The 561,943-nt window shown below is 42.2% G+C and overlaps 2 protein-coding genes, 7 long non-coding RNA genes and 23 other non-coding genes across 32 annotated transcripts; 5 read left to right on the top strand and 27 right to left on the bottom strand.

The window, feature by feature from the left end:
• Nucleotides 1-5,179: 5,179 nt before the first annotated feature.
• IGFBP1 (insulin like growth factor binding protein 1) lies at nucleotides 5,180-27,842 on the bottom strand. Its single transcript, XM_020811237.3, has 4 exons — nucleotides 23,192-27,842; nucleotides 15,923-16,101; nucleotides 8,931-9,059; nucleotides 5,180-6,400 (listed from the first exon to the last, which is right to left on the bottom strand). Exons 1-4 carry the CDS (start codon nucleotides 23,634-23,636, stop codon nucleotides 6,269-6,271), a joined length of 885 nt encoding a protein of 294 aa, XP_020666896.3. The 5' UTR covers nucleotides 23,637-27,842; the 3' UTR covers nucleotides 5,180-6,268.
• Nucleotides 27,843-42,216: 14,374 nt separating this feature from the next.
• Nucleotides 42,217-58,365, bottom strand: LOC140708360 (uncharacterized). The gene is made up of 4 exons (XR_012088482.2): nucleotides 58,276-58,365; nucleotides 56,698-56,772; nucleotides 52,538-53,045; nucleotides 42,217-45,578 (listed from the first exon to the last, which is right to left on the bottom strand). It is a non-coding gene; the product is annotated as an uncharacterized LOC140708360 (long non-coding RNA).
• A 75,976-nt stretch (nucleotides 58,366-134,341) lies between these two features.
• On the bottom strand, nucleotides 134,342-429,384 carry ADCY1 (adenylate cyclase 1). The gene is made up of 20 exons (XM_073003860.2): nucleotides 428,546-429,384; nucleotides 331,433-331,582; nucleotides 288,864-288,982; nucleotides 263,662-263,773; nucleotides 251,359-251,486; nucleotides 220,745-220,903; nucleotides 219,809-219,950; nucleotides 190,552-190,707; nucleotides 182,052-182,246; nucleotides 178,127-178,224; nucleotides 173,030-173,114; nucleotides 170,352-170,441; nucleotides 168,205-168,461; nucleotides 167,157-167,283; nucleotides 152,472-152,588; nucleotides 151,644-151,790; nucleotides 145,021-145,119; nucleotides 141,984-142,098; nucleotides 139,834-139,958; nucleotides 134,342-138,038 (listed from the first exon to the last, which is right to left on the bottom strand). The coding sequence occupies exons 1-20, from the start codon at nucleotides 429,299-429,301 to the stop codon at nucleotides 137,700-137,702; spliced, it is 3,516 nt and encodes a 1,171-aa protein (XP_072859961.2). The 5' UTR covers nucleotides 429,302-429,384; the 3' UTR covers nucleotides 134,342-137,699.
• On the top strand, nucleotides 187,246-195,318 carry LOC140708356 (uncharacterized). Its single transcript, XR_012088477.2, has 3 exons — nucleotides 187,246-187,360; nucleotides 188,588-188,649; nucleotides 195,204-195,318. It is a non-coding gene; the product is annotated as an uncharacterized LOC140708356 (long non-coding RNA).
• LOC144583564 (uncharacterized) lies at nucleotides 363,206-366,772 on the top strand. Its single transcript, XR_013537417.1, has 4 exons — nucleotides 363,206-363,332; nucleotides 365,401-365,527; nucleotides 365,921-366,039; nucleotides 366,344-366,772. It is a non-coding gene; the product is annotated as an uncharacterized LOC144583564 (long non-coding RNA).
• Nucleotides 385,401-385,679, bottom strand: LOC144583565 (uncharacterized). Its single transcript, XR_013537418.1, has 2 exons — nucleotides 385,581-385,679; nucleotides 385,401-385,547 (listed from the first exon to the last, which is right to left on the bottom strand). It is a non-coding gene; the product is annotated as an uncharacterized LOC144583565 (long non-coding RNA).
• Nucleotides 395,174-399,210, top strand: LOC144583566 (uncharacterized). Its single transcript, XR_013537419.1, has 2 exons — nucleotides 395,174-397,663; nucleotides 397,727-399,210. It is a non-coding gene; the product is annotated as an uncharacterized LOC144583566 (long non-coding RNA).
• Nucleotides 429,385-447,362: 17,978 nt separating the features above from the next.
• On the top strand, nucleotides 447,363-447,526 carry LOC140701477 (U1 spliceosomal RNA). The gene has a single exon (XR_012080408.2). It is a non-coding gene; the product is annotated as a U1 spliceosomal RNA (small nuclear RNA).
• An 11,193-nt stretch (nucleotides 447,527-458,719) lies between these two features.
• LOC140708359 (uncharacterized) lies at nucleotides 458,720-463,155 on the top strand. The gene is made up of 2 exons (XR_013537416.1): nucleotides 458,720-458,806; nucleotides 461,942-463,155. It is a non-coding gene; the product is annotated as an uncharacterized LOC140708359 (long non-coding RNA).
• A 7,420-nt stretch (nucleotides 463,156-470,575) lies between these two features.
• LOC140708357 (uncharacterized) lies at nucleotides 470,576-518,470 on the bottom strand. The gene is made up of 3 exons (XR_012088478.2): nucleotides 518,384-518,470; nucleotides 488,274-488,427; nucleotides 470,576-472,336 (listed from the first exon to the last, which is right to left on the bottom strand). It is a non-coding gene; the product is annotated as an uncharacterized LOC140708357 (long non-coding RNA).
• A 9,540-nt stretch (nucleotides 518,471-528,010) lies between these two features.
• On the bottom strand, nucleotides 528,011-528,129 carry LOC140701465 (5S ribosomal RNA). The gene has a single exon (XR_012080396.2). It is a non-coding gene; the product is annotated as a 5S ribosomal RNA (ribosomal RNA).
• A 1,196-nt stretch (nucleotides 528,130-529,325) lies between these two features.
• Nucleotides 529,326-529,444, bottom strand: LOC140701464 (5S ribosomal RNA). Its single transcript, XR_012080395.1, has one exon. It is a non-coding gene; the product is annotated as a 5S ribosomal RNA (ribosomal RNA).
• Nucleotides 529,445-536,856: 7,412 nt separating this feature from the next.
• LOC144583886 (5S ribosomal RNA) lies at nucleotides 536,857-536,975 on the bottom strand. Its single transcript, XR_013537831.1, has one exon. It is a non-coding gene; the product is annotated as a 5S ribosomal RNA (ribosomal RNA).
• A 1,195-nt stretch (nucleotides 536,976-538,170) lies between these two features.
• LOC144583885 (5S ribosomal RNA) lies at nucleotides 538,171-538,289 on the bottom strand. The gene has a single exon (XR_013537830.1). It is a non-coding gene; the product is annotated as a 5S ribosomal RNA (ribosomal RNA).
• A 1,195-nt stretch (nucleotides 538,290-539,484) lies between these two features.
• LOC144583884 (5S ribosomal RNA) lies at nucleotides 539,485-539,603 on the bottom strand. The gene has a single exon (XR_013537829.1). It is a non-coding gene; the product is annotated as a 5S ribosomal RNA (ribosomal RNA).
• A 1,195-nt stretch (nucleotides 539,604-540,798) lies between these two features.
• On the bottom strand, nucleotides 540,799-540,917 carry LOC144583883 (5S ribosomal RNA). The gene has a single exon (XR_013537828.1). It is a non-coding gene; the product is annotated as a 5S ribosomal RNA (ribosomal RNA).
• A 1,195-nt stretch (nucleotides 540,918-542,112) lies between these two features.
• Nucleotides 542,113-542,231, bottom strand: LOC144583882 (5S ribosomal RNA). Its single transcript, XR_013537827.1, has one exon. It is a non-coding gene; the product is annotated as a 5S ribosomal RNA (ribosomal RNA).
• Nucleotides 542,232-543,426: 1,195 nt separating this feature from the next.
• LOC144583881 (5S ribosomal RNA) lies at nucleotides 543,427-543,545 on the bottom strand. The gene has a single exon (XR_013537826.1). It is a non-coding gene; the product is annotated as a 5S ribosomal RNA (ribosomal RNA).
• Nucleotides 543,546-544,740: 1,195 nt separating this feature from the next.
• LOC144583880 (5S ribosomal RNA) lies at nucleotides 544,741-544,859 on the bottom strand. Its single transcript, XR_013537825.1, has one exon. It is a non-coding gene; the product is annotated as a 5S ribosomal RNA (ribosomal RNA).
• A 1,195-nt stretch (nucleotides 544,860-546,054) lies between these two features.
• On the bottom strand, nucleotides 546,055-546,173 carry LOC144583879 (5S ribosomal RNA). Its single transcript, XR_013537824.1, has one exon. It is a non-coding gene; the product is annotated as a 5S ribosomal RNA (ribosomal RNA).
• Nucleotides 546,174-547,368: 1,195 nt separating this feature from the next.
• On the bottom strand, nucleotides 547,369-547,487 carry LOC144583877 (5S ribosomal RNA). Its single transcript, XR_013537822.1, has one exon. It is a non-coding gene; the product is annotated as a 5S ribosomal RNA (ribosomal RNA).
• A 1,195-nt stretch (nucleotides 547,488-548,682) lies between these two features.
• Nucleotides 548,683-548,801, bottom strand: LOC144583876 (5S ribosomal RNA). Its single transcript, XR_013537821.1, has one exon. It is a non-coding gene; the product is annotated as a 5S ribosomal RNA (ribosomal RNA).
• Nucleotides 548,802-549,996: 1,195 nt separating this feature from the next.
• On the bottom strand, nucleotides 549,997-550,115 carry LOC144583875 (5S ribosomal RNA). Its single transcript, XR_013537820.1, has one exon. It is a non-coding gene; the product is annotated as a 5S ribosomal RNA (ribosomal RNA).
• A 1,195-nt stretch (nucleotides 550,116-551,310) lies between these two features.
• Nucleotides 551,311-551,429, bottom strand: LOC144583891 (5S ribosomal RNA). The gene has a single exon (XR_013537836.1). It is a non-coding gene; the product is annotated as a 5S ribosomal RNA (ribosomal RNA).
• Nucleotides 551,430-552,624: 1,195 nt separating this feature from the next.
• Nucleotides 552,625-552,743, bottom strand: LOC144583874 (5S ribosomal RNA). Its single transcript, XR_013537819.1, has one exon. It is a non-coding gene; the product is annotated as a 5S ribosomal RNA (ribosomal RNA).
• Nucleotides 552,744-553,937: 1,194 nt separating this feature from the next.
• Nucleotides 553,938-554,056, bottom strand: LOC144583873 (5S ribosomal RNA). Its single transcript, XR_013537818.1, has one exon. It is a non-coding gene; the product is annotated as a 5S ribosomal RNA (ribosomal RNA).
• A 1,194-nt stretch (nucleotides 554,057-555,250) lies between these two features.
• LOC144583962 (5S ribosomal RNA) lies at nucleotides 555,251-555,369 on the bottom strand. Its single transcript, XR_013537900.1, has one exon. It is a non-coding gene; the product is annotated as a 5S ribosomal RNA (ribosomal RNA).
• A 1,194-nt stretch (nucleotides 555,370-556,563) lies between these two features.
• LOC144583961 (5S ribosomal RNA) lies at nucleotides 556,564-556,682 on the bottom strand. Its single transcript, XR_013537899.1, has one exon. It is a non-coding gene; the product is annotated as a 5S ribosomal RNA (ribosomal RNA).
• A 1,194-nt stretch (nucleotides 556,683-557,876) lies between these two features.
• Nucleotides 557,877-557,995, bottom strand: LOC144583960 (5S ribosomal RNA). The gene has a single exon (XR_013537898.1). It is a non-coding gene; the product is annotated as a 5S ribosomal RNA (ribosomal RNA).
• A 1,194-nt stretch (nucleotides 557,996-559,189) lies between these two features.
• LOC144583959 (5S ribosomal RNA) lies at nucleotides 559,190-559,308 on the bottom strand. The gene has a single exon (XR_013537897.1). It is a non-coding gene; the product is annotated as a 5S ribosomal RNA (ribosomal RNA).
• A 1,194-nt stretch (nucleotides 559,309-560,502) lies between these two features.
• Nucleotides 560,503-560,621, bottom strand: LOC144583958 (5S ribosomal RNA). Its single transcript, XR_013537896.1, has one exon. It is a non-coding gene; the product is annotated as a 5S ribosomal RNA (ribosomal RNA).
• A 1,195-nt stretch (nucleotides 560,622-561,816) lies between these two features.
• Nucleotides 561,817-561,935, bottom strand: LOC144583956 (5S ribosomal RNA). Its single transcript, XR_013537894.1, has one exon. It is a non-coding gene; the product is annotated as a 5S ribosomal RNA (ribosomal RNA).
• Nucleotides 561,936-561,943: the final 8 nt, after the last annotated feature.

Raw genomic sequence — 561,943 nt, 5'->3', positions numbered from 1 at the left:
GGGTCTGAGTCCACAGTCTTCTTAGACAGTCCATTTCATTCTATTCCAAACAGCTATCAGGATTTTTTCCCCTAATGATTAATCCAAAATTTACTTGCAATCTGAATGTGAATTTGGCAGCAGCAAATAAATTTGCCCCATCTTATACCCTGACAATTCAAATATTTGAAGAAGGTTATTATACAGTATCATCTCTAAGTCTTTCAGTCTCTGTTTCTGCAAGCTAAGCAAGTCAATTTCCTCAACTTTAATTCAAAGGGTTTAATTTCCACACAACCATATGTGCTGTACTCCTCTTGCTACATTCCAGCTTATTGATATCTTTTCTAAACTGTTATTCCTCTAGGTGGGCTGCCAGGAAGCCAGAATAAAATGGAACTATTACTTCCCTTGGTTTGGATACAAGACTTTCATTGATGTAACCTAGTATTGCATTTGCTTATTTTTGTCCTTACGTCATATGATTGAGTCATCTTTTGCTTATTGAGTACTAAAACCTGAAGATCCTTCACACTACCATGAATCCAAATGTCACCCATCCTGTATTTCTGCACCTAAATTTTCCTGCCTAGATATAGAACTTTATATTTTCCCCTGTTTATTCTGATCCAGTTCTCCAATTTGTTAAAGAAGGCTCTCAAGTCACAAGCAGAGATTAGCATGAACCAAAAATACAAACAAACAAACAAACAAAACAAAACAAAACAGGAAGTTAGTGAAAACTCACTGCTTCATTTGTTTGGTTCAGTTTGTCAAAACAAATGAGCCAAAGCAGACTGAACCAAAAAACTTTTAAAGTGATTTAATGAACTTCCTGCTTTGTTTGCCCCCTCCCCCACCCCTTCCCACTGCCATCATCAACTCCCTAGCTTGTGCTGCTGCTTCCGTCTCCTCTTCCTATTCCTCATCCTCTGTCTCTGCCTTTGCCATTTTCAGAGAGCTGAGCCTGCTGTCCCTGTGCATGTGCCTGCCTATCAGGCATGTGCATGTATAGAGACAGTGGCCTGGCTTCTGTGAGACCATTCTGCTATCTCTGTACATGTGCTGGGGTCCCAGTTGACCAGGGAAATCAGCTGAGACCAACGTTCCTTGTAAGCTGTGAGGCCATGTGGCACTGGATCACCCATTTGCAGCCAGAATGACAATGAAGGAGGAAGAGGAGGTAGGACCAGATAGGGAAACAACGGGGGCAGTGAGAAGGTGGTAGGGATAGGCTGTGGGGCTGCAAATGGGTGATCCAGTACCATGCAGCCCCAATCTGGCACTGTGCAGCACTAGATTGCCCATTTGCAGTCAGAATGATGATGGAGGATGAGATGGCAGGACCAGACAGAGAGGTGACAGGGGCAGTGGGAAGGGGGGCAGGTGGGGAGAAGGGGTGGGGAGTTAATTTCTCCTCATCCCAGGAAAAAAACTTTAAAAAAATGTACTATTTTGTGTTGTTTTTTAAAAAACTTCAGAAAGTTAATGTTTTATGGGTAACCACAAACCACCATGACCAGCCTTTTTTTTTTTCGTTCATGCCCCTCTCTAGTCACAAGAACAGTGGTTCATTTCTGTGCCCTGTTCTAAATCACTGGTTCTTAACCTTGGGTTACTCAGGAGTTTTGGACTGCAGCTCCCAGAAGCCTTCACCACCAGCTGTCCTGACTGGGGTTTCTGGGAGTTGCAGTTCAAAAGCATCCGAGTAACAAAGGTTAAGAACCACTGTTCTAAATGATAGGCCAGCTGTATACATCCACCAATTTTTTCTCCAGCCCCCCTCCCCACACTGCCCTTTTGATATGCTGATGTTGCACAAACACAGTATACATGTAAACACTTCTGCAGATTCTGTGACCCAACTTTAATATTGCAACTAACATGAACATTAAATCTTCTCTTACTCTATTGGAAGAGATCTGTTTCTTTACTCTAGGTAATTACAGCCATTTTTAGAGCCAGCACCTTGTGACCTGGCAGCTGTAATTGCAGGAGATGCCACTGACAAAATAAACAAATGGATGTTCTTTAAGTGAACTCTCACAGGTTAGAACCCTTTAATTATTGGCCAAAAATCCTCTTCCATGGCCATTTCCTACCCTTCTGTAAAGGGTGCAGTTCATGGAGTTATCTTATTTTCTCACAAAATAAGCCTTTCTAGATTAGGCCAAGACCTCATCTAGGAGCTCTTGGCTCATCCACAACTCTCTGTGCATAAGCACAATTCACTTCCTCTGAATTCCCAACAGCTAGCTAGGAATGTGGGATATTTTGGCACAAAAGGAACTGCAGCCACATGCCAACTGTTCTTGGTTCTGTCCCCCACCCCAGCAGCTGTAGTACAGATCATGTATTCATCTTCAGGAATCCTCTAGCGTGAGGTAATTCTACACAAGGGAAGTTGCTGATGAATTTTTATGTAGTTTACGTATACGTAAACTTTCATTTTAAACAGCCAGGAAATTCGGTTCATCAATGACAACCCCCCCCCCCCAAACCCTTCTGTTTTATGAGTGTGGGATATTGTGTTTCAAGATGCCAGAAAGATCCAGTATGGCTGTGCAACATTGTGTCGATGTTGCCAACATCCTTTACAAAATATTTACAAAGGAATGGTAGCCTGAATGTTGATAACACCAATGGCAGCAATCATGATGGTCTACAGAATGCCCTCTTATGTTCACTACCATTCTGAGAGACACTAAGCAGGGGAAAATCCCAGAAGGTGGCTCTTTTCATCAGTTTAAACGTTTCTCAGCCAAACACAAAGCAATTGTCGGGGCTGTTTTCAATAAAAATCTCAGCAAGTCAGCTTTTCAAGCAACTACCATCCAGCATATAGGCGAAGGGGCTTTAAAATCAGTGAGTTATCCAGAATTATGAATGGGAGCTGAAGTTTGTGTTTAGAGTACAAGCATTAGACTTGCTTGTAGAAGAGGCATAAATAGATTTGTTACTCTGTTCGGATACTTGGGAAACTCCTTTAATTGTGCACTAAGAATTATTGGTTGAAAGTCCTCTTGCACAGCTATGCAAATAGAGCAGATTTTGGAAGCAAATTGCTCCAAGGTAAGAAATCACCATACAGGGACGTGGTGGCACTGCGGGTTAAACCACTGAAGCCTCTGTGCTGTAAGGTCAGAAGACCTGCAGTCGTCAGACCAAATCCATGCGACGGAGTGAGCCCCTGTCGCTTGTCCCAGCTCCCGCCAACCTAGCCATTCGAAAGCACGCAAAATGCAAAAATACGAGTAGATAAATAGGTACCACCTAGGTGGGAAAGTAAACGGCATTCCGTATCTAGTCACACTGACCATGTGATTATGGAGGATTGTCTGTGGACAAAACGCTAGCTCTATGGGTTGGAAACGGAGATGAGCACCACCGCCTAGAGTTGGACATGATTAGACAAATTGTCAAGGGGAACCTTTACCTTTACCTAAGAAATCACCATAGACATTACTAATTGTCCATTGAATCACACAACTAAGTATGCAACAAATAATGTCTACCATGATTTCCTGACTTGAGATAATTTACCCCCAAAACATACACTATTTGTGTTATGGCAAAGTAACTAGATAAGAGGATTTTGGTCATTAACTAAGATACTATTAATTTCAAAGAGCGTGTCCCAGGACCGCGCGGCTAACGGTGCGCAAAATTCTCAAATTCTATCTCTGGCCTTAATATGGTAAATAGGAAAGCTAATTAGATTTGCATAAGCCTGGGAGGCAGGAAAGCCCTGAGGGTCAGATCATACTTCCACACTATTAAAGAGCAGTCCGGGTAGGTGGGGCTCGTCAGCCATGGAAGGCAGCCCATGTAGGAGAAGGAAAACTCCAATTTCAAACCTCCACAGCCTTGTGGCTATATCCACTCATGGAAAAGGCTTCAGGAGTTAACCTAGAAGCAAAATCCGGAGCTGGAGTCCCGAAGGCAGCTCGTGTCGTTCTGCCAACTCCTGCGACATTGCTGGAACCAGTTGTATTGGCTCTTGCCTTTCCATTGGACCATTTCAGCAATGTGGAGAGGGGGGATTTGCTGCTTGGGTAACAGCCTATCCTCCATATTACTTTACCCAGGCTTCATGCTCTGGAGAGGACACTCCTCGATTCAGAGCATGTCACCATAGTCTCTCGAGACTGAAGGATGCCTATGATTAATTTCAATGTGTTTGCTCTGGGAGTAGTATAATTTTCCTTGTGACTACAGCCATTCATACAGCCCCAAATCACAAGAAAACTTCCACAAGGTTATGAAAAATAGAAGAGGGTAGCCAGTGACATGAATTATCTTACTCATTTAGATTTCCCCAAAAAGTTAAGAGATGTCAGTTGAACCAAAAGACAGCAGCACACTGTAAAGAAAACAAACTACTGCTGTTTCCCATAACTGAGTACAATATTACAATTACCTCATTAGCTACTTCATCACATCTATAATTATCTCCAGAAGGCTCTGTGAACCCATCATGCATACAGATTTGGGAAATATTTTCTTTCTTTAAACTTTTGTTTTGCAAAAACTTACTTTAAAAAGAGAGCTCAAACGATAGAGTTCTCCAACCTGGTGCCCTCCATATGTTTAGGGCTACAGTGAGGAGAAGAATATCAGATTGGAGAAAGGTTACCGTAAGTCACTATATGAAGAATAATATTCAGGTGCCATCAAGTCAATTCTGATTTATGACAGCCCTTTTCTGGGTTTTCCAAGTAGAGAATACTCAAAGGCACTATCTTCTTCTGAGGGTGCCCTGGGACTGTACAGCTTGCCTGAGGCTACACAGGCTGGCTCTGCTTGTAGGAAATGTTGTGGTGAATTGAACTCCTTTTGCAGCCAGATATCTAGCTATCTAGCCAGCTTACATAAAGAATAGTTTCACAGTTTAAGCTTCAAGGATTACAGTCAAATGCTTTAGACCAGTAAAGAAATGTAAAGCTACATGCAAAAATAAACTTTAATGGATATGTGTATGGTGGTCTACATTCAAGTAGAACCATTTGCAAACCTATCTGTGTAAGTAGGACATAGGAAGCCTAATCCCATATATCTTGAAATGCAGATGAAAATGCATGTGGGTATTTGGTATCTCTGAATGTTGCTCACTCTTAATGCGACATTTGTGCTGGACCTGGATGAGATAGTCACACCTTACTGAAAGCTAATAAAATCATCATCATGATCACTAAATGCAAAAGATCCAAAGAAAAAGGTTTAATAATTCATATTAAATAAGAGAACATGGTCAGCTTATGAACACTTATACCCATTACATATTTTATATTATAATCTTAAAAAATACAAAGCCAGTGCATTTGTGAAAAAACTGAAACAGGTTTGTCTCTGACATGGTGCCTTTCATTCAAATGCCTGTTAATGTGGGAAATAATTCGGGGTGATGATGCAATTCCATGCTTCAGGAGCATGTGAATAATCTGAAGTGGAAGGAATGACTAGGCAATTTCCTTTAGATTGAGCATTCCCGGCAGATGTGTATATGAAAATCACTTTGACTTTATCAGATTTAGAACTGCTTGACAATGAAATGAAAAATAAAGTGGTAATGTAAAACCAATACATTATACAAATAAAAAAAAGTTTCTGAATAAATACTTGGAGTATGTATGCCATGTCCATTTCTACATATGTTTCAAAAAGGCATAAATATCTGATACAAAATCCATGATTAACTGGGACATGATGCTGTTTGAAATGTGAAATGTAGAAATGTGAATATTTCAAAGAACTAAGATTACATTATTTACATACAAAGTGTTGAGGAATTTAGATATATAACTTAATAGACAAATAAAATTGTAAAAAAGGTAAAATAAATAATCACTTTTAAAGCAGACAGACTACAAAAGTGACTTGTTTAGTTATAATTACTTATACATCAGAAACTGCGAAGGCCAACTGCCAGCTATGTGAGAATCTTCAGTTTTCGGATTCTCTTAATCACCAGTGCTAGAGTGCAATCCGAGAAGTTGAAAAATCCGTGCTTTGGATTAACAGTCCATCCAATATGACTTGGAAGTTCTGAGAAATGTAGACCAAATGACTTTCTTCATGTCCACAGAATCCAGTGTATGTTTGCATGGAATAAACCATGCTGAGATAACTGAGATTTTACTTCAGAGAAAGGCATGCTTAGGATGAGTCTGATTAAACAGTAACATGCTTAAAAAGCTGCTTACCAAAGGTCTTCTTGGTTCTAGAATAAGGCACTTGACTTACAAATGGTTCAGTATCTACTTAAACAAAATGTATTGCATGTTTGGTCTTATTCTTGTGCGCCAAGATATTGTTCACACTCAGGGTCACCTAACACTTCAAGAGATCCAGGAATCCTCTTCCCATTTCTTTGATAGACACACCAGCATGTTGCAGGATTTCCATCAAGTGAAGCTTCACACTAAGGGATGCACATTTAGAAAACAATTACAATATTTAAAATTTTAAGCAGTGAGTAGGTTAGATAAAAGAGAACATGTTACTCTCTATGTCACACTTTATTCTCCTAGAACCATTTGTTTTCTTTGACCTCAGCTGAACTTCAGCTGTACTGGTGTAAAGCAGACCCTGAAAAGAAGATTGGTATTCTTTTTGCTGTCTTGCCTAAACAAGTGTGTATGTAGTCATGCACACATGTGCATCCTTGTAGTTCTCTGCCTTTGCTAGAAAGGAAAAGGGAATTTGGGATAAATGAGTTAAAAGGGAGATTTTGAGTTGTACCGTGATACAAAACAAACACTCTTCCCACAAAAGAGCATGAAACAAAAGCAGAAATCATCTCATGAATTAAAAGCATGCTTTTAATCTAGAAAGATTAACAGAGCCCTTGAGTAGAAGGAGCTGCTGCTTGGAAGCATGCTTTTAGCCTTGACACAGCAAAACTGAGATAATGACCTCTGGAGTTGACAAGAGATATTTAGAAACATCCAGGTTTATCCTAAAGTCTCTGTATCACATGATTGAAGTCTTGGGAAGAAAACAGAAAAGATAATATTACCAGTATTCTGTCTCCTGAGAACGACATCCTTGAACACAGAGAGGAGGAGACTTGGTATATTGGTAGGATAATGGTATTAACCAGAAGGGGACATACCATATTTTTCCATGTATAAGACACCCCCCACTTTTCTAATCCAAAATTAAGGAATCTAAGTGGGGCTTAGCAAGTGGAGGGGAAAGTACAAACCACTGCAGGATCACTTTGAATCCTGCTTTCCTTTCCACTTGTTTTTGTTCTCTCCTTAGCTTGCTTCCATGTATAAGATGACCCTCAATTTTTAGTCTAAAGATTTTAGACAAAAGTATAGTCTTATACACGGAAAATATGGTAAAACTCTTCGTCTCTCTCCCTTGACTGCAAATTCTTCTTTAATGTGGCAGAGAGTGCAAAGAAAAATTACCCATTTTTTCTCTGGAAGGAGGAATGAAATGGGCGAAGAAGACAGGGAGCTGCATCCCATTGGTTCCAGCTTGGATTGGTCCCTGGATCTTAAAGGGAACCTCAGTGGCTACAAAGAGAACTGTTAATTTGGCTACTGAACTTTTTCTTGCTGGGAATTCGACACCCCAAGTGTTAACACAGTGTTCTGATAAGACTAACTCCTCTGAGGCATCAAAGATGAAGCAGCCTTTAGTGGTGACCTAGGCAAAGGGGATGTGACCAAGGAAGATGTGACCAAGGAAGAATCTCCGAACCAGATTTCAACATCAAGTGGAGGTGATTTGGCATTGGAAAACTGGCTACTCTATTTAATGGATGATATCCAGTATAAAAAATCATTCTTAAATGAAACTAACACACTTCTAACTACTTTGGTAGACATTTGCAAAAAGTTATGGTTAAAATCTGATAAAGAGGACACTAACATGTATATCAGAGGACTGGGGGCTTGCTATTATTATTCCAATTTATAAAAAAGGAAAAAGAGTAGACCCTTCAAATTACAGGCGAATCAGTTTGCTAAGTGCGTTCAGTAAGCCATACGCTCATAATCTTCTTGAAAAATTATTAAGATGGATGGAAGAGGGGGATGAGCAGGCAGGATTCAGATCAGGAAGTTCTATTAGTGATCATGGTATAGTTTTATAACATCTTTTGGATAAATATTCATCTACAACCAAAGGAGCGCTTTACACAGCCTTTGTCAATTCTAAGTCTGCATTTAATATGATCCCATGATCCTATCCTGCCAAAGCACCCCTGGAAGAGATTATGAGCACTGTATAGACTATTTGCTGACAAACCAGTGCCCATTGGTAATCATTAAAATAGCCACCTTTTGATCAGTGGCATTAGCTTGCCAGCAAGAGATGGTACCTTGTGAGTGTGTGTATTTTATAATGATTATCCATATTTTATAATGAAATTTCTATTTTTAAGAGTTAATCATATGCAATGTGATTAACTCTTGTGTATTTAATGTGTATTTAATTTGTATCTAAAGTTTCCCATTGTTGCATAGCTTTGTTACTGGTCTTTGCCTGATCTGTTGATCATAATAAAGGAATTGATTTGTTCTGTTCTGTTGTTTTTAGTTTTGAAAGGCTTTGAAAGGTGTCATTTTGGTTTGAAATGGTGAGGACATTATTTATTAGAGAATTGTGCTTAACTGCAGGAAGTCATATCTGGGACTGCTCTAGCCTCTCTGTCTTCGAAGAAAAAATAAAGTACTTTGAAATAGCATCACTATGGTATCTCAGTGTCCCATGTTTATTCCATCTGTAGGAAGAAGACTTTAGTTGCAATCCTAAATACAATTGAATGAGATCAAGACTTACTGAACACAGTGGGACCTCTAACATACACAGTTCAGCTGCATTGCCTCTGTTATTCTCCAATACTAAAATTTCTATTCATTTTATAGTGAACTGGACTAAACTTCCATTTTATGGGCATAAGAATAAATGCACCAACCCCACAACACAATTACCTGCTTGCTATGGTAAAATCCATTTCTGTTACAATTGGGCAGATAAAATCTATATATCTCGCCTCCAGTTCTTTGCTGAGCTTTTGCCAACTTCTCCAGTGCCCGGTAGAGGTCTTTCTGACATGGGCCCTGAAAGAACAAGATTTGAACTGTGAGAAATAATGAAACATCAAAGCAACTCTGAAATAAGAGAAACAATATACAAATGAATTCTTTTTAAAAAAAATCTTGAGCAAATGCTCTGTCAATATGGTGATGATATTACAGTATTTACTTCCAACAGTTAGGATTCATAGGTACAATCCTTACTGAGACCTTTTTTGGCCAAGTGTTCACATTAGTCACTTAGTTTAATGCAACATGAAAAGAGATTAATGTATTTTTGAGACAGAGATGGGAGAATTCATGGCTGGATCCTCAACAATCAACTATCATTGCCAATAGTAATATATGTGCCATGTTATGTTATTATATGGTTAGACATGGGGGGATCTGGGGATTTTAACTGGACTGTGACACAGTAAATGACCTAGCAAATTCTACAGATTTTTATTAACAAGTTCTGATCAAAAAGTTCACAAACTGTTCTTTGGTGCCCTCAAGTGGTTCTATTACATAATCACATGTCCAAATCAGCATTCTGTTACTTATGGCTATTTATTGGCAAACAAATTTTAATTAGATCTAGTTTGATAACTCGGTGTGTTTGAAAATTCAGTTCTGCACTGTGTCTCCCAGAAGAAGAGATAGCCCATGAAGTCTTGGGCGAGTTACATTATCCCAGACCTTCTCTAAGAGAAGGGAATGATAAACCACTTCTGAGTACTTTGTACCTAGAAAACCCTGGAAAGGGTCATCGAATGTCAAATTGACTTGATGGCACACAATAATTTATTATTTAAGGTGGAATGAACATACATATGTTGTATTACATTATTCGAACATCTTTGATTACATTATCGTAACCATTTTTTCAATGACTTTGTAAACTAGTACTAGATATCCCAGCTGGCCAAGTTTTACCTAGATTTTTGGCCTGCTAACGGATGACAGTTTAGGCCAGTTGCCCCAGATTTTGTGTTAATTTAAAATTAAAAATTTGACTTCTTTTCTCATATGTCTGGTTCTCTAAGGGTGAGAAAAAAAACCTAGGTAAATTTAGGAAAAAACTGACTAGCTGGTAATATGACATATCTAGTATTGACATACTTTTCATTAAGATGATGTAACTAAAGTTGTTTGAGTAATGTAAGACACCATATGTACATATGTGCATTTGTTTAGACAAGACAGCAAAATATGCAGTGACTGTTTCAGCCAATTGTTTTGTGAGAAATTAGTATTTCCATCTGGTTAGCCAATGAGTGAAAACATTCATGTTTAACAGGATTCAAAGATATATCAACTAACGATCAGTCAGCCAGAAACCTAATTCTGTACAGCTTAGTCTAGCTAATTAAAGTTGGTTGATGACATGCCAATGAACACACTGGTTGTACTATCAGGCATATGACCAGACACATGACCAAACACACCAAGGCACCTCATCAAACACCTGCAGCAAATGAAACAAACTTTACACTAAAACCAGATGGCTGGATAGCTCAGTGGCTTTAGGTATCTGGCTGCAGAACCGAAGGATGGGAGTTTGCGAGTACAGCCAACCTGTGTGGCCTTGGGCAAGCTGCACAGTCCCAGAGTGGCCCCAGAAGAAGGGAATGGTAAACCACTTCTGAATATTCTCTACCTGGAAATCCTCTCAAAATTGACTCAGCAGCAGCTGATTATTATTCTACTAACACTAATAGGAATTGGACATTTTATCATGAATAATGATGTAATTGTGGAAAAATGTGCTTGTATCTCATTTTGAAATGCTGACAGTAGGCAATGATGCCAACAAAGAGTTCATAAAAAGCAACGAAATCATGTGAATGAATATTGGTTATGGGATTATGGGAGCTCATAAAGGAGAACTTTTCCAAACATTGATATTATGTATCTTTACTCGCCTTCTGAAATTTCAAGTTCCACTTTGTCGTCTGTAGTCTTCTGGGAACTTAGCTAGGTGCTATTCCAGTTGAAAAAGAGGAGGAAAAGGGGGAGTATCAGTTATTGGAAGCTTCTGCTGATGCTATTGGTTATTATTAAGGTTACTAGATTTATAGTTGCTCTGAATATTCTGTTTCTAGAAAGAGGTTTCAAACAATTACAGTGGTGCCTGTAAAATGTGGTTGTATCTTATTTTGAAATGCTGACAGTAGGCAATGATGCCAACAAAGAGTTCATAAAAAGCAACGAAATCATGTGAATGAATATTGGTTATGGGATTATGGGAGCTCATAAAGGAGAACTTTTCCAAACATTGATATTATGTATCTTTGCTCGCCTTCTGAAATTTCAAGTTCCACTTTGTCGTCTGTAGTCTTCTGGGAACTTAGCTAGGTGCTATTCCAGTTGAAAAAGAGGAGGAAAAGGGGGAGTATCAGTTATTGGAAGCTTCTGCTGATGCTATTGGTTATTATTAAGGTTACCAGATTTATAGTTGCTCTGAATATTCTGTTTCTAGAAAGAGGTTTCAAACAATTACAGTGGTGCCTCGCTTAACGATTTTAATTGGTTCAAAAAAAAACATCACTATGGGAAAACATCGCTAAGCGAAACACATTTTCCCATAGAGACGCATTAAAACCGGATAATCCATTCCAATAGGAACGGATTGCCATCCTTAAGCGAAAATCGCCATAGGAAACATCGCTAAGCGGTACAATGTTTCCCCCATTGGAATGCACTGAAGCCTATTCAATGCATTTCAATGGTTTTGCGATGTCCGTTTTTGCTATTTTTAAAGTGTCTTAAAATGATCAAAAACTGTTTTAAATGCTTGGAATCCTTAGTGCACCTTCTAAAACGTGTGCAAACTTAATCTGGCTTTGTTCTGACTCTTCGTGAATTTTTGGTGAATTCCCCCCCCCATTGAAATGCATTGAACCCAAGTTTGACAGCTGTCAAACGGGCACTTCAATGCATTTCAATGGGGGAGAAAAAAATTCACCAAAAATTAACAAAGACTCAGAAACTGTTTTAAATGCTTGGATTCATTAGAGCACCTTGTAAAACGTAATTCGGCTTTGTTCTGAGTCTTCGTCAATTTTTGGTGAATTTTTTTCTCCCCCATTGGAATGCATTGAAGTGCCTGTTTGACAGCTGTCAAACTTAGGTCCAATGCATTTCAATGGGCCATTCAATGACTTTTTGAATTTATGGCAGCAAAATATCTCACATTAGAGGGTTTTTGAAGAATCAAATTTTGTGGCTTTTTAAAGTGGAAGTTTACATATGTATACACTAAGCACAAATTCCAGCAGAAAATTTCCTCATGTAGAATTATCCAGTGATAAAGGATCCTAGAAGATGAGCACATGATCTGTACTATGGTTCCTGAGAGGACACAAACAAGAACAGCTGGGATGTGATTGTATTCTCTCTGCTCCAAAATATTTTGAAGGGTTCTTTTGGCCTTTGTGAAATACTGAAGCAAAAGTGTGAATGCAACACATACATTGGAAAAACATAAACATCCTTTAACTTTTCAGGTACCCTAATGTTGCCATGCCTGCTCCACAAAATCCAGACTAGAAAGCTATCTTCCAGTCTCCAATCACTTTCCTTGACTTCGGCAAGCTGAGGAAGAAAAACTATATGGGATCAAAAGCTGTGCAAACATGTGTCCATGTTTTCCAAATGATGCCTCCTCACCTTTTGAAAAAAAATTTAAAAAGGGAAACTGGGAGTTAGCAAAGGTTGTCACTGGAAACCGTGGTCAAAATCATCCATATTTCTTAAAAGCATTGAAGAAAGAAGGGGACAAAACTTGATTTATTTGAAATGCCATGTTGGAGGAGAGCCTTACAGATATGAAAGATGGCCAAAAAAGTGAATGCTTGATCAAGTAAAGTTTGAATTGTAGCTAGAGCAAAAATAAATAAACTGAGACTATCCTACCATGCACATGAAATAAAAATACATAACTGACCAGAAAAGACAATATTGCTGGAAAAAGGGGAGGTGGGCAGTAGGAAGAGAGGAAGACGTTACATTAATAAAATTGTCCCAATAAAGGAAGCCACAGCTGTAGTTTGCAAGACTTGAGCAGAGTTCATTGGAAAAGACAATATTGCTAGAAGGAGGGACAGTAGGAAGAGAAAAGCACCTAATATGAGATGTTATTGGTCTGAAGATCTGAGCAGAGCTGCTAATGAAAGGCATTTAGGAGATCATTAAGTTAAGACACTGGTTCTTAACCTTGGGTTATTCAGGACTTTTGGACTGCAACTCCCAGAAGCCTTCACCACCAGCTGTCCTGACTGGGGTTTCTGGGAGTTGCAGTTCAAAAGCATCCGAGTAACAAAGGTTAAGAACCACTGAGTTAAGAGATCATTAAATCATCACACATCAGAAGTGACCTGATGGAACATAACATATTTGGAGTTTTATTTTATTTCCTTATTTATTTGCTTATTTATTTGCTTATCTATCTATCTATCTATCTATCTATCTATCTATCTATCTATCTATCTATCTATCTATCTATCTATCTATCTATCTATCTATCTATCTATCTATCTATCTATCTATCTATCTATCTATCTATCTATCTATCTATCTGCCGCCCACACTACCCAAATGTCTCTAGGAGGCTTACAACAATTTAAATACAGTAGAAAGATAAGAAGATAATATAATTAAAATACAATTAAAAATGCAGTTCTCTATAAATTGCCATCAGGACGCACAGTTGATATTATTTCAATTAAAAACCTTCTAGAACAGAAAGGTTTTGACCTGGAGCTGAAATGTCATCAATGTCGGTGCCAGACAAATCTGACTCGTGATAGTGTTCCATAGTCTGGGGGCTATGTCTACAAGCCATCCCTCTTACCTCCTTGAGGGATGGCTCTTTCAGGAGCCCCCCCCCCCCGGCTAGATCTTAATTGCCAGATAGGTTCATATGAAAGGAGGCGGCCCTTCAGGTATCCAAACCCCAAGCCATTTAGGGCTTAATACATCAAAACAAGCACTTTGAATTGGACCCAAGCAGCAACTGGTAGCCAATGCAATTTAAACAGAATCTGCCTGATGTGTTCCCTAGTAGCCCCGCCACTCACCAACCATGCAGGTTGATTCTGATGCAATTGCAGTCACCATACCATCTTCAAGGGCAGCCCCACATACAGCGCATTGCAGTAACCTATACAAGATGTTACCAGAGCATGCACAACTGTCATGAGACTCTGCTCGTTCAGGTAGAGTCATAGCTCGTATAATTTCCATAGCTGAAGGAAGGCATCCACCTGGGTTTCCAGAGTTAGATCGGGGTCCAGGAGCACTCTGAGGCTGTAGACCCTGTCCCTTAGGGGAAGTGCAACCCCATTCAGGGCAGGGAGATGGCCCTCTAGCCTGTCCAGTGGAGCACCCACCAACAGCACTTCCGTCTTGTTTGGATTGAGTTTCAAGTTATTAACTCTCATCCAGTCCATTATCAGGTCCAGACACGAGTTCAGCACATGAGTTCTTAATTACCAAACAATTATATAGTGACAAGATGGGTGAAATGACTGAAACTATGACAGGATATAAGCACCAAATCTCAGTTAACATTGACTAAAACCATCCCAAACCACAAATCAAAAAACAGTAAGTTCACAGCTTTAAACCACTGAACTTTTGAATATTTGTTCTTTATTCTTTTAAAAATAATTTTTACAATATTTTTACATCCAGACACAGAATGCCTTCCTAACCACCAATATCTGTTCAGGCAGAAATGAGTTACGATATGCTCTTCCTGAAAGTAAACTAATTGGCTCCCGATTAACAGGTTCAAAAGTTCTGATTGGGCCATATGAGGAACATATTTCTTCTTTGAAGACTTGTGTCAAAAGCCTGGTTTCAGAAATCGAGAGGGAATGTTTACTGAAATCACTCAGGGCTGGGTGAAATGCACCTGCTTTCTGCTTTTGTAATGCAGAAATATTTTGAACATGCCTTACAAAACAATATGTTAATTCCATGGAGATACATGGCAAAATGTCCTTTTCTAGAGGAATGTCACATGCCTGGTTTTGTTCTTTCTTTCTTTCTTCAAAGAAATCCTTTCTTTTGACTGTTTCTGTGAACTTTCATTGCCCTCCAAACATTTCCCTTCCTAGTGCATAAAGCTGCAACACTTTGGAACTCTCTTGCTGGTAAGCCAGTTTCATGCATACTCAGTTTATAAGAAAATCACCATTTCACCCCTTTTAAAGTATATATTTTGAGGAGCAATATTTTAACTCTTGCATCCTGGATTCCTTCCAAATTAAAACAAGTGGTTGTAGCCACCCATTTTCTTTCAAGATAAGCAAGATTGTTCTTTGCAATTTATTTGATATGTTTTAAATCTGGGATCATTCAAGGTCACTTGTCTCTGCACGGTGGGGCAAAAGTTTTCTTTTTAAAAAATCATAACTTGATAACTCTCTGCCCAAATTTGGCACAGAACAAAAGCAGACTGCTGCATCTGTGCCTGATTTGATGCTGATCAAAAGCCCAGTTTCAAAGTTATAAGTTTTTCTGTTTTGGCTGCCCTGAGTTTTAGAATTGCTTTGTAGAATGTTGACTTGCTGTGTTGCACAACAATGTGGCCCCATATATTTTATTTGAGGTTGCTTTGTTTCACACCTTTTCTCCAAGAAGCTGAGGAGCAGCATTAAGCTTCAAAACCATATTGTGAAGTAGGCAAAGTAACAAAATAGTGATGTGTCAAATTCCACACAGTGAGGTTCTGTATAGTGAGCATTAGGCCCTAGCATTTCTAAACGTCAGACTCAACATTCTAGCTATTTTGATGTGCTAAATTCAATTTGGCTTCACCAACATTATGAAACTGGGTCCTGCACAGTTTAAGAGGTAGACACTGGTCTATTTGATATGGATATTTGTGAACTCACCTGTGCTTTCCATTTCTTAGGTTCAGCAAGTATCTTTGCTTTCATGCTTTCATAAACACTAACTGCATTCTGAGAGACAGATTTTTCTTGGTCGACAGGAAACATAAGTTGATAGTTGTGCAAATGGTCAGCTGCCACATCAGTGTCTTCAGCGGGAATGTCTTCTCGTTCAACAAACTCTAGAAAGGAACAGTCAGCAAAGTAACATCTGAATCGCATTTCAGTATGCAATGATCCTGAAAGAAAAACTCTCCAGAAATAAAGATGAGATGAAGATAAGCACAGTTACCACACAAACTCTGATGCCTATGTATGAATGCCACAATTATGAGAAACAAATAAAAACTGGAAATCTTAATTCAGGGGAGTAAATATGACTTCATACAGATAGCTAAAACTTAGTGGGATGGCTGCTACGACTGGAAAAAAGAAATTGAAGGATATAATTTGTTGAAAAAGAATAAAAAGAATAGAAATGGAGGTGCAGTCACCAATGTACATATTCCTGCAAAAGAAAAGAAACCCAGAAGAATGAACTTGGTTGTCCAGTCAAAAGCATCTGGATTAATATAATTGTGGGAGGAGGAAAATAAAAGGAATGTGATAATCTACGATGAAGGAGAAGATGCAGATGAACCCTTTGGAAAACAAATTGCAAGAATTTTAAAGAGACATGATGTAGCAATAATGGGAGATTTGAACAATCCTGATCTCTTCAGATGAAAATTCTGCCAGATATGGCCCTTGCAAGAAATTATTGCCTTGTGTGGTTGATAATTTATCCTACAAAAAATGGAGGAAGGCACTAGAGGACCGGCTATCCTTTCCTTGATTCTAACTAACAGAGATGACTTGGTGGAAGAAGGGGCAACAAGAGGAATTCTGGGGAAGTGACCATGTTTTACTTGAGTTCTTGATTTCAAAAGAAACAAAAGCAGAGTGTAGCTGCACATATAGGCTAGATTTTAGGAAAGCTAATTTTAATAACCCTGAGTGCTCACTGGAAGGACAGATCCTGAAGCTGAGGCTCCAATTCTTTGGCCATCTGATGAGAAGAGAAGGCTCCCTGGAAAAGACCATTGTGTTGGGAAAGTATGAAGGCAAGAGGAGAAGGAGACGACAGAGGACGAGATGGCTGGACAGTGTCATTGAAGCTACCAACATGAATTTGACCCAACTCCGGGAGGCAGTGGAAGACTGAAGGGCCTGGCATGCTCTGGTCCATGGGGCCATGAAGAGTCAGACACGACTTAACAACTAAACAATAACAACTTGAATAAACTCAGAACAATGATAGATAAGGTCCTATGGCAGGAGATCCTCAAAGGGTGGGTGTTTCTTAAAAAAAGAAATTCCAACAAGAAAATTATTCCAACCAGAATAAAAAGATGGAAGACACCAAAAAAAAATCAATGTGGCTTCACAAAAACTCAGAGAGCACATGAAAATAAAAAAGACACATAGAGGAAGTGGAAGGAAGGCTAAGCTACAAAAGAAGACTACAGACAAGAAGCAAATAATGGCAGGGAGGGCATTAGGAAGGCAAAAGCACAGAATGAGCTGAGGTTAGCAGGAGCAACAGGATAGCATTCTTCTGGTATGTGCATAGCAAATGATACAGAAAAGAAACAGTTGCTCAGCTACTAAACAGGGATGGGGATACAATAATAGACGACAAAGACAGAAGTGCTTAATTCCTACTTTACCTCGGTATTTTTCCAAAAGACAGTCTATGATCCTCTAGGAAACTCTGAATTACAGATGGAGGGGACGGAATGGCAGCTTGACAAATAGTCATTACTTTGAACAAAGCAGCAAAGTCAGGGAGCTGGACATGGGACAGATTGTATTTGTCTTCAGTGTGGAAGGAATTGTCACTCTCGAATTGGCCTTCTCAGCCACACTAGATGCTGTTCCAAGACCTCCATACAGAGCATGTTACCATAGTCTCTCAAGACTGAATGATACCTAATCACATCACTTTGAACAAGTTCAAATCTTCAGGGATAGATGAACTGCATCCAAAAGTCTCGAAAGTACTGGCTGAAGAGATTTCAGAACCACTCTACTATTTTCTTGAAATCATGGGGGATGGGCGAAGAGCCAATAATGTTCTTCCTATTTTCAAAAAGGGTAAGAAGGAGGAACCTGGGAACTACAGACCAGTCCTCCTGACATAATTCCAAGGAAAAAAATGGAGCAAATAATAAAGTGGTCATTCTGCAAGCACTTTGAAAACAATGAAATAATAACAAGAAGCTAAAATAGATTTGTCTAGAACATAGGTTCCCAAACTTTTTTGTCCTGTAGACCACTTGCCGACTTATTTGTTTTCCTTAGACCCCCTACCTACCTAATATCGCATTTTCCTAAACCTATTAACTTCAAACGTGTTTTAAGGATTTTTTTGAAAGAGTGCACAAGTGTAGAAAAGTTAGAAATATTAATATTGCTGCATCAACATCTTATAAACTAATCAATAAAAATGTTGTAAAAGTTTCAGTCTCTGAATAAATGTACCTTAAAGTTTCTTATTTCAATATGGTGAGCACAGGCACCTCCATTAAAAACGTTGAAGTGTCAACGAAAATATGTATACAGCTCTATGCAATCGTAACGACTACAAAATATGTATAAAATGTTGTACTTTTCTTAGGCACTATTAAAGAAAATGATTTTGATTCACTTGACTTTTACCTATTTTCTATCTATATTTTTGAACGTATTTTTAAGCCACTTTTCTTCTCAAAACTCAGAAAGCAACTGAACATCGCTAACACTCCTATTTATCAATTATGAATCAAACAAGTATATGCAAAGCTTTGATAGAAGTCTAAACATGTACTTACACGCACGATGTGTGTGCCTGTATAGCTCAGTAATGAGAAATGACAAAATGCCATCGATCCCATTTACAACACACCGACATTTACCATAAAATTTTACCAATAATTTTACGAACTTACACATGAATGTAGCACACCACAATACAGATAGTACATAGTGCCTAATCAAATATTATGAAATATTATGTATACAGAATCTGTGTTTGGTGTAATTACGGATCACCTAAATATTTATTATGATCTGCCTAAAGGGATCTGCTCACGTAGACCACAATGTACATTGCGTTCACCCCTGATTTTTTCTCTCTCTGATGTGGACCCCCTGCAAGTCGAAATTGACCCCTGGGGGTCCATATAGACCACATTGGGAACCTATGGTCTAGAACAAATCTTGCCAGAAAAGATTCCCACCATCTATCTCCAATGTGGTTCTCTGAGAGTCATGCTCATAGAGTGCTTAAATATGTCTCTTTCTCAACCTGGAAGGAGGTAACAAGTGAGGTTCCACAAGGATCAGTCCTGTGCCTGGTGCTGTTCAACACTTTTGTTAATGTCTTGGATGAGGAGGGGTGCAGAGAATGCGTATGAAATTAGCAGATGAAAAAAATGAGTGTAATAGCTAATACTTTGGAAGACAGAAACAAATTTCAAAAAGATATTGAGCATTGGGCTGAAAACCACAGAATGCAATTTAACAAAGATAAGGGCAGTGTTCTGCATCTAGAAAAAAGAAAGAAGAGGATATTTGTCTCAATAATACAGTGAATGAGAATAATCTTGAAATTGTTGTAGATCACATGCTGAATATGACCCAACAGTGTGGTATGGTTGTACAAACCAAAAATGCTACTTTAGGATACATACAGAGCACGTTACCATAGTCTTTCGAGACTGAAGGATGCCTAAGAAGAAGAGACGTATAGTCTCCAAATCCTGTGAGGTACTAATTCTCCTCTATTCAGCACTGGTGAGGCCTCATCTAGAGTAATGTGTACAACTCTGGACACCACACTTTAAGGAGGATTCTGACAAGCTGATACAAGTTCATAAGAGGACAACAAGCATTATCAAGAGACTGGAAACCAAGCACTATGAGGAAAGACTGGAAGAACAGGGCATGTTTAGCCTTGAAAAAAGAAGACTTGAGGGGAGATATGATAGCACTTTTCAAATACTTTTTTTTAAAAATCGTTCCAGAGTGCAGGAGATGCAACAATGGGCTCAAGTTACAGGAAATCAGATTTTGGTTGAATGTCAGAAAAAAAATCCATAACTTAACAGTGCAACAGTGCAACAATGGAGCCAATTATCTCAGGAATGCTCCAACGCTGAAGGCATTTAAGAGAAAATTAGGCAACCATCTGTGTGATATACTTTGATTTAGAATCTCTCATTGAGCAGTAGGTTGGACCCAATGGCCTTATAGACTCTTTCCAATTCCAGGATTTTATGATTCTATTCAAATTCTTTATTATCCATGAACCCACAGTGATCTCTTCATTAACCAATGTTTCAAAAAACTTTGTTGGCAAATACTGGTATTACCGCAGATGACTATGGTATTATTAAACAGTGGCCTGCCCAAGTTGGGGGTTTGGGTTCCTTTGGTGGATAATAAACAGTATAGGGAGGAGGAGGATACTAAATTGGTGGGGAAATAGAAGAATAGTAAAAAAAAATGACTTCACTTCCTTTAAGTCATATAAATAAACAATTTAGTTCTCCATACCTTTAACAGCAGTCTACCATACAGAAATGGATTTGAAAGCAATTTGTGGGCTGGAGATATGCAGGTGGGCAAGGAGGCTAGCAGTCTTGTTTTGCTTTGTTTTGTCTTGTGTAAAGGCATATGAGCAGGTGCAGAAAGGTATTACCTGGTATTGTCTTTCATTTTAGATTGCATAGATGGACATGCATCCTATTATTTGAATAACAGTCAGATGATGATTCTCCAGTCTAATTTCAGTTAAAAAGCCACATGAAAGAACAACAAAGGTCTTGAAGTTGCTTATTCACAGTTAGTCCCTGTATGGCAAACCTAGCACACAGCTCACAACAGTCCCAGTCTTTCACAGTATAGTAAGCTGTGTTCTCTTTCTGTTTAAATTACCTAATTATCTCAAGACATTCATCTATTGTATGCATAACTGAACTTTATACACCTTTATGTCTATTTTAGTCATCTTTTCTTGATATGTGTTTAGGGTGTGTGCATGTTTGGCCTGGAATAAGGTGAAAAACCAGAGAGAGAGAGAGCAAGAACACAAAGATGGAGATCAACAAGACCAGAGGAACAATGGGACTTTACATTTCTGGCTATAAGCCCTCATTGTGAGAAATTCAACTCTTGAACTGTGAACTTTTTGAGTTATGCTTTTAGCAAGTTGACAAAAAAATCTGTTCCTAATTGAGGGAGCAGAGCAAACTCAGGGATTAAGAAGACCCTGGTACAGGTATCCTCATGAGCAAGCAGATTCCACATCTGTCCACTAGTGATGGAAGACCCACTAAGTGTAATTAAAAGCATTCCATACTTCACAATAGATGATAAGGACCATCTATCTATAGAAAAACAAAGAAGCATCTAATGCGCATGCTCAGCTGGCAAACTTCCCAAAATGAATATAGAAGGAATGGTCCGCGCAGGTATAATTTGTCTGCTGAGACCAAAGGCTTTTGGAACCAACAACTTTCTTTGGAACTTGGATGATGCAAATAAAGAATTATTCTCTCTTTTGGGAGTATGTATGTGGTGTGAATGTGTTGAATGCATGAAACCCTTTTTATTACGATGATATATTATTTGTACCATATTTTAAATGGTTTATTTTATATGCTGTTAGCCGCCCAGAGTAGTCGGTTGACTAAATGGGTGGGGTACAAATTCAATCAATCAATCAATCAATCAATCAATCAATCAATCAATCAATCAATCAATCAATCAATCAATCAATCAATCAATCAATATTAGAATTGTAATCAATAGGTAATAAAGTACAGTGGTGCCTCGCTTAACGAGTGCACCGTTTAACAACGAATCCACATAGTGATCTGTTTTTTCAGATCGCTAATGTGATCTGAAATGGCAAAACATCGCATTGCGATGATCGGTAAGCGTGTCGCTTACCGATCTTCGCATTGCGATGTTTTTTAAACAGCTGATCGGCGGTTCCAAAATGGCCACCAGACGCCCAAAATGGCCACCACAACCATTTTTGCGCCCTGCCCTTGCTTACCGAGGGCGCGAAAATGGTGACGCTATGGAGGAACTTCGCTGAACGGTGAGTTTGGGGCCCCATAGGTTTTTTTATCTGTTTAGCAATGTTTTTGCATAGCGACATTAATTTGGAATGGATTAACGTCGCTATGCAGGGCACCACTGTATATTCATTTTGCATTTACAGGTATTAATATATCTTGTGAAGTCCTTTGCTGTTTATCTATATAGTAATGGTCTTCTTGGGATACAAAAGATCTATTAGTCACCTTTTTGTGACATTTGGTCACCCTGGGGCAGGATGAGAACAACACACCTTGCAGTTATTCTTCTCATACTTCTGTTCCCTCATTCACAAAATGTGGTGAATCTATATGTGTAGAGTCAGTGGTTGCCTTGTCCCATTTCTTATTCTATCACCTTCTATACATGGGGGGTGGGCAACAGTTTGAAACAGTGTTTCTCCCATCCATAGAGGTTCTTCATGCAAGTTAGAACCCTGCCAAAGGAAAAATCTCCACAGTTTAGGAGAAGCACCTAAGTGGAGAGACCACACATTCTATTTCAGACCGATTGCCCACCATGTGTAACAGACATAGAAGAGCACAAAGCAAGCAGATGGGACTATTGTGGCTCCTTCCCTCACACTTGATTTAATATACTTCACGAAAAAAGCTGAATAAAGGCTCTAGAATTTTCCACAGTTCTATGAGTTACCCCACACTTCAGACTAACTTCTCTCTTCCTTTGCCCACTTTTATTCTGATCCTTTTTTTCATGACGGACATACCTCTTTTTCTTAAGGAGCTGTGTTATTCTCGTCTTACAACAGTTCCCTGAAGTCTCAGGGAGGCTAATCCACCAACATTGCATCAGTCCATTAGATGGATGCCTGGTACTCATCCAGGAACTTTTTGCATGAAACACTTTTTAAAGAAACATTGCACCCAACATAAATAACTCAGTTTTATGATGAGCCAGATAATCTCTTAAACATGTAGGTACATTTTTTTCCAGAAAACTACCATAAGCTGTTTGTTACAGAAAAGGACTCAGACTAAGAAGGACTCAGAATGAAACGTCTTGTACCTCTTACTCTCTTCCTTTGTTAGTGGGACATCATAGCTACAGCTGAGTTTTCTACATGTCCTCCTGAGTATTTTAAAATACAGAGTCTCAGAAAAAAAGGAAAAGCACGTTATTTACCTGTAAGCTCTGTCACATCACTGGTGGGTATGCAGGTGCCTTGCCCATTGGTGAGAGCACGAAGAGGATTGGCTTCCTCAGGATGAACACGGCAACTGAGACCTCGACTACAGCGTGCTGTGTACACTCCGCACGGCTCCCCTAGCTGAAGGGCACAAATATGGCAGCAGCCACAGCGTGGCTGTCGGGTAGTTTCAGAGCAGCTGGCAGGCACTGGTGGGCACAATGCAAGCTTTTCTGCAGTGCATGGGGCACAGTGTATTGCATAGAGAGCCACACCAAAGATTAGGCAAGGGCTGAGAAGGAAGAGCAGCAGCCCAAAGGTGAAGCTTTTAGAATGCATGACAAATGAAGACAGCAGACAGCGAGCTGAGTTTGGCAAGGAACACCAATTACTTTGCCCACTACAGCTAATCCTGTCACTATATTCCGGAGTGTGGGACATTTATACAGTTCTTTGTCAGTGTGTTAATCTTTAACCCCGAGTTAACTATTATCTGAGCAGGAGGGAGAGAAAAGCATTGTTTCATTGGTCATTCCTTTCCCTCCCCTTATTTAATTCTCCCCCCCTTCTTTAAAAAAATGATGAAATAATTCATCACTCTTCCACTCATTCCTAAACTTTCCTGAAGAGTTTTAAAAATGTCTACAGAGAAGAAAGGAACTTCTTGAAAGTTTCCAACTCTACACAGTCAATAAAAAAAAAATTGAGACAGGGAAAGGGAAGAAGAACCCCACTGAAACCTCAGTAGCTGACTTCATATTTGCATGGCAACAGATGCAACAACCTCTTGTTTAATTTTTGTCATGTGGCTGATGCTCATTAGGACAATGACATACCAAGAGAGGCCCCTATAGGGTAATCAAAACTTTGTAGATCCAGTAACTCCTGAACACAGCACGTAGGAGCTAATGTCAACAGTACACTTGCAAGGATTGTTTGGGACAGTTTCCTGTGGATGTGTTTGTGCTAAAACAGAGCTCAAGCACAAGCCCCTGACGTCACTGGAAGAAGAATAACATGCATTAGGTAAAGCTTAGAAAAAAATATTTGTTAACAACTACTCACTGAATTCTCAGTACATTTCCTGCTTCATCATGAAATATCTTAGCTTTGGGAATGAACAATGATTTGAATCTAGGGCTCTTTATTCAAGCTCAACCTCTACTGCACAAAGCTGCCTCTTTACACCTTCTGTCCTCCTAATGTTTTATTGAATATTTTGCATGAAATATCCTAAACCTTGATGTGCATTAGTAACATCGTCATCATATTAACATCTAGTCAAATGTACATCCTACTGAATTCAGTGATGCTTACTTTTAGAGTTAAGTGCTTATAACATTGCATTCTTAATTTTGTTGCAGATCATATTTTATTTTACTTCCTAGCATTCAAACTGAAGTCAATTCTTTAAATGTAAAGTATATATTTTTTAAATGTACCAAATTGAGAAATCAAAACTTCAGGGAAGAAAAATAAGAGCAGAAATACTTCATTCTGAACATAGCATGTAGGGCTGTGTGTTTTAGATACAGATGCACATAGAAAAAGATTGCAGGATATTACATGTTTGAGCAAAGCAGTTAAAATGCAAGCTATGGTGAACATATTGACTATTGATGAAAACCATAGGTCAACAACAACACAAAACATACATGGCACTGACATCACATATTTACACATAAATATGAAGTGACATGGCTTCCCTCCTTCTTTAAGACTTTTGATGTTTGGCATGTATCTTCTTTGCTTCCAAAGCACCTTTTGCTACTTGATAGGTAGTGGTTGCATTCCTGCCCACAAGCAGCATTCAAAGGTAAGCCAGGTGGTGTGGTGTGGTGTGTGAGGGATCTAATATCCAAAGAGCTAAGAATACCAGCAAGGAATTTGCTTTTGGGATGCTCATATAAATAGCAATTTAATAAATAGAAAAGATTTTTAGCCTCTCCTTGATCCACAAATACAAAATCTTTGATGAATTTGAATATTATCATACTGTATCTCTCCTCCAAAAATGGCTGATGGCATTCACTGAAAGCACAGAATCTATGAATACTTTTTAAAAAGGGGATGCAAACCAAATGATGTTTTGTATAGTACCGTGTTTCCCCGAAAATAAGACAGGGTCTTATATCAATTCTTCCTCAAAAAAAAAATTAGGGCTTATTTTCAGGGGATGTTTTATTTTTTTTCATGTACAACAATCTACATTTATTCAAATGCAGTCATGTCATCTTCTGGTTGCTGCACAATGGTGAATGGCAGGGTTTCACTTAACTGTGGCTTATTTTTGGGGTAGGGCTTATATTATGAGCATCCTGAAAAATCATACTAGGGCTTATTTTCAGGTTAGGTCTTATTTTCAAGGAAACAGGGGAGATACTAACAAAAATTGGACATTTGTGAGACGGTAGACAGATCTAGCCACAGAGCAAAGATATTCATTTTTGTGGCTCAGTTTCTCTGGTGTACATGTGCCGTGGGAAGGATATTCATACATATATGCATAGAACCTTCTTCATGACCTTCATGTAACTATCCATTTGTTCACCTCTAGACAATATTTGCTTCCTTGGAGGTACTTCTGAATCTGATACTGTTTGGTCTGTTATTCTTTGGTGGCAAAGAATGAGACATTTTACTTCTGAAGGTGTAACTGTCCCCCCCCCCAAAAAAAAAAACTAGTGCCACACTTTGTACATTTAATATGAATTGTTCTTGTATTTAGAAGTTCTCTTTTCAACAATGCTTTTAACACGCAGTTCAAAATGCTTCAGTGAGAACCCTCAAAACCATCAATAACAGGAAAGTTATTTTTCCCTAGAACATAATAGGCAACAATGGAAGCTTAGCCTCAGTAGGACCCAACGAAAACAACAGATCAATTATATCGAATTACATGTAATGATTGTAGAACATAGCCTCTTGTGGAGTGTATGAGTCATATTTTGTGCACTCCGTACTGAATGTGAATGAAATACTACTTCATGGGGAAAAAACAAGGGTTGTAAATCTACGCATGCAGCCCTGCTCCATGATGACTCAGAGAAGCTGAAGTTAAGAACACCAGCTGTTATGAACAGAACATTTAAGATTGTGACCATTTTGACCTAGTGACCCTGATTTTCACTGTTTGTATTTGTTTAAAGGAATGTCAAGGCTGTGGGGTGGGAATGGGGAAACTGTAGAACTACCTCAAAAACAAAAAAGTAAACATTTGTTTTAGCATATTTCCCTGCAATGATGACCTGCATCCTGTAAGCTTTCCTCCAAATTAAAGCAGTCTGATACGTTGAGTTCTCAATGTTGACCTCTTAAAAATTACACTATAAATTTCCAATTTAAAATAAAAAGCTTGCAGCCCATTCAGTAATGCCAGACTTTCCCAGAACACTCAGTTTTTAGGTTCACTGCGATGCAGCTTTTTAAGATGGTTTCCTGTTTGGCTTTAGATTTGCATTGATGTTGCTCTCAACTCTGAGCTTGCTAAATCAAAGGGGAGAGGGGAGTGAAGGAAGGGGAATATATTTCCCCTGAAAGATGTATAAAATTGCTACTATGTTTTGCAAACAATGTTCCCTCTAATCTTCTGGAGCATCAGGCAGGGGCCCCACCCCATGTGTGAGGGGTTCCAGCTGCAACTGGAAGAAAACGGGTGGCTAAACTAGCTTGAGCACCTGCGCAGTTTAGAGGGAACGGTGTTTAAAAGTCTTTAGATATGAGCTACATAACTACTGAATTTTAGTTAAGCCTTTTTCATTCTGTGCTCTGGCAACATGCCAAGCAGGAGGTGTTTGGAGTCAAATTTGGCAATAAATCACACTAATATATGGACTTAAAGAATGGTGACCTGAAGCTGGATGTGTATAAAGCTTTAAAAGAATTACTGAGGTCTGTTTTTTTTCAGCTTGTATTGGCATAAAAATATACAGCAAACAGCAGTCTTCAAATAGATGGGGGATATATACCTCATACGAAACAGATTAAAAAAGCCTCAATGCAAGCAAAATACATTGGTGCCCCACTTAACAATTACCCCGTTAAACAACGAAATTGCTTCATAAAACGATGATTGAAAGGGTTTTTTTCATTTCACAATGATAGGTTCCCTGCTTCGATAACTGATTTTTCGCTTTACGACAATCAGAAAACAGCTGATTGCCGGGTTTCAAAATGGCTCCCCGCTGTGCTTAGGATGGATTCCTCACATTACAGGCACCAGAAAATTACAGGCACCATGGAGGATCTTCGCTGGACATTGAGGTATTTTGCCCATTGGCACACATTGAGTGGTTTTCAATGCATTTCAATGGGCTTTTTACTTTCGCTTGACGATGATTTTGTTCTACAGCGATTTCGCTGGAATGGATTAACTTCATCAAGCAAGGCACCACTGTATAGCACAGTGGTCGGGGAACAGGGATAAATTACCCCAATTGGGATAAAAATGAAAATCCTGGGGGTAATGAGGACGGTCACGGAAGCACGACTGTCCTCATTACCCCATGCATTTTCTTTCCAACAGGCTGTGTGTAGGCGGGGATTCCATCACGGGGAGAGCAAGCCCCGGTGAAGAACTGCACAGGGCACCCGCCTGCCCTCCTCGCCTCCAAAGTGGGGGGGGAGGATGGCTAACAGGGCCAGCTGGACTCTGCCCGGTGGAGCCCTGGCCGGGGCTCCCCTTCCTGCCCATGCCTACCTGCCCAGTGCGCTGGCAAGGAGGTCCCCTTCCCATCTCGCCTCACCTGAGCTCACAGCGCCCGCCTCCCCCTGCCAAGGACGCGCTTTCCCAGCGGAGTGGCGGGGCCAGACTGGCTGCTCCGGCGGCCGCTGCCGCAGGTCCCAGGCAAACACAGAGGTGGGGAGGGGGGCTTGGCCAGCGTCCGGATGCCAGTTTCCCTGCTTGGGCAGCGCGGCTTGCGAGCAGGTCGCCCGCGCGTGTGAAGTGGCCGGGATAGTCACTCACTCGCTGCGCGGAGTCACCCAAAAAGGGAGAGCCCAGTAAGAGATGGAGGAGGAGCCACCGCCACTGCCGCCATGGCAGCAGAGGAAGAACCTTTGTCCTCCTCAGCTACCTTTCTCTCGCCCTTGGCTCGGAGAAGCCGGAGCACGGGGGCCTTCACCAGCTGTGCTTTTCTTCCTCTCCCCCTCCCGGTGCAGGGCTGCCGGAGGGCCCACATTGCCGCTGCCACTCCGGCCCGTGAGGCATCTGGGTACATCAAGAAGTTCGCATATTATCTATTTTTTAAAAGCATATGCAAAGGAGTAATGCATGCTTTTTTATAGAGTAGTATCCACTGCAGGACATAATGGGTTTATACACCACAGCAAAGGGTTAGCCCGCCGCCGGGTCCGCGGACTTCGTGCGAGCGGGCGGGGTTTGCCACCCACCCCGGAAGAAGACGAGGCACCGCGGGACCCGGAAGTAGTTGGGAGGGGAGAGCGGCTTTATAAGCGCTGCTCCCTCCTGCGTCAGCCTCTCTTGGCATTGCGGCGCAGTGGAGGGAGCTTCGCTGTGACGAGCCAGAGAGCTGCGTCACAGCGAGCAGAAGAGGACCCGACCTGGGCGGCAGCAAGTACGGTGGGGATAGGGCTGGAACGGAGGGACGGCCTGCCCATCCTCCAGCAGCGCGGCTGTGGCTGCGGCGGGATCTCGGAGCTCCCTCTTTTTGCGGCAGGGCGGTGGGTTTGGGGGAGCGCTCACCCACCCTCCCCGCTCACCCTCCTGGAGGGCCGTGCAGCCCCGGGCTGCGGCGCGCTTGGGCTGCCGGCGTTCGGCGCCTCCATGGAGCTTCCCCGGTCGGTGGGAACGACCAGGCGGGGGGGGGAAATTTAAAAAAAAAAGAAAAGAAAAGAAAAAGAAACGAGGGGCGGGGACGGATGGGGGGTGCGGGGGGCGCGAAGCGGGGAGAAAAATTTCGAGGGGGTGCCCGGAGTAGCGCCGCCGCCGCTGCCCCCTTCCCCGCCCTTCCCCCTCCCAGGAGTGGGGGTAAGCTGCTGGGGCCGAGCTGGCTGGGCGTTTTGGAGTCGGGTGGCCACGTGCGGGCGCCATTTTATGACCGGGCGCCATTTTAGGTGCTGGTTGGCGTGTGTATCGGCTGGGCCTCCACGTGGCCACCCGGGCTTGGCTTGGTTTTTTCCCCCTTTGTTATAAATAAATAAAAAAAATTATAATAATGAAATAAAATAAAATAAAGAAGAGACAAAGAAAAAGAAATGCTGCGTAGTGTGGAGGCAGCAAGCATGTAGGGGGAAAGTTGGTCTGGAGGGCGAGGACTACTAATAACACGAAAATGTTTATATATCTACAATAATAACAACTTGAAATAAAAGTAAAATACATAAATAAATGAATAAATAATAATAATAATAAAAAAATAAAAATCAAAAAGGTAGTACTCAAAAAAAAAAGAAAGAAAGAAGAGGTGTAGGTATGGGGATGTAGATGTATGTATATGTTTGTGTGTATGTGTGTGTATACGTATATGGTTGTATGTGTGTATATATATACAAGCAAAAAAAACAACAACACACACACACACAACAACAGCAAACAAACAGGAATATATATATATATATAAATGAATTACGAATAGGTAAATGAATTAATAAAGGATCGAATAAAAAAAAAGTGCTGATGAAAATAATAATAATAATAATAATAATAATAATAATAATAATAATAATAATAATAATAATAATAATAATAATAATAATAATAATAACAACAATAATAATAATAATAATAATAACAACAACAACAACAACAACAACAACAACAAAAACATAGGAAAGGAAATGCGAGCTGAGGCGCTACGTCAACACACCTGGAGGGGTGAGGTTGGCGAGGTCACCGTTGCCGGGGTTATGGCCAGTGACGCGTATTGGTACCTGCAGTAGGGTGGCAGCTAATTATGGCTGGCAGTTTGCGGGTATGCTTGCATAATAATAACGACGGTGGAATTCCTTTTTTCTAGGATAGCAGACAGACAGCGTGGCAAGGAGGCACTTGGCACAAGGTTGTATCTTTCCATTCGGGGGTTTTTTCTGATGGAAGGAGGGCGGCTGTGTAGAGTAGTAGTGTTGAGAGATATCTGGGGGATAGATAGTGCCCGAAGGGTGATATTGGTGGGGTTTGGAGAATGGCGTCACATAAGGGTCGTGGTGCCTCCAAGGGCAAGCAGCCAGCTAAGAGACGGAATGTACCACAGTTGTCGCCGCCTCAATCATCTTCGGACGAAGACTCGTGGCCGATATGGCAAGCGCTACAGGAAAAAATGTCAGCCATGGAGGCGCAGAGGTTAGCCGCGCAGCAAGCGCAGTTTAAGGAGGACCAGCCGCGCAGATCAGCTAGGGAATCAAAGGGTATCAAGAAATCTAGGCTGAAATCAATAGCCCAGGATCTGATGGCTCGATTTACCGCTTTTGAGTCCATGCAGGTGCAAGACGCTGTTCGCACAGTGGAGGCCCCCAAGTCGCCGGTACGTTCCAGATCGGGCGGTAGCAATAAAGGAGTGGCAACCGCTTCAAGGAGCGTCGGAGCCTCGGCGGCGGGACATGAAGTCCGGGAAGAATTGGAAGAAGGGGAGATCGCGGCGGACGCACCACTGGAGCCTTGTGTGGCATCTACTTCAGATGGTGAGTGTATTATTGCACCACAGTTACAGTTGCCTGGGCCTGCCTGGCCGTGGGCAGGCGGGCCTGTCGGCACACCAACCGGGCACACATCACAGACGTCACAAGATAGAGGGTATCCTAGCGTAACTTGGCCCTACATTGGATCGCAGTGGGGTACATGGGGCATGCCGTGGGGAGGCGCACCTTCGCCGCCTCTGCCGGGCAGTTCAGAGGCTATAGGTGGCTGGCACCCATCGGTACCTAATACTGGCTACAATACGGTGCCAGCGGGGGCTTTGCCATATGCAGATTATGCGACACCCGTGGGAGATCACCTGACGGCGGCCACGAAGGAAAAAATTTGACATGGCGAATACGTGGATTTCTTTGATTTACTTAATAGGGACTGTGAGAAAAAAGAATGGGATAAGGAAGACGAAAGGGAGAAGGAAAAGCGTAGGAGGAAAAAGCCAGATAGAAATTGGACAAACTGGCTGCCGGGCTTTGTGATTTACGCTGGGGTTTTGATAAAGATGCAGCCCTGGAAGGCGCCAGCTTTGTTGCAGTATTTGGACACGATGATCAGGGCGTCCACTGATTTTGAGGGGCTGGCATGGCTTCGTTACGACGAGGCATTCCGAATGAGGAGCGCCATTCAACCCAATCTGCGGTGGGATGAGCCCCATCCCCGCTTATGGCTACAGCACATGACGCCAGCTAAATCAAACATGGGTGATAGATTCGACAGTGGACATTTGAACAGGAGGTCACGGCAGACCCAGTTTGCCCGCCCATGGGCGGGTCAGGCGGTTCAACCCCGCTTATTGTGCTTCCAATACAACGCCAGGGGAGCTTGTGCTAGGAAACCGTGTAGGTTCAGGCATGAATGCCTTACGTGCGGAGGTCGACACCCGAACACCAGTTGTTTTAGGGCAAGGCAGGACAGAGGAGCAGGAGGTCCCAAGAAGCAGGGAGGAGGTGGTGCTCCTGGAAAAGGGGCCCAGCCCAATTAGGGTGGAAGTTTTGGAATCATGGTTGCAGGCATATCCGAGACGCGGTGATGCCGCATATCTACTTGAAGGATTTCAAAAGGGCTTTAGGATACCGGCTGTGGGCGAGCGTAAAAGTTATTTTGCGCATAACCTACGATCAGTTAAGGGGATGGAGAGTATTGTTTTGAGGAAGATATGCAAGGAGGTGAAAGAAGGGCGGGTATTGGGTCCTTTCCGTGACCCGCCCATGGAGAACCTGAGGGTTTCTCCTCTGGGCGTTGTGCCGAAGAAAGCCCAGGGTGAATTTCGGCTCATTCACCACTTGTCTTTTCCGGAAGGGGAGTCAGTGAACGATGCTATCCCAGCAGAGTTGTGCACAGTTCGGTATACGTCATTTGATGAGGCAGTTGACATGGTTAAAAAATGTGGTGTAGGGGCGGAGCTGGCGAAGTGTGACGTGAAGTCAGCCTTTAGGATTTTGCCAGTGCACCCAAAGGATTTTAGTTTATTAGGGTTTCAATTTGAGGAGTTATATTACATTGATAGGGCGTTGCCCATGGTTGTTCAGTATCCTGTGCGGCTTTTGAAAAGTTCAGTACGTTTCTGGAGTGGAAGGTTAGACAATTAGCGCACTGTACATCGACGGCACATTATCTCGATGATTTTCTCTTTTGTGGGGAAAGGAATTCGGGAAGGTGCCAGTTTATATTGAATACATTTAAGGAGTTGGCATGCGAGCTGGCGCTGCCGTTGGCGGAAGAGAAAACTGAAGGGCCGACTACGATATTGACTTTTCTAGGCATAGAAATAGATACTGAGCGGCAGACTTCAAGGTTACCGGTTGAGAAATTGGAAGTGTTGAAAGCCAAAATAGGAGCTCTGTTGGGGAAGTCAAAGGCGACGCTTAGGGAGCTGCAGGAGATAGTTGGGCACCTTAATTTTGCATGTAGAGTGGTGGCTCCAGGTAGGGCCTTTATTAGGCGTATTAGTGCAGCCATGGCAGGTCTTAAGCGCCCGTTACATCGGGCTAGGGTGACGCAGGGTATGAAGGAGGACCTCAAGGTATGGATGCAGTTCCTGGCGGGATTTAATGGAATTTCCTTTTGGAGATCGGAGCGGAGTGTCCAGGTAGAATTTCAGGTGCATTCGGATGCCGCCGGAGCCCACGGTTTTGGCATTTACCATCGAGGAAAGTGGTGTGCAGGGTCCTGGCCTGAGGCTTGGCAAGAGGACGGCATTACAAGAGACCTGACGTTTTTGGAATTTTTTCCCATTGTGGGAGCACTTTGGTTATGGGCTGAAGATTGGGCAGATTCTGTAGTGCGCTTCTGGTGTGACAATGAGGCTGTAGTGTGCATTATTAATAGCCTCACATCACAGTCAGAGCGTGTTATGAGGTTAGTGAGGGCATTTACTTTAAGGGCACTTCGGTATAACATATTAGTTCATGCAAGGCACATTCCGGGTTTGGATAATAGCATTGCCGATGCTTTATCACGTCGGCAGATGGAACGTTTCAGGCAATTGGCGCCGGAGGCCAGGGAGTTTCCAGAGGTGCTGCCACCGGAGGTCTGGCACATTGGCGTCATGACGCATCCGAAGCAATAGGTTTGGCTTTGGCGGAAAGGACGCGGAAGGGATACTCGGCTGTGAGTAAAGATTTTGGAGAATTTAGACGGATGGTAAAGTTAGAGCAGGTCTGGCCATTGCCAGTGGAGCACTTGCAGCAGTTCATGGTTCATTTGCATAGGAAGGGGTTAACGCCAGGGACCATACAAGGAAAATTGTCCGCATTGGCATTTTATTCCAAGGTTCATGGGTACAAGGATTACTCAAGGGACTATAGGATTAGAAAAATGTTGGAAGGGTGGACAAGGCAGAGAGGGAAGGTGCAGGATTCCAGGTCGCCCATTTCTCCAGCACTGCTGCAACGGTTGTGCGGGCAATGGGCGGTTTTATGCAGAAGTGAACATGAGAGGGCATTGTTTCATGTTGCATCGCTGATTGCATTTTTTGGGGCGCTTAGGGTCAGTGAGTTGGTGGCGGCAGGTAAGGAGGACAGGTCACGTAAGGCCCTCCAACAAAGGGATGTTCTGTTAGGGGAAAATAGGTTAGAATTGTTTATCAGGCGCTCGAAAGCTGACCAAGCTGGAAAGGGAAAGCGTTTAGTTTTGGGGCTATGTAGCATAGAGGAAATATGTCCCGTGCGTGCAGCAAGGGTGTACATGGAACGCCGGGGGCAGGAGGACGGGTACTTCCTTCTGCATGATAATAAATCACCTTTGACGAAGTACCAGTTTTGGAGAATGACGGATTTGGCTTTGCAGAAGGTGGGAGTACACGGCCTACGTTTTGGCACACATTCCTTTCGGATTGGGGCGGCATCCACCGCGGCGGCTCTGGGCTACAGCCCTGATGAAATTAAGCACATTGGTCGATGGTCGTCAGCTAGTTATAAAAACTACATTAGGAACTTGTCTAACGAGTAGGTAGGGTGTTTGTGTTTTACAGGTTTGACTATTCATGGACAGCGGAAGGAAGTTTGGATCATCGGTCATAGTTACGTTTATTGGGCAGAACGTTACGCTGCCACCTCCTCGTGGGGGAGGGATTTGGGTTTGGGCGCTTTAGCGCATGTTACGTGGAAAGGAACCCGTGGAATGCAGTGGATACAGTTCAGCAGGACAACGGCTTTCGGTCCTTCGCCGCCGGATGTTTTGGTTGTACATCTGGGAGGCAACGATCTACCCAGATTTGCTGGTAAGGCACTGATACTAGACATCCTACGGGACCTCAAATGGCTGAAGCGCAAGTATCCCACACTGCGGATTTTGTGGTCTAATATCACTCCTCGGTTGGCCTGGCGAGGCTCAGGGAGGACTGATGCGATAAATAAGGCCCGGCGGGGCGTGAATAAGGAGGTTCGTAGAGGCGTCTGCGGCGGCGGCCTTGGATCGGTGATATATCATCATCGGATCCATGTGTCACGGTTGGAATTATTCCGCAGTGACGGTGTTCACCTGTCGGACGCAGGTATGGAAATATTTCTGGAGGATGTAAAAGGGGGCCTGCTTCGCGAGCTCCTGGGGCTCGGTGGCGGGCATGCGACATAGCTGAGCTAGCGCGCATGCTGTGGCGGGTAGTGCGGAAATAACCGGTATTTCGGTGTGTCCCAAGGGGTAAATCAAGTAAGCTAACAGCGCATCTGACCTTCCGGCATTGCGGCTCGTGCGATCACAGTGCCTGTGGGGGGAGGATGCGCTGGGCCACTCACAGACCAACAGACATCAGTTAAAGATGTCTTGAGGTCTGGGGGTGTTTATTAGCGGCTAGACAGGATCCGACGGTTGGTTGACCGAAGGAGCTTGGCGGCCGGGGACTCGCCCTTTGTTGTTCAATGGGGTATAAATACCTCAATTTTACGGTTTTCTGCACTACAGCAGGCCCCCATATATATATCTTATTTGGCCGAAAGGCAAGTTATTTGAATTTATTAAGTTAAATAAAAGTGTGGCCCGCATTAACCCAAACTAATGTCTCGTGTCTTTATTCCAGGGTTGGGGTGGCAAGGGTTAGCCCGCCGCCGGGTCCGCGGACTTCGTGCGAGCGGGCGGGGTTTGCCACCCACCCCGGAAGAAGACGAGGCACCGCGGGACCCGGAAGTAGTTGGGAGGGGAGAGCGGCTTTATAAGCGCTGCTCCCTCCTGCGTCAGCCTCTCTTGGCATTGCGGCACCCACCCGCCCGCCCTATATTCTAGTGTGATTTTTGGTCGCCTATTTTGGGGCCGGATAGGAATTTTTGACCTTCATCCTGATTGGCCTTGGATGGGGGGATTTTTCGCCTATCCCACACTAGACCAGGGTTGTTGGCATTTGGGGGATATTTGTTCTGGTCACACTGGCGGGTAGTGCGGAAATAACCGGTATTTCGGTGTGTCCCAAGGGGTAAATCAAGTAAGCTAACAGCGCATCTGACCTTCCGGCATTGCGGATCGTGCGATCACAGTGCCTGTGGGGGGAGGATGCGCTGGGCCACTCACAGACCAACAGACATCAGTTAAAGATGTCTTGAGGTCTGGGGGTGTTTATTAGCGGCTAGACAGGATCCGACGGTTGGTTGACCGAAGGAGCTTGGCGGCCGGGGACTCGCCCTTTGTTGTTCAATGGGGTATAAATACCTCAATTTTACGGTTTTCCGCACTACAGCAGGCCCCCATATATATATCTTATTTGGCCGAAAGGCAAGTTATTTGAATTTATTAAGTTAAATAAAAGTGTGGCCCGCATTAACCCAAACTAATGTCTCGTGTCTTTATTCCGGGGTTGGGGTGGCAATGGAAACAGAGCCAGCAAATTACAAGCTAATTCTATACATTTTAACTCACAGGCAAATCACACAGATGAGGATTTATTCTAAAACAAATTGTAATGCAATTGTAACAGCCCCAGATTCATACCTGCTTTTTCTCCTAAAAATAACACTAGAATAGAATAACCATTGCCCAATACTTTAAGACAGATGGAGAACAGTTGGTCTTTCGGATGTTCTTCGATCACAACTCCTATTAACCCACACCTTTGGCTATGCTGGCTGGGGCTTATGGGAACTGTAGTAAACAACATCTGGAAGGCCACACATTTCATACCCCTCCTTTGAAGGTTCAGAAAGTTTGGAAATGTACTTCTGTTATTGTGCATCCTGGTCCTACCCTGTTTTCCCAAAAATAAGACCTAACCTGAAAATAAACCCTAATATGATTTTTTCAGGATGCTTGTAATATAAGCCCTACCCCCAAAATAAGCCCCAGTTAAGTGAAACCCTGCCCTCCACCCTTGTGTAGCAGCCAGAAGATGACATGACTGTATTTGAATAAACGTAGATTGTTGTACATTAAAAAAAATCCCCTGAAAATAAGCCCTGATGAGTTTTTTGGAGCAAAAATTAATATAAGACCTTGTTTTATTTTCGGGGAAACACAGTAGATGTGGACCAATGGTTCTTGATGCCCTGATCAAGATTAAGAATGAAATGGACTCCACCCTGACCTTCTGCCAGTCCTGCAAAGAAGGTAAATGTACTTGTCATTTGGTGTGGTGTTCTGTGAAGCCACAGACTCAGCAGTTTCAACAGGGCAGGAGTTTCGCCAGCACGAGGACCATTCTAAAGCTGTTTGGTTTTGCGTTTCATTTCACTCCAAGGCCTTCCTTTGATAGTCCACTTGGTTTTCAATAGCACAATTTCTGTTGATTTGCTACAGACACACACAGACGCTCATCTCTGAGGTAAGGCCAGAGTAGAAAGCCAACATATTATAGTTTTGGGGCATGTCATTATTTTCACTGGAGCGGCTAAAAATAATGTACAATTTCCTTCCTTTCAAATCAAGGGGGTAATATCGGCATATATAAAAATTTTTTGAGGGGGGGAAAGGTAAATAAGTTCCCTGACCCCGGTATAGCAGTACATTGTTAGTTTCACGGTAATACCTAGCCATTGTTCATAATCTGTAATTTATTACAGAAAGGAAAAATTAATTGTATCCAATAAGATCAGACAGGTGGGCTTGTTGAAAATTGAGTTTTATGCCACTGAATAAATAAACTAATACATTTGGCCGTCTGTCTGGTGTAGGTTTATTCAAACTTAGCAGATGATTGTACAAGACTGTCTCCTCTGCCTGTTCAATAAAACGAACAAGAATTGATTCTAGATTAGAAGATCAAATGTCATTGTATATGTCATAGTCTGTCTTATGGGAAAAGACGGAACTAAAATTGGAATTGAGCACCACTGTCTTTCCTTTATCTTCTGTTATCATTTTTCCATCTCCATTGCGGAGCTGTACCACTATGTCTTTTGTTTGTCTTTTCCCATTCACATACCTGAAGAATGCTTTTTATTGCTTTCAGTGTCTCTAGCTAAGCTCAGCTCATTCTCAGATTTTGCCCTCCTAATGCCATCCCTGCATTTCCTTGCTACTTGTCTGTACCCATCCTTGGTGGCCTGGCCTTCTTTCCACTTCCTGTAAATGTCTTTTTTGTTTGTTTTAGGTCCTCCGTGAGCTTTTTGTGAAGCCTTGCTGCCTCCCCCTTTTTTCTTGTTGGAATTATTTGTAGTTGTGCCTTTAGAATTTCTTTTTTTAGATGCTCCCACCCTTTTTGGACTCCTTTTCTTGTTAGGATCGCCTGCCATGGGTCCTTACTTATCCTTATTCTGCTATTATTAAAATTGGCATTTTAAAAAATCCAGCAGACATGTGTGGCTACACTCTGCTTTCATTTCCTTTGAAATCAAGAATTCTAGAAGGACATGGTCACTCTCACCTAGAGTTCCCCTTACTGCCACTTCCTCCACCATCTCTTTTGGTCAGAATCAAGTCAAGGATAACAAATCCTCTAGTTTCTTTCTCCAGTGAGTGAATATCTTATGTGAATGGGAAGTATGAAAGAGAGGCCTCTTGGTACCTTTTGTCTTATATCCTATGCCTTATATCTCATCAATAAATGTTACATGAATAATGCTTAACCCAAAATGATTGGTGTATGGTCTTCTTGTCAGTAGCCTGGCTGGGCTCTCTCTCTCTCCTCTCATGGTCCCTCTCCCCAGGATATAAAGAACAGTAACCCATTTGGGTAATACATCCAACCAAGTTCCCCCCAGCACACCACAACAGATGGGGAGGGAGTGCCAGAGCAATTTCTTTGAACTTTCATACTCAAAGTGGAGCTTTGATTAACATCTTTTTCCATTTGAAATTTGCTTATCTACATCAGGATAGTTGCTTCAAATCTCTTTGGCCACTTTGTGTAAACCATGTGCAAGGCATGTGATATGGATCATTTTTGGATGAAGAAGTTTAAGTCCCTTGGCTGCCTTAGCCATGTATGGAGCAGTACCTGTAACAAAGAGGATGTTTCCCCCTTTTACACCATCCAGCCAGAGTAGTTTCATAGAATCATCAAAGAGCACAGCAATAGCAATATTGTTTACTTTTTGAAGAGTTTCACATGATAGAAGAAGCTTGTCAGCAGGCTTGTCACATTTCAGAGTGCCAATAATAACATTAGTTACATATCTTCCATTTACATCACTTGTTTCCTCTATTGAAATCCATATTTTATTGTTGCCAACAGCAGGTCTTATTTTTCCTAACACATCTTCATAGCAGGCAGAGATGTAATTTTTCTTTAGAGTTGATTCATTTAGAATTGGGTGACTGGTATATTTCTCCAAGAAATGTCTGAGGCTACCATTACCTAATTTCCTTAAGGGAATATTTGAAGTAACCATCATTGTACAGATATCCTTTCAAAATTCTGACTGGGTATTTGATGAGCCTGCAGTTGAAGAAGCTCTCTCGAAAAGGAGACATTGCCTGTTCTGAGTGAAGGTAAATTTTGCTAAACTACTCTTATGTTTCATGGTATCACAATGTTATTGAACATTAAAATGCTTTTCGGGTGACACCTTAACTTTACACAATTTATAAAACATCACAGTCAGAACTGAAAATCCATTCCCCATACTGTCGAACAAAATGCTGTAATTTTACACTTGCCAAACATCTACTTTTAGTCGTGTTGAAATCAGATTGTGGCTCTTGTGTGACCTCACCGTCTCAAATACACACAGAGTGAGGAAGAAAATGAAAAGAAAAAAAGCAGGCAAATTTTAATCCTTTTTTTCAGACATGGTCAGGTCCTTTCTTTCTTTCTTTCTTTCTTTCTTTCTTTCTTTCTTTCTTTCTTTCTTTCTTTCTTTCTTTCTTTCTTTTTTTCTCTCTTTTTTTCTCTTACTCTCTCTCTCTCTCTTTCATGCACACAGACCAACCTGAGTTGGGGAGCAAACAAGAAAAAGAAGAAAATAACAGGCAAATTGTCATCTCCCCTTCACCAAGGCCTGGTCAAGACAGAAGCCTTTGTTTGCTTAAGTTATTTTTCAAACAGTTGTTCTTTTTGATGTAATTCCAAAGACTTTTGTACATCAGGGAGATGCCCCTGCAGTGCAAGGCCAGCAGCATAGGCTCACATGTGGCATAGATTGCTCTCAAGGAAACAGCTTCCTCCACTGCTGTTGTCTCTTCTACTGTGTGCCTTTCTCTCAGCTGCTATAGGTAATTAGGTGGGTAAGGATGCTGCATTAGAAAAAAAAAAAAGGAGTCAGAGAGCAAAGTCTCACCATCCCAAGCTGTAGATAAGAAGCAATGGATGAACTGACACGGGTTGTGAAGGACAATTCCAGAAGGTCCAACATTAATCAGCGAAACAAACAAAAACCTGATTTATCTGGAAGACAATTCCAGAAGGTCCAACATTAAAATAATGAATTTTCAATTGCAACATGGACAAGACCTCAAAAAAAGAGATTATTGCTAACATGTGCTGGATTATGGAGAAAGACAGAGAGTTCAAAAAAAAATCTACTTCTGCTTCATTGACTATGCAAAAGCCTTTGACTGTGTGGACCACAGCAAACTATGGCAAGTCCTTAAAGAAATGGGAGTGCCTGGCCACCTTATCTATCTTCTGAGAAACCTATATGTAGGACAGGAAGCCACAGTTAGAACTGGATATGGAACAACTGATTGGTTCAAAATTGGGAAAGAAGTATGACAAGGCTGTATATTGTCCCCCTGCTTATTCAACTTATATGCAGAATACATCATGTGAAAGGCTGGACTGGAAGAATCCCAAACCAGAATTAAGATTGCCGGAAGAAATATCAACAACCTCCAATATGCAGTTGATGTCACTCTGATGGCAGAAAGTGAGGAGGAATTAAAGAACCTTGTAATGAGGCTGAAAGAGGAGAGTGCAAAAAACGGTCTGAAGCTCAACATCAAAAAAACTAAGATCATGGCCACTAGTCCCATCACCTCCTGGCAAATAGAAGGGGAAGATATGGAGGCAATGACAGATTTTACTTTCTTGGGCTCCCTGATCACTGCAGATGGTGACAGCAGCCACAAAATTAAAAGACGCTTGCTTCTTGGGAGGAAAGCGATGACAAACCTCGACAGCATCTTAAAAAGCAGAGACATCACCTTGCCAACTAAAGTACGCATTGTCAAAGCTATGGTTTTTCCTGTAGTGATGTATGGAAGCGAGAACTGGACCATAAAGAAAGCTGACTGCTGAAAAATTGATGCTTTTGAATTGTGGTGCTGGAGGAGACTCTTGAGAGTCCCCTGGACTGCAAGGAAAACAAACCTATCCATTCTAAAGGAAATCAACCCTGAGTGCTCACTGGAAGGACAGATCCTGAAGCTGAGGCTTCAATACTTTGGCCATCTCATGAGAAGAGAAGACTCCCTGGAAAAGACCTTAATGTTAGGAAAGTGTGAAGGCAAGAGGAGAAGGGGATGACAGAGGGTAAGATGGTTGGACAGTGTCACCGAAGCTACCAACATGAATTTGACCCAACTCTGGGAGGCAGTGGAAGACAGGAGGGCCTGGCATGTTCTGGTCCATGGGGTCATGAAGAGTCGGACATGACTAAACAACTAAACAACAACATAATGAAGTATGGGACATTGTGTTAAATGATAAATTGACTACTGAACTTAAGATGAAAAGAGGGGAAATAAGTTAAAATATTTTTATGCTATTTGGGGTAGATTTATTGCATTTGTATTAGTGAAAGGAAAAGCGAAAGCCTCTAAGCAACAATTAATACAATTTTGGAAAGGAGGTCTATAATACAAGTATTGCTCCAAAGGGTCCTGTGGGTATGGGGGTGCACTGTGTTTTAGATTGTTTTTTTAAAAAGGATGCCTCATGATCACATGTTTCCCCTTGTGTCATTTGCTGGCCCATCAGAAGGGCTATCAACAACCAAAGTATGACCAAAACATGACTAAAATGTTTCTTATAAAATTAAGCAGAAATAAAAAGGTAAAAATATGACTTTTCAGGCAAAATAAAAACCACTTATTCCTCACCAGATTACTCCAAAACATGTTTTAATTTACTCATAAATTCAAATAAAGGTTGCTGAAAAAATATGACATGTCATAGAAATCCTCACCCTAGTCATGACAATGGAGGGGTGCGTGGCTTGGTACTGAGGTCTGCTCCACCCTAAGCCTGTTTATGATAATGTTGTAAATAAACACTGAAGTAAAGAATTAAAATGTCACAGAAATCCTTGCCCTAGTGATGAATTTAAGTAGGACCACAACTATATTAACTCATCAACTGTTAATATCCCACATCTTGCATAGGGGCCTACTGTAGTTTGGATATCTGGGTAGGCACCAGAAGTACCTGCTTACGTCTGCTCTGATCCTCATTGGGTAAGCCCCAGGTCCACCCTGTCATGTCAATAGCCCGTTCGTGGCCAGCTAATACTAAGATGACCTTGCTGGCCACCAGCCACCCAAGCTTCATGACCCTAGATGACTGCTGGTGTCAGGTGGCCACCTTCCCCCCCATCCCAGCAACTGAATCTTGGGATCTGTGGTGCCAAGATGTTGGCTGCAGTAACACCCCACGATGCGAACCTTGGGAACCCACTCTTACTCAGTTCCCCATCCACACTACCTGACACAGCATGGATCTAGCCTTTGGTAAGCCCTCTGTCCCCATCAGGTTGACAATTTCTACACCAAAGGCCCCACTGTGGTTCCTGTTAAATTACGTCATTACCTGCATCCAACAGATGTGCCCCCTCATTTCAAGAAATTTCTAGACTCTCTGGATGCTGGACTACTGAACCCAAACCAGTCAACATGGCTCTAGAAAATTCCTTTTTAACACTCCATCAAACTGATCAATACACCCAGGGTCACATCTTAGATATCACCTAAGGTTTGAGAGCCAGCCAAAAATAGCTGGTTGCTGGCTATCTCATTTTCACAGCCTCCAGATCATTCAGGATTTACAGGTTCTGACCTGTCCTTCCTCTGGCACAAGTCCTTGCCTCCCAAGTGAATAAATATAATGTCAGATGGCCAATCTACATTGCCATGAAAAACCAGGGCCAGCAACCTTCCCAATGCATGTCCAATTTACCAAACAATTACAGTGAGGCCTATTATCCAAGACACATGTGACAACTCCATGCAACCCGGACAACTTGCCTTGCTGCCCAGTACACAATGCTGTGGCCGTAATTTTATATCCACAGCCCTTTCTTCAGCAGGGGCAAGCCTGGAAAAAAAATACAACAAAACCAAGCCAAAAGGTGCTCAGGTCCCAGCAGCAATAGTCAGACATATGTCTTGAACCTGTTGGATGACCATTGACCAACTTTCTGAATGTCCTTCTCGCAAACCCCAAGGCCACAACAGTGGAAGCAGCTCCAATCCAAAATGAATGTGTTCCAAATTGCCACCCCTATAAACTGCTCACTGGAGCCCCTTTTCTGTCACTCTCCAGAATTGGCACCAGGTGAGTGGGCTGCCATCAGCATGGACAAACAGAAGGCCCCCCTTCAGCTGTATATAGTGTTGCATAGCTCACACTGGTCCTAGGATGGCCATGGCCCACATCCCCAGTGTCACATCCATGTTTCAACCACATTGGTCCATTTTGTACTTACCCAAGTGCAGCCTGACATTGGTGTCAGAGGAGATCAGTTCTCAACTTTAGAACACCATTGGCCATATCCAAATGGGACACAAGCACCAGCTCACTGATGCAAAAGGCTCCATAATAAGCCACCATTGCAGAGGTATGGAACAATGTGGCATCAGCCCATCCCTCCCATGCAAAACTCTACCAGCTGCTCCAACATAGTCAGGATAAATGGGGCCTGGCACTGGGAATCATGCCCCACTCCCTGGCCCAACCCTCCACATCTTTCTGTACCAAGAAATCACCACTCCTGTTTGCCCCGCCATGTGACTTGGTATAAAATGTCAAAGGTGGCATCCTACCTTAAATGGACCATCGGCCAATCCATTACAATGTAGGCCACAAAGTGCTGTAACAAGTAATATTCCAGAGCCGGCCAAAGCCCTGAAACATGGGATCTGTTTGGCAGGATAGGGCTTCAACAATATTACAGTGGTACCTCGCTAGACGACAACCCTGCTAAATGACGAATCCGCATAACAATGACTTTTTGTGATCGCTATAGCGATTCGTATAGCAGTCATTCCAATGGGCGATTTTCACTGGACGACAATTTGGTCTGTGTTTCACGAACCATTTGTTCGAAAGACGACGATTTCTACAGCTGATTGGCGGCTCCGCAAAATGGCTGCCCTGTGTTTTTCAGACCCATGCTTCACAGGACAGCCATTTTTACAGTTGATCGGTGCTTCGTAAAATGGCTGCCCTATGGGTGATCTTCGCAAAATGACAAGGTATTTTCCCCACTGGAACGCATTAAACGGGTTTTAATGCATTCCAATGGGGAAATGGTTTTTGCATGATGATGATTTCTCTAAACAGCTATTTCAATGGGACAGATTATCATCGTCATGCAGGGCACCACTGTATTGTCTACTCCAGGGATATGATGGGCCGAAAAGACTATACAGCAATAAAGGCAACATAATGTAAGTGCCCTAACTAAGTCCATGACTCACAGGTAAAGTAGATAAAAACTGCAATCTTAACTGGACTGGGGCCCTTTTGGAGAATTAGTCCCATTCTAGAGATTTCTTCCCTCTTCCTGATACCCTTATTAGGCCGGTCCGAGATGCACCAGTTTACAAATGGAACAACCATGCTTGAACTTGCAGGGCTTCTTTTGTGCAGAGGCCCTGTACACTAAATTCCCAACACAACATTTTGAGTAGAACTAGATGCCCCTCCAGAACACAAGATATGTTGCTCACACCATCATACTGTTTATTGAGTGAAGGCGTGGCATGCATCATAAGTTGGAGCCAAAGTTGTGGGTTCTGTTCATCTCATCTCATTGAGGGGTTAATTGCCACGTGCATGTGAAAGGCCACAGCTCCAAAGCTGTGCAGAAAGCCATGAGGCCAAAACGCTGTCCATATAGTTGAGTGGGGTCAATCCCACACCTGCTGCTGCCATATTCATAGCCTTGAATAACTTGCCCCCTCCAAAAGTTAACAATGTCCTGGTGAATCTTTGGTAACTTCCTGCATGACTCTTTGACTCACTTCCTCTCTTTTGCCAAACAATTGAGATATCCTCTTAACCAGACCCTACAAATCGTAAGGTTGTCCTATGAATAACAGAGCAGCAGACAGCTTTAGAAGTTCACATGTAATGTATATATGTGAACATTATGAAACTAAGAGGGAAAGGAAAATGAAACACAGCAATTGTATTGAGAAAGAAGCCAGATATAAATTATCCCAAACAAATGTCGTTAATAAGTAATTAATCCTGTCCTCGGTTTTTGGTACCTCTTGCTATTTCCATATGTTAATAGCAAAAATATTTTTCATTGCATCATGTGTGATTACTCTATAAATACATATATTGTTTCCAACATAGATTATTTTAGAAGCAACCAAACTGAAGTCTTCTTAATGCTGTTGAAATTACATTCATTAATTTGACACTAAAGTTGTAGATTTTGCACAACAAGTGTATTGTAGATAGATCCGTACAAGGTAATCATTTATCAGCAGTATAAATTACAATGCCATAAAGAATTAGGATGTCTGAATCTTACATATCAGAATTTACTTCTCAACTTTCTACCTTGTCCCTGCAACAAACTATAGAAAATATAGGTGATGCATGCTCATTTACAGCTTCAAATGTCTTCAATTATCAGTTCATAGGTAGTAGCTTCTTCAATGTTTTGAAGCTGGCGTAATTCCCACTCTCTTTTTCTTTTTTCCTGAAATTAAGAGACAACGTTTTCACACCACTCATTACTAAAAACAATGCAATGGTGCTGTTGTTAACACTCATCCAAATGGGCTTACTGTGCTTGTGATTTACTCCACTAAATTAAGGCACAATGAAAGTAGGCTATTTGAATTAATGGACCATATGGAGGAGTTGACTTTCCAAATCCCCCCGATTCAATGAGCGTACTCTATTGTGACTTCCTAGACTAAGTAATGGATTTCAGCCAAAGATTTCCCCCCCAAGAAACAGAAGCACTGATTCTTTATTTCCATATTAATATAAAGATTAAATGTTAAAATAATGTCATGCTGTACTGGCAAGGAACTTTTCCATATGGAGCGTCTTCGTCCTCTTGCTCAGAATAGTGTGAGACATGGTTCATGTCCTGACTAACTGGGAAGAGAGGAGTGCCATATATAACAGGCACTCCTTCCCTGATCGGCCACTTTTGAGGCTTGCATCAGGCTGAGAGAGAAGGCTGCTGCATCAGAGCTCTTCAGTTTTGTTTCTCTGTGACGCACCAGCAGTTTCATCGGGCTTTCGAAGACTTGAGGAGTTGCACTGGCACCGCCCCACTGGTTCTGCATTAGTCTGATCATTGCATCAGCCGCTCCCGTTGGTTTGGACCGGGCAAATATTTTAATTTATAAATATCAGAAGAAGAAGAAGAAGAAGAAGAAGAAGAAGAAGAAGAAGAAGAAGAAGAAGAAGAAGAAGAAGAAGAAGAAGAAGTCGTCAACAGAAGAATACCTAATTTAGGTCTTTGGGTATTGAATGGGGGGGGGAATCCTGGGGTCCCACCTCCATTGGGGAAGGCAGCAGGCTGACGCCCCCTCCCTCAGGGGAATACATAAGCATCAGGAGGGAGACCAGAGACATTCAACATGGACACACTGACTTTTATATATTAAGAAATACCAAACAAAGCAACCCTTGAAGGAAAAATGCCAACCCCACCATCCTCTAAGATGAAAAAACCTGGCACAAAAATATGCCTGCATACGAGCCCCAGTGAGGAGTTGCTGGCGAGGAAAAGGAAACAACTTAAATTGGAGACATTCCTTTTTCCCAAGGACAGTGTGAGTACTGATAATGAGCCTAGTAAGAACTCAGCGTTAACGGATATTAACCCTGTTTCACTCCCTCCCTTCCTCTGTGAAAGTTCTCATTGCTCTCTTCCTTGTAATTGCCAAACTAAGGATATTAATGTTGATGATTTGATCACAATGAAGAGACCCATCGGAGAGATATGCTCAAATGAGGATTGTGTAAAAGTCCCTACACAAAACCTAGCTGTTTTGCTGGTGAACTCCTTGGCGAGGTATGTTTTATTTCAGCAGAGAGTTTAATTTTGCTATCAGAATGTCTCAGCCTTATAGAGGCACAACTGCAGACTATTTTCCAACTGGCTGCTAATACAGAAAGACCCTCTTGGAACCCCAATGAAAGAGATCCTTATCTCTCCTCTAATTACTTATCTTCCAAAGTGGGGAGTAAAGACTCTTTAAACTGTGATGAGAAAGTCACCAGAATTTATCAAGCCTATCAGGTGGCCTTATGGATCTCTGCACCTGATTTCCATCTCTGGAGCACCAAGACAAAGATCCTTGCATCACTTTTGAAGCTATTGAACTTTACTATTGTAGCCAAAAAGCTGAAGTTATTTCACTTTCTACCTCCTACTAAGGGTTTCAGCAGAATTTTTCTCACCTTCACCTCTAGGGATATACCTCAGAGGATAATTCAATCTGCACCATACTTAATGAATTATCATGTGTACTCCTCCAGAGTTTTCAAAGATGTGGACCCTAAACCTTTGTTTAGGAGCATGAGACCACCTACTACTAAACCCAAGGAGAATGTGGGCCTCTCCCCTCTAAACGAATGGGGAAAGGCTATGAGCAGCAAACTACATCCTAATGACCTGAACAGTAGCCAACTTTGCCTCCAGGGATGTCTTTTGGACCTGAGGAATCAAATGAAGGAGCTAATGAACTCTAACATATTTGCCTCCCATGGTCAAGCATCAAGCACCTCTGAGGATATCTCAGATCCAGACTTTCCCTCTAAGAATGATTCTATCGTTAGTACCCAACCCTTTGATCCTACAATTAAGAAATCTCTCAGCACTACAGGTGATGCAGCGGCTACTCATCAGTTTCCAACAGATCCACCTTTCTCTCCAGTACCATGTGAGGACCTTATTACCTTCAATGATCTTGCCACTACTATGTCAAACAACCAGGACACTAGGGGACTGAACTGCTTAGAGATGGAGTGCCTTCCAGCTAACTCTACAACAGCCAAGACTCTTCACCCAGTGCTTTCTCCCATCTGCATCATTGACAAAGGCTCACGGGGATGAGCATTTACCCTTGTAGACGCCCAGACCCAAATAGTACCTCCGCTGCTCTATGACTGCACTGTTCCAAAACAAAACTCTTCTCCTCCTCCTCCATCTACCCAGACTGTTCCTATTAGTAGCAGTCAGGCCTGCTTGTACGTTCTACCTAACACCAACTCAGAATCGATGCCTCCAGCTCAGCCTAGGCCAACTAATGGATGCGTCTTCCAAGGTTCTGCAGAGAATTTGGATCCTATTGACTACCCTGAGTGACTGACAGTCTCCTCTTCCACCTCAACCTCTTTGTTTAATGTGAAGCTCTTATCATGGAACATTGCTGGCTGGGGGAGCAAGTCATTGGACCCCGATTTTGTCAATTTTCTGACACAATTTGATATCATTTGTTTACAAGACAACTGGGTCCCGAATGCCCTCCATATCCCCTGTTTTACCACATACCATGTCCCTGCGTTCAAATCTCAGAAAATGGGTCGCCACTGTGCTGGCCTCTGCTGTTTTATACAATCCTTTTTGCAATTTACTATTAATTCTTTTCCGTCTGAATCCTGTTATATCCAACCATTTATTCTTAGAGGTGGTGAGTTGTCTATACTTTTGGTAAATGTTTATATCCCTCCTAGAGGGTTGGCAGCTCTAGTCAGCTGGACGGATCTGACGATGCTGTTAGACTCTGCGCTGGTCTCTTATCCATCAATTTCTATTGTAATAGCTGGAGATTTCAATTCTAGATTAGGCCCTAATAATAACAAATTGACCAAATTCCTTAAATGGGAGCTCGAAGAAATGGCTCCTGCCTGGCTTTGCTTGGATAGAAGATCCAAGGACATTTCCTTTAATGAGAATGCCCGCTCCCTAGCAAATCTGTTCTCTGTCTATAATCTCCATATTATTAATGGCTCCTCCCGGAATCCCCAAGGCCAACAATTTTATCTTTTTTTCCTCCCTTGTTGCCAGTGTGGTGGATTATATTTTGGTATCACTCGAGCTTTTAACGAGATGCAGTGATTTTTCCAATGGTGCCCGCATAGACAGTGATCACCTCCCACTATCAATAAAAATTTTAATTTCCCCCACCCAGGTGCCCAATGGCAGTTCACCTAGCCATCCTAAGCTCTGGCCTAAATGGTCTCCCAAGATTAGTTTCGCCTTCGACCAATGGTCTTTTAGTCCTGACATGATTCTTTTAAGACAAACAATTCAATCTACTATGTCACCATCTCTGGCTGATTTATCTTATCTGCAGATTACCCATACTTTTGCAGAACTACTTAGCTTTGTAACTGTATTTAAAAACAAGGTTGTCCATCACACCTGGTTTGATGCCGAGTGTTGGGTCACCAAACATCTTGTTCGTCATTTATTCCTTTCATTTCAATCCCATAACACTCCCGAGACCAAGGCCCTTTACTGTTGGGCAAGAAGTATATGGCGCCAGCTCATTGATGTCAAGAGGCACAACTTTGACCTGCGGAATTGGTACCAGCTTCTAGAGGCTATTACAACAAAGAATAGTAGACTTTTCTGGTCATTGGTTGCACAATCGTCCATGAAAGAGCCCTATAAAAGTCCTTTATTTATCTCTCCTCTTGACTGGACAACCTATTACTCTGATATTCTCTTCCCAGGATCCAGCCCCAACATTAAGGAATTTCCCCTCTGATCTCCCCCCCGGCCACCAGTTTCCAGGGATGAGGTAATAAAGCTTATCCACTCCCTGAAATGTGGGAAGTCCCCTGGTCCAGACGGGATTTCCAATGACCTCCTAGTTAATAATGCCCAGTGGTGGGCGGACCCCCTGGCTAATTTGTTCACTTTAATTGACGACCATGGGATTATTCCAGAAGACTGGCTCACCTCCATTTTAACTCCTATTTTTAAAAAAGGTGACCCCTCTAATCTGGGTAATTATAGACCAATAAGCTTTCTCTCGGCAATTTGAAAGCTGTATAGTCCTCCTCTGTGAGCCTTCCAGAATATGAGCAAATTGGCTTTCATTCGGGCTGCTCAACATTATATCATGTACTAACTCTTTCATTTCTAGCAGAGAAGTATACACACCAATTTAAGGGGAACCTGTATGTGGCTTTTATGGATTTGAAAGCTGCCTTTGACTCTGTCAACAGACTTATTTTGTGGGAAAAGTTAGCCGCATGGGGAATTCCCCCACGTCTACTTTTCTTAATTCAAAAATTACATTCTGTCAATTCTTGCCAAGTTCACTATGATTGCTATGGCTCTGTCTCCAAGAAGATCCCAGTCACTAGAGGAGTGAGGCAGGGCTGTATTTTAGCCCCATTTTTATTTAACCTTTTCTTAGCAGATCTACGTCCTCAGTTGTCACCAGCTGAAAAGTCTGCCCCATTTTTAAATAAGGCACCAGTACCCCTTTTGTTATATGCGGATGATGCCATCCTTTTTTCTATATCTAGTTCAGGCTTAAGACAACTTCTCTGTTTCAATCATATTGTTCTCGCAACGATCTTGTTATCAATGTGGAGAAAACTAAAATTATGGTTTTCTCAAAATCTTGGAAGCCTCTTCAGTGGAAAATTAATAATCAGTCCATTGAACAAGTCAGAACCTTTAAATACCTAGGTATATCACTCCATTTTCAACTCAAGTGGTCTACACATAGAGATTCTGCGATAGCTTCTGTCTCACACCTTCTCGGAGCAATAACTAAATTCCATTATAATGCTGGGAATCAGTTCGTTCCAGCTGCCATCCATATTTTCCAGGCTAAACTGATTAATCACCTGCTCTATGGTGTCCCAATCTGGATCAATGCCATGAACAATAAAGTTGATCTATTGGCTGCTTCCTTCTACAGACGGATTCTAGGGATCCCCAATTTAATTAAACTATCTATTATAGCCCTAGAGCTAGGCTTGCATCTCCCCTCAACGACGGTGTGGGCACTCACTTTTAAATTCTGGCTGTGTCTTTTCTTTAAAATAGACCCAGATTCTCTCCTTGTTCACCTTCTTAAAGACCCTTACCAATCCGCATGGTTTACACATTATGAAACCAAACTCGTGTCCATTGGCATGTCTTTAAACTCTCTTCTTAATAGTAATTTTAATCAAGCACTTTCCCTTATTAAGGAGAGACTATGGGAGTATGAGTATCTCCTGTTAGTTTTCAATGTGAATCAGACATATTCCCCAATCCATTTCGGTATCTTTCCCTCCTTTGGTTCTGGACATTCTTATTTCCAGTCCTTGGTGAACCCCTTTATCAGGAGGGCCTTCATGTTAGCCTGGCTGAACATTTTCCCTTCTGAGGTTCTTAAAGGATGATATGCTCTGGTACCATTTGAGCAAAGAATCTGCAACTTCTGTGGTTTAGAGCCTGACTTAGTCACACACATTCTCTGTTCCTGTCCTGAGTTCAAAGATATTTGTGCTTGTATCTTAGGCCCAACCATTTCATACTTTTCCGGCCCAGGATTTAGAACTGTGGGAGGTGTGACAAAATTTTATACAAAAGGTGATTTTTCTGCCTGACCTAGTCCTAAAACCATTCTGAAGTAAGTAAGTAATTCAGGATTGTATATGGTGCCAAAACTGGGTTGTGATGTTTCTCAAATTTTGATATTGGAATAAGAGTTTTGGGGGGACAGTTGACAGTTCTTCCATTCCCTGCAACTCAACAACAAGGAGAAATGGGACACCTTTCAGTTGTAGCCTACATTCATAATATTTTTCCTTCAAAACTGCAAAAGATTCAGTTGTCTTTCTGAATCAATCATTCCAGCTCCCATTCCCATTATCTAACTCAATTTTCCCCCAACAAAATAAATCAAAATTAAGAATAAACATACAATTTTCAGATGGTGCAAACAGACATGACTGATGGCCATCTCAGGGCCAATTTGAGCAGCCTCATTCTCCACCCATCATGAAACTTCAAGTTGCTTCAAACTAAAACATGTTATTTAAACAAACTCAACTTAAAGGGCTAATGAGCCTAGCATAAACCATCTGGGAGCCTGAGAGTTCTGTTTACTCCTGGTCCATCCTTCGTAAATCTCTAGGGGTGGCCTTACTGTGGGAGATGGAGACCCTTTTCTTTGACCAGCTCCAAAACTACCCTCAGGTGAGCCAGGCAAGGGGTGCCACAACAGGGCTAATGGATATAGACAATCACTTGCCCCTACAGGCAGGTGGCATGATCCCCTTCCCTGGCTAGCCCATACAGCCTGTTGGTTGATCCTCCCAGCCTGTATGCCTCATAGAAGAGGATTTCTCCTGCTGCCAAGTTATTGTCTCTCCAATCCATTGAGAACTACATGTCAGGAAGGCCAATGACTGACTTGCTGAGGTGGGCAGTCCACCAGCCTGGCTAGAAGAGCCCTTGCCAGCCCCACACAGTATTATTAAGAGATGATTACACATTTTATTTAATTTTAAAAGACCTCTTGTTTTTAAAATGTGCAATAATTTTACTGTTCTACACAGCTATCTATTATGTTAGCAGTTGTTACTGTTATCAGTCACTTCTTAAATACCTACAATTTTCTTAGCACTGTAGAGACAGTTAAAGAAATATCAAAATACCATCTTTTAGAAAATAATTACCACAAGCGTTCTGACTATATTCCTATTTCTCTTCCTTCTTCCTATTGGTTCTTTAAAGGTTGTTGTTTCTTGCCAATTGGGCATCTGCTCTGGGGTGACCTCATTGCTTTGGATGTTCAATTGCACAAGATCATCAGTTTTTTTCTTTGATGTCATGGGTGGAATGACTGTTTGGTGCGAGGCTACAGATGGCTCCTCTGAACTTACTATAGTTGAGAGCCTTCTTCTAGGAAATATGAATGGGGAGCTGTTGCTGGTTTCTTCATTAAGATAACTTTCTATTGATAGTCTTTGCTGAAGCAAGTCCCAAGAGCTCTGCATAGGCTGAAATGATTTATTTGGTACAGGAGATAGATGTGCAGATGGATTTAGCAAGGATACCATATTTTTAGAGAGTGTTGACACTTCCAGTGGAGTGCTGTGATTCATTAATAGCTTTTGTGGTAGCTTCTTCATGATTTTTAAAGAATTGTCTCTTTCCTCAAACATCTTTGTAATGAAATTTCACCTATGGGGGGAAAAAAACACCATTTTAGTTTGTGGAATCTATCAGGAATATTGTTTTGAAGAGCAATTTAAGTTTTAAGTTATGCTAAACACTGATTCATATTAAGCCATCCTCCATGGGACAATGTTGCTTTCCTTGATTAGCCAGTAGATTTTCTAATGTATTCTGAAGATCCTGTAATTCCTTGAAAACTTACAAGATCTGTTCTTAGAATGATGATTTCAATCTTTCCCTGCAACATGCAGCCATGGGGTGAATGATCAAGAACTCACTCTAGGATATGCAGTAGTGACATAACGGGAAGGGTCTGAATGATGAAGTGTGTGAATAATTCCATATAATGAACATGCTGTGGACATTCACTGCTAGGCACCTATAACTGCCCCGGCAAACTGGCCAATGAAGAAAGTGTTCTCTGAAGCTACAGAAGTATGCCAATAGAAAAATATATGTTTTTCTCAGTTATTTCTGAGGAAATATGTTCCAATCATGTTTCCTCAGAAATAACTCCAAATGAGTTCAGTGGAATTTTGTTTCTAAAATGGGGGTTGCCATGTTACAGTTTGCCAAAGCTGAGCAACCTAATTTGTATATTATGCATAGATTTGGAAAATTAAAATATTATAATATGCATATTTGAGTGCAAAAGCAGGTGACACCTTTATTGGACCCCCCCCCCCCCCAAAACATCAAGCAAACAGCAGAAAACTAGTTTTCAATGATAATGCATCTTCTTCAGGCTGTATACCAAAATCTTGTGTGTATTTCAGGAAATTATATATTAGAGTCCCAAAGTTTCATGGACATTGTTCAGGCCAGGTTAGTTTCTTAGAGGAGTTCAGATGCAGTCTGCAAAAGGCTTGTCAGGGGAGGGTGTGGTTTCAAACTCAGGCAGCAGTTTGACAGTTATCACCTGTCATGGTATAGATTATTAAGGTTAAACTGTGAATTATGAATGGGATATGTAGTTATGGAAAGTTGTAGAAAGAATTCATATTGGTTCTGTGTTAGCATGATTTTGTGCCATGAGAATGTTTTCTGCATGAGGTGAATGAAAAGTTCCATGTAAGCAGCCTTGTCCTGAGACGAAAAGCGAGCCAAGACGCAACACTCTTGTTTGGATCAAGACCCGAGATGAGGGAAAACAACACCTGTACTTCTCATGGGAACCCCAGAGCAGAACTGGTGAGGAGAGACTGTCCTTTACGCCTATTGGTTAACATCTTGGAAGAATGGGGAAGAAGGGTGATACCAATAAGGAAGAAAATGGAGAATGAAGACAGAAACTTGACTTGACTTGATTTTATATCTGAGAACTAGAATGGAGTTTTGAGTTCCAGATGCTAGTTTTTAGTGTTTTGCTAAGATGTAGTTTAGAAAAAGAATAGAGGAAGGGGGGCTAAGCCTTTCCTGCCCTCCAAGCAGCTTTATCTCATTTTTGCTAGATGGAATTTGTTAAGATTCCATCTAACCTTATGGAAATGTAACTTATGCTTTGCTTTTGTAACAAATTGAATATCTCTAAATACTTTATTTTTCTAATAAAACAGTTATTCTTAAAAACCTAAGTTTGGTCTCTTTAAACAGCAAATCTTCTGAGCCATAGAGTGAAGGACCACAGAGTGCTACTAGAGTCCTTCTTGCCTGAGCTTTGTTCATCCTGCCAAACTCCACAGCTCATGATTTTATCTTTGTTTTTTCTCTCTTAATTACTTATTAGAATAGACTTGTGGAAAAGGATTTGTGTCACTGCCTGGCTGGGTTACCCAGACTCTGCCCAGCTAATTAGGAGTGCACATAGGCCTGGACCCTCTCTGTTCGACCATCAAGAATCCTTTAGGGGAATCTTGGTGCTGATATCACGTAACTCTTCAAACAAAGAGCTGCTAAGCACTCTGCATGCCCCTCCCTCCCCCTCACCTTCTTTTAAAACTCAGAGTTTATATTTGGTTTGGGAATGTAAGATTGCATAGCAACATGGCAAGCCTCCATCAGAGTGTTAGGATTAAAAATTATTTCAAGCACCAGGAATAGCTAATGTTAGTCTAATCAAAGCCAAATCAATTGTGTTATCTGGTGGATATTTTCCTCAGCATGTAGTACTGCTTGGCTGGTGTCAAGAGTCCATGTTGAGAAGTCCATGTTATTCTCAACTCAAGAAGTTAACCTGGCCTGAACAACTCAGCCTACTGGACAAGTGTGTCTCTTCAAAATGGGAGACGTCATGCTCCACCACCTGCCTCCGGGCTGAACGCACATATGTCAAGGTTTCCCGTATTTTGAGGTCCATTCCTAAGGCTTTCAGATCCCACTTGCAGATTTCCTTGTATTGCAGCTGTGGTCTCCCTCTGGGGCACTTTCCCTGCACTAATTCTCCATACAGGAGATCTTTTGGAATCCGACCATCAGCCATTCTCATGACATGCCCAAGCCAATGTAAACGTTGCTGTTTCAGTAATGTATACATGCTAAATATTCCAGCTCATTCTAGGACTACTCTATTTGGAACTTTGTCCTGCCAGGTGATACCAAAAATGTTGGAGACAACACATATGTTTAGCTTCCTCTCCTGCCGTGCACAAAGGGTCCAGGACTCACTGCAGTACATGAGTGTGCTCAGGATACAGGCTCTATAGACCTGGATCTTGGTCTATGCCGTCAGCTTCTTATTAAGCCATACTCTATTTATGAATCTAGAGAACATAGTAGCTGCTTTGCTAATGCGTTTATCCAGCTTGACATCTAGGGAGGAAGTGTCAGAGATCATTGAGCCAAGTCATGAACAATCTCCAATTCTTGCGTGGAGATAGTAATAGAGGGAGGTGAGTCCAAGCCCTGGCCCATGACTTCGTTTGCTAAAATGATTCGTGAGTTGTTGGAGGTCTTCAGCAGAATGGGCAACAGCTGCATCATCGGCAAAGAGGAAGTCCCTCGTGTATTTCATAATTCATGTCAGTGCTTTGAGATAGGGTTGAGGTATAAGGTGGCTGTTACAATAAAATTGGTGGCAGCGGTGGTAACAGCCACCTTATACCTCACAAAGGGGCCATTACGTCACACTCAATCACTCTTCGTTTTCACTGCCACCAACCATTCCTTCAAATGAAGCTTCAGGCCAAAGTATGATTTCAAAATAAAAACTTAGGTTTATTGTGTACAAACAAAAGGAATGGTAAATCACTAGAATATAAATAATACTTTAATCACTATAATAATATAACAATCACACACACTCTCTCACAGACCCTCACTATGTAGCACAGTTCTTATCTCACAATATCTCCTAGCCCTATCTCCCTATCTCAACCCTATCTCAAAGCCCTATCTGGCCCTATCTGAATCTCTCACACCATTCACTCCCCTTATATATAACAGCTCCACCCCTTATGTCCCACCCACCGTCACACCATTGGTAGATGACACACAGCTTCAGCAGTGACGGGCAGGTGATGTCATAGCTGTATGTAACAATAGCGCTACTTTATCTTGGCCTAATTTCCTTGTATGAGACTATTTGTAACCTTATAAGTCTTCCACTGAAAACAAGATCACTGTGAGGAAGACTTCAGCTTCTGTTCAGAATTGGGCACCACTTTTAACATCAATCTGTAACATGAAATCTGCATAATGTTTAAATTATATATGTACTCACCACTCTTCTTGGATTTTAAATGATGTCTTTTACTTCTCCAGTTAATTTGCAGATATAGTATTGTTGGCATATGAGCTGCAGGACACAAGTGAGGAATCTTTTTGGATGAAATTCTATATGTATACTCAGAATAAACCTATTATCCAAGATGGCTGACTGACGCTGGATAGAGTACAACCCACTCCTTGCCCGGGATGCTGGAAATCATTTAGATGGCCCTTATCCTGGCCTAACATTGGACCAGTACAGTGGCTCTGAGTCTAGACAGAGAGAGTTTTGGATCAGGCATAACTCAGCTATTCTCTTGCCTCCCCCCCCCCCCCCAGGTCTTCTGCTGGCTGATCTCAACCAGCACAGCAGTCTTATCAGAAGATTCAGCTGTTCTGGCAAATTTTTGCTCAGCCAGCAAAAGCAGTTGTGCCACAAGAGGATTCTGCCTATTCCAAGCCCAACAGTGTCAGCACGTCTATGGTATTTATTATCTATTCATTGAGGCTTATTTCTAAGTAAATAGTTCCATCTTCCAGATTTACAAATGCCTGCTGTCTAATTGGGATATTGTGGAAATCAGATCGTTTGCATATCTACACATTTGTCTAATATGATTAATGTGGATTATTTTTATTTTGTGTGTTACATAATTATTGCCGTTTCTTTCTACATCTGAGACCTGGAATCATTTTTTCACTGACCACTGAGCTGAGGAAACCAGTAGAGTGTAATGGTTAGAATGGATATGGATCAAAAGACCCATGTTAAAATCCCTGCTTAGTCACAGAGCTTACTTGATTTTTTTTTTATTATTTTTTTTTTGGTCATTCAGCACTTCCCATGCAAAGCTACCTTACAGGTCTTTTTCAGAATAAAATGGAGGAAGCGGAACCACATAAAGCAGCCAGGTACACTGCTGGTACATATAAATAAACCATAATATTTTGTCACACATGGATGTTTTTGTTACCAGTTTATACTGAGGACACACATGTATGCACACAAATACATACATTTAAAAATCCATGGGAATATCACAGAAATCCCCCATGAATCACAGTCTCTTGATCTGCGGGGGGGGGGGGGGAATGCAGGGATAAAGGATGGCAAGCTGCAGAAATCTCTCTCACACAGCCTTTCCCTTCAGAGATGCAGACTATTTCATTATAACTAACAAACATACTCATTTAATTTTATTAGCTATATTTTACATTTACATACACACACCTATACAGCACAGCTCCTGCTTCCTAAATCCCCACACCTGGCCCTCCATTCGCTCTAGCTTTGTTCCACGACTATGTTCCATTGGGAATGAGATTCAGAGCAGAGCTTGAATACATTTTAATACATAAGCAACACCAACCAGATTCTCTCAGCCAGCACTGACCGTGTTGTTTGGGAGATTTAATTTATAGGATGTATATTTGAATGAGCAGTTCAAAGAGCCACCCCAAAACAAATACATGCAATGTTAGTCTTTTCTCATAATCTGAAACCTCTAAACAGAAATTAAAGATTAACAGCAACCATAACAAGCAGAATCTTTGGCCAATTTATAGTTATACTCCCACTCCTCCCCCTTACCTTTTCTCAGGACAATGCCTTGCTAAGGTTCTAGAAGCCTGGGAGAATTTAAAGGGGAATTTAATATTTTTCAAAGGAGTCATAGACTCATAGGCCTCCAAATTGTAGAGTGAGAATGGAATGCAAGGACTGTGGAGTTCAAGTCCTTGCCAAAGCACCCCCTTCCCACTGCCACTTTCCTGCCCAGCCACCCTTTCCTGCTTTGTGGTGGCTTCTGCGGAAACAGAAGCTAGACTTCTGGAACTACGGTTTCAGTTCCAGCAACCTGGAGGAAGAGCAGCAGGAAAGGCTTCCCTTTTGGCCAGACTGACTGAGGTAATTCCCCCTGCTGTCATTGCACAGACAGTTGGGGGGGGGGGGTTGCTTCAGTCAGGCTTCACTCCTCTTCCTGTGCCCACCTGGGTATAGGAACAGGGCATAGGAAAAGACAGTGGGGTGAGAGAAAGATAGCAGAACTGCAGAACATCTACTGTGTCTCTGTTTTGTCGCAAAATAAAAACATTACTGAACCTTCTGCAAGTAGAATAAGTATGGAGACTACTGCCCAAGGTAAGAAAAGAAATGGTATGAAAATATTTACCTACTTAAATGAACCCAAGTCTACAGAGTCAGATGAGCTACATCCAGTTACACTATAGAAAATTGCAGATGTAAACTCAGAGACTCTGAACATGCTTGGATAACAGGTGAGATCCCTGAAAACTGGAGACAGGCAAATGCCCATTCTCAATAATGACATAAAAGAGAATCCAAATGACTACTAACTGATACTGAAAAGCTGGAACATGTTCAGAGGAGGATGACAAGGCTTCTAAAAGATCTGGAAACTAGCTTAATGGATAATGAGGGGAATTGTAGCAGAACATTCAAAGCCAAACAGAATTTCTCACATGCGGAACATGATCTGGAAGTTGAGTCATGGCAACTGGACTTCTGTCTTATTCGGTTGAAACATTTCGCTACTCATCCAAATAGCTTCTTCGGTCTGAGGACAGTTGGTAGGAGACCCTGATATATGCTCCACATTGGTTTCACTTTCCCCCTGGTCTAAATAGGCCCTCTAGATGGACAAAGGACTGCGGGTGAGTGAAAATCCCATTTCTGCTATCCTTCTCCACCCATGGTCACGGGTCTTCAGCAGTCGTCAACAGTGGTCTTTCTGGTGTGTGTGTGGTCCTGATCTTTCTGGGGATGGATGAAAGGGAAACTTCCAGATCAGCCCACCTGGATGACTGAGAATCTTCACAGATACGTGGAACGATGAGTTCTGCCTAGGAGAAGTTGTGTATGTGTGATGGGAAGAATGTCTTGATATCTGCTATAAATGTCCCAAAATCTTAATTTCATGAAAGCAGATCTATTTTAGCATCCATAATAATAACAACAATTGTATGCCATCAAGTCAATTCTGACTAATGGCAACCATTTTCAGGGTTTTCTAGGTTGAATACGCAGAAGTAGTTTGCCAGTGCATTCCTCTGGGGATATCCTGGGGATATACAGCTTTCCCAAGGCCACATTGGCAGGATCTTCTGGGATGCATAGTGGGAAATTGAACTCTCAATCTCTGGTTCCACAGCCAGTTACCTAACTCACTGAGCTATCCTTATAAAGATGAAACTTTGCAATATGAATAGATTCCCTGCTCGAGTAATGACATTAATAGCTTCTTTGAATAAACGTTAGCTAATTAGTACTTTGCTCAACATTTTTTTTCTGAAGGTGAAAGCCAAGAAGTTATTGTGCTAGCAGAACAAATCAACATTCTGCAAGGCAATCCTAAAAGTGGAAGCCACCCAAACAAAAAAATGACAATTTTGTAACTGCAGCAGCAGCAAATTTAGCATAGTAGCAGACGGTCTGCTCTTGCTCTGTGCCAGTTTGGGCAAAGGGGATTTGAGTTATGATTTTTTTTTACTCTTAAATATGAAAATGTAAGATGAAATGGTGAAAGACTGAATGATAAAATGGGCACAAAGTGTTGGTCATAATATCAACTTAGAACAGTGGGCACAAATTTGGCAGAATAATATTAAACTTACAAAATCAGTAAATTTTAAATAAAATATATATAAGATGTTGTATATAGATGGCTTATGACTAAATATATAGAGATGTTTTATGACTCCAACTAAATTGTCTAAAATGTATGAAAATACTCCCAACAAATGTTGGAAGTGTAAAATGCAGGAGGGTCCTTTTTACCATATCTACTGGACATGTAGAGAAGTAAAAAAATTATTGGAGATCAATACATGAAATGCTATAAAAAATCTTATCTTGTGATACCATTTAAATCGGAATTGTTCCCATTGAATATTATGACTGAAATTTTAGATAAAGAAATGAGATATTTGATAATACATGTAATTACAGCAGTGAGGATATTGTATGAAAAATATTGGAAGAAAGAAGGTGATGATTAATGGGTCCTTCTCTAACTGGGAGGAGGTAAGAGGTGGGATACCCAAACCTCAGTCCTGGGCCCAGTGCTCTTCAATACAGTGTGCCTTGCATTACGAGTGCTCCGTTTGACGATGAAATCGCATCACAACGAAGATTTTGTGATCGCAGAACGATGTTCCCTATGGGGGAATTTCGCTTTGCGATGATCGGTCCCCTGTTTCGCTAACCTATTATCGCAAAGCGATGATTTTCGGCCAGCTGATCGGCGGTTTCAAAATGGCCGCCAGGTGAAAAACATGGCCGCCCGCTGTTTTCTGGCACGGATTCCTTGCTGCACGGGCAGCGAAAATGGCCGCTGTAACGGCCTCCCTCTACCTCACAAAGGGGGGGTTGCTACGTCACTCTAAATCACTCTTCTTTTCCACTGCCACCAACCATTCCCTCAAATAAGTAGCTTCAGGCCAAAATATGATTCAAAATAAAAACTCAGGTTTATTGGGTACAAATAAAAGGAATGGTAAATCACTTATAATTAAATAATAATTCATTCACTATAATAAAGGCTCTAGCATACACAGACTCTCACAATATAACACAGATCTCCTAACTCCTCTCTAAACCCTATCCAAGCCCTATCAGTCCCTAGCTAAAATCTCTCTCACACATTCACTCCCATTTATACAACAGCTCCACCCCTTATGTCCCACCCTCCGTCACACCATTGGTAGATGACTCACAGCTTTAGCTGTGACGGACAGGTGAGGTCATAGCTGTATGTAACAGCCGCGCTATGGAGAATCTTCGCTGGATGGTGAGTTTTAAGCCCCTAGGTTTTAATTGGGTTTTAATGCGTTTCTATGGGCTTTTAAAAACATTTTCGTTTTACAGCAATTTTTTCGGAACAAATTAAAGTTGTCATGCGAGGCACCACTGTATTTTTATTAATGACTTGGATAAGGGAGTGCAGGGGATGCTTGTCAAATTTGCAGCTGATACTAAATTGAGCAGAATAGCTAATACCTAGAAGAAAGAAACAAAATTCAAAATGACCTCGATAGGATGGAGCACTGGGATGAAAACAACAGAATGAAATTCAACAGGGATAAGTGCACCTCAGAAAAAGAAACGAATTGCACAGTTAAAAGATGGAGGATACCTGGCTCAGCAAAACTACAAGTGAGAAGGATCTTGGAATTGTTGTAGATCACAGGAACTCGCTCTGCTTTAGCATGGTCTGGATGTAAAGGCTACACCGGATTTGGATAAATCTCACACTATGGTAGGCCCCCTTATGAAAGAAGAATTTGGGTTTAAATAGTTAATAAAGTTGTGGCCCAGTTTTACCCCATACAACTGTGTCTGCCTCTTTATTCTGGGCCAGGCAAGCAAGAGACGCCTGCCTCTACACTTCTCAGGAATATTGGATCATATGCATAGGCTAGGAAGAATTTTTGAAAATGGATTATGAATCTGATATACCAGATGGCAGAGTTGCTGTCTGAAGTTAAATCTACACATGCTAATCCTTGAAAAACTGGCAGCCCTCCAAAAAAGTGCAGGTAGAGAGAAAGAGCGAATTAAAGGGCAGCCTCCCACTTGGAGCAGAGGATATGTCATTAAATTGGCTTCAAATTATATGCAAGATATGCCTGGCAGCTGAGCTGCAATCATGTGAAGCCAGAGGGAAGAGAACTTGGCTGGGGAAAGAGGTGGGAAGGGGAATCCCATGAGGTTCCCTGCTAAGAGAGTACTCCTCCCCACTCAGTCCAAGGGGCCACTCACCAGCTCCTGCAATCACAGATTCATGAGAAGACTCCTAGCTGGAGTGGGTGGCGGGGGAGAGGCAAAAGCAAGCAAGGCAAAAACTCAGAGCACCCAGATCTTGTTGAGGAAGGATGATCCCTGGGGCAAATCATACCTGGGGGTCCATGGGTTCAGCAGTTTGTCCTCAAGCTGTACTCTTTGCTTTTACTTTTTTACTTTACTTTTATTGAACTTATACCCCGCCCCTCTAGACAAAGTCTACTCGGGGCGGCTTACATGAGTAATAAAATACAATAATATAACATACATAATAATAAAAACCTACTAATACGTATATACATTATCAAGATGGGGTAGTTAAGAAACAAAAATCAGTTAATTGACTGGAAGGAAGGCCTGCATAAAGAGCCAAGTTTTTAAATGGCTTTTAAAAACGCCCAGCGAGGGAGCCAGACAGATCTCCGTTGAGAGGGTATTCCATAACCGAGGGGCTGCTGCCAAGAAGGCCTGGTTTCTTGTTCTTTCCTTCCGGGCCTCTCTCGGTGTAAGGCCCCTCAGCCGTCCCTGCTGGCTTTGTCGAGTGATTCGGGTAGACCTGGGTGGGTCTACTCTTTGGATCTGACCATCAAGAAAGTTTGGAACTAGTTAAGTGCCAGCCCTCTGATCCCCACATCGGACAGCTTATCCAGGAGGCTGCTGAGTGATCAAAGAGTACCAACAGGGTCATCCCTCCCCCATCAGTTTCTCTTAAAAGGTCATCATGCAGTGCAAACAGTGTTGTCTTGGTACTCCATGATGTGGTCCGAACCCAGACTGAAATGGATCTAGGCAGTTATCCTCCTCTAGGAATGTCTGGAACTACTCTGCAATCACCCACCTGATCAACTTGCCCATTAAGAGGGATATTCATGATAGGCCTGTAATTGTTTAAGTGGTCCATTGCTAAATTTAAATAAATAAATAAATAAAATTTATTGTTTTAGAATGGAGCATATAATAGTCCCTTTTACATGGGGGGGGGCATAAAGTCCTCCCTCTATTACACCTTAAGAATATTTATGGCCCAATCCACAGGAGCCTCATTGACAGCTTTCAATAGCCATAATGGGCATGGATTGAGCAGAGAGATGGCAGGTCTGTAGTGAACCAGCACTCTGGCCACATCCTCCAGTGTAACAGGTTGAAACTGATCCAAGAGAGCCAGGGAAGACAATGCACTGGATATCTCAAGCCGATCCACCAAACTGTCAGTGAAGTCCAGATCGTGTTGGATGGCCTCAATTTAAATTTTTAAAAACACTTGTCAACTGATTGCCAGTGAAATAACCAGGATGAGGTCATTGCAGACAGAGCGTCAGTGAGGCATAGACCACCTGGAAGGTTTACTGCTTCACTGATAATCTTAAAGACCTTTTTCACTGCTTTTAAGGCATTGGCACATGCCCTGTATCTTTGCCACAGCTAAACTGTATCTTTACCAGAGCTAAACTGTTCTCTGACAGATCTTTCCTCCATCCACTCTCTAGCCATCTCCTCACTAACTTCTTAGCCTGAAGCTCCTCTGTGAACCACGTGAAGGGTTAGTCTCTGGAATGGTGAGGGTGTTTGGGAACAATCGAGTCAATCACCTGGTGACTTGAGCTTTGGCAGGCTCACCAATCCCCCCTCCCGCCCCCAAGGATAAAGAAGCCTCTATAGACTGACCATTTTCACTTCATTCCAAACTGCCCATGGCAGGGGGAGATAACTGGCCAGGTTAAATTTCATCAGGAAAAGATCTGACCATGACAACAGAGAGACGCTCATGCCCATCACCCTCAGATCACAACCTACCCATGCGGAGAAGAATATCACATCCAGAGTGTGTTTTGTTTTATGGGTGAGGCTAATGACATGCTGAGATAGACCCATAGATGTCATAGAATCCATGAACTCTAAGGCCCTTCGAGAGAGCTCTGCCTTACCATGGACATCAAAGTCCCCCAGGGATAAGATATTCAGAAAAGAGCATTTCCAATAAATCAGTAAAGGATTAATAAAACACTCTCTCAGAGTTGCATAAAATGACAAATTCTCTTGGAATAAGAATGTCCTGACATTCTTCCTTTTATATTCCTTGAAGGGACAATATTCAATTTCATATATAAAAAGGCACAGCAATAAAATGGAATAGCTAGATGGAAAAAATGTGATGGAACTGGCTTGGGAATAGAGGTACTAAAGAAGGAGCTCTCATTTGAGTACTAGGCAGATCTGTTTGGAAACCTGCTTCCTTATATGTAATCTTGATTCTCTTTTACCCACGTTCCTAGTCAATTTTTGAGATAAACACAAGACTTCTAGCTTGCTATCTGTTAATTTCAGTCAGGTGTATCTAAAAGAATCCTCCTGTAGTAGGGCAGGAAAAGAACCCTCAGAAAATATAATAAATATACCTGAATGAATTAGCAGCCTCAACTTTCATCTTTAAATCAAAAGCTTATTTCCATATTCCTGCCTTGATAAAAGGCTGGGAAAAATCCACCCATAAAACAACACTCAACATACACTATGAGATATTTATTCTCTTCCTTAAGAAGGAAAAGATGTGGTGGTCTAGTTTCTCTGAAACCCCAATTCTGCAATACCATAAAAATCACTGGAATTACTTTTGCATTAAATACTAATAAAGTCCCTGGAACATAATGACCTTCTTTCATATTATAGAATTTAACTACTGCTTGTGTCAGCACTTTTGCTTCACACAAAATTCTATATCGCTGATGTCACTAAGATAAATTTTAAGAAAATATTATTCTTAAGTAGGGACAGTGCTTTATCCCTACCATCTGTTAGGCAGTCAGATTTATGTAATTGATTTTTCTTAGAGAAAACTAAAATATTTAAGTTCTGATAGTTTATCTGTAGGTTGTATTTAGAAAATGCCTTTAAGAATTGTTTAAGACCAGTTCTGCACAGGACAAAAATGCTGCACCAGTTGTGAAAAGAAGAATTGCTATACAGTGGACCTTCTGCTTACGGAATTAATCCGTATTGGAACGGTGGCTGCAGGTCGAAAAGTCTGTAGGTCGAGTCTCCATTGACCTACAATGCATTGAAAACCGATTAATGCCGTAACCGGCCATTTTTATTCCATTTTTGTTCCATTTTGGGTTTTTTCTGGTCTGTAAGTCGATTCTCCAGCTGTAAGTCGAATCTAAATTTTGCGGCCAGAGAAGTCTGTAACTCAAAAAGTTTGTAAGTCGAGCCGTCTGTAAGTCGAGGGTCCACTGTACTCCGTTGGTCCAATTATAGTGGACAACAAGATTCATCAAAGGAGAGGGCAAGAGTGTTTAGAAAGAAATTAAACAAACAAAAAAATTAAACACCCTTGTCATATGCTTTGCTTAACTTGAATGGACTTGTCATTTCACCCTTTAAACCACAGCACAATTAGCCTGTACAACAAACATATAGCCTTTGAATCAACCCTAACAAATATCTATCAGTTGTAGATTTTTCTAATTTCTGGCATAGTTTATCATGAGTAATTGAATCAAAGACCCCTTTCAAGTATATAAGGGTCACAAAAAGGGATCCACCTGGAATAGCTATATAGTTTACTGCTAAATGTATCAACAAAAGGCAATGGTTGACTGTAGAACAATTCCTTCTAAAGTCAGTTTGTTCTTCATCTATGATAGCCTCTAGTCATTCTTTCTGTTGGTCTAGTAGGCCATGAGTATACTATAGTTTACCTAAAGTATATCGTTTACCTAAAGCAGATACCTTAAAATTTTCCCCCCTTTTTTGGGTCAATAGGTGGGTTACATTTATGTTACATAGTGTCAGCTTGCTATGTGTTTGAAGGAAGAGGATGCAAGCAATACATTTAGTATAGTGAAAACATCTGATGTTACATTTGCATTACACACACTGTTGGAAAATTAACAAAGTAAGAAAAATATAACATACAAGAAAATAGCTAGGAGAAAAGGAAAATTGGCCACAGCTTCTTTAACTTCAAAGAATACAGTTTTCTGATTGGATAGTTTAGTGATTTTGGTGTCTATTTGCAGAGTCAGAGGTTAGTAGTTTGATTCCCCACTGTGCATCCAAGGAGAAGAGACAGTCCGTGTGGCCTTAGGTAAGCATCACAGTCCCAGGGTGCCCTCAGAAGAAGGTAATGGTAAACCTCTGTACCTAGAAAATCCTGAGATATGGTCGTCATACATCAGATTTGACTTGATGACACATCATGATGATGATTTAGAACACGGCCAAAGAGCCTGAAAAAACCCACAACAACCATGATTTATTTAAACTTGTTAGATGTCTAGAAAGGCCAACAGTGAGTGAGTTTGCACATGACCTTTTCATCTTAATCCTGCAAACCGTTGTTTAGAAAACCGGGAACATACCCCAGAAACACATATTCCCTTCCTTCCCTTGCATGCTCATATCCAATTAGTCTTTCTGTAATTACTGCAATGAGGGTTGGCCCTAAGGTTGGGTGAGCTAGGAAGATACAATTATGATATATGGATCACTATATGGTTTAGACCAGAAAAAAGAAAGACCTCATCCGCTTGTGTTTCCACTTTGAAACATCCTTCACCTTTAAGAGCTGTATCACACCCTTCTGGAACATTGCTTGGACATGTATTCTTTTGGGCATAATTCAGTGAGATTGAAGAGGTGTGTGAGAACCTCTGGAAGACCAGCAAAGGCTCATCGGTGACCACTCTCTTGGAGGCAAATGCTGTGCACTGGCTCACCTCCATGCAGTGGTTGCACCACACCTTGAAGGTTGGCATTGCCTCCACCCAACGCAGATAACTGGGAAGCAGATAGCAGCTGTGTGGTCACATTGTGCTAAAATGGAGACCAATAGCTGATTGGAGGTTGTTTGCTGTTTGGACAGGAGAAGCATGTCAAATGTCACATAGCTCCTCCTCCTGACCTCAACAGATCTTTTGTAGCCTAATCTATCCCACACCCAAAACGTCCAGTCTAGACAGTCCCTAAGTTGATCTGAAGTAGGCCTTCCACTGCTTCTGAGCTCAACAGTGTGTGTATATGATTGCAGTTGCTGTTTTAATGTCTTGCCTGCAGTGAGCTAGAATGGCAAAAAAGCAAGTGTCTGGAACTTCCTTTTCAATGTAGTATAGTTAAACTAAGCCTGAGCTTCAGTACAGAAAAGACTCCTAATATAGGCTTATTGTTTGTCCAGATCCAGTAGCTTCCTCTTCCAATTAGAGATGGACACAAGCCTTGATTGGGAGGTTTGTGCCAGTTTGTCACCACTCATCCCTCCTGGCCGGCTCACTCACTCACCAGCTGGCACACATTACTCTTTCCATCCTCTTTTCAGAATCCAAAAGAAGTGCCTGCTTCACTCCTCCACCTCCTCCAGCAGCCACCCACTCAAAGGCAGCACTGCAGGAATCTTTGCTCCACCTCCTCCTCTAAGTGGGCAGAGGAGGAAGAGGAGGGAAGCAGGTGTATGCTGCCCTTAGTAGGTTTGGATGGGAAGAACCTTTTTTGGCTGGAGTGACTATCAATTTATCCAGCATTAAACAATCACTCTTTCCCTCCCTCTGAATTCAAAGAGAGCACTTCCTCTCTGCTAAGAGTTTTTTCCCCTTCTCCTTTGTTTGTTGGAGTCAATCAGTCTATTGAAAGCAGGGGTCTGTTGAAGCCTCTTGCTTGAAGCAGTCATGTAACAGTTTGTTTTTTTATGTGTTCAGCTCTAAATAAATGAAACTTTTATTCTTTCTCCAACTAATGTCTCCGTATTATTGAGACTGTATGAGGCAGCTGATGAGAAGAAGGGGTTAACTGGAACAGGTTCAGAGGAGGGCAACGAAGATGATCAGGGGGCTGGAAACCAAGCCCTATGAGGAAAAGCTGAAAGAAGTGGGCATGCTTAGCCTTAAGAAAAGAAGACTGAGGGTTGATATAATAGGACTTTTATATCATCCCAGTGGTATCATATCACCCTTCAGTCTTCTTTTCTCAAGGCTGAACATGTCCAGTTCTTTCAGCCTTTCTGCATAAGGATTGGTTTCCAGCCCCTTGTGTGGCCAGGAAGGAGTTAAATGCTTTCTTTCACACTGTAGGTCATGGCAGGGTTAAAAGTGACAGACACCTGCCATCTTGGCTGACTGGAGACATATTCTGTTTGGCCAGAATGCTATGATATGCAAATAGTTCCTTTGGAATTCTCAGAAGCTATGAAAAAAGAAGTTATTTCTGAAGATTTATGGCTTATAATTTTACTAATTAAAAACTCTGAATTAGAGCCATGAATGGACCTATTCCTGTAGATTGGGAAAAAGAGGTCAAAATGGAGATTTTTCTCCCAAGCTATGTTAATTTTCTCTTATCTACATTTTTCATCACTTTTCAATTAGCTGTAGCTAAGAGTCAGTTGCTTTTGTACTGGAGTAAAACAGTACAGTATTACTTTTTTAAAAAATAACGTGAAAACATTTTGCCCAAACATCCCCATATTTGGCACACACAAGAGCAGTCTTTCTATTACATCCATGCCAAATTTGGTGCTGATCTGAGGCCCAGTGTCATAGGTCTAATTTTTTGTTTGGAGAATGCTTATTTTTTGATTTGGCCTGTAGAATCATTTTGCTTCTAAAGTGCAAAATATACACTACTGTGTAGCCATAATGTAGAAATGTATACCTTTTATGCACTTCAGGACTGTATCCCAATCATGAAGGATATGTAAATGCCTGTTTTCTTTAGGAGAGAGAGGGTGCAGAACCCTAACTGAGCTTTCAATCAATGTTAATTGTTATAGTTTTATATGCTATATAAAAATAATAAAAAATCAAGACAAACCAAAATTTTGTTTGCAAATACATCTAAAACTATATTGTCTCAGCCAAAACAAGACCAGGAGCAGATTATGGTACTGTTAACCTCCAACATTAGAGTAAAGCTGAAAAAGAACATGAAGATAATTGTAGTATCAACATATAATCCAAACAACATTCTTGATTAATTCAAAGTCCACATAAAGAACAGATTTGTACTACTAAACTTAACTGATAATGAACCAGAAGAACTGGAATATGGACAGCCAGAATGGTTTCCTATAGACAAAGATGTCCAATAAGGGTGCATTTCTTCTTATCTGTTCAATCTGTATGCAGAACACATCTTATGGAAAGCTGGACTGGATTCAGATTAAAGAAGAGTGAAAATTGGGGAAAGAAACATCATAATTTAAGATATTCCGATGACGCCATCTTACTGGCAGAAAAAAAGCAATGACTTGAAACAACTGTTAGGGAAAGTAAAAGAAGAAAGTGCCAAATCAGGATTGAAACTGAATATTTAGAAGACAAAAATCATGACTACCAAAGAACTATGCAACTTCAACATTGACAATGAAGAAACTGAAAAAGAGATTTTGGTTCAAACATCAATCCAATGGAGACTCCAGCCAAGAAATCAGAAAATGGCAGGAAAAGAAAAATTGAGCCAAGGCATATGTTAAAGAAAAAAAAAGAGGAAGGAAACAAATATAGGGTAGGCCACTGCCAGTAGTTGCTGGTTCAGGGGCCTGAAGTTGGGTTTTGTTTCCCCACAGCACCTCATGGATAGGGTTTGGAATTTAGGATCTATAGGGTCCCTTACAGTCTTAAATAATCAGGAGAGTATAAATAGAATACTACAGCCCCTGGGGAATGTGTTCTTACAGAACCTCGTGGATCTGGTGTAGAGTGTGGCCCAGCGATAATTACTGTTTCCCCCTTCACACCCGGCTCAGGGTGGGCTAATTTGGGGGCGGTTAAGAGAGTAGGCTGTTGAGTACATATCGTCCCATTGGGTGTTGCAGTGGTTTAAGTCTTTGGCTGGGGAGTCAGTGATTGGGAGTTCATTCTCCACCGGGCCTTGTAAAATTGGAAAGGAGCTTAAGCGGGAAGGCTTAGCTATGGCGCCTAAGAAGGGCAAGGGTAAGCAGCCAGCAAAGCACGAGGCACTTGCGGCACCTTTGCCTGAGCTTTCATCCTCCAATGAAGAAAGCTGGCCAGCGTGGGGGGTACTCTATGCTAAAATTACTGCCCTTGAAGAGCACCAGGCTTGGTGAGCCCTGGCGGCGTGCGAGGAACCTCAACCCAGGCATTCAGGATTCAAAAGCACATAAGCTGAAGGCATTGGCTAATGATTTATACAGTGGTGCCTCGCTAGACAGTTACCCCGCATGACCGTTTTTTCACTAGACATTGACTTTTTGCGATCGCTATAGTGATTCACAAAACAATTATTCCTATGGGGGGATGTCGCTGGACAATGTTTGATCCCTGCTTTGCAAACTGATTTTCGCTAGACAACGATTTTGACAGCTCCCTCCGCGCTCGCAAAACAGGTTTTTTTGGGACCTAAGCTTTGCAAGACAGTGATTTAAACAGCTGATCGGCAGTTCGCAAAGTGGCTTTCCTATGGCTGATCTTCGCTAGACAACAATGATTCTTCCCCATTGGAACACATTAAACAGGTTTCAATGCATTCCAATAGGGAAATGCTTTTTGCTAGAAAGTGATTTTTCTAAACAGCAATTTCAGTGGAACGGATTATCATCGTCTAGCAAGGCACCACTGTAATCTCGTTTTATGGCCCTAGAAGGCAATGTACCAAGCACATCCAAAGCAGCAGAAGATAGCAGCATGAGGCAAGCGGACGATGTAAAGGTGACGGTGGTAGAAGATCTGGGCATGCTGAGTGATGGAGGTTTCTGACGTAGGATACGACTCAGTGCCTCTGTGGGCTCTCCCTTTTGGAGATTACTCTCTTCCATTCGGTGATTACCTGACACCAACCACCAAGGAGCGTATATGAAAAGAAGTGTATGTAGATATTTTTGAACTACTGAATTGGCCAGTAGATGTTGAGGTGGTAGAGAAAGAGGATGAAGTAGAAAAAAGAAAGGTGGCGACACAGGAAGCCGGAGAGGACCTGGGCCAATTGGCTGCCAGGCTTTATCATTTACTTTGGGATCATTATCAAGGCCCAGCATTGGAGAACGCTGTCGTTGGTCCAGTACCTCAACCTATGTAGACTTCCAGGGACATAAATAACTTCTCTACGATGAATATTTTGGTGATTTACCCAAACATGAGATGGGATGAGGGACATCTGGGGCTGGGGCTTCAGATTATGATGCTAGCTGGGCTGGCAGAGGGAGACCGATTTGACAGTGGCCATCTCATTTGAAAGTCAAGATTATAAGTGAGAGACAAAGTCTCAGGATGTGGAAAGTAGATACAAGCTCTTTATTCTGCATTTCTTGAGTCGTTAAAAATCTCTGGCTCAATGTGTTTTGATGAAGTATTCTCCAGAAGCTGAGCATAATATAAAACCACACATTACATATTGAATCATGCACATTTTCTTTATATATATTTAATACTATAAGGCAGTGGTCCCCAACCTTGGGCCTCCAGATGTTTTTGGACTACAACTCCCAGAAGCCTACACCACCACTTCTGCTGGCCAGGATTTCTGGGAGTTGAAGTCCAAGAACACCTGGAGGCCCAAGGCTGGGGATCACTGCTGTAAGGGACGGTATATATATATAAGTATGTAGTATTCAATTTATATTCTCCTGGTTATTTAATACTGTAAGGGACCCTAATGTAAGGGACCCTATATATATATATATATAGGGTCCCTTACAGCAGTGGTCCCCAACCTTGGGCCTCCAGATGTTCTTGGAGTTCCACCCCCAGAAATCCTGGCCAGCAGAGGTGGTGGTGAAGGTGGTGACACCCAAGTAAACACTGGGAATTAGTGATGGTATAGTAACTTTGAATTCACTTTTAACTAATATATCTCTTAAATTCTTAGTCCTTTTAAAGGATATCTGTATTCCCTCTTCAAATCTTTCTAGATCTAGAATGTTCCAGTGCCTTTTTATGCATTTGGTCAGTTGATTTGTTACATGGTCATATGTCAGTATACAGTTTACATGGTTCGTAGGCGTCCTTACTTTTTAATTGAGACTTTGTCTCTCATTTATAATCTGGACGTTCGTGGATGTACCAGTTCCTTTTGATTTGCATCTCATTTGAAAGGCAGGTTCAGCTAATACTCCCCGTATTGTAGCAGGGCAAGTGGTTCAACACCATCTGTTTTGCTTGGAATTTAATTCTGAGGGCTCATGTTCCAGGAAGGCATGTCAATATAGGCATGAATGTTCCATATGCAGAAGGTATCATGCTAGTTCCAGATGTTTTAAAGGAACCCTGCAGAAAGGAAGAAGCAAGAAGGTGGCAGGAAGCCAGATGGCACCCCTGACACTGCTATAGAGTCCCAGGCTCATTAAAGTTCAGGTATTGGGACAATGGTTAGTAAGATATCCGCAGATAGAAAATGCCGCCTATTTGTTTGATGGTTTTCAGTTAGGTCTTAGGATCCCAGAAGGAGGTGAGCAAATCATTGCTTTTGTGAACAATTTGAAATTGGTAATAGGAATGGAGGGTGGCAAGGGTACTCCAAAAGGTTTAGACTACAACTCCCACAATCCCCTGCCTTTGCCACCTGCCGTTGCCACCTTCCCGCCCATTACAACGGAAGCGTGGAAAGAAATGGGTTGGTTTGGGGTGGCGTGCCATCTCTCATTGAGCTATTCAGCAGTTCAGTTGTTTATTGTTCTCTTGAGTACTTGGAAAGTTGTTTTTACCTTGCCCTTCTGAAGAGACCCATTAATTATTGCAATTATTCTATTGTTACAGGCCTGGCTGCTTTGATTAGCCAGGCCGGGCAAGGGTCGAGAGAAGAGGTGGTGGCGCGACAGCGATCAAGCGCCTTGCCAACCAAATCTGGTGTTACAGGCTGGAAGGAGTCAAGAATTACCAGGCAAGGCAGAGCGCTGGACATCTCTGCTTGATCCATTGTATTTAAACAAAGGAGAAAGGTCATGGCGGATGGCCTCCACTTTAGATTTAAAAAATGCTGCAAATTGGTCAGGTGAGATGCTAGCGGGAGGCCCTTCACCCAGACCAATTCCAGATATATCACGAACTATTCTGGATAGAGTCTGTCTGCAAGGACCTGGAGTCTCTTCAGCATAACTCGGGCAAGCAATGCTGAGAAGAGAGATGCCAAGGTAGTTATTGCAGTCCCCCCATCTCCTTTGTTCTTATACAGTGTGACGATGTTTGCTTCGTTTTTGAATTCTTGTTGTGCTCTGTAAAACATTTTGTGTTTCTCTTTGTACTGTACTTTTTTTAACATGCACTCCAGTTCAATATTATATTTTGATTTCTCAGTTTTATGGTTTCAATTTTTTGTGCTCTTTGTGTAAACTTTTTGTGTAGAGATATATATACAGTGGTGCCTTGCTTGATGATGATAATCCGTTCCAGCAAAATCGCTGTATAGCGAAATCGTCGTCAAGCAAAAGTGACAAAAAAACATTAGAATGCATTAAAAACCGGTTAATGTGTTCTAATGGGGGAAATACCTCATCGTCCAGCGAAGATCCTCCATAGGGCGGCCATTTTCCGGTGCCTGTAAAGCGATCAATCAGTCCTAAACACAGTGGGGAGCTATTTTGCACAGCAGGGAGCCAATTTACGACCTGCCGATCAGCTGTTTCAAAACCATCGTTAAGCGAAAAATCAGTTCCCGAAGTAGGGAACCGATCGTCGTAAAGCGGATTTTCCCCATTTAAACATCATTTTGTGATCACAATAGCGATTGCAAAAAACCCATCGTAAAGCGGATTCATTGTGGAGCGGGGTAGTCGTCAAACGGGGCACCACTCTATATAATTTGTTGCTCTGATTTTTGTTGCTTTTCTTCTGTAAAATTTTTCTTTGTGTCTTTTTAACTCTTTTTATAGTGTGCATTGATATGTATTTTCCTCGAATCTTAATTTAATTTCAGAGTTTTTGTCTTGAAATTTTTAGTTCCTGCATTGCGGTTTGTTTTTAAGCCATTTTTATATTTCTTTTTGCATCTTAAATTCTCTTGTAACTAAATCGTTAAATGTTATTGTTTTATTTTCTCTGGCATTTCATTTTCTTGCAGTTGAATTTTATTTTCAGGGGTCATTGGATTTAAGTATCTTAAATAAATAAATAAATAAATAAATAAATAAATAAATAAATAAATAAATAAATAAATAAATAAATAAATAAATAAATAAATAAATAAATAAATAAATAAAAGATATCGCCGTGGGGAGGGGGGCAATGATAACTTCCTCAATGGCTCAAGGGGCCGTTTCTTTCAAAAAGGTTAAGAACCACTGAAGTAATTGATGCAACCTGTGTTGTAGTTCTGTAGAGTATAAAACACATGCACATCTCAGCTATCCTTATCTGTTGTAAGTCAGATCTACCTTGCTTTAAGTTGCTGCTATATTTAAAGTTTTTCTGTATAAAATGTAATATAAACTCTGCTATATTAGAACTCCAAAGAATAGATTTTTTTTCTTTAATAAAAGCCCTAACAAGGACTAGAAAATACACCAACAGATTTAAAGGTTAGGAAGATGATTGTGGAGTAAGGACTGGGGAAGAACACCTAACAATAAGTCTCCTATGACGCCTGACATTTTGGTGAGATTTAGCAGATTGTGCAGCACTATGTGTAGGGACAATTATGAGGCTGCATTGTTTCAGCCCATCACATTGATAGCGTTTTTTGGAGCTTTGAGGATTAGCGAGGTAGTGGTGGCATGTATGTTACCTTAGGCCCTGCTCCATGCCAGAAATTTGCCCAGTACGGGTGATGGAGTCATTCCTGAGGTACAGAGGTGCCTGGCTGTCTCTTTATTGCAGAGCTCGGCAGGCCCATGAGGTGTTTGAGGATCCAAGTGGTGGGTCACAGTTTTATATTTTGGGCAGCTAAGTACGCTTCCAGGATAACATGGGGCCACAATCTAGGATTGGGAGAATGTATCTGGCTTGAATGGAGAGGACAGAGGGACATGATGTGATCAGATTTTAAAGAAGCTGCCTTTCCTGGAGCTTCTGGTGTGTCTCCAGATATATTGCTTGTGTATTGGCGAAGGCTTTCGCAGCCGGTATCTAATGGTTGTTGTGGGTTTTTTGGGCTCTTTGGCTGTGTTCTGAAGGTTGTTCTTCCTAATGTTTCGCCAGTCTCTGTGGCCGTCATCTTCAGAGGACGGGACTCTCAAGCCAACTACACCAGAGCACAGAGTGCTGTCCTCTGAAGATGCCAACCACAGAGACTGGCAAAACTTTAGGAAGAACAACTTTCAGAACATGGCCAAAGAGCCCGAAAAACTCACAACAACCATATTGCTTGTGTATTTGGGTGGCAATGATCTGGTGAAGCATTGTGGTAAAGCCATTGTCCTTGATGTGTTAAGACACTTCCAAGACTGAAAGGGCTGGTTGCCTGCGTCTAGGTTGGTGTGGTCCACCATTGTGTCTGGAGAGCGGATTAAATCGGTCCAGGAGAAAAGTTAACAAGGATGTTTGCAGGACAATGAGCAGGGGCCTGGGTTCCGTTATAGGTCATCTGGATATCCATTTGGACAGGCTGGAATTGTATAGAGGTGATGGGGTGCACTTATCAGAACAGGGCATTCAAATATTCCTGAGAGGCATCCAGAGGGGGCCTGAGTGCTGAGATTCTAGGTTTGGAGGGAGAAATGGAACATAGCTGAGCCAGCTCCATTCCAGTGGCAGGTAGTGCGGTAAGAACAAGGATCGGCGAGTGCCCAGGAAGTTAAAGGGAAATTATAGCCCATCTGACCTCACAGGGCTGTGGATTGTGAGGTTACAGCACTGTGGGGGAAGCAACTCGGGCTGAGTGTCGCCAACCAGAGGGGCTTGCAGGCCAGGGGATAGTCAGATCAGGCGCCTGCCAGTGTCGTGCTGTTCAAGGGACTGTACAACAACGGGGCATGGAACTCACCTGAATGTGGTTGGGGAGGTTGGCCCTTGAGACTTTCAGCCTCAAACCCAATCCCACACTACCACAGTATCCTCTAATTGGGAACACTAAGAGTTCAAATACCTGTTGAATAAAGTATGGCCCTAGTCAATCCTTGCATCTCACCTTTTTATTCGAGGTGTGTGGGGGGGAATGGTGGCCTCGCTGGTGCATATGTGTCACTGAAGTGGAGCTTCTTTGCCCCACCCCCATGGGATCAGGCGAGAGAGGAATCTCTCATCCCAGCATGGGGTAGAGGCCAGGGAGCACAGTATAAAGCTGCGCTCGCCGACGCTCAGCTTATTTTTGAGACTTTCTCCTGCTCATCCTCCTTTGCACCAGTGTGTCAGACTACTCACCCGTTATGGGGGCCAGATAGGAATTTTTCCTTGCTACCTGGATTGGCTTTGGGTGTCTGTTGTTTTTTTTAAACTTACCCCACACTGGTATAAAGCAAAAATCGAACTGCTTATATACCGCTCCATAGTGCTTCAAGCACTCTCCGGGCGGTTTACAAGTTAATTATGCAGGCTACAAATTGCCCCCCCCCCCCCAGCGAGCTGGGTACTCATTTTACCGACCTCGGAAGGATAGAAGGCTGAGTCAAGCTTAAGCCAGCTACCTGGGATTGAACCCCGGGTCGTGAGCAGTTTTGGTTGCAGTACAGCAGTTTAATCACTGGATTGTGAGATTACAGTGCCATGGGGGAAGACGTGCTGGGGCCTTCCCTGGGTCAAGGGTCACCAATGAGAGAGGGCTTGCAGGCCTGGAGGTGGTTGGATCAGATCCCTGTCCAAGGGACTGTATGATAATGGGGCGTGGGACTTGTCCGAATGTGGTTGGGGAGGGGGTCCAGTGAGACCTTCAGCCTCAAACCTGATCCTGCACTACCGCAGGATCCTCTGATTGGGAACACTAAGAGTTCAGATGCCTGTTCAATAAAGTATGGCCCTAGTTTCTCCAACGCATGTGTCTCGCCTCTTTATTCTGGGGACGGCGATGGGAAAAGACTGGGACTAGGAAACGTGGCAATAAAGAAACTAGAAAGGATAATCAAATATAAAGATTTGCCATTGGAGACCAAGACCAAGATCATCCACTTTTGTATTTCTGATCACCATGTATGGGGTGTGAAAGCTGGATAGTTAAGAAAGCTGATAGGAAAAAAAAATTATTTATTTGAAATATGGTGCTGGAGGAGAGCTTTGAGGATACCCTGGATTGCCAGAAAAATGAACAAGTAGGTCCTAGATCAAATCAAGGCTGAAGGCAAAGAGGCAAAAATTGTGAAATTAAGGTGCCCTGTCTTGGGCACATCATGTGAAACAGGATTCCCTGGAAAAGGCAATAATGCTGGGAAAGGTGGAAGGCAACAGGAAAAGAGGAACACCAAATATCAGATGGATAGACTGATTCCATGGCCATGGAAGAAGAATCAGCATCAACTCTGCTGAAAAGTCAGATACCTCATGTTTTGCTGCTCCTGCAACCATCATATGGTAGACATTCCATCATGCAGCAGAAAAGTGAGAGGCAGGAATCAATTCAGCTGAGAAACCAATAATTTTGGCTACTCTTTTTTATTAAAAGTTTCTATTTTATCTAGAATTTATAAAATGAACATCATCTGTCTGCATTACAGCTGAGCACCAGAATAGGTGACTGCTCAGTCACCAAAACAAAGGACATACCAAAAAGGAGGACATTCTTCACAAAATATAGGACATGTTTGTATTAAACATGCATATCCTAATTTAAATTAATATATGCATTTATCATCACAATTAGAAATTGGCTGAAATCCAGTAGTATGTCACAGGTACAGGAGGTCAGTTGAATCAATAGACCTTGTGGAGTTCTACTTACTAATTTCCCAGTGATTCAATAGGCCTACTCCAATTGTGACTTTTTATTGATTCCAACAGTAGAATAATTTAAGTGGAAATACACTACTGCTCCCCATGTTGCCCAAGTTAATGTAACAAGGTAACATTGAGATAAACATGGAATATAAATAAAATGAATTCAAATCAAACTAAATGAAAAACCTTTATTGGCATTAAAACCAGTAACGGTACAATCAAGATTATGCTTTCCACTGCAATAAGATAAATACGGTCAACTTACGTCAAGGCTCCTTGAAACAGTCAGCCTAATTTATTACAATAGCAAGATATTCAGCTACACGCTCAGTCAAATCAGGTTGTTTATCTGCTAACATCATTCTGATTAAGCTCTCAGGGGAGCCAGAGAAATTTGAAACATCAGAGCTAAGTAGTAATTGACAGAGCTTGCTAAATTTAGGGCAGTGAAGAAAAATATGTAAAATTGAATCTGGTTCTGCTAAGCAGTGTTTACATCGGTGGTTCTTAAAGGGGATATTATATCTGCTGGAAAGAACAGCTGAGGGAAATATATTAAATCTGGTCAGCATATATGCCCGGTGCCATAGTGGGTTAATGAGATTGGTGAAATAATTGGCACCAGTTACAGACAAAGGGGGCAAACCATAAAAATGGAAGTTATTTTAGAGTTAATAAAAGAGTACCATGTGGAAAGAAAGGGATCACTTAATATATCAGTCAAAAGGGATTGGGAAGATTTCTAAAAGTGTAAATGAAGCCAAAATTTAATCGTCGATTACCAGGCAAGGGTAGTTGGAAAATGAAGCTCAAGTTCACTTAACAATGTTGCAAGTCTAATCGTATTCGGAATGCCTAAAATCTTGTGCAGAAAGAGAGCAGCTATGCGGTCTATCTCGTAGTTGGCTGCTGTAATCCAAACAAGGACCCCAAAGAGGATCTGGTTAGTGATTTTCACCTGGAAAACTTGAAGAGCAACAGGGATATATTGATGCCCACTATGGAAATGGAAGCAGATTAATACAGAAAGTTGATTCATAGCCAAAGAAACTGTCACCTTACAATGGTAAGACCAGTTTAATTTGTAATGAAACAATAAGCCTAAATATCAAAAAGATTTCGCTTGTTTTATTGCTTTCCCATTTATTTTCCAGCTGGTAGGTTTCCAAGATATGGAGAATATCAAGATCTTTGATTTATTAGTGTTGATGGTTAGATCATTCTTGGAGTAGAACTCAGCAAAAGCTGAGAGTAATTGTATAAGGCCTGACTTAGTGGTAGATAAGAGAAAAGTATCATCGGCATATAATAGCAATGGAACAGAAGATGAGTTATCCTAGGAGCATGATGTTCAATTATGGCAATATGGTCTGGTAGACTGATCTGACATGAATAAATTAAAAAGATCAGGAGCAAGGACACAGCCTTGTTTAGCTCCTTTAGATATCCTTGAGATATCTTTGGTCAGGAGACATTTGTTATTGACCTGAACTTGGCAACTATTGTCAAACTGAAGTTTACATACCAAGAAGAGCAGTTGAGGGTCTATTCCTTTGCTGGCCAGTTTATTCCAGAGCAGAGATTGATTGATGGAGTCAAACACTCCTTGAAGGTGAAGGTCAATAAAGGCAACAGAAAACTTGCCATGGAAATGAAGATAATATTTCTCAGCTAGAAACACAAGAGTGAGTTGAGGATACCACTCAGAAGCCCACCTGTTCCTTACCAGGCAGGCTAAGTTCAGCCATCCATTCCAAGAGACGTTTCACCAGATGCTTAGCATATATTTTACCAAGTATTGAAAGTAAGCTGATAGGATGGTAATTAGCTGGTATACTTGGACTGCCCTTTTCAAACACTGGAATGATGATAGATGTTAACCAAGAATCAGAAAAAATACCAAAATGGTCAATTAGAGTGAAAATATGGGCCAGAGTTTTCACCCATCAGTGCGGATTGTTTTTAATTAAATCCACTGGGATCCCATCTGGTCCCTGATTGGTTCCCTGATTTTGGGGAGGCAACAAGTTCTAAGATCTCCTGTTCAGAGAATGGGGGCCAAGGAGGGACATCAGGAGAAAATTGACCAGCAAATTGAGTTACTGGTGAATCATGATCTGTAAGTAAATTTGAATAATAATCGGTCCACTCGACAGGAGAAATAGAGGATTATATGGCATTGGTTGAGGAAGGGGTTGTAAAAGATATCGGTGTCCAGAATTCCTTTGTATTCCTGGTATGGGAAGCATGAATCAATCTGGCCCATTTTCTTAGGGCACAAGTGTGTCTTTTCCGATCCAGGAGAGTTTGGCAGTTCTTTTTTGTGGCTATCTCAGAGGAGCCCTGAGCATGTAAGCAGCGGAACATTAGATGAAGATTTTTTTTTTTGGCAGCCCAGCATTCTTTGTCAAACCAATTATAGAAAGTATTATGGTTATCCACTAAACACTTAGGGTTTTGAAGACTGCTTAAGGACTTTATCATTGTTTGGTATGACTGGATAGCAACAAATGGAGAACTAGTTTGAGAGATTGCCAGTAAGAGACACCTGACTTCAGCAGATTTGGTCCATTGGTCATATAGATCCCTAATTTTATTTGAACAGACTATTTTATGATGATAAAAGGCAGGGGGAGTAATATAATTAGTTAAGAGGAGAAGCTCCCATAATAAGGATAGAAGAACAGGTTGATGGTCAGTTTCAAAAGAAGAGCTAACCATAAAGTTCACAAGTTTGGAAAGCAAGTCAGGTAAGGTAAAAATGTAATCTACCACGCTCATACCCCTGGATGACAGAAAGGTTGTTTCACTGGAATAAATGCTAATTCTAGATCCTTTGAGAATTCTCAAATTATAACAGAGGTTGACCATATGATGCGCTGCTTGATTGAATGTTGGGTCTTTAGATGTCCTAGAATCCAAAAAGGGAGGTGGTATTAAAGCATCAGAGCCCAACATCATATAAGCAGATAGAGCATCGTTGCTGGAGCCCAATCTGGCATTAAAATCACCTGCTAAAACAAGCGAGGAAGATGAGTAATCAGCAATTAGAGAGTCAATGTAATTTTTCAGGTCCAACCATGTGGTGAATAATAAAGAACTGGTTAGGGCAGGAGGGATATAGAGATTAACCAAGATCAGTTGTCCCGTAGGGCCCTTAGCCATAAAGGCCTGAGCTAGTGGCAGCTTGATCTGAAGCTGCAGAAATGTGGCACTAAGTGCTGGCTTAACTAGAAAACATAAGCCTGCCTTAAACCAGCCTTTTGTATTAGTTCTGAAGGCAGGTAAGTTGTAAGAACTAAAGCCTGAAAGAACAATTTCTTTAGTTGACCAGGTTTCTTGGAGAAATATTATATCAAAAGCTCTTAGATAGTTAACAAAATCTAATTCACATTTTTAGCTCCACCAACCAGCAATATTGGTTGCTCCACACAATGTTGGAGGAGGTTTTGATAGTAGTGGGGTCAGAGGCTTTGCAAGAACTTCGAATGCAGATGGAGTTGACATCAGTATGTCAGGAGGTTGGACGTTATAGCCCTCATCACCACAGCTGGTTTCAGTTTTTTCCAAATTTGCCTTTGAGTTAGTAGGCTCGAATTCCATGGGAAAGTTAAATTGTTTATCAGTATCAGTTAATAGAAGGACATCATTAAGGTTAGGACTGTTGACCGTACCGTTGGAAGGCTCAGGAACCTGGATAATATTTTTTTTTCCAAATTAGGGAAGGTTGACTTTGCCAAATCTGATGATGCATTGAATTGAATCTCAGGAGGGATTACAATCTTTATGGAGGGTTCAATTGTGAGGAAAGGATTTTGAGATGGCAAAATCACCAGGCATTCAGGTCTTATATGTTGAAAAAAGGAGGCTTCGAGACACTGAGACAATTAGTATAAATATATTTTATCTAGTTCTCTTAGGGGAAGGGTAAACGGGGGTCTCTAAGAAAACAAACAAAGTGCTAAAACTGTATTACATAACATACCAAATCAGTAAACAAAGATAGCGACGGCAGCTCAGATAATGCTGACAAACAGGCAAACACACACAGTTTCTGCCTTGAGAGGAGACAAGGCTTTATAGGCCTAATGAGTTACAAGAAACAGATGAAATCTTTTAGATATTAACCCATAGTGGGGAAAATGTTACAGATTCCCAAATTTCAACACCCCTTCTCAAGATGTAACATGAATGCATTTTGGTTACATAATCAATTACATCAACCATGATCAATTCTGTTGGTATTTACATTGAGCATATTTAACATTTCCCGAAAATATATAAATTTCTCTGGTAGAGATTGAAATTCTTCTTCCATGGCTTCTATCCATTTCTCTCTCTCTGAAACAGGTAATTTAGTGATCTCATTCTAATTTGTTGGTTCCTTTATTATATGCAGGTTTTCACAGAATCCATATCTTTCTGGAGGTTTGCTTTTATTAATCCTATCTGATTGTCTTACAGAAGTTGTTGTTTCTGTTTCCCTTGGTCTAGTTTCTGCTTCCCGTTCTGTTCTGGTAACACCTTCAGAAGATAGACCTGCCGGTTGACCAGTGGTCTCTGCAGATAACCAATCGACCAATTCCTGTGAAACTGTCTGTATTCTGTAGATCAGTTGTCACTATGGATTCATTTATCTGTTGCTTTACAAGTTTTTCATCTACACATACAACATTACAATATTTAATTTCAGAAGTCTCAGGGTTCCAAATTCTATACCCTTTCCCTCCAATGGGGTATCCAACAATAATTCCAATTTCAGCTCAAGGATCAAGTTTTCCTCTCTTTTCTTTTGGAACATGTGTATATGCTTTAACACCAAAAACTTTGGTATATGCTTTAAACCAGGTCTTTTTCCAAACCATAATTCAAAAGGTGTTTTACTTGTTACTCTACTAGGGCTCTATTATGCAAAGAAACTGCTGTAACTACTGCTTCAGCCCATAAAGAAGTTGGTAATCCAGTTTGCATTAGCATAGATCTAGACATCTCCTGTAATATATGGTTCAGTTTTTCAGAACACCCATTTTGTTGTGGGGAATAGAATATGGTTACTTTATGTTCTATACCTTTTCGTTCCAAAAAGCTCCTGAAATCTGCATTACAATATTCTCCACCACCATCAGTACATAATGCTAGGAGAGCTTTGCCAAATCGATTTTTAATTGCAGCTATATAGCATTTGAACTTTTCAAGCATCTCATCTTAGTATTGTTACATACAGCACTGATGTTACCTGTCTGTCATGGGTTTGGAGGGAAAGTTCCATCCTATGGGGAGTGGAAGGCGGGACATCAGGAGGAGGGGCTGTACTGTATATATATGTGAAGCCTGTGTGGTGAAGTTCAGGAGACGCTGGGATGTGAAGAAGCAGCAGCTGGGAAGAAGAAGCTGGTGTGGGAGTCTGTGTGTCAGACAGGGTACTACTGTGTGTCAGAGTACCAACCTGATAGGTTCAGGTGTCTGTTGGTTAGCCAGAACTGATAGGTTCAGGGTCTGTGCTACAAGTTAAGGGTTCTGTGTGAACCAAACTGTATGCATGTATGAATGAGACTAAGCCACGTTACTATATCTTATTCACCTAATCATTTTATTTTCCCTGTGTGTTGTTTTAAATAAACCTTATTCTTTTATTGGTTAAAAATCCATCCCTGGTCTGTGTGACTTCTTACAGGGAATGGTTGGTGGCAGCTTAGTTAACGTGTGGCAGGTCCCAGTAGGTCTGGGTTTGTCACATTGATTGGTGTCCAGCGTGTGGGATACGACTGGTCCAGTTGTCCAGCGGTCCAGCAAAGCCTTGGCAAGTGTGCCCAGAGCAAGGGGGGTCTAGTCAGGGACAATCTGAGGCGCGTAGGTAATCTTCTAGGTGTACCTCACGGGGAGGTGCGCTAGTAGAAGAACGTGCCAACTGGGGAGACTAGATTAGGGTGCTCTGAGGCAGCCTGTTTTTGGCGGGAAAAAAGCTGAGGCAAAACTGTAAAGTAACAGGGATCTAGCTTGTCTGCTGAGAGGCCCAGCAGAGGGGGGTAGACTCTAGCTCGCAACTGTTGCAAGTTAGTGCTGAAAGGACAGCAGCAATCTATAGGGAAAGCTGGTTCTGAGGCAAAAGAAAAAAAAGTGGTCGTTTTATTTTGAGGCTTGACTTTTTAAAGCAGCCTGTTCTGAGGGGGGATTATGCCCTTGACTCGAAGCCAGATGGCAGAAATGGGTGAAGTGAAAGACCCCCAGGTTGACCAAGGTTCTGAGGATGAATTTGGCTCAGTGCAAGGTGACAGCACAGGAGAGCAGAACCCAGAACTCAGAAAATTGCTCATAGCCCAACAGCATGAACTGAGGGTGAGGGAAATGGAGGAAAGGGAAAGAGAGAAACAGAGACATTTCGAACTAGAGAGAGAGAGAATGGAAAAGGAGGAAAGGTTAGAGAGAGAGAAAATTGCTCTGGAAAAAGAAAGGATGGCGTTTGAATTAAGAAAATTGGAAATGATGAACCAGAACAATAATAACAATAGGGATTCTGAGGGAGGCCAATTGTCTAAAGCTGACCTGAAGAAATTCCCTGTGTACCACAAGGGAGATTGTCCTGAGGTGTTCTTTTCCTTAGTGGAAAGAGCGTTTGTGGACTTCTCAGTGAGGGAAACTGAGAAGATGACCATCATGCGATCTTTAATCAGTGGTAGCCTGGCTGAAGTCTATGCCGAGATGCCTGAGGAACTGATGAAAGATTTTGCAGAGTTTAAAAAACTGGTGTTTGCAAGACATGGGATAAATGCGGAACAGCTGAGGCAAAGATTCAGGTCCCTCACAAAGAAACCAGAGCAGACTTTTACCCAAGTGGGGGCTCAATTGGTGAGGCTGCTAGAGAAATGGCTATCTCAGGAGGGGACAGAGACCTTTCAGCAGCTCAAAGACTTGATAGCGCTGGAACAGTTCTATTCAGTCCTGCATGGGGAACTGAAATTCCAGGTGAGGGAAAGGAAACCAAAATCTGTGGCAGAAGCAGCCGAGATCGCAGATTTTATTTCCCAAATAAGAAAGCCCTTGGGTGAGGGGAAATCTGTAGGTAAACCTAAAGAAACCTACAGCAAGTACTCTCAGGGACCAGGGAAAAGCCAGCAAGGGGGAGGGGCCCATGGTGAAGGGAAGCCCTCAGAAATGAAACCAAGACCTCAGATTTTGGAGGGAAAACCAAAACAAGATGAGAGAGAATCAAAATACACCAGAAAATGTTATTTCTGTCAGGGAAAGGGCCATCTAATCTCAGAGTGTGAGAAATTAAAGCAGCTAAAAGGAATGGTGCCTCAGGATTCGAGTGGAACCAAGCCAAAAGCTGTGTTCTGTGTCCAGAAAGAGCAAGGCTCATTGTCACTGAGGGAGCCTGTTGCCATGGCTACTCAATCTGGAACAGCTACATCTGCTGATCAGGCTGAGGAAAATGGTCCTCTTGTAGAGGTCAGGCGCTGCCTGCTGGTGAGAACAGATTCTCAGTTGTTTGAGACAGCAGGGGTGGACGTAGGAATACTTGACCGTCAGTATCGGGGGCTGCGGGACACTTGTTCTCAGGTGACCCTGTGCCATCCAGATATTATTCCTAGGGAATATGTGATCCCAAATGAGAGCATGAAGGTGGCAGGGATTGAGGGGCAGGTGATCTCACTGCCAGTCGCGGAGGTACCTGTCAACTTTCAAGGCTGGAGGGGAGTTTGGCGGCTAGCGATTTTATCGACTCTGCCAGCAGCCGTGCTCGTGGGAAATGACCTGGCTGAACATGTGAAACGGGTGCTAGTGATTACACGTTCACAAGCCACCACGGGGACAGTTCAAGGGGGTAATGATGAGCCAGAGACGGAAGCAGGTGGGGGGAGTTCAGAAGCTGTGGTGGAAACCTTAACCACAGACAGCAGATTTGGACAAGAGCAAAAGGCAGACGCCACTCTCCAAAAGTGTTTTGAACAGGTGACAGACGCCCAGCTAACACCTGAAACCCCAGTGAGATTTCTAGAGAAAAAGGGGATTTTGTATAGAGAGACCCTGAGGAATATCTCAAAAGGGGGAGATGGGATCAGAAGTCAGCTGGTGGTACCTGAAAAGTATCGCCCCATGATCTTACAAAGGGGGCACTCTGACATGTTTGCTGCACACTTAGGGGTGAACAAAACACAGCAGAGAATCACACAGAATTTTTACTGGCCTGACATAGGGAAGCAGATCAGGGAGTTCTGTAAACAATGTGATGTGTGTCAAAGGCAGGGGAATAGCCGCGACAGGACCAAAGCAAAGTTGTGCCCTTTGCCTGTGATTGACACTCCGTTCAAATGCATAGGGGTGGATATTGTGGGACCTTTGCCCAAGGCCACAAAGAGGGGGAACAGGTTCATTCTTACCATTGTGGACCATGCCACGAGGTACCCTGAAGCCATTCCCTTGACTAACATTGAAACTAACACAGTGGCAGATGCCTTGGTGGGGTATATGTCCAGGATGGGATTTGCCTCAGAAATAATCACAGATTTGGGAGCGTCATTCACATCGAAGCTCATGAAACGCTTATGGCAAATCTGTGGAATTAAACACAAGGAAACCACTGCCTATCATCCTGAAAGTAATGGGTTAACTGAGAAGTTCAATGGGACTCTAATGCGCATGATTAGGGCTTACTTGGCAGAGAATCCAAACAATTGGGACCAGAAGCTGCAATCCCTTTTGTTTGCTTATCGATCAGTGCCACAAGCCAGTACCGGGTTCAGTCCATTTGAACTTTTATTTGGGAGAAGGGTGAAAGGGCCCCTTGATTTGATCAAACAAAATTGGGAGCAGGTCACCCAGGATGACCCACAAGACGTTGTGACATACATAGACGCTTTAAGGATTGACCTAAAGAGAAACCTAGAGCTAGCAGCAGAGACCCTGCAAGCTCAAAAGGTCAGAAAGAAAGTTTGGGATGACCAGAAAGCCGGGGAGAGGCACTTTAACCCAGGGGAGGGAGTGCTTTGGCCTAGGCCCTGTAAAGAGAACAAACTGCAGCTGGGTAGCCCAGAAATAAAATATTTGGGTCACATAGTAGGGGGAGGAGTGATAAAACCCCTAGAGGCCAAAATAGAAGCAGTTCGTGATTGGCCCAGACCCAACACCAAGAAAAAAGTCAAATCATTTCTTGGGTTGGTGGGCTACTACAGAAAGTTCATCCCGAGGTTTAGCGAGATTGCGGCTCCGCTGACCGATCTGACGAGGAAGAAGGCTGATGACCGCGTCCCGTGGACCAGCGACTGTGAGGAGGCGTTCCAGAGGTTGAAGCAGGTGCTCATCAACTATCCAGTGCTGCGTGCTCCAGACTTCGACAGGGAGTTCATCATCTACACCGATGCGTCTAACAGCGGGGTAGGAGCAGTTCTTTGCCAGGAGGATGAGAATGGTGACCAGCATCCAGTGTCCTACCTGAGTAGGAAACTTCAAAAAGGTGAGAGAAATTCGGCAACCGTGGAGAAGGAGTGTTTGGCCATAGTCTACGTGATCCAGAAGGCCAAGCCTTACATCTGGGGAAGACATTTTGTTCTGTGCACTGACCATTCACCACTGCAATGGTTAAAGACAATGAAAACCCACAATAGCAAACTTATGAGGTGGGCTTTAAACCTGCAGGACTATGACTTTGAAGTGAAGGTGGTCAGAGGGTCAGTGAACTGTGTTGCTGACGCCTTGTCAAGAAGACCTGAAGAATGAAGACGGCGAAAGAAACATGGACTATGTATATATGTTGGTGACAAAAAGTTAAATGTACCTGTTTTTTGAACTTGGTTTGTATGAATAAAGGTAAATGGATGTAATGTATATGGTAAATGTTTAAATGCCTAATTGATATGGTTAACTTAGAATGTAAGTATAAGTAAGTATGATATGGTATGTATAACTGTTGTTGTGTGTTTTATCCAGGTTGTTTTTTGGGAAAAAGCACCTTAGCTTTCCCCCTACAAAACAACTTATAAAGAGGGGAGGTGTTACATACAGCACTGATGTTACCTGTCTGTCATGGGTTTGGAGGGAAAGTTCCATCCTATGGGGAGTGGAAGGCGGGACATCAGGAGGAGGGGCTGTACTGTATATATATGTGAAGCCTGTGTGGTGAAGTTCAGGAGACGCTGGGATGTGAAGAAGCAGCAGCTGGGAAGAAGAAGCTGGTGTGGGAGTCTGTGTGTCAGACAGGGTACTACTGTGTGTCAGAGTACCAACCTGATAGGTTCAGGTGTCTGTTGGTTAGCCAGAACTGATAGGTTCAGGGTCTGTGCTACAAGTTAAGGGTTCTGTGTGAACCAAACTGTATGCATGTATGAATGAGACTAAGCCACGTTACTATATCTTATTCACCTAATCATTTTATTTTCCCTGTGTGTTGTTTTAAATAAACCTTATTCTTTTATTGGTTAAAAATCCATCCCTGGTCTGTGTGACTTCTTACAGGGAATGGTTGGTGGCAGCTTAGTTAACGTGTGGCAGGTCCCAGTAGGTCTGGGTTTGTCACAAGTATATATGCATAAGTATATTTACTTTTACATTCAGTGATGGTAAGGAAATATCTATTTTTGCCTGCAGATAATGGCATGGGACCCACTAAATCTGAATAAACCTCTTCTAGAAATTCTTTATTCTGTATATTATTCTGTCCTATATAACTGGGAGCAGTTCCCTTTGCTTTTATACAAATTTCACATCTTTCTTTTGACTTATCACATTTCGAAGCATCAATTCCACATTCTGTCAATAATTTTTCAATACAGTGGTGCCTTGCAAGACGAACGCCTCGTGGCACAAAAAACCTTCTAGATGAATGGGTCTGGCTAGGGTTTTGGTGCCTCGCAAGACGAACGTTCCTATGGCCCTGCTTCGCAAGATGAAGCAGGGCCCGCTTTGCCGCGTGGGGTGGGGGTGCCCCCCACTGTCCCACCCAGTGTCACTTTCAGAGGTCCCCCTTTCAGAGGTCCCCCACCAGTCTTACCTCGACCCAGCAGGGAGGTGGCAGCTATTTTGTTCTCTTCTTGCTTCCTCCCCACCTCATGCTGATCGGTGCTGGGTCTTAGAGGCTTCCCCGGGCTTGCCCAGCACTGAAAAAGAGCTGGAAATAAAAAATTATGCTTTCCCCCTGCTCCTGGGGAAGCCTCTGAAAGCCATGGGGGGGCAGGGGGAGCTATTTCCAGCTCTTTTTCGGTGCTGGGCAAGCCCAGGGAAAGCTTCTAAGACCCAGCACTGATCAGCTGTGAGGGGGTGAGGGGGGCAGGAGCAGAGAAGAGCACAAAATGGCTGCCACCTCCCTGCTGGGTCCAGGCTCTCAGCATTTGGCACTCTTTTTCCTGCTTTTCGGGGCTACCAAGGCACTGTGAGGAGCCAGGCTCAGTCTATAGTACCTGGTAAGTGACTTTATTTTAATTTTTTTGTTTTGGCCTTTTTTCCCCATAGGAACGCATTAATTAAATTTCAATGCATTCCTATGGGAAACTGTGCCTCGCAAGATGAACTTTTCGCCAGACGGCATTAACCGTGGAACGGATTAATTTTGTCTTGCGAGCCACCACTGTACTTTGCATGTTTCTATGTGCCAATTTTACATGCCATGAGTAAAGACAAGTTTTATGATCACAAGTACTGTGCCTAGTTTGACATACAGATCTTCCTTCATCTACTACATTATCTAAATAATCAGTAACATCAGTTATATCATGGAAACCATCAATTTCATCAACCTTAAGTACTAGACCATTTTTATCATTGATAATCTTTCCTGAGTCACCTTAAGTATTACAGTATAACCATTTTTACAATCCTTTTAGTGCCAAATAAATTATTTGAGGTTTAAGATCTTGGAAATGTTTTGTTCCTGTAGAAGAGTTACATCTTCCAGTGCGTGCTTAGGTTGAGGCCTCATAGCTATTGCAATTAATTCCTTTTTAAGTGTCTCCAACCTCTTAAGCAGCAGTCTTTGTTTCTGTTTGGAGAGCGCTCTGACTGCTTTAAGTTCCTCCTGGGACAAAGCCTCATTATTGAGATCCAATTGAAATAAGATTTCCCATAGAGTTGAATCTACGTGATCACTCAGTCTTGGGGATATTAAGGAGGGATGTGCTCTCTGTTGGCTCTTATCCGAGTGCCCAGGGAGGATCATGTGATTGGGCATCCACATTGCCTAAAGTGGCCTCCCCGATGTGATCTCCATCAGGGTATCATTTCCAGGTGATGCTGCGGCTAATTCCAAAATATCCTGTATTGGGAGGGTGTGTTGAGTGTGTTGGGGCTCATGGTTGCCAGATTCCATATGCTTTACTGCTGAGCTTAATGGCACAGATATAGCCTAATATTTTAAAAGTGATTCTCCCAAGGCAGCTTTGTCAGTGTGTTTTTCAGAGTATCAGACCTATTGTCCACAGCTGCCTGGCTCTGTTTACTCTTTTGCTAATATCCTCTGGAAGGAGGATTCTTAGCAATGATGTGTTTTGGTTGCTCACCAACTTGAGATGACCTTGTTAAAGAGAAGCAGGGAGTTGTCTGTTTCTCTGGGGTGGTCAGAGCTCACTTTGCCCTAGATTCTGCATAGAGAAGACTCTCTTAGAAGCTATGGAAAAACTACTTAGAAGTCTTCTCATCTGAAAGAGCATGAGAGAGATTGTTGGTCTATGAAAATCCATCCTTATCCTTGTCATAGTTCTTGGGCCAGGCAAGTTCAATCTACTGTAATTCAGATCAATTTGGCTCACCTCTGTTCACAGCAGTTTGCTCAGGGGGATGATCACCCTCTGTTTGTTAGTCCACTTCCCTCTATTTATGCATTTATCTGAGATCTCTAAGATGATCTGGGTTGCTAACAGCTGCCAGGTGTAGTATTTACTCGGTGATTTTCTCTTTGGGTACTTTCCAGCTACATCATCCCCCCCTAGATTGTATCCAATGTCCGTCTTAGGATGGAAGAGGGTTTGGGGTTGTGTGGAATAATCCATTCTCTCAGTTAGTGTTTGTTTTTTTTAAAAAAATAGCTACCTGCTTGGCTATCTGCTGCAACTTCTGAAATATTGCCAGCACTGTCCTCCCTGTCGCAATAGAGTGTTCGCCCAACAGCTTCAAAAGCTGGTAGTCTGATATCCCTAGGGATGTGCTTGTCATGGAAACTGGAGTATCAGTAGCCAAAGTACCTCCAGTCAGATGTGATGAAATATTACTTAATGACGGGCAGGCTGGCTCCGACTCTAGGGAAGGAGGGGGTCCTTGGGAGACAATATTGTTCATATTCTCCTGTCCCAGGAGCCAGCACTGAGTATCTATTTGGAGAAGAATTTTGAGCTAATTCACTTACAGCTTCAGAGACAGTCAGGGTCATCATCTCATCTAGGCGCAGTTGTTTGGCATCCTTAAGAGAAGAGTTTGAGGGAATCCTTGGGTGTTTCTTTTTCCTAGGCAGTTCTGCAAGTTCACAGCCAGAGAGGTTTTTGCTTCAAAGCTCACTCTACTTTGATGGAGTAGCCAAATACCACTTAGGAGATTAAAAAAAATAAAACACGATAATCACTAGAGTAAATTAAACTTCGAAGGCAAAATAAAACAAATAAAACAAATAAAAAGCCAAGCTGGTGGAATGTGCCTGAATCACTCCCTTCAGCTGTCAGCCATTTCCCCCAGTATAGAGTAAAATGAATAAATAAGGCATAGTCAGGGCTTGAAAAATGTACTTGTCCACTTGTCTGTGATGAGTGAAAAACGCTGCTTGATAAGTCACAGCTCCCCCCGTCTGCTTCCTTCCTCTTTGCCTGTCTCTCTCTCTCTAATCCGGCAATCCTCCCCTCCCCACTCCCATTGTAAAAAGAAAACTGTCCTCTTCTTGCGAAAAGAGTGTTCGAGTAGCACATAGAGATATAGCTCTGCAGGAGAATGTAGAGTAGTTGCATGCTGGAGAATATGGAGATTCCCTGCTCCCAATTTCAACAGGATGAGGACACATCCCTAGGGTGGGAGGGAACTGTGGCTTCTTAAGAGGCTGGGCAATTTTGCTTTCAGTTTTATTTTTGCTGGAAACATTTTAAAAAGGCATTCAAAATACAAGCTTCGTGACCCCCACAGGCACGCAGGTAATAAAGCAACCCAAGTCTGAGGGTATAGATCAGTGATTCCCAATCTTGGGTCACCTAGGTGTCCTTGGACTGGTTCTTGTGCTGACCTACTGCTGGTGAAGACTTCTGGGAATTCCAGTCCAAAAACACCTGGGGATTGGGAATCAGCACAGCTTGTGGTGAAGGCTTCTGGGAATTGCAGTCCAAGGCAGGAAACGGCAGGAAATTCAAATTCCTCCACCCTCAACCAAGCAACCTGAAAAGCAGAAGCCATAGGAAAAGACAAAGAACAATGGAAAAAAACATTTTAAAGGCATACAAGTGACAAAGCCAGCACCCTACCTTTCAACCACTGAAGAACTGCACCAAAATCTACTTATTAATTAATTATTTAATTTAAAATAGTTATACACCTCCTTTCTCCCAAAAGAGATCCAAGACAGCTTTACAATTTAAAAGACATAAGATATAAAAACATTAAAACAAAATTAAACAGCTATTAAAAGAATTAATAAAACAACATTAAAAGCGTTTAAATACCATGAGGCTGCCAATCTCTAAAGAAAAGCCTGTCTGAAGAGAACATCTTACATAATTAGGCAACCCTAGTAAGGGTCAATAGACATCAGAAGTGAGTTGATGGCGTGTGACTTTTGTTAGAAATTACTTTAAAATTTGCATAACTGAGAAACTATACAGTACAGCACTTGACAGAGTTGGTGGGAAGACAAAATCAAAATTATAGACTGAGTGCACTCTTCGAGTTTTGTAGGAATTTAGGTGTATCATGATCAGGAGACTGGCTACATACACCACACATGTGCAGGCAAGTGAGCGAGGGTGAGCAACTGCATAGCATCCACGGCAAGCTCTACGTGCCACTGCATGAATACATCCGGCAACACAGAAGTAAAATGGGGAACACAAAGCTTCCAAAATTACTCTGTCCTAAGTAGAAACTCCTGGCCTGGTGAACCCTGTCAATTGTTTGCTTGTGTGTGAGGGGTAAAGAAATGGTGCAAAAAAAATATCTGTACCTTTTTTTTCCAAAAACAATCTCCTATGTCAAGATTGGAGAACAATGAAAACTGTACGGTACAAGGTGCCCCGCAATTACCATGTGTTTCTAGTGCTGGGTCTGCAGTTGAGAGTCAAAAAAGTGGGAATTTTTTTTTTGCTAAAGTGGAAGGAGGAGTTTAAATGGCTAATGTTAAGAGTGGTGTTGCAAGATGTTCAGTATGTCCACAGTTCAAAAGATTGTGCGATTCATCTTCACATGTGGTTAATGGATCCAAACAACCATTTCGTCACGAGACTTTCAAGTTTCACAATTTGTCAGCTCCACACATGAGGTGCATGGAAGCATTAGATGTTCAAAAACACCAAGAAAATTCATCCTTGGCAAAGTGTCTAAAAAGGATGGACAAAAAAATATTCTTTCATCATTTACAAGTATTATTTAATATAAGTTTTTATACTGCCAAAAACATTAAGCCCTTTACTGAAATTAGAGGTTTTGCCGAGCTTGTTGGTAAACTTAATGTGGAAGTGCTTGAAGAATATACCAATAAAAAGCAGTGTAAGGAGTTTATGCATACAATAGGATATGATAAACCTTTATTGGCATTAGGCAGTAACTCAGGGAACATAGACAGAATCAACATTAATGAGGAAGTACAAAATCATGATAAGTAATATGTATTATCCGGAGAATGGGTTAAGGAGAATTCAATGTTGTAAGGCAACAGTAAGTTTCAAAATTTCAGTTAAGTAGTTTGCCACTGCCTCAGTGAGGGGAGCACAGCAATCACTCAAGAAGACAGGGAGAAGATCAGGGAAGTGATCCGAAAAGGGAATCAGCCAGTGATCTAAAAAGAGTTTGCGATGGGAGTGGTGTGCTGGGCATCTAAAAAGAATATGGTCTAAGGTGTCAGGCAGCAAATGACAGGAAATGCAAAGTCTTTTGTCTTTAGGGAGAGTTTATACATTACATTGCAGAAAGTGTGAAAGATGTTGTGGCTGACATAAAAGCTACAGAATTTGTTTCTGTGTTACTAGATGGTTCCACTGATAGAGCTGATGTGGAGGAATGTATCATTTATGTTAGGTATATACCGTATTTTTCGCACCATAAGACACACTTTTTCCCCACAAAACAGGGGGTTGGAAAGTCTGTGCGTCTTATGGAGCGAAGAAAACATTATATTTTCCTGTTTTCTTCTCCTAAAAATTGGTGCGTCTTATGGAAAGGTGCGTCTTGTGGAGCGAAAAATACGGTAAATGCTAGTGGTGTCAAGGACTTAAAGTAGCTATTGGTCCCTTAGCAAATAGCACTGCTTCAGGCTACCTAGACACCATAGACAAGGAACTCTAAAGAGTGAACTTGGATTGGAGACATGGAAAATGTTTAGTTGGCCTGACAACTGATGGAGCACCTTCGATGATAGGGGGTGTTAATGGTTTGGCAACTAAAATTACCAATTGTGCATATCATATCACAACTGTTCATTATGTTGCACACAAACTTCAGTTAAGTGTGTTGAAGTCACTTAAATGAGTATCCTATATTGATGAAATTGACCATTTTCTAATTTCTGTGTACAAATTCTACAACAGGTCCAGTAAAAAGCAAAAACAGTTGTCAGAAACAGCAGAGGTTCTGTCAACAAAACTGCTGAAATTGCAGGAATTGCATACAGTACGTTGGGTAGCCAGCAAAATGGGGATCATCAAAGCTGTCATTTAAGACTGTAGATCTCTTGTGACACACCTTGAAAATGTGAACTGTGGGTAGGAGAGCGACAGCAACAAAACTAAAGGCATTCTGAAGACCCTTAAAAAGTACAGATTCTTAAGAACCTTACATTTTCTCCATGATTTTTTGTTGCCTTTGAAAAAATATTTCTTTGGTTTTTCAGAAGCCTGATCTGCTAATAAATCAAGTGCAGATTCATATCAAGAAAACAATAGCCAGTCTTGAAGAACTGAAAAAAAACTCCAGGACCGATGCAGAATGAATTTACAAATAATACTTCAGTGCCTGGGATGTACTGTATAATGAAATCCAGCTTGATTACAATTACAATTAGAAATGAACAAAAAAAGTTTTCATGCGATAGAAAAGAAATTATTGAGATAGGAATGGCTGACACAAAGATGCGTTTTTTGAATACTGCTACAGATGTCTTCTTAACATCTATGTCAATATTTGATACTTTCACATGGCCAGAAACGTTCTTGGAAATTTTTGGTAAAAAGGAAGTAACTGTACTTGTATCTCATTACAAAGACCTTTTGCAACACAAGGGCATAGAAGACATAATTCAGAAAGCCCTGGGTGAATGGTATGAATTCAAAATATGTGCAAAAGGTCTGTCATCAGTAGATTTACTGGGAAAAGCAATGAACCACCATGGGGGTAGGTTTCCTGTTCTTCTGAAGCTCCTTAAAATTGCCTCTGTTCTGCCAGTTTCTACAGTAGCTGTAAAAGGGGTTTCTGTCAGATGAATCTAATCAAAAATAAACTCAGATCATGTTTAGAGACTGAAAGCTCTTAGATGACCTTATGATGGTGAATCTAAATGGACCTCCACTACCACAGTTTAACCCTACTTAAGCCATCGATAAATGGTACTTCAGTGCTAAAACTACCAGGCATGTTCAAGGACACAAGTGCAACATCTCTGAAAGCAGTGAATTTTCTACTAAGAAGACATAGACGAATACCATGTATGTAATACAATTTATTTTGAGTTTTTACGCATTGTTATGTAGAAATAAAAGTAAACAAGTGCCTAGTTTAAATTTGTTAACATAAATTGCAAGGCTATAGTCCAGTCATGCTGACTGGTGAAATTTTTGACTGACTGGTGAGACATTCTAAAAGTTTTCAAACTCTGGGAATAGTGTTTAATAAACTCTTTGAAATGCCCTACATTTTGTATTTTCTGGGGCTTACTAAAATGAATATATACAGAAAGAAAATAAACAGAAGTCACTATTGTTTTGTTGAAATAGCTAGCTAGGCAACAATTAGTTATTATAGATAAAAAGTCTGAACATTGCTTCCAGAATGCCCACTCCTGGGGACTGACCTATTAACTGTAGTTCATACAGAATTGACATGCCAGGCCACATCCTTCCTGCTATGCATCAGTGGTTTTAAGTGTATGTGGTTGGCATCTTTTTGTACAAAATGAGGCTCACAACTGCCTTTTTGGTAAAATGTATGAGAGAAATGATTACATACATTTACCAATCAAGGTCTCTACTTTCCCTGCCCAGACAGGGAAACTCATGCAGTGGGAAAGGTGACTGGTTACATGTCACCAAAAGGAGGACTTGCATCGCCATAAAAAAGGACTGCTCTTCAAACGGAGAACCATTTCTCCCTAAAGGAAGATGTATGTCTATCCTAGCTACATAACATTAAGTGCTTGTTTTTTCTTGTTTCCTTTCTCTCTTCTCATTTCCTTTTGCTTTCATATCATGTGTTTTGGTTAGATTTTTGAAGGCTGGAAATATCTTTATTTTATTGCTTTATTAGCTGTTCTGAGAGCCCTTCCAGCTGGATCAATTAAACACAATTCATTGATTAGTTAGGAGGCAGATCAGTTTTGACATTATTTAAAATAATAGTTATGTTTCCTTAACCATGATTTGTTATGGTGTCTGAAGTTAGTGTTAATGATATGTGGCTACTTTTTCAGTGATGCCAACAACAGCTAGAAACTAGAATAGGGTACATGCATTAATATACTTGCTTCGTTCTACCTTCTGAACAATTTGTTCTCACAAGTGCAGTGAGGTGGAACAGAGAACATTTTGTACATCTGTCTGGGGAACACACCCAAGGCATAGGGGACCAATTCCATCCAGATAATGGTAAACATTTTCATTTCCACTTCAAAATTATTTCCCATTACCTGGATAGAACTGGACTTCTATGCATTGAGCTTGTCTCCCAGACAAATATTCAAGTGTACAAAATGTTCTTTGTTATTTTGTCAGTTAATGCACTTTCATAATCCTCCTAATCTGCCCCACAGCTTGACCTGAAATATTATTCCATTTCCATTTTGATGGGGCCTCTCCATTGGAATGATCACCTGGGGATATGAACAGCTTGCAAACTACACTCGTGTCAGAAGAACATGAGCAGGACAGGAAGGGGACTATACACCATTGACACAGTTTTTAGGGGTAGTGAGGCAGAAACTATTTTCAAGGTAGCTGAGCAGCACCAACCTATGCTTTATAATGCAGGAGCACAGCTACAAAATATTACAAATGGAAAAATAGGGTGTTCACTAACCATGAATGTGAAATATCACCATAGCATACAGACATTATTACTGCATGGGTGAGCAACAAACCTAATTAGCTCATAGGGCACCCCAAACAAAAAATTATAACCTAGAAACTTGGATTAGCACCAAATTTGGTATATATGCAGCAGACACTGTGCTCTTGCTCTGTGCCAGATTTGGGGATGTTTGGGCAAATGGTTTTTGATTTAATATATTTTTTTATTAAAGTAAAGCTATTTTACCACCACCTCCCCATGCAGACAAGCCAACCTTTTCTTTCTGCATATTCTGTTGTTGTTGTTTAATTGTTAAGTCATGTCTGACTCTTCGTGGCCCCATGGACCAGAGCCCGTCAGGCCCTCCTGTCTTCCACTGCTTCCCGGAGTTTGGTCAAATTCATATTGGTAGCTTCAATGACACTGTCTAACCTGCATATTTAGAACAGATCCAATACATAGAAAATACCAAACATGCTTATCTTGAAAGAGAATGGTCAGTCACAGCTATTTTAAAAACTTTTTTGGAAAATATGGATATAATATTAAAATATAACAGGATGTGTGGATAATAATGACTTTGAAAAAAGCCATTTGAAAGAGGGGAAACCTCTGAGTTTTTGCCTTGAGTTAGAAGGGAGATCTGAACTCTTGACACTGCTGTTCAGAACCAAATTAAATGACTTTCAAAAGTAGAACTTTTTAAACTCTTTCCTGGCCAAACAGATAAAACATTTTAAAAGGTATTTTAAAAAATAGAGAACCAATATTCAGAAGCTCAGTCATTTAAGCTGTGAAATTACTGTGTTTTTGTTTGTTTGTTTGTTTGCTTTGTGATTGAGGAAGATCTTACATAGCTTTGGTGCCTATTCCACCCATCTTTTCACTATACCATTGTTCGGTAATTAAGAAAAAATTCCAGAGATACTATATGTCATCATATCACTTGTCATGTATGGTGACTATATAGGTTACTGGCTCCTAAAATGTCCTATCCTTAATAGATCTGCTCAGATATTGCAAATTCACAACATCCAATGTTAGGCTATTCTCTCTTCCTACTGCCTCCACTTCCTATCAATATTGTCTTTTCCAAGTCTTGTGAATGAACAACTGTGGCTTCCTCTATTGAGTCAATCCATTTCATGTTAGGTTTTCCTCTTTTCCGACTGCTCCACCTCACTTTTTCCAACAATATGGTCTTTTCTGGTCACTTCTGTATTTCCATTATATGTGCATGGTAGTCTAGACTTAGTTGACTCATTTTTGCTCTAGTTAATGTTCAGGCTTGACTTGATTGAGCACTCACCTTTCTGTTTTTCTGGCTGCTTTTTGATTGCTGACTCCTAGCAAAGCACAGCTGAGGAATAATACTGAGACAGACCCAGGGAGCTTACAACTAGGGCAAGCTAACAGGAGTTTCACGGGGGAAAGATACGAAGCAAAGGTAGGAAGGAAGAAGGAAAGGTCTACTGGAGGTAGGGACAAAAGAAAGGGAGAGACCAAGGAGACAAAGGCAGAGAGGTAGAGTAACCCTAGGAATTCCTCCATTCAGAAGCACCATGTGCTCAGTTTAATACGAAGGGGTGTGTCCTTAACAGGAAGGGCTGTGTGAACAGCTTAAGAGGAAGGAATGTCTCCTGATTAGTGCTGAGAGCTGTAAGTAGCAGCTGTGAATTCTGGGAGGGCCTTTCGATTGCTAACTCCTAGCAGAACACAGCAGAGAAATAAAGCTGAGGCAGACCCAGGGAGCTTGTGACCACAGTGAGCAAACAGGTTGAGCTAACAGGAGTTGATGTGGAAGGCCAAGGGAGAAGCCCTTAACAACATTTTTGGATTTTTGAAAATAGTTCTGTATTAGTGGACTTTCTCATCTATGCTCAAGATAACAAAACGAAGCAAAAGAGTATTCACAGGCAAACAGATCAAAGCAAAAAGCTAACAGGGACAATGGAGGAAAGAGACACTACAATTGTGGTGACTTGTAATGTTTGAGCAATGTTTGACTTTGTGCCTGAGTGTAACATGGCACACACATGCAGCAAGTGCAAACTGTTAGAAGAAAAACTGAGAGAACTGGAGCAGCAAGTAGCCACACTGAAGGCTATATGGAAAGATTAATTATACATTGACAGAACTGTTGAGCAGCAGCAGCAGTCAATGAAGGCAGGGGGAAAGAGCAATAAAGGAAGACAGAGGAAGAGAATGCCAGGGAGAAAGCAAACATAGTAGAGGAAGCAAAAGAAGACTATCTTCACCAGTGGAACTGCAAAACTGCTTTCAGGTTCTTTGATGAGAAGTCTAGTAGACAGCAAGTAGATGAAGTCAAAGAGACCATGAAGGAGGTGGGGTTTCATCATGGTGAGAACCGGTTGGGTTTCAGGCAAGCTCCTGAAACTAACCGGGACATTTGGCTATGCCCCCCCCCTCAAACCAGGGGGGAAGGAGAAGGTTACAGTGACATCTGCTGACAGAAGACTTAAACAGTACTCCTTAAAGTAAATGAAAACAGCTGCTGACAGAAGACCTAAACAGTATCCCTTGTTTACTTAAGAAGAAAAGGGGATAAATCAATATGGTGACAAAATGTGGAAAAGAGAAAACTCAAAGAGGATCACTAGCACAGGGTTAGAATTTCAGTGGGTTATTGGGGCAATCATTTAAGGACTGGCAACGGAGTATTCAAGATATGCTATCTACAGGGCTACAGCAATCACAAGGAGGGATAGCTCAGTTATGTGTACAAATGAAAGATTTAAGGATTTAAGGATGCAAATGACTGATATTAAAAAATCATCATCATCATCATCTTAGAACTGCACAGCTAGAAGGGACCCTATGGATCATCGAGTCCAACCCCTGTCAAGGAGGTGCAGCATGGATTCCAGACCCCACCTCTGGCTCCACAGCCAGATGCCTTAAACCATTGAGCTATCCAGCAGTTCAAATTACAGAAAATAAAAAATAAATAGCCAGAATAGATAGGACATCAAGAAGAATGGAAGCAAGACTGGATACCTTGTATACAGAGATGGGAGAGCTAAAACAGGAAAGCAAGCAAGATGAAATTACTCTGTCAAATCTACAAATGGAAAGAGCCAATGCCATACTTAGATTCCAGAATCTACCAGAACAAAAAGGAGAATACACAACGCAAGTGATTACTACTTATTTAGCATCGCTCATGGAGATGCAACCAGAGGATGTTCAACAAAATATAGACACAGTATGAAGAATATATAGCGCATATACTAGGAATCAAAATCTCCCCAGGGAAATTCATGTTAAATTTATGAGAAAGACCTTTTGAGATAAAGTCCTAAGAAATATTCAAGGCAAGGAACCTAACAGAAAAGACAAAGAAACTAAGACCTTGAAATATATTCTGTAGCAAATAAGACAGAAAAGGAAACAATATGAGGAGTTAACATCCCTCTTGAGAACAAACTCAGTTATGTATAGTGGTTGGTGCCTGAAGGTGTCCTCTTTGAATTCCAGGGACAGAGTTATTATAGTAACTAAAAACTGAAGGCAGAAGATTTTATGAACAAAAGGGTTAAATGGCTGGGCAGGAAAAAGGAGAAAAAAGCAGATGAGAAGCGAACAGAGGAGAAATCAAGCAGATCATCAAGATCAGAGGCAGAAAGAAGCTCAACTAGAGCAGAAGAGTGAGCAAGAAGCCCTAAAGGAAAGTCCACAATAGAAACAAGAGGATTCGGGAGGATGAAAGAAAACCTCAACAATAAAAATGGACTAAATGAATAAAATGGTTAAAGACTGTAGGATATAATAGGTATAAAATAGTAGAAGAATATTAATGTTTAAAAACCAGTAACTATTAAAGAAAATGCAGATAAGATATTTTATAAATGATATATGATTTACTGATGGTACACAATGTCAACAAAGTTTTTAAAAAAGATATAAAATGTTTTTAAATAGTGTGGAAAACATAAAACACAGGAGAAGACTTTTATTATGTTTGGTGGACAATACTTTTGTCTAAAATCTTTAGACTAAAAATTGAGAATCATCTTATACACAAAAATAAGCTGAAGAGAGAACCACGCGATTACGAAACTGTCCATACATTGTCTATGCAAGCAGGCCTCCTTCAATCATGAGGCTTAGCTGCCTCCAATTATGAGGATTAGTTTTCTATAGTCAGGAGACTTGGCTTCCTCCAATCACAAGCCTTATGTAACTGACGTCAGCTAATGCTGAGCAAACCAATTGGAACACACCTCATTAGAGGTGGAGCGTGTAAACAGTGCTCAGATGGAACAGGGACTGGTAATGTTAGAGCGTTCTAAACCCAGAGGCTGAATAAAGTTATATGCTCAAAGCTTAGTGTGATATGTAATATCACATTACTGGTATGTAAATTTTACCAAATTACTAAATAAAAATGTTCTGTTTTATGTTTAAAATATTGATATCTTAATTTTGGGTTGGAAAAGTGGGGGGAATCTTATACATGGAGGCATCTTATACACGTTAAATTAGGGTAAATGTACTGGCTCACTCTCTGGAATTTTACCCTTTCCCTATCCATACCTATCTCCCTAACCCTAAATTCCTTCCCCATAATCGTAATCCCATTGAAAAGAATAAAAAATCAGAAATGAAAAAAGAAGAGGAGACCATGCAGGAGTACTGTATATGACAGGGACCGAAACTCAGCCAAGCATAGGCACCAAAACTACACCATATAAAAAGAAGAAGAGAAGAATAGTTGTAATAGGAGACTCCCTACTGCTTGAGAAGGAAATTGAAGTATGCTGGAAAGATCCATGGACCTGCCAGATATGCTGTCTCTCTGGAGCACAGATAGGGATGTGACAGAAGGATTGCCATCATTCATAAAACCCATGGATACGTATCCTTTTCTTATCCATGTGGGAATAAACAACATAGCCAAGATTAATTTCAAAGACATCCCATCAAACTTTGAAGCTCTGGGAAGGAAACTTAAGGACTTTGGAGCCCTGATAGTTTTCTTATCCATCCTACCAATGCTCTGAAGAGGAATAAAAAGGAAAAGGAAAATACTCCAGGTGAACGACTGGCTATGAAGATGGTGTAAGGTGTGTGCATGTTTGGCCTGGAATAAGGTAAAGAACCAGAGACAGATTAAACACAAAGATGAACCTCACATAGTGACTATTGAAGCTGAAGATTTATCAGAACAAGCAAAAGATTGGCTCTTAAGAGTAAGATACCAGAGTACTCCAAATGCTAGAGCAGAGGAAATGCTACACCATGGATCAATTAGTCCAGTGGTTCTTAAGCTTTGTTACTCGGATGTTTTTGAACTGCAACTCCCAGAAACCCCAGCCAGCACAGTTGGTGGTGAAGGCTTCTGGGAGTTGCAGTCCAAAACACCTGAGTAACCCAAGGTTAAGAACCAGTGAATTAGTCAAAAGAGGAAGGGTGCAAGAGGCGCTGTCTTGGGAGAGAGCTGGCGAGCGAGGCTAGGCTTTTTTTGACTCTTGACAGCAAAGGACGCGTGGACACTTGGGTGGGCAGGCAAGGCGGGGGCCATAAACTATCATCCGGCGGGCTGCAAATGCCCCCCGGGCCGTATGTTTGAGACCCCTGCTTTAGAAGCTTGTTGTCTGCATTTTTCCAATCATCCTTAGCTCAAAACCAAATATACTCTGTTATTCCGATGTAAACAAATTCACTGTCAGTGACAACATGATGCTGACTTTACCTGTTTTCCTCCTGCAAAGTTTTAAGGACTTGCAAGACAGCGTGAACTTCTGCTTCCTGTGCACCAATAGAGTTTACTAGTTCTCCTCTTTCTTCCTGGCACAACTCATTTCAACACCTTTATTTGTGCCTGTGATATTTTTATTTCTTCAGTTTGTTTATCTAAATCTTCCAACACTGTTTCCATTGATTTGAGCTTTCTTTTTACTTCTATCATTTTCTCACTCTGTTCTATTTGTTTTTGCATGGATTCCATGTGACTTATGGTTTTCTCTTTAATTGCTTGTCTCAGGGATTCAGCCTTCTCTCTAGCATCTTTAAGATGTTTTTGTAGAAATTCCAGGCCTGTCACCATTAAGGTTAATAAAGCGTTAATAAAACTTCCCCTGGGGGCTGTATTCCCTGGTGCAATTGCTCCAAAAGATTCATTTCTCCCCTTTTAACCTCTTCCTCTGCTCTAGCATTTGGAGTACTTTGGTATCTTACTCTTAAGAGCCAATCTTTTGCTTGTTCTGATAAATCTTCAGCTTCAATAGTCACTATGTGAAGTTCATCTTTGTGATTCCTCTCTCTCTGGTTCTTTACCTTATTCCAGGCCAAACATGCACACACCTTACAATACTATGGAGATCAACAAAACCAAAGAAATTATGGGACTTTACATTTCTGGCTATAAGCCCTCATTGTTAGAAATTCAACTCTTCAGTGGTGAACTTTTTGAACTATGCTTTCAGTAAGTTGACAAAAAATTTGCTGCTAATTGAGGGAGTAGAGCAAACTCAGGGATTAATAAGACCCTAGTACAGGTATCCTCCTGAGCAAGCAGATTCCACATCTGTCCACTAGTAATGGAAGACCCACTAAATGTAATTAAAAGCATTCCATACTTCACAATAGGTGATAAGGACCATTTATCTGTGGAAAAACAAAAAACAAAGAAGCATCTAATATGCATGCTCAACTATTAACCTGCCCCCCTCCAAAAAAAGGAGGGGTCAAGGCAATTTGTCTGCTGAGACCAAAGGCTTTTGAAACCAACTACTTTCTTTGGAACTTGGATGATCCAAATAAAGAATTCTTCTCTCTTTGGTGAGCATGAATGAGGTGTGAATGTGCTGAATGCATGAAACCCTTTTTATTAGAATTGTAATCAATAGATAATAAAGTATATTCCTTTTGCATTAATACGTATGTCTTGTGAGTTCCTTGGCCGTTTATATATACACAATGCTATATATATAGTATACTTCTGTATCGCAGGAAGAACAATATATGTAGTATTGCTCTTCCTGGGATACAAAAGATCTAGTAGCGACCATTTTCTGACAGTGTCGATGTGAGGGATATGGTTTTTGGGATCATGGGCTAAGTTTCCTGGAAGATGAACTGCTAGCAAGAGAGGGCTTGCACCTCACAAGGACTGGGAGGAATGTGTTTGGCGACAGCATGAAGAACTTCATCAAGAGGGCTTTAAACTGAACTGGAAGGGGAAGGGAGAGACAAGCACAGAAGTAAAGATAGATGAAGCATCATGCACAATAAAGAATGTACTGAACATATTTAATGAGGGTGAATAACAACATTGACATTGATAATTATGTTAATATAAATGTTTAAAGGAAAGCCGGCATCATATCACACAATCTCCGATGTCTATATACAAATGCCAGGAGTACAGGAAACAAACAGGAAGAACTGGAAATCATAGCTCTGGAAGATAAATATGACTTGATTGGATTAAATTAAACTTGGTGGGATGACTCCCATGACTGGAATACAGCAATTGAAGGATATAAATTGTTCAAAAAGAACAGAAAGGAGGGGAGGAAACAACGGCAACGAACGGTCAGCTCTGGAAAGAGCATCCAATCCCCCTGTGATCCCAAAGGGATTTATCATCAATTAGGAGTCTGGTGATAAATCCTAAACAGAGAGAGATCCTGAGCTGATAAAAGAGGTGTCTGAGGGTGACCTCCAAAGCTTGGGGGGAAAAAAAATCTCCCTTTGCGGCAGAGCCGCTGGAAGGGACTGAAAAATACGGCACTGAGTCGTGATTGCTCCATGCAAACAGCAGAACTTGAACTTATTTGAAACAAGATAAACCGGTGGACAATTGAGGTAACTGAACTTTATATACCTATACAGTGGTGCCCCGCATAGCGACGTTAATCCGTTCCAGGATTAACGTTGCTATCCGGATTCTTCGCTATGCGGGAGGGGAAAACCCATAGGAAGGCATTAAACTCCGTTTAATGCGTTCCTATTAGGGGAAAACTCACTGGTAAGTGAAGAATTCCGATCTGGCCGCCATTTTCGCCGCCTCGATAAGCGAGGCACGAAAACGCTGTGGGCGGCCATTTTCCCCCAGCTGGGTGGCGCTTGCTTCAGCTGTGGACGCCTCCCGCAGGTTGCGCCGCCCAGCTGGGGGGAGAAGGTTCAGAGCCCCCGCGGTGGACGCTTCCCTGGAGGTTGCTCTGAAGCCAGGCTTCAGAGCAACCTCCGGTGAAGCGTCCACCGTGGGCGCCCTGAAGCTTTGCCGCCTTCTCCCCCCAGCTGGGCAGGGCTTGCCTCCGAGCGCCGGCAGTGGACGCTTTCCCAGAGGTTGCTCTGAAGGCTGCGCCTCCCAGCTGGGCTGTGCTGCCTTCAGAGCAACCTCAGCCTCCACCGGCGGCGCTCGGAAGCAAGCCCCGCCTAGCTTCGGGGCTTGCCTCTGAGCGCTGGCAGTGAACGCTTTCCCGGAGGTTGCTCTGAAGGCTGCGCCTCCCAGATGGGCGGCGCTGCCTTCAGAGCAACCTCAGCGTCCACCCCAGCGCTCGGAGGCAAGCCCTACCGAGCGCCGGCGGTGGACGCTTCCCCAGAGGTTGCTTTGAAGGCAGCACTGCCCAGATGGGCGGCGTTGCCTTCAGAGCAACCTCAGCGTCCACCCCAGCGCTCGGAGGCAAGCCCTACCGAGCGCCGGCAGTGGATGCTTCCCCGGAGGTTGCTTTGAAGGCAGCACCGCCCAGATGGGCGGCGCTGCCTTCAGAGCAACCTCCAGGGAAGCGTCCACCGCCGGCGCTCAGAGGCAAGCACCGCCCAGCTGGGGGGAAATGATGCCTATGGGGAAAAATCGCAAAGCGATTTTTCCCCATAGGGGCCATCGGTATGCGATCACTTTTGCGATCGCAAAATCCGCATCAGTATGCGGATTCGTCGTTAAACGGTGCACTTGTTATATGAGGCACCACCGTATTAAGGGCACCTCTTATTTATTTGAGCTACTTGGCAAAAATCTCCTGAGGAGAGGAGGAGGAGGAGGGGCTGAAGCTGAACATTAAAAGCAAGGGTCTGAGTTTATGTTGGAGGTGATTTCATTTTGCTGTGAAACAAGAACTTCTCCCAAGATTCCCTCCAGCTGCTGAATCCTTGCTCAGTGTTTTTGTGACTATGGACTGTTCTGAGGGAGGGCGAAAGAGAAACCTTGATACACAGCTACTGTGCTTCTCTTGATGCCTGTGGATTATGGTGGAGCTGATCTTAGCAACAGAGATTGGATGGTGGATTTACTGAACACTGAGTTCCAAGGATTAATAAATAGAAAGGAATCCCTACCTATCTTCTTTTTTGGTCCTCGGTCCTTTTTTTGTTTGTTTGTTTGTTTTTTGCTTCCTGCTTTTAAAAGTCCTAAAGTCCGGAGGGGTCTCTTTTTTTCCATTGCTCTCTTTGGCCTTCCTCCTTTCCGTTTCTTTGTGGTTTGGCTCTGGAGGCGGAAGCACTGAGAAAAAGTTGCTCCTGGTTTGTGTGTGTGTGTGTGTGTGTGTGTCTCTCTGTGTGTGTGTGTGTGTGTGTGTGTGTGTGTGTGTGTGTGTGTGTGTGTGTGTGTGTGTGTGTGTGTGTGTGTGTGTGTGTGTGTGTGTGTGTGTGTGTGTAACTCTTTGGTAATTTGATCTCTGACAAGACCTGCCTAGTAAGAAAACTAAAACTATGATGCCACCTTAGGGTTATTTGGCTGAACTGTGATTAACTGGAAAGTTGTTCTACTGCCGACGAGAGAGGGACTAGAACAAGTTGACAGAGCTGTTTGGATTACAAATTTTACTGGATTATAAATAATATTGAATGGACTCTGAAGAAGCTACAAACAAGTGGACCTTATATCAAAGGGAGACTCAACAAGATAGAATTTGCTTCAGTGATGAACTATGACCTGAATATTGCTTATGCATTGGATGGTTTGTGTGTATATGTATATGTATTTTGGCTATCTCTATCATATATGCATTTGAGTTAAATTGTTTCATGGGATATTAGTCACACCCGGCTAGGTTAGAAAAATATTAATTGTTACACTTTAATCTTACTACAGTGGTGCCTCAACTTACAACCATAATCCTTTCCAGAAAATGGAATGTAAGTCGAAATGTTTGTAAGTCGAATCATGTATTCCCATAGGAATGCATGGGAACATGATTAATCCATTCCACCACCACCACCCCAAAAAACCTAAAAAAATGTAAATAGAGCGAGTGCCATGCTGGGACTGCAACAAAACAAAACAAAACAAAACCACCAAACAAACAACACACCACAGAAATATAACCCGCCCCCAGCCCTGCAAAACGGACCCAGAATAGTTTTTAAAAACCGCCACCTTACCTTACCAGGCAGTCCCAAGCCAATACCGCTGATGCTGCTGGTGCCCAACAACGTCTTCAGCTCCGGAACTGGAACCACTGGGAGGCTGAGCCTGGCTGGGGTGCTCCGGCTGCTCGCCTCCTGGCGGCGGTGTCAGTGTCTGAGCACCGGGAGGCTGAGTCTGGCCAGGGTGCTCTCTCCGGCTGCTTGCCTCCCGACAGGCTCCAACGAGGCCGGTGTCAGCACTCCTCGCCACTCTCCACAGGCTGCTGCCGCTGCTGGTGCCCAACACTTCCTCCAGCTCCGAAACTGGCTCCAGCAGTTGCTCGCCAGAGCAGCCGCTTTGGTCCTTGGTGTTCCTCGCCACCCTCTGCGAGCTGATGGCAGGAAATTCAAATGGCGGAGGGCAGCGAGGAGCACAGAGGACTGACACGGCTCATAATTAGACATTTAATTATACTTCAAGGAAGGAAGTTTGGTATTACTCAGTTATTAGAAACTTAAGGAATCTTTCTCCTAAAATTATTAAACAACTCTGGAGTTGAACTGGTTGTGTTATGGCTACAGATATTTACAGCTATCTACAGTGTTGGCAAAAAGCCCAGAACATTGACCTTGAAGATTTTATGGAGATTCTGAGTTTTTTTTTTCCTCTCAGGACTGACTGAAATATAGACAGATTAACCCTCAAAAGCCAAATTCTGCAAACGTGGATTTAAAAACCAAAACCAAAACCCTGTATCCTGAGCTCTGAACTTGATTGAAGCACAAGCTGGGATAGAATTAATATGGAAATGGGCTGCTTCTGGGGCTGGACTACAAAAGACATCAGGCTATGAATACAAACATCAAGGGAACTATTTGATGAGCAAGTGTCCTTCAGTCTACACAAGTGGGGGAAACAATACACATCTGAGACTGGATTCAAGTTTAATCCTAAGTATGACCAATCTGTTAAAATGGACCTCTGGAAGCAAGTGTTGATGGAATTTGACTGATTACTACTAAGCAATTGGACAACCTTCACTTGGAATAAAATCATTTGATATCTGGGACATAATGCTACAACAAGAAAATGTTGGGGATTAAACAAAATCTATTCTTCAAACAATTTTAGAAATAGTGAGATCCCGCAATGAAGAGGCAAAATTATTCAATGAGCAGTTAAAGAAAGACTATAGTCAACAGGAGATAGGGAATAACAAACAAGGAAATGAAAGGGTGGTGGATGATATATGCCAATCAAAGGAGGGGCTGGAGGGAATCAGAGGAGAAAATTTAGGCGATCTAATTCTAACTCTGGAGCCAAGGAGGATCTTAGGTGTGCTGAGGGAAGATAAGGGGAGAGAACAAGCAGATTTAATTAAAAATAGCCTGGAAGTGCAAAAAATGACCACAGATGGTACAAGAGACAGCAAAAAAAATTTAGATAGGAATAAGAATTGGGAAAAGACAAATAAGAGAAGGAGTTACTTAGAAAGATGCAAAGGTAAAAAACATCAAGATGGCCTTCAACATTGAAAACATGTATACACCTAACTTCTGGAATTGTAAGGGGACATATTTTATACATTAGAAAAGGGAATCAAGTTGAAATAAGGGATCATTAATGAGGGTTAAGGCATAACATGGTGGTTCTTAAGATAAATTGAATCTAGACATAAGAGGTAAAAAAAGTACAGTGGTGCCTCGCATTACGATCGCTTCATTTAACGATGAAATTGCATTACGATGAACTTTTTGCGATCGCAAAATGATTTTTCCTATGGGGGAATTTCGCTTTGCGATGATTGGTTTCCTGCTTCGGGAACCGATGCTTCACAAAATAATGATTTTCCAACAGCTGATCAGCAGTTTCAAAATGGCACTGGGTAAATAAAATGGCTCCCCGCTGTGTTTAGGGATGGATTCCTCGCAAGACAGGCAGCGAAAATGGCCGCCCTATGGAGGATCTTCGCTGGACGGTGAGTTTTAAGCTCATCGGAACGCATTAAACAGGTTTTAATGCATTTCTGTCGGCTTTTTAATATCGCTTTACGATGTTTTCGTTCTACAGCGATTTCGTTGGAACGAATTAACATCGTAATGCAAGGCACCACTGTACTTAATTAACATATATTAGATATGATATTGATATAGACATGACAGAAAATGTGGAGATAGAAATGGTTAAACAATTATATAAAGAAAATCTATATAAAATGCTTTAGATAACACTTATTATGTGTTAGGAACCTATTTAGCTATTATTGGTATAAAATACAAAGTTGGCCAGTTAAATTGCCTCAAAATTATATAGTTTTCAAACCAGAATTGTTTATGTTAGGTATTTTATTAGAGGATTTTGAGAACTTGTATACTATGAGAGCAATATTATGATAGTAGCCAATATAGTACACTAAAATACATACATGATTGCTCCATTATTTAAAAAATGTAAAGATTTTGAAGGTACAACCAAGAAGACACCAAGACACAAAAAACAAATAATTATAAGCAACCCATGTGACACGATGTTTAACAGATACAAATTGAATATAGATAGATTGTAAAACTAATAAAATGTTATTTAAAAAAAGATAAACAGTTAATGCAAGATGGTAAGAATGTTAAAGCTCTGAAACATATTCCATGGAAAGTTAGAGTTAAACGGAAAGAATATAGAAAACTGACGGTCTTCCTCAGAACAAACTCAATTCCTTATAGATGGATCACACCAGAGGGACGTACATTTGAATATCAGTCTCAGAGATTCTTCATCACTTCTATTATGAAAGTGGATCACTTCTTAAGAAAAATTAAGGACAAAACCAAGGAGGACGAAGAGAAGGATAACCATACGGATAAATCCGATCATTCAGATAAATCAGAAATAGGGTCAGACCTAGAAGAAAACCTGGTAGACTTACAAGATGAAGAATGCCAATCAGAAGAGGATCTGATGGAAGCAGCAGCATCACCACTGACCAGGAGGGCAGCAAGAGACAAAATCAAGAACCAGAAAGATGATGAAATTAATTTAAAAAAAAACCAGAAGATGTCTAAGTGAAAATGGAAGATCTGTTCTTTGAATATCAATGGTCTGAACTGACCTCAAAAGCATGCCAAAGCGTTTCAGTATTTGAGAAAATTGAATATGGATATAATGTCTCCATAAAACCCATATAAAAAGACAGGACTCAAAACTGATTGAAAACAAATGTCTGGGAAAGTTATTCTTTTCTTCTGACCCAGAAGAAGAAAAAGAAGGGAGTGGCAATGTTTGGTAAAGAAAACTTACAACTTAAATTAATCCATGCATTTGAAAATGGAAGAATTTTAATGGTAGAAGTCCAAAAAGAAGAAAAGTGAGTACTGCTACTCAATATTTGTGCACCAAACTGGATACACCTTTTTGACAGCTGCCCCCAGACTATGAAACACCCTCCCAATTGAGATTCGTCTGGTGCAGATGCTGATGACATTTTGGCACCAGGTCAAAACCTTCCTGTTCCAAAAGACTTTTAATTGAAATAATATCAACTGTGGGTCCTGATGGCACAAGTATATATTTTAATTGTATTTTAATTGTCTTAACTTTTTATTGTATTTTAATTGTTTTAAGCCGCCAAGAGACCTTTGGGTAGTGTGGGCAGCATATAAGTTGAATGAATGAATGAATGAATGAATGAATGAATGAATGAATGAATGAATGAATGAATGAATGAATGAATGAATGAATGGCCAATACTGTGGTGACTGAATACAAACTTACTTAGAGATGAAGAAATCACCAGGATAGTAAAGGAAGAAATGAAGGACTATTTTCAGAGCAACTTTACCAAAGGAATGCCCATGAGAACAATATGGGAAGTCTTCAGAGGCTTGCCCAGCTCCATCAGAGGACTGGAGGGGGTTTCCTGCAACCGCGCTTGCCGCTTTCAGAGGTCCCCCGGCAGTCCTCCGATGGAGCTGGGCAAGCCTCTAAAGCCTTCCCCAGCACCATTTTTGAACTTCCCACTCTCTTCCCCTACCTTTTTCCATTCAAAGGCTTGCCTCTGATGGTGCTCAGCAAGCCTCTGAAAGGAAAAAGGCAGGGGGAAAGGACTGGAAGTTCAAAAATAGTGCTGGGGAAGGCTTCAGAGGCTTGCCCAGCTCCATCGGAGGACTGCCGGGAGACCTCTGAAAGTGGTGAGCGCGGTTGCGTGGGACCCCCACCAGTCCTCCGATGGTGCTTCCCCAGCTTCCTACCTGGTAAGTGACTTTTAAAAAAAAAATCCCATAGGAACGCATTAATTAAATTTCAATGCATTCCTATGGGAAAACTCACCTCGCAAGATGAAAATTTCACAAGGTGGCAGGTCTCGCAGAACAAATTATTTTCGTCTTGTGAGGCACCACTGTACTCCTTTTGACATAATTCTCCTGGATACCAAAGACCAACATATTAAAGCCCTATATAATTTTTATTAGTTTTTGATACCCAGGGGGAGGTGGTTAAGGAATGTATGATAGGGTGGGCACAGAATATTGGGCACAATATACGTTTGTATCAGTGGAAACAAATATTGAAAAACAATATAAAACATACCGTCAGTAGCATTTTAAAAAATATATATAAAACAGATGGTATATAACTCCCACAAAACTAGCCAAAATGGATGTAAAAAATTTCAAACCTCTGCTGGAGATGTAAACAAAAAGCAGGTTCTTTTTACCATATGTGGTGGTCATGCAGGAATGCCCAAAAATATTGGGAAAAGGTTGGAATGCTTTTGCAAGAGGTTCTAGAGATTCCGATAACTGTAACCCCTGAATTCTTTTTTCTAAACATAATTCCAGAATCAATAGAACCAATCAAAACATATTTAGCCATCCATATCTTGGCAGCTGCAAGAATTCTCTTTGTTAAATCACAAGACGAGTTAATCGAAAAATTATGGATATGGCGGAAATGGATAAATTATCAGAATGGCTAGATTCGACAAGAAAGACAAACCATGAGGATTGTTGGCATAAATTTTATGACTGGCTCAGAAATAGAATGCAAATTAATATTTGATAATTGAAAGCCTATGATTAATCTAGAAATAGAATGTATATTATAATTAAGTTATACCAGGAACTTATATATCTTTGAAATGTAACAGATAAGAACGAGTATTTCAAAATGTTTATGTTGATTTGCACCCCCTGTTTATCCCATGCCCCCATCCCCCATCCCTACACCTAACCCATAAAATAAAATAAAAAAGAACAGAAAGAATAGATAGGGAGGTGAATTTGCAGTATATGGGAAAGATGAAGATTCTTGCACAGAAATACAGGAGGAAGAAATTAGCTATCCCATTGAGAGCATCTGGATGAATATAGTTGGGGTGAAAAACAAAAGGAAGTAGTTGCAAAAAGTAGGTGGAGTCTATTATCAACCACCCAATCAAGGAGAGGATGCAGATGAATTTTTTGAAAACAAATTGCAAGCATTTCAAAGAGACATGATGTAGCAGTGATGGGAGATTCCAACTATCTGGAGATATATTGGGGGGCATAGTCTGCCAAGTATGGTCCTTCTGAGAAATTCCTAGTTTGTGTGGCTGATAATTTTTTCTACTAAAAGTGGAGAAAGAAACTAGAGGACTAGCTATCCTTAACTTGATTCTAACCAATAGAGCTTGGTGGTGGAAGTGGCAGTAAGGGGAACTTTGGGTGAGAGTGACCGGCCATCTTCTACTAGAATACCTTATTTCAAAGGAAACCAAAACAGAGTGTAGCCACACATATACACTCGATTTCAAAATTTTAACCAACTCAGGATAATGATAAGCCAGATCCCATGGCAGGAGATCCTAACAAGAAAAGGTGTTCAGGAAGTGTGGGAATTTCTAAAATGGGAAATTCTAAATGCACAACTACAAACAATTCCAACAAGAAAAAAAGGTGGGAGACAGGGGGGAAAGACTGGTGTGTCTTCACAAAATGTTCAGAGAGAATTTTTATATATTTGTTTCCATGTCCAGCCTTCAATAATTTAACTCCCATGAATCGGGACTGGACACTTTAGGTCCACCTGAGTCCTCCTGAGAACTTGTCCTGCAATGTAAGTACAGTATTCTGTTAGATTGTCCCCTGAAACAGCATTCAGTCACTTGCAACATTTTTCTGAAGAAAAAATGTTGGAAGAAAAACATTGTAAAAATCTATTGTTTTTTGCCATGATTATCTCTGCTTTTAGAGGAGATATAATCAGCTCTCTCTCTTTTGTATCTAAAGAGAGCCTTTTTTGTTGTTGTTTCATTTCAGACTGCTTTAACTGAAAGAGTCAGTTACTTTTTTATGAACATTCAGACAGAAGTGTGAATTCCCACCTGACCTACCGGGGGCTAGTTTTTGGCCAGTGTTGAGCATAGCTGAGAAGTACTTGCCATTTGCATGCTGCAATTTGTTCACCCATGAGGCTTTTTAATAAATTGGAATGGTATTTTCCAACCTTGCCAATCTGAAGTGGCTGGAAGATATAGACTTACAGAACAGAACAGAACAGGAGGAGTGTGGGCTTCAGTCTGTCCACCTGCCTGATATAGAAGAAATACCCTACTGTAAGGAGAAGCAATACATTCATTTGAATGCAAATCTGTATAAAAAGGCAGTACTTTAACCAGTGTAATCATGATCTGAGTTGGACAGTGACCCTTGCCATAACTCCGAATTTATCTGAGAGCATGTAATTATTATATAAAACATATTACTGCAGGATCAAATCATGTGGATTTTTGGAGTGGCCTACAACTAAACAGGGGGACAAATATAAAAACAAATCACAATTTTCGATAAATATCACAGATTCGTTGCATATTCATTACTTCATATCCATCAATTCTGGGGACTTCAACAGATACAAAATGGTTGAATATTTACCTGGTTTTCTTCGTTGATTCATGATAATTCGTTGGTTCACCACCTTTTTGCGGCCTCCTCTGTCATGTGCAGCTTGTTGGTGCCAATCATGGACTCTGGCCAACCCTAGGAGGGATCTAGGGACTCATGGATTGGCAGGACAGGCAGCCAATAGTGCTGCTGAAAGGGCTTTCGGAGTGTATCTTTTTCAGAGGCTTTATAAGTATTTTCCCTGCAGCCATTTTGCACTTCTGCTCTGAATCATTGGCTGAGGCAGTTCAGTCAGTGCTGGCTGGTTGTGTTTTGACTTTTCTGGCAGCAAAACAAACACTTCTTCTCATTTAATTCATTTATTATTATTATTATTATTATTATTATTATTATTATTATTATTATTATTATTATTATTATTATTATTATTATTATTATTATTATTATTATTTCAACATACTGGCAATTTGGGGAGGGATTTCTTTAGCTGTGGTTACATTTCAATTAGAGGCTAGTCATTTTTTGAGGTTAGGTTTGGGGTAGGGTGGATGATCTCAGTGTGTGTGTGTGTGTGGATTTTGTGTGTGACTGTAGATTTACCCCTACCTCTAAATTTATTTCCAGAGTGCATGAGTGTATGTGGTACTAGCTGCTTGCTGCTGCCTGACTGCCTGTGTGCTCATCCAGCCTGTGCTGAGAAAGCACATTCAATTTAAAATAAATGTACTCTTTTTCATGTTGGTTGCTGCATTTTTTTGCTCCCTGCTACAACCCCCCCCATAGAGAACCCTCAGTTCTAGAGTCCTGCCCTCACTCTATGACTCTGTGAGGGAGGTGGTCCATGACCAGTTTTCATGGGCACAGGGGGAGAAGGTGCACTTCACAGCAGATCTGTGGAGGTCAGCATGGATACCTTTCGCTCATGGTCCACTGGTAGCAGTCAGAGTACCTGAGGAGTGGCAGGACATTGGCAACAGGGCTGCGGGGGGGGGGGGCTTGTCCTGTCACCAGGCTAAAGAACTGTTCTGCTGCAGGCATAGCACATGGAGGCATAGATGATGGGGAGGAACACTGCCAATGAGTTCCTGTGTGTGCTGCAGCAGTGGGCACCAGAGGGGAAGGTCATCTGTCACCACAGGGTCACAGATGCCACAAGCAACATATTGGCAGCATTGAATGTGGCAGACTTCGAGGGCATTGTGTACAAATTACACCTGGTAATATGCAGTGCCATTGGCCTGGGCAGCCATGTCAAGCCCGAGTAGGATGAAGGCACCTGGGTGATGCGGGCACACCAATGCCACCAACTAGTGGGCTATTTCTCATGCTGCCTGAAAGCTGACTGCCAGCTGCATGAGAGGTAGGAGGTGTTGGGGAGATGGACATTCTTCTGATGGACCTTCCAACCAGGTGGAACTCTACCTACACCATGGTGTCCCACCTGGTTGAGCAGAAGGTCATTTTTGGAGGACATAATGCCCTCCATACCCATTCTGCCCAGAGTAAGAGAGGTGCACATCAGTGTCATGGATTATCTGGCCCTCTCCCAGATGGTAGATGTGTTCAAGGCCTTCCAAGAAAACACTGATATCCTTTGTGGTTACACAGCAGGCCTGGGGTGTGTCATCCCTGATTCATGCTCTGGATTGGTTCCTGGAGTCCGCTCTGACACTGGGATCCTCCCTCCTTCCACAGACCAGGGCCTTGGTGAAGACATTGCAGGCAGGCATGCAGAAGTGACTCTTTCCTGTCTGCAGGGACAGAGGTTACCTCATGGCCTGCCTGTTTGATCTTTCAATCAAGGGCAGTTTGGCAGCACTCACCACAGAGCTCAAGAAGTGGAGAATGGAGCTCTCCACTGAGGTCTGCAGGATGTTGGGTGCACAACACATGCATGAGGAGCCAGGGCACGAGTCAGAAGAATCATAGAACAGTGAAGTTGGAAGGGGACTATGAGTCAAGTCCAACCCCCTGCTTGATGTAGGAATACAAATCAAAGGATATCTGCCAGGTGGTTGTCTAAGTTTCTCTTAAATGCCTTCAGTGTTGGAGCACTCACCACTTCTCAAAGTTCCCTGATTAGATCCCCTCCATTTCTGGTCCCGGAAAGTGGTGATATGGCCAAAGCTATCCACTGTGGCCATGGACCTCCTTTCCATCCCTCTGACCAGTCTTCTCCTATCTCGGAAACATGCTCCAACCCTGCCACTCTCATTTGGATCCCATAACTGTGGAGAGATTGTCATTCATCAAGGTAAACCTTCCCTTGTTGGACTTCCCCTCATTGAACCCAAGGGGTAGGGTTCCAATGATAGTCCCTCTGTCTGCCTGCTTGTGTGCCTGAGTCGTCCAGGCCCAACACAACATCTGCCTGTCTAGTCACTCACCTGCCCACCTGCCTCAATGTCTATTTCTGGCCTTCTCAAGCCAAAACCTGAATTTAAGCCTCTAACTGGCATTCCCAAGCTAAAACGTGAGCTCAAGCCTCCAACTGGCCTTCTTTAGCAAAAACTTGAATTCAGTGCCTATTTCTGGCCTTCCCAGGCTGAAACCTGAACTCAATACTCTGTCCGACATCTAGATTCCATGTGGCAGATTTCTGCCACTACGCCACCAATGTCAGAAAGAAGCCTGCCTGCCCCAATGTCCCCATGCTATCTCAGAAGAATCATACTGGTACTTCAGATGACTGAATCCCACATATCAGGAGATCTTGCCTGCCATCCAGAAACCACCAGCCCCTCAAACACTCCCAAGGCCACATCTATACCTTCAGTGTCTGGAGGCAAACCCTACCTCAATGCCCAACCCATTAGTGCCTGCTGTGGGCACATCCTACCTCAATGCCAAATGTCTCAGTGCATGGGGGAGAACTCTACCTCAGTGCCCAACACCTTCATGCCTGGAGGCAAACCAAATTACCTCAATGCCAAACGTCTCCATGCCTGGTGGCAAACTCAAGTACCGTACTTTTTGCTCCATAAGACGCACTTTCCCCCCGCAAAATGTGGGGGGGAAATCCGTGCGTCTTATGGAGCGAAGGCAGCAATTTCGGCGCCGCTGGCCCCGTGGGAGGGAGCGTTGCAAGGGTCCGGGTGAGCCTTCCAGGACCCTTGCGAGGCTCCCCCACCCCCCACGGGGCCAGCACCGGCGAAATCACCAGCTTCCAGCTGGGGGGAGTGTCACAAGGGTCCTGGAAAGCTCACTCAGACCCTTGTGACGCTCCTCCCACCCCTGCACAGAGCCACGCCAGTGAAATCGCCAGCTTCTGGAAGTGTTTGGAGGCTTCCCAAGCTTCCAAACACTCCCAGAACCTGGCGATTTTACCCCCCCGGCCTCGTGGGGGGGGTGGGATGAGCGTCGCAAGGGTCCAAGGGAGCCTCCCAGGACCATTGCCACACTCCTCCCACCCTCACACGGGGCCAGCGCCAGCAAAATCGCCAGGTTCTGGGAGTGTTTGGAAGCTTGGGAAGCCTCCAAACACTCCCAGAAGCTGGCGATTTTACCCCCTGGCCCCGTGGGGGGTGGGGGGAGCGTTACAAGGGTCCGAGGGAGCTTTCCAGGACCCTTGCCATGCTCCTCCCACCCCCACACGGGGCCAGCGCCGGTGAAATTGGCAGGTTCTGGGAGTGTTCGGAAGCTTGGGAAGCCTCTGAAGAGTCCCAGAAGCTGGCAATTTACCCCCTCTGACCCCCGGGGGGGGGCAGGGTGAGCCTCCAAAGGGTCCTAGGGTGTGTTCCATAAGATAGACCTCTCCATAAGCCTCACCAATTTTTAGGAGAAGAAAACAAATTATTTTTTTCCTGTTTTATTCTCCTAAAAATTTGGTGTGTCTTGTGGAGAGGTGCATCTTATGGAGTGAAAAATACGGTATGTCTATCAAAAAGCCTCTGTGCCTGATTGCAAACTAAAGTACGTCTAACACCTCTATGCCTGTAGGCAAATCAAACTACATCAGTGCCATCCACCTCTGTGCCTGGTGGCAAACTATGCCAGCTGCTTTTGTCACTTTCCTCGGGGGAAACCACTTTGGGGGTGTATAACTTGGACATCCGAAACCCAATCTTCACCAAACATGGAGGGCCTTCAGAAGAGAGACAGGGGAAGCTTCTGTGTGATTTTGGCATTTCTAAGTGCCTGCAGGAACTTTTCTGGTGTCCCCCTTTTTGTGGGGTCCTGTTTTATAGCGTTTTATGAATTCATCTTCCAAATTCCAATTCATCGGAAAAATATTCATACATTCACATTCATGATTCATCAGTAATGAATTACAAATTGCAACACATTGCCATTTTTTGATTCATGTTCATCTCTACTTACACTCCCTCTCAAAAATACATTATCCAAAAGAGAAAAGGAAATTTAATGGAAAGAGGAGGCAGACTAATCATTTAGCAATTAGTTGGTGGGTATACTGTGTATGTGGTGTGGCAATATATAGCAATAGGGTGATGACAAATTTCAGACTGTAAAGACTTCGCCCACTCCCCATCCCCAGGATGAAAGAGATCCCTAGGGAACATCAGAGCCTGGGGAGGAGTGAATGGAAACTTTTAATTAGTACCAAATTCAAGTTTATTGTATTTGCTAAAAGCCGTCACAATTGTTTAAAATACAAATATGACAAAGTAAAATCATGATACAGTAAAATCACAGACATATAAAATAATAAGAGACTCTTCATATCTGGGAGTCCCCCACACAATTGATTGCGATGGCTCTCAGGAAGTTAACGCGGATATTTCTGGCCGCTTTTGCAAACAGTGCTGTTCTGTATGTAACATATGGGTCACAGTTCAAGAGTAACCTGGCCACCTTTATCTGAGGCCTGTCCTCTTGTAGGGCAGCCAAAATGTTATCCAGGAATTTTTCTCTAGGGTTTTAATACAGCTGACAGTTGAATAAATAGTGGACAACATCCTCTATCTCACCTGCTCCGCAAATACGCAGCCTTAGATGCTTATGGACATTCATGTACTTGCCATCTAAGACAGCGGTTGGCATGGTTTGGAAACAGAGTTCTGTGAATGCGGTTCTCAGGGAGGCAAAAGTAAGTGTATGCAAGTATTGCGCCCTTGAGTGGTTTGTTTTCAGCAGATAGTACCAGTGAGAGAAATTTGAAGAGTCTATTAAGTCTATCCTGGTCATCGTCCAGTTTGTAGATCCAGTCCCTCAACATTCGTTTAACCCCAGAAAAAACAAAAATGTATGTGGAGAGATCTTCAGAGTTTAGTAAGATCTGAACTGAAGTTGCCCAGCCACCACTCTTCCATTGCGCTGCCATACAGCATTTAGGTAAATGGTGATCCCCTGAGGTGTCACAATGATGTGTCTCAAAAACTTGTTCTGTCCTACTTCAAGATGGTGCAGGTTGTTCTGATTTGTATCCCAGATCTTAATTCCATAAAGCATTTGAGAGATGACCCTCCCTGGAAAGAGGGTTACTAGTTTACCATCTTTAGAATGGAAAAATTTGGCCAGAGCATGGCTAGATTTCTGAACCGATATTTTGGTGCTCTGTATCTGGGATTTCCAGCAGTTTTTCTCATTGAAATGCACTCCTAGGTACTTAAACCTCAGAAACTAGGAAGGAGCGAATGGAAACTTTTAATTCCATTGGTGCCTCGCTTAACGGGCGCCCCGTTTAACGACAAATCCGCATAGCATTTAAGATTTTGCGATCGCTTTTGTGATCGCATTGAGATGTTCCCTATGGGGAAAAATCGCTTTGCGATGATCACGGGGCATCATCGCAAATGCCCCATTTTCGCCCAGCTGATCGGCGGGGCTTTGGGATGATCGGGGGAAGCACCCCAATCATCCCGAAGCCCCGCTGATCAACTGGGCGAAAATGTGGGCTTCCGGATGATCGGTCCCCCCCAATCATCCCGAAGCCCATATTTTAGCCCAGCTGATTGGCGGGGCTTCGGGATGATAGGGGGAGCGCTTCCCCTCCCATCCTCCCGAAGCCCCGCTGATCAGCTGGGCAAAAATGCAGGCTTCGGGATGATCGGGGGGAAGCGCTTCTCCCCCGATCATCCTGAAACCCGCATTTTCACCCAGCTGATCGGTGGGGCTTCGGGATGATGGGAGGGGGATGATGGGGGGATGTCTCCCGGGCTGGCTGGCAAGCAGTGGGTGAATGGCGCGCCCCTTGCTGCCCCAGGCGGCTGCTTGCCTCCGAGCCTGCCGCTCGCCGCCCAAGGAGGCCGGGTGTCTCCCGGGCTGGCTGGCTGGCAAGCGGTGGGTGAATGGTGCACCCCTTGCTGCCCCGGGTGGCTACCTGCCTCCAAGCACGCTGCTCGCCGCCCAAGGAAGCCGGGTGTCTCCCGGGCTGGCTGGCTGGCTGGCTGGTGAGCGGCGGGTGAATGGTGCACCCCTTGCCACCCCAGGCGGCTGCCTCCGAGCCCTCGCTCGTCGGAGAAAAACTCTCCGGCCCGCCTGTCTGCGCCCCGGGACAGCCCTGCCAAGGAGGCCGGGCATCATCCGGGACTGGTTGGCTGGCTGGCGGTGCTTTGCCATGACCGGTTCCTTGCTTGGGGAACTGATCATCGCAAAGCAATGCTTTTTTAACAGCTGATCAGCAGTTTCAAAATGTTCGCCTGCTGTTTTCACCCGGATTCCTCGCTTACCGGGCAGCAAAAATGGCCGCGCTATGGAGGATCTTCGCTGAACGGTGAATTTGAAGCCCATAGGAACGCATTAATCACGTTTTAATGCGTTTCTTTGGGCTTTTTTGTTCCGCATAGTGACGAATCCGTATAGCGACGATTTTTCCGGAATGGATTAACATCACTATGTGGGGCACCACTGTATTACTAAAAGACCAGAACTGATAACACCATCAGCTTTGCACATGCAGAGATGTGCCAATAGGATTTCAGCCATTGTATGTGGATGATTACATTAGACACTACTAAAATACTGTTACCCTGCTCCCCCGAAAATAAAACATAACCTGAAAATAAGCCATAGTATGGTTTTTCAGGATGCTTGTAATATGAGCCCTACCCCAAAAATAAGCCCCAGTTAAGTGAACCCCCGCCCTCCACCATTGTGCAGCAACCAGAAGAAGGTGACTGCATTTGAATATATGTAGATTGTTGTACATGAAAAAAAAATACATTTCCTGAAAATAATGTGTTTTTTGGAACAAAATTAATATAAGACCCTGTCTCATTTTCGGGTAAAATTAAGAAAGTTTTGTTAGAATTAACGAAGTTCTGAAAGAATTAATACATTGGAGCAAAAAAGGGAACCTAACAGTGAAACACTTCAGAATAAAGTAGACTATGGTTTTGATCAAACATCTGTATTGAGCAGAACAGCTTGCTTGGTGGAAAGTGTCTCTGCCTAGTCTTGCCAGCTGCACCGCAGCTGACTCCATTAGCAAAGTTCCCAACCTTTTGTAGCCTTTTCAGGAAACTCGAAAGACTTGTATGAGGAAGATAAGGTGGAGAGCTTTATTTCATTCACCCCAGCTGAATATGCTTAAATCTGGATCTAGTTAATCTGGATCAGTTTCATTCAACCAAGCAGAATTTTGCAGCCCCATCAAATAAGATGTTTTTAAAAAGTGTGGAATACTGCATAATCATTTTCACATGGAAAACAAAATTCAAAAAGTACCAAGAATAGAAATTAGTCACATTGTGTGAGCTTAGAGCAACAGCTCAAAATGGTCAAATTTGCCAAATGTAGGTTTGAAATGGCAGGGTGCTTTTCCCAGGACTAGACAAACTACAACTTAAGTGAAACAAAATGCAGCCTGATTTTCTCAAGCAGATTGCTTCCTTTATTTATTATATTTCAGAAATGATAATAGTGCAAACACTCAGTATAAAAGTTTCTGTAAGAAATTTACATTCACAAGTTTGAATGCTAACATTTCAGTCCACTCACTTCCCCAACATAAAAATAAGACAAATATTCAATTTCTCTTCTCAGTTCAATAATCCTGAAAAAAAACTGGAAGATACTCTACAATATTCTATGTACATAAAAATAGACCCGTATTATTTATGCAATTTTCTCATTCTAGTTACCCAGTGTGTTAAGTTATTGTAACACTGAATAATATGTATTATACACGTTCCGTGGTATTCCTTTTTTTCAAAAGCCCAAACTGGATGTGACATGTAGTTGCACATATCTTTCCCTCAGTATTTACCCCTCTTGCTTCAGGTGGTGCAATTTTATATGCGAAAACTATCATGAGGAAAAAGGTTTAGATATTCCTTCTCCATGCCCATTACTCTGCTTAATGTCAGAGGAAACTTGCCATATATATTTTTAAAGGGTGGGAAAGATACATTCAACCTTATTTCATCTAGGTTAGGGGCTTAAAGGGGGGCATTGCATCCATTAGGATATTTGCAACATAATGGACCAGAGAGTCACTGCTCACTGAAATATGATTATCCTTTGATTCTGAGAGAAGGTCTGATTTTTCAGAATCAGTGAAGCACTTGTACAGCATGATGAAACTGGATTACAGGATTACAACCAGAAAGAACAGGGTTCAAAATTCCATGTAGAGATGAAATTCATTGGGTCAGAGTCCATCACTAAACCTTTGCCTAACCAAATTAACAGACTTATTGTGAGAATAAAAACTGGGGAAGGAAGAATATGATATACACCATATTGAATTTCTTGAAGAAACAATGAGGTATAAATGAAAGAAGAATCAATTCGGGAAATCAGATAAACATCAGGCCACAGAGGCTAAGCAACATGAAAGTACATGTATAATTAGCTGTTCTTTCTGCTTTTAAGTTCAAATTTCAAATCAAATTAAGGAGTAGTAAAGCTTTTCCTGGACCACTCCACCTCAGGATGCAGGAAGAGAGGGGCAATATGCATTTGTGAAATTTCCTCCATCAAAATAAATTCCTATGATTGGAAAATTAATTTGCCGAGGAGAAAAGGCCATACTTCTTTCGATATACTTTTCCTACCCTACATTCAAGGATAGTTCTTTGCACTCCTGAAGATATTTAAACATGTAGATCTCTCCTACAATTTTGAAATGATAACATTCCAAATCCCAGTCTCTCAATCCCCCTGCCCTCATAGTTATGTCTGGTGGGAATATGAGAGACTGCTTTTTCTGTGCCTGCTTCCAGGTTTTGGAATGCTCTCCCTCAGATACATAGATTTCCCATGACCTTCTGCCTACTATCATTTTTAGACAGGCTTTTAATAACTAAGTGGACAATGATGGGATTTTGGTCTTTTTTCATGTTATGATTTAATGTGTTTTATAACGGTCCTTTAGGGATCTGGTGGCGCTGCAGGTTAAACTGCAGAAACCTCTGGTCTCTGTCTGAAGACCAGCTGTTGTAAGATCAAATCCATGCAACAGACTGAGCTCCCATTGCTTGTCCCAGCTCCTGCCAACCTAGCAGTTCAAAAGCATGTAAATGTGAGAAGATAAATAGGTACAGTGGTGCCTCACAAGACGAGCGCTTCGTTTTACGACAAAATCGCATAACAACGAAGTTTTTGCGATCGCTTTTGATGTTTCCTATGGGGTTTTCTTGCTTTGCGATGATCGGTTCCCTGCTTCACTAACCGATTATTGCAAAACGACGATTTTCACACAGCTGATCGGTGGTTTCAAGATGGCTGCCGTGTAAAAAAATTCCCGCCCACTGTTTTCTGGGACGGATTCCTCACTGCACGGGCACCGAAAATGGCCACGCTATGGAGGATCTTCACTGGACTGTGAGTTTCAAGCCCATAGGAACGCATTAATTGGGTTTTAATGTGTTTCTATGGGCTTTCTAAAATTGCTTTATGATGTTTTCGTTCTACAGCAATTTTGCTGGAACGAATTAACATCGTAATGCGAGGCACCACTGTACCACCATGGTCAGAAGATAACGGTTTTCTGTGTCTAGTCGTGCTGGCCATGGGACCGTGGAAACTGTCTTCGGACAAACGCTGGCTCTACGGCTTGGAAATGGGGATGAGCACCACACCCTAGAGTGCTCGTTAAAATATCGTTAAATGGAGTCCCGTGGGTATGGGGTGCACATTAGAATTTAGTTCATAATAAGCACTATTATTTGTAAAAAAATTGTATTTTTGTTGTATACGTTTTTGGTTTTTTTGTATTAAAAATTAGAATTTTTTTTAAAGGAAAAAATAAGGCAGAGTTCAAAAGTAGTAACAAAACTTTGTCTTTCTTTTTTTTTTTAAAAAAAGCTATACTTCAGTAAAGTAAAGTCTACAATGCTAAAATTCTTTCTGAACATAGTATGTGTGTAAGAGAAGATGAGGAGCCTTCAAATATTGTCTTAAAAGTCAACTAATAAACTCTGTCTTAGGTTGACAGCTTTTTAGGAGACTGGTATCAGAGGATAAAATCATTCTCATTATGCTAGATTTGGCTCAAGATTTCTTTGTGCAGAGTAACTTTTCAGTGCTTTTCTTGGGTCCCTCATCAAGGCCGTACCAAATTTCACCTCCAATGAACTCTTTTCCTACCAACTAAAGTGAGCTTCCCAGTCAAAATTTGTCTGTTTCCTCTCTTCAGGCATAGATCTTTACTGCTTATCATGAGAGTGCTTATGCTGAACAACTATATGGGGACATGTGTTGATTACACACACATTTAAATTTCAGGCTAAATAATAGGGATTAAAATATTTATGGAATTACTATAATCCTGCATTAATAAAACTTACTTCCTCATGTGAGTGTATGTGTAATAAAATGTTAACTGGACACCCTTCTTCAAATTCTTCTGCCACTCAAGATCAGTGATCAATGGCCAGTGATTAGTTAAGACTTTTCATCATTTCATTTTAGACTAGTTGTATTATCAATTTTGCCTTTCCATCCATAGAACAGGATGTCTAGTATTTGAGACTAGTTGCAAGGCACTGAAACATGGAAATAAGATGCATTCAATGTTGCCTTCCAAATGACCATTATGCAGCAGCCTTTAGTTGCAATGTTGGATCATTTACATAATTAGGAAGGCCATGGTTCAAAGTCCACAAATGGCTTTAATAAATATTCTGATAAAATATTTGAGCTCCAAGACCTATCCTGAAGTATATGTGGCCAGTGTTTGCCATGTGGCAATTAAAAATGAAAATAAGGATAACTGCAGCCCATTCCAATGCACATTCACTCAGAACAGAATTCCACTGTACTCAGTTAGTTGACTCCCATATGAACTCCAAGATTATCCCAGACTGCTACATTGGGTCTTTCTTCCCCTGCTCAGCAGCCATTTTACTGATTACGTATTACGTATTACTAAGAAATACACAAATCAATACAAAGAAGTCAAAAAAGAATGCTTTTCCCAAGGCGTCTAATAGGGAAAATATGAAAGACAGTGAAAGAGAAGTAAAATTATATGAAAATGAAGCAAATAAGAAATGTCAAAATGGGGAGGGGGGAGTAATATTTTAAGTAGGGATTTAACAATTGTATTGGACTGATTTGGCATGTGTGTTGTTATGTATGACCTCACAAAGTTGCAGGATTAAATGCAATGCCGCTAAGCAACAGAATTATTAAATTTTTAAGGTTCTGGTTGTAATCCATGCTATCTGGTTGCACAAGTTATGCATATCGATTACGACAAAGGATTACCATCTGGATTATCTTCTGGTCACATTATATTACTGACATCTTAACGCATTTGCTCTTCTGCATTAGCATGATTCAGTCACTAGGTACTGCAGTTTCCTTTTCTTCTTACATTTTTTAATGAAATAAACATACATAAAACTGTGTAATGAAGCTGAAAATTTGGGGACATAGCAGCTACAACAGCTATAGTTCTCTGTTTTCAAAAACCTCCAGAGAGAAATTTAATTAAAAGATTTTGACATCCAATCCCATTTAATCAGAAGATCACATTCTACCTACATTAAATGGATTCCAAAGAGACCTCAATGTCTGATGCAGCAGAACAATCACTAGAAAGATCTATGACTATTTAACTGAAAATAATATATCCTGAGCCTAAGAAATGCCTCCTTAGAAGTACCGTATTTTTCTGTTTATAACACGCCCCTGTTTATAGGACACACACACCTTTTCTAACCCAAAAATTAAGAAAACTTAGCTTTGAGGATTCAACCTCTGGGCTCAGAATGGTCGGACATTTTGAGTCCCTGTTGAATCTGAGCACTGTCTGCTGGCTTCACTTCCAATGAGGGTGTTCCAATTGGTTTGTTCAGGATCAACTGACATCAGTTTCATAAGGCTCATGATTGGAGGAAGCTAAGTCTCCTGACTGTAGGAAGCTAAGCCTTGTGACTGAAGGAAACCTATTTACAGAGGTTAGGTATGTGCTGTTTTGTTCTCTCCTCAGCTATCTCAGCTTATTTCAGTGTAAAAGATGCCCCTCAATTTTTGGTGTAATGATTTTAGGAAAAAGTAGCGTCTTATACATGGAAAAATACGGCAAGTTCTGTTGAGGACTTAAATTGTAGGAAGGAAGATTTAAGACTGCAGCCTTGACATTTGTTTTGAAAATCTTTGAAAGTCAATAAAACAAAAGGCAAAACAAAAAGAAAAATCACCATGTTAATGCTTCAAAAAGCCCACAGTTCAACATTTTATTTTTGGTACCACCAGTCATTTGGGAACCATATGATTCAAAGAAATAAGGCAATTGCATAAAAATTATATTCAATGTATCTTCAGCAGTCTATAACATATGAAAACCATCTCTGTATACAGTTTATTTCAGATACAATAACTGGTAGCAGTTATTACCACATAAAAATACAATCTGGGTAACTTAATTGAACCAAATTCTCCAACCCCATTCTTTAATACAATTCTGCCTGCTTGCAGTTTAAATTCACACTTTAGTCTTCCTAGCTTGAGGTCTCATCTACAGTATATGTAAATGCATTTGAGGGAAACTCATCTTTTCATGAATGAGAAAGGCTCATAGCTCCATGGCTGAGGACATACTTTGCATGCATAGCTTCCCAAGTGTGATGTCTGGCATCTTAACATAATCTCGTGTTACTGAGTTGGCAAAAACCTGAGTAGGCTGCTAGACGAATGCTGCCAAGACTGAAGCAAGTGGATCAATGACCTGACATTCTACAAGGGAGCCTTATATGTCCAGATATGTATATCAGAATGGACTCAGGTAGCAGGACTGGAAAAGACCTCTGCTTGATCTTTGAAAAACTGCCACTAGTCAGAGTGTATGGGCTAGATGGCCCAATAGTGTGACTCAGTTTAAGGCAGCTTCGCATAGCGGTAGCTACAGGGAAATTTTGTGCTCTGGCATTTTGGATTTTACAGAAAATAACATTTACTTATACTGTTAAGTCAAACAAGGTAATAAACAGTACCAATGAATTGGTAGACTTGATTTTACATTATTACTTACTTTTATTCAGTTTATTTATTTATATATATATTACAGTATGTGGAGCTTAATTTATTGCTTCTAATGATCAAAGGTACTGTAATGAATAGCTGCTGACAGCACATTTCATATACTGTATAATGCGGACCTAGCAACACTGAGGTTGGCAAAACATGGCAGGTTGAATTTTCTTGTGCCATTACTTCATATTTTTTATTTTTATTTTGCAATATGCACATGCAATTAGTAGTGCTCTAAAAATTTTGTAACAAAAGTGATATGTCAAAACATGTAGAAAGAAACTGACTCTTAGTTTTGTTTTGCTTTTTACTGAAGTCAGGCATGAGTGGCATGCAGTAGATGCAGAAGAGAAGAAAAGGACATTCATTTCTAAATGACTTATAATCTTCATGCATGTGTAAAACTTCTTTAAAGTGTGCCTCTGCACAGTTTTTAAAAATACAAGTGTACATGCAATAAACCTGTCATAGGTAAACGTATTTACAAATTTTCATACAATACACCCTTTAAAGCATACAATTCCTACACCTACTCCTACTAATAATAATACATAGAAGGCCAATGCTTTAATATTTTAAAAGATAAAAATAAATAAGGCGTTATAATACAGTTTTCCCATAAATTAAAAAAAAGTCGCTTGTCACTGCAATATAAAACTCTCACTTGAAATAACATTATGGCTGAATAGTCCTCCAGCTAGGACAAGAAATGTCAGAGAATTTGGATTACTAATGCTGGGTTAAACATCTTAAGGCTGGTTTAGATGAGACTCTAAGTATGTAGACAGTATGTGCAGCAGGAATGTGGAACTAACTCTGGCCTACCTTTCTACAGTGTGCTTGTCCTGCCTCTTGAGTCTGCAGGATGACAATAAACACCAGATGTAATATTTGCATAGGGTCTACATGCATAAAATTCCCTACATTTAAACCCAAATATACAGCTATAAGTCTGGGAAGCCATGGTGTGGTTCAGACCAGTGCACACTGGATCTTATTTGCCCAGTGCAAATCAGGGAACTGGATCATTAAAAGTTTGGATTCAATTCATGTTTATCATGATTTTTAATCTGTTTAATTCTGAATTAATCTGTCCTTGATTAATGACAAATATACATCACTGTACTGTTTAATTCAAATACACTATCTATATTGAAAGATAATGTATTAGTGCTAAGTGTTGGAAATTGGAAGATCATTTAATTGCTGTTAATATTTACAACTAAAAAGATTTAATTTCTTAATTAGCATTATAAATTTGTTAATTAAAATAGATACTTCTGAAATAAACAGGAAGACTTACAAAAATCTTTCACTGTTGATCCATAATGGAACATTTGTTATTTACTTCTTCAAAATTGTGCTTTTTCTCACTTTAACATTGTTTTCCACAATGTACTAATATTATTTTTTTAGATGGGGCACAATTCTAAAAATGTAATTGTTAACTGATATATACTCAGCAAATTTGAAAACTGCCGGGTTTGGAAAGACCCTTTTCCCCACCACTAAGGAAAGAGACACTGATACAGCACCAACAACACTGGCTCTACACAAAGCCAATATTTTTAAAGAACATTTTCAAGGTCAAACACAACATTATAGAAATTGGTAGTGAAAGTAGTCCCCTGAAATAAAAGTTCTGCAGCTGTCCATCTAATCTTGCTTTCTTGCTTGGAAATTCTTTTTTCCCCTTGTTACATTTTTAATATAGTGCTGGTCTGAACATACCGTATTTTCCCGTGTATAAGACGCCCCATGTATAAGACACCCCCACTTTTCTAATCCAAAATTAAGAAATCTAAGTGGGGCTTAGCAAGTGTAGGGGGAAAGGGATTGAAGCGCTGCAGAATCGCTTTGATCCCTGCTTTCCCCTCCACTTGTTTTTGTTCTCTCTTTCGCTTGCTTCCGTGTATAAGACGACTCTCAATTTTTAGTCTATTGGTTTTAGACAAAATTATAGTCTTATACACGGAAAAATACAGTAATTTATTAAATTGTTATTCGATATAATGTCTTTTGGAATTATCTGTTTCTAATTCATATTATGAGCTGCCTGCTCTGGGATAAAGATAAGATATAATGAGAATGCAGAATGAAATAAAAAATAAAGTATATTGCCACATTTTGGAATAGGTGTTCCTCTACTAAACACTCTTCTAGTTTAAAGGTTATTTATAATCTTTTCACATGCTTACTTTAGAAACAAGGGCTTTCTCTTAATTAATTCTTAAATATAGTGCCCATTTGGTATGTAAATAACGACTTGTCTCATCTTAACAAGCAAAACCGAGGAGCTTTAAAATTATTCCTCTCACCTCATGAGAGTGAGATATACTTTATTTGGACTTTTGGTAAGAGAAGATCAGGAAGGAATTTTGCACAAATTAAGCAAATTATTCAAAATTACTGCTTAATGCAAGTCACACTTCAATACAAGTGATGCACCTTTTGGAAAATGATAGTGAGGGCTGATGTGGGATGAACCTTAATGGAATATATATGTAAGTGAAGATGCTGGTATCTCTTTTAATGATCAGCCACTATTCTTACATTTTTGCTGATTGTGCATAGAATTATTTTGTGATAAGTAAAAGACAGCACTCCTTGTCTTACTCTTAGCTGCCTAAATAGCTCAGAGTCAGAGGTTGAGAGTTCAATTTCCCACTGTGCCTGGAATGAGGAGTCTCAAACAGAGTGAAATTTACTCAGGCTGAGGCACCCTAAATCAACAAGAATCAGGATCTACTAAGCATTGTTTAAATCACTTGGGCACAGTGACTATACAAGTGTAGAAGGAAGAAGGTAGACCTGGCCCTGCCCTGCCCATTCTGTTAAAAAAAGAGAGAGAATAATGTAGAATATTAAAATACAATGACATAAAGCCTCTGTCAACAATTCTCCAGCACAGGAAGTCTAGACTGGAAGCTAGACTAGGGCTTCAGAATTTCTACCTACGTACAGTACATAGCACATTTTCCATTGCAGGAGAACTCTTGTAGCAACTTGCCTTAGCTTTCATTTATCTGGACATCTCAATCTACACTATTTAGCAGTGTTTTCCTAAATAATGTCAAACTGCAAATTCTTGTCTATAGCAAAATGACATCTTAACCACGTTAGCTATATTTAAGCCCTTTTTGATGGAAGTGAGCAGTTTTCAGTTGTGTGACTCTCAAGCAGAGGTGGTGGCTGTCACATTGGTCTCTGTGACTTGAAAATTTAGGCAGAAAAATAAGGCTGGAGGTCTGAGACGTTCTTTCACCCTCAGTATACTTTCAGCACTAGGTTGCAGAGTGTTATTAAATCTATGTAAAGATGGTCTGAGAAATTATTGGTTCTGTATAGAGCACTGGTTCCTAAGCTTATAGGGTCACAGATATTCTTTCACTGCAACTCCCCAAAACCCTGCACTTTTTAATGATAGCTACGATTCCTGCAAAGTATGATCCAAAAATACTTGAGATGGCAAGCATTCGAACCACTGCTTATATAGGCAAATATTGGTTGGAAGTGTAGGGGTGCATCCCTGTCTAGAAGGAGGAGTGAACACTTACATATATTCTATGAAGAGGGCGCACACTTACAAAGTTTAGGGAATAAGAACATGAGTAGCATTATTTTTTATTGTGTTATCTTGAAAGCACTAGATGCATTGGCAACATTTTGCCCTATTTGGCAAAAAAGTAAGAGTTTTAATATTAACACATTATTTCCAAGCTTTGTTCTTTTCATTATACTAGACATAAAAGAATCCAGAGAGACAATGATAAATTTGCTGGCCTCTCCCTGATCAGGTATTTCACACTCCGTATACTCCAAGTTCTCTTAATGTACCAAAAACTCAGAGCAAGAATCCAGTCAAACTATTGCTTGATTTGCCTAATCATTCATATGTAGTTTCCCCACCCCCTTCTTCCTCAGAAGTAAACATTTTGCACTTGAGATTAAAAGTAAATGCACCAAAAAAGCCAATCCAAGAAACCTCCTTCCCTCATCTAAAACAGAGACATTTAATTTATTTTGTCTCCCTTTCTATGATTGGAAGAGAAAGATCCTCTTACACCGCCCTTAAGATAAGTTTCTGAGATTTTGTTACTGAATCAGTTATTCTCATCTGTTTAACATTTTTTGTGGCTCAGGATTTTTAAGGCAACAGATATTTCCTCTCAAAACTGTTTTTGGGGAACAGACTCACTTTGATTATGTGAGGCAAACATTCTGTCTGAAGACAAGCAATCTATTGGGCCTAGAGACAGCATAGGCACAATTAAATAGAGGCAGAATAGGTGACTTGATCCCACTTGACTGCGTGTCTGCTCCATACTATTAGAGACTTTCCCAAATTGACCAGTGTGCTAAGTCAATCAACCAAAATAGTGATGGTGATTTGAACTAGATTCTTATCCATATTTTTAGGACCAAGACAAAAAATTCTTTTCATGTAAGGAGCTGGAAGAAGCCTGCGTAATTCCCTCCTCGTGGAATAATCTGACATATAATTATACTGTCATGCATGTATACTTTGTATTTATCTGTATTTTGTTAATGGGGGGGAAGGCTATATATTTGATGACATCTTTCATTTTTTATGGTGGACACCATTTGGTCATATAGTATTAATATTTCATTGTTTCTAGTATACTTCCAATAGTATATGTACCATAATTATTTACAATTAAGTTCTAATAGCCTATGGCTACAGTGATTGATTAACTTCGATCAGCTCAGAAGTTAAGATCCACTAAGGTTAATTCCCACCAACAAATGAACCATATTCCAGCTTAAGAGTTACAAAGCAATGTGTAGATGCTGAACAGAGCAATTTCTACCATAAATGGTGGCAGGTATAGGTACACAGCAGTCAACTCTGTTCATTGAGCTGAATGTGGCACACTTTTCTTATACATCATTTTGTCACATTTGACGGGACATGTGCATCCTTGCTCCTGTACTACATACAGATAATTCCTGAGTGGCAAAGTGTGAGACTAGATTCCTGAGATCACTAAAATGATCTGCAGACCATCACCCTCACTACTATAAAACTTGAAGTAAGGTAAAATCTACTTTGAATGAATACTGTCACTGCTTTAATCCAATTAATATTCATATAAATATTAAATGAGCCCATTCTTCCACACTCAGTGGAACCCAAACCTTAATTGTTGCATGCCCAACACTGAAATTATTTTAAAGAATGCTTTAAAAACTCCAAATGTTATAAATGATACAAATGTTGAAATGTTTAGAGATACTTAACTAATAATTCAACTGAATGTCTGTTTGTAATCTCCAAGAAAACCACACCATCCACCTCTGATATCTTTCTATTCCAACTGAGGGTAAAATAATTTTAATCAGTTACGTTATTAAGAGAAAACTGTGCAAACTAATCTGAAATATTGTGCTTGCTATTAACAGACCTTTAATAACACCTTGCCAATGGTATGACTCCTTCAGGGGCAAAAGGTCAAGATAACGTTTTATACATGGCCCCATATTAAACAGTTGTCTCAAGATTAATCTGATTGATCTTACTTAATGAAAATATAAATCACATACAGGTACTGTAGCACAGATGTATCTGCTCTGTGGGGCTAGTACAGCAAGATCATTCTTAGTACTTGAACTGGAAAAAGAAAATTAAGCAAATAAAGCAGTCACACTAACTACAAGCCAAAATGTGTGGTGGGGAAGAACTATTTGCACAAATGTCTCCATATGCTCTGTGCAGCCTTTCAGTGATTTGGAGGAAAGCATGTGAGAGGAAAACAATTATAATGACAGCCTTTGAATGATAAGGACAGCATTTTAAATGCTGTCATTGAGGCAAAACAAAGCTCTTGTATTGCCTTCTCTTTGAATTGAGAAAAGGAAACAGAGCATTCTGAGAAGCCTAAAAGTGGCCTTTTGCACTGCTAATATCTGCTATACTCCATCCAGCATACTACTAATTTAAATCCTGTCAAGACATGGGCTCAATAGCCTTACTGCTTACACTGACAAGAGATTTTCATACCAATATTCTGGCAACAATTGGAATTCCCTAGAGATCACTTAATTAAATGAATTAGATAACAGACAACTTTGAGGGCTTGCTTATGCCAGCACTAGTAGCATATAAAAGGGATGAACAAGGTAATCAACACAAAGGGATCCATAATACAGTACAATCCATCCACTCGAGAGTTCTGCAAAACCTAATAAAACAAAAGAGAACAACACAAGAACATACTATTGTGGTCCTTCTCGCTGGCAAGCATGTTCGATGACAGAGATTGTTGAAATAAGCTTTCTGTTTTCTTCTAACATTTTAGATAGATTTCCAAAGATATTATCAGACTACCATCCATCTTTCTTGTGAATACAATAGTAGAAGTGCTACCCAAAGAAGTACTTTTTTAAAAAGAAAACTAACATTGACACTTGCATTTATAAGCCTCCCTGCATATCCATGTCCCCTACCTGAAATTCCTATATTTTATAGCCTGTTTTGGGGAAATGCGGAACTAAAATAGTATGTTCCTTGGTTAGGAAGGAAGGAAGGGAGGGAGGAAGGAAGGGAGGGAGGAAGGAAGGAAGGAAGGAAGGAAGGAAGGAAGGAAGGAAGGAAGGAAGGAAGGAAGGAAGGAAGGAAGGAAGGAAGGAAGGAAGGAAGGAAGGAAAGAAGGAAGGGACTATAATAGTATGTTCCTTGGTTAGAAAGAAAGAAAGAAAGAAAGAAAGAAAGAAAGAAAGAAAGAAAGAAAGAAAGAAAGAAAGAAAGAAAGAAAGAAAGAAAGAAAGAAAGAAAGAAAGAAAGAAAGAAAGAAAGAAAGAAAGACTTGTGGCTAGAAGCACCTATGTGAGTGATCTCAAGGATTAAGATGAATGTATTTAATGGACAAAATCATATATCTATATCTGGACATACTTTCTGGGCGGGTATAGATGTTTTGAGTAATGCTAAAGGTAACATATGACCAGACAGGCAGGGTATAAATGGAATAAATAAATAAATAAATAACATCAGCACTAGGTTGCATGCACTTGGACATCTATAAAGTCCTAATGTATAGATGTCCTGTCTATCTCACCTCAACATCTAGCTTATGTATGGTCCCACTGTTTTTCTTTCCCTTTCTTTTTTACAGGCTGTCAAATATCCCTTTCTCTTCACTTCCCATCTATATACTTGTGCATATTTTAAATTTTATATATTGCTTAAATGTATTCCTCCATTGGCTAAAGTGTACCTAAGAAATGTTTTCCATGCTTTGTTTTTTTCCTAAATACAATTTTCCAATGTGTATATATTTTTTTTTTCAGAGACCTATGAATGTATCTCAGCAGCATGAGGGTCCTGGAGCACAAATTGGGCCTGCCAGGTATACGGTCCAGAAAGCACAGACTGATTGAAACTCATTGGGGCTTAGACTGTAGTTGGATTCCTTATGCATCCTTATTTGGACTTCATTTTGCTAATAATGGACAGAATGCGTGGACCTAATGCTTGGTAGCTACTAATTTGGGCACTGCAAAATGGTGTGAGATGGTGAACTGTAAGGGACAAGCAAAATTCAGCAGATCCTACTTACTTCTTTTCAGTTGAGAGGATAAACATACATATAGGAATCCACACTGGAAAAATGCTTATTCACAGTCTGTCATAAAAATCTCACTGAATCACACAAGCACCAAAAATTGCAGACTACTGGAATTTGTTCAGTACACAATGCATTGATATGTGTGAGCTATGAAGCACAAAGTTTATGCTCTACGGTAATTCTTATTCATATCAACAGGGTTTGCAGTGAGACATTTGAGGAAAGTTGCATCAAAGATGCTGAAATACAATTGCTAAAACAGAAAATTGGGGAAAGCATGCACAAATTAATAAATGTAATTCTGGCTAGCTAACATATGAAATGCTTTTTTTAAAATATTATTTCCATTTGAGATATTATAATCACTACTGTGCAAATAGATGTGCTGGTATTAATATTTCCTATCAAAACTCTGGATTTCAAAAATAGTGGTTCAATGTATTTTTGCCAAGGAGGATCTTCAAATGGAAGATAAGTGCAAACCTGGTGCAGAAGCTGACTTCTGCAGAAGACAGGCATTAAACAGTATTGCAAAGCTCCATTTCATGAACAGAATTAAGTTTTGTCCATGTTGTGTGTGGTTTCTGACAAGGCTTTTATCATGCCATTATCCCTTTTCACTGAAATTTATAAGACTTGAGAAAATCTTGTCTTCCACTCTTACTTTTCCACTGCTTCTTCCATCTTTTTTCCTACTGTGAAAAATCTGCTAAGATTTAAAAAAAAAAAAGATGGAATAGCTGCACAGTGCTTCTTAATTGCTAGTATGAGGACCTCTCCATTTAGGAACATTTTTTATCCGAGGAACACTACTGTTCATGGAACAGAACCATATATGATTAGTTGGCAAATGTCTGTGACTAAACTGCTTTTAATAGAAGTCTTTTTATTTTAGTCGTCAGTGATTAGCTTAAAAAGCCATATCCCTTTGTATGTTGATACTTTTTTGGCATACACATCTCTGCCACTTGACCAGCATTTAACAGAGACCAATTATTTTTTATCTTAGATAAGTTATCTGGGAACTCTCTTCATACATATTACCCCTTGCAGTGTAGGAGCTGTTTCTCTGTAGCTCTGTGTAGCAGTATATGATACAACTCTTATGTAACTAGAGCTTTGTGTGCATCAGACTTTTAGTCATTAATATAATAAGAGACATTATGACATTACCAGAAATCTCCCCCTGGCCTGATTTCTGGTCCATTGCTATGCAGTTGGAAACCACCCAAATATATGAAAACACGGTAAATTCTAAAATCTACATCTGCTATATGAGCACTTGTTACTTCCTATCTTAGAATCAGTGCTGATTTTTTTTCTTTTTTAAAATTCTGTGGGAAAGGACTCCACAGTGTTGGTTATAACTTGCAGACACGTCTTATCTCGTTCACCCTGTACCCTCCACCTAAATAGCAGCTACAGACATTTTTAAATATAACTTTGCTGGATATGATGCTTAGAGCATTCTCAATCTTATCCATTGCAGAATTTAAATAAATAAGTCTTCTATGCCTATAAACCTCTGCTTTTTTCACATAACCATTGTATGTCAGAAATTAGTGTTGCCAACATTTTCTGTCACATACACACACTTACAGAAACATTTATTTAAAATATTTTCTCCACCTTTCTCCTTAAGAAGGAACTCACTTGGTGATTTTTTTTTCTGTTATCTAGTTTACCTTTTTAAATTGCTGATGAAATATTCCCCATTTTCAGAAAAGTATTAGACTTTTCCTAACAGAATTGCTAGCCCTTATTTGATCCACTCCACAAGTTCATACAGGCAGTTCCCAAGTTCTCTTTGGTTGGGTTTTAGACATTTTCATTGATAACAATCCTTAAGCCTTAAGCTTACTGGCGAAAATCCAGGCAGCCTCTGCAACAACGGCAAATGGTAAAACCTACATTTTTGTTGCTCTCATGCCTCCTTTATGGCTGGCACAGAAGGAAGGTAATGGAGTGTCTGATTGGTGTGAGCAGATGGCGGCTGAAGTGTTGCAGTCCCAGCATTGGCTGAAAGGCTGGGGGATGAAGACATAGATGGACAACTTGTGCCCAGCTTGGTTTGAACGTTTGCTCGCCCATAAGGATACATTTTCCTCTCTAAGTTTAAAGAACGTGTTTGTGAATTATTCCCATTGGATTTTCCTTCAAGAAAATAGGTCAACATTTCACCTTTGCCTTTGACACTGACTTTACCACGGCACACAAACTCATAGCTGCACTTCTTCAATATCCGCTGAACTTCTTCAGTAACCTATAAGCAAAATCAATCAGAATGAACAATCAGAGGTAACATAAATCCTATGGCAAGTTGTCACTCTCTTTCTCTCAAATGCATTTCCCAACATTCCATTTGATTCATAGGTAATAGATCTCATTTTTTGTGACTTGTCAGCCTCTTTGAAAGGAGATTTGGTTGGTGATATCATCTTTTAAGCTGCAGGCAAAATGGTAGATTTTTACCTTTAAGCCTTGTTCTGAAAATGGGTCTGGTAATTGCAAAGGAAAATAATAGTTGATAACAACATAAGTATTACTTTTGGTGATGATTTTAAAAGCCTTGGCTTATATTTAATCCCTTTATATGGGTGTCCAGCATGTGTATATATTTTATTGCAGTTATTTCTCTCCAGATTTTTGTTCTGTAGTTTTTATTCTCCAGAGTAGCAACTTTCATATCTTTTGGATATGTCCTAGTAGACTGAAGTGATTTGAGACAAGTTTGTGTGTTGCAATTTCTGTTCCATTAAAATATAGCATAGTTTTTAAAGTGCCATATCTTTTTTTCCTTTTGTTTTGTTTTGTGTTTCTTGTTGAAATGCTTGCACAGCCTAATACAGCTACAATTATGAAAACTCAGAAAGAAGTGCAACGAAGTTCACTGACACTACTCTTGTAGTAGATGCAGTCTTATTACCAGACGTATACCCTATTCACCTCAATGAGACTTACTATTGAGTTCATATATGGAGAACTGCAGGGCAAAGTTATGACTTGGGAGTAGATCCTATTGAACTGAATAGGGTTTGTGTTGAAGTAAAAAGACACTGGCCTGCTCTTTCTAAATGCCTCAAAAAGGTTTCAATGCAAACATTTTAACATATTTTAAATATTTTAATTTTTCTTGATATCCAACTGAAATCTGGCTTCCTGCAAATTGAGCCCATTATTACATGTCCTGTATTGTGATAGAGAACAGATCCTGCCTTTCCTCTGTATGCCATCCTTTCAAGTATTTGAAGAGCGCTATCATATCTCTCCCCAGATTTCTTTTCTCAAGGCTAAAGATGCCCAGTTCTTTCAGTCTTTTCTCATTGGTCTTGGTTTCCAGTTCCCTGATCATCCTTGTTGTCCTCCTCTGAATCTATTCCAATTTGTCAGCATCATTCTAGTGCAATGTCTAGAAATGTACACAGTACTCAAGAGGAGGCCTAACCAGTGCTGAACAACAGGGAACTAATACTTCATGACAGGAATTTTTAAAAATAAGCACAGAGTTGGCTGCTTGCTGCCAAAAATGGTAGCCAAACAAGTTCATGGATGGATAGAGAATTTTAAAAATACAAATCCAAACTTCAAGAGAAATTTACACAGCCACCTTTGATTTGTATTCCTGCACTGAGCAAGGGGTTGGACTCAATGACCTTATAGGCCCCTCCCAACTATATTAACCTATGATTTCAAATATGGCATAAAACAAGCCTATATTGTTTACTACCCCTCTGCCAAATGTAGTACAAATTTAAGACCCAGTTGGAAAGTTATAAACTTTTGTTTGGACTTTCCTCCTCCTATTAATAATGCCTTATGGAATGCTGATTTGGCTGGTCATGCAATAACAGAACTGCATTCCTGTGCACCTCTAATTATAAGAACAATTGAAAGAATGACCGATAAGGGCTCAGGAGATATAGGTTTGAATCCCTACTCAGCCACAGAAATTCACTGTGTGGAGGAGAGTACTCCTTAATGATCTGCTTACCATTAAACCCCTGCTAGAGTTGCTGTAAGTTGAATGCTCATAGTACAACACATATGAAGATACTCACCTGAATTTTACCTTGAACTCCAGTACTATCCATTCTGCTAGCAACATTTACAGTGTTACCCCAGATGTCATACTGTGGTCTTCTGGCACCAATAACACCTGCCACTACAGGGCCTACATTAATACCTGAAACAGCAACAGTAATCATGAATTTATTTACCTTTCACTCTGGTACCTATTTCTATATAAAATTAACTGTAAACCTAAAAATAATATAATAGGTGGGAAGTTACAGATTTTCCATTTGTATTCATAAAATGCTTTCCTTGACTTATTTTGGGTTCTTCACCACACTAATTCATAGTAGACTGCAAGGCATCTTTCTGTTATTTAATTGGTCAGGGCTTTCAGTTTTATAACCAGAATTGTCTTGAGCCAGTGTGCTGCCCGGGAAATTTAAGGAACTTTATTCCAAAAACACAAACCTGCCTACCTCTATTATAATCATTAGAGCATAGGTCAGGGATAGCTAAGTTTAAATCCCTAATTAGCCATCAAACTCACTGCATGCCCTTGGGCCAGATAGTGTCTCTTAGCCCAACTTATATCACATGGTTGTTGCAAGGAGTAGGTGAGGGCAACCATGAACATGTACCTGAGTTCACTGGAGAAAGGAGGCATAGACATTTAGCTAATAATGTAATAAATATGTGACGCTTATTTGATTAGTTGTGTATATTGACACTGCAAGCACCAACCTACTTCCAGCAGCTTTTCAACAGCACAGTTTAAATAAAATGAACCAGGTGCATGTAAAACATGAAAATCATGCCACTGCTTTTGATAACTTCCCACTTTTGACAGAATACAGGCATGGGTGAAAAATATCAGTCAGTGAATCAATCAGTCAATCAATCAATCAATCAATCAATCAATCAATCAATCAATCAATCGTTGTGGGTTTTTTGGGCTCTTTGGCTATGTTCTGAAAGAGCCCGAAAAACCCACAACAACCATTAGATCCCGGCCGTGAAAGCCTTCGCGAATATCAATCAATCAATCAATCAATCAATCAATCAATCAATCAATCAATCAATCAGTCAATCTATCTATCAGTCAATCAGTCAATCAGTCAATCAATCAATCAATCAATCTATCTATCTATCTATCTATCTATCTATCTATCTATCTATCTATCTATCTATCTATCTATCTATCTATCTATCTATCTATCTATCTATCTATCTATCTATCTATCTATCTATCTATCTATCATAGTGCTGAGCTGAAATGATATATTTTGCAAAACATTTTTAGTAATGCCACAAAAAGAGTTCCCCTTTTAACCAATTGTTGCAAAAATAAAATTCATTTTTCTGTTTACTGTAATTCTTGAAAATGTCATATTGTATTCATACACTGACATTGGAGAAAAATGAAAGCAGCTCAAATATATAATGCATTCTTATGGTACCTTATCAAACAGAGACAGAAAATGTCACATAATATTTGAAACATAGGCCTAACTGGTGCCTCCTCAGGTAAGAACTGCTGGACAGCTCAGTGGTTTAGTTCTCTGGCTGTGGAGTCAGAAGTTGGAAGTTTGATTCCCTACTGTATCTCCTTGAGCCTATGGATCATGGCTGGACTCAACGATCCAAAGGGACCGTTCTATCTCTGCAGTTCTAATATGATATTACATCTAGCATCTTAAGCTAAGTCCCCAAAGCACAGGTTCCTAAAGGGATTGCAAAGTGTTTCCTGGGGAGTTGCTGTAATTTTCAGAGGAGGGGACACATTGCTTTTGACTCACACCTCTCCTCCCCAGTTCCCTTCTGCATGTTTCTCTTCACTTTTCTCCCCCTTCCCACAAGCCAGGCTCTCTTTGCTCCCCACTGTGGAGCTCCTGGGCTGGCAGGCTGGCTTGGGCAGGGGACCCGGATGGTATGGGGAAGGAGGTGGAACCCAGCTGCAGTACCTGCAAGCCAGGCCAGCCACAGGAAGAATTAGAGGTGAGGAGGCAGCAGCATGTTGGAGGGGGAATGGGAAAAATGGTGGTGAAGAAAAAGGCCACCGCCACTGCCATCACTGGTGACTTGCATATTTCGTCACAATCAAACTACAGATTATTTATAAACTCCTCTCAGAAATCCTGACCGTGACTCAAGCAAAGATAACCATATACAATTAATTCGTACAAATATGACTTACCAACCCGAAGAACAAAGTCATTGTAAGATTGATAGTTGATTTCATCAAGAACATCAAACATTTCTATTGCAAAATCAGCCAGTGTGCTGAGATGAGAATAAATTGATTTCTTTGCCTATGTTTGTAAAACAGAAAAGTTTACATTATTTATTCATGCATTGATTCCTTTATCCTTTTGTTTGTTTGTATAACAGAACTTTTTGGCTTCAGACAGACGAAAATTAAGTGAAAAGCACAATTGCAAAGTGCAGATACACATTAAACATACTGCTATTAAAAAGTCTGAAAAATCCTGTTTTGAATGTATTTTTAAGAGTAACCACCATTTTGATACGCATTAAAAAACTAGAAGTATCCGATGTCCTTGATAGCCCTTAAACGACTAGAAATTAATGTCCTTCATTTTTGGTGTTAGCTTGACCAAGACAGTTTGAAGGATAGCAGACCATTGCAATGGTTACTCCAAGACCAGAAAATTCTCTGCTGAGAGAGAATATGCTGCTCGCTTCTCTTATGTTTTTCTTCCAGCACACAATACCCTTCCTATTTAGGCAGGCCTTCAAAACTTATTGACTACTAAGGATGGAGACTTAGATGTTATTACTGTACTTGTTAATGATAATTACCATTTTTAGCAGAGAGGTTTTCAGAATTCTGTTACTATATCCTGTTTTAAAATGACAATTCATTTAATTATGTTTAATATTTGCAAGGTATTTTTAAAAACTTGAATCAGTTCTTAAAAATTGTATCATAAGCAGTTGCCATTGTATAAATACATTGTATTTATAATGTAAGCTATCTCTTTCCTGTCCTTGATCCATTTTGCTGACAACCCTCAGTTGTAACATCATGTTAACATTATGAGAGATTAAAAATATACGTATTTCTATCCACTCTCTCCACATCGTTCATAATTTTATAGATACCTGTCATTTACCAATAAATAAATTTTCCACATATGCTAGCCTTTCTGTGCTGGAGAAACCCATTGATAGATCTGATTGCCTTTCCCTATACCCTTTCCAGTTATTTATTTATTTATGGAGATGGTATGGCCAGAATTAATGCCAAAATCCTGTTCCTTAATGTAGTTAATTGCATTTTAATAGGCCCATTGAATCAAGGTAGAGTAGGCTCATTTGCATCAATAGGATGTATGCAACATGGGACCACCAGTAGTTGCTAGTTTGGTTCCCCAACACCAGTATCATGATTTTTCTTTAATAATGTCTGGACAGGGACACTAACAGGACAGGCTTCCCAAAAGAGCTGCACCAATTTTCTTTGCCTTATCTTAAACGTATGGATGAGAACGTGCAGCTGAATGTACTGTCAGCTGGTAGCCAGCAGTGGATTTGGCTATAGGGAGGTTCATAGAAATCATAGAAAAATGAATTTGGAAGAGGCCTACAAGGCCATCAAATCCAACCCCCGCTCAATGCAAGCAAGCAAAATAAATTTCTTGCATGGCACACAGGCCATTGCAACATACATCAAATAAACAATATAAAACAATATAAACAATATAATATAGACCATTACAATATAGTGCAATAAAATATTAAAAGCAATTTAGAATCAAATCAAGTTGATTTCTATTACGGCACAAAGTTTTAACATCTGAGGAGAGGACAAAGGCAGATGGAAGACACTAACCAATGCCAGCAGCAAGCACTTATCATGAGGGGAATAACCCCAAAGATACAATTACTTAATATTGAATCTTGTCACTGAACCTGGATTTTCAGAACAGTATATGAATCATCTCAGCTACTTTGCAGCAAAACTCTCATTGAAGAGTTTATATTCAACTATATATTCAACCAGATGTTGCCAGATGTATAGTGTGTTTATCATGCACTTCAAGAATAGTGCCTATTTATAAAAGAGTTCTCCTTTCACTCTGACCCTTCCATCTTCTTGTATTGCTAAGTAGATTTAGATTATTGAAAGGCCTTTACCCAACTCAGATTCCATTATTGTATTGTGTTATTTCTAATCATGTAAATTGTCATGGCCTCTGGGCTAAAATAGTGAAATCCAAATTTGAATTGCCTTTTTTGGCAGCTGTGGCATGTATTTGAAAAATAACTGCAGATTGCTACATGCTGCAAAAAAGGTGGGAGGGCAGCAAACATGTTCATAGGGCCAGGGAACCTCTCCCTTTTTTGATAACAACAATTGGAACTTTAAAAATACTTCTGCAAACTTCTCCATATTTGGTGTGTAGCAAGCCTCCCCTGTTTACTACTGCTCTGCTCAATATGGGGTCAATCCAAGAAGCCATTTGAAAGTTGTAACGATTTGTTTAGACTGCCTTCTCCCAATCAGTAAGGACTTACAAAATGCAGACGTGTTGTCCGCAAGTGTTCTGGGTTGCTCTAGCATTTTTTGTTGCACTTTTGGAAAGATCATTCCAATCTGGTAGGTGCATCCACTCATGAGCAGGATATCTGTTGTTGAACTAGGCCATCCCAGTTCCATCTGTCCACACACATTCAGAAGACACGTCCCTGATGGGTCTTCCTCATCATTGCTTGCCCTCCCCTTTTGTGTGTCTTCTCCACCCTCTCTCTACCTACTTCATTCTCTCCTCCCTTCTCTTCCTGTTTTACTCATCCAGGGACCTGAAGGCACAGAGACTACCAGCAGAAAAAAACATCCATAGCAATACATCATCATCCCACCCACAAAGTGCACATATCAGCATAGAACAATGCAGTACTAAAGCAGAATACACACACACCAAAATGGTAGTATAAAGCCTCTCAGAAAGCCAGTTTCTTTTTTCCCCTTTGACTTTTTAAACACTGTTTTCAACTCTTGTGTGGAAATCAGGATGTAGTACTGGGATCATTGATGCAAGAAAAGCTAAACAAATGCTTCATATGGACAGGCTTTAGAAAGGCAGGGGTGTCTCCTGCAAACTGTGCAATACTCCACTTCAGGAACATTTTTCTCACTTCCCACAAATTGCTACGGAATGCTGAATCAAAAATATAAGAAAAAAATTTCCAAATTTAAGACAGCTTACCTTGGTCCCCATAGTTGGTACAAGTCCCACTGCTGCCATATACGTACTGCCAATTGTCTTGATTTTTTCGATGTCTTTATAATATTCTTTTTCCATTAGCTTTGTTCAAAACATAAAACTATTAAACACTGCATACTATTTTAGGCAAGAAAGAATAGTTAAGTGCATACTTATTATTGTTCCTTTTCCTTTTTTTAATTCTTTGTGTGTGTGCGTGCGCGCGCACGCGCACGCGCACGTGTCTCAGATCTATAGCAAATTTTAAATTAGCCCTTTGTTCATCACCTATCATGTTTTGGTTTGATACAATTTGCAAAAGTGAAGTTCAGCAAAGTAACCCTTTAAAAATGGAGTTTACTACTGCATAACTAAACTTACCTAACTTGCATCTAATAGTGAAACCTTTCCTTCAGTATTAGATGCAAAGAAGCTGTGTTTGTGTGTAAATAATTTGACAAATACAGTGAGGCATCTCTGTGTTCTGATCATGAATAAAATTCTTCATTACCAGAATCAAATGGGATCTGCTGCAGCATGGCTAGATCTTATCCTGCTCTGAGAATGCCCAAACCAGCATTTACTGGAGTGAGAGGGGTGCAAATTAGGGGGAAACTAACATATGAGATAAAGGACATAATCATCAAGAGATTCAGTAAGATCTGAAATATAGAGGGGTATGAAACAGTATAATCCTTCTACTGATATGGTCAGCAGAACACTTAATCAGTTACTAAGCAGATGCAATTAGATAATCTTATTTCCAGGTGGCAGAACTATATATCCAAATCCAGGATTATTTACCTTTTTTTTGGGGGGGGGGCTGTATGCTAAATAATGAAGTACCTGTCCAGACAGGGGAATTTGGAGCACTTAAAAGGGTGTTATCTTTAGTGAGATCTGTTTTATATCTCACTTGACCTATCCGTCTCTTCACAGCAGAAGTGTTTATTGCTCTGGGAAGGGTCTACACAAGTCTTTAGATGTCTGATTTACTCATGAGTAAAGTTTACTCATGAGTAAAGGAAAACTCCAATTTCAAACCTCCACTGCCTTGTGGCTATATCCACTCATGGAAAAGGCTTCAGGAGTTAACCTCGAGGCAAAATCCGGAGCTGGAGTCCCGAAGGCAGCATGTGTCGTTCTGCCAACTCCTGCGACATTGCTGGAACCAGTTGTATTGGCTCTTGTCTTTCCATTGGACCATTTCAGCAATGTGGAGAGGGGGGATCTGCTGCTTGGGTAACAGCCTATTCTCCATATTACCTTACCCGGGCTTCATGCTCTGGAGAGGACACTCCTCGATTCAGAGCATGTTACCATAGTCTCTCGAGACTGAAGGATGCCTATGCAAAGTTTACTTGGTTTACTCATAAGTAAGAAGGGGAGCAGCAGGGCAAACTTGTGGTAGCGGTACTGGGGTGAAGAGGGGGAAATGGATGAAGGTGGGGGAGATGGAAGAGAGGCAAGTCTCCCTTTTCCTTCCTTTCTCCTCAGCCAGGGCTGTTCTGGGTGCTAGGGCTGTGCTTCCTTGTGGGGATGGAGCCCATGGAGTCGACACAGCTCCCTCCCCTGCCTTTTCCCTGCTTTTTCTCATTCAGCTGGCTGTAGTGGGTTTCCATTTAAAAAATAAAAAAGTAAGTGGCACATCAAAAGAAAACTATATCCACCAAGTATGGTATTAGAACTGCACTGAATCAATTAGGGAAATATTTTTAATAAGATGAAAATAGAGGAGGGTGTTTCTCCATCCTCTTTTTTAATGTCACAACCCATCTATTATACGTTTGTTTTTTTTGTTTGTTTACCCAACATGGCTGGTGATAGACACTAAACATCAACCCAGTCTTTGTCTGTCTTCTTTTTTGTTTGTTATTTTTACTTTACAAATCAACTTTACTTAAAAATAAAATGAAACCGTAATTTTATAATTGTTTTTATTTTAAACTTGTTCATCTTCACAAATACTAAAGACTTTTTTTGTAGTATAAGCAACTGATCAACGTTGGACAAAAAGCTATAAATGGTTTTGATGTTCAAAACCGTCTGCGGGCCGGACAGGAGGGGCTTGCGGGCTATATGTGGCCTGTGGGCCACACTTTGCCCAGGTCTGCAATGCAGCGAGTTACTACAGTGGCTGTCGGCGAGAGGAAATTTAAGGAGGTGAGATAAAACCTTGGACTGGGTGATCTCCTTAGAGATCATGGGAGGCTCCGAGTTGTTTTTCCTCCCCCTTGTTCAACACCATGGAAGGCACGAATGCTCATAAACCTGTTAAAATTGCACGATACATCTCTAGTAGAGCAAGCAGCCTTCAGGACCCAGCTGATCACACTCATCGATCGGTAAGCACGAGTGGGGGCTTGCCGGTAATGGCAGTTAGTCCCGTTGTTTGGACTCCTAGCTATAGAACCGGGTCCTCAGGATGTTATGGACAGTCTGCCAATTTTGACAACAAATGTCAGTGGCTCAAAGGACAATAACAGGTTCGCTGCCATCTTATTGCCCTGATTGCCTGTCATAATCAGGGCATTTTTACAACTTACAGGATTTATAGGACTGGATGGGATGCCACTGTTCTACACTGGAATTGACTACTCATTAGTCATTATTGAGAGGAAGAAAGTGAGAATGACTGTCACTGAATCAAACTGGAATGCTGTATGAAGGAGGAAGAGTGATGTCTATTATAAGATGGCGAACTGAGGCTTGATATTCTTTGACACCCTGCCCCCTGGACTATTCATTCTCTGATTCATGGGGTTCTCCATCTCAGATCATCCACACAACTAAATATCAGCTGAGTCAGTGGCAATTCATCACTGCAGAAAGGCATGGGCAGACTCATAATAGAAGGGGTGGTGGTGAAATTGACCAGCAGCCAATATTTCCAACCTGGCATGAAAGAACTATAAATGAATGAAAACAAGCATTGGTCATGCAGGGTGGTGAGATGAGACTTTTAAGAAGGTGATAGTAAGTGTAAGAAGGTGAGCGCAAGTCATGACTAGGCTGGGAAGAACTACCCATAAAATCGTTTTGAAAAGCAACTAATGCGATAGACAGGGCTTTTAAAGGTTAGCCTCTCGTTAATGAAATTAGACATCTACTCTAATTAATAATATTTAGATCTGATTTATCCCCACAGAAATCCTATTACAATTCCATCAGTTATGTGCTCTAGCATTACTATCAGGGGGCAGAGGGTTGGAATCTGGTTTTAAATCTAATTTAATAATCTAAGTTAAAATCTTTTGAAATTATTGTTGATCAGTTATTCTAATATTTGATAATTAATTACAGCTACATTGATCCATCAATAAATTATTTTAGTATATACTACTACTGCACTTTATCTGCACCACTCTTTATCCTTCTTTGCACTTTATTACACAACATTTACACTGGAGTCGATAGACCTGTCACCCAATGTTGACGGTGGTCTGCCACTGAAGAAGATGGCATGTCCATGGACATTTGCTGACGTCGAGAGTTGTTGACTGGTATCAATGTTGAAGGTGCCTCCATGGACAGAGGTAAACAAGTTGGAACCTCAGTGTCAAAGTCTACGTCACGATATTGATGGACTGTGTGTCTAGGTTGGTGCCACTTTTGAGGACTAGCAACTGAGAAGGATTGAAGTGCGGCGTCTTTGGACCAAGATGGATATCAAGATGCGTTGATATTGGAACCAGTGTCTCTATGGTGTCAAAAAGGCAGTTGAGGCCTATTCGGTGGATGCATGGGTAAGTCTGTAGAGTCAATTGAGACTGGGATTGCCGAGTGAGAGGAGTGGTCTCCATCATTTTGAGCCAGAAAATATGTGGTCACCGGGCTTTCTCGACTGCCCTAATTTTTAAAGGTGGCTATATGATGGCTGCATGCATCTGAGTGATAAGGCCTCTTCAACGCGGCAGGTTGTTGAGATGAAGGTTTTTGACGTGATGCTAATACTGGACGGGAGGAAGCAGCCAGTTGAGCATCTGTAGCCAGCAGGTTAGAGAAGCACTGATCGGGGCAAATGTCTACCCTATGAGCATGCTGGGCACAGGATTGGTCGACACACACTTGTGGAATTGCCTCATATACTGGATGAGCCTAATAGCACACCGGTGGCCGTGGAGGCCAGCCCGATGGTACAGAATAGGGCACTGTGTCTGGCTGAGGCTCAGGTTCCTCTCTCTCCGGGGAGGCATCAATGGAAGGGTTAGGAGGAGAGATAGAATGTTGGGGAGTATTAAGCGAGGAAGTAAGATGGTCCACTCGCTCGTCCCATGTCGGTGGCTGAGAAACTGGTTGATGAGATGGAATGTCTTCATCATCAGAGGGCCAACCAACAGAAATTAAATCACGGGGTTTGGAGACCTGTTGTGGAGGGACTGTCAGGGTTTTGATTTGGTTTGTTTAGATCACTTCAGTTGCGGGGGGGGGGGCTGAACCAGATTGGGAGGAGGCTTTCGCTTTTCAGAAGGCTCTGATGTCAAAGTTTTCAATGTTGACTGTTTGGATTTATGCGTCTTAGAAGTTTAGATGAAGTGGAAGGCACATCGGTATGAGATAGAGTAGTGGAGGAATGGTGTTTCGATGATTCTGCAGTGGCTTTTTCCATGGCTTTAGCCTGTTAGGTGGTTTTACACGGAGGTTGAGCCACAGGTTTTGACAGTTGCAAGGACTGTCCCCAGAGACGGAGTTTGAGTCGAGATAGGTGAGGATGGAGGACTCCTCGTTTAAAATTTTTGCAATGAGAGCACAAGGAGGTTTGATGCACCTTGCCTAGACAAAAAAGGCACTTTGCGTGACCATCCAAGAGTGGCATCTTATTATTGCAAATCACGCAGTGCTTGAATGGGCCCAAAGGGGCCATGAACAATTAAGAAAAGAAAAAGAAAAAAGGAGAGGGGGTGTGATGTTTGGAGGCCAAGGCCCAGTAGGAAAAAACTAAAAACAGTTTGTAATATGTATCTTTGATTAATAATAAAGAAAAATAAAGAAAAAAATTTAAATTTAGCAGTAAAAAGAACTTGTTTCGCTTTCAGACTCACAGAAGATAAACGTACAAGGCTCTTCAACGCGGTGGTTGAAAGGAACTGAAGGGAATCCTGGTGCCAAGGTACTTATACTGAGGGGAAGGGGTCTAAGGTGTTTTTTGCTACCGCAGAAGCTATATTCTGAAAAGGCTCCGCGCAGGTCACCCACAGTGTGATTCACAGAGGCCATGAAGAACTGTATGATACAATAGTGTTTGCCAAAATATAATCCATCACACCGCCATGCTTCTTGCCTTTAATATTTTATGCTTTTAACTGTAATTTATTGTATTGTACTTGTTTTACTGCACTTTTGATATATGATTTATGCACCAATTGTATTATTATTATTATTATTATTATTATTATTATTATTATTATTATTATTATTATTATTATTATTATTATTATTATTATTATTATTATTATTATTTTGTATATGTATTATTTTGTAGTTTTATCTGTTGTAAACTCCCCAGAGTGGCCCTGGCTGCCAGATGGACAGTATATTATTATTATTATTATTATTATTATTATTATTATTATTATTATTATTATTATTATTATTATTATTATTATTATTATTATTATCTGATAAAGCTGCCTATAGCTCCGTTTGAGTGTGAACAGTCTGCCCAAGCTACATGAGATAATTAAGATTATTCCAAAACATGCCTTACCACTGTGCCAGAAATGTATGTATGTATGTATGTATGTATGTATGTATGTATTTATTTATTTATTTATTTATTTATTTATTTATTTATTTATTTATTTATTTATTTATTTATTTATTTATTTATTTATTTTCCTGCTTTTACCCTGCCCATCTAGATTCAATGAATCTACTCTGGGCGGCTTACATTTTGAATATAAAACAAAATTTAAATTTAAAACACACAATATCAAACAACATAGAGATAAACAAAGTCCAAGATGGTAAGAGATAGGGAATTAAGAAATGGAAGAGTGGAAGGAAAGGAGTGGGATGGCTCTTAAAGGGACAAGATGGATTGACCTAAGTAGAATCATGTGTAGACACCATTATTTGGTTAAAACCAAACCATACCAACAGCAATCCATATACTGATCTATTTGCCAATCTGGACATTTTTCAGGCTCTTCATAGAGCCTGAAAAATCTCTGGGTATGATCATACAGAGAAATAGATCACATTTTACACCACTTGTGGAGCAGTCTAGTACTAGCTATAATCTGGTGTTCACAAGAGATTCTATAAAAGGCACTCCAGCTTGACTCTGATCTGTGGCCAAGCTGAACCTAATTGGTCCAGCTATAGGGTTACTACTTTTGGGGGCTGGGCTGCAGCAATTGCCTGGAAGATAAAAAGGTGCTTTAAGGGAGATCCCTCCCTGAAAAGTGACCCTTTCTGGCACAATCAGGTGTGCACCATTTTAGCCATCTGATCACACCCTCAGTTTCTGTCTAGATAACACAAGTGATCCTGCCAACCCAGTTACAATGTATGGTATTCTACAAACCATTTTTATGAACAACTGATGTATTATTAACATTATAATGAATTTATAAAGATATTCCTGAGATGGCAGACTTGATACCTGAATATTTCACACTTACCTCATCAAAATCGGCTATAATTTCATTTAACAGACGTAAACACTCCACTCCCATGTTATTGCCATCCAGTTCAATGTAAAAATCATTGAAATTTGGGATGGAAGCAAACATCACTCCTACTTGTGAATATGATTGGTAATACAGGTCCTGAAATGTTGAAATTAGATATTCTGTTAGGCTAAGCACAGTGGTTAAGAACAACACTAAGACAGCCATACTTTTTTGCTCTCAAAGAAATAGAGATTCAGTCATAACTAAATGTTCATTGTAATATCACTAGGTCATTGGATTCAACACAGTTTAAGCAAGCAATAATGACAACATAAATAAAACAGATATCACAAATACCTTTTCATTTAATTCACTCATTACTTTAAAAGTGGTAAAGTCATGAAAACAGTACAGAGAGAATTGAAGATGTAATTTACTAAGGCTGTTAATAGCATATTCAGGCCAGCAATAGTCCGTATTTGCTCTATAGGAGTCATAACTGATATAGTTTCATTATAATTTATACACTTCTCTCATTTAAAGGTTAGCATGACATTTTGCACAGGTCCTTATATTTACTTCCAGTTCTGACATAAATTTCATTTTAAAAAGAGAGAGAAAATCAGTATGGAATGTTGTAAATACCCTCCTAAAAATCTTTCAAGGTTTCAGGCAGAATATTTGAAAATGTTCCATTCATTTTGGTGAAATCATAATTTTAATCCATAATTTTGTTATAGTAGCTTTCAGTTTATAGCACTAGCCACCTTGACGGTTTTGCTGGAGAAAAGGAAAAGCAGGATATAATTCCTGAAAATACACAAATATTTTGCTTACCATATTCCTTGGATTAGACATGAGAAAATGCTGAGCAACATGAGCTGGCAACAAATTAAAGAGAATTCTTTTGTTATCCAGTTTCACTCTTTCCATATCATCTCTCTCTTCTTCTGCCTATGAAAAAGTAAAATATTCTAAGCAATTCTAAACACTTTTTTTTGGGGGGGAGAACAATTGAAAATGGAAAGACTTTCTTGTGAGTTAACATACATAATTAACTTCATGAGAAAACCTTTTTACTCATTGCCTCATTCTATGCTTTATAAACACTTCACACAAACGTATGTGTGTATGTATGCATGTACAGATACACACGCACTAATGATGGTACAGCAGCTCTGAAATAGAGATACTGAATATGTTTGCAACTCTGTTTAAATTTCAAGAAATTTATAGAACAAGTCTTCTATAAGTGACCTTGCACGGGGCTTCATCAATGGATGATGACCAAATGTCTAAGTAGGTATCTCTACTGCTGCTGTTTCTATGTTACATATTCAAATACTGAAAGAGTTGCAAGATCCACATTCAATCATTTAGTAGAAGGTGAGCATTTATCTTTCCAACATTGCACTATCAGTTGCTTAGCTATCATAAAGGCATCATAAATTCCAAGAAATGGATCGACAGCTGTTGTAGGTTTTTCAGGCGGTATGGCCATGTTCTGGATGTTTTTCTTCCTAATGTTTCACCAGTCTCTGTGGCAGGCATCTTCAGAGAATAGGAGCTAGAACTCTGTCTGTGTTCCAGCTCCTGTCCTCTGAAGGAGCTGGCCAGAGAGACTGGTAAAACATTAGGATGAAAAACCTCCAGAATACAGTCATTCAGTCTGAAAAACCTAGAACAACCATTGGATCCCGGCTGTGAGAGTCTTTGAGAATACAAATGGGTAGATAATGCATACATATCACATAACCTGAAAACCATATTAAAGTCACCATAAGCTGGAACTACTTCTTCGGTCCACACCTTAGCATGGTGAAGTGGTTTGAGTGTGTCAGTGAAACTGAGAATGCTGTCAGAAGACTAGACTCCATTACAATCCTCAACTTCTGACAGAGTTACTCAAGATGGACTATTCACAGCTGAAATACAAGACTAAGATGCATCCACACTCTTTAAAGGTAATTGGCATATCAGCAGAAGAGAATGGATAGTTCCAGTGGGAGAGGCAACTACTGGGCAGCAGTGGTAGCTGAAGGTGGCACTGATGGAAGAGGCAATGACATTCCAGCTACCTTTTGTCAGTACTGCAAAAAATGTTACAGTGATAAATAAGCAATGAACTTTTGTTACCATGAAAATGATGAGATAGTCCAAAATGAAACAAGAGATAGTGCAGGAAGATGAGACTCCCAGGGCAAAAAGCTCTCCAACAGCTACGGGGGAAGAGTAAAGGACAAGTACAAGTAGCTCTTAGAATAAGTATTCAAAGTACATGTCACTTTGATTATGTTGACACAGCTAGATAAAGGCTGAAAGGATGTCTAGTGGCCGACATGTACAGACGTGAAAGGAAAGTCCAGTGTGGCACAACATATATAATTGGAACACATAATATAGGAAGTATGAATCAAGGTAAACTGAAAACTGTAAAACAAGATATTGAATGTATAAAGATTGTTGTGATTATTTTCAGTGAACTGAAAGGTGGAATAGTGTGGGATATTTGAGCTTCTTCCAGTTATGTATTAAACCATATATCTGGTGATTTGTGGGCTTATAATCAAGGGATTTTGTTTACATTAAAGTAGCTGGTATTATTACCCCTAAATATTTATAGGGGTAATGTATGCAAACTGAACATAGCAAGGGAGAAACAACTACTAGTTTACCAGGAAAAACAGAGCCCATGAAGAGGAGCAATGGCAGCATATCACTCTGAGGACAAAGAAAACAAGAAGATTATCCCTGCTACTAGAACTGAACAACCAATGTCATGCTCTTCCCCTGGAAGAAGATGCGCAGACATCTAAAGATGAATCTTCATCAAGTGTTCCAGTGACAGGATGAAAAGCAGCTCAGATTGCTACAGGGAAGAGGAGCCTGTTGGGTACCCCGAAGAGGAAAAGGTGTGTGGTGGTAATTGGTGACTCACTTCTTAGAGAAAGAGAATCTGCAATCTGCAGACCAGACAAGCTCTCAAGGGAAGTATGTTGTCTCCCAGGAGCAAAGATTAAAGTTGTAACAGAGAGGCTTAGCCAAATTATCAAGCCCACTGATTATTATCCCCTCCTTCTTTTTCATGTTGGGACAAACAATGCAACAAAGAAGAGTCTAAAAAACATTTCAAGAGACTATGAGCAACTAGGCAGGAAGGCAAAAGAACTGGGAGCTCAGGTGGTATTTTCATCAGTACTTCCGACAGAGGGCCAACATCCAGTGAAGGAATGGAGGATTGCGGAGGTAAACCGCTGGCTCAAGTGATGGTGCCGTCAAGAAAACTTTGGATTTCCAGACCATGGGCTACATGAAGGGTTCCTGGCAAGAGATGGTCTACATCTCACAAGGACTGGGAAGAATGTGTTTGGCAGACATCTCGCTCAATTCATTTGAAGGGCTTTAAACTAAATCTGCAGGAGGAAGGAGGACAATCTCTAGGAACAAACCCAAAGCACAAAGCCCCTAGATACTGAACTTGACAATGAGGAAGGAAGTGGTGAGAAGGAAGGGACACGGAAGTAGAAAACACGAGACACAGCAAGCAAAAAAAAGGTTATCCATAAAGGGCTCAGAGGTGTATATACTAATGCCCAAAGTATGGGGAACAAACAGGAAGAACTTGAAGTCCTGGTACGTGAGGGCAGGTATGACATTGTTGCCATTACTGAAACTTGGTGGGATGAAACCCATGATTGGAATGTGCTGCTAGAAGGATATCATTTGTTCAAAAGAAACAGACCCAACAAAAGAGGAGGGCGAGTTGCACTATATGTAAAGAATTACTGTTCCTGTACTGTAATACAAGAGACCAAGGGTGAAAGCCTTCCTCAAGCTATTTGGGTGAATATAAGTGGAAAAACAAATGACATAGTTGTAGGTGTCTTATTACAGGCCACCTAACCAAGCAAAGAAAATTGATGACATTTTGCAAATCAATTAGCTGAGATCTGTAGGAAACAGGACACTGTAGTAATGGGGGACTTTAAAAACCTGGGAAAACAACTCTGCAGCAAGTGGGAGATCCAACATGTTCCCAACATGCTTAGCTGACAACTTTGTCATCCAAAAGGTGGAGGAGGGAACCAGAGTATCAGCCATACTGGACTTAATTCTTACTAACAGGGAGGAAATGCTCGAGGGAGAGGAAATTGTAGGAACTTTAGGAGAAAGCAACCATGTCATATTAGAATTCACCATCATGCAGGCAAGGGTAAATTTACCAAGTCAGACTAACAGTCTAGATTTTAAGAGAGCTGACTTTAACAAGCTAAGAGATGTAATAGGAAGGATTCCATGGATGGAAATCCTAAAGGAAAAAAACACTTTAGGATGCTTGGGAAAGGTTAGATAACAAGGACCCAAACCAAAACAACATCACAGAGAAAGAAAAACAAGAGACGTCTGACAAGACCGTGTGGATGTACACAGAACTCCCTGATAAGCTAAGGGACAAAAAGGATAAGTTATAAAGAACTGAAAGACGGGCTCATAACTAGAACAGAATACAGTGGTGCCTCCACTTACAACCATGATCCATTCCAGAAGATGGACATAACTCAAAATGGTCGTAAGTCAAAGCACCATTTCCCATAGGAATGCATTGAAATGCAATTAATCTTTTCCAGCTGAAGTAAAAAATCACTGCAAGACTCATTCAAAATGTGATTAATCCCTTCTGACCAAAGTGGGGGGGGGGGGGAGAGAAAAGCAATCTAGCATATAAGGTCCATTGGAAACGCACAGAAAACAAACGGAGCAGACCAGAAATGCACAGAGAACAAAGGGGGCAGGTTGGAAATGCAAAGAAAACAAAGGAAAAAGCAAGGGAAGCATGCAAGACCCATCAGAAATGGGGGGAAAACCCAAAAAGCAACCCACCTCCCAAGACTCAGCAGAAATGCGGGGGGAACCAAAAAACAAACAAACCCTCCACAGACCCTTCGGAAATGGGAAAAAACACTCCAAAAAGCAACCAACCCCCCCAAGACCCATCAGAAATGGGGGGAAAGCAACAAACAAATCCCTCAAGACCCATCACAGCACACAAAACATAATCCCTACAGCTCAAAACCATGCTGCAAAAACACCCAGAACAGTTTTTTAAAAGCAGAAAACAGCATATTACCTTACAAGGCAGCCCAAAGCCTCCCTGCAAACACACACACCCGCTCTCAGAATCAGAAGGAGACAGTCCCAAGCCCACGACAATCACTCTCTAACTCCTGGGGCAAAAGAGCTGCAAAGAAGCAGCCTCGTTGCCACCTACAGTTAGCAATTTGAATTTCCCGCCTTTTCCCCCTGCCTTTTTCTGTTCGTAAGTGGAAGCTCTGGTCGCAAGTAGAAGCAAGATTTTGCAGCCAGAGCTGATCGTAACTCGAAATGTTCATAAGTAGGGATGTTCGTAAGTCGAGGCACCACTGTACCAGCAAACAGCTTGAATCTGCAAGGATGGAGTCAGAAGGCTATGGCTCAGAATGAGCTAAGACTTGCAACAAATGCTAAAAATAACAAAAAAAAGTTTCTTTTAACACGTGAGCAGCAAGAGGAAAGTCAAGGAAATGGTTGGTCCACTGGTGGGAGAAGATGAGAAGAACATGACAGGCAACAGGGGGAAAGCGAAACTGCTCAATTCTTATTTTGCACCTGTATTTACGCAAAAGGAAAAATTGGTCCCTCCTGTCAAAAGCAGCACTGTGGGAGACAGGAGAGGGAAGCAGGTCAAAATAGGCAAGGAAGTGGTAAAAGAACACCTAGCTGCTTTGAATGAATTCAAATCTCCTGCACCGGATGGCTTACATCTCAGGGTACTAAAAGAACTGGCAGATGTGATCTCAGAACCACTGAATGAAATCTTTGAGGGGTCCTGGACACTTTTCCTACCAGAGGACTGGAAAAGAGCTGATGTGCTTCCAATCTTCAAAAAAAAAGGGGGGGGAGTGGATCTAACTACAGACCAATCAGCTTGACACCAATACCTGGAAAAATCCTTGAAAAAATAATCAAGCAGCAGATTTGTGAGCACCTAGAAAATAACTGCAGATGGAGACAGCAGCCACGAAATTAAAAGACGCCTGCTTCTTGGGAGGAAAGTGATGACAAACCTAGACAGCATCTTAAAAAGCAGAGACATCACCTTGCCAACAAAAGTCCGCATAGTCAAAGCTATGGTTTTTCCAGTAGTGATGTATGGAAGTGAGAGCTGGGCCCATAAAGAAAGCTGACCGCTGAAGAATTGATGCTTTTGAATTATGGTGCTGGAGGAGACTCTTGAGAGTCCCCTGGACTGCAAGGAGAACAAACCTATCCATTCTAAAGGAAATCAAACCTGAGTGCTCACTGGAAGGACAGATTCTGAAGCTGAGGCTCCAATACTTTGGCCATCTGATGAGAAGAGAAGACTCCTTGGAAAAGACCTTGATGTTGGGAAAGTGTGAAGGCAAGAGGAGAAGGGGACGACAGAGGATGCGATGGTTGGACAGTGTCATCAAAGCGACCAATATGAATTTGACACAATTCCAGGAGGCAGTGGAAGATAGGAGGGCCTGGAGTGCTCTGGTCCATGGGGTCACGAAGAGTTGGACATGACTAAATGATGATGAGAAAATAACAAGGTGATTACTGGAAGCCAGCATGGTTTTGTTAAGAACAGATCATGCCAAACAAATCTTATTGCCTTTTTAAATAAATTGACTAAATTATTGGACCAAGGAAACACAGTGGATATAGTATCCTTAGACTTCAGTAAGATATTTGATAAGGTAGACCACAACATACTTCTGTATAAGATAGGCAGTGCAACTACCAGATGGATTTGCAGTGTCTGACCAACCACATTCAACATGTAGTCCTCAATGGAACCACATATATGTAGAGGGAAGTGTGCAGTGGGGTTCCTCAAGGTTCTCTCTTGGGCCCAGTGCTCTTCAACATCTTCACAAAGTACCTGGATAAGGGGATTGGAGAAGCACTCATCAAATTTGCTGATGACACCAAGCTGGGGGGAATTGCTAGTACTTTGGAAGATAGACTCGACATTCAGAAGGATCTAGACCAGGCTTGTCCAACCTTGGCCCTCCAGATGTTCTTGGACTTCAACTCCCGGAAGCCTTCAGCACCACCTCTGCTGGCCAGCACCACCTCTGCTGGCCAGGATTTCTGGGAGTTGAAGTCCAAGAACATCTGGAGGGCCAAGGTTGGACAAGCCTGATCTAGACAGACTTGAATGTTGGGCTCTGTCCAGTAAGATGCAGTTCAGTGGCAGGAAAAGTAAGGTCCTGTACATAGGTAGGATAAACCAGATGCACAGTTACAGGATAGGTAGTACCTGGCTCAACAGTAGTTCCTGCGAGAGTCATTTAGGACAGAGGTCCTCAACCCCCAGTCCATGGCCTGTGACAGTTCATGGCCTGAGCTGGACTAGGCTGCGGAGACAGACCTCCCACCCATCCCCCACATGCACTCACCCCACACACAGCTGATTTGTGCATGTACATATGCTCCAGCATGCCTGTGCAAGTGCCATGCCCCATTTGCGCATGCAGACGATCGCATCTGCGCCCACACAAACACCATGCCACTGTTTGCACATGCACACACACACTTTTGTTCATGTGAGAGGGCACACTCATTCGCCCATGCACACAAGCATGGAGAGTCCCCGCCTTCCCCAGACAGTCTGCGGGGTGAAAAAGGTTGGGGACCCTTGATTTAGGTGTCCTGGTGGACCACCGCCTAAGGATGCGTCAGCAGTTTGCTGCAGCTGCCAAAAAACAACAACACAGTCCTAGGCTGCCATCAGGGAGATAGCATCAAGATCACAGGAAGTGATAGTAGCACTCTATACCATGCTGATGAGTCCGCACTTCGAATGCTGTGACCAGTTCTGGTCACCACAATACAAAAAAATATGCTGAGGCCCTGGAAGGTGTGCAGAGAAGAGCAACAAAAATGATAAGGGGACTGGAGGCTAAATCCTTTGATGAACAACTAAAAGAACTAGGTTTAGCTTAATGAAAAGAAAACTGAGGAGAGACATGATAGCAGTCTTCCAATATCTGAAGAGTTGCCACAGGGAAGACGGCATCAGTTTATTCTCCATTGCACCTGAGTGTAGGACAAGAACCAATGAATGGAATCTTGTCAGAGGGTGATCCAACCTGGAAATAAGGAGGAATTTCCTTACGGTGAGAACCATTAAGCAGTGGAACAGCTTACCTCCTGATGTTGTGGGTGTCCCATCCCTGGAGGTTTACAAGAAAAGATTGGACAGCCATCTGTCTGGGATGGTATGGGGTCCAGGATGGTATACATTCTCCTGCCTTGGGCAGGGGGTTGGACGAGAAGACCTCCAAGATCCCTTCCAACCCTACAATGATTCTATGATTCTATAGACATTTTTATAACAGGGATACCTGTTAATTTCTGTAGGGATTCCCTCTCTTGGACAGACATACTAAGCCCTAATATTTTAGATTTTTTAAAGAATTGATTCTTAAACCAGGTAACATACCATATTCTGAGAAAATGTCCAATGTTCTTGGAATGTCTATGAAAGATTGTTAAACTAATACTGCCATGTCACTTGGGAAAAGGTGTAACACTATTAATTTATAACCCAGATAACAGAAGGTCATATATTAATAAATTAGCTAATGGTTCTCAGGTCAGGGAATAGGTCAGGTGATAATTGGAAATCTTGTTTTGTTCCAGACGTGATAAAAATGTGGGGAGAATCTATTCCATTAGTCCTAATACCGTGGTATGATTAGACTAGACAGTACTCAGGTTATCTCTCAGAAAAGAACAACCCAGGTCCATTATTTTCCAAACTTTTAACAGAACCCCCTCCCATCTTGTCAAATGGTAATGACGCCATAGTATAGTGATCATCTTTGTTTCTGGAACTGTGATGTGCCGTATTAAAAAGTATCTGTATGGATGTGAAATTTGTTGTTTACTGATCCACTGATACAGTTTTACATAATTATTTAGTTGTCTGTAAAGTTTTGGAAGTCCTGATTTATTAAAATAATAGGATGATCGGAGTAAACTTCGAGATATTTATATGTTGCATTTATTTTATATTTGTAGTGATGTTTTATATTTTGACTACATTGTGAACCACTCAGAGTAGCTTGCTAAATGGGCAGTTAAATAGATAGATAGATTAGACAGATAGATTAGATAGATAGATAGATAGATAGATAGATAGATAGATAGATAGATAGATAGATAGATAGATAGATAGATAGATAGATAGATAGATAGATAGATAGATAGATAGATAGATAGATAGATAGATAGATAGATAGATAGATAGATAGATAGATAGATAGATAGATAGATAGATAGATAGATAAGATTAGATTAGATTAGATTAGATTAGATAGATTAGACAGACAGACAGACAGACAGACAGACAGACAGACAGACAGACAGACAGACAGACAGACAGACAGACAGACAGATAGATAGATAGATAGATAGATAGATAGATAGATAGATAGATAGATAGATAGATAGATAGATAGATAGATAGATAGATAGATAGATAGATAGATAGATAGATAGATAGATAGATAGATAGATAGATAGATAGATAGATAATTTTTATCTGATTTCATATGAGAATTATTTAAGACCTAGTCCAGGATAGTGTCAAACGGCCTCCATTTAATATATAATGGGTAATATTTAATAGTGGCCATTCCAATTAAACCAGATATGTTTTGTAAAGACCTCCACAGAAGCTATCAATGACTGGAGATTTATGAAGTTTCAATATCTTGACAGCTTTTTTAAAATAATCCATTGTAATGGGACTATTTAATAGTGCTCCTTGATTATTTGTTTGTTCCATTTTTAACCCGCCCATCTAGATTCGGGAAACTACTCTGGGTGGATTACAGAGTATAATAATAAAAACATAATTAAAATAACTTTGATCAAATAGCAAAAACTGATAAAGAAAACAGGATCCAAGATGGAAAAGAAGCTATGTAATGGGAGGGGGGAAGGCCTGCCGGAACAACCAAGTCTTCAACTTGTTTTAAAAAATTCCGAGCAGGGGTGCCAGTCGAATCTCTGGTGGTAAGGTATTCCAAAGATGAGGGGCCACCACCGAGAAGGCCCAGTTTCTTGTTCTCTCCTTCTGGACCTCTCTTGGGGTTAAGGCCCTCAGCCATCCGGTCTGGCTTGATTGGGTGACCCAAGTAGAGCTAGGTGGGATAGGCGTTCTGCCAGGTATTGAGGCCCTGAAACAATATTATTACTTGATTTATTGATGTTAAACTGCTGCAGCAACTGATCAATTAAAATACAGTGGTGCCTCGCTTTACAATCGCTCCGTTTAACGACGAAATCTCATTACGATTAACGTTTTGCGATCGCTTTTGCTATCACTTTACAATATTTACTATGGGGGAATTTTGCTTTGCGATTATCGGTTCCCTGCTTCAGGAACCGATTCTTCGCAAAACGATGGTTTTCCTCCAGCTGATCGGTGGTTTCAAAATGGCCACCGGGTAAACAAAATGGCCCCCGCTATTTTCTGGGATGGGTTCCTCGCTGCACAGGCAGCGAAAATGGCCACCCTATGGAGGATCTTCACTGGACGGTGAGTTTCCAGCCCATCGGAGCGCATTAAACGGGTTTTAATGCTTTTCTATGGGCTTTTAAATTTCGCTTTGCGACGTTTTCATTCTACAGCGATTTTGCTGGAACGAATTAACATCGTAATGTGAGGCACTGCTGTACTATTTGGACTGTTAGAAGAGTGAAGTTTGGCAAAGAATTTAGCAAAGGTGTTATGAATTTTGCATATATCATACCAGAAAAATAACCTGACTCTGTTCTAATACATGAAAATTTATTTATTTATTTAGAATAAACTGTGCTAACATTTTATACTTTTATTACTAAACTCTACAATCTTTATCTGATAAACTGCATATCCCTAGTAATGCTGTTGATATTTAGAGACTGAAGTCCTGCTTTCTTCCTGTTAAGTTCTCTTAATGTAGAAGCATCTTTTCAGACATTTATGTTTCATTTCTACAAATTTGATTTCATGAAGAAGTTGACTTCTTAATGCAGCTTGTTTTTAATACATTTTGCCTAGGCTATTGCCTTCATTGTATCCCACAATGTGTTGATCACATTGGTTAATTACATGGAAAATTTTGTTTCTCAAAAAACAGTTGCCCCCAACAGTGACTACATGTTTTGCACTATATCTCTAGTTTTAGAAAGGATAGAGGGTCTTTTCTTTTCTTTTTTTAATTAAAGCTTAGAATCCAATCCATTTGATTGGCTAACTAGGCACTGGCTGGTGTGTCAAAAATCTGGTAAAACCCAGCCAATCAGGTAATATGGCAACCTCATCCTTGGAGTCCTTTGCAGAAGCACAGTCCAATGATTCAAAATTTTAAATGACCCAGAAAGCTTGATATTGTTGTAAGAGACTCTTCCATTTTCTGCAAGAAACAGTAACTAGGCAATAAGAGAACAGATGACAAGAGCAGGGCTAAAAGAATTTAAAATGGAAAGTTGAGGATATAATAACAATTTCCAGCTACAGCCCCAACATTCAAATCAAATCATACAATTTAAATAGATTAATCATTCTAACTACCTGATTAATAGTGAAGCTCTAACTTAAACACTATTAATTGAACTTTAGCAGATACATTATTACTTGATTGCTTTTTAAAATGTTTTCAAATACTCAGGTGCCTCAAATGAATAATTTATATTTTCTTAGCTTTCAGCTCCACCAATTAAACCTGCTTTAACTTAATCTGTTTCTTTTTATCATGTTTGGAATGGAAATCATGGAAGCTGGCACAGCTATTTGATGAAGTGCTGTCTGCATGTCAGACAAATGTCTGGTTGTGTACTCAGTTGCTCACCCAGCATGCACTTGTCAATAAGCCATGTGAGTTTCCACAATTTCCCTTTCATGTTCAGTAAAAAGCTACCAGTGTGATGTAGCAGCTAGAATGATAAACTAGTATTCAAGAGGTTCAAACACCCTGCTCAGCTATGAAAACTCACTGGGGGATGATGCTGGTAGAACGCAGATACCTCACATAATCACATGAGATATTGAGGATACTTTAAATAACTCACATACCTTGAAAACACTGAAGCTGGATGTGACTTGAGGACACATGGCACAGAAAAGCACCACATTACTGACATTAACTGATGAATTTGGCCCTTACATTAATTAAACCCTGCAGACCTTAAAGAAAAACAAAACAAAGAAAAAAACCACAAACCAAAACAAACCAAAGAAAGCAATGGCCAAAATTTTATTGCAGATTTAAACAGATGCAGGCTTCACTGTGTGAAGTGCAGCAACAAATTACTGCTAATTAAGCAACTGCTGCTTGCATTCCTAATAAGCATGTCCAGCTTGTTTTAGGGCATGTTCAGTTACTGCAGATTTTTCCGGTTGTTTTAGTCTGCAGTGTCTCTTGTGTTCTTTGATTCTGATGTGAATGCTGCGTTTTGTGGTTCCAATATATGCCTGTCCACAACTGCAAGGTATCCGGCATACTCCTGCAGTGGTGAGGGGGTCCCTTTTATCCTTTGCTGACCGTAACATTTGTTGTATTTTTGTGGTGGGTCTGAATACTGGTTGTAGGTTGTGCTTTTTCAAAAGTTTCCCCATGCGGTCCGTGACCCCTTTGATATATGGGAGAAATACTTTATTTGTGGGTGGCTGTTTTTCCTCTTCAGTTTGGTGTTGTTTTCTTGGTTTCATGGCTCTTTGGATTTCATTCATGGATATGAAATTCTATTTCAAGATACTCAAGTACTGGACAACACTGTAATCATGTTAGACTGCACAGGGAAGCCATTGAAATCCATAAACATCAACAAAACTTCAACAAAAAGGAAGAAGGCCTGGCTCCGAATATTGAAAAATACAGCCTGTAAAAGGTCAATGAACTCTACCCAGCCACAAGGACCAGGGATCATTGCACAAAAAAGACCGGCTAATGACACCCATCAATCACAGTAACAGATAATCTCTCCCCTCTTGTCACAACAAAAAACACGGTGATCACCCTATTTCCTGAAAAAAGACAAAAGCTGTTCCCACAGCTATAAATACTCAACTATCCAAGAAACAGCAACAGAATAGGGACAGAGTTCCTACTCCAGTCCTCTGAAGATGCCCGCCAAAGAGACTGGTGATATGTCAGGAAGAACAACCTTCAGAACACGGACAAAGAACCCGAAAAACCCACAACAACCATCAGACCACGGGAGTGAAAGCCTTCGAGAATACATCTCGTCCTCTATCATCCCCTTCTCCTCCTGCCTTCACACTTTGCAAACATCAGGGTCTTTTCCAGAAGAGAATTCTCATGAGATGGCCAAAGTATTGGAGCCTCAGCTTCAGGATCTGTCCTTCCAGTGAGCACTCAGGATTGATTTCCTTCAAAATGGATAGATTTGTTCTCTTTGCGGTACAGCGGACTCTCAAGAGTCTCCTCCAGCACCACAATTCAAAAGCATCCATGCTTCAGCGGTCAGCCTTGTCTATGGTCCAGCTTTCACTTCCATACATCACTACTGGAAAAACCATAGCTTTGACTATCCTGACCATTGTTGGCAAGGTGAGGTCTCTGCTTTTTAAGATGTTGTCTAGGTTTGTCATCGCTTTCCTCCCAAGAAGCAGGCGTCTTTTAAGATTTACATTACCTCTCACAGCTATGTACTATCATTTTCTGGACTTTTGCCTACATTTTTTCTACACTATTCAGGGAGGAGTTGTGCTAAGCCTGAAGAAGTACACAAAACCTTGAAATTTGTTTGATTTTTAGTGGTCCATTAAAGGTATCACCCACTTTTATATTTGTGTAAGGAAAAAGGTGAACCTTTGCCAAATAGTAGTAAATATAGAACAGCTATATCTAAGCTTTTGTACATCACACTTACTACCAGACCAGAGACAGAGCTACTGCTTTATGAATACTAACTAGTAAAGTTAGTTTGCCAACACAGAGTGATTTGACAGCTGTAAAATTGGTAGCTGGATATTTGAAAGTGGCCACAGACTTTAAGTTAAGAGTGCCATCTAATTAAAACACAAAGCTTGTACGATATACTGATGCAGATTCAGCACAAAATAGTACAGATTATAAATGTGATTTCCTGTACAAGTATGGTGACGATCCTATGTTGTCGACTAGTAACAAACAAGATGTTTAGTTTTGTCTTCCATACAGTCTGAATTCTCTGTTGCTGCTGAAGCATACAGAGAATTGGAATGACTGGAGAAGCTGCTGAATGACTTTTGGGATAAAGGAAAAGACACCATTCTAGGTGATGGAAGACAACCAGAGCTGCATCAAGCTGTTGCAAAGTGAAAAGATGAATGCAGCCACAGACACATTGTTATGGGATACCACTTGATGCATGACGACTCAGGTCTCATCAAGATGGTCTACTGTCCCATCACAGAGGTGATGATGGACGTCCTGACCAAGTCTCTTCTGAGACCACTTCAAGATCTTGCATGGCAAGATGGGTCTTCAAGAGGGCAGCTTCATGTGAGTTTGAGAAAGGATGTTGGAGTTTTTTCAACCTCACATATTGCCTCTAGTATGTTTAGCTGGAAGGGACCTTTCTGAGCTGAGGTGACTATCAATCCACCCAGCACTAATCAATAATTCCTTCCCTGCTTCTGATTCAAAGAGAGTCCTGCCTCTCTGCTCTGCCTTTTCCACTTCAGTAGTCGATTGGAAGCCAGTTAGTTTATTGAGGCGTATTGCTGGAAGTCAGTCAGCCATATTTGTCAGTTTACTGTTTGATCTGTTCAATTTTAAGTATTAAACATTATTTTTATACTTCTACTAATATCTCAGAATGAGTTACTGAGAGTGTTAAGTCCCAGTTGAAAAAAGGGGGTGGACTAATCTCGGGAATTTGAAGCTATTCTGCTCTGTGAATCCATGCGCTTCTGGGAAGATTGAGGAATTTACCAGAAATTCAAAATTCTGCAATATAAATGTGGGTAAAAAGAGAGGTGAGTCAAAGCTAACACAGCCAAGCCATCCTCTGGAAACAATACTATGAGAATGCAGGATGTGGGTAAAGCAGGAGTACATTATCCAAGATCTGTGAGAAACAAAACTCCCTAATTTCACAGCATACACATTTTTAACAACTTTGTAAGACTGTCACTAGCACGGAGACAGACATGGGCTGCAGAGGAACATGGCTGTGGGAAAAGATAAGGAACCTGACAGAGGCGAGAGTTCCCTGGGATAAAAAAAGGGGCAAGAGGAAGAAAGACAAAGCAAAGCAACCTGGCAATTTGCATCTTATGTACTACCAGTCTCTTGAGTGAAGTACACACTTATGGACACATTTCCATACACATTCTTACCTTTTCACAGCTATTTTCTGATGGATTTTTTTCCTATTCTTCAATACAAATAAAGGTAAACCAAATATGAGCCCAACATATTCTTTCAGAGGGAAGGAAAAATAATATCTTGCCTGCACAGCCCAGAGGTAGTCCAAACGGAGCTTCAAATCCACCTGCCTGGAATGAAGTGCCAGAGCACAGGAAAACAGCAAGATGGCTAATATGGGTTCGTAGCCACGAATATAAAATGAGCCACCCCTTTAAAAAAGAAAGAAATGACAACACATAAGGTTTGACTCTAAAACTCTCCTCAGAATGTATATGAAAATAATAAACCTAGTAACTTTAGCTTTCTAAACACTTGGATTAAAGAGGTCTAGTGTGACTAATTTGTAAGAACATCATATCAAAGTTCTGACATTACAAATTAATTACAAACGGATACTTGTTTCCAATAATAAAACTATAACTACATTACTTTATACCATTACTTAATGTTATTCACTTCTTTTTTAACTTTAACTATCTTTGTTTACTTTACTTTTTTCAAACATTTTTCTGTACAGTCTTGCTAACAGTATAAATTTTTGAATATTATTTTAACGAACATATGTTGGCTGAAATCCTGTTGGTATAAATTTACACCACACAAATTGTGTGATGTCATGATCTACCGTGGATATTTTGAAATTAATTACATTTAAAACTTCCCATCTTCCTCTTCAGATTGTGAGACTCCTTAGGGATACATTTTGCTTTTCAGAAGTTTTTGGAACCCTTGGGATGGGGGAAAGCCCTTATTATAGGAAAATCAAAATAGGGGACAGTCCCACAACTGGAGCAGGACTGCCTGTAGTGATCTGGCAATGATATTCCAATATTAAAGGCTTAAAGGCTCCCAAAGTCTTCCCAATGGCAAAAAGGATCCCTAGGGAGCCTTTTAACTTAAAAGGGTGAAGGGATAGCAAGGGATGAACATAAGTAATTGCAGGTGCAGTTATGAGAGTTTTGGGTTACATATGAAGACTAAGCAATTCAAGGCCACTTTGGTTCTTTCTTCCAAGATCATGTAGGCAGATTAACATGCTTACTCTATCTGTAGAAAAAGGTTGCAGTGAAAGTATGTTGTTAAAATATGAACACGATACTTAAAGTTTCTCTGTCATGCAATGCACTTACCCCAGTGCTTTCCGATATCCGCTGAGTTCCAAAATGACTATGTACAATATTGTAACAAAAAGCAGGAGGATGATTTTTGGCAAGGAAGAAACACGTAAAAATATTGCCATGGTCAGTGTTCCGACAACACAGGAGAGAAATGCATAATGGGCTGCATCACATGGAAGTTCATTCATTGTCTTATTTATCCCACTGGGAGAAATGATAACTATGGAACTGCTGGAATTAGAATTCCAGACCCAAGGCATACAACCAATCTGGGAGGAAACAGGGAATACAAAATTAAATATAAAGAATAAATCATGCTTATTAGTACAACAGCTCATTTAGGATGGCTTCACACATGCATATCCTTCATTTGATGGTGGAAGTATTAAGTGCCAAACTAGTTGCAACACCAAACTTACACTTGCTGTTGTATTTTCAAAAGTAGTTACTGTGTGTATGTATGCACTGGGCACATGTGTATGATTTTGCTCAGCATCACCAGCTGAGAGAGGAACTTTGTCTTCATATATTTCCATAAATTCTATGTACATGTGCAAAATTGCCATTAATTTTTAGAAGAAAACTCTCATTTGGTATTGATGACAGCTTCCCTCCTAAAGCTAATACCAGTTGTGGGAGCAGGGAGGAGGATCAAGATCATGATCATGGAGAGAAAAAAATCCTCTTTCATCCAGTGTTGAGCTCATGTTCCTCTCACATATAGTACTTGCTACCAAAAAAAATTTAAAACAAGAAACAGAAATAAGGTGGAGCATGGCTCCATCTGGTGACTTTAACGTGAGTCATCAGAGATCCACTGCCACAGACAACAGCTTCATATAAGCATGAATTTTGAATAGAATGTTTTCACAGATTTGCCTGCAAATCACCAAATGTTGCATATTCAGGTTAAGAAAAAAGAACTGATGTACATTCTTCTTGTATTAACTAGTCCATAATCTTTAAAGCCAGTTCCCCAATTTCCCTCATTCATTAACACAGTCACCTTCTCATTAAGTTACAAGCACAGCAGGAGAGGCAGTAGCACCGCAGGATGATGAACTACAGTTACTACTGCTGCTGCAGCAGTGTAAAATGGCAAATAAACATCGTATCTTTTTATGCAGTTACAAATATTTAAATATCAGAAAACATTTAAAAAATGCAAGCTAACACATATAGTAGGCTATAAGAGAATGCAAACAGAGAAGTGGCAGACATAAAAGAAAGCACTTTCTAATTTTGTACATTGTTGAACCAAAAATTATTATTTTTGCTCTGCAAAGCAACAGATAAAGGAAAGAGTATATGTAATGTACTAGAATAAGTAGTCATATTACAGAATAAAGCAAAAAAAATCTGACATGCAATACTGTTGTCACACACTGCGTGTTTTGTATACATATTGTAGCATACATATTGTAGTCTTTTTATGAATAGGTAAATGGATCATCTGCATTAATGACAGCTTGTGTGTCTGTTGATGAATGAAGTCGCATGCCTCGGTGTCTAGGGAAAAATGTGCATAAGTGCACTAATTGGTTACTTTGCATCTCTGCTCTATGTTTGTGAAATAGATCAGCAAGAGTCTTCCCAATATTTCAAGAAGGCCAATCATTACATTTATCAGAGGATCAGAAATCAAGTCAGAAATTTCCTGTGACTGGTTGACAACACTTACGTATACATTACAGTCAGTTGTTCATGGCAGAAAATCAAGTGGTAAATCTTATCATTGAGTTGCACTCTTTCAGGTTAAATCTAGAGAACTGCATAATGAAATGTTCCTGCCAAAATCATGATGCCAGAGAGAAGACTAGGGTGAACCTTTCTTCCTTAGCATGCTATTTTCCTACACTTACAGAATTCCTAATATGGTTTTGCTACATGCATGAACTGGCTGTAGCAGTGATAACAGAAAAGAGAAATAAGATGCAGAATGATTTAGTTAACTCCCCTCCCCTTCTAAGTACAGACTTTCAATTGCAAAAATGGAAATCTTCAGACTCACCTATTTTTATAGCAAGGTGATTAGACTTAACGAGCTTTTGTCACAGTCCATGACCTGAATTATTGTTTGAGCAAGCCTGAAGCAGATGAATGATACAATATGTCTCTCAATGAATTATATAACAATTGCTTTACAATAATATACTCACCACACAGCCTTGTGCTACTGAGTAAATTAAGATCACAATAAAAATACACAAAATGGTTCGAATTTGTATTGTCAGGCACCCTGGAAAACACTGAAAAAAAGAAATTTTTGAAACGGTTTTAAATCTAGCAGCCCTGAAGTCTTCAAAAGCAAGCTATTACAAAATATTCTATAATAACTGGGAAATTGAGTGGTGACCTACTATATAATGATATAATATTGAAAAAAATAGTGATTGCCATGCCTGAATATTTTAGGAAATAATGTTGGTCTTTATGAGAAAGATGTTCTCATAAACAGAGTTAATTATTATTCCCATTTATAAGGATAGCTCCATTTATCCTGTTTTACAAATGAGGCCATTTTGTCCTTCTTGGACAAGAAGTGTGGCTCAATGCCCTTACCTTTAAAAAAAAAAATGCAAAAATGCTTTTTAACAGAGATTGGGAATTCAATTCCCTACTGTGCTTCCTAGAAGAACTAGCTTGGGTGGTCAAGGGCAAGCTGCACAGGTCCAGAAACAGAGATGTAATATTCATATTTGTATGAATATGTCATTCAAGCCTGTATCCAGGTGGCCAGGAAGCCTAGTACTACCTCCCCAAACTGACCTGTCCATCTATGGGTTGCTGCACGGCAGCTGAGCAGGGAGACTTGTCATCCCACCCCCAGCTGGAGTGCAGAAAGGTGGAGAAACACCATCCGGTCTACATCCAAGATTGGTGCAACAAGCAGGACACCAGCTGTGTGTACTGCATGGTGATCAGTAAGTGGACAGGTCAGTTCAGGGAGGCAGGATTGGGCTTCCCAGCCACCTGGGTCTGGGATATTCATATTCATATACAAATACCTATAATATCCTGAATAGTGTGCTATTGAGTCAGAATTGACTTAATAGCACATTATTATTATTATTATTATTATTATTATTATTATTATTATTATTATTATTATTATTATTATTATTATTATTATTATTATTATTATAGACATGTCAAGAACTGCCTTTAATCAGCTGAGGTGTATTGCCCAACTCCATGCCTTCTTAGACAAGGAAAACCTCAAGACTCTGGTGAATGCACTGGTCATCTCCTGCATCGACTATTTCAATTTCTCTATGTGAGACTCCCTTTGAGATTTATCCAGAGTTTGCAGTGGGTTCATAACGTAGTGGCCGGACTGGTGGTTGGTGTGAGCAAATTTGATCACATTTCCCAAGTCCTGGCTCACTTACACCGGCTACTTGTTCCATCCCAGATCGGATTCAAAGTTCTGATGATCACCTAACAAAGCTCTTCACAGTTTGGGACCATGTTACCTGTTGGAGCATCTTTCCCCAAGGTCATCTACCCACTCCATGAGGTCCTCACAGGCAATGCTCCTCCAGGTAGCCACTTCCAATGAGGCCAGAGAATCATCCACCAGAAACAGGGCTTTCAGAACCAACTCCTGGAAAAGCTGTGCCTGGCCCCCTCCCTCCCAACATTTAAAAGGCTTTTAAAAATACTGCTTTATGGAGATGAATTTTTATTTACTAATTTATTTTTTTGCAAACCTGACTGTTTTCTCTGTTTATATGCCTCATGCTCCATGTTTTATTTTGCAATTTATACCTCTTGGAGTTTTTGTGGGTTTGTTCATCTGTTTATTCAATATATAATTATAGTGTTTTTATTTTGTTGTAAACTGCCCAGAATAGTGCATAGCACTAATGGGGTTCTCTATAAATAAAATAAAATAAAATAGTACCATGCATATAATTGCAAAGTTGTACACGTTGTGACATGAAAGCAGCCTGCCTTGTGTGGCAGGTTAAAAGTCAGTCAATAGTCAAATATTATCTTTGTTATAAAAGCTCTGTCACCATGTGAAGTATTATTTGCATTTTCTCTCTCATGCATCAGAATGACTTTCTGCATGAAACTATATTATTTTCACAGATATCCCATTTGAAGAATTCTCTAATTCAGCTGTTCATTCTAAAATATTAAGCAGGAGATTGAGAGGCAAGGGTGCATCTTAATGCTTTGCTTCTGGGATATTTTCCTATCAAAACATGTCATCCTGAACCTTTTGATGTCCCTAATATTTGTGCACTTTCATATTGCCAGAACTGGCTGTACGATCAAGAATTCAGTTTTGGTGATCCCAAGTTTATCTTTGTAGATATGTGGTACTGATTAAAGCTAAACATTCTTCATTAGGATATTCCACAATTTATATCACCATTCGAATAAAAGAAAATTGTTAATGCATATACAAATGTGTTTCTGTACCTGGGATTCAAAAGACTTTCTCAGAGAGAAAGGCTGTCCAGCATAGGTAGGCCCGAGATGGGGTGGGGAATTAGTGAGCAGCCAAATGATGGTGAAACAGAATAACTGCATGGATAGGCATTGATGATTGGTGACTACATGCTCAGCAGGTTTCCACCCCCCCACCCCCACTGCATGGTTGTGAGACAAAGGAAACATTCTCCTCCTTTTGGGTGTCCTGACAGAGAAGAAGCATTTCCTCCCCCAACCCCCTAGCCAGAATTCCCCATCAGGAGCACAACTAAGTATAACTGCACAGTTATATTTGGTTCTATGGTTCTAAAACTTTCTTCATCTTTTTCATCCAGCCACACCCACCCCTTTTTCATCAGAATAAGAAATCATGGTATTTAAGATCACTTACTTGTACTCGTGTGACATGTAGATACATGATACATGCCACCAGAAAGCATATGCAGAACACCAGGAGGACAAGTACTATGGTACTCCTAGAAGGAACAGGCAGAAACTGAATTGTGAACTTACATAAAAGCATTGAATATTAAGAACTTTACATATTAAGAATTTTTCTGTGTTGACAGACAACAGTAGATTTCTCAGCGTTGCACTCTGAATTTATCTTTATTTGTTGCTGAATATTGTCAGCTTTCAGCACTGCAGTACTTTTTTAATGACCATTTAATGGCTCCTTAAAAAATGACTAGGGGCCTGATACAATTCCCCTGCAGGGGAACGGTGTTGTTGGGGTAGTTCAGAAAAGAGGGAGATGTAATGGCATGAATACACTTATGTGAGTCTGGGACAATGTGGATACTTTTTTCCTTCTCTCATTATAGTCAAGGTTGTCTAATGAAACTAGGGCAGGGCAGAGTGTTCAAGAAAGAAAGAAAAATTGAAATAATGCTTCATGTAGGACAGACTTCAATGCACAGAATGTGGTGATGGCCACTATCTTAGAAGAGTTTAACAGGGACAGATCAATTATAGGTGGGTAAGCTATCACTGGTAGTTATTTTACTGCTTTCAGGACCACAAGCAGCATGCTTCTGAATGCCAGTCACTAGGGGCACAAGCAAAAAAAGGTTTATACTTACAGGGCCATAATCAAATGCTAACCACTTTGGGAAAGAGAGTGTTAAGATAAACTGCCTGACACATCATGACTCTCAGATGCTTACGTTTTCTTACACCATTTTCTCACTTTTTTACTGTATATAATAGTATGCAAGAATTTTTCTTTGAAAGGAACTGAAGTGTTTTACTGCATTTCTTCATTTTGCACAAGGTATACAATTAGTATTTGATCTTAAAAAAACTGACTTGATGGTGATATTAGCTACATGTGCTGGGATGACCTAAAGACAAAGTTAGAAGGTGAATGCCAGTCCTGTTGCCAGGTGATAGACATTCACTTGCCCTGTGGGAAATAGTGAAAAAAGGAGTTGAAAAGAACAACAGGAAAAAGGGATGGGCTAAGCAGCAGCAAAGTGGTAGGATCAGCAAGGCTAAGGAATATTCTGTCAAAGGTTGACTGGGTTCTGATACACTCTGTTAATAAGATAAAGTTTTGTTTGTTTGTTTAAAATATTTTTATCTCCTAAAGGAACCCAAAGTGGCTTGATTGTTTTGGGTTTTGTTTCGCTACCTTCCCTCTGCTTCAGGGTTGAATGACTAAGAACACTACAGAATGTCTGTGGTGTCTTGCAACAATTTCCCACAACACACACTGGCCAAAATGACCCACAGGTCCTCTGCAAACTCTTGTAATTCTGAACCATAAAATTTTAATTAGCAATGGTTATCAAGGTAGTGTCCTAAGCAACACCTGTTCCAAACAAACAAACAAACAAACAAACAAACAAATAGAAAAAAGAGATGACAATAGATAATTGGTTGGCAACAACTTGTTGTTTCTTCATGATTTCATTTATATAGACGTTGTGTTTAAATGGGAGCTCAGATGGACTAAGCACATATATAGGATGAAATGAAGCAGTTTGTTTTTTCTACGGGGGGGGGGGACCATGTCATCCTTTTATTCAATCTAAGGGAAAGGGTTGACTACAGCTAGCTTTGTATGTGAATTTTCAGTGAGCTAATAAAGATATCACACACTATTTTCTTTGGATTAATTTTTCATCCTGCTCCAGAGAAAGGAGGCAGCTTGACAAGTCTCTATCAAGCATATGATATGACTGAGGAAGAAAGAAAGGAGACTGTTAAATATGATTTCTGCTGGAAATCCTGTGACACTATGTTTGCCCTAGAAATTTGGTCAGGTACAAGAATCTCGTGGAGTGGTGTGTGTGTGTGTGTGTGTAGATAATGCTATGCTAATAGTTCTTTATAAATGTAATGTTGGTAGAAAAGCAGGAAAGTGGGTGCTCAATCAAGTCAAGCCTGAGCTCTCACTTGAGCAAAAATTGAGGAACCTGAGTCTATCCTGCCATGCACATACCATGCACATACATCATGGAAATGTGAACATTCTAAATGACTGAACTATTTGCATAGCATAGCATTGTGACAAACCAGAATGTGTCTGCAGTCATGATCTGCATTGTAATCTGTGAGCACAAATGGAGGCCTATGACTTGACAGTGGTTATCCCAACTGGGATTACCCCAATTAAAATCACACAGATCCATGAACATCTATGAATCGGATCCATGTTTTTGCACCACTGCAAAACCATACACTGGGACTACCTATGTGGCACTGATGGGCCCTATGATTGGGTAGTAGTTTGGGGATGATCCTACGTAAAAATCATGTGGCTCAAAGAACTCTTAGATAGCTCAGTGGTTTAGGTCTCTGAGGTTGGGAGCTCAATTCCCCACTGTGCTGATTTGTCAGGGGCTGGACATGATGGTCCATAGGGTCCCTTCCATCTCTGTGGTTCTAAGGTGGTGGTAATGGTGGATGTTATCCATTCCTTGGATTGGTGTTTTTGCACCACCGCAAAGCCACAATTTCTGTGCTTTAGTATGTGTGCAGAGAAGGGGCCTATGACTGGACAGTGATTTGGGGATGAACCTGAAGAAAAATCACATGGATCCACAAAGATCTGCAATTCGGATTCATGTTTTTGTGTCACTGCAGCACCATGTGCTGAAGGACTCATAGATTTTGTGATGTAGTCTTTGGATTCAAATGGGATCTGATGTGACAGTGGTTTAGGGAGGATTACATCTAAAATCATATGGATCTGTAAACTTATGAGTAAACTGGGTAAATGTATGCATGAGTAAACCAGGTAAACTTACACATGAGTAAATTGAGTAAAAAAACTTGCTTTGAAATAAACTCCAGCAACATAGAAAAACCCAGTGATTTCACAGCTTAAATGAGTGAGGTACTGAATATTATTACCTATTTTTAAAAAATATATTTTAAAATATTTTCACAGGCAGGAGCTAAAAATTAGTGGCCAGGAAGGAGTTAAATGCTTTCTTTCATACTGAATGCATTCTGACACCTACCCTGTATTAGTATGGCTGCATTCAGATACATTCTGATTGGCCAGAATGCTATGCTATGCTAATAGTTCTTTTAGAGTTCTGGGGAGTTATTTTAAAAAGGCAGCAGGCAGCACCCAGAAGTTTCAGGGCTTTAAAAGCACTAATTAAAGGGTCTGAATTAGAGCCCCGACAAACCCAATCATCATGAAAGAAAAATATACCTTTAAAAAGTGTGTGTGTGTCCCCCCCCCCCCCAGGCATGCAGGTCTTATCCATGTACTTTATCTATATTCCATCAACTGTAGCTGAAAGACGCTTGCTTGTGTACAGAGGTGAAACAGTATTATGTTTAAAATACCATAACTCAAAAACCCTTTGCCAAAACAACCCCAGATTCAACACAGAGCAAGAGCAGAGGTTCTGCTACATCTGTGTCAAATGTGGTGCTGATCTGAGGTCTGGATTTGTGGTTATAATTTTTGTCTTGTACATCCCTATTTTTTTATTTGTCTTATGGAATGCGTTTTGCTCCTAAGAGCAAAAAATATGGTTGCATGCTTGTTCGGAAGGAGAGACCTTTCTCTGTTAGTGAAACTGAATGTGAATTTATGGTATGATAAAACTCTCCAGCATCAGAGAAATGTCCTTCTTCATTTTGCTGAATTTCACTGGGTGTATTTCTTGTACGTCTGTGTTCTAGGCTATTTTGTGCAATACCAGTTTTCTGCCCAGAATGGGTACTGGAATGTTGCTTCTGGGTACATTTTATAAGTGGTTACATCAGTCTCTTCTGGTCAGATGGGGTAGGTGAATTTTGTTGGGCTGTTCTACTCATAAGTCACCATTCCAGGCTGTATTGCATGATGTCTATTTTCTCTCTGGAATGAATATCAGAATGTTTTTTCCACGCTTAATGCATTAGTTTCCTCTAATTGGATGTGCTGTGGATTTTGTTTGGCTGTCCTATCTGGATGTCACCATTCCAGGCTATTTTGTGCAATATTCATTTTCTGCCCATAATGGGTACTTGAATGTTGTTCTGAGGATGTACTGTGACTTGCTGCATCTGCCTCATCTAGTTACAAGTGTGTTGTACATGTGGTCAGTTTATCCAACTCAGAAATTGCTGTTTTTCGCTATTGTATCCTGTTCAGGCTTGTTGTAGGGCATTAAAAATCAACGAAAGAGTATATTTTACTAAGTTTGATGCTTCAAATATTGTTCTGATGTATGGCCATCACATCCTCCTATTATTGGGATCAAGTGTCTACTGTGGTGGTTTCCCTATGTCTTTTAATTAGGTCCTGTCTTGTCAATCCTTGTCCTCCTTTTTGGTGATATTTGTCCTTTTTAGCCCTGTAGTGATGCCAACTCTAGATACAGGCATCATTACAGAATATGCATTAATGGAAACATAGTCTGAAAGAGAGACCCTTGGATGATTAGCTGATGCCAAGGATTAAGACTAGACCAGAAGACCAGCCCAGGGGTGAGCAGTTAAAACCTTTCATTTCCTGAGAATCTTCCTTCAGCACAAAACCAGGATAAGCACTTTTTTACTATCATGGTTTGTACAATTTTCAAGATATCTCTAATGCCTTATCTTTGTGAAGCTAATCACACATACAAAGGAAGCATACAAGGACAAACTGTTGAGAAAGAAGGAAACAATTCATCCAGTGTCTCTCTCCTTCTGTTGTGCTTTCTTTCAGAAGGAGCAAGAAAGTAGTCTTTGTGGTTCTACATTTTATTTATTTACAGAAATGAACAAAGTCTCACAAGAGCACAAATTCTCTCTTAGATTGTCCCCTATTTCAGTGCCTCATAGTAAAGCTGTTAAGAAAGCCAAAACTTTCCCAAAACTGAGATCCTTCAGTAGAAATCTACAATGCATATTGTAGTGCTGTCCTCTGAAGATGCCGGCCACAGAGACTGGCAAAACGTTAGGAAGAACAACCTTCAGAACACGGCCAAAGAGCCCAAAAAACCCACAACAACCAATGCATATAATATTAGATGGTGGGGGCAAAACCACTTACTGTGGGATTATTAAAAGATAGACAAGGCCAAATAAGGCAGCTAGAATCAGCGACAAGACTACAGCACTGGTGAAATATTCATCCTGAAGCTGATGATACTGTGAATGAGAAGAGGGAGAAAAGACACATAATGGCAGTTACTTACTCATTCCTATTATATTCCCTGTATCTAAAGCACATAAATTCTACATTTAAATATACAGTATGAACAGCAGCTTGGCCTTGGCAAGCACATGGCTTCAGAATATTTGCAGTTTTAGAATCATAGAATAATTGGGCCATCGAGTCCAGCCCCCTGCTCAATGCAGGGATGCAAATTAAAATAGATCTGAAAAATTATTGTCAATTTTTCTCTTAAATACCACCAGTGTTGGAATTCTCACCACCTCCTGAGGTAATTGGTTCCATTGTCATACTGCTCTAACATTTGAGAGGTTTTTCCTGATATTCAGCATAAATCTAGCTTCCTGTAGTTTAAACCCATTAGTACATGTCCTGCACTCTGGGATGACTGAGAATAGATCCTGCTCCTCCTCTGTATGACTCCTACTGTATACAAGTCTTTTAAAACTGATATCATACCTCCCCTCAGCCCTCTCTTCTCAAGACTAAATATGCCCAATTCTTCAAGTATTTCCTCATAGGGCTTGGTTTTGAGCCCCCGGATCATCCTTTTCTGCTCTCCTCTGAACTTTTTCCAGTTTATTGGCATCCTTCTTAAAGAGGTAGCCATGTTAGTCTGTGCAAGCAAATCAGGCAAAACCCAAAGGGAAGAAAAAACAAAAGACAAAAGACAAAAACCCTATGGCACGTTAAAGCCTGTTATATTTTAATGTGAGCTTTTAAAATATAACAGTTAATCTTTGAAGTGCCACAACATTTTTGTCTTTTTAATAGACTATTTCCAGAATCAGCAAAAGGGCAGGAAAAGACAGTGCCTGACTATAGGCTCCAAAGTATTTCTGAAGCCAGCATAATCCTCCAGTTCTCCATCTCACGTGTGTCTTAAAAAGAAGGAGAAGAACTGACATTGGTTTTGGAGTTTCTCTGAAGGCTACTGAAAGTAATAATAGAACAGTCATGGGCTTACAAAACCATCTTCCTCAGTATTTTAAATCATCCAAATCTCAGTGACTGGTATTAATAAAGGCTGATCCCCCCCCCTTTCAGTTATGATATGAAAACCAAATAGTGGCAAAAAAACCCCAATATCTAATTGTCCTAATAAGAATTTATCTTGCATTTAATATAAACTTGATAAACATGATTAACTTGGTATGTTTTACTCTGTAAAAATTGTCTTATATATACTTGTATTGTGTATTTTTATGTTGTAAGCCGCCTAGAGTGGTCTTAGCTGGCTAGATAGGTGGGATATAAATAAAATAAAATAAATAAATAAATAAAATAAAATGTCATAATATGTAAGAATATTGAATGGGCTTGGTGAACTGTAAACAGATTATTCAAGATCTGCATTTATACAAAATCATTTTTCTTCTCTTACAGTTTTCCCCATTAATTATCTATCCCTACTATGTTTAGGATATACAGAGTTGGGTGCAAAAAACAAAGAGAGAAGGAAGTAGATGATAAGGCCTGTCAAACAATCTTATCTCTGTAATTGCTATACCTATGATGCAAGGATTGAATAAGTTGTTGTGGGTTTTTCGGGCTTCTTGGCCATGTTCTGAAGGTGGTTCTTCCTCACGTTTCGCCAGTCTCAGTTTTCTGTCCTCTGAAGATGCCGGCCACAGAGACTGGCGAAACGTTAGGAAGAACCACCTTCAGAACACGGCCAAGAAGCCCGAAAAACCCACAACAACCATTAGATCCCGGCCATGAAAGCCTTCGCGAATAGATTGAATAAGTGTTCACAGTTTTTCCTATCCTTGATATTAAAAAAAAGTTCAATACTGCAGGAAATATTTTGCTCCTGTGCAGGTTTTGCATTTTGTCAGTAGCAACATTAGCACAAAAAGTTGTTTTGTAGATTCTGCACAATACTGGCTAATACTGTTCTCTAGACAGGAAGTAGAGGTGAAATTATACAAGTGCCTCCCATGTCCCAACAGGCTTCCTATTATGTGACCCATTGTATGTCCAACCATGTAACTAGTGAAGAATGGGCATGTGACAAGGAACTTTGGAGTGGGGAGGGGTGACATTTATGTGGTTTTCCTTCCATTGTGTGTTTAGGCAGCAAGACACTAGCCTTTGTATTTTGTCTTAAAAATTCTGAATTTTGCACAAAATACAAAGGTTTTGGGCAAATTACAAAATTTTTCTGTCTTTCACAAAAAGGCCCCAAATTTAAACATTACAAGAAAAAGTTGTATGATCTCACCCAGTGGTGAGAAAATTTCATTGTCACCTATGAGAACAAGAGAAGCAAAGATCAATTCCTTCCTATGAAGTTTCCATAGTACAATTATACATTCATTGCAAAACCTAAAATTATAAAAATTGTATATCTGGTGGCATTTTTCAAATTCTCAAAAGTCTTTTCCTATTTTTAAAGAAAAATTTCAATCACTCATGTTAAATAAATTAATGCCTGAAATACGTGTAAGCATTTTTGTACACACACCTATACAAATGAGGCGAGATTCTCTCTGTGTGAAGCTTTTGAGATACAGTGAGTCCAATGACACAACAGCAGACGCTGTTTTTTCATTCATGAAAAAACTATCACAGTTCAGTTATGAAACACTTTTATATTGAAAATATGCATATGTGCAATAAAGAAAAAAATTAAAATAACACCAAACATAAGAAATAGATACAAAAACTCAATAGTTGCAATGAAAGCATGTGTGACATTTCAGGTAAAACTCTTTAAGAAGAACAAAATCCTAACAGTAAGATAAAAAGAGTAAAAAGATTTTATAAGGTGGATTTTCCTGTACAAAGAGAGTTCCAAGGAATTATTACAACTACCAAGAAGGTTCTGTGTTCTTATCAGCCTTGACCCTATCAAGATAACAGCTAGACTCAAATCATGTTTGCACATGAATGGAACAATCTTCCAAGTGTGATTTTGTACAAGTTCTTACTTTTCCAATATAAGACCTAAATCCAATGTTATTCTAAACTTGAAGAGATCCACTGGAGCAATGAAATGTAGGTATGTTTTGACTTATTAAGTTCACATTGATTCAATGGGTAGAACTGACAACTGGATTTAGACCTCAGTCCCTTCTTTCCCCATTCCAGATCAGAATACGACTTCTAAAAATCTGTATAAAATAGCTGCAACTGTTCATTTTTCTGCACAATTTAAGAAAAAAAAGTTGTGTTGTACATGTTTATCAATGCATACATATTTGTGCATACTTTTTCAAAGATATGAGTTTTTCAAGCAATTTTCCAGTTGACAGAGTTGTACAGTGTGCTTTTAAAATATCCCATTTTTAATGTATCCATTTTTAGTACTCTTTAGTATGAACCACATCAGCGATTTTGGAAATACGTGGCAAAGGGCAAACTGCAATATATTATTTACTGGGGTTTGTGAAGTGCAAACTTTGTTATATTCACACTGAAATAAAAACTGAATGAATTTCTCACTCAAGAAAAAGAATACCTGGAGACAATCTCCTGCAGATATGCAACCCTTCAAAGAAAAAGCTGGTGGCACATTCAGACAGAAGTTTGGGTTCATTATAACCATAGACATATGGTTTAAATATCCACTGCATGTGAAGGGAAAAGATAGGAAGAGTTTGAAAATACAAGTCCAAAGGGTTAATCTTGTTCATTTCCTAACCCTAAACCAGGATTTACAGTAACGTCTTAACTGAGCCACAATTTTGGTGATGAATTCTTGGACAGTATAGCCAAGATTTAGGTACAGAGAATATGAATTACAAAGTTGCACTCAATCATTTCTTTACCTGATGAAGTTATTAAAAGTTTCACTTACTTTTTGCTCACGTTCAATCTGTTTATACCTCAAGGTAAAAAAATGTAGATCTGCCATTTCTGACTCTGTTTGACGGGCCTCTATTAAACGGCCAATGTATCTGTTCACTCGAGTTCCAGGAGTGTTGTACACAAGGTTTGTAGAAAAAGAGGAACGGTTCCTGAGTTTTTCAGAAGCTGTCCTTAATGCTCTCCTCTGTGGCAGAATTGAAAATTAGGAGGATGGATGGAATTAAGTTTTGATCTTATCCATTAATTACTTCAATGTATTTTAAATGTGGTATGGAAACTTTATTCTGATTCAAAAAGGGGACAAAGTGCTGCTTCTACTTCTATTTGTAAAGTATCTAAAACCCATGTACACACAAGATACAAGATTGATCATGCACTGTCATCTATGACTTACAGATTTTGGAATGAGGTGAGAATACATGGCTAACTTTCAGATGGAATTTCACAAGCTATGAACAACATCAACAACTGTGGCTTAAAAAAGATATTGTATGCCTATATGGAATGTAAATGCTATTTCCATAATTTTATAAGTCACCTTGGATATTCTGTTTAATGGTGTTTAATGGAAAGAGCAGTTCATAACCTCATGAACTCTTCCAGGCAGTTGTTGGGAACTGTTTCTGACAGCAACCCTCTTGAATACATTCAAGGACTCATTTTTCAAAAAAGTTGCTGATGAAACATATTGCCATATTGAATTTGTTTTTTTGTAATCATTTTCCTCCTCAGTCACTTGCAACTGTTATTGAAACACTGACGTGCAAAGTAACAGAAATGCTTATTGTTTGTTCCCAGATAGAATGACTACACTTCTTACTACTCAGTTTGACTCTCTCTCTCTCTCTCTCTCTCTCTCTCTGTGTGGTGTGTGTGTGTGTGTGTGTGTGTGTCTGTGTCTGTGTCTGTGTGTCTGTGTGTGTCTGTGTGTGTCTGTGTGTGTGCATGCACGCATGAGCACACATTTCATCTCTGGAATTCTTGCTGCGTCATTTCCTGATCCATCTTGGTAAAAGATATGGTTACATAAGTAACTATGGTTCTTTGAGTGGTGATCCATGTATCCACATATAAAGGTTCTGCGCCTGGACAGACCTCACTTCAGAAAGTTCCAGAGCCTCAAAAATGAAAGTTCCTCTCTGCCTATACCATGTGTGCGTGGTCCCACTTTCCTCAGTCCCAACTGTCTGCTGCTAGAAAAAAAATTGGAAGGGTAGAACAAGAGGGGAGGTGGGTGGGATGTGTGGATACATGGGTCACCACTCAAAGAACCATAGTTACATAAGTAACCAAATCTTCTTCATTGTGGTGTCCATGTATGCACACATAGGGGTGATTAGCAAGCTAGAGTTTGGAGGTGGCAGTTACGCTGGGACAAAGCATAGAGCCACTCTAACAAAAGTAGAATCTTTCTGAGCCCTGAGATCCCATCTACAGTCTGGGAGAAAGGGTGGGGACCATGTGGCTGCCTGACAGATGTCCTGGATTGTTTATACCTTGCATAAAAGCAGTAGAGGGGGAAGAGTCCTCTGTTTAGCGTGGCTGTGGAAAGCCCGAGAAGGGGATTTGTTTGCAAGTTCATAGGGCAAAGCCACAGCTAGGAAGATCCATTTGGAGAAGTGTTGGGAAGAAATAAATTGCCCTTTTTGGGACCTTGGTAGGAGACAAAAAGCTTGGTCATTTGTCTACAGTCTTTCATTCCATCTAGGTAGAAGGCCAGTGCTCTTTGGACATTCAAGGAGTGGAGGAATTTCCACAGGTTTTTCTGTGGAGATGGACAAAAATGATAGGTTGAGAATGTGAAAATGGGACACTAGCTTGGGGAGGAAGGTAATGTGAGTGTGGAAAGTGACCTTGTTGTAGGAGAAAATGATGGAGGGTGAGTCACTTTTAAGAGCCACAATCTTTGCAGCTCGACATGCTGATGTGAGTGCCAGCAAGAGTGTAATCTTGAGAGACAGAAGGTGGAAATCCATTGTAGCCAGGGGTTCAAAGGGAGGCTTGGTAAACTGGGAAAGAACTAGTGTTAGGGACCAGGGTCCTATGGAAGTCGCGTATATGGGTAGTCATTGTGAAGTCCCTACAGGAAATTTTTGACAGTGATGTCTGAAGAACCATGCAGAGGGATCACCTGTTGGCTGGTGAGTGACGATAGTGGCAAAGTAAACTTTGACAGAGAAGTTAGAAAGTCCTTGTTGTTTGAGGTGTCGTAGGAAGGTAAGAACCATGGGCAGAGATGTAGGAGAATCCTGGAGGTTACATTTTGCAACACAGCACTGAAAATGCTCCCACTTATAGCCATAGAGTCTGTCTGTGGAAGGGCATCTAGTCTGTTTCAAAATGCTTGTGATGAGAGGGATATCCTCCAGGTGGTGAGTTTCAGGTGAGAGTTATCTGGGTGAAGAACTGTGCCATTGTGGCAGAAGAGAAGGTTGTGGTGTAGGGGCAACTGAAAGCTGCCGATCACTGCAAGAAGCGTGGCCATCATAGGGTGAGAAGAATTGCATCTGAGCAATCATGTATGATTTTCACACTCATGCTCTGAATCAGTGGAAGGGGGGCATCCAAGTCATGGTGAAGGCATTACCCAATAAGTTTGGTCTTTTGCTTGCATGGGAGCAGTAGCGGGCACATTTGGAATTGGTGGCACTGGGAAACATGTCCACAGCAGGCTCAGCCCAGTGAGAGATCAGTTGGGTGTATATTTTTTGAGAAAGTTCCCATTTGTGTGTGTGTGTCATTTTCCAGCTGAGGTGTTCTGCCATTGTGTCCATGCTAGAGACATGGATTGCCACAGGGATGATTTGGTGGCAAATGCACCATTCACATACCTTCAAAGGTTTAGGAGGCTCAGGAATTGACTTCCTCCTTGCTTGTTGAGGTAATACAGCACTGACAACACCTCCCTGGTGTTGTTGTTGGTGATCTGATCCATGTGACCTTGAATTAAATTTTTGAAAGTCCAGAGGGCCTTGAAAATGGCTAGAAGCTTGAGGAAAATGATATGATAAGCATCCTGTCATGCTTGTGTCTGTAAGTATGAGATGGGAGGGATGCAGTTGTAGAAATGGGACACCAAGTTGGAGATGATGGTCTTTCATCCACGATAGTAGTTCTCTCTTGAGGTGTGGCGAGAGAAACAGTCTTTTGTTTGGAAGGTCTTTCTTGTCATTGTAGGCAAGAAGGTAAAAGGATTGTAGCAGTCACATCCTCAGTCAAGAGTGGGCTGGACGGACATGGTGGAGACCATAAGTCCCAATATTCATTGAACAGAATGTACTGAGGTGTGTTGAGTCTGAATTAGTTTTTATGTGCAGCAGATGATGCTGTCTACACATGGTTCAGGTAGGCAAGCTTGGGTGCTTCTAGCATCTAGGAGTGCTGTTATGTACTGGGTAGTCTAAGATGGAACAAGATGTGACTTGGTCTCGTTGACTTGCAGCCCAAGGCTTGAGAGTAGGCAAAGGGTAAATGCAATCTTGGCATGTAGAATGACCCTGTCATATACCACCAGAATCCAATCACTGATGTAGGGAAAGACAGCAATACCACAGGTTCTGAGGATGGCAGCAACTGGTGCCATGCATTTTGTGAATAGCCTTGGGGCTTTGGAGAGTCCAAAGGGTAGTGCGCAGAAGTGATAGGTCTGTTGGTCGATGAAGAAGCTGAGGAAGTGATGATGTTGTGGTTGACCTGAGATATGGACATCTGTGTCATGGAGGTCTATGGACACAAACCAGTTTCCTTGTTGGAGGAGAGGGAGAATGAACTGTATTGTTACCGTCTGGAAATGTTTTCGGGCAATGAATCTGTTTTAGGTATGTAGATCCTGGATGGGACATAGTTCTCCATCCTTTTTTGGCACAGTAATTTACTGGGAGAAGAAGATGGCTCAATGGAGAGACACTCTTGAGATGGCTTTTTTTCCTCAAGAGGTGAATTTCCAACTGAATGGCAGGGAGGGAGGTGGTGTGGCAGATACAACCTGTGGGTGGAAGGGATGGAAATCTGATGTCATACCCATGGGCTATCACGTTTAGAACCCATATGTTTGAGGTGATGGAATCCCATAAATTTTGCCAACCGTATGTCTGTTGTTGATGTAGAAGACAGTGGATAGACGATGAAAGTGTTGAGCCTGGGCTGGGATATGTCAAAACTGTTGCCTGGATTTGATGTCTGTGTTTTTGGGGAGAGTGGTCTGCTTTTATTTAGCAGAAGAGGCAGGAGTAAAGTGTTGTTGGTTGGATTTGTCAGATGACCTGGAATGCTCCAATGGAGATTTGTAGTTTGATTACAGCATGGACCACTTCCAGTGAGGGTAGAACTGAGAGGTGGTTGAGTGACATGAATTGAAACACATTTTCCTTGCATCTGTCTTCTTTTTGTGCAGGTCTTGCATGAAACCATTGGTTTTGTCATTAAAGAGGCCATCTCCATCAAGTGGGAGGTCTTCTATGCAAGATTTAGAGTTGTCTGGAAGGCCAGTGGAGCATAGCCATGCATGGTGGCATAAGGTGATGCTTGCTGAAATACTCTTAGCTTTGCAGTCTAAAACATGTTGGGCAGGGTGAATTTATTGTCCTGTGACAGCATAGGCTTTCTGCTGAAATGAGATAGCCAGAGATTTTTTATCTTGTGGCAAAGCCGAAATAAGGTTTTGAAACTTTTTCCATATAAACTTGTGGTAGGCACCCATCATGGCCGGGTAGTTAGCAATACTCATGTGAAGCACCACTAATAAGTAACCTTTTTGAGCCAGTAGGTCAAGTTTGCAGCTCTCCTTGTTGTTTGGGTTGTCACACAAGGAGCCCTTAGAGCTCATCTGGGTGGTCTGTACAATGATGGAAATTGTTGTGGGATGTTTGAACAGGAACTTAGCCTTGTCCTGTTGGACTCCCTAGAAGTTTTTGATTCTGCGAGATGTTGGTGGAATTGAGGAGAGTCTTTGCCAAGACTGGTTGATGAGGTCTGTCAAAGGCTTGAGCAACAGGGATGTTTGCCTTTTTATGGATGCAAACAAAGATGACATCCTTTGCTGGTAGTACCGGTTTGAAGACAGGTAAAGGCAATGATTTTGCCATTCTCTCCATTAGGTCATTATAAGAAGAGAGGACTTCTGAAGGTGAGAGTGGAGTGTCATCCTGGAAATCAGAAGTGGGTGAGGATCTAGATGCAGGAAGAGAGCTCTTACCCTCTTCTCCCTCAGAATCGGTGGAGCTGTTCTCAAAGCATGGATCTTCAAGAGGATCTGAGTGTGTTGTCAGCAGACAATGGGAATCATGCACTAACCATAAGGTAAGAGAGACATAAGTATCGGGAGTGTGTAGAAGAGCTGGGGAACAACACCGGTTGAAGAGCCAAAGCCTGAGATGATGACTGGGGTGATCCCAGTTGTCGGTATTGTCCACATGGGAAACACAAAGTGGTGGATCAGTGTGGAGACTGAGATTGATTTCAAGAGTCCCAATGGGAACGGGAGTCATGTTGTTGGAGAAAGCATCCTTGTGGGCTGTTAGAGCAGGACCCCTGAGATCGAGGGAGGGTGCAGGTATGCAAGCAGGACTTGCTTCAGTTGTGGGATCGGAATCAACTTCTATATGATTGGGATGGCCATTTCATTTCTCCATACATGAAGCAAGGGGGTCAGAAGAAAGGAGCATAATAAGGGTCATCATGATACCAGGGGCCTGCTGAAGGGGACCACAAGTAGCATGGTTGGTAGCAATATGAGATCAATCTCACAATGGGTCTTCCAGCCCCCCTGTAGTGTTGTCTCAGTTGCGGAGACTGCTGGGTAAGGGAGAGGGACCTTGATCTTGACATTCCTCCACCTTCCAATGGTGGCAGTGAGGACTGCTCTTGTAGAGGAGAGGGTGGTCTTTATGAGATGAAGACACACTGCACGTAGGGGCTCAAGCATTCACCCTCTCAAACCAAGTCCGTGTATTGGGTGGGGGCAATAGGAGCACAGGCAGGCTTGCGGACAGGAAGCTAAGGATCCGAGGTAGCCACAACCACACTGGCGGCAGGGGCCTGTTGCTTTTTCTTTCTTCTCATCACCTTGGCAGTGGATGCTGACTTTTGCTTTCGAGCACCATGCTCTGATTTCTTTGTCAACTTTGAAGATGCTTTCGAGGAAGATGAGGGAGCAGGCTCGGGTTCCAGGGATTTTCCCATTAGAGTTCTCTGGTCCATTTGCAGGGTGGGATTGGCCTTAGTAGGGGGATCCATAGCTCAAAGAGATCGTTCCCAGAGAAAAGATCAGAGTTGAGACTGCTGAGTCTTAAGTGCAAGAGCCATGAAACTTGTGAATTCTGCAAGATTGAGCTAAGTGGGTTTCTCCCAGGCAAAAAAGAGAAATGCTGTTTTTGTCCTATAGTGTGATGTTCTTGCCACAAGTGACATACTTTTGCATCAAAGCAGCAGCAATAAATTGTTGGGGGAAAAGGAGCCACAAGGGAGGGGGTCGCCTCTAACTCTACCTAAATAAATATCTCTCTCCCATTCCCCTCCTTTTTTAAGGTAAAAGAAGAAAGGAAACAAGAGGAAGAAAAATGAAAGACAGAAAACTTATTGAGATGACAGTAAGTGAGGTGGAGGCTCTGGAGAAGTCTTTTGCATGCTGTTACAGTAGTGGACAAAAAAGGAGTGAGGAAAATGGTGCTGTACATGTGTAGTATAGGCAAGGAGGCACTTTCATTTTGAGGCTCTAGAACTTTCTGGAGCAAGGTCTGCACAGGCGCAGAACCCCTATATGTACATACACGGACACCACAATGAAGAAACAATGCCTTCCAATACAGCACCATCTATAATTAGCAAACTTATGGTTCCTTCCATCTCATTAACATAAATTCCATATATTTTCTCCTGTACATTTATTTGAGACTTATATGATTCTATTATTAAGCTAGAAGTCTTCAAATAGTACCTGATTCATTTTTAGACTGATTAGCTACCTAAAAGGTGAAATTCACATTTTCAAGGAGCACGTGGTGGGGACAGCTCCACCATATACAGTTGATGACATAAGTTTTGGTGATTTTTTTTTTTTTTTTGTAAATAAAACATTTCCAATTCTTCCCACCCTGAAAATGCAATGGATTCCATGGTAATCTTTTCATTACTGGAAAGCCACTGGGGGCTTAAGATCAGGAGGAGGGGTTTAAATTGCCAGAAATTGCTGCTTGCAGGATTATTTTACTAGCAGGGGCTATTTTTGGAAATTAACTGCCCAACTTCTGCAACACCCAACAGCCTCCCCACATTAAAAGGCAACCAATGCTCTGGCTCTCCAGGAGGGCTGAGAAATGTTTTACTTTTAAAAAAAAATTCTGCAGCTGATGGCATCATCAGCCTTACATTGCATAGCTGCATAAACAGGTTTTCAGACAAAGAGCTGCCTCATTTTCTAAGAAATATACACACAATTTTCCAACTACTGTTGAAAGATCTATGCCCGTGATGTCACCATCCTTTAGTCTCTCGCTTTGGCTCTGAAATCTCATGAAATGGAAAGCTGCTGACCTTGGCAATCTCATCTGGCAGGGAATCAGAAGATCTTTAGAGGCTTTGTCATACCTCCTTAAGGAAGTCCCTGCCATCAGCAGTGTAGGAGAGAGTAGCCTTATATAGACATCTACAGTGTGTGTTTGTGTGATAGAATCTAAAATAACTTTTATTTATTTATTTATTTATTTATTTATTTATTTATTTATTTATTTATTTATTTATTTATTTATTTATTTATTTATTTATTTAACTTCTATAAAAGATGACATAACTTTTAGTGTTTAGACTTTGGGTATGACAGGCATATTTTCTCTGGGAAATAATTAGCCCATCATAATACTGTTACACTTGTAAGCCCTATTTTGCCCTATTACTTATTTAGTTCTGTTACATCTTTGTTCCTGTCTGAGGTACATATTGTTGTATGAGACCCCGCCTTTGTTACATGTTTAGCCCTTTCTCAATTTCATATTATCTGGTTCCCTATCAGTCCCTATCTAACAGACGTCCATCTGACACCTGCCTTATATAGCAGCCTGGCCAACTACAGTCATATACCAATTGGTTATGTGAATACAAAAACTTGCTTCTAGCAAACACATTTAAACATTCATTCACATATACATACTTACAAACATTTCAAAATTTTTAAAATTATCTTCTTACCTCTAGTCAATTTGTTAATTTTAGTAAAGAATGTGATAGTACACATATAGGACAACCATGCTATTGAAAAGCATTGTTGTTGTAAATAATCTCTGAACGATTCATGGTGATATATTATAGAAATAGGCAAGGTTAGGTCACTTTTAAATATCTAATATGAATTCATTCTCCAACAAAATATCCCAGAAAGTACACGTTTCCTATTACTCTTATGTCAGCCCCCACCCGCAAAAAAGCTGAAGGCATTTTAATGATATAAATGAAAACAAATTTCAATTGAATACATTACTTAGTTAAATTAATTTTACCTTGTCATCATCTTCGCAAGTCATTACGTTCGAGAAAGGAATCTCAGCTTTGAACATTTTGCGACAATGCATAAGTTGGACTAGCAGGTAGCATACGGTCTTGAACTTCATTCTTTTGGCAGGCTTTATGTCTGAGAGAATAAGCCCTGGAAATATCTGTAAGAATGTTCATATGAAGAGATTAATTAATTTTCAGAATTGATACAAATCAACCTATAAGCTATCAGAAGTCTGATGCCCTTTTGACTGTTACAAAGAAATGATTGATAACATTCATTATGCAAATCTTAATGGTACTACCATTTTTTTTGTTTTTTTTTAATGTCTGCTGAATGTTGGTGTTTAGTTTTAGGCACTCCAACTTAATTATTCTTTACATTGTACATATTAAAGATTGGCAATATAGCTACATTTATTTTTTTAAAAAAAATCTTAGAACTACAGAGCTGGAAGGGACTATATGGATCACTGAATCCAGTCCTTGTCAAGGAGGCACTAGTGGGGAATTGAACTCTCAACCTCTGATTCTGCAGCCAGAGACCTAAACTACTGAGCTGTCAGCTGTTCCATATTACCTGCGAGACACCAAAAAGAATACTCATTCAACTTTACAAGTTGTAAACATTCATTCACATATACATACATATATTATTATACATATATTATTGTACATAAAAACATTTTGAGGAACCTTACAAACATTTCAAAATATGCTTTTGTGTTTTGAATTTAAAAAAACATTTTCTTACCTCCATTTAATTTGTTAATTTTAGTAAGGAGTGTGATAGTATACACATAGGACAACCATGCTATTGAAAAGCATTGTTGTAGTAAATAATCTCTGAACAATTCATGGTGATACACTGTAAGTTAAAACATTTGATTCTCCATCAGATCTGATATTCCCCTTGAAGCCACGCTCCTACAAGGAGGTGCACCCAGAGTCAGGCAATAGGAATGTAGATTCTCTCAAACTTTATTCTAGATTATGTTCAGTGTAAGATGGATAGTTACACATGCACAAATCCAATGTCAGTCTTCCTGAAATGCATGGCATAGGCCAAGTCACCAGTAAGAAATCTCCACATTATTATTATTATTATTATTATTATTATTATTATTATTATTATTATTATTATTATTATTATTATTATTATTATTATTATTATTATTATTATTATTATTATTATTATTATTATTAATTTGATTTATATCCCGCTCATCTGGTCAGACTGACCACTCTGAGCGGCTTCCATAAAAATATACAATAAAGCATAAAAATTATTATAAGTAAACAACACCACATATAATAAAACAAATAGATAGTAAGAGAAAGGAAATTAAGTATTGACAGGAGGGAAGGCCTGAACATATAACCATGTTTTTAGCTGGTTCTTAAATGTGCCCAGCATAGGGGCTGCACGAATCGCTGGAGGAAGGTTGTTCCAGAGGTGAGGAGCCACCGCCGAGAAGGCCCAATTTCGTGTTCGCTCCTTCCGGGCCTCCCTCGGCGTTAGGCTCCCCAGTCTCACCTCCTGGCTCATGCGGGTGATCCGGGTAGATCTAGGTGGGAGCAGGCGTTCCGCCAAATATCGAGGTCCTAAACCGTTCAGGGCCTTGTATGTAAGCATTAACACTTTGAAGTTGACGCGGAAATGGATGGGCAGCCAGTGCAGAATTAGAATTAGAATGCCCTCCTAACTTTTGAAATCCACACCCTGAAATTAAAACTATATATAACTGGAGATGGAAGGAAAAAAAGACAAAGCACTGGAGAAGAATGCTGAGGAAAGTACAAATAAGGCTCAGGAAGCACCATGAAAAAGTGTTATAATTAGCAGCAAAAGAAGGAGAAGACACACTTCATCACTGGAACTGCAAAACCACTTTCAGATTCTGTCAGACAGCATGCAGAGGAGACCCCACAGGAGGACATGAGAAGGGCTGAAGCTCAGCAAAACAGTCACTAAACCACTCTCTACGAAAAGAAGAGCAGATGTAGTAGGAAACTCCCTACTGCATGAGATTGAAATTAAAGTATCCCAGGAAGACTGGAGAGGTACACTGTCTCCTTGAAGGACAGATTAGGGATGTGATGAAAGAACTGTCATCACACATAAAACCCACAAATGACACAGCCAAGAGGAGCTATGAAGAAATGATGTCGGACTTCGAAGCTCCTGGAAGGAAACTCAAGGACTTTGGGGCCCAGATAGTCTTCTCATCCATTCTACCAGTACTCAGAAGAAGAACAGAAAGGAAAAGGGAAATACTTCAGGTGAATTACTGGCTATGAAGATGGTTCTGACATGAGAGACTTGGATTTTAGGAGTACGGGCTAAGCTTTCTGGAAGATGGACTGCTAGCAAGTGATTCTTTGCACCTCACAAGAGCTCAGAAGAATGTGCTTGGCCACAGCATGAAGAACCTCATCAGGAGGGCTTTAAGCTGAACTGGAATGGTGTGGGGAGACAAAAGCTGAGAGGTAAAGATGGAAGAAGGCTATTATTTTCTTGAAATCATGGATGAGGGGTGAAGTAGCAGATGACTGGAGGAGAGCTAATGTTATCTCCATCTTAAAAAATGGCAAAAAGGAGGAACCAGGGAACTCCGGACTGGTCAGCCAGGCATCAACCCCAGGGAAAGTAATAATTCAAAGCCAATGTGGATTTGTCAAGAATAAATCCTGCCAGACTAATCTGATCTCATTTTTTGATCATGTAAACTCCCTGGTAGATGGTATGAATGCTCTAGACATAATATACCTTGACTTCAGTAAAGTCTTTAACAAAGTGCCTCAGGATATTCTGATTAGCAAGCTAACTAGGAGAGGGCCAGATAGAACAGATGCCAGGTGGATACATAGGTGGTTACAGAATTGTACTCAGAGAGTGATTATCAATGACTCATTCTCAAACTGGGGAAATGTAAAAAGTCAGGTACCACAAGTCTCAGTCCTGGGCCCAGTGCTCTTCAACATTTTAATTAATGATTTGGATGAGAAAATATAGGAAATATCAAATTTGCAGATGACACAAAAGTGGGTGAAATAACTAATATCTTGGAAGATAATTCAAACGCTCTTAATAGGCTTGAGCACTGGGCTGAAAACAGGAGAATGAAATTTAAGAGAGATAAGAGCAAAGTTCTACACCCAGAGGGGAAAAGCCAAATACACAGTTAAAAAGATGATGGATACTTGGCTGAGCAATGTTGCAAATGAGAAGGATCTTGTACTTGTTGTACATCAAAATCTGAATATGAGCCATCAGTGTGATGTGGCTGCAAAAAGGCAAATGCTATTTTAGGATGCATTAACAGAAGTATATTCTCCAAATCCCATGAGAGCCTAGTTCCCATGTATTCAGCACTGGTTAGGCCTCATGTAGAGTACTTTGTCCAGTTCTGGACACCACACTTCAAGAAGGGTGCCAACAAACTGGAGCAAGTACAGAGGAGGGCAACAAGGATGATCAGCGACTGGAAGCCAATTTGTATAAGGAAAAACTAAAGAACTGGGCATGTTTAGCTTTGAGATAACACTAAGGGTAGATATGATAGCATGCTGGAGGCATTCAAGAGAAAATTTGACAACCATCTGTCAGATCTCCTTTGACTTGGATTCCTGCAGATCTTCTTTGACTTGGATTCCTGCAGATCTCCTATGACTTGGATTCCTGCAGATCTCCTTTGACTTGGATTCCTGCATTGTGCGTGTGTGTGGGGGGGGGGGTTGGATTCGATGACCTTATTGGTCCTTTCCAACACAATTATTCTATGATTTAACACACACGAGAAAGGAATTTATGTTGCTCTTGTTTCTTTCCTACTGGTACAACTCAAGAAATGCATCCTGAAGTTTAGTGTGGCATTCACCCTTATTATGTTAAATAAGTCATGTATTATTCAAGACTTATGCTGATGTGGCTAAGAGGTGGGGCCACTAGAGATGTTAAAAGGTGGAGCCAGAGAGGAGGAGTTTAGTTTACAGTCTGGATCTGAGTTTGAAGGGGGAGAGAGAGAGTTAGTTTGGGAATCTGAGGAGTGATTAGTCTGAGGAGTGAATAGTAACCTGTAAGATAATATAGAAGATTGTTATTGATGCTTGATGAACCTGAAGAAGATACTTATGAATTATTATAGAAACATCTGTAGTCAATAAACCTGTTTTATTCAAATGACAGTGATGAATGGACCTTCATCTTTCCTAAGTAAAGTACGTTGATAAAGAAATCAACTGGTGGCAGCATGTGAAAAGGTGGGGGTTTTATTTGTTTGCCTTCGTGAGCTCTCTGTTTTGGGGAAACAAACAGGGGACACAAGGGGCAAACGTCACATTTAGCTTCTGAGTTATTTTAATTCAAGTTTGTCCTTTTACTTTGCTTCTTTTTAAAGATGACCATCTCCATTGGATTCACCACTTGTTCTAATAATAATAATTTATATTACATTGATGTAGTGTAATATTATTTAGCATGAAATGTCACTGCAACTCTTCACATTTTATAATAAGTAAATCCTACTGGGCTTGATGGGCCTTAGCCTTAAGTAAATCGGTATATGATTAGTATAAGAATTGGTACAGGAATAGTAATAGGTATTTTCTTAATACTAAAAGAATATAACTTCATGAAATCTGCTTTACTTTCCAGGCACTCATGCACTAACAGGAATGGAGCTGATGGATCTGAAAAGCATGTCTGTTTATGCTGGATGACAAAACAGAGTGACACTGATGAGTGAAGCTGTCACAGCTTCCAGCACAGCTGCTGTCATGCAATTCTGAACAAATCTCAAGTTAATAAAATGCTGGGTCTCTTGATTAAACATTGAATACATCAATGTCTTACCCTTTCCACTCCATATGCAATCTTTATGTTTGTACTTTGTACAAAAACAGACTCTAATGTGTAAGCTTTGAAAAATGTCATAAATATTCCTGATAATTTGTTTTCTTTTCAAGCTACAAGTCTCCTTTCCCAAACTATAAAGGTTTGTAGGTTTCACGTACACAAAAGGGAAATTTCCACCAGTTGAAGAAATGGAAAAATTATGTATGGAAGATATGACTCTATTAATGAGTACCACCTTTCTTCTAAATGCCTTTGACCTTCTCCCTGAACCAGCAGCTCAGCATACAGAAATTTAGTAGATAAGGCCCCTTTGGACTGACGTGGAACTGCTGGGACTGGGCTTCTTTGCCTGCCCGCCCAACAGAGACGTAGCAAGGAAGCACATGGCAGGGCTAAAGGCAAGCCTTTAAGAAGGCTGCCCATGCCCGTGGAGTCCTCTTTCCCTGCTTTCGCATACTAAGGGAAGAGTACTGTGTCAGAGCCAAGCGCTTTCGGTTTTGCCAACTGGTCCAACCAGTGCTTGGTGCCCTTCTGATTTGGGCTGTGCATTGGCAGAGCCCCAAGGTTTTTATTTATTTATTTATTTATTTATTGTTTGTTTGTTTGTTTGTTTGTTTGTTTGTTTGTTTGTTTGTTTGTTTGTTTGTTTGTTTGTTTGTTTATATCCCGCCTATCTGGTTGTTATGACCACTGTAGGCAGCTTACAAAATCATGATACAATGATAAAATAAGAAGAAGAAGAAAAGAAGAGATTTCATTAAATAATCAAAGATGGGGAGGAAAATGAAAGATAAACCACAAGAAGAAAAGAAACAGATAATAACTGGAGGGGAAGGCCTGCCTGAACATCCAAGTTTTTAGTTGGTTTTTAAAAATACCCAGCAAGGGGCCGCGCAAATCTCTGTTCCAGAGGCGAGGGGCCACCGCCGAAAAGGCCCAGTTTCTTGTTTTTTCCTCAGCTCCTCAGCCTCACCTCCTGGCTCACATGAGTGACACGGGTAAAGCTTGGTGGGAGTAGGCGTTCCACCAGGTATCGAGGCCCTAAACCATTTAGGGCCTTATATGTAAGCATCAAGACTTTGAAGTCGATGCAGAACCAAATGGGCAGCCAATGCAGTGCGGCCAGAATAGGGGAGATATGGTGGTATTTTCTCACTCCGCTCAGGTGTCTGGCTGCCACATTCTGCACCACCTGGAGTTTCCACGTCAACTTCAAAGCTAGCCCCACGTAGAGCGCATTGCAGTAGTCTAATCTTGAGATTACAAGTGCACATATCAAGGTGTTGAGCATCCATTGTAGTACGGCCCCCAGGCAGCGCTGAAGGGACAGAGCGGCATCTCCTGCAGTTGGTGAAAATGAGATGTAGAGCTGGGTGTCATCAGCATATTGATGACAAGATGCCCCACACCCCCTGATGACCCCACCCAGCAGCCTCATATAGATATTAAACAGTATTAGGCAGATAATCAACCCCTGTGGAACCCCACAATTGAGACTCCACAGGGCTGAAACACTCTCCCCAAGCTGTACTCTCTGGGGACGGTCCTCCAAGAAGGAGCAGAGCCAGGCAAGCACTAGGCCACCAATTCCCAACTCGGAGAGCCTCCCCAGGAGGATACCATGGTCAACAGTATCAAAGGCTGCTGAGATGTCAAGGAGGACCAACAGAGATATTTTATCCCTGTCAGCCTCCCTCAATAGGTCATCATACCGGGTGACCAATGCCATTTCTGTACCATGGCGCGGCCTGAAGTCCGACTGATATGGATCCAGGGCATCTGTTTCATCCAAAAGAGCCTGAAGCTGGTCCGCCACCACCCTCTCCACCACTTTGCTAATGAAAGAAACATTGGCAACAGGCCTATAATTGCCAATTTCGTCTGCCGCCAAACTAGGTTTCTTTCTGATGGGCCTAATGAGTGTTTCCTTGAGGGCAAGGGGTACTGATCATGAACTATTAATATCCAACATTGGAGTAATTCTGAAAAAGAACATGAAAAGCATTGTAGTGACAAAATATAATTTAAACTTCACATGAAGAATACATTTGTATTACTAAATTCAATTGATTGTGTACCATAAGAACAGTGGATTGAAACCTGATATATGATTATAGAAAAATAGAAAAATACATAGTATAATGAAAAGAAAAATCTAGATGGATGACAGAAGAAATACTTAAAATTCTAAATGACAAAAACAAAAGTAAAATGTAACAGAGATACTGAATGCAATTTTTCAGTGACTGACACTGAAACTATTACAAACTATCATGATAACCAGAGCAAAGAATAGAAGAAAACAACAAAAGAAGAAAAACAAGAACTCTCTTCCAGAAGATCCAATAAATAGAGAATTTACTCAAATGAGGAATGCTGGATAACCAACAAGGAAGTCCATTATCTGACCAAGAGAAAATAAAGACAAGGTAGAAAGAGTATACTGAAGTCCTATACAGAAGAGATAAAAAGATGACACACTCCTGTGAAGAGGAGTCCTATGAATCCTAGACCTGCATTTCTAGAAAGTGAAGTGAAAGCTGCTCTGAAAGTACCAAGAAGAAATTAATCACTGAGGTAGATGGAATACAAAGACAACTATTTCAAGTGACAGAGACTGAATCTGTCAAAATCCTAATGAAAATATGCCAACAAATATGGAAAACAAAACAATGGCCCACAGACTGGAAATGCTCAATATACATTCTGATTCCCAAGAAAGGAGATACCAAGGACTGCAGTAACTATAGAATCATTATTCTTTAATTTCCCATGCAAGCAAAGTGATGTTCTAGGTGTTGCAACAAAGGCTTTTACCTTATATGGAAATGCCTGATGATCAAGCTGGAATCTGAAAAAGAAGAGGCATTCAAGATCATATTGCATATACCCACTGGCTATTGCGGCACACCAGTGAATTTCAGAAGAAGATGTAGTGTATAGATTACAGAAAAGTATTCAAATGAGTGGATTATGAGAAACTAGGGGGGGATGGGTGTGTCTCGGTATTTGATTGTCCTGAAGCATAAACTGTATTGTGGACAAGAATCTGCTGGTTTGGAGAGAATGTGGAAGGCAGAATAAAGGTGTCAGACAAGAGTGCATTTTATCCTCTTATCTGTCAATTTGTATGCAGAACATATCATATAGAAGACCATACTAGATTCTGATGAAGGAAGACTAAAAACTGGTGGAAGAAACTATCATCAATTTAAGGTTGACTGGTAGGAGACAGAATGCAGAATGAACACTGTACTTTGCCCTAAGGCCCCTGAGACGACTGCACCATAAACATGGCCTAGTCCAATGTAGTATACAATATTTGACTGAGGACAGCTTCGGTATGATGCCATCATTTGCTGAATCCCCCTTTAGGGAAAAACAGGTGATGAATGACTTGGAAGTCACTGGACATCTTTTTGGGAACCATTCCTAGGCGTGGAGACAACAGAGGGTAATTAAAGAAGCCACAGCAGCCGTCCTAGGCCTTCGGGAGGAGTGTGTGCATTCCCATTTGCTATCCAACACCATAGTCCTGCCTCTGCTGTCACTGATGTACTACTGTACTCCCATCCTCTCCAGGAGATCTCTACATGGGCAACTGCTGGATAGAGCCATAGGAGGGTTTTTTTTTTTTTAAATTCTACCATTACACATGGCTGATTTCACCTTATGCACAAATAAACCACAGGTTAGACTGTTACTTTTTAAATATTAATTTTTAAAATATAAGGCGGCCTAGGGGCCAGCTGCAATTGATTTTTTATGGCTTTGAGCTTACACATTCTAAATCATCTCCGTCTTAATTCTGACCTGTAACAAAAGTAACTGAAACTTTAAAAAAATAATGATGATGAGAATTAGAACTACATATAAGGCAATGCGTTGGCTGAAGGACCTACCAAGGTTAATAGTGATGTGTTGCCTTTCTGAAGCTCAGATGCTAATAGGCTTCAAATAAAATATTTAGAAGTTGTGAATATTTTAGAATCTGCCCTAATTTAAAAGTGTTAATGGTACACAAAAAGCTTTCTTACATTGCATGCTGTCAAACCAGATTTTGTGTAACTGGTGTGTATTTTTTAACTCCATGGAACTGTTTCTCCTTTGAAATAAAGCATATTCCTAACCATCTGCTGCTGCTAACATTGGTTTTCATTCTTCTTGGTATTAAGCTGAAGACAGTTCACATTAATGTCAAAAAGAAAGCTGCACAGAGAATAAAGAAATGAGGCCACGTTTCAGCATTTAGAGTCTCTGGGGAAAGTAATGCAATATTAAACCAGCAAGCAATGTGAATATGGAAACCAAGGTTCTTACATCATGTTAAGATAAAGGAAGATTAAATCAGTCTCCTCTGACTTTTCTCTCCACTGTGATGCCCCTTATGATATGAATCTTGCTTTTCCATTTGGGTCCAAGGGGGTTGAATGCAGGAGAACTGTAAAAACATGATACTTTATAGACATGTGGAGACCTGGCAGTCAATGTGCATGTGCACAATGGCCATGAAAAGGCACAATACACTGGAAAGTGCCAGTAAGTGACATAAGCTGACTGATCTGTAGGCCTAGTGGAAAAGCCACGAAATATGCCAGTAAAAATTCATGAAGTGTTTCTCCCTGCCAGGTCTACGATACTCCACTGATGCATACCAATGATGCAACGCTGTTAGCCAAGCAGTACAGAAAACATCTACAGGGAATCACAAATAAATCTAAACAAAAGTATTGGGGCCCAGTACCTTTATCCTTAGAATCATAGAATGGTAGAATAATTGAGTTGGAAGGGGTCAATATGCCATCATCCAGTCCCCTGTTCAATACAGGAATCCAGATCAAAGCAGATCTGACAAATGGTTGTCCAATTTTCTCTTGAATGCCTTTAAGTACTGGTGCACTCAGCACCTCACAAGGTAATTGATTCCATTGTTGTACTGCTATAACTGTTTAGAATTTTTTTCCTGATAATCTGAAATCCGGCTTGCAGTTTGAGCCTATTATTATGTGTCTCTCACATTAGTAGCCCAAATTCTTATTCTTTTTTTTGTTACATACATACATACATACATACATACATACATACATACATACATACATACATACATACATACATACATACATACATACATACATACATACATACATACAGTGGTGCCTCACTTTACGATTGCTCCGCATTACAACGAATCCACTTTACAACAATCTTTTTGCGATCGCAATTGCGATTGCAAAACGATGGTCTAAATGGAAGAATTTCGCTTTGCGATGATCGGTTCCCTGCTTGGGGAACCGATTCTTCGCAAAACAATGATTTTTCAACAGCTGATTGACAGTTTCAAAATGGCTGCCAGGTAAATAAAATGTATTTAGGGACGGATTCCTCGCTATACAGGCACTGAAAATGGCTGCTGTATGGAGGGTCTTCGCTGGACGGTAAGTTTTAAGCCCATTGGCTTTTTATTTTCGCTTTACAATGTTTTCGCTTAACGGTGATTTACCTGGAACGGATTATCACTGTTAAGTGAGGCACCACTGTACATACATACATACATACATACATACATACATACATACATACATACATACATACATACATACATACATACATACATACATACATACATACATACATACATACATACATACATACATACATACAGGCAGGCAGGCAGGCAGGCAGGCAGGCAGGCAGGCAGGCAGGCAGGCAGGCAGGCAGGCAGGCAGATAGACAGACAGAGACAGACAGACAGACAGACAGACAGACAGACAGACAGACAGACAGACAGAGATTGTTTTATATACATAAAACAAAAAATAATAAGAATATATATATGGCCATAGAAACTCACTAGAGCAATATAACTGGTAAAACCACTCCTTAAATATCTCACTTACATTGAAAGCCCTATTAGAGTCTCTTTAGGTCAGTTCAGAGAGGCATATTCCTGTAAATCAGTCATTGAAAGAATAATGAAAAATGTTTTCTTGAAGGCTTTCACCGCCGTGATGTGATGGTTGTTGTGGGTTTTTCTGGCTCTTTGGCCATGTTCTGAAGGTTGTTTTTCTTTACGTTTTGCTGGTCTCTGTGGCCAGCATCTTCAGAAGACTGGAGTAGGAACTCTGTCCATGCTGGTTTTTGGATAGTTGAGTATTTATAGCTGTGGGAACAGTTTTTGTCCTTTTTAGGAGATAGGGTGATCAGCGTGCTTTTGTTGTGGATATATGGCTGTGATAAGGGGAGAGATTATCTTTCACTGTAGTTGATGGGTGTCTTTAGCTGGTCTTTTTTGTGCAATGATCCCTGGTCCTTGTGGCTGGATAGAGTTCGTTGACCTTTTGCAGGCTGTATTTTTCAGTGATGGGAGCCAGATCTTGTTCAGTTTTAGACTTTCTTCTTTTTTGTTGAAGCTTCACTGATGTTTATGGATTTCAATGGCTTCTCTATGCAGTCTAACATAATTCTTGCTGGTGTTGTCCAGTACTTCAGTATTTTGAAATAGAATTTCATGTCCGGCTTGTTTTAGGGCATGTTCAACTACTGCTGATTTTTCCATTTGTTTTAGTCTGCGGTGTCTCTCATGTTCTTTGATTCTGGTGTGAATGCTGCATTTTGTGGTTCTAATATATATGGTATTTTTCACTCCATAGGACACACCTCAGCATAAGACGCAGCTAATTTTTAGAGGAGGAAAACAGGAAAAAATATTCTGAACCAAATAATGTAATAAAGTTGTATAGTATCTCTATAGGCAGAGTGGCCCCATGTGTGGAGGTCTATTACTTTATATAATACATTTTGAATTATGTTCACCATTAGGGGAGTGAAGTAGACACCCCAAGGCACAATACATCAGTGTAAAGTATCAACAATTCAGGTTTAAGATACTATTAGAGCGGGTTGCTTTGAATAGTATGATAAATCTCAAAAGAACTAAAAGCCTTTCACTCAGTGAGCAACTCTCTCTCCTTCCCCCAGCATCTGGGCTGGTCACATGAACCGGCTGTCCAGTAAGCAGCACTGGTCCTACAGGGCTGCTACAGATGCCCTGCAGTATCAGCGCTACTAATGAGTACAGTACTGGGGGGGGGTTTGTTAAGCCACCACCATTTTGACTAGTCACAGCAAGCTTGAGGCACCGTCCTTCCAGATCAGCATTGTAAAAAAGGTATAATTATCAGACTGACCACTAGAGGGAAACAAATGCAATGTATTTTCTTCATAAGATGCACAGTCTTTTCACCTTACTTTTTTTGAAGGGAAAAGCGTGTCTTACGGAGCAAAAAATACGGTACGTGTCCACAACTACAAGGTATCCGGTATACTCCTGCAGTGATGACGGGGTCCCTTTTGTCCTTTGCTGACCGTAACATTTATTGTATTTTTGTGATGGATCTGAATACTGTTTGTAGGTAATGTTTTTTCAAAAGTTTCCCCATGCGGTCTGTGACCCCTTTGATGTATGGCAGAAATACTATATTTGTGGATGGCTGTTTTTTCCTCTTCAGTTTGGTGTTGTTTTCTTGGTTTGATGGCTCTTTTAATTTCATTCTTGGAATAGCTATTCATGTGTAGGGCCCAATTCAGGTGGTTGAGTTCGATGCTGAGAAACTGAGCTTCACAGACCGGTGAAACATCAGGAAGAACAACCTTCAGAACACGGCATGGGGTGGGGGTGAGTGGGATGACAAGTGTGATGGATACAAGCTGGACCCCCAATCATAAGCCACTAAGCTGCTGGCTTGAGAGGGAACCAATCTGGCTGCCCAGTTGTGAGCAAGAAGGGAAGGGAGAGCCAAAGTGCAGACCCTGAATGTTACCCAACCAGGAAAGAGAGCAGGAAGATGGACAGTAAAAGGGCCAGACTTTAGACTACATAGAGGTGTTTCAGATGGACTACAGCCCCTGTGATTTCTGAAAAACACAAATTAGGAATTGTTGCCCAGAGTACAACTTTGCACAGCTCTAGTCACTCTCCTGCCACTAATCATGAGTTAGGACAGAAGGGAGAGGGAATAATGTGGGGCCATCCCATGGAAGGATGGTGGCATCACATGCAGTGAGGTAGTAAGGAGCAATCAGGTGGACTCGGGAAGTAATATACAAATGCTTGGGTCTGTGGATAACAGCTCTGAGAAACTGAGAAGAGGGTAGGGCCGGCCACGGTCATGCACAAAGCTGCTATCCCTCATAGCCCAAAGTATGCATGAGCCTCATCCTACAACTGTTACCCCTTGGGGATCCTGGCACTGGGATGCTTCCCGCACACACACATTCAACTGGTACACGTGGAGTCATGGCTAATAACAGTCCCCATCTAGGGGGAGCTTGCACTCCAGGCTCACATTATATAGCATGGCACACACTAGCACCATCTTCAATACCTTTTCTGGTTTGCAGAGCAGGTGACCCTACATGCTGCAAACAATGGAAAAGCATTTTCAAGTTCCTAAAGAAATCCTTTCTTGCCATCCTGGTTTTGTGATGTGCTTCATTATAGCAGCTGATGCATCCAGGAAGGTCCTCAGACTATGGTGTCAGCAGGAAGGGCTGCAGAGGATAGCCCTGATCACCTGAACGGGTAAGCATGGCCATCAGCATCTTAGGTAGCAACCAGACTCAGCCGGCAGGCCAGCTCTCCAGCAAAACAAGCAGACTGGATGCCTCCAACACCTGTACATCATGAACAAATCTTGGCATAGTGCCATTCACATAGGTGAAGATTTCCTGGGCATTACTGTGACCATCACATTGGTGGCATACTGGTAACATCTGTTGCAATACACAGAGGCCCTGCCCTGGAGGAGCTAGTATGCTCACAAAGGTTCCATCAATGAGACCAATGGCACCACGAAAACCTGCAATTGCGTACAAGGCTTCCCTGGGCACCACCAAGTCTTCCTCAGTAGTGGGGAATCAGATAAACTACTGGCAGTTGTGAGCCATGGCATTTAGGAAATCACTGAGAGCCCTGCTGGTGCAGGACTGTGACACATGATGGGCCCTGTCCACATCCCACTGGAAGTTTCCAGTGGCCAAGTAAAGCAGATCTAGGAGGCCCTTCTAGAGAACATGGATACTCTGCTTTGACTGGAGTGACCCCTGGAGCTGTGGGCCAAGCATCAGACACACTTCCTGGACGCACACCCTTTTGTGACAGAAGGCCCTGATACACTCTGTGTCTGTCATGGTGAAACTGGTAACCTGTCGGCAGTTTTGTGGGTTTGTCATTAAGACTGATAATCTTGCTGGCCTTAGATGTATGCAACCAGTATTGGGATGTACAATTCTCCCTGCGTGAGTAGTGGTGGAAATGCCAGGTCCGGACTGTCCTCTTTCAAGTTACATTGCTGTCCTGCAGGAACAAAAGATTAGGAAAGTGCTAGGGAGACTCTCCACAGAGGAGATGCTGTGTGCATTGGGAATTATACAGTCACCATCAAATTGGCCTGTCTGCTCCTGGTGAGATGCCCCTCAATGTGGAATACCCACCTGAGGACTCAGTTGAGCCCATACAAGGGACAAGGTGAAGTCCTACCGGCAGGCACTTGAACCACAGCTTGTATAGCCATTGCCCCAAGATGTGGCTTCCTTTTGGGTGACTGGAAAGGGGCCAGATATGGAAGAATGCAAAGGCTTCTTCCTGGAAAGCTGTAACTACTTTCACCAGGAGTGTGTAGGCAGTGACAGAGCAGATGATGAACATGTCAGCTGCCTGTGGAGTGGCTGCACCTGACTGTGGAGGAGGGCTTTTAGAAGCTGCATGAGCATCTGGATCTGTTCCTGTGTGTGGAAAGGGATATGAAAGACAAGATGGCATTGGGGCAAAAAGAAGTGGGTCAGCTCCTTCGTGATGTGCTGTACTCAGCTGGCATGGCATCTGTAGTGGCTCCTGTCTCTACAACTGAAATGCCCATGAGGCATGGGCAGTGCCTAACAGGTCACTCGGATGGCAGCAAATTTGCAGATGACACAACATTGGGTGGAATAGCTAACACCCTGGAAGACAGAAACAACATTCAAAATGATCTTGATAGGCTGGAGCACTGAGCAGAAAACAACAGAATGAAATTCAAAGGGGGAAAGTGCAACGTACAGTACCTCAGAAAAAGAAACCAAATGCACAGTTACAAGACGGGGGATACCTATGAGAAGGATGTTGGAAATGTAATAGATCACAAGCTGAATAGGAGCCAAGAGGTGGCTACAAAAAAGGCAAATGCTATTTTAGGATGCATTAATAGAAGTATAATTTCCAAATCCTGCAAGGTGCTTGTTGTTTAGTCGTTAAGTCGTCACACTGTCCAACCATCTCGTCCTCTGTCGTCCCCTTCTCCTTTTGCCTTCACACTTTCCCAACATCAGGGTTTTGTCCAGGGAGTCTTCTCTTCTCATGAGATGGCCAAAGTATTGGAGCCTCAAATTCAGGATCTATCCTTCCAGTGAGCACTCAGGGTTGATTTCCTTCAGAATGGATAGGTTTGTTCTCCTTGCAATCCAGGGGACTCTCAAGAGTCTCCTCCAGTATCACAAATCAAAAGCATAAATTCTTTGGTGGTCAGCCTTCTTTGTGGTCCAGCTCTCACTTCCTATTCTTTGGAAGTCTGCATTCAATTTTCTGTAACTTTCCCCATTGCATTTTGTTTCCCTTCTCTTCTCTGCTATTTTAAGGACTCATTGGACAGCCACTTTGCTCTCTTGCATTTCCTTTTCTTCATCTATCTATAAACCTTTATTGGCATTATAAAATACAAGTGAGTGCACAGTGTAGTTACATTCCAGTTTCAGGTAGAGGGGGGAACAGGCTAGGGATTATAGTAGGTTAGGTTCGAGAAAATTTGTGGGGATATGGGGAGGGGGGAGGTCTTTGTAACAATAAGGAGGAATTCGGCTACTTGATTAGTAATAGAAGTCGAGAAATCACTCAGCATTTCCTTTTCTTTGCAATGGTTTTTGCTGCTGCCTCCTGTACAGTGTTATGAGCCTCCATCCATAGTTCTTCAGGCACTCTGTCCACCAAATTTAATTCCTTAAATCTGTTCTTCACTTCCACTATGTATTCATATGAGATTTGATTTAGATTATACCTTACTAGCACAGCAGTTTGCCTCTGGGCATATAACCAGATGGCCCTTCCAAGAAATTCCTGGCTTGTGTGGCTGGTAATTTTCTCTTACAAAAAGTGGAGAAAGGAACTATAGAATATTCTATCCTTGACTTGATTCTGACCAAAAGAGATGACTTGTTAGGGAAAGTGGCAGTAAGGGGAACTCTAGGTGAGAGTGACCATGTCCTTCTAGAATTCTTGATTTCAAAGGAAATGAAAGCAAGGTGTAGCCACACACTTCTGCTGGATTTTTTAAAAGCCAATTTTAATAATCTCAGAACAAGAATAAGTAAGGACCCATGGCAGGAGATCCTAACAAGAACTGGAATCCAAGAAGGGTGGGAACATCTAAAAAAAGCAATTCTAAAGGCACAACTACAAACAATTCCAACAAGAAAAAAAAAAGGGGGGGAAGTCCTGTGTGGCTTCACAAAAAGTTCACGGAGGATTAAAAAAAAAAACCAAAAAAGACATTTACAGGAAGTGGAAAGAAAGCCAGACTACCAAGGATGAATACAGACAAGTAGCAAGGAAATCCAGGGATGGCATTAGGAGGGCAAAAGTTGAGAATGAGCTGAGCTGAGCTAGGGACACAAAGTAATTCCAAAGCATTCTTCAGCTATGTGAGTAGTAAAAGACAAACCAAAGACCTTGTGGCACAGCTCTGCGATGGAGATGGAAAAATGATAACAGAGGACAAAGAAAAGGCAGAGGTGCTCAATTCCTATTTTAGCTCAGACTTTTCCCATAAGACAGATTATGAACTTCCAAACAAATTGGAAGTGCAAAGGGGGGGGGGAGGACAGGATTGCATCTAGAGGGAATGCTGTAGATGTTGAAGGGACCATGACACTACATGAAACACGCAGGAACACACCTCCAATCAGATCACACAGAATACCGTTTGGCCAGATTTATACATATATTTACATGTTTTTTGTTCCCTCAAAGAGTTTCTGTAAAGGAATTAGGCTGGCCAGGTTTTTCTTCACCAGGCAGGTTATTTCACCTTCCAATCTAGACTGGAGGAGCAAACAGACACAGCAGGGCTTTTATCTCTCTTCCTCTAGGCAAATACGACCAATCCTATGCAAATTGCAATCCTATGCAAATTGCACTGGACAGTCTCATTGCACAATACCTTTTCCTATACAAACATTATTTCCTATCACCTTGGAAGTCTCCAACCTTGTAATTTCTTTGCAAGATAATGAATTGTTTCCCTGTCAATACAACAATGTAACCATGTTTTTCCATAATTGCTGTCTGTTGACCCACCCTGTTGTAAAATTCCATCCTTTCTGTGATTCCCACTCCGATAAAGTTTTGGATTCCTCTGTAACCCCATCCCTTCTGCCAATAGGTCACAAACCACCAATTTTTCCATTTCTCCTCCCATTCCCTTGTGTAAACAATGTTATAAAAGTCCTGGTCGTCCTGTGCATGGCATGGTTGTTGCTGCCTATATTTGGAGGCATGACTTCCATCACACTTTTTATCTAGCTAAATAAAACTGCAACCATTTGAACTCTCTCTCGAGTCAAGATTTATTGGCAATCAATTTTGACTTGGAAAGTCTAGGGCCTAGCCCGGACTCAACAATGTAGTATATCTTGACTTCAGCAAAGCTTTTGACCAAGTGCCCCATGATATCCTGATTAGCAAGCTAAGTAGGTGTGGCTGGATAGATCAAGTGTCAGGTGGATACACAATTGGCTACAGAATCGTACTCAGAGGGTGATGATTAATGGGTCCTTCTCTAGCTGAGAGGAGGTAACAAGTGGGGTAGCCCAAGGCTCAGTCCTGAACCCGGTGCTTTTCAATATTTTTTATTAATGACTAGGATGAGGGAGTGAAGGGAATGCTTGTCAAATTTGTCAATGATACCAAATTGGGCAGGATAGTTAATACCCTAAAAGAGAGGGAAAAAATTCAAAATGACCTTGATAGGATGGAGCACTGGGCCAAAAGCAACAGAATGAAATTCAACAGGGAGAAGTGCAAAGTACTGCACCTTGGAAAAAGAAACCAATTGCACAGTTACCTTCACACTTTATCTTATATAGTTGTTTGCTTATTACATATACTGGTCACCAGATGGCGCCGTTGTAGAAGTCAGATACAGTCTTCATACTTTATAATGGTTTCAGTTTCAAACAATCATATAATGCACCCAACGTAACGCATAATCCCCCAGCAAGATTATAGATCCAATATATTCTAAGAAATAAACTTTGGGGGAACAATGCTGAGTGAATATTTCTGCAGAGGTAACAAAAAGACAAAAAAAAAAACCAAATTAAAAAAAAAACCCTACCTACACAAAAACTCCAACCACCACCCACGACAGAAAAGAGGCATAATCAAAACACTGGTAGACCAGGCAAATCAGAACTGTGAAGCTCAGTTTCTCAGCACTGAACTAAACCATCTGAATTGGGCCCTACAGGCAAATGGCTACTCCAAAAATGAAATCACAAGAGCCATCAAACCAAGAAGACAACACCAAACTGAAGAAGAAAAACAGCCACCCACAAATAAAGTATTTCTCCCATACATCAAAGGGGTCACGGACCACATGGGGAAACTTCTGAAAAAACACAACCTACAAACAGTATTCAAGCCCACCACAAAAATACAACAAATGTTACAGTCAGCAAAGGACAGAAGGGACCCCCTCACCACTGCAGGACTATACCGGATACCTTGCAGTTGTGGACAGGTATATATCGGGACCACAAAATGCAGCATTCACACTAGAATCAAAGAAAATGAGAGACACTGCAGATTAAAACAACTGGGAAAATCAGCAGTAGTTGAACATGCCCTAAAACAAGCTGGATATGAAATTCCATTTCAAAGTTCTGAAGTACTGGACAACACCAGCAATCTGTATGTTAGACTGCACAGGGAAGCCATTGAAATCCATAAACATAAACAAAACTTCAACAGGAAAGAAGAATGCCTGAAACTAAACCCGACCTGGTGGCCCATTCTGAAAAATACAACCTGCAAAAGGTCAATGAACTCTTATTCAGCCACAAGGGCCAGAGATCATTTCACAAAAAAGACCAGCTAACAACACCCATCAACCACAGTGACAGATAATCTCTCCCTCTCCCCCCTCCCTCATCACAACAAAAACATGCTAATCACCCTATCTCCTGAAAAAAGACAAAAAGCCTTTCCCACAGCTATAAATACTATCCAACAAACACCAACAGAGCATGGACAGAGTTCCTACTCCAGTCCTCTGAAGATGCCGGCCACAGAGACTGGCGAAACATCAGGAAGAACAACCTTCAGAACACGGCCAAAGAGCCCGAAAAACCCACAAAAAACAGATAGGCGGGATATAACTAAAATAAATAAAATAAAATAAATAAACACCCTTCTTCCTTTGGCTGAGCTGCAGGAAAGGATCAATCCAATACACATCAAAGAAAGGGAGGGCAGAAAAATAAACTCTGCCTTCTTTCCTTTCCTTGATATTATGAGGGGGGAAAAAGAACAAAAAGAGAAAATCCATGCAGTTAAATTGATATTTTGAATTACAGAGGTAATTTAAACAAGAGGTCCACAGTTCTTTAATAACCAAAGGAAAAAATTAGGCAAGCCCTTCATTCCCCCTTTATAAGTTATTAAGTCCACCGTTCCCAAAACAAGCTGAGAAGAAGGGGGGGGGGGGTGAAGAAAAAAGTAAGTTAACTCCACTTATTTTTTCTAAGACTGAAGTCATCTCCTTTTCCATCAAGTCCTAAGAGTTTTTGTGTTTAGTTAAGTTATATAATTGCTTAGATATAATACACTGAGATCGGACCAAATTCCGTGAGGCAGTGGAAGACAGGAGGGCCTGGCATGCTCTGGTCCATGGGGTCATGAAGCGTCAGACATGACTTAATAACAAAAAACACATTGAGGCAGAAAAGCACTGGAGAAATCTCTGATATTACTCTGAATTCTCTTGAGACTCTGACAACAGAAGCAAACCAATGTTAATTCCTTCTACTCTTCATTGCCTTCTGCTTATAAAGCCAGCCATTAAAGGTATTAAATAGTCTTTTCCCGCACTTCCCCACCGTTCTTCCAGTTTCTATTTAGCTCCGTACTGGGGAAATCAAGTGGGGGGGGGGGTTCTTCAGTTTGCTTTTTATAATCAATACAAATTTCTCTTTCCCCACTCTTTCTCTTTCTTTTCTTTGCTGTTTAGATTTGTTTTAGAGTCTGTTACACCCCCAGTGGATTGATTACTCACAACTTGCGCCATTTCCATAATGGCTATCTTGCCAGCCTGTGGCTTTTTTGTGCCAATCTTCAGGCTCGAGCAGACAGCTTTTCACTGCCTACTGTGCCTCACCAGATCCTACACGCCTAGGAAGGTCCCTCTACTGGGTTACACTCCACCTGGAACCATTTCAGGCTCCCTTTTTTTCAAGAACTTAACAAGATAATCATGAGATCTGTGTGGCAAGGTAAAAAACCAAGAATTAAAATCAAAGCAATGCAAGATGCCAAACAAAGAGCAGGTTTTGGTCTCCCAGATTGGGTATTTTATTATAGAGCCTGTGTATTAGTCTGGATAAAGGAATGGGTAACTTTAGATAATGATAAACTACTCAAGTTGGCAGGACATGATTTACAGTTAGATTGGCATACTTTTCTATGGTACAAAAAAGATAAAGAGCAGAAAAGCTTCAACTCACATATGATAAGAAGAGCCCTACTAGGGACTTGGGGAAAAATATCATCCAGCAGATTTACCAAAAAACACCAGGCTGGGTATCACTCATAGAGGCCTTTACACAACCTAACCTCATGACAGAAATGAAACTTTTAAGATACCAAGATCTATTTAAAAAGTATTGTGAGTTAAGGTCCAAAGAAGATTTAGAAACACAAAACATATACCCAGACTGGTGGTCCAGAGCACAAGTGGGATCTAGGTATAGAAAAGATAAAATAGAGGGTTTTTACACAGAACAAACAGTATTTGATAAACATCTGCTGGGCTCAAATGATAAAGTACTTAAGAAAATGTATCATTATTTCCTTGAAACTAAAATGCAAGATGAGATGGTAAAAGAATGTATGATTAGGTGGGCACAAAATATAGGATATAATATTGATATTGATCAATGGTTGCAAATACAGTATGGAAAAATAATATAAAGCTCACAAAATTGGTAAATTTTAAGGAGAACATGTGTAAGATGTTTTATAGGTGGCATATGGCTCCAAAAATTGTCAAAGGTTTATACAGAGGTGTCAAATGTTTGTTGGAAATGTGAAGCACAAGAGGGGAGCTTTTACCATATGTGGTGGACTTGTAGAGTAGCAAAACAGTTTTGGATAGCAGTACATACTCTGTTACAAAAAATATTGCTTTGTAATGTTCCACTAACCCCAGAATTGTTTTTACTGAGCATTATACCAGATAATATAGATAAGACAAAGAACTATCTAGTTATATATATAGTCACTGCAGCCAGAATTCTTTATGCTAAGAACTGGAAGAAATTGGAGATACCAAAACAAGAGGAATTCATTGCGAAGATATGGGAAGCGACAGAAATGGATATTCTATCAGAAGTGTTGAAAGACTGTCCAGTGCAAAAGGCAACTGAACGATGGGATTTATTATATAAATGGCCTGAGTCACCTGATAGTGCTTGATTAACACAGAATTAAACTAAGATGTAACTGTAAGTTGAAACCTGGAGGACAATACAATTGTAGAAAGGCGAAAAGTGGACTTAATATTGCAACATGAACAAATAGATTGGATGACAGTACATTTTGTGTTCTCCTCCCCCTTCTTACCCCCCCCCCATATTCCCCTCTACCTTTTGTACTCCTTACTTTATCCCTAGTTTTTAAAAATAATTTTTTTAAAAAAGAGGAGGGTAACAAGGATGATCAGGAACTGGAAACCAAGCCTTATGAGGAAAGACTACAAGAACTGGGTATGTTTAGTCCTGAGAAAAGAAGGCTGAGGAGAGATATGATAGCACTTTCCAAATGCCTGATAGATTGTCATACAGAGACAGAACAGGAACTTTCCTCAATCATTACAGAGTGCAGGGCACACAATAATTGGCTTAAGTTATAAGAAGCCAGATTTTGACTAAATATCATGAAAAACCTTTATTGTTAGAGCAGTATGACAACAAAACCAGTTAGGAAGTGGTGAGTGGAGGCAGCAAGAAAAAACCAATGTGATTTCACAAAAAGCTGAGAGGGGACCTGGAAATTAAAAAGGACACATAGGAAGTGGAAGGAAGGGCAGGCCACAAATGATGAACAGACAGATAGCAAAGAATTGCAGGGATGGCATTAAGAAGGTAAAAGCTAAGAATGAGCTGAGGTTAGCAAGTGATCATAAAAGCAGCAGAAAAGTATTCTTTAGGTAGCAAAAGACAGAGAATACATATGGTGGTGGTACACCACATCAGGAAGTGGTGGGAAAAGGATGGGATAGCATAAAGGTTGGATGGTAAGTGAAAGATTGTGACATCAGAAATAGTGTCTAGGCTGCTTTTGGAGGATGAGGTAGAGTGGGAGGTCTTCTATTCTTGTTTTTCCAATCTCAGATATGGAAACTGTGCAGAGCCAAGCATGGTGATGAAGGGCCACAGACAATGATATAACCTTGGCCACATATAGCCTTGGCCACGTGTCTTGCAGAGTTAATTTGGTGTGACTCTAGCTTAGAAACCTGAAAAGTCAAGATTATCAGCTAGTGGTTCTCTGAGAGATGATGAAATTGAGACCCTGGTTTCTCCCACAAGAACTGCTGGTCTGCAGCCATTGTGGATTGGAAGTTACTTTTATAGCAAAGGAAATGAAAGCAACACTCAAGATTTCAAGCTTCCTGACTTCCTTATCCCCTGGTGGAGAGTGAAATGTTTTCCTTACACTTTGTCTAAGCTGCCTCAATCATAATGGAGTTTGGTTTGGGGTTCTGCAAGTGGAAGGATTCTCTCTCATCTTGAATGCAGTATAGATTCTTGATGTGCCCTGATGTTAGACTTGGCTTACAACTACTGCATGAGGGCAGACAAGGCTAGAAGTAAGGGCAGGAGGACTGGTTGTCAAGGTTGGTTGGGCCACTTTACTTAACACTGGATCATCTGTAAATTGTTATTTAATATTAAGTTGAATAGAATCTGCCACCATTAGCACCTGTTGTCAAGAGCATCTAATATGAGAATATGACAATAGAAAGTTTGTATCACCAACAATGCCATCTAGCAAGGAGGTAAGTGGTGACAGGGATAAGAGATGACTTGTATGGGGCCTACGATTCCATAACTGATCCCAGGTGGTTCTTCACCTTTCCTACCAGGCAAAGTTGACATGGTGCTGTCAGAGTTTATGAAACAACTTTGAGCCTGAAAATACTTTTAGCTCCTGATGAGAAGTCTGAACCAATGCTCTGTGAAGATACAGCAGATGCAAGAAGGCCATGGGAGCCAAAGGCTGGAGTTGGACACCTAGTACAGATGGTTGATCTTTTGCACAAGTATTACCTTTAAAAGCTGAGGAGGCAGCCAGTGGTGCTGGGTGGATTTGCAATATGGTAATATGGTAGGCCAAGAGCATTTATCAAAGATGACAGGTTATTAACTTCAGAGACAGAGAGCAATGAGGTGCAGTGAAGTCAATTGAATAAATTAGAGAACAGAAGTAATCCATACTTGGATGCTGACATCTCCTAGGGTCAGATTTGGCATGTGCTCAATGTAGACTGTCAAGTGAGTAGGAACAATGAGATGGAGATTATGAACAAGAAAAGGACCACGAGTACCTGTGTCAAGAATGAGTGTGCTCACCATCATATCCCTGTGAACAGTAGAACTACTCCAATTCTGAGGGTGGGTCATGGTGTCAAGTGTGATGATAATCCTGGAAGAGGCAGCCCAAAACTGATAGTGCAGTTTGGATTGAGGTATTTTTCAGGATCTCAACCTCTGATGCTGAACTTTGGTTTGGAATGCCCCCAGAAGATTATTGGTCAAGCTGAGTGGTGACAGTTGGCAGAACTGCACGCAAGGCCAAGTCAACGATCAAAGCAAAAAGGATCCATAGAGGTCAACAATAAGTCCCAGGAAGCAGCAGGAAGTAGTGAAGAGTTGAAGTTCAATATAAATCCAACATCAGTAGGATGGAGATCTGAGGGTCCAGAGCCAAGGAAGAGAATATTACCACAGTCAAAGCCAATCCAGAAGCTGAAGAAGTGGACACTGTTAGAGAACTCTTCTTGGCCGTTTTGTTTTTTGGACCCTCCACATCGGTAACAGTACAGTGCTGCTAGAATGTTTCTTGTTCTTTGATAGCAAAAAGGCCATGTCCATTGTCAGGAGCCATGAAGCTGAAGCAGAAGATGCAGTAGCAGCAGAATCAGCTGAGATATTTAGTCGCATCTTAGCCATTTTCAGTACCAATGAGGACTTTGATATACCAATAATCGAAATAAAGAATGAGATGATTCTGCTAAGTCCTGGGTGATGGAAGGCTGACAACAGATATTAAGCAATGCGATATATGGAGGCCAATCTTGGGCTATATTTTCCAATATTTAAAATGATTTTTCCGAAATGAAGTAGTTTGGACTAACAAAGCTGAAGGCCATGTTGGTGAAGCAGCAGATGGAGGAGGCCTGTGAAAGATGAGCTACGCTAAGACAGAAAAAATATTTTTCCCCCAGTGAAAAGAGCTGTTTTGTTAAGAACTTCAAAAACAAAAGGTAAGGGCAGAATATGAGGAGTATTACATTTTGGGAGATTTTAATGTTGTTTTTGATAGACAGATATAAACTGAGGAGAAGGGAAGACAAAAATAAGAAATATGTTACTAAAATCCTTTTTACAGCTAGGAGAAGATCTTAATATGGTTGAGGTCTGGAGAACAAGGCATCCAAGTGCAAGAGACTTTACATTTTACTCAGATAGACATAAAAGTTGGTCAACAGTTGATGCATGTTAGATCTCATTAGATGGATGAAAGAAATAGATGTTTTGCCTAACACTTTTTCAGATCATAGTCCTATCTTGTTGCAATTGGAAATGGGAACTAAATCTGTATATTGGAGATTAAATACAACCCTTTAAAAAAGTGATATCTTCACAAAACAAATTAAAGAGATAGATATATTTTTCATACTTAATATGCTTCCAGAAACATCAATAGTTACAGTATTGGAAGCAAGTAAAGAATAATGAGAATTGCAGCAAGACAAAAAGAGAGAGAGAATGGCAAAATATAAAGAACTAGAAAATATAGTTTTTCTGTGAAAGACAGTTAAAGCAAAACCCGAGCAAGAAACAATTGAGGAGGAGGAGGATAAAATTAACACAACATTAATTGAATATTTAGATGACAGAAGAAATGGTGAAAAGGATAAAATTTGCAAGACAAATTTTTTTTGAAAATGCAAATAAACCAGGAAGGTGGTTGGCATATAAACTACTTAAAGAAACAGGAAAATCCATAATTCAGAACCTGAAAGATGAGGAAGGAGTGATAAAATTTAGACAGGAAGAAATAAAGAGGATCGTATGGAAATTCTGTCAAAACATGTATCGGGAAAAGGAGATCCCCAAAGAGAAACAGAGAGAATATCTGGGGAAACACAACAATATAAAGTTGAACAGAAGCAGACTTTGAATGAGCCATTTTAGCTTAATGAAATAGTAGAAGCTTTCAGGAAGCAAAGGAATGGGAAATCTCCAGGAGGAGATAGGATTCTGGTAGAATATTACAAAACTTTTGAGGATATACTATTTAAAGCATATAAAAAATTATCAGAAGCTATAGATCAAGAAGGGATAATCCTGCCAACATGGACAGAAGCATTAATTACCACAATTCACAAAGAAGGAAAAGATACTATGGAAATTAAAAACTATAGACCAATATCACTCTTAAATGTGGATTATAAAATTTATGCTACAATATTAGCAACCAGATTGAAAACGGTTCTCACACAAATAGATCACAATGATCCATCCAGCTTCCTACCAAAGAGAAAAATAAGAAATAATCTTAGAATGATTTTAAACATGCTTGAATATTATGAAGTGCATCCAGAGAAATCAATGGCTATGATATTTTTAGATCCAGAAAAAACATTTGACAATCTGAACTGGAGTTTTATGATACAACAACTAGATGAACATGGGGGAAAGATTTAGCATGTTAATAAAGACTGTTTATACTAAACAAAAAGCCCAAATCAAAATTAATGGAGACTTTACAAAAGACATTCAAATACAAAGTTGTCCATTATCTCCATTATTATTTATGGAACTTCTCAATGAGCAAATCAGGATTAACAAAAACATAAGAGGGTTAAAAATAAGGGGAGAAGAATATAAATTACAGGCATTTGCTGATTATTTAGTTTGTATTTTGGAAGAACCCAAGATAGTGGAAGTGGCAGAGAATGGATGTACTAACAGAAGCATTAAATGAAAGGTCATCTTAAAAAGAACTCAAAAACTGGGAACGATTTTATAATTGGACTCGAAATATGGATTGGAATGTACAGATACACGAAGAATGTGAAGGTCCAAGAGAATGATTAATAACTATAGAAACTCTGGTAAAAATTGCTAAATTGTTTCTTTTTGTGGTTTTCCTCTTTAGTGGATGTAAGAATACTTTTTCTCTCTCTGAATTTTTACCCCTTTCCCTACTCTATTCCCCCTTTACCCCCTACTCCAATCCCTATTCCCATTGAGAAGGAATAAAATATTTCTGGAAAAAAAAAAAAAGACAGAAAAAGCATTTTTGTGGCTGCCAGTCGGAGTGATTTTTCCCATGAACTCAACACATTCTCTGTGTAAGCTATGGCAAGAGCCCAAAGAAAGAAGCCAATTCTCAGCACTGCTTTGAATAATCTTACTCTGACAGCAGATTAAAAATAAACTGAGGAAAATAGACAGGACGTGCTGGATCATGCATGGTATAAGAGTGGGCAGGACTCCTACCAAAATGCTCAGCTCTATAAGTTTCAGAGATATCTTCTTCCAGAAACTATGTATGTGTCACAACAATCGTAATCTACTTCATTCCACTCAGTTGCTTAAATTATGAATATGAAGTTCACAATACATAAAGGCTGACAATTCTGCTTGACAAAGGGTAACACTGGAATAGAAATGTGACAGGCAGTATAAGGCTCTTGTTACCATTCCCTATGAAGAAGGAAATACTTGCCTAGCTCAAAGACTCAGAATAGGTTACAATTTAATTTAAAAAATACACAAAAACAGCCAGCAAGTGAAAACATCCACTTTTATATTAGACTAATTCACTGGAAACATGGATACTTAGCCTTTTATTAGTAAAATTCCTAATGGTCCACTTAGGAGAAAATAATCTGTCAGTTTCACTTTCTTCCACAATTTTTTAAATCTCATTTTTAAAATCTCAAATATGGAAAAACGTGCACATTTTAAGAAATTCTTATCAAATCTAAATTGAAATAGTTGGCCAAGTTCCATGCACATAATTATGGAAAGCACTGTGCTGTATCCCTTCTGCTAAATTGTGACGTGCCAGCAGGAAAAACAGGCAGCACCCCTAATTGGCACTACTATTGTTCTCAGAATACAACACAGAAGAATTGAAAAGCCAAAAGATGGTAAGAACTTTGCAGAAAAAAAGACAAGGAAGCCTTAACATTTTCTTCACCATTTGAGCTCCTTGCTGCACCCTTTTCAGATAAAGAAGTACTGCACAGTAGCTACTTAATTTCACCGCATGGTGGCTATAGCCTTCTATATCAGTCAATTACAGATGAGGCAGACACAGCCAACCCACATATCTGTGGCTTGGGAGATATAATACATTTACTTTCTTGACAAAGTAGAATTCAAATCTTTTAATGTCTGGGAAAGAAGGATGATTATTTCTGAGTGTGCGTTTGTCTGTACATGTGCACAGAGGTTAATCCCCACTTTTTTCATTTTAAAACAGAATGCCCACATACACTAGGAGAAATCCTTTTGTCTGTGAAACAAGAACAAGAACACACTCTTAAAACTGTAAGTTAAAGTGACACCAATAATGAAGTTGAAAAACAATACTTTATTGTTGATTTTCAAAGAAAAGCTTCACAGAATCATAAGAGGGAAGTCCCTCAGTGCCTTCCCTTTAGAATTTCCTTCAAAAGCAGAAGCTGTAAAACTGTGCTATGTTTCCCAATAACAGTTTCAGGTGTACAAAATGTGAGCATCTCCCTCTGTTTACCAGCAGTTAGCACCCTAAATTGCTCCACAATCCAAACCTCAGTTTTCCACACTGGGGTACATTTACACAGATATTCTAATACTTGATTCAAAAGCAGAATGAACGGGTATGTTATGCATTCCAAAGCAGGCTTCATCGCCACCCGTTACTCTGACCTAGATAACTAAGCTTGCTTTCTGCTGCTCACATGGTTACTTCTCTCAGACTCTGGCAGTTCAATCATTAATGAACCCACTGCAATCTATTGCCAGCGGCAACACATTTTAAATGTGTTTCCTCCCTCTTTTTATTCTCAGTACTCAAAAGCAGGCTTTTAAAAAACTAGGATCATTATAGGGATATGCACACATTGAGAATTTGGAAACACACAAATTTAGTTGGTAAAGTTGGTAAAGATTCAAGGTCAGTATTTAATTGCACAGTTATTAGGAAGCGTGAAAACTATTAATTTTAACACAGTGATCAGAGTGTTGGACTCTGACTTCAGGCATTCAGGTTTTAATTCCTCACTGGACCATGAAAGTCAGTGAGATATCTTAGGTTAATCACACTGTCTGAGCTTGACTATCTGACAGGATTCTTGTGAGGATACAATGGAGGGGGGGAGTCATATATACCATGTTCAAATCACAGGAAAAAAAGCCTGAAAATAAATGTAACTAATGAACAAATACAAGCACAACCATGTTGAGTTGTGCATAATAATTTCATTGGGTCTTGGGCAAAAGCACTTTCAAGTAAAATATGTGAAAACCGGGAAGTAATAAGTTGATGTTCTCCCCACTGGCATTATACATACATCATTTTATTTGAGACCTGAAAGAAAGAAACATTTACAGTTTTCTAACAATTCACATTGAAACATTAATTGCAAACTGACTGTCCCTTTTGCAAGTGATAGTTCAGCCCATTGAACTTCTGGTCATATTGTATGAGAAACAGCAAAAAAACAGAAAAACATGAACTACTTACGATCTGCTAATGCGCCACAAAAGCCTAAGCTTTAAAACCTAAATGTTATCACACAGAAGAGAATACATACCTTCCTCCGGTGAGATGGCACAATGAAAAAGGTTTCAATATTATGCTTCTTCAAAAAACTGTTCCTTTCATGGCCGTACCCTGGTTCTACTTCATAGTCACCATTTAGGCACTCTAAGGTGGTCTTTGTTATATGCACTTTCCTAGAGTGGAAGTAGAGAGAGTGAGAGCAGGTGTTTAATACCATGGTAAATGACAGACTAATATAATAGTTACTGAATGTACTTTCTATACTGACACCAAATACTACGTTTTAAAATCAATTAATTAATGTATTTATGCATTTATGCATTTATGCACTTACTTACTTACTTACTTACTTACTTACTTACTTACTTACTTACTTACTTACTTACTTACTTACTTACTTACTTACTTACTATACCACCCATCAGACAAATAGTCATTCTGGGTGATTCACAGCAACAACAGTGACACAAAAGAACACATAACATAAATATAAGGTAATTAGTGTAGTAAAGTTAAACTAAATTATCACAAAATATTAAAAAAACATATTAAAAGAGCAAGAATTAGTATAAGAGGCTGTTTACTTCTCCAGAATGCAATGACCCAAATCCTGTTAGTTAACATAGCAAGCAACAACTAGAACAGGGCCATTTGAATCACTGGAACTTCTAGAAAAGTTCACTTACCAAATTCCCTTTGATTAAATGGCCCTATTCTTGTATGATTTGATATTCTAAGCAACAGGATTTCAACATCTAAAAATTGGTGTCAAACACCAACCTAAATGTTTCCCACAACTAGCTTGTCTCATTTGCACAACGTAACCCTGTACAAAATCTCTGAAAATTTGAGTGCCCAGGAAAATACAAAAGAATGATTGTTAGTGTGTGATATGATCCAAATCATTGCTCTGACTAGATGCTTAAGAATTAATGTGGTTCATAGTAAATGCTATCTTGAGACTTACCCAGGCAATCCTCCAGCCTCCATTACATTGGCAAGAGTCACATCATTTGACCAAACATCATACTGCCATTTGCGAAGGCCTAGGACACCACAAAGGACTCTTCCTGTGTGCAGACCAACCCTCATATTGAGATCGACTTCAGTGGCTTCAGCTACTGATCTGGAATTAAATGAATTTGAACGTTTCAATCAGAAAACTGCATTCATATGTCATCATTCTACCCTTCCTCCTGTTCCAGACTACTTCAGCATACAGGGGAACCTCTACTTACGAACGTCCCTACCTATGAACATTTCAACTTATGAACAGCTCCGTTCACAAAATTTTGCTTCTATTTGTGAACGGAGCTTCAATGTATAAACGGAAAAAGGCAAGGGAAAAGGGCGGAAAATTTGAATTTGCTAACCATTGGTGGTGAAGAGGCTGCTTCTTTGTAGCTCTTTTGCCTCAACATTTAGGAAAAGGGAGGCTCAGCCTCCCCGGGGTCCCTCAGCACCATGATCGCCACCTTTGGAGGCCTCCCAGGGCTTCCCCGCCACCATCGGAGACCTCTCGGGGGTCCCTCGTCACCGCAATTGCCACCTTTGGTGGGGGAAGACTGTTACATTATACTGAGATTCATGATACTAAGAAACCTATTGGCCCTGCATGGGGGAGTCTCATGTAGTGATTATACAAAGAAGTTCCAGTTATGTTTTTAGTTCAATCCAAATTCATCAGACTTTCAGAGACAAATTCTGGGAATGTATCATTTTGTTCCCAAGGCAAGAAAGCTTTCCTGAGGTCTGTATTACTGATGCCTGAGAGGGCACCAATATATTGTGCTCACAGCAGAATTCAGCATTACATAAGCCAACTAAAAAAATTGGGGTACCCTAAACAAAGCAATTATAAAAATTATGAAACTGGACCTCATATCAGCACCAATGTTGGCACACATGTAGCAGAAAGTGTTCTCTTGCTCTGTGTCAAATGTGGAGTCATTTGGACAATAATGTCTTTTCCATTATGTTTTGGTCAGATCCTGCGAACCAATGGCTGTGGTTTCCTTTACTGAGTCAACCTTTCTCATGTTAGATCATCCTCTTTGTCTACTGGCCCACCCCACTTTCCCAGCAATATATTACATTCTAGTCATGTCTGCATTTCCATTATACAGTATGTGCATGATAGGATAGGCTCAGATTACTCATTTTTGTTCAAGTTAATTCAGGCTTGACTTGATTGAGCACTTACTTTTCTGCTTTTCTGGCTGTCTTTTATATCTGTATGGCTCTCCTCCAACACCATGTTTCCAATGAGTTGATTTTTGTCCCTGTCTTTCCTCACTGTCTTTCTTTCACATAGTATGGGTGATTTTGACCTTGGTTTCTAGTGACATTCTTTGCTACCTCCAACATCCACCTTTTTTAAAATTTCAAAAAGCAATATTTTTCTTTTGGAAAACATGCACACAATATATCCATAGAACTTTTGCTACAAAATAGCTTTTCTTCTTCAGCTTGCCTAACTCAAAGAAAGGGATTGGAAATTGGAATACAGCTTTCCAAGTCTACATTTGGTGGAACAGGCATGGCAGCATTAGTTTAACCAAGAGGTTAAATGGTTTGTATTAGAGATGGACATGAACCTCGGTTTGGAAAAAGGATTCCTACCAAGCAACGGTTTGCAATGTAAAGCTTGGGATCCTTTTTCATGCTGGCACTGTGGCCACAATGTTGTGCAGCAATATTGGGCCACTTCTTGGCTTTTTGAATTATGTGTAAAGAAGAACAGTATCCCACATTCATAAACCAGAGGATTTTTGAAAAATTGAATTTTTTACTACTTCAGGGTGATTACACTTACAGAAAACTCTGCTTTTGAATTGCATTAAACAGGTTTGAAACTGATTTTAAAATATCCACTTACACACACATACAGCGCAGTATGCTTCCCCTACACCCTGGAAAGGGAGTTATTTTAAACTGCCAGGATAGGTTTGTTTATTTTAATATGATAGTGAATCTGATTTGGATCACTTGTATGTGCAAATACCTGTGTCAGAATATTAATTGTGTCTTAGTGGTCTACTGAAATGAGTGCAAAAAGCAGGAAAATGAATTGCCCGTATTTTTCGCACCATAAGACGCACTTTTTTCCCACAAAACAGTCTTATGGAGCGAAGAAAACAGATTATATTTTCCTGTTTTCTTCTCCTAAAAAATTGGTGCGTCTTATGGAAAGGTGTGTCTTATGGAGCGAAAACGGTATTTTACCTCTCTTTTACCACCCATTTTTCCTTCAGGTAAGAATGCAAATCAGAGACTAGCAGAGTGGAAGAAGGGGATATGATGCAGGTGGCCACAAAGAAAGCAGCTCCAGGAGGCAAAAGAGCAAAGCAGAAGGAAAGGCAAGATGGAAATTCAGAAGATGGCAGGCAGGCAGGCATATGTGAACACACAAACACTGGTGAGAAGGAAAAAGACCTGGTGACTCACAAGTGCTGGTTGGCTTCCTAGTATTGAAAGGCACATCCAATCCCATCCATCTGCCTTAATTTTCTCATCTACACAACCTGCCCCTGCAGCTGCAGAAGCAGTGAGGCAAGGCCTTCCTTTGGCCAGTGAAGCAAAAGAGACAGCAGCTTAGCTCCTTCCGCAGCACTTTCATGCTATGCCGTGACCTGCAGCCTTTTCATGCATCACCCTGACCCTACTGCCCCTTCTTAACCAGCACCCTTCTGTGCCATACTCTGACCCACAGCTTTTCAGTGCTGCATCCTTAGCCCTTCTGTCCTGCTCCCCTACTGAAAATGTTTATTGTATCACTTATTGACACTTAATGCATACCCCCCCAGCCAACTCATAGCACTGAACCCATGGAGTAGCCAGCCCAGGGGCAGACTTGGAAGGTTGATGGGGGCATAAAAGGCTGTAAACTGTAAGGGGCCTCTTATACATTTTAAATACAGCATTCTGCTATAACCTCTTACAACATGTGATAGCAGTGTCAGTGTATCAGTAGCCTCTTATAATATTTGATGAGAGTAGCGTCCTGGTATAACCTTGAATTAGCCTCTAATAACTTGTGAATATACTGCTACACACTGCCAAGCAATCTAGGTTGTGGAGGGCCCTGCTGCAGACTGTCAACTATTATTTTTGGGAAGGACATCTGTTACACTTGCTGATTAATTGGGGGGGATCTGCTACACCACGGTGCCAGTTAATTTGGGGGAATCCTCTGCACTCTGCTATTTAATGAGGGTAGGGAAATTCACTGCACATGTTTGGGATTTGGGAGACCTTTGGTCAGCCTTTGCATCAGGATCCACAATCCTGAAGCTATGTGTGTGTGTGTTTAGTCGTTTAGTCGTGTCCGACTCTTCGTGACCCCATGGACCAGAGCACGCCAGGCCCTCCTGTCTTCTACTGCCTCCCGGAGTTGTGTCAGGTTCATGTTGGTTGCTTCGCAGACACTGTCCAGCCATCTCATCCTCGGTCGTCCCCTTCTCCTCTTGCCATCACACTTTCCCAACATCAGGGTCTTTTCCAGGGAGTCTTTTCTTCTCATTAGATGGCCAAAATACTGGAGCCTCAGCTTCAGGATCTGTCCTTCCAGTGAGCACTCAGGGTTGATTTCCTTTAGAACTGATAGGTTTGTTCTCCTTGCAGTCCAGGGGATTCTCAAGAGCCTCCTCCAGCACCACAATTCAAAGGCATCAATTCTTTGGCGGTCTGCTTTCTTTATGGTCCAGCTCTCACTTCCATACATCACGACAGGAAAAACCATAGCTTTGACTATTCGGACTTTTGTTGGCAAGGTGATGTCTCTGCTTTTCAAGATGCTGTCCAGATTTGTCATCGCTTTCCTCCCAAGAAGAAGGCGCCTTTTAATTTCAGGGCTGCTGTCTCCATCTGCAGTGAGCATGGAGCCCAGGAAGATAAAATTTGACACTGCCTCCATATCTTCCCCTTCTATTTCCCAGGAGGTGATGGGACCAGTGGCCATGATCTTAGTTTTTTTGATGTTGAGTTTCAGACCGTTTTTTGCACTCTCCTCTTTCACTCTCATTACAAGGTTCTTTAATTCCTCCTCACTTTCTGCCATCAGAGTGGTATCATCTGCATATCGGAGGTTGTTGATATTTCTTCCGGCAATCTTAATTCCGGCTTGGGTTTCTTCCAGTCCAGCCTTCCGCATGATGTATTCTGCATATAAGTTAAATAAGCTGGGGGACAATATACAGCCTTGCCGTACTCCTTTCCCAATTTTGAACCACTCAGTTGTTCCATGACCAGTTCTAACTGTTGCTTCCTGTCCCACATATAGGTTTCTCAGGAGACAGATAAAGTGGTCAGGCACTCCCATTTCTTTAAGAACTTGCCATAGTTTGCTGTGGTCCACACAGTCAAAGGCTTTCGCATAGTCAATGAAGCAGAAGTAGATATTTTTCTGGAACTCTCTGGCTTTCTCCATAATCCGGCGCAAGTTAGCAATTTGGTCTCGAGTTCCTCTGCCTCTTCGGAATCCAGCTTGTACTTCTGGGAGTTCTCGGTCCACATACTGCTGAAGCCTGCCTTGGAGGATTTTGAGCATAACCTTGCTAGCGTGCGAAATGAGTGCAATTGTACGGTAGTTGGAGCATTCTTTGGCACTGCCTTTCTTTGGGATTGGGATGTAGACTGATCTTTTCCAATCCTCTGGCCACTGTTGAGTTTTCCAAACTTGCTGGCATATTGAATGTAGCACCTTAACAGCATCATCTTTCAAGATTTTAAATAGTTCAACTGGAATGCCATCACCTCCACTGGCCTTGTTGTTAGCCAGGCTTTCTAAGGCCCACTTGACTTCGCTCTCCAGGATGTCTGGCTCAAGGTCAGCAACTACATTGTCTGGGTTGTCCGGGATATCCACATCTTTCTGATATAATTCCTCTGTGTATTCTTGCCACCTCTTCTTGACGTCTTCTGCTTCTGTTAAGTCCCTCCCATTTTTGTCTTTTATCATGTTCATCTTTGCGCAAAATGTTCCTCTAATATGTCCAATTTTCCTGAACAGATCTCTGGTCTTTCCTTTTCTGTTATCTTCCTCTATTTCTTTGCATTGTTCATTTAAGAAGGCCCTCTTGTCTCTCCTTGCTATTCTTTGGAAGTCTGAATTCAAGTTTCTGTAACTTTCCCTATCTCCCTTGCATTTTGCTTCCCTTCTCCTCTCTGCTATTTCTAAGGCCTCGTTGGACAGCCACTTTGCTTTCTTGCATTTCCTTTTCTTTGGGATGGTTTTCGTTGCTGCCTCCTGGACAATGTTACGAGCCTCTATCCAAAGTTCTTCAGGCACTCTGTCCACCAGATCTAGTTCCTTAAATCTGTTCTTTACTTCCACTGTGTATTCATAAGGGATTTGGTTTAGATTATACCTGAGTGGCCCAGTGGTTTTTCCTAATCTCTTCAGTCTAAGCTTGAATTTTGCTATGAGAAGCTGATGATCAGAACCGCAGTCAGCTCCAGGTCTTGTTTTTGCTGACTGTATAGAGCTTCTCCATCTTTGGCTGCAGAGAATAAAATCAATCTGATTTTGGTGTTGCCCATCTGGTTGATGTCCAAGTGTAGAGTCGCCTCTTGTGTTGTTGGAAAAGAGTGTTCATGATGACCAGCTTATTCTCTTGACAAAACTCTATTAGCCTTTGTCCTGCTTCGTTCTGAACTCCAAGGCCAAACTTCCCTGTTGTTCCTTTTATCTCTTGGCTCCCTACTTTAGCATTCCAGTCCCCTAGAATGAGAAGAACATCTTTCTTTGGTTTCAGTTCTAGAAGGTGTTGTAAATCTTCATAGAATTGTTCAATTTCAGTCTCGTCAGCAATGCTGGTTGGTGCATAAACTTGGATTATTGTGATGTTGAATGGTCTGCCTTGGATTCGTATTGACCTCATTCTATCATTTTTGAGATTGTATCCCATTACAGCTTTTCCCACTCTTTTGTTGACTATGAGGGCTACTCCATTCCTTCTACGGGATTCTTGTCCACAATAGTAGATATGATAATCATCTGAGCTGAATTCGCCCATTCCTGTCCATTTTAGTTCACTGATGCCCAGGATGTCGATGTTTATTCTTGCCATCTCCTGTTTGACCACCTCCAGCTTCCCAATGTTCATAGATCTTACATTCCAGGTTCCTATGCAGTATTTTTCTTTGCAGCATTGGATTTTCCTTTCACTTCCAGGCACGTCCACAGCTGAGCGTCCTTTCGGCTTTGGCCCAACCACTTCATTAGCTCTGGTGCTACTTGTACTTGTCCTCCGCTCTTCCTCAGTAGCATGTTGGACGCCTTCCGACCTGAGGGGCCCATCTTCCAGCGTCATATCTTTTAGCCTTTTGTTTCTGATCATGGGCTCTGGGCAATTCCCCCCATCTTCACTCCCACCTTGTCTCAGCAGCAGAGAGGAGGGCAGAACTCCACTTACAGATCCTGCACCTCTCTGTGGGAGTACCCCCTTATCTCTGCCTTCCCTGGTATTATGAGGATAATACAGTTTTATGCCAGTTGAAAAGGATGGTTGCATACTGCTGGGATCATCCACAAGAAACTTTATTGAATACAAGGTTCTGCCATGGTATTTTGTCTGAGTAGTCTCCAATTAAGTTTCTTGTGGATGATACCAGCAGTGTGCAATCCTTCTTTTCAGACTTGCATCATCTGCTAAAGGAGTGTGAGTGGGCTCCATGCCATTCTGCATCGGCCCTTCGCTGCACTACAACGGCTACATACCACGGCAGGTGGAGTGGTGCACTTTGGATATACTGGCCAATTCTATGTCACTTTACAGAGGTATGGGGATCAAATACCCTTAAAATGTCCAAGAAAAGAAAGGTTGATGCAGAAGGAAGACAATTTAATGAGATATGGGAAAGCTAATACATGTTTGTGCTTAAAGGAGACAAGCAAGTATGTCTTCTTTGCTACAATGCAGTGGTAGTGGTGAAGGAATATAATTTATATAGGCAATTTGAGACCTAACACGGAGCCAAGTATGCTAACCTTAGCCACCAAGAAAGGCAACAAAAGGTCAGAGAATTAAAAGGCAGCCTGCATTCTCAACAAAATATTTTTGCAAAAATGATCGCAAAAAAAGATGCAGCAGTGAAAACCAGCTTTGTTGTATGTATGTATGTATGTATGTATGTATGTATGTATGTATGTATGTATGTATGTATGTATGTATGTATGTATGTATGTATGTATTTATTTATTTATTTAATTATTTATTTATTTAATTATTTATTTATTTAATTATTTATTTATTTATTTATTTATTTATTTATTTATTTATTTATTTATTTAATACCCCGCCCATCTGGTCTTACGACCACTCTAGGCGGCTTCCAGATACAGTATATAGATAAAACATACAAATAAGCACAAAAATTGTAACCTAAACTAGTAAATTAATAAATTATTAAATTATTCAAGATGGCAAAAAGAAAGAAAAAAGAAAAAAAGAAAAGAAAAAAGAAAAAAGAAAAAATAATCAAGAGTTAACTCGAGGGAAGGCCTGCACAAACTTCCATGTTTTTAGTTGGTTTTTGAAGGTACCCAGCGAAAGGGCCGCATGAATCACCAGAGGGAGATTGTTCCAGAGGCGAGCAGCCACTGCCAAGAAGGCCTGGTTTCTAGTTCTTTCCTTATGGGCCTCTCTCGGCGTCAGGCTCCTCAGCCTCACCCCCTGACTCGCGCGGGTGGTACGGGTAGACCTTGGTGGGAGTAGGCGTTCCACCAAATATTGAGGTCCTAAACCGTTTAGGGCTTTATAAGCCAGCATTAATACAGTACTTTGAAGTCAATGCAGAACCGAATGGGCAGCCGGTGCAGTGTGGCCAGAATAGGAGAAATATGTTGGAATTTTCTCACTCCGCTAAGGAGTCTGGCCGCCGCATTCTGCACCACTTGGAGTTTCCGCATCAGCCTCAAAGGCAGCCCCATGTAGAGCGTGTTACAGTGATCTAATCTTGAGATTATGAGTGCATGCACCAAGTTAGTGAGCACCCCACATCGAGATAGGGCCGCAGCCGGGCTATCCGCCAAAGGTGGTAGAAGGCGGTGCGGACCACCGACGCCACTTGCATTTCCATTGTGAGCACCAGGTCCAGATCAATCCCCAGACTGCGAACCCCATTCCTTGCGACCAGGGTCACCCCCCCCAAATGAGAGTCACCCAGACTGCCAACAGTGGGGGCACCCACCCTCAGGACCTCCGTCTTGTCCAGGTTCAGCCTCAGCCCATTTTCCTGCATCCCTTGCAGTACTTTCCCCAGGCAGCGCTGGAGGGACAGGACGGCATCACCTGCAGTTGGTGAAAAGGAGATGTAGAGCTGGGTGTCATCAGCATATTGATGACACGATGCCCCACACCCCCTGATGACCTCACCCAGCGGCCTCATATAGATGTTGAACAACATTGAGGAGACAATCGACCCCTGTGGAACCCCACAATTGAGACTCCACGGGACCGAGACACTCTCCCCAAGCTGTACTCTCTGAGGACAGTCCTCCAAGGAATGGAGCCAGGCAAGCGCCAAGCCACTGATTCCCAACTCAGAGAGCCTCCCCAGGAGGATACCATGGTCAACGGTATCAAAGGCCGCCGAGATGTCAAGGGGGACCAACAGGGACGTTTTACCCGTCAGCCTCCCTCAACAGGTCATCATACAGGGCGACCAATGCCATCTCTGTACCATGGCGCGGCCTGAAGCCCGACTGAAACAGATCCAGGACATCTGTTTCATCCAAGTGTGCCTGAAGCTGGTCGGCCACAACCCTCTCCACCACTTTGCTCATGAAAGAAACATTGGCAACGGGCCTATAATTGCCAATTTCGTCTGCCGACAAATTAAGTTTCTTCCTTATGGGCCTAATGAGTGTCACCTTGAGGGCAGAAGGAAAGCTGCCCTCAAGGAGAGACCCATTAATTATTGCTGTGGCCCATTCTGTTGTTATCGGCCTGGCTGCTTTGATTAGCCAGGCGGGGCAAGGGTCAAGGGAGGAGGTGGTGGCCCAACAGCGATCAAGCACTTTGTTCACAGTATCTGGCATCACAGGCTGAAAGTGATCAAAAGTCACCAGGCAAGACGGAACGCTGGACATCTCAGCTCGATTCACTGTATTCAAAGAAGGAGAGAGCTCCCGGTGGATGGCCTCTACTTTAGATTTTTAAAATGCTGCAAACTGGTCTGGTGAAAAACTAGGGGGAGGCCCATCACTCAGACCAGTTCCGGATAGGTCGCGTACTATACAGAATAATTCTGCCTGCTGGTTGGAAGCTTCGTTTATCCGGTTAGCGAAGTATGCATGACTAGCCGCCTTTACCTCAGTAAGGTAAAGGTTAGTAGCGACCCTGACAGCTATCCAATTATAATCCGTCGGGTTCTTCCTCCACCTACGCTCTAGCCGTCTCCTAAACCGCTTCATCACTCAGAGGTCCTGGTTAAACCAGGGTGCAGGCTGAGCTCTGGGGTGGAGAGGGCATTTAGGTGCGATTGTGTCTATAGCCCTGGAGGAGGCGGTGAACCAGCCATCCACCAGAGCCTCGACAGGAGCGCCAACCAGGTCAGCCATAACACCTCTCATGGCATCCTGTAGCTGAAGAAATCGCCCAAGTGTCTAAGTGTTTTCAGAAGGTGCATTTGTAAAGCAGTGTATGCTGAAGGTATGTGAACAGTTGTGCCCTGAGCACAGACAGGCTTTTAACAGTGTCAGCTTGTCAAGAAACGCTATCACAGACCAAGGTAATCTGTCAACACAGCTGGCTGAAGAAGCACATAGTTATGTGGCATTTTCATTAGCTGTGGACAAAAGCACTGACAATACTGATACAGCTCATCTAGCCATTTTTGTAAGAGGCGTGAAGGCAGACTTGACCATCAGTGAGGAGCTTTTGGATGTGGTCACCATGCATGGGACAACAACTGGGAGGAACATCTTCAATGCAGTGGAGGACTATCAAAGAAAAATGAAATTACCCTGGGAAAAGTTGGTGGGGCTTACTACTGATGGCACACCTGCAGTGTGTGGACAAAGAACTGGCTTGGTTGGACTGTTGAAAGAGAAAATGCAAACAAAGTAACTGCCACACACCTCTAATAATTTACCACTGCATTATCCACCAAGGAACTCTGTGTGGCAAGATTATGGAACTGGATAAAATAATGACCACAGTCACAAAAACTGTGAGTTCCTCATGCTCAGGGCCTTAATCATCATCAGTTCCAACTGTTTTTGAAAGAGGTGGGCACAGAACATACAGATGTGCCATACCATACAGAAGAAAGGTGGCTGAGTAGGAGCCATTCTCAAGCAATTTTTTTGAGCTTTTGAAAGAAATTGCTCTTTTCATGCAAAGTAAAGGGGAGCCCTTGCCTGAACTGTCAGATCCAAACTGGCTGTGTGATTTTGCCATGTTGTGTGACATAACAGAGCATCTCGCCCAACTGAATCAGAGGCTCCAGGGCTGCAAGCAAGTCATAACACCATCACAGTTTTTCAGGAAAAATTGTGCCTATGGAAGTCCCTGCTTGAACAAGACAGTTTTGCCCACTTTCCTACAGTATCTGTCAGAGCATCTCAACCTCATTCCCGGGTGTTTTTTCATGTGCTCGATTGGCTACCGAAGTGGATTGGCTGGTTAATGAATTTGATTGGCACTTCTTTAACTTTAAAGAACAGCACTTAACCTTTACCAACTTTGCCAGTCTTTTCACTATCGATGTTGACAGTACACCACATTACCTTCAGATGGAATTAATAGAACTTCAATGCAACAGTAGCCTGAGAACAAAGTTTCAGGGTGCTGCAACCGAGGACTTTTACTGCCTCCTCCCCCCTGCTTTGATGCCACAGCTCCAACTTCAAGCTGCCCGTGTTCTGTCTATGTTTGGGAGCACCTACCTATGGGGACAGATGTTTTCAGTCATGAATCTGAACAAGACCACACATTGCTGATGATAAACTCCACACAGTTTTACTACTGCACAAGATCTAAAGTCAGACATCAATGGACTGATTTCAGGAAAATGGTGTCAGTTATCCAGTCAGAAAGGTAAAGGTAAAGGTTCCCCTTGACAATTTGTCCAGTCGTGTCCAACTCTAGGGGGCGGTGCTCATCTCCGTTTCCAACCCATAGAGCTAGCGTTTGTCCAAAGACAATATTCCGTGGTCATGTGGCCAGCACGACTAGACACAGAACACCATTACCTTCCCACCGCGGTGGTACCTATTTATCTACTCGCATTTTTGCATTTTGCATGCATTCAAACCGCTAGGGAGCTGGGACAAATGATGGGGGCTCACTCTGTCACATGGATCTGATCTTACAACTGCAGGTCTTCTGACCTTGCAGCACAGAGGCTTCTGCGGTTTAACCTGCGGTGCCACCACATCCATGTGATCCAGTCAGAAAACGAATAGGTAATTTTAAAAAACATTTAGGTATATACAAAATCACAAAATATATTTCCAATAAGAATAAGTACAGTGTAACAATGTTTGCATTCTAATTGTCACTCTTTCATTTTGTTTGTTTTTTGTTTGTTATATATAGAAATTGTTCAATGGATGAGGAAGGTGTTTGATATAGTGTCTCAATGTGAGGTGGGATCTACTTGATGTGTATAAGGCCAGGCAACATAACCTTATCAACTTTATTTGCTGCAGATTGCAGCCTGATAAAGGGTGCAATCTGCCTTGTACTTATACCTTGCACTTTGGAATTAAAAAAGGGCTAGCACCCCTACTTGAAGCAGCAGATTGACGTCCATGTTCACCTTTTTTTGTTAACAGCAATTATTTGTTTTGCCATAGTTCTTGTCTCAACTGGGACCAAACAGTTAAACAAAGTTAATATAATAAGCAGTGCTTGGTAATATTTGATGATTTAAAAATATATTTCTGTTACTAAAGCTCACTTTTCAATAAATTGTACAATAGTTGTACACTTGAATATCTGTTTGCCATTATTTCTAGACTTTGATCATAGACTTTTACTTTCAAAGCTAGTTATTATTACGTTATTACCAAAACCAGTAATAATTGAATGAGAAGGATTATATTTAATATGCTAAAGAGTAGGTACATTTATATAGTCTTACAAACACAACCGGCCCTTTGAGGGCAACCATAATGCTGATGCCGCCCAAGATGAAATTGAATTTCACATCTCTGCACTAGTACATGAACGCACTGAACTGACGCCATTTTTGGATACTGTAAACTAATTTTTCATTTAATTATGCATCTGAAATATGTTTAGGGCTCTCAAGTCAGGTAAGGCCTTGCCAATGAGGCAGAATGTGGCCCAAGGAGGCTCGAATTGGCTGCTGCACTTAAGAACATGGCCCAAAGAGGCTGGAATTGGTCCAGCCACATAGGCATACAGGGTATGGCCTGACTCTGAGGCAGAACCTCACCCAGAGAGGATGGAATCAGCAGCAGGACTTGGTCAGAACTTGGCCCAAGGAGACTGGAATCAGCAGCAGGCAGGACTTGGTCAGAACTTGGCCCAAGGAGACTGGAATCAGCAGCAGGCAGGATTTGGTCAGAACTTGGCCCAAGGGGGCTGGAATCAGCAGCAGGACTTCTGACTAAGGGGTAGATTTACAGGCTGGCAGGCAAGTAGGCAGGCATTTTTTTCAGGAGGACTGGCAGGTGGGCAGATGGGCAGGCAGGCAAGCAGAGATGCAGGCACATGGGCTGGCAGACATGTTATAGAGCCATCAGGCCTCAGGCAGGCTGCTAGGCAGGCTGGCCAGTGGTGTGGTAGGGGAGAGACTGTCATTGGAACCCTACCTCTTTGGGTTCAGTGAGGGGGAAGCCCAACAAAGGAAGATTCACCTTGATGAACAACAGTCTGTCCACACTAACGGGATCCAAACCCGAGCAGCGTGGTCAGAGTACATCTCTGGGATGGGAAAACACGTGGTTGCTCTGGACACTGGTGGGAAGGATGGAAAGGAGGTCCATGGCCACATTGGACAACTCTGGCCATATGACCACCTCCTAGCCTAGAAATGGAGGGGATCTGACTGGGGGGTGCTTAGCTAGATATTCCCACACCATTGTCTCTGCTGGATCCTCCTCAGCCAGCTGTCATATCTCTGCAGCAACTGCCCAGGTCACCACATAGCACCAGTAATGGGGACTGGGGCCTTTACCAGCTGAGGTCCTTCCCTGTGGCTCCAGCAAACCACCTTGCCCCTCCTCTCTCTCATGGCCTGACATTCCCGTCTCCCCACACAAGCGTTGTGCACCCAACGCCCTGCGGATCTCAGTGGAGAGCTCTGTTCTCCACTCCTCTAGGTTCGAGATGCATGCTGCCAAACTCCCCCCCCCTTGATTTGAGGATCACACAGGCAAGCCATGCAGTAAGCTTTGTCCCTGTAGACAGGATGGAGTCACTTCTGCACACCTGTCTGCAACCTCTTCACCAAAGCTGTGGTCGATGTAAGAAGGGAGGATCCTGGTGCTGCAGCTGCCTCCAGGGACCGATCAAGGGCATGAATCAGGGGGATGACCTGCCCCAGGCTCGCCGTATAACCACACAAGATGTCATTAGTTTTCTGGAAATGCTTGAGGACCTTCACCATCTGGGAGAGGGCCAGCCAATCCGTGGTACCGATGCCTACTCTCTCCCTCTGGGCAGAATGGGCATGGAGGACATGATATCCTCCAAAGTGGCCTTCTGCTCCACCAGGCAGGACACCATGGTGTAGGTGGAGTTCCACCTGGTGGGCAGGTCTGTCAGGAGAACGTGGGTCTCCTGACCCAACTCCTCCTGCCTCTCACGCAGCCGGCGGTCAGCTTTTAGGCTGCAGGAGAAAAGGCCCACCAGTTGGCAGCATTGCTTCAGGAGTGCCTGCATCTCCCATGTGCCTCCGTCCCACTTGGGCTTGATCTGGATGCTCAGGCCAAGGGCATCATGCACAACAAGGTGTAATTTGTCCCTCAAAGGCCATTGCATTCAATGCCACCAACATTTTCTGCCCAGCATCCATGACCATATGGCCATGGATGTGACCATGTGGCCACAGATGACCTCTCCCTCTGGTGCTCACTCCTGCAACATTGTCTGGGCTTCCATGTGCCATGCCTGCAGCAAAACAGACCTGTAGCTTGGGGGCAGGACAAGGGCCTCTACCTGCGGCCCTGTCGCCAATCCTTTCCCACTCCTCAGGTCCTCTGGCTATCTATCAGTGGGCTATGAGCAAAAGGTAGCCATGCTGACCTCAACTCCAAATGTCTGCCGTGAAGTGCACCTTACGCCCCTGTGCCCGTGAAAGATGGTCACAGACCACCTACCTCACAGAGTCATAGAGTGAGGGCATCACTCTAGAACTGAGGGTTCTCGGGGTGCGGGTTGTAGAAGAGGGCAAAAATGCAGCAACCAGTGGAAGGCTGGGGCTTTCACAGTGGACTGGGGGGTCACTGCAAACCCAGTGGGTGGAACTTTATGGAGCATGGCCTGTCTCATGCTCCCCACCCCAGAAACCCCAGTGGCTGCCCTTCTGCCTCCCCATCTCTCTCCCTGGAGCTGCTCTCCTCCCTCCACTAGACAGCTGTGACAAAGTGCCTTCCCCAGACAGGAGCCTTGGCACGTGCCTCTCCAGATGTTGGAGGACAGATGCTTGGGGTCTGACCCTCTCTGGACCATCACAAGGCAGGTGCTGCAGTGTGCCAGCCATGGGTCATCATTGACTGCTGTGAAATGATCCCACATGGCCCCTCTGCCATGTTTGGCAAAACAATGACCCACTGCCTGCCTCTGACTGCTGCTGGCCTGGGAAGAATTCTGTGTCCCAGTGGTGCTGCTGGACTGGGAGTAGGGAAAAGATGACTGGAGACAGGGGTGGAAGGGGGTTGTGAAGCCTGCTCTGCTGTTACTGGTTCCGACTTGGACTGGGGATCTCCGGGAATCAGTAACTCCTCAGATTCCTCTAGGAAGAGGAGCTGCAGTTCTTTAAGCACCTCTGGAAACTTTGCTTCCATGCCTGCCTGTAATGCCACCAGAAGAGAAATGGTGGTGGTGGTGTCATTGCCTATGCAGCTTCACAGGGTTCTTCCCCTTGGATACCCCATAGTGGAGACTTAGCTTCATTTTCTACTGCCCTTATTCCTGCCAGCTAAACTAACTGAACAAATAAAGGGAAGGGGAAGGAAAAACTAATAGATAGGGTCAGAGACAGTGTAAATTTTATTTTTTAAAATGATGGTGGAGAGTGGACTAATTGTTTAACTAAAATGTAACTTGATTTAAAAAAGCCCCCCCCCCCAAGTCTAATAAAATAAGAATGAATTTATTGAAGGTGCTTTAGAAGCACTCAGAATACACAATCTCAACCACTCGGGAATTAAATTGGGGAAAGGGATTCCACACAGCCACACACCAAACTCCCCTACCCACCCACTGTGCCTGAACACAAGCCTCCAAAAATAATTACCGTATTTTTTGCTCCATAAGACGCACCTCTCCACAAGACGCACCAAATTTTTAGGAGAAGAAAACAGGAAAAAATAATCTGTCTTCTTCTTCTAAAAATTGGTGAGCCTTATGGAGAGGTCTGTCTTATGGAACACACCCTAGGATCCTTTGGAGGGTCACTCAGCCCTCCCCCGGAGGCCAGAGGCGGTGAAATTGCCACCTTCTGGGATTCTTCTGAAGCTTCCCAAGCCTCTAAAGAGTCTCAGAAGGTGGCGATTTCGCCCCCTCTGACCCCCTGGGGAGAGGGTGAGTCTCTAAAGGGTCATGGAACACACCCTAGGACACTTTAGAGACTCACCCTTCCCCCGGGAGTCAGAGGGGGTGAAATCGCCACCTTGTGGGACTCTTTCGAGGTTTGGGAAGCTTCAGAAGAGTCCCAGAAGGTGGCAATTTCACCCCCTCTGGCCTCTGGGAGGTGCTGGGTGAGCCTCCAAAGGGTCCTAGGATGTGTTCCAGGACCCTTTAGAGACTCCCCCTCCCCCTCAGGGGTCAGAAGGGGCTAAATCGCCACCTTCTGAGACTCTTTCGAGGCTTGGGAAGCTTCAGAAGAATCCCAGAAGGTGGCAATTTTGCCCCCTCTAACCCCTGGGGGGGCAGGTTGAGTCTCTAAAGGGTCCTAGGGTGTGTTCCAGGACCCTTTAGAGACTCACCCTGCCTCCCCCAGAGGTCGGAGGGGGAAAAATCGCTACCTTCTGGGTCTCTTCTGAGGCTTCCCAAGCCTCAAAAGCATCCCAGAAGATGGCGATTTCGTGGGGGTGGGGGGAGCAGCGCAAGGGTCCTGGAAGGCTCACTCAGACCCTTGTGACACTCCCCCCCCACGGGGCCAGCAGGGGCGAAATCACCGCCTTCGCTCCATTAGACGCAGACTTCCCCCCCCCACATTTTGGGGGGGAAGTGCATCTTACAGAGCAAAAAATACGGTAAGTAAATTTTAAAGCTGTGCCAACTAAGTCTCAGAGACACACACAACCATTTAGGAATTAAATTTTGGGGAAAGGGATTCCACAAAGTCACACACCAAGCTCCCCCACCCACCCACTGTGCCTGAACACAAGCCTCCAAAAAAGAAGTAGCCTAAGCTAACTGAAATCTGCTAAAGAAATCCCTCTCCAAATTCCCAGTAAAGTTCTACTAATGAAATAAATGAAATAAAATAAATGAGAAAAAGAAATGTTTGCTTTGGTGCCACAGAAGTGAAAGCACAGCCACAGCTAGCAAGTAGCACAAGCACCAACAGCAACTGTTCTCACTCTCAAGAGAATCAGAACGGAAGTGGAAAATGGCTCCAGGGAAAATGCTTATAAAGCCTCTCTAAAAGGCACACCCCCACAGCCCTTTCAGCAGTGCTGTTGGCTGCCTGACATGCCAATCCAGGATTTCGTGATCGGCCAGAGCTTCTGATTAGCATCAGCAAGCTCTGAGGTGGCAGAGAAAGGCCCAAAAAATGGTAACGAACATAGACGAAAATTGATGAATTGACGGATCAATGAATAAAACTGGGAAAATATTTATCAAGTCGTATTTGCAGGGACTTACAATTTGATGAATACGGATCGATGAATACAGTATATGACAAATCTAGCAGCCCCTTTTCTGAGAGTTTCTTGAAGCTCTTAGCTGGACGCTTCATCACCCTGTTATGTCTGTATGGTGGAAACCATATTGTAGCTTGGAAATACCTGAAATACTTCCTCCTCCCTGGTAGCTTGAAAATATCTAAAATACATTTACCTGCATGGTGGATCTCCTCACCATCTGGACCAGGCGTCCTGTGTTACATATCTTAGACCATTTTTATATTCTACTTTTAAGAAAGCTTAATGGATGAGATTCCAGTACCTGTTCTATAATAGGAACTGAAATGGTGGTGGTGACAAAATGTTTTGGAATTTGCTATAGCACATTAAAGCCCTGTAGGCAAATCCCTCACTTCTGATTTTTAAATGAATAGAATTCCATGACCTAGATTTCCTTATTTCCCTTAAGCACAATGGGAAAAAATAGTTATAATACAAATGGTTTTATCTTTCACAGTGAACAGACTGCTTTCATTTTTGTAAACGAGTTTTATTTTAAGCTGAGGGGAGAATTCAATGCTCTTGAAGAATATGTGTGTGTGTGTGTGTGTGTGTGTGTGTGTGTGTGTGTGTGTGTGTGTGTGTGTGTGTGTGTGTGTGTGTGTGTGTGTGTGTGTGTGTGTGTGTGTGTGTGTGTGTGTGTGTGTGTGTGTGTGTGTGTAGGAAAACAATGGCAGTTCCACAACTATTCATCCTGGATAACCTTTCCACTCACCTCTGTTGACAATGGAACTGTTTGTACAACAGAGCAAATTTTACACCCTCTAAATTAGCCTCTGATCTTATGGAAGGTCCCTGTTCCGTCACTAGTACTGAAAGGATGTTAGAACTGCCTTTCAGGTGCAGACACATAGACTCTGCTGCTGTATGTGGAATGGGGGGGCATGCATACTTGCCTAAGGTAGCAAAATTATTTGGCTGGACCTAAGAACAAAGCCACCATGGTCTCTTATATTGTATTTCTTTGGGTTCCCCTCCCCAAAAACTGGCAGAGGAAGTGTGAGAAAGATCATTTCAAAATGGAATGTTAGATTTTAAAATGTTAGATTTTACAATTAATTAGTTGAACATTATAAATTAGAAAATTTAACACTGAAAATGAGATACTTTCTTGAATTTAATGTTAAAAAAACATTATTAAAACACTAGTTCAAACACTATTAATGTGCTCCCTGCAGAAAGTGTATATCAGTCTCCTCCTCAAAGGGGGAAAATATTACATCTCCCATAGAGATGGGGACAAATTGAAAAAAAAAGCTGAATCATTTTGATCCGTTGTTCGTCAAGGTTAATGGATCAACAAATACGAATATACAAATATTCTTTGATGAATTGACCTTCTCGATTCATCTGCACTTTAAAAAGCTATGACACTGGTCCCCAACCACCTAGAGACACCACATTTGCAGAGAAGCTTCCTCAGATGCTTTTCTGCAACTCCTGAAAGTTTGGTGAATATTGGTTCACATATCATGAATTATATAGTCACAAAGAGGATCCCCCCCATGAAAGCTCCCCCCAGGTACTTAGAGACTCCAGAATCACAACAGAGCTTCCTATGTCCTTCCCCAACATGCCTGCCAACTTTGGTAAAAATTGGATATCAGACATCCAAGTCATTCATCCACAAATTTGGTCCCCTAGGGAGAGTTTTCCACATGGCACAGAAGCCCATTCTGCCTACTGGCTGCTGATCTGCTGATCAGAAGCCAATAGGCAGCCAACCCACATACACAGCCAGCCACCCCAACAGCCTACGCCCACACCCGCTTCCTTTCCCTACCTTAGCCCTCACCCCACTCCCACCAACACCCCCTTACCTTAATAGCTGCTGCCGAGGTCTCCATCAGGCCTTCGCAGCCATAGTGTGTAAAAAGGGACTGGCTGCCCTTTGCAAAAATGTTGGCTGTAGCTTCATTTAGGTTAGGGAAGCTGAAGCTGCCATCTTTTCAAAGGGCAGCCTGGATTCCCTTAAGGCAGGCTAAGGAAGAATGGTGGGGTTTTTTTAAAATACAAAAGATGAATAAAAATGGGTAAATATTCATCCCTTCGTATTTGGGGGTCTCTGGAACCCACAAATACAGATTGATGAATATTTAACAAATCGGCTATATTCCTCAGAAAAAGCGATCTGTTTTTATATTCGTCCCCATCTCTAATCTCCTATTTAAAATTATATTTCTACTATTCACACCAATCTTGGCTCTCTGAATTCTCTTGGATCACAATACTCAAATGCATTAAATGAAATCTAACAAACTAGATTGACTATGTTTATTTTATATGCCGATAAAGGTTGTTGTTGTTGTTGTTGTTGTTGTTGTTAAATGGCAGTGTAAATAATTTTTTGAAATTGCTAGAAATTAAAACATAGCCCGGCTCCTGTGGTTAAAAAATATTCAACTATTTTTTTAAAAAACCCTCCAGTTTATTAATGTGGGATACTGTGCTTCTGCACCCACAATTCAAAAAGCCATGAAATAGCCAAATTATCCTGCCTGTGTTGCCAGCAGGAGAAAGGATGTCAAGCTTTACATAGCAAAGGGCAGCTTGAATGTTGACAACACCAATGGCAGCAGTTGAGACGGTTTATAGGAGATCCTCTTCTGCTCACTACCATTCACACTTGTTGAAAAACAGACCTGACAACTGCTTTGTTTTTGGGCGAGAACTGGTTACAGTGGTGCCTCGCACGACGATGTTCATTGGTTCAAAAAAAAAACCCGTTCTGTGAAACATCGTTCTGTGAAACACCATTTCCCATAGGAATGCATTGAAAACTGGTTAATCCATTCCAATTGGAACGGATTGCCGTCCTTAAGCGAAAATCCCCATAGGAAACATCTTTGAGGGAAACGCGGTTCCCCAATTGAAATGCATTGAAGCCGACTCAATGCATTTGAATGGGTTTGCAAAGTCCCTTTTCGCTCCTGTAAAAGTGCCTTAAACTGTTTGAAAAGTATTTTAAATGCTTGCAATCGTTAGCACACCTCCTGAAACGTATGCAAACTTAATTTGGTGTTGTTCTGAGGCGTCCTTAATTTTTGGTGATTTTTTGTTTTCTCCATTGAGAAAACAATGGCTTGAGAAAGTCCAATGGCTTTCAATGGAGAAAACAAAAAATCACCAAAAATTAAGGACGCCTCAGAACAACACCAAATTAAGTTTGCGTACATTTCACAAGCTGGACTATCGATGCCAAGCATTTAAAACAGGTTTCAAACAGTTTAAAGCATTTTTACAGGAGCGAAAAGGGACACTGTTGTGCGAAAATTCCCCATAGGAAACATCGTTGTGTGAGGCGGCAAATTTTTCAGGAAAAGCCATCGTTGTGTGAATTTATCGTTGTGTGAGGCACTCGTTGCGCGAGGCACCACTGTAATTGATGGAAAAAGGAGTCAGCTTCTGGGTAGTGGGCCTGGGGGATGCCTGTTCAACACATTGACCTGGGCCTGTGGAGTGTCTCAGGGCTCCATTATTCCCCATACTATTTCACATATACATGAAAAACCTGAAAGAAGCTGCCCAGATTTGATGGTCTGGTAACATCTGTGAACTGAAGACACCCAACTCCACCTGCTGTTTAAGATCTTCCAGGAGTCTCTTCTCTTAATCTTTCAGGCCCCAGTGTGTTGTCCCTGCTACCCCAATTTCACCCTAAAATGTACAATGGAAGAAATATGCCACTTATATGTAATTTTACCTTCAGGCCCCATTTACTCCAGAGTTAGACTTAATTTCCTATTTCTGATTAGCCACGATGCATGTGTTGCATTTAAACGTCAAACTGTTCTCCCAAGATTTCTGGGATTTGTGAAATTTGAGAGGCTGTGGTGCAGTCTACCAAACTCTGGGTGTGGGTGAGAAATAAGGTTCCCTATCTCCTCAGATGTTGCTTGTTCTGTTATAAAACACATTCATATAATCAGACATTTTTTATTTCTGGACAGCTTCTTTCAGGTTTTTCATCTATGTGGGAAATATGTGGAGTCATGGAACCCTGAGACAATCCACAGGTCAGTGTGTTGATCAGGAGTCCCCCCCAGCACAACTACTATTCACAAAGTGACACCAGGCAAGGGAAAATTTCAGAAGCTGACTCCTTTTTTCATCAGTTCACCACTTCTCGCCCAAATGCAAAGCAACTGTCACTGTTGTTTTTCAACAGGTGTGAATGGTAATGAGCAGAAGAGAGTATCCTGTAGACTATCTTGACTGCTGCCTTCGGTGTTCTCAACATTCAGACTTCCCTTTGCTATGTAAAGCTTGACATCCTTTTTCCTGCTGGCAACGCAGGTACAATATTTTGCAGCAATACTGGGGGATTTCCTGGATTTTTGAATCATGGGTATAGAAGTTGAATATCCCACAAGCATAAACTAGAGGTTTTTTGAAGGACTGAAATTCCTGGCTTTTTAAAATGGGAGTTTAAATATACATACGCTAATCAAAAATCTAATCAGAAATTTCCCTAATACAGAATTACCCAGTGGTAGAGGATTCCAGAAGATGAGCATATGATCTGTACTATGATTACTGGGAGAAGACAGAAGTGAGAGCAGCTCAAATGTGACTACACTCCCTCTGTGCCAAAATATTTTGAAGGGCTGTTTTGGACTTAATGACATGGTGTGAGTAGGAACAATACATACAATGGAGAAACATACACATTAGAGATGGGCATGAAACTCAGTTTGGAGGTCCATGCCACTTCATTGGTGTGGCACCACAAGTGCCACGCATTCACTTCTCCCACCCCTCCAGTCAGCTACCCCACTCATCAGCCAGAATGCACTGTTTTTCTTCTGCTCTTTGCACAATCAATCACAGCAACAGCACATACTTCCCTTCTCTTTCTCCTCCAGCAGCTGCCTACCCTGATGAGGAGGCAGGCAGGGATTCCTGCAGAGGTGCCTTTGAATGGGCAGCTGTTGGAGGAGGTGGAGAAGGGAAATCTGTGCTCCTGCTGCAACTGGGCAAAGAGCAGGAGAAAAGCTGTGTGTGCCAGCTAATGAATGGGGGAGTGGGCAGGGAGGAATGAACGTGCAGTACCTGTAGTACCAGACCACTGAAGCATTATGAACCTCCAAACCAAGGTTTATGCCCATGTCTAATAGTTGTTGTTCAGTCGTTTAGTCTTGTCTGACTCTAAACCGCAGAAGCCTGTGCTGCAGGGTCAGAAGACCAAGCAGTCGTAAGATCGAATCCACGCGACGGAGTGAGCGCCTGTCACTTGTCCCAGCTCCTGCCAACCTAGCGGTTCAAAAGCATGCAAATGCAAGTAGATGAATAGGGACCACCTTAGTGGAAAGGTAACAGTATTCCGTGTCTAAGTCACACTGGCCATGTGACCATGGAAGATTGTCTTTGGATAAAAATGCTGGCTCTATGGCTTGGAAACGGGGATGAGCACCGCCCCCTAGAGTCGAACACGACTGGACAAAAATTGTCAAGGGGAACCTTTACCTTTACCTAATAGTTGTTGTTCAGTCATTTAGTCTTGTCTAACTCTTCATGACCCATGGACCAGAGCACGCCAGGCCCTCCTTCCCTCTTAATACATATCCTTTAACCTCTCTATTAAACTAATGTTGCCATGCGTGCTCCATCACATGCAGACTGGAAAGCAATGTTTCAATTTTATATCCCTTTCTTTGAGTTAGGCAAGGTGAGGAAGAAAAGCTGTATTAGCACAAAACCTCTATGGATATGTTGTGTACACATTTTCTAAAATATTTCCCTTTTCTTTTTGAAATTTAAAAAAAGAGGAAGAGTTAGCAAAGAATGTCACTGGAAACCAAGGTCAACACCTCCATACTATGCAAAAGGAAGATAGTAAACAAGACAAAAAAAAAACCACAAGACAAAAATCAAGTCCTTTGAAATGTGATGTTGGTAGAGATACTAAAGACAGCCAGAAAAGTGAGTGCTCAATCAAATAAAGTCTGAACTCTCACTCAAGCAAAAATGAGTAACCTGAGTCAATCGCACCATGCACATATAATAGATGTGCGAACATTCTAAATAACTGAACTATTTGCATAGTATAGCAGTGTGACCTATCATAATATGTCTGCATTTAATCTAGGAGCACAAATGGGGTCTATGACTGGACTGTGGTTTGGTGATCATCCTATTTAAAACTCATGTAGACCCATGAGAATGCATCAGATCCACGTTTTTGCACCACTGCAAAGTCAGGCACTGGGTGACTCATGATTTCCATGGTGTAATCTATGGGCACAGATGGGCCCTGTGATTTAATAGTGGTTTGGGGATGATCCTATGTAAAATTCATGTGGATCCCACCCTGGCCACTGACCTGTGGGATTTCTCAGGGTTCTGCTTTGTCTCTCATGTTATTAATATCAACATGAAACTTCTGGGAAACATTATCTGGAGTTTTCGGGTTCGGTGTCACCTGTGTGTGGATGACATCCAACTTTACCTCTCCTTACCACCTAAATCCAAGGAAGGTGTTTCTGCTCTAGATCAGTGTTTGGTATCAGTAATGGACGATGTGGGTGAATGAATTGAAACTTAATCCAGACAAGACAGGGGTGCCTCTGGTCAGTCAAACGACAGATCAAGGAATATAGACACAGCCTGTACTGGATGGGGTTAAACCCCCCCCCCCCGAACAAACAGGTGCTCCTGTATTCATCCTTGAGCCTGCATGCCCAGTCCTTGGCAGTGGTCAGGAGAGCATTTGCACAATTAAAAGTAGTGTGCCTGCTACATCCATTTCTTGAGATAATTTGGTCTTGCCTCTGTGACACATGCCCTAGTAACTTCCCAGCTGGATTACTGTAATGTGCTCTTTGTGGGGTTTCTAATGGAAAGTGTCAGGAAACTTCAGCTGATCCTAATGCCACAAGCAGGCAAAGTCCTTTGTCTTCAGGCAAGCCTTCCCTCAGTAATTAGCTGTGTGAGAGTTTTAGATGGATTATTATGCATTACTGCTTTGACTGGATATTTAGTACTACTTCTGTTTTCCATTTTTGCGTTTTCCATTTCTCAGACTGGCATTTGTTTTCTTTTTAATATTTGTATACTTTCATTCTTCGTTTTAATATTTAATGATGTAAGCTGTCTCTTTATATTCATTGTTCTTAGCTTTAGATATTTTTTTAATGATGTTAACCACTGTTGTATACTCATTGTTTTCAACTTTAAATGTTGTCTATCAGAGTTGTAAGCCACTTTGGGTCCTTTTCAAGGAAAAAGACAGGGTAAACATATTTTAAATAAATGAATGAATAAAAGTTTTTACATTGTTGCAGAACCATACACTGGGGGACCCATGTTTTCTATGTTGCAGCCTATGAGCACAAAATGGCGCCCACAAGTGGACAGTGATTTTGAGATGATCCTGAAGAAAAATCATGTGGATACATATGTTGGATTCTTGTTTTTATATCATTGTAAAGCCATGCACTGGGGCCCCAAGATTGCTATGGTGTAAACTTATGGGCACAACTAGGGCCTATGAGTGGATAGTGGTTTGGGACAATCCTGCAGAAGAATAATGTGGATCCATAGGCATCTCTGTCTTATATTGTTGTTTCATTGTACTGCAAAGTCATGTCCTGGGGGATGCATGATTTATGTTTTGTAGTCTGTAGGCAGAGAAAGGATGATCCCACAGAAAAATCATGTGGATCCATCTGTGCTTTGGATCCATGTTTTTATTTGACTTCAAAGCCATGCACTGAAGGACCCACAATTTCTGTGTTTTAGTGTGTTGGCAGAGATGGGAGCCATGATTTGACAGTGATTGGGGGATGATCCTACATCAAAATTATGTGGATTCATGGGGGTCTATACATCAGATCCATGTTTCTGCAGCACTGCAAAATCATAGTAAAAATCATGCACAGTGAAAATCATGTGGATCCATGAGAATCTGTGCTTCAGATGCATGTTTTTACGTCACTGCAAACCCATGCACTTGGGGACCCATGATTTCTGTATCCCAGCCTATGGGCACAAATGAGAAAAATCATGTGGCTCCATGAGATTCGTGCATCATCTCTATGTTTTTGCACCACTGCAAAGCGAGGCACTGCAGGTCCCACAATTTATGTGATGTAGTCTATGAGAGCCAATAGGATCTATAATCTGACAGTGGTTTAGGGAGGATAACTTCTAAAAATCATGAAAGCATATGGATCTGTAAACTTATGAGTAAACTGGGTAAACATGCTCACAGGTAAATCAGGTAAAATGTGCTTTGAGATCATTCAAAGCCAGAAAGGGAATAAACAGTAATTTCACAGCTCAATGAGTGAGATGCTATACAGTATATTATTATCTATTTTTTATAATAGCTTTTAAAATATTTCCATAGACAGGAGCTAAAAATGTGGGCCCACGAAGGAGTCAAATGCTTTCATAATGAAGGCAATAGTAGGGTTAGAAGTGACAGCCTTTCACCAGTCCTGTGGGTTGACTGGAGACACATTCCAGAACCCTGTGTTATGCAGATGGTTTCTTTGGAATTCCCAGAAGTTATTTAAAAAGGCAGTAACTTCAGAAATTTTAGGGGTTAAAAAGCAGTAATTAAAGGGTCTGATTTAGAGCTAAGAATTGCTAGATCATCTTGAAAGAAAAAAAGACCCTCCCACAGAGTGGCTTTTTTTCAGGTATACATATTTTGTCTTATCCATGTATTTTTAATGCTTTCTGCTCCTAAGAACACAATATATGTGTGGCGTCCACCCTAAGTTATGTATTATAAGTTATATACATTATTCATAAGTTATATGTTAATGTGGTTGTGAGGCGGGGCCAAAGGAGCTGCTGAAGAGGCAGAGCCTGAAAGTCAGAGCCAGAGAGAGCTGGAGAGGAGAATAGTTTGGCGTTTTGAGGCAGAGAGTGTTTAAGGAGTGATTAGGCAGTGATTAGTTAGAGTGTGACCTGTGGTAATATAGAAGAGATTAAAGAAAAATATTGAAGCTTTATGAAACTTTAAGAATGCCCTTAAGAATTATTCCTGAAACCATGTGTAATCAATAAATCTGTTTCTGTTAAAAAGTCAGTACTGGGTGGACCTTAGTCTTTCAAAAGAAATACAAGTTGATGAAGAGATCAACTGGTGGCAGTGTGTCAAGAAGTGTGTTGGGATACCTTTGTAAGCTCTGTGTTGGGTGAAACAAGCAGGGGCCACGGGGTAAATGCCACAATATGGCCGCCCACCTGTACCAGCATAATACAATATCAAACAAAACTACTATGACCATAATAGTATTTCAGTGGGAGCTTCCATACTTCAGAAACATGTAATATTTAGCTGCACTCATATATGAAGTCCAGTTTCATAGTTATAAGTTTTTGATTGAAGCTCCCCATCTTTTAGTTTTGCATGCCGAATGGTTTTTTTGTGTGCTTATGCAAAATTTTGTTTGTTTGTTTAGTCGTTTAGTCGTGTCCGACTCTTTGTGACCCCATGGACCAGAGCACGCCAGGCCCTCCTGTCTTCTACTGCCTCCCGGAGTTGTGTCAGGTTCATGTTGGTTGCTTCGCAGACACTGTCCAGCCATCTCATCCTCAGTCGTCCCCTTCTCCTCTTGCCATCACACCTTCCTAACATCAAGGTTTTTTCCAAGGACTCTTTTCTTCTCATGAGATGGCCAAAGTACTGGAGCCTCAGCTTCAGGATCTGTCCTTCAAGTGAGCATTCAGGGTTGATTTCCTTTAGAACTGATAGGTTTGTTCTCCTTGCAGTCCAGGGGATTCTCAAGAGTCTCCTCCAGCACCACAATTCAAAGGCATCAATTCTTCGGCGGTCTGCTTTCTTTATGGTCCAGCTCTCACTTCCATACATCACGACAGGAAAAACCATAGCTTTGACTATTCGGACTTTTGTTGGCAAGGTGATGTCTCTGCTTTTCAAGATGCTGTCCAGATTTGTCATCGCTTTCCTCCCAAGAAGAAGGCGCCTTTTAATTTCAGGGCTGCTGTCTCCATCTGCAGTGAGCATGGAGCCCAGGAAGATAAATTTGACACTGCCTCCATATCTTCCCCTTCTATTTCCCAGGAGGTGAGGGGACCAGTGGCCATGATCTTAGTTTTTTTGATGTTGAGTTTCAGACCGTTTTTTGCACTCTCCTCTTTCACTCTCATTACAAGGTTCTTTAATTCCTCCTCACTTTCTGCCATCAGAGTGGTATCATCTGCATATCGGAGGTTGTTGATATTTCTTCCGGCAATCTTAATTCCGGCTTGGGTTTCTTCCAGTCCAGCCTTCCGCATGATGTATTCTGCATATAAGTTAAATAAGCTGGGGGACAATATACAGCCTTGCCGTACTCCTTTCCCAATTTTAAACCACTCAGTTGTTCCATGACCAGTTCTAACTGTTGCTTCCTGTCCCACATATAGGTTTCTCAGGAGACAGATAAAGTGTTCAGGCACTCCCATTTCTTTAAGAACTTGCCATAGTTTGCTGTGGTCCACACAGTCAAAGGCTTTCGCATAGTCGATGAAGCAGAAGTAGATATTTTTCTGGAACTCTCTGGCTTTCTCCATAATCCGGCGCAAGTTAGCAATTTGGTCTCGAGTTCCTCTGCCTCTTCGGAATCCAGCTTGTACTTCTGGGAGTTCTCGGTCCACATACTGCTGAAGCCTACCTTGTAGGATTTTGAGCATAACCTTGCTAGCGTGCGAAATGAGTGCAATTGTACGGTAGTTGGAGCATTCTTTGGCACTGCCTTTCTTTGGGATTGGGATGTAGACTGATCTTTTCCAATCCTCTGGCCACTGTTGAGTTTTCCAAACTTGCTGGCATATTGAATGTAGCACCTTAACAGCATCATCTTTCAAGATTTTAAATAGTTCAACTGGAATGCCGTCACCTCCACTGGCCTTGTTGTTAGCCAGGCTTTCTAAGGCCCACTTGACTTCGCTCTCCAGGATGTCTGGCTCAAGGTCAGCAACTACATTGTCTGGGTTGTCCGGGATATCCAAATCTTTCTGATATAATTCCTCTGTGTATTCTTGCCACATCTTCTTGACGTCTTCTGCTTCTGTTAGGTCCCTTCCATTTTTGTCTTTTATCATGTTCATCTTTGCGCAAAATGTTCCTCTAATATCTCCAATTTTCCTGAACAGATCTCTGGTCTTTCCTTTTCTGTTATCTTCCTCTATTTCTTTGCATTGTTCATTTAAGAAGGCCCTCTTGTCTCTCCTTGCTATTCTTTGGAAGTCTGCATTCAAGTTTCTGTAACTTTCCCTATCTCCCTTGCATTTTGCTTCCCTTCTCCTCTCTGCTATTTCTAAGGCCTCGTTGGACAGCCACTTTGCTTTCTTGCATTTCCTTTTCTTTGGGATGGTTTTCTTTGCTGCCTCCTGGACAATGTTACGAGCCTCTATCCAAAGTTCTTCAGGCACTCTGTCCACCAAATCTAGTTCCTTAAATCTGTTCTTTACTTCCACTGTGTATTCATAAGGGATTTGGTTTAGATTATACCTGAGTGGCCCAGTGGTTTTTCCTAATCTCTTCAGTCTAAGCTTGAATTTTGCTATGAGAAGCTGATGATCAGAACCGCAGTCAGCTCCAGGTCTTGTTTTTGCTGACTGTATAGAGCTTCTCCATCTTTGGCTGCAGAGAATATAATCAATCTGATTTCGATATTGCCCATATGCTTTATTAAGTATTGCTTTGCCTTCATCATTGCAGCTATTGATGACCACCTCCCAATGCACTAAAATGAATTGTCCAACAAATTGTCCACATATCATGTTTACAAAGCAGTATTTTTGGGAGCAAAACTGAAGCCCAGCAGCTTTTGTGCAAGACGAATCTACGTTGATTGGCATGAACCCTCTGCTAAAGTTCTCCAGACTGGAGAAAAAGACCCAGTCTATTGCTGCAGACCCCATTTTCATAGGTGACCCCAAAATTGCCTGTTTGAATAAAAACAAAAACAAACCACGAACCTTTTAATATTTAATTTACAGTATATGCCATTAGGATAGCTTACACTTGTTCTACCCTCCTTTTCCATAGAACTGTTGCCAGGAGCAGGATGAGAAAGAGATAAAGGAGAGCAGGGGCCATGTCTCTGCTTTATGGATGGGAGGACTAGCACATGGAGTTTGATGTTGATATAACTGAAGCAGACACTGAGAGATATTGGAATGATATCTTATCTATGGTACTATGTGAACAAGTCCAAGTGTCTGTGATGGGTACAGAAGAGAAAGGGACCTGGAGTAGACAGTCCTTTTTGTCCCTGTCAGCACTGTAGAAATTCTGTTAGGTGGTAAGCTAATCATTGCCTTCTGAGAACTGATTCTGGTCCCTTGCTGAAATAACTCTTGGGAAAGAGAAAACAAAAGATACATATGTGTTGTGAATTTGGTTAGTTTATTCTAATCAGAAGTTGTCATTCTGGGCTGCTGTGTTGTATTCTGGTTGGTCTGGGGGCATTAAAGAGTTAATAAAGGAGTTCTGTTTTACTGGGTTTGATGTCTAAAACATTGTTTTGATGAATGTCCATCACATTCCATAAGTTTTGGTATCAATTCCAATACCCATTTTGACCTGTTCTATTCAATCCTGTTCTGCTCTGGCTTTTGTCTAGTCCCCTTGTTTCAGGGCTTATTGCCAATGTCAGATCTCATAGTGCATCTTTCTCTAGGTGTACAAGGTCCCTTACAATATATGTGTCCCTCTACATTAGTTAAGCAGTTCCATGAAAGCAGAAAAAAATCCCTTTCCTTTCTACAGAAGGGGCTCCTCTGTTATAGGAATATGTTCCCCTACCTGTGACCAGTAGGTTCTGAGAATGGATTCCTGCCTTGAGCCGTAGATTCAATGTCCTTATAGGCCCCTTCCAACTCATTTATTCTATGATTGCTACTCATGTCCCATTCTGATCTCCCACCCCTGGATTGAGGGGTTAGGATTCTGCTCTCAAGACTCCTGTCAGTCTTAGAGAACAAAAACATATCAGTGGTTGTTAGGGAAAATCCAAGTCCAGTGGACATTAGCAGGACAAGAAAAGGGTAGTGGTGCAAACATCTTTTCCTGACACACATTCTGGAAACAAAAGCTGAAAGGACTCAATTATAGTGCTATGGAAAAATATAATGCAGGCTGGCCTACAGAACTTGTGGCACTCAAAGCTTAAAGCAAGTCACTGTATGGATATGATGGCTTTCCAGCTGCCTGAATACTTCGTATTTTATTTTATTTTATTGCTTTCCTAGGCTGTAAATGAGGCTAGAAATTTATCAAGCTTCCAGGGCACTGCTTTTAGCGTGACTTGGATTATGAAGTCTATAGGACTAGGATAATGAGAAGATCCTACTGTTTCTTCTGTTCATTTTCCCTTGCCTTATTCACAAGCTCATCACAGAAAGGTGATTAAACAGACAGAAAAAAGTGATTGTGTGTGTGTGTGTGTGTGTGTGTTTGTGTGTTCAAACGGGCTTAGTGTTTGAAGACACTGAATTAGATACTCATTGCATAAGAAGTGATTCTGTTTCCTACAAAACATATAAGCATATCAAAAACTTACGTGATGGTGTCAATCATATCCAATCCCATTTCAACACAACAGTGTGCATGATCTGTTTTAGGTTGGGTTAGTCCTGATACACAGTAGTAGCAGTCTCCAAGGATTTTTATCCTTCTGCAGTGGTTTTCCTTTAATTAAAAGAGGGAAAGAGAGTGAAGCTTTACTGTGGTAACATGTGTTCCTATCCTTATGTATAGCAAACATAATAAATGATATAATTTCCATAACTATCTCTCTGGATTAACACTTGCAGTCTCAAAACTACTGAGACACACAGCGTTATGCTAAATATATTTTCTTACAAGTAAGTGAAGAAAATACAGAGTCAATAAGGTAAGTACTTCCCACCCATTCAAATATCTTTGTCTCTTTCCTGTCCCCTTGCGCTGTTTTTCTTTAGTTGAAATTCAAATTGCAAACTCTTAGGGACAGAACATATACATGGAGATACTAATTTATATATTTAAAATATTTATCGTCTGCCCAACATTATAAAATCTCAGAGTGGGTTACAAAATCATATAAAAAGTTATAAAAGTATAAAATGTTCAGTTTTTTAAACTATCACTTTAAAATACAAAATTAAAACATTAAAACCATTGAATTAAAACCTGTGCAAGTTACAATCTTCAAGCCCCAAAGGATCTAATAAATATGTTTTGACTTGGTGCCAAAATGATGATTCTTAGCCTTCCAGTTTCTGTAAGAAAAGACCAGGAAACTGTTGTGCAGCACTATCTGCACAAGGGGAATGATATCATTATGAGAGGCAAATTGCTACTAATTAAAGATTTTCTTTTTTCAATTTTAGGGTGACTCTAGCTGAACACACTTTGATGAAGTCACATGAAATTGAAAAAGGAAGTACTCAGTTAGGAAAAATTCACCACTAATGACTAATTTACTTATTTTACTTTATATTTTGTAGCTGCCCCATTTCTCTCCAGAAATATAATGATTCTTGTTCAGGGATATAATCTTTCCCTTTCTCAAACATATTTACTAAAACCAAGTCCCATATACTGTATCTTTAAAATCATTTGCATTTGATATTCCTTTTCTAACCCTCAGTTTCATGAGTTAGTTCATAATTAGTGGCCATATTCCACATTTCTTTATATCATTACTCCACATTAATTTAGTATTCTTCCAGTTCCTTGCAAATATCTATCTTGCCACTAGAGATGGGGATGAAGTGCCAAAATGGCGCTTTGTCTTGGTTCGTCCCACAAATTTTCCCCCAGTGGCCTGACGAACTACAAATCAATTTGTCAGTTCGTCAGGTCATATTTTTTTAGACAGCTCCTGGGGCTATCTTTTAAAAAAAAAAGCCCCACCCCCACAGCCTTCCTATGCATATCTTGATCAAAGCAATCCCCCAGTCCTGCTGCCTTTGCAAAGGCAACACAGCTGCAAGATGGCTTGGGTCCTGCTTTCCCTCCTCTTCCTATGCTCCCATGGCATAGGAAGAGGAGGGGAGGGGTTAAAGCAATCCCCCAGCACTGCTGCCTTTCACTTGGGTCCCCTTTTGCTCCTCTTCCAATGCCCCAGTGGGGATAGGAAGTGGAGTGTAGCCTGATCAAAGGCAAAGGCAGCAGGGCTGGGGGGTTGCTTTGATCCCTTCCCTCCTTTTCCTACGCCGCGTGGAGGGAAAGCAGGACCAAAGCCATCTTGCAACCCCTGGGGCTGGGGGATCACTTTGATCCCTCTTGGATCCCTTCCCTATGTCATGGAGGCATAGGAAGAGGAGGAAAGGGGAACCAAGCCATCCCCTAGCCGAGCCACCCAAAAGGAAAATCCCTCTCTGCTTATGCCCCCGAGGAACAGCTGATCCATGGGGACATAAGGAGATGAATATAAAAGGGTTATATTTGTTGCTTCATATTAATTGCAGTTTCTAGACCCCAAGAATACGAAGCAATGACTATCTGACGAATCAGGGATATTCAACAAATATCCTGCTTCGTTTTTATATTTATCCCCGTGTCTACTTGCCACCATTACCATAATAATAACTAGTTCCTTTTCTTTCCCTTGTAGTTGATTATTTAAAACCATATTCAACAAAGGATCACTGGACACATATGTACATCAATACCCACAATTTCCATAATCTCTTTTAAAATCACCAACCTCCTCATTTCACAACTCAATCACATGTGTAACTATATCACCATTTCTTTTTTACATCTTCAACATAAAGATGGCACTACTTCATTTAACAAATTCAGTTTCACTGGTGTCAGGTACCACCTCCTTACTACTTTATAACAATTTTCTTTAACCCTTACATACATATATTTCATTATTCTTTTACTCCACATCTTCCAATTGTCTCCTTTAATTTCTTTTCCCAGATGTCCTTGCCATATTTCTTTTAAAACTTATTTTATATTCTGCCTGTGTTAACATCTTGTATATTACACATATTATCCTCTTTCTATTTTTATTAATTTTTATCATCTTTCTTTTTCAATAATTTTCTCAAATGTCATCATTAATGTACTCTCTGCTTCCTTTATCCTCCATTACTTTGTTCAGTTTTCTGAGTGAAATATATTCAACGATGAAATTCTCTCATCTCCCAGTATTTCGCTTATTTTCTCTCTATTATGCATCTTTCTTATCCAGTCTTTTACTCTAATAACTTCCTGTTCAATTAATTTTACCATCTGACTCAAGGGAGAAATAGGTGAACTCAGTATTCCTTTATAGTTTTTCAGCTTGCCAACATATCATATAAAAAGGGGTTATCTATACTTTTAATCACATATTTAATATTTTCTTTTCAAAGTATTTTCTATAATCTCCTCTCCATTATAAAATTCAAAAGGCTTTCCAAATTATATTTTTATTATTTATTATAGTATCTGGAATATGTCTAATTTATTTTGCAATATAATATAATATAATTTTGGGTAAACCTAATGATCTCTCCCTTTGTGATATGTAACATGCCATAGCCACCTTGGGTCCTTTTCAAGGCAAAAGGTGGAATAAAAAGATTTTAAATAAATAAATAAATAATTTAAAATTGATTCTTGCAGTTTTATTTCCGTTGCAATGCATGTTAATCATAATCTGCCATTATTTTAGCTCATTTTCACTAATTTATATGGGTAACACCCAGGAAAAAAAATTAGAGATAATTTTCATTTTACATAAATCTATTTTACCAAACCAAAGAAAAAGCACCTAAAGGCAAAGGAAAAGAATCTCCTGTTGCTCCTTCATTACATAGCCTGCAGTCAGCCTCCCAATAAAGTGGACCCTCAATGTACTCATGGCTCGACGTGCATACTTTTCGAGGTCCGGACTTCTCCAGCCGCAAGATTTCCAATCGACTTGTGGTCGGAGAATCAACCTACAGACAGGAAGCAGGAGGCAGGGAAAACACCAAATTCAAATTTGTCGCTTTCCCTACCTCCCCCTTCCTGTCCGTAGGCCACCAATCGTGCCTTTGGATGCCTTCCAGGGCTTCTCCACCACCGTGGGAGGCATCTCAGAGATCCCCCCCGCTGCCGATCGTGCTTCGGATGCACGATCGGTGGGGGGGACCTCCGAGATGCCTCCCATCATGGCGGAGAAGGCATCCAGAGGTCCCCCACTGCTGCTGGGAGCCAAGCCGCACCGGGTGATCCCAGCCATGCTCAAACTCCTGGACTTCCCTTGCTGCCGCCACTGCTGGAAGCCGCACCGGCCTCAGACAGCAGTGATGTGAGGGGAATTTTGGGAGTCTGAGCATAGCCGGGATTGCCCGGCATGCCTCGGCTCCCAACAGCAGCGGCTGTGGTGGGGGAAGTCCAGGGGTCTGAGCATGGCCGGGATAATGCGCCACAGCTCCCAGCCACAGCAGCAGCAGGGGACCTCTGGAGGCCTTCCCCTCCACCATCTGAGGCCTCTCAGAGGTCCCTCCCACCCGCCAATAATGCTTCAGAGGCACTATCGGCAGCGGCAGGGGACCTCCGAGAGGCCTCAGATGGCGATGGGGAAGGCCTCCGGAGGATCCCCCCACCAATGCAGGCTTTCCCAGGGTGGACCGGGCCTTCCAGGGGAGGGCTTCCCCTTGGTAGGCCCGGTCTACTGCCCAGCAAAGCCTGGGGAATAGACCGGGCCTAACGGGGGAAGCCCTCCCCTGGTAGGCCCAGTCTACCAGGCTTTCCCAGGCAGTAGACCAGGCCTACCGGGGGAAGCCCTCCCCTGGTAGGCCTGGTCCACCCTGGGAAAGCCTGTGTTGGCGGGGTGGGCAAACTCTGAGAGGCCTCCGGCAGCAGTGATGGCGGCAGCGAGGGACCTTCGAGTGGCCTCCGGAGGCCTTGGGCATCGGCAATGGTGGCGGCAGGGGACCCCTGGAAGGCTTCAGAAAGGTAAGTTAAATTTACAAAATTAAATTTTAGTTAGTCAACTTGGATGGTATCACTAGGGCCAATTATTTGAAATTACATGATTGGCTGGTTTGTAAGCTTGTTGTTGTTGGAATTATGGGATTTAAGAGAGTTAGAAAGAACAAAGATAATCTCCATCTTGGATCAGCATCATCCAAGCCTGGGCATGGGCAGCAAGGCTTTAGCAGCGGTGCTCAACTAGCCGCATGTGACTGAGATCCTTCCTTTCAAATCAAGTGGGTAATGTTGGCATATATAAATTTTTTAGGGGGTAAAAGGTAAAAAAGTTCCCTGACCCCTGGCTTAGAGAGTTAGCTTTTCATTGTTTTCTGTGGGAATAACTTTATCATGCCTTGAACTCTGTATGTTCTGCTTATGTTACCTGATTGTGGTTTTTATATTCACTGCTGAAATTATTGGACTTTGCTATGCTATACTACCTTTTCCTTTTAAAAAAACAATAAAATTTTACCCATGCTGTGGTTTATTCAGATAGCTGCTAAGGAGTTGAAGGTACTTTTCCAGTGTTTGAGGGGGCTTGGAGACTTTTGAAGCATTTTGGGTTACTTTAAGTTCTGTGCACGGTTGGGTTGCAATTAGGAGCAACAACCTGCTATTGTTTGTATTTCCCCTGAGTGCTCAGGAGTAAGGAACTCAGAGCATGCTAGGGAAAGACATACACCTTGGGAGGCATTTCCCAACAATCTTGCACTAACCTCCTGGACATAACTCATCCAGACAGAGAAGGTAGTGTGACTGAGTGGTGAGAGGAAACCCTCTGTGCAATAAAGAAAAGCTCCTTCACAATATACCATATTTTTCTGTTTATAACATGCCACAATTTATAAGACACCCCCCCCCATTTTCTAACCCCCAAATTAAGAAAACTTAGCCTTAAGAATTCAGCCTCTGAGCTCAGAATGTTGGACATTTTGTCTCTGTTGAATCTTGAGCCTACAAGCTCCACCTCCAAGGAGGTGTGCTCCAATTGGTTTGTTCAGGGTCAGCTGACATCAGTTCCATAAGGTTCCTGATTGGAAGAAGCTAAGTCTCCTGACTGTAGGAAACTCAGCCTCATGGCTGAAGAGAGTCTGTTTACAGAGGCAACGTATGTGCTGTTTTGTTCTCTTCTCAGCTATCTCATCTTATTTCCATGTAAAATATGCCCCTCAATTTTTAGGGTAATGATTTTAGGAAAAAAGTAGCATCTTATAGATGGAAAAATATCTTTGAGGAACAACGCAAAAAGCAGAGAAAAAAAGTCAAATCTGATACAATCCCACACAGACCCCTCCCCCCCAAAAAACACAAAATTCAAAATGACCTTGATAGACTAGAGCATTGGACCAAAAAACAGAGGCTTGAAAAACAGAAAGAAAAAAAATCTGAAATAGTTTTGTGTCTGGAGGCAAAAAGATAGAGTGTCTCAGACCAAAGGACAGTGTGGCTGGATGCCAAAAGAAACAGAATACAAATCCTTGGCTGCTGAAGGAGAGCTACAGAGTAACTCAGGAACTCAGAAATGACAAAATCTTTTAAACTGAGGCTTGACTATATCTCTCTGCAGAATAAACCAGCTTATCCAAATATATATATATATATAAATATGCCTCCTAAAAGAGGGAAAATGATATCAATGGAGGTAACTGATCCTCAAGATTTACCTCATGAAGGGGAGGGAAATGGAGTCCCTCTTGAAATATCTGTAGAACAGGAGGAGACCCATGAAGATGCCTCAGGGAGTGAAAATGTTTTAATCTCCCATGAGTTTGAGAAATGGAAATCGGAAAAGGAATTTAAATTAAAGGAATTAGAAATAAGACCTAGGACTGAGGAAAAAGAATTACAGCTCAGAGCTGAGGCTGAGGCCAGACAAAAGGAATTAGATTTTGAAATGCCGAGGGGAAAAAGCCAGAGCCTAAGCTAAGGAAAGACAAAGAGAAATGGGCTATCAAATAAAAATGAAAAAATTAGAAATGATGGCTCAGAATAATAACCACAGTAATAATACTAATGCTGGGGGAAATTTCTCAAAAATAGACCTCAAGAAATTTCCCCAATTTAGAAAATTTGACTGCCCAAAGTCATTTCTTATTTCATTTGAGCGTGCATGCTGGGACTTTGATGTGAGAGGGGAAGAACGCATGATTGTGTTAAGGTCTCAAATAAGTGGGCATCTAGCTGAACTTTATTCCCAAATGCCCTTTGATCAAGCCAGAGAATACGAGGCGTATAAAAAGATTATTTTCTCGAGGTTTGGGATCAATGCAGAACACTTGAGATGAAAATTTTGCACCTTGATCAAAAAGCTTTAGGAATCGTACTCTCAATTAGGGGCAAATTTAGTTCAATGCTTGGATAAATGGATGGAGCAGGAGAATGTCACATCACTAGAATAAATGAAAAAATAATAGGGCTAGAGCAATTTTATTCTATTCTATCTGGGGATCTGAGATATTTAGTAAAAGACAAAAGCCCTAAAGATGTACAAGAGGCAAGTGAAACTGCTGACTATATAAATGATATAAGGAACCCAATTCTCTGAGGTAAAAATTGGTGGGAAAGTGTGGGATGACAGAAGGAAAGGACTCAGAGATTACCTGAAGAATAATCAAGCAACTGGAAGCCATTTTAAAGGCAAGCCCTCAGACCTGAGTCACCACAAACATGATAGCTTTGAAGGAAAGGGTGACAAGTCCCCATATTTTGACCCCAGAGTTAAAGTCAATAAAACACACTGTGAGTGCGGAGAGAAAGGACATTTTGTTGCTCAGTGCCAGACCACCAAGAATAGGGATGTTGGTCAACAAAAAAGAGGGGGAAATTCCAGTCTACCAAAGAAAGTATACTATGCACAACATAAGTGAGCTAAGGAAGCCATTGAATTGGTAGCGGTGACAACCCCAGTGTCAGAAAAGCCAGAGAGCCAAGAAGTGCCTCCAATGCCTAGGGTAGTCCAATGTTATTTTATAAAACGTGATCAAAATCTTCTACACAGTTCAGGCGATGTTATATATGTTAATAATATCAAATATCTTGCTCTAAAAGATTCATGCTCACAAATTACAGTGTGTCATTCAGAGATAATCCCTAAGAAACATATGCTGGAAAATGAAACAATTTCTATTATAGGGACTGGAGCTGAAATTGTGAAGCTGCCATTGGCAAATATTCCCATAAAATATAAAGTGTGGACCAGAGAGTAGACAGTGGCCAAATCAGAGCAAATTCCTGCCCCATGTTTAATAGGCCTGGATTTATCAGAGCATGTACAGAGTCTTTTATTAACAACTTGCTCCAGGGAAGTCCAATTGAAGACACAGAGGAAAACATGGGAATTTTGAAATAACAGAAGGGAATGAAATAGCTAAGCTAGTCAATATGGGGAATCCTAGTAATCTGTCTTTCATAAGAGAACAAAAAGATGACCCTACCTTAGGTGAATGCTATAGAAAAGGAAGGGCCCCTGACCCCTGAAAACCCTGAAAGATATAGTGTGAAGGAAGACCTATTGTACAGAGAAATTCTTGTGAATCCTAGTAGGGGAGGGGAGAGAATCCTCAGACAACTGATAGTACCCTTCAAATACGAAGAAAGAATTTTAGAAAAGGAACATAAAGATACATTTGCTGCGCATTTAGGGATCACACGTACAAAGCAAAGAATTGCTCAAAAATTCTATTGGCCTGGGATGGAAGAGCAGGTTAATTTATATTGTCAAAGTTGTGACACATGTCAAAGCCAGGGTACTGGGAATGATAAAACCAAAGCTAAGTTGTGCCCTTTACCAATCATCCCAACTCCATATCAGCAAACAGGCCTAGACATAGTGGGACCCTTACCTAAAGTTACCAGATGGGGAAATAGATTCATTTTGTCCATAACTGATTATGTCACCAGATACCCGGAAGCTGTTCCTTTGCAAAATATTGAAACAGAGACAGTGGCAGCTGCATTATTAAATTATATGTGGCTCATCGGTCTCTCTTCCGAGATAGTTACTGATTTAGGGACCTCATTTACATCCAAATTAATTAAAGGTTGTGGCGAGTCTGTGGAATCACTCACATCACAGCATCCCTTTATCATTCTCAGACTAATGGATTGGGTAAGAAATTTAATGGGACCATAACGTGTATGATTCATGCTTATACCGCTAAAATTCCAAATGACTGGGATAATAAATTGCAACCCTTATGGTATGCTTATAGTTCTGTACTCCAGAAGGAGGATCCTGAGTCAGTGATCCAATATATAGACACACTGATGAACTCCATGCAGCAGTCTCTTGAGTTAGCAGCTGAAAACTTAGAGCCATCAAGGAAAGCAAAAGCACCGGTATGATAAGAGGGCCAGGAAAAAAACATTCAATCCTGGAGACAAACTGCTAATGTTAAAACCTATTAAAGGGAATAAACTCCAATTAAATTGGGCAGGTCCATTTAGAGTAGTCTCTAAAATGAGCGAAGTGAATTATATAGTTCAGGAGGAGGGAGAAGAAGGGAGAAGAGTGATGTATGTAAATATGATTAAAACTTATTATAGGAAAGAAAATTTTCTCTTATATGCCATTAAAGAAGTGCCCAGGGAAAAACCTAAATTATGGTATTGCGAAGGAAGGGGTGTACACCAGTATAACCCTGAGGAAGTCCAAATTAGCTTTACTCTAGCACCCAAGCAACAAGAAGAAAGCAGAGCTGTAATGCAAAAATATAAGCACATATTTTCTAACAAGCCTGGTGTAGCCAAGGGTGTAGGGCATAAAATCCTCAGGATGGCCAACTGCGAGGAGGCCTTTGGCCATGTTGAGCCAAGCAGATGATGAAGGAAACCATCATCCTGTAACCTATCTCAGTAAGAAACTGCAGGCGGGCGAGAGGCATTTGTCCACGATGAAACGGGAGTATCTAGCCATCGCATGGTCATTGCAGAAACTCAGGCCAAACATATGAGGAAGACATTTTGCACTTTGCCCCGATCATTCCCCACTTCTGTGGCTAAGAACTATAAGGGCAAACAACAACAAGCTGATGAGATGGGTCCAACTTCTGCAGGACTTTGATTCTGAGATTCGGAACAGGAAGGGAACACAGAACAACATGGTATCTCAGAGACCAAAGGATGGAGGAGGGGGAAAAAAAGTAAAGTATAGAAACTGTTCTGGTTATGCCCACATCACTCCTGTCAATCATAGCTGAAGCTCAAGTGCAGGAGCCTATGAATGGACAGGAAGAGTGGAGTCAGTTAGGCAGTTAGAGGGAGTTAGATGGAGAATTAGGAAAGAGAGAAGGTGAAAGAGAGAATGAGAGTGTGGAGGAGAGAAATTGAATAGTCAAGATAGATAGATAAGAGAACTAGAGAGAACCTGATGTTATTAATAAGTTGGTTAAAGTGAACAGATCAATAAAACAAATGAAGAAGTGAACGTGTAACCAAAGATATGAAGTTTTAATGAGTGATTCTATACAATGATTACAAAAAACATCGGTGATTCAAATTCACTCTAAATAAACAAGTTATGTTGGCAGCAAGTGTCTGATACAAGTATTGTGCAAGTGTGACTAAGGGATAGCCACTGGTGGCCGTGAATGAAAGAGAACATGTCGTGAGAGTGAACCTTGGTTTGGGAAAAACAAACAGGGAACATTGGGTGGAATGTCACAGCAGACAAGGGACATAGCTGGGCTAGTCCCTGTGCCGTGGCGAGTAGTGCAGAATGAAGTTGGATCGGTAAGTCCTGGTGAAAGGACAAGTAAGGTTACAGCTCATCCAACCTCCCAGCACTGTGGATCGTGAGATTACAGCATGAGGCGGGGGGGGGGAGAGGATGTGCTGCAGCCATACCCAGACAGAGGGCTACCAACAGAATCAGGGGCTTGAGGTCCAGGGGTGGTCAGGCTGGGATTGCACTGTGTATAGGACTGCACAAACTCAGGGCAGGGGACTCACCCATTTTCATGAGAAAAAGGGTCCGGTGAGACTCAGTTATACTCATTCCACACTATGGCAAGCCCCTCTCTGTTATCAGATTTAATAAAGCATGGCCCTGGTTTACCCCATTACTTTGTGTCTCGCATCATTATTCTAGGGTGGGGTGGCAATGAGACTATTGGCAATACATTATTTCTAAAATGCCCTCTATGCTTTTTTTCTTCTTCCAGTTTTTACAGATTGATTTAAGCAATCCTTTTAAGGATTGCTTAAATGTATGTATGTATGTATGTATGTATGTATGTATGTATGTATGTATGTATGTATGTATGTATGTATGTATGTATGTATGTATGTATAAATAAATAAATAAATAAATAAATAAATAAATAAATAAATAAATAAATAAATAAATAAATAAATAAATAAATAAATAAATAAATAAATAAATTCTACATAAAGGTAGGATGTCACCAGCAAGGAAGATTTTTCTATATATAAGGAGTTTCTGTCCCACAGCTTATCTGACATACATATAATAAGACTCATTACATGCAAGACAAGGAAGAAAACTGAGAGTGATTGTGAATTCTTGTAAACTAAAGTCTCTGACTTACTTTGGGGAGTCAATCCATCTCATATTTAGTCTCCTTTTTTTTCCTGCTGCCCACAACTATTCCCAGTACAGTATTATTGCTTTTTCCCTGAAGCTTGTCAAGGTAAAGGTTCCCCTTGACAATTTTTGTCCAGTTGTGTTCGACTCTAGGGGGCGGTGCTCATCCCTGTTTCCAAGCCATAGAGCCAGCATTTTGTCCGAAGACAATCTTCCGTGGTCACATGGCCAGTGCGACTTAGACACAGAACGCTGTTACCTTCCCACTGTGGTGGTCCCTATTTATCTACTTGCATTTGCATGCTTTCAAACCACTAAGTTGGCGGGAGCTGGGACAAGCGACGGGCACTCACTCCGTCGCATGGATTCGATCTTACGATTGCTGGTCTTCTGATCCTGCAGCACAGGCTTCTGCGGTTTAGCCCGCTGCGCCACCACGTCCCTGCAGCGCCATCACGTCCCTATTCCCAAAGTATGTCAACCTTAATTTAACTACTTTTGCCTCCAGAGAAAGTTCAGGCTTGATATGCTCTGGCGCCTACTTATTCATCTTTGTGGCATAATCCATGAAAATTCATGGTGAAATAAATCTGTTGGCCTATATAATGGCATAATATTTTTGTGTTGCTTTTTCAATTTTTGTTTTGTTTTTGTTTTAAATGGAAAATCTGTCATAGGTTTATTTTTATGTCACTGAAGCCTAAAGAGGATACCTTTCTGTGTTTACTAACATTCGTATAGAGACATCAAGCAAGAGAAAATTCCAAAAGCTGACTCTTTTAAAAAGAAGTTAACCATTTCTTACCCAAACATAAAGCAATTGTCATGGCTATTTTTTGGTAGTGAGCAGAAGAGGATATTCTTTAGATTATCTTGATTGCTGCCTTTGGTGTTGTGGATATGTAGGCTACTCTTTGCCATGTAAAGCTTAGCAAACTTTTTTGTGCTGGCAATATGCAAACGACATGGTGCAGCAATATCAGGACCTTTCCTGACTGTTTGATTCATGGATACAGAAGCACAATACACCACGTTTTTGTTTTTAAGAACTGAATACATATAGTATAGAGGGATTGCTGGTAATTAAACATTTCTTGTATCTGTTCTTACCTCTAATGACTTGTTTACACGTGAATTAGATGAACTATGGGACAGAAGCAGGATCTCTAACCCAGGTATAATTTAAACAAGATTTTGGCCAATATAAATCAATGTCATAAATTCCTAGCAGCTTTAGGAAAGTATGATGATTACTTGACCTCATTCAGATTTTTTCATGTCTCATCAATGAATAATTCTCTCCTAACTCCCACAGAAGCTATCATTTACAAGTCAGTTCCAAATAAATTTTCAAGTGAGATAAAATATGCTTACTGTTGCTAATTCATCAAACTTCCCAAAAAGTTCATTCAGAAGCTTCACCAGTTCTTGAGCAGTACATTGAGATGCCAAGCTGGTAAAACCCACAATGTCTGCAAACAATATGCTGTAATAAGAAAGAATAAACCACAGATACTTTAACAACAATTTAAAAGTTTTCATATCATAATGTATTTCTGCAGGAAAACATCAGTGAAATTTAAAGATAAGCACAAATGGGATGACTCCTGACATAAACTGCAACAAATCATTTACAAAAATCTTCAGTCTTCAAAGAGAAACAGTAAAACAGTAAATAAACAGAAACAGAGTAGAATTTTGTGATAGCCTAACCGAAGCAAATGTCTACCATTAATAACATTCTATGTTATACTCTATGTTTAGCATACACTGTGACTAGAACTCAGAGAAGTTTCTTTTTGGAATATAACTCTTTTTGGAATATAATCATAGAATATTTGAGTTGGAAGAAGTCTACTGTATAAGGCCATCAGTTCCAACTCCCTGCTCAAGGTAGGAATCCAAGTCAAAGCAGATCTGACAGAGTTGGCCAATTTCTCCTAATGCCTCCAATGTTGGAGCCCTCACCACCTCCTAAGGAAATCAGTTCCATTTTCATACTGCTCTAACAGTTACAAAGTTTTTCCTGATATCCAGCGTAAATCTGGCTTCTTGTAGCTTGAGTCCATTATTACGAGTCCTGCGCTCTGGGATGATCAAGTACAGAACCTGTACCTATCCTATCTCCCCTCTGTCTTCTTTTCTCGAGGCTAAACATGCCAAATTCTTTCAGTCCTTCCTCATAGGGCTCGGTTTCCAGTTCTGTGATCATCCTCATCGCCCTCGTCTGAACTTCCTCTAGTTTGTTGCCATCTTTCTTAAAGTGTTCAGAACTGGACACGGTACTCTAGATGAGGCCTAACCAGTGCTGAGTAGAGGAGAACTAGTACCTTTTGGGATTTAGAGACTCTACTTAATGAAGCCTAAAATACCATTGGTCTTTTGTGTAGCCACATCACATGGTTGGCTCATATTCAGCTTTTGATCTACAAGTCTCTCCCACCTTGTAACTGTGCATTTGGTTTCCCCCCTAAGTGTAGAAGTTTACACTTATCTCAGTTAAATTTCATTCTCTTGTTTTCAGCCCAATGCTCAAATCTATCAAGATATTTTTGAATTTTGTTTCTGCTTTTCAAGGTATTAGCTATTCCATCCGATATTGTATCATCCACAAATTCGGTAAGTATTCCCTGCACTCTCTAATCCAAGTCATTAATAAAAATGTTGAAAAGCACCGGGCACAGGACTGAGCCCTGGGGGTAGCCTGCTTGTTACCTCCTCCCAGTTTGAGGAGACATTAATCATCACCCTCTGAGTACAATTTTGTAACTGTGTATCCCTCTGAAAGTTATTCTATGCAGACCACATCTAATTAACTTGCTAATCAGAACATCATGGGGTACTTTGTCAAAGGCTTTGACAAAGATAAGATATATTACATCTACAGCTTTCTTGCCATCTACCAGGGAGTTTACATGATCAAAAAATGAGATAAGATTAGTCTGGCAGGATTTGTTCTTGACAAATGAATGTTTGCTTCTTGTTATTACTGCATTGTCTGTATGCTGCATGCACAGTGAGTGTTTCATAATCTGCTCTATAATTTTCCCTGGGATTGATGTCAGGCTGACCAGTCTGTAGCTCCTCAGTTCCTCCTTTTTGCCCTTTTTGAAGATTTGGACAATGTATATTCTCCTCTGATCATCTCGTACTTCACTGGTATTTCAAAACAATAATAGACAGTGGTTCTGTGATCTCTTCAGATAGTTCCTTGAATATCCTTGGATGCAGTTCGTCTGGTCCTGAGAATCTATTTAAAATAGTATGGTACTCCTTGACTATTTGTTTATCTATCTGAAGCTGCAATCCTATCCCCTCTCTTTGTATTTCACATTTGCCTGGAGGCAGTGCTGGATTTATGATGGGAAAGGAAGGTCATTGCCCCAAACTGCCCTACCAGAAGGACAGCCCTCTATACAAAAATATAATAATTAAAATTTAGTTTGTTTTATTAAAATTTATATTGAGAAACAATACATTGCTTGCAAAAGTGCCTGAATTAACCACTAAGCAAAATAAGCATGAGTTTCGGGAGTCTGGTAGTGATAAGGTTAAAAAGAGTTTCTGATTTTTTTAGACCCATGGCCTCTGCCTATATATGCAAGCTAAAGAAATAAAAGTCACTGTTAAAAAGGCCCCCAAAGGGGTTTTAAGCTCTCGTTTGAGCTTTGCAGTTTACAGATTCTGACAAAATCTGTCTACACTAATCAAAGTGTGAAAGCGCATGATTTAACTGGAATCTAGTAATTTGATTGTACGTATGGTTTTGTATATGATATGTGGTTGGTTTTGCCACATGCTATACAATTAAATTATCACATTTGCATACATATAATATGTACATTATAAGTATTTTTCAATCCATTGGGTCCACTACATGTTATATGGGCAGATGGCACCATAATCTTTTCAGTGCTAATGGTCTTAATCTAGCCCTGGATACAGTATATGGTATCAATTTTAAACAAATTTTGGAGCTAAAGTGAACCACACATAGTGCTTACACCCTTGAGGAAGGTAGCCTATGATTCCTTATGTGCGTGATTTCACAATGGCCATTAATTCTCACACAGGAGACCCAGTATGCCACAGACAATTCAGCTGGGGCTCAGAAGAGAAAGGTTTCCGAAGAAAGGAAAGAAAGAAATGCTGTTGTCTTGGCAAAGACAAAATGCCTCACAGAATTTTTCTCTGCTTCATCAATGAAAAACATAAAAGTTAATGATGAAGAATCATGTACTCTCTCAAGTACATGAGCAGAAAATAAGAGGATCATATCAAATCAAGATATTGAAGGTCATCACATCCTACAGATATTTTAGACATGGACAGTGAAGTGCCATTATGTGATCCAGACCCATCCACATGGTTTCCTGTCAGAGAAAAGTATGTGTCCTTTTGATCAAAAGCGATATATCAAAACAAAAAATGATTCTGATTCCTACCCAGAATCTCAATCAGATCAAGGCAAACTGGATGGACGTTGTCATTATTTCAAGAATTCATTGTTTTACACTACCCATGACAATGCTGAGCACCATTTCAGAAAGAGGCCTGTACAACCAATTGACGTGTGCTGTTTATTTCTTTTATGGTACTTTGATGTGCAGATTATGTGACAGGTTTTCCAGTATCACTTTAACAACTGGAAAAAAGCAGAAATAAAAATGAGCATTCATGAACAACATCAAGGCCATAGAGTTTCTGTGCTGAAGTTCAATTCACAATGTAGGGAATTTTCTCATGTTGACAGGGAGTTGGAAAAACAACTGCAGGAAAACAAGAAATACTGGACTAAGTATTGTGCCATGTTGTGGTCATGACAATTTTGTTTATCTGAGAAAGGCCAGATATTTAGTGAAGAGATCATAGGATCCAAGCTTAATGGGAATTTTTAAGGAGTTATGGATTGCACAATTTAATCCATTTCTGATGGGCCACCTTAAAGAATTTGGCAATCCTGGAAGTGGTAAGCAGTCCTATTTATCACCAACCACTTATGAAGAAATTGTTCTGATGATGGCAAACTATCTTAAGAGTTATATTGTGGCAGAACTGAAAACTGTGAAGTACTTCTCAATTTTCATAGATTCAACACCAGACGTAACTCATGTTGACCAGCTAATAGTCATTGTATGATATTTGGTTTCTGGGAAGCCAATAGAAAGTTTTTAAACTTTCTTGTAGACTGGTTCTCACAAGGCTAAAATTCTGGCTAGAGCTCTCTGCTAGAATTTCTGGGAAAAGAAGGTATTAATTATGAAGATGGCACAGGGCAGTCCTATGACAATGCAGTCCTATGGTCACTACACAGACATAGGAGAAATAATGCAGCAGCAGCTTTCATTCCCTGTGCTGTTCACTCATTGAATCTTGTTAGTCTGTTGCCTCTTGCTATGTTGAAGCTGGCAGCTATTTTGGCTTCATACAAATGTTATACTCCTTCTTCTGTTCATCATCTCACAGATGGGCAAATCTAATGGAATATTTGGAAGGGAATAAAAGAGTACTAACTGTGAAGTCTCTGTCAGATACCCGTTGGTTAGCAAGAGCTGATGCTACTGAAGCCTTATAGATGGATACAACTGCATTCAAAATGCCCTCAAAGATATTGAACGTGATTTGGAAAAAAACACCTGAAGCAAGACATGAAGCTCAGATATTGGCAGACAAAATGGATTGTCTTGAAACTGCTCTGATGGCCAAGATCTGGAACTTAAATCTTGAATGGTTCAACAGCACACAAAAAACTATTCAAGGAATGAAGTTGACCTGAAGAAAGTGGTGTACCTAATTTATTTTCTGGATAAATTTCTGAAATCACTTTGGGAGAGATATGAAGAGTTGGAACTGGATGCCAGGAATCTCTGTGGCAACACAGACTACAAAGCAACTACAGGGAGGCCAAGAATGAGGAATAAATATTACGATGTGAATCCAACGTCAGTCTCAGAGAAAGTTGTCCTTTCCTCAAGAAAAGAAATCAGATATGGAACTTTCCATTTTATTTTAGATCAGTTGTCTGTTGCCTTACAAAACTAATCAGTGTATAACAGGTTCAATGTCATAGTCAATTTATGTTGTCTACCTAATGCAGTCCTATGGGACGTGGTGGCGCTGTGGGCTAAACCGCAGAAGCCTGTGCTGCAGGGTCAGAAGACCAAGCAGTCATAAGATCGAATCCACGCGACGGAGTGAGCGCCCATTGCTTGTCCCAGCTCCCGCCAACCTAGCGGTTCGAAAGCATGCAAATGCGAGTAGATAAATAGGTACCATCTCGGTGGGAAGGTAAACAGCGTTCCGTGTCTAAATCACACTGGCCATGTGACCACGGAAAGATTGTCTTCGGACAAACGCTGGCTCTATGGCTTGAAGAGCGGGATGAGCGCCGCCCCCTAAAGTCGGACACGACTGGACAAAAATTGTCAGGGGGAACCTTTACCTTTACCTTTTACCTAATGCAGAGAAAAAAAACTGAAGCTGAAAAACTAATCATTGCTTTCCCCCATGATTCCAGTAAGGTGCTCAGAGATTAAATTGTCCAGTTTGCAGCCTTTGCCAAACTCAGTCATGGCTCACTCCATCTCAACAGGTGGTTTTTCTCCATAATGAAGGACTCACTGATACCTTTCCAAGTGTTAATGTAAGAAATATATTTGAGCATGATGGTCACAGGAGAGGGATCATTCAGCAAATTGATACTAATAAGGGATTATCTGAGAATAGTGATGACCCATGAAAGAGTAAGTGCTCTGTGCCTATTGGATGTAGAGAGCAGTGTTCTTAAAAAGATAAAGTTGAAGAAGCTCATTAAATATTTTTCAGATGCCAAGTGTAGAAACAGAGACTTTTTGTAGAAATTCTAGTGTTATGCATATAGCTATAAGTTGATAAAACTTACTGTACTGATCTTAGATAAACTTAGAAGTTTTTCATTTACAGGTTCAGAATTTAATTTGTTATATAAATTGTTGAGTTAGCCATTGTTATCCATGGAAACTAAAGAGTACATAGCCTTGGAACTATGTTCTTTGTAAATCATCTTACCTAAAAATCTACCTGGAGTTTTCCTTGCATGTATTTAAATGAATGCATCTATTTCCTTCTGATATATAATTCATCTAACCATTCTATGTATGTGTAAGTTCCAGTGACGTGCAATAAATGGACTTTGATGTGTAAATTTGGTGATTTGCCCTGTATTTTAATTCCTGTGTATATTTTAATTCCTGTGTATATTTTAATTCCTGTGTATGAGGGGGCCTCTGAACCTGAAGCACCCCAGCCCTCCAAGGTTTAAATCCAACCCTGCCTGGAGGAGTATAGACTGTTTTTTGAGAAAAGACCAAGCTGAAGTAAGAATTGAGCACTTCTGCCTTTTCTTTGTCTTCTGTTATTATTTTCTCATCTCAATTGAGTAGCTGAGCCATTGTTTCTTTTCTCTGTCTTTTGTTACATCATATCTGAATATTTTTTTCTTACTTTTAGCATTTTGTACTAACCTCAGCTGATTCTCAGCTTTTGATATCCTAATACAATTCTTGCGATTCTTTTTTACTTATTTGTACTATTCCTTCGGAGCCTAGTCTTCCTTCCACTCTTACATGTGTCCTCTTTTTTTGTTGTTGTCAGGTCCTCTCTGAGCTTTTTGTGAAGCCAAACTGGTCTTTTTTGCTGCCTTCCATCTTTTCTTCTTCTTGGAATTGTTTGTAGATGTGCCTCTAGAATTTCCCTTTTTAGAAACTCCCACCCACCTTGGTCTCCATTTCCTGTTAGGATTTCTCTCCATGGGACCTTACTTATCAGTGTTCTGAGTTTATTAAATTGGTTTTCAGAACCTGAAAGCCAACATGGAGTTAAAATAAACATTTTCCAAGCTCAAACTGTGGCATAGATATACATTTTATAGGGGCTAATCTTATTGAGAGCAGGCAATTACTTATTCAGATACAAGGATATAAAACATTCTCCCTTTCCCTCAAATCAGAAGATCTTGGATAATTTTCTAAGATATTCTCCGGTGTTCACCCGAAACTAAAGCTGATAATTCAATTCAATTTCTGTTCAGACTTTAAAATGAGGTCTTTAAACCGATGACTGCATTCACATGCACTAAATGAAAATTGATTTGTTTTCTTCTGCAACTGACTCATTTCCTTTCTGTTTTAGGAGCATGCTCTTATTAACGGTAATAAATTTTCTTTTTTAAAAAGGTGATATATTGAAACATTGAATGTCTAAGAGGTGCCACCTGGTCCCATAATACTCTACAATGGAGTGGTGATTGCAGGTGAATAATGATAGAAAAATGAGAATGTGGAAGGGAGGCTTCCAGCTCCTTTGGCGGGCAATGCCCCTGGCACATGGATCATCTTCCATGTCCAGGTGCATCTATTTTGTGGCCACTCCATGCCTTATGGTCTTCTGCTTCTCAGCCAGTTCCTTCATCAGCTAAATTGAGGAAACACGGTGGCTGGTTGTAATGCTGAACATATTGATGAACTCATATTATACCTTTATTGTTTCTGGCCTTTCTACGCCTTTACAAAGGCAGACTTACATAAATATGGTTAAAACAAAAAGATGCCCTATAGGTCAATAAACCCATTCTGGGAATGGTGGCATAGCGTATAATATCAAAGTCACTATATTCAACATTTATGTAATATTATGAACCTTAACAAATCAAAGCCTCAGCTTCTTAGCTGGCAGAGCAAATTGTGCAACAGAATACGTAATATACAGCTGTGTATCAGCAAGCAATCTTACTACGAGGGGGTGCTGAAAAGTATTGAGCTTTATCCAGAAAAAAATTGAGCTAGGAAGCTGTAAATTGCAGGGTGTATTGGCCAATTTGCCTACATTCAATGTTGCAAAAATCAACTACCTATGATTTTAACTTATCTTTCATGTTCAAGTCCAATGTGAACATGGCAGCACCTCCAGAAAAGTTCAATGTGGAAGAGCATAGGACCATAATCAAGTTCCTGTTTCTTCAAGGGAAAGGTGCAAAGCAGATTCACAATGAAATGTCACAAACTATGGGTGACAGTGGCCCTTCATATGCAACAGTTAAACATTGGGTTGTCAATTTTAAAACTGGCCATTTCAGTGTTGAAAGTGAGAAACGCAGTGGAAGGCCTGTTTCTGTCTCTGTGCCTCCAAATGTGAAAAACATCCATGACATGATCATAGTGACCACTGAATATCAGCCAAACATATTGCTACATATTTGGAAATATCAGTTGAGAGAGTTGGTGCCATTATTCACAACAACTTGGAAATGGGAAAGCTGGCAGCTAAGTGGATCCCCAAACTTTTGACAACTGAACAAAAGAAACGTGTGGAGTCATCGGTGGCTGTTTCAGAACATTTTTCAAGAAATGAGTCAGATTTCCTGGGCAAACTGGTAGCTGGTGATGAGACATGGATCTACTGTTACGATCCTGAGACAAAGGAACAGTCTAAGAATGGAGGCACAGTGGTTCCCCCAGGCCAAAGAAGTTCCGAGTGCAAAGGTCAGTGCAGAAGCAAATGGCAACAGTTTTTTGGGATAAGAAGGGAGTTCTGTTGGTGGACTTCCTCCAACAGGGCTCAACCATCAATGCAAAATATTACTGTGCTTTATTGATGAAGTTGAGGCAAAACATCAAGGAAAAACGTCGATGAAAGCTCTCAAAAGATGTCATCCTGTTGCATGACAATGCCTTGTCACGAACTGCAGGTGAAACAATGGCAAAACTGACATCCTTAGGCTTTCAAATGACGTCCCATCCACCCTATTTTACCGACCTGGCTCCTTCTGACTATCATTGGTTCCCCAAACTCAAAAAACACCTAAAGGGACAAATGTTCTGGAGGGAGTGTTCTGGAGGCAACTAATGCTGCAAATGAGTGGTTACACCAGCAGTTAGAAGAATTTTATTTTCAGGGACTTCAGAAGCTGCAGGACAGATGTTGCAAGTGCATCAACTTCCTGGGGGAATATGTAGAATAGTGTGGCAGTTACAGCTTCCTAGCTCAATTTTTTCTGGGTAATGCCCAATACTGGTCAGCACCACCTTGTATTATTTCCATTGAAGTACAGTTGGGATACAGCTGAATAATGGGAGACAAAAATCTTTCTCTGGGATTTTCATAGAGAGAACAGAGTAGTAAGTAGTGAGTTAGGTCCTCAATCTGATTGCAGCCATAAGACACATTTCCACTCCTCCGCTGGGATTCCTTTATACCTCCCTTCAAGATATTCTGTGGTCATTTGACCAAATCTAAGTTCTGTGAATGCTCTGTGGATCTGAGGAAAAGTCAGTGACTCAAAGTAACTTGGTTTTGCATGATTCCACTGAAGTTGGGGTACCAGGTGGAAAAACAGGAGCCAACAATAACAGTCCTCTCCTGAGTGGCATCAGAGTTGAGAATACAGTTTCTAAGGTCCCAGGGGCCTAAACCAAGACATCTTTCCAGTGGGAGATTATAGGCTTTTAGTTTTTGGTAGCACTGTTGTGCCCATCAACTAAACTGTAGTTGTTCTAGTCAGCAGCACTCTGTCAGGATAGATATTGTTTAATCTGTGCCAATATCTAAAAAGCCGGGTCAGCTTTAGTGGCAATTGAGGGAAAGCTTAACTGAGCTCTGAGATGAGCTGAGGGAATTCTCAGAGGGAGCCCCAGTATCAGCCTCATGAATTTATAGTATTCTGCAAAATTTCCAATTTTGGCTTAGCTGCTTCTCCCCATAATTCTGCCCCATAAAGCATTTGTGGCAAGATTTTGACAGCGAACACCTTGAGTGCTGGATTTACCAGTTGGCCGCCTCTACTATTAAAAAAATATTTTTAGTTGCCATACCGACCTGGAGCTCAATAATACAGTGGCATTTAGATGTTGTTTCCAAGAGAGTTTCTCACAAAAGGAAATACCCAAATATTTAAAGAAATGTACCTGTTCAATGACATGGCCATCCAATGACCAATTATTTTTAGGGGATCTCTTCCCATAGACCATGACCTTTGTCTTAGTGTAGTTGATTGTTAGCTGTTCCTCTTTACAGAGCTGCCTAAATTTATATAGTATTAACATATTGATGAAGTGATGCAACAGTAAACATTTTAAGAAATAATTTTCAAAAATAGAAAAGATGAAAAAGAGTGGTACCCCTACACCCAAAATCCATACAGGTACAAATTAAAATGACAACAGTGTTCACATCCACAAAACCACATTGAATTGAATAGATGTAGCCATAATATATCTTGACTTCAGCAAAGCCACTGACAAAGTGCCCCATGATATTCTGATTAGCAAGCTAACTAGATGTGGGTTGGATAGAACAATTGTCAGGTGGATGCACAATTGGTTACAGAATTATGCACAGACAGTGCTTATCAATGGCTTCATCTCAAAATCGCAGGACATAACAAGTGGGTACCAAAAAGTCAGTCCTGGGCACAGTGCCTGTGAACAATTTTATTAATGACTTGAATGAGGGAGTGCAGGGAATATTTACAAAATTTATGGATGACACAAAATGAAGTAGAATACCTAATACCTTGAAAGTAAGAAACAAAATTCAAAAAGATTTTGATAGACCTGAGCACTGGGCTGAAAACAGGCTGAAATTTAACAGAGATAAGTGCAAAGTTCTACACCTAGGGGGAAAAAACCAAATGCACAATTAAAAGATGGAGGTTAAGTGGCTTAATAATACTATGACTCAGTAGGATCTTAGAATAGTTGTAGTTCATAAACTAAATATGAGCCAACAGTGAGATGTGACTGCAAAAAAGAGCAATGATACTTTAGGATGCATTAAAAGAAGTAGAGCCTCCAAATCCTGAATAGTACAAGTTTCTTTCTATTTGGCACTGGTTGCACCTTATCTTGAGTCTTGTGCCCAATTCTGGACACTGCAATTTAAGTACAATGTCGAGAAACTGGAACAAATTCAGAGGAAGAAAGCAAGAATGATCAGGGGTCTGGAAACCAAGCCTTGTAAGGAAAGACTGAAAGAGCTGGGCATGTTTAGTCTTGAGAACAAAGACGGAAGGGAGATATGATTGCTGACTCCTAACAGAGCACAGGTGAGAAATAAAACTGAGGCAGACTCAGGGAGCTTGCAACTAGAGCAAGTGAACAGAGTGAGCTAACAGAGGTTTGATGGGGAAGATACAAAGAGAGGGTAGGAAGGAACGGTCTACCTGAGGAACAGACAAAAGAAAGAGGGAGACCAAGAAGACAAAGGCAGAGACGTGAGTGTTTTTAGATTAACACCAGGAAGGGACCTAGAGTAACCCCTAGGAGTTCCCCATTCAGAAGCACCATGTGCTCAGCTTAACGGGAAGGGGGTGTTCTGATTAATGCTGAGAGCTATAAGTAGCAGCTGTGAGTTCTGGGAGGGCTTATCGGCATGCGAATCTTACCCCAAAACATCTAAATTGGGACTAGAAAAGAGTATCTATTTGGGGCTGCATGGCCCTGAAAACAATCGAGAATGAGGTTAGCACAGTGGTAACCAGCAAACTATGTTCTATGTTTGTATTCCTGCCTGAGGAAGACTCCAATTATGCCTGCACCAATGCAAACTCATCACATTACTGGAGGAGAAATTGGAGGGTCTAGAGACACATCTAGCCACTCTAAGCCTCATCTGGGAAAATCAACAATTCCTGGAAAAGGCAGAAGCATGTCTGCAAACCAAACATAGCAAGGGAGAAACAACTACTAGTTTGACTACTAGGAAAAATGGAGCCCATGAAGAGCAGTAATGGCATTCTGAGGACAAAGAAAACAAGAAGACTATCCCTGCTGCTAGAACTGAACAACTGATTTCGTGCTCTCCCCCACAAAAAGATGTGCAGACATCCAAACATGAATCTTCATCCATTGTACCAGTGACAGGAGAAAAAGCAGCTCAGATTGCTACAGGGGAGCTTGTTGGTATCCCAAAGATGAAAAGATGTGTGGTGGTAATTGGTGACTCACTTCTTAGAGGAACAGAATCTGTAATCTGCAGACCAGACAAGCTCTCAAGGGAAGTATGTTGTCTTCCAGGAGCAAAGATTAAAGATGTAGCGGAGAGGCTTAGCCAAATTATCAAGCCCACTGATTATTATCCCCTCCTTCACTTTCACATCGGGACCAACAATACAACATATCAAGGGACTATGAGCAACTGGGCAGGAAGGCAAAAGAACTGGGAGCTCAGGTGGTGTTTTCATCAGTGCTTCTGACAGAGGGCCAACATCCAATGAGGGAATGGAGGATTGCAACGCAACGCCTACCAACCAAACAGCCTCAAAACAAACCCTAATGAACAACGTATGAGATAACTTACCAATATTTAAACCATCTTTAAAACATTTCTCAATTAACCATATGCCATATATAGTCACTCAATTTCACCATTTAAAGCATATTAATATTATTACTTTATATTTAAATTACATTTATCAACATTTTTATTACTTACAATACAAACCTTACTTACCCTTAATTCATATATACCTTACATTTTTAATTAATTTTCAAAGTAATATACACTTAGAACTTTTAGTTAGAATAGTTTTTATAACATTAAAGTTACATATTAGGTTAGCCCCTTTTGTCAGTCTTCCGGTCTTCTTGACAAGGCATCGGCCACCACATTTTGAATCCCTTTAACACTACGGATCTCAAAGTCAAAGTCTTGTAGGAGTAGGGCCCACCTCATCAACGTATTATTGTTCGCTCTGATAGTCCACAACCACAGCAGTGGGGAATGGTCTGTGCAGAGAACAAAATGTCTTCCCCATATGTATGGTCTGAGCTTCTGTAAAGACCATACAATCGCCAGACATTCACGTTCTATGGTGGAAAGGTGTCTGTCACCAGCCTCAGCTTCTTGTTCAGGAACGTCACTGGATGAAAATCCCCATTGTCATCCTCCTGGCTCAGCACGGCTCCCAGTCCGAGGTTGGATGCATCTGTGAAGACGGTGAACTCTCGATGGAAATCTGGTGCTCTCAGGACAGGACCGGTCATGAGCACAGTTTTTAACTTCTCGAAGGCCTCCTCAGTCTTTTTGTTCTGGGGTTAGCGTGTCACAGATCTTAACATCCCCTGGGTTATATTGGGATTTGCCCCGTCCTTCCTAATGTGGCAATTCATGTTTTTCGTTGTCCCCTTCCTTCATGGCATACAGGACCACTTTTTCTTTTCTACAGTAAGGTTTTATCATGTTAACCTGAACCACTCATCGACCATCCTCTCCCTCCTCCTGAATTATGCAATTTCTTTCATTCATCTTGGATATTATTCTAAAACGACCTGCCCAGTTTAATTGCATCTTACTCCCTTTTATAGGCCTCAGCATCAGGGCTTCCTCTCTTGGACTGAACGATCTTTCTCTGGCCTTTTTATCGTACCTTAACTTTTGCTTCCCTTGCTGGCTCTGCAAGTTTTCTGCGGCTAACTTCAGAGACTGTTGGAAGGAATTCATTAAATTATCTATGTATGGATCACTGTCTCAGGGTCTTCTCCCCGTTGTTCCTCCCAATTTTGTCTGAGTAAATTCAAGGGTCCCTGCACTTTCCATCCAAATAACAGTTCAAATGGACTGAAGCCTGTGCTTCCTGGGGTACAGACTGGTATGCATATAAAAAGGGTTGTATCTTGTGATCCCAATCATTGGGGTTTTTGGCTGTATAAGCTCTGATCATTCACATTACAGTCCCATTAAATTTCTCCACTAATCCATTTGTCTGAGGATGGTATGGAGATGATGTAATATGAGCTATGCCACAAAGTTGCCACAGCCTTTTCATTAATCTGGAAGTGAATGATGTTCCCAAATCAGTGGCAATTTCTGAAGCAAAGCCCATGCAGCACATATAGTTCACCAAGACATTTGCCACAGTCTTGGTCTCTATATTTCACAATGGAATGGCTTCTGGATATCTGGTGGCATAATCTATTATTGTTAAAATGAAATTGTTTCCCCTTCTAGTTACTTTAGGTCAGTGGTTCTTAACCTTTGTTACTCGGATGCTTTTGAACTGCAACTCCCAGAAACCCCAGTCAGGACAGCTGGTGGTGAAGGCTTCTGGGAGTTGCAGTCCAAAACTCCTGAGTAACCCAAGGTTAAGAACCAGTGCTTTAGGTAATGGTCCCACAATGTTCAGGCCTATGCATTGAAATGGGTTTGATATAATTGGTAAAGTGCACAATTTAGCTTTAGTTTTGTCATTGCCAGTACCCTGCCCTTGACATATGTCAGTGCTTTGACAATATGATCTTATTTGCTTCCCTATCCCAGTAAAAATTTTGCCCTATCCTCTGCTTTGTGTGTGTGACTCCCAAATGAGCAGCAAAGGTGTTTGTATGTCCCTTTTCTATAATCTTTCCTGTGTACTTAAAAGGGATGACCAGTTGTTTGTGGATTCTTTCCCCTCCCCTCTTAGGATTTACCAAGACCTCCCTATATAACAGGTCTCTGTCCACAAAGAATCTTTCAGGGTACTCAGGGTTGGCTGGTCCTTCTCTGGCCAACTTAAAGCACTGTTGTAAAGTAGAATCCTGGCTATGTTCTTATCTAAAACTGTTTTCATGAGGATTCCTTATATTCCCCACCTCAGCTAGTTCATTTGCTTCATTTTAATCTATTTCTTCATCGGGGATCTCACAATTTTCCTCAGGTGTTTCATTCTTTTCTATCTGGGGGCAAGTAGTTATCAAAACACTCTTAATATACTCAGATAAATCCAACTGAATCAAACAAGGGGCAGGAATTTGATTTGTGATGGCTACCTTCCACATTCCTTTCCACTCTTGATATTTCATGTGTACTTTAGCCATGGGTAGAGTAATTAATTCAGTCCCTATCCCTTTTTTGGTTATTTGTTCATTTTTCATGATGTCTCCCTGAGGGACAATATCAAAATGACTCAAAGTTACTTGAGAACATGAGTCTCTCAAAGCTAGATACTTAGTGTTATTTATATAAATAGTTTCTTGAGAGCAACGAAGCAGCTCCTGGTTGTTTTCAATAAAATAACATTGCACCACATTTGCTAAAGGCAGCTGTTCTTCCTGGCTCTCTGCTCTAGCAGTCACTGCACCATTTTCAACTGCCTCAGTGTTCTCTCTCTGCTGTTGTATATAGTACACTTTCTTGGGCAAACTTTCCCCTCCTTTTTGCTGACTAAATTCTTTATTCTTTGAGGTCTGACACTGAGAAATGAAGTGTCTTTTTTCTCAACACCCACAGCAAATTTTTGGGTTCCTTGTTCAAAGTAAGGGGGCTTGTCTCCCTTCCCTTCACTGCTTTTATACCTCTGTTGATTTTGCTTTGAGGGTTTATCCCTAAAATGGCTTCCAGTTGCCTGTTTGTTTCTGGGGTAATCCCTGGGCTCTTTCTTTCTGTCCTCCCAGCTTCTACCACCCAATTTTAACTCAGAAAATTTTGGGTTTTTGATTTCTGATATATAATCAGCCATCTCATTTGTTTGCTGTACTGTTTTAGGCTGTTTATCTCTGACTAAATATCTTAGTTTTCCAGGCAGAACCAAATAGAATTGTTTTAGCCCTATAATATTTTTCATATCCTCTAAAGTTTCAACCTTAGCTTGTTCTAACCATTTTTCCAAGTATCTGACCAGAGTTGCCCCTAACTGAGAACATGATTCCTTGGGTTATCTTGTCAATGCTCTAAATTTCCTTCTGAAGTGTTCAGCATTAATTCCAAATCTCACGAAAATCAGTTTTCTGAATGCCTCCTATTCTCTTGCTTGATCTTGTGGCATTTGAGAATAAATCTCAGCTAGTTCCCCACTTATTTGCATTCTTAGAATGACCATTTTCTCTTCTTCTCACATTATAATCTCAGCACACTCATTCAAACAGGATTAAGAATGATTCAGGGCAATCTCCCTTTCTAAACTGAGGGAATTTCTTAATGTCCACTTTAGAGATTATCTTCGCTCTATTATTACTGTTGTTACAGTTTACAGATACCAATTCTAATTTTTTCATTTCTAATTGGTATTCCATTTCTTTTGCTCTCGTTTCCACTTGTCTTTCCTCAGCTCTGGCTTTTTCCCTTTCCCTTTCCAAATCTAACTCCTTTTGTCTGGCTTCAGCCTCAGCCCTAGTCCTTATTTCTAACTCTTTTAATTTATATTCCTGCTGCAACCTCCACCTTTCAAATTCCTGGGAGGTTAACCCAGTTTCTCCCCTTGAGGCTTCCTTCTGCTGCTCTATCATTTCAAGAGAGCTCTCCTCTTTGTGAGGTAAACTATGCACATCAGATGCCTCCATCACTTTTTCCCTCGCTTAGAAGGCATGTTTCTATGTGTTTCTTTGAACAAGTTGGCTGGCTTGTTCAGAGGCAGACAGGCAAGCCTCGGCTTAAAATCTTTTTTCCTTTTCTGCGTTAGAGAGATTGAGACATTGTAGCTCTCCGCTGGAAGCTTCAGATGGCTACTTTATTTCGTTAGGCTCCTAGCCTCACTGTTCCTGTGTCTGAGACCCTGTTTCTTTTTGCCTCCAGACACCCAGCTGTTTCAGAAATATTTTTCTTCTTTAAGCCTCAGTTAGTTTCAGTCGCCTCAGCTATTTCTCTTGACCCTGGCTTCCACTTAGGTCCCCTCAGTGCTCTCTTTTCTCAGAGCTTTGGGATCTAAAGCTAGCCCCTAGGTCCTTCCTTTCTAAGCGTGAGGTAAACTTTTAAACCCAGACTTCTCTTCAGAGTCTTTTTCCCTGCCTTAGCCTTTCCTAAAGTCTATGACCTGGGGTCCCTTTCCAAGCTGTTCACTAAGAGCTCTAGGGTCCGCTACTCCTTTTCCCACAGCCTTTGGCTATCAGGCCCCTCAGCCTCAGAAGATTTCTCTTCACTTAGGCTCACTGGAACTCATTTGTTTCAAATCCCACCACAGTGCCGCCACTTTTGTCATGCACCTCCAGTGTTTCCTGTTTGTTTTCCCACTCACAGGTTCACTTTCGGGCACAACTTGTTCTTTTCACCCTTATTCGCTGCCACGAGAGGGTATTTCCCTCACTGTACCAATTATGAATCTCAGACTAATGCTGCCAAATATAACAAGGTTTATTTACGGTTTGGTAGGTAAATCATAGAAGAAAAATCATGGATGGTCTTTTATTACTCAGTCAATAAATGTGGATTTGATTACATGTAAGCTTGCTTGTGTTCATTCACTTTAGTCAAGGTGTCAATATATTCTGACTGTCTATGTATTTCTTATTACTTTTAACTCTTTTATATTATCTAACACACCATCTTTCCAATATCTTGTCTAAACACTTCTCAGCCTTCTCCGTGACCCTCTGTCCCTCCCAGTTCTGTTGACTCCACCCCTCCTGTTGTGGGCTGTCCACCACAACAACAAGCAAACAAAAGGTCAGCCATAAAGGGTTCAGAAGCATATACATTAATGTTCAAAATATACAGAACAAACAGGGAGAACTTGAAGTCCTGGTACGTGAGGGCAGGTATGACATTGCTGCCATTATTGAAACTTGGTGGGATGAAACCCATGATTGGAATTGCTGCTAGAAGAATATCATTTGTTCAAAAGAAACAGACCCAACAAAAGAGGAGGAAGAGTTGCACTGTATGTAAAGAATTACTGTTCTTGTACTGTAATACAGGAGACCAAGGATGAAAGCTTTCCTGAAGCTCTTTGGGTAATATTAGCGGAAAAACGAATGATATAGTTGTAAGAGTGTACTGCAGGCCACCTAACAACGCAGAGGAAATTGATGAACATTTTGCAAATAAATTAGCTGAGATGTGTAGGAAACACAACACTGTAGTAACAAGGGGATTTTAAATACCTGGATATCAACTGGGAAATCAACTCTTCAGCAAGTGGGAGATCCAACAGGTTCCCAACATGCCTGGCTGACAACTTTGTCATCCAAAAGGTGGAGGAGGGAAGTAGAGGATCAGCCATACTGGACTTAATATTTACTAACAGGGATGAAATAGTTGAAGGACTGAAAATTGTAGGAATTTTAGGAGAAAGCATATTAGAATTCACCATCATGCAAGCAGGGGTAATAGCACCAAGTCAGATTAATGTTCTAGATTTTAAGAGAGCTGACTTTAACAAACTAAGAGATGTAATAGGAAGGATTCCATAGATGGAAATCCTAAAGGGAAAAACAGTTCAGGATGCTTGGGAAACCCTGAAAGGTGAGATAATAAAGGCCCAAACCAAAACAATATCACAGAGAAAGAAAAAACAAGAAACGTCTGACAAGACGGGCGTGGATATACACAGAGCTCTCTGACAAACTAAGGGACAAAAAGGATACATTATAAAGAACTGAAAGAGGGTCTCATAACTAGAGCAGAATACCAGTAAATAGCTTGAATCTGCAAGGATGGAGTCAGAAAGGCTAAGGATCAGAATGAGCTAAGACTTGTAACAAATGCCAAAAATAACCAAAAAAAAGTTTATTTCAACACATGAGGAGCAAGAGTAAAGTAAAGGAAATGGTTGGTCCACTAGTGGGAGAAGATGACAAGAAGGTGACAGGCAACAGGGAGAAAGTAGAACAGCTTAATTTTTTTTTTTTTTTTGCATCTGTATTTACGCAAAAGGAAAGATTGGTCCACCCTGTCAAGAGCAGCATTGTGGGAGACAGGAGAGGGAAACAGGTCAAAAGAGGTAAAGAAGTGGTAAAAGAACACCTAGCTGCTTTGAATGAGTTCAAGTCTCTTGGACTGGATGGTTTACATCCTAGGGTACTAAAACAATTAGCAGATGTGATATCGGAAACACTGAATGAAATCTTTGAGAGGTCCTGGACCCTCTTCCTTCCAGAGGACTGGAAAGGACCTGATGTGGTTCCAATCTTCAAAAGGGGTGGGGGGAAGTGGATCTAGAAAACTACAGACCACTCAAAGATATCAGATCAGACTTTAAAGCTCTCAGAAGGAAACTCAAAGACTTTGGGGCCCAGATATTTTTGCATCCATCCTACCAGTACTACTCAGAAGAGGAATAGAAAGGGAAAGGAAAATACTCTGAGTGAATGATTAGCTATGAAGGTGTTGAAATGAGGGATATAGTTTTTGAGATCATGATATAAGCTTCCTGGAAGTTGGACTGCTAGCAAGAGATGGCTTGCACTTCACAAGGACTGGGAAGAAGGTGTTTGGGCACAGTATGAAGAACTTCAACGAAAGCTTTAAACTGGGAAGGGACAGGGAAACCCAAGCACAGAGGTAAAGATTATGAGGCCTTACACACAATAAGAGGACTGTACTGAACAGTTCTAATGGGAGTCAATAATAAGATTAACATTAATAATCATATTATTATAAATGTACAAAGAAAGGAGGCTCCATAGCACAGAATCTCTAGTGTATATACACAAATGCCAGGAGAATAAGAAACAAACAAGAAGAACTGGAAATCTTAGTTCAGGAGGGTAAATATGACTTAATGGGAATAACTGAAACTTGGTGGGACAAGTCCCATAATTGGAATAAGGAAATTGAAGGATATAATTTGTTCAAAAAGAAGAGAAAGGGAGGTTGGGTTGCAATATATGTCAAAAATATACATCCCTGCACAGAAATACAGGAGGAGGAGGAAACTGGCTGTCCCATTGAGAGCATCTGGATCCACGTAGTTGGGGGGAAGGAGCATGGGAGGTGGAGTCCAATCAAACAGATGATGTGGGTGAAACTTTTGGAAAACAAATTGCAAGTACAGTGGTGCCTCGCTTAACGATTGCCTCGTTTAGCGATGAATTCGCATAACGATGTGTTTTTTTAGAAAATAATATGCACCGTATAACGATGTTTCCTATGGGCAATTTTCGCTTAGCGAAGTTTGGGACCATGCTTCGCATAACGAATGCGATTTTAGGTTCCCTGCTTCACTTAACGATGTTTCTTTTTTCAATTAAAAAAGTGTCTTAGAAGGGTCAAAAACGGTTCTAAATGCTTGGATTCGTTAGAGGACCCCCTAAGTCATGTGCAAACCTGATTTGGTTATTTTTTTTTTCCAGCCCATAGGAACCAATGGACCTGTCAAAATCTGACAGCTCCATGCTTTCCTATGGGGGAAGAAAAAATTCACAAGAAATTAACGAAAGTTCAGATAAAAGCCAAATCAGGTTTGCACATGACTTAGGGGGTCCTCTAACAAACCCAAGCATTTAGAACAGTTGCTGAGTCTTCGCTAATTTTTTGTGAATTTTTTCTTCCCCCATAGGAAATAATGGAGCTGTCAGATTTTGACAGCTGTCAAAAGTTGGGGGGGGGAAATTCACCATAAATTAACGAAAAGTCAGATCAAAGCCAAATTAACTTTTGCATCCGTTTTAGAGGGTGCAGAAGCTAATCCAAGCATTTAAAACCATTTTTGACCCTTTTATGACACACTTAATTTTGCAAAAATTGACTTCGCAAAGCCATTGAAATGTATTGAGTCAGCTTCAATACATTCCAATGGAGGAAACATTGTTTCGCTTAGCGATGTTTCCTATGGGTTTTTTCGCTTAACAACGGCAATCCGTTCCAATTGGAACGGATTAACCGGTTTCCAATGCATTCCTATGGGAAATGGTATTTCACATAGCGATGGTTTCACATAGCGATGTTTTTTTTGGAACGAATTAACATCACTATGCGAGGCACCACTGTATTTCAAAGAGACACAATGTAGTAGTGAAGGGAGATTTTAATTATCCGGATATATGCTGGGAGGAAAATTCTGCAAAGTATGATTCTCTTCTCATTCTAGGGGACTGGAATGCTAAAGTAGGGAGCCAAGAGATAAAAGGAACAACAGGGAAGTTTGGCCTTGGAGTTCAGAACGAAGCAGGACAAAGGCTAATAGAGTTTTGTCAAGAGAATAAGCTGGTCATCACAAACACTCTTTTCCAACAACACAAGAGGCGACTCTATACATGGAAATCACCAGATGGGCAATATCGAAATCAGATTGATTATATTCTCTGCAGCCAAAGATGGAGAAGCTCTATACAGTCAGCAAAAACAAGACCTGGAGCTGACTGCGGTTCTGATCATCAGCTTCTCATAGCAAAATTCAAGCTTAGACTGAAGAGATTAGGAAAAACCACTGGGCCACTCAGGTATAATCTAAACCAAATCCCTTATGAATACACAGTGGAAGTAAAGAACAGATTTAAGGAACTAGATTTGGTGGACAGAGTGCCTGAAGAACTTTGGATAGAGGCTCGTAACATTGTCCAGGAGGCAGCAACGAAAACCATCCCAAAGAAAAGGAAATGCAAGAAAGCAAAGTGGCTGTCCAACGAGGCCTTAGAAATAGCAGAGAGGAGAAGGGAAGCAAAATGCAAGGGAGATAGGGAAAGTTACAGAAACTTGAATTCAGACTTCCAAAGAATAGCAAGGAGAGACAAGAGGGCCTTCTTAAATGAACAATGCAAAGAAATAGAGGAAGATAACAGAAAAGGAAAGACCAGAGATCTGTTCAGGAAAATTGGACATATTAGAGGAACATTTTGCGCAAAGATGAACATGATAAAAGACAAAAATGGGAGGGACCTAACAGAAGCAGAAGACGTCAAGAAGAAGTGGCAAGAATACACAGAGGAATTATATCAGAAAGATGTGGATATCCCGGACAACCCAGACAATGTAGTTGCTGAACTTGAGCCAGACATCCTGGAGAGCGAAGTCAAGTGGGCCTTAGAAAGCCTGGCTAACAACAAGGCCAGTGGAGGTGATGGCATTCCAGTTGAACTATTTAAAATCTTGAAAGATGATGCTGTTAAGGTGCTACATTCAATATGCCAGCAAGTTTGGAAAACTCAACAGTGGCCAGAGGATTGGAAAAGATCAGTCTACATCCCAATCCCAAAGAAAGGCAGTGCCAAAGAATGCTCCAACTACCGTACAATTGCACTCATTTCGCACGCTAGCAAGGTTATGCTCAAAATCCTACAAGGTAGGCTTCAGCAGTATGTGGACCGAGAACTCCCAGAAGTACAAGCTGGATTCCGAAGAGGCAGAGGAACTCGAGACCAAATTGCTAACTTGCGCTGGATTATGGAGAAAGCCAGAGAGTTCCAGAAAAATATCTACTTCTCCTTCATTGACTATGCAAAAGCCTTTGACTGTGTGGACCACAGCAAACTATGGCAAGTTCTTAAAGAAATGGGAGTGCCTGACCACTTTATCTGTCTCCTGAGAAACCTATATGTGGGACAGGAAGCAACAGTTAGAACTGGTCATGGAACAACTGAGTGGTTCAAAATTGGGAAAGGAGTACGGCAAGGCTGTATATTGTCCCCCAGCTTATTTAACTTATATGCAGAATACATCATGCGGAAGGCTGGACTGGAAGAAACCCAAGCCGGAATTAAGATTGCCGGAAGAAATATCAACAACCTCCGATATGCAGATGATACCACTCTGATGGCAGAAAGTGAGGAGGAATTAAAGAACCTTGTAATGAGAGTGAAAGAGGAGAGTGCAAAAAACGGTCTGAAACTCAACATCAAAAAAACTAAGATCATGGCCACTGGTCCCATCACCTCCTGGGAAATAGAAGGGGAAGATATGGAGGCAGTGTCAAATTTTATCTTCCTGGGCTCCATGATCACTGCAGATGGAGACAGCAGCCCTGAAATTAAAAGGCGCCTTCTTCTTGGGAGGAAAGCAATGACAAATCTGGACAGCATTTTGAAAAGCAGAGACATCACCTTGCCAACAAAAGTCCGAATAGTCAAAGCTATGGTTTTTCCTGTCGTGATGTATGGAAGTGAGAGCTGGACCATAAAGAAAGCAGACCGCCGAAGAATTGATGCCTTTGAATTGTGGTGCTGGAGGAGGCTCTTGAGAATCCCCTGGACTGCAAGGAGAACAAACCTATCAGTTCTAAAGGAAATCAACCCTGAGTGCTCACTGGAAGGACAGATCCTGAAGCTGAGGCTCCAGTACTTTGGCCATCTAATGAGAAGAAAAGACTCCCTGGAAAAGACCCTGATGTTGGGAAAGTGTGATGGCAAGAGGAGAAGGGGACGACCGAGGATGATATGGCTGGACAGTGTCTGCGAAGCAACCAACATGAACCTGACACAACTCCGGGAGGCAGTAGAAGACAGGAGGGCCTGGCGTGCTCTGGTCCATGGGGTCACGAAGAGTCGGACACGACTAAACGACTAAACACACAAACACATGATTCTTCCAAGATATTCCTAGCTTGTGTGGCTGATAATTTTCTCCTACAAAAAGTGGAGAAAGAAACTAGAGGACTGGCTATGCTTTGACTTGATTCTAACCAATAGAGACGATTTGGTAGAGGAAGTGGCAATAAAGGAAACTCTGGGTGAGAGTGAACATGTTCTACTAGAATTATTGATTTCAAAGGAAAGCAAATCAGAGGGTAGCCACAAATATTTGCTGGACTTAAGAAAAGCCAATTTTAACAAACTCAGGACAATGGTAAGGTTTCATGGCAGCAGATCCTAACAAGAAAAGGAGTCAAAGAAGAACAAACATGTTCAATAAAGTTAAACCCATCACTCACACCTCACCTCTGTATTCCAGGGGTGGGAGAGCAATGTTTGTTCTGCAAGGGCAAGCAACATCGCCATGGCAGAATGGCTTTGGCCTCCCTGCAGGATGACGTGAGACGCGTGAATCATGTTGGGCTACCTGGAGGGGGAGGTGGTGAACCGTCTATTTAATGACACTCCCTCATGTATTCAGTCTCTTTTCAAGGCTTTCTTCCCACCCATCCTCCATTTAAGCCAGTGTGAGTTTGGCTAGTCACCCTATTATGGGTCCTGGATTGGAATTTTTGACCCACTACTGGAATTGGCCATATTGGTCATTGGGATTTATTGCCTATCCCACACTGGTATGGTAGGTTTTGTGATAACAGTTTGAGAGATTCTATTGGTCACATGGTGGGTGGTGCAAAATGAACAAGGATTGGTGAGTGCCCAGGGAGTACAGTGGAGGTCATTGCTCACCCAAGCTCATGGCTCTGCAGATTGTGAGGTTACAGTGCCGGGTACGAGGACGTGCTGGGGCCCTCCCCGGGCTGAAGGCCACCAAAGAGAGGGGGCTTTTGGGCTCAGGAGGTGATTGATCTTTGCCCGGCTGGGTTTGTGCTGTTTTAACGACCACGTGCCAACAGGGTCTTGGACTCACCCATATAAGTTTGGGGAGGGTGTCCTGTGAGACCTTTGGCCTCAAACCGGATCCCGCACTACCCCAGGCCCTGTTCCCCCCCCTCAATACAGGAATTAAACAAATGTTCAATAAAGTGTGGCCCTAGTTTCACCCATCACTTGTGTCTTGCCTCTTTATTCCAGTGTGGGAGGGCAAAGACATATACTGTACCTCACACATGTAGAATGATATTGATATATAAAATAATGCTGTTTGCAGATGTGTCTGCAGCAGCTGGGGAAAAGATTATTTTTCCTTAGGCTTTTTCCCTATGCCTAGTACTATGTCAGCTTTTAGCTCATTTTTTCTCACATGATACAGTGCTTAGGGCTGAAGCAGCTATAACACTCATATGCCTTTTGCATATGAGTAATAAATGATATGCTACAGAGGATCATGAGTTTTGGTTCAAAGACATCAAGCAACTAATAATTGTAAGAATAATATTGTTTGGTAAGGTAATAACAGCTGCAAATAATTCTGAAAGTTGTTGTGGGTTTTTCAGGCTCTTTGGCCATGTTCTGAAGGTTGTTCTTCCTAATGTTTCGCCAGTCTCTGTGGCCGGCATCTTCAGAGGACAAGAGTCAGAACTCTGTCTGTGCTCTGTGCACAGACACCAGAGCACAGAGTTCCTACTCCACTCCTCTGAAGATGCTGGCCACAGAGACTGGCGAAACGTTAGGAAGAACAACCTTCAGAACACGGTCAAAAAGCCCGAAAAACCCACAACAACCATCAGATCCCACCTGTGAAGCCTGTGAGAATTCTGAAAGTCCCATTCATGCATAAATTAAAATTTAGCAAAAAGAATCTGGAATAGCCTTTATAACTGGGAGGGGGAGGATCAGAAAAAGAAAGAAGTACAGATCTATGTGGATTAGATAATTAAAATTGGTTGATTGTTTGACTAATATTTTGAGATGAATCATAAACCCAAGAAATAGGTATTTTGGTGCTAAAATGGTACATCCTATTATTTGTGTGCAAATTGACCTATTTATTGCTCGGTACAGAGATAGGAATCGCTTAAATGCCCTCAAATATAAGCCAAAACAAGACGGCAGTACAGTTCTTGCTTCTCAAAAAAAAAATTAAACAGCTGTGTTGGTACAGAGGTACTCGTAATCTCTGTTCCAAAGGACACACAGGATCCAGTTTCTGAGCCAGTTCTGTCAACATACTGTGAGCCAGAAGCTTCATCTGGGCACTGCTTTGCCTCCTCCATAGTTTTTGGCATGGCAAAAAGTTGCTGAAGTTTATTCCTCCATGCGTTATAATTAGTTTATCATTTTTTTTCTGACTCAGAAAGGTTTTACATTACCTTCACTCACTCATTTCATATTCCATAACCAAAACAATCTTGCACTGTTATATTCAATTTCTTGCTTCAATCTTACCTAACGTTGTCATGCCTCTGAATGTAAATCTTATGGAAAATCCTCTCAGGTGGCTTCAGAAAATCCTCCTTCATTTCCATGGCAACATTCCTGGGCAAGAGACTCATCAAAAGTCGCTCCTAAAAAAGAAAAAGAAAGAAAACCATACATTAATTATAATGTAGATGTGCAGTCACACCTTACTTCTTTTCAACTAAACTAAAATTGCAAGCCAGAAAACATTTAACTGTACAATAAATGCTATATGGAACCTCTATTGCAAAAATCACAGGAATTAGCTTATATTCTTAAAGGTAATGACACTTAATGAACAATATAATTACATTCTTCATCCCCCAATAGGACTTCACACTTCTCAAGCAGCCTATTTATTCTTTTCAATCTGACCAAGCCACACATGCTTCAAATCACATCTAGATCTTTGCCTAGGTGACACCAGAAGAAAATCTTTGTATCAAAGGGGCAGATCTTTTTCAAAGGCACACCTCTTTCAATGTAATTTCTACAATTAAATATTCCATACTTATATTTGGACAATGTCTATTTTTTTTTATTCTATTTATATCCCGCCTATCTAGTCGATTAAGACCACTCTAGGCGGCTTACAACAAGGGGTACAACAATGAATAAAAACAGTATTACATAAAAGAAACTTACAACAATAGGGCTAAACACTAGGAGAGACAAAAGAAGGGGAATCAAGAATTAGCTGGGGGGGGGAGAGACCTGCCGAAACATCAATGTTTTTAGTTGCTTTTTGAAAATACCCAGCGAGGGGGCCGCGCGAATACCAGGAGGTAAGTTGTTCCAGAGGCGAGGAGCCACCGCCGAGAAGGCCGATTTCTTGTCTTTTCCTTCCAGGCCTCCCTCGGCGTTAGGCTCCTCAGCCTCACCTCCTGTGGCATGGGTAGATCTTGGTGAAAGAAGGTGTTCCGCCAAGTATCGAGGCCCTAAACCATTTAGGGCTTTATACGTGAGCATCAACACTTTGAAGTTGATGCGGAATCGGATGGGCAGCCAATGCAATGCGGCCAGAGTGGGAGAAATATGTTGCTATTTTTTCACCCCACTAAGGAGTCTGGCCGCCGCATTCTGCACCACCTGAAGTTTCCGCAGCAGCCTCAAAGGCAGCCGCACGTAGAGCGCATTGCACTGGTCTAATCTTGAGATTACAAGCGCATGTACCAAAGTGGTGAGCGCCCCAACATCGAGATAGGGCCGCAGCTGGGCTACCCGCCTGAGATGGTAGAAGGCGGTTCGGACCACCGACACCACCTGGGATTCCATAGTGAGCGCCGGGTCGAGATGGATTCCCAAGCTGCGGACCCCTTCCTTAGCAGGAAGGGTCACCCCCCCAAAAGAGAGGGAGTTTCCCAAGCTCCCAACTGTGGGGGCGGCCACCCTTAGCACCTCCGTCTTGTCCGGGTTCAGCCTCAGCCCGTTCTCCTGCATCCATTGCAGTATGGTCCCCAGGCAGCGCTGGAGGGACAGGACGGCATCTCCTGCGGTAGGTGGGAAGGAGATGTAGAGCTGAGTATCATCAGCGTACTGATGACACCGGGCTCCACACCCCCTGATGACCCCTCCCAGCGGTCTCATATAGATGTTAAACAGCATTGGGGAGATTATCGACCCCTGTGGAACCCCACAATTGAGATTCCACGGGGCCGAGACACTCTCCCCAAGCTGCACTCTCTGGGGACGGTCCTCCATAAAAGTTGATCAAGCCCCTATGAAAATACTGTCTTGCTTGTCCTTGGCTTGGCTAACTTCCTGAACATCCACAAATGTATGAATCAACATTGCTGTCCTCTGAAGATGCAGGCCACAGAGACTGGTGAAAGGTCAGGAAGAACAGCCTTCGCAAATATATCTTTTTCTTTCTTTCTTTTTTTAAAAAAAAGTCTTTCTGGGTTTTCCCTCCCATACAGAAGAACCCACCAACACATAAATTCTCCTGCTTCTTTCAATATAAATGAAAATTTAAAGGAATTTATTGAAAATGCAAAGAGGGTTTACATTGTATGTCTTTCATGTAGGGGGTGACAGAGTAACTCTACCATGCTAAGGTACCACAGTTTACTTCAATACCAACAAAATGGCAGTATTTCATGACATCTATCCAAAGTATCCCTTCAAAAATTGAGTCTTTTCGATGCAGCTTTCTCAACCTAGAAAAAAGCTTCCCTCTTTTGTACTCAGAAGGTTAAATGACTTGGTGGAAGGAGTGACAACAAGAGGAACTCTGCTGGGAAGTAATTATGCTTTACTTGAGTTATGGATTTCAAAAGCAAAGAAAAAAGAAGAATGTAGCATATATTCTGGACTTTAGGAAAGCCAATTTTAATACACTAAGAAAAATGATAGGTAAGACCCCAGGGCAGGAAATCCTAACAGGGAAAGGAGTCCAAGGTGGGTGGAAGTATCTAAAAAAGGAAATTTTAAAGACACAATTACAAACAATTCCAACAAGAAAAAAAGATAGAAGACAGCAAAACACAAACAAACAAACAACGTGGCCTCACAAAAAGCTGTTGCCAGAGGACTGGAGGATAGTATATATAACACCAATCTGGGGGACACAAGCTGCATATGAGCCACACATGCAATGTGGTTGCAAAAAAGACCAATGCTATTTCAAGCTTCATTAAGAGAAGTATTATCTCCAGATCCTTTGAGGTACTAGTTCCCTTCTATTCAGCACTGGTTAAGCCTCATTAAGAGTACTGCATCCTGTTCTAGACACTACATTTGAAGAAGGTCAACAAACAAGCAAGTCCAAGAAGGGCAATGAGGATGGTCAGGGTACTGGAAACCAAGCCCAGTGAGGAAAGAGTAGAATAACTGGGAATGTTTAGTGGTGAGAAAAGATGATTGAAGGGAGCTATGATAGCACTTTTCAAATATCTGTATGAGGAGGGGCAGGATATGTTTTTGATCACCGCAGGGTACAGGACATGTAGTAATGGGCTCATGTTACAGGAAGACAGATTTAGGCTGAATGTCAGAAAAAAGTCTTAACTGTTAGAGCAATGTTAACTATTAACAACAATGGAACCAGTTACTTCAGGAGGTGGTGAGGACTCCAGTGCTCGAGGCATTCAAGAGAAAATTCAACATCAATCTGTTAGATCTGCTTTGATTTGGATTCCTGCACTGAACAAGGGGCTGGGCTCTATTGCCTTATAGACCCATTCCAACTCAATCATTTTATGTTTCTATAAAGTAGCAAAGGGTTGGATCATAGCTTAATCGTGTTTAACAATAAACTCATTGAAAACAACAGGAAATATAAACCAAACGGAAAAAGTACAGCATGACTAATTTAAGTACCTGAGCGAAATGTGGGAAAGTCTGAAGTTTTGAGTTGATTTTTAAAAAAAAAAAAAAAAAAAAGTAAAAATATACCCCTTGTTTAGAAATAAGCTACCCAGATGACCCCAGATTTAAAACAGATTACATAAATTGAAAGATTGCTTATCTTGAAAGAGAATGGTTGGTCCCACCCGAATTTTTTATTTGGAAAGTATCCCAGGTACAGAGGCTGGATTCTTTTGAAATAAATGATTTGTTTGGAAATTCAAAATAGAAAAACAACTGTTTTGTTCTAACACTAAGCATACAAGTACAGGCTTGCTATCAGGAGCTTCATGAAATGACACACTGTATACGTTTATAGGAAGGGGAGGGAGATGTTTGGAGAGTTGCAGGGTAACAAGTTCAAAGAAGTGGACTTTTTTCAAAGGTTAAAAGAAAATGTTTTTTAAAAAAGAAAGTAATAGAGCAACAGTCCTTCAGGAATTGGAATATTTTACTATGTATCTTCAGGGAATTAGCATTACCTTAGAACAGTGTTTCCAAACCTTCTTCAGTCATGACCCAAGTAACCCACAACCCCCTGCCATATTTGTATAAAAGGACCCTGCCAGCAGCTCCTTTCTTCACAGGTGCAGGAGAAGTCATTGCATTAAGACTCTGAAGTCAATGTGGAATCAAATGGGCAGCCAGTGCAGTGCAGCCAGAATAGGAGAAATATGTTGGTATTTTCTTGCTCCTCTAAGGAGTCTGGCTGCCGCATTCTGCACCACTTGGAGTTTCCGCATCAAACTCAAAGGTAGCCCCAAGTAGAGCACATTACAGTGGTCTAATCTTGAGATTATGAGCGCATGCACCAAGGTAGTGAGTGCCCCCATATCGAGATATGGTTGCAGCCGGGCTATCCGCCAAAGATGGAAAAAGGCGATACGGACCACCGACGCCACCCCATATGCTTGGGGATGGTCTTGCTTAATGTTATCAGAGCTTTGGTGTCTATATCTTGTCATAATCTCCATTCCACTCATTTGTCATTATAGAATTGCTTGGTAATTTTATATATAAAAACTCCAGAGATATTATGTGCCGTCAAGTTACTTCTGATGTGTTGTGACTAAATGAGTTAGTGACTTCCAGAATGTCACATTATTAATGGCTTTGCTCAGATCTTACAAACCTACACTGTCTCATATTACTTTTTTTTTTCTCTTCATACCTCCCACCAGCAAAATTGTCTTTTCCAGTAAGTTCTACTCAGGTCTTGCAAACTAACAGCTGTGGATTCCTTTACTGAAGAATGTTAGGTCTTCCTCTTTTTCTTACCGCACCCCCATACCACTTTCCCAAGCAATACTGTCTCTTTGTTCCGTTTTGTATTCTCATTATATGTGCATGGTAGGATAGCCTCATTTTACTCATTTTTACTCTAGTGAGAGTTCAGACTTGACTTGATTGAACATCCTCTTTTTTTGCCTTTATGGTTGTCTGTGGTATCTGTAAGGTTCTCCTCCAACACCATGTTTCAAATGAGTTGATACTCCCTCATTTATCTTTTACATAGTATGGATGATTCTGCCCTTGGTTTCCAGTGACAGTCTGCTAACTGCCAGACCCCTCTCTTTTATTTCAAAAGTTGGGGAACATGTTTTGGAAAACATGCAGGAAACATGTTTATAAAGTAAGTGTTTGGAAATTAGAAGATAGATTTCTAGTCTGAAATCTGTGGAGAGAGCATGACAATATTAGTTTGCCTGAGAGGTTAAAAAGTCTAAAAGTTTCTCTATTTTATGTGTTGCACTCACTCATACTTTTGCCCCACCATTTCATTAAGTCCAAAACAGTTCTTCAAAATATTTTGATACAGAGGGATTGCAGCCACATCCCATCTGTTCCTGGTTCTTCTCTCTCCCAGCAACCATAGTACAGTTCATCATCTGGGATCCTCATGCACTGGGTAAATCTACGTAAGGAAAGTTGCTGTAGAAATTTGTGCATAGCTTATGTATACTTACATTTCCATTTCAAAAAGCCAGGAAATTCAATTATTCAAAAAACATCCGGTTTTCCAATGTGGGATGTTGTGCTTCTCTATGCATGATTCAAAATGCCAGAAAATGGTCTGAAATTGATACACAATATTGTGTCAGCTGAAAAAAGGATGCCAAACTTTACCTAGCAAAGGGCAGACTGAATGATGACAACACCAAAGTCAATATGATCTACAGGATACCCTCTTGAGCTCACTACCATTCATAAGAAGACATAAATCAGGGGGAAAGTCCAGAACCTGATTCCTTTTTTCATAAGTTAACCCCTTCTCACCCAAACACAAGGCAGCTGTCAGGGCTGTATTTAACAACTTCTCTAACTATCTACTGCTTTGAAAATATGGATCATCATCAAGTGCTGTGCTAAAAGCTCTGGTTTGAAAAGGGCCAATTAACAGAAGCTTATACATCTATAAGATAAGTCACACTCATCAGTCAGCTGGCCCTTGAACTGATTGCATACATGTATAGAGACAGGTGGCTTTTACTTCACATTTTAGATCTTGGATTTTGCAGATTCAGAGAATGGAGGTCTTTCTCCTTTTTTAAAAAAATGTATCAGATATCTTCCTTTTCTTTGCTAAAGCATGGTACGAGCTGAACTTGAGCTTTGCGGCTGTTCTTGTTTTTAAATCTGCATGCTGCCAAAGTTGATGATTCAAAATTCTGATACTGAAGAGGATGAAAGGTTGACAATATTTGCTGCTGCCTCCAACTTGAAACAGAGTAGAAAATCAACAAATATAGAAGAAAGGTGGAGGGCATTGAATTTGATTTTACATATTTTTTCAGTCAAAAAAACCACAATGTATCAGATGCTATTTAAGCCATTTCACTTCCCTCCCAAAGAGTCAAGTAAATCCCTAGTAAGCACCACTTTTCAAAGAAAGGCCCACACTGCACATCCCTGAAAGTGATATAAAATGAGGTACTTTGCAACAAGTATCTATACCTTTCCCTTAACCTTATTTCAATTATGTGTGTGTGCACTCTTGAACATAAAGGTGGTGCCAGTCCTCCCTTTTCTCCTTTCTTGTATAGAACAGACTATTCAAGTCTGTTTTTGTTTTGTTTTTACCCTGCATTCCACATTTGTTTTAATAGTCCTGACTACTTTTAAAATGTATTATTCCCTGTGTTTAGTAGAATTGTTTGGAATAGAAAATTTATTTTTTACAGTAGGTGCATGTTTTCAAATATTTGAAAGGCTGTCATACAGAAGAGGGACAGGATCTGTTCTCAATCATCCCAGAGTGCAGGATACTCAACAATGGGTTAAGTTAAAGGGAAGCCAGATTTCAGCTGAATGTCAGGAAAAACTTCCTAACTATTAGAGCAGTATAATAGTGGAACCAGTGGTAGCATTCAGCCCTGCCCTCACCTGTCCATCACAGCTGGGCAGTGGAACATCAGCCAATGAGGGGACGGAAGGTGGTGCAGAAGGGGGAGGAGCTGGAATATATAAAGGGGTGTATGATGAGGGAGAGGGGAGATTTGAGGGGGATTTTGAGAGAGTGAGTGATGAGTGTGTCTATGGGCCTGTGAGCCAAATAGTCAGTGAGGGAAGAGTCTGTGTGTGTCAGTGAGTGAGAGACCTTGATTAACATCTTGTGATTTACTTACTTTATTTTGTTAAACCAATAAACAAGTTTTTGTTTTGAAACAACACTTGTCTTTTTAAAATATTGGATAAAATTGGTGGCAGCAACTGCAGAAGAAGAGTGAGCACTCCTGGAGGCCTGAGTTGGTAGAGGCTTCAGCGTGCCTGCCACATTAATTGGTGTCCAGCGTGTGGGATACGTGCTTGGTCCAGTAAAGCCTTGGACTGGAAAGGTGCCCAGAGCAGAGAAGATCTTTAGTCAGGGAATCTGAGTGGACGAGTGGGTAACTTCCTAGGACTTTTCTCAAGGGGAGAAAGTCTAGTAGGAGGGCTCTGAAACCCAGATTGGGGTGGCTAAGATAGGGAGGCTCTGTGGAAACCATTTCTGGAGAGAGTTACCCAAAGCAGAATCTGTGGCAGGTTGGCTAGCTTGTCCTGAGTTCAAGGGAGAGCTCTGAGGGGACAAAGCGGAGGCCAAGGGCAGATAAACTGAGGGGACTCAAAGTCAGCTAAACCTAGGATAGGGTGAAGCTGTGATTTTTAAGTGGTTTTGGTGCCTGAGGCAGGGAAAGAAACTCTGTCTTTGGTGACAAGCCTAGATGGTTGACAGAGGCCTAGACACTGTAGCTAGCTTACCAGTGGATGAGTGCTGGAAAGCTACGTTGTAACACAGACTCTCACTGACAGGAAAAAAAAGTGTACTTTTAAATTGAGGCTTGAAAGTTGAATCAGAAGCCTGAGTAAAGGAACATGCCTTTAACCAGGGGAAAGAAAGCTGAGTGAGTGCCTTGTGAAATGGCATTTTCTTTATCTTCAGATAAAGAAAATGGGGATTCTGGGGTAGAAAATACCTCAGATCAAGAGGGGGAGACCTCAAGAGGGGAGGACCCAATAGAATTCAGAAAGTGGAAATTGGAGCTAGAAATGAAGGCCAAAGCTGAGGAAAGAAAAATGGCCTTAGAAATGAGACAGAAATGGATGCAGAATTGGAAAAGAGAGAATGGCATTTGAAATCAGAAGGCTAGAGCTGGCAGCTCAGGCCAATAATAACAATAACAACAATGGCAGAGCCAACTCTGAGGAGAGACATTTATCAAAGGCAGACCTGAAAAGATTCCCAGTCTTTAGAAAAGGGGATTGCCCTGAATCATTTATGATGATGTTTGAGAGAGCATGTGAAGATTTTGAAGTAAGGGAAGATGAAAGAATGATAGTGCTGAGATCTCAAATTAGTGGACGCCTGGCCGAGATCTATGCTGAGATGCCTTTAGAATTAATTAAAAATTATGATGAGTTCAAAAAGTTAGTTTTTGCCAGGTATGGCATCAATGCAGAGCAATTGAGACAGAGGTTCAGGTCTCTGAACAAGAAACCTGAGGAGTCTTATTCGCAGTTTGGGGCCAATTTGACCAGATACCTGGATAAATGGATCCAACAGGAGGGAGTTGAAACAGTACAAGATCTTAAAAGCATCATTGGTCTTGAACAATTTTATTCACACCTACCTAGTGAACTGAGGTATCTAGTCAGGGACAAGAAACCCAAAAATCTGCAAGAGGCGGGACAGGCCACTGATTTTATATCCCAGATTAGAAAACCAAGTGGTTATGAGGGGAAAGTGGTGAGGAAAGTGTGGGAGGACACAAATAAATATCCTAGAGAACAATTTAAGAACCAGCAGAAGGTTGGGGGCCATTTTGTGGGTAAGCCCTCAGATCAGAACCAGACCAGAAACCAAAATTTGGAGGGAAAAAGAGTTAAAAGCTCTGGTAGTGATCAACTGAATTTTAGGACTTGTTTTCAGTGTGAAGAAAAGGGCCATATTTCAACCCAACGTGGTAAAAATAGAGAATTTGGGCCACAGAAAGGAAATTCACCTAAGCCTAAAGCTGTATATTGCGTGCAGCAGGAACAGGTTAATACTCAGAGGGAGGAGTTAGGCGCCATGCCAACACAAGCTGAGCTCCCTACACAAGCTGAAAGTAGAGAACCTGATTTTCCTATGGCAGAAATTAGGCACTGTTATTTAATTAAAACGGACCAAGAATTATTTAAAATTTCTGGAGAGAATATTTATGTCTTTAACAATAAATACATGGCTCTGAAGGACTTGTGCTCACAAGTAACCCTATGTCACCCTGATATAGTCCCTCAGAAATACATTTTGAAAGGGGAAAACATGTCTGTTAAGGGGATTGGAGAAGAAGCTGTCATTCTTCCAGTGGCTGAAATACCTATCAGATATCAGGGATGGGACGGACATTGGAGAATTGGGATTTCTTCACAATTGCCAGCAGCGGTTTTGATTGGAACTGACCTCTCTGAGCATGTAAAGAGGGTTTTAGTTCTGACTCGTTCCCAACAAGAGAATGCAGGGACAGCTGAGGAAGGAAATGAAAGTCATATGAAGGGAATGACTGACAGTAATGACTCAGCCAAGATAATTCAACTTAATAGTCCCCAAAGCAATACGTTCAGTCAGGAACAAAAAGCAGATTCCACACTGAAACGCTGCTTTGAGAACATTTCTGAAGAACAGTTAACCCCTGAAAGACCTGAAAGGTTTCTTATTGAGAAGGACTTATTGTACAGGGAGTCTTTGGTGAACCCCAGGAAAGGAGGGGAAAATCTGCAAAAAACAGCTAGTGGTTCCTTTGAAATATCGCCAGAAAATAATAGAAAGGGGACACTCAGATGTATTTTCTGCTCATCTAGGCATTTACAAAACCAAACAAAGAAAATCACAGAATTTCTACTGGCCTGAGATGGGAAAGCAGATAAAAGATTTCTGTCAAAGATGTGATGTTTGTCAAAGGCAAGGGAATAGCAATGATAAAACTAAAGCCAAGCTATGCCCTTTACCAATTATTTCTACCCCATTCCAACGCATTGGTATGGATATTATAGGACCATTGCCTAGAGTCACCCAAAGGGGAAACAGATTTAATCTGACCATTATTGATCATGCCACACGATATCCAGAGGTCATTCCTTTGAGGAATATTGAGACTCATACTGTGGCTGATGCCTTGCTGAGTTATATGAGCCATGTGGGCTTCGCGTCTGAAATAGTAACTGACTTAGGATCATCCTTTACCTCAAAGCTCATGCAGAGACTGTGGCAAATATGTGGGATCAAACATTTAACTACTACCCCATATCATCCTCAAACTAACAGCCTTACAGAGAAATTTAATGGTACTCTAATGCGCATGATTAGGGCCTATTCTGCTGAGAATCCTTACAATTGGGATCAGAAATTACAACTTCTGTTATATGCGTATAGGTCTGTATCCCAAGAAAGTACAGGATTTAGTCCTTTTGAGTTGCTGTTTGGGAGAAAAGTGAGAGGACCCCTTGACTTACTCAAAGTTGGGAGAAAATACAAGAATCTGATCCTGAGAATGTGATATCATATTTAGACAACCTGATGAACACTTTGAAAAGAAATTTAGAGCTGGCTGCTGAAAATTTACAAGGGCAGCAAAATAAGCAAAAAGTCTGGTATGATAAGAAAGCCAGAGAAAGAAATTTCAATCCTGGAGATGAGGTACTTGTGATAAGACCTCTCAAAGGGAACAAATTACAACTAAACTGGGCAGGACAATTCAGAATAATTGCCAAAATGAATGAAATTAATTATATCATTAAGGAAGATGGAGAACCAGGCAGGTGGGTGGTCCATGAAAATATGATCAAACCCTATTATAGGGAGAACAGTGTGCTGTTTGCCATGAAGGAAGCAGACAATGAGAAACATGACTTACCATATTGGGAAGAGAGGGGGAAAGCTAGATATAACCCTGAAGATGTCAAAATTAGCCCTTTATTTTCCCATGAGTAACAAAGTGAATTGGGGGCCTTGGTTATGAGGTACTAACAAGTTTTCTCTAGCAAACCAGGGTTAGCCAAGGGAGTGGTGCACAAGATTGATACCGGAGATACACCCCCACAAGCAGTTACTCCTTATAGAGTTACTGGGCCATATGTTGATAAGGTGCGCAAGGAGCTAAATGATATGTTGAAAGAAAACATCATTGTTCCTTCATCCAGCCCTTGGGCTGCTCCTATAGTTTGGGTTGATAAGCCGGATGGCAGCATTCAATTTTGTGTGGACTATAGGAAGCTGAACCACGTAACCAAGCCGGATGCATATCCAATGCCCAGATTAGACAACCTAATAGAGACCATAGGGGGATGTCAATACATATCCTGCCTAGATCTAACAAAAGGGTTTTGGCAAGTGAGAATTGACCCCAAAGATCAGCCTTCTGTAGCCCTTTTGGTTTATACAAGTTCCGTGTCCTGACTTTTGGATTAAGAAACTCACTAGCAACATTCCAGAGACTTATGGACAAAACTTTACAAGGGCTTAGCAACTTCACAGTGGCTTACATTGATGATATAGGGATCTTTAGTCACTCCTGGAAAGATCACCTTTATCACTTAGAGACAGTGCTGCAAAGAGTGAAAGCAGCTGGGCTAACAGTGAAAGTGTGCAAATGCCAGCTGGGTAGCCCTGAGCTGAAGTATTTAGGTCATGTAGTAGGGGGAGGTAGAATCAAACCCCTAGCAGCCAAAGTGGAAGCTATTAGTAACTGGCCTAAACCCACCACCAAGAAAAAGGTCAGATCTTTTCTAGGGTTAGTTGACTATTATAGACAGTTTATTCACAGATTCAACAAAATAGCCGCTCCCTTATCTGACTTAACACGCAAGAAAAGTGCTGATAGTATCCAGTGGACCAGCAGCTGTGAGGAGGCGTTCGGGAAGCTGAAGGAGGTGTTGATGACCAACCCAGTCTTAAGAACTCCAGATTTCCAGCGTGAGTTTACCATCTTCACCGATGCATCCAACACCGGGTTAGGTGCCGTGCTGTGCCAGAGTGATGACAACGGAGAACTTCATCCAGTGGCGTACCTGAGCAAAAAGCTGCAGGCAAGCGAGAGACATCTTTCTACCATCGAAAAAGAGTGTCTTGCTATCGTGTACGCTGTTCAGAAACTTAAGCCATATATTTGGGGAAGACATTTTGTCTTGTGTACTGACCATTCCCCATTATTATGGTTAAGAACTATCAAAGCTAACAACAGCAAGCTGATGAGATGGGCCTTGATCCTGCAGGACTTTGATTTTGAGGTTCGAGTAATGAAAGGGACTCAGAATGGTGCTGTGGATGCCCTCTCATGAAGACCAGAAGACTAGAGAAGAAATGAATGGACTCATATAATGGTGAAAGTAATAAAAGGTTAATGTACACATTAAGAAATGTTATATGTTGTGTATTCAAAAAAAAATTATATGTAAGTTTTTTTAAAGGTTATAATTTGTTATTAAGTATGCACCTGGATGAACATTTGAAGTGTTAATGTATATAATGGAACTGGCAAATAGAGTGTAAGGTTGAAATATAACATGCAGGTAAGATGTGTAATTAATGTTTATGTAAATGTTTGGTAAGTGTGAGGGTATTGTTGGGATAATGTAATTTTGTCAAGCTCCTCGTTCATGAGGGTAAAGCACTATCGCTTTTTCCCCATGAAACAACTTGTTAAGGGGGGAGGTATGTAGTATTCAGCCCTGCCCTCACCTGTCCATCACAGCTGGGCAGTGGAACATCAGCCAATGAGGGGACGGAAGGTGGTGCAGAAGGGGGAGGAGCTGGAATATATAAAGGGGTGTATGATGAGGGAGAGGGGAGATTTGAGGGGGATTTTGAGAGAGTGAGTGATGAGTGTGTCTATGGGCCTGTGAGCCAAATAGTCAGTGAGGGAAGAGTCTGTGTGTGTCAGTGAGTGAGAGACCTTGATTAACATCTTGTGATTTACTTACTTTATTTTGTTAAACCAATAAACAAGTTTTTGTTTTGAAACAACCCTTGTCTTTTTAAAATATTGGATAAAATTGGTGGCAGCAACTGCAGAAGAAGAGTGAGCACTCCTGGAGGCCTGAGTTGGTAGAGGCTTCAGCGTGCTGCTACACCAGTTACCTTCTGAGTGCTCCAACACTGGAGGTTTCAAGAAAAATTTAGATCATCACCTGGCAGATATGCTTTGACTGTATTCCTGCACTAAGCAGGGGGTTGGACTTGATGGCCTTGTAGGCCCCTTCCAACTTCATTTTTTATGGTTTTATGATTGGTGCCCTAGCATGGAAATTTTAGTCAATTTTCAATGTATCTCCAGAAATGATATTAAATTAGAAGATTGGTACAGTGAAGTATGGGACAGCACATTAAAGCGTTAAAGCATTAAATGATAATTTGACTACTGAACTTAAGATGAAAAGAGGGGAAATAAGTTCTATTTTTATGCTATTTGGGGTAGATTTGTTGAATTTGTATTAGTGAAAGGAAAAGGGAAAGCCTCTAAACAACGATTTATACAATTTTGGAAAGGAAATCCATAATAAAAATTGTTCAGTGGTGCCCTGTGGGTATGGGGTGCATGTTAGAATGTAGTTTAAAACAGCACTATTATTTGTAATTTTGTATTTTGTTGTTGTAATTGTTTTTGTTTTAAAATTAATAATAATAATAATAATAATAATAATAATAATAATAATAATAATAATAATAATAATAATAATAATAATAATAATAATAATAATAATAATAATGATGATGATGATTATAATAATAATAATAATAATAATAATAATAATAATAATAATAATAATAATAATAATAATAATAATAATAATAATAATAATAATAATAAAGAAATGGAGAAATAAGGAATAAAGGAAGAAACTGTTGTTTTGCTAAGCATTCATGACGGTCTATTGTGGGTCTTGAATATCTCTACTGATATTAAACAAAATGAGTACCTCACAAAAAAAGGTGCTGCCAGTGACCGGGAAAGGAGCAACTATCCTTCCTCCCCTCTCACCTCAACCACCATTGTTACAATTGATCACAGATATGCTTTCAGCGATGAAGATCGCTGTGTAGAAAATTGCTGTTGATTTATCAGAACTTGAGGACAAAATGAAAGTCTATAAGAAGAATATAAAGGATATATAAAACCATTGAATTGGAAATGCGCACAGAAGCTACTGAATTTGCAGCACAAACAGCTTCAAGGGACATTAATCAACTTGAGTTGGAAAAATCAGCATATATTCTGAGATTCCAATCAATACCACAGCAGGAGGGAGAAAATCTTCAAGCACTGATAACAGAGGAAATATCAAAAATACTTCACATCTCCGCAGAAGAAGCATATTATAAAATGGATGCTACATACAGAGTAAGCACTACATTTACAAGGGGGGGAAAGACCCACCCGAAGTCCATGTTAGATTTCTTAGGAGATCAACAAGAGACAAGATCTTGAAAGAAGTAAGAGATACAGAGATAAAGATAAAAAATAATTTTTAAAAATTACGAAAGACATACCTTGGAAAATACGCCAAATAAGAAAAGAATACGACTTTCTTGTGAAAGGACTGAGGGCAAACCACATACAGTACAGATGAATGTTTCCAGAGGGAGTGGCTTTTTCCTTGGAAGGAAGACACTACAGGCTTGACTCATTTAATAAAGCTAGTAAGTTCTTGGAGAAAAATGACCAGAAACTAGGATATCAAGAACAACTGCAGGCAGAGTTCTCAGAGGAGGAAGATAAGCAAGGAACAGAAGAATCAAAAAACATAAAAGATAAAAAGAAAATAACCCGACTACAAAAGGAGAGATATAACTGGATATGACCCGAACAGGAGCTACAGGAGTCTTCAGGAGGAGAACCCTTTCAATTTCTTATTACTCTTGTAATAAGAAATAAAGCAGATAATAAAAACTATTAGGTATAATGGAATTGCAGATCTTTTCCTATAGTGTAAACAGGTGGAACATCCCAGAAAAAAGAAGACAAATTTTCTGAAAACTCAAAAAACTGAAATTAGACTTGATATGTTTACAAGAAACACACATCAAACTTAAAGATCCCTAATACAGGAAAGACCTGGAATACTATTCCATTCTTTGGATGAAAAATAAAAGAAGAAAGTACTGGTGGTTTATGTTAAACCCAATCTAAACCCACATTTGATTAGGACAGATAAAGATGGACGAATCCTACTGATTGAAATACAAATCAATAGGAAGCCTACATTATGCTGTCCAATCTACGGCCCAAATGATAACGAACAGACATCTTTTTTAAAAGCTTAAGGAAAACTATTTCAGAATTACATTATTCTTCAATTTTCGTCATAGACGAGTTTAATGCGGTTGCTTCTCCGAGCATGGACAAATATAGTTCAAAACCCAGAAAAAGATAAGAGAAAAGGGAAATTACCAGATAATTTTTTTCAAATAGTACAAGAATGGAATCTGAATGATATCTGGAGAAGAAGAAATCCACAAAAAAATAAAAATCCACAAACCCTACACCTTTTTCTTATGTTGTCACAACTCCTTCTCTAGAACAGACATGTGTTGGACCACAGTAGACCTAATGATAAAAACTAAAGATATTGAAATACTACCTGTCATTTGCAGATCATAATCCAATTCTCTGGACACTTTTTGACAATCCTAAACAAATAAGATGGAGACTGAATACTTTTCTATTGAAAGATAAATAATTCATGATTCTAATTAAAGGGAAACTCCAAGAATATTTTGAAAACAATAGGAAGAAAGGGACAAATCCAATCATAGTTTGTGATGGCTGTGAAGCTTATCTTCGAGGATTAGTGATTAGTTATGTAGCTAAGAAAAAGAAAGAAAGAAAGCAGGAATATATAAAAATCCTATACGAACCAAAGAACACAGAAAAGGAGCATTATAAAAATCCTGAAAATATAAAGTTACAAAATCAGAGCAAGATATACTACAACAGTGGTTCTTAACCTTTGTTACTCGGATGCTTTTGAACTGCAACTCCCAGAAACCCCAGTCAGGACAGCTGGTGGTGACGGCTTCTGGGAGTTGCAGTCCAAAACTCCTGAGTAACCCAAGGTTAAGAACCAGTGCACTACAACATCGATACAATCTAACAATTTCCCAAGAAACTGCTTTTAAGATAACGAGACAAAAATACTCTGAATACATGAATAAACCAGGGAGATGGCTGGCAAACAAACTAAGGACACGAAGACAGAAGAAAAATATTACAAGTCTTAAAGACAAAGACAGAAATAAAGCTATCTCTATGGATAAAATGAAGATAGTGGAAGATTACTTCCAGACTGTACTCCAAAGAACAAACAAGAAAAGAAATATTAGAATATTTAGAATCACAAGATCTTCCTAAAATGACATTGTAACTGAAGGAAAAGTTAAATAAGCCAATCTCTATGAGGGAAATAACAGAAGCTATTAAAAAGCAGAAAAATGAAAAATCTCCAAGCCCAGATAGCCTTCCAGCAAAATATTTTAAACAATTTGATGGAATCTTGGCTACCCCCTTTAAATAAGTGATAACTGAAATAATGGAGCAAGGAGTGATTCCAAGCACATGGCAAGAATCAACAGTTATTCTTATACCAAAAGAAGGAAAGGATTCAGAATTAATACAAAATTACAGACCAATCTCCCTTTTAAACGTTGATTATGAAATCTTTGCAACAATTATGGCAGACAGACTTAGACATTTTAATTAATTTCATCCATGAAGACCAAAACATGCTTTTTACTTGGAAGACAACTCAGTCATAACTTAAGAACCGGACTCAATGCCTTAGAATATTATGAACAGAAAGTTGACAAGCCTGCTACTTTGATCTTTTTGGATGCAGAAAAAGCATTTGACAATATCTCACTGGACTTTTTAGATGAACAAATAAAAATAATGGATTTAGGCGGAACATACAGAAGAGGAATCTTGACTATTTATCAACATCAAAGTATGAAACTAAATTTGAATGGAGACTTAACAAAAATGATAAAGATATCAAAAGGTACAAGACAAGGTTGTCCACTCTCATGCTTCTTATTTATCCCGACATTATAAGTTTTTGTTTATGCAAAACATCAGAAAAAACCCTGAAATCACTGGAATTAATATTAAGAATCACTCATTCAAATTTCAAGCTTTTGCCGATGATTTGATGATAATATTAGAAAATCCAGTAAATACAGCTCTAAAGCTGGTGGATTCCCTAACAGAATATGGAGGGGTAGCAGGTCTGAAAATAAATAAAGAAATAACTCAGAAGTTGATAAAGAATATAACAGAGATAGAAACAAAAGATCTCCAGCAGGAAACCAACTTCAAAGTAGTCAAGAAGGTTCAATATTTGGGCACTCACCTCACTACAAAAACCAGTACAGTACTTTAATACAAGACTACTATATCAAAGTTATGAAAGAGATTCAAACAGATTTTTTTAATATTTTATTTTTTAAGACAAAAAAGAACAAAAAAAACATATACAACAACAAAAATACAAAAAATACAAATGATAGTGCTTATTACAGAATAAATTCTAACATGTACCCCATACCCATGGGACCCCATTTAACAATATTTTTATTACAAACTACCTTTCCAAAATTGTATAGAGTATTCTTTAGAGGCTTTCCCACTTCCTTTCACTAACATAAATTCCACAAATTTACACCAAATATAATAACAATTGTTAGAACTTATTTTCCCTCTTTTTATTTTGAGTTCAATAGTCAATTTTTCGTTTAATGCAATGCCCCATACTTCACTATACCAATCTTCTAATTTAATATCATTTTTGTCTTTCCAGAACCTAGCTATTAATATTCTAGCACTTGTCATAAAATTAGTGATCAATTCTTGCAAGTAATAATCCAAATCTATGTTATCAAAAATTGACAATAGAGCAATTTTAGCATTGAAATCATTATCTTTACCAAATATATCACACATTTCCTTAAAAATCAGTTCCCCAAAATTCTTAACCAGTTTACATTCCCACCACATATGAAAATATGTACCAATTTCCTCATCACATTTCTAACATGATTTGGGGTATGCTGGACTTATTATATTTAGTTTTACAGGAGTCAAATACCATCTTGAACAGATTTTTTTAAAAAATTTCCTTTCTTCTTACCGACATTAATCTTAAAACTCTCATCCTCCACATTTTTATCCAATCCTCTATTTTAATTTCTATATTTAAATCATTTTCCCAAATTAATTTCAAACCTTCTGTTCCCCATTCTTTTCCCTCTTGTTCCAAAATTATATTATATATTTTGCTTACTCTTCCCTTCAACATTGTCTCTTGCATATCTTCATGTGATGACAGAAATTATTCGTACTTGGTGAGTTCTCTACATTTGGCATTAGTTTTCAAACGGATTTAAACTCATGGAAAAACCTTCAACTCTCATTTATGAGAAGAATTGCAGCAATAAAAATAAACGTGTTACCAAAACTACTCTTTCTGTTTCAGATGCTGCCAATCCTCAAATCAGTTAAAATATTGCAAAACTTGGACAAAGAAATAAGAAAACTTATCTGCCAAGAAAAGAAACCTAGAATTAAAATCAAACCACTGCAAGACAAAAAAGAAAATGGAGGTTTTGCATTACCAATCTGGATACTTTATTAAAAAGCAAGTTATTTAGTCTGGTTAAAACATTGTATGGTGAGATGGGCTCAGAATATTGGTTCAGGAATCCTTTTGGTAGAATGGGAAAAATTATGGAAGACTAATGTTAGGATCACAAAGTCAACAGCATTTAAAGAAAAAATATATAAAATGTTTTATAGGTGGAAATATATTTCCCTCAGCTGTTCTTTCCAGCAGATATCGTAACATCTCCTTTAAAAACCACTGGTGTAAGCACTGCCTAGCGGAACCGAACTCAATTTTACATATTCTTCTTCACTGACCTAAATTTAGTGAGTTCCATCAATTACTACTTAGCTCTGTTATTTCAAATTTCTCTGGCTCCCCTGACAGCTTAATCTGAATAATGTTAGAAAATAAACAACCTGATTTGACTGAACATGTAGCTGAATATCTTGCTATTGCAATAAACTAGGCTGACTGTTTCAAGGAGCCTTGATGTAACTTGACCATATTTATCTTATTGCAGTGGAAAGTATAATCTTGATTGTACGGTTACTGGTTTTAATGCCAATAAAGGTTTTTGATTCAGGTGGTACTTAACTTCTGATAAATTGTCTAAAATGTATAAAGTATCTAATATTTGTTGGAAATGTAAGAAGGGGATCTTTTTTCCTTATGTGGTGGATGGGTAAGAAGGTAAGAAACTACTGGAGTAGAGCACAGGCATTTATATTACAAATAATGTTAATTAATCTTCAGCTGAAACCAGAAATATTTCTACTGTCTATGATTCAACAAAATATGGAGGAACATAAGAAATTTCTAATGATTCATATCATTATGGCAGCTAGAATGATATATGCACAACAATGGAAGACAAGATCCCTGATGAAGACCAACTAATAATCATGGTGTTGAACTGTGCAGAAATTGGATAAGATCTAAACATTACTTGGATAAGATCTAAACATTACTAAAAGCAAATGGACAATATGAGGACTTCGAAGAATTTATAAATTCCTAGGTCAACATTAGAAGTTAAAGATCTGCCTTGCATATCTGAAATTGAAAGATGAGAATCTAAATATATATAATTGGGTGAAAAGATATCAAATTTTATTTGAGACTGTTATAATCATACCTCTCTTTTTACCTTTATTGTTGAAACTTAATTTTAAAAATATGTTTTTAGAGAAATAGAAATTAATAAAACTGTAGGAGCAACTTATTCAGAAGGCTGAACTGGTCACAGTTACCCACACCTTAACATTGGCCCTGGGCCAGACAATAAATGCCTACAAGGACTCCCGTTATGTTTTTGGGATGTTGCATACTTTGGGGGACTTTGGAGAAATAGGGGATTAGACAGGACAGTAGAAGGAGAGGAGATAAAACATTTGAAGGAGGTCAAGGTTCTGTTGGAAGCTGTGCACTTGCCAGCTATGGTGGTGGTGATGCATTTGAAGGGGCATGGAAAGGAAGAGGACTTGAGGATAAGAGAAGGGAATAGGTTAGTTGATAAGATACCATGCAGCACTGCCAAGAACGCTCCACCTCCAGACACAACCTTGGCTGTTGTTCTGGTTCCGGCCATCCCCCTCCTTGTTCCCCTGAGATACACAAAGTGGGGAAAATGTAAGATACTGGAAAAATAAGGGACCTGTGGAGCAGGGGTGTTGGTTTTATACCAGTGATGGCCGGCTTGTACTGCCAGGATTGTTAGCTAGGCAGTTTCTGTGGGAACTCCATAGATGCATGAATGCAGAGGCTACTGCATTGCTTGATAGTTTGCACCCTCGAGCATCTGGCCATGGATTCACCTCCTTGGCTGAAGATGTAGCTTCTGCCTGTGAAATTTGTTGAAAATACATAATTTGATTACAGGGCTCCAGAAAGGATCCGGGGGGGGGGGGTGTTCTCAGATAATGGCAAAATCCATATAGTTACCAAAATAGTGCAGGATGTTCCCTGGTTGAAGGACCGAATCAGACTTTGAAGTGTTTCCAGAAAAAGTTGCAAGACAAATTGGTCATAAGCCCCTTTGAGTCCCACTATGGTGGCTCTTTTGTTGTAACCAGTTTCAAGACTGAGGAAGGAGGCCTTCCAAAGGGGGGAGGGGAGGACTTGCATAACTATTTGCTTGGAATTTCCCATCTCCTACAGGAAAAGAAGTAAAAGTTGAAGGGATTGTTGCCACTTGCAGACCTTTCCCGCCCAGTGGATGGAAAAGAAAAAGGATGAAGAAAATCACGGGGGGGGGGTGTCACTGGATGGTGACTGGGCTGGAAGATCTTTGACTTCTCTTTAGACTACAGGACAAATGGGTTTAGTGAAATTAATAAAAATTATAGGGTTTCTTTTCTTTGCATATCTTGGACTCTGTGGACTAATGCTGAAAGGGGAAGGGGGTTGAAGAGAATACTATGGTTCAATTACATCAACAGGCTTTGTAACACATTCAGCTCCCCCACATGTTGGATTTGTAGTTTCTTTCCATTTCACAGATGCCTCGGACTTTCATCACTGAAGCTGAATGACTGGTACAAGTCAATCCAGGCTTTTGATGTAGGAGATTCCCTAATAACTCCCTTTTCGCTTTTAGGTCCTTTCCAAACAGTGCCTATATGTTTTAATAAAACAATAGGAGTAGAAAATCCACTTGGGGTTGGGGAATGTGGAACATTTTCGTGGGATGGTGAGGGATGGATGCTATATGCCACCCCCCCATCAGTGTAAGAACACTGATAGGAAGGAGACTTTTCTCTGCAATTGAGGCAGCAGAAAATTATACAGATATACAACTGTTGGCTGATTTCATATATAACACATCTGTAGCAGTTGATGTATTGGATAATGTTACATTAAACATACAAGAGAGGTTGGAATCAGAAATAGTGTCCGTAAAGAACATAGTCTTACGACACAGATACACAGATTGCCTCTCGATATTGTTACACCATGGTGGACTTTGTGCTTATATAAACCAAACATGTTGTCTGTACCATGATGCTTCCCAGGGCCTAATCCTTGACCATGATACTTTGGTTGACTGAGTTAAGAAAAATAGAAATTATAGAGACAGAGTTTTTGAGGCACTGAATAATGGAAACTGGAACTGGTCTTGGTTTACGTACTGGTTTCCTGATTTTTTTTTTTATACTTTCAGATATATCTTGATGTGAATTGTACTTTTGATTGTTTTTGGTTTAACTGCTTGTATTATTTCTAAGTTTACTCCTTTATGTGTATCCATGTGTTCAACCCCAAATGTTGCCTCTGCTATTCGTAGAGGGGCTGATTCGGCCATTTTATTGTTGCCAGAATTTAAAAAGAGGGGAGTGATACCAGAGCAGAATCAAACTAGATTTTACTATAACCCTTAGCAGAGAAAACACAGGCCTTAGAGAAATTAGGCCCAGGACATTCACACATAGTTTAGGCAAATAGGTGACAGGCCAAAACATTCCCACCAGGGAGCTGGAGAATGAAGGCCATATATCAGGGCCCAGGAAGCCTACACATAAACATACAAAAAGATAAGACTCTTTCACCAGACATTTAGGCGTCTCCTAAGCATAAGCCAAGGACACATGGGCACACGATCGGCATATCTAAAGGTAACCAATAGATTAGCTTAGTTGGCATCATTACCCAATGAGGGACTGGATCCAAACTTGGGGTACATATGACCAACAGAATTGTAGCAATTTATGACTCTTTGTTTGTATCATCATAAAACATATGTACACTGTATTTTTGGAGTCTTCTCTGCTTTTAAGAGAAGTCCCAGCTGACCTTTTCTTTGCTGCTATTCAAATAAAATTTGGGCCTTTGGTTCAGCTGTAGCATCTGTGCCTGATTTCTTGCCAGAGAATCTTAGGGCCCAGATTTGGCTGGTAACAGTATTCAGTGGAAAAAAATTGACGGAAAAAAATAATTTGTTTGAAATACAGTGCTGAAGGATAGCTTAACAGATACCCGTGAATTACTAGGAAGACAAACAAGTGGATTGTATGGCAAATCAAGTCTGAACCACACCTAGAAGCAAAAATGACAAAACTGATGATAACACTAGGAAAAGGCAGCAGAAAAATAGGAGGACCAAATACGAGATGGCTTGACTCAATAAAGGAATTTGGAAAAACAATCAGCACGACTTACTGACAAGACATTTTGGAAGTCACCATTCATAGGATCACTATGGCTTAGGAATGACTTGAAGGCACATAACAACAACAAATGATTTGACTGAAAATCTCTGATTCTTTCTGTGCCTCTTTAAAAGAAATAAACATTTACAGGGATTTGGAAGGGGGTCAAGGAAAGCTGCAACTCCCTGATTGTCACTCAACATTTCTCCTGCTTTTATTAAGCTCTGCTCAACTACCTAAAATTCAGGTTACATGCTCATCTTTAAGGTAAAAACAGATTTGTGCAATGGTGGGATGTGATCCTATCCTTCTCTTGTACATATATTATGTGACATCAGTTTTCATTTCACTTATGGCTACCCTAATAGATTTTTCAAAGTGAGATATTTAAAAAGTGGTTTTATCATTGCCAACCTCAGTGAGTTTCCATGGCTAAGCAGGGACTGAACCTAGATATCCCAAACTGGTTTCCTGAGTCTTAGTCATCTCTCTTTTGCTTCAGCTAATTTTAATGCCACCCACATTTCTTTCAATGTACTACATCTTTGAATATGTGGAATCTGGTTATCACTCCCTGGAGAGATGGAGCTGTTTTTGCTGCTCTGTTTTGCTCAGGTTCAGCTCTTTAATTCAGTTGTATCTGTATTGTCTGGAAAGTTTCTTGTTACAACATTGTGAGGTTTTCCCTGACTGAGGTACAGAACACTCACGGGGTATAACTGCTGTCTCTCAGCTTCGTTGTTCTGTAGTATGAAATTGGAACTTATTTACAGCAACTCTAATAGGAATTTCAATGTACGTAAGTAAGATATTTAATTAGTGGCTTTACCAGTTCCACAGGCCAAGTGAATTTCCATATCTGAGCCCAGGTCTCTTGAGTCCTAGTCTGTCACTCGATCTACTGTGGGTATTCTCAGCCAGGTCACCAGAAGCTTTAATTGCTCTGGCATGATTCCTAATCTTTTTCTTAACTGCTCTGTGATCTTTCTCTTTCTCAGTCGGGAAATGCTCCAGACTTTGATCTGGTCTCAATATCTATGGCTTGCTCAAGCTTTAATTATCTATCTGTTAACATTTATCATGTAACAATCTGTTAGTTTCTGGAATCTGCCTCTTAGTCTCTGAAGACAGAAAGAAGTCAACCGAGCCTCGTGGTGCTGTGGTTAAATTGCAGCATGGCAGTCAAGATTCTGCTTGTGCCGTATTCAATCCCAATAGGCGCAAGTAGCTGGTTCAAGGTTGACTCAGTCTTCCATTCTTCTAAGGTTGGTAAACTAAGTACCCAGCTCACTGGAAAGATTGGCAAAGCACGATTTGCTTTTTTTTTTTTTTTTTTGAAAGAAATGGAATTCATACAGTGGGGTCTCGACTTACGAACTTAATCCGTATTGGAAGGCAGTTCTCAGGTCGAAAAGTTCTTAAGTCGAATCTACATTTCCCATAGGAATGCATTGAAAACCATTTAATCTGTATCTGCTCTTTTCGTCCTTAGAAACTAATGGGAAGCTGCTATTCTGCCTTCTGCCACTAGAGGGGGATATTTTTTCTTTTTTCCTTTTAACCTAAGATGACTTAGCTTTTAAAAAAAGGAAAAAAAGAGTTTGTAACTCGAATCTAAGTTCGTAAGTCGAGTCCATATATTGCTATGAGAGCGTTTCGTAAGCCGAAACGTTCGTATGTCGAGCCGTTTGTAAGTCGAGACCCCACTGTATTTCCTATTCTCAACAAATATAAGAATGTTAGTATGGCAAAACCACACAGGGAGGGAAACCTGAATTGATTTGCATTCACTTGCTGTGAAGTTACACTAGAGAATTCGGTTTTCCTTGTGTCTGCTTGCATTAACTGGCCACACAGGAAGAGAGGAGGTAAGCTTTATTTGCAGATTTGTTGTAGCCATGTAGGAGGTGTGGATACAGGAGAACTACCTATTCAGTTGTAAACAAGCCGGTGTTTTTTAAAGAAGTCTTGCCGGTAGGGGAAAAAAAAAAGCTCAGCTTTCCTTTTCTTAGTTCCTTAAAAAAAAACACCCCTTGTAAATTGATAGAGGTTTTGTTTGCCATTCCTCAGCTCTCTGTGCCTATGAGTGTGTGCAGCTTTTCTGCATCTGTTCAAGTGATCACATCACCCGAACCACTGCAAATTGAGCCACTGTTAAAAGTAGAACCCCCAGTGGCTGACCAAAACTATGGAGGGAAAAGGACTACAGGCTGATTTGCATTTGCTTTCGCATGATGTGCTCAACCAAACAATGTGAATCTGTCTGCCTGAAAGCCTTAGCATTTCTCACATTTTCTTCCCAACATGGTCTCACTTTAGAGAAATACATTGAGATAAGATAGAAAACAGGAGTGCTCTTTCTATCTAAGGTTTAAATGCAGAGAGCCACAGCCATTCCTCACCTCTCAAGAATGAAAGCCAAATTGTCTCATCAGTTCTCTTCTACAGGGGATCAAAAATGTAAATTTGATAAGGAAGTGACATCAGCAAGCCTTACAATATCAGTTTATGTAGAAGGATCACAGGAGGTAAAGGACTACCTACAGGATCCAAGGAGGTATTTTTCTCCCTCTTCACCTCCCCATGCAAAGGTATTAATCTTTTTCATAGTTAACTCAGTAACTTCCCCCAGAAGAGACAATGAGAAGGAAGTAACTGCCTGTAATGCAAACTAATCATAAGGGTTTCAGGAATTAGGCATACCAACAGTAATCCTATATCCAAACCTTAAAGAAGTAACATATACTGATAAAATATTCCTTAACTACATTACATTAATTACAAAATGAATGATTTTTACATAATGATGTTTTTAAAAGGGAATGGTAAGCAATTTTATTCAAGATATATGTGATATTAAGATGGTACTAAAAGTACAATACTGTAATAAGAAGCACCAAATACATTCTGTATTGGGAATTTCAAATCAGAAATGGGCATCACTTCTTTACATTTAGAAATGCTTTACATGCTTTTCTTTGGGGGGAAATCATGAATAACATAAAAAAGATCAATCACCTTTGCCTTCTCACTTGCTCAAATAGGTCAACTATTCAACGTTTCCCGCATCATTGTGGACCAGAAGCATCTTAATTTGTTTTAAAACACTAAAGCTCCTCTCATTAGAGGCCACATTTGCTAGAAATGACAGAAAAAATGTGCAATGTGATTGTGATATTTGGAAAAACATTGCCCAATCTCAAGTTCAATATCTGATAATAAAAAAAATTTGATGACACATCAAGTTTGAAATTCTCATCAAAATTCTTTTAAGAAGTACATCACTCTGAATGTGACTCAAAATGTGACTTGGTATTGCAGCTGAAAATGACTAGCTTTTTGTGACAACTTGTTCTCATTTGACTGCTTAAAGTGCCACAGAAAATCAAAATTTTGAGAAAATGAAGCCACTAACTAAAAAGAAAACAAACTTAACCTGAAAGAGGCAAGCTGAAAACATCCACTGGATGTCAGAGTGCCAGGTAGCCTTCGATCATCTGAAAAGGGCGCTGATTTCAGGACCTGTCCTTATTGCACTGGACTTCAACCGTGAGTTCATGATCTACATGGATGCACTGAACATGGGATTGGGAGCCATGCTGTGCCAAGCAGACGATAGTGTGAGTCTACATCCAGTAACAAACATCAGCAAGAAATGCCAACCTGGTGAGAAACATTTATCTATCATCGAGAAAAAGTGTCTAGCTATTGTATGGATACTGCAAAAGCTGAAGCTGTACATTTGGGGGAGAAGATTTGTCCTGTGCACTGACCACTCTCCTCTTCTATGGCTAAGGACTATTCGAGCCAACAGCAGCAAATTGATGAGATGGGGCTGATTTTACAAGACTTTGATTTCAAAATCCACAGTGTAAAAGGGACCCAAAATGTGGTTGCTGATGCCTTGTCTTGAAGGCCAAATGACTAGAGAAAATTCTTTGTTTTCATCTGAGTTCAATATTAACTGTTCTGTTTGTGTAATACTTATGTGATATGCTTAAAGTGCAACATTTGCTTGGATATTAATAAACTAAGGTATGTATAGTGATGGTAAAAATAACAATAAATATCCTTAGAAATGTAAGAGTAATATAATGTAAGCCTTAATAATGTAATACATTACTTACATCCTTAATAATGTAAGTAATGTAAGAGTTTAATATTTGCATTCTTCCATGTATTTTCATTTGTTTATGAGAGCAAACAGTTAGGTTTCCCCTCCTATCAAATTAAGGGAGGTGGAATGTGGTGTTCGCCCAGGTCATGAATATTAATATACTATCTGCATGGACCAATGAGAGTGCTGGAGAGGCAGAGTCATGAGATATAAGAGTCTCTGCAGGAGAAGAAGTTTAGATTCAGATTTTTAGATTTGAGGATTGGTCGTTTTGGAATTTGGGTGGGGAGAGAGAGGGCTGGCAGTTCAGAGTGGATGAAGTAGGATGTTTTGTCAAGAGTTAAAGACATTGATTGTACCTTCATCACCTGTAATAATAAGCAACTTTAATTTGTTTATTTGTTTATTTGTTTATTTGTTTATTTATTTATTTATTTATTTATTTATTTATTTGTTTGTTTGTTTATATCCCGCACCATCTGGCAACCAGGCCACTCTGGGCAGGTAACAACAATATAAGGAATAATATTAAAACACAATAAAAATAAATTAATACATAATTAGTGAAATTATTTGGTTCTGTTTAAAATGACACATTGCCTGGACCTCTATTATTAATAATGCATAATGTTGATGTAATCAACTGGTGGCAGCGACACGACACATAGCTTTTGCCCTTTGATTGGTGAAATAATCAAGAGACAGGCGGGAATGTGACAGCTGCTTTCCACCATTTTTTCTTGTTGGAATTGTTTGTAGTTGTGCCTTTAGAATTTCTTTTTTTAGAAACTTCCACCCTTCTTGGACTCCAGTTCTTCTTAGGATCTCCTGCCATGGGCCCTTACTTATCCTTGCTCTGATTATTAAAATTGGTGTTTTCTTTCAATCTAGCAGAAATGTACGGCTACATTCTGCTTTCATTTCCTTTGAAATCAAGAATTCTAGAAGGACATGGTCACTCTCACCTAGAGTTCCCCTTACTGCCACTTCCCCCGCCAAGTCACCTCTGTCAAGGATAGCAAATCCTCTAGTTTCTTTCTCCACTTTTTGGAGGAGAAAATTATCGGTCGCACAAGCCAGGAATTTCTTAGAAGGGCCATACTTGGCAGAATTTGCCTCCCAACATATATCTGGATAATTGAAATCTCCCATCACTACTACATTCTGTCTCTTTGAAAATGCTGCAATTTGCTTTTCAAAAGTTTCATCTGCTTCCTCTCTTTGATTGGGTGGTCAGTAGTAGACTTCAACTACCAAGTTCCTTTTGTTTTTTGCCCCAACTAGATTGCTCCAGATGCTCTCGATGGGACAGCCAATCTACTCCTCCTGTATTTCTGTGCAGGAATGCGTATTGTTGACATATACTGCCACTCCACCTCCCTTTTTATTCTCTCTGTTCTTTTTCATCAGTTTATATCCCTCAAGTGCTGTATTCCAGTCATGGGAGTCATCCCACCAAGTTTCAGTTATTCCTATCAAGTCATGCTTACCCCCCTGATTCTTTTGCCAGGTACATTCAATTAAGCACTTTCTCATTATATCCGTCATCTGTCTACTTTGTAAGAATCTGTTTTGATCTTTCTCGATATATTTCCCTATAAATTGTTTAATCTTGCTGCCAAAATTGCCATGAATATTTTAGCATCTTGATTTATCAGTGAAATTGGCCTGTAAGATCCCATGTTTATAGGTTTTTAACCTGTTTTTCTTTTTTAAGTGACCAGAATCAGAACTACTAGAGATTCCTTCTAGGACTAGGGAATTCCTTCTACATTTAATATACCAATATATAACTCCTTTAATTTTGGGATTCTAATGTTTTTTTGATGATGATGTGGCGATCACCCTGTTTTGGCTCGTGTAGTAGGTTATTTGCATATACCAATGAGAGCTGTTGGGAGACTGAGACTGAGAATCCAGAAGGGAGGGGTGAGTCAGAGAAGAGCAGTGAGGAGTTAGTCAGGAGGACAGTTAAAAGAAGATTGTGTGGGAGTCTAACGTGAGAGTCAGAGATGAGAGTCTGAGGTACTGTAGAAATTTGTGAGAGTTAGAGAGAGTGGCAGAGTTAAGCGTTAAAGAGAGTTAAGAGTGAAATAAGTTATTATTAAACTACTGAATACTTTAAGTCTGAAGAACCTGTTTATGTGATCTGTAACCAATAAACCTGTTTTGTTCAACATTACTCTTAGCTTGGACCTCAATCTTTGTAATTAAAGGTTGTTGACAGAGGTCAACTGGTGGCAGCATAAAGGAGGGAATGCATTGTGGTCCTCAGGCTAGTGAAATAACCTGGGGACATGTAGGGGCGTGTCACAGAAGGTTTTATAGTACTCCAGACCTAATCCATCTGTTTTAGGTATCTTCCCTACCTTTAACTTGTTTATAATAACTTCTATCTCTTCCTTTGTAACATTTCTCTCCATTATTTCACTATCCTCATCTGTTAATATTTTCTTAAAAGTTCTTTTTCATATATTCTTTAATCTTTCCTATGGAAGGATTCTTACTTGTATATAAGACTTTATAAAATTTCTGAAAAGCTTCTAATTTCTTTTTGATTTTATTGCATCTATCCCCATTCTGTTTTTTTATAACTCTTATATTGTTCTTACTTTTTTAAAATTGGGATTCTTTAGCCAGAAGCTTCAAATTTTTATTAGAACTTCTTTTTCTAACTTCTTAATATTATCATCTAGCTCCTGAATTCTTTTCTTTTGATGGATCTTAATAATGTGTGCCGCTTTTACGGCATAACTTCATGGCATCCCATATTATCTTAGCCTTTCCACCTCCTTTCATATTTATTTCCCAAGTCTCTTCTAAGTTCTTATGGAGCCCTTTTATAACATTTTGATTTTGATAAATGTTCGTGTATATCTTCCCTCTATATGCTTATTTATAGTCACTGTTTACCGACAGTTCCATGTTTAGCCTGGTATGATCAGAAATTTGAATCACATCAATACTTTTATTATTAACCTGTGATAATAATTCTTTAAATATTAATATATAATCCAGTCTTGTATTGATTTTGTGCAGTGATGAGTAATAAGAGTATCTTGTTTTGTCCCCTTTTAATTCTCTCCACACATCTTTTAAATCTGCATTTCTGATTAAATTGTATAATATAGTACATTTGTTTTGTTTGTCCACTTTCTGTACTTTTGACTTATCTTTTACAATGTCCATAGTCATATTAAAGTATCCTGCTAATACAACAAATCCTTTCCTTAATTTGTCCAATCTACTTAATATATTTATAAAGAATTTCTCCTTTTTCTCATTAGGTGCATATATATTCATTAAGGTACACACTTATACCTTAGTTTACCTTATATTATTAAGTACCTTCTTTGTGTGTTTTTTTCCACTTTTTCAATCTTAAAATCACATATTTTGGAAATTAAAATTGCTACTCCTCTTGACTTTGAAGAACCAACAAATTTTTCATATATATCACATCAATTGCATTTTTGTTCATTAGACCGTCTTTTTTCTGGTGAGTTTCTTGTAAAAACACTATGTCCACATTATTCTTATTTAACACATTTTGTGTCTTTACCCTCTTTAAATTCATTCCTAGGCCTTTCACATTCCAAGTAATGAATTTTATTTGTTTAACTGTTATTCATTGTACTTCTAGTCCCAAATTTCTTGTGTACACTGTAACTCTCCCTATAAATGACATAAAAAGCATAACAGTACTACACCTAAAGATCCCTCACTGTCACCACCCCGACCTACAATTATTTGCCTTTGACTCCTGTGACATTTAACATGTAACCCCTGCTTGTTTTGCCCAAATAAAGGGCTCATGTTATGTCTTCCCACCAGCAGGTAACAATTGGGATGTTCCCCCTTTTTTCTCACTGACACTAGTGGATTTCCTTTATCCACAATCTAAAAAGAACTTTAGTCAGCAACTTGTCAGGTTACTGCCAACAGAACTAATTTATTGAAAAGTATTAACTTTAATTATAATCACAGATGTTATTTATTCAAAGCATATAATCAAATCATTCCAATATTATATATCTTGCCACCTTCACCAACTGCTCTATTTATTTATCTTGATCAGCTTGTATTATTATTATTTCTCACTATCTCCTTGACTATCTCTCTATGTCTCTCTGCTTATTTCTCTGCTTCCCTCTCTACCTGTTTCATTTTCTCCTGCCGCCTCCTGATATTCTCCTGACTCTGCCCCTCCACTCCTCTCATAGGCTCATTGTGACGGCAGCTGTGATGTCATCTGCCCGTCACTGCTGTAGCTAGAGTTTGTCTGCCTATAGCATGATGGGAGGTGGGACTTCAGAGGGTGGAGCCATGGTATTTAAGGGGGGAGTGAATGAGGTGAGAGTCAGATAGGGATTTGGTTAGGGTCTGGTTAGGGACTTAGGGAGTTAGGGCTTATACCTGTCGTGTAGTACTGTGCTATATTTTGAGAGAAGGTCTGAAAGAGAGTGTGCGTGTGATACTTTATATTGATTGCCTTATTATTTTGTTGATACAGTGATTTACCATTTCTTCTGATATTATAAATAAACACAAGTTTTTATTTTAAAAATCATTTATTTCCCTGAGGAGTCTCTTATGAAGGAATGGTTGGTGGCAGCGTGAACAAAGTGTGTGTATGTAAGAGTGACGTGACACCTCCTTTGTGACGTGTGAGGAGGCTGTCACAATAAAACTGGTGTCCAGCGGGTGGGATATGAGTTGTCCAGTAAAGCCTTGGCCAAAGTGACCAGAGCAAAAGGATTTCAGTTAGGGTCACCTGAAGTGTAAAGCGTGGGTAACTCTCTAGAATTTGACTCAAGGGGAGCAAATTTAGTGGAGAGGCACTTAAGCTTCGGAGTGGAAGAACTGATATATGAGCTCTGTGGTGTCCATTTTGTGAGGGAGAGTGGCCCAAAAGCAGAGGCTGTGGTGGTTTGGTCAGCGTGTCCAGAGTTAGGAGAACTCTGTAGGGACACAGACCAAGGGCAGCAAAGCTGAGGGATCTCCATTGTAAACAACAGAACCTAAGTGTGTGGGTAGAGCTTTAATAAAATTTAAAGTTGTGCCAAAGGCAGAAATATAAAGTATCCTTAGTTGGCAAGGGGCCCAGTGTAAGGGACAGAAGACGCCAAAGAAGTGGAGTTACAGTTACCAGATCACAGCTAGGCCAGCTGGTGTACACTGCAACTAAATATCAGACCTTAGCACAGGAAAGGAAAAAAAGTGTTTTAAATTGAGGCTTGAAAATAGAAAAGTGCCTTTTTGTGAATAAATATGCCCTTAACTCGCAGTAGGAAATCTGAGATTGAACCGAGAGCTGCAGAGATGGCAGCCAGTTCTGGAGATAAGTTAAATGGTGAACAGGAAAGATTTTCCTCAGCGCAAGAGGATGAGTCCTCTGGTGAACATATATACAGAATGAAACAAATAGAAATAGAAATGGAGAACTCAAAGGGGGAGGACTCTATTGAGTTTAGCAAATGGGATCAACAAATAGATCCAACCTTGCAGCAGTGCTTTAAGATGGTTAGCAATTGTCCAGTAACCCCTGAGAACCGTGAGAGATATTATTGTGAAGAAGAAGGCCTTTTATGTAGAGAGATCTTAATAAACTCCAAGAAGGAAAAAATGCTTGTAGTTCCTTCTAAATATAGAAAGAAAGTAATGGAAAAATGTCACACAGACACCCTATCGGGACATTTAGCGATGGCAAAGACTAAGCAGAAAATATCCCAGAAGTACTACTGGCCAAAAATGGGAAAAGAAATAAAAGAATTTTATCAAAGCTGCACCACTTGCCAAATGAAAATAAATAGTGAGGAAAAATCCAATAGGGATGATGACTGGGATAGGTATATGGAAGATATGAAAAATCTTAGCAATTTATCTAAGCAAATAGAAAATAGATATATTGAACAACTGAAAGAGAAACAGAGGTCTGGGTTTACTCTATTAAGGCAAGTTTTTAAGGATGCATACGGCATAGGTGAGTTTTCTGAGGGAAAAGATTTACAATCCAAAGTGGAAGTGGATAAGGTTTATGAGTGTGAAAGAAAGATAAAGCCACAAACTATTCTGAAACCAAAAGAAGGCACACAGGTTAAGGCACAACTTCAAAACCTGAATTATTCTGAAGAAAACATGAGGGAAACATGGGAAGACTACCCTAAGTATTCCAAAGGGCTAGTTCAGAGCCAGCAGAAAGTGGGCGGCCATTTTGTTGGAAAGCCTTCAGAACAGGGCCAAGCCAAGATCCAGGTTTTGGAGGGAAAAGAAAATTTAGAAGAATTTGCTAGAAAAAGCTCATGGGAAGAAAAAATTTGCCTCAACTGCCAAGAGAGGGGCCATATTGATTCCCAGTGTCTTAAAACAAAACAAAATAAAGAAAATTTACCTCAGAAAGTGAATTTAAAAGAGGCAAAGTCTGTGTATTACATTCAGAACAGCCAGATGACTCCCCCTAGAGAAGGCCCTGTAGCCATAGAAACGAAAGCAGAGGCAGCTAAGCTCTCTAAAATTGATACATTTAGAGGGAAAATCTCAAGTTATGATGAAAATATTCCTATTGCTGCTGCATCAGTTCTTATAGGCACTGATCTCTCAAAACATGTCAAGAGTGCCTTTGTGATTACACAATTACTACCAGAACAAAATGAGGCAGCAGAAAAGATTACTGATTTTCAAGAGGGAGTTAGAAATCTACCCCAAGCTGAGGCAATTTCTCTGGAAATACCTCAGGAAAATATATTTGTCCAAAAGCAGCTAGCAGACCCCACTTTAAAAGGCTGTTTTGAAAAAGTGGCTGGCAAAGGATTATCCCTTAAACAAGGGTTGCTATACAGAGAAAAACAGTTAAATATTTTAAAAGGGGAACTTGAGATTAGAAGCCAGTTAATGGTACCAGATAAGTATTCAGTCATAGTTGATGCACATTTGTGTATAAGTGAAATCAACCAGAGAATAACCCAGAAGTTTTATTGGCCTGAAATAGAAAAACAGGTTAGAAATTTCTGTCAGAAAGTTGATATGTGCCAGAAACAGAGTTATAACAGTGACCAGACTGAGGTTAAGATGTGCCCTTTACCAGAAGTATCTACACCGGCTAAAAATATTGAAGCAGACATTATAGAACCATCTTTTACATCCAGGCTTATAAATAGATTGTGGCAGATTTGTGGAGTAAAACACTTAGAGAATTCTCCCTATCATCCAGAAAGTGATGGGTTGGCAGAGAGATTCAATGTGACCCTCATGAGGATGATTAGAGCCTATTTAGCTGAGAACCATAATAACTGGGACCAAAACTCACAGTTACTTTTATATGCCTACAGATCAGTCCCACAAGAGAGTACTGGTTTCAGCCCTTTTGAGCTCTTATTTGAGAGACATGTGAGGGGTCCGCTTGATCTCATTAACCAAATTGGGAACAGATTGTTAAAGAAGACCCCCAAAATGTGGTCACATGTGTAGACTCTGTGGTAAACAGCCTCGAAAGAAATCTGGATTTGGCTGCTGAGAATCTAAGACCACAAAAAGTCAAACTGAAAATGTGGTATGACAAAAAGGCTAGGGAACTTCAGTTTATTCCTAGAGATGAGGTCTTTCTGGTGAGGCCCATCAAGGGGAACAAGTTACAACTGAACTGGAACAGTCCATATGGAGTTATTCATGAAATGAGTAACCTCAATGACATTCTTGAGGGAGTTGAACACCTAGACAAAAGGGTTGTTCATGTAAATGCCCTTAAGCCTTCTTATAGTGAAGAAAAAAATGTGCTGTTTGAAATGAAAGCAGCTGATAAAAGAGAACATGAGTTACCTTTCTGGAAAGGGAGGGGTCAATAAAAGTTCATCTCAGAGGAGGTGCAGATCAGCCCTGCTCTATTCATAGAACAGCAGAGTGATTTAACATTAGTTAATAAGTATCAGCAGGTTTTCTACAGCAAACCTAATGTAGCCAAAGGAATGTTACATCAGATTGATGCAGAGCTGATGAAGAAAAGGAGCAAGGACCTCGTTCCATGGTCCAATGACTGCAAGGTGGCTTTTGGAAAGCTAAAAGAAGCATTTACCAACCACTCTGGGTTGCATGCTCCAGACGTAAATAAAGAATTCATCGTCTACACCAATACTTCGAAGGCTGGGGTAGGAGTCGTGCTGTACCAGTGTGATGACAACGGAGACCAGCATCCTGTGTCCTACCTGATCCAGAAACTTCGAAAGAAAAAAAAGCACCTGTCGACCATCGGAAAAGAGTGTTGGGCCATTGTTTACGTGATCCAGAAAGTGAAGGCCTACATCTGGAAAAGACACTTCGTTTGGTGCATGGACTACTCACCTTTTATATGGCCAAAGACTATGAAAGCCCAGAACAGTGAACTAATGAGGTGGGCTCTCCTTTTGCAGGACTATGACTTGGAGGGTAAGGTTGTCAAAGGGACAATGAACTGTGTTGCAGACACCTTATCCCGAAGACCTGACGACGACGGCTGAACAAACATGGACTCTTAAAATATAACTATGTGTAAAAGTTATAAAAAAGTGTTATTGTTGTTGCATTATTATCTGTGTATATACTTATGCAATTGCTTGTTTAGAAAGTAAGTATATTTGAAAAGATATGGTTATGCATAAAAGTGTTAAATGGTTGTGCTAAGTGTTGGATTGGGGTATATGCATTGTTTTATTTGATGTGCAGTTGTTTTGGGGTGAAAAGCACCTTAGCTTTCCCCCCACAAAACAACTTTTATAAGGGGGGAGGTAATGTGACGGCAGCTGTGATGTCATCTGCCCGTCACTGCTGTAGCTAGAGTTTATCTGCCTATAGCATGACGGGAGGTGGGACTTCAGAGGGTGGAGCCATGGTATTTAAGGGGGGAGTGAATGAGGTGAGAGTCAGATAGGGATTTGGTTAGGGTCTGGTTAGGGACTTAGGGAGTTAGGGCTTATACCTGTCGTGTAGTACTGTGCTATATTTTGAGAGAAAGTCTGAAAGAGAGTGTGTGTGTGATACTTTATATTGATTGCCTTATTATTTCGTTGATACAGTGATTTACCATTTCTTCTGTTATTATAAATAAACACAAGTTTTTATTTTAAAAATCATTTATTTGCCTGAAGAGTCTCTTATGAAGGAATGGTTGGTGGCAGCGTGAACAAAGTGTGTGTATGTAAGAGTGACGTGACACCTCCTTTGTGACGTGTGAGGAGGCTGTCACACTCATGCAAATGAGAACCAGACTGTGAGTGACAGGGGTGATGTGGAGCAACCGTCACACCTCTCCTCTACTGAATTAAATTCTACTGGCCTCTTGGCCTTGCGGGGGGGGGGGAGAGTGTGGTCTGGACCATTGGCTCAGCTCCCTGCTCCAGCATTGCCCTGTCTTAATCTGTTTAGAAGCCTAATCCCTTTCCCTCATACCTGCTCCAACTAGTACAAATCCTAAATTTAATATGTTTGGTCATTAACACTAATAACACACTTTTTAAGACCAATTCCCTTTTCCCAATTATGTTAATCATCTTGTAAAAGTATTATTTATCATAAACACCAAAACGTCTATATTATTTGAAACAAGCCTTAACAGAATATTATCTACCATTAATACCACAGTTTCTATATTTTGCTACCCCCCATTACCGATATTTTGCTTCAAAAATGTTATTCTTTTTTTCCTTGCCAGTTCTCCTCTTTACTCTCTGGATCTATCCCATCTGGTTACTTTAAAAGGGGGGGGTTCCTCTTATTAAACATTGTTGTAATCTTTCCCAGGACTCCCCACTGAGTTATATTTCTATTTTGTCTTTTCCTCCACTCTATATTTTCCCTCCAAGAACCTGTTCTTCCTTTGCAATCTCCTCCTCTTCCTCCATCCGTTGCTCTGGCTCCTGCTTCTGGCCATCCAGCTTGGTTATTTATTTAATTTATTTATTTAATTTATATGCCACCCACACTACCCAGAGGTCTCTCCATTTTTCTTTGGTTATAAGTCCAGAATTCATCAGAAAATTTAGAGCTGATCTCACCGAAGTAATATTTTAGTATTTCCCATTGTGATAGATTTTCATATGAACTGGGTAATCCCCATATATACTTGATGCCCTTTGCAATTAAAATAACTGTATAACTCACATTTTTCTTCTGTATGCCATTGTTTCGCTGCAATAGTCACGGAAAATCATAATGTCACCATTGCCAATTTTTCCCTTAAAAACTTCATAAGATCCTCTCTTTTTTCCTGTAGTTTGCAAATCTGACCAACAGGTGATGCAGTTGACCTCTGACTTTCTTTGAAGCTCTGTGCAATCTTTCCAGGTTATATAATGTCCATTCCATTTTGTTTAACCAGTGTAATATTAATTTTGGTAATTCTTTTTCTCTTTAGTCATTTTTAGATAATTCTTTAATTCGTATATTTAATCTTTGTGAAAAATCTTGTTGTGTGATTAACTGGGTCTTTAAATCTGTGATGTCTCTTTCTTGATCCATAAGTCTAAAAGCATTTCATTCCACCAATGCCCCCCTCCCCTTCTTCTGACAACTGTTGCAGGCATTGCGCTTCACTTTAATTCACTCCTACTTCACTCCTATTGCCCGGGGTACTGTACTTAATTTACTTATCTATAAGTGACCAGATCCTCCTTTTCTCACCCTTCTATTTCCATTGGACAGGAATATTAGGGAAGTTCAGCCTATCACCATTTTGTTCCAGGTCACACCCCCAGAACTGCTCTTTTTTTAAAACAAAAGTTAAATTTTTTATAACCCAATTACCAATACTATCACCTACTCAGCAATATATTTGTCAGTACAAATAATACCAATCTATTCCTACAGTCCCTTAATATATTCATTCTATCAAATTTAAAAGACAACAGATCAATATCCCAGTCGACTTTTCAAACTATCATTTTTTTCTGTTTAATTCCAAACCAAAAAGTAACAAACGGTACCAAATTTTAACGAAATTATTTTCTTGTATGTCTCCTTTAAGCAATCTAAAATGAGTAGTCAATTTTCCATTGGTGCTCTTGCCCCCACACTATCCAAATATCTTCAGAAGGAAAGTCCTTGCACATTTCTCCAGATTCAGGCACTTTCAATTCTCCAGCTCCTACAAGAATCACCACCAACTCGAGCAACTAAATTCTAATCTTCTCTGGTAAATGATAGGAACAGTAGTAATGTTTTCATCAGGAACTGTTTCTTACTGTGTTAACTTATACAAGCACTCTATTCTACCATGCCACAATGATTTGACATTTGGACAGGTGGTACATATATGTTTCAATGATCCTTTTGGATCACATTTTCTCCGACACATCTAGTATCTCCTTATTAATTTTATGAACTTTTATAAGACACAGATGCCATCTATAAACTGTTTTTAATACTACTTCCCTAGACTTAACCAATTGTGATTTATAACATTCTGCACTCCATATTTCTGTGCACAATTCTTGTGATAAATTAGTTTGTTTTCCAAATTGTCTTAATTCCCGTATCTCTCCCATATTCTTCACTAACAATGTTTTTATAAATTACTGAGACTAATCCTATTTTTTTATTATTAAAATCATCTTCTATACAATAGCCCTCTAATGTCATGAGCTTTCTGGTAGAACCTGAGCTGGGCTGCAAAAACATTTATTTGAATTAATTGGAGCCTATTAGCTTTTACTTGAGTAGTTATAACTTTTAGTGGTTCTGTTGAAATTGGTTTTTCTCTTATAAATTTATTTATTTACTTATTTTTAAACATTTTCAAATAAAATCTCTAATCCTATATATTCCAGTTTCTTTCCATTGTTTAAATTGTGCATCGTTATCTTGAAATTTAAAATTAGGATGGTCCAGAAAAGAGCATAATGGAGATATGGGATGAGCCAAGACATTCATATATTTCTGCCATATGTGAATTAATTCACTAGTAAAAGGGTTTCGTATTTTAACCCTGTTTCTTGGTTAGAATATCTATGTATGAGTTAACAACACAGATATCTCCAGCTCCCTCCATATGTGTCCAGTTGAGGGTCTTATTCATTTGTACAAGTTTGAGAAAAAAGGAGAATAGATGCCACTTTTGCAGGCCCTGCAAGGACAAGATGACTAAGTAAATGGTCATGCTAAATAATCAGTATACAGTGGTGCCTCGCTTAACAAGTGCACCATATAGCGATGTTTCCGTATAGCGATCCCTTTTTTGGGATCGCTATACGGAAACATACCCGATCGTCGCAATGGGGAAAACCCGCATTGCGAAGATCGGGTATTGCGGTGGCCATTTTGGAGCCGCCGAACAGCTGATCGGCGGTTCCAAAATGGCCGCCGGAAGCCCGGAAATGGCTGCCGGCAGCCGTTTTCGCGCCCTGCCCTCGCTTAGCGAAGGCGCGAAAATGGCTGCCGGCAATTGGAATCCTCGCTGAACGGGTAAGTAAGAAAGGTATTGGAACACATTAAACTAAGTTTAATGCGTTTCAATACATTTTCCCTACCCGTTTAGCTACGATTTCGCATAGCGAGGGTTAATCCGGAACGGATTAACCTCGCTATGCGGGGCACCACTGTATGCTCTTTGTTAATTGTTTAGCAGACATAAAGAATTTAGGGAAGTCTTGAGAAAATAATAAAGTACAAATATGGGAGGTACCCTACTGTACTGACAAGAAAATTGAACAATTAAGCTTAGCTAATAATAAAAAAAACTGTATGGGTCAGTAAGAACGGCCACACAAAGGTTAAGAAAAGGGGAACATGTACCAAATAAGGAGAAAAAGGAATAGGAGTCTAGGGTCAAGTTAATATGGGGAATGGAAGATGTAAACAGGCGTGGGCCTTCACATGATCGGATAGGCTGTACATCTTGGACCGATGGAAAACAAGGGAGGGACCATGCGGCAGGGAACAGGGAATAAATATCGAGCTATCTGTATTGATTAGTATTCCTACCTAGTTAGGAGACCCGCTTTTGCAAAAGTGCTTTTTATTAAAGGAAATCTACTTGAATTAATGGTTGTTTGGTTAGTGTATTAAATAACAAGGGTGTGAGCGTTTCTCACAGAAGAAAGCCGGAAGATGGACAGTAGATGGACAAAACCTTGAGCTGTCTAGAATTATGTCAGATGGACCACAGCTTCTATGAGCCCTAGAAAGCACAGCCTAGGAATTTTTAGAAATATCTAATCCTATATATTCCAGTTTCTTTCCATTGTTTAAATTGTGCATTGTTTATTCATTCATTCATTCATTCACTCATTTTATTTATATCCCATCTATCTGGACAATTACGACAACTCTAGGCGGCTTACAACATACGCTGCTTAGCATTGTAGGGAAGCTGCTTGCCTGTGTTGTGCTGAAGAGGCTCCAGGTGTTTGCAGACAGAGTCTATCCAGAATCACAGTGTGGATTTCGAGCTAATAGATCCACCACTGACATGATATTTTCCCTCAGACAGCTGGAGGAGAAATGCAGGGAACAACAACAGCCACTCTTTGTGGCCTTCATAGATCTCACAAAGGCCTTTGATATCAGATCCCTTTGACATCCGAAGCGGAGTGAAACAGGGCTGTGTCCTCGCACCAACCCTTTTTGGGATCTTTTTTGCTGTCATGCTGAAGCATGCCTTTGGAACTGCAACAGAAGGTGTCTATCTCCAGACTAGATCAGACGGAAAGCTCTTTAATCTCTCTAGATTGAGAGCAAGGACCAAAGTCCAACTGAAATGCATGCGGGACTTCCTGTTCGCAGATTATGCAGCCATTGTTGCCCACTCTGTAGAAGACCTCCAACAACTCATGAATCAATGGTTGTTGTGGGTTTTTCGGGCTTCATGAATCATTTCAGCAAGGCCTGCCAAGACTTTGGACTAACAATCAGCCTGAAGAAAACACAAGTCATGGGCCAGGGCATGGACTCACCTCCTTCTATTACCATCTCCACACAAGAATTGGAAGTTGTTCATGACTTTGTATACCTTGGCTCAACCATCTCTGACACCCTCTCTCTAGATGTCGAGCTGGATAAACGCACTGGCAAAGCAGCTACCATGTCCTCTAGACTCACAAAGAGAGTATGGCTCAATAAGAAGCTGACGACACATACCAAGATCCAGGTCTATAGAGCCTGTGTCCTGAGCACACTCCTGTACTGCAGCGAGTACTGGGCCTTTTGTGCACGGCAGAAGAGGAAGCTGAACACCTTTCATATGTGTTGCCTCCGATGGATTTTTGGTATCACTTGGCAGGACAAAGTTCCAAATAGAGTAGTCCTAGAATGAGCTGGAATTTTTAACATGTATACATTACTGAAACAGTGACATCTATGTTGGCTTGGGCACGTCGTGAGAATGGCTGATGGTCGGATTCCAAAGGATCTCCTGTATGGCGAATTAGTGCAGGGAAATCGCCCCAGAGGGAGACCACAGCTGTGATACAAGGATATTTGCAAGTGGGATCTGAAGGCCTTAGGAATAGACCTGAACAGATGGGAAAACCTGACATCTGAGCGTTCAGCCTGGAGGCAGGCACTGCATCATGGCCTCTCCCAATTTGAAGAGACCCTTGTCCAGCAGGCCAAGGCAAAGAGGAAGTCACAAAAGCAGCAAAACCAGGGAGCTGAAAGGGGACAGATTGGATTTGTCTTCAGTGTGGAAGAGATTGTCACTCTCAAATCAGCCTCTTCAGCCACACTGGATGCTGTTCCAGTCCTCCATACAGAGCACGTTACCATAGTCTTTCGAGACTGAAGAATGCCTAACTAATGTCTAATTGTTAACATGAAATGATGTGGAATTGGGATTTCAGTTATAAATGGGTACAGGAAGTTACTTTAGAGAGTAAGCAGATGGTAAAATCATCCCAGCCTGGATCAGTCTTGATTGTGCTAAACAAATTGCTTCAAGGTCCACTACATCATTTGGGGCAATTCTTGCATCCACATACAAGGCTCAACCACACTGAACAGCAACCCTGCTTAGTACAACCTAGGGGAAAAGATTTCTCAACATCATTAAGTTGCTGGTTGGCTGTCCCTTTGGTGAAGCGACTTAATGATCTTGAAAAACTGAAAGATTTCTTCCACCACCACCACCACCACCAGCAGCAGCAGCAGAAGCAGAAGAAGCAGCAGAAGCAGAAGAAGAAGCAGAAGAAGCAGAAGAAGCAGAAGAAGAAGAAGAAGAAGAAGAAGAAGAAGAAGAAGAAGATCTGCCAACTTAAACAGCTTGATGAAACAATTCATCCAAACTGCTATTTCAAATTAGGACTGCTTTTTTTTTTAGTGTGTTTTGTCAAACAGTGATATTTCTAAACCAAAGAATAACATTATGTTCATTCTCAACTACTCTCTTTATGGAACTCTTATGCCAACTCTGTAAATGTCAATTCCTTTCTTAAGTTACATTCTCTGCAGCTTCACTTCAATGATCTTGTTGTAGAGGAAATGCCTTTAAGACTATTTATTCATAACATCAATTCAATGTTTTCTTTGACGATATTGCTCATTCATTTCAAATTACACCAGTTTAGTTTGTTCCTCTGAAGTATCCCCACCCCCACATCTTACTAATATTTCCAGGAATAAGAAGAGAAGAAGCATGACTCTGAAAACCAATTTGCAAATTAAAATATTTTATATAATTTGAGTAAAATAATTACCTAACAAGTGAAGAGCAAGACAGCTGTGTGTCCCAGAAATCACAACAAAATTTGAAACTAGATGCATTTCCATACATATTAGCCTCTTGTCATACAGGGTAGCAAGACATTGATACATGCCAGTGTAATGTCCCCCCCCCCAAAAAAAAACGATTAAAAAAATAAGAACACAATTCAACTGACCTGTTTTTCATTTTCATCTTCCAGCTTCAGCCTGTCCTCTATGCAGTTCCTGGCCTGAAGGAAAGCCTTCCTCTGTGCCCTTTCTGTCAAAATTCTTACAAAGACGCCATACAAATTTACACTGATAAAAAGGATAGCATTGGCCAGAAGCTGTAAGAGAAGAAAAACGAGACAAAAGAGATATATTATAGTACACACTCTCATACATTGCCATGAAATAATCATCCCAGATCCATCTTACATCTTACTTCCCTTGTATTATTTTGTCATAAAATGATTGCTGTTTAATTATCATATATCTTAGGCACCACTCTTTCTACTGAACCCATTGCCAGCTAACTCACTGCTAACTAGGAGTAACTCTCTAAGTCAAAGGATTTTCCATAAGTCCTGCTACCTTGAGGATACTAGGTACTCAAACACTTACTTCCTCTCTTCCTCACTACTCAGTTTCCCACCTGAGACTTGCATCTTCACACTTAAGTTTCTATTTAAAATGAAATCACATTCTGTCCAGTTTGTCAGCAGTTCTGAAAACAGAGTAATCATAATAGGGAAAGATTGGAATTGGACAGTGGTGGCCACAAGGCTATCAAATAACAGATATACGATGCTGTAACCAAATATGCTAATACAGCAAAAGAAGATTCTAATATTTCACTTGCTGGCATAATTCTTCATGGGACTCCAACTCATCATGAGTGAAGATAAATAATGACACCTAGAAAGGAATAGAGGAAATAAAATAGATACAACTTTCCAGCTGCATCACTGCCATTAAAGGTACATAAAGTTATAACCTGGCAAATCTGACAGCATATGAAAATGCCACAGCCAGAGGCAGGAAGCTGGCTTCAAGTTTAAATGGCCATGGTATCCTCACTGTCATGTACTGTGAACTTCCTTCCTTCCTTCCTTCCTTCCTTCCTTCCTTCCTTCCTTCCTTCCTTCCTTCCTTCCTTCCTTCCTTCCTTCCTTTGTAATATCACCATACTTTTAGCCAACCTGATCATTATTATTTATGTAGTGTGGTGGCAATAGCTGCCTGCTTTCTACTGAACTAAGAAGGCCTTACCGACCATCTTTTTAGCAATTGGTGGCAAAAGGTGTGTAGATTTCTAGAATCAAGTATTTTATTGTAAGGTTATCTGTAGACACACAACATAAACTTAAAGCAGCATACTGTCCAGTCTGGAAATCCAATCAAAGCTACACAATTTTAGTTCTGCCCTATAGAAAAGTTTGTCTGTGTGTGAGAACATTCAGCCACCCTCATATACTAAGCGAGTGGTCCCCAACCTTTTCAGGACCATGGACCGGTTGGGTGGTGGGCTTGGGGGGGCACTCCTGCACTTGCTGGTGTGTGTGTTGTGCTCACACACATGCACGTGAGGGTGACATGCCCCCGTAAGTGTGACACTCCCCCTACACGAGCATGACACACCCTCCCCTGTGAGCGCAACATGCCCACCATGCATGCGGGACGGCAGAGATCCATCTCTGCAACCCAGTTCCGGCAAGCCCACAGATCAGCAGTGGGCCATGGACTGGGAGTTGGGGACCCCTACTCTAAACCCAATTTATCCCAAATATTAAGTCTGTCATATGTTAATTTTGATCATTTTATGTTACTAAAAACCACTTTTAACATACTTGCAGCCTTCCAGATGTTTTGGACTTTTATTCCTGTCAGCCCCAAATAGCAGGGCCAGTGGTCAGCAATGCAAATAGTTATAGTTCAAAACAGCTATAGAATACCAGCTTGAGAAACACTGGTCTAGATGACCTCGAACTTTTTTCCACCTCTAAGTGTTAGATCCAGGTTTAGATGCATGCAACTGGACCAATATAAGGAACTTCCCCACTTCTTTTCACCATAGGAAGGCCTCCAGTCCTTTGAAAATACTATATGGAGAATTATATCCACTACTGAATGGGGTACACAGGGTTGTGTGGGAACTATAGGGAAAAGAAAAATATATAAAAACTGGGTAGAAACAATATTTTTGAGGAAACCATAAAATGCAAAAAGATATAATAATATAAAATGATATGGTTATGACTGTCAAAATGTATATCAAAATATCTGAAGAATTTGTGATAAATATTGAAATAATTGACCTGTATCAGAGTGGGAGCTTAATAAAAAGAAAGCTATGAGAGTATCATCTTCAATAGAAATGCCTGGGAGAAGGGCAGAAAGTAGAAATCATAATGGAACCATACAAAAAGGAATCTCAAATAGAAATACAGTGGTACCTCAACTTACGAACTTAATCCGTATTGGAACAGCGTTCGTATGTCAAAAAGTTCGTAAGTCGAGGCAAACTTTTCCATAGGAATGCACTGAAAACCATTTAATCTGTACATGCTGTTTTTTGTTCTTATGTCGAGGCACTATTCTTAAGTTGAAGCATTTGTTCCCATAGGAACTAATGCAAAGCCAGTTAATCCGTACTCTACCACTAGGGGGAGAATTTTTTTATTTTTTCTTCTTCTTTTGACCTAAGATGAACTGAGGTCAAAAAAAAGGGCAGGAAGGGTTTGTTCATTTGCAAGTCGAGGCTTCGTTCGCAAGTCGAAGCAACATTTTGCAAACAGAGCCGTTCGCAACTCAAAACGTTTGCAAGTGGAGACGTTCGTAAGTTGAGGCAGCACTGTATACAGAAAGAAATGAGTCACAAGCCTGAGGAATTTTAAACATCTGATGTGCTAGGTTTTTTCTATCAGTAGTATTTTCTAGAGCTATGCTCCTTTTTACAGTTTTGTTTAGTCATTTAGTCGTGTCCGACCCTTCGTGACCCCATGGACCAGAGCACGCCAGGCCCTCCTATCTTCTACTGCCTCCCGGAGTTGTGTCAAATTCATGTTGGTTGCTTCGCAGACACTGTCCAGCCATCTCATCCTCGGTCGTCCCCTTCTCCTCTTGCCATCACACTTTCCCAACATCAGGGTCTTTTCCAGGGAGTCTTTTCTTCTCATTAGATGGCCAAAGTACTGGAGCCTCAGCTTCAGGATCTGTCCTTCCAGTGAGCACTCAGGGTTGATTTCCTTTAGAATTGATAGGTTTGTTCTCCTTGCAGTCCAGGGGATTCTCAAGAGTCTCCTCCAGCACCACAATTCAAAGGCATCAATTCTTTGGCGGTCTGCTTTCTTTATGGTCCAGCTCTCACTTCCATAAATCATGACAGGAAAAACCATAGCTTTGACTATTCGGACTTTTGTTGGCAAGGTAATGTCTCTGCTTTTTAGGATGCTGTGAAGGTTTGTCATCGCTTTCCTCCCAAGAAGCAGGCGTCTTTTAATTTCGTGGCTGCTGTCTCTATCTGCAGTGATCATGGAGCCCAGGAAAATAAAATCTGTCACTGCCTCCATATCTTCCCCTTCTATTTCCCAGGAGGTGATGGGACCAGTGGCCATGATCTTAGTTTTTTTGATGTTGAGTTTCAGACCGTTTTTTGCACTCTCCTCTTTCACCCTCATTACAAGGTTCTTTAATTCCTCCTCACTTTCTGCCATCAGAGTGGTGTCATCTGCATATCGGAGGTTGTTGATATTTCTTCCGGCAATCTTAATTCCAGTTTGGGATTCCTCCAGTCCAGCCTTCCGCATGATGTATTCTGCATACAAGTTGAATAAGCTGGGGGACAATATACAGCCTTGTCGTACTCCTTTCCCAATTTGAACCAATCAGTTGTTCCATATCCATATCCAGTTCTAACTGTTGCTTCCTGTCCCACATATAGGTTTCTCAGCAGATAGATAAGGTGGTCAGGCACTCCCATTTCTTTAAGAACTTGCCATAGTTTGTTGTGGTCCACACAGTCAAAGGCTTTTGCATAGTCAATGAAGCAGAAGTAGATATTTTTCTGGAACTCTCTGGCTTTCTCCATAATCCAGCGCAAATTAGCAATTTGGTCTCTAGTTCCTCTGCCTCTTTGGAATCCAGCTTGTACTTCTGGGAGTTCTCGGTCCACATACTGCTGAAGCCTACCTTGGAGGATTTTGAGCATAACCTTGCTAGCGTGTGAAATGAGTGCAATTGTGTGGTAGTTGGAGCATTCTTTGGCACTGCCTTTCTTTGGGATTGGGATGTAGACTGATCTTTCCAATCCTCTGGCCACTGTTGGGTTTTCCAAACTTGCTGGCATATTGAATGTAGCACCTTAACAGCATCATCTTTCAAGATTTTAAATAGTTCAACTGGAATGCCATCACCTCCACTGGCCTTGTTGTTAGCCAGGCTTTCTAAGGCCCACTTGACTTCACTCTCCAGGATGTCTGGCTCAAGGTCAGCAACTACATTGTCCGGGATATCCAAATCTTTCTGATATAATTCCTCTGTGTATTCCTGCCACCTCTTCTTGATGTCTTCTGCTTCTGTTAGGTCCCTCCCATTTTTGTCTTTTATCATGTCCATCTTTGCGCAAAATGTTCCTCTAATATCTCCAATTTTCCTGAACAGATCTCTGGTTTTTCCTTTTCTGTTATTTTCCTCTATTTCTTTGCATTGTTCATTTAAGAAGACCCTCTTGTCTCTCCTTGCTATTCTTTGGAAGTCTGCATTCAACTTTCTGTAACTTTCCCTATCTCCCTTGCATTTTGCTTCCCTTCTCCTCTCTGCTATTTCTAAGGCCTCGTTGGACAGCCATTTTGCTTTCTTGCATTTCCTTTTCTTTGGGATGGCTTTTCCCACTCTTTTGTTGACTATGAGGTCCACTCCATTCCTTCTACGGGATTCTTGCCCACAATAGTAGATATGATAATCATCTGAGCTGAATTCGCCCATTCCTGTCCATTTTAGTTCACTGATGCCCAGGATGTCGATGTTTATTCTTGCCATCTCCTGTTTGACCACCTCCAGCTTCCCAAGGTTCATAGATCTTACATTCCAGGTTCCTATGTATTTTTCTTTGTAGCATTGGATTTTCCTTTCACTTCCAGGCATGTCCACAGCTGAGCGTCCTTTCAGCTTTGGCCCAACCACTTCATTAGCTCTGGAGCTACTTGTACTTGTCCTCCACTCTTCCTCAGTAGCATGTTGGACGCCTTCCGACCTGAGGGTCCCATCTTCCAGCGTCATATCTTTTAGCCTTTTGTTTCTGATCATGGGGCATTCTTGGCAAAGATACTGGAGTGGCTTGCCATTTCCTACTCCAGATGGATTGCGTTTAGTCGGAACTCTCCACTATGTCCTGTCCGTCTTGGGTGTCCCGACCGACGCCCGAGACGGTCTTCCGGGCCACTTTTCCAATGAATCTCTATTTCTAGACATGCAGTCAAGTGCATAAAGAAAACCAACTGTTTGTGCTTTAATTTACTATTATTCCCCCCCCTGAAAAAGGGGGGAGGTAAAAGACCAAATGAAGGGAAGAGATGAATAGACCATTCAGTAATTTCTTCCATCTCTGTAAAGGCCTTCTCCTCAAACTGGGAAACTGCTGAGCAACTCCACCACATATGTAAAGAAAAGCCAAGTATACACTACAACCTCCAGTACTTTGATCTAGGATTGTGTTGATGTGCTTTAACTAAAACTAGTGTGCTAGCAGCACCCATTCTGTTGCTGCTCCCAGGCTTTGGAACTTCATCCCACAGGAGGCTAGATTGGCCCCATCTTTCCTATCCATTTGCTAGCAGGCAAAGACTTTTCTCTTCAGGGAAGCTTTCCCTCAGTGTCTGGCTACCTGAATGGGATTTTTAAATTGATTTCTATGGAGTACTGCTTTGGATGTGATTTTAGTATTGCTTTTGTTTACCATTTCTCAGAGTGGTAACTATTTCTTTTTAATATTTTTATACATATTGTTTTTAGCTTTAAATATTATCTTTTAACGATATAAGCTATATTTGTATACTAATTGTTTTTAGCTTTAAATATTGTCTTTCAGTGATGTAAGCCACCTTGTGTTCTTTTTAAGGGGAAAGGTGGGGTAACAATATTTTAAATATATAAATAGTATTTGAGGATCTAGGAGCCTTGGTGCCCCCCTATTTTATAGATACCTCTGTTAATGCTTTAAATCATTTCAAAAGAACTGTCCAAAAATAGTGGCTTGGGGGGGGGTATGTTGTGCAAGTTGATTGACACTTGCCCTCAGTAGATGGTGTGTGAAAACTGCCATATTTTAAAGAGGGTTTTAAAAACAATTTTGAGAGCCATTTTCTGGAATTAGACTTTAAAAATAATGTGTTAATTCTTACAACGTATTTTCAAGATCAGGTTTTAATATTACTGTTGCATAAACAGATAAAGAAAGGAATGCTGAACGAAGGAAAATCTCTGTGTTACATATAGGTATGCAAATGACAGAAGAACTTTTCTTGAAATATATGCCTCATGTATGCTGGCATCAAAGGGAATCGTTTTCTCAAAATAGCTTTCAAATCTGAATGGAAGGGCTGCAATAAAAGCAGACATTGTGTCTCATATTTTATTATCGTTAAAATACAGAAGTTTTTTATGGGGGAAGAAAGAAACTTTACTTCACAGGATAATCACATGTTTATTTTTGCACTTTTTTTCAAGGAATTCTCTGCATAGAGTTTATCTCCCTTCTCACTGTTCAGCATCATATTATACCTTTTTAAAAAAATAACCTGAGAAGAGAAATATAAGGGGCTGCAGTCTATAAGCAGAGACAGGGAAACATTATGTAATGTTACTTTGTGGGGAGATTTCAGAATAAGAGTCTAAAATTAGATCTGCTTTCTAAACACCACCCCAGCCATTCACTTTAGCACACAGCAACAGGCTATGGGTTATCAATCAAGCTTTAACAACCAAAGCGTACGTCAACTTTTCTAGTAGAGCCATTTCAGAAATTGGTGAGAGGAAAGAGAAGCTTGGGAACTGGCATGACCTACACTTGGTGATAACCAAGATAAGGTTGATGAGAAAAGACCTTTCCAACAAAATTTCTAGTTGTCACAAGAAACAGAGATATGAGTGATACTGGGGAGTAGTATTCTGACTCAGGTGGTGATTAAACACCTAAACCACGTAGCTAAACCAATTCTGCTGCTTTTGTAAATTGTTCTGGTGCCATTATGCTTTTTATACTATTTATACAGTTTTTTTGTTTGTTTAGTTTTCTGTTGTTTTAATTTGTTTTCAAACTGCCCAGAATAGTGCTTTTGCACTAATGGGGTTGTATATAAATAAAAGAAATAAACAAATTAGCTATCCAGCTGTTAGTAACCAGAGTGTGGGGGAAAACATGTTTATATTAGCATATTAATAGTAAATAATTATTTCTACAGAGCAGAAAAAGTGAACTTGGAGCACGGTGGTTAAACTGCAGTACTGCAGTCAAACCTCTGCTCATGACCTGGGTTCTATCCAATTGGGCTAAGGAAGCTGGCTCAAGGTTGATCCAAATGGGCTCAGTCTTCTATCCTTCCAAGGTTGGTAAATTGAGTACCCAGCTCACTGGAGGCAATGTGTAGCGTGCATAATTAAGCTGCCCAGAGTGCTTTAAAAACACTATGGGATGGTATACAAGCAACCCGTTTGCTTTGCTTTGAACTGCTACGTCTAATTGTTTAAAAATGACATTTTGAAAGTAAAATTAATTGTACTTTCAAATCCTGATTTTTAGAAGATTAGATGCATTAGTTTGCTTATTCTGTTTAATGCAAAAGTCATTGTTCTAATGTTAACATACTACATTTAAGCTCTGACAGTGCCTGCAGGTGCCTTGTTTCTTTGCTGTCATACTGAAAACTGGCTTTGTCCTCTGACACCCTCCCTGTGGTTGTGCCAAACAAAAGGCATGGACACCAACAGCTAGCAGTACCTAGGCATTAGGAAATTATTGTAATGGGCATGCTGACTGAACCATGAACAGTGGGAATCCCAGCAGGAAATGCCAGCAGCATTGGAGAAGCAGAGGACAGATTGAAGAGGGGAGTGGGCAAATAACCCGGGCTTCACTGGCAAGTAGACTGGAGAAGCATGTAGGATGGCAACTGTGCCAATAGCATGGAGCACAGCACAGTTGATTGAGTGAGCCCAATCACGGAGTAGCAGTCAGAAGAATGAAAGAGGCAGAAGGAGGGGTCATCAGACTGAAACATGGCATAGCTAGTACTGTGAGCAGAGTTTTCCATTCTTTCTTACTTAAAGAAGATATCCATGAAGTCCAGCAATGTGTAGCCTGCATAATTAAATTGTAAACCGCCCGGAGAGTGCTTGTAGTGCTATGGGGCGGTATATAAGTCCAATAAATAAATAAATAAATAAATAAATGGTAGGTTTGTTGAGATTTTGATATGAAAATCTATTAAATATTTATGTTGTATAGTTAAATTTAAAATGGCTGATTACCTGAGTACTGGTTGTTTTCAGGTGTGAGTATCAAGGATTAAGATTTAATGTTGTACAGCTGTGTACATGATGAAACTTTGTGTAACAGAAAATGAAGTAATGTATTTTCTGATTGGTCACAGAACTGTACATAAGTCATGTGTAAAATGAACGACTTTATCTGCTGTAAGTCAGATCACTTTTTCCTATGCTGTGTGTTGCTTCATGTCTTGTTATGCTGCCAGAGGAATGTCTGTTCTCTATGTATATATGTAAATAGACTAAGTTGTTGGTTTTACTCTCTCTGTGTCATAAGTATCTCTGCTAACCAATATCTCCTTACTCTGCTGATGTTATGAGAATACACGTTATAATCAACATTCTCAGTGTGGACTGACAATGTCTCCTGCCTGGGAAAACAATCTCTCACTGGGCACACTAGTTCATGGGAAAGACAGCAGTCCCACTGCCACCTTGGCCAGATCTCCCCAAAGAGATGCCTTCTTAGTCCAGTAAGACAAGGGATTGGTTTCTTTTGGCTTGCAGTAATAAGCTTGCCCTTTTGCTGCAGGGATGGAGGACTTGACTCTAGAATACAACTGCTGGTACTGCTATTTGAGGTGCTATGAACATTGCTAGTTTCTTCCTGCTCTGTGTCACCACACACTGCCAGCCAGACTTTCTTCAGTAGTTGCTGCTGTACACAATCAAACATTGGTTGGCATTGTCCCCTCCCCCCTCTGCTGCTGCTTAATATCCATTGCCTGTTATTTAATTCAGGGGTCCAAGAGGGTTGCTAGAATATTTCCTTCCTCCATGAGGAGGCAAACCTGTAGAGGAGGAGGTCCTTTAGCTTGCTGGCCAAGACCACCACCTGAAGTTTGGAAAAAAATGTTCTTCTACAGTATTTCCCATCCACTTAGACTGTTCCGTCCTTTTGTCCTCCATCATGCCAATCAACCTCTGGAACTTTGGGATCACATGGGTAAAGATGGCTATCTCCCTACTAAGGCCTTCCCCACTCTCAAAGTTTTGGTGGACACATTCCACTTGAGTGACAATATTCCACTCGTTTCTGCCCAGAGGAACAGCTATACCAATGGAAGTATCAAGTGCCAAATTTTGGAGTGCCCTTTGCTGTTCCAGCACTTTTTCAAGCAGGTAGAAAATTGAGTTCCGAGTTACCACATCCTGGATTAGGTGAGCCAGTGGCCTATCTCAATTTTTTCTTGTCTCTGCTGCCACAGTTCACTGCTCTGGACAATGTGGTGAAAATGCCCTGCCATCTTTCTAGTTCACTCCATTATATTAGGTATGCATGTGTCTTCCATACCCTGCAAAACACCTTGAACTACTAGGGTGAGAGAATGGGCCGTACACTGCACCCCTTTCATCTTCCCAGCCTGCAGTACCATCACCAGGTTGACTCATTGACTGTGACAAATAGAGCTTGCCTTCCTGTGGCTAGATTCCACTGGTGCAACATGACCCTTATAATCTCTCAGATGTTGTGAGATATGTGACTATTCTCCATTACAACTATATTCAACAAGGATAATCTTATCCTGCCCTTTGGATGTTGCTCTTCACCTGGTGCTTCCACCTCCCACTAGTGTCCTGTCAAGGAGAGATAGGCATGTTTTATACCCTTGCTGCTCCAGATGTCACTCGTGAAATGTACCATCTGTGCCCTAGCCAACTGCCGCTGCATCTGTTGCCTGACACCCCAAGATACATCTGGCATCACTCTGCAGCTAAGGGTCATTCAGGATGACAATTGCAGTGCTAGTTCTGCCCCAAACCTTTGAAACCAGTGTTCTCCACTAGAGAAATTGGTAGAAAATTTTGAGTAAATCTGACCAAACATGGGCCCATTGGAAAACCTATTCTGTAGCAGTGGTGGTGGTCAAAAAGTTATTTTTCTTTGCCTACACTGCATCTGAAGAGTCATCCAGTGGAGCTCTTTCTAGTGGTCAAAGCTACCACATGTCTGCTGGAGCCTTGCCCTTCCTGGCTTATAAAAACTGCCAGAAATAGAGTAGGTAGAGGAATTGTGAATGCCTCCCTGTAGCAAAGTAGGATGCCAGCATGCCTCAAAGAGGCAACAGTAAGACCATTATTCAAAAAGCCCTCCTTGGATCCCACAATACTGAATAATTACTGATTCATCTCTAATATTCCATTCTTGGGCAAGGTGTTAGAGCAGGCTGTGGCTACTCAGCTCCATAGGTTTCTGGATAAGACGGTTTATCTAGATCCATTTCAATCTGACTTCAGGCATAGTTGTGAGATGGTTTAGTTACCTTGGTGGATGACCTGCACCAAGAACTGAACAGGGAGCTGCTGGACCTCTCCCTGTTGGTTCTGCTGGATCTCTCAATGACTATCAATACCATCAACCATGATATCCTTCTGGGAAATCTCTCTGGGATGCAACCTGGAGGCACTGCTTTATGGTAGCTCTGATCCTGCCTAGAAGAGGGAACTCAGAAGGTGGAGCTGGGGAACTCCCTGGCTCCTGGCCTGCACGGTCCCTTGAGGTTCTGTTTTGTCTCTATGTTATTTAACATCTACAGTACATGAAACCACTGGGAGAGGTTGTCTACAGTTTGGGGGTTCAATGTTATCAGTGTGTGGATGACACCCAAATCTATCTCCTCTTGTCATCTAAATCCAAGGAGATGATTTAGACTCTAGATCAGGCTTGTCCAACCTGTGGCCCGAGGGCCGCATGCGGCCCAGGTCAGCTCATAATGCGGCCCAGTGCAATTTTTTATTTTTAAAGAAATTCCAAAGTTTTAAGTTACACTGCTGGCGCTTGCGGCCGGAATGTGGCCGGGGCATGTCATAACAGTAGAGGGGGAGAGAGGGAAGGAAGGAAGGAGTGGGAGGGGAGGGGACAGGGGGGCTGCATGACTGCATTGCGCCATCCCCATCAATAGGTGGACCCCCTCCCAGCCCCATAAAGCCGCCGGAGTCGAAGCTGGCAGCCTCTGCTGTCTGAGATCGCAGCTGCCGGTAAGCACGCTTGGAGCGGGGCTGCAGAGGACGGCTAGGGCTGCCCCCCCATGCGGCCCAAACCAAATGTATGTGCGGCCCAAACCAAATTTTCATCCTCTAATGTGGCCCAGGAAAGGTGAAAGGTTGGACACCCCTGCTCTAGATCATATAGATCTATCAAGCTCTAAATAGTTTGGGGCCAAGCTATCCTAGACTCCCAGACTTGGAACTGCCTCCCACAGGAGGCCAGGTTGGTCCCATCTTTGCTGTCCTTCTAACAAGCAGGCAAATATCTTTCTCTTCAGCAAGCTTTCCCTTAGTGACTGGCTGCCTGAGTAGGGTTTTTTAAATGGATTTCTGTATATTTTTGGTGGGAGCTCTGGTTCTTGACTGCATGCTCCTAACAGGGATTGCTCACTTCTCCTCTCTATTAGTTCCAGCAACTGGTGGAGCAAATGGAGATGCAGGGGCAAGGATGATTTCAGTGTCACGTGTTTCTGAATTAGTCCCCACCCGAGTCATCTCAGTCTCCTCCTCCCCCATGTCAGATTTATATGTCCATAAGGGGGAATTTTCACCCAACACAATGCTGTTTTGCACAGGAGATTTTATGGGAATCAGGGCTGGGGGTATCCCTTCCATTAATATGATGGAGGTACATGAGATGCAGAAGGCTATGAATCTTCATAAATCTCTTTTCCAAGCACAAAATCAGAAGCACTGTTGTTGCCCTAGCTGACATTGTCAGTCTGAGTGCTGATGCCAACCTTTTTCCTTCTTTGGTACATTAGCGCCTTGTTTTTAGCTTCTTGCTCTGTCTTCCCTGGTTGGATTGCAAAGGTGTCACTAAAACATGTCTGAGGTTCAGTCATATCTGTCCCACCCCCACTGAGTGGTTTCTTTGGCACCTCCTTGGCAGAGACACACACATCTTGTACTGCTGTCTACTGTTTTTCGCAGTGTCAGTGCTGAACAAGGGAGCTAGGTGGCAGGTTTTGTCTGCAAGGCTCATAAAAGCAGTTGCAGGCTGCCTTTTTCCTACCTTCTTCTACTCCTCTCAGTAGAAGCTTCTGCAGTGGGTTAGGCAGAATTCCAACAGCCTTCCCCAAGTGCCTAATTCGTCTACCACATCTACATTTCATACTGTCTGCAGAATCTAACCCACCTAAAGAAAAAAAAAACATCTGATTGTGCCACAGTAAAACACAAACCCTTCCAATGAAATAACACACAGAAACAGAAACAAAATCTTATTCTCAACTTGATATGCCTCAAAGGGATCAAAATCTAATATAATATTTTCTTGTTGATTTATAACATATTAATCTGTGAACCTACTAATCCTAAATTTTATTCCTAACTACATTAACTAAACAGTATACAATGAGATTTTGATCCCAGACTCTGAACAGAACATGGCTGAGAAATAAAGCTTAGGTAGACCCAGGAAGCTTGCAATGAGACTGAGCAAACAGGGAGAGCAAACAGGAGTTTCCCAAGGGAGTTCAATGGGGGAGGCCCCTGACTTTTTGTTGTTGTTGTTGTTGTTCTTTTGGACATAGTTATATATTTGCTCCCAGCTACATTAAAGGTAACAAAAAGGGGCGGGGGAACGGGCATTCATAAATATCAGTTGAAAGTAAAAAGCTAGCAGGGATTAAGGAGGGTGGAGACAATTTAGTTGTAGTAACCTATACAAACTAGTGATCCTATTAGGGGAAAAAGTGAGAGAACTGGAGCAATGAGTAGCCACACTCAAGGCTACAAGGGATCATGAAGCATACATTGACAGAACTTTGTCACAAGAGGTACTGGAGATGGAAGAAACCCCCCCCCCCAAAAAAAAAGCAGTGGAGGAGAGTGCTAAGGAGAGTAGACACATAGTGGAGGAACCACCATGGAAAAGAGGCACAGTTAGGAACAAAAGAAAGAGAAGAATCTCTTGCCAGTGGAACTGCAAAACCACTTTCAGATTACTTAAGAGGAGTCTGCCGGACAGTATACAGAAGAGACCCCACAAGAGGACATGAGAAGAGCTGAAGCACAGTAAAATATAGTCACCGAACTTGAATCCTAGAAAAAGAAGAAAAGAAGAGTAGCTCTAGTGGGAGACTCATTACTGTGTGGGACTAAGACAAAAATATGCTTGAAAGATCCATGGACTCTCTAGGTATGCTATCTCCCTAGAGGTCAAATAAAGGATATAACAGAAGGACTGTCATAATTCATAAAACCCACAGATACATATCCCTTTCTTCTTTGTTCATATGGGAACAAATGACACAACCAAAGATGAACTTTGAAGAAATCATGTCAGACTTTGAAGCTCTGGGAAGGAAATCAAGGACTTTGTTGCCCAGATAGTTTTTGCATCCATCCTACCAGTACTAGGAAGAGAAATACAAAGGGAAAGGAAGATCCTCTGGATGAATGACTGGCTACAAATGTGGGTTCGGTGAGAGGGATTTGGTTTTTGAGACCATGGGCTAACCTTCCTGAAAGAAGGACTGCTAGCAAGAGATGGCTTGCACCTAACAAGGACTGGGAAGAATGTGTTTGGCCACAGCATGAAGAAATTCATGAGGATGGCTTTAAACAGAACTGGAAGGGAGAGGGAGACCCAAGTGCAGAGCATTACAGATAGATAGATAGATTATGTTGACGAAGCATGAGTATCCTCCCCATATTTGTTGGTTTTGGGGGGGACTAGACAGAGGCGGTCAAAAAAAGCAGACTCCACCACCCCAAAGCCTGCCCCCCTGCCCCCTTCCCACTACCCCGTCACCTCCCTACCTTGGCTGTCGCAGTCTGCGCTGCCATCCATGAAGGCCTGTGCCACAGCGGCCTCTGCAGTCACCGTCCAGCACCACTTGCTGTGATGGCCTCCCTCACTATGGCCTGCCTTAAGGGGATCTAGGCTGCCCTTTGCACAGATGGTGGCTGCAGATTCCCTGCCTAAGAGAAGCTGCAGCCGCCATCTTTGCAATGGGCAGTCTGGATTCACTTAACGCAGGCTAAGGGAATCTGCAAAGATAAAGGCTGCAACTTCCCTGCTCTAAAAGAAGCCATAGCCACCATCTTTGCAAATGGCAACCAGTGTCCCTTACAGCAGGTCGTAGCTTTGGAGGCCAATGCAGTGGGCGGTGATGGATGAGAGAAGCAGCCGGCAGCAGTAGATGATGGTGGGGCTGGGCAGTGGTGGATGGCATCAGTGGCTAATGTAGGGAGGGGCAGGGGGCAGGGGATAGGCTGTGGAGGTGGTTGACTGTGGGGCTGGCTGACTGCTTATCGGCCTGCTGATCAGCTAATCAGAGGGCCCATAGGCAGAATGGGAAAGTCATAGGAAGCATTTTTTAAAAACATTATTTGAGTATGTGTGAAGCAAAAACAAAGAAAAGAGACAGTGGCACAGGTACTTAATGGAAATGGAAAAATAATAATGAAAAAAAAAGGCAGAGGTGCTCAATTAACATGAGAGGTGGTGAGCGCTCCAACAGTGGAGGCATTCAAGAGAAACCACCTGGGAGACATCCTTTGATTTGTATTCCTGCATCAAGCAGGGGGTTGGACTTGATGGCCTTATAGCCCCCCTCCAGCTTCACTATTCTATGATTCTATGACACAACAAGATTAAAGCCAAAATTATGTCTAGTGACTGACATGCATAGAAGTGAAAGGAAATTCTGAAGCTGCATAGCACATATATGGTATATGAGAAGCATGAATAAACTGGATATTGTAAATCAGGAAATGGAATGTATAAACACTGCAGTGCTCGGTGTCAGTAAACTAAAGTGTACTGGATTGGAACTCTTTCAATCAGACAACTACAAAAATGTCCTACAGTGGAAGTGGACTGGCTCTAATACCAAGGCAAAATGTAATACAGGCAGTTAGGGGCTATAAAGTAAGGTCTGACTGAATGACTCAATGAGATTCCAGGGTTAACCTAGCAGCAAGACCATTATTCAAGTCTATGCTCCAATTACAGATGCTGAAGAAGATTAAATATATGGCATATACTACTGGAATACACTGCATTTCTGAACCCATTTCCACAGATGCACAGAGATGCAAAACAGGAAAGGACCCCACCAGTCACCACACTCTACTGAAGCAAGAAATCTACAGCTAAAGAATTCTTGACATGGTTTTTATGGATGAGCTTGGAGCAGGATTTCACAGTTCTCTGTACTTCAGGTAGTTCACAAATAGTTCTCACTGCTAACTAGTTCTTCCTTGAAATCTCTTTTTTATGTAACTTGAATTCATTACTTCTGGCTCTATCCTCTGGAGCTGCAAAAAACAAGCCTGTTCCATCTTCCACATGACAACCTTTCAAAGATAGAGCTACCTTATGGCCTCAGCCTCCTCTTCTCTAAACTAAACACCCCAAGTTCCCTAAACCATTCTTCTTAGTGCTTACTTTCAAAACCTCTTACCATTCTGATTTCATTCCTCCAGACAATGCTGTACCTTTGCGCTATCCTAAAATGGTGGAGCCCAGAACTGGACATAGTACACTAAATGAGGCCTACCTGGAGTAGAATAGAATAGTACTATTTTTTTTCTCTTGATCTGGACCATGCATTTCTCTTGACACATTATCATACAGCATTTCCTTTTTTACTGCTGCATCTTACTCTTGACTCATATTTAGCCTTTTTAAAGATCCTTTTCACATGTACTGCTTTCAAGCCACTTTTCACTCATATTCTATTTGTGTGTCTGATATTCCTGCCCCCACATTTTCCTGCAGTTTTACATTTTTCCCTGTTGAAACTAATTTCATTTGTATTGGCTCAGCTCTCCAATTTATTAAGGTCATTTCTAATCCAGATTCCGCCTTCAGATTTATTAGCTCCCGCTCCAAGTTTGGTGTGATCTGTAAATTTAATGAGCATCTCCTCCATATCCTTATTCAAGTCATTTGCAATTTGTAAAGGTACTGAACAATGCCAGGCCTAGGACAGAACTCTCCTCCAGGAAGATAAGGAACCATCTCTGAGCACTCTTTGAGTGCAGCCTGTCAACTAGGTACAAATCCACCTAACCTTAGCATACTCTATCCTACATTTTATCAGTTTGGCCACAAGAATATCACATATCACATCATTCACATTGATATTCCTGTCAAATACCTAGCTGAAATCAAGATACACTACATCCACAGCAATCCATCTACCATGCTGATGACTCTGTGAAAAGAAATAAGGTTTGTCTGGCACAACGTCTGCTCACAAGGAGAGGAGAAGCCACTATGTTATGGCCCATACTGTGTGTAGGAAATAATGGGCAATGTTATTGTTTGAAAAGATATTTCTTCCCAGAAAGCCAGAAACAACGAGACTCTCAAACTGTTTACTCTATTTTGAAGTTGCCCAGGGAAAGAGCAGTAAATTTATCATGTATTTTCAAACAGGATAAATTTATTGTATTTTCAAGCAGGATAAAGTTACAAATTAAGAGCAAATTGCTGATGAACAGAACAGGAACAACCCATGCAATGTGAGAATGTGTATCACAAGAATTACTTCTGCCAGACTTTGAGAGCATAGATTGCCAGTGAAGTTATGTATATATGAAAATCACCATCTGCACCAACCTCATGAACAACTGGAAGATGGATAACCAAAGCAATCAAGCTGAAAGTTATTTTTATCCAAGTCAGCCTGTTATTTCAAAACTCTGCCTTGGCATTCTAATTCTGGATACTTAAAAGTTGCCTTTAAATATATCATGGTAGAATGGTTTGCATTTATGTTCCGTACTGGTAATCCAAAACACTCATGACCCGATGAACAAAGAATCAATTCATCAATTCGTCGGGTCTTTTTTTTTTTAGACAGCCAATGGGGCTATCTAAAAAAAAACTAATTTTAAAAAAGGCTCCCTCAACCTTTTTATGCCGCAGGGCATAGGAAGAGAAGGGAAAAAGAGATCAAAGCCATCACCCAGCCCAGCTGCCTTTGCAAGTGGGACCCAAGCTATCCTGCACCTGCGCAGCCTTTGCAAAGGCAGCTGGGCTGGGGGATCACTTTAATCCTGCTTTGATCACTTCCCTTCTCTTCCTATGCTGTGCAGGCAGAGGAAGAGGAGGAAAGGAGAACCAAGCCATCACCCAGACCCAGGGGTGGGATTCCCTTTGGTCAGGGTTTAGTAAGAGGAAAATCCCCCTCTGCTTATGCCACTGAGGAACAGCTGATCCACAGGGGCATAAGCAGATAGGGAACAAAGGGATGAATATAAAAGGGTTATATTCATTGCTTCATATTCTTCAGGGTTTCTGGACCCCAAAAATATGAAGTAACAAATATCTGATGAATCAAGGATATTTGCTGAATATCCTGATTTGTTTTTATATTTGTCCCCATGTCTAGTAAGGATAGGCATGATCTGCATGCTGCATGCAATATTGTTTAAATCATTATTACAATATCCAGTTAACCAGTATGTGGATGACACCCAACTATCTCCTTGCCATCTAAATCCAAGAAAGCTGTTCCAGTTCTACATCAGTGTCTGATGTCCATAATGGACTGGAAGAGGGTGAATAAACTGAAACTTTATCCAGACAAGACACAGGTGCTGCTGGTCAGTTGAAAGGCAGAGCAAGAAACAGCCTATGCAGAAGGGGTTTACAATCCCTCTAACAAGGACTGCAGCTTGGGGGTGCTCCTAGATTTGTCTCTCAGCCCGGATGCCCAGGTTTCAGCAGAGGCCAGGAGTGCCTTAGCATGATTACAAGCAGTGCACCAGCTTTGCCCCATTTCCTGAAGAAGTCTGATCTGGCCATGGTGACACATGCCCTAGTTACATCCCAGGTAAATTACTGTAATGCACTGTATGTGAGGCTTCTTCTGGAAAGTGTTCAGAAATTTTAGTGGATCCAAAATGTGGCTGCCAGATTGCTTCCTGAGGTTGGTCACAGGGATCACATAACCCCCATTTCAGCAGCTCCACTGGATGCTGATCCATTTCTAGGAACCATTCAAAGTGCTGGTTCTAACCTATAAATCTCTAAATGGCTTGGGTTCAAGCTATTTCAGGGACCATATCTCCCTTTATGAGCCCGCCCAGATAATGATTTTTCAGGAGAGACCTTTCTCTCAATCTCCCCATCCTCACAAGTGTGTTTGGTGGGGACTGCCCTCAAATTTTGTTGCTGCCCCCAAATTTTGGAACTCCCTCCCACAAGCAGGCAAAGACTGTTTTCTTCAGGCAAGTTTTCCCTTAATGACTGGCTGCCTGAGTGGGGTTTTTTAATGAGCATCTGTGCCTTGGTGCTTTGAATGCATTTTTGGTGTTGTTTTTGTTTACTGTCTTTTAGTGTGGTACCTGTTTGATCCTTTTTAACATTTATATACTTATTAGCTTTTTAGCTTTTAATATTGTCTTTTTATGATGTAAGCTACCTTAGGTCCTTCCTTAAGGAGAAAATTGGGGTAAAAATGTTTTAAATAAAATAAACGTGTGAATAGGAGAAATAGCTGTCCTATGACAATGGAGATCTATTTTGCTGTATCTCCATATGCAAAATCCATAAAAAGCAAAATCATACATAAATTACATTTTAAATTACTTTATTTATAAACAAATAATTCCATTCCAAGGTTCTTACTAATTTCTTTTCAGCAGTTGGGAATGCATTGCTTATTTCAGCTAGTTGGCAAGCGTAGATGACAGATGGCTACCTGTCACAGATCTCCTGCATGGTGAGAGAAACACTACACAATTATATCATTAAAATATGCAAACTAGCTTTGTTTTATAATACAGTTTCATATAAACCTTCATTACTTTCTATGCTTGGCATTTATATTTGTACCTAAAGCAACATATTGACCAGATAGGCGGGGTATAAATAGAATAGGGACATAATTGGTACATGAAAATGGACTTCTGGATTACACAGAAATTAAAAATGCAGTTAGGACTAAACTATATTTGGCAGCGGGGTTTTAAAGCAAGATTGTAGTTTGCCAGTGCTTCAGTCTCAAACCCTGCTCCCACTGCCATTTCCACAATTAAAACAATTAAAACTCTACACCAGTGAAATAGCTTGGGTGTAAGATAGAATTTTAATCAGAGCAATCTGCCCAACACCATTGCTCTACTAAGATTCCTTCCCCCTGTACTTAAAAAATACTGTGCAGATGACAAACAGTTCTAACCATGAGAAGACTTTACTCGACTGGAATGGTGCCAGAGGACCTTTGTCTTATGGCTAATGTAGCCTGAAACTGATATTTAAATCTTAATTGTTTAATGCCACTTGCTCATTTTGAAGACTCATTTTTCTTCAGAAGTGAATCTTGCTCAGAATTTTATGACATTTAAGTTAACTTAATGAAGATATTACCATGACATGGATTTTGAATTTTACTTTTTACCAACTTATTTACCTTTGCTTCTTGTCAAAAGATTCCAGCATTTTTAATTCTCTGACTCATGTTTGTAATTCTGAACAGTATTTATTGAAGAAGGGATAAACCTTTATTGTATGGGGTTTCTCCTCTACCAATCACTCTAGACAGCTATGCATGTGTCTGAAAAAATGTACACATCTGGTAAGTGTGCATAGAAAAATGAGCACATTTTAAATATTGCTAAAAGACTAGTTATATACAGTGGTGCCTCGCTTGACAAGGATAATTCGTTCCGTTGAAATCGCTGTTAAGCGAAATCCTCGTCAAGCGAAACGAAAAAGCCCATTGAAATGCATTGAAAACCAGTTCAATGCGTTCCAATGGGCTAAATACCTCAGCAACCAGCGAAGATCCTCCATAGGGGCGGCCATTTTCGGTGCCTGTAAAGCGAGGAATCCGTCCTAAAGCACAGCGAGGAGCCATTTTGCACAGTGGGCGGCCATTTTAGAGCCGCCGATCAGCTCTTTTAGAATCATTATCTAGCAAAAAATCGGTTTCCAAAGCAGGGAACCGATCATCGTCAAGCGAAATTTCCCTATCTAAACATCATTTTGCAATCGCTATTGCGATCACAAAAACCTCATCGTAAAGCAGATTTGTCGTTTAACAAGGTGATCGTTAAGCAAGGCACCACTGTACTGTGAAGATTACCCATGTCCTGGGGGCATTATATGTCTGCTTAGCTATACCACCCTTTTTGCCCTGGGGTGGAGGAGAGTGAGTTGTAGTTAGGATTGGAACCATTCTGCCATCTGTGCCTCCCATCGCCCCAGTCTTCCACAATCTGACAGTACTTCCAGGGAAACCAAAATTCTACAAGCCTAACATTTAGGACCAGCATGCCCCCGATTTCTCACTTTCTTCCCACCATACACTTTTGTCAATGAGGAAATACACTCAAGAAATGCAAACACACATATACAACTTGTTTTAAAAGAAAAAAAGATCTCATTCTGTTTAAAACAACAACAGAACCATGCATGAACTGGTTCTATATATGATACATTTATTAACTGCACGCCCTATTCCTGATGACAACACCCCAATTCTTGATTTAAGCCATGAAGCAAGTGAGTGGATTTGAACCATCCTGCAACCTGGATATTCCTGTTCACTAACCTAAATAACCTAAAGTCAGCTAAATAATTAACAAAGAGTATATACTGATTATTTTACCATGGCCATTTACTCAATCATCCTGTTGTTGCAGAGACTTGCAAAAGCAATATTTACCTTCCTCCTTTTCTCTCAGAATAATGATAGATAATAGTCCTACCGCAGAATATCCTAACAGTAAAAGGAGTCCAAGATGGGTGAGAGTTTTTAAAAATGGAAATTTTAATGGCATAGCTACAAACAATTCCAACAAGAAGAAAAGATGGAAGAGAGCAAAATAGACCAATGTGGCTTCACAAAAAGCTCAGAGAGGACCTGAAAACAACAAAAAGGACACATGTGTGAAGTAGAAAGAAGACAAGGATACAAAGGAAGAATACAGACAAGTAGTAAAGAGTCGCAGTGATTGTGTTAGGAAGGCAAAAGCTGAGAATGAGCTGAGGTTAACAAGATACACTAAAAGCAACAAAAAGCATCATTCAGGTACATGAGTAGCAAAAGACAGAAAAAAGAATCTATGGCTCAGCTACTCAAATTGGATGGGTAAATGGTAACAGACAACAAAGAAAAGGCAGAATTGCTCAATTCCTACTTCATCTTGGTCTTCTACCAAAAGACTATCTATACTCTTCTAGGCAAATGTGAAGTAAAAAGGGAGGGAAAAGGATTCCAATTTGAAATTGATAAATAGTCAATGATTACCTTACAAATTTAAATGAGTTCAGATTCAAACACCTGGATGAAGTGCATCTAAGGATAGGAACTGGCTGAAGAGATCAAAGAACCACTATCTTTGTTTTTCATCATGGACATTGGATGAAGTAGCAGATGAATGGAATAAAGTTAATATTGTCACAGTCTTCAAAAAGGAGAGACTAGAGAACTACAGACCTGTCAGCCTGACATCAATCCCAGGGAAAATTCTGGAGCAGATCATAAGGAAATCACTTTGCAAGCACCTTGAAAACAATTCAGTAATAATTTGAAACCCACAAGTCAAGATCAAATTTTGCCAGATTAACCTTGTCTCATTTTTGATCAGGTAACCTTCCTGGTATATAGTACAAATGCTATAGACTGGTCTTAGATCTGCCAGTCCAACTATATGCCAGCATAAGATCAGCTGGCGGAAGGGTCAAAAAGGAAAGGAGAAGGGAAGATGCTGAGTTACACCAAATCCAAACGCCACTCAGTTCAAATCCTGCACCCTTTATGCTGGCACAAATTAAACTACGGTAAAGGTAGTCCTAAGTAATTTGCAATACATGAACCCAGTGGAAGTTCCCAAATTAATTAAGATCCTAATCCTCCCAACTGTACAGGAACCATGCTCAGCTGAGGTTAGGATAGAGCACAACTACTAACCCATCAGAGTACACCACCACTAGTATATAAATCCCATCCAGGGAAGCTCTCACTCAGATTACAACACACATGCTTGGTAACTTTATCTCTCTGGCTTCATAACATGCAAACACTTTGCAGTCACAAGACACTTGGAAGATGGAAGATAACTATTGGAAATGGCACTTTGCACCACGAAACCATAAGGGACTTAACATTGAAAAATGAACAAAACCCCTAAACCATATTAAGTCCTCTTTTATAACATCTCTCTACCTAGTATCCCAACAGTTGGATCCTTCCAGGAATGCAATTGCAGCAACAAACACCCAGAAACCTGGAGCTTCCAGTTCTGAAAAGAACACCCAGGTAGGTGAAGGGGAGAAAGTCATGAAATGGCACTGCTGTTATTATGTGATACATGTCTCTGAGCTTCTCACTTATATTTGTAAAAGGGCTGTTGACTCTACTTTGAAATTTCCTATTCCCATCAGCTGGACACACATACTCACAGGTAATTGGAGCAAGGAACAGAAGCCGGCTTCTAGGTAAGTAGACTCTCACTGAGCAGAGCGGCTGGAATGTGCGTGAGTTAAAACATATCTCCCTTTGCCTTTCCTTTGAGAGTACTTCTCACTCTTTTTTTTTAATTATCAACAAAATGATTTGAGTTTCCCACTGTCCCTGACACATTAGTGGAATGCAAACAACTGGGCAAGGAAACTAACACCCATTCATACTTGTATCCTCTCCCATCCATGCTGTCCTAATACTCTGACTGCTGTCCCTCCTCCACTCTCTCTTTCCACAGGCAGCTGTGCTACACGTGCAGCCTGCAAACCAGTTGACCATGTTTGACCACAGTCACAGAACTACAGTGAGAGCTCTTGCCCAAGCCTTGTGCCTCTACCCTGACAATGGTCTGGTCACTCAGTTATGTGTCAGGTGCAACACAGCTACACTTGTCTCCTTGCTGTCTGTCTGCTTATTGTCTAAGATACAAAATGCTTCTGAGGAGAGATACCAATGCCCAGGCACGCTGTGTTCCAAATACCTTCTCTCTGAACCTGCTCAACAAAATGCCATGTATAACTCTGAGTCAAGGTTGTTTATTCTTGGTATTACAGAAGGAAGCTTCAGGCCATTGTCCTAGAGAAGGATGGTGCATGAAAAAGGGAGAGAAACAAATCCTGTATCATTCATAATGCTAGGTGAAGGGTGAGGGGGAAAACATGGTTTCCCTGGAGACAGGGAATGAAAACAAATGCAAGAGCTCTTGTCACTCAATGATGAGCTAGGGGAATGGGTTGACAGTGGGTTGCTGTCCAAAGGAACCATAAGCCTGAGAGGGCTGGGATGATAGTGGGATGGACTCAGGGAGTCCCCCAATCAGGAGCCTTGGGATGGGTGGGATAACAGTGGGATGGGTTCCAGCTGGCCTCCCAATCATGAGCCAGGAGATGGGCAGGAGGAAATCAGCTGCCCACTCATGAGCAAAAAGTTAACAATAAGCCCAAGCGCAGCCCCTGAACATTAAGGGAGATAAAAGGAGGAAGGTAAATGTTGCTTTTGCAAGTCCTTGCAAGGACAAGATGATTGAGTTAAAAATCACTAGAGCCAATCAGCATATACTCTTTGTTAATTATTTAGCTGACATAAGGAATTTAGGGAAGTCTTGAGAAAATAATAGAGGAAGTACAGATAAGAGGGGTACCCTATTGTGCTGACAAGAACCATTTTTAATACTGTTTCTCTAGATTTGGCCAATTCTGATTTATAAAGTTCTGCAGTCCATATTTCTGTGCAAAATTCTTGTGATAAATTAGTTTGTTTTCCAAACTGTCTTAATTCCCATATCTCTCCCATATTCTTCATTAACAATGTTTTTATAAATTACTGAGACTAATCGTATTTTTATTATTAAAATCATCTTCTATACAATAGCCCTCTAATGTTGTGAGCTTTCTAGTAGAACCTGAGCTGGGCTGCAAAAACATTTATTTGAATTAATTGGAGCCTATTAGCTTTTACTTGAGTAGTTATAACTTTTAGTGGTTCTGTTGAAATTGGTTTTTCTCTTATAAATTTATTCATTTATTTATTTTTAAGCATTTTCAAAAAAAATCTCTAATCCTATATATTTCAGTTTCTTTCCATTGTTTAAATTGTGTATCGTTATCTTGAAATTTAAAATTAGGATGGTCCAGAAAAGAACATAATGGAGATATGGGATGAGCCAAGTCATTCATATATTTCTGCCATATGTGAATTAATTCACTAGTAAAAGGGTTTCATATTTTAACCCTGTTTCTTGGTTAAAATATCTATGTATGAATTAACAACACAGATATCTCCAGCTCCCTCCATATGTGTCCAGTTGAGGGTCTTATTCATTTGTACAAGTTTGAGAAAAAAGAAGGAGAACAGATGCCACTTTTGCAGGCCCTGCAAGGACAAGATGATTGAGTAAACGGTCATGCTAAATAATCAGTATATGCTCTTTGTTAATTGTTTTGCCGACATAAGGAATTTAGGGAAGTCTTAAGAAAATAATAAAGTACAAATATGGGAGGTACCCTATTGTACTGACAAGAAAATTGAACAAATATGCTTAGCTAATAATAAAGAATGGGAGGTGGTGGTGCTGCGGATTAAATGGCAGAAGCCTCTGTGCTGCAAGGTCAAAAGACCTGCAGTCGTAAGATCAAATCCACGTGACAGAGTGAGTTCCCGTCACTTGTCCCAGCTCCTGCCAACCTAGCAGTTCGAAAGCCTGTAAATGCGAGTAGATAAATAGGTACCACCACGGTGGGAAGGTAACTGTGTTCCATGTCTAGTCGCGCTGGCCATGTGACCATGGAAACTGTCTATGGACCAAACGCTGGCTCTATGGCTTGGAAACGGGGATGCTTGTAGAGAGGGGACTGCATCTCTTCCTGAGCAACTTAAAGGACTGGCAGATAGAGCAGTGGAAAATCAGCAGCACATATCCCATGAATGTCCTACCAGTGAGAATGTCAGTGGAGGGGAACCGTCTGCCCTGAATGTGCAACTAACACAAGGGACACATAGCATATTTGCTGCATTTCAGTAGTCATGCCCAGCAGAGCCTGCAGCCTCCCAGGAAACACCAATGCTTGCCATCCACTCTCTGAATGTGATGGGTGGGACTTTTTGAGATGGAGGAACCCTCTCCCCTACACCAGGGACTTAGTGAGGGGACTGACATTGCTCCCCTTTTCCTCCAGGTTCACTATAGGTGAAAGGGCCTCCTGCCATCAGGGAAGCGCTAGGGGGCTCCTCACTGAGTGCATTGTGAATGACTGACCCATTGTGTTGGCCAGTCTGCTCCTGGTGAGATGCCCATCCGGAGTTCTCACCTGAGGGGTCGGCCAAGCCCCAACTGTCTCCAAGACAACCAATCTGCATCCAGGAAGTGGTTCTCCCTTGGAGGACCGCATGAGCACAGTTAACCCCTGATCAATTGCAGAGTTTTGAATTTTTGGTTAAATTCTTCTACCTGCACAGAAGTGCAGGGTTTCAACAAGCAGAATAGTTTCAAAATACCTAAAGTAGTCTACCTCTTTTTCTTGTTAACTGGCACTTACAGCTTCAATAACTCAATCTGAAACATTAGTAGAAGAAGGAATAAAAATATTTCATTATTTACATTGAACAGATTAAACAGCAAACTGACAATCAGGACTGCTTGTTTTCAACAACAGACCAACAAACTCAAGGAAGGAAACAGCTCAAAAGCAGAGAGGCAGGTCTTTTTTTTAAATTCAGAGGCAGGGAAGGGACAATTTATTATTACAGTATAGATTAAAAGACACGCCAGCCCAGTCAAACATACTAAAGGCAGTGTGTAAGGTTGCCAAAACTCCAACAGGATCTGATGCTGAGATTTTTAGGTTGGACAGCTCTGCTGCTATCTCATTACCCAACACTAGTGGAAACGGGAGTTGAGATGCAGAGGAATTTGGTGGGGATGTTCCTCCAGCCAGCAGTACAAGAGAGCAGCAGCCCATTGCAGCAGCAGAGAGGAAGCAGGGAGTCATTTGATGATAGTCTAGTGCTTTGCACATGGGTCTGTGATTCACAGCCTGCAAAGCATGTGGCTTCCCTTTGAGCTCTAGTGAAATGTAGGCAGCTAGAAACAGCCTGGATGCAGAGGAATGCAATGGCTTCTTCCCAGGAGGTTCTCACCACTCTCAGCAGGAATTTGGAGGCACTAGTAGAGCAGATGTTGAACATGGCAGCTGCTGTCGATCGAATGCACGTTATAGGGAGGGAGGCTTTAAGAAACGGTATGAGCAGTGCCATTTGCTCCTGCATGTGGAAAGGGATATGATGATGAGACAGCATCAGGATGTGCAGAGATGGCCCCACTTATTTATGATGTACTGCACTAAGATGGCACAGCATTTGTAGTGGCTCCTTGTTTTACAGCTTCAGCACCTGTGGGGCAAAGGCAAAAGGGTCACCAGCTGGCAGCTGCCAGCCTGGGGTTCTGAGGAGAGGGCTATAGAGCTAGGCTAGATTGTGCACCTGCTTTCTTCCCATGAGGTGCTGCTGCTGCTACTACTTTGGCTACTGCTAAAATGTGTGACTCCAGGCTGGCATTATGCCTTCCTTCTTTCCTCTCCATGAATGGGGTGTGTGAATGTAATGTGCTGGTGAAGTTGGCTTCCCTTCTTTGCCAAATGAGTTCTATTCTTGCCATGTAGGACACTTGCACAATTCCTTGCCATGCCTGCTCCCCACCCCCAACAGCTTGCTCCCTATGTTCTGCTTTTTTTCATCTAGCCTCCAAAGTATTAGAGATCGTATGTTCTGACCAATTATCCTCAATGTGCCAAATTAAGCACAGAGTCAAAAACATGGAGTTAACTTGTAATAACTTTAGAAAAGGTTTATTAGCTACATACTTTAGTATTTCAGTAGCAAAGGTCAAAATATAGCATTTGAGTGAAAAACAAAGAAGGCATTTGTCTTACATATTCCAGGGAAGTTTCTTTAGCTTTAAAGAAGGTTTCTAAACTTGGTAAACCACCCCCTAAAGCTGGATGGCATGGATACAAGTGTAGATGGAGAGAGAGCAACCAGATATCATGTGCTCAGGCAATCTCCATCTTGGAAAAGACCCGTCTTCAAAGAAGAAGGCACATAAGAGAGATGACGGGCAGGAAGGGATCAATGCACAATAGCGCTCCAGTAGCAGGATAGAACTGACTAATTGGTAGAATTACCCACTGCATACTGGGAGACAAATGATCTGCATATTCCAACTTCCGTCTTCTTTTCTGTCGATTTGTATCCCCAAGTAATAGCTGGCTTGTCCAAGCTGCCTTACTTCCACTTCTTTGTTGAGGTTGGATACAATCTATTTGATGTCTTGTTGATCTTCACAACAAAACATCAGGTCATCCACATATGAAACAAGTATGCTATCTTTGTTTCATTTGAAGAGACAGAGGTCTGCTTTACTTTTGATGAAGCCTTGGCTTAACAGCATGTTGTTCAGCTTCTCGCTCAATGCTCCCAGTGCCTGCTTTTAGCCATAGATCCCCTTCTGAAGCTTACACACTAGATCCTTGTTCTTGGGATCTGTGAAGCCAGGAGGCTGTTGCATGTATAGTTACTCCTCAATTTCTTCATGTAAAATGGTGGTGTGCTTGACAACTGGACTAAAAGTCTTATCAAAGTCCTCTCCATATTTTTTGAAAGTAGCCCTTTGCAACAAGCCTAGCTTTGTACCTTTGTACATGTCCTCTTTCATCTTGCTTGGCCTTAAAGACCCATTTGCACCCAATGGCCTTCTTGCCAACTGGCAATTTTTTTGAGAGTCCATGTCTTGTTCTTTTGTAGTGCATCAAATTCCTCTTGTGCTGCTATTTTCCACTTGATTGCTTCCATTGTGGCCAGCTGCTGCATTTCATTCCATAATGCAGGCTCTTTTGGTAGTGACACCCCTGCGAAGTAGGACAGTTGCTTCACTGGAACTCCCTTGTTCGGTCTTGATGAACATCTCTGCACTGGTTCTGGACTTGGCGTTGATTTCGGAACATCTCCAACATCTAAACCTTGTCTTGTGCGCCAGTCTCTTCATCACCTGACTTTGATGGAGTTAGGACTTGGACACCCTCCACTCTCTAGGTTTCAGTGTCAACTGCATCTTGGAGCATGGGATAGTGGAACTCAGGTTGGTCTCCCTCATTTTCATTCTCTCTGTGGCAATCTTCAGGACTCTGGCCACTGGGCTCTCTTTCATCAAAATACAGCGGTGCCTTGCAAGACGAAATTAATCCGTTCCACGGTTAATGCCGTCCAGCTAAAATTTCATCCTGCGAGCATGGTTTCCCTTAGGAATGCATTGAAATTTAATTAATGCATTCCTATGGGGGAAAAGTCCAAAAAAATTTAAAAAATTAAAATAAAGACACTTACCAGGTACTGTAGACTGAGCCCGGCTCCTCACAGTGCCTTGGTAGCCCCAGAACAGCCGGAAAAAGAGCGCCAAACAGCTCAGAGCCAGCACCCAGCAAGGAGACAGCACCCATTTTGTGCTCTTCTCCACTCCCACCCCCCCGCCTCACAGCTGATCAGTGTTGGGTCTTAGAAGCTTCCCCAGGCTTGCCCAGCAGGTAAACAGGCAGTGGAAATGCACCTGGGGAAACTTCTGAAAGCGGTGCTTTGCTGTGGGGTGCGGGATGGGGGGTGGCAGTGGTGGGTGGCAGGGGCAGGCCCCTGTGCTCCCACGACCCCCCCCCCCCAGGAAAGCACCACTCTGGGGGCTTGTTCAGCAGTGGAAAAGCATCCAGGAAGCTTCTGAAAGCGGTGCTTTGCCACCAGGGGTTGGGAGCATGGGGGTGGCAGTCCTGCCCATGCCACCACCCACCCCCACCCCCACCACCCACCCCCATGGTAAAGCCCCACTTTCAGAGGCTTCCCTGGATGCATTTCCACTGCCTGTTTACCTGCTGGGAAAGCCCGGGGAAGCCTCTGAAACCCTGCGCTGATCAGCTGTGAGGCAGGGAAAGGGAACAGGAGCAGACCGTCTTGTGAAGCAGGGCCATAGGAACAATCGTCTTGCGAGGCACCAAAACCCTCACCGGACCCATTCGTTTAGCAAGGTTTTCATCCAGCGAGCCAATAGTCTTGTGAGGCACCACTGTAACCACTTTGCAAATATCAACTTTACCCATTTTTGGGTACAGGATGTACATGATTGACCGATTCTTTCTCTCTGCCACACCATTCTGTTCAGAAGTATATGCCACTGTGTGTTGTTGTTGAATTCCTTGCTCTTTGAAGTAAGTCTGCATATGCTGTGAGGTATACTCGCCCCCATTGTCTGATCTCACAGTCTGAGGCTTCCTGTTGAACTTGTCCTTCATCATCTCCACATATGCCTTCATTGCGATGAAGGTCTCAGACTTTTCTTTGAGTAGGTGGATCATACAGTATCTTGAATGGTCATCAATGAAAGTCAGAATGTACTTGTGCTCTCTTGCTGAGATTGAAGGGGTCCACACAAATTTGTATGGATCAGCTGTAATGGCTTTGTACTTTGTGTTCCACTTTTCTTGGGAAAAGATGGCCTAGTAACCTTTCCTTTCACACAAACTACACATCTGGAATCATAGTCAGTAAAGTTATTAATTATCTACAAGCATTACTAAAAATTGCATGATTCAACAAAATTTTGATAATTTTGATAAAATGAAATTTGAAGTTAAAAATAAATTGAATGAACAGAGAAAGTTAAAATTATCATAGTTTAGTAAAATTGCTTTATGGAAAATGAATATTTTACCTAAAATAAATATTTTATTTATGATGTTGCCAATAATGATATTGGAACAAGATTTGAAGAAATGGTAGCATATAATGAATAGATATTTTAATGGTGATAAAGGAGCAAGGATAAATTAAAAAATTGTGGGAGGGTTAAGTTATTATGTTATTAATCAATAGGGTTAAGTCTTTCTGATAGAACATTATATTATATAGCTAATCAGAGATTTATGGTGGATACTATATTTTATGCAAATAAATTAATATGGTCTAATTTAGAATTGCAAGAAATAGATGGGTATATTGATAATATTCTTTTGAAATTAAACAAGAGTAAAATAAAAAGAAAATCCCTTTCTAAAAATATGTACAGATTTGGTATAATTATGGGATATGATTTATTCCACAAATTTCTCCTATTTATCTGGTAGCAGAGTTAGAAAATTTCCCAGTAAATTTGAAGGTATTAAAGAAGTAGTGAATTAATTGGTTAAAAGATTGGTAAGAGAAAACCAATCGTGTAGAAGAAATAAATATAATTATTTATTTTTAAATTTAAATATAATTTTAAACGGCAAAAAAATCCTAGTTTAATTAAAATAAGTTGGATTGGTGGACTAGAGAATGGGTGAAAAAACTGTAAATTATAGTACAGGATAGGATAATAGTAATGAAAGAGATTGTCGGTAAAATTTATAGAATATTGATAGACGAGGATCCTCAGGAGAATTTTCAAGCAATATGTGAAATACTTTTGAGAGGAAATGAATGGAGGTGTGAAAGAATAAATAGGACAAAAGAATTTTAAAGAGTATGCCTGCAAGAATAAAGGAAAATTATTATATTTTTTTATTATCATAACTTATTTATTTATTATAAATATAATTATTATATTTATATAGTTATTTATTATTATAACGATTCTTATCCAAGGGCATAACCCTTTCCTTTCTCAAACACATTCACTAAAAGTATGTTCTGTATATCTTTAAATATTTTGCATTTGATATTATTTTTCTAATCTTAATTTCACATATTAGTTTATCATTAACAGCCATATTAATCTGATGATGCTTCTTCCATTTCCTTGGAAATGTCAGTCTTGCCACTGTTATCATAATAATAATTGACTCTATTTGTTCCCCTCTTAGGGGAAGAAATCCTAACTAGCCAGGCCGGCTGAACCAGACTTAAACCAGCTGAAGCTACGTTGTATCCAAACCCCTCTCAGGTCAGGAGGCCAGGGACTTTACCCAGCCTAAGGAGAAAATAGCACAAGGAAAAAAAAATTAAAAACCAGTAGCTAGACACAATCACTATGGAAACTGCTGACAAACTACCAATCAGCAGCTGGCAGTCAACACAGTCCTAAACTCCACCCAGCAGAACAGCTAGCCAATGAGACCCTGTATCCAGTACAGCAGGCCAGCACAGCTGCACAATTAATAGGGAAAGGGGCAGTTAAAGGTACACTGTTGTAATCCCCCCCCCAAATGCAAGCCTTTTCTGAAGCTGGTATGAAATCCATTGCAGCACTTGTTTGTGTCCTCAGTGCCCAGAAGGCTATGCCCCTCCTATCTGGTGCAGTCAGGGTGTCCCTAAAACATTTGTCTGTTTGACTAACTCTTATATTAAACACACACACATCCCACAGCCTGAGAGCACTGCAGCAGGCAGCCAAAGAAGACTTCTGCTTATTATACAGCAGACAGAAATATATACAAAACCCAGAAAAGGATCGACATCGATTGCAGTGCCAATGATAGCACTCCATGAAGCCCCACCCAACCCCAGATGCTTAAATGACACAAAAAATCTGCAAGGAAGGAACAGAAAACAAGCACCCCTCCAAAAGGAAAAGGAGCAGCTATGTGGTGGCTAGATGAAAAAAAGCACACAGTGGGTAAGTGATGGGGGTGGGAAGCAGGCCTGACAAACCTTAATGCAAGTGTTCTACATGACAGAAGGAGGACTCAGTTTGCAAAGAAGGGGAGCTAGCTCTAGCAGCACACCTGCCTGCATAAACCCTGGAAAGGAGGGAGGGAGAGCATCATGCCAGCCAGAAGCCACATATTCACAGCAGCAGCAGCAGCACCTCATGGAGAGAAAACAGGTGCACAATCTAGTTTATCCCATCACCCCTCTCCCCAGGGGCCCATGATGGTGGCTGCCAGAAAAGGGACCCTTTCGCTTTTGCCCTTGTCCCTCAGGAGCTGCACCGGTAGAGGCAGGAGCCACTACAGATGCCATGCCAGCTAAGCACAGCATATCACAAAGGAACTGGGTTACCTCTGCATGCTATTGCATCTCTTATATCCCTTTCCACCTGCTCAAGCAGTTTCTTAAAGTCCACAATCATATGCAGCCACTCCACAGCAGCTGCCATGTTCAGCAGCTGCTCTGTCAGTGCCTGCAAACTCCTGCTGAAAGTGGTGAGAACTTCCCAGGAAGAAGCCACTGCATTCTTCTATACCTTGGCCCTTTTCATTCACCCAAAGGGAAGTCATATCGTGGGACAGTGGCTGTGAAGACTGTGGATCATGGGCCAACGGGTGGAATGCCAGACCATCTTCATCTTGCCCCACTGCTTCCCCTCTGCTGCTGCAACAGGATCCTGCTCCCTAGGAGGACATCCCCCCAAACATATCTTCATCTCAACTGTCTTTCCCTGAACCCTTGCCTCAGACAATCCACAGTTTTCACTAGTGTTGTATAATGACATAGCAGCAGCACTGCCTAGGCTAACACTCTACTCTTGGCATCAGATCCCTCTGGAAGCTGCTGTGCTCATGGGGTACTCCAAGGGAGAACCACTTCCTGGCTGCAGGTCAGTTGTCTTAAAGATATGGGTTCAAGTCAAGCCCTCAGGTGGGGATTCCACACTGAAGAGGATCTCACCAGGAGCAGACAGGCCAATGTTTCCTATGGGCGTTTTCTGCTGGACGATGTTTCAGTCTGTGCTTTGCAAGACTTTTTTTTCAGGACCGATGCTTTGCAAGATGACAATTTCTACAGCTGATCGGCGGCTCTGCAAAATGGCTTCCCTATGGGTGATCTTCGCAAAACTGGTGTTTTTTGGGACCGATGCTTTGCAAAACAGGAGCAGTATCGTTTGCACTTCTGGTTCACACAGGAGGCGAAGAGGTTGAGAGTTGGTTTGCCCCATCGTTTGCATAGGCAAAGAAAAACTGATTGGTCTAACTCCTACTCATGATCTTGAGAGTTTGTGTGGCTGAGTAGATCAGGCAAGTCATTGTCATGGCCAGCAATGTGTAAAGCCATGAGGCAGATATGACGTGCTAGGCACCACTCCCAGAGGTCGACTGCTAAATAGAGGAGACTTGGAGAGTGGGTGCCACCTTGTTTCAGAATATAGTACACTGTCGTTGTGTTGTCGGTGGCAATTTATACCATCTTGCCAGCGAGATTTCTGAAAGCTTTACAAGCTTTTATAACCTCCAACAGCTCTAATTCATTGATGTGAAGCAATTTCTCTCTGGAAGACCACTTGGCATGGATTTTGAGAGATTTGCAGTGAGCTCCCCAGCCTCTGAGGCTGGCGTCGGTGGTGACCTGTATTTGTGGTTGTGGTTGTCGGAACAGCCGCCCGACAGATAGGATGGGAGGACAACGCCACCACTGAAGTTGGGAGGCAAGTTCTGGGGTGACTCTTAAAAGAATCTGAGGAGGGTCTGTGAGCGGGTCAAAGAGGGTGAGAAACCACGACTGAAGAGATCTCAGCTTCAGACATATGTGCTGCACTATTGAAGTCATAGAGGCCATGGTGCCTAGTACATATTGCACAGTCAAGGCTGGTACCATAGCATGAGGGGAGAAAACTTGAACTAATGTGATGAGATTTTCTCTCTTGTCTGGAGGAAGAAAGGTGCAAGCTTGTGTGGAATCTACGCATATGCCTATATAATGAATAATTTTTGTAGGTTTCAAATTTGATTTTTATTCATTGACAGTGAGACTGAGATTGTGAAGGAGAGTAAAAGTGAAATGAGTGTCCAGTTGGGCCTTGCGACGGGAATGAGCTACGAGGAGCCAATCGTTGATATATGGAAATATGATAAATTTTTTTTGCAACCTGAGGTAAGCAGCTACTGGTGCCATGCACTTGGTGAATACTCTTGGAGCTGTTGCAAGACCAAAAGGAAGGCTTTTGAATTGGTAGGCTTGTGATCCTAGCTGAAATTGAAGGGATTTTCTGTGTGAAGGATGTATGGAAATATGGAAGCATGCATCTTTGAGATCTATGACAATGAACCAGTTGTTTTTGCGGAGTAAAGGGAGAACTGATTTGAGGGTAACCATATGGAATTTTGTGGTAATGATGTATTTGTTTAACTCTTATAGGTCTAAAATAGGGCAAAGACCTCCATCCTTTTTGGGTACAGTGAAATAGCGAGAGAAAAACCAATTGTTTTGTTTTGAGATGAGTTGTATGGCATCTTTGAGGAGTAAATTTCTTATTTCCTCTCGTAGGGTTGGAGATGGTGGAGTGATGACGTGTATTGCCAGAGGAAGTTGGAAGAAATGGATGCGGTAGCTGTTGCAGATGATGGACAGTACCCAGGCATCTGTAGTGATGGATTCCCAGACAGGTAGGTATTTCCAGAGGACAGGATGGGTGAAGTGGTGTGCGATCTCGGTCATGGGAGCATCAAACGTGATGTTTGGGCTTGCGGTCATTGCACCTAGTAATGGGTTGTTGGCGGGGTTTATTTCTTTTATTTCTGAAATAGGGTGTATAAGATGTTTGTTTTGGAGGATCATATTGGAATTTTTGATATGAGTTGTATGGTTGTCTCCATTGATTTTGATGGGGGCGTTGTTGGTAAGATGGATAAGCTTCTCAATGTCTAGCTGCTGATCTTTTCTTTTCCATGTTTTCCAAAATATCATCAGTTTTAGCATTAAAGAGGCCTGCCCTGTTGAATGGAAGGTCTTCGATACGTGCACAAGCATCCTCAGCCAGACCAGCTGTCCTTAGCCAAGAGACACATCATAAGGCTATTGAAGTGGCCATTGACTTTGCCGTGGCATCTACTGTGTGTCCAGCAGAAAGCGTCTGTTGTTTGGCAATGGGAAAACCTTGTTGAAAGGTTAGGGCGATTACTTTTTTATTTTCTGGTAAAGATTTAACAAAGGTTAACATATTGTCCCAAAGGAAACGTTGATATGCACCCATGGCTCCCTGGTAGTTAGTGACACACATGGTGAACGCTGCTGATGAATAAAGCCATCTTCCCATTGATTCAATCCTTCTACTGTCTTTATTTGGTAGTATGAGGGTTTGTCGATGTCGAGATCTGGATTGTGAGGCTTCAACAAAAATAGAGTTTGGAACTGGTTGTTTTTGAAGAAATAGAGCTCCAGGATCATGGGCTCTGTACAGGTTATTGATTTGTTTAGACATGGTATGGGAAGAGGCTGGATCGTTGTCCAGGATCGTTGAGAGGTGCTGAGTAGAGACGGAAGCATCGAGATGTGTACTGGAGTAGTTGTATCTTTAGATATTGGATCGTATAGATGATCAGCTGGTTCTGTTGAGGGACGGTGGATTTTTGTTGGTTGTGTGTATATTTTTTTTAAGTAAATAAACATTTTTTAAAAAACTGAGGATTAAATATCAGAAAATATCAGAAAAGACCAAGAGCACAAACACACCAACCCAAAAATCACAGGACTACCATGTGACTTTAAATCAACTTCAGAAAACCTTGATCCAGCTCCTGATTTATTCAGTAATGTAACCACACCTTAAACAAAATAGGAAAGTACTCTAACATGGTATAATGTAGCATCATATGCTGGTTAGTTCATCCATGAAATCTGAAAAAACATCGTACATTCAAGTCAAAATGTTTTACAGATGTTGATTGAAAAAGCATTGTGTGAAATATAGGAATTGGAAGTATAATGACAAACCCATCTGTGCTCCATTTTTTATTTAAGTATTAACTCTTATTCTTGCTTGTTTTCCAGCTTGCATCAATTATATAGACTAGGTGGTAACATGTTTTCTATTGTATTCTGGGCCTTACATTTCAGAGCTGGTTGTTCATTTATTATGAGTGCACTTCTGTGAGTTATTTGTGCATTATGATAAGGAATAAATGGCATGCTTGTGGGAAAAAAACTGTTGCTTTACCAGGGACTTTGGGTATATTCCACTGCATCCTGTAACATGTAAATAGGCCTTACATAGAAAATTACAGATAAATTGTTTGCAGGAGTGACCATTGCTGAAGAAGGGGTCCTGCCCAACATTCACCCCCTGCTCGGTCCTAAGAAAACAGCACCCTCTGCTGCTTCCCAAGAAGAATCATAGAGATCTAACTCGTCATCCCATGTAGCTTACTGACTGATTTGGAAATGGCTTTGTCACTTGTTCATGGCACTTCACAGAATCACATTTTACTATCTGTTTTTATAGTAATATATTTCCCCAATGTGAAAAAAAGTACAGATACATGATTTTTAATCTCAATTCAATTAATGAATTAACAACTTATATAACCCAATCACATATGCTTATCTAGACTGCTGCTTATATGATTAATTCCATCTTGATTGGGAGGGGAGAGTTAGTATGCTATTCTATCTTTAACCCATCTGTTTTATTTTTAATTTAAATTACACATCCCCATTATTGACTACTTAATCTGGTTTTATGTAACTTATTTTACCTGATTTTTATCAAAATTCAAATTTAGCCAAATTTAGAATTTAAATATAAATGAATAGAATTTTACCTATTTTATTTACATTTACACTTAAATTTATTTATAATTGGTAGCTAACACATTTCTGTATTCATTTATTTCTATTATATTTAGTGACCTCAACCCCTATAGTATTGTGCTTTATCTATTACTTAACTGTCTTATTATTGCACCTTTGCACTTCACATTGCACTTCATAACTAAGAAGTTAGTGAAAGCCTGTCACCAGTGAAGTGGATATTAATAACATTCAAGTAGTTATGGGCAGAGGAAGATACGGTTTTGGCACTGTAGGTATCAAGTCCGGAAAAAGAAAGGACAGATGCTTGAAGGCTGTTTTCTGTTCTAGCTCTTTTGTCAGCCACCAGGCTGAAGGCAAACTGCTCAGTTACCCTCCACTCCTTTCCTGAAGTTATTAAATGCCAGAAGTCCTCTAAATAAATCTCAATTTATCCACAATTAAATCCTGAATGAAGGTGCATATCTGGATTTTATTACTTAAGACCTAGATGAACGCAAAGGGCAGTGAGGCCCTATCTCTAATCTGTCCCCCTGGGTTTTCCATCCAACATGAAATAGACTGGAGGGACGAGGGGAGTTGCCATTTCTATAAATCTTTTCTGAGGACCAGAATAGATTTGGGATTGTACTCATTTACCATGCTGCTCGTGATCCAGCACTCTCCTTTCTGGAGCTGGCAGGTTTTGTCTCGGCAGTGCTGTTGAGGTCCCCCAGAATTCTTGTTCTGGGGGACAACAACATCCATGTGGAGGATGAGGTCACTGGGCCAGCTCTTGAGTTCTTGGAAACAATGGCTTCCTTGCACATGTCCCAATTTGTCAATGGCCCCACCCACATGGCATGTCATACGTTAGACCTGGTGTTTTAAATGGGGCAAGATGAGAGTGACCTGAAGATGACTGACCTTGTGTTGGTTCACCTGTTATGACTGGATCAGTGTTGCTCCCTCCCCACAGGGAGATGGGACCCATTAAGATTGTCCACCCTCACAGGCTATTAGATCCTACTGGTTTCCAAGATGCAATATGTGGGAAACTGGCTGATCTGGTTGGTGCTCCTGTCGAAGCCCAGGTCAAAAGATGGCATGCTGCCATGACCTGGGCTGCTGACAAAATCACACCCAAGCACTCTCTCCACTACCAAGCCCATTCTGCCTCTTGGTATATTCAACAGCTGCAGGTGATGAAGCAAAATAGAAAGCTGGAGAGCATTTGGAGGTGCACCCTGACAGAATCCCATTTAAAAGCCACAAAAATCACATCCAGCATCTGCCTAGCTGGGGTGAAGGACACTAGAAGATCATAGCTAAATTGATAGGCGAAGCCCAAAGCCACCAGGCTGTGGTATTTCACACTGTACACGATTTATCCAGAATTGATCACAGTGATGCCTTCTTGTGGTATCTCCTCTGACCAATTTGCAGCACTTTAAAAAGGAAGCAAAATCAACGCAGGACAATGTCCATAACAGGAAAGACAAATGGAGGGTAGAGATAGACACAATAGTGGAAGAAAAATATCAGTAGATGAACAACTTATGGAACAACCCAGAAATTATGAGTTGATGGAACAGCAAACACCATTGAGGGGGAAAATAATAACCCATATTAGCCAGAACAGAGAAAGGCAAAGACTCTCAGACTTTATAATTGGCACCAATTATAAAGCAAACCAGTAAAAGATCTACTGAATGATGCAAATGTTGTCATCAGAGCAATGTCAACCAACATGCTGAAAGAAACAAACCAGCTCATGAATAGCACAGATAGTATAGTAACCATGGAAACTTGGTTACAAGCTGCAAAAACCCCAGAAAACTCATGGCATCCCAAAATGAAAAATTTGGTTGGAAAGAAGAATAAACAAATTATGTGCAGACATTAACAGTTTAAAAGATTTAAAACTTAAAAATGAAAAAGTAAAAGCCAGACAATACAAAATATACGACGTAGAAATTGAAACAATTGTTGAAACTATGGAAGAATTAATACAGTGGGTTTGCAAAAAGATGAAAAACAAACCTTAAAATGGCCTGGATAAAAAGGCATTTGACTCATTGTCACACAGCTGGATTAACACCTGCCTAAAAATGTTTGGTATTAGTAAAAATATTCAGAAGTTCCTCAAGAAAAACATGGAAAAATGGAAAACTGTCTTAATGGCCCATGGTGAAGAAATTGGAGAAGTTAACATCAAAAGAGGAATATTTCAGGGGGATTCTTTGTCACCATTGCTGTTTAACATCTCACTAATCCCCATGTGAATAATTTTAAATCAAACTGGATTGGGCTACCATATTTCACAGCAAGGTGGAAAAATCAATCATCTCATATACATGGATCCATGGGGTCACGAAGAGTCGGACACGATTAAATGACTAAACAACAACACATACATGGATGATATAAACCAGGGGTTCCCAACCCCCGGTCCGCAGCCAGTGCCAGTCCATGGCCTGGGTGGGACTGAGCCATGGAGACAGATCTCCCACCCACACCACACACACTCCCCCCTGCACAGCCCCTTCACACATGTGCAGTGCATGCGTGAGCACCCGCATCGTTTTGCATATGTGCGTGGGTGCCCCTTCAGGCATGCACACACATGTGTGAGTGCCTGCGCAAGCATGCGCCTGCCCCTCCGCACACGCTCATGAGGGTGCCCCGCCTTCCCCAACCAGTCCACATTGTTAAAAAGGTTTGGGACCACTGAGGTAAACTATATGTAAAAAGTTCAACAAAGATAGAATCACTGCTAAACACAGTGCAAATAGTGGTTTAGATATCCACAGTGTAGATATCCAAATGAAATTTGGAACTGACAAATGTGCAGCTCTATCTATGCACTGTGGCAAGATCCAAAAACTAAATGGAACAGAGTTTTAAAAATGGCAATATTATAAAATCACTCTCAAGTTATGAAAATTATAAATACCCTTGAATACTAGAAGCAGACAACATTGTGCACACAAAAGTTAAAAAAACTGACAGAAATATATCAAAAGACACTGGAAAATCTTAAAATCAAAATTAAATGGGGGAAATACAATCAAAGCCATAAACATATTGGCCGTTCCAGTAATTAGATACCCAGCTGTAATAATAGATTGGATTCAAAACGAATTAGAATAATTGGATCAAAAACATGGAAACTAATGAACATGCATCACACACTACATCCAAAAAGCGATGTGGACAGATTGTATTTACCATGAAAAATTGGAGGCCATGGATTATTGTAAGTACAGCAGGTAGCAGAGGAAGAAAAAAGAAGCCTAAATGATTAAATCAGTACAAGCAGAGAATTAATAAAAGCAGTAAAAATTGAGAATGTTTTGAAAACAACAGAAACAAAGGCTCGATATAAGAAACAATAATTTGAAAATAAATCAAACAGCTAGAAAAATAAATCACTACATGAACAACACCTGAGAAATGTTGATGGAAAGCATGATCATATTTCAACATGGGCATGGCTAAAACTGGGAACCCTAAAGAAAGAAAATGAAAGCTTGCTTTTTGCTGCACAAGAACAAGAACTCCAAACCAATGTGATGAAAGCTAAGATCCAAGGAGTTAGTGCTAACGGCAAATGTCAACTCTACCAAGAAGCAATCACTTTTTCTCACATCTCATCTGTGAATGTCCAAAGACTACACAAACAGACTACAAAGTTAGACATGATAGAGTGGCAAAGTTAGTGCACTGAACATCATGCAAAAAATATAACTTGCAGCCTCAAAAAAACCCATGGGAACATCAGATAGAGAAGGTATCAGAAAATGAGGAAGTCAAGATCATGTGGGATTTCCTAATCCAAACTGACAGACAATTTGAACATAACACACCAGACATAGTAGTAATAGAATGAAGAAATGTTCAGATCATTGACATTGCAATTCCAGGGGATGCCGGAGTGGAAAATAAAGAATTAGAAAAACTAACAAAGTACAGAGACCTGGCAATCAAAACATCTCGCCTCTGGAAGAAAGACACTTAAGTGGTCCCCGTAGTCATTGGAGCTTTGGGTACAATACCAAGAAATTTTACACAGTAGTATAAGCAGTTACAGATCTCAGAAATTGCACCATCAGAGCTACAAAAATGGCAATATTAAGAACAGCATACATACTGTGCTGATATTTAACAGATACTCAGTTTTTTTGGTTAAAACTTGTATCTGTTATACAATACTGTAGCGAAATGCCAACAAGTGATGTCATTCCTGCCTGTTCATCACAGAGGCTCAAGGGGGAGGAGCCAAGGATAGGGCAGGAGGGGCGGAGTTAGAGTGACAGTTGGAGATGTGAAATGGCAGTTAGGGCTTAGGAGAGAGAAGGAGAGGGTTTGGTGAACTGAGCTGAGAGTGTTAGGAGAGGGAACTGAGAAGGTTAAACAATATTGAACAAGCAGGAATGAAATTATAAGCACTATAAGAGAGATATTGATTGAAAGTATACAGCAGTTTTGAATAAAAGTGATTGCCTACATGATCCAATGCATGTTAATACCTGATACAGTTCATATGTTATTTACCTTTATGATTTACTTGACAATAAAAGACTGTTTGTTAATTAAACCTCTGGTTCCTAAGTTCAATAACGCTTAGTTTTGGCAGCACACGTGTATAACATAATTGTTATTAGGAGAACACCTGGTGTGATCCCTTGTGAGGGCCAAATAAAACAGGAGCCACAAGGCAGATCGCCACAAATACCTGTAAATGTTTTTATAATTTTGACTGTGCTTGGTGTTTTTGAATAATAATACAACTGGATTGAAAAACATGGAAACTCCCTGTTCGATGCAAAGGATATCTGCAAATCAAAGGATATCTGTCATGTGGTTGTCTACATTTCTCTTGAATGCCTCCAGTGCTGGAGCACTCACCACCTCTTGAGGTAACTGATTCCATTGCCATACTGCTCTAACAGTTGGGACATTTTTCCTGATATTCAGCAGAAATCTGGCTTCCTTTAACTTGAGCCCATTGTCGTGTCCTGCACTCTGGGACGATCAAGAACAGATCCTGCCTCTCCTCTGAATGACAGCCTTTCAATTATTTGAAAAGTGCTATCAGTCTTCTTTCCTCAAGGCTAAACATGCTCAGTTGTTTCAGTCTTTCCTCACAGGGCTTGGTTTCCAGCCCCGATCATCCTTGTCGCCCTCCTCTGAACTTGTTCCAATTTGTCAGCATACTTCTTGAAACATGGTGTTCAGAACTGGACACAATACTCCAGGTGAGTCTAACCGGTGCTGAATAGCGGGGAACTAGCACCTTGCAGAATTTTGAAACTATATTTCAGTTAACACATTGTAAAATAGCATTTGCCCTTTTTGTAGCCACACCACAGTCTTGGCTCATATTCAGCTTGTGAGCAATGACAATTTCAGGATCTTTCTCACTTGCAGTATTGCTGACCCAGAAATCCCCCATCTTGTAACTGTGTTTGGTTTCTTTTTTCCTAGGTGCTGTACTTTGCACCCATCCCTGTTAAATTTTATTCAGTTGTTTTCAACCACGAGCTCTGGCCTATCCAGATCATTTTGAATTTTGTTTCTGTCTTCCAAGGTATTAGTTATTCCACCCAATTTTGTATCATCTGCAAATCTGATTAGCATTCCTTGCACCCCTTGATCCAGGTCATTAATAATCCAGGTCATGCACTACATCCAAAATGTGATGTGGACAGATTATATTTACTACAAAAAATTGAAAGCTGTGGATTACTGCAAATTTTGATTGACTGTGCCTGGTATTTTTGAATAACAATCATATATCCTAGAGCAGAGTGATTGGCCAAATCTCTCTCTGAGATTTAATGAAAGAAAGCAAAACATGGTTGTTTTTCCAATGGCTTTCTATTTGGCTGGAATGACACATCTGTGATAAATTGGAGAAAGTATATTTCTTGCAGGTTATCTGCAAATATCTGAGGTCCTGCTTGTAAAACAAATCCCAAATTGCAGGTTTTTTTCTTTGTTTCATTCTGGTATGACCACTGTCACCGTGGGCATCTCTGGAGGTGGGCACATCACATGATTTAAATGTCATGCTTTGCTCCCACCCCCACCTTTTTATTTTTTGAACCCTATGTGCTTCTTCAGATGTGCAACATTAATTATAGTTTAAAGCAGGAGTCTCAAACATGCGGCCCGGGGGCCATTTGCAGCCCGACGGATGATAGTTTGTGGCCCCCACCTTGCCTGCCCCCCTCTGAAGCACCAACGCATCCTCTGCTGTCAAGAGTCAAAAAAAGCCTTGCCTTGCTTGCTGGCTCTGTCCCAAGACAGCGCCACTTGCACCCTCTATCCGGAACTCCAGCCTGCCAGCCAGCCAGCCAGCCTGCCAGCTGGCAGGCTGCTGTTCCAGATGGAGGGTGCAAGAGGCATTGTATTGAGGGAGAGCCGGTGAGTGAAGTGCACTGCCGGCCATTTTCCTCAAGCGCCTGAGCTGCCGCTGCGCAATGCCTGAGAGCAGAGCTTGCTCCTGGCCCGTCCTCGAAGTGCGCCTCCAAGCCGCCAACAGCAGCTGCTGCCACTACCTCTTCCAGGGAAGCGGTTCTCTGGCTCTCTTTCTCTCTTGGCACCCCCAGCACCAGCCCGGCCAGTGGCTGCCTCGGTGCCTGGCGGTGCTTCCTCCTCCTCCTCCTCTTCGTCCTGCTTCAGCTGCCTCAGCTCTGGAGGCTGCCTGGGCTCACCTCGCAAAGTGTGCTCCTCTGTCGTAATGGGGGTAGCTGCTGCTGCTGAGTGCACCTTTTTTTGAGGGGGGCCCTCAGAGGAAGGTTGCTGGACCTCCGTGTGTGTGTGTGTGTGTGTGTGTGTGTGTGTGTGTGTGTGTGTGTGTGCGTGCATGCGTGCGTGCGTGCGTGTGAACCTGTGGGGGCCCCCACCCTGTTCTGTTTAATTTTGACCTTTCCGGTGGGAGGTTTTCTCCTTTGGCAAGGTGAATTCTGTGAGGGGTTTTAAAAAAAATTATGTCATGCCCCCCCCCCCGCCTAGGCAGTTGCCGGCGCTCCCTCCCTTCTCCGTTTCTTCATCCTGCTGCTGCTGCTGGTGGCAGTGAAGAAGGAGACGGAGGGGGTCGTGGCCAGCGACTAGGCACTCCTCCTCCTCCTCCTCCTCCTCCTCCTCCTCCTCCTCCTCCTCCTCCTCCTCCTTGGAGCCCCAGCCAGGCTAAGGAAACTCCTGGGCGGCTTCCTTGGGCTCTCGCTCCGCTTGGAGGAAAATCTGATGTGGCCCAGCCTCAGCCAGACTCTGCCTCCAGCGACCCCCAGGTAAATTGAGTTTGAGACCCCTGGTTTAAAGAAAAAGGAATCACAGATGTGCATGTGTTCTGCTGCAGCAGAACAATTGCTATTTCATCGCTGTAGAAAGAGACTGCAATGGTGTTTACTATACATAAATATACTCAAGTAAACTATTAGACACATGACTGTAATATCTAAATCCTGAAAGGCACTTCCTTGTTTTGTAAGCTACATTGATTAAATATGTTTATATTGAATATCTTAGATTAAGAGTTGGGGATATCTATATTTGTAAACAAATATGAAAACCCCTGTCCCAGGTGTGCCTAATGGAAGTAGCTCCACCCTCTTCCTGCTCAGCTGACGACTCAGCAGCTGTGCAAGGAGAATTGTCCTCCCACCTCCTGCCTGGAGTGGCCAGCCAAGCAGGGAGATGGCAGAGCTACTTCCACGATTGGCAGAAAGAGCAGGAGGCTGGCCACGTGGCAAAGCATGAGTGGATTTAAACTCAAGTGGGACCTGCAAAGTGTACCTGTACATTAGTACAACCATGTGGTTTATGGGATGGGTTACCATTTGAGAGGATGGTAGAGGCAGCAGGACCACTCTAGAGAACTTTAACAGCAGGTTCAGCCAGGCCTCTCCCATAATGGGGAGTGTTCTGTTCTCACCGCTAGAATGGGATCTGTGTGGTGCCAAGTAGGATTACAGCCCCATGACCTCATAATTGTGGCCATTTTACACCACTCCCCACTCCCCACATGCATGAGACTACTCATTTCCCCTCTTCTCTCTATTGCTTAGCCAATGGGTTGGGTTTTCTTGAGAAGTTAACTCCACCCCAGACCCAGACACCCCCCCTTTGAATATTTAGAGCTCGCACAGGATTGCCAGGTTACTAGCTTAATGAGTCTTCTCATTAAGGAAGAGGTAGAGGAGGAAGTGACAGGACCAGGTAGGGAGGCAACAGGAGCAGGGATCAGGCTGTGGGGCTGCAAATGGCTGAACTGGCACTGCATGGTTCCGGATAGTCCATTTGCAGCAATGGAGGAGGATAAGGAGAGGCAGAACCACGTAGGAAGGCAACAGAGGGTGCAGGTAAGCTGTGGGGTAGGAGGTTAGCTTCCCCTCTCCCAGGCATGAACTTTTTTAAAAATCAAGTTTGAATGGTTTGTGGTCCATGGTTCATGGATAGCCACGAATGACCATGTGGTCCATGCCCATCTCTAGTGGGACAATTCTCACACCTCCACCTAGGTGCTCAGAAAGGAAATCCAGGGTACATATGTTGGCACAGCTTAGGCAACTTACTGATAACTTCCTCTGCAATATTTCTGGTAGAAGGTGAGTGCCCTGGGAGATCTGGAGTAGTGGTAGCAGACGTGTGTCCTCCAGCCCCTCAGCTGGAATTCCAGACTCCAGGAGAGAAAGAGATTTCAATGCAGCAGGTGGTGGCATGTACACAGACTGAGGTGGTGGCAGCAGACCCACAGGTGCAGAGGGAAGTGGCAGAAATGCAGACTACACAGTGAGAGGTCCACAGCTGGGAGCATCAGAGATTACAACCAAATCGGCAAGTCCCAGTGAGGGAACCCAGGATGTAGTGGAAGCTGTTAAGCCAAATGAGTCCATTGTTGCAGCAGACACTGACTAGCCATCTGTGGCCTGACCATGGAACACTGGGAGCCTGCCGGCCCTGGCCCCTTGGCCCTGGCAAGAACCACCAGGGGACCATGGGGACATATGGACATGTCACCCATGCATGGCACTAGTCAAGGGTCATGGACAATGTCTTAAGCACTGTGGGGGAATGCCCCTCCCCAAAGTTGCTAAAATGTTGGCTTAATCTACAGTAGCAGGGCAAACCCTCCTGGATGACATCACAGCTGCTTCTGGGAGGAGCTGCCACCCATTCTTTCACATAGGTAATAGAGAGCTTGCTTAATTGTCTTTCCATGGGCCAGTCATATGGCATTATGTAACCCTTGTCCTATCTGAACTCTACAAACTGTATACTGTCAACTATCTGTGAGCTTGTAAGGTTAATAAAACACTGTCCTCCTGGGGGCAGGGCAGTCATTTTGTATGAGATCCTCTCCTTCTAGTTGCCCATCAGGAGCACTGCTGGCAGACATCCCTGTGTGTGGCTGACTTCTTTAACTTCTGTCTCTAAGAGACTACTGTATTTGCTATCCTAATTACTTGTGATCACAAAGCCCATCAGCCTTCTCATTTTGTGACTCCAACAAACCACAGTGGCATTTTCCCAGTGAAGCAACTGGGACCATCCATGGAGTAGGTGTTTGGCCATACCCTTCCATTCCACATACAGGCTGATTCTGTGCCACGTCAAGTCCTGGGAACCAGGCTCTGCCACTTGATGACCACATGTTTCCAGCAACTAAGGAGCAAATATGGAGCGATGATTTTGTTATGTATTTAGTTTGTTAAATAGATAAGTCGAAAGAAGGATAAAGACAAGGATGATGACAAGGAGAAGGAAAGACTTCAGAGATGTAAGCCCAAACACTTGTGGATGAATTGCCTTCCTTGGTTTTTCATTAATGTAGATATTATTGTGTGCAAACAGCATGTGGAGGACCCTTTCTATTATTCAGTATATGGATCTGATTGAATAAGCATATGTAGATTTTCCTGGACATCCTTGGCTTCTTCATGATGAACCCCTTTAGGATGAGAGTGGCTACAGAATCCACCATAAGGTGGGATGAGCATCCTCTTCAATTGTAGCTGCAGCTAATGATTCTTTCTAGGCTGCCCCTGAGGGAATGTTACAATAGTGGACACTTGGTCCAGAACTCTAGCCAATCTAATGTTTCCCACACATTTATACATCAGGTGGTTCAACCCCACCTCTTGTGCTGGAAATTCAAGGCCCAAGGGTGCTGACCTGGCGTGCATTACTGAGACCTGGGTGGGAGAGGAGGGCGGTGTTCCCCTTTCCCAGCTGTGTCCGCCTGGGTACTCGGTCCAGCATTAATGTTGCTTGGAGGGTCAGGGAGAGGGAGTTGCTATAGTCTATAGAAGTTCTCTCTCTTTGACCAGGCTTCCCATCCCTTTGAGACGAGGTCTTGAGGGTCTATATTGTGTGTTGGGCTTATGAGACAGATTGGGGATTCTGTTGCTGTACCGCCCACCCTGCTGCGTACCAACAGTCTCCCTGCCTGAGCTGACGGAGGTAGTCCCAAACCTGGTGTTGAGGACTCCCAGGCTGTTGGTGCTGGGGGACCTCAACATCCATGCTGAGGTTGCCTTGACTGGGGCGGCTCAGGACTTCATGGCCGCCGTGACAACCATGGGGCTGTCTCAATATGTCATTGGCCCGACACATGAGAAGGGCCATAACTTGGACCTGGTTTTCTCAACAGGACTGGAAGATGTTGGTTTTGATGTGAAGGGGCTGGTTCTGACCCCATTTTCATGGTCAGACCACTTCCTGGTCAAGTTTAGTCTATTAGCTCCTTCTCCCCTCTGTAAGGGTGGGGGATCTATTAAGATGATCCACCCTCGGAGACTAATGGATCCAGATGGATTCCTGAATGCTCTGGGGGATTATCCATCTGATATGGTCAGCGCTCCTCTTGAAGCTCAGGTCACCCTATGGAATAGGGAGATGACCTGGGCAGTTGACACGATTACACCTAAGTGACCTCTCCCTGCACGCAGAGCCCAGACAGGTATAGTATACTTCTGAACTGCGGGCAATGAAATGAGAGGGGAGACGGCTGGAGTGCAGGTGGAGGAAATCCTGCTGGGAGTCCAATTGAACATGACTTAGAGCCCATTATCAAGCCTATTTCATGGCAATATGGCTGGCTAAATGGCAATATTTTTCCAGCCGTATAGCTTCCTCAGAATGTTGTCCAGCAGAGCTGTTTCGGGTGATCCGAAATCTTCTTCAACTGGGAAATCCGGTGGAGGTCCCAGACCGCACATCAGCTCACTGTGATGAGATTGCCATTCATTTTGAGGGGGAAATTGCTCAGATTCGCAGTGGTTTGGACTCCACCATTACTGCAGAATCAGAGGATGTGTCCAGTGTGCTGTGCTTAGGTCAAGTATTAATGGATGAGTTTCAATTGTTGACACCTGAGGATGTGGACAGAGTGCTTGAATCTGTCTGTTCTACCACCACTCCACTCGACCCTTGCACATCTTGGCTAACTGGCAGATCTGCCAGGGGGGGTTGCACCTGGGTCCAGGAGGCCGCGAATGCCTCTTTAAGAGAGGGAGTGGTCCCTATCACCTTGAAAGAGGTGGTCATTTGGCCACTCCTAAAAAAGCCTAAGCTGGACCCAAGGCTGGTGGTTAACTACTGACCAGTGGTGAACCTCCCTTATTTGAGCAAAGTGCTGGAGTGGGTTGTGGCTGGGCAACTCCAGGCACTGCTGGATGAAACAGATTTTTTGGATCCATTTCAATTGGGTTTCAGGCCGGGTTTTGGTATGGAGACTGCCTTGGTTGCCCTGTACAATGACCTTTTCTGGGAGAGAGACAGGGATGTCATGTTTAAGCACCATGACAAATTTATTTTACAATTTTAGCCTCATAAATTTTCAGGCAAGGAGGGATTTGGCTACCAACCTGCCCCAATAAAACCTAAAGGGATTAACTGTAGTTGTGGCGTTCAGTTGTTCAAAAACTGTATTTGTCGCTTTCAATTGTTCAAAAAACCTCCAGCTTATAAATGTGGCATATTGTGTTTCTGTAGCCGCAATTCAAAAGCCAGGAAATGGCCCAATACTGCTGCATAATATTGTGCCCATGTTGCCAGCAAGAAAAAGGATGCCAAGCTTTACACAGCAAAAGGCAGCCTGAATGTTGACAACACCAACGGCAGCAATCAAAATGGTCTACAGGAAACCCTTTTCTGCTTACTACCATTCACAAAGTGACACCATGGAAGGGAAAATCCCAAAAGATGAATCCTTTTTTTATCAATTAATCACTTTTCACCCAAATAAAAAGAAATTGTCAGGACTGTTTTTCAGTAAGTGTGAATATTAATGATGTTTTTGGATTTCTAGTGTGGTGTAATGCAGGGGTCATCAACCCCCGGTCTGAGACCCAGTACCAGTCTGAGGGCTTGCCAGAACTGGGCTATGGATACAAATCTCCACTACCCTGCATGCACGTGCGGCGGGTGTGTCACACTCGGGCAGGGGGCGTGTCGTGCCTGCGGTGGGTGTGTCATGCCTTCAGTGGGTGTGTCGCGCTGGTGGGTGTCACGGCCCCCTGCACGGGTGTAACATGCCCACCGTGTGAGTGCAGGAACACCCCCACCCCCCGTGCATGGAGCTCACTCTGCCCATCCGGTCTGCAACCCCAAAAAGGTTGGGGACTGCAGGTGTGATAGATAGAGTGATGGACTAGAACTCTGGAAAACAGATTTGAATCCCCACTTGGCCAAGGAAACTCACTGAGGAAGTAAAACTGTTAAAACCACTCAGATATCTCACTTGTCTTGAAAGCCCTATTACGGTCACTATAAGTCAGTTCTAACTTGACAGCACAGATCACACACGTTTCCTCTGATTCATAGCAACCCTATAAGTGAGCAATCTCCAAAATGTCCTGTCCTCAACTGCCCTTCTCAACTCTTTTAAACTCAAACCTGTGGTTTCCCTCCTCATTTTTGGTCTTTTCCTGCTGCCTTTCCCAGCATTATTGTCTTTCCAGAGAATCATGTCTTCTCATGATGATCCCGAAGTAGGGCAGCCTCAGCTTCACCATTTTGGCCTCCACAGATAGTTCAGGCTTGAATTGATCTAGGACCCACTTGTTCGTCTTTTGGGTAATCAGTGGTATCCTCAAAACTCTCCTCCAGCACCACATAGGTGTCATGGTTACTTTGGTGAGTATTTAACAAGTTTAACATAAGTGTTGAACAGCGCAGGGGCTGACAGACATTCATGTCAGACACCTCATGTGCTTGATATCACATCTAATAGCAAACCTGATCTATCCTGACTTGGATAGTGTCAGTAAGGAGCTCTCCCATCAGCATCAACAATCTTTCGTTTACAGAGGTTTTACAGAGATGATCATAACTAATCAGAGCAAAAGCTGCGAAGAAATCAATAAATGCCTCAAATAAATGTCTTCCATTCAGTTTGACATACTTATGAAGCGAACAAGATGAAAGAAAATAACGACCCTCTGTTGAATGACTACATTGAAAGCCTGCACGTTCTCCTGGGATCATCTCATTAAAATCAAGCCATGATTTATTCTTTTTGAAAAAATATTTAGTTTTAAAAGATGAAAAAAATATTTAGTACATATTTTTCTGAACTATCCAACAGACTAATAGGGTGAAAATTAGCTGGTTTGCCTGGGTCGCCCCTTTTTAATGCAGGAATCATTATACTGATATTCCACGGGAGGAGGGAATAGTTGCTATAACTGCTGTCTGTAAATAAAGCTGAAAGAATAGAAGCCCACTAATTTGGCACTGCTTTGTAGTCTTCCACATAATTACATCCTCACCTGGTACCTTCCCATTGTTTGCACTAACAATTATATTTCTGGTAACATATTTCACTGGAAAGGACAGGATTCAGTGCTGGGAAATCCCTCCCCCCATAAGTCTATTCAATTCTTCAAAACCTGAGGTTTATGAATGTGGATATCGTGCTTCTGTGCCCATAATTCAAAAAGGCAGGAAATGTCATGATATTGCCGCACAATATCATACCATGCTGTCAGCAGGAAAAAGGATGCTGAACTTTACATACCAAATGGCAACCTGAATGTTGACAACACCAATGGCAGCAGTCAAGGTAGTCTACAGCAGCCATTCTCAACCTTTTCTTGGTCATGACCCTTTCAGGAACCCTTCTCAGGTTCCAGGGTCCCGTCAAACAAGGATACAACACAAATAGATGAATAGAAAAACACAAAGAAAGAAAAATATTCTGTGGCCCTCTTCAAATGTGCCAGGGCCCCATTGAGAATGGCTGGTCTACAGGATAACCTATTCTGCTCATTACCATTCACAAAGTGACACCACACAAGAGGAAATACCAGATGCTAACACCTTTTTTTTACCTCAGTTAACCGCTTCTCACCTGTTGGAGTCACGAAATGAGTAGGCTGATAGTCTGTGTAGTCACAAGTAATTAGCATAGCAAATAGTCTTAGAGGATAGAAGTTAAAGAAGTCAGTCACACACAAGGATGTCTGCCAGCAGTGCTCCTGATGGGCGACTAGAAGAAGAGGACCTAGAGTAAGATGACTGCCCTGCCCCCAGGAGGACTGTGTTTATTAACCTTACAAGCTCACAGATAGTTGACAGTATACAGACAGTTTGCAGAGTTCAGACAGGACAATGGTTACATAATGCCATTAGGATTGGCCAAAGGAAAGGCAATGTACAGTTACAAGATGGGGGATACCTGGCTCAGCAATACTACAAGGGAGGATGATCTTGGCATTATCATAGATCTCTAACTGAATATAAGCCAACAGTGTGATGTGGCTCCAAAAAAAGGCAAATGCTATTTTACGATGCATTAACTGAACTGTTGTCTCCAAATCTTGTGAAGTGTTAGTTTCCCTCTACTCAACACAGGTTAGCCCTCATCTTCAGTACTGTGTCCACTTCTGGACACCACACTTCAAGAAGGATACTAACAAACTGGAACAAGTTCAAATGAGAGCAACAAGGATGATCAGGGGACTGGAAACCAAGCCCTATGAGGAAAGACCGAAACAACTGAGCATGTTTATTTTATTATTATTTATTGCATTTATACCCCACACCATCTGGCAACCAGGCCAATCTCGACGGCTAACAAGATAAACCATACAATATCAAAACAGGATAAAATAAGATAATACATACATTCAAGACATATAATAATCAGCAGTTTAGCCTTGAGAAAAGAAGACTGAGAGAAGGTACAATAGCACTTTTCAAAAAGTTGAAAGGCTGTCATACAGAGGAGGGAAAGGATCTGTTCTCAGTCATCCCAAAGTGCAGGACATGAAACAATGGGCTCAAGGCAGATTTCAGCTGAATATCAGGAAAAACTTCCTAACTATTAAAGCAGTATGGTAGTCAATTACCTCAAGAGGTGGTGAGTACTCCAACACGTTGAAGAGACACTCAACAACCACTTGGGAGATATCCTTCGGTTTGTATTTATGCATCGAGAAGGGGATTGGATTTCATGGTCTTATAGGCTCTTTCCAAATTCATTATTATATGATTCCTTCTTAACTGTGCAGCTGTGCTTGCCTGCTGTACTGGATAGCCGGCTCTCATTGGCTAGCTATTCTGCTGGGTAGAGTTGCGGACTGTGCTAGCTGCCAGCTACGGATTGGGAGCACAATTTCTATGGCACTTGTGCCTGGCTTGTGGTTATAATTTTTTTCTCAGTGCTATTTTCCCTTTAGGACAGCTGAGCTGGGAGGGTTTTGGATATAATGTAGCCTCACATAACCTAAGTCTGGTTCAGCCAGACTTAGGCCAGCATGTCTAGTTAGGATTGCACTCTTTATCACATTGTTGTCAATAAGTGAGAGAGCTGCCAGAAACTGATCCTTGATTTTGGCATTTCGGAATATAAAAGACACTTGGACAGAATAATAATCGATTATTTAAAAAAATATGCAGGTTTTGAAGTCTTAGTTGGCAAAGAAGGGAAGCCAGTTCCAGCAGTACACTTGCATGTACATACCCTGCAGCAGTGTATAACTTATGTGAGGATTTTTTTATTTATTTCTCTGTCTCCCAATTTGGAAATTTCCTTTCGTAGGTGTCTTCTCTAAGCCTTATTTGTCAATTGATTATAAAAGAAAGGCTTGCTCTCTCTCTCTCTCCTTTTTTATATTTTTATAAAGTAACTTCCAGAACTCTTTGAAAAATGTATGCTGTATGGCACAGGTGTCAAAAACAAGGCCCGCGGGCCAAATCCAGCCCGCCAGACCTCGTCTGATGGCCCGCGGAGCCACCGCCAGCCTTGCAGCCTCCCCCCCCCTTTTTTTTTTCAATGAATTTACTCTGTGCCTGCACGGAGTAAATTCATTGAAAAAATGGCTCAAGTTAACAAGGCTACGTCCTCCTTCCGATTGGCTGTGGCGCTGTCACTCCTTTCCTCTCCCTCCGTCCCCCGCTCCCCCTCCCTCCCGTGCCTGTTCCTCGCTCGCTCTCGGCCTGAGGCGAGAGCCGTTCCCAAGGCCGTGTGAGGAGGGGGCTCCGCACCGCCTCTGTCACCCCCGAGGGGAAGGGAAGGGAAGAGGAGCGGTGGGAGTTCCTGGCCGGGCTCCGAGGCGGAGGGAGGAGATGCTGGGGGGACACGGGAGGCAGCGGCCAGCGCGGCCCTGAGGAGAGGGAGAGAAGAGGGAACGCGGAGTGATGCGCCGGCCCGGTTGGGTAACGTCGGAGGCAGCCGTTCGACCCAGCCGTGGAGAGAAGGGAGGGAGGGCGGGAGGGCTGGCTGGTTGCTCACTTCCCTTCCCTTCCCTTCCCGGACGTTCCGTTCTTTCTCTTGCTCGAAAAAGGCCTGGTTTCTGTGAGGGGCCAGCGGGCGACATTCCTTGGCAGCAGCTTTTCCGCCCCCGCAGGGAGGTTGAAGGGAAGTGGGGTGGGACTCTCTCTCTCTCTCTCTCTCTCTCTCTCTCTCTCACACACACACACACACACACACACACACACACACACACACACACAGACCCCGGCACTTTCCCTTCCTTCACACACACATACGCGTTCTCTTCCTTCCTGTAACTCTCTCTGTCTCTCTCTGTCTCTCTCTCTCTTTCTCTCTCACACACACAGAACCCGGCACTTTCTCTTCCTTCACACACACACACACACACACACACACACACACACACACACACACACACACACACACACACACACACGTTCTCTTCCTTCCTGTATCTCTCTCACACACAGAAACACACACACACACACAGACCCTGGCACTTTCTCTTCCTTCACACACACACACACACACACACACACACACACACACACACACACACGTTCTCTTCCTGTATCTCTCTTTCTCACACACACACACAGGCACTTTCTCTTCCTTCACACACACACACACACACACACACACACACACACACACACACTCACACACACTCACACACACACTCACACAGACTTTCTCTTCCTTCCTTTTCCCACCAAGCCGGATGGGGTCCTTGCAAGGCCATCAGTACAGATACAACTGGCCCTTTGATGGGGACCAAACTGCTGATGCGGCCCCCGATGAATTTGAGTTTGACACCCCTGCTGTATGGTTTTGACTCTTCATCCTTTTCCTTCAGAGGAAAACATAACCAACCCTACACTGATTCAAGGACAGATCATGCAGCAATGAAACCAAAAGCCAGCATTACCTCAGGGTAGCAACACAACTCTGCAGACTTGATTGAAAATTGCACCTTAATGGAAGTTCCCGCTCTTTCTCTGGCTATCTTTAAAACCTTTGATTTTGAATGGTGCACCTTGATTTATTATCTATCAATCCTTGATACTTTGGAAAATGCCTCAGCAAACCTTCATGGTGTGCATTCTTTTATAGCAGCAAATGACTCTCATGAATTAATTCAACAATGTGAACTCCCCCAATCCACTACAGATATGCCTTACTCTGTAATACATAATAAAGCACTAGAATGAGAGTCACCAATATCTACTGGCTCTCCTTATAAACCTAAAGTCACATTAAACTTAATTAGATGGAATCTGCCTTATTTCAATTTGACCCAAAGTCTGAGGGACTATCTGTGGACGTCCTATCTGTACAGCTAACTAGAGAGTACAGTTTGTCAATCTCTACAATTGGCTGAGGACTAGAGAGCCTGTTTTTACCTTCAGCCACATGAACTAAGCTCACAGCCATCTCCCACAACTTGGAAGCTAAATTCAACATTAGTCTGGCAATAGTCTGGCCTATATTTTAAAAATTAATCTTAGTGGTAGATGATGTAAACAATTAAAGACCTGCTGCTAATATAATATTTTTTCATAAAATCATAGAATTGTCGTAGGGTTGGAAGGGACCTTGGAGGTCTTCTAGTCCAACCCCTAGCCTAAGGCAGGAGACCTCATACCATCCTGAACAGATGGCTGCCCAATCTTTTCTTGAAAACCTCCAGAAATGGGGCACCCACAGCATCAGGAGGCAAGCTGTTCCACTGCTTAATGGTTCTCACCGTCAGGAAATTCCTCCTTATTTCCAGGTTGTATCTCCCTCTGATGAGTTTCCACCCATTGGTTCTTGTCCTACCCTCAGGTGCAATGGAGAATAAAATAATGCCGTCTTCCCTGTGGCAACCCTTCAGATATTGGAAGACTGCTATCATGTCTCCCCTCAGTCTTCTCTTCGTTAAGCTAAACATGCCTAGTTCTTTTAGTCGTTCTTCATAGGATTTAGCTTCCAGTCCCATTATTTTTGCTGCTCTTCTCTGCACCCCTTCTAGGGCCTCAGCATCTTTTTTGTATTGTGGTGACCAGAACTGGGCACAGCACTCCAAGTGCAGCCTCACCTCTCTCTATCAGTTCTGGGGAAAAATGATAGAGAAAGTCATGGCAGATTAACAGCAGACATTGGATAGTCTGGCCAATGACTTCTTAAGGGAGACTGAGTAGGAGCTAAGCAGAGCTGAGCAGAGGACTGTAACCTTATTGTTCCTCCTGGATCTCTCAGTGCCTTTGAAACTATCTACCATGGTATCTTTGACAGGCTATCAAGACTGGGGATTGGAGGTCCAGTGCTACTCTTGCTCCAATGCTTTCGTGATGGCTATGTCCTGTTGACCCACCCTGTTGTAAAATTCTCTCCATTCTGTGATTCCCACTCCAATAAAGTTTGGATTCCTTTGTAACCCCATCCCTTCTGCCAAGAGGTCATGAACCATCCATTTCTCCTCCCATCTCCTTGTATCATGAACCACCCATTTCTCCTCCCATTCTCTTGTGTAACCAATGTTATAAAAGTCCTAGTCTTCCTCTGCATGACACAGTTGTTCTTGCCTACACTTGGAGGCATGACTTCCATCATGCCTTTTATTTAGCTAAATAAAACAACAACCATTTGAACTCGCTCTCTCGTGTCAAGGTTATTGATGTTAAAGCTTTGACTCACTATTTTGGAGACTAGCTCCTGGTTTCAACACAATTTAGGTAAAGGTAAGGTAAGTCCGAAGTAATTTCCAGTACATGGAACTCAACGGGAGCTCCCCAAATAATTGTCCCAATCCTCCCACCTCTCAGGGAATCATGCTCAGCTGAGTTTAGGATGCAGCACAACTACCAACTCATCTAAGCAAGGCAAAGCAGAGCAGATAGACCTTTGCAGGAATGCAGCTGCCACCAACAAACACCCAGAAACCTGGGGCTACCAGTTCCCAACAAAACACCTAGGTAAGTGAAGAGGAGAAAGTAATGAAATGGTAGTGTTATTACTATCTGATACATACAGTGGTGCTTCGTGCAACGGTCGCTCCATAGAGCGACGAATCCACGCAACAATGCCGTTTTTGTGATCGCAAATGCGATCGCAAAATGGCACCTAGATAGGGGGAAAATCACAGAGCGAAGGTCGGTAAGCGGTTCGCTTACCGACCTTCGCTTTGCGACCCGCCCATCAGCTGTTAGGCGGGTCCAAAATGGCTGCCGCAGGCCCCAAAATGGCCACGCGCAGCGTTTTCGCACCCTCGTTCAGCGAGGGGAGGACGCAAAAATGGCTGCCGGCCATCCAGGAACATCGCACAACGATGAGTATTTGGCCAAATTGGAACACATTAAACGCTGTTTAATGCGTTCCAATGGCTTTTTACTTTCCGTTGAGCGATGTTTCACACAGCGAGGGTTAATCTGGAACGGATTAACCTCACTGTGCAAGGCACCACTGTATCTCTGGGCTTATGTCTGTGAAAGGGCTGTGAACTATACTTGAGTTGGGGATGGGAAGTGAAGACAAATGCAGTCCCTGTCCAATTATGACCCATGATGCTAAGGGGGCAGGATGACAGTGGGATAGATTCAAGATGCCCCCCCAAATCATGAGCCAGGTGGGTGAGGTTGGGGTGGGACATCAGTGGGATGGATTCCAGCTGTCCCTCCAATCATGAGCCAGGAAGCTGAACTAGTAGGAGGGGCCCAACCTGGCTGCCCAATCATGAGCAAGAAGGAAAGTGTTGGACGATTATATATTATTCTGTATCATATATTTTCTGTTTTTCTAAGCAGCTATTTATTACACAGAATGCAAAGCTAGCTTATCTTTGGAACCTTAGAATTAGCTCACCCACGAAGTATCTCTCAAGAAACAAAAAGGAAATATGCTTTGGAAACATCCTCTGCTGACTAGCCAAAGAGAACAAACATAAGTTCTAAAGAGCATGTGTAACCTTGCTAAGCCCAGAGGGGAAGTAAAAACCACCCAATGATAAGGGCTAGGTCAGCAACAGAAGGCAAAGGATACATAACGATACGCCTTTGTATTCTCAAAGGCTACAATTGTCCAAACATGATCCAGGAAGACCGAAAGACATTGTCTGATGCCTTCTACAGCAACATAACTTTTTCAAAGAGTATATGTAACTTTATGAACTTTAAACAAGGATGCGTATGAAGAAACCCAGAACTTGTTGTTCTGGGAGTTATAGTATCACTTATTCCATTGTTTTGATAAAGACCTCTATAAAGTATGTATGAATCTTTGTAAACTTTGAGCTGCTTTGTTTCAGTCTGCACTCGGCCTTGCAAGGCTCTCTGTTTCTTCTTTTGTTTATTTTCTCCAAGAAACCTCTTACCAATATTTCCAAATTACTTGCGTGTGTGGGTTCTCTCGTCCTGTTTCTCTCTTTTTAGATCCTTGTCAGAGGAGCCAAGAACTTTAAAATTAAAACATATTTTTTCCATTTACAACAAAAGGAAGAACGCAGATTCAATCCCTTAACATTAAACAACCAGGAAAGATGGCATGAAGATAGGCAGCAGAAGAGCCAGCTCGAATGGACTACACCTCTATGATCACTAGAATACACAGATTAGGAATTGTTGCCCAATTCCTGCACAACCCTACTCATTAACCTTGCCACTGATCATGAGCTAGGAGGGAGTAACATGGGTTCATCTCATTGAAGGAGAGTGGCATTACATGAAGCTGGCAAGGAACAATCAGGTGGGCTCAGTTATTAAAGTCATATTCAACTGTTTGAATATGTGGAGGACAACTCACCAACTCCAAGAAAGTTCTGAGAGGGCAGGCTGACCACAGTCATGCATGAGCTTGAAGTCCCTCATGACCCAAAGTATGCATGAACCACGTAGCCTACAAACACGCCCCCTGTGCATCCTGGTGATACTCCCCCCTCCTCACATTCACATCACACATTGGTGGTTCATGGCTGATAACTGCCCTCACATCTAGAAGGATCTTGCACTTCAAGACCAAATTATGTAACATGGCATACACTAGCACCACCCTGGACACCTTTTCTGGTTTGAGGAAAAGATGACCCTCTGTGAGGTGCAAACAATGTAATACACATTTTCAGGATCGGAGGTATGGTGTCAGAAGGAAGGGCCACAGATGACAGGCTTAATTATCTGGTGGGGGAAGACATGGTCATTAGTATATACGTGGGACCTCCCTATACTCTCCCATTCAACACACGTTACTCTTACCCAGCCAATATCCAACAGCAAGTAATGATATCAGCTTGATACAAGAACCTAAGTGAAATCCTAAGCACCAGATGGTACCTCATCAGGATATTCTAATGCAGATTTCCTTAGATAGTGAAGAAACTGAAAACAACGAAGGATATCTCATGTATGGGGCTAGTTCACGAGAATCATTTGATTCTGAACCTCGAACATTAGCCACTCTGGAGAAGGTCACGACTACCCATCTTAGCCATTTAAAAACTGTATCTCAACCTACTCTACCGCAACACAACACAATTCAATCTGCAGACATGCATCACCTTGGTATGACTGACATGACTACGCCTTTTAATCTTAACACTCAGGATCCTCTCCTATCTCCTGATCTTATGGACTGACAGAAAACTATAAATGACACCACCTCTGTTCTATCATGGAATATAGTATCTTTCTAAGTTTGATATCTTACTGCTGTAAGAAACGTGGGCACTAGGGGAAATTGAAGTAAATGGTTACTCTGCCCATCAAATAAGTGCCACTCCCAGTGACAAGAGGGGCAGAGCTAAGGGCGGCCTTTTTATATTGGTTTCAACTAAGCTCCATATTACAATGATCAAACTTCCCTCTCTTGATCAATATGCTGCAGCAGTGAGGGTCAAATTTATTCACTGTGCAATAGTGTTCATCAATGTATATTTACCACCACAGAGACGGAACACCCAAATCAAACGGATTCATCAAGACCTTGAATCCTATATGCAAAACCTTTTGTTAACTAATGATGACCAAATGATAATTGGGGGTGATTTTAATGCCAGATTGGGTACAAATGATTTGGCTCTATATGCTGCTCATAATTATGCTCCCCTGATGGACTACACTTCCCCATAGTCACTTTAAAGATACCATCAGTAATTATGAAGGTCTTAATTTGGCACAGCTAGTTTATCGGCTTGACCTACATATATTAAATGGAAGTACTTCAGGTGACATACCAGGGGAATTCTCTTTCTGGTTGGGAACAAGGATGAGTACCATAGATTACATGATTGTCATCCGTAACATACTGAATACTGGTGATCGACAGTAGGATTGATAGTGATCACCTGCCATTAAAATTGTACCCGAAGTTACAAGAACATTCTTACCCGGCAACAAGCCCCAGACAGTGTGCCAGCTCTCCAGCAAAACAAACTTATTGGATGCCTCCAACATCTGTACAGCATGAACCAATCATGGCATATTGCCATTCACACATGTGAAGATTCCCTTCGCATTATTAGTGGCCATCAGATTGATGGCACACTGGTTGTATCTGCTGCAATATAGACAAGGAGTGCCAGCAGGAGCCAGTATGCTTACAAAGGTTCCACTGACAAGACCAAGGACCACAGGAAAACTTACAATTGTGTAAAAGGTCTCCATGGTCGCTGCTAGCTCTTCCTCAGTAATGAGGAATCAGATAAAACACTTGCAGTGCTGAACCATAGCATCCAGGAAATCACTGGGAGAAGTGCTGGTGGAGGATTGTGACACACAAAGTGCCCTGCCCACATCCAGTGGCCAAATACTGCAGATCCAGTCCAGAATTTCTGGAGAACAGGGATGCTAGCCTTTGACTGGAGTAACACCTGAAGCTGTGAGCCAAGCATCACACACAATTCTTGGGCACATGCTCTGTCAATATGGAAGGCACCAATACACATTTGTGTATCTCAGGGTGAGATTGGTGATCTGCAAGGTAACTCTGTGGGGGCTTGTCATTGAGATGGATGCTCTTGCTGGTCATAGATGTATGCAGGCAGTATTGGATGTATCCAGGGGGACATAATCCCTATGGCAACTGTGCATGGCACAGGCATCAATCCACTTGGTTTTAAGTATCTGTTTGGGTGAGGAGAGAAGTAACATTTCTTCCTGGTGTGTGCCAACTGTTTTCCTTTGTGTTTGTATTTCTCTTCCCGTTCAGCCTATCCTTGCAAAGGAAGTTACTGGAGAGGAGTCTGTGTCAACTTCCTGATTCACCTCAAGGACTGGCAGACAGCAGCAGAAAATCAGCAGCAGACTCTGCATGAGAATGTTATGGATGTGCCAACATCCTAAGGGACATCCTGGTAGATCTGCTGCATTTCAGCAACCAGTCTCATTCTGAGATATTAGTAGTAGAAGGAATAAAAAGATCACTGTAATTACTTACATATTGGCAAGATCAAACAGCAAACTGACAAACATAACTGCCTACTTTCAACAACAGACTTCAATACATTAAAGGGAGAAAGAAGACGTCAAATGCAGGGAAACAGGATTCTGTTTGAATTCAGAGGCAGAGAAGGAACATCTGATTAGTATGGGACAGATTGACCCAGACCAGAAAAGTCCCTCAGTCAAATCTACTTAAAGGCAGCATGTGAGACTGCCAAAACTCCAACAGAGATTTGTTGTCAAGAGATTATTAGCCTGGACAGTTCTCCTATATCATTACCCAACACTCGTGGGAAAGAGGGGTTGAAGGACGGATATTTTAATGAAGAATGAAGAGGTGTTCGGCGTGGATGTTCCCCCAGCCAGCAGTAAAAGGGAGCAGCAGCCCACTGCAGCAACAGAGAGGAAGCAGGGAGTCATTTGAAGATAGTCTAGTGCTTTGCACATGGGTCTATGATTCACAGCCTGCAAAGCATGTGGCTTCCCTTTGAGCTCAAGTGAAATGTAGGCAGCTAGAAACAGCCTGGATGCGGCGGAATGCAATGGCTTCTTCCCAGGAGGTTCTCACCACTCTCAGCAGCAATTTGGAGGCACTGCTAAAGCAGATGTTGAACATGGCAGCTGCCGTCGATCAACTGCATGTTATGGGGAGGATGGAGCTTTAAGAAACTGCATGGACATGTCATGTGGAAAAGGATATAAGGATGAAATGGGATCAGGATGTACAGAGATGGTCCCGCTTCTTTGTGATGTACTGTGCATAGCATAGCATCTATAGTGGCTCCTTGTTCTACAGCTGCGGCACATGTGGGGCAAAGGAAAAGGCAGAAGGGCTGCACAGCTGGCAGCCTGGATTAGGCTAGATTGTGCATCTGCTTTCTTCCCATGAGGTGCTGCTGCTACTGCTTTGGCTACTGCTGCTAGATGTGCGGCTCTGGGCTGGCATGATGCCCTCCCTCTCTCCTTTCCATGGTTTATAAATGGGGTGTGTGCATGCAAGTATGCTGCTAGGGTTGGCTTTCCTTCTATGCCAACTGAATTCTCTTCTTGCTATGTAGGACACTTACACAAATCCTTGCCATGCCTACTCCCAGAGTCATGCTGGCTGCCAGCTGCTGATTGGGAGCTGTCAGCACAGTTTCCATGACAATTGTGCCTGATTTGTGGTTTTTAATTCCCCCCCCCCCATGTTCACCTTAGGACAGCAGAAGTTGCTCCTCTTCTGAGCTTGGAGAGGTTTGGATATAGTGTCGCCTCAGCTGGGCTATGTCTGGTTGAGTTAGCCTAAAACCAACCTGGCTAGTTCAGGTTGTGCCTGAAAGAAGTGTACGGGATCTAAGCATCCAAGCATTCTATAACTGAAAAAAGCAAATAGCTATTTTCAAAGTCAGTAGCAGACCGCCGAACAATTGATGCCTTTGAATTGTGGTGCTGGAGGAGGCTCTTGAGAATCCCCTGGACTGCAAGGAGAACAAACCTATCAGTTCTAAAGGAAATCAACCCTGAGTGCTCACTGGAAGGACAGATCCTGAAGCTGAGGCTCCAGTACTTTGGCCATCTAATGAGAAGAAAAGACTCCCTGGAAAAGACCCTGATGTTGGGAAAGTGTGAAGGCAAGAGGAGAAGGGGACGACCGAGGATGAGATGGCTGGACAGTGTCTGCGAAGCAACCAACATGAACCTGACACAACTCCGGGAGGCAGTAGAAGACAGGAGGGCCTGGCGTGCTCTGGTCCATGGGGTCACGAAGAGTCGGACACGACTAAACGACTAAACACACACACACACACAGTATTAGAACACCTGATGCCTGGATTCCTTCCGAAAAAAGAAGGAGCTGGGACTAACCAATCTCTTTCAAAATAAGTAAATCGGTCTTTTCTATATATTTGATTTGTTTTGAATCTGCAGACAGAAAAGTTTCCAGTGTCTGCATGGGGGAGTAAAACAGCTTTGTATTTAGAAGAATCATACTCCAAAAATATTTTGCCCCAACACCTCCAAACTTGGCACAAACAAGAGACACCTGTATGCTACATCTGTGCCAAATTTGTTGCTGCTCTGAGGTCAAAGCTATATGTTTTTGTTTGTGGTGTCTCTATTTTTTGAATTGTGTTATGGAATGCTAAATTGTGCTACCACACACTATTAGCTGCTGGTCTGTCTTGAAACAATAATGAAACCTAAATAATGTCCAGTCTAAGACACAGACATTGGAAGGAAGACGCACACCCTTGCTGAAAATTACCTATTTTTCTTTATCCACAAAAACAATTTAAATAATCCAGGTGTTATTAATATACTCTGGACAATTTTACACTCCAATACACAAAGCTACTGTCCTATAGTTCATCCATCTAGTACCTTCACAGTACCCATCCCACGCATGACTGACTACCTCTTGAAGCACATGAACTTATATAATACCCTGTTCCAAAAGAATAACATGTCCAAGGAGCAGTTTTGCCTGATTTGTTGCTGCTCATTACCCTCCCAAGGACCCTCCCAGTTGGCAATTGTCTGTTCAATGCTATGGAGAAAAGCTACAAATACTACAAGTAATTTGAAACTGAAGATGATTTCCTGCATTGTTATTGTTATATATTGTCTAATTTTCTTCTAATATATTGTGACCCTATTAAAAATTTTGGTTTTTGGATATAGTTATATATTAGTGGACTTCCACAGCAACTTTCAAGGCAAAGAAAACAAAACAAAGGACACTCACAAATAGAAGAAAGTTTAAAAAAGGTAAATGGGCTAAGGTGAGAAGAGACACTTCACTGTTGGTGACCTCCAAAGTACAGTGGATCCTCAACTTACAGAATTAATCCGTATTGGAACGGTGGCTGCAGGTCAAAAAGTCTGTAGGTCGAGGCTCCACTGACCTATAACACATTGAAAACTGATTAATCCGTAACTGGCCGTGTTTACTCCATTTTGTTTTTTGTTTCTTCCCAGTCTGTAGGTCCATTCTCCGGCTGCAAGTCGAACCTAAATTTTGCAGCCAGAGAAGTCTGTAACTTGAAAAGTCTGTAAGTGGAGCCATCTGTAAGTTGAGGGTCCACTGTATGTGCAATGTTTGTCTTCATGCCTGAGAACAACACAACATGTACATGTGCAAAGAAATGAAAGAACTGGAACAGTGAATGGCCATATCTAAAACTATGAGAGAAGACAGAACTCTTGAGCACCAGCAGCTAAGGGAGGCACTGGTGGTGGAAGAACAGCAAGATGAAGAAGATGAGGAGAACGCTGAGTTGAGGAATTACCATGGGAATGAGTCACAGTTAGAAGAAAAAGAAGACACTTCTCAGCAGTGAAACTACAAGACTGCTTTTAGATTCTGGAATAAGAATCTGGCAGACATCATACAGAGGAAGGCGTAATGGAGACCCCATGAGGGGAAATGAGAGAGGCTGAAGCTCAACCAAGCTGGGTCATTGAACCCACACCCTACAAAAAGAAGAAGAGAAGAATAGTTGTAGGAGACTACTATGTGAGATTGAAATTTGCCAAGATCTATGAAACCATCAATTATGCTGTCTTCCAGAAGGATGAATTAGGGATGTGATGGAAGGATTGTTGTAACTCAAAAAAAAACCCATGGATGCATATCCTTTTCTTTAGCCATGTGGAGGTACAAAGAAATCACATCAGACTTTGAAGCTCTGGCAAGGAAACTCAAGGACCTTGGGTCCCAAATAGTCTTGTTTATTCTACCAGTACTTAGAAGAGGAATAAAAAGGGAGTGAAGAATACTCCATGTGAATGAAGGTGACAGATTTAAATTTTGAAACAACAGGCACATGGACTGCTGGCAGGTGAAGGGTTGCACCTCTCAAAAGGCTGGGGAAGAATCTGTTTGGGCAGAGTACGAAAAACTTCACCACAAGAGCATTAAACAAAATTGGAAGGGGAGGGAGACAGTCAGAGGTAAAGACAGCTGAAAGTTTATACACAATAAAACAGACCGAGCAGCTCTAGTGCGGTCCAAAAATAATCTTCATAAAAATGTACGAAGGAAAGGAGCCACAGATCACACCATCTTAGATGTCTGTATACAAATGCCAGCAGTGTGGAGGAACAGACAAGAACAGGAAACTTTAGTTCAGGAGGATAAGTATGATTTGGTAGATAACTGAAACTTACTGGAATGACGACCATAACTGACATACACTAATTGAAAGATACAAATTGTTCAAAAAGAACAGTAAAGAATAGGAAGGGAGGTGGGAGTTGCACTGTATTTCAAATTACATATTCCTGCACAGAAATACAGGAGGGTAAGCTCGTTTGTCCCATTGAGAGCATCTGGATTGATTGAGGTTAAAAAAACAAAAGAAGCCTCATAGTAGGAGTCTGCTACCAACTGCTCAGCCAAGAAAAAGATGCAGATGCAACCTCTGAAAAACAAATTGCAAGAATTTCAGACAGAGACAATGTAGAGATGTCAATGATCCTGATACCTGTGAGGAGTCAAATTCTGCCAAATATGGCCCTTCCAAGAAATCCCTACCTTATGTGGCTGAAACTTTTCTCCTACAAAGCAGAGGAGCAGCTATCCTAGACTTGATCTTGACCAACAGAGATGACTTAGTAAAAGAAGTGGCAGCAAGAGGAACTCTAGGGGAAAGTGACCATATTCTACATGAGTTCTTGGTTTCAAAAGGGAAAAAAAGCAAGTGTAGCCACATGTATACACTGGACATTAGCAAAATCAATTTTAAGAAACTCAGGAAAATTATAAGAAAGGTCCCATGGTAGGAAATCCTAAATCCTAATAGAAGAATAAGAATAAGAATAAGAATAAGAATAAGAATAAGAATAATAATAATAATAATAATAATAAGAAGAAGAAGAAGAAGAAGAAGAAGAAGAAGAAGAAGAAGAAGAAGAAGAAGAAGAAGAAGAAGAAGAAGAAGAAGAAGAAGAAGAAGAAGAAGAAGAAGAAGAATGAAACAGTATACCTACCCATCCCGGAATAATGAAGTAAGATGCAGGTGACAGGGTAAACTAGGGCCATACTTCATTAATATTCCCCTCAGGCAAAACTGGATGGGAGCAATATCTTCCACCACTTGGTAAAGAACATCACCACTGAGATTAACCTCATTGACCGCTGGGTTTGCTTGCATGGGCCCTCTAGCAGATGCCAGGGTTGGTGTTACTACAGCACTTAACAGTACTGCGCTGGCTAATTTGACAATATGGGAGGGTGGCAATGTCTTGTATTTGCTGGTAATGAGAGACAAGAATTAACAGCACAATATGCCTTGAGTTGAACCAATATGTGGCCACGTGCTGACCTCTGTATTACATGGCACAATGCCTCCAGTACAGGTTATGAGACGACTAATGGTACCCAGTATGCCCGGCTCTGATATAACCTAGCAATTGCCCCTACTGTAATAAGATGCTTAGGCTATATGAGGTGCAGGTACCATGTCCCGATGGAGGGGTGTGGAGCTGCCTCTCTGGAACAAATTGGATTGTGTCTATTAACAATACCTACTATCATACTGGAATATGGACATATGGGTTGCCACCTGGCCTACATTGACTTCGTGGACACTGTAGGCAGGGGGAGATTATGCCATCTGTCTGGGATGGCAGGACTACAGTTCCACCCCAGAATCAACCTGCCACACCATGGGACCCCATGTTCAGGTGGACCAGGTTAGTCAGGCGAGCTTACGGTGGGGTGGTGGGTTACAATCCTGCTGACACCTCATGGAAAGTGAGTGATATTTTGCTGTTACTCTGCCCTGTTTGGGGGTAGCCTGGAATGTGAGACAGATCCACCATTTGTCATATCAGCTGGAGGCTAATACCACCAGTCAGGGCCTCTGTGATCTCCAGACAGAGGTCAACTCCCTGGAAGAAATGTTAATGCAGCATAAGGCTGCCCTTGACTACCTCCTCAGCAGGCTCCACCAGATCGCAGTGGACATGTGTAAATGTTACACTCCTGCCAGTGAGGATTGGTTGGCCTGGATGACTTCCTGGTTGCCTAATTTTTGGGGGTCTGAGAGTAATCCTGAACCCCATTTTAGCAGATAGTTTTAATCTTTTCCATGTTTTAATCTTTTAATCTTTTAATTTAATTTTAAATCCTCTATTGTTTAATTTGTCTTTTAATATTTAACTTATTGTGTTTTTAAGTGTGTGAATTTTAACATTTTGAGCCGCTTTGGGTCTCTTGTTGGGAAAAACGCAGCACATAAATAAAACTAACCATCATCATCATCTTTATGCTCTTTGTTTTACTGTTTTCTATTCACTTGTGCTCTACAGACATTGCCATTGTGTGCCTCCTGGTGCAAATGTGCCTCTAGGCTGAGGTCTATGTACTTATGTCTAAGCGGTGTCCCACAGATGTCAGTCCTGCTCAGGTTTTTGCCTCACTGGCGGTTCATTGGTGTGAGTAAAGGCGGGGAAACTGTGGGCTATAAGCTCATTTATGGTGTTCGCCCTTCTGACTCACAGTGCCTTACTATGTGCTTTAAGCTTATGCCATATATGGAAACATACTGTATGTTTCGCTCCATTAGACACACCTGACAATAAGAACCCTACACATCATCAAATCCAGCCCTGTCCAAGAGCCACAGTTTAGGAACTGAACTCCCAACCTCTGGCTCCACAGCCAGAAACCTAAACCACTGAGCTGTGATGAATGTTTATTACAAAGGAAATTCTAAAGGCAGAACTACAAATAATTCCAATCACAAAAAGCTTAGTGAAGACCTGGGGGGTGGGGAAAGGACACATATAGGAAGTGGAAGGAGGGCCAAGAATTACAAGAATGGCATTAGGAGGGAGCTGGGGTTTATCAAGAGATGCTAAAAACTATCGCGCCCCCCCCCCAAATTTCAGGTCCCATGGCAGGAAATCCTAATACAAAATTCAAAACAAATGAAAACAAAAAAGGCCAATGTAGCTTCACATTCACAAAAGGTTATGGCACATTAAAGACTAACTGCTATCTTTTAATGTGAAAAGGCTGAAGAAATAGACTTGTACACAAAAGCTCACATTAAAAGACAGCAGTTAGTCTTTAAGCGACCACAAGGATAATCAGGGGACTGGAAACCAAGGTCTATGAGGAAAGATTGTAGGAGATGCCCAAGTGTATCCAGAATGCTTTTCACTATTCAGGGAGACTCCTTCCATATCCCTGAATAATTTATATTAATATAGAGAGCATCTCTTCATCTAAAGTGAAATTCTTAACCTCAATTTTCTGCAAACAGAAATATGACATCATTTGTATCCAATAAATTCACTGATCAGCATCAACCAAAAGCTACCCGGATGTGTCTAGTTCCTAAAAGACCCCTCAAACAATATGAAAGTGCAGTTTTTGTAAGACCAGGTATTAAGACATAAGACATAAGACATAAGAAATTTATTTGTCATTGCGCTCACAAGTGGGTGCAACGAAATGAGGTGCTCTTCCCCAAGGTAAAACTGGACAACACTACAAAAAAAAGTTAAAATATACACAACTTTCACCATCCAAATATAGATACCCCGTTTTCTCTCAGCAATTGAAATCCACCAAAAACCTATGGCCCCACATTTAAACTCAATACTGCACTTGGGTAAAAACTGTTCTTGAATCTGCTTGTCCTTGCTTTCAATACCCTGAATCTCCTTCCTGATGGTAATAGTTTAAAGAGCTGATATCCCGGATGAGAGGAGTCTTTCAGTATGTTAGATATCTTCCTCTTACATCTGTTCTTATACAATTCTTCCAAAGAGGGGAGTGAACAGCCAATGATGTTTTGGGCCATCTTAATCACCCTTTGAATTGCCTTTTTCTCTGCCACTGTGCAGCTCGTGAACCATACACAGAGACAGTAGGATAATATGCTCTCAATCGAACTCCGATAGAAGGTGATTAACAAACTCTCAGTCAATTGTTGCTTTCTAAGAATCCTTAGAAAATACAACCGTTGTTGTGCCTTCCTGATTAACGCAGCGGTGTTTGCACTCCAAGTCAGGTCATTTGTTATGATAGTCCCAAGAAACTTACATTCAACCACCTGTTCCACACAAACTCCATCTATATACAGTGGCTGAATGTCTGCTCTTTTTTTCCTATAGTCCACTATGAATTCCTTGGTTTTTTGGATGTTAAATAAAAGATTGTTTTTTTTGCACCAGCGGGATAGCTGTAATACCTCGTCCCGATACGCAGACTCATCATCCCCAGAGATAAGTCCTACTAGTGTAGTATCGTCTGCAAATTTGATAATCCTATTACTGGGATGGTTATTGGTGCAATCCGATGAATAAATGGAGAACAGTAGTGGACTAAGGACACAGCCTTGTGGAGTGCCAGTGCTGAGTATCTTGTCAGTAGAGATGTAGTCATTCAGTTTAACCCTTTGTGGACGATTTGTTAAAAAATCCAAAATCCACAGACAGATAGAATCTGGAAAATCAAGATCTTTAAGTTTGTCTATTAATCTGTGGGGTATAATGGTGTTAAAAGCAGAGCTAAAGTCCGCGAACAACATTCTTACATAATTCCCTTGTGTTTCCAAGTGGGATAAAGCCATATAAAGCACAGTATTGATCGCATCCTCGGTTGATCTATTTTCTTTATAAGCAAACTGAAGCCCATCAAAGGGATGAGGAAGGCAGGAGATAATATATTTCCGAACTAACTGCTCAAAGCACTTCATTAAGATTGAAGTTAGTGCCACCGGCCTGTAGTCATTCGGACTGTTTGTAGGCAACTTTTTAGGCAGTGGAACGATGACGGAAGCCTTGAGACAGACAGGAACTGCGCATAGTGTCAGGGATCTATTAAAAATTACAGTCCATATCCCGGCTAGCTGATCAGCACAGTCTTTTACCACCCGACCAGGAATTAAGTCGGGTCCAGCTGCTTTTCTGGAGTTAACCACTTTCATAGTCTGTCTCACATCCTGCTCATTACAGTACTGTCAGTGGACTATAATGAAGAGAACATAAAAATCTTGATGGCAGTACAAGCTGTGTGCATAGTAACACTGATTCATAAATAACCTAATATACCATTCTCCTTTAAGAAGCTATCCAATATGGAAAATCAAAAAGTTTTTAGCTGGGAATTTCAACAGCTATAGGGTTATTTAGGGCTATGAACACAATGATTAAAATGGTGAAGTCATTATAAAATGGTTGGAATCCTATTCAGTGTGCCTTATACATGATCCTAAACTACCCAGTTCATAGAAGAGAGGCTAAAATTCAGATCTAATTTTTGTTAGTGAGACTATAGCTTAACAGTGCATTAAGATTGTAAGGTAATGGCAGAGGTTCCCCTTGACATTTAGTCCAGTCATATCTGACTCTAGGAAGCAGTGCTCATCCCCATTTCCGAGCCATAGAGCCAGTATTTGACCACAGACCGTTTCTGTGGTCACGTGGACAGCACGACTAGACAGGGAACAGCTTTACCTTCTGACAGGGTTTGGATAAACCTAAAATTGTTAAATGCAATTTAGTACCAAGATGTAAGTATTTACAAGGACCAGCACTGTAAAGGAGACCCAAGCATGAGTAAAAACAGCTGTGTTAGAATGTGCCAGAAGGATGAATGTGATTGGCTAACTCTAGTATATAGCTAGAGAACTAGAATACAACTGTGTGGGTTGCTGTTGGCTGTGTTGTCGTGAAGTGCTGTAGCCGTGGAGCCAAGCCTGAGAGTTCAGAGGAAGCCATACCTACGTGCTTGGAGAGTGGAACTCTGGCTGAACGGACTGACTATATGGTACATGACTATTTACTGGACTGTGACACTGATTTAAAGCTCTGTGACTGTGAAACTGCTGTGTATAGGACAAGAGCAAGCTGTAAATATCTGTAAATATTCTGCATATAAACCAAGTATTTCTGCTACAAGAGAGTTTGCTGCCTGTGTCTGCACTACACTGGGAACTTTGCTGGTTATCACCACCTGGGAAAAACCTGGTAAAATTCCGCTAACTCTGTCACCTTCCCACCGTGATGGTACCTATTTATCTACTTGCATTTACATGCTTTCAAACTGCTATATACAAATTTGCATATACAAATTTGCAATCTACAATACACTCAAAAAGAACATAAAACATTAGAATAATGAAAGGAAAAATATTCAACCACTTAAAAATTCAATACTTAAAACCTGCCTTCTTTCCCACTGTATAACCAAAATAACACATTAACAAATTACACAAAACTGACCAAATGACACTTTAACACAAATAAAGCAAACTGCACAAAATGAGAGTGGCTGTTGCTTTGTTGCATGGTGTGACATTCCTCCATTCCCCACTCCATCTGTGAAGGGAGGGTTCCATTCCCCAAGACCAAAACATCAAGAAGTCCTGGGCAGACTTTCTTGTTTTGGCTGCTGCCACCACCCCAGATGGTGTGGGGACCTTTCACCAAATTGCTTACCATTCAGCAGAGTGACCAAGAGGCTAAGACTGGAATTAGAGATATTCCACTCTCTCCATTAGCCTGTAGATCAGACTTTCAAGTTTTATAAAGTTTATCTGAAGTAAACATATAAAGACAAATAATAGAATAAAATAGGTTGTTCCCAATTGAAAAGAATCATTTCAAGGTTACAAAAATGTGGAAACATCTGACAAAAGAGAAAAGTAAGACCAATATATTACAAATTACACTAATTTAAAGGTCTAAACAGAATACCCATTTTGTTAATGGCTTCCAAGCTCCCTTCAAAGGCAGCAGGAAGCCATGTATTAATATACCCAAGAGATAGATCTTTCAGATATGCCCTCAAGGCACATCTGAGAGATGTGCGTTTTGGAAGATTTTATCCAGATTGATTATGGATAAAAGAGCTGACCTGACCTGTATCACTGAGACCTGGATAGGCGCAAAGGGAGGGGTTGCCCTCTCTTTGCTTTGCCCACCGGGGCATTACATCCAACTGCAGGGCGGGGTGGTGGTGCTCATTGTCTATAAAAAAATTCTTTAAGATCTTCAGGATCTATCAGGTATGGGTCTAGAGGACCTCCACCTGTCTGTGGGCCTTAGGGATATGATGGGGGATAGTACTAGTATACCGCTGCCCCTGTGACCCAATGCATTCCCTACCAGTGCGGGACAAATTCATTTTGGTTGCAGTATTGAAACCCTCCAGGATTGCGCTCCTGGGGGACTTCAACATCCATGCTGAAGCAGGAGTGTCTGGACTGCCACTGGACACCATGACATCCCTGGACCCATCTCAATAGGTCACTGCCCCACACACATGATGGGGCACATATTGGACTTTTGTTTTCTTGATGCAGTAGAGAGATGTTGACCTGAGAATGACAGATTTGGAGTTGTCCCCATTGTCATGGTTGCATCACCACCTGCCAGAAATTGGCCCAACATTGGCATCCTCCCTCCACAAGGAAGCTGGACCTATTAGGATGGTCTGCCCTCATAGACTACTGGATCCAGAGAATTTCTAGGATGTCTTGGGAGCATTTCTGGCCAACATGGTTGGCACTCATGTTGAAGTCCAGTTTGCCTCATGGTACAGTCATGGCCAAAAATATTGGCACCCTTTCAATTCTGTCAGAAAATTCAATCCTTCTCTCAGAAAACTGTTGCAGTTGTAAATGTTTTGGTACTCACATGTTCATTTCTTTGGCTTGCGGTGAAACAACACAAAACAAACAGAGAAGAAAAGTAAAATCTGATACAATCTGTGAGGATTCTAACTTTACCTCCTCTGGTTTCAACAGAGACATTGGGGACACTCATGTTGGAAATCATAAATATGTTTTATTGGAACATGTAACAAGTCTGTCTGCTCAAACTCAGCTTCTGTATTTTCTCTCGTTGCCAGTGGGTCCAGCGAGGGTATCCAAATGTCTTTATTAAAGCGGTTACAGTCTGAGTCATTCCAAGGTCCCTTCAAAAACAGGTTACTGCTTTGCATCTCTGCAGCTTCTGTTTCAGGGTTTAATAATCGGGTGGTCTCTTCATTTCACCAACTCGAAGAGGGGTCCACGGTCCATCAGGTATCCCCTCCTCTGGGCTTCCTCTATACACCATTACTGACGTTCCTTTTCTTCTCTTTCTACCACCTCCTTTTCCTCCCTAAGCCGCCTGCACCACTCTCTGGCTTCCGACTCACCCCACTAGGAAGGACGCTGTGGCAGCCCTCTTCCCTGCCTATAATCATCTACTTCACTAGGGACCCGCACCTTCTCCCATTTTCCAGTCCACAGGTCCTCTACCCATCATTTCCCAACCTCCCAGTATTACATCCACCTCCCCTTTTTTATCTCCCATTCCTGCCTCCACGATAGATCTCCCTCTTTCTTCTCTTCCCGCCAACTCACTCCCTGTCTGAGTGGCCACTGTCATCCTTGACAGTTCCCGCTCTAATTCCCAGGTATCAACTCCCCGCTGTTTAGTCTTGACAGGTGCTGCAGGCAGGTCTGTCTGCGCTTCTTGTTCCTTTTTGAGAGAGGATGACACTCCAGCGAGATCCTCTACCCTCTCGCCTCGTGTCTCACACAATCCCACACAGAAACCCAAAAATGTACTATATATTCAAGCAACATGGGCAGCTGACACTATCACACATAAATACCCTCTCCAATGCTACTGCAACTAAAGCTGCAAAAAAGAACATATAATATCAATTGAATCAGTGAGGCATCCAATCAACAATTAGAACATTATCAAGTGATTTATGACCTCCCTGAATTTGGGCCATCAAATGGGCTTCAATCTGCAGATGTCTCCACATGTAATCAGTTTGTGGAACATTTTAAAGAAAAGACTGAAACCATATGTAAGGGCTTGGATTTCTTCAATGTTTTGATAGAACAGGTTGAGATGTTCTGTGGCTTGTTCTCTTTTATTGGCTCAGTTTCAGCCAGTAACATTAGATGAGGTTGTCAGGGAGCTTGCTTGATCCTTGTCTAGCCTAGTTCCTGAAAGCAATGGTGGAACGGGCCACACACATAATTACCTCCTGCTTAAAGGAGACCATTATTACGCCCATTTTGAAAAAGGCAAATCTAGTGACAGATGATTTGAACAACTTTGGGCCTCTCAAATATTCCATTCACTGGCAAGTTGACTGAGAAGGTGGCAATAGTCCAGTTGCAGGGTCTATCTACCTTTCTGGAGGTACATCCTCTAAACTTGGTGGATTTAGCCTCCCTGGTAAGGAACAGGTGTGCAGCCTGGACATGAATAAGGAAAAATAGATTTCCTTTGTAGTACATTCTGCCTTTTTCCAACTCTGACAAATTGTGTTCCTATCTAGATGACAGATCTCTAACAACATTAGTCTATGCACTGATAGTCTCAAAAACTGAGTACCGTAATACACTGTATGTGGAGCTCCCCTTGAAGCTGATACGGAAGTTTCAGGAGGTCCAGAATACGGCAGCCTGACTGTTTGTTGGAGTGAGACAGTTTGATCATTTCACCCCAACTCTGGTTGGCCTACATTGGTTAGCAGTCTGCTTCTCTGCCAGGTTGGTTCTAACATATAAAGCCCTAAATGTTTTTGGACCTCATTACTCGTCTGAACATCTTCTGTCAAATTCAGCTGCTTGTTTAACCCTGCCATGATAGACCTCACACCTGAGGGAGCTGACACCTCAAGGAGACTGGAAAACGTCAACTAGAAACCAGGCTTTCTCAGCAGTGGTGCCCTCCTGCAGAAGTTATGAGAAGCACCTTTAAAACAGGGCTTTTTAGGGAACCTTTTGGGGAGGGTCTGCTACAAGAGAGTTTTTAAAAAATTTAAACATGTTCTGCCAGCAAAGCTACATTAGCAGAATGATTAAAATGGTGCAAAGTGGCAGAATGGGACAGGATGGGAGAAGCACTAAAATCCAGGCCACAACCATCTTCCATCTACAGTGTGAATCACACATGAATCACTGACACAATACGAAGAATTTCTTTCTTCCAAACTTCAATGGTATGAAGTAAATATTTTAAAAATAGCCATCTCTGCATCAACAACTATCATGCCTGGGAAGTCTCTGATTAGCAAAAATCTCTACCAGCAAGTCATTTCAGCCTTGGCAATTTTGGGTAAAGATGCCCACTTCTCATTCTGTGGCCCCCACAGCAATGCCACAGATTACACTGGAGCTTCCAGAGTTTGGGGACAGAAGTCAGAGATGCTTATTTATTTATTTATTTATTTATTTATTTATTTGTTTGTTTGTTTGTTTGTTTGTTTGTTTGTTTGTTTGTTTGCTATTGATGGCATCAACAGGCTTATTCAACATAAGTTACAACAGCAGGATTTCAGTGAGTATTTGCAACATTAGTACCATCTCATGCCATGCACACTTATAGATCACATGACAGCAACTATGAGAAAGGAGTCTGCAAATAACCTATTATCAAAATTCTCATAGGAATTATTTAATGCCTCTCTTACTGCAACTCTTGCAGATACTTCCCCTTAGGGCTCCAGACCCAATAGCAGCCCCCTCTCCACAAACTGGAAGTGTCAAAACAAAATGCACTGAGCAGAACAAGTTTATACCATACATTAAGAATTGCACTGTAGCCACATTAAGAATTTCACTGCTGCAGTGAAAAACCACTGCTTTCTCCCCCATCCTTTATAGGGGGAAATGAGCATATACTGGTTGTGCACTCAGTAGCACCATCTCTCCAGCCAGCTGCTAAACATAAAATGACAGTAATTTGCCACAGCAATCAAATGCAAGGTTAGGGTCAGGACAGAGCAGACTTTGCAGAAAAAGATACAATGGAAAATATAAGAAAATACATTTTTGAAAGCTGCACAAGTGATTAAAAATTTAATGTTTTATAAATTACACGTGTGCATTAAAATACAGAGATATGTGAATAATAAAACCTTAAATGTTCAATTATGTGCACATTTTTAAGTCTCTCTCTCTCTCTCTCTGCTCCTTTGTGGCTTTTTGCTCATTGTATTTATGATCACATCTTTGGGACCAAGTAACAAAAATGCTCTATGACGTGGCTGAGTGAACCAATACTTTCTGCCAATTTTGTCCTCCCAAAAAGCACTTGTGAACAGCAGAAGGAAGCTCAAATACTTGCCTGGCTGGGGATTGGCAGTAGCAGGTCATTGCTGATCATACCACTTAGGTGCTGAGGATTGCTTTTGTGTATTATGTGTGATTATGTTCCAGTTGTACCTTTATTGATTCCTCCATGTCCTGACAACTCAGGGACACTGTTACCAACACATTCTCCAGTATTTTCAAAGCTCCAGTATTTCCAGTATTACATTAAGCTGGGGCATGTCTATATTTTTATGCCAATGTTGCATTTTGTGTACTCCATGTTTTTTCTCACCTAATAGATAGGTCAGGTAGAGTATATAGTAATGTTCCATCAACATTTCAGTTATGTACTGTATATCGATACTTAACATAATCTGTATGTACAGTTCCCCTGCCTATTAAAAACAGACCATGACAATGCAATTAAAATGAAAAAATGAAGAAAAAAAAGAGAAACTCTAAAAAACTAACAAGCACACTAATGTCTTCTGCGTAAGTTAATCAGTAATAAATGTGAGGACTGGAGCATCTGGAGAGGCCTTTCCTTCAGTCCCAGCACCTTCACTGGTGTGTTTAGTGGGGGCACAGGAGAGGGCCTTCTCTGCTGCTGCTCCCAGACTCTGGAAGCTGACACTGTCTTTACTGTCCTGCAAGCAAACAAAAACCTTTATCTTCAAGCAAACTTTCCTATAATTTCTGGCTGCCTGAGTGGGGGTGTTAAATAGATTATTGTGCCTTACTGCATTTAATGTGTTTTAATGTTGCTTCTGTTTACCATCTTTTACTGTGGCATTTGTTTGATCCTTTTTAGTATTTGTATACTTACTGTTTTTAGCTTTAAATATTGTCTTTGAATGATGCAAGCCACCTTGGGTCCTTCTTAAGGAGAAAGGCCCAGTAGAAATGCTTTAAATAAGAAATAAGAAATTTTGTATTCCTTAACTAAGCATCTGAATTTTAGTTGATCACTTAACTGACTGATTCATTTTGCAAATGTGAAATTTTGCGAAAAAGAGAGAAAGGTTTAAAATAAAATATGTATTTGTTCATCTTTAAATGCTGCAGACCTTTATCATACCAGATACTACAAAGCAGACATAATCTTAGGAAAGACATGTTCTTATGTCTGAAAAATAAAGCAATTTTCTCAAACACTGCTACCTAATTAATTAAGAGGAACCTTTTAGTTGGTCTGAACATTTTAATCAGTTAATCTACCTGATTAAACATAGCAGCCCTACTTTTAATATTACCATATTTTTCCATTTAAAAGATGATACTTTTTCCTAAAATCATTGGAGGAAAAATTGAGGATCATCTTTAACACACAAGTAAACAGAGGAGAAAACCACATGGTAGCAAAACTTCCTATTGTATGCTCATCAGTGGGGTCTGGAGGCACCTCAGTGCCGGGATCCACCCCCTCCATTCATTCATTCATTCATTCATTCATTCATTCATTCATTCATTCATTCATTCATTTATGCCCCGCCCATCTGGTCTAAAAGACCACTCTGCCATTTCTGCTCCTGCTGCTACTTTACAGGTCTGAAGCAGTGGGTGCAGTTCCTCCTGCCTGCAAGCAGATCCAGAGAGGGGGGTGGAGGCACATCCATGCCTAGGATTCATCCCCTTTATTCCTGCTTCCGCTTCCACTGTTGTTTTTGCCGCCGCCACCCGCCGGGTTTGTTTTTGTTTTTAAATTTGGGAACTCATGCTCAGCCAACACTGGTGTAGACCAGTGGTTCTTAACCTTTTTGAAAGAAACGCCCCCTTGAGCCATTGAGGAAGTTATCATCGCCCCCCTGTTATTTCTTATTATATCTTGTTTGTTTGTTTGTTTGTTTGTTTGTTTGTTTGTTTGTTTGTTTGTTTGTTTAAGACACTTAAATCCAATGACTCCTGAAAACAAAATTCAATTCCAAGAAAATGAAATGCCCCCAAAAAGTAACATTTAATGATTTAGTTGCAAGCGAATTTTAAGACTCAAAAAGAAATATAAAAAGGGCATAAAATGCAGGAACTAAAAATTTCAAGATGAAAACTCTGAAACTAAATTAAGATAGGAGGAAAATATATATTCATGCACACTGTAAAAAGGCTGCAGCCATCTTCACAGGTTTGGCTTGCTCCAGCGCCCTCCTACCGCCCCCCTTCTGCTCCAGCGCCCCCATACCGCCCCTTTTCGTTCTACCGCCCCCCTGAAAAATCAAATCGCCCCCTGGGGGGCATTATCGCCCAGGTTAAGAACCACTGGTGTAGACAATGTGATCAACGAGCCCACGAATATCTCAAAAAACAAAACTTTAAGAAAGTGACTGTCTTACTCTGCAAAATTCAAACTGAATGTGTGATCAACGAGCCCACAAATATCTCAAAAAACAAAACTTTAAGAAAGTGACTGTCTTACTCTGCAAAATTCAAACTGAATGTAATCAGTTATGCAAAAAAGCATGGAAATAAAGCTGCAGAGAGACAGTTTGGACCTCCTCCCACTGAGTGTATGATCAGACAGTGGAGAAAAGAGGAAGAACAACTTAAGATGCCAAGAAAGAAAGCAAGCAAGCAAGCAAGCAAGCAAGCAAGCAAGCAAGCAAGCAAGCAAGCAAGCAAGCCTTAAGAGGAAAATCAGCAAAATGGCCGAACTTGGAGCAGAGGCTCAAGACTTGGATTTTGGAGCAGCGTCAGAGTGGGATATGTGTATCAACCAAGCTTATTCAACAACAGGCAAGAACATCTGCAAATGAAAAGAAGATTGTTGATTTTACAGGAAAGGCAAAATGGTGCTTCAATTTCATGAGGGGAGAAGGGCACGAACAACGCTAGCACAGAAAATGCCACCTGTTTGTTTATGAGGATAAAATCTAGCAGTTTCATTCCTTTGTCATACAGCTTCAGAAAAAATATGATTTTGAACCAAGTCAAATTGCAAACATGGATGTGCTTCTTAATTTTGATGTGCCTTCCAACAGAACAGTTGATGTGAAAGGAATCAAAACAGTGACAATCAAAACAAGTGGCCATGAAAAGACATGCTATACTGCTGTGCTTTCATGCTGTGTAGATGGTACTAAACTGCCTCCTATGCTTATTTTTAAGAGGAAACTTTATCCTAAAGAGACCATACCAAATGGAATTATTGTGCAAGTTCATGAGAAGGGATGGACGAATGAAGACATCATGGCTGTTTGGTTTGCAAAGGTTTGGTCCAGAAGACCTAGAGAGCTGTAAAAGAGGCCAGCTCGACTTGTGTATGATCAGTTACGAGCACATTTTAATAGAAAAACAAAAAGAGTTGCATCAGATTTCCGAACACATCTAACAGTTATTCCTGGTGGACTTATAGGTCAGCTACAGCCACTAGATATTTCAATCAACAAGCCATTTGAAGTCCTGATGAGAGAAGAATGGAATAGATGGATTCAAAAAGCAGGTGGTAACTTGACACTGACAGGAAGAGTGAAAAAACCAACCATTACTGAGGTTAGCAATTGGGTTCTAAACTCATGGTATGGCATTTAAAAAGGGTGATTGTGAAGTCCTTCAAGGAATGTGGAATCAGCAATGGCATGGACAGAACTGAGGATGATCTCATATATATAGACAGTGACTCAGAAGACAGCAGTGATGCAATAGAAGTTGAAGAAACTGGTATGTTTGAAACTACTAATAGTGATGAAGAAGAAAGCAGTGGTGCAAATACAGACTGAATGAAGTGATTTGCTCAGCCAAGGGTGATGCATAATATAGTACTGGCTTATAAATGTTGCCTAATTACTAAATAAAAATGTGTTCCTTTCTAATGTTTAAAATATTGATTTATGAATTTTTGGGAGAGAAAATTGGGGGCGTCTTATACATGGGGACATCTTATACACGGAAAAATACAGTATATGCATTTTCTGCTCATCAAGGAATCTACAAGTAAATATGGAAAATATGCTGTAAACTACAGAGATTTTAATTTATTTATTCTAATATCACATTCAAGCTGTACCTTTGAACTATGTGGCAAAATTTAATGTCAATTCAACTGCTCTGTTCAAGAGCAGTTTCTTTAATCCACAACATCTTATATCCTCCTATATTACCTCTTTTTCTTTTTAATTTTGTTTACAAACAAGAAAAACAAAAACATAAAATAAATCAATAGCGCTCCCCTCACCCCAGGGACTATCCATTAATACAATACATAGATTTATTTATTTATTTATTTATTTATTTATTTATTTATTTATTTATTTATTTACTGCCCATCTAGAACATGTCTACTCTGAGCGCTTATTTTACAACAATGTTTCATTCATCTTTTAATTAAACGACCCCTCATTTCTTCCAGAAATACATACCGTATTTTTCGCTCCATAAGACGCACCTTTCCATAAGACGCACCAATTTTTTAGGAGAAGAAAACAGGAAAATATAATCTGTTTTCTTTGCTCCATAAGACGCACAGACTTTCCACACCCCTGTTTTGTGGGAAAAAAGTGAGTCTTATGGTGCAAAAAATACAGTATATTCTTGCCCTGGCTTTTGCTCTTTTCTTTTACTCAATATGGCATTTATAAAGTCATCTCATATTTCATCAAATTTGTTAATCTTTATCACTCCTTTGAGATGTCAATTTATCATTAATCACAATATTCCAGATTTCATTATACCATTCATGTGGTTGAAAAATCCAGTTCTTCCAGTTTTTTTCTATCAATAATTGAGCAAATGTTATCATATTTATAATCATCTTTTTAGCTATTTACATCATGATTATCTATTAATATTAATGGTATTCTTTATGATGCTTCAATGTTGACTTCCAATATGTCTCTAATTTCTTTAAAAACTTTCCTCCAAACCCTTTATATTACTTCACATCCCCACCATAAGTGCAGATATGTACCCAATTCTTTATTACATCTCCACCACATCTTGGAATATTTAGAATCTATTTTATTTTATTTTATTGGTGTTTAATACCATCTTTTATTTTATTGGTGTTTAATACCATTGTTTTATAACCATTTTCTTTTATTCCGACTGACACATTTTCAAAACCCCTATTCCATACATTTTTCCATTCTTCTTTATCTATTTGTCCTTAATCTGCCTCCCATTTTATTTTAATCCTCCTTCACTCATCTGACTCTTCTGTCAATATTCTATGAATATTACCAATTCTTCCTTTCCCTTTTTTCATTTGTCTCATTCTCTATATTCTTTATATGTTCAAACTTTGTCAATGGCCTATCCTTTATTTTTTTTTTCTCCTTCTTTCAACCACTGTTCCAGTTCTATCAAATTTATCCAATTTAAGTTTTCTTCCACAAACATACCTCTTAATTGATCCTTAATTTTTATATCTTTCCAATCCTCACGTTTATATATCTGTTTTCTTTTTAATCAACTGCCTTATCCTATATCTTGGAAAATTTTCTAACTCAACCACCGGCATTAAAGGGGAGATTCCAGGACATAAAACCTGTCTCCATTTATTCTAAATCTCAAAAATATTCTTTATAAAAGAATTCTGAATCTTTTTTATAATTCTTTTAATTTTCTTTTTATACCACTATGTCTCTTGTGGGTCTCCCAATTCATATAATTCCTATAATTCAATGTCACTCCATATTAATTCATCACTTTGTACTAAAATACGGGTCTCCAAACTTTTGAGCATGAGGGCCACATCATATTTTTTCAACATTTTTGAGGAATGTGTATGTGCGTGTATGCATATGGACGCATGCACACACGCATCCCCCGCATGGATGGGCATTCACCTGCCCACACAGATCCCTGCCCACCTGCCTGCCATACCCCCCACATGTGTGCACACACACACCCCTGCCTGCCCACCAACCCACACTGAACGGGATGGGCAAAGTGGGCTGAATGTGGCTTGTGGGCTGTAGTTTGGAGACCCCTGTACTATAATAGCCAGGATTATTTGCTACATAATAATTACTAATATTTAGTAATCCCAATCCCCACTTTTTTGTGATACCAAATCTTTTTATCTATTCTAGTTTTCATCTCCATATTACACAATTCATTTATTATCCATGATGTTTCTTTTAATTCCTGTTCTGAAAACATACAGAGGATCAATTAAAAATAATAATTTTGGTAATATTTTCATTTTGCAAAGTGCAATCCCACCAAAATAATTTCAATCTTTTATAGTTCTGTAAGATCTATATCCAAATATCTAATTCTTTCAGTCACTTTGAATTTAAACTAGTATTTCATTTTTCCATTTCCCCTCTAGAATAATTACATAACATCATTTCAGATTTTTTTTCCAATTTATTAATAATCCACTTAATTCCCCAAATTGCTTTGTGTGTTTGGATTCTCTCTATAGCATCTCCTAGAGTTCCTCTTTTTCATTCCTGTGCTCTATTGAAGAGTTTCCCACTTCATTAACATATCTCATTCATAAAATGTCCTTTGTGTCCTTTGTTTACAAATGGTGAAGATTCTCTCAGACAGAGAACTCACTCTGTCAGAAAGGGAGGTCTTAGCCAAAGGCCTAAATTTTGCCATCACACCCAAACAGATTCCAGTTGTGGACTTCATTACAGCCACAGAATCAGCTATTTGAAGCAACAATCTACCAGGGGCAGAAGCTGAAGAACTCCAGGTAAAAGTTTTTGCAGCACTTCCCAGTGCTCAACCACTGCTATCCAATCTCAAAAGACAGGAAAGAAGTGCTCTGACATTACTCAAAAGGGATGGCACCATCACCATACTCCCTCCAGACAAAGGTTAATTCACTGCCATCCTCAACACTACAGATTACCATAGAAAAGTAAGTCATTTTTGAAAGATCAATACTAGAGGTAGACATAACGAGGGTGCAGCCCACCAGGGACAGACCGTTCACTCACTTCCCACTGTTGCTGTGGGCTCCATACTCCTTTCCTATCACTCTGGAGCTCACAGTCTGTGAGCCACTCTTCAACCTTGCAGTGATGCTTGTTCTCCCACCTCCTGCAGACTGCGAGCTCCGGAGTGATAGGAGAGGAGTCCGGAGCCTGTAGCAAGAGTGGAGAGTGAGTGAACAGTCCAGATGGACCCTCATTATGTCCACCTGTGTGGGGGTATTCGTATACGAATATGAATACCTCCATCTCTAATCAATACACATACAAGAAACTGAAGAGGGACCCCACCAACATTTACAGGAAGAAAGCAATGCTTGAAAGACTTGGAAAAGGACCACACCATCGACAGGGCAACCTATCACCAGTTGTATCCTGCAGACCGCCCCCCCCTGCCTTTATGGACTTCCCAAGATACACAAGGAAGGAGCCCCCCTCAGACCCATTGCCAGCAGCATTAACTCAGTAACATACAAGATTGCTAAATACCATATTCACAACTCAGAGGAGTTTGCATCCAGGGTGAGGGAAGTGAAACTGAATACTTATGAAATCATGCTATCGTATGATGTCACATCCTTCTTCACCAGCATTCCCACTCCTGATGCCCTAACAATTGTAAAAAGGAGACTGGAAGAAGACAACACCCTCTCCACCAGAAGCAGCCTCAACCCAGACCAGATATGACTGCTTCTGGACCTGTGTCTGAGCACCATTTACTTCACCTACAGAGGTGATTTCTACAGACAGAAACATGGCTGTGTCATGGTTCCCTGGTCTTGCCCATTGTTGCAAACCTATACACTAGAAGAAGTGGAAAAGAAGGCACTGAACACCTTCCAAGGAACGGCTCTGACTCATTGGCCTAGGTATGTAGATGACACCTGGGTGAAGATTAAGATTCAGGAAGTACAGAAGATTAAGATTCCAGGGAAGATACCAAAGACAACCAACTGGCTTTCCTGGACTGTGCAGTAATCATAGGATCCAATAGCAGTTTAGGAATAGAAATCTACAGAAAACCTACACACACTGATCAATACCTGCTGTTTGACTCTCATCACCCATGGCAACAGAAACTCGGGGTCATCAGGATACTAAACCACAGAGCAAGAAACATCCCCACCTCCACAGAAGCCAAGAAAAAGGAAGACAGCCATCTGAAGATAGATCTTAAGGCCTGTGAATATCCCAAATGGGCTTTTAACAAGGCAATGTCCTGACCCAGGTGGACAATGGAACAGTCCGAGACCAAAAATCAATACAGTGGTGCCTCGCTTAGTAATCGCTCCGTTTTACGGTGAAATCGCTTAGTGATGGATTTTTTGCCATCGCCAGAGCGATCGCTTAGCAATGGCCGCTATGGGTAAAAATCGCTTTGCGTTGATTGCGGGGACACGATCATGGCAAAGCAACCATTTTTTAACAGCTGATCGGCGGTTCCAAAATGGGCACCAGAAAAACAAAATGGCAACCACTGTTTTGCCTCACTTTAGAGGCACCCAAAATGGCCACCACTATGGAGGATTTTCACTTACAGGTAAGTTTTTAGCCCATAAGAATGCATTAAACGCATTTTAATGTGTTCCCCTGGGCTTTTTTAAATCGCTTAGTGATTAAATAGTTTAGCAACATTTTTTCCTGCACGGATTAACATTGCTAAACGAGGCACCACTGTTAAGTCTTTATTGTTTTGACCACTTTAGTCATTCAACTTCCACAGATTTAAAACATAAGTACAATTAATAATATATACGCAAGCATGGTACCAGCTAAACAGACACAATGCTAGCAGATTAAAAAGTACAAATACTGCATTTGCTGGTGTATAAGACTACTTTTTTGCCCTGAAAAACATGCCTCCAAGTGGGGGGGGCGTCTTATACGCCAGATGCACTTCAGTTGGGATAGACATAGCTGCCCATAGTGGCCTTCCGATGCTCGCCCTATGCCCATAGTAGCCTCCCGATGCCTGCCCACCTCATTCTACATACCATCCAATATCGTGCAGTATCCAGTGCGGCCGTGGCGAGCATCAGCAGCGAGACAGGGGTGCCAGCCTTTCCAACATGACCAGCCCGTTCTGCTCGGCAGGAAGCAGTGGCTCTCTGGACTGCCCATTGTCTATGCAGAGTTCACACGTGCGCACTTGCGCACTAGTGCCAGTCACAGGGAGATGCAGGGGCGGGGCGGAAGTGCTGCAGTTGCGCTGCGGCTGTACAATGGTGACAATGAATAGCACCTTTTATTTGGTGTGTGGAAAGTGTGCGGAAGAGGGGGTAGTCTTATACGGCAAGTATATAACAAAGTATATTTTGAGTGGAAATGTTGGGGGGTCATCTTATACGCCCAGTCGTCTTAAACGCCAGCAAATAAGGTACATACAAAAAGTATAAATACATACAAATACAAAATGCTGGGTTAAAAAAAATTATAAAATACCAAAAGATTAAAATATAGTCTCAGTATTAAAAACCAAGTCATTTCATGTGGGTCTTCAGATGAGGTATGAGGTATTCCCACAATGTAAAAAAGTTTATTATAACCACTGGCCATTGAACATAGATTAGGCATCCTTCAGTCTCGAGAGACTATGGTAATGTGCTCTGAATAAAGGACTTTGAACAGCATCTAGTGTGGCTGAAGAGGCCAATTCAAGAGTGACCATCCCTTCAACACTGGAGACAAATACAATTTGTCCCCTGTCCAGCTCCCTGATTTTATAGGTTTGGGACTGCTTCTTTGCCTCGGCCTGCTTGACAAATATCTCTTCAAGACGGGAGAGGCCGTGATGCACAGCCTGCCTCCAGGCTGAATGCTCAGATGTCAAAATTTCCCAACTGTTGAGGTCCATTTCTAAGGCCTTCAGATCCCACTTGCAGATATCCTTGTATCACAGCTGTGGTCTCCCGCTGGGGCGATTTCCCTGCACTAATTCTCCATACAGGAGATCTTTTGGAATCCGACTATCAGCCACTATCTGACTACATGCCCATTGAACGTATACATATACATTAAAATGCACAATAAAATGATGTAACAATTATAAGGTTGTATGTCTGATAAACTATATAGACTTTAATCAGTTTTAAATTCTATATCATATCTCTAATCCTTCCTATTCTATCATTATTTAGCCCGTTATCCCTTAGTCTTATTGCCAGCCATCCAAATCTGGCCACCTCTTTATTCTTATTCTCCAAAAGCTTCTGTAGGCATTCCTTTCTATCTCTGCCATCTAAGGAAGGCATACTAGGTTTAAAGAGCCATTCCTGAATCTGCTCATAAATTTTACATTCTAAGATGACATGACTCAGTATCTATATTCCCCTCACAACATACACACAACCAACTCCTGTAGGGGGTATTGTTGTATCTTCCCAGGAACACCACATATGGCAACAAGTCCATGCACAATGACATAAAGGGACTTCTGGTTTCAGGATATTCTAAGTACGGCATTGGTAGCAATCTATTCAAGGGGTTTATTTTAATAAATCTTTTGGCCTTATTTATATCATGTTGTCTATCTATATCTAAGAACCTTTGCTTAATCAGATTTTTTTGCCTAGACCATATTAATTGACAATAGGTAATGCTGTGAAAATCTGTAATACCCTAGCTTATGTTCCAGCATCTTCCACCAGGGGGGGACAAAGCAATCTTGCACTGTCAGATGGACCAGCCCTGAGGTATTATAATTCAGTTTTAGCCAATATGTTATAGCAGCTATCCATAGCCTGGCCTCAACAGTTACTAGCCTAGATTCCAGCCATATGGCTGCATTTGATGCACTTGTAGGAAGCTGCAATATAGCTCTTAAAAATTTTGATTGTTGTCTTTCCAAAGTCTCAAGTTAGCTGGTATTTTTATTTATTTATTTTCAAGCTTTTATCTGCCCATCTAGATTCAACGAATCTACTCTGGGCGCCTTACAGTCCATATATAAAACAAAATTAAAACAAACAGACAAATAATATCAAACATCATAGAGATAGACAAAGTCCAAGATGGTAAGAGATAGAGAACTAAGAATTGGAAGGGGGGAAGGCCTGCCTGATGAACCAAGTCTTTAGCTTGTTTTTAAAAACTCCCAGCGAGGGTGCCAGGCAAATCTCAAGGGGCAAGATGTTCCAAAGGTGAGGGGCCACCACTGAGAAAGCCTGGTTTCTAGTTCTCTCCTTCTGGGCCTCTCTCGGGGTCAAGCCCCTCAACTGCCCAGCCTGGCTAGATCAAGTGATACAAGTAGAGCTAGGAGGGAGCAGGCACTCTGTCAGGTATCAAGGTCCTAAACTGTTTAGGGCTTTATAAAAAGGTAAAGGTTCCCCTTGACATTTTTAGTCCAGTTGTGTCCAACTCTAGGGGGTGGTGCTCATCCCGTTTTCAAGCCGTAGAGCCAGCGCTTGTCTGAAGACAGTTTCCACTGTCACATGGCCAGCGTGACTAGGGAACACCGTTTTACCTTCCCACCGAGGTGGTACCTATTTATCTCCTCGCATTTGCATGCTTTCGAACTGCTAGGTTGGCAAGGAGCTGGGACAAAGCAACGGGAGCTCACTCCATCAGGTGGATTTGATCTTACAATCTTACAACTTCTGGTCTTCTGACCCTGCAGCACAGACTTCTGCGATTTAGCCCACAGGGCCACCACGCCCCTGTTTTATATGTAAGCATTATTACCTTGAAGTTTCTGAATCAATCTCAAGGGCAGCCCCACATAGAGCCCATCACAGTAGTCTAATCTTGAGATTACGACTGCATGGACCAGAGTGGTAAGTACTCCAACATCAAGATAGGAGCGCAGCTGGGCAATCCGTTGAAGATGTGGATTGGCGGTGCAGACCACGGATGCTACCTGGGACTCCATGGTAAGCACTGGGGCGAGGGGAACCCCCAAGCTGTGGACCACACTCTTTGTCATGAGAGTCACTTCCCCCAAAAAAAGAGAGAGCTTCCCAAACCACTGATAGGAGGGGCGCCCACCCTCAGGACCTCTATCTTGTCCGGGTTCAGCCTCAGTCCATTCTCCTGCATCCATTGCAGTACAGCCCCCAAGCAGCGCTCAACGGACGCAACAGCATCCACTGCTGTTGGAAAAAAGGAGATGTAGAGATGTGTGTCATCAGCGGACTGATGACACGAAGCACTACACTCCCGGATGACCCCTCCCAGCGGCCTCATATAGATATTAAACAACATTGGAGAGATGAGCGAGCCCTGCAGCACCCCGTAATTGAGGAGCCACTATATGGTATATGGTATACTAAATGGGGCTCCATAGATCATCTGTACTAACGTTTTCATAGTATAAAGTTGAAAAGCAGCTGTCGCATTTCTTCCCCCATGACTAGAAAAATTTTTGTATAGTTCCCATGCTTTTTTGAGCTTTTGCTACTGTATGTTTTATATCAGGGGTCAGGGAACTTTTTTACCTTTTACCCCCTAAAAATTTATATACGTCAACATTACCCCCTTGATTTGAAAAGAAGGATCTCAGTCACACGTGGCCAGTTGAGTGCCGCTGCTGAAACCTTGCCACTTGGGCTGCTGCCGCCACCTCCTTCACTGCTACCTGGTGGGGCCGCGCTCAGTCCTTGGCCCCACAGGGGCAGTTCCCTTTCTCCACTGGTGGGTGGCTCCTGGGTGGCCATCAAAGACCAGCAGGTGGCTCACCCTCCGGGGGCATCCAACGCTGCCTCCTGCTCTAGAACCAGCTCTGGTGGCTGCTCGCCAGGTCTGTCACAGGCCTCGCCGTCAAAGCACCATGACAGCTGCTGCATGGAGGACAAGAGGCTCCTCCAGGCCAGCCGGCCAACACGGAGGTGCTGCTGAAGCAAGCCGCACACCTGGGCGAGCACCACTGCTGCCTGACAGGCTCCTCTGGGGATGGGGTGGTGGCCCAGTGCCAGGAGGCTGAGCCTGGCCCAGGCCACTGTCATGGTCGCACCCTCCCCCCTCCACCACGATCCACCTCTCCAAGCACTGAAAGGAGAGGCTCCTCCTGGCTGGGGCGCTCCAGCCACTCGCTCCAGCCTTGCCCTCTGCCATGGCCGCTGCCATCTCAGCAGCCGTATGTTGCCAGCTGACGCCCAGCGCTGGCTGCCATCCACTGCAGTTTGGTTGCAGCTGGGCTGGAAGAGGGGGTGGGAAGGGGTCGATTGGGCTGCTGGGGACCCCCCCTTCTGGGCAGAAGAGGAGGAAGAGGAGGAGGAGGGAAGGGGGTTAGGGTTGCGTCCTCATTACCCCCAGGATTTTCATTTTCATCCGATTTGGGGTAATTTATCTCTGTTCCCTGACCACTGTTTTATATGAACTAGTCATTCCTTACATGGTGGGTATGTCCGAAAAGCTCAAAAGGATTTTTGGTAAACACCATATACCCATGCACTTCAAACCCGCAAACACACTAAGGCAGAGACTCATCCACCCAAAAGACCGGACACCAAAACTCAACAGAACCAATATAACATATGCGATCCAATGCAAAGAGGAGTGTTCAAAGCTCAACACGAGAGGAACCAAACAGCCACTAAACAGGAGAATGGCCCAGCACAGGAGGGGCAATGACTCAGGACCACGAACAGCAGTGTTCCTTCATATGAAGGACAAAGGACACTCATTTGATGAACAAGATGCACTCATTTTGGACCGAGAAGATAGCTGATTTGTGAGAGGGATCAGGGAGGCCATACATGTGCATATAGAAAATCCCTCACTCAGCAGGGACGGACGCCTTAGACACAATGTGTCTCCTGTTTATCATGTTGTCCTCTCATCGTCCCCAGAAAGATCAGGACCACACACCAGAATGGCCACTGTTAACTTAACGACCCATGATAATGGGTGGAGAAGGAATGCAGAAGTGGGATTTTCACTCACCCCCAATCCTTTGTCCATCTAAGAGCTGTATCAGGGGTCTCCTACCAACTCTCCTCAGACTGAAGAAGCTGCTTGGATGAAACATTTCACCCTAATAAGAAGGAGGTCCAGTTGCCATGATTCAACTTCCAGACACACAGTTGAAACAACTGATGAACATTTTGAAAGCTGCTCTTAACATAAGGCAGAATAAGGTTTGCAGGATAAGTAAATTTGAAGTTGGAAAATGCACAGGTAGTTGGAAAATATTGTCAACCTTTATTTACCTAAAATGCATCCTCAAACAAGGAGCACTTTTCCAACTTATTCTCTATGCTTCCACAAAAAACCAACAGCTAAGGGTAAACTGGAGTAAATCAGCATTTATGTTAGCAAATTATGATAATGAAGAAAGTAGTAAATTGAAAGAGAAGTTTGAGGGCAAGCTAAAAATAGTATTAGATATTTAAGGATAACTATTACTTGGAATTTGCAAGAAATTGTTAAAATGGATTTGGAAAAACCAAATTAATGAACAAATTAAAGAATATAAAAGTTGAAGTTATTGAAGGGTGCCAGAACTAATTTCTGGCATTAACCTGTTTCTGATATATGCTCAATTAACCAGGGACTTTGCTTCTTTTCAGCTCAATAAAAGCAAAAGTCAGTGGACACATCTCCATCCACCGGAACAAGTGAAAGAGAGGTACCAGGCACTTATACAGAGTATATATTTTTATCAGTTCAAATGAAAAGGGAGGCAAAGGGGAGTGGAGAAGGAGGGGGAAGAAAAAGGAGGAGTCTCTGGTGCCTAGGCTATTGGCAATAGCTCTTCTCCCTAGTCTTAGCCCAAGGTAGCCTTCTTATCAGTAAGCAGGGACAAATTCCCAGTTAGACTAGTTGCAAACAAAGGAATGCATGCGGCTTTTCTCCTTGGTCTATTTTTGTCTACTCAGCAGAAATCTGATATTCATGCAGCAAACAAAGCAAAATACAGAGACAAGATGGCTGCAGTTATGCTAAGTTATTATTTTATATAAATGTGTCCATTTGACTCCTTCATTATCTTGGTCTGGAAGAATTGCAGTAATAAAAATGAAGATAATGCCTAAATTAGATTTTGGATGTTACCTATAAAGGTAAGGAATTAAAAGAATTGCAGACTATGGTTAATACATACTGTAATGAAAATAAAAGGAGAAGGATAAAAAAATGGTATCTTCCTCAAAATAATGGAAATTTGGGTATACCTGGTATTACATTATATTACATGGCTCATTAAAACAATAAGGGCTGGAGTGATACTCAGTTTTACAATATTAAGGAAAATATAGAGAATTTATATTTTAAATAAAATTTAAAGGATATTAAAAACGTAGATAACCCAGTTTTCATAATATGTTACAATGTTGTAAGTATAAGAGAATATCGAGTCCAAAGATTTCCCCATTTGATACACGTGCTAGAATTGCAGTTTTCCAGACAGCCTGAAGAAGAAATTATGTAAGATGTTATTAGAACAGAAAATTATAAAAAAATTAGTACTGTATTAGAATAAAAAGATGTATACTATAGAGAGAATAAAAGATACTAGGAGGAGGAGAAATTACGTTGTTAAATGTAAGACAGAAAACTGGACCAAGGAATGGGGGGAAAAGGAAGGAGAATGTAGGGGGATGACTAAATTTGAGTAAATTATTGAAAAGAGGGAAGAGATGGATGATAATTTTCAAAGAAAAGGGATAATAAGATGTAAGTAGAGAATGGATATAAAACAATAGCTTTAAAAGGATATGGCAAGGAGATTTAAATAAAGAAATCAGTGAAGAGGTATGGTAGAGGATATGGGGGAAAAATAATGAAAAATATGTCATTTAGGGTAAAGGAAAACTGTTATAAAGTAATATGGAAATGGTATTTAACACCAATGAAATTGAATACATTGAATAAAGAGTTATCACCTATATGCTGGAGACATAAAAAGGGGGAACATACTATCATATGTGGTGGGCATGTGAAGAAAAACAAAAGGAATTGATTATTATATTTAATGAGATTAAAGAAATTCTAGGGACAGATATTAAAAATGTCCAATGTAAGTACTGTTAAATATATTTGGAAACTGTAAATTAGATAAGGGGGAAATAGAACTAATTTTTATTATGTTAACAGCAGCTAGACTGATATTTGCAAGAAACTAGAAAAATATTAATCAGTGTTGGAAGAATGGTATAATGAGATGTGGAATCTACCTATTAATGATAAATTAACTTATGAATGAAAGTTAGGAAAGAATTATTGAAGGAAAATAGTTTTAATGGGATTTGGAACCCTTTATATAGAATACACATTTACTAAACATAAAGGTTATACTCCAACACAAAAATCATTATATTTTTGGAAAGAGACAGGGCACATGATTTAAATTAAGATGTAACATATTGATGTATAAATTTATATTCCTGATGGTAGTGGGTTACACTGTGTATCTGAGTTGTGATTTTATTTGTAATTTATGTTTTTTGTTATTATTTGTTATATTAATTTAAAAATAAACAGCTATTCTGCCACAGGACTACATATGTATCAATATATTAATGTCTCCATGAATATATAAAATATAAGAGGATGGATAAGTGAATATAAGTAATACACCTCAATTGGAAATAAATAGAATTTCAGTTTAAAATGACCAACAGATATTTTGTTTGTAACATTCAATTTAAATTTAGCATTCTAATGGTTGCAGCATAAAATCTAATTTTTGTCAGCTATACAAAGGAAAGCTGACTTCACAGATCTTTCACCAATGATATCCAGAGAATTCAAATCTCAACCAATATTTTCAGCTAGAAACCACAGAAACGGATTTAGATATAGCATCACATATAGTGGAATCAAATGCCAGTACTGTATATGCAACTTACCAAGAATATAACGTTATTACTCATTACAAGATGGTAAGTACCCATTCTCTGAAGACTAAATTCTTTAGCAACCCACTCATTTATAAACCTGATCCTCAAAGAAACAGAACTGTAAAAAAAAAAGAAAATCCTCAAAAGAATTCCAAAAGTGGCTTCCAATACAGAGCACTCTCTTTCCACAAATCATGTATATAGATATTCTGCTTTTACAACAGCTACGATGTTTCCTCAGTGTCAAAATATACAACTGAGCCTCCTGCTTACTTTTCCTTGTTCTCCATTCAAATCACCTCTCTCCACTCCCTAGTACCTCCCTGCCTCCCTGCTGGTTCTTTACCACCCTATAAACATCTGTGTTTCATTGATAGACACATTTAACTTCACCATTGTTGCAAACTGGGACTGCGGGATCAATAAACAGCCCATCTTGCCAAAGGAAACTGCATTCTCATTTTGCACAGAGACTTCCCACAATATCAGCTGTGAGAATGCTATAAGCTTCTACTGTATATTCCAGATTTTTCAAATGGAAGGCTGTCAACTGATGGTATTTTGTCTAAAAGCCTCTGGAGTCCTGGAGGAAGCAAGGCTATTATTTTAACTCTCACAAGTAGGAATAATATTTGGCCGTGATTCTTCTGTTTTAGATACTACCAGAAATAATGGATATGTCCCTTAAGAATTTCTTTGGATGTTTCTTTTGTCTGTCTGCTCACATGCACAAGCAAACCATTCTGGTTTTAAATCATTCATTCTAAATTCTTCCTTTTCATCTTAATAAGCAATTTTCACTTAAAATCCAGAGCACTAAAATTATATAGCAGCTACTGATCCTGTATTTTTCAAGCTTTCAGTATTATTTAGTTTCTTTTGTTTATTTTAAATATTTTATCCTGCCTTTCTCCTTAAATAAAAAAATCAAATAGTTTAACAGTTTAATTAAATCAAATATTTTATTTTATATACATGTGGTTTTCTTATATATAAACAAACACTTTAATCATATGTTTGTTTATTTAGCTAACTCACAGGGCTGCAGCCCTGCATATAGCAAGAAAACATATAGATGAATGCAAAATAGAAAGACTGGCAGAACTGATTGCAGCACTTACAGCTGTACAGCTGTCTTGTCTCACTTTTCATTAATTCAAATATAAATAATTTTAGCTATTAGATGTAGATATACATAGAAATCTTGGTTTCAGGTAATCCACACAGGGGTTTGTACCAGTTTTTTTTCTGTCTAAATGTTAGCTGAAGAATGTTAACATTCTAGGGGCCTTATGAAATTCATACTGAAAAACAGAGAATATTTATATGTGGTATATCTAGTATTTATTAAAGGCTTTAAACTCCAGTGCAACATATATTTTCTTAGGCATGAGACACGTTGATTTAAATGTGAGTCAAGTAGATAAAGCCCATGACTGATATCCTATAGATAATCAGACTACTGTATTGCAAAACCGCTGAAGTCATGGGGGATTAATTAATTGCTCTAGCAGAAGAATCCTAACCCCCATAGTTGCTGTGGGTCTTAGAGCTCTACCAGTAGGGGAATCTATCTAGCATAAGAGCCCTCTTCCACTAATGAAAGTTCCATGTCAGAAACCACTAGTAATAGTACTCCATCTGGCAGTAGGGGCTCCAAAACAGGATTTTTTGAAGAATGGTCTGAACTGGCCCTATCAGCAACAACATCCAGGAGGGGGTATGGACCAAAATACCACAGTGCCCTGACATTACAGTGCCCCTTCACCCTGCAGTCCTCAAAACTTTTGACAACTATTATCTGGAGGAGGAATCTAGGCCTTCAAGAGCAGGATTCATAGACCCACTGGGAGGTAAGACTGACCTCCTTCCAATTCTGTTGGCTTCTGCTGTTATACTAGTGGAGGTTCAGCACTGGATCTTCCTCATATTTAATTTCTTGTTGATTGTTTCCATTGGGAAGTTGGGGTAAAATTTAATATATCTGCTGGGCTAGAAAGCTCAGCAAAATGTCTCCACATTTCTTCTGTCTTGGTCACTGGATGTCAACAGAGCTTTGTGATAATGAGCCTCTACATCTGCCACTTCATGCAGTGCAATCATAAACACTCTTATTAGGGAATTAGAACCATTGAATTATTTCTGAATGAATATGCTTAGAACTGCACTGTATATATATATATTGAAGCAGCTGCATTTGTCTTCTGTAAAAAAAGAAAAGAAAAGCCAAAAATATGGGCAAAAGAGTTAGAAAATTGTTCCTTGTCAAAATGACATCCTTTATTTAATGTAAAATGATATTTATGGGGGGCATTTACAGAAAGAGAAACTATAAGAAATTATTTCCTTTGCATGTGTTTTTAAAAACAGAACAGGAGCTGTTAAAAAGAATATGAAGTACAGCGCAGTTTGGAAATGAAATCTTTAGATATTTTTAAAATATGCAAGTCTTACTGTACAGCATCATAAAACGGTGGGCATTTCACGTGGGTGCTGGCATAAATGCTGCCACCTTTCACTATTCTTTAAATGTCATCTGCTCACATATTCTCCTTTTCTTGCTGAACCTCTAAATCATGCACTTAAAATAGACTACCAGATTATCTGGTTAAATCATAAAGCTCAGCTTATCTCCCCCCCCCCATCTCTCCCTCTCCACCTCTCCCTCTCCCTTCAGAACACACAGTTTATTTTGTCCACCAGCTCAACAGCAATGAGCCAAGAATAACCCTGTATGTCCCTGTAAACCCATCTCTTGCCTGGCCACAAAGGTTTCCCTGTGCACATATTGAGTCTGTGTAAAAATCCAGAGTGATGCAAATGTGCAAACATGCAAGAATTATTTCATGCCTATACCCATGAGTTCATGCCTATACTCATGCTATACCTATAGCAGAGAGTGTTTATATTGGTGTTATGGCAGAGAAAGCAATTTTGGAAGACATGAATGGTAGCAACCATTTTTCCCCTGGTAATATTCTCTGTGCAAAATTGTTTTTCCCAAACCCAATAGCTATCCCTCTTTAAAAACAGAGGAATACTGCATGTCCAGCAAACAATTCACACACACTCAAATACACATATGAACACTTTCCTCTTCCAAATGACAATTAAAACACAGAACCGAAAAGATACCAGACTGCCCCATAATCAAGAACATACAAATCTTCTCTACTGTTTCCCTTTATTCCTAATACAAGTCTGTAAGGTGGTGGATACCTAAAGAAGTCCTGCATGACTATAAACAGCTACTCCTGAGTAGGCAAAGGAAGGAAATTTGTAACAGCACATTAAACATGGTACACTAAGGATTTCCTGCAGCATTAATTTGAGGGGAAGAAGGCTCATAGGAAGTCCAGTGGCATACAAAATATTACATATGAAAGTAGAAACAGGTACTACTGGGAAGATACATTAAGGATGCCATAAACACCTGCTATTAGCAGAGGAAGGGATAGCTCATTGGGGCTGAGGAACAAGATATGGGGTTTTTAAGAAAACAGCAATTTGGCTATGAAATTAAAAAGACTGGAAGTTTACAGGTTTCTTACACTGCAAACGAAGCATTCTTTGGACACTGGAGATTTATAATCTGACCTTGACCATAGAACACAAGTGTTCTGCTCTAATACAATTTCACAAATTTTCCTTTATTGCCATCAATCTTTGCTGCCCTTTGTTGTCAGCTTTTCACTCTCAACCTTCACCATGTCTAAATTATGCAACTGACTCTATTTTCTAATTCACACTTTAAAGAGTTAACCACATCCTTCTCTGCATACAATACACGGTAGAAATATTTCATTAGTCATAGGAAATTTTCAGTTCTCCAATCACAAGCATCTGAGCATAATTGGTTTATGCATTTTAAAAATATAGATTTCTCTCAAGGAAGGTGTATAATACCGTACAAAACATGCACTCATTTTCTCTCTGTGTGTCTCTTGCACACACAGCTGTATTTCGTATTATACCAGTTCTACACTGCACACACCAGATACTGTGTCTGTAAAAAGGCATAGCATACATACACTGTCTGGTCACCAAAGCAGTTACTCATATGCACTACACATCTTCCACTAACATGAACTCCAAATAGCAGGAGCCCCTATATAAATGCCACACCCTACCTAACTTACCCTCTCAACAGACATTTCTCTCATGAACACAAAGAAACAAGCAACATATATACTTAGTCTCTGCTGCATGATCTCAAGTCATATAATGCAGCTCCTATAGGCTCCCATGATATTGCATTACTGTACTTTAAGAAGGAAAAAAAACTCCTCCCTTTTAGAAAGTTTACTGCACACCTGGGTGCAAAACTATAGGTTCAAGAGCAGTCTGGGGACCTTTTGAGAAAGCATATACAGTACAAGAAATTTGTAATAATCTAACCTTATGATTGTACTGCTCTGGTGATTGCTAACACACATTGTTTAAGCAGTCTTTATTAAAACAATATTTGGAGCATCAGTCTTCTCCATTTCCCTTCTAGATGTCTATGCCTTAATGCGGGTGGGGGGGGGCACTCACCGTCTTCCAGAGGGACTGCCCCTTGGTACTGACCGAGGTGGCGGTGACGATGAGATGACAAACGGCGATTACCAAGCCGAAAATGATGGCCAGGAGGGTTCGGACCGGCAAAAGGGAGTAGGAGACAAAGGTGACCAGCATGAGCTGCCACATGCCTTGGTCAGGCGCGCTGGGGGGCTCCATGCCGTAGGCGCCCAGCGAGAAAGGGCAGCAGAGAAAGGCGAAGGTGAAGCTGAACAGCAAGGTGAGCTTAACAATCTGCTGCAGCTGAGTGACCTGCAGGTACTTGACGTTCGTGACGATGAAGAGGGAAAGAAAGATAATGCAATGGACCGGGTGGGAGCCCTTCGAGATGGTCAAACTGGGGCCTGACAGCAGCTCCACCAGCGCGAGGCTGGCGGTCAGCACAATGAGCACGGCCAGCGCCTTAAGCGTCGACGTCTGCTCCAGTTTCAGGTTGTAGTTCTGGAAGAGCGACTCCAGCTCCTTGCAGTCGAACTGGTCCTCACAGGCGACGGCGTCCAGCAGCGGCAACGAAGCGGGAGGCCTTACGGCGACCCCGCCGCCGCCGCCGCCGCCACCCGCCACCCCTGTGGCTCCGGGGGTGCTGCCACTGAGGCCGGTGGCCAGGGGTGGCGGCGGCGGCGGCGGCCCGGGGGAGGAGGAACAGCAGCAATAACGGCAGCACTTCTTCCTCGTCTCCTTGCTCTTCCTGACTTTCTGAAACGGTATTTCCTCCATGTCAGGGCCATTCATAAAACCCGAGGAAGGAAAGCTCCTCCGCCGCCTTCGCCGCTATTGCTCTTCTCCCTCTGACCATGAGAGAGAGAGAGACAAGATTTGGGGGGGTGGGGGTGGCTGGCTGGCTCTTTGCCAAGGCTGGAAAGCGGCAACAAAGCAGCCACCGCTCTCTCTCTCTCTCTCAACTATATCCAGCGGACAAAAAGGCGGCGGCAGCAGGAGCAGCAACTTGAGGCAACCCACCAGCGTCGCCGCCGCGGCCGCCAGCGCCAACCTCCAGAGCAACAGCCGCGGCAACGTCCACTTCACCTGGCACCTCAGACGAAAAAGGGCTCTCTCGGCGGTCGAGATGCGCGGGAGAAGAGAGCACTCCCACTTCGCTCGAGATGCCTTAATGCTGAAAGAATAATAATCATCACCTCCTCCTGTTCTTCTGCGACTAGCTGGGTCGCTTCCCCGCCGGAGATGCAAAGCTGGCTCTCTCGCACAATGCACTCTTCCCCCCCAGCCGAGCGAAGCGTCCAGGGACAATAATCTCCTAACGCTTCACCACGACTCCGTCTAAAGGGCTTGAATTGGAAAACTAGTAAACGAAAAGGCGGGGGAGGAGATGGATGAAGGGAAAGCGTCGATCAACAGGCTGGTCCAGGCTTCAGAGAAGAAAATGCTGGCGCTTGAGCTGCTGAGAGGCAGACACGAAACATTTCAACCTTCCTATCAATAAAACATTAAATGGAGGAGGCCCTCCCATGGTAAGCTGAGGGGATTCCAAGGATAGAGGCAACATAACAGAGACAGGAAGGCAGGGCGATCCCCTTCCTACGTCCAGAAGGATTTTCACAGAGAGAAACGGCCTGCGCCTGCGCACTGCTTTTGCTCGAAAAGCCAGGCACGTCTCTTCGAGTGGTGTTGAGTGTAGCGGAGCCGTATCAGCTCTTACTGTGTTTTTCTCTCTCGCTAATCGCCCACCTCGCCTTTCCCCGTTACACACCTTCATACATTCATTGGTTGTTACCTAGTAGTTTGAGAGAGGGGCGGGATGGGCAATTTAAATCACGATGGGTCACGTTCGGTTTGAATTTAACAATCCACACCTGGAGGCAGGTGCTTTCGCTTACATAATCTTCAGTTGTTTGAGCAGAAAACGCAATTACAGTTCTAGCATATTGCATGTTGGTTCTGCCCCCATCCGCGGACATTAAAAACAAAATAAGCAGTGCTTGGTCTCTGACATGCAGTTAACAGAACAGCAAGATTCCCTAAGTTTCGGAGAAAAATGCAAATTCCCTGAGTCCCTTCCTGAGGTATGCTCAGGCCATATAGCAGCACACAGGATAGCAGTAATCGGAATATTATTTCAGGTACAGCCTTTGTGCTCTGAAGAAATGATATGGGCTCTTCTTCAAATAGATAACCAGGCGTTGTCCCTGCCTCAGAAGTTAGTGATTCTTTCTATTCAGCCCCAGCCTACAGATGACATTGCATGCTACATTCTGTCAAGTGGCATCCAACGTACAGTGACCCTGTTAGGACTTTTGAGCTACTAGAAATATTTGAGTGGTTTCACCAGAGTCTTACATACACCCAGTGAATTTCCATGGCTCCTGGATAAACCAGGGTATTAGTGCCTTTCAAGCTGGCTCTCCATCTAGAAGACAACGTATAACAGCTTGGGGCCTAGATATCCACTCTCTGAAAAGGAAAACAAAATGTGGCTGAGTACACCTCCAAAAATTGCCTGTAGGAAGGAAGAAGTAGTTCAGGAGGCAAGTCCCTAAACAAATGTAAGCTGCAGTCTTTGGAGCTACACAATCAGCATCAGGCTCTTCTCATTGGCAGTAGCTCTGGGCTCCTAGAATAGATCCACAAGATCCAGAGTCTGCATATAAACAATGACTCTGATGAACTGGAAGAGAAGCAGTAGTACCAGTACCTTCACATAGATAATGTCTCTGAGACAATGGGGGAAGAGCATATATCCCAAGTTTTCTCCACTGACAGGAATTTTGAGCTACAGGAACAGCAGAGAGCAAAGAGCACAGTTATCAAGGAAAATAAGATGGATTGAAGGATTTCTACCCTTTCCCATAGGAAGAAAAGATGTGTGTTGGTAGTAGGTAACTCCTACTGAGAAGGACGGAGACAAGAGCTTGCCAGCCTGATAGATGTCTCAGGACATGTGCTGTATCTCTGGGGAAAAGATCAAGGATGTCACAGAAAGCTGACCAGAATAATCACTTCCATCCATTCCTTCTCATCCATACAGGGACAAATGATGCTGCCAGGCACTGTCTTCAGCACATTGCAACAGGTATCTGGGTAGGAAGGTGAAGGTCTTTGGAGCATAGGTGGAATTTTTGTCACTCTTTCCTGAGAGAGAAAGAAAAATACTGGCAGTGAAAAAACTGGTTGCACAAATAGTGTTGTCAGAGAAAGTTTGGCTTCTTAGACCATACTGTAGTTCAAAAGCTTGGCCAGAATCTGATTTTAGGTCTATTGATTTCAGTCTAAATCCACACGTTTTATAAAACTGAGCTGTGGAGTCCATTATATACTAAACAAAAGACATATGTTGAAAAAACAGTTGCAGAGACCTGAAACACTTATGACACATTTTAGTTCCTGCCAGAATATGTAGGAAGCTACATTTGTAGCAGGAGCAAGATAGTAGCCCTACTGGCAGAAAAGGTATACAGTAGCAGCTCAAAACTCACCTCACCTCACCACATTGCAGTTGATCAGAGAAAATGAAGTGTCTCTGCCTGGACCTCAGAAGACTCCTCTGGAACAATAATAGAGCAGGCCTGCCTCTTGTTCAGAAAAATAATGCCAAGTGCAGAAGGCAAAATGTAGAGGAACTATACTGTATCTAGTAATGGGATATTTGTATTTTCATATTTCAAGGGCTCCCACTTGAAATACTCCAGAAAAAAATATGGAAATGGGAAAGCATATGTAACAAGCAAAAGAGACATTTCCCCACTGCCATTTTACTCAGTTCCACATGTCTCAGGTTTCAAGAAGAAGTAGGGGGTCCTGCTGCTCTCTGACAGTATAAGCAAGGCTGCATGGCAGTTGCTGCAAGCCTTCATGGGAAATGTAGTTTTGCTACCCTGGGCTGGGCTGAAATCAAGAGAATGAAATTCAACAGGGATAAGTGCAAAGTACTGCACTTCAGAAAAAGAAGCCAGTTGCACAGTTAGAAGATGGGGGAATTCCTGGCTCAGCAATACTACAAGTGAGAAGGATCTTGGAAGTGTTGTAGAGCACAAGCTGAATATGAGCCAAGAGTGTGATGTGGCTACACAAAAGGCAAATGCTATTACAGTGGTGCCTTGACTTATAAAATTAATCCGTATTGGACCGGTGGACATAACTCGAAAATTTTGCAAGTCAAAGCACCATTTCCCATAGGAATGCATTGAAAACCATTTAATCTGTTCCGGCCAAAGGGAAAAAAATCCTGGGCTTCCAAAGCTGTCCCCACTGCCTTCTGCCTCCTGTCCCCGCTGCCCTCTGCCTCCTATACCCGTGGGTACAGGAGGCAGAGGGCAATGGGGACAGGAAGCAGAGGGCAGCGAGGGCAGCTTTGGAAGCCTGGGAAGCTGGAAGCCGTCCCAACCTCCGTGCCTGCTGCCGGCTTCCCAGGCATCCAAACCCCCTCCACTGCGGGGACAGGAGGCCAGAGGGCAATGGGGACAGTGGGCACGGAGGTCGGGGCGGCTTTCAGTTTCCAGGGCTTCCAAAGCTGCACCTGCTGCCCTTTGCCTCCTGTCCCCGCTGCCCTTTGCCTCCTGTCCCCGCGGCTTTGAATTTCCTGCCCTTTCCCCCTGCCTTTCATAGGTCGATGCTCCGGCCGCAAGTTGAACCCAAATTTTGTAGCCGGAGCTTTTCGTATCTAGAAATTTTCGTAAGTAGGGACATTCGTATGTTGAGGCCCCACTATATAGATGCATCAACACAAATACAGTGTCTAAATCCTGTGATGTGTTAGTTCCCCTCTATTCAGCACTGGTTAGTCCTCACCTTGAGTATCGTGTCTAGTTCTGGACACCACACTTCAAGAAGAATGCTGGCAAATTGGAACAAGTTCAGAGGAGGGTGACAAAGATGATCAGGGGGCAGGAAACCAAACCCTATGAGGAAAGACTGAAATAACTGGGCATGTTTAGCCTTGAGAAAAGAAGAGCGGGGATGATACACTTTCCAAATATTTGAAAAGCTGTCATACAGAGGATGGTTCTGTTCTTGATAATGTCAGAGTTCAGGACATGCAACAAAGGACTAAAGTTAGAAGAAGACAGATTTCAATTGAATATCAGGAAAATTTTCCTAACTGAGCAGTACAACAGTGGAACAAATTACCTCAAGAGGTGGTAAGCACTCCACATTGGAGGCATTCGAGAGAAACTTAGACAACCTTCTGGCAGATATCCTTTGATTTGTACTCCTGCATTGAGCAGTGGGCTGGACCTGATGGCCATATAGGCCCCTTCCAACTTTTCTTTTTTCATTTTTAAAATACTTTTTTTAATTAGTAAAATTAATCCATGCTTATTAAACATCGTGATACATGGATTCAGCTTATATTCATTTGTTAATACAGATTAGACTTCTCTTTTCTATGATGCTATTCTATGATGCTATACAGAGTTTCTCTTACGGAACTACTCTTACGGAAAGAAGTACAGAAACTATAGCAGCATTACTATTAATGAAATGACATTCTGGGCTCCTGAAAGAATCCCTAAGCCCTCTCTGCAGAGAGTGATTGGGAGCCACTAGAGCAGTGGTCAGGGAACAGGGGTAAATTATCCCAAATGGGGTAAAAAAATGAAAATCCTGGGGTAATGGGGATGGTCTCTGCAGGCATTTTACTCCCAGGCATTTTATTTCCGATGATGCTGTGTGTAGGTGGGCATTCCATCGCAGGGAGAGTGAGTCCCGGCGAGGAACTGCACAGGGCACCTGCCTGCCTTCCTCACCTCCAAAGTGGGGGGGGGGAGGGCAGTGGACCAGGCCAGCTGGACTCTTTGCCCAGCGGAGTCCTGGCCGGGGCTCTCCTTCCTGCCTGTGCCCACCTGCCCGGTGCACTGGCAAGGAGGCCCCCTTCCCACTCCACCTCCCCTGAGCTCATGGCCAGTGGACCTGCCAGCCCTGCGGCGCCCGCCTCCCCTCTCCAAGGACACGCTTTCCCAGCAGTGTGGCAGCTCCAGACTGGCTGCCTGGACGGTGGCCACAGGTCCCGGGCAAGCGCAGGAGGGGCGGGGGTCAGCCGTGGACGGCAAGAGCCAAGTGGGGGGTAATGTCAACGTAAATAATTTTTTTGGGGGGGGGGGGTAAAAGGTAAAAAAGTTCCCTGACCCCTGCACTAGAGCAAGGACAAGAGTCTCAGTCCCTCTCCACAAATGATGATTCAGAGCTGCTGGAATGGGGCAGCAGAGACTAGAGACTCATTCATGAAAGATTCAACTGTTTAAAAAACCTTGGCTTTTTAAATGTGGTATATTGTGCTTATGTACCTACTATTCAAAAAGCCAGGGAATGACCCCAGATTGCTGCATAATATAATTCCTGTGTTGCCACCAGAATAGCAATTTTGGACTTAATGAAATGGTGAAGCAAAGGTGTGAGTAGGTGCAACACATACAGTGGAGAAATATACACAGCCTTTCACATTTCGGTTAAACCAGCATTTTAAATGACTGAACTATTTGTGTAGCATAGCATTCTGACCAATGAGAATGTTCCTTTTTTTGGTCTTTTTTCTTCTTATTATTATTTTTATTAAATATATACTTTCACATATACATTCTTATATTTTGTGCCTTTCTTCCCTCTCGCCCTTCCATTCCCATTCCCATTCCCATGGCAAAGTCATATCAAAATTCTTAAAAATCTTTTCCAGGGAAATTGTAAATATCTTCCGAATATATTACAATGACCAATAATTTCTGTATACATCAGGGAATCCCTTATTATCCATTCTATTCATATAAACAATAAAAGGATGCCAGTCACTTGCAAAAGAGTCAAAGTTTTTTGTCCCTTTAACTATATGCAATTTAGTGGTTAATTTTTCCCGCAGTGCTACCTGCCATACTCTTGAGTGCCATGCTGCAATTGATACTCCCTGCATGTTTTTCCACTTTTTTGCTATGGTCTCTTTTGCTGCAGTCAGATGGACACCAGGACACGGACCAGGGATTGATGACCTCTGTATTAATAGACTGGTTTGTAATTTTATTTATTTTATTAAATACTTCTTCCCAAAATAGGTCTACCTTTTTGCAATACCACCAAAGGTGTTGAAAGGGTCCCTTACACTTACAGCAGGGGTCTCAAACTCAATTTACCCAGGGGCCACTGGAGGCAGAGTCTGGGTTGGGTTGGGCCGCATCAGATTTTCCACCAAGTGGAGCAAGAGCCCAAGGAAGCCACCCAGGAGTTTCCTTAGCCCGGCTGGGGCTCCGAGGAGGAGGAGGAGGAGGAAGAGGAGGAGCGCCGGCCATGACCCACTCCAGCTCCTTCTTCACTACCACCACCAGCAGCAGCAGCAGGACAAAGAAGCGGAGAAGGGAGGGAGTGCTGGCAACTGCCTAGCCAGGGGGAGGAGGGCACAACATAATTTTTTTTAAAAAAAACCCTCACAGAATTCACCTTGCCAAAGGAGAAAAGCCCCCACCAGTACCTGCGAAATTAAACAGAATGGGGCGGGGGGGCCCACAGGTGCACACGCGCACACATGCACACACACACACACACATACACAGAGAGAGAGAGAGAGAGAGAGGTCTGGCAACCTTCCTCTGAGGGCCCCCCTCAAAAAAAGATGCTCTCAGCAGCAGCAGCTACACCCACCACGACAGAGGAGCAAACTTTGCATGGCAAGCCCAGGCAACCTCCAGAGCCGAGGTGGCTGAAGCAGGAAGAGGAGGAGGAGGAGGAGGAGGAAGCATCGCCGAGCACTGAGGTGGGTGTTGGCTGGGCTAGTGCTGGGGTTGCTGAGAGAGAAAGAGAGCCAGAGAGCCGCTTCCCTTGAAGAGGCGGCAGCGGTGGCAGTTGCTGTTGGCGGCTTGGAGGCAAGGACGGGCCGGGAGTGAGCTCAGCTCTCATGCATCGCTTGGCAGCGGCTTGGGCACTAGGGGTAAAGGGCTGGCAGTGCACCTCACTCACCAGCTCTCTCCCAAGACACTGTCTCTTGCACCCTCCATCCGGAACTGCAGCCTGCCAGCTGGTAAACAGGCGGGCTGGTTGGCAGACTGCAGTTCCGGATGGAGGGTGCAAGAGCCGCTGGCTTCGGAGAGAGCTGGTGAGTGAGGCGAGGCTTTCTTTTTTTACTCTTGACAGCAGAGGACGTGTGGGTGCTTTGGGGGGCAGGCAAAGTAGGGGCCACAAACTATCATCCGGCAGGCCGCAAATGGCCCCCAGGCTGTAAGTTTGAGACTCCTGACTTACAGCCTCTCAAATACATTGGTGATGTTGCTGGGTTAATAATATGCGATAGCCAAAGTGGGGTCAAATACCATTTTTGGAGTATTTTTTTTCCAAAAAAGAATTTTATTAATTAAAAATCTCTAACATACAAGCAGCCATAAAACACTAAAAGAAAAAAAAAGGCAAATAAAAAAAAGACAAAGACAAAAGCGGAGAGACAAGAAGAAGGAAAAAAAAACATACTACATATATAGGAAAGAAAAGCCTAACTAACCCCTCTATTTGAAGTGCCCCCACCCCCCTTTGGAATCAAAGATTCCAGCCTCATTAGCCCCTCTATTCTCCCTATATCCATTTACAGTATATATTAAATTAATTCATACATATATCATAGATTTCACCCTAAACTCCTGTCTTCTTCTGGGCCCAAGAATATATTAGTCCCCAGCTTTGTTTAACATAGTCTCTTGGCTGTTCCCGTAGAGCTTCTGATAGAGTGTCCAACTCTGCCATGTCCCATAGCTTCTTTAGCAGCTCTTCCATCGTCGGAACCTCTTCTGTTTTCCATTTCTGGGCTCAGAGTAATCTAGCTGCTGTGAGTATATACATAAGACAATGCTTCAATTTATTATCATTTACTCCTGAAATGACATTCAATAATGCCATTTCAGGTTTTAGCTCTAACTTCTGCTGTGTAATTTCTTTTGCTAGATCCCATACCTGTGTCCAATAAATTTTGACCTTTTCACATGTCCATCACATATGATAGTAAGTTCCTACATTTTTTCTGCATTTCCAACATATGTTACTGTTACCCTCTGACATTTTTGCTAATCTTAGAGGTGTATAGTGCCATCGGTAAAACATTTTGAGTATGTTTTCTCTTAGATTTGCTGGTTTCAAAATCTTATAGCTTTCTTTCCACATCTTAGTCCAGTTATCAAGGTCTACATTGTACCCGAAATTTTTTACCCATTTTATCATTGTTTCTTTCACCCTCTCATCCTCTAATTCATATTCTAGTAAATAGGTATACATTTTCTTAATTATTGCTTCATCCATATACAACCACAATCTGTCTACCTGGACTTTGCCCTTGAAAAAACCCACAGCCCTATCTTTTTTATATCTTGATTCTAATTTTGCCATTGACCACCAGTCCACCGCTATACCCATTTTTTCGAGCTCTTGTTTATCCCTTATCTCCAACTCTTTTGTTAACAGATTTTCATATGTGGTTAACCTTCCTTTCTGGTTCAGGGTTTTTAATGAAAATGCTTCTATTGGTGCTACCCACATTGGAATTTTCTCGTAGGTTTGTGCTTGAAATTTCTGCCATACCATCCCTAAAGCCTTTCTAATAATATGCTCTTCAAAATGAGAGTGTTCTTTGAGTTTTCCATACCATACATATGCATGCCATCCCATCTTTAAGTCATGTCCTTCTAATTTCAACAGTCTTTGATTTTCTAGAGTTATCCATTCCTTAATCCAAGTCATTGCACAAGCCTTGTAATATAGTAACCAGTTCAGCACGCCCACTCCCCCTCTTTCTTTCAAATCTTGCAACAGTTTAAGCTTTCTTTTTTTACTCTTGACAGCAGAGGACGTGTGGGCGCTTTGGGGGGCAGGCAAAGTAGGGGCCACAAACTATCATCTGGCGGGCCGCAAATGGCCCCCGGGCTGTATGTTTGAGACCCCTGACTTACAGCCTCTCAAATACATTGGTGATGTTGCTGGGTTAATAATATGCGATAGCCAAAGTGGGGTCAAATACCATTTTTGGAGTATTTTTGATGCAATCTCCCTGGCTGTAATAGGGACATCTTTATATGGGATTTTTGTAAACATTCCTGACCATTTCTCTTCATCTATTTTAATATTCCAGTCATTTTCCCATAACTCCCGCAATCCTGTTGATAACTCTTGCTTTACCTCAATCAGCAATGAATAAAGTGTTGATAATGCTCCTTTATTTTTTTCAGCTAGAGAGAGGAGAAGATTTTCAGAAGGAGTGAGGCACCTTGTGGTCTGTCTCACAGTATTAGCCTGTCTAATAAAATTACTTATTTGATACCAAGTTAGCCACGATATGCCCCACTCTCTGAAATGGTTCCTCCAAAAATCCCTAGAAAGAGATTGTTGATTGATATAAAACTCCATTAACTTAATAAGACAAATCTTTTCAAAAACCTCTGCAAGTTAAATGCCTCAGCACCTGTGAGAGACCTGGATGACAACATATTGGTATTAAAGTGGAGATATCTGGTAGGAACCTCACCTTTCTTTTCTTCCACAATTGCATTGCAGGATATAGAGTACTATGAACATTTTGGAGCTGATGTTTTAAATCCTTTTTCACATAAAGTATTTTTCCTAGCTTGGATGTACCCAGTAATTACATTTCTATTTAAGCCAAGGGAGGGTGGCCTGATCCTGTGTCTAGCTGCATCATAATACGAAGCTGATAGGCTTCATAGTATGTGTGGAGCAATGGTCAATCAGAATGTTTATTATAATCTATGAGCATAAATAGGGCCTATGATTGGACAGTGACTTGGGAGTGATCCTACATAAAATCATGTTGGATTCATGCATCAGACTGATGTTTTTGCACTGCTGGATTGAGAGACCCATGATTTCTGTTTTGTAGTCTGAGGGCAGAGATGGGCCCTGTGGATGGATTTAGCTTGGGGATGGTCCTATGTAAAAATCAAGTGAATCCAATAACTGTTAATTAGCTCAGTGGTTTGCGTCTCTGACTGTAAGTTTGATGTTAGGAGTTTTTTCCCCCACTTGACAAGGGCCGGACCTGATGTTCCATAGGGTCCTTTCCAACTCTGCAAGTCTTTTTTTTAATTTTCTTTTTATTATTATTATAATTTATAAAATCAGTCTATGCTAATTTGACATCGTGTCACCTGGGTTCATCCTATAATCATATTAATACAACTACAATACACATTAATTTATACAATGTGCTTCTAACCATTGATAAAACAAGTTCCATGTTTGATAATATTCTGTATCTTCTTTTCCTTTGATTTTCAGTGTCAGTCTATTCATTTCAGCGCAGTCCAATATCTTTTTAACTATTTCTTGATCTGTAGGTGTTTCTTCATTTTTCCAGTACAGTGGAACCTCTACTTGCAATCGTCCCTAGCTACGAACAATCCAAGTTACGAACAGCTCTGTTCGCAAAAGTTTGCCTCTACTTGCGAATGGAGCTTCAAGATGCAAATAAAAAAAAAACTTTCCTGCCCTTTTTTGACCTAAGTTCACCTTAGGTCAAAAGAATAATTTTAAAAAATTCTCCCCTTAGTGGTAGAGTATGGATTAACGGGCTTTGCATTAGTTCCTATGGGAATGAGTGCCTCTATTTGTGAATGGCACCTCTAGATAAGAACGAAAAGCAGCCAGAATGGATTAAATGATTTTCAGTGCATTCCTATGGGAAAATTTGCTTCTACTTATGAACGTTTCAACTAATGAACGTTTTCTGGGATGGATTAAGTTCATAACTAGAGGTACCACTGTATTGTGCAAATATAATCCTTGTGGCTGTTAAAATATGCAGTATTAAATATATATTTTGTTTATCAACACTTTCTGGTATTATACCTAATAGAAAGAGTTCTGTCTTAAAAACTACATGTTTTTTGATTATTTTAACAAGCCATATATGTATTTTTTCCACAAAAAAGGTTTGTTTAGTCACAGGTCCACCAAAGGTGAGAATAAGTTCCAGTTTTTTAATGACATTTCCAGCATTTACTTGACCTGTTAGAGTACATTTAAGCTAATCCATCAGATGGTAAATGCCATCTATAAAACAGTGATTTTTTGGCTGAACAGTTAAATCAATTTTTCAGCCGTTTTGAGGTGGAAACAGGAACAACCATTATTCCAGCACCTACTGTCTATAATACATCACTAGAATCTACCATCAACAGACAACCACTAGTACTGCAGATTTCAGATGTGAGACATGCTTTCCAGAATATTAACGTTCGAAAGGCAGCTGGACCAGATGGAATCATGGGATGAGTTATTAGGGGCTGTGCTGCAGAATTAGCTGGAGTTTTTACGTATATTTTCAATCTATCCTTGTTGCAGTGTTCAGTCCCCACTTGCCTGAAGACATCTATTATAGTGCCAGTCCCCAAGCAGTCAGCTGTGGTATCTCTCAATAATTATAGACCAGTAGCTTTAACATCTGTTGTTATGAAATGTTTTGAGAGATTGGTGCTGGATTACATTAAGGCTAGTCTTCCACCTTCTTTGGACCCATGGCCATTTGCATACAGGAAAAATAGATCTACTGATGATGCTGTGTCCATTGTACTCCATACTGTATTGAGCCACTTAGAACATCAGGGAACTTATGCAAGGCTGTTGTTTGTGGATTATAGCTCTGCTTTTAATACCATTCTACCAAATAGGTTGTTTTTTTAAAATGATCAACCTGGGATTACCTCAGGAGATCTGCATGTGGATAAAGGATTTTCTGATAGATAGGCCACAGTCAGTAAGGATGGGATCTCACCATTCTTCTACCCTGGTACTAAGTACAGGAGCTCCCCAGGGCTGTGTGCTAAGTCCCTTCCTCTATTCCCTGTACACACATGATTGCACGCCTCTGTATAACACCAATGCAATTATTAAATTTGCGGATGATACGACAGTGGTGGGGCTCATAAATAAGAACAATGAGTCTGCTTATAGAAAGGAAGTACAAAGGTTGATACTTTGGTGTAAAAAAATCATCTCACACTTAACATAAAAAAAACTAAAGAACTCATAATTGATTTTAGGAGGAAGAGAAATGTACATTTACCACTGTACATAAACAGTGAGGAAGTGGAGAGAGTTGGTAGTTTTAAATTTCTGGGGACTTACATCTCAGAGGACCTCTCATGGACTATAAATGCCAACATGCTAATGAAGAAGGCACAGAAGAGGCTGTATTTCCTGAAAATGCTCGGCAAGTTAAATTTATCTCAGCATTTACTTCTGTCCTACTATCGTAGCACCATTGAGAGTGTCCTAACCTATGGCATTCTGGCATGGTTTGGGAGTAGCTATGTAGCGGACAAAAAAGCTCTACAGAGAACCATTAAAATTGCCCAGAATATCATCGGGCTCCAGCTACCAACCCTGGATGACATCTTCACATCCCGCTGTCTAAGGAAATCACATAGCATCCTGAGAGACTCTTCCCATCCTGCTTATAACTTTTTTGAACTGTTACCATCTGGCAGAAGATATAGAACAATTAAGACTCGGACCACACGTTTTCTCAATAGTTTTTATCCCAGAGCTATAATTGCAATTAATAATGAGCTTAAAGACCACCAGCAGTGAATAATTAGTTGGACTGTGTTACTTGGCCTGCGGTGTAGATGTTTGTATTTTTAGTGGGGGACTTTTAGTGGGTGGGGAGTGTTTGGGGAATTTTATGTGTGTGCATGTGTCTGGTCTCTGGGTGTCTGTGAATTGCGTTGTATGTGTATATACTTACAATGACAAATAATAATAATAATAATAATAATAATAATAATAATAATAATAATAATAATAATAATAATAATAATAATAATAATAATATTGTTATTATTATTATTATTATTATTATTATTATTATTATTATTATTATTATTATTATTATTATTATTATTATTATTATTATTATTTATATAAATTCTCTTTATAAGATGCTGCCACTGTCATTTTATAGTTTCTAGACCACAGTTTTTGCCATTTTTCAAAGTCAATATTATATATATTATATCAAAAAAATTTGCCCATTGAACCATTGTTTCTTTGACCTGTTTGTCCTCCATTTTCCAATTAAAAAGAAATTTATATATTTTCCTTATGAATTTATCATCTGATGTTAACATTGTTTAGTCAAATGTTGTCTGTTCTTTATAAAAATCATACATTTTTGAATCCCTTTCATATCTAGATTGTATTTGCATTATGGGCTACCACAATGAGCCTAATCCCTGGTCTATAAGGTATTGTTTTGGTTTTAATCTCCTATCTATATCTAAAATATCTGTATAAGTCAAAAAAAATTCAAAATTTAAAAGTTTGGGATGAACAAATGCTTCTATAAGTGAAACCCATCCTGGTATTTTTATGTATATTTTCATTTTTATTTTTTCCCATATTATATACAAGGATTTTCTAATATAGTGGTTTTGGAAATACCTATGGGTTTTAGCTTTCTGATACCATAAAAAGGCATGCCAATCCAACTGTAATGTGTCTCTAAATACAAAAGTCTTTTGTTTTTCAGGCTAATCCATTTTTTCAGCTAGTGGGACAGATGATTGGTAATATAAGGTCCAGTCTGGTAAACCAAAGCCTCCTTTTTCCTTGGATTCTTGCAGCATTTTCAATTTGATTCTGGCTTTTTTCCCTTGCCAAATAAATTTTAATATTGCCTTGTTTAGAACGTCAAAGTACTTCTTCTCTATTTTCACTGGCACTGTTTGAAACAGAAAGAGTAGCTTTGGCAAGATGTTCATTTTGATTGTTGCAATTCTTCCTAATAGTGATAGTTGTAGATTTTTCCATTTTTCTAGGTCTATTTTTATTTGGTTAAGTAGTTTTATATAATTATCTTTTATAGTTACACATCTAGCAGTTAGATATATTCCGAGGTACTTGACTTTTTAAATTATTTGTTGGTCTGACGTCTCTGAGAGTTGATTTTTTGTTTGGCTGTTAAATTTTTCACTATATAGTTTTTTCTTCGTTTATCTTCAATCCTGCTACTTTTCCGAGTTCATCAATTTTCTCTAGTAATCTCAATGTTGTTACAAATGGATCTTCCAAAATAAACGCCAAGTCTTCGGCAAATGCTTGTAATTTGTATTTCTCATCCTTTATTTTGGTGCCTTTGATTCCTGGATTGTTCCTCACATTCCTATTTAATACAGTACTTCCAAAGTTAATATGAATAACAATAGAGAGCACGGACATCCCTGCCTTTTCTTATATAAATATTATCCATCAATACACCATTTACAATTACTATAGCTATTTGTTCATTATAGATTGTCTCAATTACATTTATAAAGTTTTTGCCAAAATCCATTGCTTTTATTTGCTGTATCATAAATTGCCAATTCATATTATCAAAGGCTTTTTGGGCATCCAGAGTGATTAATGCCATTTGTTTCTCTGTATGCACCTCATAATATTCTAATATGTCTAAGATTATCCTTAGGTTGTACCTTAGTTGTCATTTTGGCAAAAATCCATTTTGGTCTGAATGGATGAACTCCATTAAAAACTTTTTCAATCTTTCAGCTATAATTACTGCAAAAATTTTGTAGTCCACATTCAATAATGATACAGTGGTGCCCCCTTGACGACGATAATCCATTCCGTTAAAATAGCTGTAGAGCGAAATCATCACAGGGGAAAAAACCCATTGAAACACATCAAAACCGGTTAATGCCTTCCAATGGGTGAAATACCTCATCGTCCAGTGAAGATCCTCCATAGGGCGGCCATTTTCCAGTTCCTGTAAAGCGAAATATCAGTCCTTAAAACAGCGGGGATCCATTTTACACAGCAGGTGGCCATTTTGAAACCCGACAATCAGCTGTTTTTAGATTATAGTAATGCAAAGAATCCGTTCCCGAAGCAGAGAACCGATCATCGTAAAATGAAAATTGCCCTTTGAAACATCGTTTTGCGATCGCAATAGCGATCGCAAAAACATCTTCGTAAAGTGATTTCAGCATCAAGCAGAGTAATCGTCAAGTGGGGCACCACTGTATTGGTCTAAAATTTTTATACAGTGGTGCCTTGCTTTACGATTGCCCCGCATTATGACAAAACCGCTTAACGACGATCTTTTTGCGATTGCAATTGCGATCGCGAAACAATGGTCTGAATGGGGGAATTTCATTTTGTGGTGATCAGTTCCCTGCTTTGGGAACCGATTCTTCACAAAAAGACGTTTTTCGAACAGCTGATCAGTGGTTTCAAAATGGCCACCGAGTGATTAAAATGGCTCCCCGCTGTGTAAATGCTTCTGTTACCTCTTTATTTCATGTTCCTAATGGGAATTGCTAATTTGTGGTCAGTATTAGTTCCAGCAGCTGGTGGGGCAAGTCCAGTTGGAGATGAAGGACTAATTTCAGAGTCATATACATTTGAAATAGCGATTACTTCAGTCCACTCAGTCTCCTCTTGCCCCATGTCAGATGTACATATTTGACATGTTTGAGGATTACTCTTATCTGTCCCATCTTGAACCAGAGGTTTCTCTGTCAGTTCCTCGGCAGAGGCACACATATACTGTACCACTGCCTATCATATTTTTCGCTCTATAAGACTCACCTGACCTTAAGACACACCTAATTTTTAGAGGAGGAAAACAGGAAAAATGTTCTGAATCAAATAGTGTAATAAAATATTAATAAACTATAACAGAATAACATTTGAACCATGTAAAGTATACAGCAGTCAACAATGGCATTAAGAACCATTACCACTGTCATTAACAAATGGAGAGACTTAAAGGTTTGTGTACTCTAGTTTATGTACCATAAATTTGTGTACCATAAATTTAAGTCAAGTGCATATAGACCATTATCAGCCAGTGATAAGACCTATATCACACTACCTATATTTTACATTTCCTTTCATCCACCTCCTCCCCATGCTTATAGAAATGTCTTAATGACAGATGAGATTGTTGTGCAACTCTGCCCAGCTACAGCTCAAACCTATACAGTGGTGCCTCGCTTAACGAGCGCACCGTATAACGATGAAATCGCATAGCGATCCATTTTTTCGGATCGCTAATGCGATCGCTCAACGTTTTTTTAATGGGGAAAAATTCGCTTTGCGAAGACCGGTAAGCGTTTCGCTTACCGATCTTCGCAAAACGAACCCTGACGATCAGCTGTTCGGCGGCCAAAATGGCCGCCGGAAGCCGGGAAATGGCCCAAAATGGCCGCGCGCAGCGTTTTCGCGCCCTCGTTAAGCAAGGCGAGGGCACAAAAATGGCTGCCGGCCATCCTGAAGCTTCGCTGAACGGTGAGTATTTGGCCTATTTGGAACGCATTAAACGATGTTTAATGCATTCCAATGGAAATCGCTGCCCCGTTCAGCGATGCTTCAGCATAGCGAAGGTTAATCCGGAACGGATTAACCTCGCTATGCGAGGCACCACTGTAGTTAGAAATGGTTTGTCTGATTTGGCACTGCATTGAGAGGTCCCTTTTAGTTGTGTGGAGGATAAATAATGGAATTAAACTATTTAACAGCTGGTTTTTCTTATTTATTTTAGGTTATGCAAAAGAACAGCAACACAAAGCTTAACCTGATCCCATTCACCAGCGGTAGCACATGCTCAGCATAAGACCAAATCTCAGTTTTTTCACATAATTGAACGTTTATAGCATGCAAGGCACAACAGGTTAGGCCACACAAAGCCAGGAACAATATTCTTGGTGAGCCAAAAAAACTGAATACAAACTATAGTAGCTTTCTTAATTTTCAAACTACTGTATCAGCAAATGTAGTATGTGCTACGGGCAAGAACTCTTCCAAAAACACTAACCAACTAACTATGCCCTGTCTCTGAGACTTCCTGGCCCTGTTCTGATTTAGATACATCAAAGAGCTACCACAACCATAAGGACTTGGAAACAACAAAAAATAAGACTAAATTTTGCTTTCCCATGTATACAGGGTTAATCTGTGATCAGCAGCCAAGTTTGTGTTCTGGCTCATAAAGCACAGTTAGTTTCCTTGCTGCAACACCCTTTGGAAATACATTCTCTATTAGATGCCCAGAACGAGTTGAAAAGTTTGTAAATCAAATCCACATTTCCCATAGGAATGCATAGAAAATTAATTAATACGTTCCTATAGGGAAAGAAAGGTCAGAAACTTAAAAAAATTAAAAGAAAGTCACTTACCAGGTACTGTAGACTGAGCCCGGCTCCTCACAGTGCCTTGGTAGCCCCCCCGAACAGCCAAAAAAGAGCACCAAACAGCTAAAAGCCGGCACGCAGCCGGCAGCCATTTTGTGCTCTTCTCTGCTCCTTCCCCCTCCCTCTCCCCGCCTAACAGCTGATCGGCGCTGGTCTGAAAGGCTTCCCAGGCAGCTTTTGAAGCAAAACTAGCAGCTTTTAAAGCAAGTATGCACGTTTCTACACAAGCAAGTTTCAACTCAAATGGAGCACCTTTTCACCCATGCACAGTTTAACCCAAAACAAGCAGCTTTTAAACTAAATTTTACATTTTAAAATGACAATATCAGGCAGTCCCAGGCAATCCCAGATCTCTCTCCCAGCTCTCTAACCACTTGGACGAACAAGAAAGCAGACAAGCATCCTCTTCGCTAACTGAAAGTTTGAATTTCCTGCTTTCCCTGCCTTCCCCGCACATTAGGCATGCTAATATCTGTGCACTGGAGGATTGTGGAAGGAACACCCGGCTCCTGATGGGGGTCCGGCGGGGCACTCCAAAACACTGAGGAGCTCTCTTGGCAGGACTGGGGCTGTGCAGCCCTGTTCTGAGTGGGAGGTGCAGCTGGGGGATCACCATGCCTTGGGGGGCAGGGCACAGAAGGGGACAGGAGGTGCAGGGGCCACTCCAACTCATACTTACCTGGCAGGGGAGATACCATGATCATGAAAGTGGTTTTCCCAGAGTGAGGCTCATCCATTGCACTTTGGGTGTGCTGATCCCTGTGATTTCCCCAAATGTGGGAAAATCAACTGCATAATTTGTGGTAGTGGGGGACTGCATTTGTGGTTTCCCCTGGTCTTTCTAGAATCACTCTTCAGTCCTTGGCTGTTTTCATTGCCCTCTGACATTTAGATTTGCTGCCATGGGCCTGTAGGCCCTGCTGACTTTCCAGGTGGGCTCCAGGAGGCAGATCCTGGAAAGCCAGCAGTGCAGATAGCAGAATGGTGAGGTCCAATGTGGCTGCCACGGCAAGCAGCCTCTGGTGCTGGTTCAGAGGCCTCCCAGCATGGTGGTGGGAGGCTTCTGGGTGGTGGTGGCTGAACCCTTTTTTACAGTATTCGCTCCACAAGATGCACATACTTTCCCCCCACACACACTTTTTTTGGGGGGAACTGCATCTTATGGAGTGAAAAATGTGGTAATTATCTTTGATAGTGTCACTGTTGAACAAATCAGCTGGGGGACAGGTTTTGTTTCATGGGGCTCAGAATAAGCAGTTGTACAATTTCTTTTTTATTTCTCTCTCCTACTCCTCTCAGTAGATGCTGCTGTTTTGGGTGCTGCCAGAATTTCTGCAGCCTTCCTAACGTAACTACTACTTCTAGGTGCCATAATGTGTTTTTTTTAAATTTGGTCTTTTATTTTTATTTTGTTTTTATCTATAACACTTCTTCTACCATATCTACATTTCATACTGCCTGCAGACTCTACCCAAGAAGATTGATTGATTGGTTGGTTGGTTGAAAATATTTTTGCAATGCCTTTCTCCTCACAAGGATCCAGGGCAGCTATTTGATTCTGCTATAGCAAAGCACAAACTTTTCCAACGAAAATCATATATGTAGACACAGAGACATAGAATCTATCAACTTAATATATCTGTCTATAGATAACATTTTATTCCCCTGCCAGATATACCCCAAAGAGGAATAATATATTTACTCCTATATATATTCAGTCCTAAAACTAATATATTTCCATGTTGACTTATATCATTCTGTAAATCTTATTCCTAACTATATTAAGTAAATGTTATACAATGAGATGTAAAGATTGTAAATGTAAGTTGAGGGTTCAGAAAAGGGGACAGAAAAAGCTGCTGCATTGAAGGCTTACCCTAGAGCATAAAAATATAATATTCAGAAGCTAAGAATAGTAAGTATACAAATAATTAAAATAAATTACACAAGTATTATATTAAGTAAAATCAATACTAAACATTTAAAACCACAGAGTACAGCAATCCATTTAAAAATCCCTCTCAGGCCATTAGTCATTAACCCTTCAGCCTGACTGAAGAGAAAGGTCTTTGCTTGCTTGCAGAAGGACAGCAAAGACTAGTTTCCTAGTCTGGGAGCAGCAACAGAGAATGCCCTCTCTCATGTCTCCACCAGCACACCTTTGAGGGTGGTAGGACTAAGAGAAAGGCCTCCCTTGATTATCTTAATGCCCAGGCAAGCTCATAGAGGGAGATGTGGTCTTTTAGATAATTTGAACTCAAGCTATTTAGGGCTTCATAAGTTAAAACCAATACTTTAAATTGTGCTTGGAAATGGATCGGCAGCCAGTGTTCCCTCTAGCCAGCCCCAGTTAGAAATCTGGCTATGGTATTTTGGACCCTCTGGAGTTTTTTAACATTTTCTAAAGGCAGCCCCATATAGACCACATTACAGTAATTCAGCCAAGATGTAACTAGGGCATGTGTCACCGTGGCTAGATCAGACCTCTAAAGAAATGGGTGTAGCCGGTGCACTAGTTTTTTTTTTTAATTGTATTTTATAATATTAAAAAAACACCAAAAAACACATATGTAACAACAAAAATACAGGAAAAAATACAAATAATAGTGCTTATTATAAACTAAATTCTAACGTGTACCCCATACCCACGGGACTCCATTTAATAATACTTTATTACGGACTACCTATCCAAAATTGTATTGAGTATTCTTTAGAGGCTTTTCCCCTTCCTTTCACTAACACAAATTCCACAAATTTACCCCAAATATCATAAAAATTGTTAGAACTTATTTCCCCTCTTTTTATTTTAAGTTCAATAGTCAATTTATCATTTAATGCAATATCCCATACTTCACAATACCAGTCTTCTATTTTAATATCCTAGATCTACTCGGATCACCCACACGAGCCAGGAGGTGAGGCTGAGGAGCCTAACGCCAAGGGAGGCCCGGAAGGAAAGGACACGAAACCAGGCCTTCTCGGCGGTGGCTCCTCGCCTCTGGAATAACCTTTCTCTGGTTATTCGTGTGGCCTCTACGCTGGGCACTTTTAAGAGTCAACTTAAAATATGGTTGTATGTTCAGGCCTTCCCTCCTGTCAATATTTAATTCTTTCTTTATTTTTTCTTTCATTTATTATTTGTTTTATTATTGTATGTGTTATGGACTGTTTGTAAAATTCTTATGTTTTCGTATACATCTTATTGGAAGCCGCCCAGAGTGGTCGACCAGACCAGATGGGCGGGATATAAATAAATAAATAAATAAATAAATAAATAAATAAATAAATAAATAAATAAATAAATAAATAAATAAATAAATAAATAAATATCATTTTTGTCTTTCCAAAATCTAGCTATTAATATTCTAGCACTTGTCATAAAATTGATTAATTCTTTCAAGTAATACTCCAAATCTGTGTTATTAAAAATTGACAATAAAGCAATTTTAGCATTAAAATCAATATCTTTACCAAATATATCACACATTTCCTTAAAAATCAATTCCCAAAATTTCTTAACCACTTTACATTCCCACCACATATGAAAATACGTACCAATTTCCTCATCACATTTCCAACATGCTTTGGAATATGCTGGATTTATTATATTTAATTTTACAGGAGTTAAATACCACCTTAAGCAGATTTTCATTTTTTTTCCCTTTATTATTGTTGACATTAATCTTAGGACTCTCATCCTCCACATTTTTATCCAATCCTCTATTTTAATTTCTATTTCTAAATCATTTTCCCAAACTAATTTCAAACCTTCTATTCCCCATTCTTTTTCCTCTTGTTCCAAAATTATATTTTATTTATTCATTCGTTTGTTTGTTTGTTCGATTCATATCCCATCCATCTGATATATTCTACCACTCTGGGCGGCTTACAGAATATCAAAAACAATTTTTAAAAAAAACATAAAACATTAGCATACAACAATAACAAATAGTGCAGGAATAAAGTAATAAATAGCAAAGCAAAGAAATCAGTAGTTGACAGGAGGGAAGGCCTGGATGTACATCCATGATTTCAGTTGGCATTTGAAAGTACCCAGCGTTGGGGCCTCGCGAATTTCCGGAGGAACGTTGTTCCAAAGGTGAGGAGCCACCGCCGAGAAGGCCTGGTTTATATATTTTACTTACTATTCCTTTCAAAATTGTATCTTGCATATCTTCATGTGATGACAGAAATTGTTCGTACTTGGTAAGTTCTCTACGTTTGCCATTAGTTTTCAACCAATCCTTTGTCCAGGTGTCTAACTAAATAAGATTATACCATGATAGTTTATTAGTTTGAAGTTTAGACATAATCAACTCCTTCGATCTCATTTTACACATCTAGTCCTTCAGTCTTGCTACCCTTTTTTCTTAAACAGTTCTACTAAATCCTTTAAATTTGTAGGAAAACTTTCTATCTCAGTCACTAATTTTAATGGTGCACTAGTTTTAACTGTTCAAAGGCACTCCTGACCACCACTAAAACCTGGGTATCTAGGCTCAGAGAGGAATCTAGGCTGTGTGCCTATGTTTTCAGGAGTATCCGGCACAGGCTGCTAACCTATTCCTCGATTGGTTTTTCAACTGACCAGGAGCACCCCTGTTTTCCCTGGATTAAGTTTCAGTTTATTCATTCTCATTCAGTCCATTATTGAAACTAAACACTGGTTAAGAACTGAAACAGCTTCCTAGGATTTAGATGAAACAGAGAGATAGAGTTGGGTTTCATCCACATACTTATAACACCAAACCACAAAACTCTGGACAACCTCTCCCAGAAGGTTCATGTAGACATTAAAAAGCATAGGGGACAAAACAGAACCCTGAGGGACACCACAAGCCAATCGCCAGGGTGTTGAACATGTGTCCCCCAGCACCACCCTCTGATTTCGCCCCTCCAGGAAGGACTGGAACCACTGCAAAACAGTGCCTCCAAGTCCCATCCCAGAGAGACAGCCCAGAAAGATACTATGATGGATGGTATCAGAAGCTGCTGAGAGGTTCAGCAGAACCAATAGGGATACACTCCTCCTGTCCAGCTCACAGCATATGTCACCCACCAAGGTGACCAAAGCAGTCTGTTTCATAACCAGGCCTGAAGACAGACTGAAATGGATCTAGATAATCCATCTCATCCAGGAATCCCTGGAGCTGAGAAACCACAACCCGCTCCAGCACTTTGCCCCAGAATAGGATATTCTGGTCCCATTTCCCTAGGAGGTTTTGGCTGGGGATGAAGGCCAGGTATGTTTTCCATGGGTATTTTGCTGAGGCGTTTGCTTTGTGGGCCTTATCTTTGTTCTCCCTCATCACATGGCCCAAGAGGGAGGGCCTAGTGGTTTGAATTGGGATGTGCCTGGACCACGCGCCTAATGGCACGCGAAATTCTCAAATACTCTAATTCTATCTCCGATCCTAATATGGTAAATAGGAATGGCCTGAGGGAGGGCAGAGTTTCGGCTTTAAAGGAGGATGACCAGGAGAATGTGTCTAATGGCGCGTGAAATTCTCTAATCCTATTTTTACACTAATTTGGTAAATAGGAAAACCAATTAACATTGCATACACCGGGGGGAGTATACTTTTAAAGGTCAGATCATACTTCCACACTATTAGAGAGCAGGCCAGGTAGCTGGGGCCCATCTAGGAGAAGGAAAACTCCGACTTCAAACCTCCACTGCCTTGTGGCTATATCCACTTATGGAAAAGGCTTCAGGAGATAACCTCGGGCAAAATCTGGAGCCGGAGTCCCGGAGGCAGTTCGTGTCATTCTGCCAACTCCTGCGACGTCGCCGGAACCAGTTGTATTGGTTCTTGCCTTTCCACTGGATTATTTCAGCAACGTGGAGAGGGGGGGGATTTCCTGCTTGGGTAACATCCTATCCTCCATATTATTTTACCCAGGCTTTGTGCTCTGGAAAGGATACTCCAGCTTCGCATAAAGCGTCGAAACAACACGGGAAGTAGCAGTTACCAGTTATAAGTCTTTGCCCAATTGGCGTAGAACACGATGCCAGGGGCTACTTCTGATGGTGGGAGAGGACATTGCACCTCACTAGGTAGATACTGCCCACCTTAAGCTGGGCAGCCCCCAGCCAGTAAGGTGCTACCTCGCCACGGTCTGTTAACTTCACGGGGTGCGTGGGGTTTAGGGTGAAACCCAACAAGCAGATCGATAACCGTACACCATGCAACAATCGTAAGAAAACTTCTGCCCTAAAGCTGGGCACCTGGAATGTACGGACAATGACCCCTGGCTTTTCTGACTACGGCTTTCCTGACGACCTGCAAGAAATAGACGATGTGCGCAAGATAGCTGTCATTGACATGGAAATGAGTGGACTACAGATGGACATTGTTGCCCTGCAAGAGACAAGATTGCCAGACTCGAGATCTGTCAAAGAAAAAAACTCCTCATTCTTCTGGCAGGGAATACCATTGAATGAGACCAGGGAATATGGTGTTGGCTTTGCAGTCAGAAATACTCTTCTGAGATGCTTGTTCCACCTACTGTGGGAAGTGAAAGAATCCTGTCTCTGCAGCTCCACTTATCAGCAGAACCAGTAACCCTCATTAGTGCATATGCACTAACACTGCCATCCACTACAGAAGTGAAAGACAAATTCTATGACAATCTGGCAGCTACTATTTAAAAAGTCCCTGAAAGAGAAGCACTGTTCATTCTTGGAGACTTTAATGCTAGAGTTGGTGCTGATCACAAATCTTGGCCCACTTGTCTATGCCATTTTCGCATGGGTAAGATGAACGAAAATGGCCAATGCTTGCTGGAGTTTTGCTGTTATTATGGTCTTTGTGTCAGCAACACATTCTTTAATACGAACCTTCAACACAGAGTTTCCTGGAGACATCCAAGATCCAAGCATTGGCATCAGCTCGATTTGATCCTCACTAGACGTTCTAGTCTTTCTAGTATTACGATCACACGCAGTTGCCAGAGTGCTGATTGCGACACTGATCACTCCCTGGTGTGTAGTAAAACTGCAAACAAAGAGATTGTATCACATGAAAAAGGAAGGAAGACCACTTATTGACATCAGCAAGACTCGCGATGAAAGAAAAGTGAAGGAATTTGCCTAAGCACTTGAGGAAACCTTCCCAGGTCCGGCTAATATAAATGCACCTGAACAATGGGAACATTTCAAGAATGCTGTGTATAACACCACCTTGTCCACATTTGGCAAGAAGAGCCAAAAGAAGGCAGACTGGTTCGAAGCCCATTCAGAGGAGTTAATGCCAGCCATCGAGGATAAGAGAAGAGCTCTAGCAGCATACAAATCCTGTCCTAGCGAGTACAACTTGCAAGCTCTTCGAGCTGCTCGCAGTCAAGCCCAACAGGCTGCCAGGAGATGCTCCAATGATTATTGGCTCCAGCTCTGCTCTCAGATACAGTTAGCAGCGGACACAGGTAACATCAAAGGAATGTATGACGGTATCAAGCAGGCCTTAGGTCCATTACAGAAGAAATCTGCTCCCTTGAAGTCTGCTACTGGTGAGATCATCCAGGACCGAGCACAGCAAATGGAATGCTGGGTGCAGTACTACTCTGAGCTATATTCCAGAAAGAATGTAGTAACTGAAGAAGATTTAAATAACATTGAGTGCCTGCCTGTCTTAGAAGAGCTGGACAGCGAACCAACCTTAGCAAAAATAAAAGCAGCCTTGGATTCCCTCGCCTCCGGCAAGGCACCTGGAAAGGACAACATCCCTGTTGAAGTGCTGAAATGCTGTAAGGAGATCATCACCACCAAACTGTATGAAGTCTTTCGTCTCTGCTGGAGGGAACGTGGAGTACCACAGGACATGAAGGATGCAAACATCGTCACATTGTACAAGAACAAAGGAGACAGGGGCGACTGCAATAACTACCATGGCATCTCTCTTCTTGGCGTTGTAGGGAAGCTGCTTGCCTGTGTTCTGCTGAAGAGGCTCCAGGTACTTGCAGACAGAGTCTATCCAGAATCACAGTGTGGATTTCGAGCTAATAGATCCACCACTGACATGGTATTTTCCCTCCGACAGTTACAGGAGAAATGCAGGGAACAACAACAGCCACTCTTAGTGGCTTTCATAGACCTTACAAAAGTATTTGACTTGGTTAGCAGGGATGGCCTTTTTAAAATACTTCCCAAGATTGGATGTCCACCTCGTCTCCTTAACATCATCAGATCCTTCCATGAGGGAATGAAAGGCACTGTAGTTTTTGATGGCTCAACATCAGATCCCTTTGACATCCACAGCAGAGTGAAACAGGGCTGTGTCCTCGCACCAACCCTTTTTGGGATCTTTTTTTGCTGTCATGCTGAAGCATGCCTTTGGAACTGCAACAGAAGGTGTCTATCTTCGGACTAGATCAGACAGAAAACTCTTTAATCTCTCTAGACTGAGAGCAAGGACCAAAGTCCAACTGAAATGCATGTGGGGCTTCCTCTTCACAGATGATGCAGCCATTGTTGCCCACTCTGCTGAAGACCTCCAAAACTCATGAATCTTTTCAGCAAGGCCTGCCAAGACTTTGGACTAACAATCAACCTGATGAAAACACAAGTCATGGGCCAGGGCGTGGACTCACCTCCCTCTATTACCATCTCCACACAAGAATTGGAGGTTGTTCATGACTTTGTGTACCTTGGCTCAACCATCTCTGACACCCTCTCTCTAGATGTCGAGCTGGATAAACGCATTGGCAAAGCAGCTACCATGTTCTCTAGACTCACAAAGAGAGTATGGCTCAATAAGAAGCTGACGACATGTACCAAGATCCAGGTCTATAGAGCCTGCATCCTGAGCACACTCCTGTACTGCAGTGAGTCCCTGGACCCTTTGTGCACAGCAGGAGAGGAAGCTGAACACATTCAATATGCGTTGTCTCCGACGCATTTTTGGTATCACCTGGCAGGACAAAGTTCCAAATAGAGTAGTCCTAGAATGAGCTGGAATTTTCAGCATGTATACATTATTGAAACGGCGACATCTACGTTGGCTTGGGCACTTCATGAGAATGGCTGATGGTTCGATTCCAAAGGATCTCCTGTATGGAGAATTAGTGCAGGGAAATTGCCCCAGAGGGAGACCACAGCTGCGATACAAGGATATTTGCAAGTGGGATCTGAAGGCCTTAGGAATAGACCTCAACAGATAGGAAACCCTGACATCTGAGTGTTCAGCCTGGAGGCAGGCGTTGCATCACAGCCTCTCCCAATTTGAAGAGACCCTTGTCCAGCAGGCCAAGGCAAAGAGGAAGTCACGAAAGCAGCAAAACCAGGGAGCTGAAAGGGGACAGATTGGATTTGTCTTCAGTGTGGAAGAGATTGTCACTCTCAAATTGGCCTCCTGAGCCACACTAGACACTATTCCAAGTCCTCCATACAGAGCACGTTACCATAGTCTTTCGAGATTGAAGGATGCCTAACCTGGTAATTATCCAATACTTTGGGGCCCAAGCTTGTTTTTTCTTTCCTTTTTTCCCCCCAACAATGGTCTTATTTCTGTCTCTTTCAAGCAAGTTGAGATCCTACTCTGCTGCAAGGAGGCATTCACTACACCTTGGATCCACTTGGCCAGTCCCTCTCAGGCAGCAGTTATAATCCAGAAAAGGCAAAGGTCCAGCATACAATTAGTAGCCTTCACCACTCCAAAGATCCTGTCCACATCATCAGGCTGCAAAAACTGAAACATAAACACAGGACGATCAGGCTTACAAACAAGTATAAAACATTATAAAATACAGTCAGATAGGATCATCAAAATATATATAAAACAATCGCACAATTAAATCAGCAAATTAGAAGATCAAGATGGAGGTAAAAACTAAGGAGAAAAGAAAATCAGGTGTTGACTGGAGGGAAAGCCTGCCTGAAGAGCCAGGTCATTGAAGGACTCTTAAAAACACCCAGTGAGGTGCCAGAGTGCTTTCCGGCAGCAAGGTGTTCCATAGTCAAGTGGCCACTGTTGAGAAGGCCCGGTTTCTTGTTCTTTCTTTCCGGGCCTCTCTCGGCATTAGGCCCCTCAGCCGTCTTTCCTGGCTAGAACAGGTGACTCAGGTAGATCTAGGTGGGAAAAGGCGTTCCACCATGTATCGAGGTCCTAAACCATTTAGGGCTTTATAAGTCATCATTAACACTTTGAAATGGATGCAGAAATGAATGGGAAGCCAATGCAGGGTGGGAGAGATATGCTGGTATTTTCTCGTCCCAGTGAGAAGTCTGGCCGCCACATTTTGCACCATTTGAAGTTTCTGCAACAACCCCAAAGGTAGCCCCACGTAGAGTGCATTACAGTGGTCTAATCTCAAGATTATCAGTGCATGGACCAGAGTGGTGAGTGCCCCAACATCAAGATAGGGACACAGCTGGGCAATCTGCCACAGATGGAAATAGGTGAAGCGGACCACTAACGCCACCTGGGTCTCCAGGGTCCAGATGTACTCCCAAGCTGCGAACCTCACTCTTCGCGGTGAGAGTCACCCCCCCAAAAGAGAGGGAGTTTCCCAAACCACTCACCCTCAGGACCTCCATCTTGCCCAGGTTCATCCTCAGCCCATTCTCCTGCATCCACCACAGTACAGTACAGTAGCACAGTACACAGTGCTCATCTCCTCCAAGTCGTAGAGCCAGCGTTTGTCCGTAAGTTTCCATGGTCACATGGCCAGCGTGACTAGACATGGAACACTGTTACCTTTCCACCATGGCGGTACCTATTTACTCGCATTTACATGATTTCGAACTGCTAGGTTGGCAGGTGCTGGGACAAGCGATGGGAGCTCACTCCTTTGCATGGATTCAATCTTACGACAGCTGGTCTTCTGACCTTGCAGCACAGAAGCTTCTGCGGTTTAACCTGCAGTGCCACCACTCCCCCCACAGTACAGAAAACCAGGATTAAAGTTTGTCTTGAGTAGGAGAGGATACCATTTGGGACAACCCCATGGTCATCATGGAGGATATGACATGCTGACCCACTCATGACAAGGCTGCCTCTACATGGATTTTGAAGTCCCCAGCACAAGCCAAGGAGACTCCAAAACCACCCCCAAGATCACATCAATCTGTGTACACCAACATAATCCCTATTCTGTTCTGTTCCAGGCTCCCACTTTCAAATACACACATTCAAACCTGGAAAACTGGGAGGTGTGGCACCTGGCAAGGGGGATAGTATCACAGCAGACCACTGCAGCTTCACTTTCATGCCCCCCAGGTGTTGCCTGCTACTGCACAGAGAACCCTGGTGGACAAAGCTGAGAGAGATTGACACCCCCAGCCAAGTGCAACCAAGTCTCTGTGATGCAAGCCAGATCAGCCTGCTCATCCAGGATCAAGTCCTGGATGGCAGTTGTTTTCCCATTTCCCATTCCCTATCTGGCATTTAACAGCAGCATGTTCAACCCACGAGGCCTGTCACTTTTCTTTTCTTTTCTTTTTTAATTTTTATTATTTTATATATATATAAGTTGTTTAGTAAGCAGGATTGTATGCATAGTCTCCCCCCAGTTCCTCAGTTCCTTTCTTGTCTCCCAACTTCCTTCCCCCTCTTTCTTCACCCATCCCTTCTCTCCCCTACCCTCCCTTCCCCCCCCCCCAACCGCACAGATGGTGATGAGGCAATACAGCCCCTAGCTCATTAAGACTGAGCTGAACCTCCTAGGGTATTAGTGATGCTAGAAGCAAAGATTCTCAGGTAAGACTTCCCCACTCTCATTGCCTGCCTTTTACACATAATATACTGGTAAACATATATTTACGTATTGTTTCAGATTCTTTCCTCTGTAAAGTCCTTATTTTTAAGTATGATTCAGTTCAAAAACTCTATAAATCATCTTGTTTCCATTAGCCCAGCAGTATAATCTGAAACAGAGAAAAGAAAAGAAAAATAAGGAGAGAGATAAAAAGCCAATTGCTTATCGTCTCTCAGCAGAGATAAAAGTGCAGCCACAACCTTGAGGCAGCTCAGGGAATCTACAGGCAGGGTTTCTGCTTTTTAACTATTTCCCCCCTGCTCTGTTCCACCATTGTTGTCTTCATTCTTTCTGAGCATTCTGATTACATCCGTTTTTCTCTTTTCCAGACTCTGGCACTTGAATCTTCATCTCTCTCAAGGTATCTTTTAGTTGTATTGTTGTTGTTACAGTCTTAGGTCTCTGTCCATGCCAACAATTAGTTTAAAGGGAAATCCTCACTTTTTGATTCTGAAGTGTTTCTGTGAACAGTCTCCATTCTTTAAATGTCTGGATTGTCTCCGCATCCAAATCCTGATAAATCTTTTCTCCTTGGTATGACAGGTCCTCCACTTTGTTTAACGTGTGATGTACAGCCACCTTCGCTGTGTAGAAGGCAAACTTGATGATTAAGTCGGGGCAGAGATTCTGGATCTATTTTAAAACTATACTTTTTAAATCCTCTGTCTTCTCCCCCTCTTTAAAAAAGCTTAAATGTAAATTTTGTTTACAGTTTTGATTTTCCTGGTATTCTATCTTACCTCTTAATAGTTTTAATTCCTTTTCCACAGCAACAGTCCTTGTTCATTGGTTTTGTGCCAATTCAAAAGCCTCATTAGCAATCTTCTATCTTTTCAATACTGACATTCAGCTCTGCTAATATTTCCTTCAGTGGTGCTATAACAGCTTTCATGTCTGCTTTTATATCTTTCCTTAGTTGTTTTAAGAGCTATTTCATATCACTCTGCTTCTTAGCTGATTTCTTTCACCCTTTCCCTTTCATCTTACCGGCTCTTTTGCTGCCAGGATCTTCAGATGAAGAATCGGCTTGCTTCTTGTCTTCTGAGGAACCATTTGGTTTTTTTCTTGAGCCATCTTCTTTCCCCATATCTATATTTATTTATGATTATTTTCCACTAACTGCCAGTTTAGACATTTAATTAGTTTATAATAGGCAGGCTTAGAGCAGAGCTATTCTTTCATGCTGCCATCTTCCAAGGCAGCAGACCACATACACACAACCGGGGGGGGGGGCTGTCACAAATGCTATCCAAGCTATTCAAATTTTCAAATATTCAAATTTTGGGACAGAATCGGAGCAACCAATATCTCCAAGGTCAGATGAACTGCATCCAAGCGTGCTGAAGGAACTGGCTGAAGAACTCTCAGAACCGTTATCCATTATTTTCTTGAAATCATGGGAAACGGGGGAGGATTGGAGGAGGGCCAATGTTGTCCCTATCTTCAAAAAGGGCAAAAAAAAGAAAAACCTGGGAACTTTGCCTGGGGTAAGTGCTATCTAGCACTAACTAATCGTTCCTTCCCACCTAGAATTCAAAGAGAGGCCTGCCCCTCTGCTGAGTGTTCTTTTCCCATCTAGTCTGTTGTTCAATTGCTTGTTTAGTTTGCTGTTAGCTGTTTCCAACTTTAAGTAATAAAACATTTTTATTCTCTCTACTATTAATGTTTCAATGTGAGTTACCAAGACTATAAATGCCAGTTATTGAGAAAGAGTGGACTATTTGTGGAACTTCAAGCTATTCTTCTCTGTGGATCTGCTCTGTATCAAAAGGAGAATTTTAAACAGAAATCCAAACACTGCAACATTGAACTATGTGACTGGTGGATGAAGGTGACTGTAAGCTATTGTGCTTAGAATCATTACATCTTATTCAGGCTTCAGCTTAAAAGCATGAACAGCTCAAAGGGTTGTGATAATATAGGGATGCTCCTAAGCCCTGCCCCTGTATCCCTATCACACCTAGACATCTTGCAGCTCTTTACATGTTTGTCATGAAGAGGCCTGTAGGCACCCTTCATGTTCCCCTAAAAGAACTGGATCTATCTTTCTCAAATTTGGTGGAATTAAGGCCCTCAAAATCGGATGCTGATGTCTCATGCTTTCATACAGTGGACCCTTGACTTACGAAGGTCCCTACTTACCAAAATTTCGAGGTACGAAAAGCTCCAGCCGCAAAATTCTAAGCCGCCCCTGCTGCCCTCTGCCTCCCATCCCTGCTGCCCTCTGTCTCCTGTCCCCACTGCCCTCTGCCCCCACAGGGACAGAAGGCAGAGGGCACCGGGGATGGGAGACAGGACAGTGGAGGGGGTTTTGAAGCCCAGGAAGCCAAAAGCCAGCAGCGGGGGTGGAGAGGCTTCCTGGACTTCACAACCTACTATCTCCCCTCCCTGGTGCCCTCTGTGGGGACAGAAGGCAGAGGGCACCAGAGACGGGAGACAGAGGGCAGTGGGTGCAGCTTTGGAAGCCCGGGATTTTTTTTCTTTGCCTGGAACGGATTAAATGGTTTTCAATGCATTCCTATGGGAAATGGACCCTCGACCTATGGACTTTTTGACCTGCGGCCACTGTTCCAATACAGATTAATTCCGTAAGTAGAGGGTCCACTGTACAAGTAAGTTGAGAAAAGAAGTTACAGACCTTTTTCAGGAACACTGTAAATGTGGTTACCACAAAAGCCTCTCAACTTCTCTGCCTGAAATATGTCAGGATTAAGTCCCAATGGTACTGGAAAGTTCATATTTATGGTAGATCAAGTCATTCTACCAAGCTATCAAATGTCATATGTGCACAGAAAAAGTAAAAACAAATGTTTGCTTCACCTCCCCCCATAAGTCAATGTGAGATATTAGAGTCCTTGATTCACAATCAGATCCCATTTGTATTGGTTGAAGTCTGAATCAATCCAAAGCAAATCAAGACTGAATCTGTACTGCTGAATCTGTCTCCAAACTAAATCAACTTGAATTTGAACTGGGCTAGAAATGCAGTAGGTGATAAAGTTCCAGTTTCTATATCATAACAGTATGAGCCAGTGAAAGGCACTCTTTGTGTTATCTCCACCACTGCTTCTACATACAGTTCCAAGTCCAGAAGAACCCTATAATGCAAAATTAGTCTTTTGAAAAAGAAATGGAGTTTCACCTTAGACTGGTCTCAAAAATCTTTATGTCTTATTCCAAAATATTTATGAAGATACTAAAACAGGAAATAAGATAAAATTGAGCCTGAGCCACCCCATAAACCAACAGTCACGGTCTCTAAAGCAGACTTTCCAAGCCGCCACTCTCTGAAAATAACTCTGCAATAATGATATGTGTGTTTTGTGCCATCAATAGGTAAGTAAGATATTAAAGGAGTGGCAGTTCCACTCCCCCAATGAGTTTCCATGGCTAAGTGGGGGTTGGAACCCTGTTCTCCAGAATTCTAGTCCATCACTTTATCCACTACACCACACTACAAGATTGACTTGATCTACCATAAATTTGTGCCTTCCAGACCCAAACTGGCCAGGAGAGTAATGTCAAAATGATACCAGTATATACGGTAACATTGAAAGCAATCAAAAAGTCCATAGAAGTGAACTGTCTCCATACCAGATTGCAAGCCATCCACTAGGAGCAAGCAAGACTTCAAGTAAGACTTCTTACTATTTTATATGTGCCTTTGACTTAAGTGTTGCAACATCCCTAAGCCTTCGAAGAAATTGTGGTCTAAAAATATACATTAAAGAATACAGTACTGGCACTGAAAATACTGACTATTACGGAAGATATATAACAAAATAGTTGTGAACCAACAAATTCTAAACCATTGTGCCAAGGGCCAGATATAGTCATCAGATCTGAATATTATTTTGTGGAGACCAGTGGTAATTAAATATCAATTAGAAGGCCAAATAATCATCATTAAAAATAAATTAATTGTGTAGGATAATTGATTTTTATACTTTCAGTTTTTGTTATGGAAAAATATATGGCTGAAATCCAGTAGTAAATTGCAACTAGAGCAGACTCATTGAATCAATGGAATTAGCCAAGAAGTTGACTCACGAAGTCCCCACTGATTCAGTAGACCTACTGTAGTTGCAACTTACTACTGAATGTCAGCCTATAGTTCTGCTGGTTAAAATATTTGTTATACATGTTAACTCTCAGTGTGACATCTTTGAAATAAAACAAAAGTTGATTTAAAAAAAGGTTGCTTTATTCATTTTTTGCTTGCTGTGAAGAAAAACAAATGAGGATGTGGCTTCCAGCTGGAGCATTTGTCAGATGTTTTCCTAAGACTATATTTGATTTTTGCCAAAGGCCAAGGTTCTATCTCTCCTGTATCTAAACCCATATAATGGGATTCCTTAGTGTAATTCCTAGAAATAGTAACAAGTAATTAGGTCAAATTAGCTGCACATATGTTGCTGTGTGTTCTGTTTAAAGCTTCAGTTTAAAGAGGAAATAAACCTTTCACTGAAGAGCTGGAGCTTTTTACTGGAGCTGTCTTTCAGTGATTAGCAAATTCTATATTTAATCTGCAGCTATTCCTCTGTAACAAACTTGTTTTGGATCATATTAGATAGATTTTCCCATGTTCATTTTAACAATTTGCACAACTCCACCTAATTCTGTTTTTTTGTTACTAAAAATGAATGAGTTAGCATTTATTGACTGTTCCACTCATCCATCACACATTTTTCTTTAGACATTTTGGATTTTATTTTACAGAAGGATTATTTCAGGTTTGAAATACAGTTCTGGCTTCAAGTCAGGTGGTGGCTGCAGGGCAGCCTTGTTGCCCTCATCATTACAAATGCTGTTTGAATCGAAATCCCCAGCCTTATATACCTTTGATGCAACAGCAATTAGCTTAAACACATTTATGTAAGCTAACTTTTCATAGGTTTACTAGGGATGTGCAGGGGAAAAGTTTCATCTGATTTTGTTTTGAGCTTTTTTAGATGGCTCCTCTTTCCTTTCAGGGGTCTTATGGATGCTATGCCTTTCAATGAACACCCAGACTCCTGAAGCTCTCAGTGAACTTTCATTTCTGTTTTCCATTTTTGGTCTCTGGACATAATTCATAATCCAAACTCCAAACTTCAAGATAGGCTGGTTGTGGTGGGTTTGGAATGTGTGTAAGGCCCTTATGCTGGCACAACTGCCTTATGCTGGCCTAACCCCACTTGGGGTTAATATCAGAACTGCTGACACAACTCTATGACAGCATAAGATCAGCTGGCAGAATGGCAAAAGGGGATTGAGACTGGGAGAAGCTGAGTTGTCCCAAGTCTAAACCCCTCTAAGTTCAAACCCTGCTCCGTTTATGCCAGCACAAGTTAGGCCAGGGTACAGGGAGTCCAGCAAATGGAACCCAGTGTGAGTTCCCAAAATAATTGAGGTCTCAACCCTCCCTCATCTCAGGGAGCCATGCTTAGCTGAGGTTAGGCTATGGCATAACTAACAACCTATCAGAGCACATCACCACCAGTATATAAGCACCATCCAGGGAAGCCCTCACTCAGATGACAATCCACACGCCAGGGGATGCACACTTTGCACTCACAATGAGACATTTGGGGTGGGGGAGTTGCTCACTATGAGCAATGGCACTTTGGATCACAAAATCTTCCACGGGGGACTTAGCACAAAAACAAACACCTCGAAACCATATTAAGTCCTGTTTTCTAACATCTCTCTGCCTGGTATTCTAACAGGTGGACCCTTCCAGGAATGCAGCTGCCAACAAAAAAGCAAACACCTGGAAATGTAGAGATTACAATTCCTAACAGAACACCCAGGTAAATGAAGGAGAGGAAATCATGAAATAGTAGTATTGTCATTATCTGATACATGTTTCTGGGCTCCTGACTTATGTCTGTGAGTTGTCTATAGACTGTACTTTAAAACTTCTCATTCCCAGCAGCTGGACACACAAGCATACTCACAGGTGACTGTGGCAAACAAACAAACAAACGAGCAACTCTTTGCCAGGTAAATAGACACACACACACCCATGAGCAAAGCGGCTGGAATGGTGCATGAGTTAAGAGATGTCTCCTTTTGTTTTTCCCATGGCTCTCTTCTCACTAGCAACAAATCTGTATGGGTCCTCCCTATCCCCTCCCATTCACCACACACTATACTTACCCAGCAACCAACTCTGGCAAGCAGGCCAGCTTTCCAGCAAAGCAAGCAGACTGAATGCCCCAACACCTATGCATAGTGAACTAATCCTTGGCATACTGCCATTGATTTCTTGAGCATTACAGGTGACCATTGCTTTTATGGCATACTGGTGATGTCTGTTGCTGTGTACACAGGAAGTCCTCCCAGGAAGTGCCAGTATGCTCACAAAGGTTGCATCGTGGAGAGCAAAGACTCCAGGAAAAAGTGAAATTTTGTAAAAGGTCTCCCTTGTCATTTGCAACTCTTCCTTGGTGGTGAGCAACTGGATACATTGCTGGCAATGGTGAACCATGGCATCCAGGAAATCACTGAGAGTCCTGATGCTGCAGGATAATGATGCACCATGGGTACTGCCCACAACCTACTGGAAGTTTCTGGTAGCCAAGCAATGCAGACCCAGTACGATCTTCTGAAGAACAGAGATGCTCCACTTTGACCGGAGTGACCCCTAAAGCTAAATCACACACAATTCTTGGATGCACTCCCTATTGAGACAGAAGGCCCCAATGCGCTCTGTGTTTCTTAAGGTGAGACTGATGATCTGTGGGGCAGTTCTATAGGTTTCTTATTGAGCTGGATGTTCTTGCTGGTAATAAATATATGTAACCAGTATTGGTATGTACAATTCAGTCGGCATGAGCAGCGGGAGGAAGGAAAAAAATGCCAGGCTAGGACTGTCCTCTTAAATATTATGCTGCTCTTTTAATATAATAGGATGGAGCATTGGGCCAATAGCAACAGAAATTCAACAGGGATAAATGCAACGTACTGCACATTGGAAAAAGAAACCAATTGCACAGTTACAAGATGGGAGATATCTGGCTGAGCAAAACTATGAGCGAGAAGGATTTTGGAATTTATTTATTTGATTTATACCCTGCCTGTCTGGGCGACTCGTCCACTGTAGGCAGCTTACAATATAGGATATAGCAATAAAATGCAGAAAAGTAGAGCATGTTACAGTGGTCTAATCTTGAGATTACGAGCGCATGCACCTGTATTTCCATGGTGAGCGTCGGGTCCAAATATATGCCCAAGCTGCGGACCCCACTCTTTGCAGCCAGGGTCACCCCCCCAAATGTGAGAGAGTCACCCAAGCCACCAGCCACGGGGCCACCCACCCTCAGAACCTTGGAGTTGCAGTCCAAAACTCCTGAGTAACCCGAGGTTAAGAACCAGTGCCCTAGAAGACAGAAACAAAATTTAAAATGACTGACAGGATGGAGCACTGGGACAAAAGCAACAGAATGAAATTCTACAGAGATAAGTGCAAAGTCCTACCCCTCAGAAAAAGAAACAAATTGCACAATGGAATATCTGGCTCAGCAAAACTATGAGCGAGAAGGATTTTGGAATTTATTTATTTGATTTATACCCTGCCTGTCTGGGCGACTCGTCCACTGTAGGCAGCTTACAATATAGGATATAGCAATAAAATGCAGAAAAGTACATAATCGTATGATAACAATTGTCATAAAATAGAGGGATAATAAAAGGGAAAATAAGAAAAGAGATCAGGTATTGATTGGAGGGAAGGCCTGGATGTATAACCATGTTTTTAATTGGGTTTTAAAGGTTCCCAGCGTAGGGGCCATGTGAATCTCCGGAGGGAGGTTGTTCCATAGGCGAGGAACCAACGCCAAGAAGGCCCGGTTTCGTGTTTTCTCCTTCCGGGCCTCTCTCGGCATCAGGCTCCTCAGCCTCACCTCTTGACTCGCACAGGTGATCTGGGTAGACCTTGGTGGGAGCAGCCGTTCCGCCAAATATTGAGGTCCTAAACCGTTTAGGGCCTTATAAGTAAGCATTAAAACTTTGAAGTCGACACAGAAATGAATGGGCAGCCAATGCAGTGCGGCCAGAGTTGGACAAATGTGTTGGTATTTTCTCACTCCAGTAAGGAGTCTGGCCGCCGCATTCTGCACCACCTGAAGTTTCCGCATCAGCCTTAAAGGCAGCCCCACGTAGAGCATGTTACAGTGGTCTAATCTTGAGATTACGAGCGCATGCACCAAGGTAGTGAGTGCCCCCGTGTCTAGATAGGGCCACAGCCAGGCAATCCGCCAAAGGTGGAAAAAGGCAGTGCGGACTACCGACACCACCTGCATTTCCATGGTGAGCGTCGGGTCCAAATATATGCCCAAGCTGCAGACCCCACTCTTCGCGGCCAGGGTCACCCCCCCAAATGTGAGAGAGTCACCCAAGCCACCAGCCACGGGGCCACCCACCCTCAGAACCTTGGAGTTGCAGTCCAAAACTCCTGAGTAACCCGAGGTTAAGAACCAGTGCCCTAGAAGACAGAAACAAAATTTAAAATGACTGACAGGATGGAGCACTGGGACAAAAGCAACAGAATGAAATTCTACAGAGATAAGTGCAAAGTCCTACCCCTCAGAAAAAGAAACAAATTGCACAGTGGAATATCTGGCTCAGCAAAACTATGAGCAAGAAGGATCTTGGAATTGTCATAGATCACAAGCTATATATGAGCCAATAGTGTGATGTGGCTATAAAAAAGGCAAATGCTATTTTAGGCTGCATTAATAGAAGTATAATTTCCAAATTCTGTGAGGTGCTAGTCCCCCTTTATTTATTGGCTAATCAGCAATCCAAATGCTAATTTCAAGATGTGGGAGGAAGGGGCCTGCATCACAGACTAACTTGTTTTGCCTGTTTGTTTCTATACTAACCAATCAGAGGGATTTGTTGTTTCCTGGGTTAAATAAGCTCTGCCCCCGTAACTCCCCTTTTTACCATGCGGTTTGAGAAACTCCATTTTGTAACACAGATCCTTCTTCACCTTGGAAGATGCTAGACCTCCAGGCAGGATCTCTGAACCCCAGAGATCCTCCCAGCCACATGGGCTAAGAAAAGAACCTTTTGCCTTTACTATTTTTCCTTCTGTATCAACCTGAAACCTGAAACCTACTGAGTGCCTATTCATGTGGGTTAAAAATACAAAAACCTTTAACATTTAAAGATAGCCTCCCGAGTGTTGTATTTCAAAAGTGCTAGGCTTTGGTGAGGGTGGATAAAGAAAGGGAACTTCCTTACCTACTTCTAGCTGAAGTTAGCTGGCCTTCCACTGTGCATGATACTAGAACTTACACAAGTTCCCAAAACTCTCAACATTATTCAGCACTGACTAGGCCTCACCTTGAGCACTGTGTCCAGTGCTAGACACCACACTTCAAGAAGGATGCTAAGAAATTGGAACAAGTTCAGAGGAGGGTGACAAGGCTGATCAAGGGCTGGAAACAAAGCCTTATGAGGAAAGGCTGAAAGAACTGGGCATGTTTCACCTTGAGAAAAGAAGACTGGGGGATGACATGATAGCACTTTTCAAATATTTGAAAGGCTGTCATACAAAGGAGGGGCAGGATCTGTTCTCGATCATCCCAGAGTGCAGGACATACAACAACTGGCTCAAGTTAAAGGAAGCCAGATTTCAGTTGAATATCAGGAAAAATTTCATAACAGAGCAGTAGAACAGTGGAACCTTGGGAGTTGGTAAGTGCTCCAACACTGGAGACATTCAAGAAAAACTTAGATGAGCACCTGCCAGATATGCTTTGATTTTATTCCTACACTGAGCAGGGAGTTGGACTTGATGGCCTTATAGGCCCCTTCCAACATCAGTTTTCTATGATTCTATGAGTGCTGACGGTGGGTATGGATCCATTTTGGGGTGTAATAAGGGCTGCTTGGGATGGAGACACCACTCCCCTGCAACAAGGACTTCAGGGGAATTGACATTGCTTGCCTTTTCCTCCAGGTTTGCTTCAAGTGGAAAAGGTAACTGGATCCACATACATAGGGGAGGTCATATGTTCAGCCTAATAATCTTGGCGTGTTGAGGTGGGGATGATCTCAGAGTGACTAGGTTTTCTTGCCTCGCCCTGTCATGGTTAGATCATCATCTGCTGACATTCAGTTTGGCAATGCCAACTCCCCCTCATGGGGAGATGGGACCAATTAGAATGGTCCACCCACAGAGGCTATGGATCCAATCAGATCCGAAAATGCCTTGGGTGGGTTTCTGGATGAGCTGGTTGGTGGGAGTTTTGAGGCCAAGGTTGCTGAATGGTATTCAGTGGCAACTTGGGCAGTTGACTCAATTGTACCTAAATGCCTTCTCTGCATCAGGGTTACCTGGTTTTAAGGGGAGCTGCAAGCCATGAAACAAGTTAGAAGGCTGGAGAGCATTTGGAAAAAAGCTCCCTTGGATGTTAATCAGGCTGCGGTAAAGAAGTTTTGCAGCAGGTACTGCAATGCCATTCAGGCTGCTAAGAAAGCGTACAACATCAGGCAGATCAGTGAGAAAGCTAATCACCAGGCAGAGTGTTCTGTAACCTCATCAGAGCCAGACAGGATCTGGGCCTCAACAGGATGCCATTACTTGTGAATGGTTCCCATTTTCACACAAAGATTGAGGCCATCTGCTGGGACCTTGACTCCACTGGTGTGATAGGATATATTGAGATGTACAATTCACTGTTCACCCAGTGACACCTGATGACATGACAATAATACACTCTAATGCCACTATCTCCTGGTCAGACCCATACCTCTCCTGGCTCTTAAAATTAGCCAGGGAGGTGACAGTTCAATAGACCACCCAGATCATGCACTCCTTGTTTCAGGAAGGGTCTTTCCCTTCCTCCCTGAAGGAAATAACAATCTAACCTATTCTCAAAAATGCCAATTTAGTGAACCATGTTTTAAATAAGTATCATTCAGTCTCTAACATACTGTTCATGGGGAAACTAATTGAGAGGTTGATGTCCACCCACGTGTAGGAGAATACCAATTGGAATCCTGTAACCTCCATTTGCAGTTCAGATTTGTCTGGAGAGTCATAGTCTATTCTTTGAGAAAAGACTGAGCTAAAATAGGAATTGAGCACCTCTGCCTTTTCCTTGTTGTCTATAATTTTTCAATCTCCACTGAGTAGCTCAGCCACTGTTTCTTTTCTGTTTTCTATGCACATAACTGAAGAATGCTTTTTAAAATTGCTTTTAGTGTCTCTAGCTAACTTCAGCTCATTCTCAGCTTTTGCCCTCCTAATGTCATCCCTGCAATTCATTGCTACTTGTATGTATTCTTCCTTTGTGGCCTGTTTGTTTTCCTGCTTCCTATATTTGAAGAACAATGATTAATAGACCACATAAGGTTTATCATCCGGAATAAAGTGTTTTCAGAACTGGAACTGCAAGACCAAGAAAAGGTAACAATATTAAAATCAACACAGAACAATTACCATAGTATGGAAGATACATGGAGGGTAGAGGTAGACACAATAGTGGAAGAGAATGAATCAACAGAGTAACAACTTATGGGACAAACCAGAAATTATGAGTTGACAGAATAGCAGACATCACTGAGGGACAATTGTAACCTGTATTAGCCAAAACACAGAAAGACAAAGGCTCCCCATCTTGTGCTAATTATAAAGTAAACCAGTAAAAGATCTACCGACACATGCAAATATAGTAATCAGAACAATCCAAACAACACGCTAAAGGAAATAAACCAATTCATGTATAGCACAGTTACCATAATAACCATGGACCTTGGTTACTAGCTGGGGGGAGGGGGGACCCAAAAAACTCCTGGCATTCTAAATTGGAAAATTCGGTTGATTTTTACTTTTGTTTGTTTTCAGTGTAGGCAGTAGGTTGGAAAAGCCAAGTTTTAAACAGAGAAACAAGGGAAATTAAAATTTTGTTATATGTTTCCTTCCTATATTAACTGCAAAGGATCATAACATTTCTTCAAGCCTTTTTGGACCCCCTGTGAGGAAATTGTGGGGCCCCAAGAATCCATGGATCACAGATTAAGAATCTACACTCTAGCATTTTCTCCATGTCTTGATGTGTTGTGCTTCACTCTTTTAAATAAAAAAAATGGCCTTTCTCAATACAAATGGCTGGTATATCTGTGCAGTGGGTTGCATGGGGCAGAAGCATTCCAAATCTGTGTACATTCCTTGGGGATTAACAAACTAGTACCTTCCATCTGATACCTGGTGTGGTATAGTGGTTAGAGTGATGGATTAGGATTTAGGAGGTCTAGGTTTGAATGCCTACCCAATCGTGGAAGCTCACTGGAGGTTGGGTGAAATTGGTAAAGCCATTCCTTAAATATTTCACTTGAAAACCATATTAGGGCCTCTATAAGTGAATTCCAACTTGAGGACACATTAAAAAAACAATAACCTTCCAGGTGCTCTGATATTTACTTAAGTACACACAGTTAATCCGAAAGACACTTTTCTTCTGGGCATTTTGATTATTTTGTGCTGCCAAGAGATGGATAGCTAGAGAATCTGTTGAAAAAACTTACCTAATAATTGCTTTGTGTTTGGGTGAGAGGTGGATGACCTTTGCTTTGTAAATTTGATATCTTTTTTTCCTGCCGGCAACACAGGAATGATACTGTGCAGCAATATCTGGCCATTTCCTGACATTTTGAATGATGGATAGAGAGGCACAATATCCCACTTTCAGAAACCAGAGGGGGATTTTTAAAGCATAGTATTTCCTAATAATTGCATTGAATTATACACAAACTGTGTAATTCAAATTTTGCCATATCTTCCTCAGAATCACCATGTTCATTTTTTAATGTGGTGTGTAGGAGTATAGTAAAGGGCGAGAAGTGGGATGAAAACAGTGGATCATCTGTGATATCATCTGAAGGCAAGCAGTTTAATTCTTTCAGGTATCAAAAATTCACTCAAGAAAGATGCAAATATTTTGAAGCTTTTAAGTAAGATACTTCAAGACAAATGAAAGCCTGGTATCAAAATCTCATTAGGAAAAGTTTTTCTTCTCTCTCTCTCTCTCTCTCTCTCTCTCTCTCTCTCTCTCTCACACACACACACACACACACACACACACACACACACACACACACACACACACACACACACACACACACACACACACACACACACACACACACACACACACACACACACACACACACACCACGCACATTCCTGTGTAGCTACTAAAGCTTTTATTAAATCAGTGATTTTCCTGTCTATAAATCTCCAAGGAATTCAATTACAACATAGGGACTCATGTCAGATTCATGTCATCTATTTTTCAAACTACAAATTAAGAGGTTCTGAGTGATTATGAAATTTCTTTAGCCTATCTGCTTTTTATTATACCCCACACCTTCATGCACAGAAAAAGACAGGAGGCATATAGGCTTATTGAGTAAATACAGAACTTTTTCCCTTGGATATGTTACAGAAGTTTTGGGCCTTCTTACAATTACAGAACACTTTTTAAAAATGTTTATTTTTAAACTAGTAGGAATAGGGTAGGGAATACAAAAGGTAAAAGGAAGTGGAAGGGATGGGAAAAGAGCTTTAAGGATAGGAGAACAGAAAGTATAAAATCATCCAATCTATTCATATTAAGTATACAAGCATCTAATCTATTCATTTTTCAGTGCAAAAAACAGCAACTTTATAGTCTTTTTACTGTTTGATTATCCTCTAAATATCAGCTTATATTCATGTTTTAATTTAAATCTAAGTTATTCCAACTCTGTCAGGCAATTGAGACCAATTATAAAATACATCCCCTCTTTCAATTTCCTTCTGTCTTGGACATACGTTCAGCATGCCTGAAAAAGTATCCATTTCTAGCACTTCCCATATCTTCTCTTCTTTCCATGACTTTATTTTCTTCCAGTTCTGGGGAAATAAAATTGAATCCATGACAGTAATCTGATTTTTAACATCACCTTTTCTGACTATTGTAACTAAATAGCTCACAGGGTAACTTATTCTCGCCTGGCATCGCTCTCAATAAATATTGTTCTGGAGTTAGTTTCCTTTAGCTTTTGTTTAGCCTCTTCGGTTTCCCTTTCATCAGGTCTTCCACCTAGTAGAGACACTCATTTACCTGCTGAAATCCTGTTATTATTGTCATTTGCATGGTAAGCTGCCATTCTTTATCTGGCAAAATTCCCAACAGTTGATATTTAAAATTTTTAAAGGTCATTTCCATCTTTCTAATATGTATGGTTTGTATAAATACCTTAATATTTTATAGATTCCACTATTTTATCAACAAACCAAACCCATCAACATATACCTCCCCTGAGTATGTCCAGATATTATAATATACAATGGAGCCCTGCATGACGACGATAATCAGTCCCATAGAAATCGATGTTTAGTGAAATCATCATCATGCGAAAACCATTGCCCCATTGGAATGCATTGAAACCCATTTAATGTGTTCAAATGGGGAAAATACATCGTCGTCCAGCAAAGATCGTCCATAGGGCAGCCATTTTGTGAGCACCAATCAGCTGTTAAAATGGCTGTCCTGCGAAGCATGGGTCCCGAAAACACAGGGAAGCCATTTTGCGAAGCCGCCAATCAGCTGTAAAAATTGTTGTCGTGCGAAAAAATGGTCCGTGAAGCACAGACCAAATCATCATCCAGCAAAGATCCCCCATTGGAATCACTGTTTTGCAAATCGCTATAGCGATCGCAAAACCTCATCGTCGTGCGGATTCGTCATTTTAGGAGGTCATCGTCTAGCGAGGTACCACTGTACAGCTCGACTTTTAGACCAACAGTTTGAATTTCAACCGTGGCAATATTATCAAAATCCACACAGTCCAACCAAGAGAAAGTCCAGACTAAACAGCAGACGCAGGGAGCCAGTCTCTCCAAAAGATATCGTTGTAATCCGTCAAAACTCCAGTCCTGATTTTCCCAGCTCCTCAGTCTATTCGGCTACATTCCTCTCGCTGATGATTCACTGTCCGTTGCTCCCAAAGATTTATTCCTCCTTCTAAAACCGAACAACCTTCTATTATCAAAGTCCCATTCGACTCCAGTCCTGGCTTCCCCAGCTCTTCAATCTAGCCAATTATGTCGTCACACTGATGATTAACAGTCTGTTTTTTTTATTCCCAAAAACTTATTCCTCCTGCTCCTAAGACAAGATTTTATTTTCAATGTCCCACACAAACTAGGGGGAAAAATCCAGACTAAACAGCCTTCACAAGATTTCAGTGCCTTGAAGCCTCTTCAGTAGTATTTCCTCTGGGGTTTTTTCCAGCAACACAAAATTTTTCCATCTCACTGTCTGTCTGTGACCTTGAGCCAGCCTGCTGTTTAAGTGTGTGTGTGTGTTTAGTCGTTTAGTCGTGTCCGACTCTTCGTGACCCCATGGACCAGAGCACGCCAGGCCCTCCTGTCTTCTACTGCCTCCCGGAGTTGTGTCAGGTTCATGTTGGTTGCTTCGCAGACACTGTCCAGCCATCTCATCCTCGGTCGTCCCCTTCTCCTCTTGCCTTCACACTTTCCCAACATCAAAGTCTTTTCCAGGGAGTCTTTTCGTCTCATTAGATGGCCAAAGTACTGGAGCCTCAGCTTCAGGATCTGTCCTTCCAGTGAGCACTCAGGGTTGATTTCCTTTAGAACTGATAGGTTTGTTCTCCTTGCAGTCCAGGGGATTCTCAAGAGCCTCCTCCAGCACCACAATTCAAAGGCATCAATTCTTCGGCGGTCTGCTTTCTTTATGGTCCAGCTCTCACTTCCATACATCACGACAGGAAAAACCATAGCTTTGACTATTCGGACTTTTGTTGGCAAGGTGATGTCTCTGCTTTTCAAGATGCTGTCCAGATTTGTCATCGCTTTCCTCCCAAGAAGAAGGCGCCTTTTAATTTCAGGGCTGCTGTCTCCATCTGCAGTGATCATGGAGCCCAGGAAGATAAAATTTGACACTGCCTCCATATCTTCCCCTTCTATTTCCCAGGAGGTGATGGGACCAGTGGCCATGATCTTAGTTTTTTTGATGTTGAGTTTCAGACCGTTTTTTGCACTCTCCTCTTTCACTCTCATTACAAGGTTCTTTAATTCCTCCTCACTTTCTGCCATCAGAGTGGTATCATCTGCATATCGGAGGTTGTTGATATTTCTTCCAGCAATCTTAATTCCGGCTTGGGTTTCTTCCAGTCCAGCCTTCCGCATGATGGATTCTGCATATAAGTTAAATAAGCTGGGGGACAATATACAGCCTTGCCGTACTCCTTTCCCAATTTTGAACCACTCAGTTGTTCCATGACCAGTTCTAACTGTTGCTTCCTGTCCCACATATAGGTTTCTCAGGAGACAGATAAAGTGGTCAGGCACTCCCATTTCTTTAAGAACTTGCCATAGTTTGCTGTGGTCCACACAGTCAAAGGCTTTCGCATAGTCAATGAAGCAGAAGTAGATATTTTTCTGGAACTCTCTGGCTTTCTCCATAATCCAGCGCAAGTTAGCAATTTGGTCTCGAGTTCCTCTGCCTCTTCGGAATCCAGCTTGTACTTCTGGGAGTTCTCGGTCCACATACTGCTGAAGCCTACCTTGTAGGATTTTGAGCATAACCTTGCTAGCGTGCAAAATGAGTGCAATTGTACGGTAGTTGGAGCATTCTTTCGCACTGCCTTTCTTTGGGATTGGGATGTAGACTGATCTTTTCCAATCCTCTGGCCACTGTTGAGTTTTCCAAACTTGCTGGCATATTGAATGTAGCACCTTAACAGCATCATCTTTCAAGATTTCATGGATTGCTGCCTTGTCGTGGCGAAGGGGCTTGAGTAACTCAGAGAAACTATGGGCTATGCCGTGCAGGGACACCCAAGACGGACAGGACATAGTGGAGAGTTCCGACTAAACGCAATCCACCTGGAGTAGGAAATGGCAAGCCACTCCAGTATCTTTGCCAAGAACGCCCCATGATCAGAAACAAAAGGCTAAAAGATATGACGCTGGAAGAGGGGCCCCTCAGCTTGGAAGGCGTCCAACATGCTACTGAGGAAGAGCGGAGGACAAGTACAAGTAGCTCCAGAGCTAATGAAGTGGTTGGGCCAAAGCCGAAAGGACGCTCAGCTGTGGACGTGCCTGGAAGTGAAAGGAAAATCCAATGCTGCAAAGAAAAATACTGCATAGGAACCTGGAATGTAAGATCTATGAACATTGGGAAGCTGGAGGTGGTCAAACAGGAGATGGCAAGAATAAACATCGACATCCTGGGCATCAGTGAACTAAAATGGACAGGAATGGGCGAATTCAGCTCAGATGATTATCATATCTACTATTGTGGACAAGAATCCCGTAGAAGGAATGGAGTAGCCCTCATAGTCAACAAAAGAGTGGGAAAAGCTGTAATGGGATACAATCTCAAAAATGATAGAATGATGTCAATACGAATCCAAGGCAGACCATTCAACATCACAATAATCCAAGTTTATGCACCAACCAGCATTGCTGAGGAGACTGAAATTGAACAATTCTATGAAGATTTACAACACCTTCTAGAACTGACACCAAAGAAAGATGTTCTTCTCATTCTAGGGGACTGGAATGCTAAAGTAGGGAGCCAAGAGATAAAAGGAACAACAGGGAAGTTTGGCCTTGGAGTTCAGAACAAAGCAGGACAAAGGCTAATAGAGTTTTGTCAAGAGAATAAGCTGGTCATCACAAACACTCTTTTCCAACAACACAAGAGGCGACTCTATACATGGAAATCACCAGATGGGCAATATCGAAATCAGATTGATTATATTCTCTGCAGCCAAAGATGGAGAAGCTCTATACAGTCAGCAAAAACAAGACCTGGAGCTGACTGCGGTTCTGATCATCAGCTTCTCATAGCAAAATTCAAGCTTAGACTGAAGAGATTAGGAAAAACCACTGGGCCACTCAGGTATAATCTAAACCAAATCCCTTATGAATACACAGTGGAAGTAAAGAACAGATTTAAGGAACTAGATTTGGTGGACAGAGTGCCTGAAGAACTTTGGATAGAGGCTCGTAACATTGTCCAGGAGGCAGCAACGAAAACCATCCCAAAGAAAAGGAAATGCAAGAAAGCAAAGTGGCTGTCCAACGAGGCCTTAGAAATAGCAGAGAGGAGAAGGGAAGCAAAATGCAAGGGAGATAGGGAAAGTTACAGAAACTTGAATTCAGACTTCCAAAGAATAGCAAGGAGAGACAAGAGGGCCTTCTTAAATGAACAATGCAAAGAAATAGAGGAAGATAACAGAAAAGGAAAGACCAGAGATCTGTTCAGGAAAATTGGACATATTAGAGGAACATTTTGCGCAAAGATGAACATGATAAAAGACAAAAATGGGAGGGACCTAACAGAAGCAGAAGACGTCAAGAAGAGGTGGCAAGAATACACAGAGGAATTATATCAGAAAGATGTGGATATCCCGGACAACCCAGACAATGTAGTTGCTGACCTTGAGCCAGACATCCTGGAGAGCGAAGTCAAGTGGGCCTTAGAAAGCCTGGCTAACAACAAGGCCAGTGGAGGTGATGGCATTCCAGTTGAACTATTTAAAATCTTGAAAGATAATGCTGTTAAGGTGCTACATTCAATATGCCAGCTGTTTAAGAGCTTGCTGTTTAAGAGTCAGTTCGCTTTAAAGAGGCAGGCTGGCAAGCACAACTCGCCACTCCTTCTCTCTTCTTTCAGTCAAATATTTTCACTATAGTTTCTTTTACATCTTAATGAGGTTATTCATAAATCAAAGGCTTGTTTTGTTATTGTGTATTTTCAGCCGTATTTTTGTTCTCCTCTCCTCAGGGAATTTGGGGGTGGAGTTACTCACAGCTCTTCTGTCATAAAATGGCTTCCTGTCTCCTATCTGTGCGCGGGTGAATTTTCAGAGGGAAGAAAAATCAAGTTGCTGCCCAATCTTCTACCATCTGGGCTCACCAACTGCTTCAGGGAGACCTCTCCTGGTCTCCCCTTCAGTCCCCCCTTTCTAGAGGGACCCCAGACCAGGAGGTTCCAGCTTTTCCCATGAGCTATTCCTGGCAGCTGCTGGCTTCACTGTGACGAAGCTCCACCTCCTACAATTATAGAACACTTGATCCTACTTCAGAATCTTTCTCTGTGTGGTAAGAAACAAATTGTGTAACTTGCACAATATTCTTGGGCATGTACTAAGTTCAGATAAGGCAGTTCTTGGGTTGTTGAGCTTAAATGTAAGGTGTGTATTTCATAATGTGTCATCATCTTTAAGGCTGTGAGTTACAGAATAAAGCAATAGTATTTCCCAAGTGTTCTTGCATTATCTCTTCTTATATGCTCCTGTTAACTTATCTAAAGGTCACTATTCTTGGAGAAAAAATAGATGTTATACCTAAGCCTGTAAGAGGAGTGTGAGACAATCTTTCTAGTTTGAAAACTGGAAATCAGACTTTAAGAAAATCCCATTGTTAAGTTCTGAACACCAATCACAAAAGCAAAGTACAGTAGATTTACTTGTGTATTGCTAGAGACAAGAGGAGTTCCTGTTGTGACACAGATGCTTTAATTAGTTAACATTACCTTTTAAGGTATATCTCATTGTTTTGGACAAAAAGTTAAAGGTGGTGATTTTTCCTACCTCAATATATCCATGATTTTGGTTAGGCTAACAACTAGTGTTAAACCACAGATTATACAGTGTACTTCATGACTTTGTGGAGATTTGAATCCTGCTTTCCTTTGTCCTGATCCAATATATTAGTCATTATGTTACATTGTTTTCTATCTAACAACTTAGACTTTTGAATTCGGGAATAACTATTCCTAATCTAACTCCATAACCACTGTACCACACTGGCTGTCCATAATTTTGACATGAAACACAAAGCCATTGCTCACTCAAACCTATGGAACAAACAAAAATCAAGGGATTGCACTGAAGTCAGGTTGAAAGGGTAGAGGAACTTTTTAAAATGATGGAATGATTTTTTTAATTTTTATTTATTTATTTGATTTCCATACAGCCCATCTGGCAACCCAGGCCACTCTGGGTGGTTTACATAGTATAATAAAACAGAGTATAAAACCAAAACAATACAATAACAGGACAAAGTATAAATTAATCAATACAATATTAAACAAATAAAAATTATATGAGTAAACTTTAAAATAAAAATAGGAAAAGGAAAAAGATGGTGGGGTTGAATACTAGTTGTTGAATCAAGATAAAGTAGAGTCCAGGAAGGCCTGTCTGAATAAAAACATTTTTAATAAAGAATATTATTAAATATTAGATCACACAACTTTTTGCTGCTGCAACAGAAATTTTCATCCACTCTTAAAGTGATAAATGGAAACACAACTGTGTGCCTACAAGTTGGCAGAATTTACATTCTTCCTTTCCACCCTCCCCCAGATCATTTGCTTTATAATACCACCAGGTGCCTGGAAACTTTCCTCTAGATATCATACAAGGCTTGTTGACAGAAATCTGTGACAGATGGCACACAACTAAAAGAGGGGGTGAGCCAAACTTTGAGAAAGAACAACTAGTTAAAGAAAAGCAAGAAATGGGCATCTCAAACCTAAACACTTGAATTGGCATAGTTAATAAAATTATGAATGTGTCTTCAGTTCTGCAGAGGAAGGGAAAATGAGCTGAGGCATGTCTTCAATAGGAATATTGAAAAGTATATGCCATTCACATGGGGTGGTGGTTACTTTTTAAAGGTAAGTGACAGATTGAGCCTTTCAGCCATCTGTGTGTGGGCTTTCTAGAGACTTCAAGTTCTAGGTGAAGAATTATAAATGTTTAAAGCACTATGTAGTGGATAATCAGTGCGGTGTACTAGATCAAGCAACAGACTAGGTCTCAGGAGGCCTGGGTTTGAATTCCTTGCTCAGTCATGGAAACTTGCTGAGGATGTAGAACTAGTAAAACCACTCTTTAAATATATCACCTTGAAAGCCCAGAAAGTTGGTTCTGACTTGAAGGTACATTACATATAGCAAAACTTTGACTACGTCTGCAAAAACCACTATAGAAGTCAAATGCTTGGGCCAGAACTTTTGACCATGATGTTCTAGTTTATTATTTGCAAAGAGTATGTGGGAGTAATAGTGAGCCCTCGACTTACGAATGGCCCTAGTTGCGAACGTTTCGGGTTATGAACCCGATCTCATCGCAAGTAACAGACCCTACTTGCGAACGCAGATCGAGTTACGAACCCAAAAGGCAGGGAGAAAGGGTGGGAAATTCAAATTTCTTGCCCTTCCTCCCTGCCTTTGGAGCTTTCAAAAGGCTTCCTCTGACATCGGAGGAAGCCCTTTGAAACCTCCGGAGCCAAAAAGGAGGCAGCCCCGGCAGCATTGGATGAAAGGAGGGAGCCGATTTCTCCCCGGCCACCTGGCTTGCTTTTCCAAACGAGAAGCAAGCCGGGCGGCCGGGGAGAAATCAGCTCCCTCCTTTCACCTGATGCTGAGTCCCCTTCACGCCGGGCTGAGCTCAGTCCCTGGCCTGGCGTGAAGGGGACTCAGCAGCCACGGCAACACCAGGGGAAAAGCCTTGCTTCCCCAACACCATGGGAGGACTTCAGCCAGAGCGGATTAATTGGTTTCCAATGCATTCCTATGGGAAATGCTGGCTCAATTTACGAACTTTCCGATTTATGAACTGACTTCCGGAACGGATTAAGTTCGTAAATTGAGGGTTGACTGTATTTAAATATAGTACTTCCTGCCTGAAATCTACTGTATACAATATAAGCCATCCTGATACCTAATTCTCTTGCTTAGTACATGGAGCCTACTGGCTGGGCTCACTATGATGATAAACCTGTGCCTGGATTGTATCATTTTTGATATGGTTCACTTAATTGAGTACTTCTTCATTTAAAGTGTCCCTGCAGAAGGAAAATAAGCATGTGAGAGATTAGAAAACATACCATCGTGCTAGCTTTGTATGCACATGAAGATGTTGTTGTGAGTCCCTATACTAAAGGCAATATGCTAAAATACTACAGACCAGATGCTGGTTCTACAGCCACAGGAGAAATTACAGTAGGACACATTTTGTCATGAAATCCACTTCATAGCAGCAAGGAAAGTGTGAAGTCATATTAATAGTCTCTACAATTTTTATGCATTGTTCTTAGCTTTAAATATTGTCTTTTAATTATATAAACTGCCATTGTGTCCTCATTGTTTTCAGCTTTAAATATTGTCTTTCAATTATGTACTGTAAACTGTCTTGGGTCCTTTTAAAGGAGAAAGGCAGGGTAAAATATTTTAAATAAATAAATAAATAAATAAATAAATAATGCCCTGTGCTGGCTGATCTTTCATCTGCCAGCACAACTCTGTGTAAGATCAGGCAGTAGAAGGACCAAAATGGGGAGAAGGAGAAGAGATGAGTTGCACCAAATCCAAACCTCACTCAGCTGAAATCTTGCATGCTTTATGCTGGCAGAAGTTAGACTAAAATAAGAATTGTCCTAAGTAATTTGCAGCACATGGAACCCAATGGAAGCTTTCAAAAAATTATGGTCCCAATCTTCCCACCTCTCCGGGAACCACTCTCAGTCGAGGTTAGGATACAGCAGAACTACCAACTGACCAAAGCATAGCACCACCAGTATATATGGAGTCCTCACCTGAGGGTTTGGCCAAGCCCCTGCTGTTTCCAAGGCAACTGGTCTGCAGCCAGGAAGTGGATCTCCTCACGAGCACAACTACCTCCTAAAAGATCTGTTGCAGAGTTTTGCAATTTCTGTTTAAATTCCTCTAGGTGCACAGCAAATGTGCACAGATTCACCAAGCAGAATAGCTTCAGGTTCTCCAGAGTAATCTACCCCCCTTTTCTTATTAAATGACAATTGCAGTCTCAATAACTCACTCTGAGACATTAGTAACAGAAAGATAACATGACTGCCTGCTTTCGACAACAGATTTTAACAGACTCAAGAAAGGGGAGAAAGCAGAAAGGCAGGGTTCTCTTTGAACTCAGAGGCAGGTAAGGAACAATCGGTAAGTGCTGGATAGATTGACAGTCACCCCCAGCCCGGAAAAGTCACTCCCAGCCAAATCTACTAAAGGCGCCATGAATGGTTGCAAAACCTCTAACAGGATGTGATGCCCATAGTTTTAGCCTGGGCAGTTTCTGTCATAGTGCATGGGATCCTCACTCTGTCTGTGTGGGGGTGGGTGGGGCTTCATTCATAATGAAAAGTAAACAAACCAGCTGCCAGTTGCCCGTGCACAACCCTGACATAGCTCTGGGCAAGTGAGCAAGCATGTAGCTTAGAGGGAACATTGGGAAAGATGGTTGATATGGAGGATAAAGAGAAGTTTGGGAGGGATATGTCCCCCAAGCCAGTAGTGCAAGCGAGCAGCAGCCCATTGCAGCACCAGAGAAGGCAACAAGGGACCAGATTGAGGATGATCCAATGCTTGGCCCACAGGCCCATTGTTCACAGACTGTGCAGCTGTTGTCCGAGCATGTGGCTTCCCTTTGGGCTCTGGTAGAACATGGGTGGCTGGAAAGGGCCCAGATGTGGCAGAATGCATCAGTTTCTTCCTGGGAGGTTCTCACCCTTCTCAGGAGGAGTTTGGAGGCACTGACAAAGCATATGCTGAACATGGTAGTTGCTGTGGAGCAGTTGCACATTACTGCAGAGAGTGGCCTTAAAGAAATGCATGTGTATAGATCTGCTCCTGAGTGTGCAAAAGAATATGAAGGATGAGATGGCACCAGATTGTACAAAAGTGCACCAGCATCTCTCATTATTATAACATATGATGTGTGACACTCAGCTGGGATGACTGTACAGGCTGCCAGCTGCTGAGTGGGAGATCTCAGCATAGTTTCCATGGCAATTGTGACTGGCTTATGGTTGGTCTTTGTTTTGTTTTGTTTTGTTTTTTCCTGTTCTATTTTCCCTGTAGACCAGCTGAAGGCCATCCCCGACTGAGGGGTACATTGTAGTCCCACATGACCTAAGGCTGTGGTCACATAGGCAATTTGAACTGATTTCTGTTCAGACTTTTAAAAAATCAGATTCAAGTCATGTGGTATTTAAACCATTAGCTGTGTTCACTTGCACTGAATGGAAATTGATTTATTTCTGGTGATTTCAAACAGTTTTAGCATCTACACTGCTGAAATTGATTCATTTGCACAAAACTGCACTGAATTTAATCAATTTTAGAAAGGAATTGTTTTAAAAAGCCCCTGCTGGTCAGCTGAAAAAAATTCAGTTTGTAGCCCGTATCAATCTATTTACACCTTGCACTGTGTGAACAATAAAATCTAAATCGATTTAAATCATGCTTAAATTATAAGGTTCTTATTGCCAGTACAACTGCAGCTTAAGCCTCATTCAGCCAAACTAAAGTCAGTCTGGTTACTTAGGATTGTGCTATTAGAGCAGCGATGGCGAACCTATGGCACACGTGCCACAGCTGGCACGCGGAGCCCTTTCAGCTGGCACGTGAGCCATAGGTCACCAGATCGCTACTCCCACACGCAGCCAAACCTCAGGAGGCGCTTCAGCAGGCAGATCCGGAGCAATTGGTGCTGGCAGCAGAAGGGTCTTGAGGCACCTCCATGCCGGGATTTCCCCTTCTGCTGTCACTTCCGGTTCTGGGTCAGCACTTCTGGTTTCGGGTCCTCTGGGTACGCCGCTGCCACTGTTGCAGCAGCAGCACACCACCTGCTGTTTTTTGTGTTCTTTTTTTCCAGTTTGGGTATGCAAGCCAAAAACGGTCCTCTAGACTAGGACATCCCAGGTTTGATTCAGAGGTTAGGGCTTCCAATCTTTCCTCAGGGACTGTAATTTGCTCACCCTGGGAGAGGGTTACCATTAAAACATGCTGTGTAAGGATGGTATCCTCTTTCTGTTCCTTATCAAATGATGAATTATTAGGGTATTTCATAAATATAACTTCTGCCATTTCATCCACATCAGGGTTTTCTTTTAAACTGGGGCTTTCCAGGTTACTTTCAGAAGTTACGGATTCCATTTTTCCCTCAGGGATTGTTAACTGCTCTCCTTGGGAATGTGTTACAGTGGTGCCTTGAGTTACAAACTTAATTGGTTCCAGAAGATTGCTGTAACTCAAGTTGGCCATAACTCAAAGAACTAATTTGACAGGGTTTGGATAAACCTGAAATTGTTAAATGCAGTTTAAGTACAAAGATGTAACAGAGCTAGAGAGTGAAGCTAAGAACAAGCATAAACAGCTGTGTTAGAATGTGCCAGAAGGGTGAATATGATTGGCTAACACTAGTATATAGCTAGAGAACTACAACACAACAGTGTGGGTTGATGTTGGGTTGTTGCTGTGTCGTCGTGAAGTGCTGTAGCCGTGGAGCCAAGCCTGAGAGTTCAGAGGAAGCTGTACCTACGTGCTTGGAGAGTGGAACTGGGGCTGAACGGACTGACTATATGGTATATGACTATTTACTGGACTGTGACACTGATTTAAGGCTCTGTGACTGTGAAACTGCCGTATATAGAACAAGGACTGAAGCTGTAAATATCTGTAAATATTCTGCATATAAACCAAGTATTTCTGCTACAAGAGTGTTTGCTGACTGTGTCTGCACTTCACTGGGAACTCTGCCGGTTATCACCACCTGGGAAAAACCTGGGAAAATTCTGCTAACTCTGTCAGTGGTTATGGGCCCAGTGGTATGCCAAGGGACACGCCCAGGAAGATACCGGTGAGTTTGCTGACCAGAAAAATCCAGAAGGAAGTGCCCAGAGGTGTCCAAGTAGCAGCAGTGAGTACAACAGCTTTGTCCTGCACTGTGTGTGAAAATGGCAAGTGAGCTGCTAATGTCAGGACTGTCTATCAGTTAGTTGAATGGAGATAACTACTCCACCTGGCAGCAGAGAGTCCAGTTATTGCTCCAGAAGGAAGCACTATGGGATACTGTAGTGAAGCCACCAGCTGTGCTGAATCATAGAACACAGAGAAAGAATGACAAGGCACTTGCAATCATCGGTCTGACTCTAGAAGATCGTCTCCTAGTCCACATAAGAGGCCAGACTTCAGCAAGAAAGGCATGGGAGGACCTGAGGGAACTCTTCGTACGAGTCAGCATGGGTAGCCAGATACAAATTGCAAGAAGGCTATTCCGTACCAGATTGCAACCTGGTGGGAGCACGCTGCAACATTTAGAGCACATGAAGGCAATGCTTATGGACTTGAGAGAGAAAAATATCACATTTACTGAAATTCAGGAAGCATTTATAATTCTCTCTTCACTTGATGAGTCATATGACCAGCTTGTAGCGAACATGGAGGTACTACCACAAGCTGAACTAACAGTGCTAAATGTGACCAGTAGACTTCTGGAGGAGGAGCAGAAAAGGAAAGACAACCAGGAACTGCGTGACTCCAAAACCTCTGTGAGAAACAAGCCAAGTGTGGTTGGGGAAGAGGAGGACACAGCTGCAAATATCCAACCTGGGAGGAGATGTTTTTCCTGTGGGTCCAGACAGCATCTTATCAAAGAATGCAAATTTAAAAAGAAGAAAAGAAAACAGCCACAACGTGAGAAAGTTACAACAAACCTAACAGAGACTATTTACAACAACCACCATGAAGAAGCAGAATGGGTAGTAGACTCAGGGGCAACAGCTAACATGTGCAGAGATAAGAGGCTGATATCCAATTTTAAGGCTGTGTTTGATCAGCAAGTAATGTTGGCTGATGGAGTGAGTGCAAAAATCATGGGTAAAGGTAAAGTAAAATTACCATGTTTAAAGGTGCCAATAGAGGTGTTATATGTGCCAAAGTTAAAACACAATTTATTGTCAGTTAGCCAATTAGCAAAAGAAGGGTATGTTAGCACATTCTATAGAAATAAGTGTGTTATTAATGGTGAAAAGAATGAAAAGCTAACGTGTTATGTAAGAAATAACCTATATAGGCTAAGTAGTGCTAAGGCAAACAATGTGTATGAGAATGTAAAACCTCATAATGAATGCATACATCTGTGGCATTTGAGGTTGGGACATGCAAATTATAAGGCAGTACAGTGGTGCCTCGCATAGCGAGGTTAATCCGTTCCGGATTAACCTTCGCTATGCTGAAGCATCGTTGAACGGGGCAGGGATTTCCACTGGAACGCATTAAACATGGTTTAATGCGTTCCAAATGGGCCAAATACTCACCGTTCAGCGAAGCTTCTTAATGGCCGGCAGCCATTTTCGCGCCCTCGCCTCGCTTAACGAGGGAGCAAAAACGCTGCACGCGGCCATTTTGGACCATTTCCGGGCTTCCGGCGGCCATTTTGGCCGCCGAACAGCTGATCGTCGGGCTTCGTTTTGCGAAGATCGGTAAGCGAAACGCTTACCGGTCTTCGCAAAGCGAATTTTCCCCAATTATAAAAACGTTAAGCGATCGCATTAGCAATCCGAAAAAACGGATCGATATGCGATTTCGTCGTTATGCGGTGAGCTCGTTAAGCGAGGCACCACTGTACGTAAGACAATTGAGAATGCAAATGGAGTGAATTTAAGGCAATGTGAGAAATACATTAATTGCCAAGCCTGTCAAGAAGCAAAAAGTAAATGTGCTCCTGTATAGAAGCATAGTAACAAAGAAGTTGGCAACATTCTAGATTTAGTGTCAATAGATGTAATAGGCCCAAAAAGAGCATCTTTGGGAGGAGCAAAATACATTCTCTCAATACAAGACCAAAAGTCAAGGTTTGGATTTTGTTATTTAATGAAGGACAAAGGGCAAACATACATAGAATTTGAGAGATGGTTGAAATTTGTGGAGAGAAAAACAGGCAAGAAAGTGAAGCAGATTCAAACTGATAATGGTACAGAATTCACCAATGCTAAATTTCAGTCAATATTGAAAAAGCATGGTATAAGTCACAGGAAATCTGCACGTTACACTCCAACGCAGAATGCCGTCATAGACAGGAGAGGCCAAACACTCCAAAATATGGCAGAGGCCATGCTGAGAGGGAGTAAGTTACCAGACCATTACTGGGATGAAGCTATTTTATGCGCAAACTTTTATTTAAATATACTTTGGCATAGTGGCATTAAAAAAATACCTTACACTATCTGGACAGGAAGAAAGCCAAATTTAAAGTTCTTGCATGTGTTTGGGTCACCTGCATGGGTGCACAAACCCAAGGAGACCAGGAGGAAGGGTGAGAGGAAGATAAAACTAATGTACTTTCTAGGGTATCAGCAGAACAGGAAAGCATTTAGGTTTGCTGTACCCAACACTAATAAAGTTGTAATCAGCAGTAGTGCAACATTTAATGAGCATGCCTACTGGGATAAAATAAGTTTGCCACCTGAAACAATCATCCACACACATGACATGCAAGAGAGTGAAGACAGTAAGGAAGAAAGCTCACACCCAGAACAGGGAATAAAAGGTGAGATTGAACCTGTTGAGCTGCAGACAGATAGTGAAGCTCCATCTACACCTGAGAAAAAGGAAACTCCTGAGGAGGAGAGAGAGCTACCGAGGAGATCTGCAAGGGAACGCAGACAACCTGAGAGGTATAAGCCAGAAATATTTAACTGTGTGAATATAGAAGAGCCTGTGAAATATAAAGATAAATGTAAGTTGCCTAAGTCTGGGCAGGATAAGTGTAACAAAGCATTGGAGAAGGAGATAAAGTCTCTGAAAAGACTCAAGGTGTATGAAAAGGCATATACAATGCTGGGTATGAAATGAAAATGCAGTGAAATGTATGAAGTAATGTAAAATGGTGAAATGTAAAAGTAAGTGTAAAGTGTGAAATGTACTGTAACTGCAATAATGTGAAAGCAATTTAAAGAATACATATATGTAACGCATTTAACAATTTGGAGGAGATTGACAGGGTTTGGATAAACCTGAAATTGTTAAATGCAATTTAAGTACAAAGATGTAAGTACTTGTAAGAAACAGAGCTAGAGAGTGAAGCTAAGAACAAGCATAAACAGCTGTGTTAGAATGTGCCAGAAGGGTGAATATGATTGGCTAACTCTAGTATATAGCTAGAGAACTACAACACAACAGTGTGGATTGTTGTTGGGTTGTTGCTGTGTCGTCGTGAAGTGCTGTAGCTGTGGAGCCAAGCCTGAGAGTTCAGAGGAAGCTGTACCTACGTACTTGGAGAGTGGAACTGTGGCTGAATGGACTGACTATATGGTATATGACTATTTACTGGACTGTGACACTGATTTAAGGCTCTGTGACTGTGAAACTGCCGTATATAGAACAAGGACTGAAGCTGTAAATATCTGTAAATATTCTGCATATAAACCAAGTATTTCTGCTACAAGAGTGTTTGCTGACTGTGTCTGCACTTCACTGGGAACTCTTCCGGTTATCACCACCTGGGAAAAACCTGGTAAAATTCCGCTAACTCTGTCATAGAAATGCACTGAAACCACATTAATCCATTCCGGCCAGGAAAAAAATCACAAAAAAACCCACTGCAAGATCCATCAGAATGCGTTCAGGCTGAAAAAACACACACTGAATAACAAAACAACACTGCAAGACCCATTGGAACACTTTGGGGCTGGGGAGGGAATCACAAAAAACAACAACACAACAATACCCATCAGAATGCGATTAATCCATTCAGCCCGGAGGGGAACACACCAAAAAACCCAAAAAAAATCACAGCACAGAAACATAACCCCCAGGCCAAACCCCACACTGCAAAACCCTGTATGTACTCACTCAGAAGCAGAAAGCAGCACCAGGCAGTCCAAAGCCTCCTCCAAACACACACACTCTAACCATTGGGGCAAAAGAGCTACAAAGAAGCAGCCTCTTCACCGACCAACGGTTAGCAATTTAAATTCCTCGCCTTTTTCTTACCTTTTTTTCTGATCGTATCTCAAAGCTCTGGTCGCAAATCAAAGCAAAATTTTGCTGCCGGAAGTGGTCATAACTCGAATTGGTTGTAAGTCAAGACAGTCGTAAGTCGAGGCACTGCTGTACTACAACAGCACTCTGCTTGGAGAGATCTAACCTGATCAAACAAGGTGCAAGTATTTGATCAGAAATTGTTGCATCCCAAATTCCAACTCAGTCACTAGAATTTATCTTTACTTTAGCCATAGGTAAAATCACTGGCATAGAACTTATTCCCTTGATGGTAACAGTTTGATCTGGAAGTATTTGTTCTTTAGAAACCACATCAGGGTGACACAGGGTTATGTGGGAACAGGAAACAACAAATCCCATATAAGAGTTCTCATTAATAAGAATTTTCTCACCAGGGTTATATAGTAAAATATTATTTGCCTTTATAAGAAAGCACTGAATGATTCTGGCTTGTGGGCAGATCAGAATTTTCTGTTGTGCTAGTTGCCATGGAGACAGAACCATTGTTACAGCCTCCTTCAGTGGTTTCCACTGGTTTTATACAGTAAACCTTTTTGGTTTATCATCTTTTCCATCTTTATTGTTTTTCATACAATTTCATACAATTTGATTGAACGTGCCCAAACTTTCCACAGTTATAACAGTGTCTATAAGTCCTTTGATCATACTGAGATCTGTCAAACTTTTCCCTCAGGGTTCATTCGCTTCCACGGACTAGGTCCTGGCAACTTAGGTGAGGTATTCAACTGGCCATTTTTCCCTGACATTTTACTGTTGTAATTTTTATTGAAGGTTTCTTACTGTTGTCCCAGTTCTGCCTGTAAAATTCTACTTCAGAAAACTTAGGATCCCTAATCTCACTAATGGGATCAGGATATTCAGAAGCCTGTAATACATTTTTAGGATTTTTGTCTTTGACCAAATAATGCAATTCCCCAGGCAAAATGGAATAAAATTGTTCTAAACCAACCACATTTGTCATTTGGTCTAGAGAAGTGACATTTTCACATTCCATCCATTTGTCCAAACATTGACTCAATTTAGCCCCCACTTAGCCATAGAATTCTTCAGGCTTTTTGGTAAGGGAACAAAATTTTCTTCTAAGGTGTTCTGCATTTATGCCAAATATACCAGTGGTCCCCAACGTTTCTGGGATTGCGAACCATTTTGGGGGTGCAGGCTTGGTACATGGACCGGCTGGGGGGCGGGGGCAGCCCCATGCTGGCGGGTGGCCATATCACACTTCCAGAGGGGCGTGTTCTGCTCACACATGTGCGCAAAAAGGGGAGCCTGAAACTAGACTTCCCACCTCCACACTTGCAAGACATGCCCCCCAAGAGTCCTGTTTCTCCCACAGCACTGCCACTGGTGTTCATCATTTCTGGTGGGAGAGATGGTGGGGAGGGACCAGAGAGCCACCCGGGTAGTCTCCACACTAGTCTTATGACCAATCAACCAACCAACCTTGCTACCAGGAAGTTGGGTGGGAGGATGGGAGCCCCCCGGCTTACTTTGGCCACAGAGCAACGAGTGGCTCTGGCAGCTGCAAAGCAGCCCTTCCTCCAACCCTCCTTCTCCCCCCCCGGTCTGGCTCTTCTCTTCAGACCTTTCCTTGGTAACAAAGCAGCCCTTCCTAGCAGGATCTGAGGAGGCGATCCCTGGCGTTACCTTTGCCTTTCCCCAGGATGCGGCAGCATAGGTTTTGCAGAGGATGTTGGGAGACTTCTGATCCAGACTCGCCATCCTGGCATTGGCGGGAGGGGAAAAGGTGCACCCTCACTATCGGTCCCCCACCCCAACTTCCAAGGGCCGTTTCTCCTACCCTGTTATTTAAGGTGCCATTTTAATAGAACTGGTGTAGGAAAGGGAGAGGGCGAGGGGCAGGGAAAACCACCATGGCTTTCAAAGGCAGCCTCACAGCTCGGGCGGTGCAACGCTGTACCCTTTCCGTCACACAACCGCAGAAATGTGGCCAAGAGGTTCCGCTTATTGATGAATAAGCGCCGTCATAAAACACGGGACGGGGTGGGATGGGAGAGAGTGCTTCTGCATCTACTACGGTAGGCCATCAAGATTTAAAAAGACATTCCCACCCACCCCTAGCTCTGCAGCGTAAAGAACACCCCCCGCACCTCATGAGCAAGCATTTGTTTCAGGGAGGGACAGAGTAGGAAGACCCTCCCCCATTAAAATGTCATCCTTCTCCTACATATGCATGACGGTGGGAAGAACCTATTGTACCCAAACCTCTGGGTACTTTTGGTGAAACAGCCTCTCACCCTTTTATTTCCAGCCTCCCTTCTCTGTCCACAAAAAGCCCCCTAGCCCCGCCTCTCAGAAGATACGCCCCCCCTTGTAAGGCAGCTGAGCTGAGACTCTCAGCGGGTAGGGGGGTTCCATCCACCTGGCGGTTGGTTCCTCCTCCTCCTCCCTTTTCCTGCAGGGCAAAACCTGAGGTCCCCAAGAGAGGGGAAGGTGTCCAAGCAGAAGCAGCTCTGTGCCTCAGGCAGGGAGGGGAAGGAGCAGAAAGCCAGTGGTAGCAGCTCTGGCAAGCAACAAGACCCGATCAGGCACACCACCTGCCCTTCAAGGCTTGGTGTGGCGATAACAATAGGGTGGCCAGTACAGCATGTCCCCCCTTTTTATATCACATACCACGTGATGCTTCTCCACCTCCTTGCCCTCACAATAGCGCAGGTTGTCACGTGGCATGGTGGGAGATGCAGTCGCCTCTCCAGAGGTGGGGTCACACTAGTGTAGTGTAAAGGCTTCAGTTGACCTACTTCCTTGTTCTGTGACATGCCGGCCACAAGCGCGACACGCCCCCGCACATGCATGGAGAGGTGGGGGTGGAGTGGAGATCTGTATTGGCGGCCCAGTTCTGGCAAGCCCATGGACCGGCACCGGGCCACGGACCGGGGATTGATGACCCTTGAAATATACAATATATTACATTTCTATATGCCTCAAAATCTCTAGCTTACTCCAGAGGCAACTGAGAATAATGCTCAGCTAAATCTCCACTTATTTGTGATCTCAACACCACCATCCTTTCATCATCCTTAATCTCAAAGTCCCAGCACGCTCTCTCAAATGAAATCAGGAAAGATTCAGGGCAGTCTCCTTTCCTATATTGGGGAAATATCTTTAGATCAATTTTTGAGAGATTTCCCTCTCTAGAGTTGTTATTATCATTATTACCAGCAGCTAATTCTGATTGTTTCATCTGTATTTGAAATTCCATTTCTCTTTGTCTTAATTCTAGCTCCCTTTCTCTTAATTCCTTTTGTCCGGCCACAGCCTTCTCCTTCTCCTTAATCTCTAATTGCTTGAGCTTTCTGAGCTTTCTATTCAGCCCTAGCTTTAATTTCTAGTTCCCTTGCTCTTTCTTCAGTTCTCTCTTTTTCTCTGATCTCCAATTCTTTAAGCCTGAATTCCTTTCTAACCTCCATTTTTCAAAGTCTTGGGAGCTTAGCACACCTTCTCTTTCTGAGGCATTTCCTTCAGTTTCCTCCTGTTCCACTGGAGCTAGAGGGTGGCATGTTTATGTCTGAGTGAATTAGTCTTTAATGTTGCTACTGCTTTTTAAAAGGACCTGTCTTTCTGCTGTTTATTCCAGTAACTATGTTGTTGTGCTTCACTCAGCAGCTGTCTCTGCTGCTCTCCAGCCCACAACCGTTTAGTTACTGTGTCTCTGTCTGAGCTATTCTTGCTCTCAGACAGTCTCAGATATTTTCCTATCACCTCAGATCTGCTCTGACACTGGCTTCCACTTTTATCCACCACTGCTCCCTTTGCTCTCAGAGTCTGGGATTTCAAGCTAGCCCACTGGGTCTCTCAAATCCCAAGGTAAACAAAAAAAATATTTTCCTTTAGAGTCACTTCCCTCTCTTTAGTTCCCCCAGATCTGGGTTCAGAAGCCCCACCACTAAGCTTTTCCAAAAGCTCTAGCAGATCACCCACTTCTTTATCACAGACCTCTGACTAAAAAGTACCCACAACTCCTGAAAATTCACTTTTAAACATTGGCTTTAACTGGATTATTTCGTATCCCACTGCTGGAAACCAATTGTGACACCAATTTAACCCAAGTGGCCCCTGCTTGTTTCACCAAATACAGGGCTCATGAAGGTATCCCAACACTCCCTTTAGCAAGCTGCCACCAGTTGATCTCTTTATCTACCTATATTTCCTATGAAAGATTGAGGTCCATTCAGTACTAAACTTTTAGACAGAAACAGGTTTATTGATTACAGGTTGTTTTAGGACTAGTTCTTAAGCACATTCTTAAAGTTACATAAAGCTTCAGTATTTTACTTTAACCTCTTCTATCTTAATTAATACTCTGACTAGTCACTCCCTAAACAGTCTGTCTGCCTCAAACCCCAAACTCTTTCTCCCTTCTCTAGCTCTCTCAAAAACTGTCTCTCTGACTCCCTAGACTCTGACTCACCCCTCCCTTCTAGTTTCTCTGGCTCCATCTCCCAACAGCTCTCATTGGTGCATGCAAATAATCTTCTACCTGAGCCAATGCAGGGTGATTGCTACAACTATGTCTCAAATAAAAATGAAATATACACATCCTTTTGGGAATGGAAAAAAACAACTGGCAGTTTAAAATTCAGATTTAGCACATGACACTTTAGAACAAATCACCTGAACTTTCAATTGTCATGTTTTGTATAAATTTGCCTGTAAGATATTTTCAGTAACAAAATATAACGTACTAATGTAAAAACAAATATATAAACTGTGGTAGGGGATTAAGCTACCATTTTACAGAAGTCAAAACACAGTTGGAATCTAAACTGTTAAAATGAAAAACCTTCAAGGAACATTATGGTCTGACTGACCTCGGCAATAAGGAATATGGAGGACAAAATTTATGTGGGCACCTGTATCTGCTACCAGCCTCCATCCATAGTTCTTCAGGGACTCTGTCCATCAAATATAGTTCCTTAAATCTGTTCTTCACTTTCACTGTGTATTCATAAAGGATTTGGCACAATTTTATGTAAGAAACATAATTTAATTCACTATTTAGTCTGAAAGGTAGTTCGTTATTTTGTTGACAACTGAAAACAATGGCTTAGAACATTTTAAGAACACACATTAGTCATCACATTTTGTGCAGATATTGTCTTCTAAACCAAGTCTTTAAGGATATTAACCCACAGTATGTAGAATGTTATATATTGTGATATTCCAACATTACCATCAAGGCTATCCAGGCTATTTTAGTTGGGGGACAGGGAGAGGGGGCAACCAGCACTGTATTCAGTTTTCAGATGCTGTTGATGTCTCCCAACTCCATATTTTCCCCTGCCCTCTTTAACTGTAATGGCTACTCCTTGCTCCCCTGCAACAAACCCCCTCCTTTGAAAACATACCCCACCTTGACATCCTCACAACAGCAAGCAGGCTCTCATCAGCTTGAAAGTTGATTTGGGGAGGAAGGAAGAAATTAAGAAAGCATCCAAAAGAAAATATGTTGTAGAAAGCATATTGTGTCAATACAAATTTAAATCATGACAAAGAGACAAAAATTATAGATTTGAGAAATGATTGTGATCTAAAACTGTTTTCCAACCAAGGGAAGTCTCTCATAATCCCGAGTGATGCCTAAGATCTGGCATACAATGCAAATGTAACCACACAACCATTTATGTCAACTTATATATTACTGGAACATTACTCAGAAAGTTGACAGTCATTTGTAACTTCAAAAGAGAATTCTCCTCAAAGATGATAGGATTATTTAAAAGTAGGTAGAAAGGGAAAATGGATATAATCTTAAGGATACTTGGAGGTTCTTTAAAGAATGATAAGAAATACTTAAATAAAAGATATATTCTATAAATAGCAGGAATTTCTCATATTTCTAAACATACTACACAAAGAAAGCCAATAGTAGAATATCAGAGTTATTTCCTACATTTGGTTGTTTAGGAAATTTTGACCTGTTTTTTACCAAACTCATATAAGTTGTTCATAAGAAAACTAAAAATGCTAAGCAGTTTATAATCAAAGAATTTGCTGTGGTGGATGCCCAAGTCGCTCCTGTCAATCACAGCGGAACCTCATGTGCAGGAGCCAATGAGAGGACAGGAGTGTCAGAGGCAGAAGTTAGAGAGTTAGACAGAAGAAGGAGCGAGGTTTGAGATACAGATAGATAGATAGTCAAAGATAGAGAGAGAATTATTACTAATAGACACTGGTTGAATTGAAAATAAGTAAACAAGACGTGATCTAATGTGGAAATAAAATATGGTATTTCAGTGATTGTGATCTAATGAACATGAACAAAGACCATCTGTGATTCTGAGTTACCCTTTCATACCCTTTAATAAAATTAATTCTGTTATTAGCAGCAAGTGTGAGAGTATAGTCCTTTACTTTGTGGATAAGAATAATCCACTGGTGGCAGCGAGAGAGAAAGAAAGAATGTCGCCAGCATCAACCTGGGTTGAGGAAAACAAACAGGGACACGGGTTGTACATCACAAAGTGGTGACCAGCAGTGGGATTTGAATAGAGTCCAGTAAGGCCAAAGAAAAGAGTAAAGTTTCCTGAGTCAAAGATACCTATTAGTCAGGGAGGCCTGTCATGGAAGGAGTGGGTGACTCTGTAGAGCTTTTGGAAAAAGCCTAGTAGAGGGGCTCCTAAATGCAGATCGGGGACTAGGATAGGGAAAGACTCTGAAGGAAAAATTCTGTTAGAGGTTTACCTCAAGATTGGAAAGATCTGTGGGCTAGCTTTGGATCCTAGGCTCTAAGAAGGGAGCGCTGAGGGGACAAAAGCAGAAGCCAGGGTCAGACACAGATCTGAGGGAACTGGAACAAGCAGAGGCTTGAAAACCAAAAAAAAACAATCTGAAATACCAAGAAAACAACACCAAACTGAAGAGGAAAAACAGCCACCCACAAATAAAGTATTTCTGCCATACATCAAAAGGGTCATGAACCGCATGGGGAAACTTTTGAAAAAACACAACCTACAAACAGTATTCAAGCCCACCACAAAAATACAACAAATGTTACGGTCAGCAAAGGACAGAAGGGACCCCCTCACCACTGCAGGAATATACCAGATACCTTGCAGTTGTGGCCAGGTATATATTGGAACCACAAAATGCAGTATTCACACCAGAATCAAAGAACATGAGAGACACCGCAGACTAAAACAACCGGAAAAATTAGCAGTAGCTGAACATGCCCTAAAACAAGCAGGACATGAAATTCTATTTCAAAACACTGAAGTACTGGACAACACCAGCAATCATTATGTTAAACTGCACAGAGAAGCCATTGAAATCCATAAACATCAACAGAACTTCAACAAAAAAGAAGAATGCCTAAAACTAAATAAGGCCTGGCTCCCAATACTGAAAAATACAGCCTGCAAAAGGTCAACAAACTCTACCCAGCCACAAGGACCAGGGATCATTGCACAAAAAAGACCAGCTAACGACACCCATTAACCACAGTGACAGATAATCTCTCCCCCTTATTACAACAAAAACACGCTGATCACCCTATCTCCTGAAAAGGACAAAAGCTGTTCCTACAGCTATAAATACTCAATTATCCAACAAACAGCAAAAGAGCATGATCAGAGTTCCTACTCCAGTCCTCTGAAGATACCAGCCAGAGAGACTGGAGAAATGTCAGGAAGAACAACCTTCAGAACATGGCCAAAGAGCCTGAAAAACCCACAACAACCATAATCTGAAATAGTTTGGTGTCTGGAGGCAAAAAGATAGAGTGTCTCAGAACAGAGAAAAGCATGGCTAGGTGCCTAAAGAAAGAGTAGCAATCCGTGGCTGCCGAAGGAGAGCTACAGAGTAACTCAAGAACTCAAAAAGGAAAAAAGTCTGAAGTCTTTAAAAAAAGGCTTGACTTAGCTTGACTTTATCTCTCTGCAAAATAAACACACTAATCCTAATAAATAAACAGACTTACGTCTCCTAAAAGAGGGGAAAAGATTGTGATGGAAGAAGTTGATCCTGAGGAGACACAACAAGGGTTACCTCAGGAAGCTGAGGGAAACGAAGTTCCTATAGCAGTGGAAAAGGAGGGTGCCTCAGGGAGAGAAAGCTCCCTAGAGTTTGAGAAATGGAAATTGGAAAAGGAATTTAAATTAAAGGAATTGGAAATCAAAGCAAGAGCAGAGGAAAAAGAATTAGAAATAAGAGCCAGGGCTGAAGAAAGGGCCAGAGAATAAGAAATTAGAGAAAGAGCTGAGGAAAGACAAAGAGAAATGGCAATGGAACAAGAAAAGAGACAAATGGAGTAGCAATTACAACTGAAGAGATTAGAATTAGCATCTCAAAATAATAATAATAACAACAATAATAATGAAAATTTAAAAATAGATCTTAAGAAATTTCCACAATATTGAAAAGGAGACTGTCCCAAAGCATTTCTTATTTCTTTGGACAGCGCTTGTTGGAATTATAAAGCGAATGAAGGTGAAAAGATGAGTGTGCTAAGATCTCAAATAAGTGGGGATTTAGCAAATTTCTATTCACAAATGCCCCTAGATCAAGCAAGAGATTTTGAGGTGTTTAGAAAAATGGTTTATGCCATCTTCTAAAGTAAAAATTGGAGGGAAGGTGTGGGATGATAGAAGGAAAAGCAATAGAGTATACTTCAGGAGTACACAAGCTGCTGAAAGCCATTTTAAAAACAAACCCTCATCCCCAGAGCTAAGTCACCTGAAACAACATAGCCCTGAAGGATTTTTAATAAACCATATTTTGAACCTATAGCAAATAAAACATGTTATGGATGTGGAGAGAAAGGGCATTTTTGGGCTCAGTGCCAGGCCACCAAGAATAAAGATGTAGGTCAGGAAAAAGGAGGAAGAAATTCCAGTCAGCCAAAGCAGACATATTGTATACAGCAGAAGGGAGTTACCAGAGAGGCAATTGAAATGGATGCCATAGCAACCCCAGTAACAGCGAGAGCCCAGAGCCCAGAAAAAGAACTTCCTTTAGCCAGGGTAGTTCAATATTATTTAACTGAAAGTAACCAGGAGTTTCTTCACTGCTCTGAAGTTACTTATGTGAATGATACTAAGTATCTGGCATTAAAAGACTCATGCTCTCAGATCACATTGTGTCACCCTGATATAATCCCTCATGAAAACATAATAAGAAATGAAAACATCACCGTTAAAGGGATTGGAACCGAACTAATTACATTACCAATGGCTGAAATACAAATAAAATATAAAGGGTGGAGTGGAGGTCGGAAAGTAGCCATATCCGATCAAATTCCTGCCCCATGTTTAATAGGAATAGATTTATCTGAGCATGTGAAGAGTGTTCTGGTAACTACTTGCTTCCAGAAAAGAAAAAGGGAAGTACCTGAGGAAAAATATGAAAACCCTAATGAAACAATAGGAGAGAATGAAACAGCTGTTTTAGTATCTATAAGAAACCCTCATGATCAGACTTTTTAAAAGGAACAAAAAGAAGATCCTACCTTAGAAGAATGCTAGATGGAGAAGGGCCAATGCTAGATGGAGAAGGGCCATTGACCCCTGAAAACCCTGAAAGGTACTTTGTGAAGAAGGACCTATTGTACAGAGAGGTCTTAGTAAATCCTAAGAGAGGAGGAGAAAGCATACATAAACAACTGATAATTCCTTTTAAATATAGAGAAAGAATTATAGAAAAAGCACACAAAGATATATTTGTAGCACATCTAGGCATCTCAAGAACTAAGCAAAGAATTGCTAAAAATTTCTACTGGCCAGGGATGGGGAAGCAGCTCAAATGGTATTGTAAAAGCTGTGACATCTGCCAAAGACAGGGATAACCCGGTATAGCGATGAACCCTGAAGTAGCAGGAATGGATGAGGAAGTCTTATTGAAAAACCCTAATGATACTTCCTATATTGATGAACAGAGGGAAAATGATACTTTCAATGATTGTATTGCAACATCTAATAAGAATATCATTCCACTGACCCCTGAAAACTTACAGAGATCTATAGCCTTCGTGTTTACACGCTCACAAGAGGACCTGGAATCACCCACTGTAGCAGAAAAGAGTACCATAATGGGGAAGCTTGGAAGGAGAAAGATTCCTGAATAGTCAGATTAATAGCCATTCAGAAGCTGATTATAGGCGTATGAAAAACCCAAATAAAGATAGTTTTACTCAGGAGTGGAAGGAGGACACTAGCCTGGTGAGTTGTTTGGAAGCGGTCAATAACCCCCCCCCTTTATTGTCTCCTGAAGGCTCTGAGGGACTCTGCCTACACAAGAATCTTTTACCTAAGGAAAAGTCCTTAACAGTGGCAGAGCCTAGCTTAAGAAGTGCTCCTGAAAAAGAAAAAAAGTTATATGAGACCCAGGAAAGACCATACTGTCCTGAGGATAAAGTAGTGAGACTGAGATCTTTAGAGGGGATTAAATTGTCATTAGCAGAATCAGAACTAAAAGAGGTCCATCCACTACCAGATCCCCAACATCTACTCCAATACAGAAAACCAGGTCTAAAGTGTGCCCTGCAGCTTGGGTGGGGGCAGATACCATTTGGGACAGACCCATGGTCATTGAGGAGGTTACAAAGTCTCGAGTCACTCCTGACAGAGCTGTTTCAGCATGGAAGTTTTAAGTCCCCCAGCACAACAAGCAGAGATGACTCCCAACACCATCCCTGATACCAATAGTGTTAGCTGAGGAAGGGAGACTGTTGAGCTATGAGGTGGGCAGTACACCAATAGAATCCCTATTCTGTCCTGGGCTCTTAATTTCAGAAACACACATTCAGGCCTAAGGAACTAGGAATGTGACATCTGATGAGAGGGATGGAATCACAATAGACCACTGCAAATCCATCTTCTGCTGCACAGAAAATCCTGGTGGACAAAGCTGAGTGAGATTGACACCCACAGCTTTATCCAACCAAGTCTCTGAAATGCAAGCCGGATCGGCACGCAGATATTCAACAAAGCTTCCTCCCAGGAGAAGTGTTCATCAGATAGCAGTTTCCCCACAGTGGAACTCAAAGCAAATGTATTCATAAATAGTCGCTGCCTCTAAATGATTAGTTGAATGTGTGTGAGAGAAAGAGACAGAGAAAGAGAGCCAGAGAGAGGCAGAGAGAGAGACTTAATGTCAAGGTGATTTTGATATATGGCAACCCTTTTCAAGGTTTTCTATGTATACAGTTTTCAGGAATGATTTTCCATTCCCTTCTCCTGAGGATGCCTTAGGACTGTCTAGCTTGCTTATGGCTATGTAAGCTGGCTGTTCTCCTGGGAGTTCCAGCAGGGAGTCAAACTCCTAACCTCTGGCTCCACAGCCAGATACCTGCTATCCAACTAACTAGATGGGTATTTACAAAACCCTTCAAGTGTAAGATTTAATCTTTAAGAACAGAAGAACTATCACTCAATTTGCCTGAAATGTGGTTATTCCCTAATGTGTAATAAAATTTTATTTTACAGATTCACAGAGGCTTTCAATTCCTTTATTATGATCAACAGATCAGATAAAAATTAGTAAAAGAATTGCATAATAATGGGAAATATTAAATATAAATTAAATATACACTGCATAATATTCACTCGTAAAGTAGAAATTTCATAGGATAATCATTATAACATTTTGTGGTACCATTTCTTACTGGCAAGCTAATGCTGCTGTGCAAAAGCTGACTTCCTTAATCATTACCAATAGGGCAGGTCTGCCAGAAGGTAGCACATATAGTGCTTCCAGGGATACTTTGCAGAACTGGATGAATAAAAATGTGGTGAATACCACTGTAAAAGGAACAATACAACAGTACATGCCCAACCATTTCCACCACATCAGCTGCACAAGGGTTTAAGCATGCATCATAAGGAATATTCTTGTATCTGCTTTCCAACAGAATTGAGGGTAATACAGTAGGACTCCTATATCCATGGGGAATCGGTTCCAAGTCCCCCTGTGGATTCTAAAAACCACCAATTATAGCTAACACAGTCTGTTAGACCCAGGCCTCCCTTGTACCTGTAATTTTTATCTTGATGGGCCTCTTTAAGTAAGACCCGAGTTGAAATATTCTCTCATTCTTCAGCATGATGAAGACTGAAAACAATTGTTTTTATCTCTCTCTCGTACTCACACACACAATCTCAATGGCTCTGCAGCTTTTGTTCTTCAAAGACAATTAAGAATGCATTTACTTGTTTGCCTGCAAATGTTGAAGAAAGGGCTGGCTGGAAGGCAAGAAGGGCAGGAGGTAAGAAACCTCTCCCGTGTGTCACTTTGGCTTAGGTAAGCACCCCTCCTCTTGCCTTGCAAGCCAACCCATCTCTTTTACAATGATGCTGTTCTGGAATGTAGAGGAAGCTGCCTCAAGCCACCTAGAAGCTAGGTGAAATGGTGGCAACCTCCCTATATAGCTTAGTGTCTGGTTCCATCTAGTGGCCAGTTATGATAATTTCATCTTGAAAATCCATACTGTATTTCTAGGTTTTTCCAAGTTATATTTTTAATACCTGTATTTTCAGACCATGGATAAGTGAATCTGTGGATACTGATCCCGTGGATAAGGGGGTTCTACTGTATTATGCTCAATTCCATTAGATGGCAGATACAAGAATATGCCTTATGATGCATGCTTATGCCCTTGTGGGGCTGATGTGGTGGAGACGGTAGGGCATCTACTGTACACTTCGAAAGTGTTAATGCTTCCCTATATTTTCGAATGGTTAAAATATTCAGCTGGCTTGCAGTAAAAAACGCCTGACCACTCTCTAAATTCAGGATAGGCAGTAGATGCACTCACAGGATGTAGTTCCTGTTTTGCTTTTGTATATCCCATTGACAAAATAGCACTTCATGAGAGGCCCATTTTAAATCATTTCTCATCTAGTGTTCTTTTTCACCTGGACTGCAACCTGTCAGTTAAAATTAGGGAAGCCAGTCCCACAAGAGTAAAAAACATTTTCCACCAAAAAATTAACTTAAGAATCCATGCCAAGACTCTATCAACATTTGACCTGTTTCTAAGCATAGAAGTACATTTGACACACAGCTCAGAAGACCAAGAATAGTTCTCAGGAATTGTGAGTGGATTCCATTGCAATGGAATTGCTATATACATATCATTGTGCACAATATAACATCTGCACTAACACTTTAGTGTTGAAGACCTGAATGGCTGACGGTACATGCTGACCTCCTTTGACAAAGAAAGAAGATATAAGTGACTTGAGCATTTGCAATGGCATTAGATCACTGAACTTTCTAGGACCCTGAGGGCTGAAAGTATAGCACTAAATCCAAACTATTTATCACCCATGAAAGGCAGCACCCAGGATAATGACAGACTGCCTGTCAAAAAATTGGATGTCCCATCTCTGTTTCAGGAGCATAAAGAGTTTCATCATTTTGACCAATTCTGGTATTAAAATATCCTGCCATTATTACTGATGCCTTGGGATATAGAGGTGTCAAGTAATATTTTTTTGCAAATCTGCCCACCTTTCCTTAATTTGTTGTCTCTGTTGAAGTTTATTAATATTAATTATTAATATTATATGTTTAATATTATTAATTATTAATTATTATATTTATTATAACATGTCTTATTAATTAATAATAATAATAAAGTGAAGGATGAAAACTTGATAGCAAAAAAGCCTGCAATGTTGAATAATGGAACTGAGCTAATATGGGTGACTGAAAGCTTAGCAGAAATTAGTACCCCAAGAAAATTACCAACTCTATTACTCTGATTTTAATCTACCAGGGATTTTTTCTCAGTAGTATCAGTGGAGCCTGGGTTGATAAAATTAATACTATGGTTTTCTATTATTTGTGTCTTTTAGGGCAGTCTGTGGTAGAGTGCTTTGATGGTAGGGGCAGAGAGCACAGTTCTCAAAAACTCTTACTAAAGGTATACCAATCTCAATCAGTGCATCTCTGGATTCATATAACATTTTAGCTAAGCTTCCATTAATGAATGTGATGACTGCATGAGCAATGGGGCCATTGGAATATAAGTACAGTCAACCCTCGACTTACGAACGTCCCTACATAAGAACTTTTCAATTTACGAATGGCTCTGTTTGCAAAAATTGGCATCAGCTTGCAAACAGAGCCTCAACCTATGAACGAGGTTGAGGCTCCATTCGCAAGTCAATGCCATTTTTTGCGAACGGAGCTGGTTGTCGCCTTCAGAGGTCTTAGAGGGCTTTCCCCCCGACATTGGAAGAAACCCTTTGAGAGCTCCGAAGGCGCTGATCATGGAGGCAGGGGACCCCACAGGGAGGTCTTCCATGGAGGTGGGCAAGCCCTGGGAGACCTCCGTGGGGGCCCCGCTGCTGCGATTGGCACCTTCAGAGCTCTCAAAGGGCTTCCTCCGATGTTGGGCAGAAAGCCCTTTGAGGACTCTGAAGGCAAAAAGGCAGGGAGAAAGGGCTGGAAATTTGAATTTCCTGCCCTTTCTCCCTGCCTTTTTGCCTTCGGAGTGCTCAAAGAGCTTTCCCCCCCGACATTGGAGGAAGCCCTTTGAGAGCTCTGAAGGTAATTTTTTGAAATGCTGGAATGGATTAATTCCATTCCCATGCATTTCAATGGAAAATGGTACTTTGACTTACGAACTTTTCGAAGTACGAACACCGTTCCAAAATGGATTAAGTTCATAAGTCGAAGTACCACTGTACTGCACAGATATTAAGTCAACTAAGGTAACAGATCCTGGAAGTGCAGCTTCTAAAAGATTGAACAAGTGTTATTTTTGCTTGTATTGTGACACAAACCCCACTGGTTTGGGGTAGTTCAGTTTTTGTCTCTTCAAGAGTGGCCTCCAGTCATAATCGGTTGTAATCCTATCCTGTGATAGTCTAGTTCCCAGCAAGACATGAGTATGTGAGTTCTGAATGACTTGAGCTGATGATAATACAGAATTTAGGGTGAAAAGACTCAATAAAATAGGTGATTTCATTTTTTCGAGTTTACTTTCTTATTTGCATTTGGCTTCTCAGTGTGATTAGTATTACCATCCAATAATTTGAGCATTTTTCTGAATTCCTTTTTTTTAATGAGCTGAAATTTTTGAAAATTTTAATGTTTTACTTTTCTTTTTGTGTTTCCCCTTTTAATACCTTTTTCCTTACATACTTTATTAAATGTCATGGCAGTAGTTCTGTTTGCACTGGTCTACTACTAATGCCCTCTTTATCATATTTTAGCCATAACATTTTGCAAATGTCTGTCAAGTAGATAAAATTTATTAGATTCATTTAAGAAGGATTTCATATGCTGGATATTGTCCATTAAATAGAGAAGCCAGCTTTCCAATGTCAAATCATCATCACGATATTGAAATTGGGTAGTTGTTTGCACTCTCTGCCACCTCAAAAAGGAATTTGCAGCTGAGGAGAAAAGTCCAAGTGTTTTATATTTCCTTTTAGTTAATGCCATTATCCTACTCATGTGCCAAGTCTCCTCCTCTCTTTCAATTTGTGTTTGAGGATGTTGTTCCCAGGAGACAAAATAGCGCTATTATTATCTTTTCTGTTTTCTCCCCAAGACTTTAGTAATGTAGTACAGAGGCTGCAGGGCAGACCTAGATGTTTCTAAATATTTCTCATCAACTCCGATGATCATTATTTGCTTGTGTCAAGGATAAAAGCAAGCTTCCAAGCAGGGGAATAAGGTAGCAGTTCCTCTCAGTCTCAGAGGCATTTCCGATAGTTATTTAAGTATTGTTATTCAATTCTTTGTTGGAAAAACCACAGTTTTATGAATGTGGGACATTGCGCTTCTGTACCCACGATTCTAAAATCCAAGAATAGGCCCAATATTGCTGCAAATTATCCTGCCTGTTTTTCCAGACGGAAAAAGGATGCCAAGCTTTACGTAGCAAAGAACAGCCTGAATGCTGACAACACCAATGGCAGCAATTAAGATGGTCTACAGCAGGGGTCTCAAACATGCGGCCCGGGGGCCATTTGCGACCCGCGGGATGGTAGTTTGTGGCCCCCGCCTTGCCTGCCCCCGAAGCGCCCACGTGTCCTCTGCTGTCAAGAGTAAAAAAAAAGCCTTGCCTCACTTGCTGTCTCTCTCCCAAGACAGTGCCTCTGTTTGTGTGCGTCCGTGTGCGCACAACTGTGGGGGGCCCCACCCCATTCTGTTTAATTTCGCAGGTACCAATGGGGTCTTTTCTCCTCTGGCAAGGTGATTCTGTGAGACAAGTTTCTGTTGAAATTTGTGTTTAGTGTATGTATCCTTACACTTTTTTTTAAGCCAGGAAATTCAATTTTATAAAACACTTTAGGAATGTGGGTTCTTGTGCTTCCTGTATCCATGATTCAAAATGCCAGGAAATGGCCCAATATTGTGCCCATGTTGCCAGTAAGAAAAAAGATGCTAAACTTTACATAGGAAAGGGCAGCCTGAATGTTGACAACACCAGTGTTAGCAACCAAGATGGTGTACATGATACTGTGTCAAGATGCACTGTTGCCATAGTTGAAACATCCTTTTTGGGTGTATCTCCAATGATGTGTGAGTTCACACATGTGCTTGAAGGCCATTGCATTGTAGTAAGCAATCCAATGCTGGGTTCATAGCCAGCAATTAGTTTGTGCCCAGTTAATTGTCTTTTTCAGTGACTGCCATATATATTCCTGCCAACTGCTCTGTCCCACTCCTTTTCTGAGAACCAGTTTTCATGGTTACTGAGGGCACAGCATTTTAATGGTCACATGTACTAATACTGTACACTATAAATGAAAGGATGCATTTTTCCCCCAGAAGATGCCATTGCACAACATGTGTAGTAAAATGAGTACAAAACATTGGAAAGCAGAAGCGACAGTCTTTTCACTGCCCTGACCCCAAAATATCATTCTCAGCTGCCTCTGTAATGGGACTTGGAGGCAACATCTTGCAGTGGCTCCAGTCCTTCCTGGACCCAAGTCAAAGATCCACAGGAAGATTTTGTTATAAAATTTTGAATGTTGACTAAATTTCTCCAGCTGCACAGCAGAAGTGCAGAGACTTAAAGAACAGATTTAGCTTCAGGATTCCCCAGAGCAAACCACCCCTTTTCTCTCATCACCTGTCACTTACAGTCTCAATAACTCACTCTAAGACTTTGATAAGAGAAAGAATAAAAAGTTTCATTTACTCACAGTTGAATAGATCAAACAAATGGCATATTGTACAAAAAATGACTGCTTACAGCAACAGACTCACAGCCTGCTTACAGCAGTCTCCTGCAAACTACACCCACATAACTGCAGATTAACTGCAGTAACTGCCAGCAAATTAAAAGAAAAAGCCAGAAAAGCACTTATTCTCTCTTTGAAATCAGAGACAGGGAAGGAAAAATGTGTTACTGCTGGATTGATTGACAGTCACCTCAGCCAAGGGAAGGTTCCCCCTCCACCTCCCATTCAAACCTGCCACAGGCAGTACAGGAGATTGAAATAACTCAAAAAGATTTCAGGACAAAGGTTATGCTGCAAGGAGGCATTAATTATGCTTCTTACCCACTCGTAGAGGAAAAGGTGTGTACAGGAGAAAACAAGAGGTAACTGTAAAGAATCAGCCTGTAGTTAGTATTATTTTCCCTTATCTGAAAAAAACAACAACAGTTCAACACTTCTGTTTGTCTTAGAATCTTATAACTAAATTACCATGGCAACACTAGCTCCACATTTTATCAATTTTTCAAATAGATAAAATGACCTAACCTGAAAATAAGCACTAGTATAATTTTTCAGGATGCTCGTAATATAAATCCTATCCCCAAAATAAGCCCCAGTTAAGTGAAACCCTGCCCTCCACCATTGTGCAGCAACTAGAAGAAGATGACATGACTGTATTTAAATAAATGTAGATCGTTGTACATGAAAAAAATAAAACATCCCCTGAAAATAACCCTGATGTGTTTTCTGGAGCAAAAAGTAATATAAGACCCTGTCTTATTTTTGGGGAAACACGGTACATGGAAAATTCCCCCCAAAACCCTCAAAATCGGCTTTTGCTTGTCTCAGTATTCCTGTTATATACTGCTGTCAGTATACCTGAACAAAGTTATAAGAATTATCCTTGAAATATTGCTTTGCCTGCCCAGCTCAGAATAATGAGAAGAGACACAGCACAACGGGTTTAAACTAGGGCCACAAATTTATTAACTCTTCAAACTCAAACTTCCCCTTTCACAAGGGGGGCTACCACAGTGCAAAAAGGTCTGGAACCAGACCCATTCCCAACATTCTGCTCCAGACCTCTACCCATGGAATTCCTGTTCCAAAAGGGTGTCATTCTGTTGTACAGCACATTTTCATTCCCCGTGCAGGAGTACCCCAAGGCCGCCCACTACCCAAGCCTCAAGACCGTAAGTACCAAGCATACTTTGGGATCACCCTGCTTCCCCCCTCTACACATCTATTGATGTCATTCTGAGGGGAGGGGTGCCTAGCACCCTCTGGGTACCCCCGTTACTCACCTGAACCCATCCTTTTCTGCACTGACCGCTGCAGCACTGGAGCTACATTGTATGCCCCAAGACCCCCACCAAGCCAACAAATTCAGCTTTCAGGCCCCCTTGCAAATACCTCAGGAAAATTTCTAACCTGCAATAGACTAGTGCACATCATCTTCTCTGTACAACTCGGGGTGGGAAACCCTGATGTTGGAGTGTGCTATCATGGATCCCCTCTCTGCTTGAATGGCACTACCAACCTCTCAGTTCATTCCTTTTTGAGCTTTGTCAATATACCGGGGGTCCCATCTGGCTCGCTATGCCAGTCGCGGGATAATTGCTGACCAAACTATACACATTCTCAGAAAGCGCATCACAAAATTCCGAAGATCTGCTATAATCTGCAGTATCGATGATTTGCCACTTCTCATGGCCAAGTCATTGCCACCAAGGTGGATCACCACAATATCAGAGGGCACATCCAGAGTACCCTAGGATACCAGTTCAAGAAACTCATCCCAGAGCACACCTCTCCATCCCCTCCATTCCAACAGGGCACAAGCTCCAAGGCCCAAGTTCTGATCCTTGCTGGTCCAGCCTGTATGCTTGCTGCCCAAAACACATAGCTGTGGCTACACAGCTGAACTCAAACCCAGGACAATGGTATCCCTGAACCTGGACCAATAAGAATGCAAACATCAAAAAGACAGCACCTAGCACTGTGGCAAAGGATTGCCCATAGGACTGGTACCTATGGGATGACCACCTCCCAACATTTGCCTAAACCACTGCAGTAAGTCCTCTAACTTATTTTCCCGCAAACAGCTAGCTTGCTGGAATGTGTCCAGCTCAATCCCCCAAAATGTCATAACTGGGCATGGTCTCTCTGTCTTTTCTTTAGCTAGGGGAACACCAAACGCAAATGCAAGCTCCAGGAAAAAGTGGCTTGCAATGTGATGTGCCCTGTTTCCCACAAAATAATATTTTTTAAAAAAAATCATCCAAATAATGGACTACCTGTGTCAACCCCACTCTGCACTTAAGCACCCATTCCAAAAAGGAACTGAAATGCCCAAAAGCCAAACAAGACACTGAACAGCCCATGGGTAATGTCCTGTCCATGTAATAGTGGCCTTCAAAACTGAATTCTGGGAGATCAAAATCCTCAGGGTGAACTGGAAGGAGATGGAAGGCAGACTCAATGTTGCACTTCACTAGCTCTGCCCCAATTCCACATGCCCATATCATGAATGGCAGCATCATACTACATGTAACATACACTACATAGCTCTGGTGAAATCTTTTCATGAACTGAATCCCAAGCAGCGAAAGACAAATGGTGAATCAGTCTAAATTCACCAGACATCTTTTTTTGCACCCCCCCCAGTGGTGATACTCTTAAATGAGGCATGGGTGGGACCGCTGAAGGGCCCAAAATTCGTCCCTCCTTAACTTCCATACATATCTTTGCCCAAACTATGTGTTCCCAACCTCTGACCAACCTCGGGTTGTCTGTCATGGTGGCCACTCTAATCTCCAAAGCAGGAATGTGAAAACTCAAATCCTTCAGTAAGATACCTGGAGGTTGCCCTGTCAAAATAAGTTTCCAGCCAAACTTCCAATGTGGATTTCAAAACTGAAATGGGGCCCTTTTGAATGGCTGGAGGTACCAAGAGGCAATTTTCAGTTGCCTCATATCTCTCTTCCTCCTGTTCCTCCTGGTTGGCACTTTGCACATGTGGCCGATGCATGATTGCCCCTGCATATGGAGCACTGGTGCCTAAACGTACATGGTCTGTGGCTGCAAGATCCTCGCACATTGAATTCCCAGCAGGCCACGTGGGGCTGAACCACCTGGTCTTCCACAATGAGGGATATGTTAGTCTGAGAAGCACACTGTACTAGGTGGCCACTATCAAATCTGACAGGCTTGGGTCATAAAACGCAGCCACAGTCCATCCCAGCACATGCTAGGGCGCAACACCGCTCACAGAAAATCCATGTAGGCTCTATAAATCAAATCCATGTATTGTATAGGAAAATGCCCTCTCTGGCTGCACACAGACTATTGTTTCAGCATAAATAAAGAAGCCTGGTAACCAATTAGCCCAGCAGTGGTCCAGCTTGTATCACCACACTTTCTCTCTCTCTCCCGTTCATCCTCCTTATCATTCTTCTCCATTTCTCTATTCAGTAGCTCGAACATATCTACACACTTTTCTTTCTACTGTGTCTGGTAAGAGATGATCCCCTAGGGGTAATGACTGATCGCCTTCTGGAAGTGCACTGCATGGCACTGAGCTGTATCCTGTGTTTGGGATTTTATTAGTGCCTCCCTCAGATGCTGGTCCTATAACCCAGTTAGGGGATAGCATCTGTCTTAGGGTCTGCACCTGTTTTCCCCCATGTGCATGTGAAACTCAGTTTGCCTTATCAGCAAGGGGAGGCATGGGGACTGGCAGTGCCTGGCTCCCACTGCCCTGTAGCCAGGCCATCATTAGCTGTTGTGTAACTGGTGTCCCACATGCCTCCCCTACCAGTGTGACTCTGGATGTAGGCTGGAGTGCACCCCCAGAGTTCAAGTCTCTCTGGGTTTCTGTTCTTGCCACAGAACCAGTCATCCCACTCTTCTGAGCCTCCACTGTCACTGCTGAAACCCTTGACTGTCCCTCAGCGCTGTCCTCCTGTATCTGTGTGCCCATCTGGGGGGCTGTGGTCCTGGCCCCAGTGATTCTGATTGTCGCATCACCAGGGTACTTGTGGCAGAAGATGCACCCGACGGACCCAGACACTCACCTTCCAAAAAACAATAATTACATCATTAAATCACCCATCCTTTTAAGCTCTGCCAACTTATGGGGTTTAGACTCCCTCTGAGACCTATACACTGCTGAAGAGCCTGCTGGCCCCCTGGCTTGAGCCCTTTCCCATTTCAGGTTGCTGAGCTTTTCCCATATGGCACCATAATCTGACCACCCCATCCTCAAATGATGAAATTGTTGGAGGGAAATGGGCAAGGACCTTGCACTTCACTGGCTGCCACCCAGGCAATTTCATGCCTTAAGGTAGGCATCCATCAGTCTCGAGAGACTATGGTAATGTGCTCTGAATAGAGGACTTGGAAAGGCATCTGGTGTGGCTGAGAAGGCCAATACAAGAGTGACCATCCCTTCCACACTGAAGACAAATACAATCTGTCCCCTGTCCAGCTCCCTGATTTTGCTGGTTTCGGAACTGCCTCTTTGCCTCGGCCTGTTGACAAGTGTCTCTTCAAATTGGGAGAAGACTTGTTCCACCGCCTGCCTCCAGGCTGAATGCTCAGATGTCAAAGTTTCCCATTTGTTGAGGTCCATTCCTAAGGCCTTCAGATCCCACTTGCAGATATCCTTGTATCGCAGCTGTGGTCTCCCTCTGGGGCCATTTCCCTGCACTAATTCTCCGTACAGGAGATCTTTTGGAATCCGACCATCAGCCATTCTCACGACATGCCCAAGCCAGCATAGACATCGCCGTTTCAGTGATGCATACATGATAAAAATTCCAGCTCATTCTAGGACTACTCTATTTGGAACTTTGTCCTGCCAGGTGATACCAAAAATGCATTGGAGACAACGCATATGGAACGTGCTCCTGCCTTAGCAAAGCGGCCATTAGGTGAAATTTATTGTCATTCACCATATTCTTTCCAACCTGGTAAGCAATGGCTATTGACAGGGTTATTCACGAGATGCAGACACATATGTGCATATTGTGTAGAAAAGAGATACCTATAGAGTATCATAAAGTCTCAAAGAGCTTATTTAAGAAATTGGAAGAGGGTATACTTTCTTTTTCACATGATGGTATCAGTACTTTTGCAAGCAAATAATGCTGTACCCAGGTGGAGAAATGAAGACTATTAAGGGCGTTAGGGGCTTCTTGTGCTAACAAATATCTCCAGGTATTCTCCGGGAATATATTGAGGATACCTCACTCTGGATCCGAATACCCCCTGATGTATCCAGTATCTTACCAATTCCAGCTGGGCGATAACAATGGAATGGCAGCAAGTGGACATTGATGGGTGTAGGCCTCCGTGTCTCCCTGCCACCCAGGGACAAAGCCAGATTCCCATGCCCACTCAGCTGGGGTGCTAAGGATAGATGAAGCTTTACACACAATAAGAGAATGGACCAAACTGATCAAAATGGCAACAATAATAACAGTAACAAAACAACAACAACAACAACAACACTCATACTCATAAAAATGTAAAAAGACAAACAGTCCAAAAATCATACAACCTCCGGTGTCTGTATATGAGCACGCCCTACCCCCGTGCATCCGCATGAGCACACCCCACCCCCACGCATCCTTGTGAGTGCGCCCTGCCCACCCATGAGCATGGGGGTGCCCCAACCCCACGCACGGACCCCACCCACCCCAACCAGTCTCCAATTGGGAAAAGTTTGGAGACCACTGCCCTAGAAAACAGAAACAAATTTCAAAGTGACCTCAGTAGGATGGTGCACTGAGCTAAAACAACAAAATGAAATTCAACAGGGAGAAGTGCAAAGTCCTACCCCTCAGAAAAAGAAACCAATTGCACAGGTACAAAATGGGGGATATCTGGCTCAGCAAAAGCTATATATGAGCCAACAGTGTGATGTGGCTACAAAAAAAGGCAAATGCTATTTTAGGCTGCAATAATAGAAGTATAGTTTCCAAATCCTGTGAAGTGCTAGTCCCCCTCTATTCAGCACTGGTTAGGCCTCACCTTGAGTATTGTGTCCAGTGCTAGACACCACACTTCAAAAAGGATGCTAACAAATTGGAACAAGTTCAGAGGAGGGCATCAAGGTTGATCAGGCAGTTGGAAACCAAGCCTTATGAGGAAAGGCTGAAAGAACTGGGCATGGTTAGCCTTGAGAAAAGAAGACTGAGGAGTGATATGATAGCACTTTTCAAATATTTGAAAGGCTGTCATACAGAGGAGGGGCAGGATCTGTTCTCAGTCATCCCAGAGTGCAGGACACGCAACAATGGGCTCAAGTTACAGAAAGCCAGATTTCAGTTGAATATCAGGAAAAACTTCCTAACTGTTAGAGCAGTATGCCACTGCAACCAGTTACTTCGGGAGTTGGTGAGTGCTCCAACACTGGAGGCATTCAAGAAAACAGATAATCACCTGGCAGATATGCTTTGATTGCATTCAAGCATCAAGCAGGGGGTTGAACTTTACGTCCTTGTAGGTCCCTTCCAACCTCAGTATTCTATGATTTCCCATCCCTGGGCCCCTGTAGCAATTCCTTACCAATAGAGACTGGCAGGTCCCCACCTGCCATGCATTGCTGTCCTGGATCCATCCCAATGCTCTTGAGATGCCACACATTGCCTCCTGCCAGAGAAGTACAGCTGCAACTAATTCGCAATGGCCATCCTAGCCATCCTAATGTCTCTCAGCCAAATGTCCTGGCCCTGTTCGTAGAGATGAACAGAATCTGAACAGAAAAAAGTGTTTGGCTTAAAGAAAGTCCGATGCTGCTAAGAAAAATACTGCATAGGAACCTGGAATGTAAGATCTATGAACCTTGGGAAGCTGGATGTGGTCAAACAGGAGATGGCAAGAATAAACATTGACATCCTGGGCGTCAGTAAACTAAAGTGGACGGGAATGGGCAAATTCAGTTCAGACGATTATCATATCTACAATTGTGGGCAAGAATCCTGTAGAAGGAATGGAGTAGCCCTGATAGTCAACAAAAGAGTGGGAAAAGCTGTAATGGGATAGGATCTCAAAAATGACAGAATGATTTCAATACGAATCCAAGTCAGACCTTTCAACATCACAGTAATCCAAGTTTATGCACCAACCACTGGTGCTGAAGAGGCTGAAATTGACGAATTCTATGAAGACTTACAACACCTTCTAGAACTGACACCAAAGAAAGATGTTCTTGTCATTACAGGGTACTGGTATGCTAAAATAGGGAGTCAAGAGATAAAAGGAACAACAGGTAAGTTTGACCTTAGAGTTCAAAATGAAGCAGGGCAAAGGCTAATAAAATTTTGTCAAGAGAACAAGCTGTTCATCACAGTCTTTTCCAACAACACAAGAGGCGTCTCTGCACTTGGACATCACCAGCTAGGGATTGCCGAAATCAGATTGATTATATTCTCTGCAGCCAAAGATGGAGAAGCTCTATACAGTCAGCAAAAACAAGATCTGGAGCTGATTGTGGCTCTGACCATCAGTTTCTTATAGCAAAACTCAAGCTTGAACTGAAGAAAGTAGGAAAAACCACTGGGCTAGTCAGGTATAATCTAAACCAAATCCCTTATGAATACACAGTGGAAGTGAAGAACAGATTTAAGGAACTAGATTTGATGGACAGAGTGCCTGAAGAACTATGGATGGAGGCTCATAACATTGTACAGGAGGCAGCAACACAAACCATCCCAAAGAAAAGGAAATACAAGAAAGCAAAGTGGCTGTCCAACGAGGCCTTACAAATAGCAGAGAGGAGAAGGGAAACAAAATGCAAGGGAGATAGGAAAAGTTATAGAAAATGGAGTGCAGACTTCCAAAGAATAGCAAAGAGAGACAAGAAGGCCTTCTAAAATGAACAGTGCAAAGATATAGAGGAAAAGAATAGAAAGGGAAAAGCCAGAAATCTGTTCAAGAAAATTGGAGATATTAAAAGAACATTTTGTGCAAAGATAGACATGATGAAGGACAAAAATGGTAGGGACCTCACAGAAACAGAAGACATCAAGAAAAGGTAGCGAGAATACACAGAGGAATTATACCAGAAAGATCTAGATGTCCCGGACAACCCAGATAGTGTGGTTGCTGACCTTGAGCCAGACATCCTGGAGAGTGAAGTCAAGTGGGCCTTAGAGAAGATAAGACTCCCTGGAAAAGACCCTGATGTTGGGAAAGGCAACAGAAGAAGGGGACGACAGAGATGAGATGGTTGGACAGTTTCATTGAAACTACCACCATGACTTTGACCGGGAGGCAATGGAAAACAGGTGGGCCTGGCATGCTCTGGTCCATTGGGTCATGAACAGTTGGACATGACTTAACAACTAAACAACAACATATTGAATCTGGGAGGTCTTGGAGCACTGCTGTGTGCCTTTTTAAAATTTATTTTCTCCTCCCTGTTAGAAAAATTTCATTTCTGCTGTTAACCATGGAGTTGGCTGCTCCCTTTACTGGATTTTGGTAAATGACAGCTGAAGTTGAACTAAAATTTAAAAAAAAATTATCAGAGAGCACTATCTGCTGGATATTGCCATATATGACAGGCTACAGATTTTATAGATGTGGATGCTTAGAAGAGAGGCAAAGTTTGAAGACTACTAATATTCAGAGGACTAGACATAAACAAAGTGGCAAACTTTTTCCCAACTCAGTAGAATAGAAACTTGGAAGAAAGTTGAGATGGCAAAAAAAAAAGTTGTAAAAGGAAGATAAATTATTGGAAGAGATAAAGGACCTGAAAATTTTTATAGTAACCAATGTAAACAGCATTATTTCTGCACTCCCCTCTTTTGATGCTGTTTCAGCTTCTAAAACATTTGTGTGTGCAGCAAAGCCCAGTTAGCAGCAATACTCCTTGGCAAGCATCAAAAATAAAGTCTACACTGGCACAACTCTATCGTTGTGATGCTCATGAAATGCAAAACTGTTCCATCCCACTTAAAATAGCCAAGAAGTAACTTCTGTGACCTGATGCCCGTCTGCCCACATTGCGATCCCTGAGATGCCATGGGTCTGGACCTCAGATGGAAGATCTGGGTCTGCATCCACCATCTGCCCTTTTGCTGTGCCAATGTTGTGTAAGACAACACAGGAGACAATGGCTGAGTTGACATTTTCTTGAGCAATAGACAGTCTATTTGCGAAGGCTTTCACGGATGGGATCTAATGGTTGATGTGGGTTTTTCGGGCTCCTTGGCCGTGTTTGAAGGTTGTTCTTCCTAACGTTTCGGCCATCTCTGTGGCTGGCATCTTCAGAGAACAGCACTCTGAAGATGCTGGCCACAGAGACCAGCAAAACGTTAGGAAGAACAACCTTCAGAACACAGCCAAAGAGCCCGAAAAACCCACAACAACCAATAGGCAGTCTGTTTGCCAAATTGCTTTGATATTTCTTTAGTCACATAAATGTCCACCACATTGAGGCAATGGTTCAAAACGTTGTTGAATTTTTTCCCCCTGCATTGATGGGGAAGCCTGGACTTTGTCAATCATTTCTTCATGCAGCAAACCTGATCAGCAAGAATGAGTGATGAGACTTCCACATCCATTAGAGGAGATCCATGTATGTCTGTGCCCCAAAAAACATTTTTATCATTTTACTGAGGAATGATGTGTAAAAAACACAACCATTATGCACATTACCAAGCCACCCAATCTCATCATTAATGCCCACATTGGATGGTGGTTTCCTGCAAGATCACACATTGCAAATACTTTCTGTTCCAGTATCCCTTGGACTAACTTTTACAGCCACCACTAGGGCTGTTGACATGATCACTCCTAAACACCCTCTCCAATGCAGAGCTTGGCCTGCATTCTGGTTTAACCAGGAACTACGAGCTAGGAAGTAAACCAGGAGAAGGCTAGAGTGCAAGTAGAGAAGGAAATCAATTGATTATAATAGGGAAGCTGTCAGGGTCATGACTAACCTTTACATTGCCAAGATAAGGGCTGGTAGTCAAGCTCACTTCGCTGACCAGATAAGCGAGGCCTCAAATCAGCAGGCAGAACTTTTCCATATAGTTCGCAACCTATCCGGAATTGGTCTAAGTGATGGGCCTCCTCCTAGTATTTCACCCAACCAAATTGCAGCATTTTTAAAATCAAAAGCGGAGGCCATCCGCCGGGAGCTTTCTCCTTTTTTGAAGATCGAGCAGAGATGTCCAGCGCTCCGCCTTGCCCAGGGACGCTCTATGTCTTTCAGCCTGTGATGCCTTATAATGTGGACAAAGTGCTAGACCGCTGTCAGGCCACCACCTCTTCTCTTTTTATATATATATATATATATATATATATATATATATATATATATATATATATATATATATATATATATATATATATATATATATATATATATATATATATATATATATATATATATATATATATATATATATATTTATTTATTTATTTATTTATTTATTTATTTATTTATTTAGGAACAGGGATAAAGGGTACAAAAAGAAAGAGGGGATAGAGAAGGAAAAATGGTTTTGGGGGATAGGAGAGCATAAAGTATAACATCATCCAATCAATTCATATTACTAATACATATCAACTTTTTGCTTTTTCACAGTTTGATTACCCTCCTGCTTTTATCTTATCATTTAATTTTAATTTTATTCTATGTTATTCCAACATTGTCTGGTAGCTGCTGCCATTTATACAATACATCCCATCGTTCAGTTTCTTTTTGAATTGAACAGTCTTTCAGCCCATCTGAGAGAATATCCATTTTTTTCACTTCCCATATTTTCACCATAAGATTGTCTGGTTTCAGTATCTCTGCCTCCTTAAGATTTTTGTCATAATGCTTTTTAATTTTGGAAGCTGCATGGGTCACTGGATAACTCTCTACTGCATTCATATTACCTGGTGTCATGTCTAATACAGACGATTCTAAAGTTTGTACAACTTCATTTAAGTTTTGTTTGGCATCTACTGTCCCCTCTTTCGTCCCTTTCATCAAATCTTCTATTTTGCTAAGACCTGCATTCACTCGCTGGAACCCTGTTAATATTAGCCTTTGTATATTAATCTGCCATTCCTTTTCTATTTCTTGCACCACTATTCCAGAACTTTGGGATTGAACAGACCAAGTCTCCATTTGTTCTTTTGAATTTTTGGGGTCCATCTCAGGCTTTGGGGTTTGTATAAATACCACAATAATCACCCCCTAGAAATCCTTCCACAGTTTCCACAATTTTATCAACAATTCAAACCCCTCATCATAATCCTCCCCTTAGATCTCCCTCCAATCTTTATCCAAATATTGTAATATAAAAATCAACTTTTAGCCCAGCAAATACAATATCAAATAGAACCGTGACGCAGTTATTTCTTCTTCTCCTGGGTTCAGCAAGCTTCTGTTATTAGACACACGTGGTCTGCAATCCGACAAACAAAACAACAATCATAAAGTCTCAAACTGTCCAGTAGATTGTCCTTGGAGCTCGTCTTGTGATCTTCATTAACCCCTTAATGCTCCTTAGTCCAGTCGGCCACGTCAGCTCCTTCTCCCGAAAACCACCAGATTCTATTATTTATAGTTCCCAAAGTCCAGAGAAGGCAAAGAGTAACGTATCCCAGCCACACTGCATCCACCGAAGTCTCTTAAATCCAGTCAGACGGTGTTGCTGTCTGGGATTCTTCTCCAGAAACATAAGATTTATTTTTCCATCTCAGACTCTCGGCTTTAGAATCAGCCTGGTGTTTTAAGAGTTCACTTGGAGAAGCTTAGTTTCGCTTTTGAGTCAGACTGATAAGATAAACCCGCCGCTGCATTTATTCTTTCAGCCAAATATTTTCATTCTTATTTCAGCTTAATGAGGCTGTTTCATAAATCAGAGGCTTCGGCTTACTTACTTGTTTTATATTATTAGTTTATATTGATTGCTCTCCTCTCCCCCGGTAAAGGGTTCCTCGCGGTTCAGTGCCAAAAAATGGCACCCGCTCCAGTCCGTGCACGGTGATTTCTTCAGAAGAAAAAAGTCCGGGTCTGCCTCCCTTTCTTCTCCTTCTGCTGCTCACCATCTGCTTCAGAGAGACTTCTTCTAGACTCTCCTTTGATCCCCATTTCAAAAGGGGGATCCCGGGCCGGAGGGTTCCAGTTTTTTCCAGAGAGCTCTTCTCTGGAGTTGCTGGCAGCACCACAACAAAGCCCCGCCTCCAGGCCACCACCTCTTCTCTTGACCCTTGCCCGGCCTGGCTAATCAAAGCAGCCAGGCCTATAACAACTGAATGGGCCACGGCGATAATTAATGGGTCTTTCCTTGAGGGCAGGGTTCCTCATGGCCAGAGCTTTGAGCATGTGGAGCAGGGTTTCCATTGGTGGAAAACTGAATGCAGTTACATTCAATTTTCCACCAGTACTGAGCAGAAGCCACAAGCATGGAGCCAAATGGGTGGCAACACTGGCTGCGAGTGCACACGACTGATTCAGCGATGCAGCTTAGAGAGAACATTGATCACAAGTGATCCTTCACAATCTTCTCTGTGGTCAATGTTGATTCAGAACAACGACAGAACAGTTGTTCTACCTCTACGGTAAGGACAATTATAGAAAATAGGAAGGCCTGGAAAATTTAGAAGCCTTCGATCTGTAGATTCCAGGTTCATGTTTCAATACTATCTTCCTTCTCTGCCAATGGCTTCCAGAGGTGAGTGACATTACTTTCTGGTAAAAGGATGAACTTGTTCTGCTCTTTTGCCTGATTGAGGAGAATGAGTTTGCCAAATATCTTATATATAGCAATCTCAGAATTTCCAGGCCCTGTTCCTGCTGCATATCCCAGTAGCTTAGTGCTGCAGGGTGGCTCAGGGCCTCTGAGCAGATAAAATCAAAATTCAAAAGAATGAAATAATAGTTTTATAACATTCAAGAAAGTTTCAGGAACAACTCACCCAAAAGATTGCAGCCACCCTTCTTCAAGACTCTTCTGGACCTATGGGTCCAAGGAGGGAAGCTATGCCAGAAGACTAGATACCCCTGTATGAATATGTTGGGCAAATAGATAGATAAACTTTATTATGATCAATGGCCAGTATCCAAAATACAAATAAACCATAAATAAAATATGTTATTCCAAGGACATCTCACATTTTCTTTCTTTCTTTCTTCTAAAAGCAGAAACTAGAATAACTAAATATATCCTAGCAGTATAGAAAATTGCTGCTGTTAATTTAAACTAATTATAAATTTATTAATATCTTTCCTTCACAAACTTTGACTGCAGCTATGCAAAATTTCACCACATTAAACAGCATATCTATTATGCCCTGAAAGCACCAACACAGGATAGTATGCCTCTGAACACCCAGGATTTTAAACCTGAAACAAGGTTCAATAAAAGTGTTCCAAATATCAAGATAAAAAGGGCAATACAAAAGAAGGTGAGTTACTGATGCTATTCCTCCAGAATTACAGAAACATTTGCATTCACAGTATGGGATCTTTTAAAACTTTCCCTCCTGGACTGTTGCTGGCAGAGCATTTAAGCCAGGCAAGAGTGAGACTCTATGGTGCTTTTATATTGAAAGTAAATAAAAATAATTTACTGATTTTAAAAAGCAGCAATGCTGCATTGACTAGAATATTTGAGATTGCACCTAGATCATGTTGCCTTTTGACCTCTGTAATACATTGTCCAAAAAACTAGTCTAGCTGCATCCTATCCCATCTGGATAAGGCATTCCACAGAGAAGCTATACCCTCTAAGTTAATCAAATAGAGCTTTTTTTCCAAATTGACTGATAATTGTTTTCTGTATTGGAGAGTTTAAGCCTACTGGGGAAAAATTAGCTTTAGTCAAAAATGGAAGGTAACCTACTTTCGACCTTCAGTTATCCCAGCTCCAACTGCAGGGTTGTATTGGAGACTCAATGAGGTACATGAAGAATGGCTCTCAAAATCTTGTTTGAACTACTTCCAAGAGAGTAAGAGGAGGATAAGGGCCAGTTGTGCAGCATAAAGAAGCTGACTAAACAATTTGACCTGGAACATTTTTTAAATAGCTGGAATGGAATGCCCCTCAGTGCAAAAAATATATATTACTCTTTCTTAGAGTCTGGACAAGATTACCAATCCACAGTTCACCTAGGGACTGGGACACTGCTGAAGCAGATTCCAACAACACCTTGGAGGCCACACATGTAGCCATGGCATGCTAGGGATTTAAGAAGGAGAGTGAGGTGGAAGATGAGGATTTTGGGGTGGATGCTTTCAACTGGGAGACATTTGAGGCCCAGGAGGAGTTGGCATTGCTGGAGTATTTGGCAGCTGACTGGGAGATAATCAGCTGCCAGGACCCTGACACAGGGTGATGGGAGGAATTCTTGGTGCAACTGGAGGAGGCAGCCCGATCATGATGGGATGAGGCAAGGTGACTCAAAGTGAAGCAGCTGGAAAACCAGTGATAGACACACTGCCAGCAGAGGAAACGGCAGGGGCAAGCAGCCCCAAAGCCAGGACCTCACAGACAGCAGACTCAATGCCAGCCATCTGGCTGTCCTCCTACCCCACCTTCCTCCACTCCTCATTACAGTGGTGCCCCACTTGATGATTACCTCGTTATATAATGAAATCGCTTGACGATGATGTTTTTGCGATCGCTATTGCGATAGCAAAACGATGATTCTATGGATGATTTTCATTTGACGATGATCGGTTCCCTGCTTTGGGAACCAATTTTTCGCTCAACGATGATCAAAAACAGCTGATTGTCAGGTTTTCAAAATGGCTCCCCGCTGTGTTCAGGACGGATTCTTCGCTATACAGGCACCAGAAAATGGCTGCCCTATGGAAGATCTTCGCGGGACTGTGCGGTATTTCCCCCATTGGAACGCATTGACTGGTTTTCAATGCATTTCAATGGGTTTTTTTTTATTTTGCTTGATGACGATTTCGCTCTACAGCGATTTTGCTGGAACGGATTATCGTCATCAAGCGGGACACCACTGTACTCAGAGACTTCAACCATGTCCACATAGATTTTGGCTGTGACTCCAAAGAAAAGCACCATGCCTATGAAGCAACCACTGCTACGGGTGACTACAGAGGGATAGGTGGGAAGGAGCTCAGGCTACACTACTACAGGGACAGCTGAGTGCCTGCATCCAGCACCCTTGTTGTAGCACTCCATGCTTAGCACATCTGCAAAGTGGTGGAGGAGGCGGGGCTTTGTTCCTCCAATAAAGAACTATTGTGGACTTGTTCTGTTTGTTTAGATTATTTGGGAATGCAGCCAACTCCCTGGCACCCTAAAAGTTCTTAAGTTTTATTTTCGAGTCATGTTGACCCATTCTAAGTTGTGTTGCTCTAATAAAAGAGCCTGTTTCCACAAATACTTGCTGCATCATGGTGGAGGGGGGGGCGCAGGGGTGCTCACAGTGTTGCAGAAGCATATCTCTGTGCTGCTTGGGTAACATATTCTATATGTGCCCTACAAGTGCCATTTGCTTGAAAGACCACACCAAGATATTTAAAGGCTCTGGTTCACTCTCTCTTGTGGTCATTTATTGATGATTTATAAATATGGACACATTGTGCTTGGAATTTCACATCATATCGTACTCATTGGCTATGAGCATTTCCAGATTGCCTCTAGGGGGAAAATGCAACAATAGGACAAGAATATCTGTGAAGATTCTCAGTCATCCAGGTGAGGTTATCTGGAAGCTGAGTCATGGCAACTGGACGTCTTTCTTTTTAGTTTGAAATGTTTGCTACTCATCCAAGTAGCTTCTTCAGGAGAGTTGGTAGGAGACCCCTGATATATCCTCCACATGGCTTTCACTTCCCCCTGGCCTGAATATGCTCATTAGATGGACCAAAGACCGGAGGATGAGCAAAAACCCCACATCAGCACTTCTCCACCCATTGTCATTGGTCATTAACAGTTATTAACAGTAGGTCTTTCTGGTGGGTGTGGTTCTGATCTTTCTGGAGAGGGATGAAAGGGCAGAATGATAAATGGGAGACAGATTGTATCTAAGGCCACCATCCCTGTTGAGTGGAGGATTTCCTATATGCACAAGTATGGCCTCCCTGACATCTCTCTCAAACCACCTATCTTCTCAGTCCAAAATGAGTACATCTTGGCTCAACGATCTCTGGCACTCTCTCCCTAGATGTCGAGGTGGATAAACGCATTGGCAAAGCAGCTACCATGTTCTCTAGACCACTGGTTCTTAACCTTGGGTTACTCAGGAGTTTTGGACTGCAACTCCCAGAAGCTTTCACCACCAATTGTGCTGGCTGGGGTTTCTGGGAGTTGCAGTTCAAAAACATCTGAGTAACAAAGGTTAAGAACCACTGCTCTAGACTCACAAAGAGAGTATGGCTTAATAATAAGCTGACAGCATATACCAAGATCCAGGTCTATAGAGCCTGTGTCCTGAGTACACTCCTGTACTGCAGCGAGTCCTGGACTCTTTGTGCACGGCAGGAGAGGAAGTTGAACACGTTCCATATGCATTGTCTCCGATGCATTTTTTGTATCACCTGGCAGGACAAAGTTCCACATAGAGTAGTCCTAGAACGAATTGGAATTTTTAGCATGAATTACTGAAACAGCGACATCTATGTTGGCTTGGGCATGTCATGAGAATGGCTGATGGTTGGGTTCCAAACGATCTCCTGTATGGAGAATTAGTGCAGAGAAAACACCCCAGAGGGAGACCACAGCTGCGATACAAGGATATCTGCAAGTGGGATCTGAAGGCCTTAGGAATGGACCTCAACAGATTGGAAACCTTGACATCTGAGTGTTCAGCATGGAGGCAGGTGGTGGAGCATGGCCTGTCCTAATTTGAAGAGACACTTGAGGCGGTCCCAAAACCAGCAAAGTCAGGGAGCTGGACAGGGGACAGATTGTATTTGTCTTCAGTGTGGAAGGGATTGCCACTCTCAAATTGGCCTTCTCAGACACACTAGACACTGTTCCAAGATCTCTATTCAGAGCACGTTACCATAGTCTCTCAAGACTGAAGGATGGCTACAACCAGTTAAGTGTCCTTTGTCCTTCAAATGAAGGAACACTGCTGATTGTGGTCCTGAGCCATTGCCCCTCTTCTGCTGGGCCATTCCCCTGTTTAGTGGCTGTTTAGTTTCTCCAATGTAGAGTTCTGAACACTGTTTGCCTTGGACCCCCATATATCAGGGATCTCCTACCAACTATCATCAGACAGCAGAAGCTACTTGGATGAGTAGTAAAACATTTCAACCTAATAAGAAGTCCAGCTGCCATGACTCAACTTCCAGATAACAGGACAAGAAGGGCATATTTCTCAATATGCTGCATAACAGTTTGCATTCTCATCCATATAGGCCTGCAAGCCAGCCTTTCAGAGACATCAGAGGGTTATGGCCACAAAGAGAACAGCATGTGATCCTGGTCAGTACACAGCCCAAAAGCAATGTGAGGGATACAGCTCTAGTAACCACTGAAAAGAAACACACAAATGCTAGCCTTAAGCCCACATGGATCTTCATGAAGCTAGCCACCACTGTACTGTACTGTAGGTCTGTACAGTAGAAGCCCCGTATCTGCCGGATCAATAAATATTGATCTGAAAATATTAAAAGAAAGAAATATTCCTTAAAAATATTTTTTTTGCATTTTACCAGAATTGGCCACTAGAGGTAGCCAAAGGGAACTGTGCTATGAATTCTTGTTCTCTTCTGCTTTTTTTCTCTTTTACCTCACTGTTTCCAAACTTTTTCAGCTCGCCTTCTTTCCCAATCCTGGTGGCTTGGCCCTATCCTGCCTCCAGCTCTGCTTTGCTCTGCCCTTTCTTCCCAGATTGTGGGCTTGGGACACCCTTCTCCTCAAGTTCCGCTTCGAGGCATTTCCAGCCCATTCCCCTCGGCCTTTAGTCTGATGCAGGCAGGCAGGTGGGATCCCTCCTCTGCCACTGCCTTCCGGCCATTTCCACACCTCATCACCCCACAATGAAGCAGAGCTAGAAAGGACGCCTCTTTCCCATTCCCACCTCTAATGGCTCAGGTCCTTTGCCCAATGTGGAAGGTGTGTAGAGGGTTGTGGGGCTGGCCTAGGACACCTCTCATGAGGGGGCAACACTGGGGGTGGAGTGAAGTCCTGCTGTGTTAGATTGCTTATATTTGGACCATCTGTTAAGCAGATAGCGAATGGGCAGCAAAAGTATCTATATCCACTTCCCAATGACTTATAAAATATTGAGGACCTGCTCCCTGTTTTTCTATTAAAATCCCCATCCCACTCAGGTGGATCCATGGGTGTTTTCACTGGATCTTTGTCAGTGAGGGGGGATATAAGCATTGATGAGAAATTTGGAATAAAATTTTTATCTCTAAACCTGACCTTAATAGCATGCATATAGTGATTTGGTTTTGTCAACTTGATTCCACCCATAAATTCTGTGAAAGTACCATGAGCCCCACCAAAGGTCATCCCTTTGGGTTCACAAACACAGACATGCAGTATGAGTTAAGGCCTTCCAAACTGACCTGATCAAGCATTCAAGTTTCTTTTAGAAGGACAAAATTTAAATATTTTTAAAACCCCTATCATTAGACTTCCCCTTCCATCCAGCAACATAAAAAATTGTGAACTATTAATCGAAGCAGATCAACAAGAGATTTTAATGAATACTTCAATGTATTCATTAGATTAGTAATAACTTGTCTCACTCTTAGCTCTCTATAAGTTCCACACTCTTAACTCCTAACTCTGCCACACTCTCTAACTACCACAGACTAACCTCTACTTCAGACTCTCCTTTCTGACTCTCATTGACTTCTCAGGTCAGACTCTTCTCTCTGACTTTAAACAGACTAAACTCTCCAGACTCTGACTCACCCCCTCCCTTCTAGTTTCTCTGGCTCCGCCTCCCAACAGCTCCCATTGGTACATGCAAATAATCTCCTACATGAGCCAGAGCAGGGTGATCGCCACACTTGTCACACTATACAGCTTCTGTATAAAACAATTTCATTTGGGTTGTCCCCTTTTCTACAACTTATTCTGCTTCTTGTTTGCCTGAAGCTTTAGCTTTTAGCATTGTTTCCTCTTCTTTGTCATCGTCTTCAACATGTTTCATATTTTCTTTCCTGCCATTGAATTCTTCTATTGAGAGCTGTTCAACTCTTTCTTACTGTCACCCCTTTTCTATTTCTCTCTCACCTTTTTTCCTCTCTCTGTTTAACCTTCTCTATTTCTCACCATCACCCTTATCTCACAATCTCTGCCTCACTTTCTGCCACTCCCTCTTCCTACACAATCTCTGCCACTTTCCTTCTGCCACTACTATATCCCTATATTCTCTTTCTTTCTGCTGCTCCTCAGGAGAGCCTTCCTCTCAGTCATTCCACCTTCACAAGTGTGTTTGGTGTGAACATGTTAGAATAGTGGTTCTCAACCTTGCATCCCCAGATATTCTGGGACTAAAACTCCCAGAAGCCTTCACTAGTAGTTGTGGTCAGGATTTTTGGGAGTTGTAGTTCAAGAACATCTGGTTAGGAACTACTGCATTAGAGGGCCTTCTCTGTTGCTGCTCTCAGACTCTGGAACTCCTTCTCCCACAGGAGGACAGACTGCATCTTTACTGTCCTTTTGCAAGCAGGCAAAAACCTTTCTCTTCAGGCAGGCTTTCCCTGACTGAATGGCTGCTGGGTGAAATTTTTTAAATGGATTTTTGTACCTTACTGTACTAAATGTGTTTTGGTGTTGCTTATGCTCTTTGCTATTGTATTCATTGATCCTTTTAGTATTGTTACTAACTTAAATACTGTATTTTAATTGTTGTAAGCCACCTTGTGTCCTTTTTAAAGAGAAAGGCAAGTTAAAAATATTTTAAATAATAAATAATTACTGCCTTTCTCTCTCCCACAGGCATCCTTTCTTTTTCTACCTCCCAGCATCTTTCTGACTCTCCAACTTCCTTTTTTCTTCTCCATCCTTCCTCCTTTGCCACCTGCTTTCATGTGTGCATTTCTTTCTCTCTAACTCTGACTTGTATTCATGCCTTAACTACTTCTTTATTCCTGCACTTTCTTTTCCTCCTCTTTCTCTCTGCTACCTCTTTTCCTCTCCTTCAGCCATCCTATTTACACCTCTTTTTCTGCTGTCCCACCTGTTTATTGCCCTCTCCCTACCTTTTCCTTCAAATTATTCATTCTTTTCTTCTTCTAGTCTCCCTCTACCAGCACAAAATTTGATTGAAGAAATCTATGGCTCTTGGGCTACATGCTGGCCCCCACTGGCCCAAGGAAATAGTTAAGAAAGCCTGGAAGGGAAGAGATATTGCATCATCTATCTGTAAAGCCATCTTGACAGTGTGAAAGTCTCAGACTATCTCTCCCTTTGCCAATACTTGGTATTGGTCCCAATGTGACATCATACATTGTCATGGCAACACAAATGACCAATAAACTCCTGCTAATAGGTATCCAATGGAACTGTAAAATACATTTGATATATAATCAAATAACCTAGAGCTGCAGGAGAGCTTAGTATAATCTAAAAGACTGCTTCTAGTATTTAATTTTTTTTAATCAAACTTCAAATAATAGTCTGAAGAAAGCTGCTTTTTAAAGAGCCCTTATTTACCAATACAGTGGGCAGTACCATTATAGACTACTTAAAAATCATCATACAATATGTAAGCTTTTGTGAATCAAAAGACCACTTCATTGGGCTGTACCAGTGTGAAGACTTACAGTCCAAAAGTTCATGGCACAATGGATTTTAAATCTCCAAGCTGGTACAGACTGATGCAGTGGTGTTTTGATCCAAGAAAGCTCATGTTGTTTTGTTTAGTGATCTATGAAGGTACTGCCTATTGCATTTGTATTTTATTTGGCTTGGACCATAGGGCTCCCCTTTTAGTTCAATGGAATTAAAAGGATAACAGAAATAGCAGCCACTCCTGTGACAACAAGAAGAAACGTGGACTCTCAACATCAGAGAAGCAGGAATGCAACCACAAGGTAATATAATTTTGATTTTAATATGACACCAGTTGGCTAAACCTAGTGAGTTTACTAAATTATAATCCCAATTTCCAAATGGAGAGTTTGGATTTTCTGAGTCATATGCCCCCACCCAGCCAAGAAGAAACATATCCCTTTCAAAACAGGGCAAATGAGATGTGTCTGTATGTATGCACATGGCCTGTACTTCTTTGTTTGGAGAGCAGAGGCATGACATCCAACACACAGCTGCCCCAGCTGTAACCATAAAACATCAAACACTGCTTCCTGCACCTCTCCTGACTTCTGTCAAAGAAAGATCTGCCTGGCAAAATCCATATGGCCACAACATTTTGGACTTTACATATGAGAATAACTTTCCTGGCAAAATCAATATACTTATCCATAGGTAGAATTCCTGTGCGTTTGCATTGGCACATGGTAAAATCATGTATGTTGAATGGAATTGATAGTTCATTCCAGAGTTTTGAAGATTCTGCATGTGGAGCTGATTCTTCCATGTTAGGGATACCCAACCTAGTGGAGGGGAAGATATCTGGGAATTTTGTCTGAATTTGAAACTTAAACGGGAAGTTGAACACTGCAATTCTACAAGCAGCTTACGACTCAATGGTGTTCTGGAAGATAAGGGTTCACAAATTATATCATTTTGTTGACATAGTTGATTGGGTTGTATGTTGTAGAAACATGAAAATAAGAGCCGAATTTTTAAGGTTGTGCTTCCACATTTCATCAAAAGATAGATATGTAAACGAAAGGGCCGAAAAAGAAAATTTATTTTTAAAAAAGTTGGGCTTGTATTCCTCCTACTACTGTCCACTACATTCTTTTTTCTCTTCAGCAATTACATTTATCCCAGGAGGTGGGAGAAAACAGTACCAATTCTTAGGCTTTTCCATTGAAGCTGTACACAAACTCTCTTCTATTGAGAAGTGAAACATTTTGGTTTTGGTGTGATTTTCATAAAAGACTTCACCAAACCTGGCTTCCTTCTGGGGTTTACAAGCCATCTTGCTCCTACATCTACAAAGGTCTTAGCCGCAGCCCTTTGGCAAAAACAAATTATCACAGAAGTAGTCTTAATTTCAATTTAACACTTCTGCAATTTCACAGTTCAGCTCTCCTTTTCACTTTCGCATTCAGACAAAGTTCCAAGATCTATTTTATCCACGAAAGCTCACATCCACGTACAACAGTTGGCTTCGAGGGGCCTCCGAGGTATCCCTTTCGGGCTTTTCCGTTCTCCTGGAATTGAATAGCTAATTAATTTAGCTTGCTCCTCTTCTTTTCCATGGCGCTTGCACAGACTAAGAGGGCTAGCTGTCCGAACTGGACAGCTTCCTGGGTGGGTCGTCTTCGCAGCCCTCCTTCTGCAGGCGGGCTGAGAGCGGGGTTTTCCTCTTTCGAGCTGTGCAGAGTCGAACTGCCAGCGCTGGTCTCGCCGTCTCCTGTCCTTCTTCTCCGCCCCGCGGGCAGGCTCCTAAGCCACCTTGCCCCCGCCCCTGCAAAAGAGCAAGGGCGAGCCCTTGGCGGCAGCAAAAGGCCATCGAGGAAGCAAAAGCCTACAGCACCCGGTATTCCCAGGCGGTCTCCCATCCAAGTACTAACCAGGCCTGACCCTGCTTAGCTTCCGAGATCAGACGAGATCGGGCGTGTTCAGGGTGGTATGGCCGTAGGCAGAGGGACTGCTCTCTTTGCCTCTCTTCAAGGCGAAACCGCCCGGCCAAGCCCCAGACGTACGTACCTCGGCCTCACCTCTGACCTTTCACTGCCCACGGAACCCTCCTGGGGATTCTGCCTACGCCTACGGAACCAGAAAAAATTCTTCCTAGTCTTCTACCGACTACTGACTTGACTGACCCGCCTCCTCATCCAACCTGCAACCACGCACCCACAAAGTGGCTCCCCTCTCATTCACAACGCTCCAACACAACACCCCCCCACTCGACCACAACAACAACATCCTGCCATTTCACTCCCCTACACCTACCAAACACCAAACCGCCAGGGGCTGCTTCTACAATTTCACACCTCGCCTCTCCTTTTCACTTTCGCATTCAGACCAACTTCCAAGATCTCCTCCTCCCCTGGCCTGGCCAGACACAACAAGCAACAAGCGCCTCCACATGCGGACTCTTCCAAAACCGAAAATGAAAGAGTACCTCCGTTCCACATCAGCTACACGACGTCACCATGTGTCTCCATGCCGCCAAAGCGAACGAACGGTCAGCGGCTCTACCGAGACCAGGTTGGCCAGGGACGCAGCACTCTTTCTGGCGCAGCAGCTCGGGCCCCTTCAGCTCTCCCGCTCTTTAACATTCAAAACTCTTAGTCGCAACCCCGCTCCTTCTTAGTCCCAACCCTTCGGGCAAAACCAACTTATCATTGGAGTCGCGCAGAACCCGTGCCCCACCGGCACCCTGGGCTTCTTCCAAGACCACCCACGCCGGACTGCTCCTCCGTCTCGGGAAGTGGGTTTTATCCACGAAAGCTCACGTCCACGTACAACAGTTGGCTTCGAGGGGCCCCCGAGGTATCCCTTTCGGGCTTTTCCGTTCTCCTGGAATTGAATAGCTAATTAATTTAGCTTGCTCCTCTTCTTTTCCATGGCGCTTGCACAGACTAAGAGGGCTAGCTGTCCGAACCGGACAGCTTCCTGGGTGGGTCGTCTTCGCAGCCCTCCTTCTGCAGGCGGGCTGAGAGCGGGGTTTTCCTCTTTCGAGCTGTGCAGAGTCGAACTGCCAGCGCTGGTCTCGCCGTCTCCTGTCCTTCTTCTCCGCCCCGCGGGCAGGCTCCTAAGCCACCTTGCCCCCGCCCCTGCAAAAGAGGAAGGGCGAGCCCTTGGCGGCAGCAAAAGGCCATCGAGGAAGCAAAAGCCTACAGCACCCGGTATTCCCAGGCGGTCTCCCATCCAAGTACTAACCAGGCCCGACCCTGCTTAGCTTCCGAGATCAGACGAGATCGGGCGTGTTCAGGGTGGTATGGCCGTAGGCAGAGGGACTGCTCTCTTTGCCTCTCTTCAAGGCGAAACCGCCCGGCCAAGCCCCACACGTACGTACCTCGGCCTCACCTCTGACCTTTCACTGCCCACGGAACCCTCCTGCGGATTCTGCCTACGCCTACGGAACCAGAAAAAATTCTTCCTAGTCTTCTACCGACCACTGACTTGACTGACCCGCCTCCTCATCCAACCTGCAACCACACACCCACAAAGTGGCTCCCCTCTCATTCACAACGCTCCAACACAACACCCCCCACTCGACCACAACAACAACATCCTGCCATTTCACTCCCCTACACCTACCAAACACCAAACCGCCAGGGGCTGCTTCTACAATTTCACACCTCGCCTCTCCTTTTCACTTTCGCATTCAGACCAACTTCCAAGATCTCCTCCTCCCCTGGCCTGGCCAGACACAACAAGCAACAAGCGCCTCCACATGCGGACTCTTCCAAAACCGAAAATGAAAGATTACCTCCGTTCCACATCAGCTACACGACGTCACCATGTGTCTCCATGCCGCCAAAGCGAACGAACGGTCAGCGGCTCTACCGAGACCAGGTTGGCCAGGGACGCAGCACTCTTTCTGGCGCAGCAGCTCGGGCCCCTTCAGCTCTCCCGCTCTTTAACATTCAAAACTCTTAGTCGCAACCCCGCTCCTTCTTAGTCCCAACCCTTCGGGCAAAACCAACTGTCACATACCGCACTGATGGTACCTGTTTGTCATGGGTTTGGAGGGAAAGTTCCATCCTATGGGGAGTCGAAGGCGGGACATCAGGGGGGAGGAGCTGTACTGTATATATTTGGGGGAAGTCCTTCGTAAGAGAGCTGACGTGGAGAAGTGGAGTTGGAGTCTGTGGGTCAGACTGGGTACAACTGTTCGTCAGACAGTACATACCTGATAGGTTCAGGTTTCTATCTAGGTAGCCAGAACTGATAGGTTCAGGGTCTGTGCGTTACCTTAAAGTGTTCCGTGAGAACCAATCTGTTGTATGTGTATGATTGGGACTATACCAAGTTCCAGTATCCTATTTACCTGATCCTTTTATTTACCCTGTTTGTTTTTTCAATAAACCTTGTTCTTTTGTTTATTAAAATCCATTCCTGGTCTGGGTGACTTGGTAGAGCGAATGGTTGGTGGCAGCCTAACTACAGGGTGGGATACTCCAGTAGGTCTGGGGTTGCTACATTTATTGGTGTCCAGCGGGTGGGATACGACGGGTCCAGTTGCCCAGTGGTCCAGCAAAGCCTTGGCTAGTGTGCCCAGAGCAAGGGGGGTCTAGTCAGGGAAAATCTGAGGGCGCGTAGGTAATCTTCTAGGCTTACCTCACGGGGAGGTAGGCTAGTGGAAGAACGTGCAAACTCAGATTGGGGGACTAGATTAGGGAGCTCTGAGGCAACCCGTTTTGGCGGGAAAGGGCTGAGGCAAAGCTGCGTGAAGTAACAGTGATCTAGCCTGTCTGCTGAGAGGCCTCGCAGAGGGGGTGGATTCTGCCTGGCAACAGTTGCAAGTTGGTGCTGGAGGGACAGCAGCAGTCTATAGAAGGCTGTTTCTGAGGCAAAAGGAAAAAAGTCGTCGTTTTATTTTGAGGCGTGACTTTTGAAGGCAGCCTGTTCTGGGGGGATTATGCCCTTGACTCGAAGCCAAATGGCAGAAATGGGGGAAGTGAGAGAACCACAGGGAGACCAAGGTTCTGAGGAGGAATTTGGCTCAGTGCAGGATGAGAGCACGGGAGAACTGACCTCAGAACTCAGACAAATGCTCCTAGCCCAACAGCATGAACTGAGGGTGAGGGAAATGGAGGAAAGGGAAAGGGAGAAACAAAGACAATTTGAAATGGAAAGGGAAGAGAAACAAAGACAATTTGAAATGGAAAGGGAAGAGAAACAGAGACAGTTGGAGTTAGAAAGAATGGCGTTTGAGCTGAAGAAGCTGGAAATAATGAGTAGAAATAGGAATAATAATAATAATGAGGGGAACCCAGGGAATGGGGAAGGCAGCCTGTCTAAAACTGACTTGAAGAAATTCCCTGTGTACAACAAGGGAGATTGCCCTGAGGTGTTCTTTTCCCTCGTGGAAAGAGCGTTTGTGGACTTCTCAGTAAGGGAAACTGAGAAGATGACCATTATGCGATCTTTAATCAGTGGCAGCCTGGCAGAAGTCTATGCAGAGATGCCAGTGGAACTGCTGAAAGACTTCGCTGAGTTTAAAAAACTGGTGTTTGCCCGGCATGGGATAAATGCTGAACAGCTGAGGCAAAAATTCAGGTCACTCACAAAAAAACCAGAGCAGACTTTTACCCAAGTGGGGGCCCAACTGGTGAGGTTGCTAGAGAAATGGCTGTCTCAGGAGGGGACAGAGACCTTCCAGCAGCTCAAAGACCTGATAGCGCTGGAACAATTTTATTCAGTCCTGCATGGGGAACTAAAGTTCCATGTGAGAGAGAGGAAACCTAAAACGGTGACAGAAGCGGCGGAGATCGCAGATTTTATTTCCCAAATAAGGAAGCCCTTAGGTGCTGAGGGGAAAACTGTGGGTAAGCCCAAAGAAACCTACAGCAGGTACTCTCAAGGACCAGGGAAAAACCAGCAAGGGGGAGGGGCCCATGTTGAAGGGAAGCCCTCTGACATGAAACCACCAAGACCTCAGATTTTGGAGGGAAAACCAAAAACAGATGAGAAAGACTCCAAGTACAGCAGAAGATGTTATTTCTGTCAAGGAAAGGGCCATCTAATCTCAGAGTGTGAGAAATTAAAGCAGCTAAAGGGAAATTTGCCTCATGATTTGAGTGGAACCAAGCCAAAAGCTGTGTTCTGTGTCCAGACAGAGCAAAGCTCCTTGCCACTGAGGGAGCCTGTTGCCATGGCGACTCACTCTGGACCAGTTACATCTGCTGATCAGGCTGGGGAAAATGGTCCTCTTGTGGAGGTCAAGCGCTGCTTACTAGTTAGGACAGATTCGCAATTGTTTGAGACCGCTGGGGTGGACGTAGGAATACTTGACCATCAGTATAGGGGGCTAAGGGATACTTGTTCCCAGGTGACCCTGTGCCATCCAGACATTATTCCTAGGAAGCATATAATCCCAAATGAGAGCCTGAAGGTGGCAGGGATTGAGGGGCAGGTGATTTCACTGCCAGTAGCTGAGGTACCTGTGAGCTTTCAAGGCTGGAGGGGAGTTTGGCGTCTAGCGATTTCATCGACTCTGCCAGCAGCCGTGCTCGTGGGAAATGACCTGGCTGAACATGTGAAACGGGTGCTAGTGATTACACGCTCACAAGCTACCACGGGGAGAGGTCAGGGGGGTACTGAAGAGCCCGAGGCTGAAGCAGATGAGGGTAGTCCCGAAGCTGTGGCAGAAACCTTAACCACAGACAGCAAATTTGGCCAAGAGCAAAAGGCAGACGCCACTCTCCGAAAGTGTTTTGAAAAGGTGACAGACACCCAGTTAACACCTGAAACCCCAGTGAGATTTCACGGGAAAAAGGGAATTTTATATAGAGAGACCCTGATGAATATCTCAAAAGGGGGAGATGGGATCAGAAGTCAGCTAGTGGTACCTGAAAAGTATCGCCCCATGATCTTACAAAGGGGGCACTCTGACATGTTTGCTGCGCACTTGGGGGTGAACAAAACACAGCAGAGAATCACACAAAATTTTTACTGGCCTGAAATAGGGAAGCAGATCAAGGAGTTCTGAAGACAATGTGATGTGTGTCAGAGGCAGGGGAATAACCGTGACAGGACCAAAGCGAAGTTGTGCCCTTTGCCTGTGATTGACACCCCGTTCAAATGTATAGGAGTGGATATTGTGGGACCTTTGCCCAAGGCCACAAAGAGGGGGAACCGGTTCATTCTCACCATTGTGGACCATGCCACGAGGTACCCCGAAGCCATTCCCTTGACTAACATCGAAACTAACACAGTGGCAGATGCCTTGGTGGGGTATATGTCCAGGATGGGATTTGCCTCAGAAATAATCACAGATTTGGGCACATCGTTTACATCAAAGCTCATGAAACGGTTATGGCAAATCTGTGGAATTAAACACAAGGAAACCACTGCCTATCACCCTGAAAGTAATGGGTTAACAGAGAAGTTCAATGGGACTCTGATGCGCATGATTAGGGCTTACTTGGCAGAGAATCCAAACAATTGGGACCAGAAGCTGCAATCCCTTTTGTTTGCTTACCGATCAGTGCCCCAAGCCAGTACCGGGTTCAGTCCGTTTGAACTTTTGTTTGGGAGAAAAGTAAAAGGTCCACTTGATTTAATCAAACAGAATTGGGAGCAGATCACCCAGGGTGACCCACAAGATGTTGTGACGTATATAGACACTTTAATGAATGACCTGAAGAGAAACCTAGAGCTAGCAGCAGAAAACCTGCAAGCTCAGAAGGTCAGACAGAAAACCTGGTATGACCAGAAAGCCAGGGAGAGGCACTTTAACCCAGGGGAGGAAGTGCTTTGGCTTAGGCCCTGCAAAGAGAACAAACTGCAGCTCAAATGGGCAGGACCATACAGGGTCATTTCCAAGATGTCGGACCTGAACTACCTTATAGAACAGGAGGAACACCAAGCACGGAGGGTGGTACATGTGAATGCCCTGAAACCCTACTACAGAGGGGAACAGAGGGTTTTATTTGCCATAAAAGCAGCTGAGAGTGAGGAAGCTGAATTGCCCTTCTGGGAGTTTAGAGGGGAAGTGAAATACAACCCAGATGAGTTGAAGATCAGTCCTGCACTCACCCAAGACCAGCAGCAAGAACTAAAAGTGCTGCTCACTAAATATCATAAGGTTTTTTCAAATAAGCCGGGGATAGTGAAGGGAGTGATGCATCGGATCCACACAGGGGATGCACCCCCGCAAGCAGTATCCCCGTACCGAGTGACGGGACCCTATAGGGACAAGGTGCGGAAGGAGCTGGACGAGATGCTTAGGGAGAACATAATCGTCCCCTCTTCTAGTCCTTGGTCCTCTCCGATAGTCCTGGTGGACAAGCCTGATGGGAGCATTAGATTTTGTGTAGATTACCGGAAATTAAACCGCGTAACCACTCCTGATGCCTACCCAATGCCCAGGCTAGACAACCTGATTGAAACCATAGGGGGTTGTCGGTTCATTTCATCGTTGGACCTAGTAAAGGGTTACTGGCAATTAAGGATTGATCCCAGGGATCAGGAAAAGACCGCATTTTGCAGCCCTTTCGGTCTATATGAGTTTAGAGTCCTTAGTTTTGGTCTCAGAAATGCACCAGCCACATTCCAAAGGCTGATGGACCAGACCTTAGCAGGGCTCAGTGACTTTACTGTGGCCTACATTGACGATATAGGGATCTTCAGCAATACCTGGGAAGATCACCTGAAACACATGGAGATAGTGCTGCAGAGGTTAAGTGCAGCAGGGCTAACAGTAAAGGCAAGCAAGTGTCAGCTGGGTAGCCCAGAAATAAAATACTTGGGTCACATAGTAGGGGGAGGAGTGATCAAACCCCTAGAGGCCAAGATAGAAGCCGTTCGTGATTGGCCCAGACCCAACACCAAGAAAAAAGTCAAATCATTTCTTGGGTTGGTGGGCTACTACAGAAAGTTCATCCCGAGGTTTAGCGAGATAGCGACTCCGCTGACCGATCTGACGCGGAAGAAGACTGATGACCGCATCCCGTGGACCAGCGACTGTGAGGAGGCGTTCCAGAGGTTGAAGGAGGCGCTCATCCATTATCCAGTGCTGCGTGCTCCCGACTTCGACCGGGAGTTCATCATCTACACCGATGCGTCTAACAGCGGGGTAGGAGCAGTTCTTTGCCAGGAGGATGAAAATGGTGACCAGCATCCAGTGTCCTACCTGAGTAGGAAACTCCAGAAAGGTGAGAGACATTTGGCAACCGTGGAAAAGGAGTGCCTGGCCATAGTATACGCGATTCAGAAGGCCAAACCCTACATCTGGGGAAGACATTTTGTTCTGTGCACTGACCACTCACCACTGCAGTGGTTAAAGACAATGAAAACTCATAATAGTAAACTTATGAGGTGGGCTTTAAACCTGCAAGATTTTGACTTTGAAGTGAAGGTGGTCAGAGGGACAATGAACTGTGTTGCTGACGCCTTGTCAAGAAGACCCGACGAGTGAAGACGGCGAAGAAACCATGGACTGTGTATATTGGTGACCAAAAGTTAAATGTACCTGTTTATTGAACAGGCTTGGTTTGTATTAATAAAGGTAACTTAATGTATTGCAAATATTAATGTATAAATGCATAAGTGATATGTTTGACCTAGAGTGAGTAAGTATGGGTTATGGGATTGTATTAGAATGTATAACTGTTTATGTGTTTTGATCCTGGTTGTTTTTTTGGAGAAAAGCACTTTAGCTTTTCCCCCGCAAAACAACTTATAAAGGGGGGAGGTGTCACATACCGCACTGATGGTACCTGTCTGTCATGGGTTTGGAAGGAAAGTTCCATCCTATGGGGAGTGGAAGGCGGGACATCAGGGGGGAGGAGCTGTACTGTATATATTTGGGGGAAGCCCTTCGTAAGAGAGCTGACGTGGAGAAGTGGAGTTGGAGTCTGTGGGTCAGACTGGGTACAACTGTTCGTCAGACAGTACATACCTGATAGGTTCAGGTTTCTATCTAGGTAGCCAGAACTGATAGGTTCAGGGTCTGTGCGTTACCTTAAAGTGTTCCGTGAGAACCAATCTGTTGTATGTGTATGATTGGGACTATACCAAGTTCCAGTATCCTATTTAGCTGATCCTTTTATTTACCCTGTTTGTTTTTTCAATAAACCTTGTTCTTTGGTTTATTAAAATCCATTCCTGGTCTGGGTGACTTGGTAGAGCGAATGGTTGGTGGCAGCCTAACTACAGGGTGGGATACTCCAGTAGGTCTGGGGTTGCTACACCAACTTATCATCGGAGTCGCGCAGAACCCGTGCCCCACCGGCACCCTGGGCTTCTTCCAAGACCACCCACGCCGGACTGCTCCTCCGTCTCGGGAAGTGGGTTTTATCCACGAAAGCTCACGTCCACGTACAACAGTTGGCTTCGAGGGGCCCCCGAGGTATCCCTTTCGGGCTTTTCCGTTCTCCTGGAATTGAATAGCTAATTAATTTAGCTTGCTCCTCTTCTTTTCCATGGCGCTTGCACAGACTAAGAGGGCTAGCTGTCCGAACCGGACAGCTTCCTGGGTGGGTCGTCTTCGCAGCCCTCCTTCTGCAGGCGGGCTGAGAGCGGGGTTTTCCTCTTTCGAGCTGTGCAGAGTCGAACTGCCAGCGCTGGTCTCGCCGTCTCCTGTCCTTCTTCTCCGCCCCGCGGGCAGGCTCCTAAGCCACCTTGCCCCCGCCCCTGCAAAAGAGGAAGGGCGAGTCCTTGGCGGCAGCAAAAGGCCATCGAGGAAGCAAAAGCCTACAGCACCCGGTATTCCCAGGCGGTCTCCCATCCAAGTACTAACCAGGCCCGACCCTGCTTAGCTTCCGAGATCAGACGAGATCGGGCGTGTTCAGGGTGGTATGGCCGTAGGCAGAGGGACTGCTCTCTTTGCCTCTCTTCAAGGCGAAACCGCCCGGCCAAGCCCCAGACGTACGTACCTCGGCCTCACCTCTGACCTTTCACTGCCCACGGAACCCTCCTGCGGATTCTGCCTACGCCTACGGAACCAGAAAAAATTCTTCCTAGTCTTCTACCGACCACTGACTTGACTGACCCGCCTCCTCATCCAACCTGCAACCACGCACCCACAGAGTGGCTCCCCTCTCATTCACAACGCTCCAACACAACACCCCCCACTCGACCACAACAACAACATCCTGCCATTTCACTCCCCTACACCTACCAAACACCAAACCGCCAGGGGCTGCTTCTACAATTTCACACCTCGCCTCTCCTTTTCACTTTCGCATTCAGACCAACTTCCAAGATCTCCTCCTCCCCTGGCCTGGCCAGACACAACAAGCAACAAGCGCCTCCACATGCGGACTCTTCCAAAACCGAAAATGAAAGATTACCTCCGTTCCTCATCAGCTACACGACGTCACCATGTGTCTCCATGCCGCCAAAGCGAACGAACGGTCAGCGGCTCTACCGAGACCAGGTTGGCCAGGGACGCAGCACTCTTTCTGGCGCAGCAGCTCGGGCCCCTTCAGCTCTCCCGCTCCTTAACATTCAAACCTCTTAGTCGCAACCCCGCTCCTTCTTAGTCCCAACCCTTCGGGCAAAACCAACTTATCATCGGAGTCGCGCGGAACCCGTGCCCCACCGGCACCCTGGGCTTCTTCCAAGACCACCCACGCCGGACTGCTCCTCCGTCTCGGGAAGTGGGTTTTATCCACGAAAGCTCACGTCCACGTACAACAGTTGGCTTCGAGGGGCCCCCGAGGTATCCCTTTCGGGCTTTTCCGTTCTCCTGGAATTGAATAGCTAATTAATTTAGCTTGCTCCTCTTCTTTTCCATGGCGCTTGCACAGACTAAGAGGGCTAGCTGTCCGAACCGGACAGCTTCCTGGGTGGGTCGTCTTCGCAGCCCTCCTTCTGCAGGCGGGCTGAGAGCGGGGTTTTCCTCTTTCGAGCTGTGCAGAGTCGAACTGCCAGCGCTGGTCTCGCCGTCTCCTGTCCTTCTTCTCCGCCCCGCGGGCAGGCTCCTAAGCCACCTTGCCCCCGCCCCTGCAAAAGAGCAAGGGCGAGCCCTTGGCGGCAGCAAAAGGCCATCGAGGAAGCAAAAGCCTACAGCACCCGGTATTCCCAGGCGGTCTCCCATCCAAGTACTAACCAGGCCCGACCCTGCTTAGCTTCCGAGATCAGACGAGATCGGGCGTGTTCAGGGTGGTATGGCCGTAGGCAGAGGGACTGCTCTCTTTGCCTCTCTTCAAGGCGAAACCGCCCGGCCAAGCCCCAGACGTACGTACCTCGGCCTCACCTCTGACCTTTCACTGCCCACGGAACCCTCCTGGGGATTCTGTCTACGCCTACGGAACCAGAAAAAATTCTTCCTAGTCTTCTACCGACCACTGACTTGACTGACCCGCCTCCTCATCCAACCTGCAACCACGCACCCACAGAGTGGCTCCCCTCTCATTCACAACGCTCCAACACAACACCCCCCACTCGACCACAACAACAACATCCTGCCATTTCACTCCCCTACACCTACCAAACACCAAACCGCCAGGGGCTGCTTCTACAATTTCACACCTCGCCTCTCCTTTTCACTTTCGCATTCAGACCAACTTCCAAGATCTCCTCCTCCCCTGGCTTGGCCAGACACAACAAGCAACAAGCGCCTCCACATGCGGACTCTTCCAAAACCGAAAATGAAAGATTACCTCCGTTCCACATCACCTACACGACGTCACCATGTGTCTCCATGCCGCCAAAGCGAACAAACGGTCAGCGGCTCTACCGAGACCAGGTTGGCCAGGGACGCAGCACTCTTTCTGGCGCAGCAGCTCGGGCCCCTTCAGCTCTCCCGCTCTTTAACATTCAAACCTCTTAGTCGCAACCCCGCTCCTTCTTAGTCCCAAACCTTTGGGCAAAACCAACTTATCATCGGAGTCGCGCAGAACCCGTGCCCCACCGGCACCCTGGGCTTCTTCCAAGACCACCCACGCCGGACTGCTCCTCCGTCTCGGGAAGTGGGTTTTATCCACGAAAGCTCACGTCCACGTACAACAGTTGGCTTCGAGGGGCCCCCGAGGTATCCCTTTCGGGCTTTTCCGTTCTCCTGGAATTGAATAGCTAATTAATTTAGCTTGCTCCTCTTCTTTTCCATGGCGCTTGCACAGACTAAGAAGGCTAGCTGTCCGAACCGGACAGCTTCCTGGGTGGGTCGTCTTCGCAGCCCTCCTTCTGCAGGCGGGCTGAGAGCGGGGTTTTCCTCTTTCGAGCTGTGCAGAGTCGAACTGCCAGCGCTGGTCTCGCCGTCTCCTGTCCTTCTTCTCCGCCCCGCGGGCAGGCTCCTAAGCCACCTTGCCCCCGCCCCTGCAAAAGAGGAAGGGCGAGCCCTTGGCGGCAGCAAAAGGCCATCGAGGAAGCAAAAGCCTACAGCACCCGGTATTCCCAGGCGGTCTCCCATCCAAGTACTAACCAGGCCCGACCCTGCTTAGCTTCCGAGATCAGACGAGATCGGGCGTGTTCAGGGTGGTATGGCCGTAGGCAGAGGGACTGCTCTCTTTGCCTCTCTTCAAGGCGAAACCGCCCGGCCAAGCCCCAGACGTACGTACCTCGGCCTCACCTCTGACCTTTCACTGCCCACGGAACCCTCCTGCGGATTCTGCCTACGCCTACGGAACCAGAAAAAATTCTTCCTAGTCTTCTACCGACCACTGACTTGACTGACCCGCCTCCTCATCCAACCTGCAACCACGCACCCACAGAGTGGCTCCCCTCTCATTCACAACGCTCCAACACAACACCCCCCACTCGACCACAACAACAACATCCTGCCATTTCACTCCCCTACACCTACCAAACACCAAACCGCCAGGGGCTGCTTCTACAATTTCACACCTCGCCTCTCCTTTTCACTTTCGCATTCAGACCAACTTCCAAGATCTCCTCCTCCCCTGGCCTGGCCAGACACAACAAGCAACAAGCGCCTCCACATGCGGACTCTTCCAAAACCGAAAATGAAAGATTACCTCCGTTCCTCATCAGCTACACGACGTCACCATGTGTCTCCATGCCGCCAAAGCGAACGAACGGTCAGCGGCTCTACCGAGACCAGGTTGGCCAGGGACACAGCACTCTTTCTGGCGCAGCAGCTCGGGCCCCTTCAGCTCTCCCGCTCCTTAACATTCAAACCTCTTAGTCGCAACCCCGCTCCTTCTTAGTCCCAACCCTTCGGGCAAAACCAACTTATCATCGGAGTCGCGCGGAACCCGTGCCCCACCGGCACCCTGGGCTTCTTCCAAGACCACCCACGCCGGACTGCTCCTCCGTCTCGGGAAGTGGGTTTTATCCACGAAAGCTCACGTCCACGTACAACAGTTGGCTTCGAGGGGCCCCCGAGGTATCCCTTTCGGGCTTTTCCGTTCTCCTGGAATTGAATAGCTAATTAATTTAGCTTGCTCCTCTTCTTTTCCATGGCGCTTGCACAGACTAAGAGGGCTAGCTGTCCGAACCGGACAGCTTCCTGGGTGGGTCGTCTTCGCAGCCCTCCTTCTGCAGGCGGGCTGAGAGCGGGGTTTTCCTCTTTCGAGCTGTGCAGAGTCGAACTGCCAGCGCTGGTCTCGCCGTCTCCTGTCCTTCTTCTCCGCCCCGCGGGCAGGCTCCTAAGCCACCTTGCCCCCGCCCCTGCAAAAGAGCAAGGGCGAGCCCTTGGCGGCAGCAAAAGGCCATCGAGGAAGCAAAAGCCTACAGCACCCGGTATTCCCAGGCGGTCTCCCATCCAAGTACTAACCAGGCCCGACCCTGCTTAGCTTCCGAGATCAGACGAGATCGGGCGTGTTCAGGGTGGTATGGCCGTAGGCAGAGGGACTGCTCTCTTTGCCTCTCTTCAAGGCGAAACCGCCCGGCCAAGCCCCAGACGTACGTACCTCGGCCTCACCTCTGACCTTTCACTGCCCACGGAACCCTCCTGGGGATTCTGTCTACGCCTACGGAACCAGAAAAAATTCTTCCTAGTCTTCTACCGACCACTGACTTGACTGACCCGCCTCCTCATCCAACCTGCAACCACGCACCCACAGAGTGGCTCCCCTCTCATTCACAACGCTCCAACACAACACCCCCCACTCGACCACAACAACAACATCCTGCCATTTCACTCCCCTACACCTACCAAACACCAAACCGCCAGGGGCTGCTTCTACAATTTCACACCTCGCCTCTCCTTTTCACTTTCGCATTCAGACCAACTTCCAAGATCTCCTCCTCCCCTGGCCTGGCCAGACACAACAAGCAACAAGCGCCTCCACATGCGGACTCTTCCAAAACCGAAAATGAAAGATTACCTCCGTTCCACATCACCTACACGACGTCACCATGTGTCTCCATGCCGCCAAAGCGAACAAACGGTCAGCGGCTCTACCGAGACCAGGTTGGCCAGGGACGCAGCACTCTTTCTGGCGCAGCAGCTCGGGCCCCTTCAGCTCTCCCGCTCTTTAACATTCAAACCTCTTAGTCGCAACCCCGCTCCTTCTTAGTCCCAAACCTTCGGGCAAAACCAACTTATCATCGGAGTCGCGCAGAACCCGTGCCCCACCGGCACCCTGGGCTTCTTCCAAGACCACCCACGCCGGACTGCTCCTCCGTCTCGGGAAGTGGGTTTTATCCACGAAAGCTCACGTCCACGTACAACAGTTGGCTTCGAGGGGCCCCCGAGGTATCCCTTTCGGGCTTTTCCGTTCTCCTGGAATTGAATAGCTAATTAATTTAGCTTGCTCCTCTTCTTTTCCATGGCGCTTGCACAGACTAAGAAGGCTAGCTGTCCGAACCGGACAGCTTCCTGGGTGGGTCGTCTTCGCAGCCCTCCTTCTGCAGGCGGGCTGAGAGCGGGGTTTTCCTCTTTCGAGCTGTGCAGAGTCGAACTGCCAGCGCTGGTCTCGCCGTCTCCTGTCCTTCTTCTCCGCCCCGCGGGCAGGCTCCTAAGCCACCTTGCCCCCGCCCCTGCAAAAGAGCAAGGGCGAGCCCTTGGCGGCAGCAAAAGGCCATCGAGGAAGCAAAAGCCTACAGCACCCGGTATTCCCAGGCGGTCTCCCATCCAAGTACTAACCAGGCCCGACCCTGCTTAGCTTCCGAGATCAGACGAGATCGGGCGTGTTCAGGGTGGTATGGCCGTAGGCAGAGGGACTGCTCTCTTTGCCTCTCTTCAAGGCGAAACCGCCCGGCCAAGCCCCAGACGTACGTACCTCGGCCTCACCTCTGACCTTTCACTGCCCACGGAACCCTCCTGCGGATTCTGCCTACGCCTACGGAACCAGAAAAAATTCTTCCTAGTCTTCTACCGACCACTGACTTGACTGACCCGCCTCCTCATCCAACCTGCAACCACGCACCCACAGAGTGGCTCCCCTCTCATTCACAACGCTCCAACACAACACCCCCCACTCGACCACAACAACAACATCCTGCCATTTCACTCCCCTACACCTACCAAACACCAAACCGCCAGGGGCTGCTTCTACAATTTCACACCTCGCCTCTCCTTTTCACTTTCGCATTCAGACCAACTTCCAAGATCTCCTCCTCCCCTGGCCTGGCCAGACACAACAAGCAACAAGCGCCTCCACATGCGGACTCTTCCAAAACCGAAAATGAAAGATTACCTCCGTTCCACATCAGCTACACGACGTCACCATGTGTCTCCATGCCGCCAAAGCGAACGAATGGTCAGCGGCTCTACCGAGACCAGGTTGGCCAGGGACGCAGCACTCTTTCTGGCGCAGCAGCTCGGGCCCCTTCAGCTCTCCCGCTCTTTAACATTCAAACCTCTTAGTCGCAACCCCGCTCCTTCTTAGTCCCAACCCTTCGGGCAAAACCAACTTATCATCGGAGTCGCGCAGAACCCGTGCCCCACCGGCACCCTGGGCTTCTTCCAAGACCACCCACGCCGGACTGCTCCTCCGTCTCGGGAAGTGGGTTTTATCCACGAAAGCTCACGTCCACGTACAACAGTTGGCTTCGAGGGGCCCCCGAGGTATCCCTTTCGGGCTTTTCCGTTCTCCTGGAATTGAATAGCTAATTAATTTAGCTTGCTCCTCTTCTTTTCCATGGCGCTTGCACAGACTAAGAGGGCTAGCTGTCCGAACCGGACAGCTTCCTGGGTGGGTCGTCTTCGCAGCCCTCCTTCTGCAGGCGGGCTGAGAGCGGGGTTTTCCTCTTTCGAGCTGTGCAGAGTCGAACTGCCAGCGCTGGTCTCGCCGTCTCCTGTCCTTCTTCTCCGCCCCGCGGGCAGGCTCCTAAGCCACCTTGCCCCCGCCCCTGCAAAAGAGGAAGGGCGAGCCCTTGGCGGCAGCAAAAGGCCATCGAGGAAGCAAAAGCCTACAGCACCCGGTATTCCCAGGCGGTCTCCCATCCAAGTACTAACCAGGCCCGACCCTGCTTAGCTTCCGAGATCAGACGAGATCGGGCGTGTTCAGGGTGGTATGGCCGTAGGCAGAGGGACTGCTCTCTTTGCCTCTCTTCAAGGCGAAACCGCCCGGCCAAGCCCCAGACGTACGTACCTCGGCCTCACCTCTGACCTTTCACTGCCCACGGAACCCTCCTGCGGATTCTGCCTACGCCTACGGAACCAGAAAAAATTCTTCCTAGTCTTCTACCGACCACTGACTTGACTGACCCGCCTCCTCATCCAACCTGCAACCACGCACCCACAGAGTGGCTCCCCTCTCATTCACAACGCTCCAACACAACACCCCCCACTCGACCACAACAACAACATCCTGCCATTTCACTCCCCTACACCTACCAAACACCAAACCGCCAGGGGCTGCTTCTACAATTTCACACCTCGCCTCTCCTTTTCACTTTCGCATTCAGACCAACTTCCAAGATCTCCTCCTCCCCTGGCCTGGCCAGACACAACAAGCAACAAGCGCCTCCACATGCGGACTCTTCCAAAACCGAAAATGAAAGATTACCTCCGTTCCTCATCAGCTACACGACGTCACCATGTGTCTCCATGCCGCCAAAGCGAACGAACGGTCAGCGGCTCTACCGAGACCAGGTTGGCCAGGGACGCAGCACTCTTTCTGGCGCAGCAGCTCGGGCCCCTTCAGCTCTCCCGCTCCTTAACATTCAAACCTCTTAGTCGCAACCCCGCTCCTTCTTAGTCCCAACCCTTCGGGCAAAACCAACTTATCATCGGAGTCGCGCGGAACCCGTGCCCCACCGGCACCCTGGGCTTCTTCCAAGACCACCCACGCCGGACTGCTCCTCCGTCTCGGGAAGTGGGTTTTATCCACGAAAGCTCACGTCCACGTACAACAGTTGGCTTCGAGGGGCCCCCGAGGTATCCCTTTCGGGCTTTTCCGTTCTCCTGGAATTGAATAGCTAATTAATTTAGCTTGCTCCTCTTCTTTTCCATGGCGCTTGCACAGACTAAGAGGGCTAGCTGTCCGAACCGGACAGCTTCCTGGGTGGGTCGTCTTCGCAGCCCTCCTTCTGCAGGCGGGCTGAGAGCGGGGTTTTCCTCTTTCGAGCTGTGCAGAGTCGAACTGCCAGCGCTGGTCTCGCCGTCTCCTGTCCTTCTTCTCCGCCCCGCGGGCAGGCTCCTAAGCCACCTTGCCCCCGCCCCTGCAAAAGAGGAAGGGCGAGCCCTTGGCGGCAGCAAAAGGCCATCGAGGAAGCAAAAGCCTACAGCACCCGGTATTCCCAGGCGGTCTCCCATCCAAGTACTAACCAGGCCCGACCCTGCTTAGCTTCCGAGATCAGACGAGATCGGGCGTGTTCAGGGTGGTATGGCCGTAGGCAGAGGGACTGCTCTCTTTGCCTCTCTTCAAGGCGAAACCGCCCGGCCAAGCCCCAGACGTACGTACCTCGGCCTCACCTCTGACCTTTCACTGCCCACGGAACCCTCCTGCGGATTCTGCCTACGCCTACGGAACCAGAAAAAATTCTTCCTAGTCTTCTACCGACCACTGACTTGACTGACCCGCCTCCTCATCCAACCTGCAACCACGCACCCACAGAGTGGCTCCCCTCTCATTCACAACGCTCCAACACAACACCCCCCACTCGACCACAACAACAACATCCTGCCATTTCACTCCCCTACACCTACCAAACACCAAACCGCCAGGGGCTGCTTCTACAATTTGACACCTCGCCTCTCCTTTTTACTTTCGCATTCAGACCAACTTCCAAGATCTCCTCCTCCCCTGGCCTGGCCAGACACAACAAGCAACAAGCGCCTCCACATGCGGACTCTTCCAAAACCGAAAATGAAAGATTACCTCCGTTCCACATCAGCTACACGACGTCACCATGTGTCTCCATGCCGCCAAAGCGAACGAACGGTCAGCGGCTCTACCGAGACCAGGTTGGCCAGGGACGCAGCACTCTTTCTGGCGCAGCAGCTCGGGCCCCTTCAGCTCTCCCGCTCTTTAACATTCAAACCTCTTAGTCGCAACCCCGCTCCTTCTTAGTCCCAACCCTTCGGGCAAAACCAACTTATCATCGGAGTCGCGCGGAACCCGTGCCCCACCGGCACCCTGGGCTTCTTCCAAGACCACCCACGCCGGACTGCTCCTCCGTCTCGGGAAGTGGGTTTTATCCACGAAAGCTCACGTCCACGTACAACAGTTGGCTTCGAGGGGCCCCCGAGGTATCCCTTTCGGGCTTTTCCGTTCTCCTGGAATTGAATAGCTAATTAATTTAGCTTGCTCCTCTTCTTTTCCATGGCGCTTGCACAGACTAAGAGGGCTAGCTGTCCGAACCGGACAGCTTCCTGGGTGGGTCGTCTTCGCAGCCCTCCTTCTGCAGGCGGGCTGAGAGCGGGGTTTTCCTCTTTCGAGCTGTGCAGAGTCGAACTGCCAGCGCTGGTCTCGCCGTCTCCTGTCCTTCTTCTGCGCCCCGCGGGCAGGCTCCTAAGCCACCTTGCCCCCGCCCCTGCAAAATAGGAAGGGCGAGCCCTTGGCGGCAGCAAAAGGCCATCGAGGAAGCAAAAGCCTACAGCACCCGGTATTCCCAGGCGGTCTCCCATCCAAGTACTAACCAGGCCCGACCCTGCTTAGCTTCCGAGATCAGACGAGATCGGGCGTGTTCAGGGTGGTATGGCCGTAGGCAGAGGGACTGCTCTCTTTGCCTCTCTTCAAGGCGAAACCGCCCGGCCAAGCCCCAGACGTACGTACCTCGGCCTCACCTCTGACCTTTCACTGCCCACGGAACCCTCCTGGGGATTCTGCCTACGCCTACGGAACCAGAAAAAATTCTTCCTAGTCTTCTACCGACCACTAACTTGACTGACCCGCCTCCTCATCCAACCTGCAACCACGCACCCACAGAGTGGCTCCCCTCTCATTCACAACGCTCCAACACAACACCCCCCACTCGACCACAACAACAACATCCTGCCATTTCACTCCCCTACACCTACCAAACACCAAACCGCCAGGGGCTGCTTCTACAATTTCACACCTCGCCTCTCCTTTTCACTTTTGCATTCAGACCAACTTCCAAGATCTCCTCCTCCCCTGGCCTGGCCAGACACAACAAGCAACAAGCGCCTCCACATGCGGACTCTTCCAAAACTGAAAATGAAAGATTACCTCCGTTCCACATCAGCTACACGACGTCACCATGTGTCTCCATGCCGCCAAAGCGAACGAACGGTCAGCGGCTCTACCGAGACCAGGTTGGCCAGGGACGCAGCACTCTTTCTGGCGCAGCAGCTCGGGCCCCTTCAGCTCTCCCGCTCTTTAACATTCAAACCTCTTAGTCGCAACCCCGCTCCTTCTTAGTCCCAACCCTTCGGGCAAAACCAACTTATCATCGGAGTCGCGCGGAACCCGTGCCCCACCGGCACCCTGGGCTTCTTCCAAGACCACCCACGCCGGACTGCTCCTCCGTCTCGGGAAGTGGGTTTTATCCACGAAAGCTCACGTCCACGTACAACAGTTGGCTTCGAGGGGCCCCCGAGGTATCCCTTTCGGGCTTTTCCGTTCTCCTGGAATTGAATAGCTAATTAATTTAGCTTGCTCCTCTTCTTTTCCATGGCGCTTGCACAGACTAAGAGGGCTAGCTGTCCGAACCGGACAGCTTCCTGGGTGGGTCGTCTTCGCAGCCCTCCTTCTGCAGGCGGGCTGAGAGCGGGGTTTTCCTCTTTCGAGCTGTGCAGAGTCGAACTGCCAGCGCTGGTCTCGCCGTCTCCTGTCCTTCTTCTCCGCCCCGCGGGCAGGCTCCTAAGCCACCTTGCCCCCGCCCCTGCAAAAGAGGAAGGGCGAGCCCTTGGCGGCAGCAAAAGGCCATCGAGGAAGCAAAAGCCTACAGCACCCGGTATTCCCAGGCGGTCTCCCATCCAAGTACTAACCAGGCCCGACCCTGCTTAGCTTCCGAGATCAGACGAGATCGGGCGTGTTCAGGGTGGTATGGCCGTAGGCAGAGGGACTGCTCTCTTTGCCTCTCTTCAAGGCGAAACCGCCCGGCCAAGCCCCAGACGTACGTACCTCGGCCTCACCTCTGACCTTTCACTGCCCACGGAACCCTCCTGGGGATTCTGCCTACGCCTACGGAACCAGAAAAAATTCTTCCTAGTCTTCTACCGACCACTGACTTGACTGACCCGCCTCCTCATCCAACCTGCAACCACGCACCCACAGAGTGGCTCCCCTCTCATTCACAACGCTCCAACACAACACCCCCCACTCGACCACAACAACAACATCCTGCCATTTCACTCCCCTACACCTACCAAACACCAAACCGCCAGGGGCTGCTTCTACAATTTCACACCTCGCCTCTCCTTTTCACTTTCGCATTCAGACCAACTTCCAAGATCTCCTCCTCCCCTGGCCTGGCCAGACACAACAAGCAACAAGCGCCTCCACATGCGGACTCTTCCAAAACCGAAAATGAAAGATTACCTCCGTTCCACATCAGCTACACGACGTCACCATGTGTCTCCATGCCGCCAAAGCGAACGAACGGTCAGCGGCTCTACCGAGACCAGGTTGGCCAGGGACGCAGCACTCTTTCTGGCGCAGCAGCTCGGGCCCCTTCAGCTCTCCCGCTCTTTAACATTCAAACCTCTTAGTCGCAACCCCGCTCCTTCTTAGTCCCAACCCTTCGGGCAAAACCAACTTATCATCGGAGTCGCGCGGAACCCGTGCCCCATCGGCACCCTGGGCTTCTTCCAAGACCACCCACGCCGGACTGCTCCTCCGTCTCGGGAAGTGGGTTTTATCCACGAAAGCTCACGTCCACGTACAACAGTTGGCTTCGAGGGGCCCCCGAGGTATCCCTTTCGGGCTTTTCCGTTCTCCTGGAATTGAATAGCTAATTAATTTAGCTTGCTCCTCTTCTTTTCCATGGCGCTTGCACAGACTAAGAGGGCTAGCTGTCCGAACCGGACAGCTTCCTGGGTGGGTCGTCTTCGCAGCCCTCCTTCTGCAGGCGGGCTGAGAGCGGGGTTTTCCTCTTTCGAGCTGTGCAGAGTCGAACTGCCAGCGCTGGTCTCGCCGTCTCCTGTCCTTCTTCTCCGCCCCGCGGGCAGGCTCCTAAGCCACCTTGCCCCCGCCCCTGCAAAAGAGGAAGGGCGAGCCCTTGGCGGCAGCAAAAGGCCATCGAGGAAGCAAAAGCCTACAGCACCCGGTATTCCCAGGCGGTCTCCCATCCAAGTACTAACCAGGCCCGACCCTGCTTAGCTTCCGAGATCAGACGAGATCGGGCGTGTTCAGGGTGGTATGGCCGTAGGCAGAGGGACTGCTCTCTTTGCCTCTCTTCAAGGCGAAACCGCCCGGCCAAGCCCCAGACGTACGTACCTCGGCCTCACCTCTGACCTTTCACTGCCCACGGAACCCTCCTGGGGATTCTGCCTACGCCTACGGAACCAGAAAAAATTCTTCCTAGTCTTCTACCGACCACTGACTTGACTGACCCGCCTCCTCATCCAACCTGCAACCACGCACCCACAGAGTGGCTCCCCTCTCATTCACAACGCTCCAACACAACACCCCCCACTCGACCACAACAACAACATCCTGCCATTTCACTCCCCTACACCTACCAAACACCAAACCGCCAGGGGCTGCTTCTACAATTTCACACCTCGCCTCTCCTTTTCACTTTCGCATTCAGACCAACTTCCAAGATCTCCTCCTCCCCTGGCCTGGCCAGACACAACAAGCAACAAGCGCCTCCACATGCGGACTCTTCCAAAACCGAAAATGAAAGATTACCTCCGTTCCACATCACCTACACGACGTCACCATGTGTCTCCATGCCGCCAAAGCGAACGAACGGTCAGCGGCTCTACCGAGACCAGGTTGGCCAGGGACGCAGCACTCTTTCTGGCGCAGCAGCTCGGGCCCCTTCAGCTCTCCCGCTCTTTAACATTCAAACCTCTTAGTCGCAACCCCGCTCCTTCTTAGTCCCAACCCTTCGGGCAAAACCAACTTATCATCGGAGTCGCGCGGAACCCGTGCCCCACCGGCACCCTGGGCTTCTTCCAAGACCACCCACGCCGGACTGCTCCTCCGTCTCGGGAAGTGGGTTTTATCCACGAAAGCTCACGTCCACGTACAACAGTTGGCTTCGAGGGGCCTCCGAGGTATCCCTTTCGGGCTTTTCCGTTCTCCTGGAATTGAATAGCTAATTAATTTAGCTTGCTCCTCTTCTTTTCCATGGCGCTTGCACAGACTAAGAGGGCTAGCTGTCCGAACCGGACAGCTTCCTGGGTGGGTCGTCTTCGCAGCCCTCCTTCTGCAGGCGGGCTGAGAGCGGGGTTTTCCTCTTTCGAGCTGTGCAGAGTCGAACTGCCAGCGCTGGTCTCGCCGTCTCCTGTCCTTCTTCTCCGCCCCGCGGGCAGGCTCCTAAGCCACCTTGCCCCCGCCCCTGCAAAAGAGGAAGGGCGAGCCCTTGGCGGCAGCAAAAGGCCATCGAGGAAGCAAAAGCCTACAGCACCCGGTATTCCCAGGCGGTCTCCCATCCAAGTACTAACCAGGCCCGACCCTGCTTAGCTTCCGAGATCAGACGAGATCGGGCGTGTTCAGGGTGGTATGGCCGTAGGCAGAGGGACTGCTCTCTTTGCCTCTCTTCAAGGCGAAACCGGCCAGCCAAGCCCCAGACGTACGTACCTCGGCCTCACCTCTGACCTTTCACTGCCCACGGAACCCTCCTGGGGATTCTGCCTACGCCTACGGAACCAGAAAAAATTCTTCCTAGTCTTCTACCGACCACTGACTTGACTGACCCGCCTCCTCATCCAACCTGCAACCACGCACCCACAGAGTGGCTCCCCTCTCATTCACAACGCTCCAACACAACACCCCCCACTCGACCACAACAACAACATCCTGCCATTTCACTCCCCTACACCTACCAAACACCAAACCGCCAGGGGCTGCTTCTACAATTTCACACCTCGCCTCTCCTTTTCACTTTCGCATTCAGACCAACTTCCAAGATCTCCTCCTCCCCTGGCCTGGCCAGACACAACAAGCAACAAGCGCCTCCACATGCGGACTCTTCCAAAACCGAAAATGAAAGATTAAGTCCGTTCCACATCACCTACACGACGTCACCATGTGTCTCCATGCCGCCAAAGCGAACGAACGGTCAGCGGCTCTACCGAGACCAGGTTGGCCAGGGACGCAGCACTCTTTCTGGCGCAGCAGCTCGGGCCCCTTCAGCTCTCCCGCTCTTTAACATTCAAACCTCTTAGTCGCAACCCCGCTCCTTCTTAGTCCCAACCCTTCGGGCAAAACCAACTTATCATCGGAGTCGCGCGGAACCCGTGCCCCACCGGCACCCTGGGCTTCTTCCAAGACCACCCACGCCGGACTGCTCCTCCGTCTCGGGAAGTGGGTTTTATCCACGAAAGCTCACGTCCACGTACAACAGTTGGCTTCGAGGGGCCCCCGAGGTATCCCTTTCGGGCTTTTCCGTTCTCCTGGAATTGAATAGCTAATTAATTTAGCTTGCTCCTCTTCTTTTCCATGGCGCTTGCACAGACTAAGAGGGCTAGCTGTCCGAACCGGACAGCTTCCTGGGTGGGTCGTCTTCGCAGCCCTCCTTCTGCAGGCGGGCTGAGAGCGGGGTTTTCCTCTTTCGAGCTGTGCAGAGTCGAACTGCCAGCGCTGGTCTCGCCGTCTCCTGTCCTTCTTCTGCGCCCCGCGGGCAGGCTCCTAAGCCACCTTGCCCCCGCCCCTGCAAAATAGGAAGGGCGAGCCCTTGGCGGCAGCAAAAGGCCATCGAGGAAGCAAAAGCCTACAGCACCCGGTATTCCCAGGCGGTCTCCCATCCAAGTACTAACCAGGCCCGACCCTGCTTAGCTTCCGAGATCAGACAAGATCGGGCGTGTTCAGGGTGGTATGGCCGTAGGCAGAGGGACTGCTCTCTTTGCCTCTCTTCAAGGCGAAACCGCCCGGCCAAGCCCCAGACGTACGTACCTCGGCCTCACCTCTGACCTTTCACTGCCCACGGAACCCTCCTGCGGATTCTGCCTACGCCTACGGAACCAGAAAAAATTCTTCCTAGTCTTCTACCGACCACTGACTTGACTGACCCGCCTCCTCATCCAACCTGCAACCACGCACCCACAGAGTGGCTCCCCTCTCATTCACAACGCTCCAACACAACACCCCCCACTCGACCACAACAACAACATCCTGCCATTTCACTCCCCTACACCTACCAAACACCAAACCGCCAGGGGCTGCTTCTACAATTTCACACCTCGCCTCTCCTTTTCACTTTCGCATTCAGACCAACTTCCAAGATCTCCTCCTCCCCTGGCCTGGCCAGACACAACAAGCAACAAGCGCCTCCACATGCGGACTCTTCCAAAACCGAAAATGAAAGATTACCTCCGTTCCACATCACCTACACGACGTCACCATGTGTCTCCATGCCGCCAAAGCGAACGAACGGTCAGCGGCTCTACCGAGACCAGGTTGGCCAGGGACGCAGCACTCTTTCTGGCGCAGCAGCTCGGGCCCCTTCAGCTCTCCCGCTCTTTAACATTCAAACCTCTTAGTCGCAACCCCGCTCCTTCTTAGTCCCAACCCTTCGGGCAAAACCAACTTATCATCGGAGTCGCGCGGAACCCGTGCCCCACCGGCACCCTGGGCTTCTTCCAAGACCACCCACGCCGGACTGCTCCTCCGTCTCGGGAAGTGGGTTTTATCCACGAAAGCTCACGTCCACGTACAACAGTTGGCTTCGAGGGGCCCCCGAGGTATCCCTTTCGGGCTTTTCCGTTCTCCTGGAATTGAATAGCTAATTAATTTAGCTTGCTCCTCTTCTTTTCCATGGCGCTTGCACAGACTAAGAGGGCTAGCTCTCCGAACCGGACAGCTTCCTGGGTGGGTCGTCTTCGCAGCCCTCCTTCTGCAGGCGGGCTGAGAGCGGGGTTTTCCTCTTTCGAGCTGTGCAGAGTCGAACTGCCAGCGCTGGTCTCGCCGTCTCCTGTCCTTCTTCTCCGCCCCGCGGGCAGGCTCCTAAGCCACCTTGCCCCCGCCCCTGCAAAAGAGGAAGGGCGAGCCCTTGGCGGCAGCAAAAGGCCATCGAGGAAGCAAAAGCCTACAGCACCCGGTATTCCCAGGCGGTCTCCCATCCAAGTACTAACCAGGCCCGACCCTGCTTAGCTTCCGAGATCAGACGAGATCGGGCGTGTTCAGGGTGGTATGGCCGTAGGCAGAGGGACTGCTCTCTTTGCCTCTCTTCAAGGCGAAACCGCCCGGCCAAGCCCCAGACGTACGTACCTCGGCCTCACCTCTGACCTTTCACTGCCCACGGAACCCTCCTGCGGATTCTGCCTACGCCTACGGAACCAGAAAAAATTCTTCCTAGTCTTCTACCGACCACTGACTTGACTGACCCGCCTCCTCATCCAACCTGCAACCACGCACCCACAAAGTGGCTCCCCTCTCATTCACAACGCTCCAACACAATACCCCCACTCGACCACAACAACAACATCCTGCCATTTCACTCCCCTACACCTACCAAACACCAAACCGCCAGGGGCTGCTTCTACAATTTCACACCTCGCCTCTCCTTTTCACTTTCGCATTCAGACCAACTTCCAAGATCTCCTCCTCCCCTGGCCTGGCCAGACACAACAAGCAACAAGCGCCTCCACATGCGGACTCTTCCAAAACCGAAAATGAAAGATTACCTCCGTTCCACATCAGCTACACGACGTCACCATGTGTCTCCATGCCGCCAAAGCGAACGAACGGTCAGCGGCTCTACCGAGACCAGGTTGGCCAGGGACGCAGCACTCTTTCTGGCGCAGCAGCTCGGGCCCCTTCAGCTCTCCCGCTCTTTAACATTCAAACCTCTTAGTCGCAACCCCGCTCCTTCTTAGTCCCAACCCTTCGGGCAAAACCAACTTATCATCGGAGTCGCGCAGAACCCGTGCCCCACCGGCACCCTGGGCTTCTTCCAAGACCACCCACGCCGGACTGCTCCTCCGTCTCGGGAAGTGGGTTTTATCCACGAAAGCTCACGTCCACGTACAACAGTCGGCTTCGAGGGGCCCCCGAGGTATCCCTTTCGGGCTTTTCCGTTCTCCTGGAATTGAATAGCTAATTAATTTAGCTTGCTCCTCTTCTTTTCCCTGGCGCTTGCACAGACTAAGAGGGCTAGCTGTCCGAACCGGACAGCTTCCTGGGTGGGTCGTCTTCGCAGCCCTCCTTCTGCAGGCGGGCTGAGAGCGGGGTTTTCCTCTTTCGAGCTGTGCAGAGTCGAACTGCCAGCGCTGGTCTCGCCGTCTCCTGTCCTTCTTCTCCGCCCCGCGGGCAGGCTCCTAAGCCACCTTGCCCCCGCCCCTGCAAAAGAGGAAGGGCGAGCCCTTGGCGGCAGCAAAAGGCCATCGAGGAAGCAAAAGCCTACAGCACCCGGTATTCCCAGGCGGTCTCCCATCCAAGTACTAACCAGGCCCGACCCTGCTTAGCTTCCGAGATCAGACGAGATCGGGCGTGTTCAGGGTGGTATGGCCGTAGGCAGAGGGACTGCTCTCTTTGCCTCTCTTCAAGGCGAAACCGCCCGGCCAAGCCCCACACGTACGTACCTCGGCCTCACCTCTGACCTTTCACTGCCCACAGAACCCTCCTGGGGATTCTGCCTACGCCTACGGAACCAGAAAAAATTCTTCCTAGTCTTCTACCGACCACTGACTTGACTGACCCGCCTCCTCATCCAACCTGCAACCACGCACCCACAAAGTGGCTCCCCTCTCATTCACAACGCTCCAACACAACACCCCCACTCGACCACAACAACAACATCCTGCCATTTCACTCCCCTACACCTACCAAACACCAAACCGCCAGGGGCTGCTTCTACAATTTCACACCTCGCCTCTCCTTTTCACTTTCGCATTCAGACCAACTTCCAAGATCTCCTCCTCCCCTGGCCTGGCCAGACACAACAAGCAACAAGCGCCTCCACATGCGGACTCTTCCAAAACCGAAAATGAAAGATTACCTCCGTTCCACATCAGCTACACGACGTCACCATGTGTCTCCATGCCGACAAAGCGAACGAACGGTCAGCGGCTCTACCGAGACCACGTTGGCCAGGGACGCAGCACTCTTTCTGGCGCAGCAGCTCGGGCCCCTTCAGCTCTCCCGCTCTTTAACATTCAAACCTCTTAGTCGCAACCCCGCTCCTTCTTAGTCCCAACCCTTCGGGCAAAACCAACTTATCATCGGAGTCGCGCAGAACCCGTGCCCCACCGGCACCCTGGGCTTCTTCCAAGACCACCCACGCCGGGCTGCTCCTCCGTCTCGGGAAGTGGGTTTTATCCACGAAAGCTCACGTCCACGTACAACAGCTGGCTTCGAGGGGCCCCCGAGGTATCCCTTTCGGGCTTTTCCATTCTCCTGGAATTGAATAGCTAATTAATTTAGCTTGCTCCTCTTCTTTTCCATGGCGCTTGCACAGACTAAGAGGGCTAGCTGTCCGAACCGGACAGCTTCCTGGGTGGGTCGTCTTCGCAGCCCTCCTTCTGCAGGCGGGCTGAGAGCGGGGTTTTCCTCTTTCGAGCTGTGCAGAGTCGAACTGCCAGCGCTGGTCTCGCCGTCTCCTGTCCTTCTTCTCCGCCCCGCGGGCAGGCTCCTAAGCCACCTTGCCCCCGCCCCTGCAAAAGAGGAAGGGCGAGCCCTTGGCGGCAGCAAAAGGCCATCGAGGAAGCAAAAGCCTACAGCACCCGGTATTCCCAGGCGGTCTCCCATCCAAGTACTAACCAGGCCCGACCCTGCTTAGCTTCCGAGATCAGACGAGATCGGGCGTGTTCAGGGTGGTATGGCCGTAGGCAGAGGGACTGCTCTCTTTGCCTCTCTTCAAGGCGAAACCGCCCGGCCAAGCCCCACACGTACGTACCTCGGCCTCACCTCTGACCTTTCACTGCCCACGGAACCCTCCTGGGGATTCTGCCTACGCCTACGGAACCAGAAAAAATTCTTCCTAGTCTTCTACCGACCACTGACTTGACTGACCCGCCTCCTCATCCAACCTGCAACCACGCACCCACAAAGTGGCTCCCCTCTCATTCACAACGCTCCAACACAACACCCCCACTCGACCACAACAACAACATCCTGCCATTTCACTCCCCTACACCTACCAAACACCAAACCGCCAGGGGCTGCTTCTACAATTTCACACCTCGCCTCTCCTTTTCACTTTCGCATTCAGACCAACTTCCAAGATCTCCTCCTCCCCTGGCCTGGCCAGACACAACAAGCAACAAGCGCCTCCACATGCGGACTCTTTCAAAACCGAAAATGAAAGAATACCTCCGTTCCACATCAGCTACACGACGTCACCATGTGTCTCCATGCCGCCAAAGCGAACGAACGGTCAGCGGCTCTACCGAGACCAGGTTGGCCAGGGACGCAGCACTCTTTCTGGCGCAGCAGCTCGGGCCCCTTCAGCTCTACCGCTCTTTAACATTCAAACCTCTTAGTCGCAACCCCGCTCCTTCTTAGTCCCAAACCTTCGGGCAAAACCAACTTATCATCGGAGTCGCGCAGAACCCGTGCCCCACCGGCACCCTGGGCTTCTTCCAAGACCACCCACGCCGGACTGCTCCTCCGTCTCGGGAAGTGGGTTTTATCCACGAAAGCTCACGTCCACGTACAACAGTTGGCTTCGAGGGGCCCCCGAGGTATCCCTTTCGGGCTTTTCCGTTCTCCTGGAATTGAATAGCTAATTAATTTAGCTTGCTCCTCTTCTTTTCCATGGCGCTTGCACAGACTAAGAGGGCTAGCTGTCCGAACCGGACAGCTTCCTGGGTGGGTCGTCTTCGCAGCCCTCCTTCTGCAGGCGGGCTGAGAGCGGGGTTTTCCTCTTTCGAGCTGTGCAGAGTCGAACTGCCAGCGCTGGTCTCGCCGTCTCCTGTCCTTCTTCTCCGCCCCGCGGGCAGGCTCCTAAGCCACCTTGCCCCCGCCCCTGCAAAAGAGGAAGGGCGAGCCCTTGGCGGCAGCAAAAGGCCATCGAGGAAGCAAAAGCCTACAGCACCCGGTATTCCCAGGCGGTCTCCCATCCAAGTACTAACCAGGCCCGACCCTGCTTAGCTTCCGAGATCAGACGAGATCGGGCGTGTTCAGGGTGGTATGGCCGTAGGCAGAGGGACTGCTCTCTTTGCCTCTCTTCAAGGCGAAACCGCCCGGCCAAGCCCCAGACGTACGTACCTCGGCCTCACCTCTGACCTTTCACTGCCCACGGAACCCTCCTGCGGATTCTGCCTACGCCTACGGAACCAGAAAAAATTCTTCCTAGTCTTCTACCGACCACTGACTTGACTGACCCGCCTCCTCATCCAACCTGCAACCACGCACCCACAAAGTGGCTCCCCTCTCATTCACAACGCTCCAACACAACACCCCCACTCGACCACAACAACAACATCCTGCCATTTCACTCCCCTACACCTACCAAACACCAAACCGCCAGGGGCTGCTTCTACAATTTCACACCTCGCCTCTCCTTTTCACTTTCGCATTCAGACCAACTTCCAAGATCTCCTCCTCCCCTGGCCTGGCCAGACACAACAAGCAACAAGCGCCTCCACATGCGGACTCTTCCAAAACCGAAAATGAAAGAATACCTCCGTTCCACATCAGCTACACGACGTCACCATGTGTCTCCATGCCGCCAAAGCGAACGAACGGTCAGCGGCTCTACCGAGACCAGGTTGGCCAGGGACGCAGCACTCTTTCTGGCGCAGCAGCTCGGGCCCCTTCAGCTCTACCGCTCTTTAACATTCAAACCTCTTAGTCGCAACCCCGCTCCTTCTTAGTCCCAAACCTTCGGGCAAAACCAACTTATCATCGGAGTCGCGCAGAACCCGTGCCCCACCGGCACCCTGGGCTTCTTCCAAGACCACCCACGCCGGACTGCTCCTCCGTCTCGGGAAGTGGGTTTTATCCACGAAAGCTCACGTCCACGTACAACAGCTGGCTTCGAGGGGCCCCCGAGGTATCCCTTTCGGGCTTTTCCGTTCTCCTGGAATTGAATAGCTAATTAATTTAGCTTGCTCCTCTTCTTTTCCATGACGCTTGCACAGACTAAGAGGGCTAGCTGTCCGAACCGGACAGCTTCCTGGGTGGGTCGTCTTCGCAGCCCTCCTTCTGCAGGCGGGCTGAGAGCGGGGTTTTCCTCTTTCGAGCTGTGCAGAGTCGAACTGCCAGCGCTGGTCTCGCCGTCTCCTGTCCTTCTTCTCCGCCCCGCGGGCAGGCTCCTAAGCCACCTTGCCTCCGCCCCTGCAAAAGAGGAAGGGCGAGCCCTTGGCGGCAGCAAAAGGCCATCGAGGAAGCAAAAGCCTACAGCACCCGGTATTCCCAGGCGGTCTCCCATCCAAGTACTAACCAGGCCCGACCCTGCTTAGCTTCCGAGATCAGACGAGATCGGGCGTGTTCAGGGTGGTATGGCCGTAGGCAGAGGGACTGCTCTCTTTGCCTCTCTTCAAGGCGAAACCGCCCGGCCAAGCCCCAGACGTACGTACCTCGGCCTCACCTCTGACCTTTCACTGCCCACGGAACCCTCCTGCGGATTCTGCCTACGCCTACGGAACCAGAAAAAATTCTTCCTAGTCTTCTACCGACCACTGACTTGACTGACCCGCCTCCTCATCCAACCTGCAACCACGCACCCACAAAGTGGCTCCCCTCTCATTCACAACGCTCCAACACAACACCCCCACTCGACCACAACAACAACATCCTGCCATTTCACTCCCCTACACCTACCAAACACCAAACCGCCAGGGGCTGCTTCTACAATTTCACACCTCGCCTCTCCTTTTCACTTTCGCATTCAGACCAACTTCCAAGATCTCCTCCTCCCCTGGCCTGGCCAGACACAACAAGCAACAAGCGCCTCCACATGCGGACTCTTCCAAAACCGAAAATGAAAGATTACCTCCGTTCCACATCACCTACACGACGTCACCATGTGTCTCCATGCCGCCAAAGCGAACGAACGGTCAGCGGCTCTACCGAGACCAGGTTGGCCAGGGACGCAGCACTCTTTCTGGCGCAGCAGCTCGGGCCCCTTCAGCTCTCCCGCTCTTTAACATTCAAACCTCTTGGTCGCAACCCCGCTCCTTCTTAGTCCCAACCCTTCGGGCAAAACCAACTTATCATCGGAGTCGCGCAGAACCCGTGCCCCACCGGCACCCTGGGCTTCTTCCAAGACCACCCACGCCGGACTGCTCCTCCGTCTCGGGAAGTGGGTTTTATCCACGAAAGCTCACGTCCACGTACAACAGTCGGCTTCGAGGGGCCCCCGAGGTATCCCTTTCGGGCTTTTCCGTTCTCCTGGAATTGAATAGCTAATTAATTTAGCTTGCTCCTCTTCTTTTCCATGGCGCTTGCACAGACTAAGAGGGCTAGCTGTCCGAACCGGACAGCTTCCTGGGTGGGTCGTCTTCGCAGCCCTCCTTCTGCAGGCGGGCTGAGAGCGGGGTTTTCCTCTTTCGAGCTGTGCAGAGTCGAACTGCCAGCGCTGGTCTCGCCGTCTCCTGTCCTTCTTCTCCGCCCCGCGGGCAGGCTCCTAAGCCACCTTGCCCCCGCCCCTGCAAAAGAGGAAGGGCGAGCCCTTGGCGGCAGCAAAAGGCCATCGAGGAAGCAAAAGCCTACAGCACCCGGTATTCCCAGGCGGTCTCCCATCCAAGTACTAACCAGGCCCGACCCTGCTTAGCTTCCGAGATCAGACGAGATCGGGCGTGTTCAGGGTGGTATGGCCGTAGGCAGAGGGACTGCTCTCTTTGCCTCTCTTCAAGGCGAAACCGCCCGGCCAAGCCCCACACGTACGTACCTCGGCCTCACCTCTGACCTTTCACTGCCCACGGAACCCTCCTGCGGATTCTGCCTACGCCTACGGAACCAGAAAAAATTCTTCCTAGTCTTCTACCGACCACTGACTTGACTGACCCGCCTCCTCATCCAACCTGCAACCACGCACCCACAAAGTGGCTCCCCTCTCATTCACAACGCTCCAACACAACACCCCCACTCGACCACAACAACAACATCCTGCCATTTCACTCCCCTACACCTACCAAACACCAAACCGCCAGGGGCTGCTTCTACAATTTCACACCTCGCCTCTCCTTTTCACTTTCGCATTCAGACCAACTTCCAAGATCTCCTCCTCCCCTGGCCTGGCCAGACACAACAAGCAACAAGCGCCTCCACATGCGGACTCTTCCAAAACCGAAAATGAAAGATTACCTCCGTTCCACATCAGCTACACGACGTCACCATGTGTCTCCATGCCGCCAAAGCGAACGAACGGTCAGCGGCTCTACCGAGACCAGGTTGGCCAGGGACGCAGCACTCTTTCTGGCGCAGCAGCTCGGGCCCCTTCAGCTCTCCCGCTCTTTAACATTCAAACCTCTTAGTCGCAACCCGGCTCCTTCTTAGTCCCAACCCTTGGGGCAAAACCAACTTATCATCGGAGTCGCGCAGAACCCGTGCCCCACCGGCACCCTGGGCTTCTTCCAAGACCACCCACGCCGGACTGCTCCTCCGTCTCGGGAAGTGGGTTTTATCCACGAAAGCTCACGTCCACGTACAACAGTCGGCTTCGAGGGGCCCCCGAGGTATCCCTTTCGGGCTTTTCCGTTCTCCTGGAATTGAATAGCTAATTAATTTAGCTTGCTCCTCTTCTTTTCCATGGCGCTTGCACAGACTAAGAGGGCTAGCTGTCCGAACCGGACAGCTTCCTGGGTGGGTCGTCTTCGCAGCCCTCCTTCTGCAGGCGGGCTGAGAGCGGGGTTTTCCTCTTTCGAGCTGTGCAGAGTCGAACTGCCAGCGCTGGTCTCGCCGTCTCCTGTCCTTCTTCTCCGCCCCGCGGGCAGGCTCCTAAGCCACCTTGCCCCCGCCCCTGCAAAAGAGGAAGGGCGAGCCCTTGGCGGCAGCAAAAGGCCATCGAGGAAGCAAAAGCCTACAGCACCCGGTATTCCCAGGCGGTCTCCCATCCAAGTACTAACCAGGCCCGACCCTGCTTAGCTTCCGAGATCAGACGAGATCGGGCGTGTTCAGGGTGGTATGGCCGTAGGCAGAGGGACTGCTCTCTTTGCCTCTCTTCAAGGCGAAACCGCCCGGCCAAGCCCCAGACGTACGTACCTCGGCCTCACCTCTGACCTTTCACTGCCCACGGAACCCTCCTGGGGATTCTGCCTATGCCTACGGAACCAGAAAAAATTCTTCCTAGTCTTCTACCGACCACTGACTTGACTGACCCGCCTCCTCATCCAACCTGCAATCACGCACCCACAAAGTGGCTCCCCTCTCATTCACAACGCTCCAACACAACACCCCCCACTCGACCACAACAACAACATCCTGCCATTTCACTCCCCTACACCTACCAAACACCAAACCGCCAGGGGCTGCTTCTACAATTTCACACCTCGCCTCTCCTTTTCACTTTCGCATTCAGACCAACTTCCAAGATCTCCTCCTCCCCTGGCCTGGCCAGACACAACAAGCAACAAGCGCCTCCACATGCGGACTCTTCCAAAACCGAAAATGAAAGATTACCTCCGTTCCACATCAGCTACACGACGTCACCATGTGTCTCCATGCCGCCAAAGCGAACGAACGGTCAGCGGCTCTACCGAGACCAGGTTGGCCAGGGACGCAGCACTCTTTCTGGCGCAGCAGCTCGGGCCCCTTCAGCTCTCCCGCTCTTTAACATTCAAACCTCTTAGTCGCAACCCCGCTCCTTCTTAGTCCCAACCCTTCGGGCAAAACCAACTTATCATCGGAGTCGCGCAGAACCCATGCCCCACCGGCACCCTGGGCTTCTTCCAAGACCACCGACGCCGGACTGCTCCTCCGTCTCGGGAAGTGGGTTTTATCCACGAAAGCTCACGTCCACGTACAACAGTCGGTTTCGAGGGGACCACGAGGTATCCCTTTCGGGCTTTTCCGTTCTCCTGGAATTGAATAGCTAATTAATTTAGCTTGCTCCTCTTCTTTTCCATGGCGCTTGCACAGACTAAGAGGGCTAGCTGTCCGAACCGGACAGCTTCCTGGGTGGGTCGTCTTCGCAGCCCTCCTTCTGCAGGCGGGCTGAGAGCGGGGTTTTCCTCTTTCGAGCTGTGCAGAGTCGAACTGCCAGCGCTGGTCTCGCCGTCTCCTGTCCTTCTTCTCCGCCCCGCGGGCAGGCTCCTAAGCCACCTTGCCCCCGCCCCTGCAAAAGAGGAAGGGCGAGCCCTTGGCGGCAGCAAAAGGCCATCGAGGAAGCAAAAGCCTACAGCACCCGGTATTCCCAGGCGGTCTCCCATCCAAGTACTAACCAGGCCCGACCCTGCTTAGCTTCCGAGATCAGACGAGATCGGGCGTGTTCAGGGTGGTATGGCCGTAGGCAGAGGGAC

The sequence above is a fragment of the Pogona vitticeps genome, chromosome 6 (assembly GCF_051106095.1).
Source record: "Pogona vitticeps strain Pit_001003342236 chromosome 6, PviZW2.1, whole genome shotgun sequence".
NCBI lineage: Eukaryota > Metazoa > Chordata > Lepidosauria > Squamata > Agamidae > Pogona > Pogona vitticeps.
Note: the sequence above shows the minus strand (reverse complement) of the source record. Positions and strands in the feature narration are given on the sequence as shown.

What these genes read in the sequence shown, in the direction of transcription:
- IGFBP1 (XM_020811237.3), bottom strand. Translation starts at nt 23,636, where the DNA reads ATGTCCCACACTCCGGAATATAGTGACAGGATTAGCTGTAGTGGGCAA. An exon ending in TGATGTGACAGAGCTTACAG is followed by an intron (nt 16,102 to 23,191) that starts GTAAATAACGTG and finishes GTTCCTTTCTAG; the next exon opens with AGTTTGTTGAACGAGAAGAC. An exon ending in CTAAGAAATGGAAAGCACAG is followed by an intron (nt 9,060 to 15,922) that starts GTGAGTTCACAA and finishes TTGTTCTTTCAG; the next exon opens with GGCCCATGTCAGAAAGACCT.
- ADCY1 (XM_073003860.2), bottom strand. Translation starts at nt 429,301, where the DNA reads ATGAATGGCCCTGACATGGAGGAAATACCGTTTCAGAAAGTCAGGAAG. An exon ending in GAGGCTGGAGGATTGCCTGG is followed by an intron (nt 219,951 to 220,744) that starts GTAAGTCTCAAG and finishes CTTCCACTCTAG; the next exon opens with GAAAGTGCATATAACAAAGA. An exon ending in TACATGTCACACGAGTACAA is followed by an intron (nt 170,442 to 173,029) that starts GTAAGTGATCTT and finishes TCTTTTTTTCAG; the next exon opens with TGTTTTCCAGGGTGCCTGAC.